This window comes from Toxorhynchites rutilus, chromosome 3 (assembly GCF_029784135.1).
Source record: "Toxorhynchites rutilus septentrionalis strain SRP chromosome 3, ASM2978413v1, whole genome shotgun sequence".
NCBI classification, from domain to species: Eukaryota; Metazoa; Arthropoda; class Insecta; order Diptera; family Culicidae; genus Toxorhynchites; species Toxorhynchites rutilus.
Window position 1 is genome coordinate 221,245,511 of NC_073746.1, and position 550,260 is coordinate 221,795,770.

Here is a 550,260-nt window from a genome sequence, read left to right on the forward strand (position 1 = left end):
TTGCAGCACTATGTTCTACGTTTCGGTTACCAACTGTAGATATCCATTGATACTGGAAGTAATATATTATTATATTAATATATTAGTAATATATTACTAATTAATTTTAAACATTCAAAATGTTAAAAATATTATATTAAATATTATTCAGCTGTTCTACCAACGAATATTTTCAGCTTGGATACGATATGTGTTTGTAAATACATTTTCGTTACGTGGGCTGTGGCCGATTTGCGATCTTGATACATTCATTACTTTATTCCCTTTTTTAGTACGTTGACTGATTTTTTTATATTTTTTTTTGGACGGATCGAGTAGATCGCTCTTAAACGATGGGAAACTGACAGATTATAAAGGTTGTTTCTGTTATTTTGAAGCTAAAACTTCGCAACATCCACTATGTGTATGCAGTGTGTCGATTCAGTGACTGTGGATTCCTTAACGATTGACCTCCCGATTCTAGACCTCTATAGCGCTCAGAGGGGTTAGAGGGGTTGCCTCTATAGCGTGGTCGCTTGTAATCTTATAATCGGCGACCGTGTACCTATGTATTGCGTGATTTGTCATGTTTCCACGTGATTCTACCTATCTGTCACGTATTTCAACATTCGGTGGGGAATATCCATGGCTTATCTAGGATGGCAGGTGGGAGAACCCAGAAAACTTATGGAACATCAAAAATATTTCCCACACCAAAGTAGGTCCTTCTGGAGCTGACTATCAGTGAGAAGGGAATGCCCGAGCCGCTGATCTTTGCTTCAGGGCTTGCGGTGAACGGGGAGATATACAGTACGAAGTGCCTGCCGAATGTTGCCGCCTCCATCAAGAAGTATCACGCGAAGAAGGATGTGGTCATTAGTCGGACTTTGCCTCGGTCATTCACTGGAGGAGATGAACCGGTTGATAAGGATTTTAGGATTTTGGTCGAACTACGAGGAGCGTTCAAAAAATAAGTTTCAGTGCCTCAGAAATCGCGGAAAAATAAAGTTAGGACAAAGAACATGGTGATTTTCGTAATCTACGTGTTATTTTCTGTTTTTTTTACATAATCGCCGTAACGTTCGAGGTATTTTTCATAGCGTGGCAAGAGTTTTTCTATTCCGAGCGCGAAGTGCGTAGCGTCCATCTTTTTGAAGTACGATGTAACTGCGTCACGAGTTTCTTCAGTGTTAAAAACATCTTGTTTTTTGTCCTAATTTTATTTTTCCGCGATTTTTGAGGCACTGAAACTTATTTTTTGAACGACCCTCGTGTCTTTCGTAGTTTTTTTCGTCTATATTCGAATTTAGCCTATTTTTTAATGCATACATTATGTAAGCATCATTCCCTTCTCTCTGGAGAAAAATTAAAATGTAATCTACTACTAACTATGCATTTGAAAATTTATCGAATGGAGCTAAAGCTTTGAACAAAAAAAAAACCTTTTAACGGCGAAAAAAGGATTTTCTATAAACCCTCCACTCTATTCTGCACCAAAAAGCTCTACAGTGAGCCCCCTGGTATTGGACACACTGAACTCAACCAACGATCAGAACAAATTAAAAAAAAAAGAATCAAAATGGTTGAGCAAATACAACGAAGAAAAACAGAACATGTGCTTTTTAGGATCAAGATTCTTTGAAAGGAACACAATTAAATATAGCAAAACAAAATCTTTCAATGCTTAATGATGGTTTACAATTAACAATTTGAACAAACACAATTTCAAATGTAATGATTATTTTTTCATGATAAAGTTTAATTTTAAAATAAATTAATAATTGCGCAATTTCTTCTTTTAAAGGGTGTGTCACATCAAATTGCATCACGGAAAAAACGCTGTAGAAATTTAATTTTTAGGAATTATGGTGCCTATTCTGTATTCCGACGGATTTCTATTTCGTTCGAAAGTGATATTTCGATCGTTTTCGAATTTACCATTCCCTATTCCAATCGTTTTGCTCGTTTCGAACGAAAGTGTTAGAAAATTTCGAATATGCATCGATCTGTCAAAAACCGATAAACAAAAAGAAACACCGTATTAAATAGCGGCGAGTGCGAGTTGAATTTCAGTTAATTTTTGATCCTAAGAGAAATTTGTGAGAAAATTTTCTCGTTCAATGGATTCCGTTTTGTTACCGATTTTGGCGGAGCAAGAAGAAATTGGAATGCCTTGCTACCATCGGCGAAACCACCGAAAATCAACCGACTTCATGAAACTTTCTGATGAAGCGTAAGTATCCGTCTCAAAAATCCCATGTTTGTTTCTCTTATTGATTAATTTTGCCCTTATTCAGATTCATCAAAAGTTTTCGTCTAAGTAAGGAAGCTTTTCGGTACGTTTTAGAGGAAATTGAGAACTGCCTTACCACAAGGAAAGGTGGTCTATCCACGGAGGTGAAACTCGCAGCATGTTTGCGATTCTTTGCTGAAGGAAATTATCAACATGGAGCAGGGCAAGATTATCACATTGCCATAGCACAGCCCACATTTTCCAAGGTGCTGACTGAAATGCTTAACATTCTGGAGCGGACACTGTGTAAGAAATGGATTTCCCTAAATATGACGGAAGACGAACAGCGGCGTGCTAAACTACACTTCTATCAGAAAACATCAATTCCGGGTGTTATTATGTGTTTGGATGGAACCCACGTAAAAATTATTCCACCTAAGCTGAATCGAAATTTGTTTTTTAATCGGAAGGGATTTTATAGTCTCAACGTTCTGATTGTAAGTATTATTAGTATTTGAATTAACAAATCAATGAACAAATACTCTTTTTTATCAACATAGGTTTGTGACGATCAGCAAAGGATTCGTTTCGTTGATCCTACCTTCCAGGGATCTAATCATGACTCTCATATATGGCGTGTAAGCCCTGCAAGAACTCACTTTGAGCAGCTTCACCAAAATGGTGAAGTTAATACTAAGATTCTAGGTAATGTTCAACTACAATATTTTAGTATACTTGTATGTACTGTGTGATAAAATATTTTCAGGTGATGCTGGTTATCCATCGGAACCTTGGTTAGTAACGCCATTCAGAGCAGCGGAGGAAGGGAGTTTGGAGAGCGATTTTAATCGCAGGCATGCCTTGGGTCGTGCTATCGTCGAGCGGACAATCGGTTTACTAAAAAATCGGTTTAGATGCATCCTTGGCGCGAGACAACTTCACTACAATCCTACTAAATGCGCTCAAATTATAAATGTATGCTGTGCACTTCACAATATATGCTTAGAATTTGGTCGTTCTCAGTAGTTATAATATGTTATGCAGCTGTTTACATAATAAACTTTTGTTTAAATTAATATTTATGACTGTTAAATTTCATCTAACTTGTTTGCAAATGCTCAAATAAATAACAACCACCGGAAAAGGAAGTGTCTTCCTTACTTAACTATGGTTTCGGCAGAATTATTTACTCTTATTCCTGCCAACACTTTGAGAACATGTCATTATCGATTTCTCGTAAGCAGGCCAAGTATTCAAATAACCATTATTAATACTTTTTGCGTTGTTTTAACCCCTTGCTGTACGATTTAATTTCCAACAGCACGGCCCAAAACGAGCACTTCGAGTCGTTCCGCTACTCTGCTGAGTGTGGGTATCTAACATGGGTGCCCTATGATGAGCAAATACATGTTGTGTTTAAAATAAAAACGAAGGAGTTATTACTACGTACTAACTCGTTCGTTTTTATTTTAATTATAATATTCAAATTATATTTTATATTTTTAGCTCATTCAATTTTTTTTTAAATAACGGAAATTTTATAATCTTCAGTTGTCGGTATCCTCATCATATGCCTGAAGCTATGTAATTATTTCACATCGAGAAACAACGAGTGAAGTTCAATGTTGTACGTGAAGGGGTTAAGGAAGTTCCATAAACTATAGGCGAAATTCGTGAATTTTAAAAAAGTTTATATAATTTTGATGCTATTCCAAACAAACTTCAAAGAAAAAATTAAGTAAGATTTTTCTTCCATGGAAAGATATAAAAATACGATTAGAACTTTTTTTCATTTTTTTATACTTGAGTTACAATATAAAGATAAAAAATCAGATCACTGATATTTTGAAACATTATTCTAATGTTCTGAAATATACGCAATCTGCGTTTCAAGGATTTGTCGCTATTGATTTCTCCAGCGCGATCTTCTCCATCTCGTGGTTATGTCGTTTTTGTTCACTCAGATGTTCTTTGAGTGTGGCATCCACGGAAAGAATCGCTCGAGCTGATTGGCGCTGATAATGAACCAGATCACTCAAATTCTTGTTTGTGTTTTTTAACAGGGATTTCACATTGGTGTGAAATTTGTTTTGTTGCTCGACTTGCAGCTCTAATAGCCTCGTGGTAGAAGGTCTGGATTTTTTCGGCTGAGAGGGCTGGAAGTGAATGGTATTATTGATACCGTCACACTCGTCGGAAGTACCATAATATATAAAATTTTCCTGGTCTGCAGCTTGAGGTTCACCCGAAGGCGAACCCAACTGTGTTCCATGAGATGAGGTACCCGGGATTCCTTCCACGGTCGCAAGTAACCCAGTTAGTAGAACTGCCTGCTCCTCCAGCTCGGACAAATTGATAATTTTATTGGGTCCTCCACCTGTCGCCCTCTGCTCCCGTTTGTTGTGAGCGAGTTTTCGCTTTAATCCGGACTTATAGTCCGCCCAAACCTACACAGAAAACCAGGGCAAAAATAAGACTATAAACATATGTTTCGGATTCGTTTTAGTATATACCTTTTTCCATCCACTTCCATCGCGAATAGGCGGTCCCAAACTATTGACTTCTGCCGCCAGATCATCCCAGTAGGGTCCGGAATTTCCTCGGGAGAAACCCTTTGCTATGTCCGGCTCTTGCTCCAGAAGCAGCACAATCCGCTCGAACTGATTTTTAGTGGTTGTTTTGTTTTTGTTTTTTTCCCTGTTGAACGTTAAAATTAATTTAAAGAAAAAAAATGATTAAAAATTAGCTTACATTTTTGCAGTTCACCGCTCATCCGCTGCGGAAATTATTCACTCCTTCATAAACAAAGTGGGTTTGACGTTTGGTTTGATTCGAATGAAAGATGTTCGAAAACAAAACAGTCCGAACGAAAGGTATTCGAATTTGAAAACACCTCGAACGAAACAGGGAATGGAATTTACCAAGTCGTTCGAAATATTTCGAATCGATTGAAATACAGAATAGACACCTATATCTTCAGCTTTCGCTTATAATCAGATAAGAGTGTATAGATCACGTTGGCCATGCTTCACTGTCAATTTTTCGTAAATTTGGAAAAATGTCGTCGAACGAAAAAGAGCGTCGTGAATTAATCCTGTGCACTCATTTCGAGAATCCGGAGTTGTCACATCGGGACATCGGTAAGATGCTGGGAATCGTCCAATCCACGGTCAGCAGAGTACTAAAACGATACTTCGAGAACCTAACCATCGACCGGAAGGTGAAGAACGGCAAAAATGGATGCTCCGTCAGTGAAAAAAAATCACAAGCGCGTAGTTAAGCAGTTTAGACGTGATCCGAGAAGTTTGGTCCGGGATGTCGCCAATAAGCTGAATTTGTCAAGTTCATTCGTACAGCGGACCAAGCAGCGGGAGGGCCTGCGTACATACAAGGTTCAGAAGGCTCCTAACCGCGACGAAAGGCAAAACATGGTGGGGAAGACGCGAGCCCGGAAGCTGTACACCGAAATGCTGACGAAGCCGCATTGCCTGGTAATGGACGACGAAACCTACGTCAAAGCGGACTTTCGTCAGCTGCCGGGCCTGTTGTTCTTCTCCGCAAAGGACAAATTCAGCGTTCCGGAGGAGATTCGCAAGCAGAAACTATACAAGTTTGCCAAAAAGTACATTGTGTGGCAAGCGATCTGCTCTTGCGGAAAGCGGAGCGCCCCCTTCGTGATGACCGGCACGGTAAACGGGCAGGTTTACCTTAAGGAGTGCTTACAGAAGCGCTTACTACCACTATTGAAGCAGCACGAGGGCCCGACCATCTTCTGGCCGGATCTCGCTTCGTGCCACTATTCAAAGGACGTGTTGGAGTGGTACGAAGCCAACGGGGTCACCTTCGTGCCAAAGGAAATGAACCCGCCCAACGCGCCGGAGCTTCGCCCAATAGAGAAATATTGGACGATTATGAAGCAGGCCCTCCGGAAGAACCCAAAAGTTGTCAAATCGGAGGCGGACTTCAAGAGAAAATGGATTTCTGTTCAAAAAAAACTACAACCTGACGTTGTACAGAACCTTATGGACGGGGTAAAGAGGAAGGTGCGAGCATACGGGCTTGGGCTCGAAGTATGAATAAAAAGAAAATGCCAAAAGTTGTTTAATAGTTTTTATTTTACTGTCTAAAATTTTCAAAAGGATCGGTCTACTGGGCGAATTTCTACAGCGTTTTTTTCGTGATGCAATTTGATATGACACACCCTTTAGAAAACAGTTGATCATAGTTTTAAAGGTTCAAATATTCGTTACTCTCGAATGTCGCTTGGTAAGTTATTGAATCTAGTTGAACCTATAAAGGAAAGCCGTTTTGGCTGAAGTTAGAATACGTACGGGATCTTGAAAGATTGTAAGCTTGTCTAGTAGCTTGAAACAAAGGAGACGTAACAATATCTAAGTTGTGTAACATTCCTTTGTGGTTATGAATGTTACGACATATCAAAGTATGTTCTGCGCACAAACCTAAGATTGGTAATATTCTACGGGATGGGTCCGAGTATAGTTCGATCGATGGGTATAAAGATGACAATCTGTATATACAGTCAATCGCAAAATTGAGTATACACATGTTACTTGACGATACTCTCCATTTATTTGGTACAACATATTTTGAATACATTTCTTCTTGCATCAAGTTAATATCACACACATTTAACTAACTATGCTCGCAAGAAAATTCGCACAATTCGCAATATTGAGTGTATACCTTAAATTTTCCAAACAAATTACCCTTTTTAATATGATCTTTTCGAATTAGTGTACATTTTTTCGTCAGTGTGTGACGTCAACACCAACCCACTGCTCGGGCAGTGTTAGTTTTTGTTTTTTGTAGATGTTTGAACAAGTTTTAATCAAAATGGAAAGTTGGAGGAACGAAATAGATATTGTTACAAGTACAATGCTAATAAGTAAGACTAGTCGAGGTAAGACATTGTGAGAAATAGCAGCTGCTGTCGGGAGAACCCACTCTACATTAAAGAAAATCATAAACAAGTGGAAATACGAAGGAACCATGGAAAATCTCCCGGTAGAGAACGAAAACGGATCATATCTTCTGATGATGAACGGGTAATTGTTCGAACATTGCGACAGAACCCCAAAACAAACATTCCTAAATTGACTACCGAAATAGTCGGCTTAATCGGAAGACCTGTCAGCGCAAATACTGTCCGGAGAGCAGAATACAGGATAAATCTGAAAGTTCGTGTTGGTCGTGAAAAGTATTGCATATCAAAGGTGAATATGAAAAAAACGATTACAGTTTGCTAAGGCACATGTAAACAGACCTGTTCCATAACGAACAAGGTCTTTTATACTTATGGAGGAAAGGAGTGGAGGATACCAGGGTCGGTGCTTCAGATTCAGCATTTGGTTATCACAGTAAAACACTGCGGCGTTAGTCAGTTGATGTGCCATACATTGGCGGCTTCTGGAACAGAAATATGATATGAGGGTTTTTGGGTACGAGAAATGTTTCTATGATGGTACAACCCTCCCTCCTCTGGAATAGAGAGGGGGTCCCATAAAAATATTACACATATTTCAACCAAACGTATTCCAAACAAACATGGCAGTTGAAAATTTTCGGAAAACTCTGAAGGAAAATGGGAAAATTCGGAAAATTCAATTCCCATATCAGTGGCGTCGAGTGGAAGAGATGATTTGCACCACCACCATTCCGCCAGAAAAGGAATAAATCATACTTATCCAATTTCTTCATACAAATTTGGTTTATTCTGCACCTCTAAAATCGTGCACCCGGGGGCGGTCCGCCCCCTCTGCACTCCCCAGTCGACGCCACTGTCCCATATGTACCAAGCTCCGGCTTAGAGGATATGATACGCAAGTCAAGATGTGCTGCAAAATTAGCTGCCATTGCCAAACCTATCAAACTACTTGATGAGCTTAAGACAGATCTACGGAAAAAGGTGCGCCAGTTTGGTTATTAAGCAGGGTTAGAGGAGCGGGTTTATCTGTAATGTTAAAGAGAAAAGATGATCACAAGAGTTTAACTGTATTCTGCACTCTCTCGTTATTTAGGTAGTATTCAGCTGCTACTAGTACTTTATTCGAAGATAAACGTTTGCAACATGAACTGTTGTAGTTGTAGACTTCACAGATGTGCACAAGCGTATTGTGTTTTGTTTTCAAAAAACCAGTATACTTTAAAAATGGTTACAGAAATAATGTGCAGATTGAGTATGCGAAGCTACTTCTTTAACTTCAGTATCATAAACGTAGTCCCCATCTATGTAGGGATCCACTTCTATTAGAGAAGAACACCCGAATGCAGTTTTGAAATTTTAACATTTAAATGGAAAATTTTAGTTTAGTTTTGACGTAGGACTACGTCTTTGATTTCTACATTTCGTTTCGTGACCCCCTGAAAAATGTAATGTTTGTCTAAGAGTTTTCAAATGCATATTACGCTAAATCGTTCTTACAATATCTGTTATAATATATACCATTAGACAGCAAATTTATCCAGAATTTTTTCACCTGAGACATCAACAGGGGAAATAATAACACAAGTGTACAATTTAACAAATAAAAAAGGTTCGTTAATTGAGCCGAAAAATCAATACACTTATCGAATTTTACTCGCTAGCTGTACTGCAAAACAGCAAAAGCAATACTTCGAATTGAAGGTAACATCTGTTATTGATACATAACTGCTTTGAATCCCAGTTAACGTACGCCCTGTTATAGATAAGTCCAGTTGAAGATATTCCAGTTAGGGAATGACTTTTGTATATGACGGGGTGACGAACATCATAAGCGAGTGTTATCCGGGCTGCGGCAACATGGGCAATTGTACAGCGAAAAATGATATCAATACTAGTAGGATCGCAGCGATTATCACGCGAGGACCTATTGAGATCGTCATTACATCGCATCACAAAAATTAAACGAAATGAAATACTAACCCTTTGCGGTCGGAATTAATTCCCCTTGAAAGAGATCCTCTTATCTTTCCACGCTTACAATATTTTGTTAACCGTTACCTATTATTCACAGGAAATCCGAATACATTCGTGAAAAATTTCACTAGACATTAAAATTTGTTTAGAGAAAAATTAAACTATAACATCGTACGATGTATCTAGTATGATTCCTTGCTGTGATGACTGAGAGCAGACAAACGACTGCAAAGGGTTAATCTTCATGACTCGTATTCAAAATTCTTAATGCCTCAATTCCTTCTATGATAGATTGAGCAGTACAACCAATACGACTTGATTGTGATAGTCTGCGAACGAGCATTATTCCACCGAAAAAGCTACTGCTCTCGATTATGAGTACAAACCGTTACAAACCGTTTGACGGTTTCCGGCCTTTTCAGGGCTACTATTTAGAGTTTCAAAAGAATTAAACTAACAGATTTCTGAACAATGGAAAGAATTACATTTTTTTAAATGACAACTGTTCAACTGTTCAAAAAACAACTGTTCTGAACAATTACAGTCAAACTTCCGTCCGTGCCCCTAGGCTCAGGCCATTCTACTTTTTGTTTTATTTTTTCATCATTTCCTTTTATGATCTCTCATACTACGCGGTACGAATGATGTGATTTGTACTCATTCTGAGTTTCTTATAGCGCGGTTTCCATACAACACGGTAGATGGTTTCCATACAACGCGCTACGGATTATCCTGGTTCGTATGTAAAATCCGATTTTCTTATAGCGCGGTTTCCATATAACGGGGTACGCACTCACCGCGTTATAGGAGGGTTGACTGTATAGCTTAAATCATTAACATAGAGAAGAAAGAGCAAATGGTCAATGTTGCTTCCCTGTGGAACACCAATGTTTATTTTCTTTCTGGAGCTCATTTCTTCATCATATGCAATGTATTCACTTCTGCTCCTCAAATAGCTGCGAACATAGCTGTTAGCAATACCTCTTATGCTATACTGGTCTAATTTTCTTAGCAAAATATCATGATTAAATGAGTAATTTATGATTAAAAGATAACTAGTTAATGTCCGTTGATCATTTTAAGGAAACCATATAGCAAAAACTCACCGAATTATAAAGCAAGAAAATATCAAGTTAAATTGAAAGTTTACACAAAAAACGAAGAATACACAATGAATCAAAATAATTTACTACGTGTGATTTTTAAATAATGTTATTCGGTCATAAATTTGGCTAAAATTAACTAATAACGATGCGGGGAACGTACCCCAAAATCCCCGCTAATAGTCACCTTAAGCGCACGCACACGAACGTAAAAGAACCCGAACTTCATTATCTCAAATGATAATGAATAATGATATATATCATCATTAGGCACATTAAAATAATCATCGCTGTCCTACTTAAAACCAACTGGCTACCGTTCTGGCACAAACCTCCGAGCGAATCGCTCTCAGGCGGAACTTTCGACGGTAGAACCGAGCGATGCATTAGAAAATTAATAAATCGTAAATTATTGAACGGAATAAATGTCGCCTACCCATGGTGGGCCGGAGAAACCGGACAAAGGAAAAAGATGTCAACTCTGTTCTGGTACCTTTTGGGAACTATTAGTTAAAAAAATTATGGACGTTCGATGAACGACATTAATTCAGATTTGTAAACAGAGAGAAAAGTTCAAAACCAACTTCCGAATGTTTCTACTCTTTTGTGAATTGCATCATTAAGAAACCATTCTCGTCATTCCTCAGTCCATACGAAAATGAAATTTTAAAATTACTTCAATGCAACAAGAGATTGCTGTGGACTTCGTTCGATGCATTTCGAATGTGAGATTACTGGCACATTTCTGTAAACAAAAATTCAATCAAACGGCTGCTGAAAAGCTATACATCAGGAGCGAGCATTTTCTCACGTTTCTTTTGATGTGCAAAGATTCGAAAACAAAATCTTACCTCAAGAGTTACCACTTCAAACTCCTCGAGACCATCGTTGTTTGTTATAAATGCTCCACCTAACATCAAAGCGAATCACAGCACCGAATGTTATTTTAGGACCGATGACCAAGTTCTGGGCTGTTTGTGTTAGTTTATGATCCTACGGCACAAATTATTCAATTCGCCTCGCAGCAGTTTATTTTGATTTCTTGCCCATTGGAACGCTAAACTTGCACTTCGAGCAAGTGCGACTGCCGAAAAAATCAATTGCCGGAAGGTAATAGATAATACAAAATATGTAAAGAATAATTATTTGCAGCGGCACTCTGAGCATGCTGCGGCAGAACAAGTAGGATTAACGAGGCAGTATCAATGACAACCTACAAAGATAATCGCATCACATAGGGAAGTGAGAGGAGGGGAAGCCGATTTGTCAAAAAAGGACGAGCAATCCGGAAATTCCGAAAAGAATTTCCGCAGCTGGCTGACGGACAAATGTTTATCCTAAATCCGGAAAGTCAATGATTCCGATCACACATCTCTAAGCGGTTGCACTTTTGGGGCTTATGACCTTTTTCCAAATTTTTCAATTTCTTTTTGAAACGTGGTGCATCCGTTCAATGTTGTCAATTTCGAGAAAGAAAGAAAGAGGATATTGGCTTTTGATTTGTTTTTCGTTTTGTAAATGACGGAAGAATGTCATAAAGAAATAGGATAGATCTTCGAATATTGCTTGGTATTAATAATCCCATCAATAAGGCAGCGGCATTCGTAGTGTAGCTCGTTATTACAACTCATTGGCTCGGCTGAAATTAAAATGCTTTCGAATATAAACAAATCAAATACCATCTACCGTGATGTATTTATTAAAGTATACATTATCAGCTATGCTTCATTATTCATGTTATGCTAATTGTTCACTAGTAAAGAAGCGGTCATTAATGAGCAGTCAGTTCGGCAGAAGCTGCCATATATTAAGTGTATCTTCAAACATAGTATAAAAGATAATTGATGATATCTGACAATATTATTCCTGCCGAATCATGGCCGTTGTTTATTTTTCATTTCCTTGGATTGCCTCTTACGTATGCGGCTTACTTTATCAAACCAAACTTGACTGTTCACTATATATGCCTGTCAAGGATTCATCTAGGTTTGAAGCCATAAACTCAGCCTCATAGCATTTCAACTAATGATTTGTTCATCTCAGAATGGCCCATATTACAGCAGTTATGTGGAATAGTCTGAACGGTAGCACATAGTTGTATACATGTAAACATTACTTATTATTTTTAACTTTTGACCGGTCATTTTTATAAAATTAACATTGAAAAGTAGGTAAGTATCGAAAAGGTATCGAAGAAGATCAGTTGAAATGAATAAGTTTGAAAAGAGTGTGCTTGTTGCACTCATGGAATGTTCAGACTGGGCCTGATTCTCGAATACACTTCCCGGTGGAAACGGAACAAACGGCACGCCATTGAACTACGTTTTACGAGTTAGTGAAGTGTCGAAGATAATAATGAGTTTTCAGGCAGAATGAGCACTTTTCAAATAAAGATCATTAATGAAAATTAACTTCTTCATATCAAACTGGTGTTCAATGTGAATGGAAAACTTTGTTTTCTTCATGTGATATAATAATCTCATACAAAAATTTCATCTGAAGAAAATTTGATATTATAATGGTAAGTTTAGTGGGAAACTAATCTCGTATCCAGATGTCGAAACCGTACCATTGTCATCGCGAATACGTTTCATTCCGTTTCCATCGTGAAATGTATTCGAAGTGTATTCGAGAATCAGGCCCACTGTCTTTTTAACATACTCGAGATTATCTTGGGAAATGCTATAAAATAAAGGTTTTATATTATAAGGTTTGGGGTGAATAATTTTAAAGACAAAAGCAATCAGGGAAATATACATCATCAATCAATTTACCACAATTAAGCATCATTTATTGTTTATATATTTGTACATTAGAAAAGTTCATTCTCGCTTTATTCAGCCGGTTGATATTCCTAGCAGTATGTCTTCGTCTTAGTTACAGGTGGTTGTTCGCGAAAAGTGGCAGACTATTACCGTTGCTACTTTCGCCCAACACATCGTCATATTGCATGGTTTTAATCAACGATCTTGTCTCACACACGGTCAGGTGTTGAATGTTTTTCTGTGAATAAGAATAGAAGCAGAGATAAATTTCAGGATACGATACAGAATAGTGGTAATATTTCGCCACCTACCGTGATAGCAGTGCACAGATTCGAGATTGACCTCAAGATGGCGCTGCACTCGCTCGCCGGCTGGCTGGTTTCTACTAGCGACCGCTTGCCTGCGTTCCAATCGCGAGAGAATGTGACTTGAGCATTCGACATAGTCGATGTGAGCACAGCGGAGAACAAAACGAACAAGACGAGCTTTTCCAGCTGCTGGCGTCTGAAATGAGAAAAAGCTTATTGCAAAATTCGTATCACGGCATCGGGATTAATTTATTTTGAAAGAGATTGAAAAAGTTTATATTTTTCTTCAGGATTTAGGATTTGAATTCAAACTAAATGAATTTTCTTGTGATTGAATTTGTGTGAAGTATGTTGAACCGAGTACAACTCATAAAAATCCCACGAGCAGCCTTTTAGTTCAACATAAAGTATATTATAAAGTAGATAAAATCGTGTACGCTAGGGCACAGTTTCTGTGGGTTCTCCCCACTTCACACGCTCGAACATTTTTAACTCTTAATATTTTTTTTGTTTTATTATTGTTGTATTCTTGAATTAGTGATTATTTTGATTTTGATCTGTGATAGTAAGTAATAGTTACTGAGTGATTGATTTCAGCAATTTTGAGGTTTGTTGTCTGCTGAACAAATAACCCTACAACATTTGCACCGCTTTTAAATGTTCAGCTAAAATACGAAAACATCAAAATTTGGCGTGTGCTAACGTTTTATTCCATCCTTCGAACTTTTTCAAGTATAGAACTCCAATAACGTCGTTGTAATTCTGGGATCTATGCTATGTAATTTGAATTATAGCCCTTGGTGTAGTCCTACGTCTCTCCGGTTATGTCCCCGACACTACCCACCCGTTTTTCTAGGGTTTTAGGGTGTCCATTTCCTTTTGAAGGTGGTCTGAAAAATCAACTTTTTCTCCGTTTTTCCAAAACTGACAAAAAAATCATAACATTTGAACCGATTTCAATTATCTCTTCTTTCTTGGAAAAATATTAGGTTGGGGAAAAAGTAGTCCATTATTTTTGGGTGAATTTCTTTTCACCCTGGAAATTTTTCAATGCGAGAAAAAGGTGGTGATCGCTAGGTCGCAGGTCCGGATTATATGATGGATGCATTAAAACGTCCCAATCAAGCTCTCGGAATTATGTGGCCTTGCATTGTTCTGATGGAATACAACACCTCCTCTATTGCCTAATTCTGAACGTTTCTGGTCAATCACTAGCCAATCACAGGTCAATCACGGTCCATTTGTTGACAGTAGAGATCTTAATTTAGTGTATTGCTCTAAAAAAAATTTAAAAACAAAATTTGAAAAAAAAATAAAAAAATTAATTAAATTGCACGTATGTTTGCACGTCCTGTTACTGTATCGGCACCATAAACACCATTCATAATTTTAGCGGTCCGGCTTTCATTTTCGCATTTATAAAAGAAAAAGTGTAAAATGTACCGAATTTTCTCTTTGTTGACCTTCAATGTTAACACTCTGTAACTCACAACTGAATGGAACAAACAAAAAACAGCAAAATATTTCTTTTAGTGTGAAATGTCACCTTTACAACGAGCCTAAACTGAAATTGTATGATCAATGTTGCGCAAGATATTCATCACTAAAGCCAGCTACCGAAGAAATAATGGATAACTTTTCCTCAACCTGATGTTACACATTATTGGATTTTGATTTTATATTTATTGATTGTATTTGTATTTTTATAGTTTACTATTTTTTCTTGGAAGCTGAGGTTTTGTTTACATAACATATCTAAAAATCAGAGAGGTGTTATTTTCCGTTTTTGTTTTTGAGTTATGATTTTTCAAAGTAAACCGATGGTCCGAAAAAAACAATTTTTCTTCTTTTTTCCACCACATAACTTTTGAATTACTTATTGAAAAAGTTTAATAAGAGCATGTTACAAACCCTCACCCAAACTAGCGTTGGCAGAAAACATGTCATCTTTGGCAGAAATGATGCCATTTAGTGTATTGGAGAGTCAAATGCGCAAATGATGAGCTGTTCCTGTTTTCTTTTCTCATTTTCATTTGGGATTGTGCCAAAAAAAGTCCATACGACGTCAATGGGGACCGAACCAAGGTCGGCTGGAATGAAAAGGCTATTTTACAAAACCACGCTATCCACATGGCTAATGATGCTTCAGCAGTTGTTCAGCAAATACGTGATAATATTGCCCCTGATTATAAAATGAAGTTGGGAAGTGTTTTCTAAGAATAAAAAAGGAGCGCATGAAGGAGAACAATATCTATCTCAGTCTGGGTCGTGTATGTGGCCAAGTATGCGGAAAGCTTATTTGTCTTTTGTTTCGCTCGATCGTATTAATCTTATATTGCGGTACCATGTATATTCTACAAATGCTTATCAGTATTTGTGAGTCATGACATTTTCTGTTATGTTATGTCTCATTTAAAGTCTTAAATCGGGATGACAAAACATGAGCTGAAAATCAATTTTGGGTGTAGAAAGCATGAAGCAAAGAAACCCGCAAAACTCTTCAGTATACTAAATAGTACATTGAAAAATTAAGGAACGCTACTCATTCACAAAAAATATCAGCAACATTATTTTCAACGAAGAAGAAAGAATTATCGTGGAGTAGAAAAGTTAGGAAAAGTCGTCGAAAATTTTTCATTATATTAAATATCATATCAAATCTATAACATGTTTTGCCTTTTAAATGGTTACATGGTTATTATAATGGTTAATGGAACATGGTTATTAACGACAATGAATAAATTTCATTATTTTTGTTCATTAATGATGCTTGGTTTAAGAATATAAGAGAATAACAATGAAATAATAATCTCTTCAAAGATCAATAACTAATATCTCTCAATGAAATGCTGCTGATAAAATGTGTTCGGAATTCAAAGCAAAAGTGTCGGAAATTCAAATCATGATTTTAAAAAAGTCTCCGAATTTGAAATCACGGCAAAATAAAGAAATTTACAAATTTTGAACAAATACAACAAATACAACAAATACAACATGAATTCTGTGATTCATAACTTACAAGAAAGCCTTCTAATTCTACAGGAACGGTAATTTGTCGTGCTATGATATGTCAATTATTTAGTAGTTGAAGTTATCATCGTAAGCGCTTCAGTGTCCGGATTTCGATGCTTTATGATACTGAACCGTATTAAAAACTACAAACGGGTCTTAATTAAATAAAAAACTGAAAGCAAGCTAAGCTTTGTGCGATTTGAACTCCAAACCGCAATAATGGGAGAGCATATTGACGAAATCACTTGGTTGTATCAGAGTGCCTTCTTTTCACAACTGATATTGGGACTAAGGAATTTTATAACATCAAATCGTTCATATCATCTATGAGAATCATTTTACATAGATCTTCAATGTATTTTTTTTACGTTTAAAAGGTCCCAGCTAAAATGTAGCCTTTGTGGAGGTGACTGCTGTAAACAACCTGAACGAAAAGTCTTAGAATAACGATATAATACGGAACGTGTTGGACATGTATAACTACTATCCCATGCAAATCTCTCCAAACAGCTGGCACAGCAGCTATAAAAAAATATCACCTCATACTAAAGGGACATCTCGGCTTCGACTAGTCCATATCGATTGTGATGACGGTGCCTATATCGATGACATAGGGGTTGGTTGAGGATCAATTAACTTTTTGTGAAGAAATGCAAAACGTCTGAGTGCAAAACCTTCCATGAATTCGTGGAATTTAGGTTTTCTGCAGAAAAAGGGGTAAAGTTGTAGTATTTTCATTTTCTTCTGGCATTGACATGCTAAAAATAACTCTGCGGTGCTTAGACGTCCATTTTGCTCGTATTTACGTAGGACCACGTATTTATGGAAGGTTTCGATTTTGTTACCTTTTTTAACGTAGGACGAATTCATAACTTTTGAACTACTGGATCGATTTAGATGGTCGATATATATAATTAAAGCCAATTAACTAATCCTTGTGGAAAAAATATTCTACTTGTAAAAAAATAGAATTTTGTTTTCGTAATTATCGATTGTATTTGTTTTTTGTAGTATACATGGCTTTGGATTATAGGGGCGCTATATTTTTTTAATATTTTTTTCCTGAAAGCTGTTTTTTTACATAACATATCCAAAATCCAGAGATGTGATTTTTGTCGTTTCTTAAGTTATGATTTTTAAAAGTTAACCGATGGTAGAAAAAATCAAATTATCCTTTTTCCCAAATATGACCTTTTAGAAAAAAAACCATAACTTTTGAACCACTGAACCGATTCAGATGATCGATATATCAAATTTAAACCAATAAGAAAAAATATCACATTTGCAAAAAAGTTGGGTTTTATTTTTGTAATTATTGACTGTATGAAGTCTTTCAGATTAAACGCTCACGCAAAAAAAAAAAAACGAATAGTTCCTTATAAAAAAAATCTCGCTCCGACGATGGTAACACTGCATTCCCATTCCCTTCGGGACGATAATATTCGGCTACTCGTTCAGTCTGATCGGATGGTTTTTAGTGTCAAGATGTACCATTTACAAAAACGTGTATTTTTAGTGAAATCGTATTACTCGAGCAACCGAAGCCTTAATGAAACTTTGTCCTCTTATGGTAAGAATTTCAACATTTCTGATTGTCGATTACTTCCTCTGAGGTTACGTGACGAACCGTTGCCATATTAATAAGCCACAAAATTTGGAGGAACTTAAAGAAGAAATAATTCGGTTTTCAACAGCATCAAAGTCATAATGTTAGAGTTGTGCATGAAGAATTTTGTTCGCCGTTTAAAACGCGTTATCGAAAAACGGGGCGGTCACATCGAAAATGTCCTAAAATAAGTTTTTTTTTCGTTTTTTTTCAAATAAAAATCGGTTCACTTTTGTAGAAGTCATTAAAATTTGTTGCGTGAGCGTTTAATCTGTAAGACCCTATATCTTAAAAAAGATCGGAAAACCGACAGATGAAAAATGTCATTTCTGCAATTTCGAAGCTGAAACTTCGTAACATTTACTGTGACAATGCAGCACACTAATTCAGCGAAGACTGCGGATTCTTGGAAAGGGCATTCATATGCCTAACGAGATTTGGTCAACTGAACCAAAAAAAGTAAGGAACTCCATAAAGGAAGTCATATCTTCCTGGGGGGGGGGATATGCAAAGTTCTATACCCAAAGTTAATTTTTAGTACATGTTTTGACATTTCGATTTATTACATTAAATGAGCCGAAAACTAACAACAAATGCACTATACCCCAATATGTGTATATCATTTGTATAATATATATGCTAGAGCCAATATGAGCGAGCGAAACAGGCGAAGTATAGTTTGCCAAATACACGGCCCAGACAGAGAGTAATATCTATTCTTGTTCATGCTTTTCTTTTTCCTCTTAGAAAACATTTTCCAACTTTATTTTATGATGAGGTAATATTATCACACTTTTATATAACGACACAAGTAGCTGTATGGATAGCGTGGTCGTATGAAACAGCTTTGCATTTCAGCCGGCCTTGGTTACGATCCCCATTGACGTCGTATGGACTTTTTTTTGGCACAATCCCAAATGAAATGAAAAAAGAAAAAAGAAAGGGATGTCTGCTCCCATACAGACAAACCTTTTTTAAGCTATTTAAACAGTTCATTATTTGCGCATTTGACCCTCCAGCACACGAAATGGCATTATTTCTGAATAAGAGTAAATGTTTTCAGCCAACGCTAGTTTGGGTGTAGTGCGACTATCACTTATTCCCTGAGAGATGGAACGAACTGACACTGATACATAGCAAACTTAAGAGCACTACAATAGATCAAACTAATGATCGCCGTGGTTCATTGCTCCTACAGAAGAAAGGGGCAATATACTTGGTATAGCATTTCTATTCCCTTTTTGGAGTACGAAACGTCTAAGTCTTCGGAATATGCCTCAGTGCCACTCTGCAGACTGCCTATTGGACTCAGGAGTGTAGTAATGGATCCACGTTTCATCCATTCCCACAAAACGTCGAAAGAAGTCCACTAGATTACGCTTGAACGCCAAACCCGCTATTGAACAATCAACGCGCCGCTGTTTTTGGTCGACTGTTAGCAAACGCGGTACCATGGATAGCATTTTCATATCCAAAATGTCGTGCACAATGTATCCCACTCGTTCTTTTGAAATGTGTACGGCCTTAGCAAACTCGCGTAACTTCACTTTACGATCGTTCAAAACGAGTTGATGCACTTGTTCTACGATTTCTGGATTCGTAGCATCTTTTGGCCTTCCAGAGCGAGGTGCATCTGCGGTGCTTGTACGGCCCATTTTGAATTCACTAAACCACCGATAAACTGTTGTTCTGGGAGGAACAGAAGTGGAATAACATTTCATCACACACTGCATTGATTGTTCAGGAGTTTTCCCCATCAAAAAACAATGTTTAATCAAAATACGATATTACTCTTTCTCTATTTTCTATATGAATGCTCAGGTAGTGACACTTAAACAACTGTAGTTTGTGAACAAATAAACTAAATGTCATGAAACTTCACACATAAGCATGTGACAGATGAACCTCTCGAAATGAATCTTGTTCATTTTTTAGTGGCGCCATCTGTTGAAACATCTGTGCTCCAGTGGCGGAGTGGTTAGCGTCACAACTAACATGCCGGGGGTTCGGGTTCGATTCCCGTTCTGGTCGTGGATATTTTTCGCCAAAGAAATTTCCTCCGACTTGCACTGTGGTCACGCGTATACATTCAAGGCGTTTTATTTGGCATACAAATCCCAACTAAGTAGTAATAATAATGACGCAAGTAATATTACGTTGAGACGACGAAGTTCCTCTAGGAACGGTAGTGCCATTTAAGAAGGATCTTTTGAAAAATCCCGGGACTTTTTAGCCCATGTAGTATACTAGTAACAATACGGTTTGGAGTTTGGCTCCTTTAAACTTTTGTAACTGAGCCTGTAAAAATAAATGTATCTCAAGTTTATATTTGTTCACTTTTTTCTAGGCTCAAATATGATGAGTTATCAGTTATCAGAGTGCAAATAATTTGTAGGAACATACTATCGAAATGTCTCGATCAGGTCAAGGGATTGTCTCAACAACGGAAAGACATTCCCTGTACCAAGCGAAAAGATGAAAATGAAATTTCACTCGTAAGGGTTCTAAAAATGCAATACAATCAAGTCTAGTTTTGGGGGATCCTCTCTTGTGCGATATTTCTCTGTTCGATTATATTATGTGTGTGGTTCAAGCTATGATTTAACAATATTAGGTTGGGGAAAAAGTTATCCATTACTTTCTCGGTAGCTGGCTTTAGTGATCAATATCTCGCGTAATATTGATCATACAATTTCAAGTTTAGCCTCGTTGTGAAGGTAACATTTCACACTGAAGAAAATCTTTTGCTGTTTTTTGTTTGTTCCATTCAGTTGTGAGTTACAGGGTGTTAACAATGGAGGTCAATAAAGAGAAAATTCGGTACACTTAACTCTTTTCCTTTTATAAAGGCAAAAATGCAAGCCAGGCCACTGAAATTGTGAATGGTGTTTATGGTGCAACAGTAAAATACGAGTAATTCAATTTATTCAAAAAAAAATTAACCTAAAATTTGTTTAGCTTAATACACTAAATTCAGATCTCTAGTGTCAAAAAATGGACCGTTTGAAGCTAATGATTGACAAAAAGGTTTGCACAGATGAGTAATCGCACAAAACAGGTTTAATAAGTTTTTATGTTGAGATCATTAGCTCCGCATGACATATAAGGAAAATGGGGGTAAGACGGATATGTTAAGAAGAACTTCAATGGTATCATTGGAAACTCATGTTTTCTCATTTAAGAGCAGTTTCTTCCAGCTCAATATACTGGTTTTCGAAATCATTGGCTAAATGTTTTATAAAAATGTGTGTTTCCATGTTTTTTACTGTTACTGAAATCAAAACAAGCCGAAAAGTAGAACATTTTTATCGATGCGGGTATAATGGGCATGTAGCGAGGGGAATATGGACAGGTTAATAATATACGAAGCGTAGAAGTTTATCGCTCGCGAGAGGAATAATTTCGCACTCTCTCATTGTTTGTTGTCCAGTAACTGAAATAAAACAAAAAGAGAAAGCAATATAAAAAGAGTTGAATATTCCCTTCCCTTTCTATCATGTATTGTGATGTGACTGTCCATTTCAACCCCACCAGTGAAATTATTTCAATAATTTAAATCTCCATCTACGAATGAATTTACTTTTCCGTACATACTCCGTACATCGCTTCTCTGTTAATTCATGAACCGAAATATAACAATCAGCGAATTCAATTTTGCAATTAAACCACTCAAAAAGTTTTTGTTTCCCTATTTCACTTTTGATCAGTATTCATTGTCATAGGATAGTTTAAATATTATAGAATAGCATGTAGCAGGGGTTCCCATCAGCAGAAATTTGAAATTCATAATGCAACTATACAAATCAACCACCTGTCCATTATACCCCCACTGTCCGTCTTACCCGCGGTTCCCCAACTAGCTTCGGACCTCAGGAAGTGTGGAATCATATCGTGAACTATTAGATCAATTGCCCATCTGGGATCATAAAAATCGATTTGGTAGGTAATTCCTAGAACACGAAGTATGGCTATTAAATAACGAGACTGCGCGCCTGGTGGGCGCCCTAGAGGGGTGGAGGGAAAAACGAATAGAGCGTTCGGTAGCTTGAAGTGTCTGCTACAAACGTACGAAAACACGTTTTTGTCACTATAGTAGTTTGCGAGCAGTAGCGGTTTGAATGGAACGTGGTTTGTAGTGCGCGTCGGAAATCATGTGTGACGAAAAACACGAACAACAACGCACCTGCCCATAACGCGCTGTCCGTGAAGCAATTTTTAGCCGATTAGGGCATTCCAGTGTTCCGTACTAGCCAGATCTAGTCCCATGCGACTTTTGTCTATTCCCCAAGATCAAATCCGTGTTGAAAGGTACCCGATTTCAGTCCGTAGAAGAGGCACAAAAGAAGAGTTTCAGCACTGCTTCGAACAATGGAAAAAACGTATGGAAAGGTGTGTGAGGAGCCAACGCGGAAGGAAACCCCAAATGAACGCATTTTAAGCTAAGATTATATTGCTTTCATTTACAAGAAGACAGAATTTAACAAAGAATAAAGATGATTTTTTAAGGTATGAAGAGTTGCACCGAATCCAGTACAAAAAAAAACTAATTTTTGATCGCAGTATGAACTAAATTCTCAATTTCTCATGAATTAAGCTCATACTTTGCATAGATATTATACACACATCCAAGTGAAATAGTTGTTATAATATCGCAATGTGAAAAAATCTGTCCTGAGTAGCCATATGCAATGGTTCTTATGATTGACGTCAAATGTGTGAAGCATCATGTCAAACGGAGTGCCTATCTACAGGCGTTATAATACAGTAAATTTGAAAAACAAAGAAACAAACAGGCAAAATGAATCGGAAGTAGCCACGTGCTTGACGGCGTAGACGCTGATCACAAATCCCATATAGCCCAAAAAACAGGACTTAGAAAACAAGGAAATTATTGAAAAATTTGGATAGAAGCGCAAACTTGTAAAAAAAAAACCAAATTGCACATATTGTCCACATTCACAGAAAACAACTGAACACATTCTGGGAACATTCTGGAAAACCACTGTGTTTAATTATAGATGAGATTGAGTTGAACTTTTTCCTAATCCAGCAATTGTTCAGGAATGTTTGATGTAATGTAACTCCACTGCATCAGATAACACCTTATATTATTCCTGGATTAGTACACATAAACAAACCTGTTACAAAACATTTTCACCAAGTTTATATTTCTATACGAACAACTGAATTTTAAACGGCTGAATCTCAATAAAGAGAGATACCTGAACACCAAGCAACACTCACCAGTAAACTGATACGGTTTAGGATCCGATTCGTCCTTTTATATTGATACATCTAATCTTGTTGTTCTCATTGTATTATACCAAAAAGAAAAACATAACTCATTGTACATCTCCAGACTCCCATCACTGTTTTCGAGGTGACCATATTTCACGGTGATGAAATATGCAAATATGTGTTGACAGTTGACCACCCCCGCTCGCCAATGCTGTTTGATGCAGAAGAAAATCCTCCGTGGGAATCTTGACCATGCTTCTGCTTCTCAGGAGGGTGTAATCGATATGGACAGCTTTGAACTTCAAAGAATTTGCTAGTATTTAATAACCTTTTGGGTCGACGACGGACACGGGAACCATTCCTAAAATAAATGCACGGGTTATATGTGAGTGTTATTGTTTTCGTTGAGATACGTTTTAGATAATCCATATTTCTAGGTAGTGATAACACGAGAAGAAATAAAACTAAAATTACAATTCTCAGAAAGTAAAAGAATTGTTTACTGCTATCAGAAACAAAGAAATAGTTGTTCCCACTCAAGCTGGATGCACTCGTAATGGGTGTGTAACAACATCTTTAGTTCTACCGTACGCGGCATGTGCAATTAGTTATTACACTATTGATGACCAACAACTTCAGCAGCAGCATGGGATGCTAATTTCTTAATTTGAATAATAATTATTGCGAGGGGTGTTTCCCAGGACTGATTATCGCACACCACGGCATAAATTTCTGCTTTTGTTATGCTCTAATAAAAGTTTACCACGAGTCTGATTACAATACGCACCAATCGAATGTATCCGAAGAACAGGAGTTCACGTCATGTTGTTGTTGTTGTTGCTGCTGTTGTTGTTATTAATTATGAGCTTCGTCCGAAGAAGAAAATTATTGATGCAGCATCCTGGCGGTGTAGGCTGCATCGATAAGTAGCTTGTGACATTACAATATAATTGCGTTCGGCTGACGAGATTCTCATCTGAGATAGAGTCCACTCCTGCGAACATAATTATCCGAAGAATGCCGTTTACGCTTCTTTTCCGCTATGGCGTTACTATAGTTGAGGCTGAAGAGATAAGGCGTAAAGAGTTTCTCTATAGTGGTGATAAGCGAAAAGAATACTTTAGTGGGGAAATTGACGCGGTTGACATGAGGAGCTAAATGCATTGTCAGTACTTTCAGATTATTTTATCTTTCGTGATAACATACCTACCTGATAACTTCTTGAATGCGTGCATGTAAAGGTGACTGTAGTGGAATAATGTTGCAACAATTTAATAACAATTTAATTTTTTTTAAAATTTAGTTGAAATGTTGAGAAAATTATTTATCGTGGGTTCTCAACATTCCACACAATAAAATCAGTGCTTGAAATTGATCGATGTTACTAGCAGATTATGGCATCGAATATCGGTACTTTCGTATTTGCGTCACCGGAGCCGAAATATAATAGATAGCATTTTTATTGTTCGCACTGTCATTCAAATATTATGTGTATTGTTGTTGCCTTGTTGTTCGCAGTGTTTTGTCATTTTTTAGTGCTACGAGAATGCGTATTTGGGATTTAATGTTAAACGCCACCGGAGCGCAATTTTCATTATGAATTGTTTTTTCTTAATTAAATTTATTCTGAGGTCAACGTAATGGGGATGTAGTCCCCATCAATCAAGGATAAGGAACAGAGGCGGCCGTAAGCCGCCGAGGCGACGCAATCCGAGTCGGCCGCCGACCCGCCGTCGGAGGCGGCGGCCTTTCGCAAGCAAACCTGTGTTCCATCGATTGCCCGGTTGGTTTGAAACGTAGGAGAAAGGATCGTCTTAGGTCCGACCGAGCGTCAGCAAGCGTCGGATGGCATACGTTTGCCCGGTTAAGTAATTGCTATCTATTGTATTTCGGCTCCGGTGACGCTAATACGAAAGTACACGAATATCATACAACTGTTTTACTCTGCCCGCGGTTGTTTTGTAATTAGAAATTTCAACAAGTATATTTTTTTCTGAAGGACGTAAAACGGTGGAAAATCAGAGTCATGAAGAGTGTTGTAGAATCACAGAAGTAAATATTTTTGATGTAAGGAGGCCTTAGAAGGAACACAAGCATCTCAGATATAAGACACTTGAAAATCAATGGATGATGTGGCTTCTCGAAAATTTCAGCGCGATAGTCCTCGGTCTCTTTCATAAAATCTGAAAAACACACATTTGCAGAAACGGTGAAGGACTTGTTGAGATGATGGAATTAGGAAGCACCCAAAAATCTAGAAATAATGTTCTTTAGAACGGGTAAATTATGTTAAAATATATACCGTTCTCCGATGAAAAAATCTTATTCATATTCAACTAAATCTCGTATAGCTTAGTACTGAGTACTAGTAAAAATGACGCAAGTAATACTACGTTGAGACGGCGAAGTTCCTCTAGGAACAGTAGTGCCATTTAAGAAGAAGAAGAATAGTTGTTAAGCCTAGACATGACACCTATACTGTTTTCAGGCGAAGATCGATTGGGATAGTGTCCAGATGGTAGACTAGCATTCGGAACAGATCATTCATGCGGCGTGGAAAGCTAGTGTTAATGCAATAGATGCATCCAGGAAACCAAATCGATCCAAAGGCAAATCGTTTTTTTTTAAATCGAGGCTTAGCAATCGACGAAGATTCAATCTTAAGATTGGAAGCACAACATGTAGAACTGCAAACATGTTTTCCTTACAACTTGTCCAAGCAAATGGGGCACGGAACGACATGACCATGATTCTAGGACGAACAAGCGCCAACAGATGTACCTTGATCATGTAGAAACAGGAGAAATGTACCGTACCAATAATACGTGGAAGTTCTACGGGAAGATTAACCAATCCCGCGAAGGCTATGTGCCGCAAGCCTTCATATGCAAGAATGTGCAGAGGAATCTGTTTATGAAAAAAGTGATGTGATTGACAAATGGAAACAGTACTCCGATGAACACCTGAATAGCGAAGTAACAAATCGGAAACGGAAACGGAAATGAAACTGACTTAGGTGCGCTAATAGAAGATGACTGGGTACCAGCCCTCGACTCCCACGCGGTCCATATACGAGGGCGGTCCGATGAGTACTTAGCCTCATCGCCCGATGGTGTCAGTATTGTAAGAGAGATTACTCATCGTGTAGTACATTCTCGTAAACAGCTACTGTCTAAATTTCAGCCGAATCGGACTCGTAGTTTTGTTTTGACCGTATGTGGAAACAGGCGTGTCCGCGGATTTGAGAAAAATGGAAAAAAATGGAAATTCCGCCGTCGCCACGACCAAATTGGTCGAATTGCACTACGAACTGCTGCACCATCCACCGTATTCTCCAGATTTGGCCCCGTGCGACTTTTTTTGATTCCAAACTTGAAAAAGTCATTCGCCGGGCAGAAATTTGAGTCGAATGAAGAGGTCATTGTCGCCACGGATGCCTACTTTGCAGACCTCGAGAAAACGTATTTTTCAGATGAATTGAAGAAGTGGGGGCATCGCTGGGTCAAGTGTATCGAGCTAAAAGGCTAAAAGGAGAAATAAATCGCCACTTTTCCAAAATTTTTGTTTTTTTTTGCAGGCTAAGTACTAATCGGACTGCCCTCGTACAAGAATGGCGACAGCTGGAGTGTTGTAACTATCGCCTCCTGCAAAATACTGTATCGAATCCTATTCCGAAGTCAATCACGAGAACAGCTATTACACGTCATGCACGAAAACGAAAACATCTGTCCTGATAAACTTACTCGACTAGTCAATGCTACCATGAATCATGTGCTTGGTGTTCAATCGGACCAGACTAAGCAACATAACTTTGATTTCGAGTAAATCGAACTCAAAGTTAGAAGGTGTGTAGTTTTAGTAGCTTTCAGTCAATCTCCCCAATTGTTTTTCTACAGCCCTTAGGGACTCTTTAACAAGTTCGTGTAGTTATATTATTACAAAGAAAAACACACTTTTAGGCAGTATTCTAGTCTAGAAATTTGAAAAAAAAAATTAAAAATTTGTTCCTTTATATTTCTGTACATTGGGCATTCAAGAATATACACTAGAAAGGACTTATTGAAAATCCCATTATTCACCGAGTTAGAGCCTTTTTAGTGATGTGGTGATCCAACTGCTACGGCCATTTTTTTAACAATTAACTTTAAATGCGTTTTTCTCGAAACTAGTTTTTTCAAACTGGCGTACGCGAAATCTCAAGTTCTACTGAACTGATTCATGTCTAATTCAAATGTCAATCTGCAGACATCTCTATCGCATAAATCTCTAAAAAATGATGCTTTTTAAATTTTTCTATTTTTAAAAAACAAGAAGTGGGTTATATCTGTGATATAACCGCAAGGTAGACGTAGGACTACCGTTGGCTCGGCAATCATTTATTTGAAATTGCTTCTGAATCAATTATAAATGAATGAATGAATGGATATTTTGAAAGATTGCTGAAAGTTTGTCTTGTTAGTTTGTGGTTGGATGAGTATAAGTATGGAATTGTCATTAACATACAATTCAACTCTTTCGAACTTGTTGGTGATCCCAAAAAGAACCGATGGAATTTGAGTGGCCTTGTAAAAGCAACTGAAGATGTTTGGTACATGATTCATTTTTGCTATCGTGAGAATAACATGAGATTTTTCATGATCACTCCATACGCAGAATAGAAACTGAGGGCGCCACTTCACGGTGAAAACGAAATAAAGTTCATATAACCTTGCATAAAATTCATTTCTTTTTTATCGTGATGTGGCAATTTTTCATGATTGCTCCATGTGAAAGCAGAACAAAAACATGATGTTATTGACGAATTTACGTTAGATTTACAACCAGATGGCGCAGCGAGTAAAATGATGATGTTTTGTTTTTTTGGTCGTTCAAATTTTTTAGAAAAATCAGAATTTATCTTCAAATTTCCCGGTTTCATGTATTCTTTCTACGCTAAAAAGGTTGGAAGATCGCCATTTTACAATGTGGTATGTATATTTTGAAGAATGGCTTGGCATAAGTGTTGTAACTTCAATTTTTTTCAACTAGATAAACGATGAGTAGCATGTGTTGCGCTAAAAATACTGCAAATCCTTCATGTATCGGCCCTTACATTATCAATTATATAATCCAACTTAATATGATATCGATTTTATCACCATTATCCACAGTATTCATAACCTGTATGCATCATCAAACTCAAAATATCCGGAGATTATCAATGACTTTGGTCCAATCGCGTGTTGAAATCATCAAAAATATACAAAGCCCTAACTTTCTTACCATATACTGAAGACATTTAATGGTTGAAATAAATTTAAATAAATAAATAATGAAATAATAAAATGAATAATCACGATCGAATCTTGCTTTTCAGTGCGTAGAATAAACAAACATCACCACTTTTGTGATTCTGAACTCTAATGTAGGTGTCGCATGAACTGATTCAGCTTTGCGTAAATTCGTCAATTGGATTGAAGTGATTATTATAGTGATTGTGATTATTATACAGCTCCATTCTGTGATTATTATACAGCTCCATTCAGCCGATAAAGAGATATTAACGTGCAAAACCTTGCACTCCAGCGTCACTCTTTCGTTTTCGAAACTTTGAACTTACATCCCGGTACAGAAATGAAAGACGTAGTCCTACGTCAAAATCGGAAAACGTAAGAAAAAACGTTTCAAACCACATTTTGTTTTTCATACGGCCGCCATTTTGCCAAAAAAAAACATGTTTTTGACCCGTCCGAGGTTCACGCGATAGCGGTATCTTTACTGATTCAGAATCTGATCGATTTTTTTGTTTCAGATAACCAGAAGGGCTGGAATCGAGTACGCCATGGCACAACTTTTTTTGAACCCCTTCACTTCATCAGCTTGTAACTATTCTAGTTATAAATATTTTTTTCCGTTCAATTTTTGTTTTATTGTTAAAAGATAGATGAACAAATAATGATATAATGGATAATAAAATACTCTTTGTTTTATTTTTACCGAGCTCGGAAAACATCCGAAATTCGTGTCTCTCCACTAGAATACCCCCTTAAGGTTAATCAAGAGGGTTCTACGGCTGGCTATGTGTACTTGATCCACTGAGACTGAACCAAAAAAAATCAGAGACTTGGTCCACAATGACTGAAAAATTAAATTATGATATCATTCAGTGCGCAGTCGACGTGGATTTTAAAATGTAGAATTTCCTCCACTAAACAACAATATATCCAATAAAACAAACCGGTTTTAGGACTTGACACAGTATTTTACTTACCAAAAATAATCGATTAGTTTGTATTGTCAAGTACAATTCTCGATTTTCTAAAAAAAAAGTTTCATCAACAAACGGGTTAGGGTGATTAAGAAAAGGAGCACTTGCCGTCAATGGAAGACTACGGTTGGATTTTTTACTTCCTGGCACTTGGTCCACTGTGTATGAACAAGATATAATACTATATCCGATCAACTTTTCAATAACTATGACTTGTCAATGTAAATACATGTGTTTCAATATGAGTTTCATTGAAAGACTAAGGGAATAATTTTCTGATGCGAAGAAATCTAGCATTTTATTGGAAATTCCTTCCATTTTCTGGTTGTATGCACTTGGTTCACTCTGACAGCATAATATTCTCAGTTTTTGCTGATCAGACAAAATAAATTTATGCCATAAACTTGGCTGTTTATAACATAGGTGTGATCTTATAAAAGATGAATGTAGGTTAAGAAATACTTGATTGTTTGTTTAGTCCGAACTGACTGAACACCGACCATGTGATGTATAACGTTCGTGTTTCGGGGATACAAAATAAATATTTAGACAAGATGATGGACTTCCGTGCTGGCTGCTAAAAGCGAGCACGATTTTCTCAAGTTGGATTCAACTCCTAGGCCTTACGACGGTCGAGGATACCTACACACAGAAAAACGTATGGGAATGTGTTTCTTTTTTCATTTATTCACTCAATTCGACTAGCTGACCTGGTAAACGTTGTATTACCATATAAATTATTTCTAGTGAATAAGCTGGTTTTTTGAATAATAAAATAACTAATTTATCTTATGTGTTTGTGTTTGTGTATGTGTTTGAAAATTTGAACAATTTATAAAATTGATAGAATATGATCGTTAAAATAGCACGAATGAAACGATTTGAACTAAAGTGTGTTTGCTGTGTATGCTGCCGCAAATAACGGTGTGCATTGTCATTCGATAAACAATAAAACAAACCATTCTTTGCTGAAGATCAAACGAATCTCTGGAGATGGGATCTATGACATACAGAGGAATAGAGTACCATAGACGAAGACCGCCGACAGAAGTAAAGAATAAAAATCATTTTCTTAATTTAATGTATGTTAAACATGTAAAAAATGCAAAAATGTTAAATGTAGAAAGATTAAAATTATTACCCGAACGGATAGATATTTTGCATTCTGAAATACGTTCGACTTAAGTCCAATCGAATTGTGCAAATATTATTCAAAGAATTCAAATACTTAGAAGACGTAGGACTGACTCTAACATAATTATTTTTCTATAAATTTCCTTGCATTTGCGTCAGACACAATTTTTGTTGAAGATATTTCCCCATTTGCCGAGAATGTGATAGTCTGTAACACAGAACACATATTGAATACTGAAGCGCAAATTTTCATTTATAATTTCTGTTTTAAAATCGTGGAAAGGTTGTCACATTTGCACAACTTGATTGAAGTTTAGTCGTTGGACTAAACAGAATTACAGACTGGAAAATTGCGATCCGTTCGGGTAATTCTAACTCGATCGGATTTCAGGATACGGGTGAGTAGAACTTGAAACATTCTGAACCCAGAATCATTGTTCATTTTATAGCAGCTGTCGTAGTTGGCGTATCTGAAATCTTTTGACAGCAAATTGAAATTGAAATTGAAAAACCTCCATTACGACCTTACGATCGGAAGCTGAGGCTGAAGGTATTGCGAGCAATCAAGACAAACTCGGGACTCTCGAACTACGACATCGCAAAAAAAAACACAATTCGGAGAATTCGTATGCGAGGAGGTTATCGTAACTTCCGTGCCTGCAAGCAACCAAACAGCATACTACAGGTCGAACTCGATTATATATAGACTCGATTATATACAGACTCGATTATATGTGATTCGATTTTATACAATTTTGGACTCGATTATATACAGTTTGGAAAAAAATTTTTTTTTTTATATTTCAAATATGACTTATTTCACGAAGAAATTTAACCTTTCACCGTTAAGGTGTAATTTAAGTGGTTATTACATGTACAGTGCGGTAAAAATCGTGAATTTTGAAGATTTTGCTTGAATTTTCATCAAGAATTGTTTATATCGACATTGCTGCCAAATAAAGAAAGATAGAAGTTGGGTGTCAGAGAACTAATTGTAGATGTGCCACTACTATATCCTGTACTAAATGTCCTCGTCTTTCAAATGAAAGTAACAGAATCGTATTCCGTAGCGTACTTTGTAATGTAGAGCCAGTTAGAGGCAACAAAGTCCGAAACAAAAAAAAGTTCATTAACTCTGTCATTGTTGAAATTCGAACATATGCGTAGGAGGATTTTTTTCATCAAATATGATTGTCTATCACTTCCTGAAGGAATTTGGATAAATTAATTTTTATCATGTGAGAAAGGTTTTTTCTGACTTTAAGGGGATGAATTAACAATCAAATTCCTCTTTTATATTCAAAAAATTAAAAAAAAATGCAAAAAAAACGAATAAAAAATATTTTTTTGACTCGATTATATACAGGATTCGATTATACACAGTGAAAAGGAATCAGAAACTGTATATAATCGAGTCCGCGCTGTACAAGGTATTGACGAAGGATGCATGATGATGGATGGTGAAACGTATGTGAAGATGAATTTTGGACAAATCGCAGGTCTGCAGTTGTAGAGCCAAAGTGAGATGTCCCCTGCAAGTTCAAGTTCGTTTTCGCTGATGAATTTTCTAGAAAGTTCTTGCTTTGGCAAGGACAGCTGTGGACAGAAAACCAAGGTTCGTGCAACAAACATGATAATGGCCCCCCAAAATATATAGGGAAGAGTGCCTGCAGAAGTGTCTCCTTCCGTTTGTTAAGACTCCCAAAATTCCTGTGATTTTTTGCAAAGATTCGGCGAGCTGTCGCTACAATCGAGACATGCTTCAATGACAATGAGGTTGATTACGTTGAAAAAGACCTTAATCTTCCCAATTGCCCCCAATTCCTCCCAATCGATACATATTGGACAATTGTCAGGCGATAATTGAAGAAGTGTGCCAAAGTGACTCGAAATGCTGCAAACATGAAGAGATCGTGGAATAAAATGGCCGCTGAGGTTGATCAACAGAGGGTCCAAATTTGATGGAAGATATCCTAAGAAAAGTATAAAAAACCATCGAAACTGTCACGGAATAATTGTAAGAACAATAAAAAACAACAAAAAAATCTGCATTTTGATATAAACATATTTTTGTACCTTCAACCAATCCCGAGATACAACTGGTTTTGTGGTTTTGTGATTCCGGATTATAAATCTTTCAAGCCTTACTTGAACTGAACGATTTATTTTTTAAATGGAGAATTTAACAACACATATATGAAGGACTTAAGGTTATGTGCTAAATGAAACATGTTAAAGGTTCAAGTTCTAGACTAGAACAAATTTATTATACATCGTTTTGCATTTTTATATCTGACAAAAAACATTATTTATCCGTTTCACCACAGGCGGATTCCTATAGAAGGCTGCTAATAATTTGTTTACCCTGCTTCTAATGATAGTCCTTGTTCTATGACTACCCACCTTCTTCTAGGGTTGTATACCTGGCGATGGGTCTGATTGTAGGGATCTTAACTCATATATACAACCAGTATGCAGAATAACACGAATTGGTTCTGCTGCAGGTATGAATTGACTGTCAAAACATCATCAATCGATAGGTGAGAATTAAGAATAAAAATTTACCACTCCAGTCCCACCCTTGACTGATCGGGAATCGAATCCGATATCTCGAAGTTAACGTTAGAGCTTTACTTTGATGATTTCACAATACAAAAAATACGGTTAGGCTGTTGATACTTCGTTCCAAAAAATCTGTTCTTTACCAATGATGAATATTTTTTATTTAAAATGAAAAACGAAACTCTGTTTTTTCGCAAATATGAAGCAACACCTTCAACCTCCTTGAATATTATATTATGCTTAGATAACTGCAGTAACTGCAACTGAATGAAACAAAATCGCACCAGAAACTACAGCTAAATGAGATGAAACTATGTCACGGCGGTGTCCAACTGTCATTCATTACAAGGGTGGTCAGATAGAATATTAAGTAGATATCCGGAATAAAGTGGATATTTTTCGCCTTATTGTTTACTTATTTCAATCATCTGATCTCAAAAATTGATCAAGGTTGCTTCCTTATCACATGACGTTGATTTGAATTTATCTTTACCTGTAGTGAAAAACATAAAGTATATTTTGGTGTTATTTTGATGGATAAATTAAAGGGAATTTGAAAATTTACTAAGGGTGGATAAACTATTTTACACATTATCTATACTAACTTTTTTTCCGGGAGAATTATTGTATATACAAGTTTGCGTCAAATGTTTCAATTTTCAGTATACTAGTTAATATTTAGATACAAAATTTTAACATAGGCACAAATAGAACCGTTGTTCCGAAAAAACAATCAGAATTATTCTTTGAAGAACAATTTTTAGGAAGTTATTCTTTCATTGATCAAACGCAATTAAAAAAACCACAACATTTGTGTTTTTTTTTTCATCCCGATAATTTAATTCACATCCACTCCAAAAGCATCCGCAGCACAGCTAGACGCTAACCGGCCAGATAGTCACCGGCGCGTGCATGTGCGGCTCAGTTGCGGACTATCTGCGTTTGCGTATAGAGCCTCGCGTACATGCTCTTCCTCGCGGTAGCGTGGTCAGCGCGTTTGCGATTGTGTTCTTGTAGTAATATCCTTCGTAGCTGCCTATAGTGGCCATCGCGAGAGTGCTGCGTTACGCGTGCTGCAGATATCGAAGAATCTCCGCGAGGTCCAGTCTAGATCCGATGGATGCTGCAGAAGAAATAGCGAGACAAGAAAACCAAAAAGCAGGAGAGACAAGAGAGCTCCGGAGCGGATGTTTTCGAAAGCATTTTTCTCTCGCACACATGGAGTTTTGAGAATCATAAGTCTTGCTGGAAGCCGGCTGGTCATTATACCATACTTTGGGTCACGACGCAGATGAGTCGGAGGGAAAAAAGCATCCGCGCAACTCCCAACAGTGTTTTTGTTTTTAATACTGTGCCGAGGTTCGTTTTGTGTTATTTTCTCATAGCACCTCCCATGAGTTAGGGATTATGGGCTGAGAATATTGCTGGAGTGTGTTTCGTTTGTGTTTACGCGGAGCTTTTCTGGTGTGTTTATGAAGTGCAATTTTTATGTTTAGCATTCTACCAAAGCTAATTATGGTTTTGCTGCGTTCAAAAGCGTGAATAATTGAATCGGCTGGAAACGATACTAAGCTCAGATACATCGGAAAATAAGCCATTCATGGGGTTTGAACGGCGTCACATTGTATGCCGTGATAAGATCCATCTTTCGCGCTTTGCCAGTGTTCGCCGGGTTTGCTATTATCGTGCCCTTGAAAATCGTGTCATTGGATCAGAGAATACGTAAATGCCGGAGCTATTTATAACCTCACAGCCGAGAAGAACTCAGAAACACCACAGAAGCAAAACAATATCTCGTATGAAGTGTTTCGATAGTGTTTTTAACAAAGTAGTAGTAACCGTCTCGGCAGCGGCAGAGACCAAGAAGATAAGGCACCCAAGAAAGTGATACTTCAAGAAACAGCTTGGAGTTGAGATCGTATACCAGAAGCTGTATGAAAACTGGTCAATTCTTGCTCTTCTTCAGACTTTGTAATTGCAGCATCACGCTTATGATCGGAGCGAATGCTGTGTGTCAGTACATAGTGATGATTTATGGCAACCGAAAGTAACCGGCGCACGTGGTGTTTGTAAACAAATGCCGGTGTTTTACCTCTCAATATACTGCACAACCGAGTGAGGGCCTTATCGGGCGCTGAAAAAAAATAGGAGGAGCGCAAGAAAGTGAATCAGAAAGCATTCATCACTTACGTGATAACAGTGGTGAGTTCTATTTCAGTCACTGTCTTCGCACTAAATACAATATGTATAGAGAAAGTGGTCACGTGTATATAGTGTTCCAGATACACTATCAGTTTACGGAAATGAGGAACCAATCTTTTAGCTATTTATGCAATCTACTAAATTATATAATTTGGACTTACATGGGCTTTCATATGAAGGGGTGAAATTCATATCACATTGTTGTGATACCTCTGCATTAGCATTAGATTTTTTGAATTTTTTTGATGTATTTCATCCATTTTACTGTGTTAGGTACCGAACATTCTATTTAGTCATAGTGTCATATGAGTGTGAAAATGTTTGCTATCTGTTTTCAGAAAAAAACAGTTTTTATTTCTCTAAAAATAACATTGATCAATTTCAGAATTCCATGTTTAGTATGAGAACCCTTTTTCATTTCAACTGTCTTTAGCTACCTTTAGCCGTTATCTACGAGTTATCTGATGATGATGATGATGGTCCCGCCACCTTACCCTACAAAAGTTTGAGCAAGACGAGTTATCTAGAAGATAATATTTTTTCCTCAGCTTTGAAATCAGTTTAACAAAAAAAGCGAACTGATTGCCCAATTGGTTCACCAGAGCATAAGTCCAGCCGTCAGCCTAATTTTGGATAGACAATAAGTACCCTCATACAGGGATGTCGAGAAATTTTCCATCTCGAAAAAATCCTAGATTGGCCCTCACAAAACTTTTATTTTATATCCTTTATATCTATGCGACGCGCGCGAGGCTCAAACTTTTGTAGACTACTTTTATTTTTTTTAACTACTACAAAACAAAACAACAAAATCAAAAATAAAAATAGTCCATCATCACCATGATCATGACAGACATAATACTGATGAATACAATTTTTGAAAAATAATATTAAAAAAAAAACAAATTCTACACACTATAATCCGTTAAAAAAAAACTTCGTTAGGTATAGTATTCATTGAAAAAAAAAAATATATAAAAATTCTACAATGAACTGTTCACACTAAATTATCCGTTCGTATAAAACTTCGTCAAAAAATTTAAGAAAAAACAGCTTTAATGTGTGAAATACAGTGCCTCTTGAATTCTGTAAGTGTTGTTGCACATTTTATATGTCTTGGCATCGAGTTGAAAACATTTATTCCTTTGAAGTAAAACGAATTTTGTGGAGCACATGACAAGAAATTAGGTGTTCTCAATTCATTCGCGTTTCTAGTGTTATACCTATGAAAATCACTTCCTCTTTCAACTCGATCACTCAAATATCGAGGCAGCAAACCGTTAACTACTTTAAAAATGAGCACTAATTCTTTGCTTCACGGATAACCATTGCAGAGCGTCTAGCATCAAAGATGAGGAAGTGAACCTATTACATTTAACCCTTTCATTACGGCAGTGTGCTCCGCCGAAGTGCTACCCCTGTACGGAGCACTGCGTCGAACAGGGTATGCACATTGCGCTGGTGTGATCGAAGAGCAGTATGAATTTCATGTCGTCTAAAGACGACGCTCGTACACACAGCTCGTTGCGCGGATGTCGTCTATAGACGACGCTCGTAAAGAAAGGGTTAAGAAGCAATCGCATTATTTTATTCTGCAAGCGCTGTAACCTCGATATTTGTGTGTCATTGGCTAAAAATAGAATGGAAGAACAATAGTCCAAATGAGGAGAGATGATTGATTTGTACAGTAGTATTTTGCTGTGAATGGTCGAATCGTTTTTCAATCGACATAAGATTCCATACTTTTTGGCAATTTTCTTGATGACAGTGTCAATGTGAGTGTTTAACTTGAGTTTGTCATCAATAATCACTCCAAGATATTTAATTTCCCTAACACTATCAATAGTCTCATCATCAATCACAATAGAGACGTTTTCATTAGAGCGATTTCGCGAGACTATAAGATATTTAGTTTTACTTATGTTCAATTTTAACTGCTTATACTTCAACCATCTACTTAAAGAATGTAAATCTTCATTCAAATGTAGCACAATCTGATTTAAATCATTAGCTGCAATGAATAACACAGTATCATCTGCAAAAAGATTGATGTCACAAAATCGTAAAACTCGTCGCATTTCATTAATGTACATTATAAATAAAATGGGCCCTAATACACTTCCCTGAGGTACTCCAAGATTATTCCCTACGGGACTGCAAATGAAATCATTAAAAATAGTCCGCTGAGTTCTGTCATACAAATAGCTTTCAAACCATTTGTATGCAGTACCCGTAATTCCAAATCGCTTAATCGTGTTCAACAACAAGGGCCTAGAAATTGTCTCGAAAGCGCGTTTTAGATCCAAGAAAACAGCAATGATGGTATCTTTACATTCTAATTTCTTTTTCCATTTTGCTAACACCAGGTTCAATGCGGTTTCACAGGAATGACCTTCCCGATAACCCGATTGTTCTGGTATTAGCATCTGGTGTATTCGGAAGGAATATTGATTCATTCATTCATCAAGTGGTAATTGAAATCACTATTTTTAGAAATTTTATGATTTCTAAATTTCCTACTCAAATTACTCCCATAGTTTTTCACTGAGATTGTGGAGGAGTATCAATAGCTTTTGAGCAATTGTAACGTAACCATGCGCGAGCTTTATGTGTCTTGTGCTGCAATTGTCTTGGTAAAACTTGAATCCCCGATTCAATCCCATTCTGTTGACTCTCCTTACTTTCCTTCAGAATGTTCGAGAAAACATTCTGACTCATTGCACCATCGATGAAAACCAAATTTCCAATACATGCCCCCCATACCTTCTCTCTACCACCACCATTAGCTTCAGATTTTTTACGTTTAATCCATCGTTTGGCTTCGTCCATACAAAACGACAACTATCGGAGCCAAAGATGTTAAATTTGGACTCATCTAAGAAAATAAAATCTTCCCAGTAAGACATTGATGCGTTTAATGCTGTTTAGAAAAATCGAATTGGAAATCCTGTTGTTTTTTTCTGTTGATAAACAGATTTTTCCTCCGTGTCCGGGATTCAGGTTGTTCTTCTTCGGCACATTACAAACCTTTTTTTGTTGGTTCAATTACTTATCAAATCTTGAGTTTCCTCCATTTTTAATAGTTTGAATAATTCTGTTCTTGATTCCGAGGGATGTAAAAATTTGTACCAACGAAAAATGTTGACACGAGAATTTTGTCCCGATTGAAAAAGATAATAGACCCTATTCCAGAGAACGAGACGAGCAGACGAGCGTTCGTCTCGTTTGTTTTCATATTCCAGAAGCCGAGCTCGACTAAAAGCAGACGAGTAGCTCGTCTGGCTCGACGACCGTTTGGCCGCGCTCGTCGATGAAACAGTCGAATCGTCTAGTTTGTTTGATGTGTTTGTTCACCTTGTTGATTGAAAGCATCGGTATTCTTCTGCTCCGCCTTTATCTTCAAAAATTGTTTCACGGCTAAACTAGTATTGCATAAGCAATGTATGTTTTCAACTGCAACCATCAAATTCAATTCAGTAATTGCAAGATTTTACAGATTTTCAAATGGACCTCCCCCAAACAACACAGGCAAATGTAAACATTGAAATCATATCCAGGGATGCTAGATGACTGTTTTGAATATATGAACACGGCACGAAAAGAGTCTTCACATTTTGAACGAAAATGAGTAATTCAAAACAACTACTTTATTGGAAATACGTATACATAGATTTAAAACTTTTCTTGATAAATCGTTGATTAGGTGAACAAACATTGCCCCCAATAAATCCATAATAACAAAACGTCTGAGTGATAAAACCATATGCTCGAGGGAAAATATCAATGAAACCAAAAGATATATGAAACTTATTCCTTTTTGTTATGTTTTTTTTTAATATTTTGGCACTGAGAAAAGAGTATCGATTGATCAATTTTAAAACTGTTCGTTGTTTTTCTCAAAACAAAAACATGTCTTCTCATCTGACATCACTGATCATACCGAGAAAAACTGACTGAAGTCTCTCCAGTCTACCAAATAAAACATTTTAATGAAACTCGGGTACTGGAAATGGGATATTTTGCTCGTCTCGACAGTGACTGAAGCCGAGACGAGACGAGACGAATTTCTCGTCTCGTTTTCTGGAATAGGGCCCAATGTTTCAATCGGGTCAAAATTCACGTAAAACACGTTGATCCCCACGTCGGTTGATTAAGAGAGCGTTAATCATTGGGACTGAATGTTACAATGTAAAAATATAAAGATATATATGGCTCTGTTTTCGGATGCGTTACAAAATGTGGTAACTTTCTAGTAGAATTTCTGACTATTTACACTTTGTACACTCTGCCCAACTACTATAAGACCACCTTGATTCTATTTCGTTGCACCATTCTTTGTGTGGACACCGACTGGACAACATCGTTGCTGGATAGGCTGGACGGCGAGGGATCGAGTGCCTTTCTCAAGGCAAGAGGGCGGAGGTGGTAGCGCTGGAGTAGAATAGAGTAGAGTTTTCAAAGGGCCTTTCTCAAGGCTAGAGACGAATGAACTGCAAAAGTTTAAAGTCTCTATAATACAATACCTTCCTTCCTTCGTTGCAACACAAACAGTTATAGTTTCAACAAGATACATTCAAACATTGTTGAATGCTTAGAATAAAGTATATTTAACGCCAATTTCGTTCAAAAGAGTTGTTTGTTTATTTATTGTGCTTAAATATGATAATTTCAGCTATCCAGTTTCTATAACACCATTTCCAAATTCATATGTATTATCAATGAAAAATTCAAAACGATCGGCTGATTTACATGTCAATAATTGGTTACCTTGCCATTTCGGTTAATAACCTAGAAAATTCGTGTTGGAATACTATTTACAAAATTCTGCTGAACGGATTTCTCGATACTTTTCCATATTTCCGAAATTGCGACCATGAGCTCTTTAATCGGGGTGTACTGTTTTCCCTTAGTGTAGATTCTGTGCCTAAGGATCCGCCTAAGATTTTCAACAGGATTCAATTTTAGAGAGCGACCCGGCCAGTCCAAAAAATTAAGTTTTTGGTCTATAATCCATTGTTTCCTTTTCTTGCTGGTATGAATAGTAGCATTATTTTGCTGGAATGTGAATTTTTTGTGACGATATCCACGAAAAACTGTAGGAGAGAGGATTCCAGAACATGTATGTAATCCTTGAATGATGTGAAATCTATCTTGAGCTTTCCGTTTGCACAAAATCCCGCCCAAACCTTGCACGAGCCTCCACCAAAATTCCTGGTTGAAGAATAATGTTCCTCCTTCCATGAATCACGCCAGTACTCGTTAAAACCATCACGACCATACAAATTGAACTTCTTTTCGTCAGTGAAGATAACATATACATTGAAGAACTTTTCGTTATGGTATATAGCAAAATGTAATATTTTGGAAACATTTTTGTCATTACATACCATGTCCCACTGTCGGTTCATGTGAGCTTTGTCAAAACTCAGACGTCTTCCAATGTGAGAAGGTGTGAGATGAGGAGCTTTAACCTTTTAAGCCCTCTTTATGTGAGGATTTTCTACCAAAACTTGACGAATTGTCACCCGAGTAACATTTAAATTGAAATATTACTTTATTTGCATAAGCGGTTCGAATACCTCAAAGCTGTTCTTGCTATTTCCCGCTTATCCCGGTCAGAGAGCTTCGATTTACGTGGAGCACTCTCCTTCTTACCGTACCCTTGAGGATTCGCCAAATAAATGAGCACTACTTGATGAAATCGTCCAATCCGACGAGCGATTTCCCTGATATCAACATTTTCTTGGTGAAATGCTCTTTTCGTGAGCACTTTTCCCTTCGGCAAATTCCAGATTTATTGATAAAAACAACTAAATTAAACGGAAAATGTAACTGGTCTTATAGAAACTTGACACTTGAAAAATACAAAAACATTAGTTTACGATCAGCGCTTGCACACACACATATCAAAATCATGCAGTGTATGGTACTCACCAATACCTACACACTCGAATATAGCCGTGGAGTTGCCGGCCTAGAATAGCACTTCGGGTCTTGGTCCCTGTCCCTGTCGTATGAGGCGACTAATCGGGTGACAACGCGAGTAAGGGCGCGGTAAAGCCTATTGGAGATTGCACGGGGGAAATACCGTGTACAGGAGCCACGAAAGGAGTGCCAAGCACATCAGGATTGACGCCAGTAAGATCCTGATTACGACATACTGGCTACGACATAGAAAACGGACACGATACGGAAACGATTTCAACACGACGCTAAAGGCTGACAGTCATGCTATCCTGTTCCCTGAGTAAGGAAGGGTGACACCTTCCTGAAACGGCGTGTAGGCTAATAGTGCGATTGCCCCCGTCCCGGTAATAACTTGGCAAGTCTTCGGGTACGTTCAATGCTCGTCTAGGCTCAGGCACTAGGTACTAGGCGTCAGATGTCACATTCCTGACTTGCGCTGATCTGGCTCTGAACACGGTCCCTATGAAGGACCGTGTCAACCCCTGCATGGCCTCACTGCTTGCATAGACAACCATGGGATCACTGATAGCGACTATGTACAACGAGCGGAGATAGCGGCCCGAAGTTGGGACCCAACAGACATGAATATCATCGAACAATTCAACAGACGAAACGACGGTAATGAAGACACACCAACGGGAGAGGCGAGCGTGTTCGCAAGGAGCGGTAAGCTCCAGAGATCACCAATTCGCAACCAGACAACCATAGCGAATCCTATAGGACACCAACAGCATCCACAACAAGGAGAGACTAGCCTGATACAAGTGCATAAAGCCAACACCACCACTTCTTTAGAAGGGCTGCAGGTCGGGAGGTCAAGCTTGATGGAGGTCAAGAAAAAAGTGAACGAGCTCTACGAGTTCATTAAGGACAAAAACAATGTCCATACTAAGATCAAACATTTAGTCACAAGCATCAAATCCGCCGTTACGGCTGCTGACCGCGAACAGAAGGAGATGATCACGCGAGCAGAGGTTGTTGAAAAAGCACTCGCTGAAGCAAGGGAGAAGATGTCCGTCGAGATACAGGAGACGCCTAAGACGCCACGAAACCCACGATCGGACAAAAGGAAGAGGGATACCCCAGGGGATGAAGAAGACCTGAAGAAGGTTAAAAATGACAACCTGGAAAACAAAAAGGAAGGTGAAGGCAGTGGATGGCGAACTGTCGAAAAACAGACGGAGAAACGGAAGAAGAAAGAAGAAAAGAAGAAAGGTGTGCAGGAGACAAAAAAAACCAGGCCCAGACGCGAGCGAAGTAAGGGAGATGCTCTGATCGTCGAGGTGAAGGAAGGAGTGACTTACGCATCACTCCTGCGGAAAGTGAGAGACGATCCGGAGTTGAAAGAACTGGGAGAGAATGTGGTGAAAACCAGGCGCACCCAGAAAGGAGAGATGCTCTTCGAGCTCAAGAGGGATCCGGCGGTCAAAAGTTCAGCCTTCAAGGAACTGGTTGCGAAGTCGCTCGGTGAGGAGGCGAAGGTGAGGGCTCTATCCCAGGAATCAGTGGTCGAATGCAGAAATCTCGACGAAATCACGACAGACGAGGAGTTAAGGCGCGAGTTAATAGAACAGTGTAAGCTGGACAATACACCAATGACGATCCGTATGAGGAAGGCGTATGGTGGCACGCAGACGGCGTCGATACGGCTCTCAACAGTCGCAGCCAATAAGATGGTAGAAACGACCAAAATAAAAGTTGGCTGGTCGGTTTGCTCGCTAAAGATGGTGCCCCGGGTGGCCAAGCGGATGGAGAGATGCTTCCAGTGCATGGGCTTTGGACATCAGGCAAGAAGCTGCACAGGCCCCGACAGGTCTGAACTGTGCAGGAGATGCGGTGAGAAAGGGCATGTTGCGAGAGACTGCACGAAGCAACCGAAATGCTTGCTCTGCAAACCAGAGAACGGCAGCGACCATGCGACAGGAAGCTTCAAGTGTCCCTCGTATAAGAAGGCGTTAGCAGAATCGCAGTAACGGAGATAATTCAGATCAATCTGAACCATTGCAACACAGCTCAGCAACTGTTGTGGCAGTCGACAACAGAGACAAAATGCGACGTTGCAATCATAGCGGAGCCGTACCGAGTACCCCGTGATAATGGCAGCTGGGCGACGGATAGCTTAGGGATTGCTGCAATACAGGTGATGGGCAGATATCCTATCCAGGAAGTGGTTGGAGGTTCACACGAAGGTTTCGTAATCGCCAAAATTAATGGAATCTTCATGTGTAGTTGCTACGCACCCCCGAGATGGACAACTGAGAAATTCCACCAGATGCTAGACGCAATGACCGAGGAACTAATCGGTAGAACACCGATCGTCATTGGAGGCGACTTCAACGCGTGGGCGGTGGAGTGGGGAAGTAGATGCACCAACATCAGAGGGTACAGTCTACTGGAAGCTCTAGCAAAGCTGGAAGTAACGTTACTAAACGAAGGTACCACTAGCACTTTCCGGAAAGATGGGCGCGAATCCATCATCGACGTTACTTTTTGCAGTCCGTCGCTGTTGGCGAGTACGGAGTGGAAAGTGTGCGAGTCGTATACGCACAGTGATCACCAGGCGATCCGGTACAGAATCGGTCAACGGAACCACGTGCTAGTTCGGAGGACAACAAGCGGTGAGCGGAAGTGGAAGACGAATGCTTTCGACAATGACCTTTTCGTCGAAGCACTTCGTCTAGCTGGCGGAGCTTCAGATTGGAACGCAGAAAAGTTGACAGATCTACTGGTGAGAGCATGCGACACTACCATGCCGAGGAAAGTTGTACCAAAAAATGGAAGACGCCCAGCTTACTGGTGGAACGACTCTCTTCGCAACCTTCGCGCTAGCTGTCTTCAAGCCAGAAGACGCGTTCAGAGAGCACGAAATAGCGCTGATAGAGAGGAACGAAATACGGTGTACCGAGCAGCTAGAGCCGCCTTGAAACGGGGAATTACACTGAGCAAAGAGAACTGTTTCAAGGAGCTGTGCCGAGATGCAGATGCCAACCCATGGGGCAACGCGTATCGAGTCGTGATGGCGAAGATCAGAGGACCTGTGACGCCCGTCGAATCGTGTCCCGAGAAGCTGAAGGTCATTGTGGAGGGTTTATTTCCGATGCATGATCCTACGATATGGCCACCGACACCGTACGCCGAAATAGCTACCGAACGTTCTCAAGTTTCCAGTGAAGAACTGGTAGCAGTGGCGAAGAGACTGCAGGTAAACAAGGCGCCCGGCCCCGACGGAATCCCCAACGCGGCCTTGAAAACGGCGATTCAGGCGTTCCCGGACATTTTCAGGATAGTGCTACAGAAATGCTTGGATGATGGTCACTTTCCTAAGAAATGGAAGATCCAAAAGTTAGTGTTGCTGCCAAAACCAGGAAAGCCCCCGGGGGTACCAACATCCTATAGGCCTATATGCCTGCTGGATACTCTTGGGAAACTCTTGGAAAGGATTATCCTCAACAGACTGACGAAATGTACGGAGAGTGACCATGGTCTGTCAAAGATGCAGTTTGGATTCCGGAAAGGTAGGTCCACCGTTGATGCTATCCGGACAGTGGTTGAAAAGGCAGAGAAGGCGTCACAGCAAAAGCGGAGGGGCGACCGACATTGTGCTATAGTAACGATCGACGTGAGGAATGCTTTCAACAGCGCTAGCTGGGAAGCCATTGCCGAGTCCCTACACCGTATGAAGGTTCCTGGGTACCTGTGCAGAATTCTAGGAAGCTACTTCCAGAACCGCGTCCTAGTCTACGAGACGAGCACGGGGCAGACAACGTTGAATATAACGGCCGGAGTACCACAAGGCTCTATCCTGGGCCCAACGCTCTGGAACGTAATGTATAACGGAGTACTGAATCTGAAGCTTCCCAAAGGCGTGGAGATCGTGGGCTTCGCGGATGATATCGCTCTCACAGTGGCAGGCGAGACACTCGAAGAGGTGAAGATGCTTGCAATCGAGTCCATCGTCTCAGTAGAGAACTGGATGCAAGCAGCGAAACTGCAGATTGCTCATAATAAAACGGAAGTATTGTTGGTGAGTAACTGCAAAGCCGTGCAGCGAGCGGAAATCACAGTCGGGGAACACGTGATAACTTCTAAGCGTAGGTTGAAATACTTGGGAGTTATGATCGACGACCGGCTGAATTTCAACAACCACGTCGACTACGTCTGCGAGAAAGCAGAGAAGTCCATTAGCGCGATAGCGAGAATAATGCCGAATAACGCAGGACCTTGCAGTAGCAAAAGGCGTCTCCTGGCTGCTGTATCCTCGTCCATACTGCGGTACGGAGCACCAGCCTGGTCGGCGGCTCTCGAAACCCACCGGAATCGTAGAAAACTGGACCGTACGTTTCGGCTCATGGCGATGAGAGTTGCGAGCGCGTATAGGACGATCTCGTTGGAGGCAGTCTGCGTTATCGCCGGCATGATCCCTATTGGCATCACTCTGGCGGAAGACAGAGAGTGCTACAGACGAAAGGAAATCAGGGGTATCCGGAAAACAGCGAGAGTAGAATCACTCTTGAAGTGGCAGCAGGAATGGGACACGGCGGAGAAAGGCAGGTGGACGTATGGGCTCATACCGGTACTATCGACCTGGCTGAACAGGAAGCACGGGGAGGTGAATTTTCATCTGACACAGTTCCTGTCTGGACATGGCTGCTTCAGGCAATATTTGCACCGGTTCGGGCACGCAACGTCGCCACTCTGTCCGGAGTGTGAAGATGTGGAGGAAACACCAGAACACGTGGTATTTGTGTGTCCCAGGTTCACCGCAAGACGCGAGGGGCTGCCTGCCCTTCATGCCGGGAACATAGTAGAGAAAATGTGTCGCGACGAGGGCACCTGGAACGCTGTGAACAGTGTAATCATACACATCATGTCCGAGCTACAGCGGAAGTGGAGGGCCGACCAGCGTAGTAATAACCCCTGACCATAGAAGAGGAACAAATGCGAGGGCTGTTGCAAAGTGTAGTACCCCACGAGAATCGTTGTGACGGAGTGCGCGTTATGTTGGAGGGCACTGCCTAATCGGCGCTCCGTTGGGAAGAGAAATCCTGCGAGGGTGGCTGTGACGGGGCGCGCGTCAAGTTGGAGGGCGCATCCTAATCGGTTCACGTCTCGACAGGTGAGAAACCCCGCGAGGGTGACTGTGACGGGTTGCGCGTCAAGTTGGAGGGCAATTCCTAATCGGTACACGTCTCGACGGGTAAAAGGAAGCCTGTGCTGCGGATGTGCGTGGCGGAGTACAACGGAAACGTAAATGAGATGTATAGAGAAAAAGGGAAGGATCAACGCTAGTTAGCGTTGAAAACTCGTGAAGTGCATGAGCACAGCCGCCCCCTGAAGTAGTCGCCTAGATGTGGTCCCGGGGGGAATGAGGCTACGAGTAGAGGGCTTGGTTTTTGTGGGTGCGATCCCCACTCGACGTCTGGGTTATCCCTTCCCAGATAAGGCTGGAAGAGCGTTCCTCACCTCTATAAAAAAAAAAAAAAAAAAAAAACACTCGAATATAAATTGAAGCATTGTTGGTTTACAATGACACAAAGCAGCAGGATCATCACCTGGTCTTAGAGAAGTTGGACAGAGTGTACAATTAATATCTTTGCCAGATGGGACCAACACTGATATTGCCCAAACGCTATTCTGCGAGCTGAATAGGGAGCGCAGCAAGAACAGTGCGGGACTCAACCCCATTGAGAACTACATCCTATGGACCATAGGATATGTGTCATTACTTGTGTCATTTCTATTAGTACTCGATGGAAAATCACGAGTTCACGAAATCACGAGTTTTTGAATGATCATCAATAACTTTGAGTAGGATTGAGATATTGACAAGTTGTGCACCGCAAAATATTTGTTTCGATAAGCTCTAAAAGTCGTTCGAAGACAATTTTGATGTAAGATTTGAGATATAAAAGTTAGAGCAAAAAACCTGTTTTTCATGGCCATCCTAACTCAACCTAGAAATAAAGCGCTATATCGTTATTTCAATAGATAGAAAAAAAACTTTGTTCTACAAAGTTGCTGAAAATAACTGAGGCTACTATATTGTTGAACTATATTTATCTCTATCTATAAAGATAAGAAAGTGTAGAATTTTTTTTTTCGTCGTAGATATTGGTCACCCTATTTTTGACAACATCAAAATAAGCGCTCTATCATATGCAACAACTTTGGCGAAGACAGTTTTTGTCTAGAGAATAACTGTGGTGCTCTAGATGCTAATTTCCACTTAAATGCACCTCCTGGACCATTGTGCATTGTGCATTGTGAAAACCTGGTGCTATTGCTTTTATGGGTCGGTGGAATCGTTGGTTCGTTTTTATTCATACCAGGCTACCGGGAAAAATGAGGTATCTGGTCTACGCCGATAAGCCGCAGACAACCGATGCCATGGAAGACTACATGGTAACCACATACCGGAAATGATATTCAAATAAAATGGGAAAGTATCATCTTAAGAATTAAGCAAAATTCATGGATATCAATACCGCTCATCTGTTTTTAACATTAACTACAAGATTGTATTGAATATAGTTAGAATGACCCGATTTAGGTCCAATTATTGTCATTTTAATTATCTTCACAGAGGCACTCTATTAGATACTCTCGTCCTTTTTGGCAAAAATTAGGGATATTCGATTCTCACAAGCATTTCTTGAGTCAAATTTTTCACCATTCCTCTTGGTGAAGAACTTGTGGCAAACACCTGGCGTTAAGTTCTGAATATAAGGGATCCTCCCGGAGATTCTGGCGAGTCGCTATCGGTGTGACGTTTTTCTGAAAGAGCGCAAATCTTCATTTATAGACCAAAGATGACCGCTTTTGGGTGATTGCTTACTCCATATGATTCATTTGTGTACCACATTACAGATCCGATTTTGGCCTTAGGGAAGCAGCTCATAGGAAACGGTTTCCAACAATCCCATCAAACTTGGGGGCTTCGCAGCCACATTGGTTGCGCGTTCGCTTAGTAAGCGATCGATCGTGAGTTCAAAACTCAGGGTCATCATCGCTGAGATCGATCCACGGTCGAAAAAAGATCGATCGATGAAAATTCGGTCCATGAGGTCCTTTTTGGCGTTAATTGTTGTGGCACATACATCAAGCTTTTTACCGGAGACTTGCTTATTCAAGTGTTCCCAAACGATTTTATACAATGTTTTGGTACAGGACAATTGAAACAGTGCTTACATGATAGTCTCTACAGGTAAGACATGCTTCTAGAACGTTATCAAATGCAAATGCAAATGCGCAAATAATCAGCTGTTTTAAAAGCTTAAAAATGGTTTGTATGTATGCGAGCAGACATCTCTTTCTGTTTTCGTTTCTCATTTCAATTGGGATTACGCCAAAAAAAAAGTCCGTACGACATCAAATGGGGATCGAATCAAGGCCGACTGGAATGCAAAGCTGTTTCACACGACCACGCTATCCATATAGCTGCCAGTGCTATTATATAGAAGTGTGATAATATTACACCTCATCATAAAATGAAGTTGGAAAGTGTTTTCTAAGAGGGAAAAGAAGAACATGAACGAGAGTATATCATTCTCTGACTGGGCCGTGTATTTGGCAAACTATACGAAAAGCTTTCAAATGCTTTCATTTAAATGTGTCTCCTGTTTCGCTCGCTCATATTGGCTTTAGCATATATATTATACAAATCATATACATGTATTGGGGAGTAGAACATTTTCTGTTATTTTTCAGCTCATTTAATGTAATAATTCGGGATGCCATAACATGTGCTAAAAATTAACTTTGGGTGAATGACTTTGAGGATTTCTTATCAATCGCCAGGATGAAAAAAGTTACCGCTTTTAACATGAAGCGCAGAATTTATTGTATAATGATCAACGGGGAGAAATGAAGAAGTACCACTTAGGGTCAATCTTGTCTGGAGGCTGACAATAAATCTCGACGTTCCATGCAATTTTAAGACATGTGACACCAACATATTTTTTTAACTCCGATTTCATTGGGGTGTACATGAATTGGCTGGTTTTATTGTTTTCAAAAAACTCAAACTAGAGTCCGATTGAGTTCAAATTATGCATAAGCTATTTTTTCGCGGAAGCAACATTTTTCAGGAAGTCCTGATCGAAACTTCGAAATGACCATTTTCATTGGCACTCTAATATATATATATATATATTCGGTCAGACGTACCTAGGAAAAACCTCTAGTCCATGGTCTAGTCATGGGGACTGTCTGAGGTGGGTTACAACACCTCTTTTCCTGGCTAGCTCGAGCGTGGATTTCTTGGCCGCAGTTGCCTATCGCCCTTTTTGTAGATCGGACACACATGCATCCAATCTTGTGGTACCTACTCCTCATTCCAGATCTTAGAAATAACCCAGTGAATTATCGGTTATTTTCAGCTTCTCAATCTCATTCCGGATCTTCAGCAATTCACTTCGTCGTAACACTGCGTCCACCAATTGACCACTTTGGTTTAGTTTTATGGGAAGATCACCGTTGAGATCCTTCCATATATCGACACATGGTACGTAGCCTTTATGTGTACGATTGACCTTTTCATAGAACTTCCGCGTCTCATTCGAACGGTAAAACTGTCTAAATTCGTCACATATTTGATGCTCCTACTAGCGTTTTTTTTATTTTGAAACTCGAATCTGATGGATTAGAATATCTTTCTAGAGTTCGCTCGGGTACAGTTCTGTAGCACCCTCGGCCATGCTGATTTCTTCTCATTAATCAACCGTAAAAATTCTTCTTACCGTGTGTGACTATCGTGGCATCTGTTACTAGCTTATGTGTGAAATTTCATGACATTCCGTTCATTTTTCCACAAACTACAGTTGTTTAAGTGTCACTACCTGAGCATTTGTATAAAAATGGAAAATGAGGAATATTGTATTTTGATCAAACATTATTTTTGATGGGGAAACTCCTGTACAATCAATGCAGTGGTTGACGAAATGTTATTCCACTTCTGTTCCTTCGAGAACAACAGTTTATCGGTGGTTCAGTGAATTTAAAATAGGCCGTACAAGCACCGCAGATGCACCTCGCTCTGGAAGGCCCAAATGGACCAAATGAGGTATTTTAAAAGAACGACTGAGGTACATTTTGGACATGAAAAAGCTATCCGCGCGATGGGGGCCGCGTTTGTTGACCGTCGATCAAAAACAGCTGCGCGTTGATGATTCAATAGCCGGTTTGGCGTTGTTGAAGCGTATTCGAGTGAACTGCTTTCGACATTTTGTTACAATGGATGAAACGTGGATCTATTACCACTCTCCTGAGTCCAATAGGCAGTCTGCAGAGTAGTACTGAGGCATATTTCGAAGATATAGACGTTTCGTACTTCAGAAAGGGAATCGAATTGTTGGAATCTCGCTATAACAATGTTGAGGAATAAATACAGCTTTGCCCGAAAAACGATTGTTTTCATTTCATTTCAATCTCATGACTTTTTAGCTCATGTAGTATGTCCGCAATAATCTGTACACCATAAAATTCTATTAAAACAGCCATGAAACCATAATCCACGTGGTGTTGAAGCACATCTTTCGTTTTATTACACACGTTCATGATATCGTTGATATCGATTCATCTCTACTGAAAATCATTAAGCTACTACCACGTGGGAAGAATCTAGATTCTAGAAGATCTATCTTTCGTATCCTCCAAAGCAATCAAAGTAATCGTATTTAAAGCCGTATTTGAAACGGTAGGCGATTCATGGTTCTAGCCTAACCAAAAACAACAGGTCATTCATCCATCACTTGATTTGAACAAATCATCTCATAACAATGAACCCGATTGCAATATTAAAAATATTAGAGTTTGTATCTCAGCTAATTGTTTGAATCCAGAAGAAGAATGTTTTGCTTCTCTATCAGAACGTCGAAGACATGAACACAACCGTAACTCCATACAAACTAGCTGGCAATACGCTTTCTAAGCGAGTTTTCAGTGCTAATAGTCCCAAACTTACTGGAAGTGGACTTTTGCTAGCAGTTCGTTTTACATTTAACTATCATTTAATTCTTTGAATAGTCTTGTTGTAAGGTTTCGAAATCTATCGCTGTTTTTGTTTTTGAGTTCGATATTGATTTCAATATAGGGGAAGTGGGGGCAATAAGCTTGGCCTATTTACCTCTCAATTTAAATTTTGCTTGGTTTAGTTGGAGTTGCATATTTATCCAGGTTCAAAACCACAAAAGGATCTTTTTCAAGAGCAGAATGTGATGAGGTATATCAGCTTTAGTAAACAGAATATTGTAAGTTGTTATTCACCTATGACCACTTTGCCCCCAAACATCAAAATAATTTCTATGCTAATTATTGGCTGAGATTAAACAAAATATATGTTCACCTCTACTAGAATATGTGAACAGACGTCCAAACTGATGATTTGTCCAATATATCAGATTGATTAAACTAAATTTCACGAGAAATTCCTTAGATACCATGCGCACAGAACTACGGCCGAATGGCTATCGAGAAAGTAATTTATGTTTCTATTTGTATTTTGACATGCGACAGCTCTACTGAAGTATAGGGTGACTTAAAAGTCATTAAATTCTTCAAACATAAGGTGACTATCAATACGGAATCTATAGTTAATAGTTATACTACCAAACAAGCAGGTGACCACTTTGCCCCCCATGACCAATTTGCCCCCACTACCCCTATCCGATTGTTATAATGATCTTTTTAGAGAATGTATTTTTCGAGACGTTCTCGAAAAAAATAAACAGAGAGTAGTGTTATCAAACATTAGTTGAGGAGGAAAATAAATCGAAACTTACAAATTTCTTCCATATAGAGTTTTTTTTTATTAAATTCGTTTATTTTTACAGGCTCAGTTACATAAGTTTAAAGGAGCCGAATTCTTAATTATATTTTTATTACTATACATAAACATTTTCTAAATCTAAGGTAAGTAAGGTAGAAAACCGATTACTCGCGGTCTACTCGAGTTTAGTAGGGTGACATATTTGTTCAGGAAAAGGATGGGATATAAGGAAATTGTTACAATAATGATAATCTCACACACTCAATTCTTAAATATATTCGTATATCTATTGTGTATTTACATTTCAACTTATTCTACTGTTTGTAGCAAGGGGACCAATTGCACGCAAAGGATATAAGGATATAAGGATAATCACACACGAACATCGATAGCTTTAAGGAAAATATAGATTTGGGACATGTAATCAAGGTCTAACCGAGCCAACACATCTCTCACCGGCACATTGGGATGTCTTCCTCTAGCCCTGAGGGAGTTTTCTAAATTCGATCTGGCGACAAGATACAACTCGCACGACCAAACAACGTGCTCGATGTCGTGGTAACCGTGTCCACAAACACAAAGATTGCTGTCGGCAAGATTAATACGAAAGAGTAGCGCGTCTAACGAACAGTGGTTGGACATGAGTCGGGAGAAGGTGCGAATAAAGTCTCGACTCAAGTCCAGACTTTTGAACCATGGTTTGAAGCTAACCTTAGGGATAATTGCGTGGAGCCACCGGCCCAATTCATCTTCGTTCCATTTGCGTTGCCAATTACCGATGGTATTTTTACGGACTAAAGAATAAAATTCATTGAAGGCGATTTGACGCTGATAAATATCGCCTTCAATCGCACCTACCTTTGCTAATGAGTCAGCCCTCTCATTACCCGGAATTGAGCAATGAGAAGGGACCCAGACAAAGGTAATGACATAACAGCGTCTGGTTAAAGCACTCAAAACTTCTCGTATTCTCTCAAGGAAATACGGCGAGTGCTTTTCCGGCTTCACTGAACGGATAGCTTCGACAGAGCTAAGACTATCCGTTACAATGTAATAGTGTTCAACAGGTCGTGAGGCGACGCTGTCCAGCGCCCAGTGTATTGCTGCCAATTCAGCAATATACACTGAGCAAGGATACTGAAGACTGTGTGAGGTGCTAAAAAATACGTTGAACACTCCAAATCCTGTGGACTCATTCATAGAGGACCCATCAGTAAAGTACATATTATCGCAATTGATACGCCCTTACTTTGCATTAAAGATCGTAGAAACGATCCCCGATAGAAGATAATCTGGAATTCCATGGATTTTCTCCTTCATGAACCGATCAAAATGTACAGAGGAATTGATGTAGTCAGGAAAACAAACACGGTTGGGAATATACGAAGAAGGAACAACCTGCATGGAGATGAATTCATGAATCCAGAGTGAAAATTTAGCTCGATCAGTTGCTCAAAATTTCCGATCACCAATGGGTTCATAACCTTAACCATATAGAGTTTGTTCGTCATCGTTTTGATACAAATATCAGAACATTTTGAGAATAAATATCATGTAACATATATCGCGTATAAATACAAGGGCATTCGTTACATCTGATTGATTGACGACTTAAAATTCATACGTATCGATAGAACGAAATTGGAGACGGAAGCGTCTCATTCTTATACGACAACTGAAACTGCTATCCGCACGATGGTGAACATTATAAACAGGAAGGCAGAGCTGTTTTAGTATCAACTCAATTCAATTGTTTTACTTCTATGAGGAAACAAACACTATTCGATAGTATATTGCAGGAAAACTTCCTTAAATTTTCTGAACTCATAGTCTCTTGTTATTCTTCGCTTCAAACCTAATTTCAATCTGCTGTCCACGCTTGGTTGTGATTGTTATTCAAATTGCGCATCAGATTTACCACACATCAGGATATACTGGCAGGTTGTTGTGTTTACCGCGCAATTAAGCAAAATATTTTGCAATTCATGATTGCGCAATATTTTCGGAACCTTTCTTCACCACTTCTGGAATCATTGTGATTAAGCTATTATCCACACATTCAACACATGAAACTAATTGTGGACAATTACCACGAAACTCAAATATTTCGGTACAGCTGGACGCATATATAAAGCTTTTTGCTGGTGATTGTTTTTTTATTTACGGAAGAGTTGTGGTATGAGTTGTCCTTCTTTGAAGCTGTCAGCAACAATCAATATCGATTATGATTATGGTTTGTTTTTTGCGTGATTATTGATTTGATACCATTAAAATGAATATGAATCTAACTGTATGGCTTCGTTCACAAACTACATAATGCGAGAAGAAGGGTCAACATTACGTTACGTGCAAAGTGTTAGGGGTATGTTTCGCTTTTCGTAATGTGTGCACAGACCCTAAGACGTCAGACAATAAAGCCATTAATACAGTTTTATCTTCCACCGATCAACTCATCAGCCAAACATTTCATTGAAACAAGACAATATTTGCTGAGCAAAAATGTCAAAAAGAGTGCGCAACAGGCTTAAGTTGTACTTACAAGTCTTACTTCTGAGATTCATCTGAAAACAACAGAAGCACGAACTCTGTGTATACAGCCATTCCATGCTAAACCGATATAGTGGTTCTCAGATTTTCGTGAAAATTGGTAGTTTTGTTCCTTATCGCAAAACATTAGAACCATATTTTTTTATTTTTTCCATTGACCATTTCCATTTTAAGGTTGTCCGAAAAATCAACTTTTTCCTCTTTTTCCAAAAAAGACTTTTTTCAAAAATTCATAACTTTTGAACTACTACACCGATTCAGATGATCGAGATATCAAGTTAAAGCCAATTACCTGGCCTCCTTTTTTGAAAAAATACTATAACTGCAAATTTGAATTCTTATTATTGATTTTATTCGCTTTATTGTTTTCATAGTCTCGGGACCAAAAGCGCTATATTTTTTTATATTTTTTCTGGAAAGCTAAGGATTTTTCACATAACATATGTCGAAACCAGAGAGGCGTTTTTCTTCGTTTTTGAGTTATGATTTTTCAAAGTTAACCGATGGTCCGAAAATTGGTTCTTTCCCCATTTTTTCCACTACAAAAAAAACATCACTTTTGATCTACTGGACCGATTCAGATGATCGATATATCAAATTAAAGCCAATGAGCTAGTCTTGTTTCAAAAAATATTACACTCTGAATAAAAAAAGGATTTTGTTTTCGTAATAATTGATTATATACGTTTTTTATAGCTTACATCGTTTCGGAACCACGGGCGCCAAATTTTTTATATTTATTTTTAAAGTTGAGGTTTTTTCTACATAATATATCCAAATACCATAGAGGTGTTAATTTTCCTTTTCAAGTCATGATTTTTCAAAGTTAACATGTTTTCGGTTTTCGTTCAATATTTCTATGCGACTAGATTGGATGTATGTGACTATAATCCAATTAATTGGCAAGTGTGTTATTTTAGAAAAAAAGCTAGCTAGTAGGCTTTAATTTGATACGTAGATCATCTGAATCGGTCCAGTAGTCAAAAGTAATAAATTTAAAAAAAAAAGTAATTTTTGGCAAAAATGCGAAAAAACGGATTTTTCGGACCACCCTAAAATGGAAATGGTCACCCTAACAAAAACAAATACTGGTCTAATAATTTGCGATAAAGAACAAATCTACCACTTTTGACGAAAATCTGAGAACTACTATATCGGTTTGGCACGGAATGGCTGTATACCTATAGGTATGCTTCTATACACAAAGATGAATTCACTTCCACGAAATAACGGTGGCAAAGAACTTGAAAGCCTCGAAATATCAGCGCGTTCACTGCATATAAATACAAATAAAATTATTGGCCATGTGCAGAATTATCATCTGCATGTGTGATTATATAAACTATTACATCCGTACTCAATCGGACTCAGCGGCGAATCGATCACTATGTACAAGTGAACCTTGTAACGCTTTTCCCTGTAATTTCTCACCATTCCGTCGCCTAACTATTTGCATATGTTAGTAAGTGATAGAGACACAACGGCTTACGCGGCCTTCGCACGATGTAAACATTCCAATGATTCATTATTATCAGTATAACTGTCCTCCACAGCAGCACACATGATCCCCGGCGCAAATCTTCCGTTCCGGCGAGTCCTTCCTAGGCCTGTGCCATTCAGAAGATTGCCAACGTGTGTTTGTGCCGGCTTGTGAAAGAGATTACGCAGATTATTAACTGATTGCGTCGTGCTACCAGCCTTGTACTGCTGCTGATATGGTCAATATATTCTACGCGTGCTAATCCAGATCAATGTCGCAGCGCGCATTCAACGGTTATGTAATAATTGATATTGCTAAGACCAGAGTCTACAATTGTGTATTGTGTAATGGCGGGTTTACATTAGGGAGATCTATAGCTATAGATGGATTTATTCACCCGAAAATAGATGTAAACGGGTGAGAATATATATGATACACTTCTCCGAGGTATAAATGGATAGGATGAATAGAATAAATTCAGGCATATGTAATCGCTGGTGAATTTCTCACTGGTGAGAAATCACTGAAGTTGGATGCAGTTCTACTTCAGGTGAATAAATTCACCAAAAATATGAATATATTCATTATATAAGTTCGCGCTAGTGTAAACGGTGGATGCGATTTCTATAAATCGCATCATATTTCTTCACATGAATATATCACTAGTCTAAACCTACCCTAAGACCTTGTGTTGATCAATATGTAATCTTTTTTTCTACAGATCCAATTTTTCAATTCAAAGTGAAACTTAGAAAAACTGCTAGTAAAATGATGTTGAAAATATCGGTTCATCATCACCCATGATGATGATGAAATGCTGAAAAATGCTGCCATTTATTTATTTTATAAGTAAAATTCCGATTCGTGAGTTAGCTAAACTGATTTGGAGAACGTCTGACCATCGATAGAAACCTTGAAAGTGGCAGAAAAGCAAATGGAGCTGTTCCAAAAATTCTTTCGAAACTGTCGCGAAGCTGTCAAAATGACAGCAGTTCCGCAATCCCTTGCCCTCAAAGCAAACAATAACACATGCATTAAAAATGGACTAATTTTGAATGGCGATTAAAGAAAACTTTAATAGATAATCCAATGAACCAAATTTTCCATAAATCTAACGTTTAATAAGTCTTCTATAAAAATTGCTACAATGCCCTGCAGAGTAACCATACTACAGTTAGCCAGAACCTTAGCCGTTGAAAAGATGCATGTCGGCATGTTCTTCAGCTCTTTCGTGGCCTTGATGATCAGCTGCTTCTCCATTTGGCCACAAGATTCTTGAAGTAAATTCTCCGTTTGAGGTTCATTCAAATTTTTGTCTATCGGACGCTGCTGGAGGTCGATGGAAGGTTTGGCTGTCTTCGGTACAACGTTTATCTTCATCCGGTGCATCTCCCCCAGTAACATAATGAGCCGAGGCCAGGTCCGACCAAAAGGACCTTCTTCGGGAACTTAGTTTGGGATAAATATTTGACGTAATCATTGGTGGGGAACGTAAAGTATCCGGTCACCTGCCAGTCGTTGTCGTCCAACGTCAAGTAGGACTCGTCATCATTTAAGATCACGGCTACATCAAGCGACAAGAAGGAGCACAAACGAAGGTTGAATTTTCGAAGCATGACCGTATCCGGATTATAGTTCGAGCAATGGGCTATGGCAAGAAGTAAAATTTAATAATGACCTTACAACAAGCAAAGAGACCCAGTAGGGGAAATGGGGGCATAGTGGTCACCCTAAGGAATATGCGCATTTCCAACGTATGTGGGCGATTCAATTCCCGTTTCTCGAAGAATATTATAGTTCAACTCATTGTTCTTCAAGATAGCAAATGGCCTTCAAAAATTCAAAATAGTCCACTTTGCATCATTAGAACAGAGGTGAAAAATCGATTTTTTTTTGCTTGGAGGTAAAGTGGTCACCTAGTGGGGGCAAAGTGGTCACACGCAAATATCAAGCTAAATGGAATAGATTTATGGTTTTTTTGTCCAAAATTGAAAAAAAAACATATTTGATATAGTAGGTACATGTATGAAATAAGCTTGGCCTATTCACTTAGAGTCTCAATTTAAATTTTCTCTTGCATACAAAAACGTAGTAACCACTTTGCCCCCAAACATGAAAATAATTTCTATGCTAATTAATCGTTAAGATTAAACAAAATATCTGTTCACCTCTCTTAGAATATGTGAACAGTGGTCCAAACTGATGATTTGTCCAATATATCAGATTGAATAAACTAAATTTCACGAGAAATTCCTTAGATACCATGAGCACAGAACTACGGCCGAATGACTATCGAGAGAGAAATTTATGTTTTTATTTGTATTTTGACATGCGACAGCTCTACTGAAGTACAGGGTGACTCAAAAGTCATTAAATTCTTCAAACATAAGGTGACTATCAATACGGTGTCAATATTCAATAGTTATACTACAAAACAAGCAGGTGACCATTTTGCCCCCGCCATGACCAATTTTCCCCCACTACCCCTAATGTAACGCTTGCATTGAAAAATTTACAATTTTCGGATGGCGATAACAAAAACTATAAAAGATAATTGAATGGGACAAATTTCCCACATAATTTTAATGAACGTGTTACAAAAAAATTCGACGCCTTCCAGCAGTTGGCCAGAACTTTCGCCATTACTGTCGAAAACATATTTGTTGGCATGTTTTTCAGTTCTTTTTTAGCTTTATTTTCCGTTCTCGCCACGAAATTGTTGGAAAAAACCCTCCGCTGCAGGTTTAACCATAAATTCTCGATGGGACGCAGCTGAGGGATGAGAGTTGGCAAACTTCGGAACAAAGTCTATCTTCAAGTGGTTCATCTCCTCCAGCGACTTCTTTGCGGAATAGGCACGGCCGGTCTTAGCTTAAGTTTCCGTATGATGATGCCCATCTCCGCTAGATATTTTTTCACTGTCTGACCAGTTACGTCGACCACCCGGCCCAAAGCCCGGAACGACGTAGCCATTTTTCCTCTGTTTTCTACATTTCATGAGCGATTAATCGTATTTTTTCTATTAAGTTTATGTAAGGTTTCCTGGAACAAGTTGAAACGTTTTTGTCAAAGTTATTTCTCGAAGTCTAATAAAATTAGAAGCAACAACCACAAAATAAAATATATTTTGATCCAATTTTCGATCAGCCAACAGGATACAGAGCTGTGGATGGAGCAAGTTCCAGTCGAAAGGGGTATTGAGCGTAGAAGCACATTGAAACTCACATAGCCATTATATCACGTTCGTCTGGAGTCGGAATTTTTTTCGAATAGTTAATTGAAAATCAAATAAGTTGACCAGAACCACATTGACTACATGGAGATTTGTTCCGTACATTGCTTGAAGAAACATAGAAAGAGTACTTAACATTTTTAATGTTTCATTTTAAAACTTATTTATTTAATTAATAATAATAATAAAAATATTCAATATTAATGCCACGCATTTTAGTGTTACAATAAATAATAAATAAATTATAATTCAATCAAAATCATCAAACAACAAATAAACTGTCAATATAAGCCTAAGCCGTCTTGCTTTCTGTTCTCAGTTACGATAACTCATTTAGGACTTTTCTACAAGAATTTGCATTCTGCCCGACAGTGCCACGGATCAGCCGCTCGTTTTTTGGCCACTTCAACGGATTGTGATTTTTTTTGAGAAAGTGTCTTCCACTGGAGTCATTTATTCTCCTCGCATAACAGCTGCTGCTACTTTCAGCGTTTCTTCCGAATACTCAAAAGTCGTTCCCCTAACGTACCTCCGGACCATGAAGGATGCTAAAACGAAAAGTTAGGTTTACATGTAACAATCAGAGTTTATCAAACCACTTTTTATTTCAGTTTTCAGATAAATCTAAGAGCACAGCAGAAACAATGTTATAGTAGCTATCTCCGTTCATGAGACTTGTTTCGTAACATTTATTATTTCAGCTAGACGCGAGACATTAAAAAAACTATCGAAATATTTTAAAAATTTAATGCACATTAAAAAACGACGCCTTCAATACACGAAATTCGGATTTTTTCATTTTTTCACAATAACAAAAGTTGCTTCACTCTCAATGTTGTAAATCACGAACCAATCGGCCGATTGCTGTCAAATTTTGACACGTATCCATTGAAAGATGGTATCTTGTGATAGTCAAGTAGATTTTTGCATGAGGCGCCATCTAGACGTCAACCTTATGAACTTTTCAGCCAAACTGTTACTCGGAATTCGCAGCAAAAATAATTCCCCCTTTCCAACAATTGGAAACGACTATCGATTGCGGCATTCGTAAACAAATAATTTTATAACACTGCTTTCATAAATGCCATTTCTTCGATATGGTGAATAATATCCACAACACCATATCAGACATTTCGTATTCTTCACTAACAAAATCATAGAAATGAAATGGAATTGTGAGAGAAGAGCATAATGTTAAAGAGAGCGATCGAGACCATCTTCTCGTCACTCCAATCACAACTAAATGGATTTCCGAGCGTGCGCAACTTATATACGGATAGGGGTAATTTCAATAAACTATTTTCAAAGCCATTTTCATGCTATTGAAACGATTTTTTAAGTCAATAAGTAGCAATCATATACCTCTTGGACATGTTATCTTTTGTATGAAATGATTCTCATACCATTTCATCGATCCGAAGCAGAATTATTAAGGCTTTAAGAAGGAATTGATTCTTTGGAACTACTCAGCAAATATAATGCCCTTTCCCAACAATCGAAAACGACGATGGATTTCGGCATTCGCATAAAAATTATTTTATGACGCTGCTTTCACCAAAATAATTTCTTTGATATGGTGAAATATTTACTATACCATATCAAATATTCCGTATTCTTCACTGTCAAATCCACAGTCAATGGCACCCATTCATGTCGAATTGCTATCGATATCTTGATTTTCGCTGAATGCTTCTTTCAGTTCAGCTGCAAAAACGAAATGGAATTGGGAGAGAAGCAGACGATCTGGCGTAGTGGAAACATCCTCTCACACAGAGATCACGAGTTCAATTCTCACTCCCGATATTCTTCCAAAAATGGAAATAAAAGTTACGAACCAACTGAAATGTGTTGAAAGCCACTATAAATAGAGAAAAAAAATTAGGAGAGAACAGCATAATGCATACACTCAAAATATATTTTTAACAAATGTTTTGGCATCCCGACTTACTACATTAAATGAGCCTGAAACTAAAAGAAAATGCACTGCTCTCCAATACTTGTATATCATTTGTATAATATATATGGTATAGCAATATAAGATCAATATGAGCGAGCGAAACAGGAGACACGTATTGAAGCTTTTCGTATAGTTTGCCAATACACGGCCCAGACCGAGAAGCATATAGATTCTTGATTATGCTCTTCTTTTACTCTTAGAAAACACTTCCCAACTTAATTTCATAATGATGTGTAATATTACCATGCATTTATGCTACAGCACTATGTGGATAGCATGGTCGTGTTAAACAGTCTTGCATTCCATCTGGTCTTGGTTCGATCCCCGTCCTGACATCGATCCTGACCAGGCGTCCCAAAAGTACTGCATTTTCATTACAGTCGGTATGAAATAAAATCGAGACTCACTGTGTGCGCGCTACATTCGCATACAAGCGACAGAGCACGAATGAATAAAATAAACCTGTACTATAGCAGTCGGTGCTTCGTCGAATTTGTCTGATTTGTCGGGCCCGATCGTAGTGAGCCAAACGTACTGTTCATTTTCCATTTTTTCGTATCTGCTACTCCATTAATTCTGTCGCTGTAACAGTCGCTCACGATGCGATGAATATCATCGGTTTACCCGAGTTACTGTCAAATTTGACTGTCGCAAGAAAAATGTCATGACCAAGAAATTGCGATCGTAAAACAAGCCTTTATTTTATGCGTTTGTGATTTTTCACCAGTACGCTCTGGGATGTGGTTGTGAGCACAAGTTACGTATATACAGAGACAGCCGGTTCAATTTTAGATCGGCTGTATCGAGAATGATGTACTGCTGGTATGGCCGAATCAAGATAGGTACACAAATGAGCAGCAATTCATAGGAGAAAAAAGCACGGATCCCTAATGATTCTAGGCGAGAGTTTCTTTGTTAATATATTGATGACATCGGGAAATACTCAGTGTTGGGAATGTTTAGATTTATCCTCCAAGTAGGAAACTAATAATTGTGGTGACAGATTAATATATAACAATGCATTTTTGGCCTTATTTCGATCAAATCAATTTCAAATCGCCTCAATAAACACAAATGAAGCCAACTTTAAACGTTCGATCTACGCTAATTCCACCCACAACACTTCCTCTCGCATTTCTTTCAACAGATTCTCCCCTGTTGCTCACACTGCTCACTTGCTCTCCACATATGATAGCCGCGTCATCGACCAACAAATATTTTTTTTCCATTTCGGAATATGCTGCAGAATTCACCTGAAACTGAAAATTATCTTCCGTTTCAAAGCCTACAACCTATAGTTTGCGAATGAGAGAATGAATAAAATACTGGTGAATAAAGAACACACTTTTGTAAGCGAACGACGTTGCATAATATATACAAAGACACCCGACATCATCAGCACGAGGGAAAAAATCATTCACGACAGTAGCAATGCATTTACGATTGCATTCCGAATCTACAAACAACATGACTAGTTAGCAACCAGGCCTGTCGCAGACGAATGAACAAAATACTCACATATGGAAATGCAGCCGTGTACAGCACACGACAGTAAATATAAATGTCGCACGACATTTTCACTGTGTGATTGTCGTTAATAGATTGATCTAACGACTGTTACGGGCCAATGATGGTGACAGTCGTCAGAATACAGTCGTGGTGCGGTACATTTGGTACCCCTGATCCTGACGTCGTATGGACTTTTTATTGGTACAATGTCAAGAAAAAGAAAAAAAGAAAGAGATATCTGCTCCCATACACACAAACATTTTAAAGCTTTCGAAACAGCTCATTATTTGCATTATTTATAAATATAAACAAGCCGGTCGACGTAGAATCTGAATCCCATGTGGAATGAACTTTGTTATGGTCATCCAGCTTTTACAAACTAATGCGTTATCCTATTGGAATACCCAATCATCACGATTGCTTAGGTGCGGTAGCATATGATTTTGAAGTATTATTATGTACTCCTGACTGTTTTTCAACGGAGTTGTACGATGTTTTAGCAGGTAAACTTCTTCAGGAGATATTCTCTGATGGAAAGAGATCCAATCTGGATGGGCCAGATGGTAATGCTCAACTCTGGAGGGGTTTACGGAACGATTCACGTTCTATTTCGATATGCATTTTTTGAGATGTAAGTTTGAAGGCTTGAGGAAGTTTCCTTGGAAATGGATTGGTACAGATTGCTGAACATTCACTTACTAATCGAACGATCATATCATGAGTTCATATGTAAGGATTCTCAAACGACCATCTTCGTGTGTTATTATGGTACAATTAGGTTCACCAATCAATACCTTTCATTCAAGCTCCTGAAGTTTCTGGCGAGTCATCATCAATGTGTGAGTGACCTAGCGTTGTCCTGATAAAATACAATATCCAAACCCGAATATTTTGGGCGATTGCTTCCTTCAGGCTGTGGACAGTACCGGCTAAAATTAAAAGCTTACCCATAGCGAGTTGGTCATAGTAAAAGATTCACTATCAATCCCACTGAATAGCGAAATCTTCCAAAACGTTACTGCTGGCTTGGCCAACATTAGGTCAGTTCGCTGCGCTACGAATACGACCTATTCCGCTTGATGTCAGGTACCGCCAGTCAGCATTCGTTTAGATCCACATGGCTATAAGAACTACAACTGTAAATTTTCAAATTGTGAACCATCATATTTAACGTAAAGCTAACCCAAACACAACAGTAAGAATTCATTTCTTATGTATCATTGAATAACCATAAACATGATAAGCATTTTCAGCAGATCTCGACCAGGGTAATTTCACTGAGGAGTCTGTACAAACTCTTACAGTTCGAGATTTTTTTAATGTTATTTTTTATATGTTTAGAATTTTTGGAGTATATGTTAGAAGAGGCATTTTTTCATTGCTTGTAAATTTTGCTAGTATATAAATTCTCTACTTTTACCGATTTCAGGAACTTAAATTTATTATAAATATTAATTATTATTATAAGATCCAACAAGAAACAACCAAGATTAGGCAATCTCTATTTCAATACAAGATAACAATATTGGTATCAAATCCGTATTAATTTCTGGAATTTATTTTATTCGAGAATAGCTATATATCGGTTGATTTTGAAGGGATCTTGACTTCTCGGGTAGCATTGATTAATCTGGAATATATAAGAACATAAAGGGTGTGTTACATCAAATTGCATCACGAAAAAAACGCTGTAGAAATTCGCCCAGTAGACCGATCCTTTTGAAAATTTTAGACAGTAAAATAAAAACTATTAAACAACTTTTGGCATTTTCTTTTTATTCATACTTCGAGCCCAAGCCCGTATGCTCGCACCTTCCTCTTTACCCCGTCCATAAGGTTCTGTACAACGTCAGGTTGTAGTTTTTTTTTAACAGAAATCCATTTTCTCTTGAAGTCCGCCTCCGATTTGACAACTTTTGGGTTCTTCCGGAGGGCCTGCTTCATAATCGCCCAATATTTCCCTATTGGGCGAAGCTCCGGCGCGTTGGGCGGGTTCATTTCCTTTGGCACGAAGGTGACCCCGTTGGCTTCATACCACTCCAACACGTCCTTTGAATAGTGGCACGAAGCGAGATCCGGCCAGAAGATGGTTGGGCCCTCGTGCTGCTTCAATAGTGGTAGTAAGCGCTTCTGTAGGCACTCCTTAAGGTAAACCTGCCCGTTTACCGTGCCGGTCATCACGAAGGGGGCGCTCCGCTTTCCGCAAGAGCAGATCGCTTGCCACACCATGTACTTTTTGGCAAACTTGGATAGTTTCTGGTTGCGAATCTCCTCCGGAATGCTGAATTTGTCCTATGCGGAGAAGAACAACAGGCCAGGCAGCTGACGAAAGTCCGCTTTGACGTAGGTTTCGTCGTCCATTACCAGGCAATGCGGCTTCGTCAGCATTTCGGTGTACAGCTTCCGGGCTCGCGTCTTCCCCACCATGTTTTGCCTTTCGTCGCGGTTAGGAGCCTTCTGAACCTTGTATGTACGCAGGCCCTCCCACTGCTTGGTCCGCTGGACGAATGAACTTGACAAATTCAGCTTATTGACGACATCCCGGACCGAACTTCTCGGATCACGTCTAAACTGCTTAACTACGCGCTTGTGATCTTTTTCACTGACGGAGTATCCATTTTTGCCGTTCTTCACCTTCCGGTCGATGGTTAGGTTCTCGAAGTATCGTTTTAGTACTCTGCTGACCGTGGATTGGACGATTCCCAGCATCTTACCGATGTCCCGATGTGACAACTCCGGATTCTCGAAATGAGTGCACAGGATTAATTCACGACGCTCTTTTTCCATTCCCTAAAAAATCCGAAATATCTCCGGTTCTCATTTGCCATATCATACAACGCCCTTCGAAGAGTTCTGACTGTTTAAGGGTCGGAAAAATGCTGCTCTAATTTTTCAATTTTTTTCGCTGTAGTTAACGCTCCTATACTCGCGCATTGGTCTGTCAGACCGAGAAATCAATAATTCGTTCATTTCTCAGAAAATATCAACACTACGACTTTGCGATTCTCTCTAGCTTCGTTATTCGTCGTTCGTCATCGTTTAGCGCATGTGTTGGTACAAAGGGGACATGTGCCACTTTTTTGATATTTTCGGTCTGACACACCGACGCGAGTATAGGAGTAACTTTTTTTGGACAAGTGCCTTTTTTCATATTCTAGAATATTGTTGAATGAAATGTATAAATTAATGTTAGTGGCGTGGAATATGTATAGGATATAATGCATAAGATCATTACCGGACATTTCTTATTTGATTTCAGTCCCTTTTATAACTGAATTGAGCGGATCCATATATTAATTATTCGTCGATATATTCGTCGTTAGATTCATACGTTCAAAAGCAAAATATAAATGTTTTACTTTCGTATAGTTATTCGCTAAATATAATGGTCATACATATACACACTTGTGAAAGAATTTCACTTGTGTGAGAATTGTAAACAGTAAACTATAAACTAATCGGTGGCTTATGGTAATTTTTAACAATTACAGTTTCGGGGATATTTTATAATGAACAATATCGACAAGAACACAAGAAAAAGAAAAGGAAATTACTAGAAATCTTTTTATATCGTCTTTAAAAGTATTAATTCTTAGTTTACCAAAAATACAGAGACAAAGAATATTAGAAATATGCAAACTTTATATTTCAGAACCTTTATCATCGGGTAATTATCTAGAAGGTCGTTAAACATTCTTCTCTTCGATAAAATACCCGAAAAATACGCAACAACTGCATGAAATGTAAAAAATATGTTTGTTTCGAGCATGCAGTTATGCTATGTTCTGATTCTTACTCCAATGAAACCACAATCGATTAATACGTTTTTATATTATTTTATAGCTCTTTATACTTCCATGAATTATATAATTCAGTTGCATACTTTTAATTAATAACAGTGAAAAATTCGAATTTCGATATTTGTGTTGGAGTATCAAAAATTACTCTGGTTTGAGGAGGCTGAATTAGATGACTATTAAAACTGAATAAAGACGAAGAAAACATATTTTTTTTGAGTTTTTTCATTCAATCATACCCTCTTCTTCAAATAAATGCCAATAAAGCCTGAAAGATACACAATGGCAACATTACAGAGAAGTTAAATTTTCGGTCTGTGACACCGTGCGCGAGTATATGTGTTATGATTTTGCACGCGAGTACAGGAGGGTTAATAAGCATGATAGATTTCAAAACAATTTAGTCTAGGCCTGGAGGACTAAACAGCAGAATCAACTTGTAGAAAACACAAATTTTCTTAATTGTCCTATTCGGAGATAAATTTACAGTTGGTATGATGGGGTATAATATTCGTGAGTACCAGATTCCGAACAAAAACATTATCATCAAATATCCAATGTATTTAAAATATTTTAATAGCATGAATTTTAAATAGAACAGACAAACAGCGGAGCAACCAGAAAGTTCCTATCGGACTTTACCCGGGTATCCCAACAAAGAACCTATAATGATGCTTGGACCAAGTGGGTTCATCAAACTTATCAAAATTGCTATTTTCGACCTCTTTCAGTCTCTTCTAACCGTGAGTGAGAGTTCCCAAAAATACCACGCTCGTTTACCCCTCCGCCCAACAACGATCGTAAACAATCTAGAGAAGAAACAAAAATCCTACTCTAGCCAAGGTCATTGTCCTGCAACTCGCGAGTTCAATTGAAGCACACAAACGAACAGTTCGCTACTCCCGCCAATAAGCGTCGGTAACAGTAAAAATCTCTCACATTCTGCCCACGTTGGAGTGTTATGTAATTCCATCATGATCATCACGATCGTTGACTGCGACCGGCGTGTTTGTTGTTGTTTTCGTTAGCTTTCGTTTCGTGGCCTGGCCGTTCTTTCTTTCCATCATTCTTTCGCTCGTTCCTTCAATTTCCGCACGAGTCAGGACTGAATTCGCGTTATGTATGAAAACAGGTGATGTATGTGGGTAAGAGACAACGAGCGAAGTGCGAAGAGGGCATACCAGCAAACTCAACCCAGTCGCTCAACGAATGAGTTGTATTCCAGGAAGAAGGTGGTCAAGCCTATGGTGGGTTATATATTATCATCACTGAACAGGGATGCCAATCAACTCGGCTTATGCCTATGTTTGCTCTATTTATCTGGTTGAATAGACTGGCTGTATCTGAAACTGTTACTGTTGTTTGTGAATACTACAAACTTCATATTGAGCTCACTTCGTTATTCGTTATCGAATCCATAATTCGTTAAGACAAAATTTAAAACGGATGAAAATTTTAAAAATTTAAAACTCGAAAAATGTTTGTCTAAAGTATATATGACAAATGGGGAAAAATCCAGAAGATAAATCTGAAATTAAAAACAAACCAACCACACTGTTAATCGACTCACAGGCATAATTCGAGCCGCTGGGAGGTGGTAAGGTCACGGAAGAAATAGCAAGCGTATATTTTCTTCACCAGAACTTCTAGCGTAAGCAACAGCAATTCAACCCATTCATTCTAAGTCGTATATAGTACCTCTAATGGTTGTCTGTCACTCGATGGAGCCCAGGCTGGCTTTTCTCCAGTCTGGATGATAGATGCTAATGAAGAGCCACTTGTGGAGAGGGTTCTTAATGTTCGTTATTTACTTGTTTGGTCCAAAAATAGAAGAGACGGAACAGTATCAAAACAACATAGACCACGGAATACATTCACACGGCAGCCAACGAACCTTTTGTACTCGGTCAATGGTTAATGAACACATAAACAGAATGCGAAATTTGGGGTTGAAGAAACGAACTCGATGTTCTGACTGCATAGTTCATTCCAAGGTTGCCAAGTGTTTTTCAGTAAAGTCTGGCTGCTGGTAAATAAAAGTTTGGATTTGTCTGGATACTTTGAAAATAGAGTTATTTCCTTAATGTTATACGCATTGAATTGCATTGCATATTGCATACGCATTGATTTTTCAAAGGTTTTGCATTCCTGATACATATGGAACGGTATTATACTGAAACTGATACATATGGAACAGTATATTTAAAAAAATCGAATCGAATCATAGAAAGTCAGGACTATACAAAGGATAGTCTGGGAAATTCCAGATCCGTAAAAGTCTGGGAAATTCCAGATAAATAGGTGATAGGTGGCAACGTTGGTCCATTCAATTCGTATTTCACTCATATGTCAGAAAGAGATCGAATCAAAAAAAGCTCAATAGTGTGAGTCCGTGTTGAAAAATACAAGACTAACAACTGCATTCTCGGTATGAGATGTAAATCTCATAATCGCTTGCATATTTTTTATTTACATTTTCAACCGAATTAAGTTTGCTCACCTGACATCCTGATATTTGACGTTGGCTGTTATTATTCAATTTTTACTTACCGTTCAGGCCATGTGACTCATCGGTAGTTAAAACTTCAGCAGTTATTTGTTAAAATCTTTTCTAGAGAAATTGGTTGGTTGTCTTGTTATGTCATATGTTTTAAACGATACTCTATTTCCTAGATAATTATAAACTTTGCATTATTTTAATCATTGTAAGGCACACTAATTTAAAAAAAAAAATACGAGCGGATAATTTTGGGGGCATAACTGAAGAGGCATAGGTAGGGTTACCACCTGTCTTGGTTTAGCAGGGCATGTCCTGATTTTTAGATCTATTTGGAACGTCTTGATTTATTTTTCACAATCTAGCATGTGTCCTAATTTTCATGAGAAATTCAATTTGGTTGCAGATTCAGACTTATTTTCAGTGTATTATATTTTCGAGTAAAACATTTTTTATTGAAGATCAATGTTTTGTGAGCATATAAAGAGTAGCAGTTGGATCTTACACGAGAACTTTTATCTATTTTCATTTAGAGATTTTATTTTACTGGGAACGGTGATGTTTTTGTGTTTTGTCTTCATATTCCAATTTTTTTTCAATTGTCTAGACGAAAGTGTCATTTTGCTGATGAATTACGCCAGAAATACCCCTTTTCACAAAAGAACTTAAGGATTATGAGCACAACGCTGCATATGTGATTCATAAGTCTCGGTTGCTAATAACGGTATTTAGATTTGGCCATTTTGTTGAAACAGAAGTTTGAAATCAACAATGAAACATTACAGGTAGATCTGATTCGGGAAAGTATATCCAAACACCGAAACATTGCCAGAATATTTGGTTGGCATCCACTCCCAAATCCATGCTGAACTATGTGGTGCAGGCATCCAGCCGCTCAGAAAAATTGGGTTGAAGAAGGAGCTCTCGTTTCATACCTGTGGCTTGTACTTCGGTACTATTACTCTTGGTGTTTGATGACTCTGAAACCCCCAAAAAATGTCCTGTAAATGTCCTCGTAAAAAAACAGAAGCCGTCATCTCCAGAGTATTTTCATCGCATGGGTCACCCAAGAAATGTTAAATAACATGCATTTCACGTGTTTTTATTTATTTATATTTTAAAGAATCACAATGGTTTAGTCCTAATCGTAACTGTGACAAGTGTTCAGATTTTTAACTCCGACCAGATGGTATCCCTAGACATAGGACTACACAATTATTTCATCATGTTGCTTCTCATTCATATATTCCAGTGTAGGTATAAAGTAAGTAAACTAAATGCTTGCACTGAGCGGCGCAAACCTTTCACAAAGTCATATTTTAAGTCAGCTCGCTGGTTGACTCTGAATGAAGAACGACTCGAATGGGAGAATGAACATGACAATTTCATTCAATAATAATTAATAATTATATAATTTTTTTTTAATCCTAACAACGCCAGAGCACATGTTCGAGAGTTATCTAGAAAAAGTGAACTGGTAGATTCTACCTCACTCGCCATTTTCCTCAGACTCTGTTCCCTCGGATTACTATTTATTCCAGTCCATGGCGTGGGTCATTCGTGTGCGGTTCCGATATTATGAAGAAATCAATATTGGCTTGATCACAGGATCGTTTTAAAACATCCAGACTTCTGCCAGCGTGGAATCCATGCATTGACTGAAGATGAGCCAATGTTGAAGATTTCGATGGAGCATACTTCGAATGAAGCAGCAGTAGGATTTATGTTCTAAACGAATACCTTTCTTTTCTATGGCGGTTATTTAGGTATTCGAATTTCGGAAAATCGAAGAATACTTCTAGGTATATTAGCCAATTTTTCAGCCAAATCACACATATAAGGCCTGATTCTAGATTACAATTAATAAAGGGAAAAGGTCAACCAAGAAAAGTGTATGTCCCATTTCTAAGCTACACTTTGTCCAACTTCTATAAGACCCGGTGATGATCTTGCTGCTTTGTGTCATTGTAAACAAACAACGCTTCAATTATATTCTAGTGTATTTGTATTGGTAACTATCATATACTGCATGATTTTCATATGTGCGTGTGCAAGCGTTGAGTGTAAACAAATGTTTTTGTATTTTTCAAGTGTCCATTTTCTATAAGACCAGTTTCGTTTTCCGTTGTTTTTAGTTAGTTTGATTAATAAATCTGAAAAATGCCGAAAGGAAAAGTGCTCCCGGATAGAGAAAAAAGATAAATCGATGCATTTCAAGAAAATGTTGAAACTAGAGAAATTGCTCGTCGGATTGGACGATTCCATCAAGTATTGGTAAATTTTGGTAAAAAGTCTTTATTTAAAGAGGGCTAAAGAGGTTAGAGCTCCTCATCTTAACCATCTCACATCGAAAGACGTCTGAGTTTTGCCAGAGCTCACATGAATCAACAGTGGGACGTTTTCAAAAGAATACATTTTGCTATATACCATAACGAAAAGTTCTTCAATTATTTTTTTACTTTTACCTTGGCAAGATTATCTTCAGTGACGAAAAAAAAGTTCAATTTGGATGGTCCTGATGGTTTCAACGGGTACTGGCGTGATTTAAGGAAGGAGGAACAGTATTTTTCAAGTAGGAATTTTGGTGGAGGCTCGTGCATGGTTTGCGCGGGATTCTGTGCAAACAGGAAAGCTCAAGATAGCTTTCACATCATTCAAGGATTACATACATGGTCTGAAATCCTCTCTCCTACCGTTTTTGCGTGGATGTCGTTACAAAAAATTCACATTCCAGCAAAATAATGCTACTATTCATACCAGCAAGGAAACTTGGCAATGGATTAATGACCAAAAACATAATTTTTTGGACAGACTGGTTCGCTCTCCAGACTTGAATTCTGTTGGAAATTTTAAGGGGGTCATTGTACGCAGAATTTACACTGAAAGAAAGCGGTACACCACGATTGAAGAGCTCAAGGTCGCAATTTTGGAAAAATGGAGAAAAATATCGAGAAATCCGTTCTGAAAAATTTGGTGAATAATATGCCAAAACGAATTTTCCAGGTTGTTAGCCCAAAATGACAAAGTTGCCAATTATTGACACGTAAATCAGGCAATAGTTTTGAGTTTTTCATTGATAATACATATTAATTTTGAAATGGTCTTATAAAAACTAGACAGCTGAAACTATCATATTTAAGCACAATAAATAAACAAACAATTCTTGGAAGGAAATTGACGTTAAATATACTTTATTCTAAGCATTCTACATTGTATGAATGTATATTGTTGAAATTCTAACTGTTTAGGTTGCAACGAAATATAATCAGGATGGTCTTATAGAAGTTGGACAGAGGTATTTGAGCTTCAGCAAGCATAACATCGTCTCATTTTAGATTCTCAATTAATCAATCCATTGACAATAAGGATCCGACACAAAATACTCTCGAGCGCCCAATCTCGACGAAAAATCTGGCTAGCTTAACTTAACTTACACATATCTTGAAGTACAGGCAAACTTGTTTTTGTGCGACTTTTTTGTGTGGTATATGGCTCATTTGACAAAGTTATCATTTTTTTAAAATTGTAGTACTATATCCAGAGGTCTATACGCATCCATGCTTGAGTTCAACACTGTATTCTTCGCACTACGTAGTGTCTGCCAATTACCAGTCTCATGCATTTTTTCATTTAACGTTGAAGAAGTGTTTATTGAAGGGAGAGAAGAATTCATGATCATTGTAAGTTGTAAGTTGTAAGTGTTGGCGTTGTTGGTAGACGGGCCTCTAGTTGCAGGGTCGTCGATGAATGTGCCCATGCAGCAACACATTGACTGAATCAGAATTATGCTTTTCGACGCACCTCTTTCCATAGCTAACGATTTAATTTTGAATCCTGTCGCAATCCAGTGGTCCTCCGGAAAAATTACCAGCGCTAATTCCACCCCCCACTAATCCGAATCGAAAATAGATACCGGCATTCGTGAGCATTCAATATTGGCACTGTTGCTTTCAAAATGGAATGTAGTTTCATTGACATTCATTGACATGGTGAAATATTTTCAGAGAGCACAGTCCTTTGGCTGGCTGAGAATATACTGCAACCACTGCAAAGTAATTTTTAAGCTATTGAAATAAATTTTCGGGTCAATAAGTAACAAGCACACAACTCTCAGACATTTTATCCATCGAATGAAGTGTTTATCATACGACCCCGTTTAGTTGGCAAATAGATATTAACGCTCAAAACCTTTGAACTTACACCACAGTACAGAACTGAATGACGTAGTCCTACGTCAAAACAAATTTACCTGTAAATATTTATTACCACGTAACGGTGGAGGAACGAGCATTGTTGCTAATAATCATCGCCCTTTTCATTTCCTTCGCATTCACCGAAACGTCGTTCAAAAGTAAAATACTGTCGCAACAATCGTTCTGTTCTTCGTACATAAGACGGACATGCTAATTCTGCTAAGCAGTCATTTTGAACGCCAACTATGACGGCTACCATATTGGCATGTAAGTTTATGATAGTAAAACTACTTCATAAATGTAGTAAAAGCGCAAAAGAACAGAACATGCGTTCGAGCTCGTCGAAGGACATTATTTCCCACGTTCTTCCGATTAAGCCAGAGATTCAAAAATAATCTCCCGGAAAACTTCAACTGCCTCTGTCCTGCTGTATGAAGACTTCAACGATCCAGCAGTACGCCTCCAAAATTTTTCGATTTGCTTTGAATTTTTGGAAGTATGAAGATTTTTAAATTTTAAATTGCTTAACAAAAAAAAAACTCGCTTGAAAAAAAGTCTATTTCCTTGATAGCACGTGGAGAAATGACTTCCGTGATGTTATGCATGTCTGCCACCGGTCAATATAATCCTTATTCACGATGTTTTTGAGTTGAGACGAAATACCGGTGCGAAGCAATAAATTTTCCGCAATAATTCATAACATAATTTGTTCAATTGACTTTGTAGATATTCGGTGTTGGAACTCATGATATATCAGTGAAATTATTACTGCATAAATAATGGTCTATCTTATTCATTGTAAACTATGCCCACGATACACTCAACAGAACCAAATTAGCGACTCGTTTATATAACATTGGTTTTTTAAGTTATTTTTAAAATGCTCTAACATCGTGATAAATGATCACCCGCAGCTAAAATTATTTAGTTTTGAAAAAACAATTTCGAAGCGACAAGTTTCTAATTCCGGAAACTCTTGTTAGATCCGGGATATTTTGGCTTTAATGTGTGTATGTGTAGTGCGCAAGAAGACTCCAAGAGCAGGTCTGCTTGTTTTTACGGCTTACAAGAAAGTACTCAGACGATTTGATAACAATCATCAAAAAGACTCAAACGTAGTAATATTCATAAGAAATTTGTCTACCTCATCGAAACGCTTTACGTGATGAAGTATGAATATATTATCACCCGATGTAATGGACAAGTTCTTGATTGAATTGGTTTCTAACTAGCCTTAATCACACCTCAGTTATTTTTTATTGGTTATGATGTCGCTGTCAGTGACACAGTAAACCCAATAGAGGATTGCATTGGCCTCTTATTATAGTGGCATTGATATGCCGTTATATCATTCAATTGATATACAGATCAAACCACTCGACAGCGACGAACCTTAGCATAGCAACGTTACAAATCGTTGGTGAACGTAATCAATACCTCCAATAATAGCAACTCTTGAGCTTGAAATCTGTGTGAGAATTATGTAGTTTAAGACTACAACTAGGTCAATCTTGCTGGAGAAAAATTGTTTATTTCTAGGTGCAAGACTTGAACACTGTAAGTCTTCATCTGCGTTGTCTACAACTTCGCTTGAGACATGTTTATTCTTTGTATTTGTATTTCTTTGTATTTGCCAACAGATGATTTCCATCCCAATGACATTAGTACTTAAACTAACTTAAACTAACAACACAAATTTTAAAACTGACAACACCGTAAGCTAACAAAAAAATCGTCTAAATTCGCGCTTATTCGATTCTTGTGATACATTGAAATCAAACACAAAGTAACACTTATTGAAAACACGACACATACTCCGCACTGGTTCATGTAGGCCATAGTTCGTTCTAGCATGAGGTATGATGAAAAATGAGTGTGATCGTAGATGACGACGACGGGTGTTAATGTGCAGCCTACTGAGCAGTATAGGACAATCGATATTGCCCTGCAAAAGATTTGCAACGAAGCATGCTTTCGTTACCTTGCGTCTCGCGGCCAATTGTTCCAGGTTGATGAGCTTACACCGGCTTGTGTAGCTTGGCAAATTCAAAGGATCCCTCCAGCTGAGGTGACGAAGTGCAAACCTGATGAATTTCCTTTGAACAGATTCAATGCGTTGTGTTTCATTTTGGTAGTGCGTTGACCAAGCAATGGATGAGTATTCCAGGATAGGACGCACAATTGAACAATATAAGGCTTTTAGGCAGTAAACGTCCTTAAATTTTTTGGCAAAGCGAAAAAGAAACCCCAATTGCGAAGTGGCTTTAGATACAGCATATGTGACGTGATCTTTGAAACTCATTTTAGCGTCGATCAGAATCCCCAAGTCCTTGACTATTGATTCGCGTTTGAGTTGTACGCCTGCCAATGTGTAGTCAAAGCAGAAGAATGTGTGTTTACGCCCGAATGAAATAACGGAGCACTTCGACACGTTAAGCGACATACGGTTCGTTAGACACCATTCGGCAAAAGCTTCCAATTGTTGTTGCAGGAATAATGCGTCTCGCGGTTGCTGTATCACGTAGTAGAGCTTCAGGTCATCGGCATACGAGAGTTTCAGACATTTCATAGTGAAGTTGACATCGTTCATGTACAGCAGGAACAAAAATGGTCCTAGGTGACTGCCCTGCGGAACACCAGACCAAACCGGAAACGGTGATGAAACATGATCTCCAATTTTGACTGCCATGCTACGACCAGTGAGATACGATCGGATCCAGATGACCATTTGGTTACTCATTCCAAGTTTGTCAAATTTAGCTACTGCTATTCGATGATTCATCTTATCAAACGCTGCGGATAAGTCGGTGTAGATAGCGTCTACTTGTAGTCCATTCTCAATTTGATGTATCACGAACGAGGTGAAGCACGTCAAGTTAGTGGTCGTGGAACGCTTGGGCATAAATCCGTGTTGTTCCAATGAGATATACTGTGAACACCTTTGCATTAACGCCTGAAGCACGATCAGCTCAAACAACTTCGAGGTGGCACATAATGCAGCAATACCTTGATAGTTCGAAACGCTCCGTTTGCATCCTTTCTTATATACTGGAAAAACATACGACTCTTTCCAGCATCTCGGGAATACACCGGAAGATAAGGACAGATTGAACAGTGTCGCTAGAGGTGACGCAAGTGTGTCTACACAACCTTTCAAGACGAGTGATGGAATGCCGTCCGGACCACATCCTGTGGAGGTTTTCATGTTCTTAGTTGCTGCAATTACCATGTCGTCAGTGATAACAAAATCCAGCTCAGAAGCAAGAAGTCGAGGTACGTTTCTGGTAGAAGCAGCAACATCCTGCGGATCGATGTGTTCATTGACAAACACATTACTGAACTGAGAGCGAAACAGGTCAGCGATGTCGGTAGTCGTATCAGCTTCCAATAAACCGTTGGTCAACGTAGATGGTAGACCGGATTCCTTACGTTGGTCTTTGACGTAACGCCAAAATCCTTTAGGATTTACCTTAAGGCGTCTCTGCAGACGGTCTTGATAAGCACTGAAGAGACGATTATTGAGCTGTTTATACTCAGCATTCGTCTTTAGATATTTCGCTCTTGTTGAGTCCGTACGGTGCTTGCTGAACTGTCTTAAAGCAGACTGCTTCACTCTTTTAAGATACTTCAGGGCACTATTTGACCAGGCAGGCTTGGTATCCTCACGTTTCATCTTCAATGGAACAAACTGATCGATTGCATACAGCAGAATACTCGACATGATCGATGCAGCGAGGTTAGCGTCACAGCCTTGAAATACATCTATCCACTCGATTTGTGCGAGGAAATTGTTCATCGCGGTAAAATCAGTTTTACTGAAATCGTACGAAACACTTTCAGAAGCATCGTGAAATTGTCGGAAAGGTTTCAAATTGAGATTCACCAGTATAGGAGGATGATGTCGCACTATTTTAACAAGTGGTGATGGTCCTTGCATGACTGTGCAGTGCTCACATAGTTCTTCGTTGACGAAGCACAGATCAAGTATGCGATCGTTTTCATTTTTGATTCCTATCATTTGCCTCAGTCCAGCGGTGCAATAGGAATCAAGCAGTTCTTGTGATGTCAAGCAGATCGAGGATTGAGAAGAAACCGGGTAGAGAAAACCATGCGAGTTATGCTGCCAAGAGATTGAGCTCAAGTTGAAGTCGCCCAGGATCATAATGTTGTCTCTCGGTTCTAGTTGTGAAACAACCCAATAGAGAGAGTCAAGATGTTGGTTGATCAAAGGTCCATCGTTTACCCTATCAGGAGGCATGTAAACTACGCACAAGTAAAGTGTAGCGTCCAAAGTGGTAATAGCGATCCACAGATGCTCTACCGTCGAGCAACTCGGAGGATTGAGCGTACGGGATTTGATCCTTGAGTGAACAGCCAACAATACACCACCTCCCGTGCGTTTGTTACTATTCAGCGACGAACGATCCTGCCTGTAGACGGAGTAAGAGTTGTCGAACAGCTGACTTGATGCAGTGTTTCCTTTGAGCCAGGTTTCGGAAAAGACGTAAATGTCGTAGGAGCCATCACTCAGAGCCAATTGGTACTCTACGAGAGAGCTGTTGATACCACCAACGTTTTGGTAGTAAATTAAGATATCCGAGGAATCAGGACTGCCATTTCTCTGTTGTTGCTCATTCCTGTGGGGTGAGTAGACATCAGAACAAGGTTTGCCGTTCCTTATGGAGTACTTGCCATGGGAGGCAGATCGGAAGACCCCTTCGTCAACACTATACTCAGGGCCGGGACGACTTGAAGGACAAGAGTGAAGGTACTGTGGCTGTTCGAAGATAGTTGGCACGACTGAGCAAGGTGAGTCAGGGGCTTCCTTACTGCTTTGTGTCGAGCGTCCCGGGTCGGATAACGGTGTTCTTTCAAGATGATGAGAAGAATCAGAGGTGACATCTGTTTTTTGTTTCGCAGTCCTACTGGGTGAATGTACATCAGGACGAGAATTACCATTACCAAGTGAATACTTGCCATGGAAAACAGTTCGGAAGACCCCTTCGTCAACACTATACTCAGGGCCGGGACGACTTGAAGAATAAGAGCGAAGGTACTGTGGCTGTTCGAAGATAATTGGCACGACTGAGCAAGGTGATTCAGGGACTTCCTTACTGCTTTGTGTCGAGCGTCCCGGGTCGGATGATGGTGTTCTTCCAAGATGAAGAGACGAATCTGAGGTGACATCTGTTTTCTGTTTCGCAGTCCTGCTGGGTGAATGTACATCAGGACAAGAATTACCATTACCAAGTAAATACTTGCCATGAAAGACAGTTCGGAAGACCTCTTCGTCAACGCTATACTCAGGGCCGGGACGACTTGAAGGACAAGAGCGAAGGTACGGTGGCTGTTCGAAGGTAGTTGGCACGACTGAGCAAGGTGATTCAGAGGCTTCCTTACTGCTTTGTGTTCTACGTCCCGGGTCGGATAACGGTGTTCCTTCGAGATGATGAGGCGACGATACGTAGAAAGTTAGTTGCTATGTAGAGTAATCAACCATCTTGTTACGTCTGTCTCGCTGGCTGATGTAAACCGGGCATTCGCTACTCCAGGCAGAGTGCTCGACGTCAATATTTAGCTTTCGTTCTACTCGTATTTTTTCGCAGTTAGCGCATTTTTCTGTACGAGATTTACACTCTTTAACTTGATGGTTTCCACTGCATATAGGGCAAGTCACAATTTCTGCCTTGCAGTCGGCCATCTTGTGATTAAACCCACAACACTTGTAACACCTAGTGACCTGAAGCCCATCTAAAACACGACAACGATTCCAACCGCAGTTCAATTTCCCAACATTCATAACTTTAAAAAATGTGTCTGCGTCGAGCTCGACAATCGCACTATAGTTATCATATCGCCACTTCTCATTGCAATATGTTTTACGAAGTTTGAAGTGTTTCAGACTAGTGAGAGCATCGTTCTGACTAACAAGTTTTTGCTTCAGTTCATCTTCATCAAGTTTGTCACTCATTCCAATTATTTTGATTGTGGGTTTCATACACTCCCTAACTTTCACCTCAAATTGACCCCCCAGTTGCTTGTCGATGTTTTCTTCAAGCAGTTTGATTGATGATTCATCCTTCATAGACATTATAACAGATCCGTCTTTGCCACTTTTCACTCGCCCAACGTTTAGGTTTTTGATATCCATTTTCTTCCTCAATTCAGCTCTAGCATCTTCAATTATTACACCTTCTTTCGGTTTAATAACGATAACGGTGTCTGGTTTATTCTTCGGTTTCTTTACACGTTCTGTTTCAGTTACTTTTAGATTTTTTTTTAGCACATTCGCGAAGCTAGTTTTTGGGGTCTCGATCATATTTTCTTTATCCACTACGGATTCAATTCGTCTTTTCTTTGCAGCAGAACGTGTAACTACTCCACGAGTTACATCATCGTTAATGTCAACAGCAATATTAGACATTTTATTCACTCGCACTAATTCGTTTCTTACAATTTGCTTCACCTTGTCTTCGAAGTTTTTGGCAAGTTCAATCACGCACAAAAATTCATCCAATTTTTTGACAATGTCATCCAACAGTTTCTCACTGTGCCTATCGTCATAATCATTCAGCGCTAAACACGCGTCGCACACAAACATCGCATTAGGAAGCTTTTTTAACACTTCTATATCCTCCGCTGTCGCGCCGGGTAAGCAACCGACGTGGATAGAAAGCTTACACTTCCCAAAACACTCAACACACGCATCTTGTTCGGCAATAGGCACAGCGCACTGAGCGCACGGTTGTGTGTAACATTGTCTCTCGCTCTTTTCTCCCGTGTCCATATCTTCGTGCATCGCAATTGTATCCAAAAAACAAAAACAGTGCGGGACTATACTTAGCTTCGATGAACACAGAATAAATTGGGCGATTAACCGCAGTGTAGGACAATGAACAAATAAACTTGATTTTTCTCTAAGAGAATTTATAAACTCGCGTCAAGTACATTAAAACTTGGTCATAGATATGGGACGGAAACAGTTAAAAAAACACAAATTCGCGCCAACAAAAAAAAATACACATCCACTTGTGTTGAACGAAATTCCAGAAATAATTAATACACCAGTAGATCAATAGAGTGTGTGATTTGTGAGCATTGTATGCAACGAATAAAATAGACCAATGTTTATGCAGAAAGCATTTCGCTGATATGAAATAAGAGCTTCACTTCTACAAACGTTAATTGAACAAAATAGACTAGGATGATGTTGTGGCCATACACTGGAAATAAAAACAAACAACAAAGAAACACAGTTCGAAAGTGAAACTATTCCAAGACTTTTTTTTATAGAGATGGCACCTTTATAAGGGTGAACTAAGTTAGGATTCTAATATAGATAGAAGATCTACAACGTTTGCCTGATCAAGACAAATGAGATGACTGATCAAGATCATGTAGGAGTCTCAAGTATCAAATTATGTGCACACTATTTTTATATTTATGGCCGACATGCGTAAATAAATGGGTTGACTTTTGTTGAAAGTGTGTGTAAGAGTAACTTCAAAATAAAATTAATATGAAAAAATAAAAAAAAAACAGGAAAGAAAGTATACGGGATCGTATTAAAGACTATGGTAATAAGTAGATAAACATATGCACATATCGAATATATCAATTAACGAAATAAAAATATAAGTATGTGTCAAAGTCGATAATCTAGATGGTTCGAGCTATTTTCAATTTAGAGCAGGATGTCTCATGGAATTTCAAGAAGAACAAGTTAATCTTTTCACTTTAATTTTAACTTTAATTTAATTTTCAGTTGTATATTTATCAGTTCAATTTTCAATTGATGCATTTAAATGCATTTCAAACAAATATACCACTAGATGAGCATGTATTCCCCCAATGCGAAGTTGTCATCACTTCCTCCGAATACATTCGTCCAACCGTGAGATTGGAATGCCGCTTAACAGAATTGCATAAGCCAGACACACATATCCTGTCACATAACGTTATCAACAGACGACCCGCATGGCGAGTTAGGTCATGCGTGGAATCTCCCTTAGGTTCTTCTTCTGTGCTTAGAAATAGCAAACATGTTGTGGAGAACATGCTCCCGACCGTTGGCTACTAAGCGAAGGAATGATTATGTGCCTCTGTGTACTTTTTCCGTCGATTTGCCATAATTAAACCTTTTTTTAATTAAACTTCCCATCTTATGTCAGTCAGCTCGGACGTTTCATAAAAACGCATCTAGGCAGAGTGCTGTTGCAGCTCGGAGCACGCACAGATGTTGGTTTCTTCGAAACGTTAGGTTCCGGATAAAAAGCATCGTAAAAAGTAAATGCTTTTTAATACACACAATACGATAATCTAGTTTGTGTAGTAGCTGTTAAGAATAACTGTTACTGTCATTACGTTCTCGATATGATAGGCTGGTAATATTGATAATAGTACAATTAACCACAGTGAGACGGACAGTGGAGGTAAGATGGACAGGTGGTTGATCTGTATAGTTAAATTATAAATTTCAAATTGCTGTTAATGAGAACCCTCTCTACATGCTATTCTATAATATTTAAACCACCCTCAGACAAGGAATACTGATCAAAAGCGGAAAAGGGAAACAAAAAACGAAAATCAAAGACAATTCCGCTGGATGTAATTTTGGCGGTTTCGATATTTTGAATGGGTTCATTTCAAAATTCAATTCACTGATGGTTATATTTCGGATTGTAAGTTAACAGAGAAGTGATATTAAATATACACGGAAAAGTAAATTTATTTGTTAGTGGAAATTTTAAATCATTGAAAAAATTGTATTGGTGATGTGAAACGCACAGTTGCCAATGGACGTGAGACGGACTGTGGAAAGTCTGTCTAATTCATTCCTAAGAAAAGCCCTGCGTTTATAAACAAAAATATAATCGTCAATGGTGGATTGTCTACAAGCTGAACGTTTGCACGTTCAGCTAGTTAAATGTGTGAGTAATAAATATGCATCAAAAAAATCAATGTATTCAAAATATTTCATACCTAAAAAATGGAAAGTATCGTCAAGTAGCATTTGTACACGCAATTTTGCGATAGACTTCTTCTTGAATGGCGTTACCGTTCTCTGTGGAACTTTTGCCGTCTCAACGTATGCATTAATTAGCGTCATTTATTAATACTTAGTTGAGATTTCTTAAGCCAAATAACACGCCTTGAATATATTCCGAGGGGCAAGCTCTTGAATACGCGTGACCACAGTGCAAGTCGAAGGAAATTTCTTTGACGAAAAATCCTCCGGCCAGAACGGGAATCGAACCCGAACACCCAGCATGACAATGTGAGACGCTAACCACTCGGCCACTGGTGCACAACGACTGTAGGTATCAAATGAAAGGGCTTGATTAGTAGAACACAGTTATTCATGAAAAATGCAAAACCAAAATGGCCGCCCCCACAAAATGATGGATTACACATTTTCTCAAAACCATATCAATATGAGTATCAAATGAAAGAATACAGTTATTTATGAAAAAAATTATGAAAAATACAAACACAGTTATTTATGAGGAATGCATGAATGGAGGATTACATATTTTATCGAAACAAACCCCATCAAAATGGGTATCAAATGAAGGGGCTTGACCAGTAGATCACATCTACTTATGGAAAATTCAAATCCGAGATGACCGCAGTAACAAAATAGCCAATTACATTTCTGAACGGTTTCATTCAACTTGACCTGTTTGTATGTATTATTGTATGTCTGTAAGGTTGTCCCACATTAATAAATATTTGAACCCGTTTCTTTTGACTAATTAATCTGAAATTTATTTGGAATACACCTTTATCTCTGCCGTCATTATAAAACTGCGTATTCCATTACAGGGCGGACTCGATTATATAGAGTCTCTGATTTCTTTTCACTGTATATAGTCGAATCCTGTATATAATCGTGTCAAAACAGATTTTTTATTCGTTTTTTATGCATGTATTTCTCGTTTTTTTTTAACATAAAAGAAGAATTTGATTTTTGATTCATCCCCTTAAAGTCAGAAAACACCTTTCTCACATGAAAAAAATAAATTTATCCAGATTCTCTCAGGAATTGATAGACGATCATTTTTGATGAAAAAATCCTTCTGCGCATATGTTCGAATTTCAACAATGACAGAGTTATAGAAATTTTTTTTTGTTTCGGGCTCTGTTGCCTAAAACTGGCTCTACATTAAAAAGTACGCTACGGAAGACAATTCTGTTGCTTCCACTTGAAAGATGTAAAATTTAGTACAGAATATAGTAGTGAAATATAAAAATTAGTGGAATATCTAAAAATTTAGGAAGTGAAAACCTAAAAGTTAATAATTTTCATAATTTTCACAATTGCGGGTGAAAGTTCAAGTAACATCTTAAAAAATCACGATTTTTAGCTCACTGTACATGTAATAGCCACTTAAATTCCACCTTAACGTTAAAAGGTTACATTTTTTCTTGAAGTAAATCATATTTGAAATATAAAAAAATTGCAAGGGGTTGTATCTAGGACACGACCGCATATTTTCGACGTAGACCTACGCAATTATATATATATATATATATATATATATATTTTTTTTTTTTTTTTTTTATTTCTTTATTAAAGAGATTTTCAGCCAAAGGCTGGTTCATCTCTAAACAACGCAATTATATTATGCAATGCACTTGTTTACCACTTCGAATATTATTGCATCGGATTTTTTGTAATAGATTATGTTCTTCGTTACAAATAAATTTGATGAACGTCCTCTTACGTTTGATATGATGCCTAGGACTACCAGAATATGTGAACGGAAAAGTTGTCAAAATATCATTGTATTTTACATTTCCCTTTCAAATTATTGCACATCTCATGTTTACGTAGTTCTCGAACCGCGAAAGTTCATTCATCTCTAGTATCTGCAATGACGATATTCCCAGGCTTCTCGGTTTAAAAGTACGTTTTAGGGAAACATATTCCTGTCTGCACAACGACAAGCGAGTACAAAAGTACTCAACACCAAAAAATACTCCCGACTTGCATGTATTTGCAAAGCGGATTCCCCCAGGCACATTGATTTTGGAGTCCGTGTAAGGGAAACACGGCTCAGTGGGGAAAAATACTCCCGACTTGCATGTTTTGACAAAGCGGATTCCCCAGGCACATTGATTTTGAAGTCCGTGTTAGGGAAACACAGCTCGGTGGGAATAAAAATACCCCCGACTTGCATATATATTTGCAGGATTTCCACAGGTACATCGATTCCAATCTGTTAAGAAATGTTCGAGTTTTAAGCATTCGAAATACTTCCAGTTTTCATGAATTTAAATCGTTTAGAGATTAGCGAATTGTAATGGATAGCATATCAAACAAATCTTAGAGAATTTCCGATTCGATTGGTATGCAAATCATGAGAATCCGTTCACAGTGAAAATAGTTATTAACGTTAACTTTATTTCATAAAAACGTGACCTGTTTTCTTATTAGGCACCCTTCCTGAAAGACGTAGTTCTACGTCAAAATTAAAACTGTACATAATCGAGTCCAAAATTGTATATAATCGAATCACATATAAACGAGTCTGTATATAATCGAGTCGACCTGTATCTTGAAAAATCCAATTTGGCCGCCGCTTTTTTTATCTATATTATAGTGACTTTCAACACTTTTGGCTGGTTCGTCACTTTTTCTTCCATGTTTGGAAGAATGTCGGGAGTGAAAATTGAACTCGTGACCTTCAGCGTGAGAGGTATGGATGTTACCACTACTTGGCCGCCGCTATAAAATGGCTGATTTCATTGTAGTTTAAAAAAATGTTGATTGGGATATGTGTATCAAATGAATGGAGTTGACTTTGAAAACAAACTACATTATTAGCAACATAAATTCTGAATGGTCGACTATGTTTTTTTGGAATCTGATTTGACTAATAGGTACTGTATTCTATAAAAAAATAAAAAAAATGAAAAATTCAAAAAAAATGCATAGACGGTTTGCATTAAATAAAATGAACAAAAAATAACGATTTTTCATTTTAATCACACGCACTGACGAAACTACCCATGCAGCATCTGTCATAGTAACCCATGAGTCAGCAGAAAAGTTTAACAGCTCTATCAGTCGCGTCGAAAACGAACATCGTGCGGCACTTTGTGGATGCCGGATACGTCCGTTCCGACATCTACAACATCTTGGCACTATTGGGCAACAATAGCAACAATATCGGAAGAAAACCCGGTTCCGGGCGGCCGAAGACCCTAAGCGACAAGAAGCTCCAAAGGATGCTGAAGAGGAAGATCGAAGGAAAAGTGGGTCGGTGCAAACGGCCAAACAGTAAAAAAAGTACCTGCCAGTGCTTGGATATTGAATGAACTGAATATAAGCCAATGCCCTTCATTCGATTCTCCATTCATGAACGGTACTCCCTTTGAACCATCCAACACTGAGGTGCCGGGCGAATTGCCTTGACTCACTACCATCGACATCGGTGAACCATCAACATGCGAAGCTTGAATTTTAAACGAGGAGCTTTAGCATTTTAGACTCATTCTTTCTTCTATTCGTTATGATACCTACTTGGGGACGTCATCCACTCACAGCTGTAAATTAAATACAGACGATTGTGCTCTCTTAGCGGACTGTGAGAGAGCCTTGGCTGCATGTATGGTGCACGGGAGAGTTATTGAATGGAAGCATTTTTTTGGTTTCGCTTTTATTTTATTTACAGAAAACTGCTGAGCTTAAACGTAAAGTTTATAAAACTTTTTAATGTCAGAATGTTTTGATGAAACGTTACGTATCTTATAAGGTAATAATATGAAACTTGAACTATTACTGTAAGTTCAGGTTTTCTATTTATAACAAGTTAATCTATCTAACAATGGTTTTAGACTTGAATTATCTCCACCAAAATAGGTTTATCAGAAAATCATCATAATTTTTGAACTTCAATAGTTGGGCTACGTTATTTGATCTAGGAATGTGTCACGGATTACATTGTTCTTAGGATTTTCAACAGGAAACCGGAAACCGGAAAAATATTTATTGCACCTATAGTATATCAGTGTGGCTGATTGTAGAGCACGTATCAGGAACTTATTTGGCAAGCACTGTTTAATTACTGTCACAATGATAAATTCCCAGGTTATTACCTTAAATAGTGCGAACATCGTGTCTTTTTTATAAAGCATAACAAATTTGCTACATAAAGACAGAGCGCTTTGGTGTTGCATGTATTGACATATGCTTATATATTGTGTTAGACCAAAACCATTCATACTAACCCTTCTCTTAGGTATAGTAGAGTTTGATGAAAGGCACAACTTGGAAAACCTGACCCAAAAAAGCTGGTGTTCTATTTTGTTAAATATGATGATCCCGATTAGCTCGAAACTATTATTGATGATATCAATACGCGTTAGATATAAATAAGAAATAAATAGTTCAGTATGTATATTAGCAATTTCGGAACTGTAAGAAAGTATCAAACGCTGTTGAAAACTTTATAGAAAATACAAAACGGAGTACGGAGTGGTACAAAACGCACCATTTAAGCAAATCAGTCATTTAAGGCACTTCTTGTAATTGATTCATGCTGTTTAATATCTAGAATACTTCTTCCATTACTGCCAATTATATCACTGATGTAATTTGATATAACATACTCGAATTTGCAAGGATGTTTTAATATTTCCGTCGACAGTTCAAAACATAGGGTTGGGTGAAATGCCATTATCCATGGACAGAACGCATCATAACAACTCGGTTAGACGTATCAAAACAAACGAGCACAGCGCACACAGTGGGCTTGCAGGATGCCCGAAATTTCAATATGTTTTTTTTATCGATAAGTTAATAAAAGTACTTTTATTTGTTATATTTCATAAAAAACAAACATACTAGACACAGCTTATTGAAAATTCATTACATAAATATAATTTCAAATAAATAGTGTAAAACCAATAAACTTGTTGCAATTTTATCACATTATGCAATCAATTAGACCCACTATGCAACTAATATCATCAAAGCGAAGAGAGAAAATCAGAAGCAAAGGGCTGACATCCCTATCCCAATTCAGACGTGCTGTCAAATTCCTTTAATTTGTTCCGTAAGGTGAGTGCGGCTTGGAGTAATTACTATGCTTATGATTTTCTGTGCGAACCACAAAAAAAAATGGTTACATGCCAGGGCATTGGTCAAAACGAACGTTTGTTTTTATAACCTATGTAACGAATATTTTTTCCTGTGCATACTGCTCCAATTATTGGTTTCACAATTTTTGGCAAAATTCTTGTAAAATATGACATGTTGGTGTGATTTTTAAGTGTGATCATAAAGTTCAATGATTTGTTGTGGAGGTAGAGTGTAAATATCCTGATATTTAAACATTGACTAACCGCAAAATCTTACCAAGCAACCATGAATATTTACAGAAAAGGCAGATGCATTAGTTTTTCTCAATTTGTATCTTATTTTATTATGATGGGCATATTTGTGTACTGTGAATATGTGGAAGAGATTACTGCGAACTGAAATGAGTAAAGTAATATATAATTTTACATGACTAATCTAAAGATTTTTCACAATTGATGGCTTGGGCCATTTTACATCACCGGTGCGTTTTGTACAGTTCTCCCCTACAAGCTCTTCAATACATATGCATGGAAACAATCGATCTCGCTTTTATTCCTCGTGTGGTATCTTCAGCTCGAACAGCTGTTGCTCGGTACGTTACTGTGAGAGCTTTAGAGCAACTGAACTCTTTTACGGTTGGTTCATTCAAATTTGAATGAATGGTGAAAGCACTGTGTTTGTGTGATTTCCATTTGTGCGATTGGTTTGTGTGACTCAAGACCCGATGTCATAATAAAATCGCACAATAAGAGTCGCACAAACAAGGAATGACGCAAAAAGGGACCGCACAAAAACAGTCCCGTTCACTGGTCTCGGAGCTGCAGGCAATGACGCAGCGGCAGCTCCTGAATAAGATGGTCAAATCTATTTTACCGGCGAATCGCGACGTGGCGGTGGTGACGGACGACGAGACCTATCTCACCCTGGATGGCAACGACTGACAGGTAACTTCGTATTTTACTTCGCCTAAGAAGGAAGTGAACTCCGAAGTGAAGTTTATTTCATACACCAAGTTCCCCAAGAAGGTGCTGCTGTGGTTGACAATCAGCAAGAAGGGGATGTCAAAGCCGCTCCTTTTTAGCTCCGGACTGGCCGTGAACGGTGAAATTTATACTACGAAGTGTCTGCTGGAAGTTACGTCGTTCATCAAGAAATACTATAAGGGCAAAGACGCCGTGTTCTGGCCGGATCGGGCGTCGGCCCACTACTCGAAGCGATCGCTGAAGGAGATGGTGTGGCTGAATATCGATGTGGAACCCAGGTCGGCGAACCCGCCCAACGTCTTCCAGCTGCGTCCCATCAAGAATTTATGAGCAAACCTGAAGCTTAAGATCTACTCCAAAAATTTTGTCGTAAAAACTTAGAAGGAATTGATAAATAAAACGAAGAAAAAACTCAAAAACATGCCTACACGCATGTTTTCGTCCATCATGGCGCATGTTCCGGTTAACTGCCGGAAGGCCGCTTGCAAGGGCGTAGAATTTTTTTGCAAGTAAGCTAATATAATTACCTTCCATGGGAAATTTTTCAAACTCAATTTTCTGTCTTGGTTTCTTTTATCATTTATAATCGGAATATTTTTTCGGCGAGTACAACATTATTCTCACTAAAATTGTAAAGGATAAATATTCATGACGTTCGATTACGTGACAAACAGACAACGTAATATTGTAACCAGCCACCACTAATTTATCCATTTGTAAATTGCACGCGCCATTTTTTTGAATGACACAATCAGCATACGTCACAGCAGGTACAATATCATCGGATTTCTAATGCGTCGTCAAAAAACCCAACGCCTCACTAATCAATTTAATTCTTTTTGACTCATAGTCTAAAAAACAAAAACAGAATTTGATCCCTTCATAATTGCTGAACCTACGCAACCTACCCCTCTTTTTGGCAGTATCTTGTGCATGTATGGCTATTGAAGACACGAGTCGAACTTTGCTTCCAGGTAAACAAAACATTCTAATACTCCGGAAGTTGTTCGAAAAAAAAAATTGCAGCGTTAAACCTCCTGGTAGGAGCGTATTTAAATTTGACAACGTTCAATTAAAGTTATGCCGTAGTTGGAAATTCGATTCCTACAAACGTCAGATGTCTCCAAACGTATCCAACCACGCTTACAATTTGTTTTGATGCGAAGCTCAGCGTTTCATGAATCCACTGCGAAAAATGATCGTCTTTGCATGTATGCATGAATAAATTTGATTTCTGGTGACCTACATTTGAGGTGAAGAATAAACCTCCCCGTAGACGATTGACATCAATGAAGCCGGCTTAAACCCAGATTGAGGCTCGTTTAAAATGTCCCCCTTGTTCAATCCCACTGAGAGAGAGTGGAGGGGAAGAAAGATCATCTTGAACGAGTTCAACAAGTTGGCTAAAGCGAGTCAGGGCTCAAATAATAATCACTCGAATCGGGTTAAGTTGTCATCATCAAATAAACCACAATTTAAATTACAGTATTTTCACTCACATACACGCGATTTATCATAATTTGCAATCTTCACTGGGACATCCTGGCTGTTGACATTGTCCATGCTTATACATAGTGATCATGAACTTCACCGTGGGAAAAAAGCACTCAAAAAGATAAAATTTGAAAATAATTGCTCACAGTTTGGATGCCTGCTATAGACATGTCACATTAGATAACGTTTTGACTACACACACATTTGTTTATTGTTTACATTTTAGCTTTTCTAGACGAATGACACACGCACTGTCAGTGTCTAACGCACGGAGCTCTGACACCAATCGAGACAAATTGATGTCAAGAGCTCCTCGGCGACATCTAGTTGTCGCAACACATGAAAATGCTGCGCACTGTGATCTTCATCTCTGGAAACATCTCGCGGAAGCTTTCTTCGCAATTGTGTGGTTCGTCGTTGCTACATTTGAACTCAATTGAGCGGGAGGTCAAGTGGCAGCACTATCTTCACGTGATCTTATCACTTTCACTTGTTGGTGTGAGAAATATTGGCTGCGTAGCGGAGTAATTGTTTCGAGAAATTGTTGTGGCGTATGCAACAATGAGTGTATCGTTATGCCATGCGTTATCTCAACGAGTCTAATTCATTTGATCCCATGGAGTATTTATATTACACGCCTTCTTCAATGAAAATTAACTAGATAAAAAGATGAGTAATGGACACTGCATTTACCATATTAGTTCAATTATGAATTTCGGTCTTCGATGTCATTATTTCATTCAACCTTCCAGTTCACTCATGTATAAAGCATATAAATATGAAGTTATATGTTGTACCCCGAACAACAACATTTGCTTACAACTTTCTCGGTTACATTTGTTTGCTGGATGATACTAATAGCGAAATTAGTGTCAATTGAATTGATCTTCGTTGGGTCCTACAGGGAAGTATTTTTCTTTCACTCTAAAGCTAGACTATCTACCAGACTGTCTCTGCTAACAACTTGTTCGATTCTGATCGCAAGCCATAATTACGTAAATTGACCGAGACAATCAAGACAACGTCTGGGGCTATGAAGTAACCGCGACCGTCTAGCCGACCCAAAGTCGGGCCGTCTGGAGGGAACCGAGCGTCTGCGGTTAAAACTGCCTTCTAACTGATCGGGTTTCACGAGATAAATATTTGGAATGACAGCGACGAAAACCGATAGACATTAGAAAACGACCGAAAAGATCCTCTCGAATTCTTTATTAATCAATGCAAGGAATTACGTATCAGTCGGTGCCAGGAAATCACGTAGTTATCTCGTGCATGAAAATATGCCCAACGAGAGTTGACAACTGTTAACCACAATGCTGATAACATTTCCAACGCAAATAATTATTTAGATTTGACCTTTGGAAAAGTTAATGTAAAATGTTTATTGTGCGTTTCATGGAAAATGTTTGCTATCTGAGTTTCTCTATAACGGACTAACTTAATATAGCTTAATTGTGTGCACAAGGTTAAGTATAAGGGCCATAATAAAAATAATCATTTTTAAACACTATTCAATGTGAATGGAATTTCATGGATGTGATTACACCTTTCAATGCCGACATATGGCAAATCAGCATCGATACCAGTGAATTTCCTTATTTCGTTTCATAATCGAGTTCAATCATCATTACATTTCAATGTTTGACCTCCATATTGATACGTTTTTGCAGCACGTGAATGTCTTGTTTTGCGTTTTGCGATTTTCTGCTTCTTCTGATATTGAAAGAGCGATTTGCTTCCCAGATGAGAGGCAGTTTGACTCATGACTTTTTGTAAGCTAGCCTGAAGCTGCTGTAAATTTTTCACTTTCGTCTACGAAATGTTTTCTTTCATGCTTTCATGCTTTCTTTGAAGCTACCTTTAGAAGCTGGTACAACAACATTAGGAAGCCTTATAGGCTTTGCTAATTCCTGAAAGACTGAAGTCCTTCTAGTGTTGAAGCCAGGGAAAAACATATCCATTTATATGAGCTAAAGACCGTGTCAGTTATAATTTGGTCGCATACAGTAGGACAATACTCAGCATAGAAAAAACGTGCAAGAAAGGGAAGAATGTCATTTTGTAGGGTTTTTTAAAGAACTTTAAGAGGAAAATACATGAATATTATTCGTCTTCTATTCTATGAATTTTCGAACTTTTTGTGTGGTGGTATCATCATTTTCTGCATGGTAACCGTAATTGCTACCTTGTTCCACCACTTTTCCATTTGAGCTGGTAAAAAGCGAAGCGTAAACTGGGTGTTGCGGGTAGGTTCAAATTTGCTTACGCAGATGAATTTTCCCGTAAGTTGATGATTGGACAAGGGATCTGTAGTTGTGGAGAGAAAACAAAAATTTCATTCGATCATACAAAAGTCCGGCGAAGTTCAGACCTGACTTGGCAAACTGCCATTACAGCCGGGAGAACAAAATCGATTTCATTGCAAAAAAATCAATCCACCAGCCGGATGGCCGGACTTTCGTCCCATTGAGAGATATTTGGCAATTGTCAGAGGAAAACTGAAGAAATGTGGCAGAATCATCAAAAAAACCGAATGTAACACATACCCGAATTTAACGAATACCCGAATGCAAAATTTACCCGAATGAACATTAACCCGAATGCGACTAATATTCGAATGCAACATTTATCCGAATGTAACGTTTACCTGAATGAAGAAGAAAAAATTCCGACAAATCAGATTATGAGTTTTGTCGATTCTCCTGTTGATAAATAAGATTGAATCGAAACAACATGAGAGAGAAAAAGCACAAAATACGAAGTAAAATGAAAAATTGTAATGAGGAAGTTCGAAATTATGCTGGATACTTCGCTGTGTCATTTTTAGAAATTAGTGTAGGCATGAATAACATGCCGTCTTCTTTTATTTCCATGTTGCCCTTTAAGGATAAGTAATCATATATAAATGAACACGGACTTTGGAAAATTTCGAAAATTAAGCAGGTAGTTGTAACAAAAAAGTTATGGAGCATAAATGCCTTGAAAATGTGAAAAGAATTGGTTAGAAAAAATGGCGCTTACGTAATAACACAACCGCAGTACAATTATAATTATCCAAATGACTGGATCACGTAGCCTTTTTTGTACGTTATTTTTATGCTGAGAAATGTCCTACTTTATGCGACCAAATGAGAACTGAAACAAGCCAAAGACTAAGGAGACAATAGCTACTAAAAAGCTAGACAAACTCCAGCGACTGGCATGCTGAGTGTTAATACGAAAAACTTCAGCACAATCACTGGTCTTATAACAGGACACTGTCCGAGCAAGTAAATTTTTATTAAGGGAAAATATATTTCTAATATTTTTATCCAGTTAAAAACTTTACTCAAAAATGTCGAAACGTCCGATAATATCAAGAATTCCAGAGACATTCCGGTATCGAAAAATGTGATTTTTATCCTGAAATTGTGTCGGCATATATTCCAGAAGAAGTTTGTGATCACTCAAACAGCAATAGTAAGAAGCAAACGTCCTGAATGAACATAGGGCAAGAAAATTTTGGAGATTGCCGTCATCTTTGGATGAGAATAGTCGTTAACAAACTGAAATTACTGCTAAATTTATTATAATGTGGAAAAAAATGATAAAATAATAAAAACTGGATCCTTTTCATGAAGGAGATCGATAAATGGCATTTTCATAGCTGAAATTGGACCCAAATAACGGATAATGGATCAGTTGAATTTACTCAGCACATGCCAAACAAACCAGGGTAAATTTATTATAAATGAATTCCCGTATTGAGAAAAGATGAAACAAGACAGTCATCTATTTCTTTTAATTTATCGACCTGAAATTAATTGAACCATTTACCAGTGCTTGACGAAATGCAACCTGTGATGTTTTTACCAGTAAATCACAGGCACCAAAATTATTGAGAAAATCAGCTACTTTGGTTGGAGCAATCCGTACAAAGAAGGTATAATTTCCTAAACTTACCTCGATTTCCATCTGATTTTTAATCGGATAATTGTACTTTGACAGTTTGTGAAAAAAGGCCAACTAAAAAAGTATTTCTACTGAGAACATAATTCAGTCAACATTAAAAACGAAAAAAAATATCCGAAACTATCATATTTTATAATAAATCCAAATTCGGGCTAGACATAACGGATTAAATGGCCACAAAATATAGTGTGAAGTCAGGATCTCGAAGATGGCATCTTGAAGTTTTTTTTATGTTATCTACTTAGCGGTAATAAATGCATGGATTTTTTACAATGACACAACTGGCGAAAATATATCGAGAAAATATATTTTTTTAAATTTCAATTAGCGGAGGAAACTTCTGGAAACTGCAAACTTCGACAACCTCTTGCAGAGCCCTGAGAGTTCTAATACACGGAAAACTTTTCAAAATAGTTTTTGTAAAGACATTAAAGGTATGAACGTATTTGCATGTCTAAAACATGTTTATTGTAAATATACATTGACAAAAATTACTCTATGTAAAATTGTAGTGATTAAAATAGAAATAAAACGTAAATAAATAAATAGTAATATTTTTATGTGGGAAATCTTCTTTAGTTGAAGTTTAATGAAAAATCGAAAAATCTATGCATAAAGATGGGATATACGAGGTCTGTTCAAAAAGTATCCCGACTTTCGAATTTACTCGGTTTGCGTATATTCAATTCTAGGCAATTCTAGGAAATTTGGAAGACACCCAGGTTATTATTTTTTTATTATTTTTTTTTGCATTATTATTTTTATTATTTTTTTTGGCATTATGTTGGTACTCATGTATCTCACTTATGCTGACAAGTACGGCTATTTTGACTATAGGCAAAAATCGAAGATGAACTAAAACACGCAGTTGTCAAAAATTAACTGAACATTCAAAATAACCGTACTTGTCAACATAAGTGAGAGGCATGAGTACCAACATAATGGCACAAAAAAATCTAGAATTGAATATACGCAACCCATGTAAATTCGAAAGTCGCGATACTTTTCGACTCGTACATCATTTGAAAGCTCAACCTTCATGTTGTAGAATATTCTACGTACACATTTTTATCTTGGTGTAGTGGACAACAGTATTAGGAAGAAATTAAAAGTCGATTTCTTTCTGTTTTTTCAAAGATTTTGCAGACTAACTCAACTTTTTTCCAGCCAGCTCAATAGTAAATCCAATTAACCTTATCAACTAGCATACATTTGATTGCTAGAACGTTCCTGTAGGGCCTTACAATATAGAGATATTTCTGTTTAAATGTAACTTTACCTCTTCGTCTTTGGTGATGTGAATAATTCAAACCAAAAGGTACTTTCGAGAACTCCTTTTTTTATAATTTTTATAATTTTCTTTAATTTTTCAACAATTCTTCCGATTTACGAACGATTCAAAGTTAACATGTTTTGGTAGTTTAATGAAAAATAGTTGAAATAACTTTATTCCGAACCTACCATGAGCATAGCTAGAAACCATAAGATTTTCTTATCAAAATATTGATGATGTAGTTCCTTATAAGATGTATTACCTAAGTTCAATCTAGTTAACTTTCAAAATACAACAGCAATCATCGAAATTGGTTTAAGTTTTAACTATAACATGATCGTCGAGGATTATAAATTTTAATGAGCATTGATAAAGTAACCATGTTGCTATGAATAGAATAGATGTAGATTCATTCTTTGAGCGTATTTAACCGCTTTTTATTTTTTGTGGTTTTTTCAATGCGATTTTCGATTAACCGAGGCCATGTCGCTATAAATTAATGTACACCCAGGATTATTTTCACGCGGTTTTCTTACCGCGGTTTTTACGAGTTTTGTTCACATGATAGTCTAGTCACATTTGAAATCACGTGAGTTTGACAAATCATAACTCAAAAATGAAAAAAACACCTTTCTGATTTTTGGATATGTTATGTAAAAAACCTTTCATGAAAAATATAAAAAAATATATAAAAATATAAAAAACATGGCGACCATGGTCCCGAAACCATGTAAACTATAGAAAATAAATACAATCAATAATTATGGAGACGAAACCCTATTTATTTTACAAGTGTAATAAGTGTAACGAACAACACTACCACTTTCCACGAAAATCTGAGAACCACTATATCGGTCTGATATGGAATGGCTGAAAATCTAACTTGAATTTTAGTTAATATATAAGAGCGTTACAAAAAATCTTTTTCAAATGTGAACGAGTCAAGTGGAAGACGTATGAAATAACGAGCGCTTGAAAATAAGCCACGTACTCTATACGGGTTCATTATACAGCCATTCCATGCCAAACAGATATAGTGGCTCTCAGATTTTCATGAAAATTGGTAGTTTTGTTCCCTATCGCAAAATGTTAGACTCGTATTTTTTTTTTCATTAGAGTGCCCATTTCTATTCCCTATTTTCTATTTTATCCGAAAAAATCATTTTTCTCATTTTTTTCCAAAAGAGCTTTTTTTCAAAAATCCATAACTTTTGAACTACTAGACCGATTCAGATGATCGACATTTAAAATTAAAGCTAATTAGCGTATTACCGTTTACCCGAATGTACCATTGACATATATTTCCATGACAAGAAATTATTTTTTTTTTACAGGTCGGACTCGATTATACGGAGTATTGATTTATTTTCACTCCGGATAATCGAATCCTCCGGATAATCGAATCGTAAAAAAAACGAATTTTCTCTGGGTAAACGTAATATAATTATGTTTTGCACTTATTCATTAAACGGTTTTATCTAGCTAGATCCGTTTGTATGTTTGTGACTTTGTGACTTTATAACTTTGTAACTTTGTCTGTAGCGCTCTACCACATTAATAGAAATTTAACCCCCTTACCGTTGACCGATTGATCTGAAATTTGGAACACATCTTTATCTCTGGTGTCATTATAAAACTGCGAATTCCATGATCTTGAAAATCCAAGATGGCGGCCGCTACAAAATGACGGATTATGTACATATTTTCTCAAAATCACATCAATATGGGTATCGAATGAAAGGGCTTGACCAGTTAATAGAAAACTGACCCCATTCCTGTTAATTGATTGATCTGAAATTTGGAAGACACCTTTAATCCTACTGTCGTTATAAAACTGCGTATTCTATGATCTTCAAAAATTCAATTTGGCCGTTGCTAAAAAATGACTGAATGGCTTGACTTGGATTTGAATTTTTCATAAATAACTGTGTTCTACTAGTCAAGCCCTTTCATTTGATACCCATATTGATGGGTATCGAAAAAAATAATTCTGTGGCCTCATCTTGTGGTGGCGGCCATTTTGGATTTGCATTTTTCATTCATAAATAACTATGTTCTTCTAGTCAAGCCCTTTCATTTGCTACCCATATTGATGGGGTTGTGAAAAAATATATATGGCGCCATCTTGTGATGGCGGCCATTTTAGATTTGCATATTTCATAAATAACTATGTTCTACTAGTCAAGCCCTTTCATTTGATACCCATATTGATGACATCATGAAAAATAAATATGGCGCCATCTTGTGGTGGCGGCCATTTTGGATAAGTAACTGTGTTCTACTAGTCAAGCCCTTTCATTTGATACCCATATTGATGGGGTTATGAACAAATATAAATGGCGCCATCTTGTGGTGACAGCCATTTTGTATTTGCATTTTTCATAAATAACTATATTCTTCTAGTCAAGCCGTTTCATTTGCTACCCATATTGATGGTTGTGAAAAAAAAAAAATATGGCGCCATCTTGTGGTGGCAGCCATTTTGGATTTGCATTTTCCATAAATAACTATGTTCTTCTAGTCAAGCCCTTTCATTTGCTACCCATATTGATGGGGCTATGAAAAAATATATATGGCGCCATCTTGTGGTGGCAGCCATTTTGGATTTGAATTTTTCATAAATAACTATGTTCTACTAGCTCTTCTATTTGATACCCATATTGATGACGTTATGAAAAAATATATATGGCGCCATCTTGTAGTGGCCGCCATTTTGGATTTGCATTTTTCGTAATTAACTGCATTCTACTGGTTAAGCCCTTTCATTTGATACATATTTTGATTATTCAAAATTTCCGATCTAAAAATAAGAAAAATCAAAAATAAAATACTCCGGATAATCGAATCCCGGATAATCGAGTCACGAGTCAATTTTGATAAGCGTTATTAAAATGATGACATTTGTATATTCACTGCTATTCTTAAAACTCGTATATTTTATCTTTCGGGTAAATGTTACACAATGGTGCAAACAATCTATGGTGTTGCCAAACTCATGTTCCATACATCTATAATTTTAATCCTGTCCCAATCTCCCGAAAATATATAGTTCAGATACACAGGTTATATAGCTCCTGGCTAATCGTGCGACCGAATTTGAAATGTACCATTACGACAATATAATTTTTGCTAACCTAAGAATTTAACAACTGGTCGAAATGAGAGGCACCAATTGCCCGGATCGGAATAAACTGGGATTTCACTAAGACTCCTCTGCTGAGATGGGTGATTAATAAATTTATAAGTGACCCAATGGTTTATTGCATGGTTTATAGCTTCGTTTCTAGTCGAATGATTGCAAGTACTTCGCTCTTACATTTTCGGTAGAATCTTTCTATTTGTACATTTTTCCACGGAACTTTTCTACATGCGTTGTCATGCAAATTGAACCATCTCTATGCATTGAAAATAGCCACCGTTTTTTCTCCATAACAAAATTACAGTCTCAAACTTTTGTTCAAAAAACGGTGATTCATCAATGATGGTCCTCAGCAGCCATCAATTCTAAGACATCGCGTTTCAACCAGGATCGCTTTTTTCCTGCAATTTATTTTACTAATCTTCAAAACCGTTAATCTACGACCGTTGACCGGAATGGCAAAAGACGCAAGACAGAGGAAAGTGAGGTCTAATGGAAAAGCACGATCAAGTTATTAAACCGATTATAATCAGCTGCGCGTTCCCGAACGCTATGTTGCACAACATCGTTACATTGCGGCTGGCGGCATTTTTAATTCGAGAACAGATGTGTTCCTTTGGATCCGTTATTTTATAACATTGTTACCTCTGCGAAAAATAATGACATGAAGATCAAATTCTAAATGCGTTTATTCATTGCATTCGGGACACTATCGCTGCATACCGGGTACGAAAACGGTATACGATTATATTCATTCATCCATTCATTCCGGTTTCGGCCAGCGGCAATCTATTGACCACCGATTCGCTAAAAAAACCAGATCTCATTTGTGCTTCTTGTAACATTACCAATCACGTCAGCTCTGCATCCAAACAATTTTCCCTTTCACGTGATTTTCATAGTGAAAATGAAACTTGTCTGTTTAATGTCAGCCGTCCTCACATTTGCCATTTTTCACTTTTATTTCACTGCACGATTTCTACGCATCTGCAGCAGTTACTCCTAGCGTCTATTGGTAGTCATCTTTAGTAGATTCGTGAGATTAAATATGCATATCTAGAAATCAACATTGTTGACGGTCAACATTGCTTTCAGCGATAGGCTTACTAGAGTAAATCTAAAAGCGTATATTTTTCATCATGATAAATTAGTTTAATATCGTGGTTTAACTTTTCCAGATGGTCTCCGATAGCTCTTATAGTACTGGAAGAAATAAAGTGCTCTTCCCTAATTGATTTCATCAACGCTTCAAAGTTCTTCCAAATGTGACTGAACGTGAAAACTTTCTTTGAGTTGTGAATGATTATCTTTCCAAGGACTCAATAACAATTTGAATTTTATGATAAAACTTGCAGGCTCGACGAACTTTGTCCCGTCCAAAACTGTTTTTTTTTATTTGAATAATCTCCAACATTACCATTTCCTCGCATATAGGAAAAAACAATTTTGGTTTTTTTCACACATTCGTGATTTTTTTTTATAAATTCGTTTATTTTTACAGGCTCAGTTACATAAGTTTAAAGGAGCCGAAATCTTAAATATATTTTTAAAACTATATATGAACAATTTTCTTAAATCTATGGTTAGTAATGTGGGAAACCGATTACTCGCGGTGGACTCGAGCAATCACATTCGTGATTGATAAGATTGACTATTGAAAATTTTATTGACATTTCAAATTCGATTGATTTTAGTGCCTTTTATTCACTTTGTAAATGAAGACCCATTCCAGCATAACGTGACAGCGTTTTAACTCACTGAAACAGGTTTTTTCTCGTTTTCATTTATAAATCACACGTTTGCCAAAAAGCAAACGATGTCAAAGTAAAATAGAGTAAATTTCCTACAAGAATAATATTTTGAAAAATATTTTATAGTTGAATTCGCTTACTTTACGCAACGCAATTCACAATATTTCTGTGACGTGACAACACCTGACTTTGTGCCATTTCCGACTGTTGAACAATAATGTTGTGTTTTCAGCTCCGTTTCAAAACATACAAACGAAATTTGTTCTAAGATTTGCCAACACAAGATGAGCGTAGATTCTAGTGTATTCAGTTTAAAAAAAAATATTAGCATGCATTATGTGACGTGACAACACACTCTGAGAGAAAAAAACAGGATCTACAATGTGTTGTCACGTCACGAAATTAAAAATATGAAATTTACCTGTTGTATCGAGCTATATACTATTTCTATGTTAGTAAATATCCTGAATAATCCTAACTTTTCTCTTCCAAAGGTCCAGCCTAGACTGCCCATGTTTGTATAGGAGAAGTAAGCGACAAAATGCACTAAATCGGCTTTTTCGCTTATACACATTCTACACAATGTTATACGTATGGTCCACATGCAAACAAACATTTTTTGTTCGAGAACATTTGAGCAATTTTGAAAAAACCTTTCCAAAAAATCACTGTTTGTCCGCATAACAGACGTAGTTCCATACAGCTTTCACACATCGTTCGAAAATCAACATTTACCAGTATTATGTGCTGCAATTCATCAACATTTACGTTTAAACAATCAACATTTACCAGTATTATGTGCTGTAAAATAAATTTACATTTGAATCACATTCTTTGTAGAGTCCAAACACGCCTTTCATGAGAGTGTCTTATCACTGACCGTTTCCTAATAGGTAAATATAAGCGACTATTGAAACGCTGCTCATATAGTTACTATTCTCTGTTCACTGCACTGCGATGAACGTAGAGAAGCAATTATGTAGTAATTACTTAAATTTCTGCATTTGAATCTTCAGGTACATAATGAAACAATCAGATCTGTAGTAAAATATATTGGTATCTAGCTGACCCGGCAAACTTCGTCCCGCCAAAAATTTGTTTTTTGTTATCAATACCTTCAAACATTCACGTTTTCTTACTATGAGCAAGTTCATGGGTCCAATCGCAAAACTGTTCATTGATTGATCTTCTATTCGTCTCCGTTGAATTTCTAATAAACCTCATCATTATAATATCAGATTATTTTCAGACACAATTCTCGTTCAAGAATTTTCAACCACTTGTAAATAACATGTTTCTCCGTTACATGGAATAAATGTTTTATACAGAAAATATGATAGGATAAAGACAGCCCTAAATCGGACAATTCCTTCCTCGAGTTCTGCTCTTATCAACACATCTGGCGATCCTTTTTTTTTTTTGTATAGGTAGAAGAAAATATAGGAGTGCGTTTCACCATATCAAAATCCATTTCCAATTTCGAACAAAGATCAATTTCGCTAGCGCAAACATCAAATGGACTACCAGCAGTTGTCACTATGTAATTGTAGAACATATGAGAATTTAATTTTCCGAACTTCCCCTTTTTCCTTTAGAGTTTTCCGAAAATTTTCACTTGTCATGTTTGGCTGGAATATTTTTGGTTGAAATATATTTAATATTTTTATGGGACCCCCTCTCCATTCCAGAGGAGGAAGGGGTGAAACATAGGTGGATAGTCTAACCATCATAGAAACATTTATTGCACCCTAAAACCTCAATATGCCCAATTTGGTTTCATTTGCTTGATTAATTCTCGAGTAATGCAGAAATTTGTGTTTCATTTGTATGGCAGAAGTTCGGGAAGCACTATTTATTCGATGATTTATCGGAAAGAGGAAGAAATCCCGATCCTTCCAACCTCGATCTGGACCGGAAAGTAATCAACCTCATCAATCGGAATAAATCCATGTCAATGCGTGACTTGGCGAAAAAATCTGGGACGGTCGGAATGGCGCAGCGCATCAAAAAGCGGTACAACCTGAATACATACAAGAAGTAAAAAATATCAAAACAACGTGCTGAACTAAAATCACGAGCGAAAACCATGGCCCGGAAGCTGTATCATCGAATATAGCATAAATTCAATACGTCATTCTGATGGATATTGGAACTTACGTTAAAGAGGACTCGAGAATTCTTCCGAGACCACAATTTTACACAGTCATTGGCGAGGATACTGGACCATTGTCGATCGAATCTTCAAAAAGGATAGTAAGATCAATAATACCATGACGAAATTCAAGAAAAACTGGATTGCTGCGTCCAAGAAAGCCGATCGATCCACTGTACGAAACCTAATGAAAAGTGTTAAGTTGAAGATCAGAACATATTTCCAATAATCATTGTTTTACTTGTTTTTCTCCACACATTATAAGAAGAAGGTTCATCAAACATTGCCGAACGGTTTCCTTGTTTGATTGATCAATAAAAATGTATTTTAATGGGTTTTTTACACTCCTTAGCCCCTTGAACGACAATTTATTTTCAGTCAGCATTTCCCTGGCAAATGATTTAATTCTCATATTCATATTCACTCAATTCAACACTGTAATTATCTCTTTCACATAAATTATCCCCCTTTCTTTTATCCATATCTGTCGTTTATCGTCATAACGGCAGTTTGTTCAGGAAAATTTATGACGAACTGGACTCGTCATTTCCGTTCAAGGGGTTAATAACGTACGCGAGCAGTGATAAAGGTAGGGTCATTCGAGACAGAGTTGGCCTGGAGGCTCCTCTACTTCGAAAAACTCGTTCACGGTCAGAAAATTTCAGTCTGCACATAGGATGTCATTAGGTACCTAATTCTTGGTAGAGATGAGTAATTTTTGATAAATTTTTGTGTTTTACTTTATCATTGTATGTACAGATACATTAGAGGCTTCTTCATACGCCAGCGTTTGACATTGCATCAATTTATTCATTATATTTATTTTTATGTTACCAAAAATCAACAAAAGATGTCTTGTGTGATTTTAAACAAGATAGGGGAAGTGGGGGCATAGTGGTCACCGTAAGGAATATGCCCATTTCCGGCGTCCACATACTGCTTCAATTCACGTTTTTCGAAGAATGTTATAGTTCAACTCATTGTTGTTCAAGAGAGCAAACGGCTTTTACTATGAAAATTCAAAATCGTACATTTTTCATCGTTAGAAAAAAAAAGGTGAAAAATCGAACATTTATTTTGCTTGGAGGTAAAGGCGTCACCTAGTGGAGGCAATAAGCTTGACCTATTAACCTATAGTCTCAATTTAAATTTTCTCATGCGTACAAAAACGTAGTAACAAACACATAACGTTCCGATAATGAGGCTTGATTTAGTTGGAGTGGCATATTTTCCTACGGTCAAAGCCACAAAAGAAACCTTTTCAAGAGCAGATTGTGATGAGGTGTATCAACTCCAGTAAACAGAACTTTGTAAGTTGTTATTCACCTATGACCACTTTGCCCTCAAACATCAAAGTGATTTCTATGCTAATTAATTGCTGAGATTAAACAAAATATCTGTTCACATCTCCTAGAATATGTGAACAGTCGTCCAAACTGATGATTTGTGCAACATATCAGATTGAATAAACTAAATTTCACGAGAAATTCCTTAGATACCATGCGGACAGAACTACGGCCGAATTGCTATCGAGAAAGTAATTTCTGTTTTTATTTATATTTTGACATGCGACAGCTCTACTGAAGTACAGGGTGGCTCAAAAGTCATTAAATGCTTCAAAAATAATGTGATTATCAATACGGCATCTATAATCCATAGTTATACAACAAGCAGGTGACCACTTTGCCCCTCATGACCAATTTGCCCCCACTACCCCTACATGAACATTGAACGAAAATTTTGGAATCGCCGAAAGAATCATCACCGTATTTACGCATGATCCAAAGTAAAGTTCAAATGTGAACCTTGTTGACACTTCGAACATATACCTAGACCTTATCAGTAATGTTTCCTCCGGGAGCAAAACATTTACCATAAATAATGTAAACTGCGTAGACCCTATGTGTTGCGAGTAGCTAAATCGAATGGCACCACAAACATCGTCATCATCATCTACTCGCAAACACTCATGGTTTATCAGTTGATAAGCCTCCGAAAAGCATCCCGTGGCTTAGTGCTCCAGCGCTGATAGTGACCATATTACGACGCGACGCGCTGCCAGTGTTCGGGGGAAATCGCGAAGGTAACGTTCCGACACGAAACGTATTGCTAAAACCGGCGGCAGCGGAGACAGACGTGACAGAAACAATAGACAAATAGCGAGTGTCACTGCTTACGTGCCTCTTATCAGACCGGGACTGGGTTCCCGAGAAGTTTCCTTCTGTTAGCCAAAATATAGGTGATAAAAAGTGGTGCTGTTATAATTCCGTTAAACAGTTGAAATTCTCGCTCAGTATCAATCGAGCTACTTCAGTGACATGTTAGTGACTTAGGTTGGACCACCGAAAGCATCTCTGGACACCGATCATAATGGGTAAGGAGTGTTCGTTGAATACTGCTGTATTTATTATCAAATCACGCCGCATTCTCGCGCACGCGATAGCGCAGCACAGCCTGAAAGGCGCGCACACGCCAAAACAAATCAATGAAAGAGGCTGCCTGTAACTGGACCAACGACCAGAACATTGACCATGACAGTGAACAGTGAAGAGAGTGTTTTTTTTTCTTTTTCCATTATTGTGAGCAGTCGCCGCCGCTTTGATTTTGCGCGTCGTGTTCAGCTGTCTTCTTGACTTACCCTGATGCGAAACGGAGAGCCGCCGCCGCGAAACGAAAATGCAAGTGCAGAAAATCCTCCACCTCTACCGTTTTCTCACAGCTGATCACTCACTCTACTGGCACACAATCGAAGTGCTTGTGGGAGAAAATGCAGTTGCTAAGCGACGAAGACGAGACGGCGAAGAGGGGTGTGATGCCAATTTTCGAACACGTTCGAACAAGTTTTGCGTAACGAGGTATTGTTTTTGTTTTGGCTCCCCCATGTGCTGCATTGTTGTTTGTTTCTGTGATTACGATGCGATAGCGCTCACGGTGGAAGAGAAGAAATTTTTTATCGAAGCCATCTTCAGTTCTTATATACGGCATAACAGTGATCACGATAAGAAGGAGCTATGGAGTTGTTAAGCAAATAAAACCCCCAAAGTCATTGCACCTAGCATAATTTTGTTGAATAAATAAGATTAATATTCATTAACGACATTCATGGTTTGTGTGAACAACCCGATAACAGTGTATCGAAATGTTAACAGAGATGGTGTAGGTGAACACCAAATCTAAGTTTTATGGCATGATTATAACCCATAAAATCAAACTCTTGCTCATTTTCCCGAACTAACGCAGCGCTGTAATTGAGTGTATATTTTTATGTTATAATTCGACTAATGGATCATTAATTAAAATTACATTAAAAAAAGTATTTAAAACCCAGAATTTTTATTACCCAGAAGGCGGGGTACCGGAACTTTCTAATCTTTCATAAAAAAAACAACAAATCGGCGTACGAAATATAAATACCATCGGTACCGAAGCGTCTGTTCAATATGATTTTAATCGAAATCGAAGCGATGAATGAACACTGAGGTTAATTACTAAATTCTAGAAAACATATTCCTCGTACAAGTAAAATGTATTTTTAGAAATCGACACAATAGAGTATACTATAAGACGTGTCTAATGTCTGGAAAATAAGTTAAACAGGATGGGATGGCGGTCTCGAAGTATTGAACACTTTGCGTTGCGTCAATCGTAAGGAATTCAGTCACATGAGTCTTGAGTGTAGAATTATCAGGCAATGAAATCAAAACCATAGAAAATTTAGTTTCTCATGAATCACTTATTTCATCGTTTCGTACCATAAAATTAGGTTGGGGAAAAAGAAATCCATCATTTTCTCGGTAGACAATATCGACAAAATCACAGAAATAATTGAAGTTGACCGGCATGTTAGTAGTCGTAGCATCGCCCAGAAGCTAAAGATCGACCATAAAACACCTTTGAAAAAAAACCGCGTACCAACACCGAATTTCAGCTTCCGGTGAAACGGAAATTTCAACCACGTTATTTTTTAACTAAAAAACTCCATTCCGACTATTTGACTCTTTTTTTACTCTGACATTTCCCACACTTTCTAAAATATATGGTTGGGGTAAAAGAAATGTTGTATTTCTGATCGAAATTTGACGCTTTACTTAACATACTCAAAATTATCCAATTTAAGTCTAATATGCACCGTTTTGTTCGCAAACTTGTTGCCATTTAGAAGGCAACTTCATCATCAATCAATCCGTCAATCCGGGCTTGGCGATGGTTTGGGCCGGCTCACCGCGTTTGGGCCGGGCCACGACTTTTTTCGCTTAAGGTTGTCGTACGTGATCCACTTTTCATCACCAGTCACCATCTTCTTCAAAAATGGATCGAGTTCATTCCGTTTCAGCAGTTCATCGCTGGCGTTGATTCGGTCTAAAAGATTATTTTTTTGCGTCAACTCGTGTGGCACCGTCTTCTGCAAATGGTTCCAAACGATTTTATGGTCTATACCCAATTCCTGGCCAATCGAGCGAGTGCTCACATGCCGGTCTACTTGGATGATTTCAACGATTTTATCGGTTTCCACGACGATTGGCCTACCAGCACGGGGTGTATCTTCGACAGCCACTACACCAGAACGAAATCGATCAAACCAACGCTGTGCTGTGCGAGTCGTTACAGTATCGGGTTCATTAACTACACGATTTTTTTCGGCCGCCTTCGTTGCAGTTTTACCTCGCAGGTAGTAACGTAGAATGTGCCGAATTTCCTGCTTGGTGGAGTCCACCTTTGACGCGCTATAACTTGAGACTGAAAAGGACAATCACAACACTGTCAAAACGACACTTGTAGCACAGATTGCCGTCTTTAAATAGCCGTATAGTATGACCCGATGCGATAAGTACAACACAAGATATGTTTAAGTGTTGCCATATATTGATAATATACGACATTTCTTTTTCCCCAGCCCAATATTATATCACTTTTCTCCCCCCTTCCAATTGCTTTCACTTCATCTCGCGATCGTGGCCATGTCACTTAACCTACCGAACCTGCGCGCAGAGTTTCACCCTTGTTTAACGTATACGAAATCGTTCTCGACCTTCTGGACGTACTGGAGTACGGGTTGTCTACGATCGGAAGTCTTTTCACAAGTTTTGGCATGCACCGCGGGATACCGCGTTGATTCCCGCCAGTTTCGTCATGGATTTTCAACAGTCAACTGTCTGGTACTAGAATCTGCCAGCAAGGTCCTATACAAGCCGTCTGTTGAACGGGCTTTTCCTAAGCAATTTTATCAAAGAAGCGCATCCAATAAAAATTGTATTGTTCTCTACAATATGGGTTAAATCAGGGTAAAACCCCCAGATTTTTCCAGTTAGAAGCAATTTTGCTTCTCATTTTTTACGTTTCGCATCACTCTACAGTTGCGGAAGTCGCTTTACTGTCAAAACTAATAACAAGACAGAACCGGTCGAAAAACAGAAGACAGACCAATTACGCTTGTGGACAGGGCCCGAAATCTTCGAAGGTGAAAATAGAGGACCGACTTTACTCTCAATAGCTTCGCTTCGACTAGAACTGCTTCGACAGTCGCTGGCAACAGAAAGTGACTTGACTAGAAAATTAATTGACTAGCGTTGACTAGCGTTGACTAGCGAGGGTGACTGGTGAACTAGTCCAGTCAGTGGTTATTCTAACTTACTCGACTAATGAATACAAATCTGCCTCTTCATTCAACTGACTCCAATCCTCACTTCCAATTCCCCCTGACACTGATTCATACCCGCGTACGCAATATTATTTTTACGTCCATATAAAGAGGAACGAAAACATGGTTTCTGATGCAAAAAAAGAAGTTACCCCATCAATGGACGGTTTATTTTCTACCCATCGTGAACTCAAACCAACGAACTTAGACATATATCAAGTATGCTATAAAGGTCCTCGCGTTAGTATTAGGCGTGAAAAATAGCGCACGCTATTTTATACGTGTAAATAATTTTCGTGTACGATACAAAACAATCTAGCTCACCTGTAGCGTATGTCAAACCACGTTGAACTCAAACATCGATGCATGCACACGTACATGGGAGAGAGAAGGAGAGAAACGAATTCGTTTTGGGGGAAGTCACTTCAAAATGCAATGAGGACAATTTGACTGGGAAGAACGAAATGATATATTCGAGTCGGTAGAGGGAGATAGCGACTAAACATCCGACTGGCTGTTTAGTCGTTTTGGCGGAGAGACTGCGTGAAGAAGCCAAAAGTCAATACTAACTGAATACGGGTATAGTCAGTCAGATAGTCAGCTAACTATCCTCAGTTGACTATGACTATGCAGAGCCCTGCTTGTGGAATTCAAGTGTTTTAGTCGGTTAATTTTGGAAAATTCGATTTTTTGTGAGCCTAATTCATCCTTGATCATCGTTCATTGTATTTTGTAATACGGTAGGTGGTTTGGTTCCTTATGGGTTCTTGAAGTCTTTGTTTCGAAATTTCGAGTCCATTCGAGTCTGACCTTCCGTCAGGGTTAAACCGATACCTGGTTTGGGTTTCATTGTTTATATTTGGAAGACAAAATGGGAGAGCTGAACTGATATTCAGCTGAACAGCCAGACAACACCAACATTGAACAGTGCATGTCAGCCAAAAAGTCTGCCGGAGCTCATAGTATCCCTTTGTTCAGCGCTCATCGGCACATTTCCTGGTGAATGCTCATCCAAGCTGGGATCAAAACTTTCATGTTTACTCTGAACCAAGAGTTGGAGTTTCTCTATTACCTACTTGATCTTGAGAACCGTCTGGCCATCAGTGCGCTTTTTCTTGCTGTATTGTTACTAGTATATATAAACATTTTTGCTTAACATTTAATGTTAATAATGTAGAAAACCGATTACTCGCGGTCGACTCGAGTTTAGAAAGGTGACATATTTTCTTCAGGAAAAGAAGGGGATATAAGGATATTGTTCACACTTCACTCTCACACTCAATTATTAAACCTATAAACCTATACTCATTCGATGCCAAACCGAAATAGTGATTCTCAGATTTACGTGAGCAGGAATTGTTTTGCAAGAAAAATGCAAAAAATGCAAAAAAAAAATTCGCAATAATTGATTGTAGAGGGAAACTTCGATGTAACATACACATAATTCACTTTCAAAACGTTATATCGAAGCGTAATAAAGAATTCAGAAACATAGTTCATATTACATTATTTTGATGCAGTTTAGTTAGTAAATAATGACGAAAAAAATCCAACTAGAAGGTGAAGCTAACCTTTCTCATGATGTTCCCCTTAATACTGTTGATTGAGGGTAAATAGATGAAATGACCATTTGCTCATTAAAAAAAACTTTCTCCCTGTAACAGTGCCCTTCTTCCGGTATTTGGGAGACTTGTTGGTAATTGCATGGACTATTCATAAAATTTTCGTTCAGAATTGAACTTTAGTCGCATAGATCTAATCTAGTCACATAGGAATATTGAACAAAGACTGAAAACAAATTAACTTTTAAAATTCATAGCTCAAAACGATAAAAACCACATCGTTGATTTTAGGATATGTAATGTAAAAAAAAAACTTTCAGCTTCCAAGAAAAAATATTCAAAAAATATAATGCTCTCTGCCTTTAATTATGCAAATTACTAAAAAACAAATGCAATTGTTACAAGTCACTTGCTAGCTTTCGCTATCTGTCGAATCTTGCCTCCGCCAACGGTATTTATTAACATAAAGAAAAGAGAAAACACATATTCATAAATAAAAGGCTAGACAGGTTCTATCGCATAAAACTGTAAAAACTGTATACCTGTAATTTCAATAAATAAAACCTAATGAAAATAAAATGACAGATAAAAAAATAGCTATTCAAGGGTTAAAAAAAGACGGCACATAGTCATACACAACACGAATTAAGGTTTATATACAGAACAAACAACATTACATGACACATTGAAACATCGCTACGGTTGGCAGTGCTAAAAGCGATGAAAACCAACCGGAATTTGACGGATTCCAAGGGTTCCGGTAGAATCGAGTCGTTGGAATCGTAGCTTCTACGAAATCTCTTCTTGAAGAAGGAAGTCACCTCCGGCCAAATAAAGGAACCAGCAGTTTGTAGCAGTTGCGCAGTGATCTTGTTGAGAAGATCGGTGATCAGTCGACGAATAGTTAAGCCCGGTGTGGCGTGGCGATTCATCTAGTCGAGTACCAGATCCGGAATCAAGACGAACGGAAGGACAACTCAGCAACGTTCAGAATTCCCTGTCATAAAGCCGAGCCAACGCAGGAACGAGGGACGATCAGCTGCGGTCAGAATCTCCGTCTGAAGCCGAGTCTACGCAGGAGCATAGGAGAATCAGCGGCGAGTCTTGACACGACACTCCTATGAGTACCTGTAAAATCGAGTAGAAGTTAGGGAATCAGGGCAGGAGAAAGTTGAACCGTTTCGTTAGGAAACTATAAAGTGGTGTTTTCCCTTTTCCGAGAAACCTAGTTTGGCTAGGATTGAGCTGGCCCTAGGAAGGCAAAGGAAGGAGTAGAAGAAAAGGGGGGAATTTGGACCACCTAAGCAAATCGCCCAATATTTCCAAACCAATACGGTCTAAATAAAAAATGTCACATTGTATACTGAGCTACACTTGTTTTCTTTCAATAAATAATGTTTAATCATTATATAAAGCATCAATCTACCAAATATATAATAAAATAAAAGAGATGATTTTTGGACATTAAAATTTTATGCGGGGTGATTTGGTCCAGTGTGTGTTTCATCGAAAAAACATACTTATGTTTATGTAAAGTATTTTGGGATAATATTACAATCAGTAACAATGTTTTGGGATCGATACCAGGTGTCTTGGCCAGATTCCAGACCAGAAAAGTTGGATTGACACCATCTAGAATTCTGCATGAATTTTTTCACTGTTGGTCGAGCATTTTCAAACACTTTTGATGCTTGGTCAAAGAAATTCCGTTCTCGATGGCCTGCGTTGCTCTTTCAAGCTCCTCCTTCTTCCAACGTTGTCTGTCCATCTTCTTCTTGTAATTCAGCGGCATCTAGAATCAATTAGACCAAAGAAAAGTCTCAAACCTGTAGGAACAATCCACCCCACAGAAACGTGTCCATGTCACCCCACACAACACGCAAAAATTAAAATGCAATTATTTTCATTTATTGTTATCAAACTTACAGTTTCGCTACATCAAATTGTTCCGAACAGAACAGAACGGAACTTTACTACACAATACACGAAAAGTTTGTTTAATCAGCGGGAAAAACCTTAAAGGCACTTTCCGTCTCACATTTTTTGACGCTCAAAGTACTTGATGTATTTATGTTACAGTTTCCCTCTACTTGTGAAGTTTTACCAAAGTTTTTTTACTTTAGGTACATACGGTTCAACAATAGATGGAAATGACATTATAGAAAATCCAAGTTGAGCCGTAATTTTTTAGATAAAGGGGTGGTCCAAATCACCCCGTGTTACCCTACATGCGGGCAGCTAGGCGTAGCAAGTCCTATATTACACAATCATTAATTCCGAAAACAAAATCTGATTTATTTCCAGATGTGATATTTTTTGAAAGAAAACTAGCGTGTTGGCTTTAACTTAACCACTGAATCCATTATTCAAATCGGTTCAGTGATTAAAAAGTTATAAATGTTTGAAAATAGTTATTTTGGGAAAAAATATTTTCCGGGCCAACGGTTAACTATGAAAAATGATAACTCAAAAACGATAAGAATCACTTCTCTGATTTTTGGATATGTTACATAAAAAACCTTAGATTTCAAGAAAAAATATAAAAAATATAGCGCCCTCTAGTTCGAAGCCATGTGAACTTTTGAAAAATACAAGCAAAAATACGAACACAAAATCCAATTTTTCTGCTAATGCAATATCTTTCCAAAAAAGACCAGTTATTTATCTTTAATTTGATATGTCGATCATCTGAAATCGGTTCAGTAGTTCAAACGTTATGAATTTTCGATAAAAGTCATTATTGAAAAAGGAGATACAAATGAAAAATGTTATCCTTATCCTCCTGAACTAACACGGTGCCTAATGCATTGGGTGAAACATCTGTATATAATACAGTTACAATTGTCTGCTTCCGAAAAGAATCCCAGACATATCGTAGATTCAATGATATGTTGTTTCATGATCTCGAAAGCGCTTTCCTACTCTTTGTTCCAACTCCATTTCTGTTTGTTGCTTGTTTGTTTGTTGTGGTACATCACCTCAACGGTTCTCGCAACTCGCATTTTCCTTACTCTTTAAAGACGCGGTCCTCTCAACACGCGTTGTGTACTCTTCTCACGTACACATTTTTCTAAGATTCTGTTATGCGGTCCTCTCAAAACGCATTTACATTATACGAAACAAACCAATCTTCGCGATCCTCTCAACGCGCTTTGTGGGCTATTCTCATTTTGTTGTGCGGTCCTCTCAACGCGCATTTACGTAGTTCATCACAGATCAATCTTTTCTTGCGGTCCTCTCGACACGCATTTAAATTCTTCTACTTCTTAATTGGCACTAACGTTCCTAGCGGAACTTCGCCGTCTCAAGGTAGTATTACTTGAGTCATTTTTACTTGTACTTTTTACTGTTACTAGTTGAGATTTCTGTGCCAAATAACACGCCTTGAATGCATTCTGAGTGACAAGCTCTAGAATACGCGTGTCCACTGTGCAAGACGGAGGAACTTTCTTTGATGAAAAATTCCTTCGGGGGTCTTCGTAGCCACTTGGTTACGCGTTTGCTTACCAAGCGATCGATCGTGAGTTCAAACTCAGGGCCCTCAATTGACCATCTTTGTGTTATTATAGAATAACTACGTCCACGCAACAATCATCAGCGATGGAGAACGATCCATGGTCGAAATAAGATCGATTCATCCATACAACTGCTCTGCTCTGCAAGACACATCGGGCTGCTGTTCTATAAATAACCCAACAATGATCAATATCAACTGTCTCTGCTGTCCGATCTGCTGAACAATAGAAGAACAGAAAGAATACCCTAACGCCTAAATGGCTACTACCGTGTAATTTACCATAATGTAATGGAACAGAAAACTTAACGCCTAAATGGCTACTACTAATTACTGTGTAATTTACAATTTATAGAAAAATAAACATATGTACATGTACACGATTAAAACCCGGCTCTGTTACAGCTAAAATGCTAATGAGCCTAATAAATAAATAAATGGGATAAAAAAAAATTCCTTCGACCAGAACGGGGACCGAACCCAAACCCCCGGCATGTTAGGTGTGACGCTAACCACTCGGCCACGGAAGCACAATTTAAATTTTTTAAGACAAATTAATTTTAACGGTCCTTTCAACGCGATACTATTTCGCTTTTTTTGTTTTCAAAAGGCACATCACTTCGGCTCATCTATTCCATTCGAATTTAGGCGGTCCTCTCAACTCGCCATATTTAATTTTTCAATAATGCGGTCCTCTCAACGTGTCATTTTTCTGGTTGGAATTCTGGAATTCCGTCGTGTAAAAATGTGAAGATCACGCAATCGGGGATTTTCTTTCTTCTAGTACATCCAATATATTTATGTGGTTAAGTTAAATGCTACAAATAATTTGCAGCAAAACCTGTCACGGTCGCCAACATCAACATCTGCAACATCTAACTCTATTGGGAAATTGGGAAACACATCGGCATATGCAGTATATAATTCAGGATGACGTACAGTAACTGTGTCGTGTTCCTCTGACTTTCAACTTCGTCGCATTTCTTGAACAGCTGCCAAATACCCATGCGTGTTGATTCGAATAGAGTTTCAATGTTTCATGTATCGAGATCCTGTTTATTGTCCCTTTCCGTTCTTCGTTCATATCAATTGTAAGAGATGATCAGATTATTTCCGTAGTTGTAAAATACCATTTCTCAATAATATTCGTTTTTTAGCGATCTAGTTTGCATTGACTTTTTTGCAGTAGATTTTAATTGGTCGGTGTTAAATCAGACCGGACATGTGACATTTTTATGATTTCGAGAAAAACGAGCTTGAAGTTTGGTGCTATACCTTACCCTTGTCTTCGTTGAGCATTCAAAACAATTTTGGTACGTTATTCCTGCTGCACGCGTGATCCAAATCTGATCAATATGGTATGTAGCTTACGAAATACTTAACCTAATGCAATAAATAACTCGAAATTTCCAATTTTGCGATCGATCAATCGTTCAATCGATCTCCGAAAGGAGAAAATTCTCGAATCTTTCCCAAGTTTTTTTTTCACGCGCTAAAGAGTTTAAAATTCCCGTCTGGTGTTATTTTCGTTGAAAGAAATCGAAAAAAAAAAAGGGTGAATCCCGTACCCCGAAGTTGCCCCTGTCTACTGCCCAATTTGATCAATCCGTCCCCAACACCGCTTTTTCCGTTCTGAATTTGTTTGTGAGGTTTTAGTGGTATTTTTGTTAAAATTTCACATAAATGAAGTTTAATTACGCTTTCTATAGTTAGCTCCCATAGCTCCAACAAAATGGGTTGAACGATTGATGATCAGCCACCCGAAATTAACAATGGATTTGTTCTTCGAACAGTTGGTCGTTAATGAATAAATATCCGTTGCAAATGTTTTGTCCAATACTGTATCTACTAATTCAACCCTCTAATCTTAACACATCTTCTCTCAGAGCCAATTCGTTCTTCATTTATACAGCAATGGGTACGATAGAAATATATTCCTTAACATTCAGAGCTGTTTTAAAGCAAATTGAAAAAAATGTTGATATTAATATGAATAAATCACACACTGATCCCTTCGAACCGTGCGGCTGGATTTCAAAACAATACGGGATGGGACAGCAAAAAATAAATATACATTTCGTTACTGCTTCGAGCGTTTTCGATTGACAACTAGTGTACTAGCGATCCGAACTGCTTATCGAAAATGTTCTCTAGTATTCGCATTGTATAGCACAACTTTCTAAACCATTGTATCATACCAGGTAGAGAGAAAAAATTCACGTCAATTTCCGCTGCGTTTATTGCTTGTAGAACGAGTGGCAACGTTTTCGGATTCCAAAAGCCAAAAAATTAGTGTACACCGAATGTATTCCACTGGGCTTGCTGTTAGCTTTGTAGGTTTATGTAATAGAATATAGCATCCCATAGTTCCAACAAAACGAGAGGACCACATCTCTCGTTCCATTGGTTGAGTCCATGAGGTGATTGCGCAAAATGCTTGGAATAGATAACTTGCCACCGCGTTGTAACATACCCTACTCGAAACTGTCTCGAAACACGTAGAATGCTAGATCAATTCCACGATAAGTCGATTTCACAACCTGAAACAAGAAAAGTTGTCAACGGTAATCGAGAAGAAGTATGCCCAGAACAAATGGTCAAATGTTTTTCGAAACAAATTTCTCGTCAAAACTACACTTTTTACGAAAATCTACGAAACACTATATCGGTTTGGCATGGAATTGCTGTTCTTATATGTAGTATGTATTTCACCTTATTCTATCATTAGTAGAAGGGATCCGATTTCTCGCGGAGGAAAAGGAAAAGGAGTATCTACGAATATAACGACAATCACACACACACACAGATCGATAACTTCTAGGATGATCTTTCTGAAGACTTTTGAACTACGGTTTGAGACTAACCTTAGGGATAACCGAGTGGAGCCACCAGTCCAATTTATCTTCGTTCCTTTTGCGTTGCCAGTTAGTGATGGTATTTTTACGGACTAAAGGATAAAATTCATTGAGGGTGATTTGACGCTGATAAATGTCGCCTTCAATCACACCCACCTCGTCTAATGAGTTAGCCCTCTCATTACCCGGAATTGAGCAATGTGGAGGGACCCAGACAAAGATAATGACATAACAGCGTCTAGCACTCAAAATTTCTCGTATTCTCTCAAGGAAGTACGGCGAGTGCTTTTACGGTCTCATTGAACGGATAGCTTCGACCGAGCTAAGACTATCCGTTACAATGTAATAGTGCTCGAAAGGTCGTGAGGCGACGCTATCCAACGCCTAGTGTCTTGCTGCCAATTCAGCAATTTACACTGTGCAATGAAACTGAAGGCTATGGGAGCTAAAAAAATCGTTGAACACTCCAAATCCTGTGGACTCCTTCATAGAGGAAGACCCATCGGAAAAGTGCAAATTATCACAATTGATACCCCCACACTTTGCATCGAAGATAGTTGGAACGAACTCCGATTGATGATAATCTGAAAATCCATGGATATCCTGCCTCATGGACAGATCGAAATGTGACATAGGAATTGCTGTAGTCAGGAAGACAAACACGGTTGGGAATATACGAAGAAAGAACAACCTGCATGAAGATGATTTCATGATATGAACTCATGAATCCAGATTGAAAATTTAGCTCGGTCAGCTGCTCAAAATTTCCGATCACCAATGGGTTCATAACCTTACGTCGTATGAGCAACCGAAGAGATAATAAATTGAAGCGATCTTTTAGTGGGAGTACGCCTGCCAAAACCTCGGGCTCATGGTATGCATTGAGGCGTACATCTCAACGCGATACTGAGACAAAGATATTTCACTGAATTCACTCGAGTTTAATGAGGTGTGTTTAGGCAGCTGATTGAAAACAGAAACTGCCATACTCCATCACTGAGAGAATAGTTATTCGATACAACATCATAAGATCTTCGGGATGGGCTTCCCATCTGGTGCCGGTAATTGTACGGAGAAAGTTTATTCTTTCTTGGCATTTTTTACTCAGTTACCCAAGTACATTTAGAGTCGAACCAGACCTCAAGATACTTGAATGACATAGCATGAGTGATCGGTTTATCTAAAAGTCGAAGCTTAGGTTTTGCTGGTTTATGCTTCCTAGAAAAATACCACCATCTCTGCTTTCTCCGAAGAGAACCCGATCTCTAGCCCAATGGTTCAGCTTGAAAAATTGTTCAAAGTACCTTGTAAAGGTTCTTACAGGTCGGATTCATTTGATCCTACGACAGACACCACTCCATCATGTGCAAATTGTCTTAAGCTGCAATTTAGTGTAAGGCAATTGTCACTGTCGCATTACATTTTATAACATGTTTTTCAATAGAGGTGGTAGACCCCGAGAGTGTAATTTGTCTGACAGAACCTCTATTGAAATTGAATCAAACGCCCCCTTTATGTCCAAGAATACTGAAGTCATGTGTTTTTTTTCGGCGTAAGCCATTTGAATTTCTGAAGAAAGCAACGTAAGACAATCATTCGTCCCCTTGCCCTTGCGGAACCCATATTGTGTATCTGAGAGTAAGCCATTCGTTTCAACCCATCGATCATGGGAAAACAAGATAATTTTCTCCAACAATTTCCGTATACAAGACAGCATTGCTATTGGGTGGTACGAATTAAAGTCGACCCCGGAAAGGGTTTTTGAATAGCTTTAACTAGCACTTCATCCAATCATCCGGAACAATATTATGCTCCAGAAACTGATTAAATAAATTCTACAAGCGATGTTTCGCCTCATCCGAGAGGTTTTTCAGCAAGTTGAACTTAATTTTGTCTGATACTGGAGTCGAATTGTTACATGAAAGGAGAGCAAGTGGGAATTCTACCATCGAAAACACGTAATCAAGATCGCACCTATCTTGTGGTATATCTCGAAAGTTCTTTGCACGTGAACGAAATCGGGACAAAACTTTCGTGCAAAATTAAAAATCCATTGATGTGAATATTCCTCTTTTTCATTCGTTGAAGAGCGATTTCTCATCGAACCACATTTCATATTTTTTTCATTGACATTTCTCGTGACAAACCTCCCACGAAATTTCAAAAAATTTCCAAGTTTTTAAATTGATTTTCAAGGCCTAAATATGTCAATGGTTCCACGTTTCCGAAAAGTTAAAGCATTCGATTTTCTACATAAAGTTTGAAACACTGACTATCCCACCATGAATTGGGAGGCTTTCGACAAATAGTGGAACCTGGGATGGGTTTGAGCGCGAACTGCACTGTCATAGATCAAACGAGAATGGAAGTTATACTCCTCCAATGGAGGTAAACCATCTGCATATTCTTTCCAGTCAATCTGTTTGTGTTTTTTGATTCAGAAGAATTCAACCCATTGGTGATATAAATTTAGATTGGTAAGTGAGCACTACAGTTGGGATCCTAACGATAGTGAATTCGAGCAAAGCTAAAGGTCAAGAGCACTTGGGTTAGTAAGAGATTTCGGTACACGTGTTGTTTCCCCAGTGTTCAAAAAACACTCAGCTTTCAAGAAAAACTATAAAACTAAAAAAAAGAAATACATTTAATAATTATTTAGAAAAATTTATGTTTGGACAAAAGGGGAAAAGTAAAATGTAAATAGATACCCTAATGAAAATAATAAAAAAAAAACACGGGTCTAATATTTTGCGACAGGGAACGAAACTACTATTTTTTGTGGAAATCCGAGAACCACTATATCGGTTTGTTATGGAATGGCTGTGTACAGAATAACAAGCATCGTCAGAGACACTGTACAGTGCGTGACTACACTTGCTGCGCTTCATTCTTTTTTTTTCTCCTCACGATTTAACTCAAGAACGGAGCAACGGATTTGAACAGTCAGTATCAGGATTGAAGTGTCTCAGTCTGCGTCAGGTGTATATGTCAAGAAAGAAATTATATACAGCCAATATAGATCGCGCACAGAAAAATAATTTTTCGGGAACGTGGATGTTCGAAATTATTTAAATCAGAAAATCAATTGTGGGCGGGACGAAGTTTGCCGGGTCAGCTAGTATTTAAATAAAAATAGCAATGAATTATTTTCCAAGTAATATGATTTTCATCGCAGAATCGCATCGTTTTTTTCTCACAATTCAGAGTTCTACACATCTAAAAACTCTATGTAATATGCAGCATTTTAAGAAACAAAAACAAAGAAAACACCGAATGTTCCATTACCGGACTTTATTCATTTATGTGGAGCAATTCCCTTATTATTATTCAAAATTATGGATAGATCCACTTTTAATGTGTTTTACTTCCTTCCTTGTTTGTATTAAAGAGGCTTCAAACTTTGCAGTTCATTCGCCTCTAGTGTTTTACTTTTTCTTCTCCTTTGTTTTAAAGATGCTTTAAAATTTCCAGTTCATTCGCCTCTAAGTATGTTTTACTTTTTCATTTCTTTGTATTTAAGAGGCTTTAAACTTTGCAGTTAATTCGACTCTATGTTTTACTTCTTCTTCTTTGTTTTTAAGAGACTTTAAACTTTGTAGTTCATTCGCCTCTATTGTTTTACTTCTTCTTCTTGTTCTTTGTTTTTAAGAGGCTTTAAACTTTGCAGTTCATTCGCCTCTATTGTTTTACTTCTTCTTCTTGTTCTTTGTTTTTAAGAGGCTTTAAACTTTGCAGTTAATTCGCCTCTATTGTTTTACTTATCTTATCTTCTTTGTTTTTAAGAGGCTTTAAACTTTGCAGTTCATTCGCCTCTATTGTTTTACTTCACGTTTCTTTGTTTTTAAGAGGCTTTAAACTTTGCAGTTCATTCGCCTCCGTTGTTTTACTTGAATGGGATGTTATGGAAATGGGTGGTATCTTATGTTTTACTATCGACGGAAAATGTGGCCATCACCATGTCACTCCTTCGAAAAGTAGAAATCGCCGTAAGATATGCAAGCCACGTTACATCATCGCCGCAACATTTTCGCGTGATGCTTCACCATAATAATGTTGTTTTGTATTTGTATTTGCAGACATTTTCCAAACCCCGGACAATACGATGACGCTGGCCATCATCCTATTCTATGTATTCATCACGCTGTTTATGTTGATGTCGTACAACCCAAAGCCGCGCAAGATACTGGAATCGATGAAAGCTTTCTCGCTGCAGCTTATTTTCGCCAGCCGCAATTATGTCGCATCGTTGGTGCGCTCTGTAGCGAGCAGAAAAACGTCAGGAAGTAACGACCAAATAAAATCCATTTGGGATATCCCAGGGCCGAAACGATGGCCATTGATTGGAACCCAATGGATGTACACATTTGGACGATACAAACTGAACAAAGTGCACGATACATTTGTGGATCTGCACAAACGCTACGGTAATATTGTGCTGGAAGTTAGCTCGGTTCCGATAGTAAATCTTTTCGACCGTGTGGACATAGAGAAGGTCTTGAAGTATCCAAGCAAGTATCCGTATCGGCCTCCTACAGAAATAATAGAGTTCTACAGAAAAAGTCGACCGGATCGCTTCGCAAGCACCGGTATAGTAAACACGTAATACCAACGAAACCATTTTGTGTCCGTTCGCTAATAGCATCTACATTTTTACAGGCAAGGCGTTCAATGGCACGAGCTTCGTGTTAAGCTTACATCCGGGATAACCTCGCGCAAAGTGCTCCAATCATTTATTCCATCGTTGAACGAAATTTGTCAGGATTTCATCGAATTGATCCGTCGAAAACGGGATGAAAATAATTGTGTCAAGGACTTTCAGGACATCGCGAATACCGTTGGACTTGAAAGTATATTTTATAATCTTCCGCTATTTAGTTTTGATTAACGTAGATGTTTCTCCTCATTTTCAGTTATTTGCTGTCTTGTTTTGGGCCGCCGAATGGGCTATATGACCGCAGACAAGCAAAAAAATGAGAAATTCATAAAATTGGCCGATGCTGTTAAATCAACATTTGTCCACATCAGCAGAAGTAACTACGGCATGAAGTTGTGGAGATATTTCCCTACAAAATTGTATCGAGATTATGTTCAGTGCGAAGAAACCGTTTACGAGTAACACAAAATCTGTAAAATTATCACGATGTGATCATAATCAAGCTGTAATTTTTTTTTCCTCGTTGCAGCACAATCGCAGATATCGTTCATGAAGCACTGAAGGAGGAGCGAACCGATCATTCAGAGAATGATATGCGTAGCATTTTCCTAAATATTCTTCAGACCGAAGGACTCGACACAAAGGATAAGATTGTTGGTATCATCGATTTGATTCATGCCTCTATTGAGACGGTGAGTATTATCAATGTTACAATTTCACATCGCAAAACTATACCACTATGATTAGGCTCAAAAATGATTTTTAACCATCGATCGATACATTCTCTTCTGAAACTTCTCAACTATTCGCTTAAAACAATCTTTCGAAAAAAATCGAACTAAAACTAAGAAACCTAAATATTATATTTTGCGGACCCGGTACTTCTTCATTGAGAACTTATTGAAGACAAGCTTCAATTCAAGATAACAATTCAGTCTGAAGCACATCTAGGTTGTACTATTCTGGAAAACATTGATGTGCTATAAGTCCTGAATTACCCTGATATCGTTCGATTTAAAAAGAATCTCTTAAAAACGGTTCAGAAAGAAACTGGAAGTCCCAATTTAAACTTCACCGGCGTTTTGCTTCGACAATGAAATCAATATACTATCGAACAATTGTTACAAAATCGCAATGAACGAATTCAAAAGATGATCTAACGGCTACTTACTTTGTTTCCCACAGTTTTCGAACACCCTTTCTTTCCTACTACACAATCTGAGTCAACATCCGCACAAACAGAGCCGAATAGCGCAAGAATTTGGCACTGATTCTGAACTGATCACAAGCAACGACATGGCCAATGCGGTATTTACCAAAGCCTGTATTAAGGAGTCGTACCGCATTTCACCGGCCACCCCATGTCTCGCGAGAATTTTGGAGGAGGATTTCATCCTATCAGGCTACCATCTGAAAGCAGGGGTAACAAAAATAGAATCCGATTGAAAGTATAGGCTGATGATCTCGTTTTGGTTTACAGACGGTAATTCTCTGCCACACCCGAACATCATGCCAAAGCGAGGATAATTTCAAACAAGCCGATCAATACCTACCGGAAAGATGGCTTGAGCAAGTAGACGAAAACCAGAATGTGTACAAATTGGAGGAGCCTGGAGCTTCGTTAGTGCTACCATTCGGCACCGGTAGACGAATGTGTCCCGGCCATCGTATCATCGACATCGAACTGACCCTTGTTGCCGCAAAAGTAAGTACGAGATATAATCTATTTTTCGATCGTAGCTTGTTAAAATTTCCTGTTCCACAGATTTTTCAACATTTTGAAGTGGACTACCTCAGTGAACTGGACACGCAATTCCAATTTTTGCTAGCGCCGAAAACACCTATTGAGATTATGTTTAAAGACCGCAAATGAGAGCCCGAAGTATATGCCACACATACCTTTCATTATTTGTTAACTATTGTGATTAAGCGTCTTAATGTTAGTTTCGTGTAAAAAAACCCATTAGAACTCAGTTTATGATGAAGCGTCAGAATCATATTGATTATTCCTATTAATTCAGATTGTTGATCTGTGTACAATTGCCACTTATTATATACAAATATTTGTGTGACCTATTAGATTTACGAACAATTTTTTGTACTGAAATAATTTATTGCATTTGTACAAACTATGATTACGGACAAGATGAAAAAATCCAAATATATATTGACTTATTTTTTTCTAAAAAACCAAACATCAATTATTGCTTTTCTTTTTCAAGGCATTTTCACCGTTACACTGCTTGTTATACGATGAAAGTAATAGATTGTCCAACAAATCTAGCGAACTAAATCAAGATGCTGCTTTGGGTTTAAATTCGATACAATTAGAAACTGGTATCAATAAATTAATTCCTTTTCTCGATTAGTTCGGCACAACTTGGATATAGAGTAGACAGAATGGAAATCCCACTATCGTTCAACTAGAATAACCATACTGTTTCATCTTTTCGTTGCTGTAGCATTCCTAGCCCCTGTCCTTCAGCTTTCGCTTGACAAATGTCCAAATTTCTTGATTAATCGATTGGAGGCATTGGGCGTATCAGATAATTTTAGCCACTTATAGTACCCAACACCTTCCTGATCCTTGGTACGATGAATATTTTGCGCTGTCCAGCGTACACTGGATTATTTATTTAAGCGATTTTCTTGAAATTACGCGATTTACTCCAAATTTCAGCGACTTTCTTGAAATTACACTATTTGGCATTGCCTATCGTAAACTCGTTGGGAAGAGAAATCCTGCGAGTACAGATGATGGGGCAATATTTTTTAGGCGACTTTCTCGAAATTACACAATTTACTTGAAGTAACGCGATTTTTTTTGTTCGCGCACGCATCAATCGCGTAAAAAATAATTCAGTGTTTTGGGTTGCCGAGAAAGTTCATACCGATGTTTGGAAAAAAATCAATAAGTTACACTGGGACGAGTTGAAACGGTTTTTTCGATGTTCACTTGAAAGTTATCTTGACAAATCCCAAAATCATCAAATTCAAATGCAGCATATACAAGGTATGATAGATGACTTTCGATAAGAAATAGAGATTTATACTTAATGTTCCGAAAAAATATCAGTTTACAAAATTTCAAAAATATAGGGTTGGGGAAAAAGAAATATCGTATTTCTGATCGAAATTTGACGCTTTATTTAACATACTTAAAATTATCCAATTTAAGTCAAATATGCGCCGTTTTGTTCGCAAACTTGTTGCCATTTAGAAGGCAACTTCATTATCAACCCCTCCGTTTCAGCAGTGCATCGCAGGCGTTGATTCGGTCTAAAAGATTTTTTTTGCGTCAACTCGTGTGGCACCCATACATCCAGCTTTTTTTGGAATCCAATCTTCTGCAAATGGTTCCAAACGGTTTTATGGTCTATACCCAGTTCCTGGCCAATCGAGCGAGTGCTCACATGCCGGTCTACTTGGATGATTTCAACGATTTTATCGGTTTCCACGACAATTGGCCTACCAGTACGGGGTGTATCTTCGACAGCCACTACATCAGAACGAAATCGATCAAACCAATGCTGTGCTGTGCGAATCGTTACAGTATCGGGTCCATAAACTACACGAATTTTTTCGGCCGCCTTCGTTGGAGTTTTACCTCGCAGGTAGTAAAAATGTAAAATATGGCGAATTTCTTGCTTGGTGGACTCCATCATTGGCGCGCTATAACTTGAGACTGAAAAGACAATCACAACACTGTCAAAACGATACTTGTAGCACAGATTGTCGTCTTCTTCTTCTTTCTTTGTTTTTAAGAGGCTTTAAACTTTGCAGTTCATTCGCCTCTAAAACTGTCGTCTTTAAATAGTCGTATAGTATGACCCGATAAGTACAACACAAGATATGTTTAAGTGTTGCCATATATTGACAATATACGACATTTCCATTCTCCAACCAAATATCAAATAATGGCTTCATATGTTTCATATTTTTTCGTAAAGAGGGAGAAGTTGAAACGCGGAACTATCATGAATTTAATGTGCGGTTTTGCTTCACTAACTATCTACGACTGATTTACGACTATTGAAAAAAGGGGATAAACACAAGGGGGAGTAGCCGTGGCAGTTAGACGAACATAACCTGGCGGTTACTGCCTGATTTTCATTTTCATTGAAGCCATCGGAGACGAAATGAAATGATGATGGTCCCACCTCATTCCCCTGCAAAGGTTTGAGCGAGACGAGTTATCTTATTGATAATAATTATATTACGGTATTTATATTTTTTCATCAACTAACCAGTGAGCAAATTAAATTTAACAAGAAAACCGACTGGTTATCTCACAGACATAGATTACTAAACGAAGAAACAATTTAAGTCATTATCTAAACGTATTTATTCCATGGCATGTCGAGAGAATTTCCAACCCGGGAAGACCCTAGACCGATCGAGAATTGAACTCAAAGCCTATGTCAGTATTAGCCAAGAATATACAAGGGAATTCCCGCTTTATCAGATCCCCGGTCACAGTACTATCGATTCCGAGTTCGAGCTTGTAAATTCTTGTAAAAGCCTAATTTTAGCCGGTACTTCAGGCCCATTACATATCCCAAGGCATGTCAAGAAAGTTTCCAACCCGAAAAAATACTTGACCGCTCAGGAATTGAACCCAATACCTATGTCAGCATTAGCTCTGAATTTACAAAGGAATTCCCGCTTTACTAGATACCCGACAACGACCTACTAATGCGATCATTTTCGAAACCAGACAGCTGAGCAAACCTAAGCCTAATTCCACCCGATACTTCAGGCCCTACATTCAACCTAGGGTGTAACGTGTCAACCCGAATCTGCAATGAGATCTGCCACAACACATAAAAATCTTGTTATACTTATCTGTTGAGAAGATGAATTTACAAGTATTCCGATCGAGCTATCCCTAGCTTCACTCCGGTTTCCACATTAAACCCCTTGGAATGCTTTTATTTTATTCGCGGAAAACTGCTTTTGCTTATGTTCGATCTCAAGTCTTTCTACGTTTATCAACGCGCGCGGGCTCAAACTATTACAGACTTCACAATTATTTTATTTTTAATTATAAAAATATTAATTTAATTGAAAAACTAAAAGGAAATAAAAACAAAACCAATCAATACCATCATCATCATAGTCTTAAGATAAATAAATAAATAAAATAAAATGAATAAAATAAAAAATTAAATAAACAAAAACACACACAGACAATAGTTTACTCGTTATATGAAATCATGATGATGGTCCCCTTACAAAAGTTTGAGCAGAACGGGTTCTTGTTTCCGATAATTATAGTTATAACGAAATTTATTTTAATATAAATTTAACCAGTTAGCATATTGAGTATTAAAACAAAAAAACGGACTGGTTATATCACATGCATAGATTCGTAATCGAGAGAACAACTTAAATCATCATCTGTACGTATTTATTACATGGCGTGTCGAGAGAATTCCCAACCCGGGAAGACCCTAGACCGATCGGGAATTGAACCCAATACCTATGTGTCAAAGCCAACGCCACGCTTGGACCAGTCATCAACATCGCTGCCTTCTGTCCCAAACAAGCCAGCAAACGAAATAGTACGGTTGCTCTATTCCGGAGCGACTTATCCAAGCTGACGAAGCGGCGGGCGAATTTCATTATTGCCAGTGATTTAAATGCTCGGCACCGTACAACTGGGTCTTCTCCCAACGGATTGTCGACAACAACATCAACTTCGATCGGCCTTTAGTTTGCGTTTGTCATCGCTCGTGACAGTTCGGTCCCGGTCCAACAACATCAAGGTAGTACCTCTCTCCAATTTGATACGTCTCAAAAATACTTACCGGCGCCAATACCAGGGTACTGGTAACCGTGATAAATATTAATGTTTAATAATCTCACTAGAGTAATCCGAGAAAGGATTTTGGATTTGCGGAATAGGGAATTTCAAAAGAAACTCCGATATAGTAATGCATCGAAATCCGGACGCTTAAGCGCTTAGGAATATAACTTCAACTACTAAGAAATATTGACATATCATAGCACTAAAACTAGCGTTCCTATGGAATTAAAAGACCTTCATCTATGTTATGAATCACAGAACTCCACAACATCATGTTATATTTGTCAATTATTGTAGAACTTATTAACGGGTGCGTCATAAGTAGTGAGGCTGTCAAAAGGCTGTCAAAAAAGTCCTGCGGTATTTCCGCGAGGTATCGTTGTAATCGCGTAGTTCTAGTTGTATTCATTGTATCGAGTCCTACTATAGCTTGTTGGAAAGGTATTTTTGCGCGCTATAATATAGTCCTTGACAGTGTTTTGTTTGGTTATGTCGTTCGTGAGTTATAGTGTCGCAAATATGGAGCAAAATAAAGAGAAAATCCGACATATTTTACAGTACTACTATGACAAAGGCAAAAATGCATCTCAAGCTGCCAATAAAATTTGTGCAGTTTATGGACCCGATACAGTTTCCATTTCCACCGCACAACGATGGTTTCAACGTTTTCGTTCTGGTGTAGAGGTCGCCGAAGATGCGCCACGCTCCGGAAGGCCTGTCGTCGAAAATTGCGACAAAATCGCTGAATTAGCCGAGAAAGACTGGCATAGTAGCAGCCGTAGCATCGGCCAAGAGCTGGGGATAAGCCATCAAACCGTTATTAACCATTTGAAGAAGCTTGGATTCACAAAGAAGCTCGATGTATGGGTGCCACACACGTTGACGCAAAAAAACATCTTTGACCGTATCGACGCATGTCGCTGCTGAATCGCAACAAAATCGACCCGTTTCTGAAGCGGATGGTGACTGGCGATGAAAAGTGGGTCACTTACGACAACGTGAAGCGCAAACGGTCGTGGTCGAAGCCCGCTGAAGCAGCTCAGATGGTGGCCAAGCCCTCATTAACGGCCAGGAAGGTTCTGCTGTGTGTTTGGTGGGATTGTCAAGGAATAAAGGGTGTGTCACATCAAATTGCATCACGGAAAAAACGCTGTAGAAATTTAATTTTTAGGAATTATATCTTCAGCTTTCGCTTATAATCAGATAAGAGTGTATATATCACGTTGGCCATGCTTCACTGTCAATTTTTCGTAAATTTGGAAACATGTCGTCGAACGAAAAAGTGCGTCGTGAAATAATCCTGTGCACTGATTTCGAGTATCCGGAGTTGTCACATCGGGACATCGGTAAGATGCTGGGAATCGTCCAATCCACGGTCAGCAGAGTACTAAAACGATACTTCGAGAAGCTAACCATCGACCGGAAGGTGAAGAACGGCAAAAATGGATGCTCCGTCAGTGAAAAAGATCACAAGCGCGTAGTTAAGCAGTTTGGACGTGATCCGAGAAGTTCGGTCCGGGATGTCGCCAATAAGCTGAATTTGTCAAGTTCATTCGTCCAGCGGACCAAGCAGCGGGAGAGCCTGCGTACATACAAGGTTCAGAAGGCTCCTAACCGCGACGAAAGGCAAAACATGGTGGGGAAGACGCGAGCCCGGAAGCTGTACACCGAAATGCTAACGAAGCCGCATTGCCTGGTAATGGACGACGAAACCTACGTCAAAGCGGACTTTCGTCAGCTGCCGGACCTGTTGTTCTTCTCCGCAGAGGACAAATTCAGCGTTCCGGAGGAGATTCGCAAGCAGAAACTATCCAAGTTTGCCAAAAAGTACATGGTGTGGCAAGCGATCTGCTCTCGCGGAAAGCGGAGCGCCCCCTTCGTGATGACCGGCACGGTAAACGGGCAGGTTTACCTTAAGGAGTGCTTACAGAAGCGCTTACTACCACACGTAGTAAGGTCTCCACTACAGCACACCATAGTGCCTCCGCATTCGATAGTGCCGTCTTTGGCGCAGTCAACTTCAACACAACAACCCTCGATGCACCCGCCTCTGGTGCAGCCATCACTTTCGAAACAGCCAACACTACAGCAAACATCGTCGATGCCGACTTCAGTGCAACCACCTTCAACATACCAATCTTTGGTTCCGTCATATTCCATGTTACCTTCATCGGTACAATCTTCAGGAATCCCGTGCTTGACGCATCAGCCTCCGGTGCAGCCGTCTTTAGTACAGCCAGCAACAGTTCAATCTTCTTCAATACAACCGGCAACACAGTCATCATTGATACACCTACCTATGATGCAGCAAGTTCCAGCGGAGCCTGTACCGATCCTGCCTTCAGGACAGCCTACTTTCATGCATCAGATTCCGGTGCATCAGCATCATTTCCAGCCGCGTCAGGGGAATCCTCCAATCCATCAACAGCCGCCACCGTTTGTACAGCAGTCAGCGGTAAGTCAGATTCACATTGCTAGCTTGATGGAGCAATTGGATCTCTGCAAGCGACAAATCGAAGAATTACGTCTTGCAAGATCGGAACGTGAGGAACCAGGTAAGAGTCAAGCCTTTCACGATGGTAACAATAAATACTATATCTTTCCGAGTTTGCCTTCCTTACCGACCCAATACCCTCAGCAGCAGCTGAATGAACAAATGCATTCATTCAATAATAGCGAGGAGCAGCTGCGTCGTCTTCACGCGCGCTCTCGTAACGATAATTGTAACCCTAATAATCAATATCCAAATTCAAATCGACAAGACCACTTCCCCTCGGCACCCGACCAGTTTCGTCCAACTTGTTATCCAAGTCAACAGCAACTAGCGGCACGGCAGTCCCTGGCACGTCATCTACCAACTTTCTCCGGCAACCCTGCTGATTGGCCCATATTCATTTCCAACTATGAATATACTACTCGAGCATGCGGCTACAACGATGGAGAGAACATGGTTCGACTTCAACGAAGCTTGAAGGGGCAAGCATTGGAAAGTGTTCGGAATCGTCTCGTATTACCATCCGCGGTGCCGAATGTCATCGAAGCTCTCCGATTGCGGTATGGTCGTCCGGAACTTCTCATCAACGCTATTCTGCATAAAGTTCGTTCGATTCCCTCTCCTCGATCTGACAGGTTGCAAGGTTTGATTGAGTACGGATTGGCGGTGCAGGAACTGTGTGACCACATCGAAGCTGCGGATCAGCGCGATCATCTGGCGAATCCAACGTTGCTCCAAGAGCTTGTCAACAAATTACCATCGGATCAGAAGATGATGTGGGCAGCCTACAAACGAGGACTTAGTGTCGTAAATTTAAAGACGTTTGCGGAATACATGACAGGTGTGGTGCAAGATGCAACGAGTGTGGTGAACTACGAGCCAGAGCACAAGAAAAGCGGTAGTAGATCCAGAGAATATGTGAACTCCCACGCGACAGATGTCGCACTACCATCCACGTTGACAAAAACAACGAAGCCTGGTGACTGTATCAACTGTAACAAATCTGGACATAAGATGCGAGAGTGTGATGCTTTCAAATCGCTCAGTGTAAACGAACAATGGAAGCGGATTCGATCATTGGGTGTTTGCCATATCTGTCTCTTTGCGCATGGAAAGCGATCTTGCCGTAGCGACAGCCGTTGCAACGTGAGTGGTTGCCAGTACCGTCACCACTCGCTACTACATGGAAGGACGCCAGTGCAGTTGATTCCTCGGATCGCTGAGAACCATACGCATCGCTTTGTCGATTCCGGTGTCCTCTTCAGAATCGTTCCCGTCACGCTCTACGGTACCACAGGATGGATAAACACATTCGCGTTTCTGGACGAAGGCTCGTCGCTGACGCTCATCGAAGGTGAATTAGTGACTCAATTAGGGATAAGTGGAAGTTCGCAACCGCTCTGCCTACGATGGACTGGGAACACATCTCGCATGGAGAAGAACTCTCAAGTGGTTACAGTTGTAATATCAGGAGTAGGTCAGATGCGTCAGTTCAAGCTAGCCAGCGCAAGAACGGTCGAAAATCTCAATTTACCAAGTCAGAGTTTCAACTATGGCAAAGCTGCTGAACGATACCCATATCTGAGGCAAATTCCAATACAGAGCTATCAAGGAGCAGTTCCGAAAATTCTCATCGGTCTCGATAATTTGCGTTTGTCATTGCCTCTGAAAATACGTGAGGGAGATGGGCCATCTGCAGTAAAAACACGATTGGGATGGTGCGTGTACGGACAACAAATAGAGCAACTAAAGGAAGGTTACAGCTTCCACGTCTGTAAGTGTGACAGCAGCAGTGAAATACAGGAAACTTTGAAGCAGTTTTTTGCTGTAGAAGAGACAGGAACTACGATTCACGTCGCTCTCAGCAAGGAAGAGGAACGAGCACAACACTTGCTAGAGCAGACAACGAAACGGGTGAATGACCATTTTGAAACAGGCCTACTGTGGAAAAAAGACGACATACATCTTCCAGATAGCTATCCCATGGCTGTGCGTAGGCTGCAATGCCTCGAGCGTAAACTTGACAAGGATCCTGCATTACACGAGAATTTCCATCGACAAATTCAAGAATACCAAGATAAAGGTTATGCTCACCGTGTGACGCCGGAAGAACTCCAGAAAGCGAATCCAGCGAGGACATGGTTTCTACCCTTGGGTGTTGTGACCAATCCCAACAAGCCCGGGAAAGTGAGGGTTGTTTGGGATGCTTCAGCAAAAGTTGGAGGCGTCTCGTTGAACAGTATGCTGCTAAAAGGTCCGGACCAGCTCACAGCATTGCCTGCAGTTCTCTATCGATTTCGGCAGTTCTGGGTGGCAGTCAATGCGGATTTACAGGAGATGTTCCATCAAATCTTCATACGAGCGGCAGACAAGTATGCACTCTGCTTTTTGTACCGGAAATATAAAACACAGCCATTGGAGGTGTTCGTCATGGATGTGGCGACTTTCGGAGCAACTTGTTCTCCTGCGTCGGCACAGTTCGTCAAAAACCTGAACGCAAAAGAACATGCAGAACAGTTCCCTCGGGCCGTGGATGGTATTCTTCGAAGTCACTACGTCGATGACTACCTGGATAGCTTCGGTAGTGTCGAGGAAGCGAAGCAGGTAGCGGAAGATGTGCGACGTGTGCACCGTGATGGAGGTTTCAATCTACGCAGCTGGAACTCAAACTGTAATGAAATTCCGCGACATCTGGGAGAAACTAAAGCTGTTGACAGCAAGAACTTATACATTGGAGTTGGAGAAGCAACGGAACGAGTCCTAGGAATGCTTTGGAAGCCAACTATGGATGAGCTCTGCTTCTCTACAAGAATGAGCGATGAGGTACGAGCTCTAATCGAAAGAGGTAACGTGCCAACCAAACGACAGATACTTCGCTGCGTGATGACGCTGTTTGATCCGCTCGGACTGCTTGCGCCGTTTCTCATACACGGCAAAGTCCTGATTCAGGATTTGTGGCGCGCCGGAACCGATTGGGATGAAGCTATTGGAGACGTCTCCTACGACCGTTGGAGAAAATGGGTGGAAATGATTGAGTTCGTGTCTACCATAAGAATCCCGAGATGCTACTTTCCTCGAGCAAACGAACAAACCTACAAACGGGGCCAACTGCACGTCTTCGTAGATGCGAGTCCTACGGCGTACTCCTGTGCCGTTTACCTTCGTGTCAAGGATGAAAATGGAGTTATACGCTGCTCCCTGGTATCTGGGAAAGCTAAGGTTGCCCCTCTTAAGCCTATGTCTATCCCAAGACTTGAGCTTCAAGCTTGTGTTCTTGGAACACGCATGCTATAATTTGTGCAGGAAAACCACACGATAAGTGTTGGAAGGCGGATTCTGTGGACCGATTCCACTACAGCCTGGCACTGGATACGATCGGATCCTCGTAATTTCAAGCCATTCGTAGCTCACCGTGTAGGAGAAATACTGGAGAACACGAATGCTACGGAATGGAGGTGGATACGGTCATGCTTCAACTCTGCTGATGAAGCAACCAAATGGGGATGTGGTCCATACTTTTCAGAAGAGAGCCAATGGTTCGACGGGCCGAAATTCTTACTGAAATCCGAGTGTGATTGGCCATGCTCTACACCACCTTCTGTAAACATCCCAGAAGAAATTCGACCATCTGTGCTGCATCACGCTACAGTCGAGCGTATTATAGAATTTGAGAGGTTTTCGTCTTGGGATCGATTGAATCGTGCCGTTGCCTACATTTTACGCTTTTCGCATAACGCCGTTAAGAAACATCCGAGAAGAAGTGGTCAACTGATGCAGAACGAACTTCGTGCAGCAGAAACTATCATCTTAAAACTCGTTCAATGGGAGTCGTATGCGGATGAGAGAAGTATTCTTGAACGAAATGAAGACAAGCCGATTAACGAAAGGAAGCCGTTGGACAAAAGCAGTGGGATTTACGAATTAGTTCCAATTATCGACGAGAATGGATTGTTACGCCAGTATGGGAGAATTGGGGCCGCGAGAAACATCAGTTATGACATGCGCCATCCAGTGATTTTGCCCAAAGATCACTGGGTAACTAGACTGATAGTTGAGAAGTACCACCGTAAATATCGACATGCTAACCCGGAAACTGTCGTGAATGAGATACGTCAAGTCTATAGTATATCCAAACTTCGTTCTCTTGTCAAGAATCTATCACAAGCTTGTATGATGTGTAAGCTACGCAAGGCTCGTCCGAATATTCCGCCTATGGCTCCATTACCACCAGCGCGTCTAGCCGTGCGCGTTCGCCCGTTCAGTTACGTGGGAGTGGACTACTTTGGGCCTCTGCTAGTGAAAGTCGGAAGAGCCAGCGTCAAAAGGTGGATCGCGTTGTTTACGTGCCTTACAGTACGTGCGGTACACTTGGAGGTAGCGTACAGTCTGTCAACATATTCATGTGTTTCGTGTGTGCGGCGCTTCGTAGGGCGACGTGGTTCGCCAGTGGAGTTCATCAGCGATAATGGGACCAACCTCCAAGGAGCTGAACGCTTGCTGGGGGAACAAATAAAGCAGGAACTGTCGGCAACGTTTACAAATTCATCGACAAGGTGGACCTTTATACCGCCCGGTGCCCCACACATGGGAGGCGCATGGGAACGGCTTGTGCAGTCCGTCAAGAGAGCCATGATGGATGCGTACGCTGAGGGGAAGTTGGATGATGAGGGTTTACAAACGTTGGTCGTGGAAGCGGAAAGCATTGTGAACTCAAGGCCTCTGACCTACCTGCCTCTGGATTCTGCTGAGTCAGAGGCGTTGACACCGAACCATTTTTTGATGGGAAGTTCGAGTGGCGCCAATCTACCGGATACAGCACCGGGTCCACAACAACTGCCTTTGCAAGATATGTGGAATCAAATACAGCAAAAATTGGATCGGTTCTGGTATCGCTGGATCGTGGAGTACCTGCCAGTGATACGAAGACAACCAAAGTGGTTTACCGAGGTCCGACCAATACAAGTAGGGGACTTGGTGCTGGTAGTCAACGGTAATGAGCGTAATTGCTGGATACGAGGACGGGTAGTTGAAACGTTTGTCGGGACCGATGGCCGAGTTCGGCAAGCCAAGGTACAAACTACAGGAAGCATTCTTAGACGACCAGTGGCAAAGCTAGCGTTGTTGGAGGTGAAGTGCAGTCTTGGTGGATCGCAAGATGCACCGGGGAGGATGTTGCCGCAGTAGCAATGGAGTTGGCAACACTGGCAAACAATTAACGTGTCAAGATAACATCGAAAGCTGCGGTGTAGCTACAAATGTCACGCAGTATAAAAAAAAACAATAGACCTCGAAAAAATAGTAGATTGGTCCAGTTGCGTATGAGATAAAAATCATCATTTAATTTAATTGCAAACGTTGAATTTATGAAATATCGGGATTGAATTTATAAAAGGTTACCGAATTGTAAGCTCAGAATTTATATATTATTTCTATTTTTGTGAACTAAACCTATTATATTTTCAGTTTTGAAGCACGCCAAATAAAAGCTGTCAAAACTCAGTAATTTCTTTTAATCGATCCCGACAATCTTCAAAAAATTAAAAAAGGTAGTAAGTAAGCAGCACGAGGGCCCGACCATCTTCTGGCCGGATCTCGCTTTGTGCCACTATTCAAAGGACGTGTTGGAGTGGTACGAAGCCAACGGGGTCACCTTCGTGCCAAAGGAAACGAACCCGCCCAACGCGCCGGAGCTTCGCCCAATAGAGAAATATTGGGCGATTATGAAGCAGGCCCTCCGGAAGAACCCAAAAGTTGTTAAATCGGAGGCGGACTTCAAGAGAAAATGGATTTCTGTTCAAAAAAAACTACAACCTGACGTTGTACAGAACCTTATGGACGGGGTAAAGAGGAAGGTGCGAGCATACGGGCTTGGGCTCGAAGTATGAATAAAAAGAAAATGCCAAAAGTTGTTTAATAGTTTTTATTTTACTGTCTAAAATTTTCAAAAGGATCGGTCTACTGGGCGAATTTCTACAGCGTTTTTTCCGTGATGCAATTTGATGTGACACACCCTTTAATCTATTATGAGCTGCTTCCCTATGGCCAAACGCTCAATTCGGACCTGTACTGCCAACAACTGGACCGCTTGAAGGTAGCACTCATGAAGAAGAGGCCATCTTTGATAAACAGAGGCCGCATTGTCTTCCATCAGGACAACGCCAGGCCACACACTTCTTTGGTGACGCGCCAGAAGCTCCGGGAGCTCGGATGGGAGGTTCTTTTGCATCCGCCGTATAGTCCGGACCTTGCACCAAGTGACTACCACCTGTTTTTGTCCATGGCGAACGAGCTAGGTAGTCAGAAGTTAGCCACAAAAGAGGCCTGTGAAAATTGGCTATCCGAGTTTTTTGCCAATAAGGAAACGAGCTTCTATAACAGGGGTATTATGAAGTTGGCATCTCGTTGGGAACAAGTCATCGAACAAAACGGCGCATATTTGCCTTAAAACAGATGATTGTAACTAATTTTATGAACAGATGAAAATTCAAAAAAAATACCGCAGCCTAATATTTCTCTGATAGAACATTTCGGATATCCCTGCATAATGTGCGCTCAGAACAATTCAATATAGATGCAGGTGTACCTCAAGGAAGTATCCTTGGGCCCTTTCTGTTTAACATTTATACTGCGGACTTCCCACCGATTCCCGGTGATTTGTCTCAATTTGCCGATTACACCGCTATTTTGTATAATAATCGCGTAATCGCTTCTGTGACTGGCAAATTGCAGGGTGGTCTGGGTGAGTATTACACCAGTTGGAAAATTGTTATCAATGCGGCAAAAACTCAGACTATCCTATTCCCGCATTCAAGATCGTCTAGACTTGTTCTGACGGATAACGTAAGAATTTGGTTCGGTGACTCAATTATTGAATGGTCCAAGGAAGTGGTTTACATAGAACTCACACTAAACAATCATTTTATCTTCATATCTCATGTAGGGAAAATCTTCACAAAAGACGGGTGGGTAATGTCGGGGACATAACCGGAGTGACGTAGGACTATACAAAGGGGACAATCAAAATGATGGCTGTGATAGGGAATGCATAGGTAGTCATCAGCTCATTCACTATCATATATTTCACTATTGAGCACATTACGGTACCATAAACTGTGGTTTCGTAGACGAATGAATTGTAAGATTTGTAGTCTCCGCAAACAAAGTAAATAAAAATGAAAAAGAACTGAGGTTTTAGAGACGAACTCTACGATCTATCGAGAAATAGACGAGCTATAAGCGTTCTGAAAAACCAACAGTAAATACAGGGACGGATGACCTTCGGATTGAATTCCTTTAAAATAATAACAGAGCAGCAGAAAATGCATAGCTCATCATATTGCTCCTTAGTTATGTTTCTATACAATGCAGATGTAACGTCAGTCAACTTTCAACATCAGTTATCAACCAAAGAAAGCAGTTCTTGCTACCGAGAAAATTCGTTAATGCCATCCTGCATACAATGTGTTGTAATTTGAAGCCACTTTTAATTCAGAAACGATTGCGTTTGCCACTCGCTGAAACTAGTTGTTGCCACCGAACCGAATGTGCTCTGTTCTGTAGGCGGGTTTTCTTATTGTCGTGAACAGCTTTGCAAGCCAACTCGAGCACTCCGACGGCCGAAACTCTATAACCGCTGTTAGGTATACTGGTGCTCCGGCACCAATCCGTTCGGCCTAGTTACCCTTGCGGAGCAATCAATGAATGCGACCAACAAGGAACTGCAGACCTGCACGGCTCGAGTGGGACTTTGCCTTTCCCTTAACTTGTCCTCCTTTGTCACGTCCCCACGTCCAAGTTGCTGCTTGTGTTGCTTTGTTGATGAGATGCGAAGCGTTGTGAAACGATGCCATACAACCACACTGGTTTACGGTTTGAAAGAAAATGAGATATTTTTTTTGGGGTCCGCGCATTTTGTACTCAAGTAGTACACGCTCACAGGATAGAGATGAATCGGCAGACTCGGCCAAAGGGGCGATTCCAACGAGACGAACGAATGAGCGTTAAAGGGCAGCGATGGCAAAAAAATACATTCATTACGATTTGTTCGCTCGTTGGATTCACATGCAGTTGTTTCTAACAAACACGAAGACACCGAAGACTAGTGGAATAGTGGAAAAGCCGCCAAAAAGTTCGGCACGGCGCAGAAGAATATCTCGGAAACCGACAAGAAGAAGGAGAAGGAATCATATGCTATCTACATCATAAGGTTCTGAATCAGGATCATTCCAACACCGGTTTCTCATCGAAGGCGATGAGCGTCATGTGCTTCGTCAATGCATCTTTGAGCGTATCGTAGCGGAAGCCTCGCGTCTGACCCACTACAATAAGCGGTCAACCATTACGGCGTGGGAAATTCAGTTCACAATCAGTCTGTTGCTGCCCGGTGAACTTGCATGCGGTTTCCGAAGGTACCAAAGCGGTGACGAAGTATACCAGCTCCAACTAAAGAGCGTTTTCCGACTGCTGAAGCAAACCCTAAAAAGGGTCCTTTTCAGAACCACAAAATCATCTTTAATCTAAAGAGTTTATTGTTTTGTTATCACTCGATATCCCCATCTTGTTCGGCTAAACCTTCCTGTTTAGCGATTGCGTTTGCCACTCGCCACAGGATTCACAGTTGGAAAATTTCTTCCCATCCAGCTTGGGACATGTTGTACTGTAAATTACATTTAATGCGACATGCCATTTAATGCGACATTGGAGGCGATTTTAACCTGTAATTGAACATTTGCGATGACAGTGGTACAGCTTTCACAGTTGGAACATTTCTTCCCATCCAGCTTGGGACATGTTGGGTCATAATTTGGACCCCGAACTCTATGTTTACAAAAATGTCCAACTAAATATGTCGCATTACAGGTCCGTCTAATTAGCTAAATGTCAAACTAAATTTAAACTACTGTACTTTCAATCTGGAAGCAATTTAAGAATTGGTGAAAATTGAATAATCGAGAAAGTCTCCAACCATCAATAAGCTCAGCACAAACAAATTATGAAAAAATCAATTTGTGTTTTATTATTATTTTGGATAATATTTTAGAATGCATTGAACTGTATTTCGTAAACTCTTTTATGAAAGGTTTAATAGCCCTGAAAAGCGCCTTGTTTTATGGAATGGTTCCAATTTAGAAAACTTAGTACTCATGGTTTTTAAAAAAAAAACCATTTCGAACGCCTTGCCACCTTGTTCTGGATTTGCCACCAAAGCAGTTTGTTTTTTTTTTCTTTCTTTATTAAAGAGATTTTCAGCCAAAGGCTGGTTCATCTCTAAAAACCAAAGCAGTTTGTATAAAGAACAAACTTTTTTCTTCTGCTACCTGCTGCCGTTTTGCGATTGCGTTTGCCACTCGCCACTCGCTGCAACTGCCTGTTGTTGTCTTGATGTCCACCGAACCGAATGTGGTCTGTTCTGAATGCGGGTTTTCTTATCGTCGCGAGCAGCTTTTCCAGCCAACTCGATCACTTCGGCGACCGAAACTATATAACACCGGCTAGGTGGACTGGTGCACTAACTTACGTGGTACTAACGCGCTCGGCCTAGCTACTCTTGCGGAGCAATTGGCGGATACACATACGGGGAACTGGAGACCAACACTGATCGAGCGGGATTTTGCCTTTCCCTTCACTTTTCCTCCTTTGCCATGTCCAGACATGGCTGCTTGTGTTGGTTTGTTGATGTGTTGTGATGCGAAACGATGTGGTGTACGGTTTGGATGAGAATGATCGTTACGGTTGGTTGGTTCTTTGTTTTTAAGAGGCTTTAAACTTTGCAGTTCATTCGCCTCTGGATTGTTACGGCAGCGGAGCGGGGATTTTTAAGCTGGCTCGAGAATAACGCATGTGTGAGACTGCGACCAATGTTTCGTTCATATTTTTTCTTTTTCCTTTCCAATCGTGCTTCATTGTACTTCGCTGCTGCTCTGGTTGCCCGTTTTGGTCGGTACGATTTGAGGAGCACAAAATGGACCAATCAAAAATGGGCACATATTGCATTTGGACAATGCTTGATATGTCACAATTATTCAATTATTTATCTCAAGAAAAATGATATGTTATTCGTTATTATAGATGCGTAGATATATTTCCTATCAATTGATGCAAAACCCTTGGCGATCTATTGAGAAATGCTCGAGTTATAATCGTTCCAAATTTTGCATTTTTTTTCCTACTTGTTCAGTGCCTAGATTTTCATTTCATATCTTCCGGTTAGACGTCCTACGTCAAAATGTGACATTCTGCTCCGGTCTTTGTATTCATTGATTGACAGAAATTCTAAACTTTGTCTGAAAAATCAGATTGCTGTCTATAAACAGATTACATACCCTGCAATTGAGTATGTCGTTCCTGTCTGGAAGGGCTGTGCCCGGATACATAGGTTGAAACTTCAGCGCACTCAGAATAAATTTCTCAAAATCATTCTGAACCTGCCCTTTTAGACGAGAACAGCGGAGGTTCACGAAAGAGTCGGCCTGCGAGGTAAAACTCCAACGAAGGCGGCCGAAAAAAATCGTGTAGTTTATGGACCCGATACTGTAACGATTCGCACAACACAGCGTTGGTTTGATCGATTTCATTCTGGTGTATCGGCTGTCGAAGATACACCCCGTACTGGTAAGCCAATCGTCGTGGGAACCGATAAAACCGTTGAAATCATTCAGACATGCATGTGAGCACTCGCTCGATTGGCCAGGAACTGGGTATAGACCATAAAACCGTTTGGAACCATTTGCAGAAGATTGGATTCCAAAAAAAGCAGGATGTATGGGCACCACACGAGTTGACGCCAAAAAATCTTTTAGGCCGAATCAACGCCTGCGATGCACTGCTGAAACGGAACGAACTCGACCCATTTTTGAAGAAGTTGAAGACTGGTGATGGAAGTGGATCTGCGATCTGGCGTCCAAAAATGGAAGTAAAAGTGCGAACCAGCCGAAATGAGTTGAAAGTCACTATGATAGAAAAAGACAAACAACAACCTAAAGCGAAAAAAGTCGTGGTCGAAGCGCGGTGAGCCGGCCCAAACTATCGCCAAGCCCGGATTGACGGCTCACTATGAGCTGCTCAACTATGGCCAGACCCTCAACTCGGTTCTCTACTGTGAGCAGCTTGACCGTTTGAAGCAGGCGATTGACCAGAAGCGGCCAGGAATGATCAATAGGAATGGTGTTGTTTTCCATCAGGACAACGCTTGGCCTCACACATCTTTGCTGACCCGCCAGAAGCAACGGGAGCTCGGATGAGATGTCCTATTGCACCCACCGTATGGTCCGGACCTGGCTCCAAGTGATTATCATCTCTTCCGGTCCATGCAAAACGCTCTTGGTGATACTAAGTTGGCCTCAAAAGAGGCTTGCGAAAACTGGCTGTCTGAGTTTTTTGCAAATAAGGTGGGGGGGGGGGATTTATAAGGGGGGGATAATAAAGTTACCTTCTAAATGACCACAAGTTTGCGAACAAAACGGCGCATATTTGACTTAAATTGGATAATTTTAAGTATGTTAAATAAAGCGTCAAATTTCGTTCAGATTTACGACATTTCTTTTTCCCCAACCTTATACATAGTATAATCTATATCACAATAACGATTTTGCGTAATGTGCATTTGAAATCCCTTAATTTAATCAATCATAATTACGAAATTGGTCATCTGATCATGAAAATTGTGATTTTGGGTAGCTGCCATCTTATGTATAACGATGGTCGCGATAAAATCGGTTGGTTTTCGGCTTATTTTGCGTGCTCCATGGTATATTCCATACAGTCAGTTGTTATCAACGAACAAAGGTAGATAAAGTCGTGTCCCGCATGTTGAAGCCCGCTTTCCGCATAACAGCGTCGAAGCCTGGCAACACCAAACGATTCCGACAAACCCCCTGAAGTCCGCGCACTGCCCGCCTGAATCAGTTTTGTAAGCTCTCGGGGAAAACCTACTCTTCCACGATTCTTCATAGCGATCGTTAGCCGATGGTACCATACGCGGCTTTGAGCTCGACGAAGGAGTGGTATGTAGGGAATTGATTCTCCTGGCATTTTTAGGGGAATCGTTGTAGGGTAAAAAGCAGGTCCGTCACTGAGCAGCCGGGCATGATTCCGGGCTGATAACTTCCCACAAATCCGCTTTCTATTGGCGATAGACGGCAAAAGAGGATTTAGGAATAAATCCTGTAGGTACCATTAAGGATAATGAACGCAAGGTAGTTCTCACAATTCAGCCTTTTTATAGATGGACCGATTACCCCTTCTTTACATTCCTCCTGTAATTGTCTTTTTTTCGGTAGCTTGATTTTGAGTAACGATTGAAAAAACGTCGATGATTTCGGATAAACCGTAAAAAAAAATAAATCGTTATCAAAACATTATGTATAAAGTTTGAATAAAAGGAGAAGCTTGAAGCAGCGGCTGGTTAGTTTAACATGGAATTGCTCTCTAGTTCACCGCAAAGCGCTGGAATTGATATGATTGCCTTGGTTTCAAGCTAAATTGCTATTTCATTAGGATAAAAACATACCATACTCAATGTTAAGAAATATACGCGACAAGACTTGCGTAAATATTTTTTGTTTAACTTGTTGAAAACGTTGAAAAATTTTTGCAGCTCTCATTTAAGTTTCTTCGCAGAAATAAACGTCACCACTTGTATGCTGTACGGACTGATAGGGACTTCGTACTGCCAGTTTCAAAAATACGTAAATAGTTTATTTAGTAAATATTGCGTTACTATCAGAATTCATTAACGAAAAGCTTCTAGGATAATTTTCATCCATATTTTTATTGATTTTCATCCAACTTCCAAAGAATATGCGACGACACAACTATGCCATCAAGAGTATTATAACGTGAAAAATGTAGTGTGAAGTGTTTTGATGCATATTTTTTATTTTTATGACTAGGATTAGCGATAATAAATATAACGCATGCACTTACACGTAGCCTCTGTCTATTTTTTTTTTTGTTCAAACCAGAACAACAAATAATGAACCTGAATGTTCTAGTACTCTTCTAAAGAACCTAATCAAAACCGCGAACTATTTTTAGCTTAACATAATCTACATATGGAATATTGTCAAACCCACAGCAACATTTAGACTAAAATATATTTTATGGTGATGTGTTATTTTGTGAGCAATTTGGTGTGTTTGACTATAAAAAAATTGCGTGAAACAGTGAGGGCCTAAAAGCTCACGAGAAATGCATGTTATTCAAATATTATCTCTCTAACAAAATGAAGCGCTGTTTTGGGGATTGCATGTTTTAAACACATCGCACAATCGCATTTTGTCAGTTTATAGTTGGGGTTATAACAACTACAGATAACGGTGCACTATGTGGCAAGAGAAGCTTTCTTTCTAGCGAACCATTTTGATTGGTTCAGTTGTGCGTTCCAAGACAATGGGTCTAACCTAATAATACTTTCTAGCAGTGGTTGGACGTGCAATTCCCGATGTACGCGGTCGGGCTGTCTTAGCTCTTACTGGTTCCGCCACAGAATCAGTATTGTAACTTAAATATACATGGGACAGATCGATCAAATCTGTTTCTTTGGTGTTGACTTTCGGTTCGGCTACGTTTTTACGCATATTGTTGCCCGTATATGCAACACATTTCAGCTGCCATTCGCCAATGTCCTCATTCCAATGGGTGAATTTTTCAATCATGTTCTTCAAATGAGAATTAACACTTATTAGCGTTGAATGATACTAAATTATTTCAAACACAACTAACCTGATATTCTTTGGGAATGTAAGAATTAATTACCAATTCACATAGCGCCAATTCCCGTGATAAACTACGAATATTTTCGTAGATTCCTTCCTTTTCACGTTGCTGCTCCTGCTGTTGGTCTGCCAGTTCCGACTTGATTCCCATGAGCATTGACATAACGCGCTGTAATTTCTTCGTCTTGCCAACACATTCCTCTTGTAGCGAACTGTACCGTTCTTCTATATCGATTCGCTCTGCTTCAATTTTTTGCAGATTTTCCTCCAATTCACGTTCGGTTTTCGTGCGGTGTTCAATTTCCACAATTGATTTTTCCAACAGGATCTCTTGTGCCTGTGCCTTCTCCAATAAGTTTTCTCCACCAACCAGGATTTTGTTTTCCAAAGAAGAAAGCTTTGCGCGTAGTTGATCCTGCTCCGATCTGGAATAAACCAAAAAAATAATAGAAAAAAAGAAAAATGTTAGTTTTATACCGCACTCACTTTGCACGACTTATTTCTTCCTCATTTTCGATTGCTTTCTTTTCAAGCAACTCTTTTTCTGCATCGGATTTTTCTTTCTTTTCTTTGGTTTTTTCCTTACATTTCTTCTCTTTCTTTTCATTGCATTCCTTCTCCTTCTCTTCGTCATCGGATTCAATTTCTTCCTCCTCTTCTGCGTCTAACTCTTCGTCTTCGTCGGTTCCAATACCGTTCATGAAAACTCCTTCCTCAAGCTGACGCCTAAGCTCCTTGATTTCTTCCTGGAAATGACGAAGCAATGCATCCTTCGGTTCTTCATTAACATGTGCCAGATTCTGGATACTCTTCGCACGACATGCATAGCGAAGGGTAGAAATTGTTTCAACATAGTTCGATTCAGCAGGACTAATACTGGCGCACATCACAGTCTTGCTGTTACCCCCTAGCGAGTCCTGCAGCAGACGAGTCAACTTTGAGTTTCGATAGGGGATATGGGTACTTTTCCCATCAACCAACGCACTTATAACATTGCCCAACACAGACAATGAAAGGTTAATTTTGGTCGCCTCTTTCAGCCTCAACCCAGAAGATTGGGTTTTACTCTGTCTCTCCGATCCGGCCAGATCGACGAGTTGCAATTTTCCCATCCTGACTAACTGTTTCCCATTTTCATCGGTTTCACTTGATTCAACTGTGATCGAAAAGATGGCGTGCGAACGTGAAGATTCGGAGTTCATCTTAGTGGCACCAACGACACGATTCTTGTTTCCTAGCTTCATTATATTATCCAAATCATCGGCATTGTGGACGACGTAACCACTCAAATCCTTTACGAACACCCCGATATCGGCACGCTCTTTCACTTCCAAACTTTTGTTGAATTCCTTTCCGAGCAAATCGCGCACCTCCTCGTTATAAATTTCCATGTAGCTGACGCGTACCAAAAATTTCTGGTTCTCCTTAGCCCGGGCGATGTGTCCAAAAATGTGCGCGAATGTGTTCGGGATGACACCCTTCGTTTGGGGCGAGTCGGGATTACCGGACATCGTGTAGGTCTTACCAGTGCCGGTTTGGCCGTACGCCAGGATGGTTCCATTGTACCCCTCGAGTACCTTATCAACGATCGGACGAGCAGTATCTACGTATAGATCAATCTGCGAAGGAGAAAAACAGATTATGTACGAATCAATGTGATTTCTCATGACATTAATAAGTATGTTATCTAGTTAGTTGTTTTACGGATATTACCATCTCATGAGTTACCTAAGTTTTCGTGATATAATTAAAAGCTATGGAAATTTTAATAGTTTGAATAGTGAAAAATTGACATTTCGATGGTCCACGCGGTATTACTAGATCACAACGTATTTTTAAGAAACAAATTAACATTACTATTAATTCACTCCTCGCAACTTTAGGGCATCCATATACTAAGACACAGCTTAAAAATATACTACAAAGTGGGCCAATAAGTCAAAACCATCCGCAGAAATCATATCAACTGTATAAAGGAAAAATGCGAGAAAGGTTGTCTTCACCTCCTTGTTGGATTTTATCATCATTATTTACTAACCACACTCAAACAGAAAACAAAAATAAAATAATCTGAGTTGTTTTTCTGGTTTTTTATGCTTCGATACAACGTACAATTTTTAAACTGGAATGTAGCTGGCTCATTTGAGCGGCTCTTTTTTGAACAGCGGTGCTTTTTTGAGCCGAGACTCTTTCAAAAAGCGATCCTTTTTTGAACCGCTGTTCTTTTTGAGCCAATACTCTTTCAAAAAGCCTCTCTTTTTTGAACAGTGGCTCTTCCGAATAGCTGCTCTTTTTCGAGCCGAGACTCTTTTGAACCGCGGCTCTTTTTGAGCAGAGATTCTTCTGATAAGCGGTCTATTTGGTGGGACCGTGGATCGTACGCTCGTTCTGACGAACCCGCTCAAATGAGCGACTCGTGAACGCTCACCCATCTCTAGGGCAAAGTGATCACCTGCTTGTTAGGTAGTATAACTATTGACTATAGATACCGTATTGATGTCGCATGTCGTAGTTTTGTGCGCATCGTATTTAAGGAATATTTCGTAAAATTCAGTTTATTCGACCTGATATCTTTGATAAATCATCAGTTTGGACGACTGTTCACATATTCTAGGAGAGGTAAATAGATATTTTGTTTGATTTCAGCGATTAATTCGCATAGAGATTTCTTAGATGATTGGGGGCAAAGTGGTCAGTGGTGGATAACGACTTACAATGTTCTGTTTCCTATACCTTATCACCAGAGATGCCAACAAAATTTTTGAAAAAGCTGGGAAAAATTTGAAAAAAAAACTTGGAAAAATTGTTTTTTAAATTTTTTATCAGTTTTGTTTATATCACCAAAAAAATAAGGATATACAATGACAGTATCAGTATGTAGCATTGGTACTACGTATAAACGCCACCGGAACTTCATTTTCATTATGTATTTATTTTTTCGTAATGAAATTTATGCTGAGGCCAATGTAATGGGGGCGTTAAAAAAATAATCGTTACGGTTACCCGTCATGGATATTATGTTGTTCTTATCTACTTGAACAACCAAAATAAATTAAAAGCGGTTCGTAACGTTCCAATATGCGTTTGACAACACTTTCCAATGTAATTCACCGCGTAGCTGACGATTGTAGCATTTTAAAAGACTTCAACTCTAAGAGAGTTTGAATTTCAACATACTTACTACTTCGTAACGGATTATAGTTGATATAAGAGTAAATATCATAACACAAATTATCGATTCTCTCAGGCATGTGTTTACATGCATATAATGCACACAGGGTCATACTGTGGCAAACACGTTCTAGTGTGAACAAGTCTGGGCACAAAAGAGTATAATTTGGGGGAGTACAACAATTGAAAATGACGAAAATATAAAAAAAACTGGATAAAACTGTGAAAATTTGGAAAAGTTGGAAATGTTTTGCCTTTGGCTGTTTTGCTTGCATGCTTTAAAAAAACTGGCAATATCCAGGATAAACTGGAAGGTTGGCAACTCTGCTTATCACATTCTGCTCTTGATGGGATCCTTTTTGTGGCTTTAACTTTGGAAAAATATGCCACACCAACTAAACCGAGCCTCATTATGCGAAATATAGGGCTGGGGAAAAAGAAATGTCGTATTTCTGATCGAAATTTGACGCTTTATTTAACATACTTAAAAATATCTAATTTAAGTCAAATATTCGCCGTTTTGTTCGCAAACTTGTTGCCAATTAGAAGCCAACTTCATTATCCCCCCCTTATAAACCCACCGACCCCCCCCCCCCCTTATTTGCAAAAAAACTCAGACAGCCAGTTTCGCAAGCCTCTTTTGAGACCAACTTAGTATCACCAAGAGCGTTTTGCATAGACCGGAAGAGATGATAATCACTTGGACCCAGGTCCGAACTATACGGTGGGTGCAATAGGACATCCCATCCGAGCTTCCGTAGCTTCTGGCGGGTCATCAAAGATGTTTGAGGCCGAGCATTGTCCTGGTGGAAAACAACACCATTCCTTTTCATCATTTCTGGCCGCTTCTGGTCAATCGCCTGCTTCAAACGGTCAAGCTGCTTACAGTAGAGAACCGAGTTGACGGTCTGGCCATAGTTGAGCAGCTCATAGTGAATGATTCCTTTCCAATCCCACCAAACACACAGCAAAACCTTCCTGGCCGTTAATTCGGGCTTGGCGATGGTTTGAACCGGCTCACCGCGCTTCGACCACGATTTTTTTTGCTTTAGGTTGTCGTACGTGATCCACTTTTCATCGCCAATCACCATCTTCTTCAAAAATGGGTCGAGTTCGTTCCGTTTCAGCAGTGCATCGCAGGCGTTGATTCGTCTAAAAGATTTTTTTGCGTCAACTCGTGTGGCACCAATACATCCAGGACAATCACAACCAGGGGTACCAAATGTACTGCATCACGACAGTAATGTCATGACTGTCGCCACCATTGTCCCGTGACAGTCACGCGATTGAATTTGTAACTACAGTCACACAGTGGAAATGTTATGCGACATTTATTGTTACTGTCGTGTACTGTACACGAATACATTCCCATGTGAGAGTATTTTGGTCTTTCGTCTGCGACAGACCCGCTTGCTCATTAGTGATATTTTTGTAGATTCTGAATGCAATAGTTATACGTTGCTACCGTCGTTGATGATTTTTTTCCCTCGTGCTGATGATGTCGGGTGTCTTAGTATATATTTTTCCAGTACAACGTCATTTTATTTCATTTCATTTTCGCAAACTAAAGAGATTAATCTGCTGTGCAGCGAAGAATTAATAACAATTAATAACTGGCGAATTCTGCAGCATATCCCGATATGGGAAAATTTAATTTGTCGATGACGCGGCTATTCCATGTAGAGAAGTTTTCGGGGGAAATAGTGTGAGCAACAGAAGAGAATCTGTTGAAAGAGGTGCGTGGAGAAGTGTGGAAGTCGTGGGTGGGTGGAAGTCGTGTGAATGAAAGTTACGCGAATGCAACTGTAGGGCCAGATTAGAATGCGGCTGGGGGAAGTGTTGCACACTTAGCAATGTAGGTTTGGACATGAAGGAGATTTTATTTTATTTATGAATAAAATATGTTTAGCGCGTAATATTAATATTATCAACAAAAATGTAAAGTAACATTTTAGTATTATTATCATTATTACTAGCTGACCCGGTAAACGTTATGCTGCCATTTAGATAATTTTTAGCGAATATATTCGTTGTTATATGACAAACAACAAGTATATTGCAAGTGTGTTTCATATTCCTATCGATATACTGAATTTGAAATATAGCCACATTACTGCCCTCATATCGGTCCACTGGATTATGAGAAAAACGTACAACTAGCAAGAAAATGTTTTAAAGATTTAAAAAAATATATCTTTCAAATGAAAGCAACATAATTGGCTCACGTAGCGTACTTTTTAGTGTAGAGCCAGTTTAGTTCTATAACTCTGTCATTGTTAAAATTCGAACATATTCGTAGGAGGTTTTTTTCCATGAAATATGATCATCTATCACCTCCTGAGAGATTCTGGGAAAATATATTAAATTCTTCTTTTACATTCAATAATCAAAAATTATATGCATGAAAAACAAATTAAAAAAACATTTTTTTGACTCGATTATATACAGGATTCGATTATATACAGTGAAAAGGAATCGGAGACTGTATGTAATCGAGTTCGCGCTGCATTAGTTTCCAACTTGGAGGATAAATCTAAACACTCCCAACACTGAGTATTTCCGACGTCACCAATATATTATCGAAGAAACTCTCGCCTAGAATTATTAAGCTGTGCGTGTTTTTCTCAAATGAATTGTTGATCATTTGTGTATCTGGATTCAGGCATCCCAACAGTAAAGCATTCTTATTACAGTCGATATGAAATTAACTCGGCTTCCTATGTGTGCACGCAACTAGTGATCACAGCCATATGTCCGATACACATCTCAAAGCGTACTGGTGAAGAAGCACAAACGCATAAGATACAGGCTAACATTACGATCGCCAGAAAAATGTCATGACATTTTTCTGGCGACAGTCACGTGTGACAGTAACCCGGGTAAACCGATGAGATTCATCGCTTCGTCAGCGACTGTTACGGCGACAGAGCGAACGGAATAGCAGACACGAAAAAATCGGAAACGAACAGTCTCCTCGGCTCACTACGCTCGGGCACGACAAATTAGATGAATTCGACGAAACACCGACTGTTGCTGTATAGTATTACTTTATGCATTCATGCTCTGTCGCTTGTATACGAGTGTAGCGCGCTCACAGAGACTGTCGATTCAATTTCATACCGACTGTTATGAAAATGCAGTACTTTTGGGATGCCTGATCACAACACTTTCAAAACGACACTTGTAGCACAGATTGTCGTATTTAAATAGCCGTATAGTATGACCCGATGCGATAAGTACACCACAAGATACGTTTAAGTGTTGCCATATATTGACAATATACGACATTTCTTTTTCACGACCCAATATTATGTGTTTCTTACAACGTTTTTGTATGTATGATTTTTAATTACGACTCTATGTGAAAAGGCCAAAATTATTTCATACTTTTATGGAATATTTCAATAATGATTTAAACAATTTTGGTCAAAAAACGCATAAATTATACCATTTAGAATGATATGTGTAAGCGACCACTTTACCTCCACGTCAATGAGACGGGTGGGGAATGTCGTGGACATAACCGGAAAAGCTTAGGACTACACCAAGCACTGCCAATTCGAATAAGTTATTGAATATCCGAGTAGTTCTCTGTACCTTTTAACAAAATTACATCTCCAACGATCCGAAAAACATCATTCCCAAATACATAATTCATACATTATGAATGATGATCGGTTACATAAAGTCCCCAACCACCAATAAGCTCAAGAACACTTTAAAATTAATACTAGCATATCCCAAAACAAACAAAAATCAGTTTAAGTTATTTTTTTTTATTTTTTCGGATATATCTTTAGAATGCATCGAACTATTGTATTGTAATAATTCGTAATAACTTATAATAACTCTTTTGTGAAAGGTTTGGTGGTCCTAAAAGCTCCAAAGGATTCGCGAGAACAAACTGCCACAGGTCGAAATTTGTGCCCTCATTCTGTCAACACACTTTTTCTAGACAAACTGAATGCAGTCATTTTTTATCAGTATCATCACTGTGCTGATCGATTAAAGGTGCAGTTCTTCTGTACGGAACCCCACTTTTTCTTTATGTCTTCCTCAGATTTGACCTCCTTGGGATGTTTCCGTAGTACCTGCTTCATAATAGCCCAGTTTTTTTCGATGGGCCTTAGTTCCGGTGCGTTGAGGCGGTTCATGTCCTTGGGTACGAAAGTGACCCCGTTGGCTTCGTATCACTCCAGGATCGCTTGCCAAATCATGTATATCTTGGCAAACTTTGTAAATTTCTGCTTCCTCACTTTCTCCAGAACATCAAAATTGTACAGGGCGGTGAAGAACAGTAGCCACGGAAGCTGCCGGAAGTCCGTCTTAACGTCATCCATGATGAGACAATGAGGCTTCGTCAACATCTGGATTTACAGTTTCCAGGCCCGTGATTTTCCCACTGCATTTGGCCATTCGTCACGATTTCTTGGCTGCTCTCTGAACGAAAGTCTTGGACACATCGCTGACCGAAGTATTGGGATTCTGCTTAAAAGCTTTCACGACACGCTTGTGATCCTGATCACTAATAGAACATCCATTCTGACCGCATTTCTCCTTCCGTTCGATGCTCAGAGCTTCATAGTAACGTTTAATCACACGACTCAGCGTTGACTGTACGATTCCTAGTTTTTTTTCTTATGTCCCGATAAGAGAGTTGAGGATTATCCAGGTTCTTGCGCAAAATCTATTCGCGACGTTGCTTTTTCAGTGACGCCATTTTTTGGAATTTCCGAAAAACTGGCAGCTATAAAAATACAGTGTAAACAATACACTCTAAATTACTTCTCTACAATTTTTCAAGAGAAAATATCCAATCGGTAATTTCCTACAACGTTTTTCCGTGTTGCAATTTGATGTAGGACACTTTTTACACGGAAGTGATGGGTGACGGTTGCCCATTGGGTGGCAACAAAATTATAACTTGTTGCCACTATCGGTTCTTCCACTACCGCTAATGATATTCGTGGTTATGCTATGCTGGAACGATAACTTTAGCGTATGAGCTTCGCGGTTAGAAAATGAGTTATGTTTTCAGAAAGCAACTGCCAAATTTATTTGATCCGACTAGCAGTAGAATCATAAGGGGAGTGACTAACAATATAGTATTTTGGTTTACTCAATGTTTTCATTGTATGAGAGAATGTGCATCTGTTGGCTTCGTTGTCTTATTATTTATATTTTTATACTCCCCTTGGCCAAGATTGCAGTTGAATGGCAATGATAGTAATATAATCAAATTGTATTTCGCTGCTGCTCTAGTCGCTTTTTGGCCGTATTTTTCGTAAAAACAGAAAATCCGAAATCAATTGTGTTGGCGGCAGCTATTGCATGAACGACTTTTCACCTCAATTGACAAACACAACTAAGTTTTAGAAAATTTCTTCTTTCCATTCCAGCTTGAAAAATTGCCTAATGATGGTTATACTATGCTGGAACGATGGCCTTAGCGATGTCAACTGCCAAATTTATTTGATTTGACTGGCGATAGAATCACCAGGGGAGTGGCTTACGATTCAATGTTTTGCTTGTATTCAAATTATATTCCGCTGTTACTTTGGAGGCTCCTTTTGGTCGGAACCATTTGAAGAGCACAAATTGAACCAATCAAAACGAGGCACACAGTGCGTTTGGATAATGTTTGACATTTCACGTTTATTCAATTGTTTATCTAAAAAAAATATGATAAATATGAAAAAAAAATGTGATAAATACGTGGAACTATTTCCTATCAATCGATGCAAACATCTTTGCGATCCATTAATAAATGCCCGAGTTATAGGCATTCGAAATCTTTCATTTTTTCCCTATATGTTCAGTGTTTAGATTTTCATTTAACCCCCCATATAGTCTTGTTAGACGTGGTCCTACTTGAAAAATGTTCTATTTTCAGCTTTTTTCCATTGATGAAAAATGTACTATTTTGAATCTTTATGATAGAAGCCATTTGCTATCTTGAAGAACAATGAGTTGAGCTATAACATTCTTCGAAAAACGGGGATTGAAGCAGTATGTGGACGCAAAATGGGCATGTTCCTTAGGGTGACTACTATGACCCCACTTCCCCTACACTATATCGAAGGTTTCCTGTATTACAAAGATATTCCATCACTATTTTAACAAATCCAATAATCAGAGCATCTGTACATTGCCTCTATCCGGTCGAAACTATGGATTGACTACGTCTCAATGTAATTTCAATATGTAGAAACTATATATCAAAACATACATTCAATCACGCTACTTATGCTGTAAAATATATTCAAAGAATAAATAAATAATAAATGCTCTCTGAAATACACGCGAAAATTCCAACACACAAACAAAATGCCACACACACAAACAGACTTCCATCGTACCTCATTGTTTATTAAATTTATTAACTTCGGCAATACCGATTATAATCGCGTGAAATGTTTCCCGCGAAGCATATGTTCCTCATTCATTATTGACTTGCATTCACTCACGCAGCTTTTAAATAGGTCAGTAACAACACTTGGCCGGCAGTGAACAGGGAATTGAATTGTCCGTCTGCTTCGTGTCATCGTGTCGAGTCATTTCGGATAGCGAACAATGAATGAATGAATGAGCTGCCAAATTGCTCTCACATGTGCTCTTCTTCTTTGTTTTTCAGTTGTATGCAACTTACAGGAAGAACAAAACTAATTGATTGAACTTTAAGGTTATGACGTCGTTTCTTTGGCCGAGTTTGTCGCGCCTTTCATAACCGAACAGACTCGGTGATATGATCGAATTATTGTAGGCGTTAATTAGTTTAATTAAGAACTCGCAAATGGTCGACTGTAAACGCCTCTGGAGTGTTCAAGAATGGGCACTTTCAACGTCGTTATCGACATGATCGATGCGATGTCTCATCTCATAAAAATTGGTTTCAAGCGAAATTCTTACATATGAGAAAATACATTGGGAGAACCATGTCAGTCACATACTTGTGTATACATTATATCGTCATCGTAGCATGTTTGGAAACAGTTCGAGGTTGTATTTACATCAATCGTTCGAGTAAATTACCGCATTGAACAAATATTATTGATTATATAATAACAAATAGAATGAAATATCATTGGAACTTTTTGATTATGATTTAGGCTGAAATTGTTTGACATACAGTGCCTTCATTACATTTTTGGCTGTATTATAGTGCCTTTTACCCTTTTAGCTGTTTCGTCACTCAGACCACGACTTTACCTCCATTCCAAAAGAAGAATGTCGAGAGTAAGAATTGAACTCGTTACCTTCAGGATTCATTCTCTCACCACTACACCAGATCGCCTCCACACGTGGCTTCATTACTGATCACAAAAATATGTTTGATTATTTTCATTATTTGGCCTTATATCGTGTCTATAGGTTATCTTGTGCAACCACAGCTCTACTACGATTCAGTGGATTTTGTCGTGAGCTGTCTAGAGCGAAACTGAAAGAGAAATCATAGAATTGAAATTGTACAATTGTTTGTACCTCTTACTCGCTGCATCGTGACTTAGCGAAAAGCCAAATTCAATATCGTCAAATAAATTGACAGCTTCAACATATGCTGTTGAATGCTCGCTATTTAGAGTAAAACTAGAAAAGAAACCATCAAAATTATTATTCATACCCTCGTATAGTGAGTTGTCTCGTATACCGAAAAAAAACCTAGAGTCCTAGAAGCCCTAGAGTGTCGATTTTTGACTTTTTTTTTCTCGAGATGACAGTAAATTTCGACGTTTCATGCCATTTTAAGACATTTGGCATAAAAAAATCGAAAACCCCTTTGTTTTTCCATGTTGATTGTTTTCATGGCTTTGAACTATAGGGTGCTATATTTTTTTATATTTTTTCTTGAAAGCTGAGGATTTCTACATAACATATCTCGACATCAGAGAGACTTTTTTCGTTTTTGAGATATGATTTTTCAAGGTTAACCGGTGGTCCGAAAAATCATTTTTCCCCTTTAATGTCAACGGAGGGTACTGAAATCTAATCCACAATGCCGCTTAGTGAACGGACGTGTATAAGAAAGGCTGTTGCAATAAGTGAAACGGGTAGAGCTTGAATTGCGATAGCGACTTACATGCAACTGATTCGCAGTGGTATATTGGTTATTGATGGTACGAAATCAGAGAAATGCACAAAATAAATGTCTAGTAAAATAGAAATGCTTCCAATTTTCGTCAATTCAAACCATTTGCGGACTAGAAAATTTTAATGTATGGCATACCGAACAAATCTTAGAGAATTAACAATTCGATTGATATGAAAATCTTCAAAATCCGTTCACATTAAAATAGTATCTCATCAAAATGTGATATGTTTTCGTGAAATAATATTAACGTTGGTACAAACTTCCCCAAATTTAATACTGGTCGGGCCCTATTATTTACAGACTCAATTATATATGATTTGATTATATACGGAGAATTCAAGGCGTATCTACGGTTTATGATGCGACTGTTTGGTCACTAAGTGGGTGAGGGCAGCCGTATATGAAAATAGTACTGAAGAAAGCTGTATTCGAATAAACGTATTGGAAAGACAAAGTGTTGGCAACGTAAAATGTAGTATTGGATAGAATCCACAAACCGTGCACAATCGTATTGTGTCTTGTGTACAAAAAAACCACTATATGGAAATGTGTAAAGCTCCACATTTTAGTACTTCATCCAGAAAAAACAAAATGATTGTATTGTAACAGAAAAGCTAAAGACGAAAGGAAGACAACGATTTATTTCTGCGAAACATGTGACGTCCTTCTCTGCATGTTGGAAATTATTTTAAAAAGTATTACAGAAAAATGATTTCAAAAAATGAAACATTTTATATTATCAATTGATTGAATAAATATAATACATTGAATTCTACTACTGTAAATCACTGTGATCAGGGCCCGAAATCTTCGAAGGTGAAAAATGAAGACCGACTCTACTCTCAGTAGCTTCGCTTCGACTAGAACTACTTCGGCAGTCGCCTACAACAAAAAGTGACTTGACTAGAAAATGAATTGACTAGCGTTGACTAGCGAGGATGACTGGTGAACTAGTCCAATCAGTGGTTATTTTAACTGACTCGACTAATGAATAAAAGTCTGCCTCTTCATTCAACTAACATCAATCCACACTTCCATTTCCCCCTGACACTAATTTTATACCCGCGTACACAATCTTATTTTTACGTTTATAAAGGGGAACGAAAACATGATTTCTGACGCAAAAAAGAAGTTACCCCATCAATGGACGGTTTATTAACTACCCATCGTGAACTCAAACCAACGAACTCAGACATCTATCAAGTATGCTATAAAGGTCCTCGATTTAGTATTAGTTAGTAATAGGCGTGCAAAATAGCGCGCACACACTGCACGCTATTTTATACGTGTGAATAATTTTCTTGTACGATACAAAAGAATCTAGCTCACCTGTAGCGTATGTCAAACCACGTTGAACTCAAACATCGATGCATGTGTACATGGGAGAGGGAAAGAGAGGAACGAATTCGTGTTGGGGGAAATCACTTCAAAATGCAGTGAGGACAATTTGACTGGGAGGAATGAAATGATATAGTCGAGTAGGTAGAGGGAGATAGCGACTAAACGCCCGACTGACTGTTTAGTTTGGCGGAGAAACTGATGAAGCCAAAAGTCATTACTAACTGAATACGTATATAGTCAGTCAGAAAGTCAGCTGACTATCCTCAGTTGACTATGACTATGCAGACCCCTGACAGTGATTCATTTAGATAAAAATAGTAACAAGTTGACAGCAAACAACTTTCAAAATAAATCGAATGCAAAGGGTTCAAATTCTAATTGAAGACTCGACTGGAATTGTTTCGAAATATATTGCAGTGAAATTAAGAGCGATAGGAGTGTTGATATGTTGGTGAATAGATATGACCATTTGTTGCTTCGGACATTTCGAGCGTCGGAGGAAAGTGGCGTCGAGTGCTTAACACGTTGAACCCCGTGTCGGTCCCTGAACTGACATTGAGGTTTTTATTAGAAAAATGTTGATAACTGGGACTGGCAGTTACAAAATAAGGAAAATTCAAAAGCTTTGTTTGTTTTCGGATGTTTCACGATATGTAACTAATTTCTAGTCGAGTTTCTGACAAAATTATGAAATTTCTGTAAAAATGTGGGGCTCAGCGTGTAAAATTCCGAATCCGAAATACATTCCACTTTTTTGTATCGGTGATTAAAAGATGAAAAAGGATAGATGTATGAAAGATCGTTTTTGCAATGCATTCAATGATTGAAAACTGATAGTGTGTACCCATTAACTCGATTTGTTTACATTTGTTACATTGGATCTTTTGAAAAGTTACGCGAGATATAATAATTTGTTCTAGTCAGTTCAAAATTCTGAGTTTCAATATCTTCAGTGATTTTGAATATACGAATAAATCAAAAACAATTTCCGAAAAAATTCAATCATGTTAGAAGGATATGCCAGAATGCCCCAAAATATGTTCAATGGAGTTATTATCATAAATTTATTTCACGTACCTATGCATTCAATCACAACTCTCAACATGAGACTGGAAAGTTTGTCACATTCACGCCGTAGCTTTAAAACACTCACTCCATAAATGAACACCCAACAACAGCAGAGTGAACAATTCACGAAGAGAAGTCTCAAAGCACCATCTCACATGTTTCCAGTCACTCAGTTCAGTGCATTGAGCGTGGTCTTCGGAAACGGTCGCAATTCAATCGTCGCGCTTCGGCTGTTTAGCTTCGTACGAACATTTCAATATCGCGTGCAGAAATCCAATCACAGCGTCAACATATCAACACTTGTTTTGCTCGATTCTCCGTGTAATCATTCCTACAGGTTAGCATCGAAAACATAAACAGATTGTGTATTTGAAAAAAAACCGCGCGAAAATATTCATCGGGTGTGTCTCGGTGCATACTTCTGTGAGCGATTATCGTCAACAGTCATCAAGTTCAATCATACATCATACCTCATAAATCTACGACGCATAAATGTGCCAACGAGAACTATGGATAGTTTCGCGAAGGATAACAAACAAACGAACAATCAAATGATGGGAATAGGTTAATCACTCACAACTGGATTCACCAGACACGTTTACGTCGTGATATTCATTCTGATACCATCCAGGGCATTTGAAAATATGTTTCTAATAACGGGATAGTGCTTCGACAGAGACTGCTCAAATGTGGTTGGTTTCTTTCGACTTTTGTGTACGAAGATAGCTACTTCACTATCAGTTTTGTGTAACCTATTTTTATGTAACATTTACATGCATATTAGACTGTGCTCTTTTGTTTATTGTTATGCTTTTTCTCAACCATACTGGGCGACTTCAAAACAGGTTTGTGCGCTGCCCGGTATCCCAGGAAAGAGGCGTTTCCATTATGCAGTGTGTGATGTTTTCACGCAGAGCGTTTTCTATGTGAAACTATAGTTCATGTCATATATGTCGTTAATATTTATACCATTCAAAGGGGGAGTTGCACGTGATAATTCTAAATTCAAACAAATAATCCAAAGTATTGACTTAGGGTCGCCTAAATGAACGTCCACTTTCAAAAATTCAAACCTTCTAACAAGTTGGTCTGCACGTAGTTTCCTCGGTAGGAAAAATGCATTTCCTGCATTATTATGACAAACTACGGGTTCGGGTAAGATCAGTGTGCTCACTTAGTAAACCGCATTTGTGGTGGTCGTAATTTCACTTTCAGCTTCCCATCATATAGAGAGCATAATCTACATCAGAGTTGTCCACGGCGTCTGGCATACCAAAAGCGGAAATATGCGTTATGTGGCATCTAAGGGAGGTTGCTGCAGGCCATACATAGGGTTACTGATTCAAACGCGATCGAGAAAGGCTACCGCCAATGGTTGGATATGTTTTTATGATCAGTAGGGTTGAAGTGAGTACTGTCCTTTGAGGGAAATGGATAAATATTCATGTCTATCACGTGAAAACTATTTCAATAATTTCAAGCATTCCATCGGCTGTTTACATTTTTAAAACACGGGAATCTTGCTTGTAGTAAGGATAGCGGAATGAGTCATCAGATCTTTGGACACATCGGTTCACGAGGTTCTTTCATCTGGTCGTTTGAAAAACAGAGAAACATCTTCGTTCGAAAGCGGTATCAATGCTGAGAGTGGCTCCTGTAACTTTCTACAAAACGTGAAACATCCACGTTCAATACTTATACAATAGTTATGATTATTTTTTGTCGGATATTGGGGATAGCCGAAAAAGAACAAATGTCACCGGAAAACCACTGTTGGTTGCTCTGACCCTTAACCCTTTCCCGTACAACATCGAGTCTCACTCGTGGGTACTTGAATAACATAGGACGCTGGAACGCTCAGCAGGCTAGTGAAATCACTTGATGTGTGACGTATTAAATAATACGGGAAGGGATTAACAGGAAACAGCGGATCCTTCGTTTGTAGGAGGCCTCAATAATGATAGCTCAGGGAAACTTAGACATGAAAAAAAAATTAGGTTTTCAACACACTTTGGAAATCAAAACATTTGGAATACTTCTAAACACACATGGATTTGCTCGCGATCTTGCACGGGTAAAGGTCGGAGTTGGAACGGATTTGTGATACCGGAAAGGATCATCTGTATGCACATATTTGTGTGTATGCATTCGACTCATGTAATGCTGTACGTCGGGGTATGCTGCTGTTTGTTGTTGTGTCATGCACCACACATTGCATTTCGAATGGGAGTGAGGGGAACGTGAAGGAGAGTGAGAGGAAATTGGATAATAAGGAAATTTGGAACGGAAAGCATTTCATGGGACGCTTGTTTCATCAACGAATTTTAAATGCATTCCTATAGAATATGATACAATATTGCACTAGTAAGACCTTCAAGGTTTGAGAAAATCATATTATTTTAAAATGAAACTAATATTTACAATAAACTCTTCAGCCGGAGACGAAATAATCGAAAGATTGAAGGTCTCCGTTAACAAACAAAAGAAGAAGTATTCTTCAGTAGAAATTTAACCGGACAATATTTAAAAGCATGTTCCGCTTAAACTGACTAGTGAACTCATTTTTCCCGTAACTAGCGCCCGAACGAGAGAAAATAAGAAAAATGCAGCCTTCATAGTCAATATCGGCTGTATCGCTACTGACTTCATTCTATCTGCCGAGAAGCAATTTATTCGCCGTGTATATACATAAAGCATTAATGAAGAGCCATACTTCGCGTAATTAACCAAACAGTTCAGCGAAGAATGGCTTCAAAAAAGAAAAAAGCATGCCTTTTTTCAAACAGTTTAAACATTTTTTGTTGAAAAATAATCGAAAATAATGAAACTTTGTTGATTAAAAAAAACATGTCAAATTTAATGTGTACCTAATCTCAAAAATTTAGTCCATTTCAGTTAAACAGTTCATCAAATGTAATTTTAAGTTTGGTTGAATAGCCGGACTGAAAAGGCTCACTGATATCTTGTTGATCTCGATAGTTTGTTTTTTTTGTTACTGAAATCATTGTTTAAGTTTAACTTAATTTATATATTTTTCATTTGGATTGAAACATTGTTCAAATTTTGCCAAATTATGACGAAGATTTGACAAAATTTCAAGAAAACTCAGATGATTTTTGACATTTGATGACACGAGATGCAATTGACGAATTTCATGCCAACTCGACTGGCCGTTGACAGCACCATCAACAGCACCAGCAGCAGTGAAACGTTATATGTGTAAACAAATGGGTCTTTTAAGCAACTTTGCATACTTGAAATATTCAAAAAAGAATTAGACAACTTTTTAGAGAGGGGTTAAAAAAATTGTCTTGTTTTTCTACAAAAAATTATAACTTTAAAACTATAATACCTAAAAAAAATCTGATGATAGGATGAAATGGAGAAAATTATTTATTGATTTTCATAAAAAAATACCAAAGTTAAAAAAAATCGCTCAAAAAAATTATTTCCAATAATTAAAGTTTATTTTTCTCAAAAATATTTTTTTTAATATTCCCAAAAAAGTATATATGAATAGCTTTTATAATTTCCAAGTCGTACATACATCGGAAGATGGGCACTTTTACAGGGAAAAAAGTTTTCTAATAACAACTTTGTCATGTATTCTTTGAAAAAATTACAACTAATCCTAATGTTGTTTGAAGTCAAGATAACGATATAGTGTATTTGATAAAGTTTCAAATCTATTTAAAATGTGAATTTTCTTCGAAGACGTTAACTTTCTATCTTTTAAAGTTTATGGAATATAAAGCATTTTTGTATGGAGACTGTTTACTGGTAATATTTTTGTGGGTAAATTCGTGGTTTAACATGTTTTTGACAAGTTTCTAAATAGGAAAAAAGTTATCAGAGAATGTAAATCGAGATAATTTATAAATAAAAATGTTACGAATTAAACATTAATAGTAATTTTTTGAAGAAAAACGTGAAAAAATCGACATGGAAATTTGTATGTAGGGGTCTTTGGTGCCGGGGAAGGTTCTTAAGATAGTTCGAGGCTGCCATACAAATGAAACACAAATTTCTGCACTACTCGAGAATTATTCAAGCAAATGAAACCAATTTTGGCTGGTGGAGGTTTTAGGGTGTAATAAATGTTTTTATGGTGGTTCCACACTCCACCCCCCTCTCTAAGAAGTAGCTGCCATACAAATGAAAGACCAATTTCTGCATAACTCGAAAACTAATCAAGCAGATGGAGCCAAATTTGGCAGGTTTTAGCGAAGTTTTCAGGGGAAACGAAACGTTTCTATGGTGAATAGTCACTCCTCTCCTCTCTCTGAACAACTCGAGAACTAATCAAACAAATGGAATCAAACTTAGCATATGGAGGTTTTAGCGATCGATAAAATTTGGGATGTGAGGGTTTTTGGATACGAGAAATGTTGCTATGATGGTATGACACCCCTTCCTCCTCTGAAAAGAAGAGGGGGTCCCATAAAAATAATGCACATATTTCAACCATGACAATTGAAAATTTTCGGAAAAATTCTGAAGTAAAATTCGATAAATTCAATTCGCATGTGTTCCACAATTACATATTTGGTGATTTTTTGCTTCTTGTTTGTTTGGGTTCGGGGTACTTCATCTCGTTATGATAAGTTAAATAAATAAATAAATAAAAATATATTTTGCATGAAAATAGGTAAATTTATACCTGGAAGTATTAATTCCGAAAATAATTTAATTTAAAAAAAAATTAAAAAATAATAGAGTCGTCTATACCTTTCAACGTAAGATCACGTTCAGCAGGAAGGTATGAGGTGTAAAACAAAAATCTAAAAATTGAACATGTAAGAAATAATAAAAGATTTCGAACACTTATAACTAGACCGCAAATTCAAACGTCTAGAGGCACGTTTCCACCAGAGAATCTCTCCGTCCTCATAACATCTGTCCAACACATACAATTATGCAATTAAGCTCAGTCGAGGGACCGCGTCGATTTTCATGCCGTCTGTTGGAGAGTCTTTCTGTATTTTTGCATCAAACGGATCATAGAGGCGGATAATATATGCGGAATAATATAGGTGCTGATGAAACAAAATAAGGGAACAAGGGGTAAAACGCACCCGAATATTATTGAAATAGAACCAACATAGAAAATCATGCCTTACTTCAAAAAATAGTAATGTATAAAAAAAACAGAAAGTGGGTTATATCTATGGTATAACCGCAATGGTGACGTAGGACTATCGTTGATTCAGTGATCCTTTGTTTGAAGTTGAATCTGAATCCATTCTGAATGAATGAATAAATGAATATTTGGGGGACTTCGAAAATGAGAGCGTTACGTTGGAGGTACAAGGTTTTATGCATCCAATATTGGATACGAAAATATCCTACTGATGGGGAAGAATAATCTTCAGAAGCTATCCTGTTAATTGCGATTGATTAAAAAATCACAAAACCAAATGTATTTGGTCACAGTATTACATGGATAGAAAACATTCAAATAAACTCTTTCACATGAATGTAATTTTAAATTCCCAGAGGAACTGGCAGATTATTTTCCGGATCTTTCTCGATGCTGAATGGCATCCAAACGGAAAGAATTCCGTGTGTGTATGTGTGTGTGTAGCGGCTGCTTCGATGGTCACCTTCTCTTCTCCTGAAGGATCGGCTTCTCTGAGCTCCCTCACAGTTTCAAACAAACTGCTCGCGTTTCAGGGCAGATCTCGATGTTGTCTTGTCGATGTCCTTACGAAAAATGAATGCGTCTCACCACCAGAATATCGCTTAAGTATGCTTTTTGTGTGTGATTGAATCGAGAGAAGGCGTGGTTTACGATGGCAATTTGGAAGGCAAACTAGAGGGGAATGAACTCTCTGAGCTCGGAACTTTCGGCGACTGAGCAATAATCGATTGCGGGCGCATACAATATTGGATACGGAAATATCCTACTGATGGGGAAGAATAATCTTCAGAAGCTATCCTGTTAATTGCGATTGATTGAAAAATCACAAAACCAAATGTATTTGGTCACAGTGTTACATGGATAGAAAACATTAAAATAAACTCTTTCACATGAATGTATTTTTAAATTCCCAGAGCAACTGGCAGATTTTTTTCAGTAACGATTAGATATTTCCACATTTTCCTCGATACTGGAAGCCCACCAGTGGTTAATGCCAACTCGATAACCACCTGTTAATAGCACTTGATTGAAACATATTTGGTCACAGTGTTACATGGATAGAAAACATTCAATTAAACTCTTTCACATGAATATATTTTGAAAATTCCCAGAGGAACTGGCAGATTATTTTCAGTAACGATTAGTTATTTCCACATTTTCCTCGATACTGGAAGCCCACCAGTGGTTAATACCAACTCGATAACCACCTGTTAATAGCACTTGATTGAAACATATTTGGTCACAGTGTTACATGGATAGAAAACATTCAATTAAACTCTTTCACATGAATATATTTTGAAAATTCCCAAAGGAACTGGCAGATTATTTTCCAGCAATGATTAGATCTTTCCGGAACTTTCTCGATGCTGAATGGCATCCTAACGGAAAGAGTTCTGCGCGTGTATGTGTCGATCCTTCGCTGTCCACCTCCTCCAGCACGTTAGGCAACGATGTTGTCTTGTCGATGTCCTCACGAAAAATGAATGTGTCTCACCACCAGAATATCGCTTAAGTTTGCTTTTTGTGTGTGATTGAATCGAGAGAAGGTGTGGTTTACGATGGCAATTTGGAAGGCAAACTAGAGGGGAATGAACTCTCTGAGCTCGGAACTTTCGGCGACTGAGCAATAATCGATTGCGGGCGCATACAATATTGGATACGGAAATATCCTACTGATGGGGAAAAATAATCTTCTGAAGCTATCCTGTTAATTGCGATTGATTGAAAAACCACAAAACCAAATGTATTTGGTCACAGTGTTACATGGATAGAAAACATTCAATTAAACTCTTTCACATGAATATATTTTGAAAATTCCCAAAGGAACTGGCAGATTATTTTCAGTAACGATTAGATATTTCCACATTTTCCTCGATACTGGAAGCCCACCAGTGGTTAATGCCAACTCGATAACCACCAATTAATAGCACTTGATTGAAATATATTTGGTCACAGTGTTACATGGATAGAAAACATTCAAATAAACTCTTTCACATGAATATATTTTGAAAATTCCCAAAGGAACTGGCAGATTATTTTCCAGCAATGATTAGATCTTTCCGGAACTTTCTCGATGCTGAATGGCATCCTAACGGAAAGAGTTCTACGCGTGTATGTGTCGATCCTTCGCCGTCCACCTCCTCCAGCACGTTAGGCAACGATGTTGTCTTGTCGATGTCCTCACGAAAAATGAATGTGTCTCACCACCAGAATATCGCTTAAGTATGCTTTTTGTGTGTGATTGAATCGAGAGAAGGTGTGGTTTACGATGGCAATTTGGAAGGCAAACTAGAGGGGAATGAACTCTCTGAGCTCGGAACTTTCGGCGACTGAGCAATAATCGATTGCGGGCGCATACAATATTGGATACGGAAATATCCTACTGATGGGGAAGAATAATCTTCTGAAGCTATCCTGTTAATTGCGATTGATTGAAAAACCACAAAACCAAATGTATTTGATCACAGTGTTACATGGAAAGAAAACATTCAAATAAACTCTTTAACATGAATATATTTTGAAAATTCCCAAAGGAACTGGCAGATTATTTTCAGTAACGATTAGATATTTCCACATTTTCCTCGATACTGGAAGCCCACCAGTGGTTAATGCCAACTCGATAACCACCTGTTAATAGCACTTGATTGAAACATATTTGGTCACAGTGTTACATGGATAGAAAACATTCAATTAAACTCTTTCACATGAATATATTTTGAAAATTCCCAAAGGAACTGGCTGATTATTTTCAGTAACGATTAGATATTTCCACATTTTCCTCGATACTGGAAGCCCACCAGTGGTTAATACCAACTCGATAACCACCTGTTAATAGCACTTGATTGAAACATATTTGGTCACAGTGTTACATGGATAGAAAACATTCAATTAAACTCTTTCACATGAATATAGTTTGAAAATTCCCAAAGGAACTGGCAGATTATTTTCCAGCAATGATTAGATATTTCCACATTTTCCTCGATACTGGAAGCCCACCAGTGGTTAATGCCAACTCGATAACCACCTGTTAATAGCACTTGATTGAAACATATTTGGTCACAGTGTTACATGGATAGAAAACATTCAATTAAACTCTTTCACATGAATATATTTTGAAAATTCCCAAAGGAACTGGCAGATTATTTTCAGTAACGATTAGATATTTCCACATTTTCCTCGATACTGGAAGCCCACCAGTGGTTAATACCAACTCGATAACCACCTGTGAATAGCACTTGATTGAAACATATTTGGTCACAGTGTTACATGGATAGAAAACATTCAATTAAACTCTTTCACATGAATATATTTTGAAAATTCCCAAAGAAACTGGCAGACTATTTTCCAGCAATGATTAGATATTTCCACATTTTCCTCGATACTGGAAGCCCACCAGTGGTTAATGCCAACTCGATAACCACCTGTTAATAGCACTTGATTGAAACATATTTGGTCACAGTGTTACATGGATAGAAAACATTCAATTAAACTCTTTCACATGAATATATTTTGAAAATTCCCAAAGGAACTGGCAGATTATTTTCAGTAACGATTAGATATTTCCACATTTTCCTCGATACTGGAAGCCCACCAGTGGTTAATACCAACTCGATAACCACCTGTGAATAGCACTTGATTGAAACATATTTGGTCACAGTGTTACATGGATAGAAAACATTCAATTAAACTCTTTCACATGAATATAGTTTGAAAATTCCCAAAGGAACTGGCAGATTATTTTCCAGCAATGATTAGATATTTCCACATTTTCCTCGATACTGGAAGCCCACCAGTGGTTAATGCCAACTCGATAACCACCTGTTAATAGCACTTGATTGAAACATATTTGGTCACAGTGTTACATGGATAGAAAACATTCAATTAAACTCTTTCACATGAATATATTTTGAAAATTCCCAAAGGAACTGGCAGATTATTTTCAGTAACGATTAGATATTTCCACATTTTCCTCGATACTGGAAGCCCACCAGTGGTTAATACCAACTCGATAACCACCTGTTAATAGCACTTGATTGTAACATATTTGGTCACAGTGTTACATGGATAGAAAACATTCAATTAAACTCTTTCACATGAATATATTTTGAAAATTCCCAAAGAAACTGGCAGACTATTTTCCAGCAATGATTAGATATTTCCACATTTTCCTCGATACTGGAAGCCCACCAGTGGTTAATGCCAACTCGATAACCACCTGTTAATAGCACTTGATTGAAATATATTTGGTCACAGTGTTACATGGATAGAAAACATTCAATTAAACTCTTTCACATGAATATATTTTGAAAATTCCCAAAGGAACTGGCAGATTATTTTCAGTAACGATTAGATATTTCCACATTTTCCTCGATACTGGAAGCCCACCAGTGGTTAATACCAACTCGATAACCACCTGTTAATAGCCGCGCGTGTATGTGTGTGTAGCGATGTCTTCCCAGGGAACCTTTGTGGCATCACTCTCCTCCTGATAGATTCCCTTCTGGCCTAGGGTGCACAAACAGGCTTTTGGTGACACCGTTCATCCGCGCTTTCATGATAAATAAAGAGCTTCACCGCAACAGCGACAACATGCTCCAATCGCTGTTCAATTAGAACTGAGTGGATTTCCGAGCGCCGCTCGCTTATATACCGATTGGTGATTTCAATAGCCTGTTTTGAAAGCAATTTTAAGACTATTGAAACAAGTTTTTGGATCAAAAAGTAACAAGTATATAACGCGTAAACATTTTATCTTTCGAATGAAGTGTTTATCATACCATTTCGTTCAGTTGTTTAGGAGCTATTAACGCTCAAAATCTCGGTCTCCGGCGTAACGCTTTCGTTTTCGAAACTTTGATTTTACACCCCGGTATAGAAATGAAAGACGTAGTCCTACGTCAAAAACTTCATGATTTTATGCAACTTTGGCCGCTTTTGGCATAAGACTTTTGAATCATTATGAAACTAATCTAAACTGTGAAAACTTGAATACATTCTCAAATTTTACCGAAGCTATTGGCTGAGTATGAATAAACGAATGTTAAAAGTTCAATTCTTATATTGAAATCGGATTTTCTCTACCAAATCGCTCCACTACGAAGAGTTAATTCACTGTATCAAATAGCACAGAAATTTTCTGCACTTCTCTTCTGCTTATACATTTTTTTCTCATACTAATACATTTGCCAACAAAAAATAATGTATCAAAAATTCCTCGGAGTCTCTGGCTCGACAATAAATGAAGCCTCGAAAATACGAGGACATCTGGCGCTCCTAGCTGAGGAGAAACTTATCGGAAGGTGTAGATACAACGAATCAAGATTTACTCAAACGATATCCTTCGGAGCCGTTGGACATTTTGAACCGTTGTGGTGTGTTTGGACATACATATGGAGCATCTTGTTCCGTCATTTTACTATGACATACGATGTATTATCCCTATTCTTAATATTTCACGAAGAAAACAGACGTGGGAACATTGTGGATGTGAAAAATAGTAATAATGTAGTAAAAATACATGTTTGAACCGTGTTTGCTTAAAAGGGACATTTTACTCAATTTCCCACTTTAATCATCTCATTCACGATTCATCATTCAAACAGCTAGCAACCGGACGGCAGCAATGATCTTTCTAAAAGCCGATAGAGTTTAGCGTGAATTTTCTAAAACAGCATTTTTCAAGGCTGGAGGCGAATAAAATGCAAAAGTTTCAAACCTCTATAAAAAACAACTCAGTTTCTGATTTGCTACCGTTTCTATTTTTGTGTTGAACGGACGTGCAATTTTTTACGCTTCAATCTTTCGCCTCAATCTCAATAATAGGCAGAATGTATTCAGGGATAATATTCTCCAATACCAGGTAGTCAGATTGATCAGGTAGAACAAACTGTTATAATATATTCATTATCGAAGAATGTGATGAGTATTGCATTGATTTTTGATGAATTGCTCCGTGTTTTTGGCATATGTTGAACTTTTTGTCATCCGTTCTGTACTTGGACACTTTTTCATTACCCGTGACAATATTTTCAAGAAACTTGGATCATGATTTACAGCAGTGACAATTTATCTAGAATTATTGACAAGTAATGTGGAACAAATTCAGCACAGAGCATTATTTTACTCGAATCCTCGTGAAAACTGATTCACATAGTTTCGTTTTTTATTATATGTTTATATTTATGCTTATGGTCACTGGGTTTTTTTTTACTCACAACGTCCAGAAAAGCTCGAAAACAAATTAGAATTTCAGAAAAAGGTTACAACGCGTTCTCCAAAAGATTTTGTCAGAAAGACCCCGTCAAAACCATTACTGAAAATACAACAATCTAACTACATCATATCTGGAGCTCTGAATACTGCATCGAAGTAATTGTAAATCACGTAATTATTCTTTTTTAACACTGTTGCGCGCTGAATATGTAAGAGCAATGTACTCATCTGTGTTTTGGAATGAAAGAACAAGATCGAAATCTTAAGAAACGATTTCATCGAAAATTTTGATGAAGAACTATGGCATAAATGTCGCGCTTGCCGTGCAGATACTTTCGGGCGTCTGAATTCGCCAAAAATTTATGTAGGGGAAATCAGGATAACACCGACACCCCCTGATTTTTCCAGTTAGAAGCTTTTTTTTTGCAAATTTTCCGATGTTCCCTGTACACACTTGTCATTTTTTACGTTTCGAGTCACCCTACAGCTGCAGAAATCGCTTTGCTGTTAAAACAAACAACAAAACAGAACTGGTCAGTAAACAGCAAACAGTAAGGTCGTGTAAAATTTCGCTAGTGGAATTTAAGTGTTTTAGGCGGAAAATTTTGGAAAACTCGCTGCTTTTGTAAGCCTTAGTCATCTTAGATCATTGTTCAATGTATTTTGTGGGACGGTAGTGAATCTGGCGTACAATCAAAAAAACCTGACAGAACTTCAACGCTCATCAGCACATCTCCCGTGGATGCTTACCCAAGCTGGGACATAAACATATGTGCTGGTTGAGATTTCTAGACCGGAATTCGAACATTTATTTCACCTTCATTTAATATTGGAACAAATTCTTTTGCTCATTGTGGCGCTCCTAGTGGACGGATTTGGAAACTTTTTTCACCCACGTGTCGGGAAATTCATTACCTTTCACCATGTATTTATGTCATAACACCAAACGATAGCATTTTGTAAACAACCGCCATGGAAGCCGAACGGAGAGATAAAATTGTGCACAGTTTTCTTGAAAATCCATTGTTGTCGGCATCTAAGCTAGCTAAACAGCTTAAAATGCCCAGAAATACCGTATGGCGTGTTATCAAGCAGTACAAGGAAACATTGACGACGGCTCGGAAGCCGCATTCGAAGCGTCGGAGTGGAACTGTCGACCGGAAACTGCGTGGGAAAGTCATCAAGGCCGTCAAGAGGAATCCCAATCTTTCAGACCGCGATTTGGCCAATAAGTTCCAGGCCGCTCACAGTACGGTGCGACGAATTCGTCTCCGGGAAGGAATAAGGTCATTCCGAGCCAGCAAACAGCCAAATCGGACGCTGAAGCAGAACAATGTGGCCAGAATCCGTGCTCGAAAGCTGTACGACCAAGTGCTGACCAAGTTCGACGGATGTATTCTGATGGACGATGAGACCTACGTGAAGGCGGACTTTGGGCAAATCCCAGGTCAAAAATTTTATTTGGCGACGGCTCGGGGGGATGTACCTGCAAAATTTAAGTTCGTGTTTGCGGATAAATTCGCCCGCAAGTACATGATTTGGCAGGGGATATGCAGTTGTGGACAGAAAACCAAAGTCTTTCTCACTGACAAGACAATGACATCAGAAGTCTACAAAAAAGAGTGCCTACAGAAACGTATTCTGCCGTTTATTCGTGCCCACGACCGTCCAGTAATGTTTTGGTCGGACCTCGCAAGCTGCCATTACAGCAAAACGGTTATGGAATGGTACGCAACGAACGGGGTCAGCGTAATACCGAAGGACCTCAACCCCCCAAACTGCCCCCAGTTCCGGCCGATAGAGAAATACTGGGCAATCACGAAGCGGAGGCTTAAGGCAAAGGGAAAACTTGTTAGGAACATGACTCAAATGAAGAACTGGTGGAATCAAATCGCCAAAACGGTGGACGAAAAGGGTGTGCGCCGCCTAATGTGCCGTATTACGGGAAAAGAACGAGAATTTCTTCGAAACAGCAATGAATATTTTTTTTAATTTTTTTTTATGAAAGAGTAAAGAAAATGCTACATTTGTATGAAAAACAAATTATGAATTCGTTAATAAATGACTGAACTACACGCAATTGTTTGTGTTCCAATATTAAATGAAGCAGACTTTACACATATTTATTAAAAACTCCACGGAAACAACTCTTATTCCTACATCGCGAAACATTAAAGTCAAGCACATTGTAGTATCTATTGAAGACACGGCACATCCTTCGCATGGGCTCGTTAAATCCGTAATTTGTTCGTGAGGGATGGACGCATAAGAAAACATACGAACGTAATTTTTCCTGACAATTCCTGATTGAAAATTTCTGACAAAAGGTCAGTTCTGGAAACATTGTCTTGTTCGTGATGCTCTGCAGTATGAGTGACAGCCGGACTGCCTGTATGTGCAATTTGAGCGGTATTTCTCTGAACTGACGCCAGAAGCAAGGTTGTCCTAGTCACAGATGAATCTGTATTTCTGAAGATTTTTCAGACATTCTAGACCCAAGGATATGTAATCACTGGTTACAGATTTTTTGGATAAATTAGTTTCCAATATTGGCTATGACTTTATGGAGAATATTTTCCGTTTTATTGATCTCACCTCAGTTATGACGTTATGGAACCTATCTACCTCTTCTGTTCCATCCGTTATTGTTTGAATTCAGGCAGGGAAAAGAACCGTCTAGGAAAGTGTCTAAGCGCATGGTTCAAGATCAAGGCATGAATTAATCTGCACGTTGAAGGCAATGTGAAATATGGTAATATTGCAAACGCGGTCTCCCATTACGAAATTGACATGTCTAATGCATTGAAGAAGTTGTTTTCATTCATGTCAGCGCAACCAATCAATGGCATTCTTCAGGCACAGTGGAAAACAGTTGATTCCAATGAAAGGGCAGTTACAACATGAACTGGTTGAGAACAGCTGTTCTAAGTGCAGTATTGTGATATACTTTCACAAAAACATGAGCTTTCTCGATTATTTCAGGCGTTCGACTTTGAATTAGCATTGACAATCATCAACCTAGAGCGTCTCTATACCATTCAAAAATGGCTTATGTCATTGGCCTATTAATCTTTGAAAACAATCATCGCCATACAAATGTACAAAAAATCATCATCTACAATGTTTCTATAAAGCTGTTGCCCCGGCTCATGAGTTGTTGAGTCTAACAGGTGAAAACAGGTGGTGGAGTCGCCCCCTTATATCAGTAATATGCACTAAACGTGGCGTAAATATACGGCCGTAAAATGGGCGAAGATAAAAAAATGTTTCCGAAGCAAACTCAAATGATTGTTCTTGACAATCACAACAGAAGTAAGTTTGAATGATGGAACAACTGGATAAATTCTCAATAGTTTATGTATCAATTATTGAGAATGCCATGTTTGAATCCCGGAATTTAATTGACACCCTGTGTATGATGATGGACATATTTTTGGACATTCATACATTGTATCAATTTCCGCAAACATTGAAAAGTTTTAAAATGTTTTTCGAAGATAATATTCGCTTGTAACTAACTAAATTCACACAATTGCAACAACCTGTAACGACGCAACCGCTCGATGAATTGTCAAGAAATTTTTGTTTTATGCCAGCAGCAAAGTTGATCGCCAATCAAGCGTATCGAGGACAATGAATACGTCTATCTTGCGGAGATAGAAAATTTACATGAGCTCGAGCGAAGGCTCTTTTTGCGGTCAGCATTATATAACTGCTTACATCCATATTATTTCGCTTGTTCGCCAAAGATTTCTTGTAACGCTTCCAAAACGATAAGTTGCGGTGTAAAATGAAAAGTAAAAAATTGTCGAATTTTATGCTCGACCCCGGGCGAAGGTGAAATGAAAATGCGTGGAAGCTTGAAGTCAATGGTTTGCTACTCGTTCCCATTGCGATTCGATTGCTGAAAACCATTGGTGATCGTACTAAGAGGCGGATCGTACGAACGGAAGCAATTGATTCGATCTGGTAGAGCTTGGTTCGCATAACAAGTTTTTCTAAGCTGCTGACATTTTTGCGTAGATACAAGCTACAAATTGACATCAACGCGATGTAATCACTGATTTGCTGGAGCTTCGAGCTTTTGTTGAAATTATAAATTTTAGCGCATCAATAGCGTCGAAGTCTCTGTGAAGATGAAAGTTCAATCAGGAATTGTACTGCCAGAAGAAAGGTATAAACGAGTCTAAAAATCTCTTCGAAATTCGAGTTAACGAATGGGTGTAAACATATCAATTTCAATTTAATTAAATCAGTCATGTTACCAATAACATGTACTATAAACACGTTAAAGACAACATTGAATGAATGCAAACCGACACCACAGTTTTTGCCATATATATAAAAAAATGCAACATCACGTATTGCGAGAAAGGAGTAACCAAAACAAAACACCCGTAAAATATACAACAAAAAGCAACCAGCTTAACCAAAATAAACTTTCGCACTAACCACAGACGCCCGTCTCGACCATAGATGATGGAGTAAAGATAGTTCAGCTTTCGCTCTTGACCGTCCTCCTAAAAAAACGAGAAACTATTCCGCGTTCGAGGGACGCTGCCAAACAACGATGCGCGAGGGAATCAAGTTTCCCGCGCGACTGATGATATGGTTTCAGCAGTGTGAATCTGTCAGATATTATTACATTATTCTTTGTTGCTAATACTCATAATACTCCTTTTCAACAATTTTGTTGTAATGTGGGAATATGAAAAACAACGCGAGAACATTTTCTAGTGCCATTTAAAAGGATTTGAAAAAAAAACAAAAATGAGGTTCAAAATGATATTTAAACAACACACATTCGAAAAACCTCTTCTCCATCCTGCAACGCTCGATGTTTTAATGTTAACGAGTAAGAATTAACAAACATTAAACATACTTGTGCGCTGCAGCACCAGGGCTGCGTCTCTTGTGCTGTGCCTACGAGACCATATAAATGAAAGTGTCACGCCCGCACTAGACAACAACATGGCAATGGTTAATGAACTTTATGTTGTGTATACTGGAGCATTGAAAAAGCAGAAGACGACGCTGAGTGCCATTAACACAATTTATTTCTTACGATTCTAGAGCTCTGCTCCGATGCGAAGGCGTATCAAATAGGTCGACGTGAATGGAGTGTGTTATCGGGTCAATTCATATTGGATTCCGCTTAAGTAATTGCTGTGTAGCATTCTGCCTCTGCTACTAAACATCGAAGTATTCAGCGAACAAGACTCGATGAATCACGCGCTCGAACGCGCGCAACTCCCGTTGATCTGTTTGACCTTCCCACAAGTCTCGCAGCAACTGACGCAACTCGGACAGCAGCGGTGTGTAGTAGCATAGGAACCGGGCTAAACAGGTGTAAAATTGATTCCATTCACACGAAGGGACTGCCCGTAATGTACTGCAATAAATCTTACGTTAGATAACCACCCCGATTGAAGGTGACAGAAGTAAACAATCATGCGGGAAAACCGGTTCTCTGATCATCCAACCATTGGAAAATCGTTAAGCAAAGTTCTCACTATCTCACTATCCCATGATGAGGTGTGCACAGACATAGAAGTTTTTATTCTAATGACAAATCATGTGGGTCAGTGTGTGAAATTTTGATTAATTTTTATGGTAGTCGAGTGAGAAGCAAAAAAAACTAGCCGAAACGTAAGAAGTGATAATATATGAGCTAAACGTGAAGTGGTTCAACAAGTTCGTGGTTGAATGTAGAAAAACAAATTAGTTTGTATGTTTTATTAAAATTTTTCAACGTGCTTTCCTCTTGTACGATAAATGTTGCTGTTCAAAGCTTTTTTCAAACAAATGTTTGAACGACCAAACCGGAAAAATTGAAATTGAAATTGAAAAAATAATAATGGTCTATTCTTCGTGAATATCGACGAATAGTTTATTTATCGAAACATAATGTTTCGATGAAGGTGGGTGGGTTTAGGTGTACCGGTAAGTGGCGTAACTTGATTATTATTCCAGTAAATCAAATTTCCAGACATTCGTTGGAAAGCTACTGCCATTGCGCGTCTTTTTCTGTATATGTCAAAAAGTTGAAGCATAAAAAATTATAGGAGGTTGTGTTCAAGACACGACCGCATTGTTGACGTAGAACTACGCTGGAGTTTAAATTAAGTCGCTTGTTTATAACTGCGGATATTATTTTATAATGCTACGAAAATTTTGAAATAACCATTCTACCAGTTTGGTCGCCCTGAAATGTTTTTTTTTATTGTAGAATCATATGACGATAATCGTTTGATGATTCATTATTGTGCTCGCAGAACAATACATGCTCGAGATAAGCGCAGTTTTGCTACTGGCAAGCAAATCCAAATCACATTCAAAATTCCAGAACGATATTTACTTTCTTGGTGACTAAATAAACAAAATAAACTTTCTCTGGTCATCTCAACAACCTCGAAAAGAATAGCCCTGCTTCATTATCAACAAGATTAGCGCAAATGCAATCCTAGTTGAAAGCAGTTTTGCAACTGGCACGCGAACCCAAATAAACTAATAACTTATTATTACTTATTGAATAACTTTTTATTCGCCAAATAGTTTTTTTTTTGTTGCACAACCTTAACGCCTGCTTCACCATAGCGTCAGTTCAATGCATTGATGCAATGTCAAAGGCGCCAACGAAGCTGCTTCAAATGTTTATCTAACCCAATTAAAAAAGTTCAATGTTCATTCACAATGAATTTTTCGCCTCGTTCGCCCCGTTCTCATGGAACCGACAGTGGACTTTTCATTTGGAGAGCTTCGGCTCTGGGAACAACGCTAGAAAATAATTTATAGAAAAATTTTAGGCTTAGGAGATTTAGATCAGATGGAGAGCAGATTCTACATTATAGCGCCTGGCAACCTTATTTCTGGTTCGTCACTCTGACCACGGCTTTACTTCCATTCCGAAGGAAGAATGTCTGGAGTGAGAATTGAACTCGTAACCTTTAGCGAGAGAAATACGGATGTTAACCACTACTCTAGATCGCCCTCTCTTACACCGATGGAAATTTCAAAGTAGCAGGTAGGAATGATCTTACTAGCGAGAAAGTAACTGAAAGTGGAGTTCCACAAGGTGCAATCCTTTCGACCACTCTGTTCCAGGTAGCGATGAACTCGATATCTGATTTCATTCCTGATAGAATGAAGGATGTAGTAGGGGCAAATTGGTCATGGGGGGGGGGCAAAGTGATCACCTGCTTGTTTGGTAGTATAATTATCGATTATAGAAGCCGTATTGATAGTCACCTAGTCACTTTTATATATATATATAAAAGCCACAATATGCCACTCCAACTAAACCAAGCCTCATTGTGCGGAACGTTCAGTGTTTCTTACTACGTTTGTTTATGTAAGAGAAAATTTAAATTGAGACTCTAGGTGAATAGGCCAAGCTTATTTCATACATTTACCTACTATATCAAATATGATTTGTACAAATTTGGACGAAAAAAACGCATAAACCTATCCCATTTAACTTGATATGTGCGAGTGATCACTTTGCCCCCACTAGGTGACCACTTTACCTCCAACCTAAAAGAAGGTTCGATTTTTCACCTTTTTTTCTAATGATGAAAAATTTTCTATTTTGAATTTTTATAATGAAAGCCGTTTGCTATCTTGAACAACAATGAGTTGAACTATAATATTCTTCGAGAAATGAGGATTGAAGTGGTATGTGGACGCTGGAAATGGGCATATTCCTTAGGGTGACCACTATGCCCCCACTTGCCCTATCCTTTATGCAGATGACATACTTCTAATACCCTTAGGTTATGCAATACCAGGAAATGGATCCAAAAATTAATTAAAAGTGTATCGATGTGGGCAGACGAGGTAGGGTTCTAGAGATCAAGCATCCTCTTGAAAAAACTATGGGTGGGTTATATCTATGATCTATCCGCAAGGTTGACGTAGGACTGCCGTTAGCTTAGTAATCATTTGTTTGTATTGACTGAATTATTTATTGACCCTCCTATATTCGCGCATACGATCTGACAGACCGAAAATCAATAAGGTGGCTGAATTAAATGACTATTCAAACTCAATGAAGTTGAAAAAAAAATTTGTCTAGTTTTTTCATTCAATTATATCATTTTCATCAAATAAATACCAATAACGCCTAAAAATGCACAATAGCAATATTACAGAGTCACGCACAGTCTGTAAGGACACGAGTTACGATTTTGCGCGCGAGTACAGAAAAGTTAAACGAGTGTTTCAGTGAAACAATTTCCGAACAGAATTGGATCCAATATATTTACTTTGTAAGTTAATGAGTTCTATGTTGGGTCATTTCATGTATTGAGATAGATTACGTTTTTCTTTGCAAGAGAATTTAATTGATGATGATGATGACTCACCTCATACCCATACAAAAGTTTGAACAGGTCGATTTATCTTATAGATAGTATTTATGTTTGCATTAAAGTTAAGCGACCAGCATTATAAAGCAAAAACAAAAACGAACTGTTGCAGGCATGAATTTCTATTAATCGAACATTATAAATTGGCGGAAACTGTAAAAAAAACAATGTTTCTATCCGTATCGACATTGACATAATCATAGTCTCAACTTCAGATCCAAAGCTTTCTCAAGGCCTGTCAAGAAAATTTCCAACCCGGGAAGATCCTTGAATGATTGAGAATTTAACCCAACATCTAAAAGTGTCAACTAAGAACATATTAGAGATCTGCCACTATTCAGAAATACTCGATATAACCATCTTATGAATGATAGATATGATTGTTTACGACAATTCTGAATGAGCTATCCCCATTCCAGTTTCCACTTCAGACCCCATACAAAATTTCATTGTGTACGAGGGTCACTATTTATATTTCGGGAATAGGAACAAAAACAAATAGTTAAGCTGCGAATATATTTTTATTGTTTTTCAAAGTACTCGCCACGATGATCGATACACTTTTAACCAATTTTAACCAAGCGCTTAAACCAATTTTCAAAGCATTTATTCCAATCGACACAAGCCTTTTTTTGAGCGATTGTCAAATTATGTGGGATCCAACGTGAACATAATTTTCGCACAACTAAGTGTTCATGTAAAATCGCATATATGCTGGTGGAACTAATGCTTAGGGATGCCTCAATCTCACAATAGGTTACATGACGATCTTGCTTAATCATTTCGTGCACAGCATCGATGTTTTCTGGCACTAGTCGATTTTGGACGACCTTCACGAAACTCGTCGAACAGCGAACTACGACCACGATTGAATTCACTATACCAGCGATACACAGTGGTTTTTGATGGAGCTTCATCGCCAAAAGTCAAATTAAGTTGATTGACGCACTCTTGTTGTGATAATCCACGTCGAAAGTCGTAAAAAATCATCGAACGAATATGTTCACGATTCAGTTCCATTTTTTTGCCGAGACCAAACTTTCAACTAGAAATAAAATAAACAAATAGCGTCCGTATGACAAAATGTTCTGAGTACGTATATCAAAAATGTCAAACTTTACGATGGAACCGTCAGATGGACTCACATGACATCAGTGTTGCCAATTCCCGAAATATAAATAGTGACCCTCGTATCAGTGTTCTGCCAGTGTTCATTATTAACATAGTCGATAGTCCATTGAGAAGTCTGGCTGTCCGTTATCCTTTTATGTATGGCATGATACTTTGGTCATTTGATTCATTTATCGCGGACTTCCAAAATATGTGAACGAATGAATTGTCAAACGATCGAAGATTGTATCGAAGTTCATTGAAGTTACTGCATCTCTCAAGTGTAAGTACTTCTCGACCCACAAATTTGCTTGACATGCACTTCAAACACATATTGTCAATGATGAATCGACGTTTTACTAAATCATCAAACGGTATGCGCAGAAATTTGGTGACCCGAAGACATAACTTCCAATGCGGTCTTAAATAACCGAGCGGTTTGGTGAGGTTTTTGTAAACTTTATGGGTTATTCGTCTCTAGCCTTGCGGAAGGCCCTTTTGGAAAATTAACTAAACTTCGAAAGACAGATTTTTAACTCGCTCGCGGCACACCGGCAGCCAATGTTGATGCTAATCTGCAGTGCCGATTTCAAGGTTGGTTTTGAAGTCCGTGTTGGGGGAAATTATCGCATTGCCTGTCTGTCTGACTGATGGGTCTGTTACGATGACTCCTTAACCATTGAGGCAATGCTAAAACTAGCATTCAAGTTCCCGATAAATTTAGCACCAACATCTACTTAAAAGTATCGCCTCACTTAAAAGTATAATTTTGGGTATTGGGGCATAGGGAGATGGATGACTGTTATTCAGCTTAAAGTATATGAGTGGCTCGGAATGCAAGGGGTGTAAGTGACTTGATCGATTTCTCTTCATCAACTTTTTATTTAGTTAATAACTCAACTGCAAAAACGTTCCAATTTAAGTTTGCTATACAATCCCATAGATGAGGTTATGATCTATCTTGCACATTTTCAAATACAGCTGGGAATGTATTTAAGTTATGACCAAAAGAGAGAGTCGATGTAGAGAAATCGATCAAATCACTTACATCCCTTTTATTCTAAGCCCCTCATATATAATCCAATACAACAACCTACGACAATCGTTGCCGAAGATAGATGAATGATGAGCAACATTTAGGCTCCTTTAGATTATTTTTTAGGCTTAGGAGAACATAGCAGTCACGCTTACCTCTCCCTATCGGCACTAGCAACTGATAACTCATGCTGGCCTACTGCACTCGTCGTTTGAATTAGTTCTAGTGAATACGTTTCTAATACAACAACATTCTTTATTTCTTGAATTTGTAAAATATTTGATGGGACATATCGCCGGGAGAATTGTTTCTAGACGAGTTTTCTTGGCTACCTTCTCAGATAACCCTCCACCGTCGCGATAGAAGTTTTGTACAGAGTATGCGCGATGAACAACAGACAGTTCTCTCGGCAACCTTTTCAAATTTCCTAAATATACGCACGATGAACAAAAAAAAACATATCGCCAGGACGATTGATTTAAGAGGGATTCTCTCGGTTACCTTCTGTAGTTTCCACATTTAATATCTGCCGCCAAATTTGAGATTTGAGATTTTTGGATTTTGCGTTTTGTCGACTGGTTGATAGTTCGTGTTTACATGAACAAATCACTTACCTCAGTGAATCCTGATTCTTACCCACCCCACTAACAACTATCTCTTCCATGATAATCGCAAGGAAACACGCTATAGAGCCGACCCTTCTGGCTACGAATATCATACTAACATTCCTTCCCTTCCCCTGGTGACTGTGAGGTCGTGGCCGAACGCAGTTTTGTACACCAATTGTTTATACTGGTTCGATGGCGTGTTTTTGATTTCGGTGTCAAACGATCCCCGAAAAATGATTCGGGGATTTTGCACCATGGTCACCTTCGCCAAATACTATTAGTGTCTACGTTTTCTTTCCGGTTGAAAATCAAACAGCTACCAGTCAAATCTTCCTGCGACTTGTTTCTTTTTGATCGAGTCAATAATCCATAATAAGGGAACGTGTTCCAAAAGAGGGTGATGACAATCACGGAATATGCCTCAGACGTATTTCGACGTCAGAGAGCATCACACATGTCGTAGTGGGAGCTTCGGGTTCAATTCTTGTTCAGATTGTGGATGTTTTGTCAAAAGAAAATATACCTAACTGCACTTCGACATGCGGGCTTTGAAGCATAGCACCTGTTAGCGTTATCATTCCAACTGATATCTCTGGGTTGTCTTGATTTAGGGAAACTATGATCACGACGATATCAATTTGATGTTCATTAATCATATTAAACTTTTCTAGGCTTAATCTTGATCAGAAAATCAGCAAAATACTGAATTGCTCATTTAGAACAATAAATTGAGGTTCATCATGAATATAGGTAAAGTGGGAGTCAAACCATAAAATGCACATGATTATTAGCATGGAGAGCAATTAGTGACTACACAATCGTGTGTACTACTGCTTCTATAAAAAAAAACAATATATTATCAATCTAATATTAGATATACGCAATCAAACTAATTAAACTTAATTTCAGTAAATGCGACTAACGATGATGAATCATTTAGCAACTACGGCTGACGCATGCAAAATGAATCTGATCCTGTCTTGCCATAACATTATACGTACTTGAATGTTCGGTTTAAAAACTAATATGTGCCTTCTTTATTTCAATACAATCCAATACAGAAATTTCCCGTCTCACGATGGCCAATGCGGATCAAAGTGGAGTTGATCAAACGGACCAAAGCATGCAGAAAAATTACTTCAACAGCAGTGGTGCATCGAGATTTTTACCACCCGTTCTCAAGCTGTTGGAGCTGGTAAGTTGCCGAAATGTATTCAGTAATAATATCTATTCGATATTCGGAAATATACAGGCTTTAGTATTTGATAATCGGAAAATACTACACTTGTTAGCTTTGCGCAAATAGATGGAATCTAAACACTGTGATTTTTCTCGAACGACCGACGAATAAAGATCACAATGAGTGTGATATAAATGCCCACTTAGAGCCACTGGAGAACAGATTATCCCCTTACTGTGCGAATCTCATTGACGGAATATTCACTAGAATGAACAAACGCTGCAGAAAACATGCAATCCATCAGCGGAAATCTTATTGCCGCACGTTAGAAATAGATATACCGCCCCCTCTCCTGTAGACGAACGATTGTTTCTCTTCCAAAGGCACAACTTGTCGTTTTCTCAGCGGCGCAAAACACAACTAGACTTGCGTGATATATGTAGATGCTTTAATAATTACACAACATCCGATAATACATTCTAAATGCAATCTTGTAATATTCAGATGAGTCATTTACTAATTACTCATACGTGATTTGTATACAGAACTAACAGTCTCATAATTTTGATTTCCTTGATTTTCATTCTTGTCTAAATCTTCTGATCTTCTAGTTTGTCGCTATTATCTGCATCGGACTCATCGACGATCCGGCGAACAACTCCCGGTTCCGGGTTTTCATGATGGCTCGCACATCTGCCCTAGCCTATTCAACATTCGTGCCATTTCTCATCTTCTCGGTGATATATCTTTTCGGGAAAATTATAAGAGAAAAGTGAGTATATTGAACAACTGTACGGTATCGAAACGGCTGCTGAGTAACATATCTGCTATAAAGTATTCCATGGAAGATCCAATCCCTGCTGAATTTGACGGCGTTCATCCTGTATCTTGCGACGGCAGTTTGTATCTTGAATGATTGGGCGGATACGAAGAATAGAAATTATTGGCCTCCCAATACCCAAAGGTAAATCATAAACCTTCCAATGATTTTTGATCCAAATTCGAATTGTTATTTGTAGGATGGACTTTCAGTGTGGCGCAGGAGCAGTTGCTATCGTTGGCGTGCTGCTCTACCTCCTGGACCTGATAATAACAATTCGCTTGGGCATAAATGGCGATATTGAATAATTGACTAAATCCAAGGGCCGATGGCCACATAAAAACTACAACCAGACTTATATAAAATTCCGTCCAATTTCAATCAGATGACTAGAAAACGTACATACGAACACAATGGACCAAAAAGTAGCTTAAGGGAGAAAGTACTATGTAAATGTTTTAAAATTGTTTTAAATTATTTCATTGTTACGTCACAAACAGACAGTTGCTAATTTTACATCGAATAATGAATTACAATGAATCACAGATGCACTAGCGATAAGATGATTTTGTCATATCTGGCAGGCCATATGATTTAGGTTTAGAACGACTATGTACAAATCAGGAGCTTGAAATTAACGTATCAGAAAACCAAGTTAACAGAGAGAAATGGAATCAACGTAAAGTCGATGTTAATGTTCAGTTATTTTTCACAGAATAAAATTATTTTTCAATCGCAACGGCAATTGCCATGTGCCACATCAATACAATTTGATTAAAATAGTTATAAGAATAAAATCGAGGAATCCGAGCTCGATATGGTTTTAAATAAAACATAATCATGATAGTTATATGCCACGAAGAGAATAAAACTACAAAATGTTATACCTAGTTCGAAATTCTGCAGATAATTGAAACAATGACAACTACCCTATCAAATTAGACAGAATCAACAGCAAACTTTTTCGACACATGAATTGAAAACTGATTTACCAATATGGCACGATATTTCCTCGAGATGTTTAACAAAACAGTAAAATTACTCGAATATTACTTGCTTCCGAAATTCAATGCTTTTTGCAAATACCTAGTTAGTGTTATTGGATGAATGCCTATTAGTATCTTTAATGATGGCCCGCAGTGTTCCAGTAAGTACCGTAACTCCGTCATATTCTGCGCAGTTAGGACTTTTCAAAGCTTAACCATTCTGTAACAAAAATAATAGGTTGGGGAAAAAGTAATTCATTATTTTTCGGTGAAATTCAAAATTATTTTTAATATATTTCGGATTGTCCGATTTGGGTCAAATATGAACCATTTGTTGTAAAATGTGTTGCCATTCTAAAGGTAGCTTCATAATGTGGTGAAAAACTATAGCAATAGATTTTTACAATCTTCTCTTGATCCTAATTTCTTATCACACTGGAAAATTTTCAATGCGAGAAAAAGGTGGAATCTCTTGGTGCCAGGTCCAGACTATACGGTGGATGCATTGAAACATCTCAATCCAGCTCTCGGAAGTGTGTGGCCTTGCGGTGTCCTGATGCGACACAATGCCTCATCTGTTGGCCAATTTTGGACGTTTCTGGTCAATCGCTGGTTTCAAACGGTCCATTTATTGTTAGTAGAGATCTGAATTTAGTGTATTGCACTAAAAAAAGTAAAAAAAAAATTTAAAAAATCAATTAAATTACACGTATTTTACTGTTGCAGTTGCACCATAAACATCATTTTCGCCTTTTATGAAAGAAAAGTGTGAAATATACCGGATTTTCTCTTTGTTGACCTCCAATGTTAATACCCTGTGACCAGGCTTGCCAATAATATTTTTGAAAAAACTGGAAGATTGCTCTTAAAAAAACTGAAAGAAAACTGGATCCTGTAAAACCTTTTTATTTTAATAAGACCGGCTATGATTTATCTAAATTGATTTTTTTACCCATTTCAATGCTTGAGAAATAGATTTTTTTTATGCTTCGTGTAGTGTTTATATGTAGTTCATAAAACTGTAACTGTAATTACTATGAAACAATATTTGAGGGATGGTTTTATTTGGGCAAAACTTGAGGAGTTTCGTATTTATCGCTTCATAAAATCCATAAAATCGCTGATAGAAGGGCGTAGCGTATAGTTCGATACCTCAAAAAGGCACGGATCAACATGAGATACGAGGTAAATTACCAATAAAAATACCATAAACAACTTCTCATAATGTTATTTTAATACTCAAATAACCACAAACAACGTTGCTCAAGTATTACTTTAGTATTGAAATTATCAAATTTTGGTATTGAGAAGCTATTTTTCTAATTTTTTGGAAATTATTCATTGCTAATTTACATCTTATATTAGGGTTGTACAAACCAAATTTCGGTATCAAGATCAATATGAGGGACCCTTAAATATTTCCTCTAGCTCGAGAAAGTACTTTTGAAAAAATATGCATAGTATGCTTTCTTGCAAAATATACACTATGGTCCACATGCATTTTATGCATGTTAGCTATCAGCTATTAAGGGGAGTTTGTTTGCATTAATTGAATTAATTATATTTAGAACTAAAATTCCTTCGAGTGACTATGAGAAACTTATATCCATTTGTTGTAAACGGAAGCAAGGTTACTTGGGTTTTATATTTATATCAATTAAAGTCAATGGAAACCATTTACTCTATTACCTTCTCAGAGCCTGCATAAACATTTATTGTACATGAAATGGATGAAACCAGGGCACACATATGAAACACTGGATAAAACTGGACGATATTCCAAAAAACTGGAAGATTTTAGGGTTTAACTGGATGACTGGATCGAGAAAAAAAACTGGAAGAATCCAGTTTATGTCATGTCAAACTGGAACATTAACAACGCTGCCTGTGACTCACAACTGAATGGATTAGTGTGAAATGTCACCTTTACAACGAACCTAAACTTGAAATTGCATGATCGAAATTATGCGAGATATTGGTCACTACCGAGAAAATAATGGATAACTTTTTCCCCAACCTAATATATGCACCATATCACAAAACAAATAATGCAGTATAGAAGCTACATGAATACAGCCATTCCATCCAAAACCGATATAGTGGTTCTCATATTTTCGTGAAAAGTGGTAGTTTTGTTCTTTATCGCAAAACATAAGACCCGTATTTTTTTTTATTTTTTCAGTAGGGTGACCATCTCCATTTTAGGGTTGTCCAAAAAATCAACTTTTTCCTCTTTTTTCCAAAAATGATTTTTTTCAAAAATCCATTACTTTTGGATTACTAGACCGATTCAGATGATCGACATATCATTGTGTTCATAGTCTCGGGACCAAGGACGCTATATTTTTTATATTTTTTCTAAAAGGTTGAGGATTTTTCGCATAACATATGTCGAAACCAGAGAGGCGTTTTTTTCGTTTTTGAGTTATGATTTGTCAAAGTTAACCGATGGCCCAAAAAAGTCATTTTTCCCTTTTTTTCCAAAAATGTGTTACTTTTAAAGTACTGGATCGATTCAAATGATCGATATCAAATTAAAGCCAATTAGCTAGCTAGTTAGAAAAAAAAGTAATTGAGTTCGGTTCATTTGTCATGAACTGCAGGGGCATTGGTGCTTGAATTTGATGTTGTCAATATCTTGCGCTGTCAGTAAAATGAGTCTGAGATTTTGCTCTTCTGATGTACCATTATCTATCATCCATAGAAACTCCACATTAACTCAGAAACAGGTTCATAAGACATTAAGATTCGTTAAAAAAAAGTATAAACTGATACATGGTGGCATACAATATGAGATTAGCATGATTCTTTGCTGTGGCGGCTGAGAGCAGACAAACGACCGCAAAGGGTTAAATCATGAGAATGATCTAACTGTTCTTCCACCTCCTATTCCTCCTATAGTTTTACGCTGCCCGGTTAGTCCAAAACATAGAATATTCATCTCGTATAACACCTGCTGGCATTTATAATCGAACCAATTGACTCATCGTCTTGGTTCCACGTAATCAAGGATGTTCTCTGCTACGCTATTGGTGGCCGTTTCAATCATTTCGTGTCACATTCTAATCACAAGCTCCTATATACAGTGGTGAAAATAAATATAAAGGTGAGCATCTGTATAGTGCTCACAGAGTCACCCGTGTGCTGAAGATTGTGTTACCCTGTGAAATACGTGCAGGTGGTATGCGCGCATTCTACTACCAAGGCGCCTAGGTGAAACAATCATATGAAATGCACTTTCAGCCATATTGGAATTGCTGTCGGTATTGTTTACAAACAGTTCTGGTGAAAATCTCTACCCGGTCGGAAGAACAGGAAAATCATCAGAATGCTGCCAGCGGCTCTCTACAAACTGCTACGATGGCTACGATGCCTATTCGAAAAATGCCAATTTATGTGAAAAAGAAGGGATGATTTTGTAGAATTTCATTCGCATTCAATTCATCCACTACTCTCGCATCTGAAAATGCAAAAATAGCGTATCCTAGCAATAATAAAACAAACAACCCCCGCTCCACAAGCCGTAATCCCTTTCTTATTGAAGTGATAATGTTGCTTCACCTGTTATACATTTATATAAGCGCCAAATGGAAAAGCGTCATTTTCGGCTAGGAAAAAAATATGAAAGCAGAAAAGATATTTAAACGACAAAAGTTACTGCATGAAATCGGAAGACAGGTAATTTTATATTGTAACTAGCTAACCCGGCAAACTTCGTCCCGCCCATTTACTTGATTAATTCTCGAGTAATGCAGAAATTTGTGTTTTATTTGTATGGCAGCCACCCCTAAGAGAGGGGGGAGGGGTATCTAACCACCATAGAAACATTCATTGCACCCTAAAGTTTCCATATGCCTAATTTGGTTTAATTTGCTTGATTAATTCTCGGGTAATGCAAAAATTTGTGTTTCATTTGTATGACAGCCCCCTCTAAGAGAGGGGGAAGGAGTATCTTATCACCATAGAAACATTTATTGCATCCTAAAACCTCCACATGCCAAATTTGGTTTCATTTGCTTGATTAATTCTCGAGTAATGCAGAAATTTGTGTTTCATTTGTATGGCAGCCCCCCCTTTGAGTGGGGGAAGGACTGTCTAACCATCATAGAAACATTTATTGCACCCTAAAACTTTCACATGCCAACTTTGGTTTCGTTTGCTTGGTTAATTTCCGAGTAATGCAGACATTTGTGTTTCATTTGTATGGCAGCCCCCCCTTAGAGAGGGGGAGGGGTCTCAAAATATCACGAAAATCTTCCCCGGCCCCAAAAACCCCTACATACCAATTTTCATGTCGATCGGTTCAGTAGTTTCCGAGTCTATAAGAATCAGACAGACAGACAGACATCACTCCATTTTTATATATATAGATTGATAGATTGACGCCTACCACTTGCTATTTCACGTAAGTTAATGTTTGCTTTCATATGTTTCATGCGGCTACTTCATGGAAAAGAGTTGGCTGTAGAAGAAATTGGGAAAATAATGACTTATCGTGAAATGCACCTCAGCAACAGGCAAATCGCTTCGAAAATCAGTCGTTCCCGGTCTGGTATTAACAATTTTGTGAGAATAGATGATAATTATGACAAAAATTATAAGAGGTTGTGTCCAAGACACGACCGCATTGTTAACGTAGAACTACGCTGTTATTTTATTCAAGTCGCTTGTTTATAACTTCGGATATTATTTTATAATACTGTGAAATTTTAGAAATAACTGTTTAGTAGAATGGTTTGATCGCCCTGAAATGGCATTTTAAATTGTAGAATCAGTTGTTGATAATTCATTGATGATTCATTGTCACCCTCGCAGAACAATACCCTAGTCCTATCGTATGTCACCATTTGTTTCATGTCAATGCTTTGAAAATTTGCCTCGAACGCTATTCCGGTGGCCTTTTTTGCAATTGACATAGACTCGGCTGCAGTCGATTATATACTTGTTGCACCAGTACCATTATTCCACATCTTATAACTACATCCATATATCTTTGGCACCGTATGGAAACAACAACAAGAACAATATTCGCAAGTATCAAATATCATACTACCTGTTATTTAGTATTGCCTCAGTGGAATCGCACCTCTAGGAATCGTTCGTACAACGTAAATCAAGCGCCAAACAAGCGTTTGTTATAGCATGCATACAGAGCCATACATTGGTGGCTCAAAGCTACTAGAAATATAAACACTTCTCATCATTTTGCTATCATCTATTCTCAAAAAACGCTTCTGTTAATATTGGCTGGCCTCGAAAAAAGTTGCATTACTTTCTCATGCTCCAGATAAGCGCAGCTGTCATCCTTAATGGAGAAAGTTTTGCTACTGGCGAGCGAAACCAAATCACATACAATATTCCGGAACGACATTTACTTTCATGGTGACTAAATAAACGAAATAATCTCTTTCTGTTAACCTCAACAACTTCGAAAAAAGTAGCATTGCTGAATATTTGCCTCAGCAGAGATTCATTACTAATACCCTAGCGCAAATATTTCCCTCCCACTATCTCCCTCCTTGTTTAAATTTATCATTACGGCTGCATAATTTGCACCACCAATGCACACGGGAGCAGATACAAATGGGGTTTCAACGTAGCGAAGATGCACTATTTTTACGTACGGGCTATGAAGCACGCACGCACACAAATATCCATATATCGATGGCTTGAAGCATCTAAATATACACACACTTATCTCCGTTTTGCGCTCTTCTCAACAGTCTTTTCTGTTAATATTGCCTATCTAGATTAGCTGTTAGCTGTTTTAGCTCAGCTGTTAGCCTTGGTGGAAAGAGTTTTGCCACCGTCATGCGAAACCAAATCACAGGCATAATTCCAGAACAATTATTTTCTTGGTAAGCCGACGATAGCCTAACTTGATAATTCCCCACACAATTGTGTAGTTCAAAACATTAATGCAATGGCATCAGTTTGATGCAATGATTGCAATGCAATGCGAGTGAGTAACTTGGTCGCGTCCACCCCAATTGCTTTAAGAAAGGCACTCGATCCCTCGCCATCCAGCTCGCCCAGCAATGGTGTTGTCCAGTCGGTGTCCCTACGAAGAATGAACGTTTGCCTCAGCGAGATCCACTGTTTATAGGCACTGTAGGCAAATATTCCCCTTCGTTCTTCTTCTTTTCCTTTGTTCACGGAGATTGTGATCCCCGATAATCGTTCGATTAATCGAATACTTCCTACAGAAATCGATTATTAATCGAACGAATACTGCACAACCAATAATCGAAGCGAACGAATAATTTACGTCGATTAATCGATCCAAACTCAGAGAGAAAAAAACGTACGGCCGCTGCAGTTTTATCCTGAAAATAAATCGTTATCTTTGACGCTTCCCTAAGTTCGTAAACAAAGCTCAATGCCGTCAACGTGAATTGAGCTTCGTTTACGACTTTAGGGGTGAGTAAAAGATAATAATTGATTTTCAGGCGGAATGAACACTTTTTTGATTCCATATGGCTTTCTAGCAAATGAGAAATATTAATCTAACTAATTATTTCTCTCAGTGTGGCGATTAATCGATTATTTGGGCCTATTAATCGTATCGAATATCAAACTGCTGAAAACTATTCAATTAACTGATGTACGATTAATTTCAAAAATCGGGGATCACTACACGGAGACTTTAAATCTTACGATTTCCCCTTCGTTGCTCGTTATTGACAGCTCTGTTTGGGAAATCACACAAATGGACAGAACAAATGTATGGGGAAATGAGATTGCTTCCAATTTTCATCAATTTAAACCATATACAGACAATGGGTAGTAATGTATAGCATATCAAACAAATCTTAGAGAATTTCCGATTCGATTGGTATGTCAATCGTGAAAATCCGTTCATAGCAAAAATAGTTATTAACGTTAACTTTATTTCATAAAAACGTGACCAGTTTTCTGATTTGACACCCTTGATGTAAGACGTAGTTCTACGTCAAAAACGTCGCTCCGGCCGAAAAGATGTCATATCAAAACGGGATTGTAGAGAAATTCTTCGAAAAGCAATCGGACAGAACATGATTTCTCATGAAATAAAGGTCAGCTTCCCGTAAGTGTAAGACGTGTCAGATTTTACAGGAGAGTGTATTTGCTGTTTGGAGTAAAAGACAACCAAAACCTCGACTGACCGAACATCATAAAATGATTAGAGATGTTGTTTTCAGCGATGAGAAGAGATTCAATTTGGGTGGTTCAGATGGGTTTCAACATTATTGGAATGATCTGCGTAATCATACTCAGTGGATCGGTAATGGTTGGGAGCGTATTTTGCTATAACGGTAACCTACCAATTGTTTTTTTTCGTACAATATGAACTCAAAATATTACACAGACATGCTGGGAGAAGTTCTAACTGATGCTGCAGAAAGGATTGTTGCTGAGAATTTTATTTTTCAGCAAGACTGCAATTGTTATCCGATCACAATATCGTTGTTTCATTTCTTCTATCTTACCGGATCTCAATCTGGTAATTAATAATCCGAAACGTTTATCGTATGGGACGTCAATTTCAATTCTCACAACTGAAACAAGCCATAAAGGAGAAATGGGCAAAAATTGACAAATCTTTTTGATTCAATGCAAAATCGATCGATTGAAGTGTTGAAAATGGAGGCAAAACAAAATATTGATTTAGAAAAATTCTTCTACATGTCCTCAGCTTCCGATCGTAAGTCCGTGTATTGTGGTTGATTATTTTTTGTGGTGTGGTTTGTAAAGCCCCCCACTACCTCAAAGGAGGTCCACCGTGAAACGGTTGTTTTACGTCCCGAGTACCACCAGGTCTAGACAGAGACACTTATAGCGACGTCAAATAGCATAGAGAAGCTGTTTCCGAGGTTTTGTGACTTTTCTTAGAGACTGGAAATGTCCATTGCTCATCTCACCATACCCTAGACAGTTTCCCTGAGCCCGAAGTCGATTCGAAGTCCCCACATTATTAAGCGCCGCCGCCAGGCCATGAGGCCACCATTGTGACTGTTTGCAAATCATGAAATTAAGCAAGCAACGCTTTTTAAAAGTGCCTTCAAGATTAAAGCCATATCTAGTGTTCTAAAAATAAGGAGGGAGAGTTCCACGAGCAAATAAGTAGCTATGGAAACTGTGGCAAGTCAACAGATGTGAATATCTATTCAATATAGAATTTACTATTGAACTAACAAGTTGATGCTAATAAATTGTTGGATAAGTCAAATCCAGTTTCATAATTTCTGAAAGCAATTCTACGAGGTTCGTAGTTCTTTTGGTGAACATAATCATGAATCCATTTGCTCAAAATAGGAGCAGAGCCAACTAATATGAATTCTCACCAGTAAGAAATTCTACAGAGTTTACTTTAGCTTCAGCTTTGAATCTCACGAGTGAGCCTACTCTAAAACCTAATTTCATCATGTACTGTTCCAGATGCATCAAAATCACCCTCGAGTGTTGGAAACTATTGAGAAAAGCAAACAATTTACTCACCTGTGTCGATTCCTCTCCAAAAACATTGTCGAAATAGTAAACCTTCGGAGGCTCACTAGAGTTTGCGTTCGGCTTATAAACCGTAATACATCGGTTGCACGGATCTGCTTTAATAATATTCTGGGAACCAGCTTCAATCTCATTTTTATCCATGGGACGAACACGGACAACAACCCGTACATTTTCTATTTCGCCCTCCGATTTAGATTCCTCCTAAAATAACTTATCCGTTACCAATTGCCTGATTATAACATAATTTACCTCACATACCGGCATTTTCGGGTATATCTGTATAGTTTTTCGAAAAATTTAGTAGGAAAATTGACTCACTAAGCACCAGACAGCACAACAAATGATTGCACAAACAAATCTAGGATGAAAATTCGATCCGTTTTGCAATTTTAATTATGTTTTGTTTGACAACCAATGAGTGTAGGTGAAGTTAGCTCAATTTCGCAGCACTGAAGTCAAATGTACAGTGATATGTGGAAATAAATAATAAAAAAAAACACAGGGTGTGTGCTTGAGCACAATTCGTGCACTGAGAGAAATAATTAGCAAATATAACAATTTTTTTGGTGAATGCCATCAATCTATAGTCATTTTCTACCGTTCCAATTATTGGTATATCCTACTAGGGAAAATTAAAACACATATGCCAAGTAGGTGCTCCTGTGGTTGAGAGGTTAGCGTCCCATATTATCATGCCGGGGGATCAGGTTCGATTCCCGTTCTGGCCAGGAATTTTTCGTCAAAGAAATTTCTTCCAACTTGCACTGTGGTCATTTCAGAATATATTCAAGGTGTGTTATCCGTCATAGAAATCTCAACTGTGGAACAACTAATAAAAATGACGCAAGTAACACCCACGTTCAGAAGGCAAAAGTTCAACTGGGAACGTTAGTGCCATCCAAGAAGCTATGTCAAGTAGAACTATAATTCATAAGCCGCTACATCTTTCCGGGCAAAAATGCACGTACATATTAGAATTATATCAAAACTCCTAAACGCTCTTACACGATCAGTAGCATTGATATTATCAGTAAAGACAATACTAGCTAAAATCACTCCATTCCGCATTATCATTATTCTTCAACCTCAAATGATCATTTTTTTATTACTTGGAGGAATGCAGCAACTCTTGCCTCCATAGTCGTAAGAGAAATAAACACATTTTCTAAATGAAAATTATCAATGAAAATTAATGTTATTGTGTCAAATAAACACCCCCATCAATAATTTGAATGGTTTGCAGAAGCAAACAATGAAAACATCTTGAACGGCACATATTTCTAATAATGGTTTCTAATGATAATTTCAAAAATTTGATCTGTTCTTACAATATCTTTCAGAAATGGATGAAGAAGGTTCAGAACAATAGGTTATGAACATTCAATAAAACATTTAGAAGTTTTTCTTATTGATCTATTAACAATTTAAAACTGTATTTTTTCATAGTAATCTTAATGGCATATGCTCGATTCGAAGATGTCGACAGCGTATCTTACCAGTATGCTCCACCCACGAATTTGGGAAAAAGATGTCGGCGCTGCTTCGTCGCCATCGCGAATTTACATTTGACGAATTTACGATGGTTTTACTACCAGATGGCGCAGCGAGTAAAATGATGATGTTTTGTTTTTCTGGTATGAAATTCGTTCAAATTTTAGAGAAAAATCAGAATTTATCTTCCAATTTTCCGGTTTCACGTATTCTTTCTGAGCTAAAAAGGTTAGAAAATCGACATTTTATAATTTGGTATTTATATTTTGAAGAATTGCTTGGTATAAGTGTTGTAACTTTCATTTTTTCTCAACTAGATAAACGATGAGTAGCATGTGTTGCGTTAAAAATACTGCAAATCCTTCTCGTATCAACCCTCACATTATCAATGATGGAAATATACAAAATCGGAATGGGTAACGACCCTGTGAATCAATGGCCTACGTAGGCATTTTGCTGACAACTAAGAAATAATGTTCACACGATGGAGACCTGCATCAGCGATTATCGGCCCTCCGAGGCGTAATAAAACGCACTACAATGTATGGAACAGAGCGAGTTCCAAAAAATCATCCGTAATCTAAACACACAACAATGTTCGGTAGTGACAAAGTTGAAAATTCAATCACCATGCACGATATCGCGTCCTATTCCGTGGACGGCGCATTTATCGTGGCGATAATAATCGCCATCATCATCTACCATTGGCGGAGGAACGCCAAGCGACTACAACAACTGGAAGGGGCGCAGCGGAGAAACCGCCTGGACCATGCGAGCGCTGTTTGAGCGGACGGCGCGGGCCACCCATGCAGAGGAGCACATTTTGTGCTTACCAAGCACCAAGCATCAAATGCACACGAAGGCAAGAAAATCCAGACCATGGCAAACTCTGTAAATTTAAGAAATAAAATAGACCAGTCTAGATTCAATCTCGGAAGTATTTATCCGAATCCATGTTGGGCTCTTGCCCGACATTAGTGATTCAACAACATTTAGTTTTAATCAAAAACAAATGATATCATCTAACTTAATATGAGAAGATTTTATTCGCATCAGATATGTTGCTTCATGTAATAGGGTAACGAGCTTTTTAGTAAATGGTGACAAAATCTTGAATTAAATAATATCTGGTAGTAATTTTATTTTTAAATAATAAATTTAAAGTGTTTTATGCATTCAAGTAACAGCAAGTAATAACTTTCATTCAAATTTTAAGAACATAAAATTGCCTTTGGGACCGCTAACCTGATAGAGAGGAAATTTGCTCTCAAACATAAATTTTAACCCAAGATTTCGCACGATATCCTAGACACCTCGAATTATAGTGTCCCTGCCCTATCACAGTCACGATGGAGCGATTATTGCCCGTCATATCAATTTTGTCAACCTTACACGATTATTGTTATTGTCATTCTGATGAAGTAATGTCAGTTTTATTTATCGTGTAAGGGACCCTTTACCTCCGTATTTCCTCAAAGCAACAATAAAAAAAAGGATAATGCGTGCTAATATTTGCTTTACCAAAGGTGTTTGATAGTTTTATACAGTTTTTCTTCTAAAAAAATCTGGGTGCGTAGATAGAAACCACAAGATGATTTTATATACTCGTGTATACTCATGAATAATCCCCGCAAACATTAAGTCTCATAACTTGGCATATTATAGGTCACATATAAAGTGAGATCGAATCAAAATCATAGGTAATGTCGCGTAAGGTATGCATTGTGTTCATCCAAAATCGTATGAAATGCAAAAACCTCGATTTTATCTATCGCTACAGATTAAGTCGTAATTCGGTAAAACCAGCATCGGTTTCATAATATACGCTATAGTGCAATTCCAAATTAAATCGAACTAATGCTAACATTGTCGCTACGTTTTGTTTCAACATGTCATCAAATGTTTTTCAACGTAACTACTAAACATATATTTTTACCATAAGGATGTATTTGGAAAAAATGTTGAAAATTATAAGCAAATTCCTAAAATTTCTTGAACATGGCGGTATAAAAGTAGAAACATATTAAAAGAGCCTATTTACTATAAAAAGACAATCAATTATAAATATTTTTTTTTATATGGCTGCATTTAGAAGGAAATTGATAAAGAACTTTTTTGTTTTAAATTACATCAGAATTCATAATGTGTGCTTAAAAATTATTATTAACATACAAAAACTCCATGTTTCGAAAATTCAAAAAAAAATTCGATGTTCCACAAAGTTTGTCAAAAATAGTTTGATCATCTTGGACTATTTTTTTAGATTTTCTACGTGATTTATATTTTATATGAAAAAACTACGTATTTTAGATATTGCAAATTTAAGTTCTTTTGTAAATAAAAAAAAAAGTTATATTTTTTCTCAGTGTATAATTTTTCACGTTTGGACATCAATACTCTATAACTCTTTCTAAGATACTATTTTGGTAAGACTCATAGTTTTTGAGTTATAAGTTATCACAAATTTCTCTTACTAAAATCGAAAGGCCCTTTTCAAAAGTTACACTTGAGTAAAAAAATCCGAAATGCTGTGGAAAACTTATATTTCCTCCAACCCAAACGGAATACAAACGTTCATTCGAATAAAAAATACTCATGTTATGTCATTTGTCGATTTTATTTGGAATTGCTCTATAGCAAAATCGATTTCAACGAAATCATATATGCACATTAAACTGATGCAGTTCATGAGTCGCATGAACGTAAAAATTGAATCCATGTAGTACTGAGAAAAATTTTATTACATACTATGGAAAATCGATCAACAGTAAATCATATTAGATCGTAAATGAGAACATTTTACATCATATTAGGAATTTGACATATCAAGATTCGCGATGACGTATGTACAGTGTCGACGTGCACACTATTGTGTAGAACAAATGCATGGGAAAACGGGAAAAGTAGCGATTTTTGTTAATTTAAACCATTTATCGTTTTCTAATTTCCCAGCAAACATTAAATCGTATAATTTTGCACGTGCCAAGTCTTACAAGAAATCCGAATAAATCATAATCGCATATAATATCAATCAAAGTATGTATCGTGTATATTTGAAATCGCATAAAATGTAAAAAGGCGGATTTAAATATACCATTATCAAATTAAGTCGCAATTCGGTATAATAAACATCAATTTTATGATGTACATTGTCGTGAAATATATTTAATCCGCATCATATGCGTATATTACGCTGATGCAGTTTGTGTATCGCATAAGCGTATAATTTAAATCGATTCAGTACTTTAGTAAATCGTGTTGCATGCTGAAGAAAATCATGAAACAGTAAATCATATTAAATCCTAATAAAGAGCATATTACATCATATTGAAATGTCATTGAAATGCTGTTGCACTCGAAAGTTTTAACCGCTGTAGAATTAAATTTCAGATAGCCGCGCGAGATAGCTGGTGGATGATAATCCATACGACCGGAGTTCGAATCCACATCGGAGCAGTTTTCACCAAACATCAACCTGAGGCATTTTAAACATTCATATTCCACTCCCAACACAAGTCAATCAAACAATTATTATTTCTACGAACATAAATACTCATATATAAAAATGGCGATTCGTGAGGTTGTAATAAACATTTCACGAAAATATTTTGTGCCATTTGTTTTTTTTTCTATGTCTGTAATAAATCGTATATAAGTATGACAAAAGTTGTATTTGGTGCTTTGACAATTCATGAATATATTTATATTAGATCGCAATTCAATTCCAACATAATCGCTATTATAGCCGGTCAAAGTTGCATATTCATCCAAACAAATTCGGTAAGTATTTGCCATGAATGTATATGGCCTCCACTTTTGTATGCATATGCCAGTTAGGCGCATTATATGCCAACCAAATTTTAGGGCATATGATGTTATATATACGCTTGTTATGCGATTTAATGTTTGCTGTTCTGGCACCATGATTGAAAGTCGTAGACCTATGTCAAAAAACCAAATGAATTGACACATCAGCCGAATTCTAAGAACCCGATGAGATCTTTATATCACAGCTTTCAAGATCACAGATCGTTTCATAATCCATAGACTCCCTCGACGGTTTCATAGCCGTCTCTATTCTGTTCTGACTCTACGAACTTAAAAGTATGGAATTCATCGTCCACATTTTTGGAATGCCATCCAGCTTCTGAAAAGCTAAAAATAAGCAGTAAAATTATTGTAGCTCTACAGTAGAACTCCGGATCATTTTTTCTTCTACTGGGAACTGTTTCACCTAGCCGGGTGCTATGATTGATGCTAGGATATTTAGCAAAATCTCAAGCAGAACTGTCAGTGGGATACCCAATTCATGCGAAAACAAAAGGAAAATGTCAGTGGAGAACTCGATATGTTGGCTTCTCTCAGTTCAATAGGGGTTCAATTTGGACGTCACCTACGTGGTTTCACCAGTCCAATACCGCTGTGGTTTGTTTGTTTGAAAGTTTTTTTTTCATAAACCTAATTACCCTTAGGTCGAAGACATAATGAACGCGATGCGATGCGGGCGCGAGCGCGATCTCGTCTGCGGGAAAGCTCATTCATTCACGAATGCGGAAATCAAATGCAAACCGCCCGGACCTGACATAGAAAACGCGTTGCGAGCGTGATTCCAATCCGGCGAAACTGTGTGTGGAGTGTTTTGCCGCGAGTGAACGCAAGTGATGGTCGCCAGACGATTTATCTATAAATATCTTCACATCCGAACTCATCGAACGAAAATAAAATTTGAGTTGTTGAGAGAACAAGTAACCAAATGCCACTGAAAGAAATGTTTCATTAGCTGTACCTTCAATTTAGAATTTCGGTTGAAGCTCTTTTGAGAAAAATACAACTTATTATCAAATTAAATATCTCACAATTCGACTGTTTACAGAATGAAGATGTGTTATCATGTCTGGCATCCTTATGCTGGGTTGTTTACATGTAGAATGGAGTGGAATGAAACATCAAAAAACGCACGATCTAAAGCGATCAGTATGTCATAGCACCCGATGAACCTCAATTAATTACTCCGCATCGCAATGCACCGCACCGCGTTTGCTATGTCCTCGGCCTTAGCATAAAGTTATAATTTTATTTGAAAGTAAATTCAAGCAAATTCACAATATTTGATGTATGAAAAAAAAAACAAAAATAAACACAAAAAACTTGTTACCGTTATTTCATTCTTGGTACAAAATTCTTATATAGAATCTATAAAAAAATTGTCGGCTGAAAATGATTAAAGAAATAGCAAAATTTACCATAACTATTTTTCTAAGTGTATTTATGTTCACAAAATTTCGTAAATACACAAATCCGGTGATTCGGGCAGCACTTGATTTTATTTTTGTTTTATATTTCATTCAAAGTGACAGTGGTTTGTTGTTTACATACGTTTTAGCCGGATATTTTAATCGTGATCTATCGTTACAACGATTGTCCTGTTGGAATAAAAATTATTCCTTGATTTAATTGCTTCAGGTTGACTAATTCATAACACTGGTCTAATTATTATCTGCTTCTCTTTGAAAATGCTCAATGCTCTGGGAGTTATAGTTTCGGGAAGGCTTGTGAGTGAAACTAATCCGTATCCATTTCATTTTTTGTTAAACTTGTGCATATTCGGCAATTTTTTAGGTGCAAACAGATTTCCAGCAGATGTCTGAAACCCAATTTTTAATAAATATTCCGGAAGCCGACAATGTGAATCACGTTGTTGTGTTTCTAACTGGAACGATTCCTTTCCCTGAAGGGATGGCCGGTGCCGGTGAGTTTAGGAGTACATATTTATAATAATTTAGACGGAGAAAAAATGAAGAAAGCATACGGAAAAATACAAGAATTTGCTTCAGATAGATAATAGAATTCTTCTTCTTTCTTTGTTTTTAAGAGGCTTTAAACTTCAGTTCATTCGCCTCTATAATAGAATTACTCAGCTCATTTATTTTTTTCTCCCCAAAACTCGGTGCATTCCCACCGAAAGTTTTTTTTTTTATTTGTTTAAATTCAGTATTTTAATTCAAAATATTTTTTAGTTTATTTCAGTTGGCCAGATCCAAATGCACCACCGATGTGGCAACTTCTTGGGTTTATTTCCAACAGCAAACCATCGGCTATCTTCAAAATATCTCAGCTCAAAAAATTAGATGAAATGGTTACGAATGGTCAATTAAACGTTTTCGGTTCCAATTTGCCTATATCACATATAGCACAGATCGGCGTCTCGATTGAACCCGAAGCTTCACTCTTGCAACAAACACCAGCAACTGTGAGTATCCCTCCGTAAATAATATTGCATAATTTCTAAAATTGATTCATTCACAGACAACAGCGGACACATATTATCAATTCGGTCAGAAAATGATCGAAAACTTCTTCAACTTCGTGAGCAGCTTCTCTCTGACGCAATCGCAAATGGTGGTCAATCCGAACGAAACATTTGTACCGTTGTCCACAGTGCAGACATGGTTCAATAATTTTAGCCGACGGTTGCAGCAGAATCCCAACTTCTGGAAAAGCTAAGGTAATCGACGCTAGTCAGACAGCGAACATGCTGGCAATCTATACATCGATCGATGGGACAGGCAACAGGAATGTGTAACTATTGGCAAGGCAGAGTTGAGCAGGAACCGCCGGATGATTAAAGAAAGTGATTGTTCTATGTTATATTTACATCACATGTCACGTTTTTTTTCGCATTTCATTCAATATGACAAATATTAGCATACGTTGGAATAAATTATCGTTTGAATGTAAAGATTACTTGTTGGTTTTTTCTCGCTCATAGAAAACTCCTCCCCAAAAGAGAGCGATCTATGGTGCTCCCGAACTGAATGATTTCTACATGAAGATGACAACTTTCTTCTCACTCCGGTACCTCGATAGCTCACGTGAAAGTCGCACTCTTTTCATCACAGTTCAGAACTTCTTACGCGAAGAGTATGACCCATGTAAAGTAGAATCTTTTTACACTACATTGCCAAATAAACCCTATAAATAGCTGTAGTCCTTCAACTCCCGGCCGCATCGATTCTATAATTCAAACTTGATGGAACTTGCAGCGGAATTAGTACTAGTGGTACCGGGGGCCTTCTTAGTCTAATTGGTTGCGTGACCGCTACTAAACGAACAGTCATGAGCTTGAAACTCAGGGCTCTCAATTGACCATCTTTGTGGAATCAGTGGCGTCGAGTGAACCTTTCGCACCCGGGGCGGAAGAGTTGAATACTCTTACGCCTGAATGGCCACTATGTGATGACAAATTTCATGCTAACTCGTGTCCGGATCTCGAGTCTCTTCGGGGTAACACCGACACCAGGGTTTGTGCTCCATTGACAGGAGAATGTGTCCTTACTTTTTGTAGATGTCGCATGTTATATTTGAAAAACAAAACGACAGAGCTGGACTGATAAACAGTAAAAACCAACGATGAATCGGGCATGCAATCCAAAAAGCCTGGCATAGCTTCAACACTCATCAGTACGTCTTCAGTGGATGCTCACTCAAGCTGGAACATAAACATAAGTGCTGGCTGAGATTTCTAGACCGAAATTCGAACATTGGTTCCGCAAACCTAAGACAACATCAGCGGAGAGTATTCTATCAAAATTAGAGTTCTACTCAAAAAATGATCATCAGATACTGTAGAATGGTTCATTAATAGTTGAAGAGAAGTTCTGTAAGCATTTGAAGTCGAAGAAACACTGGAGGTCCTGGAAATAAGTGGAAATCCTTAGGGTGTCGGTTTTACCTTTATTTCCCCTACTTGTTCTATATTAATGTTGTCTTTTCTTCAAACATAGAACAAACATTTCACATTTCTATTCAAATATAAAAATACATTTTATTTTGATTCTTAGCATAATGTCACAAAAAAACTTGAAAGCTTAGAAAAATTGTATTTTCTAGGGCATTCATCTTGTACTGCCATGGAATTATAAAATAATTGAAAATTATTACTAGAAATTCAACAACTGGTATTCATCCTGACTGCGCTGACAAAACTCCTATAAAATCCCACTGCGCCATCCTGGAAAATTCATTGAAAAAAAATATTTCAAAAATTGAAATTGATTTTTCTCGAAAACTTTGTTTTTTTTCAAATTCTGAAGAAATATATATATGCAATATATATTTAATTACCAACAAGTCCCCAACACATCAGAAGATAGGCACTTTTACAGGGAAAAAGTTTTTCGAACAACAAATTTTTCATGTTTTTTTTTTAATTACTGTTAATGTTTAATTCGTAATATTTTCATGTAAGGTACATCGGGGCAAGTTGAAACGATTTTTTCGAAGTTCAACTTGAAAGTTATCTTAAAAAATCACTAAATCACTAAATTGAAAACTGATTGCTTTCGATAAAAAATAAGGAATTCACACTGGATGTTTCGAAAAATATCAATTTTGATAATGTTTAGTTTTCATATGCATTGTTTCCCATTATCTCGTAGAGCGGTGTAAGTTGAAACGCGGCACTATCCTGATTTTAATGTGCGGTTTTGGTTCTCGAACTATCTATAACTGATTTATGAAACACTAAATTGAAAGAATTAGGGTAACACGGAGTGAGTTGGACATACGGGGTGATACGGCACAACTTGGATTTTTTACAATGTCATCTTCTTTCATTGTTGAACCGTATGTAACTAACGTAAAAAGACTTTGGTAAAATTCGACAGGTGGAAGGAAACGGTAGCATGAACACGGCAAGCACATTGATTACCAAAAAATGTGAGTTTTCTGATCGTGGTTTAAAGTTTTTTCCCGCTGATTAAACAAACTTTTCGTTTATTGTGCAGTAAAGTTCTGTTCGCCTACAGAAGAGGAACAATTTGATGCAGCGAAACTGCAAATTTGATAACAATAAATGAAATTAATTGCATTTTAATTTTTGCGTGTTGTGTGGGGTGACATGGACACGTTTCTGTGGGGTGAATGTGGGGTAATTGATTCCAGATGCCGCTGAATTACAAAAAGAGGATGGGCAGACAACGTTAGAAGAAGGAGGAGCTTGAAAGAGCAACGCAGGCAAACAAGAACGGATTTTCTTTGACCAACCATCGAAAGAGTTTAAAAATGCTCGAACAAACAATGAAAAGATCCATGCAGAATTCGAGATGGTCTCAATCCAATTTTTCTGGTCTGTAATCTGGCCAAGACACCTGGTATCGATCACAGAACAATGTTACTGATTGTACCATTACCTCAAAATACTTTACATAAACATAAGTATGTTTTTTTTTCGATGAAACACGCACTGGACCAAATCACCCTCACAGAAGGTCCAAATCATCCCGTACCAAATTTTAAAGTCCAAAAATCATCTCTTTTATTTTATGATATATTTGGTAATTTGAAGCTTGATATGATTACTAAGCATTATTGATCGAGAGAAAACAAGTTTAGCTCAGTATACAATGTGACATTTTTCATTTAGACCGTATTGGTTTGGAAATATTAGGTGGTCCGAATTCCCCCCATTTCCTCTACATATATAAATTTGGAAAAAGTGTTTTGGTACACGTGAGATGTGGGGGGAGTAGTCTAACACACAAAAAAATGGACACTACATAAGGGAAATGCGGTTAAAATGAACAGGGTTGGTAAAATGAACCAGTGCTCAAACTTCGACAATTTAACAAGAAACCAATCGATACTTTTTTATTATCCTATTCTTAGAACATTTGAAACTATTTAAGACACCCTGTTATGTATGAAACTGTCAAATGGAAAAAATAATAAATAAAACAGGAATTTCTTCGTATTTAAGGAATTTCCCGTGAAATTGAAACTATTCGACCTGATATCTTCGAAAAATAAACAGTTTGGACAACTATTCACATATTCAATAAGAGAAAAACAGACATTTTGTTTTGTTTCAGCGATTAATTCACTCGAAATTACTTTGTTGTTTGGGGCAAAATGAGCCACCACTGGATAACGACTTACAATTTTATGTTTTCTAAAGCTGGTCTACCTTATCACATGTTACTCTTCAAAAGGTATATATTTTTTTTGTGGTTTTGACCCTGGAAAAATATGCCACCTCAACCAAAACCAAACCTCAATATGTGAAGCATTATGTGTTTCTTACTACGTTTTTGTACGTATGAAAAAAATATATAATTACTACTCTGGGTGAATAAGCTCAGCTTGATTCATACATGTATCTACTGTTTCAATTATGATTTAAACAAATTTAGATAAAAAAAACAATGCGCAAATCTATCCCATTTAGCATGATATGTGTAATTGTTCATTTTACTACCATCATGTGATCATTTCAACCGCACAATAGAAAAAATATTCGATTTTATACTGTTTTTCTTTTTACGATTTTTTTTCTTTTAACGAAATATACTATTTCTATTTTTTATAATAAAAATCTTTTGATATTTCGAACAACAATTAGTTAAGCTATAATATTCTTCGAAGAAGAGATCGTAGTGGCTTGTCGACCCAGTAAATGGGAATATTATGTAGGGTGTTCGTTTTAACCGCTATTCCCCTACTACGAATTAATATACGAAACAATAACATCTAGAATACTATTTTAGACGCTTTCATGTCAGAGTAGGGTTACTCGAAACAGGCACTAAATAGGTTTATTCATTAATTTTTTTACTTACCCCGAATTTCAGCTTGCCCCGGCGTACTTTATAAATTATCGCGATTTACATGCTCTGCTAACTTTTTCCTATTGATAAACATAGAACACGCGAAATTCACACAAAAATGTTACGAGTGAAACCTTATTTTTTCAGAAGTCTACATATAAAAACGGAATTTATTCAAGAAACTATAAAAGATAGAAAGTAAACTTCTTTGCAAAAATTCATATTCTAATAAGATCCAAAACTTTGTCGAATACACTATATCGCTATCTCCACTTTAAACAAAATTTGGATTCGTTGTATTTTTTTTCAAAAAAAAGCATGATAAAGTTGTTGTTATAAACCCTGTAAAAGCGCTTATGTTTCGATGTATGGACGACTTATTGGAAATTGTAAGGGTTATTCATTTTTTTTATTAAAAAAAAAATAATACACTTGATACATTTTTGGGAAAAACTAGTTTTAATTTTTAAAATAACTTTTTTTTTCAGCGATTGTTTTTTTTTGATTTTGGTATTTTTTTATGAAATTATGCCATTCGCCTTTGAGAACACCGTGATTTGAATCATTTCACATAATTCGACGCGCAGAATAGAGAGGATTATCTGCCGGAAAAAGGGGTGACCATGAACAGAGTTGTTGTAAAGCTTAAGTCCCTGGAACACTTCTATCAATTTATGACGGATTTCATCATAGAAGAGTTCCAGGGTCTTAAGCTTTACAAAAACTCTGTTCATGGTCACCCCTTTTTCCTTTAATTATCTGAATTATCGATTAGATAAAAAGACTTAAGACACACGGCATCCAAGAGCATCGAACTTAACATATCCTGCAAAAAGAAAAGGCTTCAGATTCAAAAAGCAACTTCTCGATCGTTGCAGGGGGAAGTACAAGAGGCGATGTATAAATATTTGAATAAATTCAATATCGTCTGAACGAATTTGTCAGTTGAAAACGAATTAACAAAGACGATCGATTTTCAAAAAGTTTTTGATCACCCGTACTTTGAAATACGATCGAGTCAGAATTAAACGTAACGATTCTAAATTGCTCGTTCCTGGAACTAGATCGAGTCAAATCCAGTCGGGTTGATCGAATGTGACAACAGTGCAACGTCATTCGACATTGGCGACATCGTACTTCGAACACATTTTCTGCAAGTGATGAAAAACCCTTGAACGGCGATTGTATCTGATATGGATTTTATATTACTGATACATTTTCTGCGTAAATTCTGGGAGAATAGATAAGTAAGGATCAGTACTACAGTTTCAAAGTATTTAATCCTTTATAAGGCCGTGGCAACTATACTACCACTCACAAACAATTTTTTTTTCATTGCACTTAAGTGCAACATTGTTTCGATATTTTGCTCAACCGAAGATTTCTAAAGGTATCTGAAAATGCTCCAATGCTGCTAACAATGTACGATATTAATTTGAGGGTCATTTCTATGTTGAAGCACCGGGATTCGAGAGCGCCGGCATAAAATTCTGTTTATATTTGTTGAAAATGCAATATTTTTCACTGTAAGCGTTCTATTTAGGATCACCTGTGTAAGATCATGCAGTTTTTCAATAAAATAAATGGTGTATTTGATAAATATTAAAAATTTTCTTTGATAATATTTTTTTATAAAACGTTAATTTCTTTCGATGTTTTAGGCTCAATAAAGAGAGCTTATAAGGCTGCGGCTTACAGTGTTCTTGAGGTTAATGGGCAGTGGCAACTATATGTTTATATGCAATATGTTTCAATTGATTTTTTTTAACACTAAACCTACCGATGTTTCATGTATACCTATTCCTACCACAGCGGGTCAAGTGACCCTTTATAAATAGTTAGTGAACAATGACTTGATTTAGTAAGTTTTGTTGACATACCATATTTCGACATTTTGGGATAACAATTATTAGCAAAATATTGAAATTACTATTTTTGACACGCAAAATAGCACTGTAGCTTGGAATGATTACTGTTAGCTCGCTTGGATAGTCCGCAATACAATTAATTCTGACAATTCACTATTCATTCACAAATACAACAAAATATATGAAGCAATAGCAAAAAATGTGTATTGCAATGGTTTTGTATCACAACCACACATACAAATCTTTTTGATATCATATAAATGTTTGCAAGGGTCAAATGACCCGATGCGGTAGTTAGGGCAGATTACATATATATTTCAGTAAAAAAAAATAACAAGAGAGGAGTAAACACTGAAAAATACTTTTTATGTATGTTTTAGGAAAAGTAGTGTAGGAAAATTATGTTGTGACAATGTAATTTGCAAGAAAATTTTGACTAAAAGTTGAAAAAGGGTCATTTGACCCCCCGTGGTAGGTTTAGTGTTAATCAAAAGTAAATATGTGTTCTTCCTTATGTGAGGATGATGTTCTCTGAAGTTGAACTCGATCCCTTGCCTAGTTTTCATGGCCTTATAAATTGGCTGACCAAATAGTTCAGGAATAAAAACGGGATACGTAAGAAAAAAAACACTAAATGCAATTTTTGTAGAATTTCATGAATTAGTGAATGAAACCGGGAACAAGCCAAACAATCGAACATTCTTAGATTTACCAACTTTGTTCTCTACAAAGAATTTTATTCGATCATATTCGGATGGTGGAGTGACTGCGAAGCAAATCAGGATTCTTAGAAATTTTACCATAGAAATTAATACACTCAACATCAACATACACAAATTAATCGCGCAGGATATTTCTCTTTTGAAAGAAAAGCGCAATCCGTTAAAAATACTCCTCTCGATAAAAGTTCCAAGATTTCATGATTTCTCATGTGCTACCATGCTCAAGCAATTTAACATACTTTTTACTGTTCAACTCTTCAATTGTGTATGAATTGTTTGTAAATTTTCATAGCGAAGCTTTCAATATCGAATGTCAAATACTAGATTTTATGTCGATGACAGCTGTGAAAATTTTTTGCGAATACAATGAGTAAAATTTAAATTCAAATTCAAATTCGAAAAAAATACACGGTGCTACAAATTTTTCTCCTGATTTTTTAAAATGATTTTTTATTTGCGTTTGATTCAAAACTAAACCTCACAATGTACCCGTCGCTATCCACCGGCTCTGCTCACCATCTTTCAGAAGGTATCTGAAGGTATCTGAAAAGAGTTTGGGAAATCAGGCTGAGATAACTTTGGAAAAAAATTAATTCACACTTAAAGGGTGTGTCACATCAAATTGCATCACGGAAAAGACGCTGTAGAAATTCGCCCAGTAGACCGATCCTTTTGAAAATTTTAGACAGTAAAATAAACACCATTAAACAACTTTTGGCATTTTCTTTTTATTCATACTTCGAGCCCAAGCCCGTATGCTCGCACCTTCCTCTTTACCCCGTCCATAAGGTTCTGTACAACGTCAGGTTGTAGTTTTTTTTGAACAGAAATCCATTTTCTCTTGAAGTCCGCCTCCAATTTGACAAATTTCGGGTTCTTCCGGAGGGCCTGCTTCATAATCGTCCAATATTTCTCTATTGGGCGAAGCTCCGGCGCGTTGGGCGGGTTCATTTCCTTTGGCACGAAGGTGACCCCGTTGGCTTCGTACCACTCCAACACGTCCTTTGAATAGTGGCACAAAGCGAGATCCGGCCAGAAGATGGTCGGGCCCTCGTGCTGCTTCAATAGTGGTAGTAAGCGCTTCTGTAGGCACTCCTTAAGGTAAACCTGCCCGTTTACCGTGCCGGTCATCACAAAGGGGGCGCTCCGCTTTCCGCAAGAGCAGATCGCTTGCCACACCATGTACTTTTTGGCAAACTTGGATAGTTTCTGCTTGCGTATCTCTTCCGGAACGCTGCATTTGTCCTCTGCGGAGAAGAACAACAGGCCCGGCAGCTGACGAAAGTCCGCTTTGACGTAGGTTTCGTCGTCCATTACCAGGCAATGCGGCTTCGTCAGCATTTCGGTGTACAGCTTCCGGGCTCGCGCCTTCCCCACCATGTTTTGCCTTTCGTCGCGGTTAGGAGCCTTCTGAACCTTGTATGTACGCAGACCCTCCCGCTGCTTGGTCCGCTGGACGAATGAACTTGACAAATTCAGCTTATTGGCGACATCCCGGACCGAACTTCTCGGATCACGTCTAAACTGCTTAACTACGCGCTTGTGATCTTTTTCATTGACGGAGCATCCATTTTTGCCGTTCTTCACCTTCCGGTCGATGGTTAGGTTCTCGAAGTATCGTTTTAGTACTCTGCTGACCGTGGATTGGACGATTCCGAGCATCTTACCGATGTCCCGATGTGACAACTCCGGATTCTCGAAATGAGTGCACAGGATTAATTCACGACGCTCTTTTTCGTTCCACGACATTTTTCCAAATCTATGAAAAATTGACAGTGAAGCATGGCCAACGTGATCTATACACTCTTATCTGATTATAAGCGAAAGCTGAAGATATAATTCCTAAAAATTAAATTTCTACAGCGTTTTTTCCGTGATGCAATTTGATGTGACACACCCTTTAGTTGATACTTTACGAATTAAAATAGTAATCAGATAGTACAATTACTATTAAAACGAGTGAATAGAATCAATTTTACAAAAAAGTACCATGAAATATAACTTTTTTTGCTTGAACAATTTTAGGGACCATAGATTCCAGAACCTAAACAACACGAAGCCAAAAAATAGCTTATTCGTGATTTGTTCAAACCTATATGACCTTACTGACGTAAACCGGATAAGTTCAGGATCAGGTTTCCGATGGAAGTGACTACATTATGACCAGAACCAAATCCCATCATTCGACATATCGAACTTCATGGTTTGTCAAAACTAGCTCATTAGTTACCATTTCAGGGTTTTGGTCACATTGGGATAACACATACGGTCTCCGGATGACCTGCAGCTCAAACATTAGATCAGTGATTTTCAAACTTTTTTGCTCCATTCCCCCCTTTACGAAAATTAATCCCAGTGCTTCCCCCCTATCAGCATTTTGTCAAAAAGTCTGCAGCATATCAGTAAAAGAATGAAAGAATTCAAAAGGTTTTCAAGTTTTATTCCCAACAGATTTATTTTTGAAATCCAGATTCACGTGAATACTACGCAAAACACAACAACACTCGTAACGCTTATTCCGTATATTAGATTATAACGTATATATTATATTTAAGAATCGACCATTTGGTCGGTGTTAAGTCAGAGGGAACCAAGTCGCAAAATTAAAAATTTCGAGTTATTGATTGCATTAAGTTAAGCATTTCGTAAGCTACATAACACATTTATCAGATTTGAAGAATCACGCGTACAGCACGAAAAACTTATCGAAATTGTTTTGAATGCACGATGGAAACCGCCTCTAGCACCGAATTTCCAGTTCGTTTGTCTCGAAATCATAAAAATGTTACATGGTCCGGTCGGATTTAACACCGACCATTTGTAGATCGATGAGCTTGTTCTGAAATTCATCCGAAACTTTCATCACTGTCAGTCGGAAGGGATTTCAAGCCATGTACAAATCTTGTTCTTTGATATAAGGAAAATATGTTTCAAGTTTAACTTGTTGTAAAAAGTCTTGACAAATATTGTACAATTTTTTTTTTAAGATCCTCTGTACTGTTTCTTCGTCTGTTCCACCATCATTCTTTGACGAAAGTCTTTTAAACGTTGTGAAGTTGACGAATTTCATGCCAACTCGTCTTAGGAGTTGGCAGCACCATCTCAGATAGTAGTGAAACGTTGTGGGTGTAAAGACATGGGTCATTTAAGCAACTTTGCATACTTGAAATATTCGAGAAATAATTAGACTACTTTTTGGAAAATGCAATATTTTTTCCTTAATTTTTTACAACAATTTATAACTTAAAACCTATGATACCTACAAAATTCTTGCCAAACAATGAAATGTAGGAAATTGTTTAAATTTTCAAAATACCAAAATACAAAAAAAATACCGAAAATTTTTTGGAAAAAAAAAAAAATATAAGTATAATATGTGAATAACCCTTATAATTTCTAACAAGTCGTCCATACACTGGAAGATAGGCACTTTTACATGGAAAAAGTTTTTCTAACAACTTTTTCATGTTTTCTTCGAAAAAAATACAACTAATCCTAATTTTGTTTAAAGTCAAGATATTGATATAGTGTGTTCGACAAAGTTTTAGATCTTATTTAAATATGAACTTTTGTCGAAGCCATTAAATTTCTATCTTTTATAGTTTTTGGACTATAAGTCATTTTTATAAGACAAAATTTAGCAGAGCATGTTTATTGCAATAATTTATACATAAAAATGTTATGAATTAAACATTAATAGTATTTTTTCAAAGAAAAACATGAAAAAGTTGTTATTTGAAAAAAAAAATCCATGTAAATGTGCCCATCTTCCGATTTATGGGTGACTTGTTTGAAATTCTAAGAGCTATTTATATCAATTTTTTCAGAATTTTAAAAACACACGACATCGTGAAAAATGAATTTTATTTTCGAAATATTTTTTTTTCATTTAAATTTTTTTCCAAAAAATTGTTTGATATTTGTTTATGAAATCCTGAACAATTTCCTACATTTCATTCTTTGACTAAAATTTTGTAGGTTTGATAGATTTTTTTTGAGTTTTTTTTAGTTTTGAGTTTTTTCAACTTTTTTTTCGAAAAATCTTAATTTAAAAACTATAAGATCTACAAAAAGTTGGTTTTGGTAGGCTTTTAATGTTCCAAATAAAATCGATTTCCACGTTTTTTGAGGTTTCTTTATGAAAAAAATCTCGAAGGAGGTGGGATGCAACCAGACACCAGATTTGGCTCCATAAAAATCATGTAACTGAGCATCTAAAAATAAACGATTTTAGCGAATATGACCACACGTTTCGTTCTAGCAACTAGAAAATGACAAAAATTCACTCAACAACCAGTTTCTCTGTCGTGAACAAGTAAAAATGACTATTCCGGTACTAATGGAAATTTTGGTTAGGCCATTCGTGAAATAGGGCCCAATACTTGGAAAATTTTCCATGTATTCAAGAATTGGAATTCAACTGTATCAATGCTAGATGCGAGAACGAATTTTCTGAACATGAAAATTGAACACAATACTCACAATTCTATTGGCTCACATGCGTATGGAATATTCCCATGTATTGGCAAACGTGCCGTGCATTACTGATAAGCGGTAGAGTCACAGCCGTTTGTTTGGTTTGCATCATCTTCCGTCGTAAACGACTATTTTATCTTTCGCTTTTCTGGTTTGAACATGAGTCGGCGTATTCATTGATTGTTGCACTTTCTCTGTGTCTTCTATTCAACGACCAAGTGCATTTGTCGAGAATACTTTTCAGTCGTCATTACGATACGAGCAAAGTTAGTTGTCCGCAGAACAACTCCGCTAGATATACAGTTAGTAGTAGGAAAGTTTATTTGTTTTGTGCAGTGAAATTTTGAAGTGTTTTTGCAATGAGCGAAGAATGGAATTTGTTACACAGCGTTCCAAAGATGTTGGAAGACCAACAATACTTCCGTTCCGATGGAGACGAACCGGTTGTACGGTTCCGGCATCCACATGTGCTAGGGGTAATGAAACCTACAAAACGGTAGACGAAAAATTATGATCGTGAGATATGTTACCAGACGTGATTCCTTATCTGGTTAGAGCTTCATGATCTAATGTCAGCTGTGGATATCAGATTTCTATATTGATGGTTCAACAGAAAGTTTTACTATTTTCAGCCATTTCCAACTATTTAAAACTTGTTTGCTTTTCAACTAACAAGACAAAATCTAATAAGTAATAAGTAAGGCTGAGTAATTAGTATAAAAAGTATTCCCGTGGCCGAGTGGTTTGCGTCACACATTATTATGTCGGAAGTTCAGGATATTTTCCATCTCGTCATTTATGTGCCACTGCAACTCTTCGAGCGAAATGTTATGTGTACTCTATTTTATCATCAACATTTATCCAAGATCATGCTAAATCACATCAATATTTTACCTTCATAGGATATCATAGACTTCACGATCGATAACGCTGAGCCACGAGACCATACCGAAATAAGAGAGATAATTCAAAACATTCTTCACTACTCAGTCAAAACTGGTCATCAACATTTCCATAATCAGCTCTTTGCTGGTATGGATCCGTACGGTCTTGTCGGTAGCTGGATAACAGAGGCATTGAACACGAGTCAGTGAGTAGCTACATTTACCGTAGTTATCTACCATGTCATCGATTGTTTTCTAATAACCTTGTAATACTTCCTTCCAGATACACTTTCGAAGTCGGACCTGTGTTTTCACTTATAGAAGACGCCGTCGTTAAGAAATGTTTGCAGCTTTTTGGTTTTGGAGATGGCGATGGAATTTTCTCACCTGGAGGGTCTATCTCAAATATGTATGCTATGGTAGCTGCGAGATTCAAGGCGATTCCACAAGTGAAACATTGTGGTCTAGCCAATCAACCTACACTAGTAGCGTATACGTCGGAAGAGGTATGTTTCGTAGGTTAGCTATCCGCGATATTTCTTCATTTAGCTGTTTTTTATAGTAATTTGTTTTTTATCGCGAGGCAAATTAAACTGGCCAAAATTACTGTTTTAGGCTCACTACAGCATCAAAAAAGGGATTCACTGGTTGGGCATTGGATTGGATAACTTGATAATCGTCAAGTCAGACACACGAGGTTGTATGATCCCGGAGGAATTGGTGAAGTCTATAGAGCATGCTTTGCATGCAGGAAAGAAACCATTCTTCGTTAATGCCACCGCGGCCACAACAGTACTTGGATCTTTCGACCCGTTCGAGAGTATTGCTGACATTTGTCATCGATATAAGCTCTGGATGCACGTTGACGCGTGTCTAGGTGGAACCGCGATTCTTTCGGAAAAATACGCCCATCTCATAGATGGCGTTGCCAGAGCCGATTCGTTGGCTTGGAATCCCCACAAGACTCTCGGAGCCCCTCTGCAGTGTTCAATATTTTTGTTGAAATCCAAAGAACTGCTTCACGAGTGCAATGCGGCGAACGCGGATTATCTGTTCCAGCAGGATAAGTTTTACGATGTGTCTTATGATACCGGTGACAAAAGTGTTCAGTGCGGCAGAAAAGTGGATGCTTTGAAGATATGGCTTATGTTTAAGGCCCGCGGAAAGCATGGTTTCACTGAGCTGGTTGACAACGCATTCGACTGTGCGCAATATTTCACCCGGGTGGTAGAAAAGCGACCAGGATTTCGTTTGGTTCTAAACGCTTATCAGTATACCAATGTGTGCTTTTGGTATATTCCCAAAAGTATGCGTAGGGTTGGGGCGGAAGAAGAAGATCAGAGTTGGTGGTCAACAATTTTCAAGGTAAATAAATATAATGATTTTGGAAAAATAAATAAACTGTTTTCATGATATCTCTGATTTAAGATCACGACACTCATAAAAGAGAGATTGGTAACACAAGGTAATATGCTCATTGGATACGCCCCTCTACCACACAAGGGAATTGGTAATTTCTTCCGAATGGTTGTTACCTGTCACCCGAGACCAACTTATTCTTCAATGCAATTCGTAATTGAAGAAATACAAAGAATAGGGGAAATGGTTAGCACAAACAGTTGATAGGATCTCCATTTATGTGTTTAATTAGTATTGCGTTTTATCTCATAACTGTAATACAAATATACTATTGTTCGTGATAATAAACCCATGGCATTGAAAGATCATTGTTTTGTTTGGCTGACTATTACGAGACAGCAGTGTAGTGATAGAAGGAAAATTATCGAATTAACAGAACACTCGAAAATATACTGTCGAACAAACCACATAACTCGTCTTTTCATATTCTCATCCTTTTGGCGCATTCGGAACTTGTTGCGAAATTTTGATTTGCACTATAATATACCCTATGCAAAATATTAGCTCACTCGAACTTCAATAATTAGTGTTGCAGACGTTAAAATTTGAGTTTTTTGAAAACCGAAAAGTCACCGGAAATCGAGGGTTTTAAAAAAAAATTGATGCCAAATGTCTTAAAATTGCATTACGCATCGAAATTTACAGTTATCTGAAATATTTGTTGTTGTTAAAAATCGACTTTTCAGACGGAAAAACGACCAAGTACCAAAAAGAAAAAAAATATTTTCAATTTTTTTTTCGAGATAACAGTAAATCTCGACGAGTAATGCAAATTTAAGACATTTAGCACTAACAAATTTTTTTGAAAACCCCGATTTTCGGTGATCTTTCGTTTTTCAAAAAAAACTTAAATTTTTACGTCTGTGACACTAATAAATGAAGTTCGAATGAGCTAATATTTTGCAAAGGGTATATTATCGTGCAAATCAACATTTCGTAGCAAGTTCCGAATGAAAAATCGAAATAACTATTTTTATTGACACCCAAAACCATACTTTTTGTTTCGTATTCCGAAAAACAACTAAGTCCCAGAGTTTCGATTTTTTACTTTTTCGAGATGACACTAGATCTCGACGTATCATGCAATTTTAAGACATTTGGCATCAAATTTTTTTTTCGAAAACCCCGATTCTCTTTACTCCCCCCTTGGGTGATTTTTCGATTTTATAAAACTCAAACTTTGACTGCTTTGCACCACTCTCTCTTAAGTCCGATTGAGGTAATATTTAGCATAGGGTGTGTTTTCGAGGTGGTGAACTTTTTTTTATGAGGTTTATGAGGAAATTAGAGATGACCATTTTCATTGACACCCTAATCTACATATTCAAGTGTCATTTGCACTTGCACTTCATCTTTGTGGTACCAAGTGTGATCTTCTTCTTCTTCTTCTTCTTCTTCTTCTTCTTTGTTTTTAAGAGGCTTAATCTTTGCAGTTCATTCGCCTCTAACCAAGTGTGATACCAAACGTGATCATTGTGTAAAAAATCAACTGACCTTTAAATATTTAATGTGATTACCATTTTTTCAAAAATTCATAGCTTTTGAACTACAGGACCTTAATAATTGACATACCTAATTGAAGCCAATCAGCTAGTTTTTTATGAAATATTACACCTGTGAAAAAAACTGAATTCTAGTCGCATATAAATATTAAACGAAGATTGAAAATTTGTTAACTTGTTGAAAAATCATAACTCTAAAAATGAAAAAGAACACACCTCTGATTTTTGGATATGTTATGTGAAAAATCCTTAGCTTTCCAGATATAATATTTTAAAAAATAGCTCTTGGCAGTAACTATAAAAAGCAAATACTCACAATAATCACGAAAACGAAATCCATTTTTTTCGCAAGTGTAGCAACTGTGAATTGTAAAGTGGTTAAGCCACTTTACTTTTTCACAAAACACTAGCTCATTTGCTCCAATTTGATATATCAATTTGATATATCATCTGAATTTGGTAGGATCGTCGACGGTAGACGTGGCTGTCTTAAAAGGGTACCAGGAGTAAACAAACTAAAACAAATAGGATATATAAAAAGGTCAAGGCTTTCGGACGTAGATTTCGGATACCAACACAATATTTACGCGTACTGAAACTGCCATCCAACGTTTACTATCGAACATATCTACTTCATAGAGCACTACTGCTTTTACAATATTTATTTCTCTAAAAAACAGAACAGACAATGACATCACATTCATTCCAACAATAACATTTAACTTTCAAAAGTTTCGGAAACGAAAGAAATAGATGTTCTATTGTAAGACTCTGGCAAGTACTCAAGAGACCACAAATTTGTAGAAAACACTAGTGATTGTCCTTCCAGTAACTCTACATGGAGCTCCCTGCACACGCGGTCACATTCTCCCTTAGCGCTCAATGTGATTCTCAGCATCTCCTTCAGCTGAGTAACTATGATCAACCCTTTCAAGTTCAGCACTTTCGGCGATTGAACGCTATAACTATTAGACATCAGAAACCAGGTGGTATATGGCATTTCGAGGTGTGATGCATAAAAGTAGGGCCTTCCGACGAGAAGCCTGGTTTTCTTGACTGAGCTCAGCTCGCAGTTTCGGAAATGTAAAAACCATGAGTCATTATGATGTGACTTTGAAATAATGTCCAGCATATTTAGGTATTTGTGCTCGACTTTCGTAGAGATTGAGGGACTGAACAACAAATTTGTTTGTAGATTGCAAGGTCGAGAAAGCAACAATGGTTCTAGCGATTGGAGGAAATCTTGCAAATCATTCGACCATTTGCGATGAGAATCTGAAATCACCACTGGTAGGCTTCTGAGTAGATAGTGTTCATTTAGTTCATCGTACGAAATTCGGTCTCGTTTGGAGATGATTTCTGAAAAAAATCATGAGATCATTACATGGCACAGAAATCGTACCGATGCTACTTACCAATATTTTCACAAACACCACAAAATTCAAACAGAGGCATGTCCCTATAGTAAGACACTTTATCTATCCGTTCATTGAATGTGTTCACCAAGCATCGACTCTTGTAAAGCTGAGTCCAATCCCAGTACGGTAGTACCTGAACCATAACCAGCCTCCCGATAGCAGAAACGTTCCAGTTTAGCAATGGAACATAATAAACTGCCAACCAAAAAATTACAGTAAGTATACCCAGTCTTACTCTCTGCATCCACTTAATTCGAAATAGATGCCAACGCAAAGGCGCCAGAATTTCATATATTTCACATTCGGTCAAATCTAACTTCCCAATAGAATCAACCAAGTCTTGAAAATCCTGATCCAGTCGTTCCACGGACACAACGTTCTTCTGCGTCGACATGCTGGCGGAAACTGAATGTCGAAGAGCTTTCTCGAGCGTTTCATCTGTTTCACTTTTCCAACTGATTGAATTTCAATCACTGCAACCTAATTTAATTTTCATTTTGTAGGGCTTGGGCAATGCGTGTTATGCGAAAGATAACGAAACAAATGAATAGTGGGAAATCGAGTGGGGTTTACATAAGGATTGAGGAAAAATTTAAGCGACACAATTTGTTTCGACTACTTTCTCCACGTCATCAAACAATTGTAAATTATGTAATAGTTCATCTTTTTATTTCTAAAATCAAAGAATCCTACCCCATTAGCAACTAAGCCTTAAAACACGGAAAACACATTTTTTAACGGAAGCCATTGGTGTAATTTTGATTATTGTCGAAAAAGAAACAATATACAAGCACAGGAGAAACCCCAATAGTCTCTAAGGAAACCTTAATCTATTTTTTTTTATTTAATTACATCTAATTACCTACATGTTTTTTCTTTCAAATTACTGTTACTGTTACAAATTACTGTAGCAATAATGCTGGCGGAGGAGAAATGTTAATGCTCAAGAATTATTTGTTACTGACTCAAGTGATTTGGAGGAGCTTTCGAAATTGTATGCAACGCCATCACCTAAGGTTATTGTGAACAAAAATGTTATTTTACGTCAATATTTCTTAAATTAAAGGATGTACCGAATAAAATCCGCACACACCCAAATTGCTTTTGATCCGTTGGGTAAAATTAAATGAAATTTTGCGTAGACATATGGCCTGATCACGAACATCACTGCCACATACGCTTTCACGACACGATTTCACGATGATCCGCGGTGCGGATTATCCACGAAAGCAAGCTCCATAGTAAACCTATAAACCTTTCCCGAATTTGTCAGAGAATGATAGGCTTAAGCACTTTTGTTTTGGTCATGGTTTTCACATTATCTGACCACTGATATGCACGAGTGGGTAGATGGATAGTTTAATGATTTCTGTATTGATAGAACATAGTTTTCGTACTGAAATATCTTATTTCGTGTTTGGAACTATTTTTGTTGTCCTTTATAGCATTATCCGTGATTTTCGTTTTTCGCGGTGAACTAGCCAGACTTTTCCGCGGATAATCGGGGTTGTACTGTATTCAGTATAGATCAAGGTTACAATATTTTTTTTAAACCCGTCTCTACAATTTTGATGAATAATAATATCTTCTATATCTCAGAACACACCCGAATTTATTAACCTCACGATCAGTATAATCTGAGCTACTCCCATATGGGATTCTGAAGTTTAATCCTCTTATTCTTCCCATTCTCGTGTAATTTGATATACGGGACATGGGGTTGAATTGATTATTTAAACAGAAATAGCAGCGTCGGTCAGAAGCCTAATCTTCATATAAAACATCTGATGGGATTCAAGGAATTTGCCAAAAGCAGAAAGTGATTCAGATTTTCTTTAGACGGATATCAGAATTATGAAAAAAGAAGTAGTGAAAAATTTAATAACAGTATCTTGTGAATGCTTTGCAATTATAGACTCATTTTTTCCTTGTTTGAAATTTATTATTACTTTTTTCACATTCTTTCATTTAAAGTTTGTCTTCAAAACTATACCGTTGAAAATATCTATTACGTAAAAAGAAAATTACACGATCACGGATTACAAAAACTAGCTCTGCAATGTTGGAAAAACTTTACAGTTATTATTTTATATTCAAAATATCAACAAATCAATATTATAGAAACAATATCATATAATCAATCAATCATAATTATCGTATTTGGGCCATTGGCCTCCATTGCCACTTTGTGGTATTGCAACTCTCTGTTAGTCTTATCCTAAAAATAGGAACAAAACAAATTCTATTCATTTGAGCAATCGGAAGTAGACCTTTCGCCATCTTTCAATGGACCTACGGGAGCTACATTTTTAGTCCTTATTCACATCCCATAGCGCATTTACCGAATCCAAATAAGAAAAATTTGCGTCCTCTGGATACGTCGGGATTTCTTTCAAAAAATGCGGGTAAGTTGCTGTTTGTTTATCTTTTCTTTCCTAAAAAGCAAGATAGTATTCAAAATGTTATCAAGAAAGCTAAATAAATACGAAATTAAACTGAAACACAAGTGACAAATATACTTGTTTTTCCCCGTGACGTGACAGTATCGTGGTACTCATAATAAGACCAAGTTCATGAATGTTGTCACGACGGATGAACTCTTGCAGATTCTACACACACGGTGGCAGTCGTAATAACGTTGTATACAATTCACTTCGTTTTCACCGTGACGTGACGTTCGTGATCAGGCCCATAGTTTGATGTGTATTGTTAACACTCTGTGAGTTGTTTTCATCAGGTGCGCAAACGTTTTCAAAATGACGGCGAAAGAACAGTGCGTGCGTGAAAAAGTTTTGCACGAGTACTTCGAGAATAAGAATCTGTCGCATCGTGCCATCGGAAAAAAAAGTTGGGAATCGCGAATTCCACGGCGTCTGGTATCATAAAACGGTTCAAAAACGTCTGACCATTGATTGGAAGCGGAAATTGAGAAAGAAAGCTATCAGGTCAACGAAAACGATCACAAACGCGTGGTTGCGACCTTCGAAGCATCACGCTACGTGGACGTACGAGCAAGACTTCTTTCCTGCATCGAAGGTTAAACGGCAGGTGCGCCGGTGGCCATTCAAACTCTGATTGATGAGTTCCAGCGGCTCATCAGCCTCAAGTCGGACACTTCGATGATCGTACATTCGTCAAGTTCGAAAAACTCGGTCCAGAGCCGTTCGGAGAAGAATTCCGGCAATCAGCAAGGGACCACCAAAACGGCGAGTAAGTTCACCTTTCCCATCATCGTGGCAACAGACGCTTCCTGCACGGGCATCGGTCCAGTTATCTACTACGAATTCCTCAATGGACACTTGAAGGCAATTCATCATTCCACTACTAATGTCAAAACCTATAAGACGTAGTTTCACTTTGCTATAGAGCAATAACTGGAAATATCGAAGACATTTTAACAGAAGACTTTTGAAGAAGTAAGGCAAATTTAATCAAGAAGCGAACATGAATTCTGGTGCTGGAGGCAACCGATCGGGGGACCGCTGAAGGCGGTACGGCGAATTCAAGCGAGGTTCGTGCGACTGATGGAAGCAGTGTGGCTTTGGCGATCGAGAAGCTCAAAGGCCAGGAGGGCGCTGTCGACGATCTGCCTAAGTCTTGAGAAGACGGACTACAGTCTCGTTGTGGATGCGAAGAATGCTTAAGAAGCCTGGAACAAGCCGAAGATCGTTTTCCAAGATGATGGAATTTGCCGTCGAATTGGTTGATTGGATTGCCCAAGTACTGCGCGCTGATGATGATGGGCTTAGAAGCATCGGGACAAACATTGAAGGCCGTGAAGGCCAAAATCTTTCAGAACGTAAAAGCCAACATGGACCCGAGAAGCCAGATTGCCAGAAGCCACCTTCCTCACGCTGCGAATTGCCCGGATACAACATACACATCCAAATGCAGAAAAAGAATTTGTGCTGTACTGGCAGTGGGAAATGTGAAGCAAGACGAGTGGCGTAAGTGCGGTGAATTTGAAACAAAGCGCAGAAGATTTGGCCACCAGATTGTACAGTGTTTAAGATGGCCAATGGTTTCACGATCAAGAATGTGGAAATGCTGGATTGTGTCGCGTGCCTGCAACGTAAGCATGATCGGTATGTATTCCTTGATAAGCCAAGGAGCGTTTGTAGTTGGTTCATACAGAACTTTGCGGACCATTTGGTGTATCATTGTTACCAGGGTGCCGAGATTTTGCAACCTTCATCGATGACACGGAAGGTATTCATATATACCCTGGCGTACGAAACACTCAAAGCAATGGCGAAACGGCAATCTGGGTGCAAGTTGAATATCTTACGCTTGGTTGGGAATATGTGTGCAGTTGATTCAAGGTGAGCAGGGAGTCTGAAGCGAGATGGAATGCGCCATCAGAAGTTCTGTCCATGCACGCCAGAGCAGAATGGTATTGCCGAGCGAATAAACCAGACGATTTTGAATAAGGTGAGGTCTATGCAGAACGATGCACGGTTGCCTAAGAAGTTCTGGGCTGAAGCGGTAAACACGGCAGTATACCTAATAAACCGTAGCTCTACACGGTCATTGGACGGAAAGACGTCGGATGAGGCATGGACAGGAAAGAAAGCCTTCGTAGGTCACCTGGACGAGAACCAAAGTGGTGTGGTAACACCTTGCGCTGTTCGAAGTACTTTCGACAACATCTAGAACGTATGTTTACAAATGCATGATAATTCGAGAATCGTCTGCATGAAAACGATCTTTTGAGAAGCTGGACAAGAAAACAGCCCCATTGGTAATCAAATCCTTTGATTACAAAAATAGAACAGATTATTTGTTTGATGCGATTGTAAGTTCTTCTATTTCGGTAGAAAACCTTAGTTAAATAAGTTGTAAATCCATTAGGCTCCATTAGGTGCACTTCAAACTAGTCTCAAACACACCCACCACAGAACTAATCAAATTGAAGTACCTGCTTACTTACAGTTGTCTCAATAGCAACCCAAGGGAATTGTGTGAATTTGATTAGACATGTTTTCTCAGCTGTATATATTGCTGTATTCTGTTTTATACCTACCATTGAAGATTCGGCCATTATCCTCGCTTCGATAGTTGGGAAGTGGGCTTGGAATGTAACTTTGCGTTTGTTGAAGTGGTTTCTTGTTTTGTAGAAGGGTGAGTGCTTCTGCTTAGTGGAGTATTAGAAGTGATATGTTTTTGCAACGAAATGTCGAACTTGTGATATTTTGATTTATAATTTACATTCATTAATTTATTGTATTTTTTGTTTGTAATGCTTTTTCTTATCTCTATCATTACAAAGATGTATTATTCTGTTACTTTATGCCTGTTTTATTGTTGTTCTGTATATTTTACTTGTTGTTAGAGTTTTAATGTGTAAAGTACAAGTTTTGTGTGTATTTCCTTCTTTCTTCCCCTCGGGTGTAATATTGCAATTTGAAAACAACTTCGCTGCATAATCGTGGAACATTCCAGCGAGAAAAACTACTCGGTGTATACTGCAAACTCTCTAATACCAAAACCAAAATCATGCATCTAGCTGGAGAACCGTAATTAAAGTGAAGGAAATCCCGACAAATGAATGTGCTGAAATGTGTAACTTTCCGGAACAGAGAATTTGAAGCTCGACGTCTGTAAATTGAAGTGTTTTCGGGATTAACCTTTCAAGAGAACCGCATTTGATATGTGTTTGCTTTATGAATAGTATAGCTACATAAATGAAAAACCAACGATTTATATTCATTTCTTCGGTGTCTCATGTTCGCTTTATTATTTTTATTTGTCGACTTCAATAAACACTATGATTCATCGTACGCGTCTTTTTTTTCAAGATTTTTATGGTTCCAATTTGTAACAATCACGTCACTCTCTAGTGTATGCATTGTTTCAGCTTTCTAAACTATGTTTTTTTTCTCAGTATCAATCCTCCGCTAAATTGATTATTGAAAGTTGAAATGTTTAATTTGGCTGCCTTCAGTTAAAGTTTTTTTATAATTAATTATTGTATTTGTTCTCTTTGTTTAGACTTGTTTTATACAGAGGGATCCATGTTTCGATTTCTTCAAACTGCATTTACGACGTTCAATATTAGAGAAGAGATTATGACGCGAAAAGATCAGCCAAATTTGGGGTTTTGTTTTGTTGTATTTTCCATTGCGATGAAGTAGGACAAAAGAAGCGTTTCAGAGGCGTTGTTGCATACTTCAAGATAGTTCGGATAGTTAGTATAACACGAGCTTTGTTTGGTTCTGTATATAGCGATAGTCAAAGTTTGCATCTTTGCTCGGTTTTTGTTTTACATTACAGCTATCTCGGTTTGTTTTGGTAGCAGTTGATAAAGAAGTTCGCGTAGTTATTTATTTACAAAAAAAGCGTGAGAAGCGCATTTGTGGAATAGTATTTTACTTTTATTTGCTCATATTTTCATATGAATATATCTACTTTTTATACCAATTAATGTACAAGTTATTACACCTTTCCATTTTAGATCGCTGTTCGCCTCCTATGCACTACTTTGTATCGCTTCACTTTGTGTTGATTTTAACGTTTACAGTAATGTTCCAACTTCTTTCGGTTTCAAACTATCGACCCACTTGTATGTACACCATGTTTGTTTCCAAACAGTAGCTACACATTTTAATTTCATAAACGACATAGCTATGATCTTATTTTGCAGCACTGGCGGGCAATGAACAATAATAAGACAAGCGGAACGTTTGCCTACAGTTCATCGAAATAATTAAAACCGAATTTTTGGAGTGAAAAATGGGAAACACAATTGATCGAATCACATATTGACAGAAGCGAGGAATCAACGTTAGGAAATTGTTTGTCAAAAAAGCTTGTGGCGCACGAACGACTTGTGACTCCCATACACGAGTGTTTAGTGGTATCAGAGTGCTATCCATACAAATCGTGGTGGGAGTTCAGACCAAGAGAAACCAAGTTCCATTAAAGACGAAGTAGTGTAGCTGTTCAAAATAATTTTGCTGAATTTTATAAACTTCCAATGAAGGTTTTATCTCATAAGCTGAATATAATCTCCCAGACGCAGGCTAGATATAAAGATACTACTACTAAAAAGTAAATTCCACGCGTCAAACATTCAGAAGGCACCAAACTGAATTTTATTTTTTCAATTTTATTCTCTTATTTTTTTTATTAATATAACAATAGAATGCTCTTCTTTATCTTTCTGCTGTCCTTTCCGTACCACATTTTTGCTCTTCTCGCATATTTTAGTTTTTCTCCGTTGTTACCGATATTGCCTCTCCTTCGTTCTCTCAGTTAATAGTTATTATTTTACAGATTGCGAATTTGATATAAATGTTAGCTTTATGTTACTAATGTGATTGTGTGTGTAGTTCAAAAATAGTAAGCTGAGAAGTTTGTAGAAAGTTGAGGTGAAGTAAGTTTTTATGTTCGAAATTTCCACGATAATGGGAAAAAGCAAACGGTAAATTTGAAAGAACAAAAAAAACGGAATGATGTATAACCTTATGGTTCGCTCTGGCTCTTTTGGGAAATTTTACACTGGCTTCTGTACAACTATACTAATACTATAATAACACGTTTTTGGTTGTTTTTAAGTTTGGCGAAGAAAAACCTGCCACACCAATACTGGTACCGATCGGTGCGCGTAAACATATTATACCCTCTTCTTTGGTTCCCAAATTTCAGTTCTACGTATTTATAGGTTGTGTTGAAGTGTCGGAATGGTATGGTATATTTTCAATGGAATCTTTTCTTTTCTGTACGATACATATTATTAACGCTGCTATGTGGAATGAATGACTGGTGATTGCAACGATGTTTTCCGTGCCGAATTAGCGAACAAATAAGAAGGCGGAAAATTGCATCCGACTATGGATTGTGTTCGAAAAAAACTGAACACCCAACCGATTGTAACTGTTTAGGATGTGGGATAAAATCGCTAAAAAATTACTTAAAGTAGTTTAGAGTGTAATGTTTACGTCTGCATTTTTTGATTGAAAGTGGGTAGAATGATAACAGCGATACCCTTCAGTTTAAAGCCCCTTATAAATAGAACAGGATGGAAACGGAACACTCAATAAAATGAATATCTTTTCCCATTCGTACGTGCTCTTTTCGCTTCACGTACATTCGAGTCGTTTTTCAAACTGAAGCGATGTTCCCAATCGTCATTTTCGAAGCGGATTGAAACATCAATTTATTCGAGCAGTTTAAATTCAAATGAAAGTTGCGTCGCTGTGTTCGAAACGAACTCATTGACATAGATAAAAGCTGTGTGGTAAAAGGTTATGCAGTAGGATCAGCATGAGTAATCAGTTTCCGGCACTGGTGGCGTAGTGGTATGCGTGGCTACTATGCATTTCCATTCGGCACTAGACAGAGTGAGTGTATGGTGTGTGATGAGTTTGGTCATGTATTATGATAGCCACTGCTAGTCTTAGCGATCTTGAATAAGCAAATCTACGGAAGGCTTCAAAGGCACCTTCTTTCCTTCTTGAGGTTTTACGAATGCTCGACACTGTTTAGAAAGGATTTGGCATACTGCCACATTTCACCTTAAAACTTATTGGCATAAAACCAATAAGGTGGTTTTTGAGCCAACAGGGCACCTCTGGAATCCCCCTTGGCCCTTAAGTCACGGTAGAGGCGGAGATCTTCCGAAATCCGCAACAGGCGAGCACTTGCTTGGTGAAAGACCTACCGTGCATGATCAATTTTGCTGTTTCACTAGAAATGATGATTCGGGAAACAACCAGTCAGTTGCTACAATCCGACATGCTACTGAAAACGATAAGTATTTCCAGAACGTGCGGGGCTTACGTACTGAAACAAAAGATCTAAGACTGCTACTTTCTAGCTGTGGCTACGATATCTTGGTTTTCAGAGAGAGACCTTTTGAGACCTGGCTTCAACCCGACATTATTGATTCAGAACTATCATCCGAATACTGTCTGTGTCGACTGCAGCGAACTGATAAGTGAACTCCTAAGGGATGAAGGAGTGCTTGACACAGTAAACACTAGTCACAGATGCATGTCAGTGTAGTTACTATAGTGCAATCATCTTGAGCAAGTCTCCGTTCAAATCAAACTTACAACTCGGCCAGTGTACATCTGTTGTATATATCTATGTCCAAAATCTCGCGCTGATCTGTACGTGGCTCATTTTAATCTTTCGGATCCGAGATGGTAGTTTGACGAGAACCTGAATGGATGACACTTATTGAATCATTGCCTCCTCACTGACTAAGACAGGTCTTCCTTCGTCAACGCTTCAGACAATGTGGAATTAGTCGAGTCTGCCGATCCATTGTTACTTGTCACAGTGATGTGCTTGCGGAAATGTAGCATCAAACTATGGAGATGAAGTTCAGACGCTGCAACTTCGGTGCGTTGAACAACGCTATTGCTTCGATCGACTGGCGGCAATGTTTAGTGGATATGTTTCTCGTGTACGTCACGCACGTGGCGTACCACTGCGGAAGTCTGCGGAAGTCCCATGGCAGGAAGCCGCGTACATATGTTCTTGTTGAAATTCACAGGGTGTATATGCAAACTGTACAACAAAATTAAAACAGCCGCAAATGCTGACCTATTTGCCAACTTTTTCCGGAGCGTTTACAATAAAACAAAACCTGCAATGTATCGTAGATGATTTCAGCGCAAGCTTTCATATGACATTAATCTTCCGACAATCGTATTCTCAACCAACGAAGTTTGTAAAAGCTCTCGACTAAGTGTCTAAGAGTGCGAGGGTCGGCAGATTGAAAACATTTTCATGTACAACATCCATCGGCTTTCATAATATGACAGGATCGTCCTATCCCTCCAGTCTAAGCGCCTTATCGCCATTAGGCCATATCGGACAAAGTGCACTTGAATCCGTTCGATCCGGTTGATGTGAACGGATGTGATACGGAGCCCAAACCTGCACCCTATATTATAATACACTGCGCACGAGTGAATCACTGTATTGATTTTAAACTATACACGTCTTCGAAGTGATTTGAGGTGCGCTTAAAGAATCCAAGTATAGAGTACGCTTTGACCGTTACTGCGGCAATATGTTCCGTGAATTTCAATTTACTGTCCACGAATATTCCAAGATTGTGTTTCCCTTTCTGTTGTCGGAAAAAGTGGAATACGAGAACGGTTGAAACAAAACACACAGCATTTGTTAGGATTAGCTTCCATCCCATTCAATCTGCACCATTCCAGTAGTGAATCGATTCCAATTTCAAGCGCCTAGCAATCCAGAATCGTTGAAACTTCTCGTTAGAATTTTAAATCGTTAGCGTACAACAACTTCTTAGATTTAAGCTTCGTGCAGAGGTCGTTAATGAAGAGAAGGGTCTGAGTATGCTGCCTTGAGGAACTTCGGACCGTATCTGAACAGGAACAGAGCAAGATCTCCTATCTTAACGAAGTAGATGCGGTCCGTGAGATATGAACAGATTAATTGAGTAAGCCACTCTGGATGTCCCATTTGTCCGAGCTCATCAACTACCAAAATGTGAGGTACCTCATCGAAAGCTTTGGCAAAGTTCACATAGACAGCGTCGACTTGCTGTTGCTTCTCCATTCTATCCAGAAGAATCGATACGTGGTTTATCAAGTTGGTAGTCATCGGAAATGATGCGTTTGGTAAACTGATAAAGTACATCATGCACCATGCATTCCAAAACCTTCGACAGGTAGTTGAAAATGAAGATCCGTCGAAAATTCTCGACATCATTTAGGAAATTAGATCTATGAATTGGTGTGATTGAGACGCACTTCCACAGCGTAGGAAAGCTATTCTCGTTAAATGAACGGTTGAACAAAATACTTGCGGATAGGGCTAGGGAATTTGCGCACTGCGACGGATGCAGTTGATCAGGACCAGTGTCTTTTGATCCATCGATAGATTGTAACTTTAGCATCACATCATGGGCCGAGAAACTCATCCGAGGTAAGTTCACATCATAATGTGGAATACTGTTTAGGTGGGTTTCAGTCAAAGGTGGCGAGTTGTTACTTGACACACTTTGAAAGAACATATCTGCAAATTTTTGTGACGTACGGCGATTTCTTGGTAGCGTACGCTTTGTGGTATTACTTTTATCGTTTTCCGGTTGTTTATAACATTGTGCATTCTAAGAATTATATTGCGTCTCTATTCCAAGAATTTCTGTTTTTCGAAATTCGTTCCTACATTTAAAAAATGGTTTCCTAGACTTGCGAAGACAATTTCGAACACTTCCTAGGTCCGCATTTCACCACGGTTGGTTCTAGTATAGTTTTCGATTCCTTCTTCTTAATGGTGCGCTGATTCTTATAATCCGATAAAGCTCGTCATAAAAATGGGCAGCCGCGTCGTCAACCTTCTTCCAGTAATTGCTTCCAGTCCACTTGCCGAATTTTCTCATCCAAGGCATCCTGAAACTGAAATCATAGCAGTCAATCTTCTCGTCGAGTATATACGGATCAACTTGTCTAATATCCACTAAACATTGGACAGCTTTGCGAAGAACTGCTTGTGATGCCTGTGTATATTCATCAACGGGTTTGGCGATTCAAAAATATCTGCACAAAGGAATCTATTTGTGAAGATCTGTATCAGAACACCAGCATGGATTTGTGAAATTCAGGTCAACGACGACTAATCAATCAAAGATGTCGAGAATAGGAATCGAGTCGATTCAGTCTACGTCGACCTGTCCAAAACATCTGATGTTGTGCCACACGATTCCGCAATTACCCAAGTTCAAACGTATGGGATTTCTTGGACATATTACCGAATGGCTTCACTCATATCTGTGCAATCGAAAAGCTTCAATCTGTGTCGACTCAGTTTACTGTAAAGAATAGTCGTTACGTCTGGTGAGCTACAGGGAAGCCGAAATGGTCCGATCATCTTCATTATGTCTGTGAACAATGTGTGCTCTCGAGTGATGTCCCCAAAACAAATGTTTGCCGATTGTCTCAAGTTTTACAGGATAATCATTCATCTGCACTGGACTGTCTCATTCTTCAAAGATAGATTGACGAAGTTCCGCTGTGGTCTATCGCGAAAATGGAATGAGGTTGAATGCAGAATGATCTTTTGTTATACGTCGTTTGTACGAGTCAACTCTATTTGCGATCTGGGAGTTACAATCGACTCGAAGCTGTGATTCCTTGATCAGCAGATACAGCAGCCAAAGCATTCACAGGGCTTGAATTTTATTGAAGGCAGACAACTGACTTTACAGATGTCTACACTCTGAAGACACTGTTCTGCACATTAGATCGCAGCATTGTTGAGTACGCAACAATTTGGTCATTGTTCCAGGTGGTGCACATTGCGAATTCTCGATGCTTGCTCATCAGCCTGGAAACTTCATCGGGCCGACGGCTTGAGTTCCAGCGAATGTTTATATTTGATATAATGGAATGAAACATCGACTGGAAACGCCGACTACTGCAGCAGATCAACCCCAATGTCCCTTAGCGAATCCTCTGAAGTTTTCTGACTATCAGTTTACCGCGTCATAGAACTAGTGATGGACATAATAGACCATACACTCCCTGTCTAAGGGCATACAACCATGTTAGTATTGTCCACGCTTTTTATATGACGAAATGTGCTTTAAAACTTAGGGTTAGAGTTGAAGTCTAACCTTGAGCGATTTCATTCGAAAACAAGAAACAAACAAATAAATAAAATTGCGCTCATAAGTGGCAACCGAGATCATGTGACTTTATGTGATTGGATTGTTTTTAAGTATAATTGTTAGTATACAGGGTGTTCAATAAATTCGAATACATATTGGTGTCAGATTTAGCCTCATATATAGGGTAAACGAAGCGCACGGTATCGGGAGACGGGCTCGGCCAAGGACCGTACGAGATCCGAGCGGCCGCTTTCGGTAAGGACGCCAGCAGCCATCAAGGTGGTGATGGAGCGGGTTTGTCGATGACCCGCTCGATCCGGAAGACCGCAGCTGACCTGGATGTGTCGATCGGAACTGCACACGCCATCATGACGAAGAACCTGGGAAACAAGTCGTACAAGAAACGCAAGGCTACAACGAAGAAGATGCTGGACAGAGCCAAACTGATACTTTCGCGGCATGTCAGGAGTTCGTATTTTCTGATGAGAAACACTTTTTGTCTCACATCAGTCGCACAATGTCTAAGATGATCGGCTGTGGGGCCGACGTTGGCGAGCATCCCCCCGTCCCACATAAATATCTCGCGGTTCCAGGTTCCAGAGCGCCACGTCGGTGATGGTTTGGGGGACCGTATCCAGGCGTGGGAAGCTCCCACTGGCGTTTATCTAGAAAAACGTGAAAATCAATGACACATACGAGGGCGGTCCGATAAGTATTTAACCTCATCGCCCGATGGTGTCAGTAGGGCAAGAGAGATTACTTATAGTGTAGTACATCCTCGTAAACGGCTACTGTCAAAATTTCAGCCAAATCGGACTCGTAGTTTTGTTTTGACCGTGTGTGGAAGCAGGCGTGTCGCGGATTTTCGAAAAATTGAAAAAATGGAAATTCCGCCGTCGCCATGGCCAAATTGGTCGAATTGCACTACGAACTGCTGCCCCATCAACCGTATTCTCAAGATATGGCCCCATGCGATTTTTTTTTTGTTTCCAAACTTGAAAAAGTCACTCGCCGGGCAGAAATTTTAGTCGAATGAGGAGGTCATCGCCGCCACGGAGACCTACTTAGCGGACCTCGAGAAAACGTTTTTTTAGATGGATTAAAGAAATTGGAGCATCGCTGGGTCAAGTGTATCGAGCTAAAAGGAAACTATGTTGTGAAATAAATCGCCACTTTTTCAAAATTTTTGTTTTTTTGTAGGCTAAGTACTTATCGGACTACCCTCGTAATGTAAGACCGAGGTTCTGGAGAACGTTGTAGCCCCGGCACTTCGGGACCTCTACGGTCTTTCAAATCGATAGCGCAGGGGCCCAAAGGTCTCAAGCTAGTCATACAGTACACAGCGGGGGTGATCCTAGCTAATATGTCGTAAAGGTTTCTCAATAAACATTGACTCAATAAAAATTGACGCAGAAAAGAATATTTTGTTTTTTTAAATACATTTTTAAAGTGTATTCGAACTTATTGAACACCCTGTATTGTAAAAGGTTGATGTCAATGATCCAGAAAATTTTGAAGAACTTGATGCCACTATTGCTGCAAATCCGAAAAATCCAAAAAAATGTGCACCGAGAGTTATCAAGAACTGGAGCGAGCGTATGTGGCCACACAAAAACCGTTGCAGTAGCCATTAGAATGATATTTTGCTCAAATAAAAGTTGGACGTGAAATTCCTTAACAGATTTTTGCAGCTCTGCAGCGTTTCGGTAGATATTAATCGATAAATTCGATTAAATTACGTATTATAGTTACGGAAATTGTATTATAAGTATCGATAAAACGAGCAAGAATAGTTGTTAATTAAAAAAAACAACATTTAAAATATTGCTTATCAAATAGAGCTGAAGCTAGACTAACTAGCTGTTCTATAAACGAATGTTTTGAGGGTTGCTTGAATCTGTGTAGGCTAACACCTTCGTTCATTATGTGAAAAATCGCCAATTGGCTTTTTTGGTATAACGTTCCTCCTTCCTAGAACGCATCGAAGAGATGAGAAATTTGGAAATGATTTGGCAGTGACTATGGGGGAATTCCAGAATATTTTATCTATTCGTCATCATCCTATCCATACGAGGAAACACATATAAATGACGAATATTATTTGACATTTCATTTGACTATGTTGCTTTTTCCGTTAAATGCTAATGACTGTTCGTCAAATGTCGTATAAAACAAATCAAATACCATGCATTTTACACTCCCGTGTCTGCGATTTGCCATTGCTTCGAGAAATAACCATATAAAAAACCAGATCAACTGGAAATTATATTAATTTTTTATATTCAAATTTTTTTGTCCAAGAATATATTGTTTTTTTTTAAAGAGATTTCTACAAAGTTTCAAACAGACAACATTCTTTCTTATATTTTCAGAAAGCAAACGTTGTCACGGCATTGGACCCCTTCGATTATAAAATAAATCATGTCGTCGTATATTAGTCGAACTAGTTCTATGATATTCACAATAAAATCACGATGTTATTCCTTACAGTTGGATGCGATTCTTTTTGCGACGTCTACGCCATTCTACAGTCGTTGGGCCCTAGAAAAATAGGGAGATTTTTTTAATTACGAATGAAAATTTTGAATCACCTCAAATGGACGAGTAAACGAGCAAATCCACGCGAATAGAGCAAGATCATTCTGAGAACAAATTGTTAATAAGCCGCAGTTGCTTCACCGGGTATTGGGACAAAAAATAAACAAAATATTGAGAAACGCGCGTGAGCCGTTAGAAGCTGCGCATTCAGGCACGAGCACATATCAGAGGATGACTTTCTCCAAACAGTTATCAGCCATTGTATTATAAACAAAATGCAAGTCAAAGTCAAACGATTGGATGCACAGTACGATTTACTTACGATAGTAGACAGCTTCAGCTTCGCGTAATTTGTTGGCTGTTTCTGATTTTTACCATATTACCTCACCTCATCTTAGTAAGCGATGTGTTCGTGTGTGTATGTGTGTGTGTTTCAGTACGTATTTTGGGTGAGTGTATGTACCGTCCATTAACGACAATCGAAGATTCAAGTGATGTGTGTTGGTAATACGAAACGAAAGTTCTTTTACGAAAACGTAGAATGGAATGATTTCAAACATCCACGGAGATGGGATGAATTTATATGCATATGTGTTATGTGTGTTTTTTGGTAAACGATTACTGATTCCTTTCCGTCACTTGATTGATTCTCGTTTTATTGCGATTGGAGCTCATTTTAGTTCTAAACTTATCAAGCTTTCGAGATTGTTTGCCAGTTCACATTTGCGTGTTCGCATGTTCCTTCTTGTTTTTCAACTTGTGTTTTAGACTTTGTTTTTTTTTTCTGTTATTCTGTTCCATTGTATTTTCTTTTATTTGTCGATATATTTTAAAGTTTGATTAATAACTATAAATATTCTCAGTTTAATAATGGTGGGTAAACATTTGTGGTCGTGTTTGCTTCAACATTGCACCATTTGTTATTCCAGCTAACAAACGTCAGCATTTCATACCAATAGGGTTTCGATTCATTTCCATTGTCTTCGACCTAGTACTGATATTTACACGCCAATGTGGTTTTTAGTTCGCTTAGTCGACACGTTTATCGCTTTTTCTCGAGCCCCGATGCCTAGTAGTTCCGTCAAGTCTTCAGCAAGAGCATCGGAATAAACTTTGTATTGTTTTTATTTCTTTTTATTTTTTTCTGTATATTACCCCAGACTTTGCTTTAGCTACATATTCTCCTTCAGGATGTAAGTGTTAAATATCATTACAACATCTCAACGATTTGCTTGTATAAACGAACAAAAATAGCAACAAATAATAACACTGTTATAAGTTGATATTTGTTTACTATTTGATTATTAATTCAAATTGGGATCAATAATAAGTTAACGATAAAGGTTATCTCAAATTTTCCTTTTTTTTATTTTTATTAATAGTCAAAGATATTTATTGTTAATATTTTGTGTTGTGCTGAAGACGCGCCGTATCATTTTAATGGATTTTTTTGTTCGTTTTTTCCGCTAGCCTGTAGTGATGATTGATGAGAGGAGGGGATAGTTTTAAACACGTGATTTTGTGAAAAGTAATCTAGTTATTGAACAGCACTTAGAAGCATGAATTATTTTTTGTTCATCTTTCCTTCTAAATATACAATATATTTGTGATAATTCATAGTTATTTTGATGTGGAATGATATGGGTAATTATTCGCTTTAAATGTAAATATCACCTTTTCATTCATTTTGTTTTGATCACTCATCTTAATGTTAGAATTTGTCTTTTTTTAATGACTGTGATTTAACTACAACATTGTATACCAAAAACAGAAAAAATGGAATACGATAGAAATAAACAGCAATAGCCAAATAGTTTTGCAAAAGTATCAGCTCCATTATTTTCGGGGAGCATTTCTTCTTATCCCCAAGAGCAGAACAAATAAAAGCTATCTTGAGATAAACTTTCAAACTAATCAATCAATTTCTTCACAATACGTGTGCGTGATCATGGATTTGTTTCAAATTTTTGTTAGACCTAAATAAATCTTTCTTTCTTAAATATTTACATTTTTTTTTGTTATTTTCATAATGAAAACAAAACAAAAATAGTGAATATTGATTTGGTTCATCCGTTTGCTTTAGTCTTACCAACCTACTATCTGTTCCTTCCATTTGCGGTTACGAGCTTCGTACTGGATCGTATTGTGTTCGTGTTAGATTCCGGAATGTTAAGCATGATTCATAGCAATAATAATGTACAGTATAGTCTAGGTTCACTACAAATCCAATAATAATAATTATAATATTGTGAACTAAATGCCTGGGGTTATTTACCACCCAGGCCAAATTTCATAAATATTAGCTCTTTGCCTTTGGACAAGATGTCACCACCGGGTGCTGCCATCTCTTGGATTTTGCCCATAATGTTGGGACCACCTTGCTGTTGCTGTCCTGGTTGGCCTTGTTGGCCTTGCTGCCCGGGATGCTGTTGCTGCTGTTGATGAAGCTGTTGCTGCTGCTGCTGCTGTTGTTGTTGTTGGCCACCACCAAAGCCCACATTCATGCCTAAACTGCTGAATGGACCGGATGATTGCTGCTGTTGGGGTTGTTGGTTCATTTGACCACCTGGTTGCTGCTGTTGTTGGGTCTGGGCGGCCGGTTTCTTGCCGAACAATCCACCGGTCGCTGCACCGGCAGCTCCCGATAGAAGATTAGTAGCTGTAGAGAATACACCACCAGAGGAGGCTGTGGTCGTGGGTTGCTGTTGTTGTTGCTGGTTTTGTTGCATTTGTTGCTGCTGGTTTTGCTGTTGTTGTCGCATCTGTTGCTGTTGCAGTGGCGTCTGTTGTTGCATGCTACTCATTCCGCCGACATTACCACCGATCCCTATCCCTTGACCGATCATCCCTCCTATCCCCTGCATCCCCTAGAAATCGCAGCAGCTGCATTAGTCTATTCTGATTCGCCCACCAAGCCCACTTGTACTAAGGAACTAATTGCCTTCAAACAAGGATTCAGGGAGGTTTTTAAAGGTAATTTCAAAAATCTCGACAGAGAACAAAACGCAACTAAACGAGTGAGGGGGAGATAAACTACTAGAAACTTCTAGGTACGAGTGAGTTTAGAGACGTGCAATGGGTGTGATCGCTTATGGTTTATCCGTCAATCCAGAAACCAAATGGGGATGGGTACTACGGAATTCTTAAGAACTTCGAAAAAAATGCATTTGAACAAAGCAACTATTGGACACTATGCGTTTTTCTGCTCTAAATTTCATAAAATGTACACTAGAAAACGATTGCGGATCCTGCAGATGGTCGCTCCAACTAGAGAGTGCACTGGGATGAGACTTTGTGAGGTTTAAGATTTGTGTATTTCACCAATCGATTATGCATGACTAATTATGAACTTATTCTCAACTGAATTTGTTGATGAAAAATGGTTTCATGGTATTCATTGTCAATAATTGATTGAACGCGAAACACATGTATACCGATTTTGGGATTTGTTTCATTAATTTGGATCAAATCAATTGAACACACTGTAATTCTTTTTTGATATAATATTTATTTTACTTTTTCTAAGTTTCGCTTATGAAATAATAAAAAAAGAGATTTACTCAAGGAAAACAAAAATTTATTTATTTTGAAAAAAGTGACACTTCCCATTTCGAAAATCGATATGATTTCGATAAGCTTCCATCGAAAGACCCCTCGATTGTTTATCTTTTAACATTTTGACATGTTTTGAAACAAATGGCTCGACCAGGAGAATTTGTACACGTGATCGCATTTGATTCTGTTGAAAAGATGGAGAAGGTAGGTTCTTCGAAAACAATTTCCTTGTGTATCCGAAAATTGGTGATTCATGATATGTAAAACGGTGAATCGTACCGAGAATATCCCGAATGTCCGCTAGATCCAGGAAACCCTCCAGTTATCAATTTCTGGTCAAACAGTTCTCCGCCGTCTTACAGCACAGGGTTGAATAGCAAAGATGCCCGGAATCAGCAAGTCAAACAAAGCTAAAAGGCTTTGGTTTGTTAAGGAGCATGCTGATAAGCCCTTAGTGTCCATGTAAACATTTCTCTTAACGGATGAATCAAAATTCGAGTCGTTCAACCAAAAGCGGCGGTGCAAAATGGTGAATCGCACCGGGCTGTCGCTACGAAGTAGAGTATCAGCAAGGCTTCAGTTCGGATCAGTGGTGGGTTGCCCTGAAAAATCAGGGAGCGCAAAATGGATGCGAGAACGGACACCAAGTTTATGCACCAAGTCAAGAAAACCCCCAAAGGTAACAGTCCGCGAGATCCAAGAAAACCATTCAGCTGTGAACTATCAGGGGTTGAATAACAAAGTTGTCCGGAATCGTCAATTTACCCGCAAGGCTAACAAAACCAAACGGCCTAAGTTTGTTAAGGCGTAAAGGGTGGAACGACCAAAAAGTGCTTAACATCAACGTAGCATTAATCCCATAATCGATCATTTGAAAAAAAAATGGGAACCCCTATTTTTGTGTGTAGAATGATGTGCCTACTATGTGTTCGGCGCACGCTCTTCAGTTGTCAAAATGGCTTCCACGCAAGAAAAACGGCGTTTAAGAATTCGGCACGCACATCAAGAATTTCCGCTTTTGACGCATAATCAGTTAGCGAAAAAGCTCAATTTCCCTCAAACGACGATGTCTGAAGTGAAGTGTTTGAGGAGAGGTTGACCATAACTCGGAAGCCTGGAAGTGGAGGAAACCGCATTCCGACGGTCGAACAGACAACCAAAGCGGTGAAGAGGACATACACAAGGAATCCAAACTTATCGATTCGGGATGTGGCAGATAAAGTCGGAATGTCCCACACCACGGTGCAACGCGCCAAGAAATGAGCTGGGCTGTCAACGTACAAAAAGGTAAAGACCCCAAACCGCGACTAAAAGCAAAATAAATCGGCCAAAATGAGGACACGGAAGTTGTACACGACGATGTGGACCAAATTCGACTGTATCATTATGGATGACGAGACATACGCCAAAACCAAAGCTTCCGTGACAAGAATTCTACACGTCGATGGGAAGGGGCAAGGTGTCAAATATTTAAAAACATTAAACTGTCGAAATTCGCAAAGAAATATCTGATTTGGCAGGCGATATGCTCGTGTGGAGAGAAGAATCAGCTTTTTGGTAACAACCGGCACCATCAACCAGGAAGTTTGCGTCAAAGAGTGCCTCCAAAAACGACACCTGTCGTTCCTGCAGCAGCACACGGTTTCCGTACTGTTGTGGCCGGATTTGCCACTACGGCAGTAAGGCCCTGGAGTAGCATGCGACCAACAACGTCCAATTCGTGCCGAAGAATAAGAACCCGCCCAACACCCCAGAACTTCGCCGGATCGAACAATACTGGGCAATTCAAGGCGAACTGGCGTGCAGTAGCTGAGAAGGTCTACAAATTGACTGTACAAAATCCAAGCAGCATGTGAAAATGAAGGCTCGAGGATTCATTTTTTCGCCGCAGAAGAACTAACTGAATATATATTTTTTTGATAATGTAATGTATGAACTTCAAAAAGAAAAAAAAAACATGAATTTTTAAATTAAGAATAAACATACTCTAAACATTATTTTGTCTTAGCACTTTTTGGTCGTTCCACCCTTTATACTGATAAGCCCTTAGAGTCTTGGAAAAACGATTGTTTGGACGGAAGAATAAAAATTCGAGCTGTTTAACCGAAAGCGGTGGATTCGTGTGTGACGCAGATCGGGTGAGGGGTTTCAGGAGCGCCACATCCAAGGTATGGTGAATCATGGAGGAGGAAATGTGATAGTCTGGGGGTGTTTTCGAGGGATGGAGTTGGAAGCCTCGTGAAAAACGACAGGACAATGACGACAAGTCACTATATCAACATTCTGCGGGAAAATCTTGACGCATCGCTGATCCAAACGTGCCTTGAAGTTGGAGTTTTAGCAGGACAACAACCCAAAGGATACAGCTAAGGGAACCATGTATTTCTTTCTCTTCACTGGAGCGCGCCCGGTGGTGAGCGGAAGGCACCCGCAACAGGGCCTGGAGGCAAAAAAGAGCACATTAATTATTAAAATGCTTATATTTTACTTGAATTTTTCTTTTCTAGAGCCAGAATGCCAAAATTGAGAATGTTTTGTCACTTATTTTTCAAATCAAATAGATGTTAATGTTTCTTTATGCAAAACACTTTTTTCAGTATTCTACAAGTGAAACTAAGAACAAATATAAAAAATACGATATCAAAAAAGGCTACAGTGCTTTTACTTCTTGAACAAAAAATGTATTTTTGTTTGAATGTGAGAGTGAGCTCTGTTGATCGATTATTATTCACAATACCACGCACACTCTCCTTCACAGCTCCACACACAGCTCCTTCAATGGATGGAAGTGTCTTGACTGTCATATGGAGAAGGATGATTGAGTTGAAAAGTTTCAGTTTTCAAAAAAAAAAATAGTTAGGGTCTTTCATCTTGTCCACTCAAAAACCTTTTTTTTTATTTCCACTTGGCAGTAGAAATTTAAACTACAGTTTAGAGTTTTCCCTAGAAAGCTCATTCAAATACCTCATCAGCTGGCGAAATCAGTCAGGTGCGAAAGTTACAATTTTGGCAAATTAGTAAAAATTCGAGTTTTGAAGACTCTTCTAACGCATGTATTAAGCGATTTTTTATGCGATTACCCTGCCACCTAGAGGTGAATTTACCTATGTATCAATAATGAAAGCAACCCTGTTGTGTACAGAAAAAATAACAACTCGTCGAGAGGAAGTTTGGTTCCGACCGCCTGACAGTGCTGAGTCACCGTAAAGTGTAGCAGAAGCTTAGAAGAAAGACTGAGAGCAAGGTGGCCTCATCATTCCGCACCTCGGACCGGAAGGAGCAACCGATCGAACGGTGAAGAAGTACCTGATCAAAATGGACATTTTTATGCGAAAGCGTCGGTCGAATTCCACGTAATACGCGGAATACCACGGCAGGGCGTCGAAGCATTTTTGTACAAGGCGTGATATACGAAGGATTTAGGAAAAAAAACCAAAAAGAATAATTCAATAATTATTCTTTTTAGTTTTTTTTATCGCCATCCAAAATTAGTCCATTTTTGTTAGGTATACATTAATGAAAAATTGTGCTCTCTAGAGGCGAAATAAGAAACGGGTTTAAATAGGTAGCAAAAAACTTAAAATTCAGACCAGGTCTGAGTAAAATCAGAACAAGTTTCTTCGGTTAGATCTGCTTTTCAGGAAATTGCTGAACAACAACATTAAATTTAATCTTACAAGACCAAAAAAAATAGGGATAGTATAGCTCCTAAAAAGCAGACCGTAAATTTTTCTGTTACGTGAAAAATGTTGATAATATTGATATGAGGACATCATCGGAATTGCATGAATCGATTCTTCAGAACAACGAGCTGCCCCCGAACTGGCGGCACACTTGTACACAATATCACACAATCAAGCCTTCTACAGGATCAACCACCTTCGTCACTACGTCGCTATTGTGAACTGTGTTTGCGGATGAAACACACGCGGATAGCACATCTCCAAACTCGAACTCTCAACTAGGTGAAATACCGTATGAAAGAAAAAAAAACGTAACCCTATCATCTAGAGAATAAAAAGAAAACACTCAATCAACTGAGAACCGGAGAGTTTACACTAGAACTAGAGAATAGTAACGGCTTAGGACTAACAGGGGGAAAACAAACGAACGAAATGAAGAAAAACCAAATCCTAGTCAAAAAACTAACCAAAGTTATAATTAGATAGAGAGAGAGATAGGCAGTCTTTGAATGAGAAATAGAAAAATTGTAAAATGAGAAGGAAGCAGAGTGGTTCGGAGCAAAAGTAACAAAGAACGGAACTTTCTAACAAAACGAAGCATGAACAAACGAAGGGTTACATGAACTGGTAAATAATTTTCCTCTTGGGAGGAGAAACATTCGTGAAAGAATTGATTTGACGTTTCTGAGAAACAATTATTGTGTTGGCCAGTATCGTTACCGCTCGGTTTGCTGTACAAGTGACATATTTCTGGTGTCGAGCAGTGACGATACCGAATATCTGTAGAAGAATCCAGTGCTATGTTTTTTCCTAGCTCTAAGCTGGTATTCTATGTTCAATTGATTGGGTAAACTGGACGGGATTGAGTGGACAAAGTGGTATTATGTGGATCTTGTTTTTTTTCTCGATACAAGCATAGGTATAACTACTTGGAAAAGTAACATAGATCAAATCAAAACCAGCTACAATAAATTTTAAGCGAAGTGAAATAGAATGCTTTTCTAATATTTTGTTATTACTGACTTTGTTGATTGGATATGAACACTCTATTGTTGCTATTTACAACATTGACAACATTTAACATACAACTAGTGAATATGATTCTAGAGACGTTTGAGACGACGATCCTTCAGTGGGACCAATAGAAGTTTACAGTAATAATACCGCACGAAGAAGTACCACTATTTATAATTGAACTTCAGCAGGGAAAGAGCTCGACTAAAACCACGTAAAATAATGGCGCTCGTTGAAGCGAGTGTGTTTAAAAAAGTAATATTATTATTGGTGATAGAGAAATTTAAGTAAGTTGGAAGTTTTTGTGTAATCCGGTACTGGAAGTTTTCTGGAGATCGAAATTTTGAAATTCCGAAAGTCTACGATTTCCGACCTGTAGATAACTAACTTATCTTGGTACACATTAATGTAAAATATGTACAAATGTGAAAACATAAAACTGGAACCAAAGTAAAATTGTTCAGCATTAAAATTTCACAATATATATTAAGGTTTGGCTTGATTCTAGGATTTTATTTTATTTTGTATTTTTGTATTTTTGTATTTTTGTATTTTTGTATTTTTGTATTTTTGTATTTTTGTATTTTTGTATTTTTGTATTTTTGTATTTTTGTATTTTTGTATTTTTGTATTTTTGTATTTTTGTATTTTTGTATTTTTGTATTTTTGTATTTTTGTATTTTTGTATTTTTGTATTTTTGTATTTTTGTATTTTTGTATTTTTGTATTTTTGTATTTTTGTATTTTTGTATTTTTGTATTTTTGTATTTTTGTATTTTTGTATTTTTGTATTTTTGTATTTTTGTATTTTTGTATTTTTGTATTTTTGTATTTTTGTATTTTTGTATTTTTGTATTTTTGTATTTTTGTATTTTTGTATTTTTGTATTTTTGTATTTTTGTATTTTTGTATTTTTGTATTTTTGTATTTTTGTATTTTTGTATTTTTGTATTTTTGTATTTTTGTATTTTTGTATTTTTGTATTTTTGTATTTTTGTATTTTTGTATTTTTGTATTTTTGTATTTTTGTATTTTTGTATTTTTGTATTTTTGTATTTTTGTATTTTTGTATTTTTGTATTTTTGTATTTTTGTATTTTTGTATTTTTGTATTTTTGTATTTTTGTATTTTTGTATTTTTGTATTTTTGTATTTTTGTATTTTTGTATTTTTGTATTTTTGTATTTTTGTATTTTTGTATTTTTGTATTTTTGTATTTTTGTATTTTTGTATTTTTGTATTTTTGTATTTTTGTATTTTTGTATTTTTGTATTTTTGTATTTTTGTATTTTTGTATTTTTGTATTTTTGTATTTTTGTATTTTTGTATTTTTGTATTTTTGTATTTTTGTATTTTTGTATTTTTGTATTTTTGTATTTTTGTATTTTTGTATTTTTGTATTTTTGTATTTTTGTATTTTTGTATTTTTGTATTTTTGTATTTTTGTATTTTTGTATTTTTGTATTTTTGTATTTTTGTATTTTTGTATTTTTGTATTTTTGTATTTTTGTATTTTTGTATTTTTGTATTTTTGTATTTTTGTATTTTTGTATTTTTGTATTTTTGTATTTTTGTATTTTTGTATTTTTGTATTTTTGTATTTTTGTATTTTTGTATTTTTGTATTTTTGTATTTTTGTATTTTTGTATTTTTGTATTTTTGTATTTTTGTATTTTTGTATTTTTGTATTTTTGTATTTTTGTATTTTTGTATTTTTGTATTTTTGTATTTTTGTATTTTTGTATTTTTGTATTTTTGTATTTTTGTATTTTTGTATTTTTGTATTTTTGTATTTTTGTATTTTTGTATTTTTGTATTTTTGTATTTTTGTATTTTTGTATTTTTGTATTTTTGTATTTTTGTATTTTTGTATTTTTGTATTTTTGTATTTTTGTATTTTTGTATTTTTGTATTTTTGTATTTTTGTATTTTTGTATTTTTGTATTTTTGTATTTTTGTATTTTTGTATTTTTGTATTTTTGTATTTTTGTATTTTTGTATTTTTGTATTTTTGTATTTTTGTATTTTTGTATTTTTGTATTTTTGTATTTTTGTATTTTTGTATTTTTGTATTTTTGTATTTTTGTATTTTTGTATTTTTGTATTTTTGTATTTTTGTATTTTTGTATTTTTGTATTTTTGTATTTTTGTATTTTTGTATTTTTGTATTTTTGTATTTTTGTATTTTTGTATTTTTGTATTTTTGTATTTTTGTATTTTTGTATTTTTGTATTTTTGTATTTTTGTATTTTTGTATTTTTGTATTTTTGTATTTTTGTATTTTTGTATTTTTGTATTTTTGTATTTTTGTATTTTTGTATTTTTGTATTTTTGTATTTTTGTATTTTTGTATTTTTGTATTTTTGTATTTTTGTATTTTTGTATTTTTGTATTTTTGTATTTTTGTATTTTTGTATTTTTGTATTTTTGTATTTTTGTATTTTTGTTTTTTTGTATTTTTGTATTTTGGATCTTTGGAATTTTCTAAATTTTTGATGCACATCTTCCAACGATGAAATTCCATAGATAAAGGGTGTGTCACATCAAATTGCATCACGGAAAAAACGCTGTAGAAATTCGCCCAGATCCTTTTGAAAATTTTAGACAGTAAAATAAAAACTATTAAACAACTTTTGGCATTTTCTTTTTATTCATACTTCGAGCCCAAGCCCGTATGCTCGCACCTTCCTCTTCACCCCGTCCATAAGGTTCTGTACAACGTCAGGTTGTAGTTTTTTTTAACAGAAATCCATTTTCTCTTGAAGTCCGCCTCCGATTTGACAACTTTTGGGTTCTTCCGGAGGGCCAGCTTCATAATCGCCCAATATTTCTCTATTGGGCGAAGCTCCGGCGCGGGTTCATTTCCTTTGGCACGAAGGTGACCCCGTTGGCTTCGTACCACTCCAACACGTCCTTTGAATAGTGGCACGAAGCGAGATCCGGCCAGAAGATGGTCGGACCCTCGTGCTGCTTCAATAGTGGTAGTAAGCGCTTCTGTAGGCACTCCTTAAGGTAAACCTGCCCGTTTACCGTGCCGGTCATCACGAAGGGGGCGCTCCGCTTTCCGCAAGAGCAGATCGCTTGCCACACCATGTACTTTTTGGCAAACTTGGATAGTTTCTGCTTGCGAATCTCCTCCGGAACGCTGAATTTGTCCTCTGCGGAGAAGAACAACAGGCCCGGCAGCTGACGAAAGTCCGCTTTGACGTAGGTTTCGTCGTCCATTACCAGGCAATGCGGCTTCGTCAGCATTTCGGTGTACAGCTTCCGGGCTCGCGTCTTCCCCACCATGTTTTGCCTTTCGTCGCGGTTAGGAGTCTTCTGAACCTTGTATGTACGCAGGCTTTCCCGCTGCTTGGGCCGCTGGACGAATGAACTTGACAAATTCAGCTTATTGGCGACATCTTGGACCGAACTTCTCGGATCACGTCTAAACTGCTTAACTACGCGCTTGTGATCTTTTTCACTGACGGAGCATCCATTTTTGTTGTTCTTCACCTTCCGGTCGATGGTTAGGTTCTCGAAGTATCGTTTTAGTACTCTGCTGACCGTGGATTGGACGATTCCCAGCATCTTACCGATGTCCCGATGTGACAACTCCGGATTCTCGAAATGAGTGCACAGGATTAATTCACGACGCTCTTTTTCGTTCGACGACATTTTTCCAAATTTACAAAAAATTGACAGTGAAGCATGGCCAACGTGATCTATACACTCTTATCTGATTATAAGCGAAAGCTGAAGATATAATTCCTAAAAATTAAATTTCTACAGCGTTTTTTCCGTGATGCAATTTGATGTGACACACCCTTTATTACGATGATATTAGATGCATATGGAGCTTTTTCAGACAAATAAATCCATAGTTTCCCGAACAAGTCCATATATTTTTATTAATTTTACAGTCATATTCACAAACCTATTCGATTACTTTAACATGAAAAATATATAAATGTTGTTTTAAAGGTAATTTTACATAAATAATACGTCTTTAAAAAGAATGAAATATTTTGAAATTCTCAAAATAAAATATGGTTCGGATCCTCAGATATTTTTACAAAGACCAAAAGAGCCAATAACGAATGAAGAGCTCTAAGACATGAAGCGATTGACCAGTTGATTAATACTAGAAGTCCAGTCTAGCATGAAGTTCCGAAAAATCCCTCAAGAAAGCCGAAACAGACGTTATCCAAAGTACCACCTTATTGAACCGATTATTGGTTAAAAGAGAGATGTGGACTGGCGGGCTACAAAGAATGCAGGACCGAAATATTTCAAACCGAAGAGATAGCATAAATTTGCGAAACAGCGGTACTTCTTCCTCGTATTCAGTGAGCTAACGCAGTTCTCTACATGATGTATAATACAAGGTAATGAAAGGCAGACGTAATACATTCCATCTTCTATTACTTTTTACCCGGAATTATAAACTAGGAATTATTAGGAATAGGAAAAGTGTTATTCAACTCCATTGCTATCGCTCCTAGAAGCAGTTTCTTCGGATCTTCTCGATAGGAGCGATAAAAATCTGCTACATAACCATGTATTGAAATATTGAGCTAAATATATGACTCCACTTAGAATAAATAAGCAAGAAAACAAAATTGTATGGAATGATGTCATTTTACATACCGAGAAAAGTTCCATACGAATAGTTTTTTTTTGTTTGTGTTTTCGGAAAAGCAACTACGAGCATTAGTAGTCAGCACTGTACAATGTTAAAGTTTATAACATACATACATACATCGCCATTGAGGTTTCTACCATCTATCAATTGAGCAGGAGCCTAGTATCAGAAAAATGTCAAATGAGTTTGAAGTAGAAGTCTTTTGAAGTGTCATGTGGCAATTCGTGTTTTCTGGAAAGTACTTTGAAGATTGCTTAAGTAGAAGTTTTTTTTTGTTCTCGCTGTTTTCACTCCAAGTCATCATAGTATTTTATATTGGAAAAATGAAAAAATCTATGAGATCATATAGTTGTCGAACGATCGCAAGAGGTTTCATTAAATAGTGGCCGACTGAAAACGGCCCTGAAATAAAAATTTTTTTCAGCAACAAATACAGTTACACACACTTCACATCATATATAAGTATTTTACAACAACACATAGTTATGCTAACGTTTCATACATTGATTACAATGACATAGAAAGAGACAGAGACATACATGGGATTTTCTAAGGGATAATCCAACTTGAGTACACACAAAACGCAGATTTTTTTAAAAAGAGAAAACAGGGAAAATATCCAATTCAAATGGCTGGAACAATCGCATTAAATTGGGTTTTTTTTGTACACAACTAAGTTCAACGAGGTAGTTCTTTTATACCAGCCTTATTGTTTTTTTTAAATACCTGCTATTTAACAAACCATTTTCATGATACATCGTAAATTAGGAGCTAATCGACAGGTTTAAGAAATAGAATTATGAAAGACAAAAGATGAAGGACGTCCCTGCCCAGGAACCAAATTTAGTTCACGCGCATCCCGAGCTAATGAAAGATAAAACACAGAACAAACGATATATTAATCCGATAGTCTGATTTATCTATATCCGGAGGAGTAATGATAATAACCAAAAGCATATGTCTCACTCTCTTTCTATATCCATGGAATCGCCGAATCAAGTGCGAATAATTTTTTTCTGTTCTGAAGCGCCGAGGGCACTAAGTACGTATTTAAGTCGTCGTAAGTCGTTGAAAAATCACACATAAAACATAACTTTTTTGTTTTCTTTTGAAGAGGACATCGAAAATAGAAGCATTGTTCAACGGAAGAATGTAAAAAATAAATAAAAATGCAATTTGTTGCCATTACACAAATGATATTTTGTCAGCTAGAAGCAGATTTAATTGAGCAGTTAAAAGTAGTGGAAGGTTTTATTATATCATAATCAATAATCAATAAATTATCGGTCTAGTGAATAGATTGCATAGATTGACTGTTGACAGACCCTCCTGATTTCTGTATTATTTGTCAAACAATGATGAAATCTAAAACTTGTACACAGTAAACTAAGTGAATCAAATTTCGGGGTTAATAGTAAAAACGGGGTGATAATCAAAACTTTCGGACAGTTGGTTACCCCAAAAAACTCACAATAAATAATGCATTCGTATATAGTTGGTAACCCTGTTTATCAGGATCCGGGACCCAATTGACGCACTGTGGATATCATTGACGAATCGATTACTCTTCAAGGAGACTATGCCAATAAGCAAAGTCGAATGTTGCTCGGAAATCGAAGTTTTGTGGGCCCTACAATTTTATAGAGTGGACAAACTGTCAAAATAACAGATATTGTTTCGCTGAAGCCAGCTTAGCAAATGGACAAACATCAGTTTGTCATGAATATTTGATCCATATTGTTTGTAGATCAGTAACATGATTTCGGTGGTGCTATCTTTGTACGAGACTTACTGGGTGATGTATTACGTATATATAGAGGGCAGCTTTGAATGAGATGATATATACGTGTTTTTATGTACAATGTCATATAAATTGGAATCATTGAACTGGGTAAATTGTGAGATCACCAAAGTTTCTGGGCCACTTCGCATTTTCTGTGTGTCACAAAATATTACGTAAAACCAATAGTTTATTTTCCAATGTTGAAGTTTATTCTCACTGAACGAACAAAAGAAGTATTACATTTGCATGAAAAGTTGACTCTCACTGAACGAACAAAAGAAGTATTACATTTGCATGAAAAGTTGACGTTCAATATTTTTTTCCATCTTTTAGGTCAGCTGTCGAGTGAGTCAATGAATATTTAATAATTTGTGCAATACAATGAAGATAGCTACAGTACTCAATCTCTAACTGAGCTGGAAGGACAACCCAGTTATCGAATTCCACTTACGAAATGGGCTGACATATCAAACGACAAATAAAACTTGCAGCCGAGCTAACGCACGCCCAGACAAAGAGCAGTCCAGATAAAGTGCGTCCAGTTAGTCAACGACTACTGTAACTGGGGTGCCATTCTAGCCCAGTTAGCGAACGTGTACTGCACTCAAGTAGAGATTTACAATTCATAAAATTCAGTCGTATAACACTAGTCTTCCCAATTTGATAATCATGGTTCCCAAAGGGATTCAAAATGGAGCAATCATGGCATTGAATATTCTCAGGGAGGCGTATTCAGAGCTCGCATGAGGAACGATCAAAATCTGACAAACGTAAGGTTTGTGAGATAATTACGATGAAATCCGCAAGACAGGCATAGAGATTGCTAAGCACCAGGAACCACACAGAGGAAACGATGTGTCGATATGGGTTATATAAATAATAAATAAAAAAATAATGTAAGATGGCAGACGACAGTCGTTCACACTTGTGGATACCACTAGGCGACGGATCATGTGGACACACGAAATGAGCAAATTCGTGATCCGCGCCTATTACATTTGCACTACTTCGGAGACGGACATGAGCGGTCGCCCCCGAATACTAACAATGGTCGAGCAAGCGTATCCAGAGTTCGTCGGGAGGCTTGACCAACACGCGAAGAACGCGAAGCGTAGAGCGATTGTACGCTACAATATGCTCTCCTAAACGCAAATCGATGAGATCAAGTTGCAAGTGCAGAGAGCACGTTCTTCCGCTGCATTTGGTTGATGCTGAAAACATGGAAGAGCTGCAACTCATGGTTTACTGTGCTGCTGTGGCGACCGCTAGAAGTTTAAGATACCGTTTAAGGCCAAGAAGTGGACTGCTACGTGAAAGGCGTGAGCCTCCATGGCGAAGGAGATTGGAGCGATGGATCCTAAACAAGCGTACCGCAATTGGAAGGCTGATGGCGTATAAAAGAGGTAACATATCGGCGAAATTATGTCGGCAAGCTATGTCCTACTGAACTTCCTCAGCTGGGAGGTTATCAGCTTACGGAGCTCTCTAGTACACACTGGTGCAGCAATTGAGCGTTTTATCAAAACTGCTGAAACGTTACTTTCACCCTGAAAAGAGCCAAGAACCAAATCGGATGTTCCGAGATAACGAGGAAGGGTTCAACGACCACATAAGTGACGAGGAGTCCGACTTTAGCGACGGTTCCCTAGATATTAGTGATTTGACGAACTTCTGGCTGGTATTTGGTAGACACCAGTTCAAAATTGCGATGGGCAAATGTGTTAAGATGGGAGGAGGAGAGTTGTGGTTAAATTGGAAAGATGCCAGCTATCATCGTCGGAGAGAACGACCAGAATTGGCCAACAGAAGAGCTGTTGTGTTCCATCAAGAGAACGCAAGGCCACACATATCGGTAGTGACTTGCCAGAAACACCGGGAGCTTGGTTCGGAAGTTTTAATGCATCCACCATATAGTCCATAATTGGCAAGCGATTATCACCTTTTTTCTCGCATTGCAAAACTTCCTGAGTGATAAGAAATTTGAATCAACAGAAGATTGTAAAAATCAATTACTTCAACGACTTCAGCGACATCAACGCGAAGATCGGCTCCGACAACACGGACTATGAACGCGTCATGGGACGTCATGGTCTTGGAGAAATGAGCGAGAACGGCGATTTGTTTGCAGAATTTTGAGGCAACAACGACATGGTCATTGGGGATCCGCTTTTTCCCCATCGACCAGTGCATAAAGTCACGTGGGTCTCCCATGATGGACATACCGAAAATCAAACCGACCACATTTGCATCACCCGAAAATGGAGACGGAGCCTTCTTGATGTTCGGAATGAACGCAGCGCCGACATCACCTTCTGGTTATCGAGATCCGCCTGCGCATTGCACGGATCGACAGGTGGAGAGGTTTGGACGGCGATTCATCATACGCCGACTAGAAGATCCAGCTGTGGAGAGGTCGTTTGTGAAGAGCTTGAGACTCAAGTAGGGGATATTCCGGAAGGTGGCAACGTAGAAGAACACTGGACAGAACGCAATTGGAAGTGGGTCGACTACACACTACGAAGGAGCGGAAACGAAATCTGCAAACAAGCACAGGATTGGAATCCGGCAAGACATAGTAGCACAGGCAGACCCAGGGACTCGTAACGACGCTGCCTCAACAAGGAAATCAAGGAAGTCGACGCGAATCTGACCTGGGCCCAGGTCAAGGATAAAGCGAGCAGCCACCCAGTATGGAGATCTTTCACGTTGGACCTCTGCACCAGTAAAGGTGCGCAACATTCATTCATGAGTGAGTGAATCTTAACATAGTTGATATTTGATTTTTCGAACAGTTGGTCGTTAATGAGTTGAAAAACTTACTCAGAATCAATATACTGAAAACTAAGCTATTTATGATTACCCATTACCCATTGGATTTTTTTAAACTTTCATCTTGTTTCATCTTCCAACAATTTGATGTCTAATGAATATTTTTATTTCTTTAGAAGTATTGCTCTATCTATATTTTTTTCCATTTTTCTTGGTGATTTATGATTGCCATGTAAAAATAACGCGATCAATCGTCGAGTCATTTTCTACATTTTTGAGAAAGGGCATGCGCGTGTCTCGTAGATGCGAATAGGTAGCCATATGGATGAAGAAATATCACTCTGTCGCGCATTTTCATAAAAATCACAGATAGTCGACATCCGTGTTTGTAGAGCAATTTACTCTCTATTCGACTATTGGGCTCGAAGGCGGTTTAAAATTGTTTAAATGTGAAAAAAAATTATTATTGTATGTTATTTGAATACTGAAATTGACAATTTTTTTTATAAAATTCCGAATATTTCCACTAAAGATCATCATTATAACATAAAAACCTTATCTGACAAGATTGTACCACCATTTACCAAAAAAAACGTGTTACTTTATTAAATAGAATACGTATTCGATACGGAAAAGTTAATTTTGATTTATAATTAAACATAATTAACAAATTTCAAATGTGAGTTCATTCTGTCTGAAAATCCATTATCACTTTCGCTTTACAACGGAAGTCAACGCGAATTGGGATAGTATCAACAGTCGTAATGGCACAAATTTGCATTCCAGATTAATGAGAAATTCAATAAAGTTACTTCGAATAAAGCTATTATCTTTTGATTGTCTCTATCAAGAATGAAAAATGTAATATGCTATAGATATTAGTAAATAAAAATATTTTTTTATCTCTAAGAATTGGATAAAAATCGAACAAAAATGAACAACGATTAACAATAAAAAGGTCATGCATAGAACAAGTGATAAGAAAACACAAATTAATCACGTACAAGTCATTTTATTATGACTTCTAGTGAGAAATATCCCATCATTCTACGTGACACAGGTCGCATGGATTCTTTGAACGCCCATCGAAATTGTTTCATCTACTAGCTTGTCACATTCTTGTCCGCACTCGAATGCTCCCAACAACCATGGAATGATATTCAATCAATTTTATGCCGTCTTCTTTCAGAACCCCAAATTCCAAATTTCATATCAGAGTTAGTGTTCGAATAATAGCCGATTGTTTAACACAGGTTTTGATTCATTTTTGCAAACGAAACAAATGTGTTTGTTCCCTTCTCCGGAAGATTTTTCCTAGTTTGGGAACTAATAATAATCGATTTTGCAGTTGAGTTCCTACAATCAATGTTTCTCCAATACGTTAAACTCATATGGGAATTGTGCATGAGACGAAAAGTGCGGGTATGATGAATATGCGTCTGGTTTGAATAGTTAACTGTTGAGTTTCATATCCAATTCCAATAGAACTTCGATTATCCGTGAAAGCGAATTCCATAGTAATTATATAGGGCTTCTCGAAATTTTTCTGTAAGTGGTAGACTCTTTTGTTTTGTTTTATCTAACCACAGGTGTACACAGCCTACAGATAGATAGATTGATGATTTCTGAATTGGCAAAACATAGATTTCATGCTGATATATCATCGCGTTTCATCGCGCAAGGTCACCGCGGATACTCATTTTCGATGATAATCGAAGTTCTGCTGTATACAATATAATATTTTCATTAAGGACATGTAAAGAGTAGAAAATGTGAGCGAAAACTAAAAATCATGAGTTATTCCGTACGAGGATGTAATTTATGAAGATGTACAAAATCAACATGTTGCAGGAAGTCACTGTTCTCCATACATTAATTGGCACACTAACGGGCATTTTCAAGAGAGTTAAACTGTAGTTAAGATAGTTAAAAGTTAGTGATGGAAAGAGCATCCAACTTGGACTCTCTTTCGTTCGCTCTGTTTTTACAAATAAATGATGAGAGAGAGAGGGAGAATTTATATTACCAGTCGTCTTACTCTCACCATATATATATTTGGATGGAAGTCCATTGGACCGCAAAAAATTAATTTTTTATAACATGAGTTTCCAAAGAAACAATCGAAATTCTTACGAACATATCATGGCCATATTTTGGAAGCTATCCGAGTGTCATCTATTTAAATCACAAATATACGATGCTGGTGAATATGGATTTGCTCCCCCGTACGAATAGTTATGTTATTCATGATTCCTTACAGTTAAAATAATACCCCAATTAATGCTTAAAAAAAATTTAAAAAATGGAAAAGAAACCCGAAAACGAAGCCGTTGACTGTTTTGTGGGTATTTTGCTGCTTTCGTCGAGAAAAAGAAATACGAATGCTTGAAGAAAGGAAATGTAGAAACGGTTTGAAATTCAGCAAAGAAATACGACCATACATGAAATTTAGCGAGTAGAAATCATGGCCTTTCCATTCGACATCGATAAGTAAAAGGTTTATTGCTATTAAAATTTAATAGAGTATGTGTGTGTGAAGAATCTACACTTTGCAACGGAATATAAAGAAGGTTTAAGAAGAAGTTCAAACTTTAAATAGCAGTAGGTAGTAAAACAAAACGGGAAAGCGGCTGAAAAATAGAGAATACGATCAGAAAACATTATTTCCTAGGCTCTTAGTTCAAGCTGAAAACTAAAAAATAAAAATAAATAAAAACAACATAAAATAAATCATAAATCAGTAAGGTACGATTTTTCAACGCTTTATCTATTGAGGGAAAATACTTCGGAGTTTGGATAAAATTGTTTGGTTCGTTGCTTAGTCGTCCTAACAATCAAACATCTTACGTCCAGACGTGTGGAAGTGTTCTTGGACGGAAATCGAGTGAAATAGGGTTGAATTATGAAAAAGGACACTCATGAGCAAACTATTATTTTGAACAACTAGGATAAAATGGAACGCAAACTCAACTAACTGCCGTTAAAAAAGAGGAACGCATTAGTCAATTATGTATCGATTTTGGAATAGCATAAAACTTCGTATAAAAACTTTTCTTACTCTTCAAGACAGTGGGCAGGTGGGTGTGTATAAATTGGCTATTTTTTAATCGTTATCGTTCTAAATCATGAATTTCAATCAATCGTCTGTAATCCGCATAACATCTAGCTGTTATGCGCATGGTTACGCGTGGAAGTTTTTTTTTGTTGAAATTCAGAATTTATGCGTTTTGCAATGTTTTCAAGTAGTTACCTGCGTTTGGTGATCGGGGGCAGGGTGGCCCGTGTTGTCTAACAGTGTAGGGGAAGAAGGGCGAGCATCTAGCAACAAACAACATGAAGACTTGACATTTACCACAGCAGAGCAGAACTCTCGAACGTTTGAAACGATGTTCAGCAAGTTTGCAGTGTTGAAACTTATGCATAACATGACAATAGGTGACAGTGACAGATTGACACACAATCACGACAGAAACATACATTGTGAGCGTTTATTGATAGCATAGATTTGACTGTGACCAGCAATAGGTTTTGTTTCATCGTTTCAACCATTGTTTTGAAGTTGCGTTCAACTTGCTTTCGCATCGTCTAAACGTTTCGTTTGTTTTTATGTATCGGTAATATCGTTTATCTGATAATTGACCAAAAAGTGATTTTGTACAAAAACAAACCAAAGCAAAATAGAAATGTTATAAATAATAAATAGTACGTGTAGGATAGAGATATACAGAGCTTTTCAAGTAGTGCGCACACTGAACATTTAAAGCTTTTCGGCTTAATCAGTACCATACGTAGTTAGTAGATAGGAAAAAAGAAAATCATTTACTCTATTGATGCACTCAATTAATATCATCTCCCGCATACTCTAGGATGTAAAATTGAGGTATAAACTTCAATTCCAACTAAAAGCATCTTCGGGAAAACAAAAGTGAAAGAATGAAGGATTATCGCAAAGAACGGAACAAATAAGTTGTAAGGTTTTATTTTACGCAACAACACAACTTGCGAACAACATGAACCTAGTAGTTGTTTTGGTATTTTTTTACGTTGTGTTAGAATCTGTTTTTTTTTTGTTTTCTCTACGCACTTTCGTTGTGTTATGTATTCACTTATGCTGTGGGAAATGTTTAGTTTCAATCGAAATGAGAATGCAAAGTGTTAAAATTATATGGATTATTTAGTTCGATAAGTTCTGAAGAACGAAATCTGTTAATGTGAATAACAACATGAATGACATTCTGCTTGCTGCTTCAGTTGGCGTGATAGTGAGTGTTATAAGACGTACAGGACACTATTGTACAGTAGGACACACAGCGTTACGTAACTTAAGGTTAATTTCACACATCACTTTTGTTGCTGAATGGATGACTCTTTTATTAGATTTTAGTATACAGAAAAGCTCAAGTTTATCCTCAGCTAGTGGAGAGTTGGAAAATGAATTTAAAAAATGTGGTCCTATTATTCGTTAGTTTAATTAGGTACGAGACACAAAATTTATATTTATTTGATATTCTGTATAATCGAGCTTTTCTGTATTTCAAAACATTTTTTAGTTTAACAATGTGTGTGCAATGCGATGTTACGTCTTCTCGCTGTATTTAGCGGCTTTTATAAGATTCATTCTTTTAATTTTTTTTTGCATTTTTCTATGTTTTTGTAAATAATCCACTGCTTATTGTTCGTTTACAACGTCTGAATATCCCAATATTTCATTCTCACACGTACACAAACCCAAAAATATGAAAAATGACGAAATACCCCAATTGAATTGTGACGCAGTGTTCCATTCGAAAATGGCGCTCGGGATTTCCGGTTTGTATGGACAGGAAAATGTATGGGGTATGTAAGCGTAATCAGAAAGAGGGGAGCAGCAAGAAGCAAGCAGAACAATTCTTGTGAAAAATTCGTGGTTTTTTGAAAATCTGAGCGCAATGCATTGGCACAATCCGTACTGGTTTTTATGTTTTCAGGAAAAAATCATTAAAGTTGCGTGCGCCATGTATTCGAATGGCTTTGTATGTGTGGCAGCTGTCAGAATGTTCAGAGTGATCAATAGCGTGTTTTGAGTGTAAAGAAAGGATAACAATAAAACACAAAATAAACCAGACAACAGCCAATCAACAGAAACCAAAAATAAAACAGAACGAATAATGTATTTTGAAACAGTTAAACTTTGTGCCAATCAGATATGTTTTCATGATTCAGATATGTAATTTTTTTTTTGCATGAGGGTTAATGATTTTAAACCGAAACTGAGGTGTTTCTGGAATTTAGTGCTCTCAAATCTGCAGATACAGCTTCTTCGATATACCCGAGAAATAGAAAAACTGAAAATGTTCAGCGTTTGTATGGAATTTCGCAAGAGAAACTAAAATAGTGCAAAATAGTCAAATAATAATCAGTTCAACTAAACAGTAACAAAACAATATCTGCAGATCAGGCTTGTAGGAGTTTATCCTAGGTGTTTTAGTAAATGATAATACTCAACGTAACAGTAAGTAATAGTAAGAGGGTAAACGATCAGTATTAGATGAAGGAAGTCAGATGAAAATTAGACGATTTTGGATGGATGAGGGTGAAGTAAAGAGAATTAGAAAAATTAAACCAAACGAAATCGAAGAAGAAAGTATTAGGAAAAAGAAATGTTTTGGCGGACGTACCTTTCCGTTGCGGGCCCCGTTGATTCAAACCACCCATGCCGCCCATGTTATCCCGTGGTGGAGGAGGAGGTCCTCGTGCTCCGGGACCTATCCCTCGTCCCCGATTATTGTTGTTGTTGAGCGTACGCTGTGCCATATTGTTGGCGTTCGGGCCTTGGTTATTGTACTGATCAGGTGCCTCAGTAAGGAAGTTTGAGGGCACCAGACCGCGTACACCATCCAACTCGCCCATATAGAAACCATCTTCGTCCATGTCGCCATACACAAGTATGACGGCGCCGGTTTGGAAACTCAATTCCACCTGCAGTGGGGGGTTAAAAGAAATCGGGGTAGAGCCACATAAGTTAATAACGTATTCCACTACTTTGCAAAAATGTCCGTTTTTTCTGTGAGGTTTTTCTTCCTCTCGCTACACATCGAAACCTACTACCATGATTTTTCCCTCCACTCAAAAAAAGTTTATTACATGCATCATGCAATTGTAAAGATTTTAGCACGTATTACTTGGCTCTTATAACCATGGACAAAATTCAAAAAGCACACCCAGTCTCTCTCTAACTAAATATACTAGGGTCTCACCTCGGCATCGACATTGGGGCTTAGTTCTTGCGGATCGTAATCGTACAATGCGATCATCCGTTTTACCGGCATATTGGCGTAAATATCGCCCCATCGGTCTCGACTAATGCCTCGAACAGAGGGACCAACACCACCCTGAGCACCATCCTCGATCTCTTGGACCATATTGTGCGGAACATACCCTCTTCGGCCACGAAGCTCACCCCAGTAGAAACCATCCGCATCTTTATCGCCGTATATCTGTAACGAACAAAAAGAGGCTGGTGAACTTTTCTATACATATTAGGCCTATCTTTACTCTGATTGTTTCGCCTTCACTGAAAGGAAGTTCTTCCTCGCACGCGTCTGGGTTGGGGCTCATGGTAGCCGGATCGTAGTCAAACAGTGCCATGAAGTATCGTGGCTTCTTGGACGCTCCCATCAGATGTGACGGGAAGGGTGGCATGGTTTGAGGTGTCATCTGTTGACCAGGCACTGGACCACCCATTCGTTGCTGCTGCTGCGTTTGAGGTGGCATCGGTTGATTTGGGTTCATCATACGTGGCTGATTAGGGTTCCGACCCATCTGCTGTTGTTGTTGCTGCTGCTGCTGTTGTTGTTGCTGCTGTTGTTGTGTTTGTTGTTGTGGTTGCTGCTGTTGGGGATTCGAGCTACCATAATAAGATTGATTTGGTCCTTGAGGGTTTGTTTGACGGCCAGCTTGGTTGAGGGGCATGTTCTGATTCCGATAGCCCTGTGTTAGGGATGTTATTGGGCGGTATGAAATAGAAAGAAATACAACCAAACATATTAAACGCTTGTTGTGTGGGACAGTTCTAAAAATTTTGGAGAGACAGAAATAACAGTTTTGATAGCCACGACACAAGCACATGAAGGATTGTTTTCTGCTCAAAGTGCACCATTAGAAATTGTTTTAATTTCCTCAGATACTTGTGTATACATATGTACAAAATACTTTTACATCAATTTTCTAGCGAATTATGTATGATACAATTTTCGTTGAGGAGAATCAATTCTATAGTGAGCGGTGTAGTCTCAAGGATTACGTTACTTATTCTACTATATACAAAACAACTTGCTGTACGTCTAATGCAAAAAACACTCTAGTCATTTTAATGAGCATCGATAATTCAGTGGGAATAAGTGACTAGGTGACCTAATGGATTTGGTACTCAAATAAGCTTTCGTGCTTCATATGTGAGTGGCCCAAAATTTACATATGGTTAACAAACATCTCTCATCAATCATATTATCAAATCTTAGTACAGAGACGAACCAGCCCAGGAGGCTGAGAGCCTCTAAAATAAAGAATTAAAAAAAACCAAAACTTATTTTTTTTACTTTCAAGATGTCGAGAACAAAATTAACAAAATTTACAAAACTAACAACAAGAGCAATCGCACTCCAGTGTCAGCAAAATGGGATGGAATCGAGGATTCAAGTTTTGCCAAGACAATGACCCATAATCTCCCGACTCAATCGCAGTAAAAAACTGTGTAGGAAATTTAGAACCATCAAATTTCTAAAAATAACGATTTTAAAAACCTTTTGATGAAAAAATTGATAAATATTCCTTCCAAATACACCAAAAAACTTGTAGATTACGGCTAAAGGCAGATAAAGATAGTTGCAATGAAATTACTGAAATTGGTCAACGTCTTCGAAATCGAGTTGAGATTCCAATCAGCGTACGAATATGAGTTTGAGGCAATTTTTATACAATAGCACATACACTCGTCATTTTTAAAGAAATTAAAATCATTATCTGAAAACAGACAGCAAACCTTTTAACTCTTATATGACACTATGACTTTATCTAAATAGGATGCTCCGAAAGTTTATTTTCGACATTCAAAAAAAGGGAAAAGGGATCTGCATGGTGGAGTACGATTAAGACCTTGAGTCACTGTATTCGTTTAGTTTCCACAGATGGATCAAGGTGCTATAAATAGTCGACGGCGACAGATAATTTTTGCTGAATCGTTAAGTGTCGACATCTGTCAACCAAATACTGTTTACAAATCTTGAAGTTTTTATACTGCCTTGAAAATGTCGAGTCCCGTTGCAAATAAGCACCATCTGCGGAAAGTTTTGATTTTCTTTTTGCATTGGAAGAAAAGTGCAACTGAAGCGCAAGGTCAAGATTCGTGTTGAACGCAAATAGAATTTGAAGAATATTTGGGAGTAACTCGACAAGCTATTTTTAAACGACTCAAAACCGCAGGATACATCCAAAAGCAAGGAAATTATGTTACATATAGGCTGACCAAATGTACCATTTTGAACGGGACAGTACCGTTTTTCGACCTTTTTTGATCGTCCCGTCTTTTTTTCGATTTGTACCGTACTTTCAATGTGAAAGAAAAAACCCTTTTTATTATTTTGAATAAATTGTTGTTGCAAATGAGCATTTTCGATCGTTTTTTTACATGTTGTGGTCCTATTTTCCACAACAAAAAATGACTTGTTGAACCATGGGATTTATTTGAAAACCCATGCCTTAAAACTATAGTTACTTTTAACCAGAGATTAGTCAGTGACCTTTCAAACATTTATTGATCTTTTTGGAGGAGGTGATGTATCTCCCACTGAAGTTGCTGGTAATTTTGATCGTTTTATTATAATTATTCAAAATAAAAGGAAAAAAAGTTTAGTCCAAAGACTAGTGAGTTACAGAATATTTTTAAAAGTCCAATTGATTCAGGTGAAATACAGAAGGCAAAATTTCTCAAAATAGTGAAATTTTTTTACGATGCTGCATTAGGATACCTTGAAAAACGAAAGGCTAGCCTAGAAGAAAAAAGCATTCCTGCATTCGTTGCGTGGACACCGACTGTACAACATCGTTGCTGGACGAGCTGGACGGCGAAGGATCGAGTGCCTTTCTGGAGGTGTAGTGCTGGAGTAGAGTAAAGTTTTCCAAGGGCCTTTCTCAAGGCTAGAGACGAATGAACTGAAAATATTTTAAAGTCTCTATAATAAAAAAAACCTTCCTTCCTTCCTTCATTCCTGACAGCATTAGTATAAAACTATCTGTTCAGAGAGTTGAGAATATTTCTTTGAAAGAGTGGACAATGATTAAATTAATTATAATTAAAGAGATAAAAAGGTGGCAAAAAGAATCCGTGTCAGTTGCAAATCGTTGAGAGTAAATGTTTTCAGAAATTGCGAATGAATTTCTAGAGTGTGAGGAATTCGTGAAGTTTACTGATCATATTTTGTGTCTGCCTGGCAGTACCACACCGATTGAAACGATTTTTTCTACGAAGAAGAATACGTGGACGGAAAAGTCGGAAGATAATTGTCAAACAGAACTTTTATCTGGAATATTACAACGAAATTCATGATAAAATTGCTGATAATCATAATCTCCTTCGCCAAGTCTCTCCATTATCTAAATATTTCTTCACTGTAGATAACAAATTAGAATCTAAAAATTTTTGATTGTTCTGCTTTATTAATTTTTCAAAATGTATTGGGTGTGCAACCTAATGTTCCGTTTCGGCAAAATGGCCCAAGGTGCTATGAATATTCGACGGCGGTAACTGATTTTTGCTGAATCGTGAAGTTTCGACATTTGTAAAACCAATTATTATTTACAAGTTTTTGAGTTTTGCACAACAAGCACTGCGTTGAAAATGCAAAGTTTCGTTGCAAATAAGCATCATTTGCGGCAAGTTTTGATTTTCTCTTTCCACTGGAATAAAAATGCAGCTCAAGCGCATCGAATGCTTGTGGAAGTTCATGGTGACTCTGCACCATCGGATAGGTTTCGTAGGAAATGGTTTGGACGATTTAAAAGTAGTGATTTTAGTGTTAAAGACAAAAATTGATCAGACACGAGTCGATAATATTCCATCTATTCATATATTCCAACTATTTAGGAAAAAAGCGGATGGGAAATTCTGGTTCACCCACTTTTTAGTTTAGAGCTTGCTCTTTTTCAGAACCAAAATAAGTGTTGAATGGTATTGGATTCATGCTTGGCTTCAAAAGTTGAACGCTTCTTTCGTGATGGTAAATAGTAGTGGCTAGTGATAGCGAATACTTTGAATGGTGTATTAATTCATTTTATTTTTCAAACTTAGCTCTTAATTGATTCTCTACGACAATACGCAAAAGATCGTATGTGAAGTGTAATATGTTCTGTATTTGATGAGATCAAAAGGGTGAAATCCACTATGAACTGTTAAAACCTAGTCAAACGATCAATGTAAACTTCTAAAGGTAACAATTGATCCGTTGAAAGCGAACTATTGCCGAAAAACTTCCAGATTATGCGACCAAACACAAGTCGATAATATTTCATCATGAAACGCTTGGCCTCATGTTGCTATTCGAGTTAAAAACTATATGGAAAATTGCGGGTGGAAAATTCTGGCTCACCCGCCTTATAGCCCCTTCCGACTTCCATTTGTTACATTGCCCTTACCCTTACTTTACCCTTTCAGAGGAGGGAGGTATGTTAAACCATCAAACGAACATTTTTTTGTACCCATAAACCCTCAAATAAATAGAAACCTAAACATGTAACATGTATAGGAGAAGTGTGTAATACGCACCCCTAAGCGAGAATGGATTTATCGTGACCGTGCTCTTAAAATTTAAGGTAACAACTACGTCAGTACGTAGATTAGTTAACCCTCAGTCATCTGTAATCGTTCTGTATTTTAGATACTGAATAACAAAAGTGCTACGAATTTTATTTTGTAAGGCGCCCAAATTCTAAATTTCCAATCAGAAGTACAGGGTTTTCCAACTTTAAATTCCGAAAGTAAATTGAAATGAAACACACTTAGAATTCGAATTTCGATGAAACTTTTATTTCATATTAAAGTTTGGTTTATGCCATTATGTGTGAAATACAACATCATTCAAATGTCCACCTAGGGCTTCCTCGCACATCTTGATCCGGAACAGGTAATTTTCGATGACTTTTCGGCACATATGGGGCGGTATCTCGGTCATAACTTCACGAATGTTGTCTTTCAAATGTTCAAGAGTTTGCGGAGAGTTGGCATAGACACGGTATTTCGCATAACCCCACAAAAAAAAGTCTAGCGGGTTCAAATCGCATGATCTAGACGGCCAATTGGCATCATCAAAACGCGAAATTATGCGTCCCTCAAATTTCGTTCGCAATATGGCCATGTTCGGTCGTGTTGTGTGGCACGTGGCGCCGTCCTGCTGAAACCACATGTCATCCGTATCCATATCTTCAATTTGTGGCAAAAAAAATCGGTTAACATGCGCCATTGCGCTCACCATTCACAGTTACCGTCTCGCCGTCCTCATTTTCAAAGAAATACGGCCCGATGACTCCACCAGACCATAATGCGCACCAAACAGTGACTTTTGGCGGATGCAATGGCCTCTCAACAATCACATGTGGGTTTTCTGAGCCCCATATACCGAAATTTTGGGTGTTCACATAGCCTCAATGTGCCTCATCGCTGAAGAAAATTTGATGCGAAAATTCAGCATTTTGCTGCTGTTGTTCGTTCACCCAATCGACGTATGCCCGACGCATTCCATGGCCACCACGCTCTAATTTTTATACCAGTTGGACTTTATATGGATGTAGGTGCAAAATTCGCCACAATGATGTGTTTGACAAGCCCAATTGCTGAGCACGCCGTGGAATCAAAACATTCGGGTCATCCTCCACACTGGCAGCAACAGCAGCAATATTTTCGGCCGAACGCACATTACGATGATGCACAGGTTTCACAATATCCGCTACGGATCCAGTTTGTTCGAATTTACGCACTACATTAGGGATTGTGTGCTCTGTAGGCCGTCCATGACGACCAAAATCTGTCCGTAATGCTCGAAAAACATTTGCCGGTTTTTCATCATTTTTATAGTATAATTTAACAAAATTAACACGTTGTGCGATGCTAAAACGATCCATATTGTAAAATGTCAGACATTGAACTAACGATATGACGCTATGGTTGGCAGCTATGTCAAACGGTTGTCAGCGCAGGGCTGTATACTTTCGGAAGCCCGAAATGGAAAACCCTGTATAATATGCCCATAAGTTGTTTCTCTCAGAGACTATAAAGCTCAGAAAAACAGCTTGTATTAATGAGAGATTCCATCAATCTGTTTCCTTCATGCCCACCAGCGAAGAGAAGAAACCGTTCCTCCGGTGAGCGTGTTCTCCCAGTATTCGTGTATTAATTCTCCAGTCCGCGCTCTTGTTTTCCTGCATTCTCTGAGCACATGATATAGATGCCAGATGTGAGGACATGTTTTCATTTTGAAGACATTTAATTTTGTGAAAACATACTGAAGTCATTTCAAAGTATGTGAAAACAATTGTTTGTGTGATTTATCGAACATGATTTAGAAATATCGTGATGGTTTAATTATTTTTGTTCATTATGATTACATTTAAAGAAATTTATGCATGCCGTGCAAAGATATTTCAAAAAATCATCCAGCATCCCTCACATACAAGCTATTTCTCTCGTGAGAATGTTTACGGCCGAAAGCGAGCAAATTGCCCCGATCGAGGGTATGCCATACTGCCCGATGGTAAGCTGATGCGGAAAATATCAAATTGAGAAGAAAATGAATCCTTTCTTACTGTTTTCTTCATCTGAGATATTCACTGGGAACTCGACTCAACAAATATGACCCACAGTTATCACCTCTGAATCGGTTTCAAACTACAAAAACCTTATAGAAATGATGTAGAAAATAACATCGAAAATTGCTTCCAAAGAAAATTAAAATTAGGCGAGTCAAATTGCCCGGCAGGCGCGTTTTAGACACATCACCTCTACAAGGTTAAAACCCAGCCCTGTTACAGCTAAAATGTAAATAGCCTAAACAAATAAACGAAAAGGGATTAAAGAATAACTGAATATTTGCTTGCCATGTTTTGTGTCGAAAATATTTGATCAGTACACGTTGATCAAATTTTATCTGTCAATAAGAGTCCTGTGTTGGGGGTCTCCGTAGCCACATTGGTTACGCGTTCGCTTAGTAAGCGATCGATCGTGAGTTCAAAACTCAGGGCCCTCATTGACCATCTTTGTGTTGTTACAGAATAGCTACGTCCATGCAACAATCATCAGCGATGGAGATCGATCCACGGTCGAAATAAGATCGATTCATCCATACAACTGCTCTGCCCTGCAGACACATCGGGCTACTGTTCTATAAATAACTCAACAATGATCAATCAACTGTCTCCGCTGTCCGGTGGTCCAACTGGATAATGGAAGAACAGAAAGAATAACTCTTACGCCTAAATGGCTACTGTGTGAATGTACCATATGTAATGGTATAGAAGGAATACTGGCGAATGGCAACTGTGTAATGTGCTAATTATAGATATGATAACCATGTGACATGTACACGATTTAAATTCGGCTCTGTTACAGCTAAAATGCTAATGAGCCTTAAATAAATAAATGGGATAAAAAAAAAAATAAGAGTCAAATATTTGGCTTCGATCAAACGGTGTATGAGCACTAGGGTGACAATGAATGTATGGGAAAAAATCGACCCTAAAATTTCACAAAAAATATCTCATACAAAATGTTCACCACCTCGAAAGAACACCCTATGCAAAATATCAGCTTAATCGGACTTAAGGGAAGGTGGCGCAAAGCGAGAAAAGTTTGATTTTTTTGAAAATCGAAAAATCACCCAAGGGAAATCGAGATTATCAAAAGAAATTTTCTGATGCCAAATATATTAAAATTGCATGAAACGTCGAGATCTACTTTCGTCTCGATTTTTTTTTGTCAAAAATCGACACTCTGGGTTTTTTTTCGGAATACGAGGCAAACCGTGTGGTTTTGGGTGCCAATAATAATAGTTATCTCGATTTTTCATTCGGAACTTGCTGCCTTTTGCCAGACGTATCTTCGGAAAAGTTTCAGCTTTTCTCTTTTTCCACTAGTTCGCATGCTCGCCTTCGTTCCGTCCCCAACTTGCCCAACTTGCACGTTAAGTTCATCTTGCTCTTCCGCTTTTATACGACCGCCTTTCAATTTTTGTTCGAGGTATACTTCGGCGAACTAAAATTCTTTGCACTACATATTTGTATTATGAAGAAGTGTGGTCTTTCCTTTTTATTTATAGTCCGCCAACACCTAAATACTATTTCCGTTTCGATATGAGCATTTCAGAGAAGAATATACATCAGTGAACTTACTCCTAAACTTCGCACCGGGGGACCTCGTTCATTAAGTGAAATCTTTAAACTGTCCCATAATCAGTCCTCTCCGGATCAGGGATATTCAGCATATTTGCAACATACTAAAAGTATTTTATTTATACTCATATACAGGTACAAATCGATGTCAAAACCAAAGGAAATGCTATTATTTGTTTAGTATGGTTGAATATTAAAATCAACCTTTCACTAGCACTTTCATATACGACGATCATCCATTTCTTGTCGAGATATTTGTTCTCGTTTCGAGCTAAAAAACGCTCGAACACAATGTTACGTAATGCCGAACTTTGCTCGAAATTCTACTGCTGCCTTATTTGCTACACTCGCTTCGAGATCCATAATGGTCAACATGATCGAAACGAACACAAATAACTCGTTTCGAAATGCTGAATGCCACCCCTTTAATTTTCCTGCTGTACTTCAACGACGTCAACTTGATTCTAGGATGTAAGAAGCTTTCTTACGCGGATGACTTCAAACTTTTTGTGTGCGTGGAAAACTACGAAGATGTCGTATTTCTTCAGAACAGCTGACAACACCGGTAGGTGTAAAACCAATAGTATGTCGCTCAACGCTTCAAAGTGCTCTGGCATTTCCTACTCTCGGGAACGATCAACGATAAATACGAATTGAGTCCGTCCAACGCAAATTTGTACGCTTCACCTCGATTACCATGGAATGACCCCCAGAACCTCCCTAGTTACAAGGATCATTGCAAGCTTATGGAATTGAATCTGCTTAGCGAAGAGCGAAATACAGCAGACATTCTGTTTGTTTTCGATCTCATCCAAGTGAATATAGTTTGCCCAGAATTACTTCAACAGATCAACTCTAACACCAGAACAAGAAATTGACACAATCACGATTTTCTTCGCCTTTCTGCAGTGCAGTTTCAATTATGCTTATCATGAACACATTGCAAACCCCTTGTGGCTCGTGTAAATATTCAATCAACATATCAAACTCACCGACTTTAATGTTACGAGGGAGATAACTAAAAGTCACCTTAAGATAGTTCTTAGAGTTTGGGTTATTAGGGTTCTTATTCAACATGTTGATCGTTGTGAATAAAATTAAAAAAAAACACAGAGCCTGAAATTTCTAAATCCGTCCACTAGGAGCACTGTAGTGAAATTTGAATTTGTGTTTGTAGATAAGTTTGCTCAAAAAACTATGATTTGGTAAGGTGAGGGATAGAGTTTTTGTGTCGAATAGGACTATGAATTCGTAATTTTACAAAACGAAGTACTACAAAACAGCGGATTTTACTCTTCAAGTTCCATGATGATCCAGGTGACGTTTTGACCAGATTAAGTTAACTGAAATTACAGTAAGGACATGCTTCGATAACACGAAAAATCGATCCTTTCTCTAGTTCTGCCCAATAGAGACAGAGTCCTGAACAATAGTAATATGTAGGTTGAAACATTAGTCAGATACAAAAAAAATATGGAAGCGGAGGCGAAAACCGTGACAGCAAGTGGGGTGGGCTATCCCTTAATTCATGAAAGGTTTCCGATGCAATTCATGAACGAAATCGACGTATGAATCTATCCCTTTTCTAAATGATCCAAGCTTTAATCACCTGTCAATTAATTTTTGAAATTGAAACACTCGAGATGCTGAATGTCGAAGTCGCAGAATCACTTATAATTTTCAGTATTTGTTCACATTTTCCACTCTTGATAAGTTTTTAATAATATAGAGTGGTTTAAATATCCTAGAACAATACGATGGAGTAGTACTCATCAACATAAATATGAAATCCAAAATAGTAAATTATTTTAATCGATCGTTGTCCGCATTACCCATGCCTTCCCTATGTAATTATTCCAATCGCTCACAGCTTATTGCATGAAGCTTGGAAAGCTGCTATGCGTCATACCGTCGAATAGTGATTCACTTGTACTCATACCAAAGCTTCCACCTCTCTTACGAGCCACACTACATCGAAGGAATGATTTTAAATGTATAGAAAGAGAGCAACAAGTTACGATACCTTCTGGCCTTCTAAAATTGGTTCGGTGGAACTTATATTACCTAAACACACCACAAACGGAAATAAAGCGAGAAACTGAACGCGGAACCCACTTGTGCGAATTATTTGATTCACTCTCATCACACTTAATTTCACTAAATGGATGTGCGACAAGCTTTCTAATTGTATGATAATACCTTACGTTGTGTTAGCATATTACGCGTGCATACCAATACTTGCGAATTAGCGAACAGTGAGTAAACGCAGCTTGAGACACGATGGTAAAATTATACGGACAACATTGTATTTTGTACAACCGGCTTGTAAATAAAAAAAAACTATAAAAAGTTAGATTAGTAGCGATTTTTTTTATCTACATCTGCATCCTCAAATATGAAAACGAACAGCCATAGCTACGTTCCTATTCATGACAATATTTTAGTGTTCGCTAAAGTTGTTCGAGAGTCTGTTAACTTTATAGGAAAAATAACATATCAAATATAGGTACTTTCAAAAAAAGTTTCTCAAGGATTGTATTTAGTGTTCACAAAAAATCATATTCCCCCCAAACGCACCCTTAGTTATATTTCTAAATGTTTTTTATGTTATTTTTCCTAGGAAATAAATGACTTTCAAACAATTCCGTTGAACACTTTTAAATGAAAATTTTCATTCAGAAAGCTGGATATTGAGTTGAGATTTTTCGAAAAAAGGTCAATGATTTTGGATACGCTCTTATGACATTTCAATCGCAGTTCAAATTGATCTTTCGATAATAAAAATTGCAAGTTGGGGTGACTGCCATCTAATGTACATGGTTAACAAAAATTGGAGAGGATGGAGTTGAAAAACGTCTGTTTTTAGACCAATTCGGCTTGGGATCCTTTTGCTCATAGAGTTCGATTTCTTTTTTTTTTCGCGATTGCTGGGGTGAATTGGTTTTAACTTATGGAAACGTTTAGAGGGCTTGAGAATTCTGGTACATTTGTACTCTGCTAAAATGATGACTACTTCGCAAGGAAAAATGGATTTTATTTATTATACCAACCATTCGAGTTTCATTTATTATGCCAGGAATTTATGGAACCGAAGGCATAACAGTTGGATGGGTTGTCAATGATGTCAATGATGTATGTACTAGCAAAGAACCGCGTCATATAGTGATATAACCTCCCAAACAGAAATACAAAATCACTCTTCCCTAATTTGATTATAAAGATTATAGAATTATAAAGCTGATGCATCGTACTTACAAAGGTTAGAAATTGCTATAAACTAGCTCAGTACAGAATTCCAAAATCAAAATTGGAAAGTGTGAATAAGGGCACCCTTTGAGGATGCTTTTCAAATCTCATTTCTGTAATGCATGAAACTATTTCGAATTGAAGCACCGTGAAACTTCGTAAAATATCACTTCCGATGGAGGTTGTGATTCACAATAAATTGACTATACACATTATGTATGAAAGTCAATTATGAATACAAAATAGACCAACAGACATGATCTTCATTGCATCTGTTGACAAGCGGTATTCGACAACGAACAGCGTGTGGGTGTTTTCGCCATTAAAATGCAGGATAGAACAGTGGGGGTGATCATAGGTGAGTGTTCAGAAATACCATTGAGAGCAGAGATCACGACAAAACAATGAACATAAATTTACATTTGTTGCGCAAAATACTGTTTAAATTGCAAAAGTTGTGAAGAAAAACAAAACATATACGTAAGAATGAAGACAACATTAGAGAGAGAGAGGCAAATTGATACGGATACTGCACAATATTGACGCTCAACAAGATACTCAATAGAACGGGAAGCCAATTGTTACGTGAGAAGAAAGACGATAGAGGGAGAGGTACTTTTTTTTGACAACCTAAAAGATACGCCATACAGAAGAAGGTTTGGTCGATAGGTTCGGTAAGCTTCGTTGGAGTCTAACCTGTTGCTGCTGTGGCGGAGGGCCGCTACGGCGACGCACACTTCCGCCACCGCTGCTAGCGCCATCTTGGTATTCACTGTCATCACTAACATAGGTAACATCTGCTGCTGCCTCTTTAGTGATTTCAATCGCCGGTATACCACAAATTGAGAAGAAAATGAATCCTTTCTTACTATTTTCTTCATCTGAGAAATTCACTGGGAACTCGACTCAACAAATATGACCCACAGTTATCACCTCTGAATCGGTTTCAAACTACAAAAACCTTATAGAAATGATGTAGAAAATAACATCGAAAATTGCTTCCAAAGAAAATTAAAATTAGGCGAGTCAAATTGCCCGGCAGGCGCGTTTTAGACACATCACCTCTACAAGGTTAAAACCCAGTCCTGTTACAGCTAAAATGTATATAGCCTAAACAAATAAACGAAAAGGGATTAAAGAATAACTGAATATTTGCTTGCCATGTTTTGTGTCGAAAATATTTGATCAGTACACGTTGATCAAATTTTATCTGTCAATAAGAGTCCTGTGTTGGGGGTCTCCGTAGCCACATTGGTTACGCGTTCGCTTAGTAAGCGATCGATCGTGAGTTCAAAACTCAGGGCCCTCATTGACCATCTTTGTGTTGTTACAGAATAGCTACGTCCATGCAACAATCATCAGCGATGGAGATCGATCCACGGTCGAAATAAGATCGATTCATCCATACAACTGCTCTGCCCTGCAGACACATCGGGCTACTGTTCTATAAATAACTCAACAATGATCAATCAACTGTCTCCGCTGTCCGGTGGTCCAACTGGATAATGGAAGAACAGAAAGAATAACTCTTACGCCTAAATGGCTACTGTGTGAATGTACCATATGTAATGGTATAGAAGGAATACTGGCGAATGGCAACTGTGTAATGTGCTAATTATAGATATGATAACCATGTGACATGTACACGATTTAAATTCGGCTCTGTTACAGCTAAAATGCTAATGAGCCTTAAATAAATAAATGGGATAAAAAAAAAATAAGAGTCAAATATTTGGCTTCGATCAAACGGTGTATGAGCACTAGGGTGACAATGAATGTATGGGAAAAAATCGACCCTAAAATTTCACAAAAAATATCTCATACAAAATGTTCACCACCTCGAAAGAACACCCTATGCAAAATATCAGCTTAATCGGACTTAAGGGAAGGTGGCGCAAAGCGAGAAAAGTTTGATTTTTTTGAAAATCGAAAAATCACCCAAGGGAAATCGAGATTATCAAAAGAAATTTTCTGATGCCAAATATATTAAAATTGCATGAAACGTCGAGATCTACTTTCGTCTCGATTTTTTTTTGTCAAAAATCGACACTCTGGGTTTTTTTTCGGAATACGAGGCAAACCGTGTGGTTTTGGGTGCCAATAATAATAGTTATCTCGATTTTTCATTCGGAACTTGCTGCCTTTTGCCAGACGTATCTTCGGAAAAGTTTCAGCTTTTCTCTTTTTCCACTAGTTCGCATGCTCGCCTTCGTTCCGTCCCCAACTTGCCCAACTTGCACGTTAAGTTCATCTTGCTCTTCCGCTTTTATACGACCGCCTTTCAATTTTTGTTCGAGGTATACTTCGGCGAACTAAAATTCTTTGCACTACATATTTGTATTATGAAGAAGTGTGGTCTTTCCTTTTTATTTATAGTCCCAACACCTAAATACTATTTCCGTTTCGATATGAGCATTTCAGAGAAGAATATACATCAGTGAACTTACTCCTAAACTTCGCACCGGGGGACCTCGTTCATTAAGTGAAATCTTTAAACTGTCCCATAATCAGTCCTCTCCGGATCAGGGATATTCAGCATATTTGCAACATACTAAAAGTATTTTATTTATACTCATATACAGGTACAAATCGATGTCAAAACCAAAGGAAATGCTATTATTTGTTTAGTATGGTTGAATATTAAAATCAACCTTTCACTAGCACTTTCATATACGACGATCATCCATTTCTTGTCGAGATATTTGTTCTCGTTTCGAGCTAAAAAACGCTCGAACACAATGTTACGTAATGCCGAACTTTGCTCGAAATTCTACTGCTGCCTTATTTGCTACACTCGCTTCGAGATCCATAATGGTCAACATGGTCGAAACGAACACAAATAACTCGTTTCGAAATGCTGAATGCCACCCCTTTAATTTTCCTGCTGTACTTCAACGACGTCAACTTGATTCTAGGATGTAAGAAGCTTTCTTACGCGGATGACTTCAAACTTTTTGTGTGCGTGGAAAACTACGAAGATGTCGTATTTCTTCAGAACAGCTGACAACACCGGTAGGTGTAAAACCAATAGTATGTCGCTCAACGCTTCAAAGTGCTCTGGCATTTCCTACTCTCGGGAACGATCAACGATAAATACGAATTGAGTCCGTCCAACGCAAATTTGTACGCTTCTCCTCGATTACCATGGAATGACCCCCAGAACCTCCCTAGTTACAAGGATCATTGCAAGCTTATGGAATTGAATCTGCTTAGCGAAGAGCGAAATACAGCAGACATTCTGTTTGTTTTCGATCTCATCCAAGTGAATATAGTTTGCCCAGAATTACTTCAACAGATCAACTCTAACACCAGAACAAGAAATTGACACAATCACGATTTTCTTCGACTTTCTGCAGTGCAGTTTCAATTATGCTTATCATGAACACATTGCAAACCCCTTGTGGCTCGTGTAAATATTCAATCAACATATCAAACTCACCGACTTTAATGTTACGAGGGAGATAACTAAAAGTCACCTTAAGATAGTTCTTAGAGTTTGGGTTATTAGGGTTCTTATTCAACATGTTGATCGTTGTGAATAAAATTAAAAAAAAAACACAGAGCCTGAAATTTCTAAATCCGTCCCCTAGGAGCACTGTAGTGAAATTTGAATTTGTGTTTGCAGATAAGTTTGCTCAAAAAACTATGATTTGGTAAGGTGAGGGATAGAGTTTTTGTGTCGAATAGGACTATGAATTCGTAATTTTACAAAACGAAGTACTACAAAACAGCGGATTTTACTCTTCAAGTTCCATGATGATCCAGGTGACGTTTTGACCAGATTAAGTTAACTGAAATTACAGTAAGGACATGCTTCGATAACACGAAAAATCGATCCTTTCTCTAGTTCTGCCCAATAGAGACAGAGTCCTGAACAATAGTAATATGTAGGTTGAAACATTAGTCAGATACAAAAAAATATGGAAGCGGAGGCGAAAACCGTGACAGCAAGTGGGGTGGGCTATCCCTTAATTCATGAAAGGTTTCCGATGCAATTCATGAACGAAATCGACGTATGAATCTATCCCTTTTCTAAATGATCCAAGCTTTAATCACCTGTCAATTAATTTTTGAAATTGAAACACTCGAGATGCTGAATGTCGAAGTCGCAGAATCACTTATAATTTTCAGTATTTGTTCACATTTTCCACTCTTGATAAGTTTTTAATAATATAGAGTGGTTTAAATATCCTAGAACAATACGATGGAGTAGTACTCATCAACATAAATATGAAATCCAAAATAGTAAATTATTTTAATCGATCGTTGTCCGCATTACCCATGCCTTCCCTATGTAATTATTCCAATCGCTCACAGCTTATTGCATGAAGCTTGGAAAGCTGCTATGCGTCATACCGTCGAATAGTGATTCACTTGTACTCATACCAAAGCTTCCACCTCTCTTACCAGCCACACTACATCGAAGGAATGATTTTAAATGTATAGAAAGAGAGCAACAAGTTACGATACCTTCTGGCCTTCTAAAATTGGTTCGGTGGAACTTATATTACCTAAACACACCACAAACGGAAATAAAGCGAGAAACTGAACGCGGAACCCACTTGTGCGAATTATTTGATTCACTCTCAACACTCTTAATTTCACTAAATGGATGTGCGACAAGCTTTCTAATTGTATGATAATACCTTACGTTGTGTTAGCATATTACGCGTGCATACCAATACTTGCGAATTAGCGAACAGTGAGTAAACGCAGCTTGAGACACGATGGTAAAATTATACGGACAACATTGTATTTTGTACAACCGGCTTGTAAATAAAAAAAAACTATAAAAAGTTAGATTAGTAGCGATTTTTTTTATCTACATCTGCATCCTCAAATATGAAAACGAACAGCCATAGCTACGTTCCTATTCATGACAATATTTTAGTGTTCGCTAAAGTTGTTCGAGAGTCTGTTAACTTTATAGGAAAAATAACATATCAAATATAGGTACTTTCAAAAAAAGTTTCTCAAGGATTGTATTTAGTGTTCACAAAAAATCATATTCCCCCCAAACGCACCCTTAGTTATATTTCTAAATGTTTTTTATGTTATTTTTCCTAGGAAATAAATGACTTTCAAACAATTCCGTTGAACACTTTTAAATGAAAATTTTCATTCAGAAAGCTGGATATTGAGTTGAGATTTTTCGAAAAAAGGTCAATGATTTTGGATACGCTCTTATGACATTTCAATCGCAGTTCAAATTGATCTTTCGATAATAAAAATTGCAAGTTGGGGTGACTGCCATCTAATGTACATGGTTAACAAAAATTGGAGAGGATGGAGTTGAAAAACGTCTGTTTTTAGACCAATTCGGCTTGGGATCCTTTTGCTCATAGAGTTCGATTTCTTTTTTTTTTCGCGATTGCTGGGTGAATTGGTTTTAACTTATGGAAACGTTTAGAGGGCTTGAGAATTCTGGTACATTTGTACTCTGCTAAAATGATGACTACTTCGCAAGGAAAAATGGATTTTATTTATTATACCAACCATTCGAGTTTCTCTTATTATGCCAGGAATTTATGGAACCGAAGGCATAACAGTTGGATGGGTTGTCAATGATGTCAATGATGTATGTACTAGCAAAGAACCGCGTCATATAGTGATATAACCTCTCAAACAGAAATACAAAATCACTCTTCCCTAATTTGATTATAAAGATTATAGAATTATAAAGCTGATGCATCGTACTTACAAAGGTTAGAAATTGCTATAAACTTAGCTCAGTACAGAATTCCAAAATCAAAATTGGAAAGTGTGAATAAGGGCACCCTTTGAGGATGCTTTTCAAATCACATTTCTGTAATGCATGAAACTATTTCGAATTGAAGCACCGTGAAACTTCGTAAAATATCACTTCCGATGGAGGTTGTGATTCACAATAAATTGACTATACACATTATGTATGAAAGTCAATTATGAATACAAAATAGACCAACAGACATGATCTTCATTGTATCTGTTGACAAGCGGTATTCGACAACGAACAGCGTGTGGGTGTTTTCGCCATTAAAATGCAGGATAGAACAGTGGGGGTGAACATAGGTGAGTGTTCAGAAATACCATTGAGAGCAGAGATCACGACAAAACAATGAACATAAATTTACATTTGTTGCGCAAAATACTGTTTAAATTGCAAAAGTTGTGAAGAAAAACAAAGCATATACGTAAGAATGAAGACAACATTAGAGAGAGAGAGGCAAATTGATACGGATACTGCACAATATTGACGCTCAACAAGATACTCAATAGAACGGGAAGCCAATTGTTACGTGAGAAGAAAGACGATAGAGGGAGAGGTACTTTTTTTTGACAACCTAAAAGATACGCCATACAGAAGAAGGTTTGGTCGATAGGTTCGGTAAGCTTCGTTGGAGTCTAACCTGTTGCTGCTGTGGCGGAGGGCCGCTACGGCGACGCACACTTCCGCCACCGCTGCTAGCGCCATCTTGGTATTCACTGTCATCACTAACATAGGTAACATCTGCTGCTGCCTCTTTAGTGATTTCAATCGCCGGTATACCACTGCTATTGGAATCGCGCTGTGAACGTTCCTGATCCCGTAAAAAGGTATGGTTTCATATGAATGAACGATCAAATCAATACACGTACAGCGAACATCGCATTATAGTTTTCCCCACGGCAAGGATTGTCGCCGAATGGAAAAGTACCAAATTAATAATAGTAATATCTACTGTTTGAGGAGAAAAATACGATAATTACCTGCTGATGCATCGATCCTGGGTAAATCTCCTTATCACTGAGGTTCTCATCGTGGTCGATAACTTGGTTCGGATTCATTGGCTGCATCTGGTTGTTCATCATCGTTTGGTTGTTCATCATCTGCTGATTGTTCATCATTCGCTGGTTGCGCAAGTGGCCTGGTTGAGGTTGGATTGCCCCGCCCGGATTTCGATTCCTAGCGGCAGCACGCACTTGGTCTTGGTTGTGTTGCGATTGTTGTTGTTGTGATGATGATGAATAGTTTAGTCCATTTTCAGTATTTGGTTCTGGGTATCCAAAGCCAATAATTTCGAAATTCGCAAAGAGCGCAAAACAGGGTGACAGCACGGAATTTTGATGATGTGGTGATGATCGTTCGATGAATGAGGATTGTTGGGTGATTTTTGGGAGTTTTGTTGTATTGTTTATTTTAGTGTTTTTTTTTTCATGTAGGCGAATAACGGAAGAGAATTTCGATGGGTTAAAAAAAGAGAAAAAACGGGAAAACTGTAAATTTAAACTGTTCCATTTGATTATAATCCTAGCAGTATCTCGAAGACTATTGTAATATTTGAGGCATTTTTCACTGGCAGTGATAGTTAATATTTGTGTGTGGGTGGCATTACTCTGTGTACTCTCAGAACTTTTGTACATGTTTTTATAGGTTTAGGTATTAAAATTTATCAGAAAGAGTCCTGTAGTTATTTCAAAAAGATTTTAGTATAAATATATACATATGTGCAAATATATTGCAATATTATACAATATTTGACTTAATTCTATCCTAGTGCAGTTTGTAATTCCTATTGTAATTCAGGACAGGAAGCCATGATTATTATATATCTACTATTTGATGGGCATTTTTAAAGCAAAAAGATAATCGTTTCTAATGAATCTAATATTTAGCACCAAGTATAATAATACACAGTAGGTTGACAAAAAGGTCGCGATAGGCCAAACTTGACCAATGATCAAACATTCATAATTTTGAGGAAAAATAGACTTATTCATTTGCCACCGATTACGTTTAATTGGGAGACTTAACAACTTTTTTTAACCTATATCTGATTTCAACGAGTTTAATGCAGCTGGAAAATCAGGAATCGTTGAGATACAACCATAATATATCCATTTGGGTTGAACCAGAGCCGTAAAATTCAAGTGATGCAATTTATTAGTACGGAGTGGGCCTACCATGGGCCCTAAGAATAACCTGAGTCTTTCTTCTACTCCTCTGGAGTTAACGGGGAGAAATGCATACAAGTTGCTTCACGCTCATGAATGCGCTGTACGGACTTAATTCCGATCGATCCTGAATGTGTCTATAACATTCTGTCTCAGGTCCTCTTTCGCCGTCTCCTCCGTTGAACAGCATTTGCTATTGACAGACACGTTCCTAAGAAAAATAGACTGTGGCAGACCATTGAAATTCGACGACTCAAAACTGCCAAGAGGGGTACACTCAGGAGATATTAAAAGAACCGTCTCCCATCTTTCAAGCAACGGAACGGAAATTTAGAAGAGATCCTAAAACATTTTGAAAATACATAAGTTTCAAGGCCTCAGAAATCACGGAAAAATAAAGTTAGAACAAAAAACAAGGTGATTTTCGTAATCTACGTTTTATTTTCTATTTTTCTACATAACGGCGGTCAACGATTCGATAACACTGAATAAATTCGTGACGCAGTTACATCGTACTTCAAAAAGTTGGACACTACGCACACTCGGAATAGAAGAACTCGTGGCACGCTATGAAAAATGCCTCGAACGTTACGGCGATTATGTAGAAAAATAGAAACTTAAATGTAGATTACGAAAATCACGTCACGTCAGATGTTCAAGGGATTTGGAACCTTTTCTCAGCGAAGTACTCAAGCGTTTTGTTGAATCAGAGTCTTTCTTGAGATCAACTCTCAATGGCTCCTTTGATAATATTTATCTACTATAGCGATGTGGCTCTTTGCTTTCCTCCGCAGACGATATGGAGCTGTTTTCCTACGTGAAGTCTAAGGTTGACGCATTGTATCTCCAGCGACAATTGGCGATTTCTCAGATATGGTGCGTGGACAATCGTATGATACTCCATCCAAATGAATACTCAAAGATCACTTTTTCTAAAAGAAATCACCCAATTCATTTCGGCTATCATCTTGATGGTATTCCGCTAACCGAAGTCGACTGTGTCAAGGATCTGGGTGTTTATTTGGATTTCAAGCTCAACTTCATAGCTCATTTCAACCATGCCGTCGGGAAAGCTCTCGCAGCCTGGGTTCATTATGCGAATTGCGAGAGATTTCACCGATGTCTATCGCTTGAAATCTCTGTTCAGTGCTTTAGTTCGCTCTACGCTAGATTACTGTTCTGCGATTTGGAATCCGTATTTCCTGAATTATGTCAACAGAACAAAAGCCGTGCAGATTTGGTTTATTCGGTTCGCTTTACGGCGTTTACCTTGAAACAACCAACCAGCTAATCAGTCATAAAACGTTACACGCGCGGATAGATCTCATCCGCGCCTAATTGATGTATGACGTCTTGCGGCTGGGAACAGAATGTCTACAGATTCTTGAATACAACAATTTTCATGTTCACTTTCGAGCACTAGAAACCGCGTCTTCCTTCAAGTACAGGCAAACCTGTTTTTGTGCGGTCCCTTTTCGCGTGATTCCTCGTTTGTGCGACTCTTTTTGTGCGATTTTATTATGACATCGGGTCTTGAATCACACAAATTAATCGCACAAATAATAATATCGCACCGAAACAGTCACACAAAAGGCAAGCGCACAAAAACAGGTTTTCCTGTACCTTTCCGCTGTAATAGCTATGGATGCAACTCAACCGTTCAAGACCTACAGCGGCTGTTCAACAAAGTAGCTTCGGGCTTCGACTACCATATTTTACGAAGTTCCATTGCAGTTTCATTGCAGTGATAAAGAATTTGAATTAAGATCATTGAAACAGTCTAGTGTCTGTTGATATACCAGATAAACAGAAAACTAAACGAAAGCGAAATGGCAACAAACTTTGAAATATGCGCGGAAGAAAACCGAATACTAGTGTTTGACCGCAAGAATGCAAGGAGAAATTCAAATACGCATTAAGTACGCACGAACTTTTAACTAATTAGCCGCCGCATGATATTAGCCATCTACAAGACGATGCATTTACCGTCAGTCTTCAACGGCCACGAAATCTGAACTATGCTCGAGAAGACATCAGCGGTGAAATGCAGATGGAAGATGAGACGTGGAGAAAGCCATAAACGTGAACCGTGAACAGGTGATTACGGTGGGCTATGCATTCTGTGAGCGTGTCTGACGATAACCCATTGAAAACGATTCTCATTGAGGAACCGACAAGAATGAGATGAACAGGGGTTCAGCGAGTAAGATGGATCGTTCAGGTGGAAGGCGACTTGCGGACCCTTCGCAAATACCTTAGCAGGCGAGCTGTGGCCACTAAGTCGAATGAATTGTTTCCGCACAATGTTGAAATGTTGATCCACAGTATCCGACATTGAAAACGTTTCCTTGGTATAGTCATCCCAAGGCGCCGTTTGAATCGATTTTCTCAGAAATTTTGTGCCGTTCTCTAGAAAAATGTGAAGAAAACCTGTCTAAATAATACGAGGTCCGTTGAAAAGTATCGCGAATTTTGAGTTTCCACGAGTTACATATATTTAATTGTCGATTTTTTTGTCGTTATGTTGGTACTCATGTTTATCACTTATTCTGACAAGTTCGACCAAAAACAGCATCTTATCAACATTGCTAAGTAGCTGTTGGACTCTGTCCACGACGATCCTAATATGCTCCAGAACAGGTGCAAGCACAGTGGATTCTAAAAAAGCAGTATTAAATGTGGCCAGAAAGTTGAATCTTTCCAAGTCTTTCGTTCAGAGAGTCAAGGACCGGGAGGGGCTACATATGTACAAAGTGCAGAAAGTTTCAAATCGTGACGAACGGCAAAATACGGTGGGAAAGTCACGGGCCCGGAAACTGTACACCCAGATGCTGTTATTGTCTCGTCATGGATGATGAGACTTACGTCAAGACGGACTTCCGGTAGTTTCCTGGGCTACTGATCTTCTCCGCATAGCACAAGTTTGATGTTCCGGAGGAAGTAAGGAACCAGAAACATTCGAAGTTTGCCAAGAAATACATGATTTGGCAAGCGATCTGCTGATGTGGCAAACGGAGTGCGCCGTTCATGATCACTGCGACTGTAAACAGGCAGATCTACCTCAAGGAGTGTATACAGAAGCGTCTGCAACACGAGGGCCTTACGATCTTCTGGTTTCGGATCTAGATTCGTGCCACATTTCAAAGGATGTTCTGGAGTGGTACGAAGCCAACGGTGACACTTTCGCAATCAAGGACTTAACCATACCTCCATTCCCCTACCCGCCCACGGAACCAAGGCACACAAAAAATACTGGGTTATTATGAAGCTGGCACTACGGAATCAGGTCAAATCTGATGAAGACATGAAGAAAAGTGGGTTTCCGTACGGAAGCAGCTGCAGCATGTTGTACAAAACCTTATGAGTGGAGTTAGGCGTAAGATGTGAGTATACGGTTATATTATTGAATTTGCATGAAATAAATATGCCACAAGCTTACTAATGGGTTATATTTTATTGTCTTTTTTTTTTTTGAAAAGAATCGGTTCAGTCAGACCGGACTAGGTAACAAAATAAGAAAAAATGAGTTAATGGTAGCAAACAATCGATAATTCCTCAAACTACATTCTACTTTTATCAGATCACATTTATGTTGCAAACATCCAGGTTTATGGTATAAATTTATTTTAACTGATCAACAAAAACTGTATGCAGTCAGAGTGGACCAAGTGCATACGATCTAGCAACTAGAGAGAAGCTACGTTTTTCTGATAACCAGAAGATGCAAGGTATTTCAAATGAAATATTGATGATGATGGGCCACCTCATTCCCCTACAAAGGTTTGAGTAGGCCGATTTATCTTATAGATAATATTTATAAACCAATATTATAAAAAAAACAAAGCGAACTGGCTCTGTTGCAGACATAAATATCAATTAAGCACAAGTTTGATGTTCCATTAAAAATAGGCATAAACTGCATAAACTACATTAAAAATAGGCATAAACTGCATTAAAAATAGGCATAAACAAACAAAGTCATAGATTCAACTTCAGGCACAAAGTTTTTTTCCAAGGCATGCCAAGAAAATTTCCAACCCGGGAAGATCCTTGGCAATTGATATAATCTATATAATATTGAATTTCTCCGCATCAGAAGATTCTTCCCTTCGTCCTTTAATCCTTTGGGGCAAGGTGGTATTAAAAATGTCCCACCGTTATTACGCATCAAAAAGCATCATCATTTTTTGACCCACCTAGAAATATTAGAATAGCTGCGTGCTCATAATTTTGTTTTTGGAACCTTCTTACTTGAAGTAGTTGGGAATACCATTAGCGAATGTTTGAAATATATTCGATTGCGTTGGGAAGGTTTATCATCATATCAAAACACACCAATTTTTTTCAATGATATAAAATTTCTGTGCAACATGGGTATTTTTATTTTCTAAAATTCTGTGCCTCAAATGGTTCATTAACACGGAAGAATAATTCGTATCGAAGCACAATGTATATGCTTTTCAGATTTATAGTTATTGGAAAGTTGATCGAATTGTACTTGAAAATACATACTGATGCTGTTTCAAGCCATAGAACCAGTTTGTTTTGTTGTATAGGTTTAGGTTTAGTTAGAAACTGTACAGTTTAAAATACACACGTACTGATATGATATGATTTCATCATCAAATTGTTTAGTCAGATTGTTCAACGGGATATCCAGAGATTGATAGTGTTTCACACATCAGCTAATGATCCCCCTGCATACTCAAAATGTTTCGCTTTCAGTTTCGTGTCCATTGTTTTTATCCAAAATCCGTAATGATCATGAGAAAGTATTAAACCTGATAACTTTCGAGCAAGAGGAGTCATCCGACTTTCAACCCCCATGAAAACACCGCGTTCTGGAGCGTTTGTAGCAACGAATATTGCATCAGGATTCAATTGATTAAAATGATGAATCACATTATCTGGACCACCATCAGAGTAATTGTGATTACTGGCTTGATTATTCCCTAATACCTAATACCTAATAATTTTTTATACCATTGTATCGAATTGTTTTAGTACGAGCAATGTACTCCCTTCCTCCCTTCATGTGTTACGTAATTTGTGCACGATGCCTTACATGATCTTGATAAAGAGTAACTAAGAGCTGTAGAAGAACAATTGGGAAGAATGATTTTTTTTATTTTTTATCCCATTTATTTATTTAAGGCTCATTAGCATTTTTTTTTTCATTGCTATACTTGTAGAGTAAGATTTTTTATCTTGTAAATTTCTACAATCGGTGTCTATGTTGTTCTAACCACATTATTTCAAATAAAAAAAATTAAAAAAAACTCTTAACTGATTACAATTAAATATACATATAACCAATTAAACAACTAAATATATCATATATGCCCGTTCCATTCTGCCTAATTCCTTCTGCCTATCCATTCCATACATTCACGATAGAATTTTGCAGCTGATTGTATGGTTTTAATGTAGGTTGGAAGCTGATTCCACAAAGTAATTGCACGAACGAAGAAGGTACTACTGTAGTGAGTGGAGTTATGTTACGGTACGATGTAGTGTCTTACTCGAGAGCTTCTGAATGGTTGCAACTTTTCAGAGAGGTAGTTTGGACCTTGATGGATAATTTTGAATAAGGTAACACAACTTCTAACTTTAATGAAATCAAAAAATGAACAGCCCAGAAGCTGCTGTTGTAGGTGGCTTACACTGTCATATAAGTTAAAAACCCAACGCACGCAATGATTCAAGGCAACTCTTAAACGATTTAGAGCACTAGCAGAGGCATTCAAAATCAACTCTAATCCGTAAAAAAAGTGTGGCCTCAAAAGTGAACTGAAAAGCTTCACGTTTGTTGAAATGGATAACATACGAGCCGTAAGCCTTAAATGTCTCAATCCGGCATAGATTTTCGCGCATTGGGAGTTAACTTGGGAATCCCATTCTAAATCACGCTGAAAAATTATACCGAGATTAGAAACTTTATTAACATATTCAATAATATCATTATTAATTACTAGGCTTGGTAATTCAATACGTAAATGCCGTCTGGAAATGAACATGGCTTTCGTTTTGGATGAATTTATTGGAAGAAGATTCCTTAATGACCATAGTGAAACATTTCTCAAATCATTGTTGATTGAACAGATCATTTCGTCGACAGATGCATCAATTGAGCAATGATATAATTGAACATCATCTGCAAACATGTGAATCCTGCAGGTTTGTAGCACTGAGGGAAGGTCATTGATGAATAGAGAAAATAAAATTGGACCCAACACTGATCCTTGAGGAACACCTGATAGTATACTGATGGGTGCAGAGAGTTTACCATCTATATCAACCACCTGAGAACGAGCACTTAAATAAGATTTAACAAAATGTACAGCCTTACGAGAGAATCCGAACTGGTGGGATAATTTTTCCAGTAGTTTGACGTGAGAAACCCTGTCAAATGCTTTGGCAAAGTCAATAATTATTAGGAAGGCAACTCCCCTTCTATCAATAAATTTGTGTATATCATCGTGAACTTTGAGCAATGAAGAAGTTGTACTGTGCCCTGATCGGAAACCTGATTGGTAGGGACTGAGCAGGTCAAATCGATTTATATACTCTTGAACCTGGTTTTTAAGGATCTTTTCGAAAGCCTTAGACAAAGAGCAAAGGATGCTAATGGGACGAAGATTATTCAAATTTGTGCCTGTTGCTTTTTTCCTAATTGGAATTACTTTCGCGATCTTCCACGCCCGAGGAAATTTACCACTTGATATAATCAAATTAAACAGATAGGAAATTGGAGCTATAACGAAGGGCAGGATTAGCTTAATAAATTTTAAGGGAATTCCATCTAAGCCAATTGCATTGGAAGTTATAGATGAGATAGCCGCCACAATTTCCGAGTTACTAAAAGGAGAAAAATTGAAACCATCAGCGTTCTCATATGGTATCGCTGGTAATTCGCAGTCTATAGTGAAGTTTTCCCCAAAAAATGTATTTACTTCATCGGGAGAATTGTTAAACTTTATGCTGTAATTAGAGCTACTAACAACATTCAAATGCCTTACTTTTTTCCACATCTCTTTGCTAGAGTTATCAGATTCCATGAAAGTACTTAAGTAGTTACGTTTAGCCTTGTTTATCAAATGAGTTACACGATTACGTAACCTTCTAAACTGCGTGTGATCTTGTTCATTTTTTGAAGTGACCCAAAGTCTGTACGCAACATCTCTCTCAATCATTGAGTTCAATATGTCATTATTAAACCACTTTGCTCTTGAGTTGATCCTCACTGGTCGTAGAGGGACAAAAAATTCAAAGAAACTTACCATATTCGTATTAAAAAGCTAAGAAGAGCTAAGTCGGAATCAGTAATACTATATAGTCGGGACCAATCAAAATTTACCAGCGTGGTTTGTAACAAAGAATAATCAATGCGATTATAATCTCTAAAAAACTTCTGATGACCTTCATCACTACGAATTATGTTGAGGGATGAGAAAATAATATCGTGTTGAGAGAAACCAGGAGCAGCAACTTGATTGAAATTTAGTACGAAATCAGTGTCATTTGTTATCAATAAATCAATTAATGAACTTCCACTCGAATAAAAGTGTGTTGAAACGCTACAAAAACTTGAAGTTCTACCGCCAGGATCTCGTAAATTAGTATTGAAATCTCCCGTCAAGATTACATTAGAGTAATTAAGAAACAATTCTGAAAACTTTTGGTCCAGGAAGATAGAACAGTCTATCCGAGGGGGAGAATAAATAACACCGAGAAGAAATGTGTTATTGTTCACCCGAACTTCAATGAACATATATTCAGTTCGATTACGGTCTTCCATCTCCGCTACCACCTCAGAAACATCGATTACCTTACAATTAAGATCTAGTTTGTGGTAAAAACAAACGCCTCCACCTCGACTGTACCGTCGATCATTTCTTAAAAGTTGATAACCATCCATAGCAATTATGCTATCGCAGATACTCTCATTTAACCAGGTTTCAGACAAGCAAATTATATCAATTTTACTGTCGGTAAAGCATTGCTTAAATTCATTGAACTTGGTTAATTGACGAGCACATAAGGCGGCTCGCACACCGGAGCAATGAGCAACTAGCAACTGTCAACATGCAATAAGCAATATTATCACCAATGGATTTTTCCATTTAATCTTTGTTGATCTCGCACACCGACGCAATACGATATCGCTGTCGCCTTTACAGAGCAACACATGTCGCTAGCAACACGGCGTGTCGGTTGAATAGCAACTTATCGCTCATATTTTGACAAGTTTCGTACATTAAGGCGATTGTTTGCATAATGTCAGGGGTTTTTATTGCTCTGGTATGCGAAGAACAACAAAATATGTTTCCTGTTGCATATTGTGTACTGCAGTTTGCTAGTTGCTTATTGCTGCGGTGTGCGAGCCGCCTAAGCTTTGTACGTTCATATGACACACATTTATACAATCATCAAGTAATGCCACATTCATAACAGCTCGTGGAATATCAGCAACACCTTGTCCCGCTCGTACAACGTTCATCTGATTGACCGACATCGAAAAACATAAACATGATCAATAGTATGGACTGAAGAGGCAAAATAGGCGGCAGGAACGGAATAAGCAGTGAAGTAAAGTTCAAAACAATATACATTTCAAAAGAATTCTTCAATATTCTACTCATTCAATAATGTGGTTTTCAATCGCTAATATCATTGAAGTCGATACAATGCAACAATGATTTCTTCCGCTACGGTGGCGGAGAGGAACAACAAAAACAGCAAGAACAACAGCAATGGCAGCAACAGCAGCAACAGCAGCAACATATTCGATGTCTATTGATGTTTGACTTTCAGGAGGGAAGATAACAAGGATAACTAAAGGAGTTGAATGACGGGAAGAAGAAAAAATGAAGGAATAAACAATAACTTGTAAGGAAGGGGTTTAATATCAATAGTTGTTGGTGTTCTCCGGTTGAAACTTCGCTAACTGATCCACATTATATATCGGCAGCGCTGCTTCACGAAAATAGATCCATCCTTGGAGTAAAAAAGTTGAATTATCCCACGTTGCTTCAGCTTAAGAGCAATCCCTTTGATACGACGAGCCGATTCGGTGAGATTTTCATTTATGTAAATGCGCCTGTTGACATCATATCCAAGCTGGGCCAAACTCAGATTCCTTTTGGCGCGGTAACGATGAAAGAATTCATCCCGGGATGCCCTGAAGGCAAATTGGATTAGAATGGGTGGAGTTGCGCCTGCAACGATAGGTGCTCTGGCCAAACGTTTGGTGTATATCAGTGGAACTTTTGTATCGCAATATCCAAGTGCAAGGGAAACTTTCTGCACCACAATATCAGTGTTTTCCGTAGAACTGTATGGAACACCGGTAAGGATAAGATCGTTCGATTTTGATAGCTTGTTAACAGCATTCCTATTCTTGTGAACATCCGATTCCAGTTGTGCGTGAGAATCATTCAACTTGTTTAGATCACGTGCATAATCGGTTTTAAACTGATTCACCTCGTCACGTAGAGTCGCAATCTCACAAACCACTGCATAATTACTAGATTCGATCTTCTGCTCGATCTTCGCGTTCTCCTCATCGATCATTTGTTTTATTTGCAGCAGTAAGCTGTCGAAGGTTTCAAATTGTTCCTCGGTCTTATCCAGGTCTTCCCTTGATCGTTTTTTGTTTTGGTTCTCACTGTTGGTAACAGTAGACAAAGCAATAGCAGTTTTACCCATCTTCGCAGCCGCAGCACGAGTCAATGCTTTGTTGGTGTTCATCCAGTGAATGGTTAATACGGTGTTTGTGTATAACAATGTGGATGAACACTTTTTATTAGAGAGTCGCACTTTAAAATTGTTTTTATTTTTACTTGCGTCAACAATGTTCGTAAACTCCACACTGCTCAGGTGAGTCTTAACGGAACGAGTCAAATAATCGAACGAAGGTGTTGCTTGAGTATGTAGAACAAGCCAAAAAACTTCATCGAATCGCGACTTTATCGAACAACTTACATCCTGCTGGTATCAGTGATGCCAGATGTAACGAAGCCGAATTTTAATCGTGTACATGTCACATGGTTATCATATCTATAATTAGCACATTACACAGTTGCCATTCACCAGTATTCCTTCTATACCATTACATATGGTACATTCACACAGTAGCCATTTAGGCGTAAGAGTATTCTTTCTGTTCTTCCATTATCCAGTTGGACCACCGGACAGCGGAGACAGTTGTTTGATCATTGTTGAGTTATTTATAGAACAGCAGCCCGATGTGTCTTGCAGAGCAGAGCAGTTGTATGGATGAATCGATCTTATTTCGACCGTGGATCGATCTCCATCGCTGATGATTGTTGCGTGGACGTAGCTATTCTGTAACAATACAAAGATGGTCAATGAGGGCCCTGAGTTTTGAACTCACGATCGATCGCTTACTAAGCGAACGCGCAACCAATGTGGCTACGGAGACCCCCGCGGGAAGAATGATTGAAAGCTATCAAATTTACACAGCTTTAAACTTCGAGTTCGGTTTACTCGAAATCATAGTTATGTTACTTAGTCCGTTCTAACCGAACACCAATCATATGTTTTGTTCTTTGAAATTGGCAAACAACATGTGGAATAGATTATGTCGAGGATTTTGACAAATTTTAACAAATTTACCCGAACTCGCAGAAATAATTTTATGGTTTTTGCTTCGCACGTGCTTTGAATATGATTTTTGCTTCGCAAGTGCCTTTTAAAAGTTGAATAGTTGTGTGCCTACTGGGGAAAACAGAATAAAAACGTATCAGAAAAGTCCAAATTATACAGTGAAAAAAAAAAAATTTCAATTATTTATGAGCTTTTTCAGCTTTACTTCCCGAATGGAATGGATAACCCGGTATAAGTAATATTGAATAATGAATTACTTGAAGTTAACTGTTCTCGTTGTGTATGAACGTCTATCTAAATCTCTACAAAAGTGCTGTGAAAAATACATATTTTTATATTCATTATTACTATTACTTTTCTAATGTTAATGTCAATACAATAACTCACTTCTTAGTGAGGTAACGATCATATTCGTGTTAGTTTTAGTATACATAATTTTTGCGACTCATTTCGTGAAATGAAGATATTATTTTCAATTTGTCATGTATTAAAAATCACGTTCATTTAACTCCAACGGTTGAACCTAGGAAATTGGACATCGTTCGAGAGATACAAAGAGTAATGCACTGATGCCGTCAGTGCCATCGAAATATTCAGTCAATTACATCTTATCACTGTTTATATTATTGTTTCAACAATTAGCACTTCAACTACACACGTACGCACTACCTCGTCATCATCATCGAGCACATACACACATTACACTACAACATTACATCTATGATTGTATGTACAGATTAGGCAAAGATAGAGTCGTGTTGCTCCGGGAGTAATGTTGCTTGAAGTTTCTTTAGTACAACGGTGTAGACTCACGTTTACGAGTATGTACAAGTATGTTGACAGATACGGGCGGAAAGTAAGAAAAAAGCATTGTGTGATTGTTGAGAAAGTATGAATACAGTTTTTATGATAGTAGTGCTTTCAATAATGGATTTAGTATACGTTTTATGTCATTTGTATGTTTATGCTGACAGTTATATCTATGCGTGGCGAACGTGGTATTTATTAGCATAATTGATTAGTTTTTTGTTATTTTGACTGAAGGAAGAACAGGAAGGAAGAACAGGTGAACTGAGTGGTGATGAGAGGGTAGTATACAAAAACAAAACAATGAGTTGAAGAGATGAATTTAAGTGAAACGACTGTGAATGTCGTGCAGCGAGATGCTTCACGGCAGAATTCTTAGTTTTCTGGTAAAATGTTGAGTGTGTCCTGGGATTGCTTAGGAATGTGTAGAAAGAAGCGACAAAGATGAAGAAATGACCAATGAACAACAAAAGCCAGGACATTACAAAATTATGTAGTATAGAATAGTTTAATGGCAGTAAAGGTGAATTAAGTGCCTGTCCATTATATTCAACATCAAACAGCAGATTATTACTCTTGCACAAAGGCTGGTTATGCTAGTCGCGCTGCTGTTTGATGTCAATAATTGACATTTTACGTTCGAATGATAGTCGACGGGAGAAGTCAAAAAAATACAAAATCTTTAATCCAGAATTGAATTGAATGGGAGTCGTGATAATGGCTTCCACTTTCGGAAGCGTTTTGTGATATGCACATAATGTGGACATGTATTGGATATATCCAAATACGTCAAAATATAATAATTGAATTTTAATGATCGTTGTGTAATGTATTTTGCTTTAATTCTCAGTAGTGAAATATATTCGACAAAAACTAGAGGAGCAAGGTGCAATACTGATTTCTTTTGTGATTTCTGAACGTGTTAAATGAGCATTTGTAGATGATAAATAGTGTGTATCACTTGTTTCTAGTTTCGGAATTTAATAACACATTTTTGCTTTGTGTAATGGATGAAAATGTCGGGATATAGAAAAAAAAAGTTTCTTAAAGCTTTGGGGGACTAATACAATATTTTTGTAACCAAATCCAATTAGCCTAAACAATCAGAATAAAACGATTTTTTACTAACATGATTGTCACTGCAGGGAAGATGAAAGGACAGCTTTACAGAAGAAGTGTCATTAGAAGAGAAATTTGCTACTCATTCAATCACATGAAGGTCTCGTGAAGTTGTAACTCGACTTAGTCAATTGCCACTACAATTGGGATGATCGGTATGAACAGATTTATATTGATTTCATTGAGAAATGCATCAATCCGACGTCTTCGTCCCGTCGAAAAAAACTGGGCAATCTTTAAAAGGTAAATTGAACAGAATGTGATAATCGTGTATTTTAGTGTATTTGTGCATCAAAATACCATCTGATTTAGAAAAATGGTGGAAAAGACATAATCTAAACTTACATCAAAATTGGCCGAATATGTCTTCGTAATCATTATTTTCATGAGCATCATTCGATGTTAGTTGGTTTTATACACACTCTCAATTTATAACACGAGACAAAAAAAATCTCAAAGTCTATGTGCAGGAATTTGTGTATATCAACTATGTGCCAGGAAGAAGTTGGTACTCAATCATCCCATTCAATCCGATGTGTGGAGTAAACCAAAAAACAAAAAAAAACAGATGTTCTTAGCGACTGACAAACATATATCGTACAGAATACCAAAAAAAACAGGTACACAAACACAAAGTACGGAGCACAGGCAGAATCGAACCGAACCGGCGTTGCAAATATTTACTTGGTATCATGGTTGGTGTACTGTCCGTCGACTGTGCGTCGCGAGACTTGGTCCTCACGGTCACTGCTCGGGGATTGAGTCCGACCAGTTTGCCGATGTCGATCAGCGCGTGATCGCCGGTGGGTGAATCCACGTCGGTTACTTTCTTTCCGTCCGCGTACACCGCGTATCCCGTTACGGGTCCAGACGAGGGAGGTCGTGTCACCGGTTGCCAGGTGACCAGCAACGTGCCGTCCTGTGGTCCTGCCTCAACCTGGATTTCCTGTGGGATTGGGAAGATAACCAAGGTTATAGCGATGAACCGCTTGGTAATGGATATTGGATATTGTGGTTAACCTGCGGTGGATCGGGTAGTCCTTTGGCCAATGTTCTGAAATCGGTGTAAGCACCAGGCGCTTCTTCAGGAGGTGGACCTGTGGTCGCAGGTTGGGATTGGCCTGATGCGCGCAAGTGTTTTGCGCGTACCGTCACGCGGTACTGTGTGCTGGGAGCTAGACCTGAAGCAAGCAATAATGTTAGTCGCTAGAAGCTGAGGGGCTCAAAAAACACGTTATACCTGTTATTGTGTGCCTGTAGACACCTGGTTTCACCGTTCGTACTTCTACATTGTTCACACAAACGACATGTTGATGGTTGGAATTCGCTGGCAGCCACGAGATGATCGCACTAGAACACGTTATGTTAGTGGCCCTAACCGCCGATGGTCCTAAGTGTGCTGTATCACGTCCGATAATCATTGTGCAAGCAGCATCGCGAGAGGTTCTACGATTTTGTGTCACACTACGTACGCTTATCCTATGTGGCTATGGAAATATATTGAGTAGTTTATTTATTCTCTGGAGAAAGTACTTAGCCAAGATGCAGAGTACTTACTCGATTGGAGTCTACTCCCTCTACTAGTGCTCGTGTGCGTTCGGTCGCCTTAACAGTCACTTTCAGTACGCCGTCTACGTACACGTGGTAGCTCTCGATCTGATTGCATCCAGGAGGATCCGGTGGCGTCCAGCCAATTAGAACGCTTTTGTTCAATTGCCTTTCCAGGGTGAGATGTTTCGGTGCAGGAACTAACAAGCAGAATACAAGATTAGTAACAAGTACATCGCAGGGATTAATGAGAAGGTGGTATACTGAAGCAAATGATGCGAGATAGAACAATGAACCATAGCGGTTATTATGACATGTGGCTTGAATTCATGAACCTCATCCTTCATCAAGAACCATCAAGAACCTCATCCTTCATCAAAAATTGCACACAAAAATTCTATTGAGATTTATAACGACCATGTACATATCGGACACAATATGCAGAGATTGGTCAAGGCCAGTGGTATTCAATCCTTTTTTCAAAGGGGCAACAAACACGTGTTAGTCGAAAAATAAGGCTGGTGTCCAAGATACGACTGAATTTTTAATGTATAAATTATAAACAGTGAAAACCAAACTGAATGAATGATTTCACTGAGTAAAGGGTACGAACGTTTCGCGAGCCACTTTGAGTGCTCAAATTTTCAAATTAACTCAAAACTAACATGTACTGTTGATTGCTCGCTGTATGAAGCGACACTGAATATCCAATCAGTTATTTAGTATTCCTCAGCAAAATTATATTTCCAACGCTCAGAACGGTAACAGAAAATCGGAACCGAATCGTGCGTGTGGTGGGATGGCGGCGTCAACAGCAACCGCTGTGGAACAAATTTTCGCCTTCAGTTTTCCACAGAAAAACGCAACTTTCACCGTTGAAAAATAAGTTCTTCACATACGGCGCTGCACTTTGATGCCACTTCCAACCCAGAAACAATGATCAATTGGAAAGTCATTCACGATTCATCAGCCATCTTGCCATCAATGCAAATGGCCATCAATTCCAAATGGCCTTTGTCATAATGATATGTGGCAAGTTCGTAGCAAGTTCGTGACAAGTTCGACGACGTCATATCGAGCATGTACAGCTAGAGGCTAAGAAAAGCGCTCTAAAGCTTAAAAGATGGCTAAAATACTAGACGGGGACAAAACTGGTCACTTGAGCATCCTGAATCTCTTACCAGTTGGACCAGCCTCAGAGATGAACCATGATTGGATGGAACCTATGACTAGAGGCGAAATAACTAAGAAAGTTTGAGAGTGTAAGAAAATCTTTCTAATAACAAAAATTATGCTCATTACACCATTAAATCCTAAACTTACAGAAGCTCTCTTCCAGCATAAAATCAACAATTCGTACGTGTGATTCAAACATAGGGGAAGTTGGCCCTGATCCGCCCCCCTAAATTGCAAAGGTATTGCATCACATAAAAGTCTTGTTTTTTTTGCGATTTCGGCATAAAAATGTATACTATAACTCTTTAACTATGTTCCCTACTAGCTAGTATGGTTCGTGTGGATTAAATGGGAAAAAGAGGCCAAATCGGGAGTCCCTGTCCGAGGCTTTTAAAAATGGTGGTCCTAAACCGACCCGCCCATGGTCCTGAACCGGCCATGGATTTCGTTGCAGCGAATCAACGATGGACAACATCTACGATATGGGTGTTGGATAAAAGGGCTCTCACAGCGGAAATCGAATATCATATTCCGATGCCATTTTAGAAAAGAAGAAAGTGGAAACGGCATAAGAAGAACGGAAATGGAGTTCGTGGAGTGAAGTTAGATAAAGAAAGAGCTAGAGACGAAGATCGTGATTTTTGCTGAATGGTGCACAACCTATAGAATGGTTTTGAATCCTTCGAAATATTGCGTATTTGTTCGTTCGATGCCTGTGTAGTATGGTCTCCGTACTACACCAATAGTATCCAGCAAATTGAATCGATTCAACGGAAATTCGTTCGTTTTTCCCTTCGAAAATTGCCGTGGAATGACCCATTGAATCTTCCTAGGTATGAAGATCGTTGCCGACATTTAATGCGACATGTCGAGGCACCACTCAGTATAGCATTGATTTTGACCTGACATTGGCGATGAGAGTGGTACAGTGTCGACGTCTGGTGGCGACTTTCTATGTGAGACCATAATTTCGAAATCGATGTTTACAAAAATGTCCAATTAGAGGTAAAAATGTCCAATTAAACGTGTCGCATTACAGGTCTGTCCAATTAGCAAAAGGGTGCATTACATGTAAATTACTGTATTAGCTTCAAGGAGAGAGGTAACCAAGGCATTATTTACTTCCGATCTTATTTCATCAAATATAGACTTAAAAAGCTCCATTCTATGACACTTGTGTAATAGTTAGATGTAGTTATTAGTAGAAATAGTAGTAGATTTATTATTTGCTAGGCCTGTTGACATTTGTAAAATAAAATAAAGAACGGAATTCTTCTTGAATGACGTTAACGTTCTCTGTGGAACTTTTTCCGTCTCAACGTATGCATTAACTAGCGTCATTTATTAATACTTAGTTGAGATTTCTTAAGCCAAATAACATGCCTTGAATGTATTCCGAGGGGCAAGCTCTAGAATCCGCGTGACCACAGTGCAAGTCGAAGGAAATTTCTTTGACGAAAAAATCATCCGGCCTGAACGGAAATCGAACCCGAACACCCGGCATGGTAATGTAAGAGGCTAACCACTCGGCCACGGGTGCATGAAACGGAATGGTGGTGGTAAATAAGCACAAAATGAAGATGAAAGCGGAAACGGAGACAGAAGTAGAAATGAATACGAGTACAACGTTCAACACCCAACGCGCACATGTTACCCAGATCAACCTCAATCATTGCGACATAGCACAGCAACTATTGTGGCAGTCAACAGTGGAAGCGAAATGTGATGTTGCAATGATCGCAGAACCGTAACGAAGCAGCAATGGTGGCAATACTTGTGATGGGAAGGCACCCCATTCAAGAAGTGGTAGAGAGCTCACAGGAAGGTTTCATGATCGTCAAAATCAACGGAATCTTCATGTGTAGTTACTATGCGCCCCCAAAATGGTCCGTGGAGCAGTTTCACCAGATGCTGGGTGTACTCACAGATAAGGTCATCGACCGAAAACCAGTCATCATCGGAAGAGACTTCAACGTTTGGACTGAGTAATGGGGAAGCAGATGTAGCAACGCCAGAGGGTACAGACTACTAGAAGCCTTCGCAAAACTAGACGTTACACTTCTGAACGTAGGCACCAGCAGCACCTTTCAAAAGGATGGGCGCGAATCCATCATCGATGTAACTTTTCTGCAGTCCTTCACTTGTGGCAAACACGAAGTGGAGAGTGTCGGAGGGATACATTTTACATAGCGATCACCAGGCAATTCTGTATAGTGTCGGTCAACGGAATCCTGCGGCTGTACGGAGAACAAGATCCTGTGAGCGGAAATGGAGGACAAAGGTTTTTGACAAGGAACTTTTCGTCAAAGTACTACGCATGTACAGCAGAACTCCTAGTCCGAGGACCGACGAGCTGACATGAACATTGGTTCAACGACTCCCACGGAATAATGTCCGCGAAACTCGAGGTTATCCTAAATGGACTCTCTCCGCAGGACAACCCACCGACGTGACCTCCCACGATGTACGGTGAGAACGAAGCCGAGAACGCACAAGTCATCCACGAAGCGGTGGCAAAAGGTTTAAAGGTGAAAAAATGCACCCGGCCCCGACGGAATCCCCAACGTGGCCCAGAAATCGGCGATCCTTGCTTTCCCCGACATGTTCAGGATGGTGCTGCAGAAATGTATGCATGACGGTCTCTTCCCTGCGAAATGGAAGATCCAAAAGTTGGTGCTGCTTCCGAAACCAGGAAAGTCACCCGGAGATCCAGCATCGTGCAAGCCTATTTGTTTACTACTATTCTCAACAGTCAGGTGAAATCACGGAAATGCAGTTCGTGTACCGGAAAGGAATGTCGACAGTGGACGCTATTCAGACCTTTATCGAGAAAGCTCAGGTCTTGCTTAAAAAAACGAAAAAGGGATCGTTACTGCGCGGTTATTTTGATCGACATGAAGAACGCCTTCAATAGTGCCAGCTAGAAGGCCATCGCCGAGGCGCTACACAGATTGAAGGTCCCTGGACACCTGTACATGATACTAAGGTGTTATTTCCAGAATTGAATCCTGGTATGCAACTCAGACCGGGGACAGATACCGAAGAACATCTCGGCGAGAGTTCCACAAGGTTCCATTGTAGGTCCATGGCTTTGGAACAAGATGTACGACGGTGTATTAAGGCTGAAGCTACCCAAAGGTGTGGATATCGTGGACGAACGACATCATAACAACGGTTATCGGCGAGACGCGAAAGTAGAAATGTTGGCGACTGAGACAGTAGACACGATCGGTAGCTGAATGGACAGTGTAAAGCTCCAGATGGCACATCACAAAACCGAGGTGCTGTTAGTGAGCAATCGCAAAGCAGTGCTACAGGCAGAAGTCTCGGTCGGATGACATACCATCGCTTCGAGGCGGGCAGTGAAATATCTCGGAGTTATGATCGACTACCTGCTAAACTTCAACCAGCAATTCGATTATGTATGCGAGAAGGCGGTAAACGCCATCGTTGCGGCGGTGAGGATGTCAAATAGCTTTGGTCCGAGCAGCAGCAAGAGGCGTCTCTTGGCAGATGTATCGTCGATATTGAGGTACGGAGGCCCTGCCTTGTTGGTGGCTCTGGGAACCCACCGAAATCGGAGGAAGCTGAACAGCACATTCCGATTTATGGCCATGCGAGTCGGATAGGATCATTTCGACAGAAGCTTTGTATGTAATCGCTGGTATGATTCCCATCTGCATCACTCTGGCGGAAGACAGTGAACGCTAGAAACGCAGGGTAACCAGAGGTATCCGCAAAACGATGAGAGTGGAATCGATGGACAAATGACAGCAGGAATGGGATGCGGTAGAGAACGACAGATGGACGTACAGGCTGATGTCGGTACTATCGAACTGGTTGAACAGAAAGCACGGTGAGATTAATTTTCACTTGAGCCATGATTGTCTGGACATGGTTGCTTCAGGCAATATCTATAATAATATAATAATATAATATATATTGGGTACGCAGTGTCACCCCTCTGCCCGGAGTGTGGAGATATGATAGAAACGCCGGAGCACGTCTTTTTTGTCTGGCCCAGATTCACCGCAAGGCGCGTGATGGTAAAGGAGATGTGTCGCGACGAAAGGATCAGGAATGCCGTGAACAGTGCAATCACACAAATCATGTCAGAGCTGGAGCGAAAGTAGAAGGCCGACCAACGTGCTGACAACGTCTGACTGTGAAAGATGAACAAAGACGACGACTGCTGCAACGGATGGTACCCCACGAGCGTGGATGTGACGGAGTGCGCGTCATGTTGGAGGACACTGCCTAATTGGCGCTTCGTTGGGAAGTCAAGTTGGAGGGCAATTCCTAATCGGTAAACGTCTCGACGAGTGAACGGATGCTGGCTAAATGGAAATTCAACGAAGAAATAAAAAGGGTATAACAGGTGAAGTGCATAAGCACAGTCGCCCCCGAACTAGTCGCCGGTGACTGACACCGAGTTTTCGCTCAGGCTGCGTTAGTCGCCGGTGACTGACAGTATAAAATATTATAATAAAGGTAACTAATATAAGCATACAAGCTTATAAGCATTTCCTTACGAACAAAAATAGCTTCCAATATGATAAGAAACGATGGCCCTAATACGTTTAAAAATTTCCATAGAGTCGCTATAAAACCGTGGCCATCAACGTGTTAAAAGTGTTCATAGTTTATGATCGATATCTGAATGCGAAGGAAAAAGTCTGGTGCGCGTTGGCAGTGCAGTTCAGTTGTTTATTTGAAGGGAACCAAATGAACGGAAGACGCTGACAGCTGCAGAAGCTGATATATGAGTGATACTCCAATCAACTACTGTAGTAGTAAAATTAAAAAAATAACCAAAAAGTTATTCTAAAAATTTCGATGCATTCTAAAATAATATCCGAAGTGATACACAAGTGGACTGAATAATATAATTTTAATTCGACGTCGAAGATGCGATCGTGTCCTAGGTACAACTCCTTAAGATTTTTGTGATTTTACCAATATTTATAGATTTTTGCATTCAAAGCAGTTTTACCACTGCCCTCAGCTGGCAAAGCGGTATTAATGCTCAAATCTTTGCACCCCAAACGCTACGCTTTTGTTTACGAAATTTTGAACTTGTACTCCAGTGCAGATGCAGAAATGATGTGTATAAATACAGAACCACTCTCCACTAGACGTCATGAAAATCGACGCCTTGCCTCCACCGAATATGCACCACTATGTGCGATACCTGTTTCCCATTCTTACTTTCTATCGAGCAAAACAGCTGTTTCTGACATCAGCATTGAGAAATATTGTTGTCTGCTAGCTGGAGCGAGACTGTGACTTGAATGTGATGATCATGGTTTGAATTCCAGAGACTTTAAATTTTCTCAGTTCTTTCGCTTCTAGCCTTGAAAAAAACCCGTTTTGGAAAACTAAATTAAACTCTCGGCCTGCAAAACTGCCCTTTGGTCACTAGCTGGATGACTGATGAATCGTGAATAATGAGAAATCGTGAATAGCTTGTTTATACTCGATGAACTGAAAACGCTGCATTTTCTATTTCTATTTCATAAAAACTTGTCCTGTTTTATAATTTGGCACCATTACTGAAAATCGTAGCTACGTTGAACAAAATAGGTAATCGTTTCATAGGTTTTCGTTATTGTTACAAATATATAATAGTTCGAAATAAAGTAACATTAGATGGGTCAACTGAAAGAGCCAACCGGAAGAGCCCTCCGGGCCATTCATTCCAGAATAGCTTTTTTGTATTCAAAGCAATAATCGAACAAAATCAATAAAATATAGCGTTTAGGATAACAGTTTTCAAGAAGAGACTAAACAGACACAAGCACAGGAACAGGAAAACTCCTACCTGTGTCGGCTTCATCGTCAAACTCTTGACCTAAGTCAGTGTGGGTTTCGCTGATACGCGCCAAGTCTTCGGTTGTGTGCGGCACAAGGGGATTGTTCATGGGTAACGGCGCCGGATCGAGGGTAATGGGAGCATCGTCGGCGTCACGAAGCGTCGATACCACGGCCTGGTGAAATTCTAACAAGTCGTCACCTACGGTTGAAGGAAAAACATATTTTGTGTAACAATGAGTTCCGGGTTATTTATAGCGAGATGGCGGTCATGGCGGTCGTTCGCTTACGTTGATGACTTCAAAGGAAATGAGATGACTAACCTACTAATCTTTGCACGAAGGATGCCGGCACGAGACCCCTCCTACCATCTAACAGTTCGGCGTCCAGATAGCCACCCTGTGGCTCACCGTTGCCCCAGACTAACAAATAATCACCTGCACATAGCGCCAATTCACCTTCAGAACCTTCCACACTAGAGAGCGTAACATGGGAAGCGAATTAAAAAAAGTTTTTTTTATTTAGCGTGTAACGTCTTCAATTCGGCTCTGCATTATGAGCCAACTAGAAAAATAATTGAAAATAGAAAGTACAATGGAATACTCACTCTGGCGGGTCATAGGAAAATCTTGCTATAAATACACAACATCTACCTTTTCCCGGTATATCTAACATATCCACTTGTGGTTCACCGGTACCGTTTAGTGTTAAACCGTGCGTTCGTGCTATGGGCGAATAGAGCGTTTTTGAGGAACGAAAACTACAAATGAAAGAGCTAACAAAAGTAGCCATCACTTACCGTCTAGTTCCATTCCAATTAAGGACCGATTTTGAGTGTGCATGAAGGCAGGATTGACACCATCAATACCGGAGTAACTGTCCAAGCCCCAGTTGTTCGGTGGAATGGGTGAACACGGTGTACCCCCTCGCTGGCCATACCGTGTCAGTATGTCTAGCTCGTCCAGCGGTTTTATCTTAGAACTAATACCACCGGAGGACAGTAGTGGATTGGTGTAGGTCGAATACGACGTGTTTGTGTTCAGATTGGTGAGGTTAGTACCCAACGAATTCGACAGTGGATTGGTTGAGCTTAAACCTAACCCTGTACCGGCTCCGTATCCGGAACCCAATCCCGTTAAACTCGAAACTCCGGTTGTGCCAACACCAGAGGTGCCTATCGTCCCGAGTACACTCGCGAGTCCTCCGGTTGTAGCCGAGTGCGTTGGAAATGAGTACGATGAAGCGACGGGTGCCACGCTCAGTCCTAGGGTGTAACTGGCTGATCCCGATGGTATCGAATGGGTGTTGTGTAATGACAGGACGGGCATTGTAGAGCTCTGTAAAGATGAATTGTAGTGTTAGAATGAGAGCTTCGGTTGAATATAAGAGCTCGAATAATCGGTTGAGAAGATTGAGGTTTTGTGTGCTTTTAATGATATGGTCTAGCATTTGTGTTGTGCTTGACATGGAATCAAAGTATGAAATTAGGCGAATGCTGAACCATGATACATGATAATATAACAATTATGTGAAGAAAATATGAAATGGAAGTCGAATCTCATGTTTCATTGAAGTCAGTAAATGTAATTGTTCAGATCATACAATATTACATTCATGTCATTTGCTTGGAATCAAGTAAATTTGTATTGATGGAACTATATGCAACATCTAAATGTGAATGTGTTAGTCGACTTTCTGCTTCGTAAATTGAAAAAAAGTACTTCATATCCAGTTCGTCCATAATAACGGCACAACTGAGATGGAAGTGAGGGAGCAATGTGAGAAGTAGTAGTAATGCTATGAATCATAGGAATGATTCCTAGTTGTATGCGGGAATTGAACCAAGGCCGACTAGAATGCAAGGCTGCTGCTACGCTATTCACACAGCCATTGGTACTGTTGCATAAATGCGTGATAATATTACTCCACATTATAAAATGAAGTGGGAAAGTGTTTCCTAACAGTAAAAAGGAGAACATGAACGTGAATCTATATCCTTCTCGGTTTGGGCCGTGTATGTGGCAAAGTTTGCGGAAAGCTTTGATGCGTGCTCATTTGTAATGTATCTCTTGTTTCGCTCGCTTAAAACTTAATGCAATATTTGCACTACTTTGAAATCGTTACAAAACATCCAATTTTTTTTTTTTCGTTGAAGCAAAAAATTAACTTCGTACATAATTTATTGGATTCTTCAAAACTTTCGGTTTGCGATGCGATCATTATTTATAGAATTACTAGCTAACCCGGCAAACTTCGTCCCGCCCATTTACTTGATTAATTCTCGAGTAATGCAGAAATTTGTGTTTTATTTGTATGGCAGCCACCCCTAAGAGAGGGGGGAGGGGTATCTAACCACCATAGAAACATTCATTGCACCCTAAAGTTTCCATATGCCTAATTTGGTTTAATTTGCTTGATTAATTCTCGGGTAATGTAAAAATTTGTGTTTCATTTGTACGGCAGCCCCCTCTAAGAGAGGGGGAAGGAGTATCTTAACACCATAGAAACATTTATTGCATCCTAAAACCTCCACATGCCAAATTTTGTTTCATTTGATTGATTAATTCTCGAGTAATGCAGAAATTTGTGTTTCATTTGTATGGCAGCCCCCCCTTTGAGTGGGGGAAGGACTGTCTAACCATCATAGAAACATTTATTGCACCCTAAAACTTTCACATGCCAACTGTGGTTTCGTTTGATTGATTAATTTCCGAGTAATGCAAAAAATTGTGTTTCATTTGTATGGCAGCCCCCTCTAAGAGAGGGGGAAGGAGTATCTTATCACCATAGAAACATTTATTGCATCCTGAAACCTCCACATGCCAAATTTGGTTTCATTTGCTTGATTAATTCTCGAGTAATGCAGAAATTTGTGTTTCATTTGTATGGCAGCCCCCCCTTTGAGTGGGGGAAGGACTGTCTAACCATCATAGAAACATTTATTGCACCCTAAAACTTTCACATGCCAACTTTGGTTTCGTTTGCTTGGTTAATTTCCGAGTAATGCAGAAATTTGTTATTCATTTGTATGACAGCCCCCCCTTAGAGAGGGGGGAGGGGTCTCAAAATATCACGAAAACCTTCCCCGGCCCCAAAAACCCCTACATACCAATTTTCATGTCGATCGGTTCAGTAGTTTCCGAGTCTATAAGAATCAGACAGACAGACAGACATCACTCCATTTATATATATATATATATATATATATATATATATATATATATATATATATATATATATATATATATATATATATATATATATATATATATATATATATATATATATATATAGATTCATCAATAAAGACAAACGGATAATTATTCATTCAAACATAAATCTCTCTGTATGAAAACGTCTTACGGGAACATTCTAGCAATCACATAAAAGCTGTTTGATAAGATTATTTGGATTTATGATTGAGTTGATTTGTAAAAGTGTTCGAATAACAGAAAAAAACGATTTGATTTCATCCCAATATTTTTGTTCGCTACATCGACACACACCCTGATGAAAATGTATCCGTAAAATATTTCGAAACTTTGAAGCTTTAAAATGATGTATACCTCTTCTTTATGAGTTCATTTTTCACGAAGTTACAACATTTCAAAAATCTCCCAAAAAATTCGACTTCGCACTTTGGTTTTCATTTTTTTTGACGAGTTTTTATCACTTTTTCATTACTTTGAAAAATATAATACGAAACGCCGCTTTTTCTCTACCTACGCAATATACGAGTTTTTGGATATCAGTAGTACAATTGTGATCATTTTAATAACACTTTTCAGAATCAATAAATATAGCTGTAAACAGTACATTGGATGAATGTTTTTCGGGAAACTGACTTTCGGGTAAACGTGGCACAAACTCATAGCAAATATCACGGCAGTATTTTTCCAGTTGACATACACACGGTCCAAGGCATTGTGTGTTTGTCCCGTCACCATCATTATTGAACATTTCACCACCATCATGTTGTGTGCGTGTGATGTAAAAAGTACACAAGCACTTTCCACCAGACGGCATAAAAACCGACGCATTGCATCATTTCACCGAGTTCTATCTTGGATATGAAGTTGCGAGCAAATCGTTGTTGATCGTTCACTGACAAGAGCCAGACTGTGTAACAAAAAAGAGTCAGTTTTAAATTCCAGAGGCCTTTCAATTTTTTCATTTTATTCGCTTTGTAAAAGCCCAATTAGGAAAACATAACCTAAGCTCTCAACCTCGAGGAAAGCCGAGGAAATAATTATTAACGTCACATTTTTTATAAAGCCGTGTCTATAACTGCGGATATTATTTAATAATGCTACGAAAATTTTAAAATAACCATTCTACCGGTTTGGTCGCTCTAAAATGTTTTTTTTTATTGTAGAATCATTTGACGATAATTGTTTGATGATTCATTCTTGTGCTCGCAGAACAATACATGCTCGAGATAAGTGCAGCTGTCATCCTTAGTGGAGAAAGTTTTGCTACTGGCAAGCGAAAGCACATACAAAATTCTAGAACGATATTTACTTTCTTGGTGACTGAATGAACGAAATAAACTCTACCTGGTAATCTCAATAACCTCGAAAGGAGTAGCACTGCTTCATTATAATGAAGATTAGCGCGAATGTAATCCTAGTTCAAGGCAGTTCGGCGACTAGCAAATAAATTAATAACTTAATATAACTTATTGAATAAGTTGGTGTTCTCCGAATAATTTTTGGTGCACAACCTGCTTTACCATAGCGTCAGTTCAATGCATTGATGACAGAAAACAAAAATGTTAACCGCTTGGAAAAAGGCTGAATATTTGCCTAAGCAGAGATTCATTACTAATACCCTAGCGTAAATATTTCCCTCCCGTTATCTTCCCTCCTTGTTTATATTTATCATTACGAATGCATAATTTGCAACACAAAAGAATCGTCAATCATAGCATATAAAACTAGGCGATTGTTACATCGTTACAGGGCTAATGCACACGGGAGCAGATACAAATGGTGTGTACGTACGCACACAAATATCCATATATCGATGGCTTGAAGCCACTAAATATACTCTTCTCTTCTCAACAGAAGCCCTTTTGTTAATATTGCCAATCTAGATTAGCTTAACCGTCATCCTTTGAGGAGAGTGTTTTCCTACCGTCATGCGAAACCAAATCACTGACAAATTCCACATTTATGACATTTATTTTCTTGGTGAGCTGACGATAGCCTAGCTTGATGGTTCCCTACACAATTGGGTAGCTTAGAAACTTAATGCAATGGCGTCAGTTTGATGCAATGATTGCAATGCTAGAGACATCAATGAGTGAGTAATTTGGTCGCGTCCACAGATCAATCCTAAACGAAGACATGTGATGACGCATAACAAGGAAGAACAAGCGATATTCATTGCTTTCAATACATAACGATACTGAAAGTTTGCCTTCCTTCCTTAGCTTGAATCTTTAAACTTCTTCAGTTCATTCGTCTCTAACCTTCAAAAAGGCCCTTGGAAAACCTTATCCATCATATTATTCCTTCACCCCCATTGCCTTGAGAAAGGCATTCGATCCTTCGCCGCCGACAGTCGATTTCCTCACGAAGAATGAAACTTTTCCTCAGCGAGATCAACTGTTTATATTCTAGACAAATATTTCCCTTCGTTTTTCTTCTTTTCCTTTTTTTCTTCTTTTTTTTTCTTTTTTTCCTTTCACGGAGAATTCACATCTTACGATTTTCCCTTCGTTGCTCGTCGATAAGTTGCTCGTTATTGACAGCTCTGTACGGGAAGCACACAAATGGACAGAACAAATATATGGGGAAATGGGAATGCTTCCAATTTTCATCAATTTAAACCATATACATACTATGGGATTGCAATGTATAGCATATCAAACAAATCTTAGGTAATCTCCGATTCGTTTGGTATGTAAATCGCCAAAATCCGTTCGCGGCAAAATTAGTTATTAACGTTAACTTTATTTCACAAAAACGTGACCTGTTGTCTGATTTGGCACCCGTAATGAAAGACGTAGTTCTACGTCAAAAATAACTAGGAGAGTATTGTAGTTGATCACGGAGAATGGAGTTGCATCCACATAAGTTTTTTCTTTAATTTAATACTAAAATTATATTAGAAGAAATTCTAATTTTACAACACCAGATGGAAAAACACTTCAACCTATTAAACATTACGTAAAATAGATATAAACTACATGTAATCTTCATTGAATCTCGGACACGCAATGATACGCAAAAATGTGGAGACGTCTTGTCTAGACAGTTTTTTTTGCGCATTCTCTATGTTTCTATGCATTCTCATTTACACATTTTCATCCGAAAACATTTAATTTCACCGAGATTATTCTCCAGAAGACTGTTATTTCAATACAACATCCGAACCATTATGGAAACGTACACTCATATCTTGTTAATGTCGCGTTCGCAAATATTTATTCAAGATGAAAGAACACTATAACTGGAACACACTCTGCACACACAATTCAACCGTCAAACTGATCTTAATCAAACAACAGCCAAATCCAGTCTGGTACATGGCCCATCTTGGAGGCTGTTTTCCCCCAGCCCGATGAATCTCCAGAGAGATTTTTTTGACATTTTCATCCCTCTCGCAGCCTTTTTTTGTTCTTTTTCTTTCTCCTGGGGCGACAGCGGCGGAGCCTCGCTGAGAAGCACGTGACATTAGACTGTTTGAGAACTACAAAATGCGTACGTACAGAGCACACATCGATTATTTGAGAAACATCAGTAGAATTTATTATTTTAAGCTTGTTTGGACTGTTAGCTTTCTCCGGGAATTAACTTTGACTCGTCTTGTTAGTATAGCTACTGAATATGATAATAAGTAGTCTGATCTTGTAACTTATTTTTCTCATAGCTAGTACATCTAGTTTTCTGTTGTTCTGGAGAATATCAACAGAATAATAGGCACATACAAGGTAGGTTGGGCTGTTATGCTATTAATAACACTACAATGATCATATCGACTATCTCCGCTGTCCGGTTCAGCTGAACAATGGAACAGAATGAATACTCTTACGCCTAAATGGCTACTATGTAATTTACCATATGTATAGAAATGATAAATATTTAAGATGTACACTAGGATGGCAGCGAAAATGGTCATGTCAAATTTCAAAAACCGACCATGTACATTTTATTTATTGGCCCAAAAAATGACCTGTGAAAAATTTCAGCTCAATCGGACATGATTTAGGGGTGCCTCAAAGCTATCAAAGTTTTGATTTTTTGATATTCGAAAATCTTCCAAGGTGAGAGTAAAGGGAATTTGGAAAATCGAAAATTTTTTTTCGATGCCAAATGACTTAAAAATGCATGAAATGCACGTCGAAATCTGTTGTCATCTCGAAAAAAAAATTTAGCCGAAAATCGACTTTTTGAGACTTAGCCTCAGTGGCCAATAATCATAACTTTGAGTGCTTTGAGGCACCCCTAAATCATATCCGATTGAGCTGAAATTTTTGCACAGGTCATTTTTTTGGGCCAATAAACAAAATGTACATGGTCGGTTCTTTAAATTGGATAACTTTTTTTTTTCATACCTACATTGCCTCTCAGTCCCAAAAGGTCGATTTTCGGCCAAAAGTTTTTTTTTCGATATGACACCAGATCTCGACGTTTCATGCATTTTGAAGTCATTTGGCATCGAATTTTTTTTTTCGATTTTCCAATTTCCCTTGGAAGATTTTCGAGGATCAAAAGTTAAAACTTTGAGCGCTTTGAGGCACCCCTAAATGATGTCCGATTGAGCTGAAACTTTGCATAGGTCATTTTTTTGGGCCAATAAATAAAATGTACATGGTCGGTTTTTGAAATTCGATGATGAATTTTTTTCCATACATCCATTGCCACCCTAATGTACACGACTAAATTCTTCTCTGTTACAGCTAAAATGTTGATGAGCCTAAATGAATAAAGGAATGGGATTGAAATTCCAGAAAAAATTGTCTTTGTGAGTCTTTTTGAGGTCAGAGAATCAAAAATGTTTTCACCTCGATCTTACGCCTAATTTGTTATATCTTAGAGATAAAATAATGAATAGAATCATGAAAAAACATCATGTTGAAGGAAGTGTTTGACATGATGTTTGACATCATGGTGACCCTGAGTTTGAACTCACGATCGATCGCTTAGTAAGTGAACGCGTAACCAAGTGGCTACGAAGATACCCTTTAGGAAAGTCTTATGTCTGCTCTCTAGCAGGAGTGAAATTGAGGTTGACACTTACTTACTTGTTTGTGATAAGAAGTCTTTAAGCTTCGCAGTTCATTGGCCTAGAAGGCCTGGAGGTTGACAAGAGTGATGCAAAAAAATATTTTGTGGTGTCTTCAATTCCTTAATTTTTTTATTTCCTCTGAACAGAATGATATTCTTGTTTGATAACTAAGATTGTTTTTGCAATAGTATTGATGTACTTGAATTGTATTTTGTTGCTGCTCTTGTTGCTTTTTGTGTCGTTACAAATTCAGGAGTACAAATTGGGTCAATCAAAACATGGGATTCAGCCCGTTTAGATAATGCTTGGAAATGACCAAATATTCAATTGTTTATCTCAAGAAAAGTATAATTTCATTTATTTTAATAGATGCGTAGAAATATTTTTAATAAATTAAAGAGAACTGTCAAAATAGTAGAGTAGAATTTTCAAAGCATGTGTTGAATCAGCTTTTCGAAACGCAGATTAATGCTACAAATATTGTGTTTCGAGATGATATAGTTGTGCGAATTGGCTAAAGTCGCAACGTGTTCTAAGTCTGAGGTTTTCAAAATTATGCAGAAGTTTGTGTGACCTCAGTAAGCAGAGATGCCAACCTTTCTTATTTTTCATGATTTCCCAACTTTTAGGCACGATCCCTGATACGCAGTCAATGGACTACATAAAAAACTTTCAGGTCCGCACTAAAAATGCTTACCTTTCTTTCATTTATAATTTATCCATTCCGAAGCGACTCGCGTTATCGGATATACGTTGTCGACATTTTTATTAAATGGCTTTATTTAGCTTGACCCGTTTATATGTATGATTGTAACCTTGTACGTTTGTCTGTAGCGCTGTCCCATATTAATAGAAATATGACCCCCTTCCTGTTGACCGATTGATTTGAAATTTGGAACACAACTTTATCTCTGCTGTCATTCTAAAACTGCGTATTCCATGATCTTAAATCCAGTTTCAATTCCAATGCTCACCATTTCAGGACGGTGTGGTCAAAGCGAACTGTGCAGCAGAAACATTTTCTTAAAGGTACCCTGAAGCCGTGAACGCGTGACCATTTCGTTCTATGGGATTCGGTGCCGTGTCATTAGCCTCTCGCTAACCAAGAATAGCTGGAAAATGACTTTCAATGCTTTATCGCCATCCAGTCTAATCCAAATTGTAAATCCAAATAAAATCCTGAAATTGGAAACCTTTTTTCGACGTAGGACTACGTTTTCTAGTAAGGATGCCAAATCGGAAAACATGTCGAGGATCAAACTTTGAGAGCTTTGATGCACCCCTAAATCATGTCCGATTGAGCTGAAATTTTGCACAGGTCATTTTTTGGGCCAATAATCAAAATGTGTATGGTCGGTTCATTAAATTCGATGATAAATTTTTCTCCATTTATCCATTGCCACCCTAATGCAAGAGTCTGCGTTTTATATAAATCGGTTATCGTCGAAATAATAAACAGTTTATTTTTGCTTTAAGGTACTGCGATCATAATCTGTCTTATTTAGCTTTGAAACAAATGGGAGATATTTTATTCCAAACTCATTTTCCTTTTTTTTTCATACATACATTTATTGAATCTTCCATAATGTGGAAATAACAATATTTGGTTATACATTTAGTTCTAACATAATAAAGTATTACGTTTGTTGTCAATTCTTACAGTTAAAATTTCACATGTGTGCTGGAGCACAACACTAACGTTTGACCACGTTCAAATAATTAAGGTTTTTTTCTTCAGACGTGTTACCATAGGTTGACCGAGTCGCCTTGCTAGTGGATTTGGATGATTCTTCACCTTTTCCGCATATTTCCTCCTCGTTATATGAAGTTCTTCTTTAACCGTCGCCATCCCTAAGTCTCGATGTATGACACTATTGCGGATGTACCAAGGGGCGCCAGTAATTTGTCTTAGCAGTTTCGATATTACTTGCTGAAGCTGTTTACCATAGTTAACAGCCGTAATGCCAAATAGGTTTCAGCATGGATTTGTATAGAAGTAGTTTGAACTCTAGTTTTAATTTCGACTTCCTCCCGATTAGCCAATGTATTTGTTTTGCTCGCATGTTCAATTGCGTTTTCTTCGCATCTATGTATTTCTTCCAGGTTAGACGACGATCTAGATGTACACCAAGATATTTAATTTCATTCGATTGAGGTACTGCAGATCCATTGAACTTGATTTGTGGGCATGTGTTCTTATTAAGCGTGAACGTAACGTGGACACATTTTGTTTCATTTACTTTAATTCTCGATTTTTGAAGCAACTTTTCCACGACCGTTATGTGTTCCTGGAGATCCCGTGAAGCAATCGTTCTGTTTTTGTGACTGCTGAGAATAGCTGTGTAATCTGCGAATGTTGTAGTCATTAAGTTACGCGCGGTCGGGAGATCAGCTGTGTAGATGAGATAGAGAATTGGTCCAAGAACACTGCCCTGAGGAACGCCAGCATAAATTTCTTGCTCTGGTGATAGAGTTTGGTTATACCGAACATGAAACTTTCTTCCCAGTAGATAAGAACGCATAATTTCATATACTTGTGGTAGCATATTTTTTATTTTATAGAGCAGTCCTTCGTGCCAGACTTTATCGAAAGCTTGAGCTACATCAAGAAAAAGCGCTGAGCAGTATCCGCGGCCTTCATATACTTTACGAATTTCTTCTTTCAATCGGTGCACTTGTTCAATAGTGCCATGTTTTGCTCGGATACCGAATTGATGATTCGGGATTAATCTTTCAATCTCGGGCGCTGATTTTATCAGGATAATTTTGGTCCGCGGGAGGAATTATTGGTGTTGGAGGTTGGGAGAGTAGAGCATCCCTATACGATGTGCTAGGTGTAGGCGTGAAACCAGGAGGTTGGGGTTTCGGGTGTGTGGCTGAATTTACCGTTGGTTGCAGGGTTGGCTGATAGTTTGCAGGCCTGCTAGTTGCAGCTTTTTGTCGAGATTCTTGCGGTTTTTTCTTTAATGTTGTATATACAGGACACCCCCTGTAGTTTGCAGTGTGGTTGCCACCGCAGTTGCTGCATTTTTTTGCTTCTGTTGCTGTTCTTGAGACTGGGTATTTTTTTGTCTCATGAATGCCACTGCAGACTACACAGACTGCTGGAAGGTTGCAATAACCTTTGGTATGCCCGTATTCTTGGCAGTAGTGACACTGCACAGGGCCAGTCCGTTTGTGCGGCTCTTCGAACATCACTACACGATTTAAAAGTCGGGTGACTATATACATTGGATGCACTTCACCCGGTTTCAATTTCCTCATTGATGGCTCTAGTTCTACTCTATAGAGCGGCTGTGGTTTTTTTAGTCGGTTCAACATATAACCGAAGCCACATCAAAACCTTTATCGGTTAGAACGTCTTTTATGTCATCGGGTGAAACACCCTGTTCTATGCCTTTCAGCACCACAGTTAGACCTTTCCAAGCTTTTAAGCGGTAGGTGTAACAGAGAGTTTTTTCCTTTTTTAAGAGTTTAACGCGTTCACAATTTTGCGATAATCGTCAATCGTATTGCACTGTGCGTTCACTAATGTTTCCGCGTTGCACATTGCGGCACAGAAAATTGTTGCTACCGATAGCTTTTTTAACTAGGTTAATCGCGTTTCTAGTTACCACCTGACGCAGGTAAAGCGGTGCGGGCTTTGGTTCTACAGTTTTTTGCTGTGCGTCGTTCACCGGAGCAAGGGCATCGAACCTATAGCTCAGAGGAATAACTGTGTTGGCTGTAGTGTTTGTTTTTTTTGCTGCGTTGCCAGTGTTTGCACTATTGGGACTCATTTTTCTTTTAAAATAGCGATCTATCCCTGTTTGCAATTTTTTTTATCGTCTATTGGTTTCTTCACATTTAAGATGAAATTACTATTTTCCGGCGATTTGTTCAAAGCGGGCTCACTTTCAGCGCGGGTTAACGAGTTCTCTACCACATCACTTTTTTTCGGCGTTCTGTAAAGGCCAGATTTTACAAACGGATTGACTTGTTCTCCGTTCATTTCACTACGAGGATACTTCGTCCTTCTCACTCTCTACTAACACTCTTGAAGGAGCGCCAGAAGCGAGCGCAAAATAAAGTGCGAACGCGTACACTATCGCAACGAACGAACTTGCCACGGGCTTGAGGGGTGAAAGAAAGACTGGACTGCTCAGCTCAATAGCCAAGCAGCGAATGTATGTACCAAAAATGTATTAGACTTTCTTGCAGCGCAGCGGAAACAATCTTAACCTGTGCAAACTACCATTACACTTTCATTGATGATATTATGCACACCAGCGCCTTGTGATCACCATCAGCATCGCTGAATCATGCTAAAAATATTTTCGAAATTAACACTCATCATTCGTATACAGATATCAATACGGATTTTCTTAAAAATACTAAGATCAAAATATTTTGTCTGTTCAAAAATACAGATTTTATTATTATTTTATTATGAATCTCATTTCTCACATATTTGTTCTGATATTTCTGTGCTCACCTATTAGTGCAGTGCCGTTCATAGCAACTATAGCTATAGCAGCTCATGCAGTTGTGTGACACTGTTTTTATATACCAGTAGCTGACCTGGCAAGCTTCGTTCGGCCCAAAATTTGGCACCATTTGCTTGATTCCTTCTCAATTTATGCAGAAGTTTCTGTTTCATTTGTATGGGAGCCCCCTTCCCCTTAGAGAGGGAGTAGGTCTGTCAAACCACCATAGAAACATTTATTGCTCCCTGAAACCTCCATACGCCAAATTTGGTTCGATTTGTTTGATTAGTTCTTTGGTTATGCAGAAATTTGTGCTTCATTTATATGGCAGCTAAGGGGGAGCTAGTATCGAATCACCATAGAAACGTTTACCGATCTCTAAAACCTCTATATGCCAAGTTTGATTCCATTTGCTTGATTAGTTCTCGAGTTATTCAGCCCCTCTCCCCTTTAGAGAAAAGGGAGGAGTGTTAAACCATCATAGAAACATTTATTGCCTCCTAAAATCTCCATGTATTTGTATGGCAGCCCCCCACAGAGAGGGGGAGGAGTGTCTATTCGTCATAGAAACGTTTCGTGCCTACTAAAACCTCAACATGTCAAATCTGACTCCAGTTGCTTGATTAGTTCTTGAGTTATGATTAGTTTTGAATTATGCTTCATTTGTATGACAGCCCCCCATGGAGAGGGGGGGGGAGTGTCTCTTCACCATAGAAACATTTACTGCACCCTAAAACCTTCACATCCCAAATTTGGTTTCGTTTGCTTGACTAATTCTCGAGTTTTGCAGACATTCGTGTTTCATTTGTATGACAGCCCTCCCTCAGAGGGGGGAGAAGTTTCTATTCACCATGGAAACGTTTCGTACTCTCTAAAACCTAAGTTATGTAGAAATTTGTGTTTCGTTTGTATGGCCGCCTTCCCTTAGAGAGGGGGCGGAGTGTCTAACCACCATAGCAACATTTAATGCACCCTATAACCTCCACATGCCAAATTTGGTTTCGTTAACTTGAATAATTCTCGAGTTTTGCAGACATTCGTTTTTCATTTGCATGGCAAATCATTTGCATGGCTTCCCCCCCCCTCAGGCAGGGGGAAGGAGCCTTAAACTATCATAAAAACCTTCTCCGGTCCATATTATTCCATTCTCTCTTCGCTTCATTTGGCGAACAGACAACAGCAACACACAAAGGTTTCGCCCGACTCGAAGTCTGAGCGGATCGAAGGTGTGTTGTGAATGAATGATATCACACCGCAGTGCAATTTTAATGTTTCATGTTAATGTAAAACTTTTTTTTTCTCTATTATAGTGACTTTCAACACATTTTGGCTGGTTCTTCACTTTTACTTCCACTTTTGGAAGAATGTCGGGAGTGAGAATTGAACTCGTGATGTTTAGCGTGACAGATATGTTGCCACCCGCACACCACGCCGCTGTGTTTGTGTATGATTGAATCAATCGTACGTATTGTTTACGCGTTGTCAAAGGTAGATGATGGTGGTGGTGGAACAAATATATCACAGTTATGAATCGCTTGTGGACAGAGTGTATGTCAGCTGCAAAAAGACCGCCGCGGTAGATGTTGATTTTGATCTTCTAAAAGAAGAATTTTTGCGATGCATGTTCAGTGCAGTGTGCATTGACAAACACGAAAGGAAAGGAAACATCTCGCGAGGGGAAGAGTGTATAATGAATCAACCATCTTTAGCTTTTTCTTAAAAACCACGCCAATAATCACGGCGTACTCCTACGTCTACAATGCGCTGGCTTATGTCATCCGGGAAAATTTTGAGGAACAAATTCTTAATCGGCCGCGTTATGGAAAATTGTTCATTTTCGGGAACGTATGGATCAGCGATTTCCACCGAAGGCACCCGATTTCCAAGCTGCAAGCTGCGAGTAAAAGTTGAAGTGTAAAGGAAAATGTTGCGGAAACTGTCGCATCCTTTCTCACCGTGAGAGAGAATATTAACTGAAAGGATAAAATCCGTAGTGGTTTTAATTGTTAATTAGTTAAAATCAGTAATACTTCAAATTATTTAAGTTTAAAAATGTTTTAGGTCTCACTACTGCGGTGTTCTTTGCTCCACGCTAGAATTTCATGCTTAGATAAGAAAATAGTTGTGAACACGTCACTATCCGCACTTATATTTCTATGAGAAGAGCAAAACAAATTGCGAACATTAATTACTGTGATCTATTATTTCGAGGGCATGTCAGAAAGCAAAGTTTCCACTTTATCTTAGTTTGAGCACACCAAATGTATGCTCTCATTTTCTGAACGACACGTATCGTTTTCCCTCGTCCTGTATCAGTCTTTGGGATCGTCATCCCCATCGTTATTGACATCGTGTTTGCCATAATAATCGTCTTTCTGTGACGACATTGGTGGCATCAAAAAGCTGCCATTGCTCCCCACTCGACGACACTCGAGCAGTAATAGAATTCCGACTGAGCAGATATTAGAACGTGCACGGAGGATAGTCGCCACCGAGCAAGTTTTGCAAAAGCGGGGTCTTATTAAAAAATCAAATCAACGGCAATGCTGTGGGAAGCGGCAAAAACCTGCAGCTCATACAAAACAGTCTGAATGTATTAAAGAAACTAAGAGAGTCTAATAATAAAGAGAAAGAGTTGTCACAATGTCTGTTTCAAAAGCAAACTTTTTTACGCAGTGGTTCAACACTTTGACTTTACACCGAATTATAATGTCGGACAAGGGTTTCAGCATTTTGTAATACTTAAACTTCATCTTCAAATCTAGCCTCAAATCAAAGTTTACAATAATACTTACATAATGCATCAACACACAAAAATGTACATGCGGCCACCCACAAAAAAAAACTTCTGCAAACAGACTCGAGCCATCGCAAAAATGCCCACAGCAGCGTGTTTGAAATTGATATCGAAAAAACATGTTCGCCGGAGAAGAAAAGTCAGCCAAATAACCTTGGCTTGCGGTTCGGCTCGATCCAAAGACAATAAAGTTGGAATGAATTGAATGGCTCATTTGATTCACTTTGCTGCTGTGTGCCCCCTCCCCCTCCTTCGCTTAGCCTGCGTTTTTAGCTCTTCTTCTTCTATGTGTGGCGACTCGAACCCTGGAATTTGTGGATCCTGCGGTGGGTCTTGTTTACTTTATGGATTATATTAATGCAGAGCATTTTGATTGAACATGTTGACACTACTGAAGCGTTCAAGGAGATTTCTTCGGAAATATCAAATGTTATTCAGCCACAGATAGAAACATTTGGATAAATCGTAAATGATGAAATAATATAGGATATGAGGAATGTACGTAGTGTTTTCCTTCATTGTCGTATGAAACTGGATTTACACAGATTGCGACATTTAAATCTATTCTAAAAATCAAAGTTATTCTTTATTTTTTCACAGTATATGTTAATATCCAGAGTTTTGTTTCATACAAAAAAAATAATCAGATAGTTAATTTATCCCCTCCTCTATCCATACACTGAGCAAGTCAATTTATGAAACACATCATGGCTAATACAAATAAAGAAACGGGTATGTTCTAATTGAATCATTGAAAAGCTTACATGAACACGGGAATTCTAAAATCTCACAAAAACATCTAAAAGAACAGTTCCGTCCTCAGGAACGTTTTCAAGAAGTGTCTCTTTTGTGTAGTTTCGGGTTAAAACACTTTCGTCGCCACGTCACCCAAATAGGGGTGACACTTTCCTCGTTCAAATTAAATAGTATTTTTAGAAGGAATTTGATAAAATAGGCACCTAAATGTGGCTACAAGATGTAGCGCCGTCCTGTTGGCACCAGTAATTGTCCAATTCATTTTCACGAACAAATGGCAATAAAAAATCGATTATCATTGTCCGATAACGCTTCCCATTCACGGTTACCGTTGCTCCATTTTCGTTTTCAAAGAAGTACGGGCATAAATGCCACACCACACAGTAACTTTTTGGTCGTAAAGAGGTTGCGTTTCGATGAATTGAGGGTTTTCAGTAGCATAAAACCGACAATTTTGTTTATTCACTCCTCCATTCAAGTTGAAATGCGCCTCATCAGACATGATGATTTTTTGCCAAAAGCCACAATTGAGAAGTTATTTTGAATGTACAGCTGAACAATTCCAGCGCGTTGTTTAAGTGTGTATTGTTCCATGGTTAAAATTGTACTGAAATGACGCTTCCAACGCGGTATGACATTTGTTAATCTGACATCTCTGTCAAAAGTTATGGGGTTGCCAGATGCTTCCACTTTAAATGGCCCACCCTGTACATCGTTCGGTCGGTAGAGTGTAAACAATGAAGCTCCTGATAAAGTTCCTCGTTTGGCAAGCAATCTGTGCAACTGAGGGGTGAAAAGTGGCGTTTTCGTATCTACTGCAACCATGAACCAGAAAATTTATCAAAAAATGTCATAAAAAATGGTTCCTACTTTTTGACGCAGAATCACGTCTTTCGGGAATATATTGGGGCCGATCACGAACGTCACTTCACGGTGAAAACGAAATGAAACGCATACAAATTGCTTCCAATTCATTTCGTTTTCACCGTGAAGTGACGTTCGTGATCAGGCCTATTGTAAAACAAATGAGTACAAATTGAAAAATGAAATCTGCCGCATCGCGAAAATTATTCAAACTGGCATATAAAAGTTATCAACACCACGAATACATCATTATCGGCCAACGCCAACAAATCTTATTAGCAGGAGGCAGAACAGACACCAAAGATTAATGTTCTAGCGCTTAAGTAAACACTTAAGCATAAATGACGCCATGTGGTAAATGCGACCGACGAAAATTGTGCAGCCACAGATAAGGACTCGGGTTGAGATATTAAAACGGTTACACGAAATAAGGAACGAAAGGAAACAGAGATAGGCAGATAGGTTAGATTGTAAGATTGTAATAAAATCAGTTCTGTCGTAACCTTAACAGGAGCAACATTGCTCAGTAGTTTTAGTTTTCATAATCCGATATCCTTTCGGAACTTAACTTACATACTTGGCAAATGCTTACGAATTAGTTTGGATAAATAAACGATGAGTGTATGCATATTATTCGACTATTATAATACGAATATACGATTTACGATTTTTAGATATACACGATGTATACTTTTATCGATATAATATACCATTGTGATTTGATCCCGCTTTATATACCACTTACAATATGCCAAATAGCCATTATTTTCTGAGCAAATTTAACGCATGAAAATTAGTTAAATCTTCATACATTCGCTAAAGTCTGAACGCTATATGAAAGTTGTATCTCCACTGTCGATTATCGATACTATACCACTCATTATGGAACTCAAATATTATAACACTAGTCTTATTTATTCAACTTGGCAAGCCGTGTCCAATAAATTGAAGGTCGAAAAAATCGATTTTCTTTTTTTGCATTTCTAAGAAGCTTATGCCCACAGAAATGTTGTCCTAAAAGAATTTTTCGATATTTGATTTCGTTGTAAAGTTATAGCCAAAAGTATGAGGTCATCTCAAGGGTCATCTATAGTATTGCTGTACGAATTTTTGAACGCGTTTTTCTCGAAACCATGTTTTTTCAGCTGGAGGTATCGATATCTCAGGATCTACTCGACCGATATGGCTGAATTTTTTTTCAGCATGCAAAAATGAATTATCTAAAGTGTTACATAGCCGTTCTCACTCTTTCGATTTTTTATGAGCTTCTAAACAGTGATTATTCATTAAAAATAATTGATTTTCAACAAAAATGGTCGCCCTTTTGGCAATTTTACGATTTTTCAAAAACTCCTATGTAACGCTAACACTAAATGTAACGCCATGTCCTAAAGTTCCAAAATATTCATCGGAATTCGTTCAGAAGTATAGCTTCAGAACCGATACCACCAGCAGGGTACCGATTTTCAAACAGCTTCTACGCATCCAGCTGGCAACAGCGTAATAATCAATATTCGTGCACTTAAAAAACGGAGAATACATTTTCAAATATACCTTAAACAATAATCAAAATACCCACTTCACTTTATTCCTAACATTCGGAAAAAAAAATCACGAAAATTTCTCATTTTTCGACTTTTCAGACAGGGGTCCTTTCTTGTAAAATTAATTTCAGAATCAAGGGACATCCCTACCATAGGTTAGTATATTTTACTCGATAACATAAATAAACTTGGATGTGTCATATCTGAAGACTGTGGCTAGAAAAGCTCACATTACCAATTGTTATTGTTACTATAAGGCAATACGGAGGTAACAGTTTTGATATAATTGTAATACGTGCATTTTCGCCGGAAAAATGTAACCGATAATTGGCTTACGAATCGTGGTTCTGCTTGACATATATGTTTACTAATTTCTTCTCGTAGCTAAATCAATAAATAGCGCGGTAGAAGCACGATTGGTTGCATTTATCAAATCATTATATCCACTAATTATTTCTCTCAGTGTAGTTTTTATTCAGCGCTTCCATATTTTTCAATTAATAGTTTTTGAGTGCATCCATTGACGTTCCCCTCGGATTAACGTTTAAAAAGTCAACCCAGTTAGCGAGCGGAATTCGTTAACTGGGCTGCGCTCTTCGCCGCCGTATATGTTTGTTTCATACAAAAAAAAAACAGATTTATCCCCTCCTCTATCCATACACTGAGCAAGTCAATTTATGAAACACATCATGACTCATATCAATAATGAAACGGGTATGTGTTAACTGAATCATTGAAAAGCTTACAACTCCCACAAAAACATCTAAAAGAACAGTTGCGTCCTCAGGAACGTTTTCAGGAAGTGTCTCGTTTGTGAAGTTCCGGGTTAACACTTTCGTCGTCCCGTCACCCATATATGGGTGACACTTTCGTTCAAGCTGAATAGTATTTTTAGTAGGAATTTGATTGAATAGGCACCTAAATGAAGCTACAGGATGCGTAGAATGTGAAATCCTAGCCATATTATTATAATGTTTATACTATACTTTTCATTAATTTATAGTACGGATGGTTTGTACTGCAGTTTTTTTTTTGCGAAACCCATATAATATGACTTTGGCATGTGTTATTGTTGTCAATTTGTCTTCAAATTAAGAAAAATATTGCTAGATCATGTAAAAGTTGTCTACAAACTAAGTTTGATCTTCATTTGATAATTTATTCGCTAGTTGTGCCTTGCAAGAAACTCAAAAATGTAGCGTTGGGTGACTAACGTGTTTTTGTTTTTTTTTTATTAAATCGTTTATTTTTACAGGCTCAGTTACATAAGTTTAAAGGAGCCAAACTCCTATTTGTATAGTTACAAGTATACATAAACATTTTTTATTAATTCTAATGTTAATGAAGTAGAGAACCGATTACTCGCGGCTTGCTCGAGTTTAGAAGGGTGACATTTTGTTTCAGGAAAAGGATGGGATATAAGGATATGTTGACAATGTTCACTCTCACATTCGCACTCACATTCATCATACTCAATTCTTAAGCCTATCTTATATCTAACATGTATTTACATTTCACCTTATTCTATTGTTAGTAAGAAGGGATTTGATTTCTCGCGAAGGGAAAGGAAAAGGAGAATATAAGGATATAAGGACAATCACACACGAAGATTGATAGCTTTTAGGAAGACATATATTTGGGACATGTAATCAAGGTCTAAACCAGCTAACACATCTCTCACCGGCACATTGGGCTGCCTTCCTCTAGCCCGAAGAGAGTTTTCTAAATTCGATCTGGCAACAAGATACTCCTCGCACGACCAAACAACGTGTTCGATGTCGTGGTAACCTTGGCCACAAGCACAGATATTGCCATCGGCAAGATTAAAACGAAAGAGTAGCGCGTCTAACGAACAGTGATTGGACATGAGTCGAGAGAAGGTGCGAATAAAGTCCCGACTTAAGTCCAGACTTTTGAACCATGGTTTGAGGCTAACCTTAGGGATAATCGAGTGAAACCACCGGCCCAATTCATCTTCGTTCCATTTACGTTGCCAGTTAGCGATGGTATTTTTACGAACTAAAGAATAAAATTCATTGAAAGCGATTTGACGCTGATAAATATCGCCTTCAATTGCACCTACCTTTGCCAATGAGTCAGCCATCTCGTTACCCGGAATTGAGCAATGTGAAGGGACCCAGACAAAGGTAATGACATAACAGCGTCTGGATAAAGCACTCAAAATTTCTCGTATTCTCTCAAGGAAGTACGGCGAGTGCTTTTCCGGCCTCACTGAACGGATAGCTTCGACAGAGCTAAGACTATCCGTTACAATGTAATAGTGTTCAACAGGTCGTGAGGCGACGCTGTCCAGCGCCCAATGTATTGCTGCCAATTCAGCAATATACACAGAGAAAGGATTCTGAAGACTGTGGGAGGTGCTAAAAATTTCGTTGAACACTCCAAATCCTGTGGACTCATTCATAGAGGACCCATCAGTAAAGTACATATTATCACAATTGACACGCCCATATTTTGCATTGAAGATCGTAGGAATGATCCCCGATCGATGATAATCTGGAATTCCATGGATTTTCTCCTTCATGAACAGATCAAAATGTACAGAGGAATTGATGTAGTCAGGAAAACAAACACGGTTGGGAGTATACGAAGAAGGATCAACCTGCATGGAGATGAATTCATGATATGAGCTCATGAATCCTGAATGAAAATTTAGCTCGATAAGCTGCTCAAAATTTCCGATCACCAATGGGTTCATAACCTTACACCGGATGAGGAACCGAAGAGATAATAAATTGAAGCGATCTTTTAGTGGGAGTACGCCTGCCAAAACCTCGAGACTCATGGTATGCGTTGAGGGCATACATCCCAACGCAATACGGAGACAAAGATACTGAATTCGCTCGAGTTTAATGAGACGTGTTTTGGCAGCTGATTGAAAACAGAAACTGCCATACTCCATCACTGAGAGAATAGTTGTTCGATACAACATTATAAGATCTTCGGGATGGGCTCCCCACCATGTGCCGGTAATTGTACGGAGAAAGTTTATTCTTTGTTGACATTTTTTACTCAGATACCTAATATGGGCCCCCCAAGTACATTTGGAGTCGAACCAGACCCTAAGATACTTGAATGACATAGCATGAGTGATCGGTTTACCCAAAAGTTGAAGCTTTGGTTTTGCTGGTCTATGCTTCCTAGAAAAAACCACCATCTCTGTTTTCTCCGTGGAGAATTCGATCCCTAGCCCAATGGCCCAGGTTGAAAAATTGTTCAAAGTATCTTGTAAGGGTCCTTGCAGGTCGGATTCGTTTGATCCTACGACAGACACCACTCCATCATCTGCAAGTTGTCTTAAGCTGCAATTTTGTGTAAGACTATTGTCGATGTCGCTTACATAGAAGTTGTACAAAAGGGGGCTTAAACATGAGCCCTGGGGGAGGCCCATGTAGGAGACCCGATTTACTGTCGAATCCCCGTGAGAAAAGTTCAACTGTTTCTCACAAAGCAAGTTATATAACATATTATTCAACAGAGGCGGCAGACCCCGAGAGTGTAATTTGTCTGACAAAACCTCTATTGAAACAGAATCAAAGGCCCCCTTTATGTCCAAGTGTTGTTTTTTTCCGGCGTAAGCCATTTGAATTTCTGAAGAAAGCAACGCAAGACAATCATTCGTCCCCTTGCCCCTGCGGAACCCATATTGTGTATCTGAGAGTAAGCCATTCGTTTCAACCCAACGATCAAGGCGAAACAAGATCATTTTCTCCAACAATTTCCGTATACGAGACAGCATTGCTATTGGGCGGTACGAATTGAAGTCGGACGCGGGTTTTCCGGGTTTTTGAATAGCTATAATTCGCACTTGTCTCCAATCATCTGGAACAATATTATGCTCCAGAAACCGATTGAATAAGGACCGTATCGTTAATTATGGGTACGCTCAAAACACAGCTTTATTTCAAATATTGCATTTATTTTTCAGTTCTGATATCAAAATATTGTATCTTATGAATGAAAGAAAGGAGTAACAGTAAAAAATAATCAAGATTCTGATTTTCGCGCCAATGATCGCACCTGCTTCTTGATGTCCCTCATTAGGTTCTGGACAACCGTCTCATCGACTTGTTTGCTCACATTTATCCAATCCTTTTTGAACTGCTCAAGGTCATCGGCTGCCTTGTCCTTCTTCCGCAGTCGTCCCTTCATCAAAGCCCAAAATTTTTCAATAGGTCTTATTTGCGGACAATTTGGAGGATTCATCTCCTTTTCCACAAAATCGACATTATTCTCGCGATACCAATCCAAGGTCAAACGTGCATAGTGGCATGATGCCAAATCAGGCCAAAATAGTGTCGGACCAGTGTGCTTTCGGATGAGCGGTAACACACGCTTTTGGAGACATTCTTTCCGGTAAATTTCACCATTCATATTCCCGAGAGTGAAGAAAGGAGATGATTTCATGCCACATTGACAAACAGCTTGCCAAACCAGCACTTTCTTACCGAATTTTTCGCAAAAAATTGACTTCTCCGCGTTCGGGACATCTGTTCCTTGCTTTACAGTGTAAAACTGTGCCCCAGGAAGAGTTTTGTAGTCCAGTTTGACGTAGGTTTCATCATCCATGACGATGCACAGTTCGCGTTTGCTTAAAATCCCATCGTAAAGCTTACGGGCACGGGTTTTCACGGAACTTGCCTGAATTTGGCTGCGTTTGGGACATTTTTGCTTTCTATATGCCTTCAGTGAGTTACGTTCTTTGGCACGTTGAACCATACCGATTGATGTTCCACACTTTTTTGCGCAATCCCGTATCGATAATTCCTTTTTTCTTTCAAATTGCCTGCAAATCTTTTTATCCAAGTTTGGCTTGGATGGCCCAGGTTTTCTGCCGCGACCGGGTAGATCCTTCAATGTATTATACATACCAAATCGCTTGATAGCGTTTTGGACCGCATGGACGCTTACTCCTTCCGCCTTCGCCAATTTTCTCATTGATATTCCTGTTTCGGAGCAGTATCTGGTCACAATGGATTTTCGTTTTTCTTCTGTTAGCACTCTCATGATTGCACTTTTAGGAAAAAACGATCTTTTAACAATGCTAACTGAACGCTAACTGTGTCAACAACAGGAGAAAAATAAACAGCTGTCAAAACAAGCTATAGTCTTTTTCAGACGGAGACTCTAAGGCGTACCCATAAATAACGATACGGTCCTTAAATTCAACAAGCGATGTTTCGCCACATCAGGGAGGTTTTTCAGCAAGTTGAACTTAATTCTATCCGATCCCGGAGCAGAATTGTTACAAGAAAGGAGAGCAAGAGAGAATTATACCATCGAAAACTCGGAATCAAGATCGTACCTATCTTGTGGTTTACCTCGAACAATTTTTTGCACAGGTGCGGAATCAGGACAAACCTTCCGTGCAAAATTAAAAATCCATCGATGTGAATATTCCTCGCTTTCATTCGATGAAGAGCGATTTCTCATGTTTCGAGCCACTTTCCATAATTTTTTCATTGACGTTTCTCGTGATAAACCTCCCACGAAATTTCGCCAATAAGCACGTTTTTTCCCTTTGATCAAATTTTTGAACTGTTTCCCAAGGGCTAAATACGTTTGAAAATTTTCAGGGGTTCCACGTTTCCGAAAAGCTTTAAATGCATTCGATTTATCCTGATGAAGCTTGGAACATTGGCTATCCCACCATGGATTGGGAGGCCTTCGACAAATGGTGGAGCCTGGGATGGGTTTCGTTTGAGCGCGAACCGCGCTGTCATAGATCAAACGAGAAAGGAAGTTATTCTCCTCCAATGGAGGTAAAACATCTCTGGAATTGATGGCTAGAGCAATCGCGTCCGCATATTTTTTCCAGTCAATGTGTCTTGTGAGGTCATATGCCATGTTTATAGATTCAGAAGAATTCGACCCAATGGTGATGGAAATTTTGATTGGCAAGTGGTCACTGCCGTTGGGGTCCTGGATTACATTCCACTTGCAATCTCACGATAGTGAATTCGAGCAAAGCGAGAGGTCAAGAGCACTTGGGTTAGCAGGAGGTTTAGGTACACGTGTTGTTTCCCCAGTGTTCAAAACGGTCATATTGAAGCTGTTACAAAGGTCATATATCAACAATGAACGATTGTCGTCGTACTGTTCCCCCCAGGCAGTTCCGTGAGAGTTGAAGTCTCCCATGATCAATTGTGGCTCAGGAAGGAGTGAGCACATGTCAACAAGTTGATTGCGGCTAACCGCAGCTCTCGGAGGCCAATACAAGCTGACAATACAGAGGTCTTTGCCTCTGATGTTTGCATGACAAGCAGCAGCTTCGATCCCTCCAATAGGTGGAAGGTCAATTCGAAAAAATGAGTGGCACTTATTGATACCCAATAGCACCCCTCCGTATCTGTCATCACGGTCCAAGCGTATGATATTAAAATTGTGGAAGAGAGATCATCTCGCGAAGAAAGCCAAGTTTCGGACAGAGCAAAAACATCACAATTGAAGTTATGAATTAAAAATTTGAATGTATCCAATTTAGGGATAAGACTACGACAATTCCACTGTAAAACAGTGATATCTCCGACCTCTCTATTTAAATTAGACATCAAGAGAGATAATCATTGCAAGGAGGGGCCATGTTTGCATCAATTGTTGCAAAATTGTCTTTAATACTGGAAGCATTGAAATGACAATGGTTCTGATGGAGTCGGAAACATTAAAACACTTGAAGATTTGGTCCAAAAGGTCAGACAACTTTATAAATCCCGATTGGGAAGTTGAACTGGACGGAAAAACAGGGACAGTTGGGGTTTTTGATGTCCCCTCGAGTGCTGGGCCATTCGAAGGTGAATTATTCCCACGGAAACCAGGAGGAACCTGATTTTGCTTGTCCGCTGCACTCGATTTTTTAGGCATGCTAACAGGGGGTATCACCGGAGGGGCTTGTCCTTGAACTTTGGGAGTGGTCACATTTTTGCGCCGGGGATTCCCTTGGAAAATGAACGGTGTGCCCCCGTTAGCTGTGTCCGCTTCTATTTCGTCAACGGGCAACGTGGCGAAGACATTTTGTGTGTTGATTGGTTGTTGTTGTTGGGCCTGTGGAGAAGCGCCCTTTAAAATATCCGCAAAAGTGCGTTTCGAGCGTTCCTTCAAAGAGCGCTTCTGTTTCTCCCAGCGACTCTTGTAAGTTTCACAAACTGAGAGCTCGTGTGGGGATCCCCCGCAATATGGACATTTATGCTCAGTCGCACTGCAGGATTTCCCCTCATGTTGCTCTCCGCAAGTGGCACAGCGCTCCTTGTTGGCACAATAATCTGAAGTGTGACCAACTGACTTGCATTTTTGGCAAGTCATGGGCTTTGGCACGAAGAGTCGCACAGGCAATCTCAATTTGCCCACCATGACGTAATCAGGTAGAGCGGAACCAGCAAAAGTTACTCGAAACGAGTCTGACGGCGTGAATTTAGTTTTTCCCTCTTCTTGGGATACTTTTCCTAGTTGGCGGCTGTCCAAAATTTTAACACCAACCAACGGGAGTCTTTTGAATTTACCAACTCCTTCTTTTATCATTTCGCACGTCAGACCAGTTTCAGTTACCACCCCCGAGATTTCTACGTCATGGGAGGGCACGTAGACGCGATACTCTAGGGAGAATCTCTCGTCGATCACAATTGCATTCGCGTGTTTCCGATCACTCACGACAACACGCAGTTTGTTCGGTCTAACCTTAGAGATTTCGACCACGGAGGAGTATAATCTTGCCAGATCTTTCGAAACCTGAATGACATTAATTGCCTTTCCTTTTGGTTTAGGCCGGAAAAAAACAACCCATGGACCAGCTCCAAGTGCATCGTCTGGATAGACCTTGACACGAGGAGAGGAAACAACTGAGGGGGAGGACGAGGTCGATTGTTGAACGGGAGCGGGATCAGTAGGGCTGGGAGGCAAGTTCGGTAGTAGAGCGGAAGCGGGAGCGGGAGATTGAGGGGGCGAAGAGGAAAAGTTTGCCAATTTTCTTGAGGGGGGCTTGTTAAGGTAGATTACCTCTTTCTCTGAAGAGACATCTTCTGAGGGGGGAACGCGTTTAAGCGACTTCCCAGCCCCCGTTGTAGCTAGTGAGGAGGAAACAGTAGTTCCAATCTCCATGTCAACATGACCTTCTGCCATTACGGCAGATATAAAATAATATATTTTTTTTTTGTATTTTGTATGTTTTTTTATTTTTTTTTGTATTTCTAAACCTAATATATATTATACCTAAATCGCACACCAATGCGAATGAAATGAAACGGTGTCCCAATCGAACCGCGTGGCAATCGCTCGGCACAGATGCAACGGTATATCGCACCACAACACGATGATGGAATCGATGACGATGCTAAAGCACACACAGCGATGATACGGCACACGCACCGCGTCCGCCGTGGAGGACTTCTTCCTCACGCTGGTAGTGATTACTGCTCTCCTCACTCGCGCAATAAAGAGAACCCCGTTAGGGCGAAATAACTTCACCAGCCACGAACTGATAACGGTATAATCTCCACTTTATAATAGACGCGAACAAATTTGCGACCGATGTCTTCGGACTGCGCGAGCTGAATGACGAACGTGTTAAATATAATAAAATCCGACCAGGCGAAGAATGTTGTAATTTTTTCAGTTTTGTAGTAATTGAGTTAGATTTTTCCACAGATTATATACACTTGGCAAAAAAATTAGAGAAACAGAATGCGACGTCGGAATTTTTAAGAGATTTTTGACATGCTGTATCTTCGTGAAAAATCAACGCATATCGATGGAAGGCGCATCATTTTGAAGCTACTTTCAGGTATTAGAATATTTTACGTACATATTTTTATCTTGGTGTATGTAGGTGTAGTGGGCAACAATATCGGCAAGAAATGAAAAATCGATTTTTCTTTATTTTTTCAAGAATATTCTGGACTAACCCAATTGCCAACCAACTCAATAGAAAATCCAATTAACCTCATCAATCAGCTTTGTTTTGGTTCCTACAACGTTCCTGTAGGACCTTCCCACACAGATATAGTTCAGTTTGAATGAAAAAAACATCCCTTCGTTTTTGATGATGAATAATTCAATAAACGATTCGTAACTGTCGTCTTTATGAGTTCATTTCAAAAATTATAACTCAAAAACGAAATTAAACGCCTCTCCGATTTTTAGAAATGTTATGTAAAAAAAACTCAGCTATCAAGAAAAAATTCAGCGCCCTTGGTCCCAAAACTATTTAAACTATAAAAAACAAAAACAATCAATGATTACGAAAACAAACTAGTATTGGTGTCAATTTGGTATGTCGATCATCTGAATCGGTCCAGTGGCTCAAAAGTTACGAATTTTAGAAAATGTCATTTTTGAGAAAAAAAGTGAGACACATTGATTTTTGAGCCACCCTAAAATGGAAACGGACAACCTAATGAAAAAATAGAAAATACGGATCTAATATTTTGTGATAAGGAACGATTTGAACGAAAATCTAAGAACCACTATATCAATTTGGCATGGAATAGTTGATATGTCTTTATATATAAAAGTAGCTTTACCTCACGTGTAAAATACCATCATAGAAGAACGGATTAAATCTGCGTCGTCTATATATCTTTGAGTTTGTCTTCATCCAAATAAGAATGAATAAATGTACGAATGTGTGTTCAGAAAAATAATTTCGGGAGGAAACGTGAATGTTCGAAATTATATAAAACAAAATTATGGGCGCGACAAAATTCGCCGAGTCAGCAAGTAGTATATAAAAAGTTAATTGATAATATTGAACGCGAAAGTAAACCTATCCTACTACACCCAATACATCAATGAACTATGCACCTTTTTCATTTTTTGTAGCCTTGAATTGATGGCGCCGGACGAAATTCAACGTATTCAATGTTAATATGGTCGGAATCAATTTCCCTAGAAAAAGATCTTCTTATATTTCCACGTTAATAATCATTTGTTTGTACCGAGTACCGTTATCTATTATTCCTAGTACGGGGCTTAATTCGCGAACAGATTCACTGAACATTAAAATTAGTTTAGGAAAAATGTAAACTATAACTGACTTAACAAAGTATGATTAGCATGAATCCTTGCTGTGGTGGCTGAGAGCAGACTTACGAGTTCAAAAAAGTTCACTTTCTGGCTAAAACACTCAACTATAGCTGTTCTGTTTACGCCAAATCATATAAAGATGGCCTAAGTAGCTTGCAATAAATTTGGCGCATTAACCAAAACTCTATACTTTCATAGCTTATACGTTTTATACATAAATCAAAATGTTGCACCTTTTTTCACATTTTAAAAAACTTCTTCCTGTTTTCACAAATTGTATTATTTATCGTAATGCGGTTATTCTATCCTGCTGCTATCTACATCATTTGAACAGCAAAGAGATCGTCCTGTGCACAAAATCGATTCAACCCCACCGTGAGTTCGCCCCAAGGATCGAGAACAAAGACGCCGCTGCCGCCGCCGAGAGGACGACCTGATGACGGCAGTCAACCAGCCCCGGACAGAAAAGAGCCATCATTTAGGAGTGGATCTGAGCGGAATATCATTCTAACAAATGTGTGGCATCTGTACAATCTCTCATTCTTGATACTTTCCCGAATTCTTCCCACCCACGTACTTGCTCGAGCCACGAGCTTCCGGCCGCCTGCAGCAGTTTCACTTTGTACCAAGAAGATTCGGGTGGTGTTTGCGCGTTGGGTATAAATCAAAAGTCTCTAGGAGGAAGGCAGCGCACATTATATCCTTGCCGCATGTTTTCCCACTCTTATTGTTGTCTTGCTGGCTGCCATTTAGCGGCGTGGTTTTCCCACACAAAGTTCGCGCGCAAACTCGCCGCGAGGTAAGAGTAGTACGAGATTCGCATGGATGGTATATTGTGTGGTCGGTAAACTAAACCATTCCATCTTATCTTAAATACGCAGCATCAGCATGCCCGTCTATGCAAATGCTACAATCTGAACCGTTTCGCTACGCGTTCTCAAAGGCAAATAAATGATATTATGGTCTTCGTTTCAGTGGTGTGATAAAGTTTTACTTGCGTTCAAGACAGGAGATTCAAGATAAACGAGCCCACTTTACAGCATGTTGGTCGGATGCCTTTTTTCCAAAAAGTTAATTACGATTAAGAGAGAAAGCTAATACTTTATTCCATTTGGAAATTATCCGCATAAAGTTTTCAATTTCTTCTGGAGAAAATAAAGTACAAAATCGATAAACATACAGGGTTTTCCATTTCGGGCTTCCGAAAGTATACAGCCCTGCGCTGACAACCGTTTGACATAGCTGTCAACCGAACCATCATATCGTTAGTTGAATGTCTGCCATTCTACAATATGGATCGTTTTAGCATCGCACAATGTGTTAATTTTGTTAAATTATACTATAAAAATGATGAAAAACCGGCAAATGTATTTCGAGCATTACGGACGGATTTTGGTCGTCATGGACGGCCTACAGAGCACACAATCGCTAATGTAATGAGTAAATTCGAACAAACTGGGTCCGTAGCGGATATTGTGAAACCTGTGCATCCTCGTAATTAACTTCTGAATCTCTATGTAAAGTTGTACATTCATAGCTGCTCCAATGATGAAAACCTTTGCTTTCTTTCCACAACTATATACACGTATCTTGCCAAATCATGCGAGCGAATTCATCGGAGAAGACAAATTTAAACTTTCTCGGAGAACCCCCCTTACGTTTGGCAAGGTAATATTTTCGACCCGGGATTTGTCCAAAGATCGTACAGTTTCTGTGCACGGTTTTTACGTCCTGTTGGGATGTTTGCATGCATGGTTCGACCGAAATCCTTCGTGCATACAGATTTGCTGAACTGTACTGTGCGCCGCAGTGAACCTCTTCACCAAATCACATTCGGAGATTTCAGGATTATTTCGGACTGTCCTGAGGATCTTAACTCGTTGTTTCCGGTCATATGTTTCACTTCTAAGTTTGGATTGCTTTGTGCGATCCAACGTCAATATTTCCCGGTAACGTTTGAGCACTGTATTTACCGTCGATTTTGGAACTTTGAGCGTGATGATCATTCCTCTTGACCATGTTGGGTTTTAAACGCGGGTGTTCAGAATTTTCTCCACGCCTCTAGCGTTCCATATACGATAACTTTTCAACGCTTGTATCAATCCGGATGAAAATTTGACCACTAAGTAAACAATCTTTCAAACCTTTCTGTTTCAGTTTCTTCGGACGACAACTAGAGACGCTGCAGTAATTAGAAAGAAGCGGCCAAATACTAACTGGAACAGACTTCATATGTAGTAATTCCATGCCAAATCAGCTGGCCAAACCTCTCCGATTTTTTGAAACCTTGCACATATAGCTATCCAAAATCACAGTTTTCTCCATTCAATGCCCATTTTACATTATGACGGGGTTTTTTTTCAAAAAATCATAATATTTTTTTTTAAATCGTAATTCCATCTCCATGACTGACTAAAATATAATGTACACAAAGGTTAAAGGAAAATCTTTGAACTACTTAGAAACAACAACCTTTCGAACAACAACTTTATCATTTTACTCCATACTTAAATGCCCTATATTCCAGAAACTATAGATAGATAGAAAGATAGAAAGTTGACGTCTTCCATGAAAGTTCATATTTTAATAAGATCTAAAACTTTGTCGAATACACTATATTGTTATCTTGACTTTAAACAAAATTAGGATTAGTTGTATTTTTTTCAACATGAAAAAGTTATCGTTAGAAAACTTTTTCTCTGTAAAAGTGCCCATCTTCCGATGTACGACCGACTTGTTGGAAATTGTAAGGGCTATTCATATATTTTTTTTGAGAATTTTAAATAAAATAAATGAAAAAAGTTTTTGTAATTATTTTGGTATTAAAAAATTGGTATTTTTATTAATATTATTATATTAACACGTTCGTCGCCCAACGCGACGTTTTTGAGTTTGTTGCAGAGTCTAACTTGCGAATAAATTATTAAATGAAGATCAAACTTAGTTTGTAGATAACTTTTACATGATCTATCAATGTTTGTTTTCAATTGAAAACGAATTGATGACAATAACACATGCCAAAGTCATATTCTAGGGGTCTTGCAAAAAACTGCAGTACAAACCATCCGTACTATAAATTAATAAAAAGTATAGTATAAACAGTATAATATTATGGTTATGATTTTATTATTTTTCTTCATATCCTTTAGTTATATTTGGGTGCTTATTCTATCAAATTCCTTCTAAAAATCCTATTCAATTTGAACGAGGAAAGTGTCACCCATATGTGGGTGATGGGGCGTCGAAAGTGTTAAAACAATTTTCTACATTTCGTCCATCGACCCCCCTTTGATCCTTTTTGAATTCTGTAGGTATTATAGTTTTTGAGTAATAATTTTTTGTAAAAAATCAAGAAAAAAAATTGGCCCTTTTAATAAAGTAGTCTACTTCTTCTTTAAATATTTCAAGTATGCATAGTTGCTTAAAACACCCATGTGTTTACACCCACAACGTTTCGCTGCAATCTGAGATAGTGCTGCCAACTCCTAAGACGAGTTGGCATGAAATTCGTCATTACTCAAAAATTGAATTTATTGTTAAAAATTTTAGTATTTTATAATTTACAATAAATAATAAACAATACAATAAACAGCCAAATCAAGAATGATAGAAGTTGGGTGTCAAAGAACAATAGGCAAAAAATCGAAGATGAACCAAAACACGTGTAAAAAAAGCAATTGCCAAAAACTAACTTAAAATTCAAGATATCCGTACTTGTCAGCATAAGTGAGAGACATGAGTACCAACATAATGCCACAACAAATCTAGAATCGAATATACGTAACCCGAGTAAACTCGAAGGTCGCGATTCTTTTTGAACAGACCTCGTACATGTGGCTCATCCCGGCTTCTGATTTACTATCACAACGTTTGGGGAACCTAAACGGAACCCCTGACTAGACGAACGTATTTTTTTTCCACGACTGTTCGGAAGTACGTTCACCGTTTACCGTAAAGATTAGAATACACGCAAGTCGAGGAGGCGATCTGGCGTAGTGGTAACATCCATGCCTCTCACGCTAAAGGTCACGAGTTCAATTCTCACTCCCGACATTCTTCCAAAAATGGAAGTAAAAGTGACGAACCAGCCAAATAAATTGAAAATCGCTATAATACAAACAAAAAAAAAAGAATACACACAACAGCTCCACATCACGTGGCGTTGGCGATGGTGATAGTCGTCTCATTCAGGTTAGGTGATTTTATTAATCCAGCTCCTGTGTGTTACACTCTCGATCAGCTTTGGGTCGAAATCCGGATGGATGGTTTGATCATTAGATAGTTATTTACCACTCGATAAAAGAGATGACCTCAACAGTATCGAGAAGCATCCTGTCATTGAAGCCATCATTTATCAGCAGGAATTGAAGCACAGAACGTTGAATTTGCGTTCAGTAACTACAATCAGTCTGGTTTAGTGTGTAACATCCCATCGAACGCTCCTCCTTCTATTGATTGCTTTCTCGGCATTATGAGCTCGATGGTCTCTATTTTCATGGACTAACACAGATCAATCCAGTGTTCAACAGCAATGGCCGCTTTCTTGATCTTGTGCACAAAAATGATGATGCTTTATCAAGGTGGTTGATTGACAAAGCTGTAGGCCCAGTTATCGTGCTCTACACCGATCTTCTAGCACTGGAATTTGACGTCAATCTACCGTCGTCAATTAAGTTTGATGATGTACCAGACCAGAGTTGCCTCTAGTTCCAGAAAGCTGAATTCGCTGTATTTTATCAAGCAACAGTTAAAGGTAACAGGGAATTTCTGGAGACTATCAAGGATATGGGTGCTGCCGTTGCCAGGTTTACCGATATCATGACTTGTGGGCTGCACAGTCTTGGGCCTTGGGACGGATGGGAGAATTCCAGAGATTCAGATCCACTACTCTCCGGCGTTTCTGCAGACTACGCTGTCCATTCACCAAACAAGAGCTGAATCGGAGGAGTAACGAGTACGGTTTATACAATCCTTTCTCGTATAAGCAGTATACGAGGCGTATGCAGAGAAAACTGCATAGAAATCCAAAGCTTTTCTGTTCCTTTGTCAATTCAATAGGAATGTCCGTAAATATTTTTTTGGTGAACCACTCCGTTAACACTCGCGAAATGCAGTATCTTCGCTGCTCACTTTCAGCGAGCATTCAATTGTTGCTCATCCGAAATGCAAGTTGCTGCTGTAGGGAGAGACTCTCGATGTTGTGGAGTCTGCGATCCGCCAATTGAAGTATATTGGCACCTGGACCGGACGGTATTTCTTCTTGTGTGCTGGAAAAATTGTGTCGAAATTATTGTCAAATATATTGTTTTCCTGTTGCAAGAACTATCTATTCTCAGATCAGTATGGTACTTGCAAACCAATTTGGCCTTCTTTGTTTCTTTTTATCTGCGCAGTATGGAGCAAGACACTCAGATGGACGCAGTATATACAGACCTTAAGGCTGCTTTCGACCTTGTTGATCACAATATCCTGCCAGCAAGGTTGAACAAACTTGGGATTTCCTCCAGATTTACGATCTGATTCAACTCGTATCAGAAACAGTTCGACGGAAGTGTGTACTAAATGGATCTGCGCAGTTTGCGACTTTCTCCAATCCTTTCTGGAGTACCTCAAAGAAGCAACCTACACGCGGATGACGTGAAGATCTACATGACAATCAGGAATGCTTCGGATTGCCTTAGAGTTCTGAGCTTCGTCGCCCTGCTTCTCGAAGTGCAATACTGTTTCGTTCCATCGGAAGCTAAAGCCATTGTGTTTTGCTATTTCATCTCTGGTCAAGTTCTGTCGCGAGTGAGCCACAACCGTGATCTTGGAGTGACACTTGATGGTGCAATCAAGTTCCGACTGCACTACAGCGAAATAATCACTGAAGCCGACAGTGATTTTTTTTGTGGATGTTAGGAATAAAGTGAAGTGTTCGGGTATTTTGGTTATTGTTTGAGGTATATTTGAAGATGTATTTTCCATTTTTTGAGTGCACGAACAATCATTACGCTGTTGACAGCTGGATGCGTAGATGCTGTCTGAAAATTGTACCTTGCTGGTGGTATCGGTTCTGAAGCAACGGGATGTCGCAGAACGAATTCCAAGGAGTATATGGAAACCTAATACAATAGTCAATACCTAAAGCGTTTCAAAATTGGTTTTTGAAAATTCGAAAAATTACCGAAATGGCGGCCAGTTTTGTTAAAAATCAGTTATTTTCCATGAAAAAATTGCTGTTTAGAAGCACATGAAAATCGAGCAAATGAGATAATAAAAACGGGTATGTAATGCTTTAGATAATTCACTTGTACATGCTGATAAAAAATTTAGTCAAATCGGTCGAGTAGATCCTTAGATATCGATACCACCAGCTGAAAAAAAATTGTTTCGAGAAAAACATGTTCAAAGATTCGTACAGCAATGTTACTTCCCTTAAGGTGACCCCAAATATATTGCTGCAACTTTTAAACGAAATGAAATATCGAAAAATCCTTCTAGGATAACATTTCTGAGGGCATAAACTTCCCAAAAATGCAAAAAAAATATAATTCGATTTTTTCGACCTTCCAGACTGCTGGATTGAATGAATACGCTGCACAATCCTGTCCGTTTTATGTTAGATAGAGTTTTCGATCTATTTGACTATCATATTCCCTCGAACATGTTTTACATGTTTTACATTCGAGGATGATAAATATTGTATTTTTTTTATATTTTGTGTGATTGTGTGTGTGTACTTCTAAATGTACTGTTTTGTATTCATTCATTTGCCCTAAGTGGGGGCAAAGGTGCGTACCGTGCGGGGCAAAAGTGTGCACTTATTGAATTGAACTTCTGAGATAACTTATACCAAAAATAAATGCTTTACAATCAGAAGCGGAAGAAGCATCATTACTAGAGAGTATAGGCATCATCCAGTGAGGAGGAGGGGGGTGTTGTATAATGTTTTATGGGTGGAGATGGGTGGTTGTTATGGTCGAACATACCACGTGGAAAGGAGGTTGGGAGGTTGGAGACTGACAATATAAGATATCTGAAAATGACCAACATTTGAAACAGAATTCTTTTTTATTAACAAACTAGCTGACCCGACAAACTTCGTCCCACCCACAATTGATATATTGATATAAATCATTTCGAACACTCAAGTTCCCACAGAAATTATTTTTATGTACGTAATCTATACTCGCGGTTAATAATTTCTTTCTTGACATATATACCTGATGCAGACTTAGATGCATCAGTCCTGATACTGACTGCTTAAATCCGTTTCTCCGTTCTTGAGTTAAATCGTGAGGAACGGATACCAAATCATTTTTATTTATATAGATCGAGTTTATAAATACATGGTTACCTTCACTTAATTTATTTGAAACTCATTGTTGAAAACAAAAATATTTATTTGAAGTTCATTGTGAAAACATAAACATGAAAGAAACATACCCGTTATTGAATTGAATGCATAGTGCACCCGTGGCCGAGTGGTTAGCGTCTCACATAATCATGCCGGGTGTTCGGGTTCGATTCCTATTCTGGCCGGGGGATTTTTCGTCAGAGAAATTTCCTTCGACTTGCATTGTGATCACGCGTATTCTAGAGCTTGTCCCTCGGAATACATTCAAGGCGTGTTATTTGACTTAAGAAATCTCAACTAAGTATTAATAAATGACGCTAGTTAATGCATACGTTGAGGCGGCAAAAGTTCCACAGGAAACGTTAACACCATTCAAGAAGAAGAACTGAATGCATGGTGAAAATAAAAACATTTTTCATTTGAAATTCATTTTTAATTATTTTTAAGCAATTGTTTATTTTTATTCCTCATCTTGGATTTCGGTTCTGAGGATTCCGACGCTTTGCCCTGGAGCGCTGTTGCTTCGTTGCGCTGTTGTGAGGTTCGAAGAGACAGACAATAGTTCCTCATGAAGCTATAATCCCAATCTCTTCCTGCCAGTTTTGCAACTTGGTTGAATTCGTGCTGGAGGTTGTAGGCTTCCGCAAAATCAAACGCCAGACGCCGTAAATCTTTGAGAATCATACCATAGAATGCTTTGTCCAGTCTCCTGCAGTGATTCGCCAGATCCTCAGACTGCTCACTCGTGAATACCTATCTGAACCGCCCTAGGTGCTTGCTGACACATCCCAGCAAAAGTAGAAATGTCAATAAAAGAAGATTCAAATCATAAATCACTTTCTGATATGAGCCTCTTCCTAAGAGCTGATTCAAAAATACCGAGATCTGCCGCAATCCGATGCTTCGAGACTCCCTCCCGAAGTCTCTGTCGGACTATTTGAGCATTTCTGGAGTGCATTTCTTCAAATCAGTTTTCTTCTTGCGGGTCCTGTTAAAAATTTTGTTGAAACATTTTATAAATTTTTTTCATAGCAAAACGCATTGCGAACTTTTCCCCCACAGCCACTGCGCACCTTTGCCCACAAACAATTTTTGAACTAATCGATTTTTTTAAAAAAGCTCTTGAACTTTTTCACAAAAACGAATACGCACTATCATCTGCTCTAGAATGAAGGTTTCCTTGACAGTGTAGTTTTGAACTTTCCAGTTATTTTTGGTAAGTAAATCGTCATATCTAAAACTAAAAAAATAGAAAACTGAAAAATTAGATCAAAACATCGCAAAACTCTTTTTACCTCATAACTTTTTGCCACTTTCATGAAATGTATCTTGTTTATATGTGTCAGCTGCTGGTGTATCAAACGAATACACTACTGACGAATTTTTATGCTCATTTGCTTCAAAAAGGCCAATGCGCACTTTTACCCCGAGCGCACCTTCGCCCCGCACTACTCTAATTCACGTATTTTCTGAAAACAACCCGATGATAATAGATCACTCTCCAGTTTGTTTTGTCTCCGAGTTCAATTTCCCGTGAAAAAACAGACGAAAAAACGGGTTAAATACACAAAATTTACGAATTTGTTTGAGATTCCAAGCAAAACACCGCAATTCTGCACGTTATTTTATCAGTGTGATTATTTTTCATGTACGGTACAAAAAATCTGGCTCACCTGTAGCTTATGTCAAACCACATTGGGTAGCAGTATTTAAATAAATATAAACATACCGTACGCGGCTTATTGATTACATGAGCAAGAGTTATAGGTGGTACAGATGGTAGAGCTCGCGAGTGTAGTGTGCGTTATCACGTTATCGCATACGCTATCATAGCTACTTTTCACATTTTGCTCTTCAATATTTGTGTTTATATCCAATCGTTCTCCACATCTATGTGAAAACTATATTTTCAGTCCGTTTTTTACTAATTAAAAGAGATAATTTTTGGAGTTCCCGTGAAATATGAGTATAATGTGGCCAGTGTCCAGAAAATATTTGTGGAATCATGTCGGAAATGATGATCAAATATTTATTTTTGTGTCTTTCTCACTCTAACACTTTCATACAAACCGATGACTTAGAACACAACTGTTGATAAAAAAACTTACTGAAAATATCGTTTTCACATGGATGGGGTAGGAAATTGAATATAAACACAAATATTGACGTCACGACGTGAAAAGCTATGGCAAAGCATGCTATCACGCACACTACGCTCGCAAAATATACCATCACCATCACTGCACCACCAATATTCTCTGCTCATGGCAGTGTACCCTTAAGCGGACCTTACACGGTCAACTTTATTGACAATATGATAACATTTGAGAGCATAATGACTGCTGAACATGGCCGACGACGCAGAAATCCGGATTTTCTGATTTTCGAGCATCAATATCGTGACATTTCATATGGATGCATGATGTTGACGTTTTACCTCACGGACTTCCAGACTGAGTTGCCAGATATGCAAGCGCACATTTAATTTTTGTTAGTCTTTTTTGCGATTGCAATTAAAATTTATAAACTACTGAAATTGTAGGAATCATAAATGGAAGCTTTTGGTTTGAAAAACCGATACTTTGGATAGCAAAATACGGTACTTTTCACGATACAAATGAAAACTTCAAAGTAAAAAAAAAAATTCCTAAAACGTTGTTAAGTTTCATCCACTCTCTCACCATCACATTGTGGTGAGAGAGTGGATAAAACTTAACAACGTTTTAGGAATTTTTTAACGTTGAACTCGTTCATTATTTGCGCTAGTGAGCGGGTTGTGTGTTTCTTCACACTCCGCTATATAATTTGGAGAATGAGAAGATCTGGGAAAATCACAGATGAAAACCACGATTAACGAAAATCGCGGATGACTCATTAAAGGACAAAAAAATGCAAACACGAAAAGAGATATTTCAACATAAAAACTATGTTCTATCAATACAGAAATCAATCAACTATCCATCTATAAGGTCGTGTACACCAGTGGCTAAATAATGTAAAAGCCATGACCACAACAGAAGAGCATGGGCCTACCACTCACTAACAAATTCCGGAAAGGCCTATTGATTTACTATGGAACTCGCAGTCACGAATAATCCGCAGGGCGGATCACCCGCTCGCGGATAATCGGGGTTCTACTGTCATAGTCTCATTTATGGAATAAAAACATTTGCTTGCAGATAAAATAACTTGCATATATTTTCGTAAACTAAAATAATCTGGCATCTCTGAAACTGAAAGGAACAGTCTGTATTTGTGAAACGAGTATTATGATGTATTTTTGAGAAGAAAAACCGAATTCTAAAGTGTAAATTATGAATGAAAATTAACTTTTACGAATCAAATTAGTATTCTATGTGAATGCAAATCACTTTTTTTCTGCAAGTGGTGAGAAAATCCCATACAAAAATTATGTCTGAAATTGACGTTATATTATAATAATACATTTTAGTAAGAATATCTGAAAATTCAGGGGAAATAGGTTAAGTTAAGGTTAGGACTACGCGCTTCAACTAATTAAATAAAACCAAGTAGATATTTTCATTAAAATTTTACCAATTGAAAATTGCCTTTTAGCCTTCTAATCTGATAGAGAATAGTTTGGATCCCAAACTCAAATGTCGCTACTAGCCATCGCGGATATTTTCGTTGTCTCGGGTTGAGGGCGATATTGACCGTGTAAAGTGGAAAAATATTGATTGAGGTTAGATCAGATGTTGAAAGCCTAGCTGTCACGATATTGAAGACACTTATTGTCAATCCGTTTGATCGTGTAAGATGCCCATTATACATAAGTCATTGTCATTTGAGATGTATGTGTAACACTCAGGGTTTCTTTGTTTGGTTCCTTTGGTTCCTTTGTGTGTGTGCCATATCTCAGGAGTAAACAAAACATAAACAGAACTCGTCAACTTAGGCGGCTCGCACACCGGAGCAATAAACAACTAGCAAACTGCAATACGCAATATGCAACAGGAAACATATTTTGTTGTTCTTCGCATACCAGAGCAATAAAAACCCCCGACATTATGCAAACAATCGGCTTAATGTACGAAACTTGTCAAAATATGGGCGATAAGTTGCTCTTCAACCGACACGCCGTGTTGCTAGCGACATGTGTTGCTCTGTAAAGGCGACAGCGATATCGTATTGCGTCGGTATGCGAGATCAACAAAGATTAAATGGAAAAATCCATTGGCGATAATATTGCTTATTGCATGTTGATAGTTGCTAGTTGCTTATTGCTCCGGTGTGCGAGGCGCCTTATGCAATCGTTATTTCAAGTCATGACAAAGTGGTAGCGTATCCGTGATTTATCCCGCGCACAAATTCCTATAAAACGATATTGCGGCTGCTGTTGGAGCGCCCTGGTGGACTGTTAAAAAATGTTGGACCCAGAAAAGAAAGGCCAACAATCTCCAAGGACTTCCTCGATCGACAGTTCGGACGGAAAAAAGGCGCTTCCGGGGTCAAGAGGAAAATTTTGTCCAAATGAGAATTAGAAAAATAGCTGATGGGGCTAGAATGAGTAACCGTACTATGGGGAGATTTTTCGTTTTTATCTCTATCATATAGTGACTTTGGGGGTCTCCGTAGCCACATTGGTTGCGCGTTCGCTTAGTAAGCGATCGATCGTGAGTTCAAAACTCAGGGCCCCCATTGACCATCTTTGTGTTGTTACAGAATAACTACGTCCACGCAACAATCATCAGCGATGGAGATCGATCCACGGTCGAAATAAGATCGATTCATCCATACAACTGCTCTGCTCTGCAGAAATATCGGGCTGCTGTTCTATAAATAACTCAACAATGGATCAACGACTGTCTCCGCTGTCCAGTCTTAACTGTGGATAATGGAAGAACAGATAGAAAACTCTTTCGCCTAAATGGCTACTGTGTAAATATGTACCATTTGCAATGGTATAGAATGGTAATGTGCTAATTATAGATATGATAAATATGTGACATGTACACGATTAAAATTCGGCTCTGTTACAGCTAAAATGCTAATGAGCCTAAAATAAACAAAAGGGATAAAAAAAAAAATATAGTGACTTTCAACTCATTTTGGCTGGTTCGTCACTTTTTACTTCCATTTTTGGAAGAATGTCGGGAGTGAAATTGAACTCGTGACCTTTAGCGTGAGATGTAAGGATGTTACCACTAGGCCAGATCACCTCAGCGCATTTTTATAAATGTGTTCGCCAAGTTCTAATTGAAAACTAGAACTAATTCAAAAAGTACGAAGAACACTTCCAGTGCATTTTTGAAAACTTGCACATTGGTGAACAAATTTGAAAAGATGATCATTGTTACATAATTTAACACTTATGTTCAGCAATACGAAGATTGACTCTACGCTGGTGTTGTTCATTTCATAATGTTGGTATTGATATCGGCAGAACTAGCCTTCGAGAAATCAACGATTTCAACGAGAAATTGTCAAATGACACATCTTATTTCCATTGCATTTTGTGCCGATGATTGCAGTAAAATATTCATATTGTAATGGACTATATGTGTTTTATTAAGATGAAACATAATATAAATATTTAACGTGAATCTCTATACTACATATCATGCATATTCGTGAATATTGTAACTTACGAATATCGTCGAAATAACAGGATAATAATTGCTAATCGATTATGGTATTTAATAGTGTGAATCAAAGCTACTGGTTTTAAACTTATTCTAAAATAAGTACTGTAGGTGGTGGTGGTAAATCAAAATTTTGAAGCGTTCCGAAAATTCTGCTTGATTTCACTGAACTGTTTCCTGTGAGTGATAATTTCGATGATGTTTTTATATATTGAAAAAGTCAGATAGGAAAAGAATATGCTGCCTCACTTTTGCCATTATTTGGGGTGTTATCAATGATAAAAAAGTTTTGAAAAGATAAATCACTACTCGGGTGAAAGCTGTCGAGATGAGGATGAGATGAGTAGAGAAGCGAGTGGAGTGCGAATGATTGTAGGGACTTCTTGATTCATAGCTAATGAGAAACTATTGCGAGTTAGAGTGGGTCTACTGATGATATTTATGATGTCGATTTCAATGAATAGTGGTGATGAAATAGAAATTGTGGAATGGAATTAGAAGATTAATCTAAAATTATCGGCACCTGACATAAGGGTGGCATAGTAGTGCTCAATGGGTTTGCTCGATTTGGCAGTGGTGAAACATTAGCTGCTGAGTACGGATTTCCTGAATTTCCTGTCGATGATGTTAGCACACTGTACTGTCCATCGGTCAATGCATGGCTACTGGCACTCGAAGTAACTCCAACTGACGAAACGTTCATAGAGTTAACACCAGAGTTGACTCCAACGCTGCCGATCGAGTTCATTCCTATACAATTCAGGCCAATCGAGTTCGGAATCCCGGTTCCAACACTCGAAGGAATGCCGTTGTTGGTCAGACCGGTAAGTCCGCCGAGCATCGAAGTGCTGTTGATTTGGGACGTTAAATTTGTTGTCTGGAGGTGGGGCTGATGCTGGGATAGGCCAAGACTAGTACTTGTCAGACCAGACCCCAGCGTTGATGACATTATCGGTCCAGTGGTTCGCGGGTGCTCTAACTCGGCCAATATACGATTGTCCTAAAATGATTAGGACATGAATCAGTTTTGAAAACTCAAAAGCGAACAAAAATGGCAAAACAAAAATTAAATCAAAAATATGTTTTGACTAACTTCTATGTATTGTGTACTATGCATTAGGATTTCAGTCAACACGTTTGAACTATTCTATCGGCTACCATCAAAATCGAATGGCTATCAGAGTTAGAACTCGATATTTAAAGTTACGTTTACATGGACATTAATATCTTTATCTAGTGAAACATTTCAACCTTGCATTCGATCGTTTCGTCCAATACATAAAAATTATATTATGTCGCAATTGAAAGTATTTTTTGTTTCTCTATGTAACACACATACATTAGCAATTGATAAACGTGCCTGTTCGATCTTCGCCATAATCCTATCTATCTCAGTTCCTTGCTGTTGGGTCGGCGTTGGAGCCCAAGTTACAGTACTGCCTCCTCCTGTTCCGCCTGTTCCGCCACCACCACCTCCGAACCCGCTCAGCGCGGAGGATGCTCCCAATGAGGTCGGATTGCCAACCATATATGGGCTTCCAATATTGTTGACCATGGACGTTTGATTACTTGTGATTGTGCTACTGAGGCCTCCGATACCAACGGAGCTGGAACTGGCAGGCATTCGACCGGGCCGAGATTTGAGCGCTGCTGATAATTCTAGCTGTAACTCTTCGCATCTGACTGTTTCAAGAGCAGCCTGTAAGTGGCCAGATCCGGATTCGCACAAACGGGAGAGACAGCGGATGATTTGATTTTAATGAATTTGATTGAATTGTACGTATAGGTAATACATTATTTCACTCCTAAATTTTGATTTATTTGCAGATTTGCGTACGGAAATAACAAAAAGCTGACAAAAGAGCGTCCATCCACAACAAAGGTCCAACAGTTTTCGGAGGAAATACAGCAATACTTGCAAGCGAGTAGACGAAGCAATGACATTTTATGGAAATGGTATTGAAAGCTTCTACAGTTACAATAATAGTTCAGGTACTCTATGTTCTAATCAGTTGCAGAGGCTGAGGAAACAAAACAAAAACACGAAAACTACAGTTTAGACTAATATGACATACAGTTTATTATTTACAATCTCTATAACCTTTTAATACAACCACACACATTCAAAACAGTTTTTATACACAAAATCGTCTGCGGAATACTCAATAAATATACGCAACGAAACGCATAATTGCGAAATAGCATAACTATAACAGTGGCTAAACCTTTTCCTCAGTAATATACAGTGTCGGATAAAAAGACCACTGCTCAAGCAAAAAAAGAAAGTGACAAAACTTTGAGAAAAAATAATTCAATCCAGTGCTTCAATTCATTTATAATAATTCATTTGCATTGTTTGGAGAGATTTATAATTCTGTAGCCGTGAATCCGTCATTCATTAAAAAAAATGCGTTTTAAGCATACTTGAGAAATAAATGACGCGACAAAATTTAGGACCAGTTCCTCGTTTCAGATGTTTCGAGTGTTGTTTCGACCGATTTTGAAGAAAATTGATCGTTTCTCGGTGGTTTTATTTTGTGTTTTCGGATCCTGGTAAGTATTTATCATGTAAATAAGAAGTATGTAAGGTTTTAACTCTCGAATTCTCCTTGCAGTCAACGAAAAATGGGTCGCGCGCAGAGAACTTGTGACGATCCAAAATCATCGTGTTAAATGCCCTTCACGACCGCATCAAATCCGAAACTACTGGACACCCAAGGAAAATGACCGCGATAGATGACTCTCTCATGAAGCGAGCCTCCAAGAAAGGTCCCTTCAAAGCCTCGAAAAAGATCCGGGACGAACTGAACTTGTCCGTGAGTTCCCGGATAGTTCAGTGGTGACTGGTGGAGCAGGGCCTGGGCGGTAAAGGCCCCCGGACGGTCCCGATACTGACGCCGAACCATCTGAAGACGTGGCTAAAAGACCACTTCGGTTGGATCGGTCCGGAGAAGGAAAAGCAGTTGAAATATTCTGTGGTCGGATGAGACGAAGGTAAACCTCATCGGTTCGGACGGAAGAACTGGGGTCCATCGCCCAATAGGCTGCGCTTATATGCCACAGTATACCACGAAGACATTCAAGCATGGAGGAGGGGACATTATGGTGTGAGGATGCTTCTCCTGGTACGAGGTTGGGTCCCTGTACTGGGTAGATAAGATCATGGATCACCTCTACGCCCAAACCCTAAGGAATGTTATGCTGCCACACGTCGAGTGGAGATGCCCCCGAAATGGCAGTTCATGCAGAATAACGATCCGAAGCACACCGCCAAGACCGTCAAAAAGTGGTTCCAGGATACCAGGATAACAAGTTGACGTCATGGAGTGGTCAGCGCAGTCACCAGATCTGAACCCTATAGCGAACCTATGGGAGATCATGAAAAGGTCGGTTTACACGGAGAAGTCGAAGAATAAGCAGCCATCCCGGTCACCATGGATTGAAGAACTGGATTGGATTATTTTTTCTCAAAATTTTTTCATATCAAGTTTTCTGTCGCGCGATTGATACATGAATTAGACTAAAAGTTTGTATTAAATTTAGTTGTAGCCATTTCTACAGCTGAGCGTTCCAACATATTTCAAACGCTGCTGATGTGTTGTAGTAACGATGTAGAGAAAAAATAGTATTATGAAACAGCCACATGAAGCTATCTACAAAAGTTTGTTAGATTGCTATGATTATGACACGTTTGACATCGAATGCAGGCCTCTCAAAATTAGAGATAACTCCTGAATTAACGATTTTCAGCATGTACGTATAGAGCCAAAGAGAATATTTGAAGCTGTAAAACTGTAACTATTGTTTAAATAATTAGATCTGTTAAATTCTCCAGACTGGAAACATTTTCGACCAGCCAACATAATACCGTCTCAACCTGAGAGAGAGGAGCCAGCTGAATGACAGATAGTTTGTTTTCTTCTTATTCTTTTTACGAATTCTCATCAAGAAAATTCAAATCGGACAATTTCAATCAAGCAAGTTGTTGTCATTCATTTATAAGAAAAGTGTTGAAACTTGACGTGAACTTTTGTTTGTGAGATCATTTGTGCGTTTTTATCCGCGATTTTATTTTTGACTTAGGACTACGCCTAACAGGAATATATGGGGGATAAAAATTTGAGCACTTACATGATCAGGAAATAATAAAATATGTACCAGGTCAGCCCACATCATGACTTCCAGCAGCATCGGCTCATTCGAACAAGTTTTTTTTTTACTTTTGATAATTCCGATATAGTTGTCTAAAAGAACTATTTCGATGATTTCTAAAAAATATCCGAAATAAGAAGTAAACTGATTTTTATGATTTGCTTACCGGTGGAGTTCTTGTGTGAATTAATGGGTGTTTTGCGCTCATTTGTGACTTTTGCCGATCGTTCATTCAATTTTCGTGAATTCTTTCATTCTTTAACTGGTTCCAGTTTGATTTATTGCTGCAAGCTCGGTGAATCGATTTTTGCAATGTGAGCCATAATTGTATATTCTCCGATACAATTTGAATATGCAGCGTATGTGGAATATACAAAATAAGCGCTAATCTCCCAATGAAAAGAGTCAACATTGATTTCTCCCAGGTGCATTTTGAGGGAATTTTGTTTGTGTCCGATGGAAATAAGAATAGGTTCCATCAAAATGATGCTGTGTCTGCATTCTTAATAAGCACTCTGCCCTTCCTCACAATACCCACTTCCCGTTTGTTTTTCTCAAGATTCATTGTACCCCTTATAAGTTCTCGAAAGATGTAATTTTACGTTGATCGCACTTGATCGAAGAAATTACGAAAAGAATGTATTTGAGCGCAGTATTTGATATACTCTTTCTGAAAAGAACTGGATTTGATTTGCTGAAAACACTCTCGTGTTGTGCGTTATGTGTGGCGACGGTAGTTTTTAACGAAGCTGCTTCTGATTTCTATGGCTTCGGCTTGTATGCAGCGATGCTCGAGGATTTGTTTGACTTTTGCTTCCGGGCAGCCACACCAGCTCGATGCTGACGCTTTCTTGGTCGCCTTCTTAGCGATACTATTCTTCTCTTCGGTGGACTCCTTTTTGGCCTTGCTTGAACGAACACGATGCTCCAGTGCCCTTCATTTGCACAAACATGCTCTTGGTGGTGACTCCATTCATCAGGATTTCGGAGCTGCTACCTGCTTATATACAGATTTTTGTGATTTCAATAGCTTGCTTTCAAAGCAATTTTTGAGCTTTGGAAACAAATTTTTGGATCAATAAGTAACACACATATAACACGTAGATATTTTTTCTTTCGAATGAAGCGGTTATCATACCATTTCTTTCAACCGGCAGGTATTATTGCTCAAAATTCTGTTTCTCCAATGTAACACTCTCGTTCTCGAAGCTTTGAACTTACACCCCGGTATAGAAATGAAAGATGTAGTCCGACGTCAACATTATTTTCTTATAAAATGTCTTGCGAAAAAATATCATGTTAAAATTTTCTACATATTCCAATACTTCCCCTTGGTTCACCGTGACTGGTTCGCGCTGACATAAGGGCGATCACAACAAACGCGAGCTGGCTCCTCTCTCTCAGGTCTCAACCATCCCAGCCATCTATTAATATAAAAAATACATAGTAGGTTGTGCCAAAACGATCGCACTGTTAGTCCTCCGCCAACAGTGCGATCGTTTTGGCGCTAGTTTTTTTTCGATTCACTTGTTCATTACTTAGGGTATTATTTTAGGATGCTTCGAAATTTCGCATTTGATACTAACTCGGCCACAGTCGATTTTATGTTTGTTCCACCAGAATCATTATTTCAAATCTTTTAACTGATTTAATTTATCTTTGGTAACGCAGAAAAACAACAATGACAAAACTTACAAGTACCTAGCTAAATGTTGTTTAGTATAGCATCAGTGGAATCGCTCCTCAAGAAATCGTTCGTACCACTAACACGTGTAATCAAATCATATAAAATAGGTTAGCATGACACTTATGCTAAACGAATTGATGATTCCCTACATAATGTAGCACAAAACCTTATGATGACGCAAGATCGATGCGTTGATTGCACAATGCCAGAGGCAGCAGCTAGTGAGATATTTGCTCGTGTTCGCAATTCGCAGGGAAACGAAGCAATTTTGATGACGAAAAAGAAGCAAAACAAGCGATGCTTGCTGCTTTGAATGTAGGAAGAGATTGACAATTTGTTTCATCAAAACGTGATCTGTTTTATGATTTAGCACCCTTACTGGAAGACGTAGTCCTACGTTAAAATTTGGAGAATTTTGTCCGAGACACGACCGTTTTAACAAAGGCCATTTGGGAGCTCCGCAACCGCTGTCGTCTAGTTACTAGGTGGATGACTGGTGAGTCGTGAATGACCCACAGCTTGTTATCATCTTTTTGATGCCTTTGGCGGCATTGAACATCGTGTTCTGTTATTGTGAAGCAAAAATGATAATGGATTTCATGAATCAATCGCACTGAAAATAGCGTTTCCACACGGATGTAGTAGATAACTAAATGTAAACACAATTATCTACATAACAAAGTAGAAAGTATTGTGAACACTTATCATTATAATAACCGAGACGCATAAACAACTTCGGGAACAAGTGTCTCGAAATAGTGCAAGAGCATATGCAACCGCTGAATGGTGAAGATAGTAGCACAATCGCGATCCAAAGGATCGAACTGTATTAACGCAAATTGTCGAGGAATAAAAAGATTGTAAAATTATAGCATGCTATTTTTATTATGACTGCACGTTTGACTACAACTTTTTTTTTTGTATTGTCTGGATCTAGGAATGTGATATATCGAGATTGCAATACGCTAAAGTTTCATTAGGAGACACCAGGATTGTGTTGTGCAGGTGGCGAAATAAAATTATTGTAGTTGACTCAACAACCATAAACATTGCACTCTTCCTTTAGCTGCCAATTATCAGAATCAAGTTGTTAATAAAAGTGGTTTTAATCAAACATTCAAGGTAATTTATTTTCAAGACGTGTACTGTAAACCATAGAAGAAGCGATCCAAATGTTGACATTAGGTTTAAAAAAAATGTAAGGTGGCCTTTGGTGAGATGAAAAAACGATTTATACTGACAAACAAATCTACAAAAAGTTTTTCTAAGATCGAAAAGAATCGCTTTTCTCGATTTTCTCGAGTACAAAGGATCGATTCAAAAAATCGGAAATCGGAATGGAAAAATCCGTCTTCTAAGAATCGATCTGAGATCGCCCAATTCTACTTCTAACGATCAATGCCTCCATCAGTTTTGAGAGGATCGAAATTCCACAATGTCGTTAGCTTCTTATACAGGGTCTTTCAGATTAAACGCTAACGCAAAAAAATCTAATAGCTCCTTATAATTTTTTTTCGCTCCGTCCATGGTAACACTGCATTCCCCACTTCGGGACGATAATATTTGGCTACTCTTTTAGTCTGATCTGATGGTTTTTCATGTCAAGATGTACAATTTGCAAGAAAGTATATTTTTAGTGAAATCGTATTACTCGAGCAACCGAAGCCTCAATGAAACTTCGCCCTCTTATGGTAACAATTTCAACATTTCGCGTCGTAAATGGTCCTAAAAAAGAGTGATCTTGCGTCTTGTGAAGAAGTTCGAGGAAATCGGTAGTGTTCTCGATAACAAGGCTGGCAAGTGTGGCGCCAAACGAACCGCGCGAATCCCCGCACCAGTCCCACTCGTTTAGCTCAGGAGATCGGGGTGTCCTCTTCCACCACGTACCGAATGTTGACGGAAGACATCAGCATCACCAACATCATCAACATCAACAGCATCGAAGTCGTAATGTTAGAGTTGTGCATGAATAATTTTGTTCGCCGTTTAAAACGCGTTATCGAGAAAAGTGGAGGTCACATCGAAAATGTCCTAAAATAAGCTTTATTTTCGTTTTTTAAAAATAAAAATCGGATCACTATTGTAGAAGTTATTAAAATTTGTTGCGAGCGTTTAATCTGAAAGACCCTGTACTATAAAATTCATTTGTTTTTCACTCTGAAGGCCTTTGAATGCGCTCGGCTATTTGGCTACTAAGATTCCAAACATGGCTACTAAAACATGGAATCAGACTACTATTCTCGTTAAAGCATTTAGTATTGATCAATGAAAATCGAGGAAGGTAGAACGTTATGTTAAAATCGCTTATCGGTTATTGCTCTCGTTATGAACAAATGTTTTTTATATAACCAGATCGTATCCAAGCAGCCCCGAAAACATTTGTTGATAGAACCTTAGACTAGACCTACCAATAGAAGGGTCGAATCCGGAGCAGTTATCAAACTCACACTCGAACCAACTGCTAATTTGTTGATTTTTGTTAACAAACATGCGTTTCGAACATTTTCCAACAAGATAATATTCACAAATTTCTACAAGATTTCCAATAATACTCACAAATAAATATACTCACTACTCAATGTATTCATAATACAAACTCTCGAGAGATTAGGGGGGGTTAAGGGAGAAAAGTAATGATTATCCAAACCGAGTGTTATTATCATACCGGGGGTTCGGGGTCGATTCCCGTTCTGGTCGGGGAAATTTTTCGTCAAAGAAATTTCCTCCGACTTGCACTGTGGTCACGCGTATTCCACTCAAAATGTATTCAAGGCGTGTTATTTGGCATAGAAATCTCAACTAAGTACAAATAAAAATGACGCAAGTAATACTACATTGAGACGGCGAAGTTCCTCTAGGAACGTTAGAGCCATTTCAGAAGAAGAAGACAATACCGCATCGCATCCCTTTTATCTACATACGGGTCGTGATTTCGTGTATTGAGTAGATTCATCTTCAACCAATCTCAAATTGGAACGTTTTTGCAGCTGAGTAATAAACTAAAGAAAAAGTTGATGAAGAGAAATATAATCAAATCACTTACACCCCTTTCATTCTAAGTCCCTCAATTATTTTCGATAAAATTTATATGTACACCAATTCCTACATCAATCTTATGATGATGTTCACCAGAGCAATTCAACAAGAGAACCATCAATAATAACGCTAGTAAAACTATTATTTTCATACGATTTTTAATGCGGAAACCAATATTTCGCCAATAATACCATATCCTAATCTGGCACAAGCTTTCTGATAAATGGAATTAATATTTGGTTACAATCATATTCTGTAATCATAAATGCTCCAAGTTCTATGAGAATAGATTTTCTCATACTTCATCAAGAGAACAATGTGAGTAGCTTTTCAGGGAAAAACATTTTTCAGTATAAATCACTATTACAAATTCATTGTTTTTCGATATTCATTTGGTGTGCAAACTTGCATTCCATAGAGGAAATTTGTGCTCTGGTGTGCACTCGCCAATGGAATCGTGTCTAATAGCGAGAGAATATAGGAAGGACGACAATAGATAACGGAATAAGTGACGCTACTAAAAGTGACTTATCAGTATAATATCCTGGATCGTAGCAATCAGAATGCGCTTCGATTTATTAGTTAAACTGATTGAGATATACAATTCTACGGCGGATGACTGACGGCCATGAAACTTGCAAAATTTCGCATTGAAATGAGAATTATTTGAGCTGGATGAGGCTCAATAGTTATTGATTCATTCTTCAGACAGCAACATTAGAGAGTGTTTGTTTTTTTAAATATCGATTAATTGTCTCGATTTGTGAAAAAAAAACTATGGAGCGCGAGATGAAAATCACATTTTACACAACAACTATAACAGAATTATAAAAACAGTTAACCTTTGTTTATAGCTAAATTTAAACATCCAAACACATCCCAATATCGCTTCGCCATTCCAGGACATCAATTGCAAACATAATAATGATGGACATCCTCTAGACTTCCGCTCTTTTCGGGTACTACATAATGGCTATGTACACTGATGTAAGGACTTGTGCCTATCGCTACCATTTAAAACCATAAACCAGTAAATATTGAGAGAATTTCGAGAATTAAAAAAATGCAAATAAAAATTGCAACATGTAAAATAATTGGTACAAAAGCGGCACAATCGCATCACTCAAAGGGCAAACATATAGTTGTACGAGACAAGAAGAAAGAGAAAAGTGAATGAGGACCGAACGCAAACTTGTTCTATGAATTACTACAAATAAGGCACAAAAAATACTGAATTTGGTCGAGATTGAAACGGACCTTCTTCTCCAACTCGCGTGCTCTGGATTGCATCGTTTCTATTGGTTCGCCTATCCTACCAACGCCGGATGACATACCCCTAAGCTGTGCCAGAGCTTCCTGAAAAATGTATAGAAAAAAGGTAAACATTAGTAGGTTCACTTACACACATACCGATGGAAACTCGTTCAAAGTTACTATACGTATTATCGAACAGAATCCACCGGCAAACTATCTACACTAGCTCCATGTCATATTGTCGTCGTGGAAAATACATCTTCTTTGAATCTTCTCATACACGGAGCTATTAGGCTTTATATAGCAATCGTTTAGCTCGCTTCGCAAGAACTCGACTGTCATAAAGAGAAATGCATTTTTTTTTCACCCCTAATCGAGCAACATTTCGCTAGCGAACGATGGCATATGATCGATAGATATAAATACCTTCCGTTTCTTAAAGACTTTGTTGAAGCTTTATTTTTATTTTGACACAAAAAAAAAATTTGGCAACGTAAAAGCAATATTTAGCTGAGGATGAGTTTCTTTATAGGGGAAGGGTGATAAAAACGGACAACCGAAGTAAAAGTTGTTTTTTTTTCGTAAATTTCCCAAAAAAAAATATAGCACAAATTGAAAGTCTGGGTCTCTTATTATAATTAAATTTGTCTTTGAGGCAGAAATTTTGAAAAATGAATATGTCCGGCATCTTTGAAAAATCGGAAATCGGAATGGAAAAGATCCATCTTCTAAGAATCGACCAATCCTAATCTGCAGTATCTACATCTTGGAGGAGAAGAAATAAAATGTAACGATTGAAAAAACGGTATCTTGGCGTAATCCTAGATGCTAAACTGAACTGGAACGCACACTTAGATTCAATCATCAGCCTATGGGCATGTTCTAAAATGATAGGAAGAACATGGGGCCTTAAACCAAAAATCATTATGTGGGTCCACACTAGAGGTGTTCTATCCGCTCATGAGCTGCTTCGAAGAATCGACTCTTTGAAGTGAGTTGACACGGAACAGCTCGCAAAAAAAACAAACAGCTCTTCAGCTCAAAAAAAAAAGAGCAAAGAGAAAAAGCTGTAGAATTGCAGAGAACTGACCGCCTTTTGTCTTCGTGTTATGACATCAGTTCAGTTTCATTTGTTCCTCGTCTTTTCAATTGTTATATTCGCGTTGAAGGCATTGAACTTTGTTTACTAGTTTAGAGGGCGCCAAAAATAATAATTGACTTTCAGGCAGAATGAGCACGTTTTTAAAATTAAAATTATGAATGAAAATTAGCTTCTGTGTATCACATTAGTATTCTATTTAAATGAAAAATACTTTGTTTGCAGGCGGTGAAAAAATCCCGTAAGAAAATTGTTTTTAAGACAACTTTATATTATAATAACAAGTCTCAGTAAAAATGTCGGTAATGTATAGACAAATGGTTGAATAAGAAATACCCTTTTGAATCATATTTCGGATAACATCATATTTCTGACACTTTGTTCTATAATCTTGAAATGCTTAATGCACTGATGATATAACTATAAAATTAATATCACAATTGCTTCTTTAGAGTAATCCCTTGGTTTCACTATCATTTCATATGAGAACTACATTTGAATTATAACATAATCGGCAAAAATCTATCAACACTACTCACTATCGTTTGTGTTAGACGTTTGCTTAGCGTGAGCACGTAGAATTTACCCGTTCATCAATGTTTAAATTTCTCCCGTGTTTCATCAGTTCTCATTCACGTTAACAGTTTACTGTGATTGCTTGGTAAGTGTTTCGTAGTTGACTATAAAATGAGGGGCTTAGAATGAAAGGGGTTTAAGTGATTTGATCGATTTCTCTACATCGACTCTCTCTTTTAGTCATAACTTAGCTCCAAACTCATTCCCAGCTGTATTTACCAATGTGGAAGATGGGTCAAAACCTCATCTATCGGATTCTATAGTAAACTCAAATTGGAACGTTTTTGTAGTGTAGTTATTAACTAAAAGAAAAGTTGATGAAGAGAAATCGATCAAGTCACTTACATCCCTTGCATTCTAAGCCCCTCAAATATAATCAAGTGTAATGTAATTTTCGTTCAAAAAATTACAAAATAAAGTGTCCGAAATTTGAATTCAATATGTCCGAAATTTGATTTAGTGTCCGAAGTTTGATTTTTATTCGTTTCTTTTGAAAAGCATTTTATTCGATGATTTTTTTATGTTTTCAATCAAATAGGTACCAAAGTAGAAAGCTTAAAAGCATATCGAACTTTATTCAAAATATCAACCAACACAGGTATTATGTGCATAAAGTTTAGACCTGTTTTCTGCATCATATGCCTTAAGCGTCCGAAATATGATTCAGAACGGTACATGTTTCAAGTAATTTAATAACATGGTGTGAAAGATTTCATTTAAATTTTAACATTTTAATCTGATAAAGATTACATTATCGAATTTGGGACACAAATTGAAAGTCGCCACCAGACGTTGATACTGACAACTGAGTTGAAGAGCTTTTCATAAAGAACAGCTCTTTTAGATGAGCTGAGCTGATCTGGGCTGTTCATCATGATGAGCTGGTTTGCACGCCTCTAGTCTACACTGCCATTGTGCAGTCTAAGCTAACTTATGCCTCATTAGTATGGTGGCCAAAGACTCAAGAAACAATAGCTACTAAAAAGCTAGACAAACTTCAACGACTGGCATGTGTTGCTGTAACAGGAGCAATGCAAAGCATACCCTCAAAGGCATTGGAGGCTATCCTTCACCTGTTACCTTTGAGTCAACATGTTCAGCTGAAGGCTAAGAAAAGCGCTCTAAAGCTAAAAAGATATAAGAGAATATTGGACGGGGACAAAACTGGTCACTTGAGCATCCTGAATCTCTTACCAATTGGACCAGCCTTAGAGATGAACAATGATTGGATGGAACCTAGGACTAATTATCACATTCCATACAGAGTGATCGAACATTCTCGTTCAGTTTGGGATGAAGGTGGTCCCAATGTTCGTAATGGTTCAATCCTGTTATATACCGATGGGTCGAAAATGGGTAACAGAACAGGTGCTGGAGTGTATGGTCCCAGAATAAAAATGTCAACAGCTATGCGAAACTGGCCGACAGTTTTCCAGGCAGAAGTAGCTACAATAATAGAATGTATAAATGTCTGCCTTAAAAGAAAATATAGACATGCTAGCATTTGCATCTTCTCAGTCAAGCGGCACTTAAAGCCCTCAATGCTTTCAAGGGTTATTCAAAAATTGTCTGGGAATGCATTTGCCTTTTATGGCAACTGTGTCAGGTAAATTCGGTACAACTGTACTGGATTCCTGGTCATTGCGGTATGGAGGGAAATGAACAAACAGATGAACTCGCAAGACGCGGCTCAAGCTCACCTTTCTCTAGTCCAGAACCATTCTGTGGAATTTCTGAATGTGTGTTGAAGAGGAGCTGAAGAAATGGGAAGACCGGGAAGTGACGGCCAACTGGATGGCGGTACAACTTAACCAGTCAAAAAAAGTTATCACGCCGAGTATTAAAATTACTCAATAATTGCTGAGTCTTAATAAGAAAGACTTCAGCCCATTCACTGAACACTGTCCGAGTAAATACCATCTCAAAAACATAGGTTTAGTGCAAGATAATAATTGTCGCTTTTTTAAAAGCGAAAGCGAAAGCGAAACCTCGGAACATTTGCTCTGTAATTGCGGAGCTCTGACAAGACGCAGATTTCATCACCTTGATAATGCTATTCTGGAGCCCAAGGTAGTTTGGTCTGTGTTGCCGATCAAGACTATAAATTTCATCAAACAGATTATTCCTGATTGGTACCTATCTCACTATAGCTTTTAGTCTACTTCTTCATCAAGAAGCAGTAGATAATCTTGAAGCGTAGTAGGAAAAATTGGGGCACAATAGTTCAAAATAATGAACGCAGTGGTTCACACCCAACAAGGGAAAAAAGCAAGAAACATTGACTTGTAGCATGTAGCATGTTGAATAGATGAAACCCCATCTTAAGTCACGAACATTCTCTACTTGTTGTAGATTCGAACCTCCCAGTCTGTAGTCGAAGCTTATCGGCTGAACTCTCCTTGTTAAAGTCATAACGAAGCATATTGTTCTCGACGAACCTCTCAAAATTGTCCAAATCCAGCTGAAGCAGAAGGTAGTCAACGATGTGTTTCACTGGCTGGAAAATCTTTACATCATCCGCGTATATAAGTACTACTGCGTTGGTCGAGATTGATGGAGCTCTATTCATGACCATGACAAACATGATAGGTCCCAAATGACTTCCTTGTGGAACTCCTGAGTGGACACTAAGGGACCTAGATGAATTGTTGTGCACTTCCATCGGAATCTATTCAAAAAATTTAGAATAATTTTTGAAAAAAACAACAACCAACTATTGAACAATCACTCTCCCAAGACATGCCTAGGTACAGGAAATATACTGAGAAAAAAACGTTGCCACCCTACATCGTAATATGGTTCTCGATCGACACTGGTACCGATACCGGTGAACGAAGAATTCTCGATCGAATGAACGAATTAGGCTATGAGCTATGCGAGTAGACGTTGACGATGCCATGTTTCACACTATTGAAAGGTTGAGTTTAAATGAAAAGTTAATAACACAAGATTCCACTGCTTGTACCAATTCCAGTACATATTACATGAAGCAGGGATAGAGCTCTCGTTTAAGAGGTACTGGAGTACTGGAGCGTGATGAGGTTAGGTAAGTTAGGCCATAAAGGCCGTTCGGATAAAAGGCACTGAAAATCTGCCTTCTATAGTTTATACACCCAGTGCAAGAGGTACTGGGGTGTGAAGGAGGTGGTGCTACATGTTAGGTGGGCCTGACATGTAGCACCACCTCCGGAAAAAGACGGATGAAACACACGTATTTGAGGTGGTATTGAAAAACTGTTTAGGAACCAATAGTAAATCTCGACGTTTCATGCAATTCTAAGACATTTGGCATCAAAGTTTTTTTTTTATTGAAAACTCCGATTTCCTTTACTCCCCCCTTGGGTGATTTTTCGGTTTTCAGAAAACTTAAATTTCCACATCTGCGACAATAGTGAATGAAGTTCGAATGAGCTCATACTTTGCAGAGGGTATTTTATCGTGCAAATTAACATTTCGCAGGGAGTCCCGTATGAAAAATTGATATGACGATTTTGATTGGCACCCTAAACCATTCGTTTTGCCTCGTATTTCGAAAACAAAACGACAGTCCCAGAGCGTCGATTTTTGACAATTTTTTTTCGAGATGACACTAGATGACGCGACGCGACACGACGTTTCATGCAATTTGAAGACATTTGGCATCAAACTTTTTTTTTCGAAAACCCCGATTTCCTTCACCCAAGGGGGGAGATTTTTCGGTTTTCAAAAAACTCAAGCTTTGACCGTGCGACACTAGTAAATGAAGTCCGATTGAGCTGATATTTGGCATAGGGTAGTTTTTCGTGAGAATCAACATTTTTAATCAAGTTTGCTTTGAAAATTCGAGGGTCACTTTTTTCCCATACATCCATTGGCACTCTAATATAGATATATCTTTTTTTTTGTTTCTCGCGCATTTAATTTTGTTTTTTATACATAATTTAAGCTATCAAAAATTAAATGGACGTTCAAAATGGTCGAACTTGTCGGCATATATGTGAGAGACATAATGCCACACATAAAAAAAGAAAATTGAAAATATACGTAACCCGCGAAAGTTCGAAATTCGCGATATTTTCTCTAACAGACCTATTAAGCACAGTTTTGCATACAAACTTTCCCAAAAAAATTTCTTTGGTGTTTTCGTCCGTGGCGAATACTTAGCCTGTAAGCTTATAATTTCGTATATCATCAGCTTATTTTTGGTTCATTTATTCAAACCTCATTTGCACTGCTTGTATAGGTGAAAGTGGTATATCCCAAATCAATGAGTGTGAATTTAATAGGCTTCACAATTTCTTCGAATGTTAATGGAAACCATGCAGACTTAAGCATTAATAGATGGATTAGTGTTGTCGCAACTGTTACGACAAATCACCAATTGTTTACCTTGAGTAAATACCTCACAAGTAAAAAGGAAAATTGTTGGCAGATTTTATATAGTAGCTGATAACTCCTGATCAGCCAGATAAAACACGAACTGTGAGTAACTGTAAAATATAGGATTTAACACTTGTTCACTAACAATCGGGAACAATGAGCCTTATTTAAATTAAGGTACACCGGGGCAAGTTGAAACGTACACCGGGGGGTTAAAACGGAAATCATAACTTTTACTAGGAATGATGGATTCACGTGATGATAAAAATATATATAGTTAACATTATCTTTCAACCCACCTTATGACAGCCATTACCAGAATATTGGAATGCTCTAACGCAATCCGCGCCTTTGCTTACTTTTCCTTGTTCCGTGAAATCAAAACAAACATTTTTGCGCGCTTTGCGCTCAATCGGTTCCAAACACTGATTTAAAAAAAATACATATATATCACCAGAATCGCACGCCAGAAGATCAAATAGGGATAATCAAGTGTAGTGGTTTTGAAAACTAAACTGAAAAATGTTTGTATAGCTCTGAGCATTTAAACTCACACCTTGTTTTTTTCAACCCTGGGGTAAGTTAAAACCAGTTAAAATCGACTATTTTTTAAACATTGCTGCAGGTGCCGGAAGTTATTTGTCGGAGATTGCTGTATGAATGAATGATGATCGAATAAAAAATAAGAATCATTCATATTTCGTTCCTTAGTATGGTCTACATAATTTATTTATACACATACATGATGCAAGTAAAATTTGTTAATCTTGCAACTAGGGGTCGTTCAAATATTACAAGACGAATTTTTTTTAAAACTATTTTATACTCCCTCTTCTCTACATAACATGTAACAAATGGTCATTTGCACAAAAATTTTTAGATTTTGTTGAATTTATTTCTAAACAAGTTTCCACAAGCCATTTTTGAGTGCATTATATAATATTTGAATATTTGAATGATCCAATAAACCTCATTAGTGGCCGTTTCGTGTGGCTCTACTTTGACATGAAAGCGTCTAAAATATCGATGTTATTGTTTCGTATATTGATTATTGTTTCGTATGTTAATTCTTAGTGTGTAGTGTTCATTTTGTGTGTATTAGACTACTCCCCCACATCTCGCGTGTGCCAAAACACTTTTTTCCAAATTATTACATGTAATTCTTTCAATTTAGTGTTTTATAAATCAGTTGAAGATAGTTCGAGAAGCAAAGCCGCACATTAAACTCATGATAGTTCCGCGTTGCAACTTACCCCGCTCCACGGACAATATTATAAAATTGGAAAACTGATTTATGTTTTTGTCGCAACAAACATTGGGAATTCCCTGTTGAAAACTGAAGCATGTCACAAACCTTTCAAATTGATTTTAAAAAAAACATCGAAATAATAGTCCAACCCAATCGAAATCGGGTATGTTTCATTCCAACATATTTCAGCCATTGGAAAAGCCCTCTTTTTCAATTCGAACAAACCAATTTTTCAGCTTTCGAGTTCTAGCGTGTTTGGCCTACCTTGGCGGAGCGTGAATAAGCTATGAAGTAAAATATTCATTCTAGGGTGTAATTAGTGGAAGCGTCTCTCATTTCTCGTGTACGGCCATTACACAAATGGTTCACATTCGGGTGCTCGTGATTTCACGCAATTATTGCTGTAATTCGCGACGGAGAAATACTGATCGATACCGCGTTTGGAATAGAAACGGCGCTACCAATTGCTTGGGAAACAATATAAGGGCAAATATATGCGGTAAATTGGTTCCCTGGAAAACCCTGAATAATGTTCAGAGATTCGGAACACTAGATAAAATTGTTTTTGTCGTTTCATACGCATATATATAGGGAAATCGGCTACATCAATACAAAAAGTCTTTTCCAAATCATAAGGTAGATATATTTCGTCTCATCTCAGTATATTTTGTATTAAAAGACTTAAAGAAGCACGATTCAACAACTCGACCCTCTCTTGTAAACTGTAAAAGTTTTGATCGAATATTGATAAATGGAAAACTAAAAGATCCGGCGACAAAATTAGTGTTATTCTCCAGATCAGGGATGACCAAACTTTTGGTCATGGCGGGCGACTAGTTCTTCAAATGTCGGGTTGCAGTCTACCAACATTGTCTGTATTATCGAATTATTAGAAAAAGAATTTGATACTAAACTATAAAACAGGTTGAGCCTATGGGAAAAACATATATCTATATAAATAAAAATGAATTGGAGTCCGTTCCTCACGATTTAACTCAAGAATGGAGCAACGGATTCAACAGTCAGTATCAGGTTTGATGCGTCTTAGTCTGCGTCAGGTTTATATGTCAAAAAAGAAATCAACGGCGAGTATAGATCACGCAAATAAAAATAATTTCTGTGGGAACTTTAGTGTTCGAAATGATTTAAATCATATATCAATTGTGGGTGGGACGAAATTCTCCGGGACAGCTAATAATACTAATAAGTATTATTAAATATAGGACTTTAAAGAAAATCGGCATTTTGTATGTTCGTAAAGAATTTTTCATAAAAATACACCCAAGTAGAGTATTATATTGCTCAAATACCTCGATGTATAAGAACTACCATTTGCAGAAATAATACGGCGTTGTTGGTACTATTGAAGATTCAATAAAAAAATGAAATGAAGGTACTAGGTACTAAAAAGGTCAAGGTACTAAAAAGTGAATTGTTTTTATAGAAATTTGGTAAAAGAAAATAATGCAATCAGACAAAAAAAAATTCTATAATAGCGCAGTCTAAGTGAGCTGAACGAATCAAAATATGGTCGAATATACGTTTCCGCCACACTTTGGAGTTGGATGAACGTTTTGTATTGACTTTAAACTGCATTTAACGAACAATATTTTGTAAACCTTAATAATTTCTTCTGATTTGCGTGAAAAAGGGTTGTAGCGGTTTTAATGACAAATAGTTCAGACATTATTAAGCATAGAGCTGAATAAAACTATCATGAAAACGTTGCACTGATTGTTAGTTGGGTATTTCTCGAATTTGCGTTTGAACCGTTATAGGTAAAAATTTCTATAATTTTCTCCAGGGCATATTTAAAAAATAAATTCAAAAAAGTATGCGATATCACTAAAATCCGTTTGAATATGTTGAATTGTAAAAATAGAAGCTCACTATTATTATTTAATTTTAAAGTCTTCTATGTTCCCATTCATCATTGGTGTTATACTCATGACTATATTTCTTGATAGCAATACTGTTTACTATTTATTCACATTACTTTTCAAATTTCCTAAATGAAAATAACAAAGTTTCATCAATTCATTAATTTTGTAATTCACAGTCTTCAAAGGCGAAATTTTCTCCAAACATTTATTTTTCATTTCTTCTCGAAAGTAAAAGTTATGGTCGAACCACTGGATATGTTTAAAATCATATAACTAACAATCTGAATATAAAAATAAAACAGAAATTTACACGAAGAAACATCTCTTCTCACTACTTACATGTTTTATTGAGATCAATACAAACACATTACAAAATAATCACGGCTAAAGGTAAAGGGATATTTAACTCGTTGAAAGCTTAACTCGTTTGAAAGAGACACTATCCCAGATCAGCTGTCGGGCGCCTAGTAATAGCTACACGGGCGACCGGTTGACCGTGGACTACAATTTGGCCACCCATGCTCTAGAGCGATGAATAAAACCACAGTAACATACAATGATTTAACTAAGACGAATTCTGCAGTCATTTTCTTCCAGCAGATAAAATTTCAGTTGAACAATTAGCCAGCATTTTGAAGTATTCCAATATCAGTTGCTACCAACGGTATTTTACCGCCCAATGCAAACCAATTCTAACCCACCTTCCGCCTCCGTCGAATGCAATGCTTACCTGATGTGCGCGTTCCGCTTCCGCTCGGCGAGCTTCAGCATCCCGAAGTTGCATACTGAGTGAGTCCAACATGGCGTCAGACACCCACAATGCGTCACTGGACATCGTCTGTAATGTAGAGAAGCGGAATGGAATAAAATTAGGCGGCGATAAAAATAAATTTATTATAATATTCGGTACTTTTGATTTATTTCTTCTCAAAAATCACATTTATTTTCAGCATCAAACCAAAGAAACAATGAGCGGTGGCCAAACGTTTTTATTTTGATCTGATACTATTTGTTCAAAATCACATGGAACGATCCAGAACACATCAGCTTCCGCCATCTGAAGCGGTATGATATAAAAAAGAGGCGCCTATGAAGAAATATCCCGCAGTTTGTAAACGGAAATAATGTGCTTCAATATAGCTGAGCTTTCCGTAAATTATGCTACGATGGGACATCCTGTAGAAAATATGCGTTCAATATTGCGTACTATAAAGATGCTTCTTGGCTATCACACTTTAGATAAAGGGAAGAAACTTTTTCGCTCTTTCGCCAAATAATCTATTAAATTCCACTTGGTTAAACGAGCCTGTCGAAAATAATAGGTTCTGGACTAACACAGAAGTCGGATGCGTAAAATATCACTATTTTATATCCTTCCCCTATTTTTGTGGGGATCATACTCTCTCGAAATTTTGAATATATGGCAGGAGAATTTCGAACATTCTGGTTAAATTAATGTAGTTGCTGATGCTAAATATTGATTAGTCATATGCATTGATTATCAATTTTCGAATCAAAGTTCAACAATCGAAATTGTCAGAGGACTTTTACAATTTGAAGCAGATAGAAATTGTAAAAGATTTCCATTCACTCAAAATCAGGACGCACTGTGAATTTCACTGTAGCGCTCCCAGTGGTCAGTTCTGTGTTGTTTTGACTGTAAAATTTTTGGAATACATCCACTATCAGTAATGAAAGTTTTGTCACGTTGTAACGTTTTTCAACGATAGTAAAAAAAAAAGTTGTGACAGGTGGTAATCGAAGGAAAAATATGGGTTTTGGACACTATTGATATTGCCATAAGCTACAGTTCCAACAATAATCGTTATCGTCCTTTTTCAAAAAAAAAATACATCTGTACACGAGTAATCATTTCAATTTTACGAATTTTGAAGAATCGACATTTACATACGGTCAAACACATTGTTACAATCAACGTAAAGCAATTCCGCGTGTATTCGTTTTTCCATCGCAATCAGACTAATGATTATCAATTCCAATAAATTTGTGGAGGTTGATTATCCACATTCTATAATTGTTGGTCTCAACAAAGATAAACAAGTAGGTTACCCATAATGTCCTGTTTTTCATAAATATATTTCAATTCAAATCAATCAAACCTCACTCGAAAGCAATAATCATTAGTGTGCAAATAATAGGGCTGTCTCTTTTCTCCATCATCCATCATGTATGTTGATCGGAAATGATCGGGCATTCATCATTGATTACCCGCAGTCAATTATTCATGTTGTTTTCCCGTTTTCTTGCAATCTTTCACCGGTGCCGAAGCCTTCAATACAACACGGTGACTACAATGTAAATTGAACTAAAGTCGTCGGGGACATCAGCTTTCAATAGGAGCAAAAAAAATCCGCCCAACAACCACTTGAATTCGACTCGCCGGAGCATTATTAACTCGAGTGTATGGGTGTTGTACCTGTTTATCACTGGCTTCCTGCCTTCCATTCGTCGGGTGGTTGGCATGAAATATAACCGCTCCTTATCAACGTTTACGTAGCGTGGCAGGCAGTATGTACGAGCCCAGAGTTGGATGTTTCTTTATGTACACAGAGTCATTACCGAATGGATCAGACTGCTCGGCTTCTGGGGGTGTGAAGGGACAAGCAAAATGTTCACCCCTCATAACCTTTTTGTCTACACTCGAATGACTTACAGGGACTTTTATGTGGTTTTTTCAACGTCACATTGAAGCCTTTCGTGTGCCATCGTCGTCGTCGTCGTCATTCAAATGCACGTGTAAACTCCTGTCCAACACAAAAAAGACACGGTCGGTGAAAATTCGAGTGCGCCAATCATACCTATGTGATGAAAGGATCCAACGAGATGCTCTCGTAATGAAATCAAGGTTGTCTGGAATTAGGAGAGGGGTTATAAACATATCGTTCGGGAGCTGTTCCATTCAACTTTATCCAGAAAAAAAACAAAAATGGTTTACAACAAATACGTCCAAGGCAAATAATTTAGGATAAAGTACCCATGGTGAGGCTTGAATTATCAGTGAACGTATGTCACATTGATAAAGCTGATCTGAATGTTGAGGTACAAGAAAATTGTGTTTTTTTCTTAATTTGTTTTGCGAGTAATTTGTGCACTGCGTTTCATAACTACAGAACCACTTCATTTTTCTGAGTTTCCAGAAATATCTAAAAAGTCAGTTGAATTGAAGTACAGACTCGGACTCGATTATCCGGAATGTTGATTTTATTATCACTGCGGATAATCGAATTTTCATAAAATAAATCATAAAAAAATAAAAGACAATCGCTCGGTGAACGTAAAATAACTATGATTCGCACTGGTTTATTTAACCGGTTCTTCCTATGGCTGTCATTTGAATATTAGAAATTACTCTGTTTTATAATATGAACACGGTTAGACTAGTGCGGGGCAAAGGTGCGCACCTAACTGTTGTCGTCCAATAACTCTTGAAATAAAAGCAAATAAAATTCAGTTTAATTACCGAATTGTAACTATATATATATTACCTTCGAGACGTAGTTCAAGAATTTCTCGAGTTTTGTTTGTAGTTGGACAAAAACCTATTTTAATACAAAATAGCAAATGCGTACTTTTGCCCCATAGTGGGGGCAAAGGTGCGCACCGTACGAGGCAAAAGTGCGCACTTAGTCAATTGTACTTCTGAGGTAACTTGTAACAAAAATAAATGCTTTACCATCACCAGCGGAAGAAGCATCATTACCAGAGTATGTAGGTATCATCCAGTGGGGAGGACGGGGGTGCTATATGATGTTTTATGGGTTGAAAAGAGTGGGTGTTATGGACGAACATACCACGTGGAAATTTTTGGGAACGAGGAGACTGACAATATAAGATTTCTAAAAATGTCCAACATTTGAAACAGAATTCGTTTTTATTAACAAACTAGCTGACCCGTCCCACCCAAAATGATATATTGATAAAAATCATTTCGAACACTCAAGTTCCCACAGAAATTATTTTTATTTACATAATCTATACTCGCGGTATATAATTTATTTTTTGACATATAGACCTTATGCAGACTAAGACGCATCATTTCTGATACTGACTGTTTAAATCCGTTGCTACGTTCTTAAGTTCGTGAGGTAAATCGTGAGGAACGGACACTAAAACTTTTTTTTAATATAGATCATGTTTATAAATACATAGTTACCTTCACTTCATTTATTTGAAACTCATTGTTGAAAAAAAAACAATATTTATTTGAAGTTCACTATGAAAACATGAACATAAACGAAAAATAATTGTTATTAAATTGAGTGCATGGTGAAATAAAAACATTTATTTTTAAAGTTCATTTTGAATTATTTTTAAGCAATTGTTTATTTTTCTTCCTCATCTTGGATTTCGGTTCTGAGGATTCCGACGCTTTGCCTTGGGGCGCTGTTTCTTCGTTGCGCTGCTGTGGGGTTCGAAGAGACATACGATGGTTTCTCATGAAGCTAGAATCCCAATCTCTTCCTGCCAGTTTTGCAACTTGGTTGAATTCATGCTGGAGGTTGTTGGCTTCCGTAAAATCAAACGCCAGACGACGTAAATCTTTGAAAGTCATACCATAGAATGCTTTGTCCCGTGCTCTGCAGTGGTCCGCCAGATTCTCAGACTGCTTACTCGTAAATACTTGTCTGAACCGCCCTAGCAGAAGCAGAAATGTCAATAAAAGAAGATTCAAATCATAAATCACTAACTGATATGAGCCTCTTCCTCAGAGCTGATTCGGAAATATCGAGGTCTGCCGCAATCCGACGCTTCTGGACTCCCTCCCGAAGCCTCTGTCGGGCCATTTGAGCATATTTGGAGTGCATTTCTTCAAATCTGTTTTTCTCTCGTGGGTCCCGTTAAAAATTTGTTGTCGAAATTTTATGCTCTTTTGCTTCAAAAAGGCCAATGCGCACTTTTGCCCCGCACTACTCTATATTGGGTGTTCTATCAGTCATTAAAAATCTCACTATAATATTTATTATTTTATTTCAATATAGAAAATACTGAAATACAAGCATACTTCAACGCTTTTCCATTTCATCTAAACAACTTTTTGAGCCAGTTTGTTGGAAGTTGGAGTTTGCCCCGAGAAGTCATTAAAAATCTCACTATAATATTTATTATTTTATTTCAATATAGAAAATACTGAAATACAAGCATACTTCAACGCTTTTCCATTTCATCTAAACAACTTTTTGAGCCAGTTTGTTGTAAGTTGGAGTTTGCCACGAGAAGTGAGTTTTTCAAATGATCGACAGTTATTTTGCTCATTGATTTCGATTTCACTTGTTTCATAATGAAAAACAATTTCTCTCAAATAAATAAAATCCAAATCCAAACAAAGGAGCATTAGGAAGAGCATGTCTTCATAGTTCTGGAAATAACTATTCTTGAACAAATTTAGAGAAGAAATCCAAAAGATCATGGTTATCAAATTTGTCACGCAGTTGTGAATCACACTGCATTTCGATGAGTTCCCTCTGCATTTTTTAAGAGAGCATGTTCATCAAGGAAATTAAATGACATAGTTTGGAGAATTCTGCTTTGTTCCCAAATCTACGAGAAAAATCAGCCTTCATCGCCTGAAGTGCTTCAATGTATTATAGTTGACGATATTTTGGAATTCTAAGTGTCACAAAATGGGCATTTTTTCCATTTGTTTTTTGAACAACATGAGTTTTCTTCCGTTTTTTTATCTGGTTGAGTTGTGAACCGATTTACCTTGCATACCTAAATTCAAATTGTTCAGATGGGTTGTGATGTTCGTTAGGAAAGCTAGATCTGCTATACATTCCTGGTTTTTTAAATTCCCGGTTTTAAGTGAAAGATGAAATATCGTCATATAGTGCGTCCACATCTTCAAAAAAAAAGCTTGAAACTCACGATGATTCAATGCGTGTGATTTGATGTAGTTTAAAATTTTGACAACATCATTTATGGCATCCCTGAACCCTACATTTTGGCACAGAAATTCTCCTGATGTATGATGCAATGATACTGCATGTGTTACTTCGAAATTTCGGGATGTTTCCGAAAATAAGCAATAGCATCTTCGTTCTTCACTAAGGTAAGCTGTCAATATTAATATGAAATATGGAAAGCGGAACCAAAATTAAACATGCCACACAAATCAGGAGCTCCATTAAAAATTGCACCCAAAATTTTCTTCAACGAAGGATAGCATTTCTGTTGAACCTAACGCGGAGTGCTTTTTGTCGTTCTTTTCTTAAGAAAATACAAATCTATTCTTCCGCCACTTCAAATTCTTGGGATATTTCCCCCAAAAAAAAACTAATTGATTGTATCAGAAATATCTGTATTCTCATTCACCGTCACTGAATAAAATACAATGTCAGCAGATCTTACTTTCAAACTTTATATCTGCTATGTTTTCAGACCGTTTTTGATAGGCTTATCATTTGAGTCGCTGCCTCCATGCATACTTTCGCAAACTCACTATTCGATTTTTTAAATTTTTTATCCCATGTGTTTATTTATTTAGGCTCATTAACATTTTAGCTGTAACAGAGCTGGTTTCTGATCGTGTACATATCACATGTCTATAAATCTATCTATAAATAGCACATTACACAGTTGCCATATTAGGCGTAAGAGTATTCTTTCTCTGCCATTGTATATAGTACATTACACAGTAGCCATTTTGGCGTAGTAATATTCCTTCTGTTCTTCCATTGTCCAGTTAGATGAAATGAAATGATTGGTGCGTGGACGTAGTTATTCTGTAACAACACAAAGATTGTCCATGAGGGCCCTTAGTTAACGCGCAACGAGTGTGGTTACGAAGACCCCCCCCCCCACTATCCGATGATACACCTTTGATTGGGCAATTTTTTTTCAGCTACAATGTAGCTCGCTTATATGCACAACACACTCGTTGACTACTCAATTCTTTTTTTAACTCATTTTTTGTCAGTACGCACTGTATCCAAAATACTTGTACATTTTTGACGCGTGTTTCGACTCATAATAACGTTTCAGATTGAACTTTTCTATACAGCAACTGTTTCGCTACAAATCAAACCTCCGGTCCGTAAATAGGTATAGTTCAAACCATTTCTACTGGAAAACAAGTCCGTCGTCATTCAGTTTTTTTGCTAGTATAACTTATAACACGCAGACACGCAACTACAAGCAAAAAGATTTGATTTTCAATAGACACTGAAATGGAAAAAAAACTCGACTGTTCTTCAATGCGCTTTCACATTGAAGCGCTGGCTAACGCTCGGTCGAACCTAAATAAAGGATTTTTTACTATGTTTCAAACTACCCGGGCAATCGGTGAAACACAGGTTTGCTTGCAAGAGGCCACCGCTTCAGACGGCAAGTCGGTGGCTTACTCGGATGGCGTCAAATCAGCGGCTTAAGGCCACCTCGATTCCTTATGCTCGCTAGATGTGGACTTCGTCCCCATTAAATTGACTTCAGAATAAATTTTATTAAGAAACAATAAATACATAACAAAAAATGAGCTCCAAAAAAATAAGCCACTGGCTTAGTCCACGTCAATCAAAAGCTTATGCGTGAGCTTCTTGGAAGCAAAGGAGCGTTCGATGACATGGTTGAGCGAATAAACATTAGGGGTGCTATGTTTTGGGTAGCCGAGGCTTGGGACGAGGTATCTGCTGATTCCATTGTCAAGTCATGGAAAAGGCAGTCGTATCCCGTCGTCGGTTGTAAGAGAACGCATACTTTCGATTCTGCAGAAATTGTTTGACCAGAACAATGCCGTACACGACAAGGATGTGGAGTTTTAAGCCCTGATCGACGATGGTATGGTCAACATTATTTTGCATCCAAACACATATTTCTACAATGATGAAAGTTCGAATGTGCGAATGCTTCATCAGTTTTGGAACTACATCAGGTGGATGAAGATGTGTCCAAAAATGGGTTTCAAATGAAACAGCCTTATGTGGAGTCGGAAAATTTATTACTTGGGCTTGGAAAAGTTATTATAGCGCGGACTCGATTATGTACAGTTTCAAATTTTATTTTCACTGTATATAATCAAATCGTGTATATAATCGAGTAAAAAAAAAAATTTTTAATCGTTTTTTATGCATATATTTTTCGTATTTTGACTATAAAAGAAGAATTTAATTTTTGATTCATCCCCTTGAAGTCATAAAATACCTTTCTCATATAAAAAATCCAAACTCATTCAGGAAGTGATAGAAGATAATATTTGATGAAAAAAATCCTCCTACGCATATGTTCGAATTTTAACAATGACAGAGTTATAGATTTTTTTTTTGTTTCGGGCTCTGTTGTCTCAAACTGGCTCTACATTAAAAACTACGCTACAGAAGACGATTCTGTTGCTTTTATTTGAAAAATGAGAAAATATAGTACAGGATCTAGTTGTGAAACTCCACTAATTTAGAGGATTTAGATAACATTTTAGAAATGAAAAACTTCAAAGGTAGTCATTTTTAATGTGTTATTATTAATTTTATCCTAAAAATACATTTTGAACTTGATTGTTTGTATAAATCAAATTAAAGCTTTCTAACCGTTCTACAATTTGTTCTTTGACACCCAAATTCTATCGATCTCAATTTCGCTGCAAAACCGATATAAACAATTCCTAGTAAAAATTCAATCAAAAACTTCCAAAATCACGAATTTTACCTCACTGTACATATAAAAGCCGCTTAAATTTCACTTTAACGTTGGAATGCAATATTTTTTTTTTTGAAATAAATCATATTTGCTTTGTTACAAATTATGCACATTAGAGTGCCAAAGAATGCATGGGAAATAAATGGTCTTGAAACTCTCGAAAGGGACTTCCTGCAACATTTTCCGGATCAAAATGACAAAAAAACAATCGAGATGACAGTAGATCTCGACGTTTCATGCAATTTGAACACTTTTGGCATCAACTTTTTTTTTTCAAAACTCCGATTTCATGCACTCTTGGTTGGTTTTACGGTTTTCGGAAGACTCAAACTTTGGCGATTTTGCGACAGTAGTAAACGAGTCCCACTCGTGAATTTGAGATGCCCATTTTCATTGGCACTCTAATGCACATAGTCGTGAGCAGTGTTGACACACGCACTGATTTATCTGGATTGGTACAGAGTTTTTCATCTTTTTTTGACGTAGAACTACGTCTTTCATTAAGGGTGCCAAATCAGAAAACAGGTCACGTTTTTATGAAATAAAGTTAACGTTAATAACTATTTTTGCCGCGAACGGATTTTGACGATTTACACACTAAACTAATAAAAAATTCCGTAAGATTTGTTTAATATGCTATACATTGGAATCCCCTGGTTTGTAAATGATTAAAATTCATGAAAACTTTAAGCGTTTCCATTTTCCCATACATTTGTTCTGTCCATTTGTGTGCATTCCCGAACAGAGATGTCAATAACGAGCAACTTATCGACGACTAACGGAGGGGAAATCGTAGGATTGCAAGTCTCCGTGAACGAAGGAAAAGTAGAAGAATGAAGGGGAATACTTGCCTAGAGTATAAACAATGGATTTCGCTGAGGAAAACTTTCATTCGGCATCGGACTGTTGAGCAATCCAGTTCACTTTGCTTTCGCTGCGCTCCGATCTAAGATTGGACCCCACCAGTGGTAATCCAACTTGGATATCGTCGTTTGGTTTTTCTGTTAGTTTTTCGCTTTATTCGTATTGTTTTTCTTTCCGCGTCATAAATTGGACGCTTCGTGTAGTGTGTGATGAGCACGAAGAAGAGGAAGGCAGACTCGAGCCCTGCAAAAAACGAACACATTGCCAGGGGCAATAAAATTTCGTCATCTAATGATGCACTCGATGTTGGTGCAGTGAAAAACGCTCGCATTGAACCGAGCCTTCGCGAGTGTGACACCGCATCGAACAACAGCGAAGTAGGCGATTTCGGCGCGTTGGTCGAAAATGTAAACGCCGTTACCCAGGCAGCAACCAAAATCAAGCTCCTCCCGCTGGTGGTGAAGGCGGTCGCTCTTGACAAACTCATCAGCGAATTCGCATCGATGGGCATAGTACAAGCTGTGTGGCATAATTCAGTCTTTTTCCAAGCAGTTAACATTGTTTGTTCTCCGTCATCATAAGGGCTTCTTTGGTGCATTTGAGAATGCATCAAAGCATTAAGCTGATGTTATGGCGAAGCAGGCGTTGAGGTTGTGTGCCAAAAAATATTTAGAGAATACCAAGCATCTTGAATGTCTTATTGGAATGTTATAAGTTATTTAGGTTCGCGTATCAGTCGCAAAACTGCCTTCAACTAGGATTGCATTTGCGCTAATATTGATCATAATGAAGCATTGCTACTGTTTTCGAGGTTATTAACAAAAAGAGTTTATTTCGCTTGTATAGTCACCAAGAAAGTAAATGTCGTTCTGGAATTTTGTATGTGATTAGGTTTCTCTTGCCAGTAGCAAAACTTCCTCCACTAAGGGTGACAGCTGCGCTTCTCTCAAGCATGAAAAAGTAATGCAACTTTCAACAACAACGCAACAGTTGTTTCTAAAATTTCATAGCATTATAGAATAATATCCGAAGGTATAAATAAGCGACTTATATAAAATAACAGCGTTGTTCTACGCCAACAATGTGGTCGTATCTTGGACACAACCTCCTATAATTTTTTTGGTACAGATTCTGTACGGTACAGAGTACAGATTTTCGTCGAAAAGTACAGATTGGTACAGATTTTTTCCACGCGTGAAATTTCTTACATTTGAACAAAGCAACATTGAACTACATGACTACTTTAACGCCGCAGTATCGCATTTATAATGCAATGGTTGATCAGTTTCATAAGGACGAAATCCCTTACAGCGATCATCTAAAAGGATTCGCGTCGGCCGGTATGACGTATGTTTTGCCCCAGATCAACAGATTTAATCGTTTGTTCCTGGCTAATAAACCGGAATTCACGATGCTACATGAAGAGCTGAAAGATTTTTATTTGATCATTCTCACTACTATCTGCGAGGAATCTTACGTTGTTTCAATGTCCAATGCTATTAAATATGAAGATCATTTCAAAAGTGACAGAACAATGGACAGCGAAAGGTAGCTCATTTCAACGGATATTTGTCGCAGTTTTTTTGTGGATCTGATCAAACAAATGAGAAAAAGATACGATATTGATGATTTGACACTCAAGTCTGCGGCAATGTTAAATCCCAAAAACTTTTCCACTTTGACCAGAATTAACGTTGTGTTAGAAGCGTTTCCAGGATTTTACAATGGTAATGTACAAGATGTGGAGAATTAATTCCCTAAAGATAAAATTACTCCGTAAGGAAATCACAATTTCAGAAAAAGAGCATATGCAGGGTTGCTGGACAAAATTGGATGGCTGAAAAGAATTGACGGTTCGCTCGCATTTTCGGTGCTTCTAGGCCCTGTTTGCAACGTTCGCACTATGCCTTACTTCTCGACAACTGTTGAGCGATTTTTTCCTGAACAGCTACGATACGATGAATGCCATTTTGAGATCAAAACATTTGATGAAACACCGTGTCGGCAGCTCGAAAATTTTAATAGATGAGAGTATGCAATCTATATTTAGAAAAACTATGCATAAGCATCATCAAACACACGAATAACTTACAAATACAAATATAGTATTTGTAGTTAATAAATGAGCATTTTTTCATGCTAATAATTTTTTTTTCTCTACAGCGAATATTTTCGATGGTACCGATTTTTGGTACAGATTTTTGGAAAAAAAAAGTACAGATGGGAAAGATTTTTGACCCCTCTGGTACTGATTTCAATGCAACACTGCTCATGAGTTTGTTTTTAAATCCAGGTAAACTAATCATTTGCCAAACAAGTTTAATAAAATCTATTCCGCTATAATATCGTAACTAATGAAGATGCTAATTAGACATCTTTCGAGAATCCAATAAATCAATGGACTATCCAAGCGGACGCAAAGGTTTATCTCTTATTTTGTATTCCTTGCAACAATCTCAACACTCTTACCCCAACTTTTCCTTTTCCTTACTTCGTTCATGATTATTCGAATGATCATATTTTATATGATACACTGTGGATAACCGAATTTGAACATACTAAACGGACCGTGCACATTTTAGCTACATCCATTAAATTATGATATTAGGTATGTTTTAATATTAAATCAATGTATTCATTTGAATTTCTACTAACGAAACTAGTTGTATGGAGCAACCCCTATTCCACCCCCCTCCTCTACCTAGCTTCGTTCAACGTTGTAATCATATTTATAAAGTATATTAACCATCACCAAACGAGTGCCGCCATACTCGCGACATTGCAAATATTCTAAAAAAAATCGAACGCCGCCATAGATGCGACGTTCCGTTATATTTCAGGAATTCTGTTAGGTTATTTTTCATCCATGTGTACAAATAAATACATTACATACACACATCTATTCCTTTATTTCAACTTCATTACTTTTCTGAAATTTTCGTTTCATTATCTTTTTGTATGGACATACCTGTATATGAACAACCTATACCTATTATTGCTGAAAGTTTCCATAAAATCCAATGAAGCGATATTAATTATGGCAAATCCGTCGACCAACTGGTCATCGTTCTAGAAAAATGCGCTCGTTCGTTGAAGGTTAACAAATTACTCGTATTTAAAATTTCTGATCAAAACATTTTTATTAATCGAAACCAAAATACTCCGTGTAATCTAGTCTAAAATTCCGGAGTCCAACCTGTATATAGTGTAGGATATAATAACTATCTTCATTTATAACTGGTCATTTGTACTTTATTGTTGTGTCCAGGCGCGAAACATTAAAAAAAAACTAAAATTTCAGTGTTTCATAACTGTAGAATCAGATGGAAAAACTCTCACTCCTTTACAAGCTACATAAGTTTCAAATTCGTATGTCATCTTAGTTCTTAATCAGTTAAAATAACCCATTCGGAGTGGTTTCGACCAAGGTGCGCCATGTTGTAGTGTGTATCTCGTTCTACACAGAGGATAATGCTCGTTTAAGCTCTTCAAATCTGTTCCTCTACGTATTATTACTTAATTCTAATTCTATGGTCTGAGCTATAAAACAGGGAAGGCAAAACAGTCTATCCGCTATTTTCCGAAAAGTGCTTAATCAGTAGATGAGGCTGACCTTTGTCATAATAGAGCATTACGACGTCGTGTCTAATCTAAATCAAATATTGTCTTTAGACTTTTCCCACGATATTTAGATTACGTTTCATTAGCTCTCAATAGTGATACCAAATTCCAACAAATAGAAAGAGTCTGGCGTTGATATACTTGTTTGACGTGACAGATGATTCTTTACGCCTAGGGTTTACGAAGCAACTTGTTGTCATAAGAAACTATGCGATACAAGAAACGCTCAAGTAGATTTTCAAACATTCGAGATCGCATTTCACCGTCGTTAGGGATCAGTTCATATGGTATCCAAATTCATTGTTTTTTGATAATTTCCGAACCAAATACATCCAGCTTTTTTCTACGCGGTTTTTTGCGAGGTTTTTATGAGGTTTTTTTCATGCGGATTTTCCAATTTATGCGGCTTTGTTACACGGGTATCGCGTAAAAAAAATCCTGAGCGATGAAATTAGAGGAGCTGTTTCCGGGTTTTTTTTGGCTTTTCTTGGGGACTGGCAATGCCCAATGCTCATCCCACCACACCCTAGACAGTTCCTCTTTACCAGTGCAAGCCAGAAAACGATCTATGACGATAGGATTTCTGACCCAAACGGGAATCGAACCCGTGGCTCGCATCTTGGCAAGCGCAACGCTTACCATTAGGCCATGGGGACCACATAATAAGGATATTAACTTTTGCTGAAATTCATTGTTATTAAATTTTTCACCAATACGGACACATTTATAAGTACACAGGTGTCTGATTATCCCTACATGGATGCTTAGAATGATGACGTGAGCAAAAAGCCGAACTTCGCTTCATTGCGAATAATTAATAGTGACGAGAGTAGATAGAAAAACGAACATATAGGGGAAGTGGGGATAAAGTGGTCACCTGCTTGTTTGGTAGTATAACTATTGACTATTGACACCTTATTGATAGTCAACTTATGTTTGAAGATATTCTTGACCTTAGAGTCAGCTTCTGAAAACAGAACATTGTCAGTAGTAATCCTCCACTGACCACTTTGCCCCCAAACAACAAGGTGATTTCTATGCGGAATAATAGCTGAAATTGAACAAAATATCTGTTCATCTCTCCTAGAAGACATGAACAGTCGTTCAAACTGTTGATTTGTCGAAAATATCAGGTCAAATAAACTAAATTTCACTAGAAATTCCTTAAATTCGAAACGCACAAAACTACGGCCGAATGGATACAGAGAGAGCGATTTTTGTTCTGATTCATATTTTAACATGTGAGAGCTCCACGGAAGTACAGGGTGACTCAAAAGTCATAAAATTCTTCGAATATAAGGTGACTATCAATACGGTGTCAATAGTTATACTACAAAACAAGCAGGTGACCAGGTGACTACGTTTAGTGCGTACGAAAAAAAAGATAATTACGACTTTAGGTGAATAGGCCTAGCTTATTTCATACATGTACCTACTATTTCAATAATGATTTCAACAAATTTGGACAAGAAAACACGCATAAATCTATTCCTAGCATGATATGTGCGAGTGACCACTTTGCCCCCCACAGGTGACCACTTTACCTCCTCACTAAAAAATGTTCGATTTCTTAATTTTTTTTAATATAATAAAAAATGTACTTTTTTAATTTTCATAATAAAAATCGTTTGCTATCTTGAACAACAATAAGTTGAGCTAAAATATGGAAATGGGCATGTTCCTTAGGGTGACCACTTTCCCCCCATTTCCCCTACCGAGGCGATGCTCTACTGTTTGCTCAACGCGTCACACGATAAGCTCCCCTAATGCATATTTTTATGCCAAACATGAATTCAACAACGGTTTGATTGTATGTATGCAAGTAAAGTTTGCCTCCATTCGATATTTATTTCTCTGTAACACACAGTTGTTGCTCTATCAGTGAATATAATTCTTGCAATGCTAAAATGATAACCCCGTACGGATAACACAAACGATAAAACGTGTTCAGTTCGAAATAAAACAAGCGATATGTATCGGATGTCACCATCAATCAATAACAATATTACTCATATTTCCAGTTGCCGGTTGTTGGAGTGTGCTCCTTTCTACGAGAAAAGAGGGGTGGGGGCGGAAAATTTCCGCTACTAAAGTGGAACGTGTGCTGAGGTAATCAATATTTCCTCCACACTGTTTTTTGCAGGTGTGCTAAAATGCTACTCTAACTGCCGATCACCTGCTGCAGGGATTGAACAGAACCTCAGTTAGAGAGTAGAGATATGAAAATCGTTTACAGAGAATAGATCATTTAAATTCATGCGAAGATACAATTTCGCATGAGTCAACTTTTTGTCTCTGCTCGTTTTCAGTCGGCGATGGTTTTGCTTTACAACTCTTTCAATATATTGTATTTTATGTTGAGTCAGAGGTAATAAAATCGTATGCTCACTATTTGCTCCAGCTGCGACAACAAATTCTCACTTCTATCTATCCTCGTGGATGCGAGAGAGTGAATAGGAGGGTTAAGTGGAACATTGTGAAATACAGTGTTGTGTAACAGTAAAAAAGTAGAATGCAGCCCGCGGAACGTTGATGTTGTTTCGCTCAAAATGGAAATTGTTCAACTTCCGCCTTCCGTTGGGAAGAGGAAAAGTTTTTTTTTCGTTTGATGAAACAAGACATCATAAATCTTGTTGGACGAATTCACAGAGCAATGTTTGATAGGCTGGTTTTTCATCTACAACAGCCTTTTCGTGAAAGTGTTTTGAATGGATGTGTTTGAAAATAATTTGCAATTTCATCCATTTTGTGATAATAAATTATGGAACTCTGAACAATCCATTAAAGAAGTTGATGTAATAGACATCATTCGGCGTAATTTCAAGCGATCAAGGATATGTACTATGATGATTGATGTACAGTAGAACCCCGATTATCCGCGAGTGGATTATCCGCTGAAGTGAGTCCTGTAGTAACTCCATAGAACTTACCGAAACTTGCCAGGCAGCAGTTGGTTCTTGATATTTTGTCTTGGGCATGGCTTTCACATTATCTGTACCCTACAGATGGAAAATTGAATGATTTATGTATTGATAAAACATGCTGAAATATCTTTTGTTCGCGTTTTCGTAATGGTTTCCTGCACACCATCTGTCTTCCATCCGATTGAAACAGATTGGTTTTCGTCTCATCCGCATAAAGGACCTTGTTCCAGAACTCCTTAGGTCTGTTTACATATACCTTAGCAAACTGCTGTCGTTTTGTCACATTCACCTTTGAAATGATAGACTTTTCACGAGCAACACGACCTCTCAGATTGTTCCTGAACGCTACTCTTCAGATAGTGTTATCGCTGACTGGTCTTCCATTTCTGCCGTCTATTTCGGTAGTCAATTTAGGAATGTTCGTTTTAGGATTCTATCGAAATATTCTCACAATTACCAGTGTATCATCAGAGGACAGGATCCGTTTTTGTTCTCTACCCGGGAGATTTTCATTTTTGCTTCGTATTTCCACAAGATTTTTTTTACTATAGAGTAGGTTCATCCGACAGCAGCTGCTATTTCCCGCAATGTCTTTCCTCGAGAAGGCTTACTTGTTATCATTGTACGTGTAACAATATCTATTTCTTTTCTCTTACTTTCCATATTTTATTTTGATAAAAACTTTTTCAAACATCAATAAAACACAAAAACCAAAATTGCCCAAGCAGTGGTTAGGTGTTGACATTACACATTGACGAAAGAAGTACGCTAATTTGCAATGATTTTACTTACAAGGTTTGTTTGTTCGACGAAATTTAAGTTGTACACTCAATTTTGCAATGTTTAAAATTGAGATTTTTTTCATCTTTTAGGGTTAAATAATTAGCCAAAAACTTTTCGCGGAATTTTATTGGACGTATAGCTAGTGAAAAAAATAAATGTATAAAAAATATTTTGTATCACATAAATAGAAAGTATCGTCAAGTAGCATGTATACTAACAAGGCTAACCATTTTTTTCCAACTTTCCAACTTAATCCAACTTAATACAAATCCAATCAATCAAATGAAAACTGATTGGTTACAGTTTCCATTTGATTCCTATATCTTTCCTGTAGGACCTTCCAATACAGAGATATTTTTGTTTGAAAAAAAAACTACTTCGTCTTTGACGATGAATAGTTTAATAAACAATGATCGCACCGCAACCCGAAAACTCCAATAAATTCTGCACAAGTAGAATTTGTTGCTTTGGTGAAAGCAACATTTATTTTATTTTTTGCGTCAATTATGAAAAGATGCCAAAATCTGGGCTTTTAGCAAATCATCTGTAGTTTTGCAAATATTGCAGTAAGTTTTAATGCTAGCAGGAAAACTTTTAACCTAATGTATCCCCAAAACATCTGCGAACGTTTCATATTGGTACGTTCAGCGGTTTTTTTTAGCCGATCGATCAAAATTATTAGTAAATTAGAGGAGCACTTCAACGCATATTGTATATTATCAGAAGTTCAAAACGCTATGCGTACTCTCAGAATGAACGATTCGTAACTTTGGTTTCCATACGAGGATTGAAACGAGTGAGGATACACACACGTACACATACGTATTCCCATATATTCATGCAATCCTTACCCACAAACATAATCAAACGCTAAGGGGAAATTTTTCACTCAAACAAAAAATATCTCTGTTTACAGAAACTTTCTAGGGATGAAATGAAAACTGTTTAATCAGGTTAAATGGAAAAATTGTGTTAATTCACAATATTGTCGAAAGAGCAGAAAGAAATCGATTTTTTATTTCTTCCCTATATTTTTTTCTCGCTATACCTACACACACCAGTATAACAATATGTTCGTAAAATATTCGAAAAGCTAAAGGTTCAAGATTTAAAATGTATTTCTTCTGATCTTCTTTTTTTTCAGCAGACCGGACAGCGGAGACAGTTAATTTGATCATTGTTGTGTTATTAACAATAGACCGATGTTTTTTCTTGTAGTAAGTAACGCTTCTCCAATAGCAGAGCTTGCATAATGACGTCTACGTCGACGTCGTGGACGTGGACGCCGTTATTCTATAACAACACGAAGATGGAAAATTAAGGGCACTGAGTTTTGAACACAATCGATTGCTTAGTAAACGAACGCGCAACCAATGTGGCTACGAAGACCCCGACTATCGAGTTGAAACTCAATCTTCTAGTTTCTCCCTAATTTTTAATAAAGTGACAAGAATAGTGAAAAAAAATGTTTTTGCTTATCTGTATTTCCGTCCCAATTATTGTCAAAACACCAATCACAGCTATTCAACATAATTGCATCGTGCTCGAGCATTTTCGTTACGTTACATATTACGCATCTGCGCCACAGCAAATCACCGAGTTCATTTGTTCCTATGCTACCGAGCGGATCGGCGGTGTCTTTGGGGAGCAATTTTCAGTAAAGAATTTTGATAAATTTCGTTTCGTTCATTTTGTATTTGATGGTGTGCTGCATTCAGAAGTTGCGTTTACCCACGATATGAGGAAACCACGTCTAATTGAAGAGCGATCAACCACTCTGAAGCGGACCCTTCTGTGAATTGGGCTTACTTCGCAATCAGTCGGATGGTAAATTATTTTAAAAACACTTCGTTTTGTAAAATCAAACGCTCAATCAAACAACTTTACTGTATTTCATAATATTAACTAACAATTTATAGTATGTGCAATAATTCATAATTGGTTCTTGGTAATTCGATATAAAATTGAGTTTTGGTTGTATAATGAGTTTGTCCTCCATACTATGCTTCCGAAATTGTAATGATCGGGGTTTTCTTTTGGGCAATGGGTGTCCCCTTTAAACCCTTTTTAATATTCCTTTTGTAATGTGTCCTCAATAATTAAAATAATTTCCCTTGTATTTATTGCTTTCTCTTTTCCATCCCTTTCCTTTCCTGATTCTATTCACGTGCTGATGTGCTGGTGAGAGAAGTTTGGAAAGCAACTAATTCTGTCAGAGGGTACACCAATTTGCAAGTCAATATCAATACAAAACAAATAATAACTGTTGGATACAATAGCGAGTTTTAATTTCATCATGAATAGACCTGAACAACATACGAAAAAACATAAATTTGAGCAACCATTAATCGCTAGCGCCAGATTTATGGTACAGTACGTGACGGAGTAGGTATTTCTGCTATAGAGCGTAGTGTCGGGGAAGACCCAAATGTGGTCATCCGGCATCGTTTTTAACATTTGGAGCTGTGTGCTACATCTTAAAGTTTTGGTTTTGCCGGTTTAAAAAATTCAACTCTTGCAAGGTTAAGCCCGAACACGCCATACATTCTGTGAATTCCCGAATTTCACAAGAAAATGTTGTTCAGCGATGAAGCTTATTTCCGATTAAACAGATACGTCAATGAGCAAAACTCCCACATTTGGAGTGAGGAAAAAACCCTCGTGTCATAGTCGAACACCGTTACATATTGATGATACAGGCGTACACGATATCTCAAGTTTTGCTGAATCGACTTATGTCGAATTTATATAAAAACAATCTATATGCGTCTCTCTATCCCCTGAACCAATAAAAATCATATTTGTTTAAAATTTATACAGCTTTTTTCTTCAAACGGCCGTCATTTTGTCAAACTAGTTTCACTAGTTTGTAACTATTCTAATTAACAATATTTTTTCCCATTCAATTTTTGTTTTATTGTTAAAAAATAGATAAAAAAATAATGATATAATGGATAGTAAAAATATTCTTTGTTTTTTTTCGGAGTTCGAAAAAACGTCCGAAATTCGTGCCTCTACACTAAAATATCCCCTTAATGTAAAGCAGCTGTTGTTTCTACAATACGGTGCGACATGCCACTTATGCATGCTGCAATCGATATGGGGCTATGTGAAGTAACTGTTCCACCTCGATAAGCCACAGACGATTGACGTCTTGGGAGACAACTTTCGCCACGCTCTCACCTATAGAGCGCCTCCATTGCTACAAAAGCTAATCATATGACGGAAACGTATCCAAAAAAGGCAAAGAAATATTCTTCAAATGAAACTAAATTCATGACAGTTAACACTAGCTTCTAGAGTTTATTTTAATCCTGTAGTTATAACTTTTGACGTAGGACTACGTCTTTCATTTCTATACCGGGGTGTAAAATCAAAGTTTCGAAAACGAAAGCGTTACGCCGGAGACCGAGATTTTGAGTGTTAATAGCTCCTAAACAACTGAACGAAATGGTATGATAAACACTTCATTCGAAAGATAAAATGTCTACGCGTTCTATACTTGTTACTTTCTGATCCAAAAACTTGTTTCAATAGTCTTAAATTTGCTTTAAAAATAGGCTATTGAAATCACCAATCGGTATATAAGCGAGCGCCGCTCGGAAATCCACTCAGTTCTAATTGAACAGCGATTGGAGCATGTTGTCGCTGTTGTGGTGAAGCTCTTCGTTTATCATGAAAGCGCGGATGAACGGTGTCACCAAGAGCCTGTTTGTGCACCTTAGGCCAGAAGGGAATCCATCAGGAGGAGAGTGATGCTACAAACGGTTCCCCGGGAAGATCTCGAAGCAGCCGCTACACACACACACATACACATACACGCACGGAATTCTTTCCGTTTGGATCGAGAAAGATCCGGAAAATAATCTTCCAGTTCCTCTAGGAATTTAAAAATACATTCATGTGAAAGAGTTTATTTGAATGTTTTCTATCCATGTAACACTGTGACCAAATATGTTTCAATCAAGTGCTATTAACAGATGGTTATCGAGTTAGCATTAACCACTGGTGGGCTTCCAGTATCGAGGAAAATGTGGAAATATCTAATCGTTACTGAAAATAATCTGCCAGTTCCTCTGGGAATTTAAAATTACCATCATATGAAAGAGTTTATTTTAATGTTTTCTATCCATGTAACACTGTGACCAAATACATTAGGTTTTGTGATTTTTCAATCAATCGCAATCAACAGGATAGCTTCTGAAGATTATTCTTCTCCATCAGTAGGATATTTCCGTATCCAATATTGGATGCATAAAACCTTGTGCCTCCAACGTAACGCTCTCGTTTTCGAAGTTCTCCAAATATTCATTCATTCAGAATGAATTCAGATTCAACTTCATACAAATGATCTCTAAATCAACGATAGTCCTACGTCACCCTTGCGGTTATACCATAGATATAACCCACTTCCTGTTTTTTACTTCTGAAAACGTGCAAGGTGGTTGTCCGTTCTCAACAGATACATCGCTCCCCGTTTAATTTTGTTCACAATTTTCCGTTTCAATGAATGATTAACCTAGATTTATAAAATTGATTTCGAAAGCCGAACGAAATGGAGCAAAAAATTACGCTGTCATTAATAATGCATTAAAATTAGTATTCAATATTCATCGCAGGTATATGAGTCTAATTATTCGTTGCACTCCTCGGCAGGAGAGACTGTGTCGCGTGAATATTGTATATTCCAACCATCACCAACATCGACAACATATAATAATTGCACACGATATTTATTATGGCTGAGATTATGTTTTAATGAATTAAAGTGATGCCGCGTATCGATTGAAGCGCAACATTTAATATGCTCATTGAAGTGAATTGAAAATATAGCCAATTTATCGAACATTCAGTTTCAATGAAGATTAATTAAATCTGTAAAAACTATCCGGAAGCTAATTCAGCGGAGAGTTTAGAATTTCATAATAAGTTCCTACAGAACAATTTTTTTTCCAATTCATTTAGGGGTAAGGCTCAATCACATAAGATTTGCGGAGCCATCAATTGCCTACAGTACAATAATTAACAGTACCATTAGTTTATTAGATACTAGCTGACCCGGCAAACTTCGTCCCGCCCAAAATTTGTTTTTTGTTATTAATACCTTCAAACATTCTCGTTTTCTTACTATGACCAAGTTCATGGGTCCAATCGCAGAACTGTTCATTGATTGATCTTCTAATCGACCCCGTTGAATTTACCTTTTACTTTAAAATTCCTAGTATTTTTAACAAAACTCATCATTATAATATCAGATTATTTTCAGACACAAATCTCGTTCGAGATTTTTCAACCACTTGCAAATAGCATGTTTCTCCGTTACATGGATTAAATGTTTCATACAGAAAATATTACACAATAAAGACAGCCCTAAATCGGACAATTCCTTCCTCGAGTTCTGCTCTTATCAACACATCCGGCGATCCTTTTTTTGGTATAGATAGAAAAAGATATAGGAGTGCGTTTCATTACATTAAAATCTATTTCCAGTTTCGAACAAAGATCAACTTCGCAAACATCAAATGGACTAACAGCACTTGTTACTATGTAATTGTACGGGAATAACGGAACATACGGGAATTTCATTTTCCGAATTTTCCCTTTTTCCTCCATAGTTTGTCGAAAATTTTCAATTGTCATGTTTGGTTGGAATATTTTTGGTATAAATATGTGTAATATTGTTATGGGACCCCCTCTCCATGCCAGAGGCGGGAGGGGTGTTATACCATTAAAGAAACATTTCTCATACCCAAGAACCCTCACATCCCAAATTGTGCTTGATTAGTTTTCGAGTTATGTAGAAATTCGTGTTTCATTTGTATGACAGCTTACCCTTAGAGAGCGGGAGGAGTGTCTAACCACCATAGAAATATTTGTTGCATCCTAAAACCTCTACATGCTAAATTTGGTTTCGTTTCCTTGATTAATTCTCGAGTAGTTCAGAAATTTGTGTTTCATTTGTATGGCAGCCCCTCCTTAGAGAGGGGGGTGGAGAGTCTAATCATCACAGAAACATTAATTGCACCCTAAAACCTTAATATGCCCAATTTGGCTTCATTTGCTTGATTAATTCTCGAGTAATGCAGAAATTTGTGTTTCGTTTGTATGGCAGCCCCCCTCCCTTAGAGAGGGGGGTGGAGAGTCTTATCACAATAGAAACATTTATTGCACCCTAAAACCTCAATATGCCTAATTTGGTTTCATTTACTTGAATAATTCTCGAGTAATGCAGAAATTTGTGTTTAATTTGTATGGTAGACCCCCCCCCCTTAGATAGGGGGAGGGGTCTCAAAATATCACGAAAATATTCCCCGGCCCCAAAAACCCCTACATACCAATTTTCATGTTGATCGGTTCAGTAGTTTCCGAGTCCATAAGAATCAGACAGACAGACAGAAATCCATTTATATATATATATATATATATATATATATATATATATATATATATATATATATATATATAAGTTAACAACGTACCACCCTAGCCCCTGTAATACATCCGATCTCACAACAGACCACACGAACTCCATCAGAACAGCCAACGCAGTATCAACGCCATAAGCTTCCCATAGAGCCGATTCCATGAATTGAAAACCATTCACCATAAGTGCAATCCGTTTACGACCAGAACATAAACTACAGCCGAGCCAGCAAACGCTGCCTCGTCACGAACAAGGAACTCATTGATAAGCGCAAGGAACCATATGCGCAGGATCGTAAATCAACCGAAGCAATAAACCGAACAGCAACATAAGCAACGAAGCGATAGAACCCCCGGACACTCAACATGCGCGCCAGCATAAGGATCATCTCACTCAACACACGAGTGAAAGAAGAGAAGAACACGTGTGGGTAGTTTCGTAGCATAGGAAATGTAAAACAGAATCTAGCTTAGCTTGTAGGGACAGTTTAGAAATAAAGTCAGTCTAGTTTAAACCTCCGAAAAGTGTAGTTGTTCTCCTTTTTAAAAAGATCGTTCCCGTCTCTAAACATATAATTGGCGCAGTCGAACAGGCGTCGTGTTTTGGTGAATCTATCAATTCATTGAGTGAAAATCAGTTGAATTTGAAAAGTGTTCAGGCTACGTGTTTAACTCTCTAAGACTAAGCGAATACTAGTTTGCGAGGTGAATACAGAAGCAGCCAAAATTACGACGACCGGACCAAAGGAATTCCAGCGGATATGGAACACATCCTTTTCTTAATGTAAGTAACAAATAACTAAAAAACTAGTAGTAACAAAATATTAAACCACAAGTGTTTGAATAACTTTACCAAACGAAAATTGTTTTTGTTTCAATAATTTTATAAAGGGAAAGTGTTGATTATTCTCAGAACAGCAATGGAAAACCGATTTCCAAATATTGCGAACGTAGAAAATCAGAGCAACGAAGATGAAGAGAGAAGGGCCGTAGAAACAGCGCAAATGTTTCAGCAGGCCGAAACAATCTTAAAATCTATGCAAACTCCGCAAGCTATTCGAGAGCTTCCGAATTTCGACGGAAATCCTGTAAAGCTCCATAGCTTTATTCGTTCAGTCGAAAATCTAATTCCATTTTTAACGGCATTGGAAAATACACCCTTTCATAGTGTGTGGCTCCAATCAATTCGAGCAAAAGTTATTGGCGACGCAGACCAAGTCCTGGAAATCTATGGAACTCCACTAGATTGGGATAGTATTAAAGAAAACCTGATCGCTTATTATAACGATAAAAGGGATAGCGTAACACTGACGCGCGAATTATTTCAATTACAGCAAGTGAACACTGTTGAGGAATTTTTCGGACGTGTACAAAATATTTTGTCGCTCTTAATAAACCATACAAACATTTCGACAGATAACGAAAAAGTGCGAATTGACAGGATAAATACGCACAAAGAAAATGCTCTACAAGTATTTCTTTCTGGATTGAAGGAACCGATAGGCGGGAATGTGAGGGCAAGAAGACCATCCACGATCAAAGCGGCATTTGACGCTTGCATAGAAGAGAGAAATTTTCAATCAAAAACAGGACTGAAATCCCCAATATTCGTTCCTCCGCCTAAGTACGGGAACTTAAATCCTAGATTTCAACCATCAACCTCTAGAATGATGCCCGCACATCAACCAAGAAACTATAACTTTAATATACCAAGAATACCAATACCAAATAGAAACGTTTGGGCTCCAAAATCATACCCGGTACCACAACCAAAACAAGTACCTATGGAAGTAGATCGATCAATCCGATCTAGACAAGTAGACTACATGAATCGACCTAATTCAAGAAACCAGAGAATAAATTATCCTCCTATACACCCGCAACAGAATAACCGTAACTTTTTTCAACAAACTGGACCACCAAGATTTCACGTAGAAGAATTACATAACGCAGTGGATGAATCATTCGATCCATACTACTATTACTATCCACAGCCATATCAATATTACGATCATAATATAAATTACGATAAAACTATCGAAAAAACCGAACAGTTGACCATAGAACCACCATCGCAAAACACTCCGGTAGAAAAATCCGTTTTAGTAGATAATCTAAATTTTCATATGGGCACCAAAGAAGACCCGATAACATGAACTTCATACCGTACTTGAGATTGAAAACCCTAGAAGGATTCGACCTAAAATTACTCGTCGACACAGGAGCCAATAAAAATTATTTGAGCCCCAGACTTGTAAAACAATCTTCAAAATTACCGTCTCCAACATTGGTCACAAATATTTCTGGAAAACATTTGATTGATAGCTACGTTGAATTTAACCCATTCCCTGATATCATCAAATCCAAATTTGTTTTTCACGTTTTCGAGTTTCATAAATTCTTTGATGGCTTAATCGGATATGAAACTCTACAGGAGATAGGAGCAATCATTGACACTAAAAACAATACACTGAACGTTGCAAACAAAACATACAAAATGTACAGAAAATATCCAGAAATTATTTCACAAGAAATTCCCAGACAAACGATCTTGAATATCGAAATCCCAGTTTCTACGAAAAATGGAGATTTCTTAATTGAAAGCGATTTCGAAATTTCACCTAATTTAATCATATGTGCTGGACTCTATCACGCACATGAAAGTAAAGCTTTTGTAGCGATAGAAAACAGAGCAAAAGTATCACAGCTGCTCAGTTTAAACTCCCCATTCGAAATAGAATCAAATAATTTCGAACAATTGAAATCTAGTACAGACTTAAACCACATAAATGATAACGTACCCATCAGTAACAGATATAGGAAACTAATTGACCAATTAAGATTAGGTCATTTGAATTCAGAAGAGAAAGCTCAACTAATAAAGGTCATAAACGAACACCAATCAGTATTTTACATCAACGGCGAATCACTTTCAAACACTTCAGAAGTTACACATTCAATACACACAAAAGACGAATTACCAGTATACCAGAAAAGCTATCGTTATCCTCACTGCCATAGGGAGGAAGTTAGCAATCAGATTCGAAAGATGTTGAAAGAAGGCATAATTAGACCTTCTATTTCCCCATGGAACTCTCCAATATGGGTTGTTCCAAAGAAGAAAGATGCCTCAGGCTTACAAAAATGGAGAATTGTAGTGGATTACAGGAAATTAAATGCCAAAACTGTGGACGATAAATTTCCAATACCAAATATCACAGACATCCTAGATAAATTAGGACGAAGCACATATTTTTCAACACTGGATCTCGCATCCGGTTTTCATCAAATCGGTATGAATAAGAAAGACATCCAAAAAACAGCCTTCTCCACAGACGAAGGGCATTACGAATATTTGCGGATGCCGTTTGGACTAAAAAACGCTCCAGCGACATTTCAGAGGCTTATGAACTCCGTTCTCAAAGGTCTTGTCGGATCCGTTTGCCTTGTGTATATGGACGATATTATCGTTTACAGCACGAGCCTGCAAGAACATTACGTTAATCTGAACAAAGTATTCAATGCTTTAGAAAATGCTAACCTAAAAGTGCAACTAGACAAAAGTTTTTTCTTGCAAAAAGAAGTCAGCTTTTTAGGACATATCGTCAACGAAGATGGTGTTAAGCCGAATCCAGACAAGATAGACGCAATAAAGAATTGGCCCGCTCCAAGAACTGAAAAAGATATCAAATCCTTCTTGGGAACGCTAGGCTACTACAGAAGGTTTATTAAAGATTTCAGTCGAATAACTAAACCTCTTACTCAATGTCTGAGAAAAGACGAAAAAATCGAACACACACAACAGTTCTTAGACTGTTTTGAGAAATGTAAACAAATATTAACTAGTACTTCCGTGCTACAATATCCAGACTTCGAAAAACCATTTCACTTAACCACAGACGCATCACAACATTCAATCGGTGCTGTTTTATCACAGGGACCGATAGGAAAAGACAGGCCAATTGCCTTTGCCTCAAGAACACTGAATAGAAGTGAAGAAAAATATTCGACGATAGAGAAAGAGCTACTTGCCATTTATTGGGCAACTAAATACTTTCGCCCTTACCTCTTTGGAAAGAAATTTACATTATTTACAGATCATAAACCTTTAACCGGAGCTATGAATCTCAAAGATCCTTCTACGAAAATAGCAAAATGGATGATAGCCTTGCTAGATTATTCATATGACATCCAATACAAGGCTGGTAAGCAAAACGTTGTTGCAGATGGTCTATCTAGAATACCACAAGAAATTAATGCAAATGAAGAGGAAGACACATCTTCCGATATGGCTACACAACATTCAGCAGATACAGACGACTCAGAATTTATACCATGCACCGAGAAACCAGTAAACTCCTTTTCTAATCAAATAATTTTAAATATTAGCACTAACGAAGACGAAAAATTTGAACAAATTTTTCCTAAAGTGTTTCGACATACAATAACGAGACATATTTACGGCGTTCCACTTCTTATTAGAATTCTCAAAACAAAAATAGATTTTTCCCGAACAAATTGCATCTACTGCCCAGAAAAATTAATCAATACCATACAGATTGTATACAAAAACTACTTCAGCAGAGTAAAAACGTTCAAAATTTTTATTTCCCAAAAACTTCTAGTCGACTTGAAAACTTCTGAGGAGCAGAACGAAGTAATAGAAACTATTCACTCTAGAGCTCATAGAGGAATTGAAGAAAATTTAGCCGAAATTAAAAGAAATTACTACTTCCCAAACACGAAAAAGATCATTCGACAGTTCATTTCAGTATGCGAAACGTGTCAAAAAGCAAAATACGAACGTCACCCATACAAAATCCTTTTTTCACAAACCCCCATACCCAAAAAACCGTTGGATATTGTCCATGTAGATATTTATATTTCCCAACCGAATATCTTTCTTACGGCAGTCGATAAACTCTCTAGATATGGGATGATGATACCAATTAAATCAAGATCAATACCCGATATTAGAAACGGCATAACAAAACTAATTACAATGTACGGATGCCCTAAATTAATAGTTTGTGATAACGAACCATCACTCAAATCCGCAGAAATCCGAGGTATGCTTCTTGATCTTGGAACAGACATGTATTTCACTGCATCGAATAAAAGTGAAATGAATGGTATCGTCGAGAGATTCCATTCAACAATAAGTGAAATCTACAGATCAAGACAAATACATAGACGTTACAAAAAAGGAACTATTTAGAATTTCCCTTGCACATTATAATAAAACCATTCATTCCAGCACAAATCTCAAACCAGCTGAAATCTTCTTTGGAATCAAAGAGGGCGAAGAACGACCTTTAAATATGGACGAAATCATAACAAATAGGGACAAAATTTATGACGAAGCGATTGTGCGCTTGAAAGCAAAACAAAAAATGGATCTTGACTACCATAACAAAACCCGCGAAACAGAACCGGTACTCGAACCCAACGAAGAAATCTACGTTGCAAGACAGGGTATAAAAAGCAAGACGAAAGACCCATTTAAAAAAACTAAAGTATTGACGAATAGAAGGAAGACGTTCATCGACTCAAAGAAAAGAAAACTTCACAAGACAAAAATTAAACGACGTCGAAAAACATAAAAAAAAATCTACAAAACAAATAAGAAATACTAGACTAAGATTAATCTTCAATAATAACATATTTCTAATTTTAGGTACACACAAATACAAATCGATGGAACATCCATTCTACAAACAACATTACGAAAAAAAAATAATGAATATTCTTATATTTTAGGTACATCTACCTAACAACCGCTACTATAACAATAACGGACCTCAATAGACATGCTGGAATAATAGCATTTAAAGAGAAGGAAACAAAAATCGTCAATTCTCATCACTTGCACATCCACAAGGTTGACTTGGAGAAATTTCAAAGGAATATCGGAATGTTGAATTATACTTTGAAGCTTCTCGAGGAAAACGAACAAACAGCCGAATTCCAAGACGTACTTAACGCACAAATGTCTAGCCTTTTAGAAACATTTTCCAGACTGAACCCAGTCAAACGCCCAAAACGAGGAATTTTCAACCCATTAGGAAGCGTAATTAAATCTATAACCGGTAATTTAGATGACAACGATTTGAAAGATATCAAACAAGCACTTGAACAAACAGACAACAGGATAAATAAATTAATAAAAAATAACGAAAAACAAATCAGCATCAATAAAGAATTCGAAAATAAACTAAACTTAGTGATCTCAAAGATAAACTATCAACAAAGAGATATTATACACGAAATACGAAAATATAGGAACCATGAAAACAAGTGTAAAGACCCTCATGTTAGACAGAACATTCAAAATACACTATTCAATATGAAAGTGCTTGAAAATAAACTAAAAGATATTTTCGAATCTGTTCAATTTGCCAGGTTAGGAATTCTATCAAAAGCAATCCTTAATCCAAACGAAACAAAATATTTTTTAGATGCATTAGAAAATCTAAACATTAAGCTGTCCAACTTAGACCAGGTTTACGAATATTTAGGAATTCAAGTTTTGCACAACAATTCAAACATAATTTTTGTTATCAAAGTTCCATTATTTTTGTCAGGAAATTATCATTACGTTAGGTACGAAAGCTTGCCCCACAACAACAAAATCATTTCTTCAGACTATCGTATTGCTGTTACAAGTGAATCGGCAACTCTCGTCACAAAAGAACCCTGCGAAATTATCGAACAATACCGGGTCTGCCATCGGAAGACCTTAATCAACATTACAGAAAATGGATGCATTCATAACGCACTTTCCGGACACAATTCTGAATGTTCATATACAAGTTACAACGGGCCTATGCAGATAAAACAAATCAACGAAAACACTCTATTAATTTTAAACGCCATTCAACCAGTCACACTCAACTCTAGCTGCGATATCGGAAGCAGAAAAGTCACAGGTAATCTACTGATCAACTTCCAAGATTGCAAAGTAAAAGTCAATAACGACACATATGACGCTGAAACCACCACCGATCATGATCAGATAACTCTCATCTCAACCATTGGGCTAACTATCAAAGAAACAGAATTTATTGAACAACCTGACATCAACCAACTGCACACATTCCATATTACCAACCGAGAACATATCGATGAGATACAGAGCAATCATACAGCCTTTGAAAACACAACAATCGGAGGATTCTCCTTACTCACAGTAATCATATGCAGTCTAGGAGTGTGGATCCTTTTATCATCACGAAGAAACAATTCATCAAAAATAGAGGTAAATCTGGAAAACGTAGAATAATTCCAACTACAATCTCACTTCAGAAGAAATGGCACTTCGAACCAGTTGGAGATTCGGGACGAATCTCACTTAGGGAGGGAGAAGTTAACAACGTACCACCCTAGCCCCTGTAATACATCCGATCTCACAACAGACCACACGAACTCCATCAGAACAGCCAACGCAGTATCAACGCCATAAGCTTCCCATAGAGCCGATTCCATGAATTGAAAACCATTCACCATAAGTGCAATCCGTTTACGACCAGAACATAAACTACAGCCGAGCCAGCAAACGCTGCCTCGTCACGAACAAGGAACTCATTGATAAGCGCAAGGAACCATATGCGCAGGATCGTAAATCAACCGAAGCAATAAACCGAACAGCAACATAAGCAACGAAGCGATAGAACCCCCGGACACTCAACATGCGCGCCAGCATAAGGATCATCTCACTCAACACACGAGTGAAAGAAGAGAAGAACACGTGTGGGTAGTTTCGTAGCATAGGAAATGTAAAACAGAATCTAGCTTAGCTTGTAGGGACAGTTTAGAAATAAAGTCAGTCTAGTTTAAACCTCCGAAAAGTGTAGTTGTTCTCCTTTTTAAAAAGATCGTTCCCGTCTCTAAACATATAATTTATATATATATATATATATATATATATATATATATATATATATATATATATATATATATATATATATATATATATATATATATATATATATATATATATATATATATATATATATATATATATATATATATATATACCCGGCGTAGACTGCATTTTACTGCAAACAAACATTGACAGCCTCCTGAGCTGGTATGAGTGTGATTCGAATTCGACTTTGATATTACCAGACAGTGTTTCACGTTTAGATTTAAATACATAAAGGGTGATTTTTAAAGCGTTTGATTGAGAATTTACAGAAAAAACACAGGAAAATTGTAAAAATAATAAAATATAAATTATAATTTTTTTATTGTGAGCTAAAAATGAATTGTTTATTTATTTATTGAAAATTTTTTCATGTAAATGTTGGCCATGAGTACGTTTAAAGTGATCCATGCGTGAAGTTCAATTTTGCGTTATTTTTCGAGCATATTGGTTGGTATCTTACCGATAACACGTGTAATGTTGTCTTCTAGTGCTTGAAACGATGCTGGTTTATCGGCATATACAAGATAATTGACATACCTCCACAAAAAATAAAACAGCGGCGTCCAATCGCTCGATCTAGGCACAAATGGTTCAAAATGAGAGATGGATTGCTCACCAAAATCATTGCGCAATAGTTCCATCGTTTTGTGTGCTGTTTGGCACCTCTTGTGAACCAAATTTAGGTCGTGTATTTTGGGCAATAAAAAGTTGGAAATCACTACACGATCGCGTTAATTATTGGTAGTAACGTATCGCGTCGATTTTCATATCGTTATGTAGAGAGTGTTTGTGTATGATTGAATCGCTCATAAGTAATTATTGATTTTATGCGGTGTCAAAGGTAGATAATGATGGTGGTAGAGCAAATATAGAACTGCCTGTGACTACAATTGGTGTCTAAAGGAAGAGATGTTGGCAATATGAACACAAATCTAACGTTTTGTCCTCACGAAAACAAGAATGAAGCATGTATCAAGTATCTTCAGCTGCTTCTACAACACCATGCACACTCATCGTTCCTTTTCAGCAATACCAAAACTGTTTACTAAAGAGTTATTTTGAACAAAAAATCATGCATTCTAAAAAAATATCCGAAGCGAATAGATATTCATAATGTTTTGCCGAGAGAGAGCTTCTGTGCATCTAGGTGTGCTTTCGGACTTATCGGTGTGATGATGATTTGAATTATGGAAGCTTTCAACTTTCTCTTCAACTTTCCGATTTCGAAAAATAAACTCGGTTTTGAGAAAGCCATTAGGAAAGCCTCGCTTTCGCTAGCTGGTTTCGCTAGCTGCTTTCGCTAGCTTCCGACCGATCGTTCAGTTTTCGTGAATTTGAGTATTATTCCCAGGTAAAAAGTGGCGTCAAAATGCACCGCATTTCAAGTCGGATGTGAAGACAATATTTTCCAGCGGAGATAGAACGGTGAAAATTTAAAGGCGGAAATTTGTTCCGGATCGGCTGTTGTCACCGTCGTCAACACCACATACCCGATTCGATTCGGATTTTCTGTTGACGTTCTGCGAAATTAGTACAATTTTTAGAAAATGGTGTTTTGAGATGTGATACTACTAAGAGAAATTGAAAAACTACTTGGATATTCCATAAGTTATGTGCTTCAGTGTCGCTCTAGACAGCGCTTAATCAACAGTACACGTTAATCCAGAGATTCAATTTGACAATTCGCTCAAATTTCAATCCTCGAGTCGTTGTTTTTGAAAACTTTTGGCCTGAAAACTGCTCAAAATCTGTTTTCACACATGTTTTGTTATCCGTAAATGTTCTTAGTTCATCATTTGAACCATTGGAGCTTTTGAGCACATTTCATAACTAGAAGAAAGATTTAAATATCTTTCAATAAATGTTTAATGTAGGGATTTACAATTCTGCTTCAAACACGTTGTACCCAAAAGAGTTAGCTTCAATATTTAGATTGTCAGAAACCGTAACTCGACCGCCGCATGTGACGTTTAGTTCGCGAATGAGCAGTCAAATTCGATTTAACTCCAATGGGTCAACCTTTTGGTTCTTAAAAATTCTGCAAGCACATCAATTATGAAGGTTCTTTGAAAGTTTTCTTTCTCTTATTCTCGGTCGTCCGAATATCCGTGGTTACCGCGATATAGCCAGAAGATTACAAAAGTTTTTACATAGAGGAGGGTGGCTCTTCCAAAGCAAATGTATTTTTAAAATAATATGAATGCTTTTTTTAACTTCAAATTCCCTTAGCTTAGTAAGAAAGAGATAAACGGCCGTGGCCGAGTGGTTAGCGTCCTACATTATCATGCCGGGTGTTCGGGTTCGATTCCCGTTCTGGCCGGGGGATTTTTCCGTCAAAGAAATTTCTTTCGACTTGCACTGTGGTCACGCATATTCTAGAGCTTGCCCCTCGGGATGCATTCAAGACGTGTTATTTGGCTTAAGAAATCTCAATTAAGTATTAATAAATGGCGCTAGTTATTGCATACGTTGAGACGGCAAAAGTTCTACAGGGAACGTTATCGCCATTCAAGAAGGTAGTGGTTATCGCAGCAAATAGTTATCAACATTTTGTCTAAACATCCAACGGTATGCGTAGAAGTTCAGTGAGCTGGCGACATGGGGGGGCATGCAGTCTTGAATAACCGAGCCAAAGCGTTGCATTTGTACCCGCTTTTGTAGACCATGTTAGCAAAACGCATTCCGGGCAGTAAAAATGCATGGGAGTATAAAAAGTACTGCCGAGATCTGTAATGCCGATTTTCCCAATTTATTGGTTTCGGAATCTGTGATGGGAGAACACATTCCCTTTTGCAAAAAGGCAAGCGAGTACAAAGGTAATCCAAGCTTGCATCTCATTTGCAATGCCAATTTCCCCACGCTCCGTGGTTTTGAAATTTGTGTTAGGGAAACATTCCAATTTGCAAAAACGCAAACGAGTACAAACGTACCTGCTACTTGTATCTATTTTGAAATGCCGATTTCCATTGGCTCCATGGTTTAGAAGTCTGTGTTAGGGAATCATCCATTCATTCCTGCGATGGTAGCTTACTCGCTGTTCAATTAGAACTGAGTGGATTTCCCAGCGGCGTTCTTATATACCGATTGGTGATTTCAATAGCCTGTTTTGAAAGCAATTTTAAGGCTACTGAAACAAGTTTTTGGATCAAAAAGTAACAAGTATATAACGCGTAGACATTTTATTTTTCGAATGATAAACACATACCATTTCGTTCAGTTGTTAAGGAGCTATTACGCCCAAAATCTCGGTCTCCGACGTAACGCTTTCGTTTTCAAAACTTTGATTTTACACCCCGGTATAGAAATGAAAGACGTAGTCCTACGTCAAAATATTATGATATTCTTAGGAATCGCATCAATCGTTTACACTAGCGCGAATTTATAAAATTCTACCACTTGAATGAACAGTTCAATTTTTTCAGTTAAATCACCTATGAGTACGAGTACAAGAAAGAGAGAAGGAGCCGTCTCTCTCATTTTCGGTGAATTTATTCACCTGAACTAAAACACTGCGGCCAACTTGAGTGATTTCTCACCAGTGCGAAATTCATCAGCGTTTACATATGCTGAATTTATTCTATTCATAGTAGTTATATCTATCTCGGAAAAGTGTATCATATATATTCTCACCCTTTTACATCTATTTTCGCGTGAATAAATCCATCTATAGCTATAGATTCCCCTCATGTAAACACGCCATTAGACGCTGAAGCAGAATCTAGTGATGAAATGCGCTCAGAACACTGATACACAATGAAATTTTATATGGGGTCTGAAGTGGAAACTGGAATGGGGATAGCTCATTCAGAATTGTCGTAAACTATCTTTTCATAAGATGGTTATATCGAGTATTTCTGAATAGTGGCAGATCTCTAATATGTTCTTAGTTGACACTTTTAGATGTTGGGTTAAATTCCCAATCAGTCAAGGATCTTCCCGGGTTGGAAATTTTCTTGACAGGCCTTGAGAAAGCTTTGGATCTAAAGTTGAGACTATGAATATGTCGATGTCATTACGGATAGAAACAATGTTTTTTTACAGTTTCCGCCAATTTATAATGTTCGATTAATAGAAATTCATGCCTGCAACAGAGTCAGTTCTTTTTTGTTTTTGCTTTATAATGCTGGTCTTTTAACTTTAATGCAAACATAAACACTATCTATAAGATAATCGACCTGTTCAAACCTTTGTAGGGGATGACCCACCTCATTCAGAAGTTCCAACGGATCTAACGATGAACTATATTTTGAGTAGCTTCTAGACCAAAAGTTTTGAAAAACAACACCCAAAATTAATTTTTAGCACATGTTTTGTCATCCCGATTTATTACATTCAATGAACCTAAACCTACTAATGAACCTACTGGTAAACATGTGTATAACATATATAGTATAGCTATAAAAGATCAATATGAGCGAGCAAATCAAGAGATCCATTGCAAATAAGCATGCATTAACCCTTTGCGGTCGTGTTAAATTTGGGCATGGGTGTCGTACTGGTCGGAATTATTTTTTGTTGAAAAAGCAGTGCTACATGCAAGACTATGAAAAATAAAAAATAAATATATTTTTTTTGTGAACTATATATACGTATTAACTTAACAATGTATTTTAATATGGTGTTTTTAAATTAAGTTATAATTTATAATTCGTCTTCGTGAGAATTTTTTCGAAACAGTCTCCAATACTAAATCATAAGAAGCACAATCAATGCATAATTTTATTTTTATTATCCGTTGAATATGAGGCACTTTTGCCATTGATGCAATAAATGTGTAATTAATGCCAGCAATGTGTCCGGAAAGATTAGATGTGGGTGACTTTGGTACTGAGTACCGTTATCTAATACTCATAGAAGCACTCTATTGATTCGTGAAGAGGTTCACTAGACATGAAGCTTCGTTTATGAAAAGCACAAACTGATACTTGGTTGAGTAAAATATAAGATTAGCATGGCTTCTTGCTGTGGTGGCTGAGAGCAGACAAACGACCAGAACGGTAAAAAAGGTATGGTGGCTGAGAGCAGACAAGCGACCACAAAGAGTTAGAGCAGTTTTCGTTGATTTTATAATTCCAGATACTAAACGAGTAGTGATATAGATGCTATCTACGATATTGAAAGATCGTCATGTGACTTATTGTGAGATTGAAGCATTGCTGGGCATTCGATACCACTACAATACAAAGGTTTTTTCACGATGGAAACCTCTTTGATTCAAATATCAATGATGTTTCCTTTGACTGAGAAGAACTTTCCAAATCAGAAATAATCGAGCACGTTTTATCTGCAGTCCCCGCATTGTTTTTGTTACGCTTCCCATTTTGCCCTATCAAGAGCATTTACACAATATCAGTGTTGGTCCCCGTTCGTAAAGATATTAATTGTACAAAAAGAAAATATCCAGAAATTCGACTAGAGACTAGTCACGTATCGTAAAACATCCGAAAACAAACCATATTATTTTATTTCCTTATATTGTAACTGTCAGTCCCAGCGATAAACGTTTTTCTAACGAAATGCTCAGTCCCTAGGGACCGACATGGAGCTCAACGTGTTAAATAGTGTTCATGGATTATTTTCGAAAATATAGTTCAATTATATTGCCAGTAGAAATAAATTATTATTATTTTCTTTTTCAATCATTCTCGAATCAGCACCCTTTTCAGAACCAAAAAATCACTATCGGCCCGACGGTAATAGCTATAAATAGCCAAAATGAAATCAGAAATCGCAAGGAAACCTAGCTTATGTCGTTACGATTCGCTCTTGGGTTTTCATTATTAACGGTTAGACTGCCCGTTCCTAAAACACAGAATAATGTGCTAATAAGCAGTCCAATTTAATCACGTTTGGGCATCAGTCCACTCATAATATTTTCACAAGTTGACATTAGCACGAATCGTATATTATTGTAATCGTACCTGAGCTTCCCCACTGCGGGAACGAAACAGTTAAACAGCCGAAAGGAAAATAGTTCCTTCGCATAGGTTTGTCCGGTGCGAATTGAGTTGGGGGGAGAGATCCTCGATTAGGTTAACAGCCACAAGGGTCGCTTTTTTGTTGGCGAAAATTAATCACGCGAAATATTTCTGGACCTGGTTATGTAAATAGATCTTTCACCTTCGTATATTAATAACATGGATTTATTCTACTTTTGAATTTTTTTTTTTGAGATTGAATTTTAAGACTTACATGAGATTGTAGAGAGCATTATTTAATATCAATGAGATGCTCATATCAATCATGTTACCTTTAGATTGCTACTATTCATTTCGAAACTCGCGAAAAGGTCCACTATAAATCGAAACGATTCAAAAACTCACCACACAATTTCTCTGGAAGTGAAGAAAAATCAGGTAATTCCGTCATACGCTGCAAAAGACTATCCAGATTACGTGGTGGATTACAACCAAGCAATGGATTATTATCTTCTTATTTTTATTCCAGATTAATATGTCTCTCTATCTCACGCTATGCCTGGCAACTACACACTATTGGGAAGGGAAACTCACTGTGGAAAGCTTTTCTCTTCGAAGCACCGGTTCACAACTCTTCGTTCCGCTGTGGCTATCCACAACCGGTATAGCACACTTCTGGTCACACAATCTTTATGATTAAATTTGTTTACCTTCAGCCAATGCTTTACCACCAGTATTCCACCACCACATCCCACTGCCCACTAATAAGGAACAAACATCAAGCTCCCCATTCTCTCGTCAACAATTTTACCCTGGAGGTACCAACTCACCTGCTATTTCCCGTCACCACTCTCAGTTCGCATCTGTTACTGACTTTCAACAGCGGTTTTCCGTTGCTCTTCCTTTACCTCTCCCTCTCTCACCTTATGCTCACTCTCTGATTTTCTCCTGTTGGTCTCACGCTATCACATTCTTCAGACCGAAAGCTCTCTTCCACTGAGCAAAAAAGGGAAAATTCAAGATGGCTGACGTCACCTGTGCGTGATGAATTTTCTGTATGCGATCTTTGTGTAATAAAACTTCGATATGTTCAATCAGCAAAGAAAATTTTCAATGTACACCTCTCATTTATGTTCATTTGAGCCTTCGCCGCAGCATTGCATGCATTTCATCCAGTTGATCAAATAGAAAATGTAAGCATTTTTGTCGGGAGCTTTTCAAAAAATAGCAAACTCGAATCTGTCACTCCGGAACACGCTCCGATTGTTAACAATTCATATGAGCAACTCTTGATTATATATTTTTCTCCTCGGAATATCTACGATACATAACTTCACGTAACTCTAGAACATGATAACATGATTGCACACTGTCAGATTAGTTTCCATATACATTCTACAATCCTGAATGACCGAGATTCGAGTTTAAACGCGAGGGATGGAAGGTCAAATCTACACTGGTGAAGATATTGGATGGCAAAAATGAAACCAGCAGCTCCTCTCTACACAGTGCTATGATCCTTGGGGCTGCTTCTCTCTCGAATGATCACATAAGAGTAGTGAAGCTCGGGGTGACAACCACATTGAAGAGCAGCATAGCAAAGCGAAATGCCAAATACACACAAAGCAAATCAATTCTCTCAACTATTCGCGGAGAAAAAAATGGTCCGCGAGCTTTTCATTCAAATTTTCCCCCCAAGGAGGAGGCTTTCGCTCAATTCGGAGCGCACTAGCCTATTCCTGACAGAGATAGCGCGTTCTCTTTCTCCGCCAACTTTGGGAAAAGGTATGATACAAACAATGCGTTGGAATAGATGATTTTCAGTAGATCGATTTAACAGATGTTTCATCGAAATATGTTTGCAGCAAAGCGTTGCACAGGAAGAGAACATGTGTTTTCAATTCACAGAATTGAGATAGGCTTAAGTTGTACGCGGTGTTACGTAATGTTGGGTGCGTGCCCCGTCAGAGGCGGGGGATCTACAAAATACAATCCGATCACGATGATACAATAACATCATACTTCCCACATAGTCTGGTTTTACTAATTTTATCTATTTAGAAATCTCCTATACGCTGGGACATTTTAACAAAACACAAGACATTCGTAACTTGTTTAGTTTTAGTTTTAAAATTTCGTTTCGGGACTGGATAATGCGAATGATTCCAAAGATCATTCAAAGTAATCTTTGCCAGCTTCCATGCACTTTTCACATCAATTTATTTGTGATTCAACTCATTTAGAGGAATAATGTCCAATGCTTTCGAATAGTTCTCGTTCTCGTCGATACGTGTCTTAATTTTATTTGTTTCGATTTTTTACTTCGCCATATCCAATTTTGCGGACAAGCCCTTTTTAGTTATGAATTTAAAAATGGCAACTGATGTCGTCTGCCACAAAATCATTCGGTTTTCAGTTCCGAGGAATTCTTCTCATTCGAAGAAACTCTTGTTTTCCCAGCGACGAGCCAATCTCTCGTTGATTTGTTTTGCGATTTTCAACAATCGGGAGTAATTAACACTTATATAAATAATCGCTTTGGTTTATTTCATCCCTCGGACAGTCAACAAAACCAAATCCGGCTGGGTCAGAGACTCACTTTAACACGTCAATGGCTTCCTATTCCGGTGCTCGCCATAATATCTCACAGGCTACGTTCGTGGAAGAGTATTTATGGAACCATTTTACCTCACATCTCTTGGAATGGTCACGCACGGTATTTGCCGTGGAAAAAGTCAAGTTCAAAGTATGGTCTTTAGAAACACAGAAACAAAAAAAAATAATATAAAATAATATCCATTCATGTTCTGCCGTGGAAAGTATGAATACTACTTTTGAACACAAATAAACTTAAGATCTACAATAAACTCGGAAGGAAATGTAAAAACAAAAAAAAATTGGCCGTTTTATAATCCTTTGCGAAAAGATTTCCGATGATTCTGGTGACCTTAATCCAGTGATTGTACAAATCCAAGCTACTACTACAGACCGATTTCAAGACTACCACATGGGCTGAAAAGTCCCTGGATTTTTCAACAGATGGCACTAAAACAATAACAATATTCATTTCGAGAGGTTCATCTGTCACTAGTTTATGTGTAAAGTTTCAGGACATTTCGTTTATTTGTTCACAAACTACAATCACTACCCGAGCATTCGTACAGAAAATGGAGAAAGAAAAATATCGTATTATGATCAAACATTGTTTTTTGATAGGAAAACTCCTGAACAATCAATGCAGTAGTCGACGAAATGTTTTTCTATTTCTGCTCCTTCGAGAACAAGAGTTTATCGGTAGTTTTGTGAGTTTAAAATGGGCCGTACAAGCACCATTGATGCACCTCACTCTGGAAGGCCAAAAGAGACTACCAATTCAGAAATCATAAAACAAGTACATCGACGAGTGAGGCCGTAGGCATTTCAGAAGAACGAGTGGTATACATTTTGCACGACATTTTGGACATGAAAAAGCTATCCACGCGATGGATGCCGCGTTTGCTGACCGTCGACCAAAAACAGCGGTGCGTTGATGATTCAGGGGCCGGTTTGGCGTTGTTCTAGCGTAATCGAGTGGCCTTTTTTCAACGTTTTGTGGCAATAGATTAAACGTGGATCCCATACCATACTCCCGAGTCCAATAGGCAGTCTACAGAGTGGCACTGAGGCATATTTCGAAGGCCTAGACGTTTCTTACTAAAGAAAGGGAATCGAAATGTTGGAAACTCGCTATACCAAGTGCATTACCCTCGAAGGAAAATGTGTTAAAAAATGAATACAGATTTGCCCAAAAAACCATTGTTTTTTTTAAATCCCGAGACTTTTCAGCCCACGTAGTACATCATTTGGCCATGTAGTTGTTGCGACCCATCTCTGGCGCCGTTCCAGACAAGGATAATACTGACGAGACAACGAAGGAATAAAATAAATTTTTTATGAAATATTCTTCTGTAGACATAGGATAACTAGACTTAATTTAATAAGTTATGTAGATATAATCCATTTAAAGTTAAGTTTAAAAATGTGCTGCTAGATGATGGCTCCACTTGAACCTCATTAAATAAATAAAGGGCAAAAGGAGGAGCTGCAACTGACAGTTTACTGTGCTGCTGTGACGATCGATAAAAGTTTAGGATACTGTGTAAGGCCAAGAGTCGGACTGCTCCAACATCTCCGTGAAAGGCGTGAGCCTCCATGGCAGAGAAGATTGTAGCAATGGATCCTACACAAGCGAGCCGCAATTGAAAGGATGATGGCGTACAAAAGAAGCAACAGATCGACGAAATTATGTCGCCAAGTTACTGTGATCGTGCGGCTTACTGAACTTCGCCAGCTGACGGAAAAACTTGACATAGTGGTACAGCAATTGAGCGTCTTAACAAGACGTCTGAAGCGCTCTGAACGGCTCTGACTCTGCAAAGCGCCAACAACAAAATCGGATGTTCAGAGATAACGAAAAGGCGTCCTACGACCAGATTAGCGACGAGAAGCCCGGCTATCGCGAAGGTTTGCCAGACATTAGCGATGTGACGAACTTCTGGGCTGGTATTTGGGAGACCCCCAAATACGTGGTTAAGACGGGAGGAGGAGAGTTGTGGTGAAATTGAAGAGATGCAAGCTATCATCTTCGGAGAAAACGATTTCTGCGAAGGCTCGCGGTACCTGAGGAACTGGGCAGCACCGGGCTCCGATGTTGTTCAGAACTTCTGGCACAAGAAACTGACCATCGCACATCCAAAGATAGCTGAGTGCTTCAACAAGGTGATACTGACCCACACAAACTCCCTGAACTCGTCACCTTCCTCCTCCCGAAAGACAGCAACACATCGAGCCCATCAAAGTACAGACTGGTAACGTGCCTATCGCCATAGTCGAGCATAATTAGCAAAACCTCAGTATGGCCTATATCGACTATCAGAAGGCTTATGACTCCATACCTCAGTCGTTTCTCGTCCGGGTATTGCAGATCTATAAAATTGATCCCACCGTCGTTAGGTTCCTGCAGCATGCGATAAGCCAGTGGAGTACGTCTGATGGGGAAAATGTGTTACAGTCTAGAACGGTGCAGATAAAGAGGGGAATATTCCAAGGCTACTCTCTCAGCCCGCTTTGGTTTTGTCTGGCATTGAACCCCTCAGTAGGACCCTAAAATGGCTATAAGACAAGGTATGGCGACGATGCCCACGAAGAAGTGACCCACACCTATTACATGGACGATCTCAAGGCCTACGCTGATTCACGTCATCGTCTAGGTGTATCTATCCGGGCTGTTGAAGACATAAGTAGGAACATCTGCATGGAGTTTGGCCTCGACAAGAGCCGCTGTGAAGGGCAGTTTACCGAATTCAGAGATTACGAGGTCTATGACGACGAGATGATAAAAGACATGGTTCGTGGCGAATCCTATAAATATCTTGGATTCCGACAGCTCAACAGAATTTGGCACTCCGATATCAAAACGAAGCTGCAAGATAAGTTCTTGAATCGAATGAACTGTGTCCTAAGGACTTTCCTCAACGCGGGGAACAAGGTACGCGCGATCAACACATTAGCGGTTCCCCAGCTGACCTTCAGTTTTTGAGTAGTCAACTGGAACAAAACTGACCTAGAAGACCTTGAGAGGCAACGTACCCAACTACCGGTACCTGCCTGCACCTGTCCTGGAAAATTACTGTTTCAAGCCATCATCGATGTTGCTATTCCGCTGAACCAAAATCTGGAGGAGACCCTCGGTCGCAAAATTTGTGAAGGGTGTGTCACATCAAATTGCATCACGGAAAAAAATGCTGTAGAAATTTAATTTTTAGGAATTATATCTTCAGCTTTCGCTTATAATCAGATAAGAGTGTATAGATCACGTTGGCCATGCTTCACTGTCAATTTTTCGTAAATTTGGAAAAATGTCGTCGAACGAAAAAGAGCGCTGTGAATTAATCCTGCGCACTCATTTCGAGAATCCGGAGTTGTCACATCGGGACATCGGTAAGATGCTGGGAATCGTCCAATCCACGGTCAGCAGAGTACTAAAACGATACTTCGAGAACCTAACCATCGACCGGAAGGTGAAGAACGGCAAAAATGGATGCTCCGTCAGTGAAAAAGATCACAAGCGCGTAGTTAAGCAGTTTAGACGTGATCCGAGAAGTTCGGTCCGGGATGTCGCCAATAAGCTGAATTTGTCAAGTTCATTCGTCCAGCGGACCAAGCAGCGGAAGGGCCTGCGTACATACAAGGCTCCTAACCGCGACGAAAGGCAAAACATGGTGGGGAAAACGCGAGCCCGGAAGCTGTACACCGAAATGCTGACGAAGCCGCATTGCCTGGTAATGGACGAAGAAACCTACGTCAAAGCGGACTTTCGTCAGCTGCCGGGCCTGTTGTTCTTCTCCGCAGAAGACAAATTCAGCGTTCCGGAGGAGATTCGCAAGCAGAAACTATCCATTTTTTCCAAAAAGTACATGGTGTGGCAAGCGATCTGCTCTTGCGGAAAGCGGAGCGCCCCCTTCGTGATGACCAGCACGGTAAACGGGCAGGTTTACCTTAAGGAGTGCCTACAGAAGCGCTTACTACCACTATTGAAGCAGCACGAGGGCCCGACCATCTTCTGTCCGGATCTCGCTTCGTGCCACTATTCAAAGGACGTGTTGGAGTGGTACGAAGCCAACGGGGTCACCGTCGTGCCAAAGGAAATGAACACGCCCAACGCGCCGGAGCTTCGCCCAATAGAGAAATATTGGGCGATTATGAAGCAGGCCCTCCGGAAGAACCCAAAAGTTGTCAAATCGGAGGCGGACTTCAAGAGAAAATGGATTTCTGTTTAAAAAAAACTACAACCTGACGTTGTACAGAACCTTATGGACGGGGTAAAGAGGAAGGTGCGAGCATACGGGCTTGGGCTCGAAGTATGAATAAAAAGAAAATGCCAAAAGTTGTTTAATAGTTTTTATTTTACTGTCTAAAATTTTCAAAAGGATCGGTCTACTGGGCGAATTTCTACAGCGTTTTTTCCGTGATGCAATTTGATGTGACACACCCTTTAAGTACCGACCATTGGCGATGGAGCTCAAGGAACTGTGGGGGCTAAGGGAGGCCCCATTAATTGTTCCAGTCGTTCTCTGTGGAACTGGAATTGTCCCGAAATACCTCTGGAAGCACTAAAAGTGTTGAGCATGGAGAATAAATTGGCCGGCATCGTTGACATCTGTGCGATTGTCCGACAATTCATCGGTCAGGACTAAAAAGCACGAGCATGCAGATACGTGCATTCCGCCGAACTTTGTCCCCTTTCGGCATTCAGAAGCCTAGTTTGCCTAGTCAACAAGAGAGATAAGTCTGCAAAAAAAACTAGTGTAGGCCAAAATCGGACTGAACACGCTCTGATCTTTTCAAAAAGAATTTAATAAATCATCTAATCGACAATAAATGCATTCATAACTTAAACAGTGAACAACCACAACAATTCCAGCAATTCCTCTTCACGTTCACTGTTTCTAACTCTCAGTAAAGTTGCCAGTCCTATCATTTGTTAATGCTTTCATAATTATTGTGATCATATTTTTGAACCTATTCTCGTACAAAACTACATGTTATTTGGATCCCTTAAAAGATTAAATTTTCTAAATAGTTTCTTCTTTACTAGGATCCAAAAATTCGCCTCGCCTTTCTGAAAACAATATAAAAAACTTGAGTCTCTTAGGTCTCGACACCTCGAAAATTACAAAAAAAAAACATTTTTAATTTATTTCTCAAAAGTAGGCCTTTATGGGGGTAGTACACTATGAAAACTTGAAAAAATTAAACAAATAATTCTGGCCTAAAATGTTCTCTAGGATGTCTACTTTGCTGTAGTTTTTGTCAAAGGTTTGTCCGATGCACGGTTCTAAAGTTAAATACCAATTAGTGGACCGAAGCCTTTGCACAAGGAACGCGGATCCAAAATTTAAAACGCGTTTTTCTCGAAACTAAGTTTTGCAAAATTGTCCATTTGATTTGGATGAAATATTTTTTCCCAGACACTCCACTAAATTTATTGTTATCGTACGTAGTTATTTTATTTTAATTTTTTTTTTTTTGATATTTTGAAAAATACAATTTTGGTGAATGTTTTAGTCTCGATTTTTGAGGCAAAAACGCAATTCTTTTACAAAAAATGTCGCCATTTCCTCAAAAATCAATATTTTGAAAAAAATCCTACGTGAAATGACATGAACTATATCCAAGACTACGTAAAAAATCATTGGCTGAAATCGGTCCACGAGAAAAACTTGTAGAACTCCCACCAGTTTACAAGGTTTCGGATGCAAGGGTTCAACAAACCGGTTGCGGCTATTAAGGGGACAGTCCAATCGACACCAATTTTGTTTGTTTGTTATGTAATATATACCTAATAAAACTGTGATATCAGATGAATCATCGTAATTTATTTTCTCGTTGAAAAAGATCGCGAAAATCACAAACTTTTTATAATGTTCATAGGATACTACCCCCTTAAAGCGCCAAGTAATATTTTTTTTTTCTGAAAAGTATACTAAAAAACTTAATTTCCTTTCGACAAATCACAGTCAAATCATTATGATCGCGAATATACGATTGAAAAATCGTAAGCAAACGTAAAGGTTAGGAAAAATTTTAATCAATATATCAATTCTAGGTTGATTGGTTGAGCCTGAGCTTGAGTAAAGTGTCCTATTTGTATAAATATCACTTGAATGGCGCAACAATACAGTTCATCGTATCGCGAGCCTGGACAGAATCCTGCTAGAAGTAGCATGGTCCATCTCCGTACATGCCTAGAAATTTTTGCTTCTTACGATGTACTTCTCTTTTGCACTCTGTTTCTTGTTCGGTTTACATCCAAGGTCCTTTGTGTCGAACTTTTAGACATTTTATGTAGTTTGCTCAGCTGAACAGATTTTAAATATTACGTCAATCGTCCTTACAATCAGTTTGTAAGGTACATTGTATTGCTCATTCACATCTTCAGACACCTTGAACCTTATAAAAGGAACGGAAAATAGAGCACCGACTCGTTCCGAACTGATGAACATATTTGAAAATGTAAGATGGTTTGAACTTTTGTGAACGCAATTTTAATATAGGCTGTTAATATGATGCACCCAAAACTGAGAATAACCTTTTTTTAAAATTACTCTTTTCAGAGAAAAACACAAAAGAAAAGCAATGCACCTATTCTGGGACACATGAATAAATAATTATCTTATCGTACAGTGTGACAGCCCTTATGTGCCTCTAATCGTTAAGGTAGTAGTCGGCGATTAAATTATGTTGATCTAGTCACTACGACAAAGAAAACCAAAACACTTTTTAGCGTCGTACCTGACATGCTGGAGGGTTATGTTCATCAATTTATTGATATTCACCTCTATTACCCTTTAAGTACACAGGTTTAAAAAAACAGAATATGTTTAAATAAGAGTCACGAAACTTTACTCATTAATTTAGAAATCACTAACTATGATTTGCACTTTAATCAGTGGTGGTCGTTGTGTCTAGGAGTGGGAAAATCTGTAACTGAATCTGATGAGGAACAAGGAATACATGACCTTTTTGCAATTACATCTCCCACACAATCGAGGGATATAATGTGTGGGAGATAACACATTATATCCCTCAATTGAACTCAAGGAATATCTTCTTTTACCAGAAGGATGTATGGTTGAACACGATTGCAGCCATTGAGTATGTATCACATATTCAACAATTCTCACCGTAATTATTTTTAAATCCCACTAAAGCTTTCTCTATTTCAGAATCGGTATGCTCGTTTTGTCCAAAACAGCGCTCCCAGTGGTTGGTTCTGAAATTATTGACAGTAGTTCGTCTACAAATCTTTTTTTCTAGAAATCCTGTGCAACTAATAAATGCAGAACATTTCTCTCTAATCTGAAATATACAGGGTTTTCCAATTCGGGCTTCCGAAAGTATACAGCCCTGCGCTGACAACCGTTTGACATAGCTGTCAACCAAAGCATCATACCGTTAGTTGAATGTCTGCCAAACGATATGGATCGTTTAAGCATCGCACAACGTGTTAATTTTGTTAAATTGTCGGCAAATGTTTTTCGAGCATTACGGACGGATTTTGGTCGTCATGGACGGCCTACAGAGCACACAATCGCTAATGTAGTGCGTGAATTCGAACAAACTGGATCCGTAGCGGATATTGTGAAACCTGTGCATCATCGTAATGTGCGTTCGGCCGAAAATATTGCTGCTGTTGCTGCCAGTGTGGAGGATGACCCGAATGTTTCGATTCCACGACGTGCTCAGCAATTGGGCTTGTCAAACACATCATTGTGGCGAATTTTGCATTTGGACTTGCACCTACATCCATATAAAGTCCAACTGGTACAAAAATTGGAGCGTGGTGACCATGGAATGCGTCGGGCATACGTCGATTGGGTGAACGAACAACAGCAGCAAAATGCTGAATTTTCGCATCAAATTTTCTTCAGCGATGAGACACATTTCGAGCTCGGTGGCTATGTGAACACCCAAAATCTCCGTATATGGGGCTCAGAAAATCCACACGTGATTGTTGAGAGGCCATTGCATCCGCCAGAAGTCACTGTTTGCTGCGCATTATGGTCTGGTGAAGTCATCGGGCCGTATTACTTTGAAAATGAGGACGGCGAGACGGACTATGCAAACTCTCCGCAAACTCTTGAACATTTGAAAGACAACATTCGTGAAGTTATGACCGAGATACCGCCCCATATGTGCCGAAAAGTCATCGAAAATTACCTGTTCCGGATCAAGGTGTGCGAGGAAGCCCTAGGTGGACATTTGAATGATGTTGTATTTCACACAAAATGGCATAAACCAAACTTTAATTTGAAATAAAAGTTTCATCATTCGGTAATCGGTAGTCATTCGTATCGGATGTATTTATTGATAGCTCCTGCGGTGGTTAGAACGAAAACGTCCATCATCGTTCTTTCAAGTCGAAGTGGTTTCTTTTGTTGTGGTTTCTTTTCTTTCGCATCAGACTGTGTTATAACAATTGAGTTGGTGAATTGAGTTAGCCAGTGGTGCGTTCCGTACACGAAAGCGAAAACGCGCCCCGACTACGTGCACCGGACCACATTCGTGAATAAGTGGAGTGCGCAAGCAAATCTAAGTCAACGAGAGGAGAAATTATTCCACAGCGAGCGCTGTCATCTTTTGTTCGTGCATCGGCATTGATTGCCCGTTCGACACCAATACACTGACGATAGTGTGGAGAGCGTGGTCAGCGGAAGCAGTTATTGAATCATACGCACTGTGTGCAAATTTAGGTATAGTCATAAAAAATTAATTATAAGATAGTTTTTTTTTTTGGCAGACTTATCTCACTTCTTAACTAGGCGAACCTAGCCAGAATTTTCACCTGCCCCCGGGCTTCTGAATGCCAAAGGGGGACTAGGCTCTGCGGAATGCACGTATCTGCATGCTCGTGCTGTTTCAGTCCTGACCGAGAAATTGTCGGACAATCGCGCAGGTGCTAAGGATGACCGACTTTTGGATGCCGGCCAATTACTTCTCCATGTTCAACACCTTTAGCGCTTCCAGAAGTGTCTTCGGGACAATTCCAGTTCCAGAGAGAACGACTGGAACAATTCTTGGGACCTCCCTTAGCCCCCACAGTTCCTTGAGCTCCACGGCCAATGGTCGGTACTTGCAGATTTTGCGACCGTGGGTCTCCTCCAGATTCTGGTTCAGTGGAATAGCGACATCGATGATGGTGACTTTGCGGTCGCTCTTGTCGTAAATCATTATATCTGGACGGTTGTGGTGGATCGAGAGGTCGGTCAGAACAGTGCGATCCCAGTACAGCTTGAAACGGTCATTTTCCAGGACAGGTGCAGGCAGGTACCGGTAGTTTGGTACGTTGTCTTCCAGTAGAGCACATTGGAGCGCCAGTTGTCGATGAACAATACGGGCCACGTTGTTGTGGCGCTCGGTGTAGGCTGCGTTGGCCAAAACGGGACAGCCTCCCATAATGTGCTCTATGTTTTCACCTGGTTGATGGCACATCCGGCAAATGTCATCAACGTCTTGATGCCAGACGTACCGCCTGCAGTTTCTCGTCGGCATTATCCTGTCCTGGATGGCTATCATGTCGGCTTCTACTACTGAAGAGAGTTCACCACGCGTTAGCCACAGATTAGATGCGGCCTTGTCGACGTGTGGCCGGTCCAGTTGATGGGGGTGGGCACCATGCACTGCCTTCTGCTTCCAAGCTGCAATCTTCTCCTCCACTGTCTGCAGATTGCAGTTGAGTTGGTACTCCGCTTGCGCCAAGTGCAGAGCGCTGTATCCTCTGTCAGCGGCGCAGACAGCCCGGTATAGCGCGTTTTGGTTGGCGCGTTCTGCGAAGTACTCGCGCAGTTGTCGTACCTGGGCAACACACAGTGCAGATATGTCGACTATTCCAAGTCCCCCTTCTTTGCGTGGCAGTGAAACTCTCTCCAGTGCCGATTGAGGATGGTGCATTCCGGCCTCTTTAAATGCTTTCCTCATCCTCCTCTCAAGGTCCTCTAGGTCAGTTTTGCTCCATTTGACTACACCAAAACTGAAGGTCAGCAGGGGAACCGCGAATGTGTTGATCGCGCGTACCTTGTTCCCCGCGTTGAGGAAAGTCCTCAGGACACAGTTCACTCGACTCAAGAACTTGTCTCGCAGCTCCGTCTTGATGTCGGAGTGGCGAATCCCGGTGAGCTGTCGGAATCCAAGATATTTATAGGATTCGCCACGAACCATGTCTCTTATGAACTCGCCGACATAGACCTCGTAACCTCCGGATTCGGTAAGCTGCCCTTTCAGCAGATGGACACAGCGGCACTTGTCAAGGCCGAACTCCATGCAGATGTCCCTGCTTATGTCTTCGACAACCCGGATAGCTACACCTAGACGCTGACGTGAATCAGCGTAGACCTTGAAACCTTTTTTTTTTCATTATTTTTATTTCATTATTATTTTCTATATATTATATACAAAAATCATAATTAGAATTAAAGTTCCACGTAATGGCAGAGGGTGGTGGGGAGTCTCCTTATATGGAGATCTCTGACATGGAAACAAGTGACTCCCCCTTATGTATGAAAAAGGAAACAGGAAAAGCACTCAAACGCGATAACTCTTCCGGGGACGAGTCACCTCACCCTACTAAGCCCCCCTCGAAAAAACTCGCAAGTCTCCCTCCCCAACTTTCCGATTCTCCCACTCTCCCTCCTCAGCCCTCCAATACTCCCACTCTCCCTCCCCCTTCCTCGGTTTCGCTTCCTCCTTTTGATATTACCGTTACAACTCAATCCTCGTCTTCGTCTTCTCCCTCTGTTGTCTTCGCTCCACGTAACAGAGTCTATCCTGAAGATGCACCTGGAACTGGCCCGTGGGTTGTTTTCTTCCGACCAAAACCAAATGGAAAAGGCCTTAACGTGATTCAGATCATGAAAGATCTGACTAGATACACTTCCGTAGAAGAAATTTTCAAGGTCAGACCGAACAAATTACGAGTTGTCGTGTCTGAACGGAAGGATGCAAACGAGATTGTTGCTGATAAGCATTTCATCCTCGAATATCGCGTATGGATTCCCTCCAATGACGTAGAAATCGGGGGGGTGATAACTGAAACGGGTCTGACGTGCGAAAAAATTAGAAGTGAAGGAGTTGGCAAGTTCAAGAAGCTCCCTTCGGCGGAAGTCATAATCTTGGACTGTCGCCAACTCGGTAAAGTCTCCCAAGAAAAGGAAATAACAAAATTCACGCCGTCCGACTCGTTTAGAGTAACTTTTGCTGGTTCCGCTCTCCCGGACTACGTTATGGTGGACAAATTGAGGCTACCGGTGCGACTCTTCGTGCCAAAGCCCATGACTTGCCAAAAATGCAAGTCAGTCGGCCACACTTCAGCTTATTGTGGCAACAAGGAGCGCTGTGCAACTTGCGGAGAGCAACATGTGGGCGAATCTTGCAGTGCGACTGAGCATGAGTGTCCATATTGTGGGGGGACTCCACATGTGCTCTCAGCTTGTGAAACTTACAAGAGTCGCTGGGAGAAACAGAAGCGCTCTTTAAAGGAACGCTCGAAGCGCACTTTTGCGGAAATTTTGAAGGGCGCTTCTCCACTGGCCCAACAACAACAACAATCAATATCGACACACAATACCTTTTCCACGTTGCCAGTTGACGAAATGGAAGCGGACACAGCTAGCGGGGGCACACCGTGTATTTTCAAAGGGAATCCCCGGCACAAAAATGTGACCCCTCCCAAATTTCAAGAACAAGTCCCCCCGGTGAAAACCCCTGTTAGCTTGCCTAAAAAATCGAGTGCAGCGGACAAGCAAAATCAGGTTCCTCCTGGCTTCCGTGGGAATAGTTCACCTTCGAACGACTCTCGAGGGGACATCGAAAACCCAAACTGTCCCTATTTGTCCGTCCAGCTCAACTTCTCAATCGGAATTTATAAAGTTGACTGACCTTGTGGATCAAATCTTCACGTGTTTTAATGTTTCCGACTCCATCAGAACCATTGTCATCTCAATGCTTCCAGTATTAAAGACAATTCTGCAACAATTGATGCAAACATGGCCCCTCCTTGCAATGATTATCTCTCTTGATGTCTAATTTAAATAGAGAGGTTGGGGATATCACTGTTTTACAGTGGAATTGTCGTAGTCTTATACCTAAATTGGATACGTTCAAATTTTTAATTCATAACTTCAACTGTGATGTTTTTGCTCTGTCCGAAACTTGGCTCTCTTCTCAAAATGATCTCTCTTTCCACGATTTTAATATTATACGCTTGGACCGTGATGACAGATACGGAGGGGTGCTATTGGGGATCAATAAGTGCCACTCATTTTTTCGAATTGACCTTCCACCTATTGGAGGGATCGAAGCTGTTGCTTGTCATGCAAACATCAGAGGCAAAGACCTCTGTATTGTCAGCTTGTATTGGCCTCCGAGAGCTGCGGTTAGCCGCAAGCAACTTGCTGACATGTGCTCACTCCTTCCTGAGCCACGATTGATCTTGGGAGACTTCAACTCTCACGGAACTGCCTGGGGGGAACAGTACGATGACAATCGTTCATTGTTGATATATGACCTTTGTAACAGCTTCACCGTTTTAAACACTGGGGAAACAACACGTGTACCTAAACCTCCTGCTAAACCAAGTGCTCTTGACCTCTCGCTTTGCTCGAATTCACTATCGTTAGATTGCAAGTGGAATGTAATCCAGGACCCCAACGGTAGTGATCACTTGCCAATCAAAATTTCCATCACCATTGGGTCGAATTCTTCAGAATCTATAAACATGGCATATGACCTCACAAGACACATTGACTGGAAAAAATATGCGGACGCGATTGCTCTAGCCATCAATTCCAGAGATGGTTTGCCTCCATTGGAGGAGTATAACTTCATTTCTCGTTTGATATATGACAGCGCGGTTCGCGCTCAAACGAAACCCATCCCAGGCTCCACCATTTGTCGAAGGCCTCCCAATCCATGGTGGGATAGCCAATGTTCCAAGCTTCATCAGGATAAATCGAATGCATTTAAAGCTTTTCGGAAACGTGGAACCCCTGAAAATTTTCAAACGTATTTAGCCCTTGGGAAACAGTTCAAAAATTTGATCAAAGGGAAAAAACGTGCTTATTGGCGAAATTTCGTGGGAGGTTTATCACGAGAAACGTCAATGAAAAAATTATGGAAAGTGGCTCGAAACATGAGAAATCGCTCTTCATCGAATGAAAGCGAGGAATATTCACATCGATGGATTTTTAATTTTGCACGGAAGGTTTGTCCTGATTCCGCACCTGTGCAGAAAATTGTTCGAGGTAAACCACAAGATACGTACGATCTTGATTCCGAGTTTTCGATGGTATAATTCTCTCTTGCTCTCCTTTCTTGTAACAATTCTGCTCCGGGATCGGATAGAATTAAGTTCAACTTGCTGAAAAACCTCCCTGATGTGGCGAAACATCGCTTGTTGAATTTATTCAATCAGTTTCTGGAGCATAATATTGTTCCAGATGATTGGAGACAAGTGCGAGTTATAGCTATTAAAAAACCCGGAAAACCCGCGTCCGACTTCAATTCGTACCGCCCAATGGCAATGCTGTCTTGTATACGGAAATTGTTGGAGAAAATGATCTTGTTTCGCCTTGATCGTTGGGTTGAAACGAATGGCCTACTCTCAGATACACAATATGGGTTCCGCAGGGGCAAGGGGACGAATGATTGTCTTGCGTTGCTTTCTTCAGAAATTCAAATGGCTTACGCCGAAAAAAAACAAATGGCTTCAGAATTCTTGGACATAAAGGGGGCCTTTGATTCTGTTTCAATAGAGGTTTTGTCAGACAAATTACACTCTCGGGGTCTGCCGCCTCTATTGAATAATATGTTATATAACTTGCTTTGTGAGAAACATTTGAACTTTTCTCACGGAGATTCGGCAGTAAGTCGGTTCTCTTACATGGCCCTCCCCCAGGGCTCATGTTTAAGCCCCCTTTTGTACAACTTCTATGTAAGCGACATCGACAATTGCCTTACACAAAATTGCAGCCTAAGACAACTTGCAGATGATGGAGTGGTGTCTGTCATAGGATCAAACGAATCCGACCTGCAAGGACCCTTACAAGATACTTTGAACAATTTTTCAACCTGGGCCATTGGGCTAGGGATCGAATTCCCCACGGAGAAAACAGAGATGGTGGTTTTTTCTAGGAAGCATAGACCAGCAAAACCAAAGCTTCAACTTTTGGGTAAACCGATCACTCATGCTATGTCATTCAAGTATCTTGGGGTATGGTTCGACTCCAAATGTACTTGGGGGGCCCATATTAGGTATCTGAGTAAAAAATGCCAACAAAGAATAAACTTTCTCCGTACAATTACCGGCACCTGGTGGGGAGCCCATCCCGAAGATCTTATAATATTGTATCGAAAAACTATTCTCTCAGTGATGGAGTATGGCAGTTTCTGTTTTCAATCAGCTGCCAAAACACACCTCATTAAACTCGAGCGAATTCAGTATCTTTGTCTCCGTATTGCGTTGGGATGTATGCCCTCAACGCATACCATGAGTCTCGAGGTTTTGGCAGGCCTACTCCCACTAAAAGATCGCTTCAATTTATTATCTCTTCGGTTCTTCATCCGGTGTAAGGTCATGAACCCATTGGTGATCGGAAATTTTGAGCAGCTGATCGAGCTAAATTTTCACTCCGGATTCATGAGTTCATATCATGAATTCATCTCCATGCAGGTTGATCCTTCTTCGTATATTCCCAACCGTGTTTGTTTCCCTGACTACATCAATTCCTCTGTGCATTTTGATCTGTCCATGAAGCAAGATATCCATGGATATTCAGATTACCAACGATCGAGGATCGCTCCAACGATCTTCGATGAAAAATATAGGGGTATCAATTGTGATAATATGTACTTTACTGATGGGTCCACTATAAATGAGTCCACAGGATTTGGAGTGTTCAACGAATTTTTTAGCACCTCACACAGTCTTCAGAATCCTTGCTCAGTGTATATTGCTGAATTGGGAGCAATTCATTGGGCGCTGGACAGCGTCGCCTCACGACCTGTTGAACACTATTACATTGTAACGGATAGTCTTAGTTCTGTCGAAGCTATCCGTTCAGTGAGGTCGGAAAAGCACTCGCCGTACTTCCTTGAGAGAATACGAAAAATTTTGAGTGCTTTATCCAGACGCTGTTATGGCATTACCTTTGTCTGGGTCCCTTCTCATTGCTCGATTCCGGGTAATGAGAGGGCTGACTCATTAGCAAAGGTAGGTGCAATTGAAGGCGATATTTATCAGCGTCAAATCGCCTTCAATGAATTTTATTCTTTAGTCCGCAAAAATACCATCGCTAACTGGCAACGCAAGTGGAATGAAGATGAATTGGGCCGTTGGTTTCACTCGATTATCCCTAAGGTTAGCCTCAAACCGTGGTTCAAAAGACTGGAATTGAGTCGGGACTTTATTCGCACCTTCTCCTGACTCATGTCCAATCACTGCACTACTCTTTCGTTTCAATCTTGCCAGCAGCAATCTCTGTGTTTGTGGCCAAGGTTATCGCGACATCGAGCACGTTGTTTGGTCGTGCGAGGTGTATCTGGTCGCCAGATCGAATTTAGAAAACTCCCTTCGGGCCCGAGGAAGACAGCCCAATGTGCCGGTGAGAGATGTGTTGGCTCGGTTAGACCTTGATTACATGTCCCATATATATGTTTTCCTTAAAGCTATCGATCTTCGTGTGTGATTGTCCCTATGTCCTTATACCCTCCATTCCTTCCTTTGCGGGTAATTCGTCCCCTTGCTATAAATAGTAGAATAAGTTGAAATGTAAAAACACTATAGACATACGAACAGATTTAAGAATTGAGTGTTCATCAACATTGTTACAGTTTCCTTATGCCCCATCCTTCTCCTAAAAATATGTCACCCTTCTAAACTCGAGTACACCGCGAGTAATCGGTTTTCCACCTTACTAACCATAGATGTAAGAAAATTGTTTATATATATAGTTTTAAAATTATATTTAAGAATTCGGCTCCTTTAAACTTAAGTTACTGAGCCTGAAAAATAAACGAATTAATAAAAAAAAAAACAAGTTTCATCGAAATTTGAATTCTAAGTGTGTATTATTTCAATTTACTTTCGGAATTTAAAGTTGGAAAACCCTGTATATGGAGGCTATGGCATGTAAGCCATAGCTGTAACAATGAGATGTTTGCACGAAGATATCAAAGAAAAATCTGACAGATTTAAACCGGATTAATATGGTACATTTCTATCATATGAACTATTGAAATAAAAATATGGTTGCATCTGATCGTTTTGTTTGAATTTAATTACATTACAACATTAGGTTCAAGGATTTTTTTCAAACAATCAGCTCGTGATAAGCTTAGGAAGCGTAATAAAAATCCCAATGAATATTGCATTATAATTGACGTTTTTCATGCAAACTCGTCTTAAGAGTTGGCAGCACCATCTCAGATTGCAGTGAAACATTGTTGGTGTAAGGGCATTTAAGTGAATTTGCAAACTTGAAATCTCAAACAAAATTAGACAACTTTTTCAAAAGAGCCAATCTTCTTTTTTTGGATTTTTTTAGCAAAAATTTTAACTCGAAAAGTATTAGAGCAACACAACTGTGACCGAAGAATGAAATGATCGAAATTGTTGAAGTTTTCATTAAAAACTAAAAAAAAAATCGGAATTTCCACTGATATAAAATATTTTATTATACTAAAAATTAAAATTATTTTTTCTTAAAATCGTATTTATTTTAAATTATCAAAAAAAATATGAATAGTCCATACAATACCCAACAAGAAGATGAGCCCTGCAAACTATGTAAAAGTTTTTCCAAAAACAACTTTTTCATGTTTTCTTTGAAAAACTTGCAATTAATCCTAATTACGTTTAAAGTTTTTATGAATAGTCTGATATCACTATTTTGTTAGATAAATATTAATTAACTACTAAAAAAATACTACTATATACTACTATACTAGTCAAGAAGACATCCCAGAGAACATTTTAAACAATAATTATTATTTTTATTTTTTCAAGTTTCCATAGTGTACTATCCCCTTAAATCCCAAATTTGAGCGCAATATTATCAAATCTGATTTTTTATGATTTTCAAAGCTTGGCATATTTACGTTTTTTGACATTTTCTTGAAAGAAAGTACATTATTTTGAAACGCTCTGCAGCTTCAATGATAGCTTGGATTTTTTTGCGTCAACGGAATAGTTGTTCAAAAAACTGTACAAAACAAATATTTTTCATTAGATATTGTAAATTTTGATCATATTAGGTCCGTCAAAAAAAAGAAGTGATTTTTTTATAGAAAACCAGCTAAAAAGTGTTGTTGCCACAATTTGCCACGGTTCTGACTACATACAGAATTGAGTTCAAAACTTAAGCTTTCAAATGAACACTGTCGGCTGCAGCGCAAATTGCCGTTTTAGTGAGAAAAGCTATAGAATTGTTTTCACTATAGTTTTTCAATATTGGAATTTTATTTGGATTTAATTGAATCAGAACCACAATTATCCATTGATGAAAATTTTCGTTTTACAGTAATCTGTAGAGTATAAAATATAAATTTGAGCTAAACATCTCAAAATTTATCATGAAAAAGTTATAAAAAAGAAAATGAAAATAATGAGTTACAGCCCTTGTAGATAATGACTAAAGGCAGTAAAGGTATTGTTTCATTCTCATTATTCCTTACAATGATTGATAGAAAATACGACAATTCCTTAACAAATACAACTTCTGCGTAACGCTGCTTTGCTTGTAAAGTTACAATATCGGAGTTAAATGTGGTTGGATACGTTGCTATGAATGCATGATTCATATTTCATATCGGCTGGCGAAAATCTGGGTTCGAAATAAATGCCATGCCGACAAAAAAAATCAGTTGAGAACAAATAGTTATTTCAGCCCAGCAATAACCAATCAATGGAATTTTCACATTTAGGAAGCTTCAAAACTAGAATGGGTCTCATGATTGACAAACCGAAGCCTGGAGGTTCTGACAACAGTAATGATGGCAATAACGCTCATAGTTATTTTTTGCGAATCCCGAAGCAAGTTCCGAAATAACTGGCGTGGATTAAGAATTGATTAAACGACTTCGAAATATTCTTATAGAAATATCTTTCTCCATGCGGATACATCCAGAAAAAAATTACTATATCGACACAGCAAAACGTTACATTGATTTGTACTCTCAATACTATATAACTACTGATATGCACAGAATTTTACTTCATGGTTATAAAATTATTCAGGGGAACTTCGATATAACGTACCCTCGTTATAACGTACCCTCGATATAACGTACACATTTCCAAAGTGTAAAGTAAATTTGTTTTGAATATTTTTTTTCTTAAAGAACAATGAATTATCTGTATTGTGATGCTAAAATATGTTTTGTGCCTTTAATCAATCCCGAAATTCAGCTGGTTTTGTGATTCCACATTCTAAATGAATCAAGCGTTAATCAACAGTACGAAGGCCGAAACATCATGAGAAAGGCTGGATTCGTCTTCTAATTGAATTTATTCATTAACTTTACTAAAACAGCAACACAATAATGTATTATAGGCTACGTTTGTGAGTTCTTTATTATGCTTCGATATAACGTACAATTTTGAAAGTAAAATGTACGTTATATCGAAGTTACCCTATATCACGTATAGAAAGAATGGCCGAAGAGGCTCAAGAGAAAAGTAATAAAATAATTCAACATGCCCTAGTACATTTCCCTCGTGAAAATAGTCGAGAAAATGCTAATCATAATATATTCAATTATCTTCTTATCTGAACATGTTCAATAATAACCACTTATTTTGAAAAGAAAAGTTATTGTAAAAGACTTTCAGATGTACTGTTACTATTGAAGAAAACAATTGTTGAATCAGGAAAAAAGGGCGTTGAATCAGATTACAGTTATGGAGAAGAAGAAGATGATGATTGTTTTAATTTGTAATATAAAGAAAATCTTTTATATTTAGAGCATAATTTGTTTGATTTGAGGGGCCGTCCAGCGGGGTTGCTTTAGGTCAAAGGTCATAAAATTATATAAAACAGTATGTGATAAATACCACGGGGGGAGGGTGCCATAAAATCCCAAGAAAATTGGACCACATGCTTGATGCACGATCCCAAATAAAAAACGAATGCCAGATTCGTGTTCAGCATCCTAAAACTAAACTATAAAACATTTTCTTCGCACACTGTTTTTGCTTGGCCAGTCTTTGCACTGTGTTTGAGAAATGTGTCAATTCCATTCCATTTGATCATGGATGCAAATGAAGATCCAAATTCGTCACACCAATTAATACCAACATTTTGAATCCACCTTTGCGCAAATGGTTGAAAGCTGTTTTATGACCGATCTTTAGCTCCTGGGAGATGCAACGACTACTAACATGCCGGTCAACTTAGATTATTTCTATGATTTTATTCATTCAAAATAATGGATTTCTTTTTCCCCAACCTAATATATTTGACAGTATGTGTCAATTCATCTAGAAATGAGCTTCGTCACTAAACTTGATAAAATTGTCTAAAATTGTGAAATATATTTTCCACATAGCACGAATTTTGATGATAAAAAACGTCATATGAATGACGTTCCTCGAGTATAAGTCTTTTCATGATTAAATGGCAATACAAACCGAGCATTTTTGACACGAATCACGGATATGGCGTGGGCTGTTGGAATTAAAAGTTTAAAGGCAAATGCTGTAACTGATTTTACATCAAAACTAAATAGTGCAAAATGTTGATAAAACGTTATGACAGGACCAGAAGTTTGGCCTACGCGAATAGGCGATTGGATGGATTAACCTGAACCAGCAATTGTAAATTCACGAAATAATATTCGTTCGATAGCAATAATAATAATTATAATATCCAGATTAGTGATTACGACATGTTTTAGGTTTCAATAAACGTGTTCCTTGCTTTATTTATTTGAAATTTCAAACAAACTATTAATGTATTCCATAACAAAATATACCAAATTCTATAATCAGAAGAATCCATAACACGATAATTGATAACAAAAACACGAATCACCGATCAACCAATCCCTTTTCTTTGTGTGAGGTGACACTCCGCAGCCGCCGAATATCTTTTCGTGTAACACGTGACAAGCGGAATCTTTACGAGACCACGGTGGATTTATTCATTATGTTCTTTCTTGCACCATATTGATTGTGCTTCAGATCAGTCAAAATATATTACATCAATACCCATTGGTCGATTCGAAAGTAACTGTTCCGAGTTGAAATTAGCAATATTGATTATACCTTGTCGCGAGTGTAGAGATGAAAAAAGCTTTCGTGTACTGACCTATACAATGGATGTCAGGTTGTTTTACAGCATCACAATAATTTGAGATGTCCGTTCTGGTGAATGGTTTCGCTCGCTCTTCGCTGGGCTCGTGACTCTGGACACAGTTCAGGAACGTTGAGGATATGATGCTTGTCAATGAGTTTTTTATATTCTTCTGTTTTCTTGCTAAAGAATTCTCCAAAGGTGCAAACAGAAACACTTTTTCACATATACTTCACAGACACACGAATAATCACATACTCAGAAAGTTGCTGCAATAGACCAACAGTACAGGGTGTAATTGATGATTTATTAAATGATGCATACGCTATTCCTACTTTATTTTTTCACAAACTCGATATTTCATCATCTATCGATGACGTTCATCTTCAACTGTGTCGAAGTTTAATATGAAATTCCTTAAATATACTCCTTCGACTTCAATTCCGCACCATCATCTGTGGCTTGCCAACCGAAGGAAGTCTGGAGAAATAATAGCTTTTCACTTGTCGTTCAAGAGTTTAGCGGATTCATTTTACTCCTGAATTGAGAACTGGCGTATCGAACGGCTATTCACTCAGCACTACATTCACGTTTTAGAGTATCGGACGAAATAGTTTCTCGATCTACAAGATACAGACCATTTCATAAGCCGACAACAAAAACTTTTTGCCACAAAAAAAAGTTTTAATTAACCTTCTTTTCTCGGAGATTTATCGACTTGCTCGATTTCGAATTTTGTCTCTTTCTCTCATGCTCACTTGTGGTCTGCTATATTCTCTCTCTCACACCTTATCTGTAACAAGGAAGGATGAAATCATTTTTCTCATTTTTCACGAAATATCCTTTTCTTAGTTTTGAATAAATTTCATCTGCATTAAACACTTTTTTTCCGTCACAACTTCTGCTCTCGGCTGATACGCACACTTCACAACTGATGGAAATACCTCCATTTATCTCATAATCGAGTTACGTGTTCGATTTCTGCAGGAAGCAAATTGTCTTGCAAGCACGCAATCTTCTCCATATTTTCCTGTTCAGCCCTAATTTAGCAAACTTTCTGAACCACTAACATGATACCATGATCACTTCTAGCGTATAATGAGTATATCAGCATCAATTACCCAATACATCTTGTTCTAATAATAATCCCATATCGATTCTCCTGATATCTCCAGTTTTTTTTCGTGTGGAACAATGAACGCCAAAGATTTCCCTCTTGATCGCTGTATCTTTCACTTTAGAGAATAGAACTGTTCCTGGCCTTGAAACAAATTCCGATTTTTCCTAGTAAAAAGGAATAAATTCAAAACTGGTGCAGAAGGTAAAAACGGTCCGCACGCCCGAAAAATGGGTCACTATCTGGTGCCGTTGTACGATACTCTCCGTATGCGAAACAAGAGTCAAGAAACCAGCACAAGTACCAGTGGCCTAACGACGATGTCAGAACATCGATTAATGGCTTGGAGCGACATCTGGCGCACCTGCGCCGAAGTGGGCCCCAAACAGGATGGCACCATAGGCCCATCAGTGGGAGCGAGCGGAATACCACCGTAGAGATATGGACGGTCTCGGAAAACGGTGAGAAAAGCTCTCCTAAAGCTCGCTTCTGCGCGTTACTTTTCCGGCGAATTACAACGAAGATGAACTCAAAGGAAAAACTCTGATAGAAAAAAAAGGTTTTCCCTATCTGCAGGGTGACAAGCCGTGTTTTTCTCTCGTTTTATCTAGTACTGTTTGTCTTCTGGGCCCCAGTGATCACCCTGCAGCACAGATTAGGGTAATAGCACCTGAAAGTCATTTATTACCGTGGAAAATTCGGGTGTCTCTTTCGCTCTCGCTTACAAGGCAAATGCATTCTCTTATTCATGTGTAACAATCCTTGTCATCGTTTTTTTTTCTCAACGCCACTTGCTTCCTCCCTTGGGTCTTATCACAAAGCCAGGGGCGAAAACACCAATAGACTTTTAATCAACATAGCCTTCGTTGTTGCACGAGCAACGTGAGTAAGAGGGATGCGAAAGTCAATGTTTGTACGATTTTTTAAGTTTATTTGCGGTATTTTGCAGCAAACTGTGAAAATCTGTTGCATGTTCACGACTTTTTACTATGTATTGCCAGCTTTCTTTTAGAACAACTCCGACGGAAGCGGTATACTTTCCCGTAAAAGTTAATCTTTTCAATATTTTTTTCCCACTTTACTCATTTCACTTGTGAAATCACTTATGAATTCATAACTATACCTCTTTTTAAAGTCAATGAAAAATTATTTTCGTGTCAATTTTCGATTAGACGGATTGTGAAATAAAAAAAAATCATTTTTCATACAATAATTTTAATAACCATTTGACACACTACAAGTCTATTTTTTACGATATGCCTCAACCAAATGTTCTATATTTTTTGTCACACTACTGAAACGATGTCCCTCCTGCACCTCCTCGCATTAAATAAATAAATATTCTGGCGGGGGGGCGTCTAGTCAATCTCCAATCCACGGAACGATCTCACTGGAGGCCTCATGGAGGGGTTATTCTTTTCCTTGGGAGCTTCCTTCAAAACAGCGGAGTTAATTAACCATTCTCGGTATTCGGTTTCGAGTTCATTCCTCTGTTCTCCATACAAAGCTGCCATTTCTGGTAACGTGCCACCGTAGTCCTGCAATTGGAAAACAAAGTAAATAATCAAAAGCCTTTTTATGAATTATTCGAGGTGTGTTGTAAAATGTTTTGCTCATACTATTATGAAAAATATAAAATGTTTATATTATATTTTTGTAATAATAATTTTTATGACATAATAATGAAAGAATAATTCATTACAAATGTTCAAAATAATCCCCCTAAAATATGAACACATGCGGCAACTCTTCTTCTAATCCTCGAAGCAAAATCTTCGTCCTTCCATAGGTCTGTTCAGTTCTGAAAACAGGGAAAAATTGCACGGTGCATTGCTAGTCTGATGTATATGGTAGTTTGAGCAAGTTTAAGGGGGGACCCCGGTCTGGAGGATCAAAAATCGAATTTTCTTTTTTTTTTGCATTTTTGGGAAATTTATGCCCTCAGAAATGTTGTCCTAAAAGGGTTTTTCGACATTTGATCTCGTTGGAAAGTTTCAGCAAAAACTATGGGGTCACCTCAAGGGAAATAGCATTGCTGTACGAATCTGTAAACGCGTTTTCCTCAAAGCCATATTTTTTCAACATGTAAAAATGAATCGTCTAAAGTGTACATAGCCGTTTATTGATATCTCATTTTCGATATTCTATTAGCTTCAAAACAGCGAGTTTTCATGAAGAATAACTCATTTTTAACATAAATGGCCGCCATTTTAGTATTTTTTCGAATTTTCAAAACCCTTATGTAACGCTTTAGGTATTGTCCTTAAATTTCAAAGTATTCTTTGGAATTCGTTCTGCGACACTCCGTTACATCAGAACCGATACCACCAACAAGGTACCAATTTTCAGACAGCATCTACGTATCCAGCTGTCAACAGCGTAATAATCAATATTCGTGCAATAAAAAAATGGGAAATATATCTTCAATTATACCTTAAACAATAATCAAAATATCACGTTACTTCACTTTATTCTTACATCCGGAAACAAATAACGAAAATTAATAATTTTTCGACCTTCCAGACAGGGGTCCCCCCCTTATAGACGCTAAACAAATCAATTCACACTGTGCTGATGCTTTACGAGATGAATAATAATCAGTTAAAATTGCATTTTAAACAAGTGAGGAAATAAATTTTACAAAAAAAGCACCACGAAAGACAACTTTTATTTCTTAACCAGACAACCAATGTTGCGGCTAAATTATCCCAGAATCGGTCGATCCGAATTGGACACGATAAATTTCATTTGAAACCCCATTTTGGTTCATTTGAGAATCTTTCAAAGTTTTATCGATATTGGTCCACGGATTCCAGGCGGAATCAAGTTTAGTGGCCATATGGCGGAAACAAATTTAGTGGAATCTAAAACAATACAAAACCCGCCATATGAAACCTAATGATTTTTCGAAACTAGCTTATTTGTGATGAGTTGAAACATATCTGATATGACGTAACCCGGATATGTTTCGGATCAGGTTTCTGAGGAAAGTGACCACTTTATGACCAGAACCGAATACATATATGAAGTTCGATATTTGTCAATTGGTGACCGTTTCAAGTGTTTTTGACCACATTAGGCTAACCCGGACAATGTCCGGATGCCCTGCAGCTCAAACTTCAGATCGAGATATGAGAAAGGCACGACTACACCTTTATGCGGATTGAATAAGATTTGGTATCCTCAAACCTTTGAATTCTCATTTATATTACCATAGGTAAAGAAATCAGTGAATTTCTATACATTTTCGTGCATATTACAATAGAAAATAATGAAAAAAAATTGATCAATTTAATTTTTTTTATTCTTTATTTTTGAGACTTTCAGCCTCCGTCTCAGTTGATCAATTTTACTTCAAAGCTATGTTTTGAAATGTTCATATTTCATACCGTTTGTAACCTTGGCACCAGTACTGATTTTAAAAATAATTGGGTGTGGATTAAATAAAACACTTCAAAAATATTTTCATTTTTCCGAAAACCATCAAATTAATCCCCGGATTTGACTAAAAGCCAATTGATCTTCTTGATTATTCTATTCTTAGCACATATAAAACTATTTAAGACACCCTGTTATACATCTTCTTCTTCTTCCTATTGAACGGCATAAACGTCCCCAGCGGAACATTTGCCTTCTTAACATAGCTATTACTTGCGTCATTATTATTAGTAGTACTTAGTTGATATTTCTTATGCCAAACAATACACATTTACTGTATTCTGAATAACACGCTCTAGAATACGCGTGACCACAGTACAAGTTGTAAGAAATTTCTTTGACGAAAAATCCTCCGGCAGCTCTGAAGGTACCACAGGTATATTGCATGAACATTAATCAACAAAATTCCACCACTTCATTTATTGTGATCATCATTACACATTTTGAAGTAATTTCGATATTATGAACATGTGGTTAGAGGACGCTAAACAAACAAGAGAGTGCGCTGAATGAATTTTTATGTGAATCGTTTGATGATTAGACGCGGTCAAGATAACGTCATTCTACGTGAACAGTGCTATCAATTCATTGTTGTATAGATAGAGAGGCGATTCCTACGAGGAGCAATCAGAAACAACTCTCAGTAAAATCGCCAAAAAACGAAAAATGCATTTATTCAAGAATTCAATTACATGCTTTTAAAGTACTTCCGATAAAATACACAATTCCCAGCGAGTTTTCCACTTCTAGAAGGTCTGATAAAAGAAGTTTTCTCAAAGCTTCTCGAAAATCGCCTCCGATGCTTTTACTATATATTCTTGGTAAATCGATGGACTCTAAGGTGTTTTTTCAGCTCAGGAAACAACGAAAAGTTGTTCCGGGTTCCTAAACACAGAACATGTAGGAAAAAATGAGGGATTTCGAATGTTTATTACTCGAACATTTCTTTATAGATTGGAAAGATTTTTGCATCAATTGATGGGAAATATTTCTATGCATCTGTCACTATTAATAAAATGTAACTGTAAAATGTCAAGCGTTATTTAAGCGCCCTAACTGCCCCGTTTTGCTAGGCCCGATTGATGGTTTCCCCAATACAGCCATCAAAACCAAGCTGCCTGGGAAATTCTTATTTTTTCAGCTAGGTAAACCATAAGTAGCATGTGTTGCGCTAAAAATACTGCAAATCCTTCTCGTATCGGCTCTTACATTTTCGATTATATCATCCAACTTAATATGATATCGATTCCATCACCATTATCCACAGTATTCATAACCTGTATGCATTATCAAACTTAAAGTTTTCCAAGATTATCAATGACTTTGTTCCAATCGCGTGTTGAAACCATCGTAAATATACAAAGCCGTAACTTTCTTAATTTTAATGAATATAAATAGAAATAAAATGAATAATCACGACCGAATCTTGCTTTTCAGTGCGTAGAATAAACAAGCATCGTCGCATTTGTGGTTCTTAGCTCTAATGTAGGTTTCGCATGAGCTGATTCAGCTTTGCGTAAATTCATCAATTGAGCTTCTGTCATTGTGAAGCGAAAATCATAATGGATTGTACAGGTTTTTATAAACGCATTTTTAAAATTAAAAAAATACGCATGAAATTTAACTTTTCCCTATCAAATGTGTATTCTGAAATGAAAATTATTAAACGAAAACTGTAGTTTATGATTGTATATTATAATGATGAGTTTTTTGTGGAAATATCACGAAATGTATAGACAAATGGTTAAGCAAGAAAGCTTCAAAAAACATTAAGTAATATTTTTTTATTCTAAAGTATGTTGAAACAGTTGTACAGTGTCGACGTATGGTGGCGACTTTCAAGTTCGGGATCATAATTTGGGTCCCAAATTCGAATGTTCGAGACCCAAATCACAAATTAGATCTATCAAACCAAAAGGCACGAAGCCAGTTTAAAATGTTAACATTTGTAAGAAAATTTTTGCATCATGCTATTTAATTACTTAAACCACGTACTCCTGACTCTTATTTAACCATTTATCTATACATCTCCGATATTCTTACTGAAACTCTGAAACAGATACAATTTTCCGATGAGATTTTTTCGCCACCTGCAAAAATCCGTTTTTTTTATAGAATACTAATATGATGCGGAGAAGATTATTTTCATTCATAATTTTTATTCTAAATCGTATTCTTCCACCTGGAAATCTAATATTATATTTGATGCTCCCCAAACTCGTAAATATATGCTCAAATGCCGTCAACGCGAATTATGACGGCTTTCATTTCCAACCAGGGAAACTTTGGCACGGACCCCATTATAACTAATGCGGATAAATCTTTTTCTGATGAAGTAAATTCGAAAATCAGGAAAAATCAGGACCATTCCAGTTAAATCAGGAAAAAATAAGTGTTTGTCAGGATATCAGGGAACGTGCGAAAAGGTCTGGGAATCCCTGAAAAACCAAAAAGATTGGCAAATCTGCTTGCCATTTAGAATACTTGCCATACATGTTAATTGGTGCCAATTGGTTGTTAAATAAATATTAATAAAAATGCCGCATTAATACAACGGTGAGACGTTCCTCTAGATTATTTAGAAACATCATTGACGTTGATAATGACTCAATATTTAAAAAATATACATTTAATAACTGAGATACATACCATCGTAAATGTTTGATTTATTATGTAAAAAATATCTCAATTCTCCTAAAGCCTTGCCAAAGTCTTTTAGGTCTTGAAATTTTTTCGAAGTCGAAATTTGTAAAATTGCTAAATCGGAAAATAAGCCAAATTTACAGGCCACACAAATTCAGGATGGAGCAACTTGAGCGCTGAATGAATAATATTAGGGCAAAATCAATATGTTTTCCGATTTTCTTTTTGAGTGATAGTTTCACTCCGATCCGATAGTTTCAAGAGAAATATTATTTACTTTTGTCTACCTACACTATGTACTCACCTGTGGTAAGAGTTCAGCTTCCAGAATGTCCAACGGCCCGGAAGTACAAAATTGCAACAGGCCCAGGAGCTCAGATCTTATTAGAGGTTTTATCAGTGCCATCACCTGATTGATGAACGACGCTGTGTGCACTATGTAGATTTTTTTCAGCCGCACTGGATGAGCATCTTGGATGTAGCTCATAAAAACTCTTAACGGAGAAAATTGCACACGGGCTAAGTGTCCCAATCGTACACCCTTCATATCGAAAATGACTATGTAGCCCTCGATAGGTCCATCTTTGCTGATTTGGACATCGTTAAACATGCAGAATAATTTTATCGCCTCGCCAAAGTTCATCCGTGAAGGATCAGTGTCGGACAAACGATAGCACAATAATCGATATCCTTCCGGTGTTAATTTCGGCAGCGAAACCAGCTGGCTAGTGGGTACCGAAAAATAGATATAGAAACAGAACGTATTAGTAATGCACAGTATGTTCAAAAATAAACTCGTGAAGCACAACTATTACGCCATGTTCAGCACACTTTGCGATCCAGACAAGAGCACATCCCGGTTGTCGAAAATATCCGGTGCCGTGGCATGGATGTGACCATATTTATGCAATGCTTTTTTAGCATTCTCCACATCCCAGAGGCACGCATGGAGGAACAGATGAGCATGGTTTCTCGTATATGCTGGAAAACGTGGCTGCTGTTTGATCCTGTCGAGTAACCAAATTAGTAGTGATTGATTAGAATTCAATCTCATTATTTATGCTCTCAAGTGTCCCATCACCATAAACGATGAACGTATGATTCGGATCACACGCCCATTAGACTAATAAGAGTCCCGGAGCGTTCGGACCTGGTAGGACCCAAATACTGTGAACTCATCTCAATAGGCAAACATAATTTACCGATGAATTATTCTTCACTCACCATTCAAACAGCGCATCCACATCCCTTCTGAATTGAGGTGGAACTTCCTTCGGTTCCGGACAGTCTTTGTAAGGATGTGATAAGGTTGTCATTTTGGCACACTTTGTTGGCTAATGCGTTGTATCATTATTTTTACTGGCGCATAGGTTACCTGCCACTAGCCATTAGTAGCAAGATTTTCGAATCAATTAGATGGAAGAAGAACGATTGAATATAATGCTTTCATCATGCCCGGTGAACATCGTTGACAGCGAACGATCTCATCTGAAAACGTAAGAAATTCAAAACATAAACATAATAATACGAATTATAAAACATAGTTATTAATTAACCCTATCTCTAACCGATGTTGAAAAACGTTTACAACATAATCCAACACTTTCGCCCTAGTGAAGCGTGTTTTTTTTCAATTGTTGGTTGCATGTAACACATTGGTTTGCATTGGGCTGCGAAATTGCAACCGCCAGTCATCGCACGGTGTAGCCTTGACGAATTAATCAGATGAGGTGGCGACCGTGGCCGTGTTTTAGCCGTGAAAGTAATGAAAATTACTTTTATTTATTTCCATCGATTTGCAGGTTCTCTCAGATGCTTGTTGAACCAAATTCAGTCCATGCGATTAACCGGGTGGACTAATGATATACCACAGACAGTGATTGGCAAATTTGCGCGAATGACGAAGAAAGAATTTTTGACCGGAAAACAACCGAAAATGTAACAACAAGAAGGGCTCTGAATTCAGTGGTACGATTTATTGATTCAAGCTGGTATGTAGCCTCATGGGTATTATATAGTTCTTCAATGTCAGTAGCCTGTTTCACTCTGAAACTATGTCTAGTGGAAATTATATTGGAGACAGGGTTCGGTTTTGAACGGAAAAATGTCGCCTTGTTAATCTGGTACATGCGACAGAGTGTCTTCTGTATTAATCGTCATTATTTATTCATCTGTGTATATTTATACAACCATATCATCCGTTAATGATTATTTTATAACTGCTGACTTCTTTTCACTTGTAATATTAGAGGCAGATTATTTATTTAAAAAATATATTGCCCACCAAAGGAATAGTATACTTTTTTTTTTATTAAATTCGTTTATTTTTACAGGCTCAGTTACATAAGTTTAAAGGAGCCGAATTCTTAATTATATTTTTATTACTATACATAAACATTTTCTAAATCTAAGGCAAGTAAGGTAGAAAACCGATTACTCGCGGTCTACTCGAGTTTAGTAGGGTGACATATTTGTTCAGGAAAAGGATGGGATATAAGGAAATTGTTACAATAATGATAATCTCACACACTCAATTCTTAAATCTATTCGTATATCTATTGTGTATTTACATTTCAACTTACTCTACTGTTTGTAGCAAGGGGACCAATTGCACGCAAAGGATATAAGGATAATCACACACGAACATCGATAGCTTTAAGGAAAATATAGATTTGGGACATGTAATCAAGGTCTAACCGAGCCAACACATCTCTCACCGGCACATTGGGCTGTCTTCCTCTAGCCCTGAGGGAGTTTTCTAAATTCGATCTGGCGACAAGATACAACTCGCACGACCAAACAACGTGCTCGATGTCGTGGTAACCGTGGCCACAAACACAAAGATTGCTGTAGGCAAGATTAATACGAAAGAGTAGCGCGTCTAACGAACAGTGGTTGGACATGAGTCGGGAGAAGGTGCGAATAAAGTCTCGACTCAAGTCCAGACTTTTGAACCATGGTTTGAAGCTAACCTTAGGGATAATTGAGTGGAGCCACCGGCCCAATTCATCTTCGTTCCATTTGCGTTGCCAATTAGCGATGGTATTTTTACGGACTAAAGAATAAAATTCATTGTGTTCAACATAGTGTTCAACAGGTCGTGAGGCGACGCTGTCCAGCGCCCAGTGTATTGCTGCCAATTCAGCAATATACACTGAGCAAGGATACTGAAGACTGTGTGAGGTGCTAAAAAATACGTTGAACACTCCAAATCCTGTGGACTCATTCATAGAGGACCCATCAGTAAAGTACATATTATCGCAATTGATACGCCCATACTTTGCATTAAAGATCGTAGGAACGATCCCCGATAGAAGATAATCTGGAATTCCATGGATTTTCTCCTTCATGAACAGATCAAAATGTACAGAGGAATTGATGTAGTCAGGAAAACAAACACGGTTGGGAATATACGAAGAAGGAACAACCTGCATGGAGATGAATTCATGATATGAACTCATGAATCCAGAGTGAAAATTTAGCTCGATCAGTTGCTCAAAATTTCCGATCACCAATGGGTTCATAACCTTACACCGGATGAGGAACCGAAGAGATAATAAATTGAAGCGATCTTTTAGTGGGAGTACGCCTGCCAAAACCTCGAGACTCATGGTATGCGTTGAGGGCATACATCCCAACGCAATACGGAGACAAAGATACTGAATTCGCTCGAGTTTAATGAGGTGTGTTTTGGCAGCTGATTGAAAACAGAAACTGCCATACTCCATCACTGAGAGAATAGTTGTTCGATACAACATTATAAGATCTTCGGGGTGGGCTCCCCACCATGTGCCGGTAATTGTACGGAGAAAATTTATTTTTTGTTGGCATTTTTTACTCAGATACCTAATATGGGCCCCCCAAGTGCATTTGGAGTCGAACCAGACCCCAAGATACTTGAATGACATAGCATGAGTGATCGGTTTACCCAAAAGTTGAAGCTTTGGTTTTGCTGGTTTATGCTTCCTAGAAAAAACCACTATCTCTGTTTTCTCCGTGGAGAATTCGATCCCTAGCCCAATGGCCCAGGTTGAAAAATTGTTCAAAGTATCTTGTAAGGGTTCTTGCAGGTCGGATTCGTTTGATCCTACGACAGACACCACTCCATCATCTGCAAGTTGTCTTAAGCTGCAATTTTGTGTAAGGCAATTGTCGATGTCGCTTACATAGAAGTTGTACAAAAGGGGGCTTAAACATGAGCCCTGGGGGAGTCCCATGTAGGAGACCCGGCTTACTGTCGAATCTCCATGAGAAAAGTTCAAATGTTTCTCACAAAGCAAGTTATATAACATATTATTCAATAGAGGCGGCAGTCCCCGAGAGTGTAATTTGTCTGACAAAACCTCTATTGAAACAGAATCAAAGGCCCCCTTTATGTCCAAGAATTCTGAAGCCATTTGTTTTTTTTCGGCGTAAGCCATTTGAATTTCTGAAGAAAGCAACGCAAGACAATCATTCGTCCCCTTGCCCCTGCGGAACCCATATTGTGTATCTGAGAGTAGGCCATTCGTTTCAACCCATCGATCAAGGCGAAACAAGATCATTTTCTCCAACAATTTCCGTATACAAGACAGCATTGCTATTGGGCGGTACGAATTGAAGTCGGACGCGGGTTTTCCGGGTTTTTGAATAGCTGTAACTCGTACTTGTCTCCAATCATCTGGAACAATATTATGCTCCAGAAACCGATTGAATAAATTCAACAAGCGATGTTTCGCCACATCAGGGAGATTTTTCAACAAATTGAACTTAATTCTATCCGATCCCGGAGCAGAATTGTTACATGAAAGGAGAGCAAGAGAGAATTCTACCATCGAAAACTTGGAATCAAGATCGCACCTATCTTGTGGTATATCTCGAACAATTTTCTGCACGGGAGCGGAATCGGGACAAACCCTCCGTGCAAAATTAAAAATCCATCGATGTGAATATTCTTCGCTTTCATTCGTTGAAGAGCGATTTCTCATGTTTCGAGCCACTTTCCATAATTTTTTCATTGACGTTTCTCGTGATAAACCTCCCACGAAATTTCGCCAATAAGCACGTTTTTCCCCTTTTGATCAAATTTTTGAACTGATTCTCAAGGGCTAAATACGTTTGAAAATTTTCAGGAGTTCCACGTTTCCGAAAAGCTTTAAATGCATTCGATTTTTCTATATAAAGCTTGGAACATTGGCTATCCCACCATAGATTGGGAGGCCTTCGGCAAATGGTGGAACCTGGGATGGGTTTCGTTTGAGCGCGAACTGCGCTGTCATAGATCAAACGAGAAAGGAAGTTATACTCCTCCAATGGAGGTAAACCATCTCTGGAATTGATGGCTAGAGCAATCGCGTCCGCATATTTTTTCCAGTCAATGTGTCTTGTGAGGTCATATGCCATATTTATAGATTCAGAAGAATTCGACCCAGTGGTGATGGAAATTTTGATTGGCAAGTGATCACTACCGTTGGGATCCTGTATTACATTCCACTTGCAATCTAACGATAGTGAGTTCGAGCAAAGCGAGAGGTCAAGAGCACTTGGCTTAGCAGGTGGTTTAGGTACACGTGTTGTTTCCCCAGTATTCAAAATGGTCATATTGAAGCTGTTACAAAAGTCATATATCAACGATGAACGGTTGTCATCGTACTGTTCCCCCCAGGCGGTTCCGTGAGAATTGAAGTCTCCCAAGATCAACCGTGGCTCAGGAAGGAGTGAGCACATGTCAGCAAGTTGCTTGCGGCTAACCGCAGCTCTCGGAGGCCAATACAAGCTGACAATACAGAGGTCTTTGCCTCTGATGTTTGCATGACAAGCAACAGCTTCGATCCCACCAATAGGTGGAAGATCAATTCGGAAAAATGAGTGGCACTTATTGATCCCTAATAGCACCCCTCCGTATCTGTCATATCGGTCCAAACGTATAATATTAAAATCGTGGAAAGAGAGATCATCTTGCGAAGAAAGCCAAGTTTCGGACAGAGCAAAAACATCACAATTGAACTTATGAATCAAAAATTTAAATGTATCCAATTTAGGGATAAGACTACGACAATTCCACTGTAAAACAGTGATATCTCCGACCTCTCTATTTAAATTAGACATCAAGAGAGATAATCATTGCAAGGAGGGGTCATGTTTGCATCAATTGCTGCAAAATTGTCTTTAATACTGGAAGCATTGCGGTGACAATGGTTCTGATGGAGTCGGAAACATTAAAACACGTGAAAATTTGATCCACAAGGTCGGACAACTTTATGAATCCCGATTGGGAAGTTGAACTTGACGGAAAAACAGGGACATTTGGGGTTTTTGATGTTCCCTCGAATGCTGGGTCGTTCAAAGGTGAACCATTCCCACGGAAGCCAGGAGGAACTGATTTTGCTTGTCCGCTGCACTCGTTTTTTTAGGCAAACTAGCTGGGGGTATCACCGGAGGGACTTGTCCTTGAACGTTGGGAGTGGTCACATTTTTGCGCCGGGGATTCCCTTGAGAAATAGGCGGCGTGCCCCCGTTAGCTGTATCCGCTTCCATTTCGTCAACTGGCAACGTGGCGTAAACATTATGTGTGTTGATTGGTTGTTGTTGTTGAGCCAGTGGAGAAGCGCCCTTCAAAATTTCCGCGAAAGTGCGTTTAGAGAGTTCCCTCAAAGAGCGCTTCTGTTTCTCCCAGCGACTCTTGTATGCTTCACAAGCTGAGAGCACGTGTGGGGTTCCCCCGCAATATGGACACTTTTTTACCGTCGCACTGCAGGCTTCGCCCACATGAAACGAGTCGGACGGCGTAAATTTGGTTTCACCCCCTTCATGGGAAACTGTTCCGAGCTGGCGGCAACCCAAGATATTAACAGTCATCGAGGGCAGTTTCTTAAAACGGCCAGTACCTTCACTCGTAATGTATTCGCACGTCAGACCCGTTTCGGTTATCACACCCTCAATTTCAACTACGTGAGAGGGAATGTAAACCCGATACTCAATTGTAAAATGCTGGTCGACAACAATCTTGTTTGCGTCCTTTCGATCAGTCACGACAACTCGCAATTTGTTTGGTCTAACCTTCGAAATTTCCGACACGGAGGTATACCTTGCCAGATCTTTCGCGATCTGCATGACTTTCAAAGCTTTTCCATTTGGTTTGGGCCGAAAGAAAACAACCCATGGGCCAGTTCCAGATGTATCTTCTGGATAGACCTTGACACGGGGAGAGGACGTACCAGAGGGGGAAGACGAGGACAAGGATTGAGTGGGAAGGGAGACAACATGGGGAGTAGACGAAGGTAAGGATTGAGTGGTAGCGGGGATAACAGAAAGGGAACCCGAGGTGGAAGGTAGGGTGGGAGCGTCAAGAGGTGGAGAGGAGAGATTTGCGATTTTTTTATGAGGGGGCTTATTAGCATGAGCTGATTCGTCCCCAGAAGAAACATCTTGCGATTTAGGAACACGTTTAAGTGTTTTCCCTTTTTTACCTGATGGGGGGGATTCATTGGTTTCATTGTCTGAGATCTCCATATTCGGAGACCCCCCACCTTCTGCCATTATAAATGGCACTTAAATTCTATTTTTTTTTAAATATTTCACAATAATAAAATAAAAAATTATAATATTTCAAGAAAAAAAATAAAATAAAATATAATATTTATATATGTTTTCTCTAAATGTATTTTTATGCGTATTCACCTAAATGCGCACCCCGCGCAGATAATATTCGACTCGTTCTGCACCGTCCAGTTGATCACGTGTTGGCGTCTATTGCTACACTGCTGTAGGTGTATTGGTGAGCGAGCGCACCTACGTCGGCGGTGGAAATGGCGATGATTCGGCAATCAAAAGTGTCTCTCTATAGACCTTCACCAGTATCTGCTGTGAGAAGCTATTCACTCCAGCTGGTGGGAATTGTTGAGCGCACTTCACTGTTCCCACAATTAACACGCGATGGAAGAAGCACACTTGGTTGAGGAAAAAACACCAGCCAATAACAATAGCTGTTACCGAAACGCGAGCACAATAGCACAAAGCGTCCGATCGCTTCAAGCTGAACTGTGTGAATGATATATAGTATACTTGATCTTGGATTCTTCAAATCCAATATCATTAATCTTCCAGTCAGGCGCCGAGAGTTGGCAGATTCGACTTTGAATGAAGTGGGAAGCGAATAAGATTTTCTTTTAACAATCGTGTTTTCTTAGAAGGATCATGTCTGGCAACAAATCAACATGAATCACCATCAAACCCACAGAAATACACGATGGATTATGTTCGACTTTTTGATAATTCTTCACTAATAATGTCCCTTACTACTGGACATCGAAATTGTGTGACTTCACACTTATGGATTATTTTCTTATGAGCTAAGTTAAATTCTTACGAGTTGTATCTTGTCGCCAGATCGAATTTAGAAAACTCCCGAGGATGGTAGCCAAATTTGCCGGTGAGAGATTTGTTTGCTCGGTTAGACCTTGATTACATGTCCCAATCATATAGATCAACATGCTCAGGACTCTTCAAAACTATAGTATACTATTGCCTGAGGGTTGATTTGTTCTGAGTTGAACACTTCAGTCAGATGTCAGAACAAGAAAAACGGTGCCAGTTGCGCCGCTCGATGGATACTTAATTGATTTAAAGCAGTTATACTTTAAACTTCTTCAAGCATTCAATTACATGCTTTAGCTGCACTTTTTTCGAGCAAAGTAGGTATTATAACCTTCCGTGAGTACTCTTGATGAAAAAATATGTCGCAGTAAAAAAATAGGATTTTTCTATTTTTCTATTTCTAAACTGAAAATGATACAAACTGAATATTATTAGCAAATAACTTATCTCTTCATAATCACCAAAATATTGCTATAAAACAAAAATTATGATTATCATTATTATTATTGATACACCATTTCATTTGTGCCGAGCGCCCAACACGCGATCAGCCGATCGCTAAGTTCAATTGTACTGGTGCATCTCGTGTGAATCGCTGTGAGTGAGAACGTGAGAACGAGCACCGGACTGAAAAGTGCACAATCGCAGCGGCGTCTGCAATCATCCGATCGAGCAGCAGCCGTTACCGCAATCATCGCACTGGTGTGCGTTAGCAAGTAGTTTTATTATTTTTTGTTTTTCTTTGTTTTTTTTTTATTAGGTTATAGGAATCATTCAAACTATTGCAATTATCAGCCACATAAATGATGGATGAAGGTGGGGGGTCTTTTAATATGGAGATCTCCTTCGATGACTCCCTTTCCGTTGCACAAAAAGGTGCCGGAAAGTCGCTTAAGCGCGTTCCGTGTGATACAGAAGAGTCGTCGATTAAAAAGCCCCCCTCTAAGAAATCCACAAACCAGGGAATCGCCACTCATCCCCCGAACCCCCCCGTTTTAACTCAACCATCGACCTCGCATTCCTCATCTGTTGCTCCTGATCCCTCTCAACCATCCACCTCATCTCCCCCCTCTACCGTCCCCGTTCCCGCCCAAACCTCGTCCTCGTCTTCTTCTTCTGTTTTGTCCTCTCCCCGTGTCAAGGTTTATCCAGAGGATGCACCTGGAACTGGTCCATGGGTTGTTTTCTTCCGGCCCAAACCCAACGGGAAATCGCTGAACGTCATTCAGATTATGAAAGATCTGACAAAAAATTATTCCTCCGTGGTCGAAATGAGAAAGGTTAGACCGAACAAACTGCGTGTTGTCGTGGCTGATCGGAAGCAAGCTAACGAAATTGTTGTCGACAATAGATTCATCCTAGAATATCGCGCCTATGTGCCCTGCCATAACGTAGAAATTTCGGGGGTGATTACAGAAACGGGTCTGACGAGCGAATTTATAAAAAAGGGAGATGGCAGATTTAAAAAGCTTCCTCGGTCGATAGTTAAAATTTTGGACTGCCAACAGTTAGGAAAAGTGTCCCAGGAAGAGGGAAAAACAAAATTCACGCCGTCCGACTCGTTTAGAGTAACTTTTGCTGGTTCCGCCCTCCCTGACTACGTTATGGTAGACAAATTGAGGCTACCACTGCGACTCTTCGTGCCAAAGCCCATGACTTGCAACAAATGCAAGTCAGTTGGTCACACAGCAGATTATTGTGCCAACAAGGAGCGCTGTGCCACTTGCGGAGAGCAACATGTGGGGAAACTGAGCATAAGTGTCCATATTGCGGAGGATCCCCACACGTGCTCTCAGCTTGTGAAACTTACAAGAGTCGCTGGGAGAAGCAGAAGCGCTCTTTAAAGGAACGCTCGAAACGTACTTTTGCGGAAATTTTAAAGGGCGCTTCTCCACTGGCTCAACAACAACAACCAATCTCAACACACAATACCTTTTCCGCGTTGCCAGTTGATGAAATGGAAGCGGACACAGCTAGCGAGGGCACACCGTTTATTTTCAAAGGGAATCCCCGGCGCAAAAATGTGACCACTCCCAAAGTTCAAGAACAAGTCCCCACGGTTATATCCTCTGTTAGCTTGCCTAAAAAATCGAGTGCAGCGGACAAGCAAAATCAGGTTCCTCCTGGCTTCCGTGGGAATATTTCATCTTCGAACGACCCAGCACTCGAGGGGACATCAAAAACCCCAACTGTCCCTATTTTTCTGTCCAGTTCAACTTCCCAATCGGGATTTATAAAGTTGTCTGACCTTTTGGATCAAATCTTCAAGTGTTTTAATGTTTCCGACTCCATCAGAACCATTGTCATCTCAATGCTTCCAGTATTAAAGACAATTTTGCAACAATTGATGCAAACATGGCCCCTCCTTGCAATGATTATCTCTGTTAGATATGAAGTAGAATTTTCCAGAAATGTAGAAATCTAGTAACCTAACAGTTTAACAATCTAGCCATCTAGTAATCTTGCGATTTGTGCACCCTAGCAACCCAATGTTTTTTCGCTCCTATAGCAACGTTTTTTCACCCAGTTTGTTACTTTGTATCGAACCTTCAAGAATGGAAGACGTATTAAAGGGACTGAAGTTTTGTTAAAAACTCCGTGAGTTTTTTTTTGAATATCCCGAAATAGTTCAACGAATCGTTCGTTGTTCAACGCTACTGCTGTAATAGAGGTGTTCCCCGAGTGTCCCCCGAGTGTTCCCCGAGTGTTCCCCGTCGAAACCATCTGCGGTCCATCTAGCGATCGAGATTGGATTTGCACGAAGAAATCCCAGTGATTAACCCGTTGTAGAAATCCCGCCCCATTAGTGTTCAACCCCATCATTTTGGTGCCGTGACCAGGATAAAGGTCACACAATTCGCCCCGCAAACAAGAAGACGTACGGTCACATAACCTGAAAACCGACACTACCCAGAGCATCCGGTATCCGCACGATATCAAGAAGATTAACAGAGATAAACCCCGTTGCCCGAACTTCTAACGAAATTGGAAAAATTCGTTAATGCTGCCACCCACATTACCCGTGTATAACTGCCCATTGTCCAGTTATCTCAACCTGTTATTTCCCGTTAGTTGCTGATAGAATTAATCATACAAGGCCTCTTTGGAAGAGGTACAAGGTGAGTACCGTTCCAATAAGATTTACTCAATTTTTCGGTACTGCTGGGTCTTTTTCGACCGTTTTAGCTGTCCATTTGTATTCGGAGCTACCGTCAAGATGTCGAACCAGAACGAGAAAAGGATGAAAGCTAAGGAGCTGAAGCGGAAGAACATTATTGACTCGATTACCCGTTTGGAGACATTTTTACGGAATTTTGATCCTGATGAACATGGCCACGAAGTTCCACTACGTTTGGAGCGTATCGATAAGTTGATGGAGTCTTTCGAAACAGTACAATCACAGTACGAAGAGCTGGACGATGATGAAAACTTTGCACTAGAAAATGTCGAAATGCGAGCCAATATCGAGGAAAAATATTTTCAAGTGAAAGCTGGTTTGTTGGCGAAGCGCCCCACTCATGAATCGCCTGTGGCATCAACCTCTACTCAAGCTATGCCCCCTCGATTACCATTTCCCACCCCGCTGTTGAACGTTAAACTGCCGACGATCACGCTGCCTGAGTTCGATGGTGATTTTAATGGTTGGCTCACCTTCCATGACACTTTCCTTTCCATGATACACTCGTCCACGGAGATATCAAGTGTGCAGAAGTTTCACTATCTCCGCGCTGCTCTAAAGGGAGAAGCAGCGAATCTCATTCAATCAATCACCATCACGGCTGCGAACTACTCTGTTGCTTGGGACACGCTTGTCAAGCGTTATTCCAATAAGCGTCTATTACGGAAGAAGCACATACGAGCGCTCCTGAAATACCCAAAAATCTCGAATAATTCAGTGGAGGCGCTCCACCGCATTCTTGATGATTTTCAACGGCACACCAAGGTACTGCAGCAATTAGGAGAACCTGTCGAACAATTTAGTTCCATTCTGATAGAGCTGCTGGTAGACAAATTAGATGACGCCTCCCACAGCGCATGGGAGGAATCAATCGCATCAGATGAAAATCCGGCCTACGAAAAAATGGTTGAGTTCCTGCAGAAAAGGACTCGAGTACTGGAGACGATTATGATCAACCGCCCCAATCCATCTCAATCAAAAACCGAGAATCCGAATTCTGGAATCAAAAAGAAAAATGTTACCCGTGTCAGTTCCAATGCTATGAGTGAAACTGACAGCAAAGTCTATCCGATGTGCCCTGCCTGTGAGAAGCAGAGGCATTTGCTAATGAAATGTCCCATATTCAACGAAATGAATGTTCAAGATCGTCTAAGGGTCGTAAACGACAAAAAGTTATGTGGTAATTGTTTTCGTAGCGACCATTTTGCTCGTGCTTGTCGCTCAAAGTTTGTGTGCAAACATTGTACTAAGCGGCACCACTCGATGATACACCCCGGCTATATCGAAACTCAATCCCATCCGGAACCTAAGTCAGAGACAATCTTGTTAGGAAACAAGCCCATGCCTGGTCCCTCCCGCATAGTAACTGCCATTTCCACCACCGAGACTCTGGCTGCCGACAATAATACTCAAATAGTAACATCCAACGCAGCTGTAGAAGGGAACAAAATAAGTGTACTTCTTTCTACCGTGGTTCTAATAATCGTAGATACATATGGACAAGAACACTTGGCTCGAGCTTTGTTGGACACAGGTTCGCAGCCAAATGCCATCAGTGAACGGTTGTGTCAGCAGTTGCATCTTACACGCACAACAGTCAACGTCCCCATCTCGGGTGTAGATGGCACCCTCACGAGCGCTAAGCACCAGGTGACTACTGAGCTTCGATCCAGAGTGAACGATTTCAAGCAGCAAATGGATTTTCTCGTCCTACGAAAAGTCACCAGCCATACCCCAGCAGTTTCATATTCTGCTGTCCATTGGAAAATCCCGAAATCAATTTTGTTAGCCGATCCTGAATTTAATATTTCCCGAAGAATCGACCTCATAATTGGCGCAGGTCATTTTTATACTCTTTTGCGTGATGGACGAATCCATTTGACCCATAATCTTCCCATGCTGGTAGAAACCGTCTTTGGCTGGATCGTAACTGGTCAAATGGAGCACGGCGATTCAAGAGAAACAGTAACTTGTCATGTGGCTCAAATCCCGTCGATCGAAGATCTGTTAGAACGTTTTTGGAAACTTGAAGAGGTAAGCGGAACGAACTATTCTGTAGATGAGCAGAATTGTGAGAATTTTTATCGTGAAACCGTTTCTCGGGAAAAGTCTGGTAGATACATCGTACGAATGCCCAGACATCCTCAATTCAAACAAATGTTTGGAAGCTCAAAATTGACAGCTCTTCAACGATTCCGTTGGTTAGAACGAATGCTAGAGAAAAAGCCAGATCTCAAACCGCAGTATCATGATTTCATCAAGGAATATATAGCTCTTAAGCACATGAAGGAAGTACCTAATGAAGATGTAGATCGCCCAGATGCTTGCTATCTTCCCCACCATCCAGTCGTAAAAGAGGACAGTTCGACGACAAAAGTTCGTGTCGTATTTGACGGCTCAACGAAAATGAGTTCCGGACATTCTCTCAACGAAGCCCTCCTTGTCGGACCAGTCGTTCAAGACGAATTGCTCACTATTGTTCTGCGTTTCCGACAGTTTCCAATTGCGCTAGTGGGGGACATTGAAAAAATGTACCGCCAGGTTTTGCTACATCCAACCGATCGCCCACTCCAGAGAATATTCTGGAGATTCGACAGCACTGAACCCATCAAAGCTTACGAACTCTCCACCGTTACGTACGGTCTTGCTCCGTCGTCGTTCTTGGCGACCCGAACTCTGCAGCAATTGGCAGAAGATGAAGGTGCACATTTTCCCGAGGCCAGCCGAGTAGTGAGAAAAGACGTGTACGTGGACGATTTAATTTCCGGCGAAAGCACTGTGGAACGAGCTATTCAACTGCAAAATGATTTGATGAAACTACTGAAGCGAGGTGGATTTCGTTTGCGAAAATGGGTTAGCAATTCCCTCGAAGAGTTATCAGAAATTCCTGAAGAACTCCAAGGCACCCGATCTCCCATGAAGTTCGATCCCGAGGAAACAGTTAAAACTCTCGGCATCTGCTGGGAACCAGAGACCGACAAACTGCGTTTTAATATTGCCGTCAACGTAATAAATCCGGTACCAACTAAACGGGAAGTGTTGTCAACGATTGCCCAGCTGTACGATCCACTTGGGCTCGTGTCCCCCGTCATCGTTCAAGCAAAGATCCTAATGCAACAACTCTGGCTTCTGTCCTTAGAATGGGATGATGAAATTACTCCAGATCTTCACCGTAAGTGGAAAATATTCTGCCAACAACTTCCCACTCTTTCAAAATTTCGGATTGATCGAAATGCATTCATTCGGAATTATCAAGTCGCCGAATACCACACATTTGCAGACGCATCAAAAGCTGCATATGGAGCATGTATTTACATCCGATCCGAAGACGCCCATGGCAACGTCAAAGTGAGTTTGCTGGCTTCCAAATCGAAGGTAGCCCCATTGAAACCAATCAGCATTCCCCGGCTCGAGTTGTGCGCAGCTCTCCTCGCTACCCGTTTGTTTGAAAAAGTAGTTGCTGCTCTGGATCAGATTTCCTCTAGGAAGTACTTCTGGTCAGACTCAACAGTGGTCCTGCAGTGGATGAAGGCGCCACCGCGGACCTGAAAAACTTTTGTTGCCAACCGTATTTCCGAAATACAAGCGACAACCCATGGATTCCCTTGGCTGCACGTTGCAGGGATCGAAAATCCCGCTGATTTGTTGTCCCGCGGTTTCCCTGCTGACGAACTAGTCACCTGTGACAAATGGCTTCACGGACCAAGCTGGCTACACGGACCCAAGGAAGTGTGGCCCACTCAAAATCTTCCGCGCACCGAGCTCCCAGTGGAAGAATTGGAACAACGTACTGCAGCTGTGCTGACTCTCCAAACTTCTGCTCCCCACGAATTGTTCCTGCGATTCTCATCATACAATATGTTGCTGAATGTGGTGGGATGGGCATTCCGATTCATCCAAAATACACGCTCAAAGAATATTCGAATCCCGGACCGAGTGCTTCTCGTCAAGGAACTACACGTTACTAAGTTGTATCTGACGAAACTAGTGCAATCAGAATCATTCCCCGATGAGTTAAAGGCTCTGCGCAAAGGACTTCCAGTTTCGAAACATTCCAAACTTCGGCTCCTCAGTCCGTTTCTGGATCCTGAAGGTGTGATTCGAGTTGGTGGCCGGCTACAGCTATCTTCTGCACCCTACAACATTCAACATCAAATGGTCATCCCAGGTTTTCACCCGTTCACAAAACTGCTAATTATGCACCACCATAAGAAGCTTGCCCATGGTGGCAATAACGTAACCCTCGCAGTTCTCAGGGATGAATTCTGGCCATTGCATGGCCGGAGAGCTGTAAGAAGTGTCCTTCGAACCTGTTTAAATTGCTATAGAACAAACCCTCAACCGATTGAACAACCTGTTGGTCAACTTCCCTATGATCATGTTACGGCCAACGAGGTGTTCGCTTGCACTGGAGTGGACTATTGTGGGCCCCTCTATCTTAAGCCCTCGCACCGACGAGCAGCATCGCAAAAAGTGTACGTATGTGTATTTGTGTGCTTTAGCACAAAAGCGGTCCATCTCGAGTTGGCAGGCGACTTGAGCACTAACACGTTTCTAATGGCTTTGGATCGATTCATGTATAGGAGAAACAAACCGTATCATATATATTCCGATAACGGAACAAATTTTATCGGAGCCAAGAATGTACTGCATGAGCTGTATTCTAGGCTTCAGACAGGCCCGGAAAATGATAAAATCAGTAAATATTTAGCCCAAGACGGAATTCAATGGCATCTAATTCCACCGCGATCCCCAAACTTCGGCGGCCTCTGGGAGGCCGCGGTTAAAGTGGCCAAAAAGCAACTCGTCAGGCAACTAGGCGATTCCTTGCTCTCGTACGAAGAACTCCTTACCATTCTCGTCCGCATTGAGGGATGCATGAACTCGCGTCCTCTTATGCCTATGTCCGATGATCCCAACGATTTGACTGTGCTTACTCCGGCTCATTTCCTGGTCAGGAATATGATTAGGTCACTCCCCGAACCAGATATCCGCCATCTACCGATGAATCGACTAAACTACTACCAACGGATTCAAGCCCACAGCCAACAGTTTTGGCACCGATGGAGGTCAGAGTACCTAAAGGAACTGCAGATACAATACAAAACAAACCCGAAACTATGCAGCCTCGAAGTTGGGAGTGTTGTAATTCTGAAGGACGACAGTCTTCCACCGACGCGCTGGCCCCTCGCGCGTATCCTAGAAGTCCATCCCGGACCTGATGGCATCGTCCGCGTGGTGACTATTCAAACTTCGGGAGGTGTACTGAAGCGATCTGTATCGAAGATTTGTCCTTTACCCAAAGCAGGAGAATTTTGAATTTGGACGTAGATTTAAGTTATTATTGAAAATTGAATTTTCAAGGTGGCCGGTTAATGTTAGATATGAAGTAGAATTTTCCAGAAATGTAGAAATCTAGTAACCTAGCAGTTTAACAATCTAGCCATCTAGTAATCTTGCGATTTGTGCACCCTAGCAACCCAATGTTTTTTCGCTCCTATAGCAACGTTTTTTCACCCAGTTTGTTACTTTGTATCGAACCTTCAAGAATGGAAGACGTATTAAAGGGACTGAAGTTTTGTTAAAAACTCCGTGAGTTTTTTTTTGAATATCCCGAAATAGTTCAACGAATCGTTCGTTGTTCAACGCTACTGCTGTAATAGAGGTGTTCCCCGAGTGTCCCCCGAGTGTCCCCCGAGTGTTCCCCGAGTGTTCCCCGTCGAAACCATCTGCGGTCCATCTAGCGATCGAGATTGGAGTCCCCATTTGCACGAAGAAATCCCAGTGATTAACCCGTTGTAGAAATCCCGCCCCATTAGTGTTCAACCCCATCAATCTCTCTTGATGTCTAATTCAAATAGAGAGGTCGGAGATATCACTGTTTTACAGTGGAATTGTCGTAGTCTTATCCCTAAATTGGATACATTCAAATTTTTAATTCATAACTTCAATTGTGATGTTTTTGCTCTGTCCGAAACTTGGCTTTCTTCGCGAGATGATATCTCTTTCCACGATTTTAATATTATACGCTTGGACCGTGATGATAGATACAGAGGGGTGCTTTTGGGGATCAATAAGTGCCACTCATTTTTTAGAATTGACCTTCCAACTATTGGAGGGATCGAAGCTGTTGCTTGTCATGCAAACATCAGAGGCAAAGACCTCTGTATTGTCAGCTTGTATTGGCCTCCGAGAGCTGCGGTTAGCCGCAAACAACTTGATGACATGTGCTCACTCCTTCCTGAGCCACGATTGATCTTGGGAGACTTCAATTCTCACGGAACTGCCTGGGGGGAACAGTACGACGACAATCGTTCATTGTTGATATATGACCTTTGTAACAGCTTCAATATGACCATTTTGAACACTGGGGAAACAACACGTGTACCTAAACCTCCTGCTAACCCAAGTGCTCTTGACCTCTCGCTTTGCTCGAATTCACTATCGTTAGATTGCAAGTGGAATGTAATCCAGAACCCCAACGGTAGTGATCACTTGCCAATCAAAATTTCCATCACCATTGGGTCGAATTCTTCTGAATCTATAAACATGGCATATGACCTCACAAGACACATTGACTGGAAAAAATATGCGGACGCGATTGCTCTAGCCATCAATTCCAGAGATGGTTTACCTCCATTGGAGGAGTATAACTTCCTTTCTCGTTTGATATATGACAGCGTGGTTCGCGCTCAAACGAAACCCATCCCAGGTTCCACCATTCGCCGAAGGCCTCCCAATCCATGGTGGGATAGCCAATGTTCCAAGCTTTATGTAGAAAAATCGAATGCATTTAAAGCTTTTCGGAAACGTGGAACCCCTGAAAATTTTCAAATGTATTTAGCCCTTGAGGATCAGTTCAAAAATTTGATCAAAGGGAAAAAACGTGCTTATTGGCGAAATTTCGTGGGAGGTTTGTCACGAGAAACGTCAATGAAAAAATTATGGAAAGTGGCTCGAAACATGCGAAGTCGCTCATCAACGAAAGAAAGCGAAGAATATTCACATCGATGGATTTTTAATTTTGCACGGAAGGTTTGTCCTGATTCCGCTCCTGTGCAAAAAATTGTTCGAGACATACCACAAGATAGGTGCGATCTTGATTCCGAGTTTTCGATGGTAGAATTCTCTCTTGCTCTCCTTTCTTGTAACAATTCGGCTCCAGGATCGGATAGAATTAAGTTCAACTTGTTGAAAAACCTCCCTGGTGTGGCGAAACATCGCTTGTTGAATTTATTCAATCGGTTTCTGGAACATAATATTGTTCCAGATGATTGGAGACAAGTACGAGTTATAGCTATTCAAAAACCTGGAAAGCCCGCGTCCGACTTCAATTCGTACCGCCCAATAGCAATGCTGTCTTGTATACGGAAATTGTTGGAGAAAATGATCTTGTTTCGCCTTGATCGATGGGTTGAAACGAATGGCCTACTCTCAGATACACAATATGGGTTCCGCAGGGGCAAGGGGACGAATGATTGTCTTGCGTTGCTTTCTTCAGAATTTCAAATGGCTTACGCCAAAAAAAAACAAATGGCTTCAGTATTCATGGACATAAAGGGGGCCTTTGATTCAGTTTCAATAGAGGTCCTGTCAGACAAATTACACTCTCGGGGTCTGCCGCCTCTATTGAATAATATGTTATATAACTTGCTTTGTGAGAAACATTTGAATTTTTCTCATGGAGATTCGGCAGTGAGTCGGATCTCTTACATGGGACTCCCTCAGGGCTCATGTTTAAGCCCCCTTTTGTACAACTTCTATGTAAGCGACATCGAAAATTGCCTTACACAAAATTGCAGCCTAAGACAACTTGCAGATGATGGAGTGGTGCCTGTCGTAGGATCAAACGAATCCGACCTGCAAGGACCCTTACAAGATACTTTGAACAATTTTTCAACCTGGGCCATTGGGCTAGGGATCGAATTCTCCACGGAGAAAACAGAGATGGTGGTTTTTTCTAGGAAGCATAGACCAGCAAAACCAAAGCTTCAACTTTTGGGTAAACCGATCACTCATGCTATGTCATTCAAGTATCTTGGGGTCTGGTTCGACTCCAAATGCACTTGGGGGGCCCATATTAGGTATCTGAGTAAAAAATGTCAACAAAGAATAAACTTTCTCCGTACAATTACCGGCACCTGGTGGGGTGCCCATCGTGAAGATCTTATAATGTTGTATCGAACAACTATTCTCTCAGTGATGGAGTATGGCAGTTTCTGTTTTCAATCAGCTGCCAAAACACACCTCATTAAACTCGAGCGAATTCAGTATCTTTGTCTCCGTATTGCGTTGGGATGTATGCCCTCAACGCATACCATGAGTTCTAAAGCACTAAAAGCACTGAGCACTAAAAGATCGCTTCAATTTATTATCTCTTCGGATCCTCATCCGGTGTAAGGTTATGAACCCATTGGTGATCGGAAATTTTGAGCAGCTTATCGAGCTAAATTTTCATTCTGGATTCATGAGTTCATATCATGAATTCATCACCATGCAGGTTGATCCTTCTTCGTATATTCCCAACCGTGTTTGTTTTTCTGACTACATCAATTCCTCTGTACATTTTGATCTGTTCATGAAGGAGAAAATCCATGAAATTCCAGATTATCTTCGATCGAGGATCGCTCCTACGATCTTCAAAGCAAAGTATGGGCGTGTCAATTGTGATAATATGTACTTTACTGATGGGTCCTCTATGAATGAGTCCATAGGATTTGGAGTGTTCAACGTATTTTTTAGCACCTCACACAGTCTTCAGTATCCTTGCTCAGTATATATTGCTGAATTGGCAGCAATACACTGGGCGCTGGACAGCATCGCCTCACGACCTGTTGAACACTATTACATTGTAACGGATAGTCTTAGCTCTGTCGAAGCTATCCGTTCAGTGAGGCCGGAAAAGCACTCGCCGTACTTCCTTGAGAGAATACGAGAAATTTTGAGTGCTTTATCCAGACGCTGTTATGTCTTTACCTTTGTCTGGGTCCCTTCACATTGCTCCATTTCGGGTAATGAGAGGGCTGACTCATTAGCAAAGGTAGGTGCAATTGAAGGCGATATTTATCAGCGTCAAATCGCCTTCAATGAATTTTATTCTTTAGTTCGTAGAAATACCATCGCTAACTGGCAACGCAAGTGGAACGAAGATGAATTGGGCCGGTGGTTCCACTCGATTATCCCTAAGGTTAGCCTCAAACCATGGTTCAAAAGTCTGGACTTGAGTCGGGACTTTATTCGGACCTTCTCCCGACTCATGTCCAATCACTGTTCTTTAGATGCGCTGCTTTTTCGTTTCAAGCTTGCCGACAGCAATCTCTGCGTTTGTGGCCATGGTTACCACGACATCGAACACGTTGTTTGGTCGTGCGAGCTATATTTTGTCGCCAGATCGAATTTAGAAAACTTCCTTCGGGCTCGAGGAAGGCAGCCCAATGTGCCGGTGAGAGATGTGTTGGCTCGGTTAGACCTTGATTACATGTCCCAAATATATGTTTTCCTTAAAGATATCGATCTTCGAGTGTGATTGTTCTTACATCCTTTCCCCCCCATTTTCTCCTCCTTTTCGTCCTTCGCGAGCTATCGGTTCCCTAACATTAGAATAAGTTAAATTGTTAATACATATTAGATGTGAGGATAGTTTAAGAATTCAGTGTGATGTGTGAGTATGAATGTGAAAGTGAGTGTGAGTGTGAGTGTGAACATGGTTACAATCTCCTTACATCCCATCATTTTCCTAAAGAAAATGTGTCACCCTTCTAAACTCGAGTCGACCGCGAGTAATCGGTTTCCTATTTCATTAACCGTAGAATTAAGAAAACATGTTAATAGTAAAAGTATAGTTGAGAGTTTGGCTTCTTTAAACCTATGTAACTGAGCCTGTACAAATAAACGAATTATAAAAAAAAAAAATTATTATTATTTTATTCTGTTCAGATATAATTAATTTTTATTATCCGATCCTTTATATGATAGTGCGAATGTTTGACTCAAATATTCATGTTCCGAATTGGTGATTTTTGTTCAGTTTTGTGTAGTCCACAAAAGTTAGAAATTTCTTTAAAATTGAGCCGATGAATGTAAATTTATACAGAATAGCATATTTGTGTTGTTACTATTACCATTACTGTAAAATATCCCATATATCCTAATGCAGTGAATATTGTAGTTTAATTTTTTTTGGCACTCCAGAGTATTCATCACACGCTGAATACTCAAACGAAAATTCTGTTTCACCTGTTCTCAAGCTGCAGCTGTGATTAGCATGTCTCCACGGGTATTTTCCGCCGCCGCGAATTGAAGCACACATTGTTTTTCTGCGATTTTCTGAATGGTATGAGGCATTCAAAAACGGCGAGAAGGCATGAACTCGGAAATCGTCATTTAGCTAACCCGTGAATTAAATTTCTCGAGACGAGACGACACCGTTCGTCCTGTTTTGAGAAAAGCCGCAGTACGACTAGTACCAGTAGAGAATTTTTTTTTTCAAAATTTTATTCGCGAACAAGGGCTGAAGACATTCTTGATCGATTAATTTGTGTGATCCCACGTCCATCCAACCCATAAATCCTGCAACGAGACATGAGTGTACGAGTATGACATGAAAACAGATCGGCACTCATCAACATGGACTGCTACAAACGAGTCGAAACCGAAAAAAATCACGTTAAAATAAATCACGATCAAAAGTGAAGGTAATGCTGACTGTTTCCTTCGGTATTCGTGGTATTCGAAATTCCTTCCGGAGAGCCAAACGGTCAATAAAGAATCGCATGACGTTATGAGGCATTTGAGAGAGAAAATTCGTCGCAAATGGACCATACTTCATTTTGCGCCACCATAATACTACAGCTCATCCAACGATAAGCGTGAACGAGTTTTTTTACCAAAAATGGCACGAATATGATTGAACAAACGCTGTGCTCTCCAGATATGGGCCCGTGTGACTTTTTTATCTCCTGGAACTCAAATTAACGCTTCGTGGATCCCGTTTTGACAGCATTGAAGACATAAAAACAAATTCATTGAGTGAACTGAATGGGATTCCTGAATACACCAATAAAAAATGTTTCGAAACTGGATTGTTCGTGGGAAAACGTGTATTGCTTCAGAAGGGGCCTATTTTGTAGGCGATAGCATAAATTTGGATGATGAATAAAGTATTTTCTTTGAAAATCCAAATACCGGTTTATATTTGGCAGGATGTATTCTCCCATTACAATCGATTTTCCAGAGCTCTGTTCAAATGTATTAAGGTACAGGTTGAAACACGGGGTAACCTGAAACGAAAGCCATAAATTTTACTAGGAATGATGGATTGACGTGATATATTATTTTCATTAGGCAATACCTAATGAAAACCACCTTATGACAGCCATAACCAGAATATTGGTATGCCTTAACGCAATCCGCGCCTTTGTTTACTTTTCGAATCAAAACAAATATTTTCGCGCCCTGACTCAATCGGTCCGAAAACACAGATTTGAAAAAAAAAACTTCAGAATTACACGTAAGGTAATCAAATAGGGTGTAGTTTTTTGTAAAACTAAAAAAAAAGTGGAAAGGTCTGAGCCTAGAGGCACAGACGGAAAGTTGACGTAGGACTTTGAGGATAAGTGCTTTTGAATTGATTTTTGGTAGCTGTTCAGAAATACGTAAATTCAACTTTTTCAATATTCTAAGCTGGAAGGGAATATACCGTTTAGTATTTGAACTGAGTTGTAAGTACTCACCCGACAATGCTATATGTAATAATTTGTAATAAAATTCTTTTGGGGCTCAACCTAGGTTCCATCAAAGAACATGTTTAAAAATAGTTTGGCCCGTAACGACATTTTTCAATTTTCACAAATAATCCGGTAATAGTTATCATGGTAACACGTACACGCAATAGGCCAAACAATGGATTGAAAGCAGCGAAAACACATTTCTTCAATTTTATTTTCCACTGTAAGATTTATGGTTTATCCAATTAATGAATCGTCTCAGCTTCTTCGGTTTTTTCTGATAAACATAAAGTATATAAATATTACAGATGAATTGAAAAAATACATCAAGTTGAACATTTACAGCTTTGCCAAAAGTCTAATTTAATTGCAAAATATGCATTTTTGCAGTTTGCTTGTGAATGATAACATCGTTGGAGAAAACTAAAAATTCTCCAAGTGCTCTCGTTATATTCACTCGCTCTGTCCAGCTCAATCTGCTTTCCTCATGTACAGTAGAACCTCGATTATCCGCGGAATATTCGGGCTCACCGCGAATAACGAAAATCGCGGATGACGCAAAAAGAAACTAAAAATGAGGTGCAAACACGAAAAAAACACACGAAAGACTATGTTTTATCAAAACAGAAATCATTAAACCATCTATAAGTTCGTTTACACCAGGGGCCACATCATGTAAAAGCCATAACCAAAACAAAAGAGCATGGGCCTACCACCCACTAACAAATACCGGAAAGGCCTATTGATTTACTATGGAACTCGCTGTCGCGAATAATCCGCACCGCGAATCACCCACTCGCAGATAATCGTGGGGCTACTTAATACAGTTGCACTTCATTCGTTCCCAAAACGTTCACTCGCAATCAGTTCGTTCGTAGTCATTTCGTATGGCGAATTCTTCTGGGATGGCACTAACGTTCCCAGTGGGACTTTTGCCTTCTCAACACAGCATCATTTTTATTAGTTGGACTTAGTTGAGATTTCTATGCCGGATAACACACCTTGAATGTATTCTGGGATGGTAAGCTATAGAATACGCGTGAGCTCAGTGCAAGTCGGTTGAAATTTCTTTGACGAAAAATCTCCCGGCCAGAATGGGAATCGAACCCGAGCCCCTGGTATGATAATGTGGGACGTCAACCACTTGGCCACAGGAGTACATCGTATGGTAAATTACTGTTTTTGAAAAAGAACGACCGTTCGTTCAATATCTTTGACGAACTAGTTCTTTGGTGCCCTTCGTGAACGGGTTACCCATCTCTACCATGGAGGCTAAAGACCGAATTGTATGCAATCATGTTGTTTGTTGCTCTTCCCCCCACAGCGCAAGCAGCGAGTAAAATCTAAAAAACCTACCTACCTCAATCGCTAAATTGTTTACTTCTTTTACTATCTTCACTGTTTGTGTTATGATAAAAAATATACCGAATAAATTTCCTATCTAATGGTATATATTTAATATAACATATATAGCAATAACGATTTTGTGTAATATGCATTTGAAATCGCTTAAATTTTCGTTACATTTTTCGTAGAGTGACCCCCCTGTATAGAAATCAAAGATGTAGTCCTACGTAAAAAATTCTTTTTCTCGCATAGCTCTAAGCTTTTCAGTTACTCTATATCTTTCGATCCTGTGATAAGTTGAAGCACAGTGAGAATCGACTATTTTTTACACTTTGCAGCATGCACCGGGCGTTATTTGCCGGTGATTTCTATATGAATGAGTGATGATAAATTTAAAAAATACCATTTATATTTAGTAAGTACGTAGTTTATGAATACACAGACATGAGATAAGTCAAATCTATTATCTTTTGAGCTAAACGTTCAAATATTACGTAGCGTAAATTTTCTTCTACTTTTGACTCCCTCTTCCCTACGTAACATGTAACAAACGGTCATTTACATGAAACTGTTTAGACTTATTTGGATTTGTTTCTAAACCAGATCCCACAAGGCGTCCCCTCTTTCCATCCTGAGTGCGTTAGGTAATATTTGAATGATGATCCCATAAACTACTCTATAGTATGAATCTCTATTTTTCATAGAAAGTCATCTTGTCATCTTGTGAATATCATCATCCTTGTATATGCTGCAAACAGATTCCAATTAAGTGATTTAGTGTTTATTTTAGATAACTTTCAAGTTGAACTTCTAAAAAAGCTTACATCATGACATCAAGTGATTATTCTGTATCTAGTTTACTTATACATTGCCGTTTCCATGCAACGAACCGCTAACGGAATGGAATGAACGTCATTATAGCATCAATGATGTCAATATTTCACACTTTTATTGGCAACGAAATGTCAGTTTTGCCCACTAGTTTAACCAAGATGCTGAAATAATAAATGTATCGGATCCAATCATGGATGTTCGTATCATAGCAAAAAATGAAACGTGCGGGGCTAATCACGATCAAGTTATGAAATCCTACTGACATCGACGTTGTTAGTGTATATCAATTTTGCCTAAAGCTTTACGTGAGAAAATAGTGTACGCAACATTATGCCTCTCTCAATGTACCATATCCCATATGTCAGTAGGTCACAAAAAGGATTGATTATATTTCCAGGAACTCAGGTCTCTAATTTGACCGCTATCAGATGAAAATCACGACCGTATTACTGGTCGTTTGCGTCATTCAAGTACCGGTATTTTTTGTATAGAAAGAAACAAAATAAATGATAATGTTCTTAACATTGATACTGTAGTTGCCTTCAAGTACATCAGTTACGATAACAAACATTTGATTCATCCTTCTTTCTCGATTACTCAATCTCAGAAATCATTAATTTGGTACGGCTTGATCTGAATTGAAATCCTCTTCCACGACACGTCTTCATATTGAGGTACTTACATCGCTTCCCTAAAATATCGTGAAGTGGCAAACTATAAAATATTGCCACCTCCAATAATTAACAACTGCGTGGGCAACACAAAATGATTCAGAGACAAATTGTGGTTTACAAAGTGTTAATATGGAACGATGTGCCGCAAAATGGTACTTATATTTATTACACGCCAGGCCCATCTTTAACTATGTAAGTTACCTATCACCGCACCCTCGCGCCATTTCGGAACCGAACTGTGTTTATCATGAATGCTTTATGTAATTCATGGTCAACCCATTCCGGGGATGTGTGTTGAATCTTTACATTCCTTTATGCTTATGAGTCACAAAGCTCCGTACAATTTGTAAACGAAATAGCCTGAAGCGAAATCTTACTTGAATTGTTATTGCGTAAGCGGCGAGGTTTTTTTTCACTATTCATCAATGTTGCTTGCTTTTTGGAAAACAGACTCCAGCCTGGCGGGGGCTTACTTAAGCTGAGAGAGGTTATGGCATCACAGCGAGCAACTCGAGTTGAATGCCATCTAAATGAATTGCGGTTCGTGATCATACAAAGATGGTCCGAAAGAGTGAGAGGAAAGGAGTAAAACGCGATGCGGCTGGATACGAAATACAAATTCCATGAATTACCATTGGTTCACGTGCACAGAAAACATCTACACGCTAAATCTTGTTCATGTTGAACTTCATCCGACACGGCATTAATAAAAAGGGGATTATGCAGTAGAAGTGATGATAAGCATTCATTCGACATTAGCGAAGCTTTAATTGGTGAGAGGTTAGTTTCCAGCTTTGAACGACATATTCTCGAAAACTAAAAAGGTTTTCAAGCGAAAGAAATACATATTACATTCTAATTGATAGTAAGAGGCGCTCTTCCTCAGTCATGTTAGCATCTCAGAGTCGCATCAATTATATCGTTTCAATGAATTCCTCTGGAAATTAGATTCAATTTCTTTGTTTTGTCCTTTTCAGCAACTCTTTCAGGAAACTTGCTTCAAATAGATCAGGGGTGTGAATTACGTCGGGATTCGACACATAACGGAAGTTCGGTAATGCAGAGAGATAATTACCACTCATTATTTGTTTCCTGCGCGCAAGTTATGAGAAACATCGGCTCTGTTTTTGTGAGTATCCCCGTCAACAGTCAACAGCTATACCCACAGTCTGATATGCACATGATATGATATGTTTTTTGGAAGTTGGACGATAAAAATATCCGGAATTAGGACTACGTTCGTGAATTGGATTCCTTTTAGCCGTACACTTTTGTTTTCTCAAGATCGTTCTTAATTTGTCGGAAACTGTTGCCTAAAATATTAGTTTTGAATCGTAACCACTGTTAAAGGGTGTGTCACATCAAATTGCATCACGGAAAAAACGCTGTAGAAATTTAATTTTTAGGAATTATATCTTCAGCTTTCATTTATAACCAGATAAGAGTGTATAGATCACGTTGGCCATGCTTCACTGTCAATTTTTCGTAAATTTGGAAAAATGTCGTCGAACGAAAAAGAGCGTCGTGAATTAATCCTGCGCACTCATTTCGAGAATCCGGAGTTGTCACATCGGGACATCGGTAAGATGCTGGGAATCGTCCAATCCACGGTCAGCAGAGTACTAAAACGATACTTCGAGAACCTAACCATCGATCGGAAGGTGAAGAACGGCAAAAATGGATGCTCCGTCAGTGAAAAAGATCACAAGCGCGTAGTTAAGCAGTTTAGACGTGATCCGAGGAGTTCGGTCCGGGATGTCGCCAATAAGCTGAATTTGTCAAGTTCATTCGTCCAGCGGACCAAGCAGCGGGAAGGCCTGCGTACATACAAGGTTCAGAAGGCTCCTAACCGCGACGAAAGGCAAAACATGGTGGGGAAGACGCGAGCCCGGAAGCTGTACACCGAAATGCTGACGAAGCCGCATTGCCTGGTAATGGACGACGAAACCTACGTCAAAGCGGACTTTCGTCAGCTGCCGGGCCTGTTGTTCTTCTCCGCAGAGGACAAATTCAGCGTTCCGGAGGAGATTCGCAAGCAGAAACTATCCAAGTTTGCCAAAAAGTACATGGTGTGGCAAGCGATCTGCTCTTGCGGAAAGCGGAGCACCCCCTTCGTGATGACCGGCACGATAAACGGGCAGGTTTACCTTAAGGAGTGCCTACAGAAGCGCTTACTACCAATATTGAAGCAGCACGAGGGCCCACCCTTTAACAGTGGTTACGATTCAAAACTAATATGGCCCATCTTCTGGCCGGATCTCGCTTCGTGCCACTATTCAAAGGAAGTATTGGAGTGGTACGAAGCCAACGGGGTCACCTTCGTGCCAAAGGAAATGAACCCGCCCAACGCGCCGGAGCTTCGCCCAATAGAGAAATATTGGGCGATTATGAAGCAGGCCCTCCGGAAGAACCCAAAAATTGTCAAATCGCAGGCGGACTTCAAGAGAAAATGGATTTCTGATCAAAAAAAACTACAACCTGATGTTGTACAGAACCTTATGGACGGGGTAAAGAGGAAGGTGCGAGCATATGGGCTTGGGCTCGAAGTATGAATAAAAAGAAAATGCCAAAAGTTGTTGAATAGTTTTTAATTTAACTGTCTAAAATTTTCAAAAGGATCGGTCTATTGGGCGAATTTCTACAGCGTTTTTTCCGTGATGCAATTTGATGTGACACACCCTTTATATCCTCATAAACTACCTCTGTTTTTTTCCAAGAAAGTCAGTTTTCCAACAACTTTATTGAACCACGTTATGTATAAGTTTATGTACTCCTTATATACAAACAATATGATCATGCGATCACAACAATTACTTTTATGCTACTGGTTCGTATGCCAGTAACGAATCTTTTCCATACGAAAAACAACGTAGAACCGCCCTAGAATATCAACGATGAGGCTTAGAAAAATATAATTGCATCCACCGTCGCGCTGCAATGTCTTACGGCGGATAAAAACAAGTTTTGAGTTGCGGAATTGTTGATGTTACGAAAACTTGAAAACGAAGGTATTCAAGGTTAAACGTATGATGCGACGATGCGTAGTATCGTGAAAATAAGATACCTATGTTTCAATTGACTTAGATATATTGCTCAAAAAAAATATCATCAATCCAACCATCAAACACAACAATCTACAGAAACGAGCAGCGGTCGCCGCTGTTTACGTTCCCAAATCGTTCCACTTTCACTCTCCACATTCGTGCACTGCGAGGAGGCGCCTACAAGGCATGATTTATTTGCTCCATACACAAGCCCCAGCTATATGGCTCCAGCGAATCACGAACCATACACAACTATAGAGCTACTCTTTGCACGCCTGGGACATACATCACGGAAGACACTTCTCGTTGGCTCCAGACCAAGACGAAAATACTTAACGATATCCGAAACCGTATGATTTGGTTTTTTATTTTCTTCTTTCATCGTTGTTTGACCCAGTACATTTCACAAAATATTGGCAGATGACGTGTTTTGTGCCTATTCTTGTGCACCGTAACACATACATTTTGAAATTGAAAAATTGTGGGGAAAATATTTTTATTGAGCCAAGTGTAATGATACATTGACAAATAATATTCGACAAAAATACCGTTTTGTCTGAAATCCCGAACTGTTTAGCTTTGTTTTGGCATTATATAGTGTCTCATTACTCAAAATGGTACTGTTTCGCGAAGTTAACGCTCAGCGACACTCTCATGAAAGAAATAAAAACACGGGTCTAATATTTTGCGATAAGGAACAAAACTATCACTTTTCCATGAAAATCTGAGAACCACTATATCGGTTTGACATGGAATGGCTGTATATTTTTCGTTTTTTGAATATAATTTAGTTTTTGATTGATTCATTTCCTTAGAGTCGGATAACTTTCACACACAAAAATTAAATGTATGTGGAATCTCTCAGAAGATGATAAAAAATGATGAAAAATGAAAAAATGATGATAAAAAAGTATATAATTTATATGATTTTAACCTGTTAAATTAGCAAAATAATAACTCAAAAACGAAAAATAACATCTTTGTGATGTTCTGTTATATTATATAAAAAAAACTCTGCTTTCGAGAAAAAATATTTTTAAAAATATAGCGCCCTCTATCATTAATCAAACTATAAGCTTCAATTCAATACATCGATCATCAGAATCGGTCTAGTAGTTTAAAAAAAGAAAATTTGAAAAATGTCATTTTTGGAAAAAAGAGGTAAACCACCTTAAAATGGAAATGGGCACCCTAATATAGAAATAAAAAATACGGGTGCAATATTTTGCGGTAATGAATAAAACTACCACTTTTCACGAAAATCTGAGAACCACTACAGGTAAACTTCGATATAACGTACATTTCACTTTCAAAATTGTACGTTGTATCGAATTGTACGTTATATCGAAGCATAATAAAGTAGTCACAAACGTAATCTATAATACATTATTGTGTTGCTGTTTTAGTAAAGTTAATGAATAACTTCAATCAGAAGACGAAGCCAGCCTTTCTCATGATGTTTCCCTTCGTACTGTTGATTAAAGCTTGATTCATTTAGAATCCGGAATTACAAAATCAGCTGTATTTCGGAATTGATTGAAGGTACAAAACTTGTTTTTGAATCACAATACAGACAATTCATTGTTCTATCAGGAAAAAAAATTTAAAAAAAATTTTCCTCCACACTTTGGAAATGTGTACGTTATATCGAGTGACGTTATATCGAGGGTACGTTATAACGAGGGTACGTTATTTCGAAGTTTCCCTGTATATCGGTTTGGCATGGGATGACTGTATATTAGAATGCCAATGGATGTACGAGAAAAAAGTGACCTTCGAACTTTCAAAGGAAACTTGATTAAAAGTGTTGATTCCCACGAAAAACTGCCCTATGCTACCTACCCTATGCAAAATCGACTTTTCAGACAAAAAACGACCAAGTGCCCAAAAGTAAATTTTTGATAATTTTTTTTCGAGATAACAGTGAATCTCGACGTTCTGCAATTCCAAAACTTTTGGCATCAAACTTTTTCTTTTTTTTTTTGAAAACGTCGATTTTCCTACTCCCCCCTTGGATGATTTTTCGGTTTTCAAAAAACTCAAATTTTAACGTCAGCGACTAGTGAATGAAGTCCGATTGAGCTATTATTATTGAGCTATATTTTGTGAAGGGTATTTTGTCGTGCATATCAATATTTTGCAGGAAGTCCGTATGAAAAATCTATATGACAATTTTCATTGGCATTCCAAACCATACATTTTGCCTCGATTCCGAAAAAAACACTAAATCCCCTAGTGTCGATTTTTTACAATTTTTTTCTAGATAACAGTAGATCTCGACGTATCATGTTTCATCTCAAAAATGAAAAAATAGCTTCACTAATATCGAGATATGTTATGTAAATCCTCATCTTTCAAGGAAAGAAATATAAAAAATATGATGCCCAGTCCAAAGCCATGAAAACAATAAAAAACAACTACAATCAATAATTACGTAAACAAAACCAATTGTTTTTGCAATATTTTTTAACGAATTTGATATGTTGATCAGCTAAATCGGTTCAGTGATTCAAAAGTTATGAATTTTTGAAGAAAGTCATTTTTGGGAAAAGTTTGATTTTTCGGACCACCCTAAAATAAATGTCACCCTACTGAAAAAAAATAAAAAAAAACAGGTCTAATGTTTTGCGATAAAGAGCAAAATTACCACATTCGACGAAAATCTGAGAACCACTATATCGGTTTCACATGGAATGGCTGTATGAATATAATTTTTTGCTGTATCGAACAAGTATGGGTTTCGATAAAACTAGAAGGTAGAAAGCTGTACCTCTGCGTAGTTCATATTCCTCCTGATCGTACTCGAGACGTTGCATTGATCGATGCGCAAGTACAATCGGTGTCGACAATAGCTTCACGTGCGCTTCCAGCTGACGAAATTGTTGTACTTGGTGATTTCAATCTCCCAAATTTAAAGTGACAAATTGGATCTGGAAGATTTTTGTACGCTGATTCGACCAAGTCAACCTTCCACGCCAGGACGAACGCCTTACTTGACGGGTACAGCTATAATCTGCTTCAACAAAACCATTCTATTACGAATGAAAATGATCGCATGCTTGATCTCTGCTTCGTGAGCAAACTAGACGAACCTCCGATATTATCGGCACCTGTGCCTATGGTGAAATCAGTACCTCATCATCCTCCACTTTACCTTACTATGAAAACCAGTACGAACAGTTTCAGCATCGTTCCTACCGCCGTCAACTATGATTTTAAAAGTGCTGACTTTGATAGTATGGTTGATGTGCTTTTAGACATTGATTGGAATGACGTTTTGGAAAAGGACGACGTCGATGCTGCAGTTCTAACCTACACGAACATTATGAACTATCTAATCGACAGGTATGTACCGAAGAAAATCATACGTTCATCCGGTCACCAACCGTGGCAAACCACCGAGCTTCGCCGACTCAAAACGACTAAGAGGGCCGCACTTAGAAAATACTCTAAATACCGTCTCCCACCTTTGAAGCAACAATATGTACAACTTAACCGTCAATATCAAAGAACAAGCAAACGATGCCATGTAATCTACCTACCTACCTCTTCTCAGCGAAGTTTTCTTGTACAAGAAAAACCTCCTCGAACGAGAATCTATCTCAAGACCAGCTCTCGAGAGCCACGAGAAGTGTTCCAATACTGAACAGTTCGTTGTTCCGAATCACCGTGAATAACGAAATGCTGAAATCTGGTTTCAGCAAATTGAAATTCTCGAATTCTGTCGGACCAGATGGAGTCCCAGCATCGGTCGTGAAAAAAATGCGCAGTAGGGTTATTGTTTCCACTATGCCATTTGTTCCATTTTTCTTTGACTAAGGGTATCTTCCCATTGCTTTGGAAGAAGGCTTACATTTTTCCGGTTCATAGAAAGGCGAAAGAAGAAACATCGACAACTACCGAGGAATCTCTGCTCTGAACGCGGTTTCCAAACTATTTGAACTTGTGGTCATCGAATCGATTTTCGCTCACTGTAAGCATTATATATCAATCGATCAGCATGGATTCGTGCCGTAGCGATCCACCTCAACGAATCTGCTATCGTTCACCACATATATTGCTGACGGAATGTTTGGTGGTGTGACCCAAACGGACGCTATTTACACCGACCTTTCCGCCGCCTTCGACAAAATAAACCACGATATTACAGTGCGCAAATTGGACAAGCTAGACTTCAGCGGCAATGTTTTACATTGGCTCACATCATACTTGATCGGTCGCTCCCTCACGGTCAAAATTGGCGAGTGCTTCTCCGCAGAATTCTCTGCTACATCAGGAATACCTCAGGGGAGTCATCTCGGCCCTCTCATATTTCTTATTTACTTCAATTACGTAAATTCAGTGCTGGAGTGCCTTCATCTTTCATTCGCTGATGATATGAAGCTTTTTCTCCACGTTAAGTCAGAAGCTGACGCTTTATTTCTCCAGCGACAATTAGAAACTTTCCAAAAATGGTGCGTGGATAATCGTACGACGCTGAATCCAAGCAAATGTTCCACGATTACATTTACAAGAAGAAAAAATCCTTTTCGTTACAATTATTCTCTTGACGATGCTCCGCTAACTAAACTCGACTGCGTGAAGGATCTAGAAGTGTATTTAGACTGCAAACTAAACTTCAAAATACATGTGAGCTACGTAGTTGGAAAAGCTTCGCGTTCACCGATGTATACTGCCTTAGATCTATGTTTAGTGCTTTAGTTCGCTCAAGCTTGGAATACTGTGCAGTAATTTGGAATCCGCACTATCTCATTCGCTTCGATTCGCTCTAAGACGATTGCCCTGGAGTAATCCACATCAGTTACCTAGCTATGAAGGTCGGTGCCAACTAATGGGTCTTGATACGCTACACGTGCGAACATCAACCTTTCGATTAAACCTCGAGCTCTACAGGACCACGCATTCCTCCGAGTGCTTTTCCGTCGTACCAACCATGAATACAATTCAGCACTGTTAGGCCTTCAACGTCTGTTCAACAGAGTAGCATCTGGTTTCGACTTCCATTATTCAAGAAATGCGGTCCGGCAACATTTTATTGGACAAATTAGAAATTTCCATTAAAACATTAGGCCAAAATACTGCCTGTTGATTACAATTAAATAAATAAATAAATAAATAAACAAAAGGTTCTCTCGGTACAAAATGTGGCTTCTGTTCGAGAAACGGCAATCATTTATCTCATCGGCTGCGAATACCTATCTGGAGTATGAATCATCTTCGTTAATAGTATCATCACTCTAAGCCGGAACAAGGGAATACTTCAGGAGAAGATTCCGTAAATCGAATATCTGCTTTTAATAAACTGATCATATGAAGTGTTTCATCTGACGGATTTTTTAGTACCCACATTCCTCCGAGAAGATTGGAAGAAGTTAAAAGATCAATCAAAACATATAGCCATACGGCTACTCTGGTAATCTGAATTGAGCGGATGGATTACCCGTCGCAAAATATTAGACTGTCAAAAAAGTCCTGCGGTATTTTTTTTGAATTTTCATTTGTTCATAAAATTAGTTACAATCATCTGTTTTAAGCCAAATATGCGCCGTTTTGTTCGAAGACTTGTTCCCAACGAGATGCCAACTTCATAATACCCCTGTTATAGAAGCTCGCTTCCTTATTGGCAAAAAACTCGGATAGCCAATTTTCACAGGCCTCTTTTGTGGCTAACTTCTGACTACCTAGCTCGTTCGCCATGGACAAAAACAGGTGGTAGTCACTTGGTGCAAGGTCCGGACTATACGGCGGATGCAAAAGAACCTCCCATCCGAGCTCACGGAGCTTCTGGCGCGTCACCAAAGAAGTGTGTGGCCTGGCGTTGTCCTGATGGAAGACCATGCGGCCTCTGTTTACCAAAGATGGCCTCTTCTTCATGAGTGCTACCTTCAAGCGGTCCAGTTGTTGGCAGTACAGGTCCGAATTGAGCGTTTGGCCATAGGGAAGCAGCTCATAATAGATTATTCCTTGACAATCCCACCAAACACACAGCAGAACCTTCCTGGCCGTTAATGAGGGCTTCTCCACCGTCTGAGCCGCTTCAGCGGGCTTCGACCACGACCGTTTGCGCTTCACGTTGTCGTAAGTGACCCACTTTTCATCGCCAGTCACCATCCGCTTCAGAAACGGGTCGATTTTGTTGCGATTCAGCAGCGATTCACATGCGTCGATACGGTCAAAGATGTTTTTTTGCGTCAACATGTGTGGCACCCATACATCGAGCTTCTTTGTGAATCCAAGCTTCTTCAAATGGTTAATAACGGTTTGATGACTTATTCCCAGCTCTTGGCCGATGCAACGGCTGCTACTATGCCGGTCTTTCTCGGCTAATTCAGCGATTTTGTCGCAATTTTCGACGACAGGCCTTCCGGAGCGTGGCGCATCTTCGACGACCTCTACACCAGAACGAAAACGTTTAAATCATCGTTGTGCGGTGGAAATGGAAACTGTATCGGGTCCATAAACTGCACAAATTTTATTGGCAGCTTGAGATGCATTTTTGCCTTTGTCATAGTAGTACTGTAAAATATGTCGGATTTTCTCTTAATTTTGCTCCATATTTGCGACACTATAACTCACGAACGACTTAACCAAACAAAACACTGTCAAGGACTATAGCGCGAAAAAATACCTTTCCAACAAGCTATAGTATGACTCGATACAATGAATACAACTCGAACTACGCGCTTACAACGACACCTCGCGGAAATACCGCAGGACTTTTTTGACTGCCTAATATTTGTTCATTTCAATGATTGGCTGCGCTGTAATCGTTCGAATAATAATCATTTTGGCTGTCATTTATCGAACTATTACCGGACATCTCTATTCTTGACAAAGAATTCTATCAAATACACTGCACCATTGCAGGTGTTTCAGAAGTCTATAGTGTTTCTATTAAAAATGAAATTATGTGCTAAGAAAATCATCGAAGTCATTCCATTCACGATGACAAATTGTACAATGTTGACATCTGGTGGCGACATGTTAGTTTTTGAGACGAATTACTCTCTATCAGATAAGCAGACCCGAAGTCAGAAATTGTAAAAATTTTAATAATTTAATAAATTTTCAATAAAAAAATTTACTTGATGTTATTTGATCACTCAAATGTTTTTTTTTTCATGAGTTACCTGATATTCCCGCTAAAACTCATCATTATGATGTAAAATCATTATTGGACACATTGTTCGTAAAAGATTCCTATGTTATTCATTATATAGAATACACATTTAATACGGAAAAGTTAATTTTCATTTATAATCTCTTTTTTTTTTCAAAGTTTGTTTAAACAACCTGAAAACCATTGTCATTATCACTTCCCAGAAGCGAATCAAAGCCGTCAACGAGAATAAAGTAAAATTTGCGAGAAATAAAATCACGACTTCCCTTACAGATCACGAAATTAGATATTTTTCCCCCATAGCGGTCGGAATGAATTTCCTTTGAAAGAGGTCCTCTTATCATTCCACGCTTATAATATTTAGTTTTTACCGAACACTGTTACCTAGTATTCATATAAACTCCCTATATATTCGTGAAATAGTTCACTAGACATTAAAATTCGTTCAGAAAAAAATGTAAACAATTACATCGTTGAATAAAGTATTTAGTATGATTTCTTGTTATTGTGGATCAGAGCAGACAAACGACCGCAAAAGGTTGAATATATCTATATATTTTTTTTTTAAATGTGGGAGAGGAGAGATTGATTTTCCTTTAAGGACAATTAATAATAGATATGAATAATAAAGAAATAATCGATAGTCGTTCCATCAGAAAAACTTTATCTCTCCGAAAGAGGTGAAAAATCACCTAAGGGGTTTTCAAAAAAAATCGATGCCAAATGTCTTAAAATTACATGAAACGCCGAGATCTACTGTCACCCCAAAAAAAAATTGTAAAAAATCGACACTATGGAACTTTGTCTTGGTTGGGGTTTCAAAAATTCTTTTTAATACCAAATGTCTTAAAACTGCATGACACGTCGAGATTCACAGTAATCTTAAAAAAAAATTGCCAAAAACCGAGTGCCAAAAAAATTTTCAAGCAAGCTAACGTAGTTAAGAACCCGATTGTTACAATTTTGGACAGCACCGATCTTTTCCAACACAAAATGCAATTGAAACCATCTTTGTTAAATAAGATAGTGACTTCCGAAATTATTCAATGTACAGCAGAGGATGTTTTGAGTTCTGTTATAAAATGCGTTTCGATGGAGAATTTAGGAGAGTGCTGCTGATAACCAAATCCGACATTTACCTTTCAATCAACACTCAGCTTCAATTCATCCGAAAAAATACTTGAGCAAGCGAGGAAAGTAAACATCGTCAACAAGGTTTATCCCTTGATGCCTGAAGATAAAAGACACTAATGAGAAATTCTTGCAATCAACATTTAAGTTGATGAATTTCAATTATTTATTCTTTATGTGCAATGTGTGATAATAGCCATACACTTCAATCTAGGAAAAATTGTTCCTTTAAGCTGAGTTGCTTTTTTGTGTTTAAATGTTTGACGAGATTTTTATACAGAGTATACATGATTTGTTGTTCTGAAACAATCTTGGTATTATAAATGTAACACTGCATGGGGATGGACCGTTTTCGATTAAAATATTTGGCATGACGAGCCTTCTGGAAAATGGTTTCTTACAACAGAGAAGGTATGTAACTCTCATTATCCTAAACGTCCATTACGAAAGACGTTGTTATGTGAAATTTGCTGTCCCTGCTCGTTCATCGTATGGTATCGAATCAGATCAAAAATCACATTGCATTACAATCAACTTGACCTTGCGTCACATCATAGGGGAAATGACGCTTACTTCACATCACAGTGGAAGTGGCGAGTACGCCACTCCGTTTTCAAGCTTTTACGGGGTCATTTTTTACATTTCTGAAAAACTTCGCAGTTGTTTGGAAGGATTTGGTATTCTTTATCGATCTATAACAAAAAAAAAATCAATTTTGACGCTTATGCTTTTTTTGCGAGATTACGGCAGCAGAGTGTCGATTTTTGACATTTTTTTGAGATGACAGTAAATCTCAACATTTTATGCAATTTTAAGACATTTGTCATCATTGTTTTTTTGAAACCCCCGATTTCCTTTCATCCTTCTTGGGTGATTTTTCGATTTTCAAAAAACTCAAACTGTGACCGCTTTGTGCCACTTTCCCTTAAGTCCGATTGAGCTGATACTTCTCATAGGGTTAGAAATTCGAGATGACCATTTTCATTGACACCCTAATCCCTATTAGGAAATATATATAAAAAAGAATCGACATAACCCTTGGTTTAATGAACAAATTCATAGAGCAATGATTGAACGTGATCTTGCGTACAGAAGATGGAAAAATACACATGATTCAAATGACTTCTTCTTTTCAAACACTTGAGAAATTTGACTAATCGTTTAGTAAACCAAGCAAAAAGAGATTATTACAATACTTATTTATCTTCTAGTACGTCTCCCAATGAGTTTTGGACAAAATTTCGAGAGTTAGGGTTCTCAAAGCGATCGGCGCAGAACGAGAAAATTTCGATGCTAATGAAATAAAAAGTAACTTTTATTAAAAAAAAATCTTCTGGAACTTCTCATCACATTCATCATATATCCAATTTCGATTCAGAGCACCATTTCCGTTTTTGATGTATTCAAGATTACGATGTAATCAATTCCATTCATATGGTCGCATCAAATGCTGTGGGCCTAGACGAAATTCCCATGAAATTTTTAAAACTGATTTTACCAATTCTAATCGATCCAATTACCTACATGTTCAATTGCATTATTGCATCTGGAAAATATCCTCTTGCTTGAAAGTGTTATAAGGTGGTATTACACCCAGAAAGAAGAACAATCTTTGGATAGTTTACGACCGACAAGTATTTTATGCGCTCTATCTGAAACCTTCGAACGAATACTTAAAGATCAAATGTGCTCTTTTTTACAAGAAAATCATTTGGTAACAACATTCCAGTCATTCGCTATCCAACTCTTGACGAGTAAAGTTCAGTGCGATTGGTATAGTGTACGAGTGAAGGTCATTGCTGTCCGCTTTCGAATTGACCTTTTGTGAAGTGGAACAAAGGAAGCAGCGCTCTTGCAGCTTGCAGCCCTTGGCGGCTGTTGAACATTGGCATAACGGGATCGCCATCGTGTGGCTGTCGTTAACGGGAATTATCATCACGTGACCGTGTGAGCTATTCTTGCGCTATTGTGTTGATCCATAGCGCGTAGCCTCTGTCTCTCCCTGGTTAGGGCAGTAGAGCGCAGTATCGGAACAACTTTTATATTAAGGTACACATATTTAATAATAATATTATTGTTCAACTCATATGTTCATTGCTTAATATTATCATCATAATTTTTTGTTTGTTTGTTTTGTTATTTTTTTTTTGAGATTATTGTTAAAATCAATAATAGATTAGAAATAAGACAAAATTTTTTGTAAAATGGAGAATAGTGGAGGATCTCCAGAGATGGAGATCTCCGATAATGAATCCCATTCAAGATCTGGGAAAAAACATAAACGAGTCCCTCAAAAAGAAGATAATTCTTCTGGGGACGAATCTGCTCATCCTTCCAAGCCCCCCTCTAAGAAAATAGCAAGCCTCCCTTCTGAACCCACTGTTACTTCCACTCCCCCTCTCCCATCATCGATTTCGCTTCCCCCTTCTGATGTTTCCGATCCAACCCAATCCTCGTCCTCGTCCTCGTCCTCGTCTTCTCCCTCTGTTGTCTCCGCTCCACGTGTCAGAGTTTATCCAGAAGATGCACCTGGAACTGGCCCGTGGGTTGTTTTCCTCCGGCCAAAACCAAAAGGAAAAAGCCTTAACGTGATTCAGATCATGAAAGATCTGGCCAGATACACTTCTGTATCTGAAATTCGCAGGGTTAGACCGAACAAATTGCGGGTTGTCGTGAATGAACGGAAACACGCAAACGAGATTGTTGCTGACCAACACTTCACTCTCGAATATAGAACATTTATACCCTCCCATAACGTAGAAATTGAGGGGGTGATAACTGAAACGGGTCTGACGAGCGAACAAATAAAAAAAGAAGGAAAAGGCAAGTTCAAGAAGCTTCCCTCAATGGAAGTAAAGATCTTGGACTGTCGCCAACTCGGGAAACTCTCCCATGATGGGGACCAAACTAAATTTACGCCGTCAGACTCGTTTCGAGTCACCTTTGCTGGTGTCGCCCTCCCTGACTACGTTATGGTGGACAAATTGAGACTACCTGTGCGACTCTTCGTGCCAAAGCCCATGACTTGCAACAAATGCAAGTCAGTTGGTCACACTTCAGATTATTGTGCCAACAAGGAGCGCTGTGCCACTTGCGGAGAGCAACATGAGGGGAAATCCTGCAGTGCGACTGAGCATAAGTGTCCATATTGCGGAGGATCCCCACACGCGCTCTCAGCTTGTGAAACATACAAGAGTCGCTGGGAGAAACAGAAGCGCTCTTTAAAGGAACGCTCGAAGCGCACTTTTGCGGAAATTTTAAAGGGCGCTTCTCCACTGGCCCAACAACAACAACAACCAATCTCAACACACAATATCTTTTCCACGTTGCCAGTTGATGAAATGGAAGCGGACACAGCTAGCGGGGGCACACCGTTTATTTTCAAAGGGAATCCCCGGCGCAAAAATGTGACCACTCCCAAAGTTCAAGAACAAGTCCCCCCGGTGATACCCCCAGTTAGCTTGCCTAAAAAATCGAGTGCAGCGGACAAGCAAAATCAGGTTCCTCCTGGCTTCCGTGGGAATAGTTCACCTTCGAACGACCCAGCACTCGAGGGGACATCAAAAACCCCAACTGTCCCTGTTTTTCCGTCCAGCTCAACTTCCCAATCGGGATTTATAAAGTTGTCTGACCTTTCGGACCAAATCTTCAAGTGTTTTAATGTTTCCGACTCCATCAGAACCATTGTCATTTCAATGCTTCCAGTATTAAAGACAATTTTGCAACAATTGATGCAAACATGGCCCCTCCTTGCAATGATTATCTCTCTTGATGTCTAATTTAAATAGAGAGGTCGGAGATATCACTGTTTTACAGTGGAATTGTCGTAGTCTTATCCCTAAATTGGATACATTCAAATTTTTAATTCATAACTTCAATTGTGATGTTTTTGCTCTGTCCGAAACTTGGCTTTCTTCGCGAGATGATATCTCTTTCCACGATTTTAATATTATACGCTTGGACCGTGATGATAGATACGGAGGGGTGCTTTTGGGGATCAATAAGTGCCACTCATTTTTTCGAATTGACCTTCCACCTATTGGAGGGATCGAAGCTGTTGCTTGTCATGCAAACATCAGAGGCAAAGACCTCTGTATTGTCAGCTTGTATTGGCCTCCGAGAGCTGCGGTTAGCCGCAAACAACTTGATGACATGTGCTCACTCCTTCCTGAGCCACGATTGATCTTGGGAGACTTCAACTCTCATGGAACTGCCTGGGGGGAACAGTACGACGACAATCGTTCATTGTTGATATATGATCTTTGTAACAACTTCAATATGACCGTTTTGAACACTGGGGAAACAACACGTGTACCTAAACCTCCTGCTAACCCAAGTGCTCTTGACCTCTCGCTTTGCTCGAATTCACTATCGTTAGATTGCAAGTGGAATGTAATCCAGAACCCCAACGGTAGTGATCACTTGCCAATCAAAATTTCCATCACCATTGGGTCGAATTCTTCTGAATCTATAAACATGGCATATGACCTCACAAGACACATTGACTGGAAAAAATATACGGACGCGATTGCTCTAGCCATCAATTCCAGAGATGGTTTACCTCCATTGGAGGAGTATAACTTCCTTTCTCGTTTGATCTATGACAGCGCGGTTCGCGCTCAAACGAAACCCATCCCAGGTTCCACTATTCATCGAAGGCCTCCCAATCTATGGTGGGATAGCATATGTTCCAAGCTTTATGTAGAAAAATCGAATGCATTTAAAGCTTTTCGGAAACGTGGAACCCCTGAAAATTTTCAGACGTATTTGGACCTTGAAAATCAATTTAAAAACTTGATCAAAGGGAAAAAACGTGCTTATTGGCGAAATTTCGTGGGAGGTTTGTCACGAGAAACGTCAATGAAAAAATTATGGAAAGTGGCTCGAAACATGAGAAATCGCTCTTCAACGAATGAAAGCGAAGAATATTCACATCGATGGATTTTGAATTTTGCACGGGAGGTTTGTCCTGATTCCGCTCCTGTGCAAAAAATTGTTCGAGATATACCACAAGATAGGTGCGATCTTGATTCCGAGTTTTCGATGGTAGAATTCTCTCTTGCTCTCCTTTCATGTAACAATTCTGCTCCGGGATCGGATAGAATTAAGTTCAACTTGCTGAAAAATCTTCCTGATGTGGCGAAACATCGCTTGTTGAACTTATTCAATCGGTTTCTGGAGCATAATATTGTTCCAGATGATTGGAGACAAGTACGAGTTATAGCTATTCAAAAACCCGGAAAACCCGCGTCCGACTTCAATTCGTACCGCCCAATAGCAATGCTGTCTTGTATACGGAAATTGTTGGAGAAAATGATCTTGTTTCGCCTTGATCGATGGGTTGAAACGAATGGCCTACTCTCAGATACACAATATGGGTTCCGCAGGGGCAAGGGGACGAATGTGTCTTGCGTTGCTTTCTTCAGAAATTCAAATGGCTTACGCCGAAAAAAAAGAAATGGCTTCAGTATTCTTGGACATAAAGGGGGCCTTTGATTTTGTTTCAATAGAGGTTTTGTCAGACAAATTACACTCTCGGGGTCTGCCGCCTCTATTGAATAATATGTTATATAACATGCTTTGTGAGAAACATTTGAACTTTTCTCACGGAGATTCGGCAGTAAGTCGGGTCTCTTACATGGGCCTCCCCCAGGGCTCATGTTTAAGCCCCCTTTTGTACAACTTCTATGTAAGCGACATCGACAATTGCCTTACACAAAATTGCAGCCTAAGACAACTTGCAGATGATGGAGTGGTGTCTGTCGTAGGATCAAACGAATCCGACCTGCAAGGACCCTTACAAGATACTTTGAACAATTTTTCAACCTGGGCCATTGGGCTAGGGAACGAATTCTCTACGGAGAAAACAGAGATGGTGGTTTTTTCTAGGAAGCATAGACCAGCAAAACCAAAGCTTCAACTTTTGGGTAAACCGATCACTCATGCTATGTCATTCAAGTATCTTGGGGTCTGGTTCGACTCCAAATGTACTTGGGGGGCCCATATTAGGTATCTGAGTAAAAAATGTCAACAAAGAATAAACTTTCTCCGTACAATTACCGGCACCTGGTGGGGAGCCCATCCCGAAGATCTTATTATGTTGTATAGAACAACTATTCTCTCAGTGATGGAGTATGGCAGTTTCTGTTTTCAATCAGCTGCCAAAACACACCTCATTAAACTCGAGCGAATTCAGTATCTTTGTCTCCGTATTGCGTTGGGATGTATGCCCTCAACGCATACCATGAGTCTCGAGGTTTTGGCAGGCGTACTCCCACTAAAAGATCGCTTCAATTTATTATCTCTTCGGTTCCTCATCCGGTGTAAGGTTATGAATCCATTGGTGATCGGAAATTTTGAGCAATTGATCGAGCTAAATTTTCATTCTGGATTCATGAGTTCATATCATGAATTCACCTCTATGCAGGTTGTTCCTTCTTCGTATATTCCCAACCGTGTTTGTTTTCCTGACTACATCAATTCCTCTGTACATTTCGATCTGTTCATGAAGGAGAAAATCCATGAAAATCCAGATTATCTTAGATTGGGGTTCGTTCCTACAATCTTCAATGCAAAGTATGGGCGTATCAATTGTGATAATATATACTTTACTGATGGGTCCTCTATGAATGAGTCCACAGGATTTGGAGTGTTCAACGTATTTTTTAGCACCTCACACAGTCTTCAGAATCCTTGCTCGGTATATATTGCTGAATTGGCAGCGATATACTGGGCGCTGGACAGCGTCGCCTCACGACCTGTTGAACACTATTACATTGTAACGGATAGTCTTAGCTCTGTCGAAGCTATCCGTTCAGTGAGGCCGGAAAAGCACTCGCCGTACTTCCTTGAGAGAATACGAGAAATTTTGAGTGCTTTATCCAGACGCTGTTATGTCATTACCTTTGTCTGGGTCCCTTCACATTGCTCAATTCCGGGTAATGAGAGGGCTGACTCATTGGCAAAGGTAGGTGCAATTGAAGGCGATATTTATCAGCGTCAAATCGCCTTCAATGAATTTTATTCTTTAGTTCGCAAAAATACCATCGCTAACTGGCAACGCAAGTGGAATGAAGATGAATTGGGCCGGTGGTTTCACTCGATTATCCCTAAGGTTAGCCTCAAACCGTGGTTCAAAAGTCTAGACTTGAGTCGGGACTTTATCCGCACCTTCTCCCGACTCATGTCCAATCACTGTTCGTTAGATGCACTACTCTTTCGTTTCAATCTTCCCAGCAGCAATCTCTGCGTTTGTGGCCAAGGTTATCACGACATCGAGCACATTGTTTGGTCGTGCGAGGTGTATCTGGTCGCCAGATCGAATATAGAAAACTCCCTTCGGGCCCGAGGAAGACAGCCCAATGTGCCGGTGAGAGATGTGTTGGCTCGGTTAGACCTTGATTACATGTCCCATATATATGTTTTCCTTAAAGCTATAGATCTTCGTGTGTGATTGTCCCTACATCCTTATACCCTCCTTTCCTTCCTTCGCGGGTAATTCGTACCCTTGCTATAAATAGTAGAATAAGTTGAAATGTAAATAAACTATAGATATACGAATAGATTTAAGAATTGAGTGCTCCTAAACATTGTTACAATTTCCTTATATCCCATCCTTCTCCTAAAAATATGTCACTCTTCTAAACTCGAGTACACCGCGAGTAATCGGTTTTCCACCTTACTAACCATAGATGTAAGAAAATTGTTTCTATATATATATAGTTTTAAAAATATATTTAAGAATTCGGCTCCTTTAAACTTAAGTAACTGAGCCTGTAAAAATAAACGATTTAAAAAAAAAAAAAAAAAACATTCCAGTCTAGTTATCGTTCAGGTCATAGTACCAAAACAGCAATTATTAAAGTGTGTGATGATGTCGGATATGCTATCGATAGGGGTGACAAAGTAATCTTGATTCTATTTGATTTCTCGAAAGCATTCGATACTATTTGCCATGCTCAGCTATGTGAAAAACTTAACTCGAAATTCAATTTTAGTGCTTCTGCGGTAAACCTCATCGACTCTTATTTAAATGATCGTAAACAAGTAGTTTATATAAATGACGTGCTTTCAGATTTTCTTCCAGTCACATCGGAAGTGCTCCAAGGATGGGTACTAGGCTGATGTCTAGCTTTACGCAAACTACAATAATGTGAACGCTGTGACTATTTGTAGATTAGTGAGCGATGAGTTTAATTTTATAAATACCTGGGCAGAGGCAAATTGTTTGAAGCTTAATGCACAAAAATCGAAAGTTCTTCTTATTACACGGGGTAATAATGTTGACAACTTGAATTTGACTATCGGGAATGACACAATTCATTTTATAGAAAGTGCCACTAGTCTAGGTTTAATTATCCAGCATAAATTCCGGTGAGATAAATTCATATTGGGCCAATGTGGCAAGATATACGGAACTATACGATGTTTCCAGCTGAAAGGGTCTTTCTTGAACTAGGAAACTAAGCTGAAGCTTCATTCTATCATATTTCGTGACGTGTGACTTTCTACTGCTTTCAGTGAGCACACATACTTTAGATAGGTTAAGAATCGCACTTAATGCTTGTGTTCGGTTTCTATTCAATCTTGGTCGTCTGGACAGTGTTTCGCATTTACAGAGTAAACTTTTAGGTTATTTTTTCCATAACATTATAAAAGCTCGCTCTTGCCTAATACTTCATAAAATAATTACAACGAAATGTCCGGCATATCTTTTTTTGATTTAAATGGTTTTGGTCATCTAACTGAAATTATAAAATGCATATAAAGGACGATTATGGACGACAAAACGTACTGTTTGGCATTTTCGATCAAATCCTGGGCCAGAAAGTGTATACCTCGGTGAATCGGATGGGTGCTTCGGATAAATGTAGAACCAAGAAAAAATCGAAATTACTTGAAAAGTTCCTTTTCTGGAGCAGCATGAGGAAAATTCCACAGAAAGGTGATATTGCGAAAATGGCGTTACAGTGTGATTCAATGAGGGATACTTGTCAATTGTGAAGCACATACTACAGTTTCATTGTTCGATTAATGGCCAATACAATAATACATAATAAGTTATTCCTCTCGCGAGCGATAAATTTCTTCGATTTATGTATTACATTACCTATTCATTTCATCCCCATTATATATCAGTTTTACTCGCATCACTAAAAATGTTTTAATTTACGGTCTGTTTTAATTTCCGTAAAAAAACATTGGAAGACGTTTTTGTGAAACATTTCACCGATTTATTAAAAAAAACAGTAAACTGAAACGCAAGAAACTGCATTTATGTTTCACGAAACATAGGGCTTCAAAGGTACTAACAAAGTTCTTCTTAACTTGTCCTTATTTATTAGTAAAAACCACCTAGAAAAGTTTAAGATTGTATACAAACAAAATCACAATAAGCAATGAAAATACATGACAGTTGTAAAACGATTACAAGAACTGAAAATGAAAACAAATAACTGGGTTCCTGGAATATAAGATCGAATCAATGAACGTCGGGGAAGCTGATTCGATGATGAGAACGTAGAATTGTTTTAATAATTTAATTTTTTTTAATAATATGCCTGTCTTCGATTAAAAGCCCGTTTGATTATTTTTATCAATTTCCATGTAAGATGCTGAGAACTAAAAATTGAAAAATCCCAGACATAATTTACCTTGAAATACAAAATTACCCTAGATTTAGTAGGTTTCTCTGATTTTACAATTTAACATTCTATGTATAATGCAATTCTTTCATTTTTTTCTAACAAATGAAGTTAAGTAGAGCCAGAATCACATACCCAACGCGATCTGACTGGAAAGGTCGCTGGTTTTTTTGTTACATGTTTATTTTTGACAATTTTCGTTTATTATGTGTGAATTGATATGATGACTTGAGCTATCTTATATCATATTTTCTCTGTAGAATAATCCAGATTATTTTCTTCTTGCTTGTTGAAGAAATTTTCATTAAAAAAATGTTCAGCTATCATTTATTTAGATGTGGAAAGTGAAAACGGGAGAAAAAACGAATCTAATTTGTACTCGGTATGCAAAATCCAAATTGAATATATAAAGAATAAAAACCCAAATAGCATTTCAATATGACATGCTTCATTGTTTTTCGTTATGTTGATCTATTTTTTTAAATATAAGAGAATACTATCCAAACTAATTAAAATTTTCAGCTTCACTTCAGTATATCATTAAATACCAAATAAAGCACACACAAAAATCATTTCATTTTCAACTGAATATGTGGCTTCACTGATGTTTTGTACTCCTCAATTCAAGGCCTCAGTTCCGTGCATAGGCTTACTGCTGTGGAAGGGTGGATGCATTGACGGTAAGGTAACAGCAGTGAAAAACAACATCTATTCTGCAGATATAACGGCAAATTGCACGCGAAATGCTTTTCACTTAGGCGCTCCATCACATGATTTCTCTTCCAGACCATCACTACTGCTGCTACCACACTAACAGTTGGCTTTCTTCTTTGCATTCATTTTGTTTTTTTTTTTCATTGCAGCAAAACTTGAAATTTTATCCGTGCAGCATGCTCCGAGCACTGTGAACTAGCGAAAATATCATCTTTCAGCATGATGTTGGCAGCAGCTAGCGCCTTTGGGGGTGAATGTTTTCACTATAATTCGTTTATTTCCACTGTAGTGACTACACTTCACAAATGCCAACAGGAAATGGGCTTAAATTGTTTTCATTATTCGAGACCACTGAAAATTAGTAGGATGCACAAATTTCGACATTGCTTTTATCTTCCACAAAATGACTGATAATTGTATGCAGATACTTTTTGTTGGAGGGGGAAACTTTGGCACAAAATTCCAGACATTGATACATTTTGCTATATGTATGAAACGATAATCGGATTATGCTAACCGATGCACATGCTGACGAGTCTAAGCCAAAACCAAAAGAACCCTTACTGATTAGATGAGCCCGCAATCGAATATTTCCACACACGTACTTGAACGAAATCCACCAGAATTGAGCAGCTTCAAGTGAACTTAACAGAAAACTGTGTGACTCTACCGAAAGACGCGTTAAGACTGCTACCATGCTCAAAGAGGTGAACGGCGTGAAACTTATTATTCAAGTACAATCCTATGTAGAAAGCAACGCGCGTTACTCTATACCGAAGCACTTGAAGCACTTCTCTTGCGATCATGTTTGTTCGATTTACTCTCGACCTAACGGAAAGCATCTCCTGCACTCTCAATTGTTTCGTATGCAGTGTGCACGATTCAAGATATTCATATCATTTCACATATACCTGTGTGTCGGTTGCTTTCAACCCTTGTCTTCTCAGAACTGCTAGTCACAATACCTCATTCAACAAGTTATGTCAATTATCATGAGATATTCACACATGCAATTTTAAATCAAAGCGCGTATTCTAAAAGTTGTTTATGTAGCAGTTAACTCACTATTAATACAATTAATGTGACTTGAATCTTGTACAAATTATATTAACCTTTGTTCCCACAGAACCGTGGATTTGTTGATTATCACATAAACTTTTCCAGTCATTAGGCCAGAAAACGACCCGATAAATGCTTCGTTCAGTAACAGCGTAATTCAAAATATATTTACTACCCAAAAGTGATTTAGAAGCAGCCCTTCAATGCGACTGGGGGATTCTGTGCATACACGATCAGTTTGTTTTTAAAAACTTTAATTTAGTTAAAACAAATCAAAATCCACACTGATTAATGGCTACTGGACCGGTGAACTCGCTTGACAATTGGTTGACTCGCCTTGTCCGTTAACACAGTGTGAGCTGCTGTCGAGAAACTAGATACTACAGCATTGGCTTACCAGGGATGCCAGATGATTTTTCAAATGTCCACAAAATAGTCAGAAAGAGCAATCAAGTTCGAATTTGACAGATGAATGATCCGAAATCGACTTCTCTATTGGCAGTTTTCGTCTCAGGTTTCCAGTTGCATTTATCATTACACAATTTTATCGCGAAATACACGCTGACCTTGTATAAAAATACTTTGTGCTGAATTTCTTCGAACTGAAGGTACTATCCGAAAAACAGAAAGGCAAAAGGATTTGGGCCAGGAATTGAATGCAAGGAAAAGAAGCAACAAATACAATATTGGAGGAACTCTACGACAGCGTTGCCAATGTTCCAGTTTAAACTGGATTCTTCCAGTTTTTTTCCTTGATCCAGTCAAACAGTTAAACCCTAAAATCTTCCAGTTTTTAAAATATTATCCAGTTTTATCCAGTTTTTTTATATGTGCACTTCATTATTATTAATTTTATGTATAAATATAAAAAAGTTATGTATAAATATAAAATAAATTCACAATGCATAAATATCATCCCTCCTATTCCTTGACCAATTTTTCTTACATTTTTCGTTCGATCGATTTGAGGTGTATTTACCTTAGATCGACCTTTCTTTTCTTCCACACTCTCAGTGTTATTTTTCTCCCGCTTGCTCTTACGAATTCAATACGGTGTGGTGCCTACCCAAGCAGCAAGGGAAACCTGAAGTTTTTCTTCTAAAACCAATATTTCCGGTGACATTTTCCGTTATCAATCGCACGTACTCTGAATCGAACTTCAATTGCGACTGTGGAGAGGTATCTCTTTCTTTACGTAATAGCGATGGATAACAACTATCACAACCGTCCTCCCTACGGGCTTCGGATCATCTGCTCTGGTTCTAAATAGTTTCAAGTTCTTTTTCGGACATGTTACTATAGAGATCCACCATTCGCAGGCAATGTTCCTTCTATTCTACATTCTTAGTGAGTGTGAAAAAGATAGCAACGAAGATTGTCAAAATAAACACTACAAAAATACCAAAATTCGAGTTAGAAGGAAAATAACAACGGATTGAGGTTAGGTTTGATGGAGTGATCTACAACCAGAAAACGTGTGAACCTCATACATCACAATTAATCAAGTTTTCAAGTCTTATCCGTATTTTTTAGAGGTTCTAGAAGGAAAGATCCTCAAATGTTGTTTCACAGTAATGTTCGAGTGGTGGGAATCGTTAATTTGATCTGCTTGAATGGTTAATTTGAATTGAGGGTTTTTTTTATAGAACTACATATAAATTCTTCACGAAGCTTCGAAGGAAATTGTACTTCTCAAGCATTGGAATAGGTAAAAAAAATCTTTTAGATAAATCAAAGTCGAACTTCTTAAAGTAAAAAGATTTTACAGAATCCAGTTTTCTTCCAGTTTTTTTAAGAGCCAGTATTCCAGTTTTTTTAAAAATATTATTGGCAACCCTGCTCTACGATGATGATCCTCTAGAGTACAGAGCAGTGTTGAGAAAAAACGCTTGAAAAAGTGGAAACACTGTTGGATTTTATTGGTCCAAAAATACAACGCCAAGATACACTCGTGAGGAATGCTATACCTGCAAGAGTGAAATTAAAAAATGACATTGATGTGCCTCTCTTTTGGAATATCGTTCAGATTGTTGTCGATATTTTTTAGAATCTCGAAAGCATTCATAGCTAAGATAATTCTGGAAGTATATGATGCTATAAATGGCAGTCTAAAAGATTTTTTTTAAATTTTATTTATTTCGCCTTGCCAGCAGCTTCGTGTATCAATTTGTGAAATGGAAATGATAGTAGATTTTCAGGTGAAAAAAATTCGCGTCAAAAATTAAAATAATGAGTGAAAATGTACTTTTTTGAATAGAATATGTATTCTGTTTCTTAGAACAATACTTTTTTTGCAAGTTGTGAGTGAATTTTGAATGAAAATTGTGCCTGATAATGATTCTTTATTAGAGATTCTCAAGCAAACTATCTCAAAAAGGAAGCGTGCTCAGCTAGCGTGCAAAACAAAATAACAACGATTTCGTTTAGAAACTGTGATGGTTTTGTTTGTTTTTCCAATAATTTTAAAGTCTACAAATATCTTCGCATATTTATAAATATCTTAAAAATAAAGACATTTCTTCACATTTGGCATCCCTGATTCGAATGCTAAATCCAGTTTTTGACGTTTTGAGGGATGCGAGTGCGAGTAAATTCAAAAAACTTTGAAGTAGCTCGCACGCCGGATCACACATGACACTAACTGGCATGATGTGTTCACACGGCGTGAGTAGCTGCACTGCAGTAACTGACTAGTCCGACTCGTATGCTTACTCGCACCGTCTGAACCCGGCTTAATCCGGCTGATCCGACGTGCGAGCTACTGCAATGTTTTTTGAATTTACTCGCACTTTACTCCCTTTACTCCCTCAAAACGTCAAAAATAGAATTAAGTGCTCGAATCAGGGATGCCAAACGTAAAGAAATGTCTCTATTTTTGAGATATTTCAAAATATGCGAAGATATTTATAGACTTAAAAATTATTGGAAAACAAATAAAATCCTAATAGTTTCTGAATGAAATCGTTGTTATTTTGTTTTGCAAGCTGGTGGGGCACGTTTCCTTTTTGAGATAGTTTTCTTGAGAATCTTTACTATAGAATCATTATCAGGCACAATTTTCATTCAAAATTCACTCACAACTTGCGAGGAAAGTATTGTTCTAAGAAACAGAATACATATTCGATTTAAAAAAGTATATTTTAATTCATTATTTTAGTTTCTGACGCGTATTTATTCCTCCTGTAAATCTACTATCATTTTCATTTCACAAATTGATACACGAAGCAGCTGGTAAGGCGAAATAAATAAAATTTTAAAAAATCTTTTAGACTGTAATTTATAGCATCACATACTTCTGGAATTATCTTAGCTATGAATGCTTTCGAGATTCCAAAAAAAATGGAGCACAATCTTATCGATATTCCAAAAGAAAGGCACATAAATGTCGTTTTTTAATTTCACTCTCGCAGGTATAGCATCCCTCATGAGTGTAACTTGGCGTTGTATTGTCAAACCAATGAAATCCAACAGTGTTTCCACTTATTCAGGTGTTTTTCTCAATAATGCCCTGTACTCTAGAGGATCATCATCGTAGAATTCCTTTAATATTGTATTTGTTGCTTCTTTTCCTTGCATCTAATTCCTGGCCCAAATCCTTTTGCCTTTCTGCTTTTTCGGATAGTACCCTCAGTTCGAAGAAATTCAGCACAAAGTATTGTTATACAAGGTCAGCGTGTATTTCGCGATAAAATTGTGTAATGATAAATGCAACTGAAAACCTGAGACGAAAACTGCCAATAGAGAAGTCGATTTCGGATCAATCATCTGTCAATTTTGGACCTGATTGCTGTTTCTGACAATTTGATGGACATTTGAAAAAAACATCTGGCATCCCTAGTAAGCCAATGCTGTAGTATCTAGTTTCTCGTCAGCAGCTCACACTGTGTGAACGGACAAGGCGAGTCAACCAATTGTCAAGCGAGTTCACCGGCCCAGTAGCTGCTCACTGTCAATTCAGCTACTAGCAACGTATAAATGGGTCTCAAGAGTATTCAACAATATGGAAGGGTTCGATTGGAGTTATGTATATAGGATAGCATATAACATTATTTACCCGAAACACGTTCACCCGAATTTGACAAATACCCAAATGCAACATTTACCCGAATGTAACGTTTACCCGAATGAAGAAGAAACAATTTCCACAAATTAGTTTATGAGTTTTGTCGAATTTCCCGATAGTGAAAAAGATTAATTCAATACATGAGAGAGCAACAAAAATACGAAGTTACATGGAAAACTGCAAGGACGAAAGTTGAAAATAATGCGGGAGACTTCGCTGATTCATCTCTAGAAATTAGTGTAGGCACAATTCACTCTTTGTGGTCGTATGTCTGCTGTTAGCCACCAAACATTTTTTATCGTTCTGGTCGTTTGTCTGCTCTCAGCCACCACAGCAAGGAATTATACTAATCGTATACTTTATTCGACCATGTATCAGTTTGAACTTTTTCTGAGTGAATCTTAAAGTCTAGTGAACCTACTCACGAATTGATACGGTGCTCCTATGAATAATAGATAACGGTACTCGTTATAAACAAAAATTTATTCGCGTGGAAAGATGATAGTATAGTTACGATACTGAGTAGCTTCGATGTCTCGGACACAATAGGATTTATAGTAAAAAGGATGAAAGTAGGTGGCACAGTCTTCGTTAGCAAACCATTTATTCAATTTTATTATGGATTACAATATGGATATGGGAGGAATACGCAAAATGGTGGAACTATTTGTAGGTGATTCTCGTGATGGATATCACAGGAAGGAGAATTATAAAACATATTTTTTTATGAAAAAAGATCACATTAAAACACACTGTTCTTGTGAATATTATATCCGGATAAATGGTATTCGTGTGACCTCGTTTCATGTAAATGCTCTAGAATTTCGCTATGTTTTAATAATGTCATTTTATCTCCGATTGATTGAGTTCAAACTAAGGGTATCAATTTACTCTTGTTGTAATTTAATAGCTTATTGTTATTGTATAAACATAACCATTTTCCAGTTTGTCAGGAGAGCGCAGATCACAAGAACTGACAGTTACAAAGTACGGAAATAAAAAAATGTAATTGGTTTGTTTTCGGATTTCTTACAAAATGTGGCAACATTCTAGTCGAATTTCTGATTATTTCCTTTCTATACAATAATTATCTTTGGGACTGAATGGAAAGCGTAGCAAGAACCAGAGCTCGAAATCTTCGAAGGTGAAAAATGAAGACTGACTCTACTATCAGTAGCTTCGCTTCGACTAAAACTGCTTCGGCAGTCGCCGTCAACAAAAAGTGAATTGACTAGAAAATGAATTGGCTAACGTTGAGAGCGAGGATGATTATTCTAACTGACGCGACTAATGAATACAAATCTGCCTCTTCATTCAACTAAATTCAATCCACAATCTACGACGAGCCATGGGGAACACCTGGACTTCACCACGCTTTCCTCCAGTTTCTTAAGACCAGGGTTCAGGGTCCAGGATTAGTTAATAAGGAAGCATAAAACAGCAGTAGACAACAGTAAACCAAATCAATCAGCAGTAGCGGAACACAACATCAACCTTGACTACAACTTCGATTGGACGAAAGCAAAGCTGGAGTCTTCACATCTTAACGCATGGGAATCAATGTCCCAGAAGCCAGAAGCCGCTTATGAATGGAGATGATCTCACATCGTGTTTGTTCGACTTTACAAAACTGAGACTTAACTCTTCAATCTTCGGCGGACTAAGCAAAATGTAAGAAGACAAGTAATCAGTCGAACATTGTCTCGTAGATGGGCAGTAAAGTAGATTTCAAACCAATAAGTGTTTTGTCTTGTCTCACGCCGCGTCTTAGTGAATGTCGTGAAACTCTTACTTTACACAATCAATCAAAATTTCCTTTTTTTCCCGGTGGCTTTCGTTCTTTCGACGAGTCCATCGTTTCCGCGATGTCGCGGAAATTTTTGCTACAAAATACCTCCAAACTCCCTTAATGAACTATCCACCTAAACGTAAAACATTTGGGCTGTGTTAGGGTTTCGTAACATCGTATGGTCAAAGGAAATTTCCTTCAAATTGCTAAACGCAGTCTTGAGTTCATCTAATCACACCCCAAGTTGACCCGTTCGCAATAAATCATAGAGTGGTCGAAGCTTCGAACAGCACTTACCTAGGTGTCTCTTCGGGAGTAATTGATATTCCCTCTATTAATTTAAAAGTTTTGCCTCAGAAAAACTGCGATTTGGAGCTTCTGATTTGGAGCTACTGACAGAATAATCCTCGAAAGTGATGAACCAAAAAATCATCCAAATATTTTTCCGCAAGTTATCTAGTTCAAGAATTTGATCCATGGTCCTCGAAAAACTGGCCACCGCAGTATCCAACCCAAATGGTAAGACATTGAAAACGTATGTTTTTTTAATCATACATGAATCCGATGTGTTTCCGTTGTTCCGGCATGATGAGAATCTATCAATACGAGGCATTCAAGTCATTGGATGAAAAATAGAAAGCCCCATGAAATTTCTGTCAAACAAAAATGACTCGAAATGACTTGGAAGAGGCAATATTTGATAAACGCGACCGATGGAATAAGACTTTCGATTGAAGCGTCTCCAACGAGATTTTCACTGGTTTGTGGTTGAACTTTAACGTGTTGCAAAATCACTTCTTCGTGTCTCATATAGCAGTCGTTATTCCTACAGTGCCCGACACATCAGTCGTAGTCGCAATAGTTTCGTTCAACTTTTTTAGTTTTTGTTTTTTTCGATGAGTCAGAGCGATCCTTGTCTACAACATCAAAATTACTATTTGAAACACATCTCATGCATATTGTTGTCGTTTGCACTTTGCTTTCCGTATTCTGTTGCTTGGCACAAAACCCAAAATGTTTAACAAAAACATGACAAGAAATAGAGTAAAGTTCAAATTAACCTAACCAAACTATTCCCCGTCGACTCCGATGTTGATTGCCAGCGTTTACCCGCGTCACTAAAGGGTCATAATTTTTGGTTAAGCCATTTCTGTCTCCAGCATAATTTTGCTTAGTTGCCTCCACACCCTCGAAACAAATTCTTCGTTGTGTTTTTACAATAACTGAATAGAAAGAATTTACATAATAACAGATCATATCAATGTGCGATTATTGTTTTTGACATGGAACTTATTTTACATGAAATAAATATCACAACGATTCGCCTGAAATCTTACGAAATGCTCTAAATTCATCCGAATGATATTGGTTGATCTGGAGGCGATCTGGCGTAGCGGTAACATCCATACCTCTCACGCAGAGATCACGAGTTCAATTCTCACTCCCGACATTCTTCCAAAAATGGAAGTAAAAGTGACGAACCAGCCGAATTGTGTTGAAAATCACTATAATAAAGAAAAAAAAAGAAAAAAAAAATATATTGGTTGATCTGTGACACAGTTATCACCCTGATCCACGATACATGACTTTTTATCAATAATTTTTTGAGTTTTTTCGATGTCGATTGCCTTCGATGGACAAGCATCGTTATCAAGAGCACCACGACCACCTTCGGAGAGGTCAATTTTTGGCATAGCTGTTCGATAGTGTATCGTTACCGCCAACAATTTACAAAAGCCGATGGTAATCTCGATGGCATTCCTTACTGAAATGTGGTGCATGTTTGACCCTGCCTTTGGTCATTCGAACTAGGCTGAATAAAGCCTTCACGCAAACAATATGGATTCGTTTCATTACACATAATACAAAGAAACAAATTAGTCAGAATCAAACGAATTAAAACTCAACAAATTGGTTAGACTAGGGAACAAACCAAAAAATAGGCATTCAATAAAATCAAAACAAAATATAAAACGAAAGCAGGCAGCTTCCATCCGTTGGGTTAGTCCGTTAGTTGCCATTTACTATCCAATAATGATTATACCGTGTCTTGTACATAAATCAAATGCCACAAATGCCACAAAGCGAAGCGATCCAATCTTCATTTCATAATGTATACAAACCACGAGCCACACCATTATGGGCAGGTATATCACCGATCGATTGGAGCTCTAGACAATTTTATGGCCTTAACCAATTTGATTACCCGCAGAATGGAGAAAAGCTCCCCAATTAATTCATGTTATGTTGATTTGCATTTTCGTTCAATCCGTGGTGTTTGGCACATATATTTATGTTTTTTTTGCGAAGGCATTTTTCACAGACGAAAATCATTTAGCAAATTTTGCAACATTTTTTTTCATAAAGCTATTTAGAAAAATTATATGCATGCGGTCTCGATCATAACAACAAGTAAGTCCAATCATCGACATTATAATCCACAAAATAATTATTTTGATAGATAATGATAATCGTATGAGTGTTTAAATGGCCGAATGACCGTTCAACTGCGATTGATCTCACGGTCATTCAATCTGCGTCGTAATCAGCGCAACAAATGCAAAAAGGAAACGGGCGCTGTTTGCGCTATTAATTTCACTAAACATGAGTTAGTAGTACTTTGAAGGTCCGAAACAAGACTCCTCCATACGAGACGGTTAAGTACACGCTATTGCCTCGCACGTCGAGGCAAGTACCATTATTGAACTTGAAATACTATTGCTGGTCCAAGGCTGCGATTAGTATTGGCTCGCGGATTAGCTCACCAATACGAGTCAAGCAACGAACAAATTTCGAATGAGCATTGGGCGGCGCGAGTTGTATACGCGTTTCCTTTATCAACCGCAATAGAACTTTCCTTCCAATCAAACTCTGTCAGGGACGATCTGACGGGGAAATCAGATTTGTGCTAAGGCAGCACAAGCATTTGAACTTGAGAATAGCGTAACGCAATACATTGATACGAAATGAATGAAAAAAACTGTACGTATTCATCATAATCGTCATTAACTATATGCTAAAGTGACCAGACGTCCCGCGTTACGCGGGACAGTCCCGCATTTCAACAAAATGTCCCGCGTAAGATTGCGTCCCGCGAAACGTCCCGCATTTGGCAAAAGAAGTGAAATTGTCCCGCGATATCAATATATTTAAATATTATGATTTGATCACGTTGATTGTCTTAAATGGATGAACCTCAAAAAAAACTTTTATTTGGCAGACTGTTCAAGACCGCTTCCAATGGTTTCATCGCACCAACAGTGGACTTTTTGTTTAGAGACAGCAACAAAATTGGAAAATGGTTTTTATAAAAGTCTCCTATTGATCCCCAGTGACCAACGTGAGTCAGACGAAAAGTTAATCTTTGGTCCTCTAGCTCGGTCAGGGCTTATCGTGTTGAATAAGCCGGAAGAACTAGTGTATACTGGACAGGAAGAGGCAAAATTGTTTGATGAAGTATCGTAAATGAATCACTGGGCGGCCTTACGGAAGTTGGCCGGAATCTCAGCCATGGCCGATGAAAAAATGAATGTCCGCGTGTTCTTTTACCTTTTCGTGGGTGGTCAGCTGTCTCTCTATTTTGGCCTTCGCCCAAAAGTTTTCTATCGGGCGACGATATTTATCTCCAACCAATCCAGTGATATTTTGGCATAATGGACTGATCCCAGGTTCGGCATAAAGACCACATCACCTTCGCAACTTCCGGCAAGCACTTCGTACTGTATATCTCCCCGTTCACAATGTGACTCGAAAGAAGACCGACTTGGACATTCCCTTCGCATCTGTCAGAGTTCTTCGAGAACTTAAAGGGCGTGTCACATCAAATTGCATCCCGGAAAAAACGCTGTAGAAATTCGCCCAGTCCTTTTGAAAATTTTAGACAGTAAAATAAAAACTATTAAACAACTTTTGGCATTTTCTTTTTATTTATACTTCGAGCCCAAGCCCGTATGCTCGCACCTTCCTCTTTACCCTGTCCATAAGGTTCTGTACAACGTCAGGTTGTAGTTTTTTTGGAACATAAATCCATTTTCTCTTGAAGTCCGCCTCCGATTTGACAACTTTTGGGTTCTTCCGGAAGGCCTGCTTCATAATCGCCCAATATTTCTCTATTGGGCGAAGCTCCGGCGCGTTGGGCGGGTTCATTTCCTTTGGCACGAAGGTGACCCCGTTGGCTTCGTACCACTCCAACACGTCCTTTGAATAGTGGCACGAAGCGAGATCCGGCCAGAAGATGGTCGGGCCCTCGTGCTGCTTCAATAGTGATAGTAAGCGCTTCTGTAGGCACTCCTTAAGGTAAACCTGCCCGTTTACCGTGCCGGTCATCACGAAGGGGGCGCTCCGCTTTCCGCAAGAGCAGATCGCTTGCCACACCATGTACTTTTTGGCAAACTTGGATAGTTTCTGCTTGCGAATCTCCTCCGGAACGCTGAATTTGTCTTCTGCGGAGAAGAATAACAGGCCCGGCAGCTGACGAAAGTCCGCTTTGACGTAGGTTTCGTCGTCCATTACCAGGCAATGCGGCTTCGTCAGCATTTCGGTGTACAGCTTCCGGGCTCGCGTCTTCCCCACCATGTTTTGCCTTTCGTCGCGGTTAGGAGCCTTCTGAACCTTGTATGTACGCAGGCCTTCCCGCTGCTTGGTCCGCTGGACGAATGAACTTGACAAATTCAGCTTATTGGCGACATCCCGGACCGAACTCCTCGGATCACGTCTAAACTGCTTAACTACGCGCTTGTGATCTTTTTCACTGACGGAGCATCCATTTTTGCCGTTCTTCACCTTCCGGTCGATGGTTAGGTTCTCGAAGTATCGTTTTAGTACTCTGCTGACCGTGGATTGGACGATTCCCAGCATCTTACCGATGTCCCGATGTGACAACTCCGGATTCTCGAAATGAGTGCACAGGATTAATTCACGACGCTCTTTTTCGTTCGACGACATTTTTCCAAAAAAGTTTTTCATTTTTTTCGCCGGAAAAGTCTGGCCTTTCCACATAAAAATGACCATTTTGGTCAGATTCTCCTTCACCGTTTGACCAGTTGCTTCGATCTCCCGGCCTAAAGAGCGACAGGGAGAGGATGTTGTAAATACCAGATCGGATATATCTGGCGGACACAAAGTGCCTCAGGATGTTCAACTCCTTCGCTGTAGAGTGGAGCTGGCAGTATGAAAAAATCATCAAGTTGCTTGACATTGCAAGGCTGCGAATCAACAGCCTTGAATCATTTTTGTTATAGGCCTCATAAACGTAAGATTAAATGAAAATTTATTTCATTAAATTATCTTTTGTAGTTTTTTTTAATAGCCATCCGAAATTAGTTCATTTTTTAATGCATCCGTTAGCACTAAAATCGATGAAAAATGGATTGGAATTTTCGAGCTTTCCATTCGGTAATTTGAAGAAAATCATAGAATTTGAATCGTGCTTGCCAGGCTTAAATGGTCTGACTGAGCGAGTGATTTTCAGACGTAAACAAAATCTAAACTACCGAAAAATCACAACTGAGTTCCGATACTTAGAAAGAAATAATACAGATCAGGTTTAATTGCAAGGATGTTAAGAGTTTCACGAATAAATGAGACTCGCTAAATTATGATTTATGTTCACATAACGTTTTGTTTTTTTGTGTCCCGCGTTAGGCCTCTGACCATCTGGTCACTTTACTATATGCGAGTCATTGGGAGCCAAAAATGCGAGCAATTAGAAATCCAAAAATTTAGAACTGTTCTTAACAGAACCTCTCTTAGATCCCATGAAAAGCGCTACTTTTTAAATTTCCATTAGTGAAAAAAATAGGTGTAACGCTTACAATTTAGTTGTATGATTGTATTAATGTATGTTCGTTCAAAAAACAGTTAAAAACAAGTCTGTTGTCAGAGCAATTTCCGAATGTTTGAGTATTATTTTTGTTTTTGTCAATTTCGATCACAATTGTACGGTTTTGTTAAAATGTATATGTACCTTATTTAAAAATTTAAAAATGCCAAAATATTGTTAGTTAAGCTAGCCAGTCTTTAAGAGCCGAAGGCTCATAGACAAGTATTGTTGAATAAATAAATTATTCCTGCTCCCTTCATTCTAAAGTTTTTACGGCCTTTGTTTTTGTTCAGTACTTCAAGAAAGGAAATAAAGATTTTTGATCTGTATTTAACGAGAACTGAATGAGGATGACTGATGTGCTAGTCCAGTCCGCGGTTACTCTAACAGACGGAACTAATGAATACAAATCTGCCTCTTCATTCAACTGATTTCAATCTAGGGAGTCAGGAGGGTACTAGGAGAACTAGGAATGAAATTTTTAGTCTCGTACGCAATCTTATTTTTACGTTCATATGAAGAGAAACGATAACTTGATTTCTGATACAAATAAGTAGTTACACCATTACTGTTCCTCCAACGTGAACTCAAACCAACGAACTTAGACAGTTATGCTATCAGGTATGCTATGAAGGTCCTCGCGTTATTATTAGTAAATAGCGTGCAAAATAGCGCACACACACACTACACGCTATTTTATACGTGTGAGTAATTTTCGTGTACGATACAAAAAAAATCTAGCTCACCTGTAGCGTATGTCAAACCACGTTGAACTCAAACATTGATACATACATACGTGGTAAATGAGAGAGAGAGAGAGAGAGAGAGAGAGAGAGAATTTGACGGGGAAGAATGAATTGAGTCGAGTCATAGAGGAAGAAAGCGACTAAACGCCCGACTGACTGTTTAGTCGTTTTAGAGGAGAAACTGCTTGAAGAAGTCAAAAGTCATTTCCAACGGAGGGGAATTTCCCCATAGTCAGCTCACTATCCTCAGTTGACTATGCCGAGCCCTGCTCATGATTATGAAAATGCGCTGTTTTTTCCAGTATATGGCAGACGGTTATTTGGAAATAGACGGGGGAATCCGAAGCCCAACAATGTGATCTAAAATTGATCTACATTTGTGATTTTTTTTTATTCCTGAAAAGCAGAAAGTAATGTAAAGTGAGCAAAAATAATTCCAGATGATAATTGGGCACATATTTTTAGACATGGGACGAACATTAATCGAAAAATCAATGAATGCACAAAATACAATTCATTACAGTGAAAAATGCAGGAAATGAAACCACTTTCCTTTGACAATTCTGAAAAATCGATAGGTTCTGTCATCCCTGAGATACAAGACCTTAGTAACCACATTGCGAGTTGCAAGAAATTTTGAATGTTCAATAGTTCATAACTTATGAACTACTGGACCGATTCAGATAATCTATATATATATATATATATATATATATATATATATATATATATATATATATATATATATATATATATATATATATATATATATATATATATATATATATATATATATATATATATATATATATAAAAATGGAGTGATGTCTGTCTGTCTAATTCTTATAGACTCAGAAACTACTGAACTGGTCGACATGAAAATTGGTATGTAGAGGTTTTTGGAGCCGGGGAAGGTTTTCGTGATAGTTTGAGACCCCTCCCCCCTTTCTAAGGGGGGGCTGCCATACAAATGAAACGCAAATTTCTGCATTACTCGGAAATTAATCGAGCAAACGAAACCAAAGTTGGCATTTGAAGGTTTTAGGGTGCAATAAATGGTTTCCATGATAGTTAGACACTCCTCCACCCACTCAAGGGGGGGCTGCCATACAAATGGAACACAAATTTTTGCATTACTCAGAATTTCATCAATCTAACGAAACCAAAATTGGCATGTGAAGGTTTTAGGGTGTAATAAATGTTTCTATGATCGTTAGACACTCGTCCCCCCACTCAAAGGGGGGGGATCCCATACAAATGAAACACAAATTTCTGCATTTCTCGGGAATTAATCAAGCAAACGAAACCAAATTTGGCATGTAGAGGTTTTAGAATGCAATAAATGGTTCTATGGTGGTCACACACTCCGCTCCCTTCTCTAAGGGGGGCTGTCATACAAATGAAACACAAACTTCTGCATAACTCGAGAAATAATCAAGCAAATTGAGCCAAATTTGGGATGTGTGGATTTTTGGGTAAGAGAAGTGTTTCTATGATGGTATGACACCCCTCCCTCCTCTGGAATGGAGAGGGGTCTCATAAAAATAACACACATATTTCAACCAAACATATTCCAACCAACAAGACAATTGAAAATTTTCGGAAATCCATTTGATGCCATTTGATGTTTGCGCTAACGAAATTGATCTTCGTCCGAAAGTGGAAATGGATGTTAATGTGATAAAACGCATTCCTATATCATCTTCTATCTATATAAATAAATATGGATCGCCGAAAGTGTTGATAAGAGCAAAACTCGAGAAAGGAATTGTCCGATTTTGAGCTCTTTTTTGTTCTATCATATTTTATTTATCAAACATTTATTCCATGTAACGAAGAAACATATTATTTGCAAGTGGTTGAAAAATCTTGAACGAGAATTGTGTCTGAAAATAATTTTATTTTATAATGACGAGCTAGAAGCACTAGGAATTTTACAGTAAAAGGTAATTTATAAAGGTAGATTGGAAGATCAATCAATGAACAGTTTTGCGATTGGACCCACAAACGTGGGCTTAATAAGAAAACGTGGATGTGGTAACGAAAAATAAGTTTTGGGCGAGACGAAGTTTGCCGGGTCAGCTAGTTGACATATAAAATTGAAGCTAGTATTTTATGGAAAAATATTACACATGCGAAATCATTGGATTCTAGTGGCATAAATCTAGTCTATTTGCATAGGAATGTTGAACGAAGATTGAAAACAAGTTAAATTTGTAAAATCATGACTCAAAAACAAAAAAGATTCATCTTTGATTTTTCGATATGTTATATAAAAAATCCTCAGCTTTCAAGAAAAAATATAAAAATATCGCGCCCTCTAGTCCAAAGCCACGGAAACAACATAAAACAAATACGATCAATAATTACGTAATCAAATTCCGAATTTTTGGGGAACGTAATATTTTTACAAAAAAAGAGTAAGTAATTGGCTTTAATTTGATATATCGATCATCTGAATCGTCCAGTAGTTCAGAAGAATTATCGATAAAAATCATGTTTGGGAAAAAGGCGATAAAATGGATTTTTCGGACATCCTATAATGGAAATGGGTACTATGATGAAAAAAAAAATACGAGTCTATTATTTTGCGATAAAGAACAAATCTACCACTTTTCACGAAAATTTGAGAACCACCAAATCGATTTCATATTTCCACAAAAGAATATATTACCAATGTATCAGGAAAAAAGACATGTATGTGATAAATTAGCAACAAAACACTTATACTGTAACACCATAAAGAAATTGCGATACGAATCTTCTCAGAGTAATCAAGTGCAATTTTACACACAATGAATCTTATGCAACAGTATCTCAACACACCGAACTGTATGTACTAAAATTCATCAACACGATGCCTTTGGGAGCTCTAAAACGAAAAAAATAACGAACATCACCGGGATCTCGGTCGCTATTTTCTCTCCTAGCAGCATAAAAGAATAACTAAGCTGTACTTGTTCCCTTTTCATTCATCAACGAATGCAACGAATCACTCTTTTGTGATTGCTGAATAGCACGGCGAAAATTCATCGCCTGATGGTGATTTTAATCGGTGTTTTCAAAAAACATTCATTACCAAATGACAAACAAATTCCGAAAATCACGCTCTATGCACAGTAAATTTGCATGTCGACTTTAGCTTAATTTGTCATGAGTGTGCAACGATGTGCGACACTCCAATTATTTTGAAGAATATAAAACTTCAGTCGGAAATGCAGGAAAACACTTGACTGGTTTGCTGCTCACTAGTTGTGTACGAGTGAAATATTCGTCGCCTTTGCACACGCCAGTTGTCAGAAAGGACGGTTAGAAAATGTAATGAATTAGCCTAGCGGGAAGCAATATGAGGCACACTTTAGGCCACATTGGGAAAGCGAAGCAAGGAAGATTGCGAACGTGAACAAAGAGTCGTTTTTTGAAGACGAATAGCCTCACGTTAGACTGCCAGCGAGTTCGGTTCAAACAGGAAAGTTCCAATTTCATTTCGTTGCATTTTTGCATCCTTGAGACATGGTCACAATTTCAATTGATCAATGGTGAAGGACACATGTTTGGACAATGTGCATAGGGGATGTTGGAACACTCAATTTAATAGTGTTTGATCAGGTGGTTTATTCATAAACGATTTATAGAGCCCTTCATACTGCAAGTTTGACCTAGGATTACTATTTCGGGAGCATATTGGTGGTACAAATTGAAAAACTAAATATCGGTCACACCACTGAAACTGTCCAATTTCGTACACTTATTGCTCGATCATTTCGTGATGGATTTATACGATTATTGGACCATTCGATTCGATCACCAATAGCTTGACTAAGAAAGCCATTTGACCTAATGAAAATTAAAGCTACAAAAAGTCTCATTATTATTGTCTTATCACTATTGGTTCAATTGAATATGTACTTTCTAAATTTAAACAAACCTATGAAAATATACCAGTATATAAGCAAAAAGGCATAACATTGAGGCTTAGTAGAAATTCGGAAATATCAATGAAGGATATAAGAACCAAGCAAGAAGAACACAAATATATGATATCTGTTGGAAATCTCGGGAGCTTCTAATCACAAGAAACCAAATAAATTGAATGTGATGATTTTTCTCTATGTTACTCTAAACGAAAGCTCCTACATACAGGCAGCAAAAAGTACATTTGTCGGATTATCATATGAAGGTTCGTGGAATAAGAGTTCCTAATGGGATTCATTCACCTTTAGAAACGTAAACATTCGTGCTATTTGCATAAACCTTGACAACATTTTATTATTCTAAAATTATATTCTTCTAAACACGATTGTGATTTCCTAAGCAACATACATTCTGGACGACTCCTGGTCTTTTTGATTGGCTCCAAAATTCCTAGTGAAATTCCGCCGATACGACGTAATATTAGGGGAACGGAGGGTGAGATGGACAGGTTAAGAAAAAAATAAATACGTCGTATAAACAGGCTCAATTTTCTATTTTAGAGCATCGACAGAAAATTATGTTTAACCCTAAAAGTATTTTTTTTCGCTATTCTTGGAATATTATTTCAATATTTTACTAAACCAAAAACTTCTAAAGGTATCTGGACAACTTTTATATTTGCAGCTAAAAATGAACGATTTTAACACATTAAGGACCGCACGTTTAGGGGCAAACTTGAACGCTTCATTTGTTCGGATTCCACGAATGAGATCGTTTCCTTCGATGTGGATGAGACGAAGGCGAGGCTTCGGTAGGCCTTGTTAGATTCTTAGGAAACCAATGATTTAACCTTCAAGTGTAGAAAACGCTGGTTATTTCGTGACCCATCCGTAACAGACGGAACGCGAAACACGAGAAATCTCGTGAGCGGTCCGCAAAGTATTAATTTGGGAGTCATCTTTATGCAACAAAACCACGATTTTAGAACGCCGGCAGAAAGTTCTGTTTAAATTCGTCGAAAATGCAACATGCAACAGTTGATTAGTTTTTTACTGTAAACGTACTATTTCGGATCTACTGTGTAAGATCATGCAGTTTGTTCAATAGAATTAATGATGTATTTGATGAAAAATTCTAATTTTAATTTTTTTTTCCTTGTAAGGCTATATATAATTTTATTTTGCTGTATTCAAATATTGTTTTAATTTAAGCATAACCAAAGGCGCAATAAAGTGAGCAGACAAGATAGCGGCAAACTGTGTTTTTGGGGTTAACGGGCAGTGGCAACTATATTGCCACCAATTTTTTTAACTGTTTCAATAGTTTATTTTTATCAAAGGTAAATATGTGTTCTTCCTCATCTGAAGATTCTATTCTCTGAAGTATGAGGGGATTCATGGTCTAGTTTCCACGGCCTTATGAAGGGTTGAAACATTAACTAATTTAGGATGTCGGCGAAAGAAAAACATTTTGTGGAACAAATTTTATTTATATCCTACTTTTATTAAGCCATCTATAAAAATGTGACGCCCTTATCTGTTGATCTGCAGCTGCCATGAAACCAGTCAAGCAACTGCGCTCGATGCTTTGAACGTACTGCCAACTCCACCCAGAGCGAAAAAATTGGACTTCGTGAGGCACTTCGCGTCTGCTGGATATAACTTCGTGTTTGCCGGATATAGCCGAGCCTACCCTTCTGGAAAAAGGCGAGAACGTCGAAAGGAAGTGTGGGTTTTTAGAAGGTTCTTTTACTGTGGCCTCCATCGGTGTTGATTCGTGATCCCCACTCGCGAATGGATTGCTCAGCCGTACTGAACTTCGTCCCGACACATCGCTTGTTCAGTTGACCTCTTCGATTTCTGTTGGAGAGAGGATATAGTTGCGTACAATCGCTCTAGGCATCGCGTTTTGATTAAGCCTCCCGACGAGCTCTGGATACGTTTTCTCGAACATTTTAGGTAATTGAGGACGACCGCTCATGTCCGCCTCTATAACTGTGTATATGTAATAAGCGCGGATCACGAATATATTCAAGTCTGGTGTCATCTCGTAGTACCCACAAGTGTGGACTACGCCGCTGGCCTTTTGCTCTAACGTCTGTTCCAGGACCAGCTCTAGTTCGGGGACCCTCTTCGGGTGATCGCATTCTAACAATTCTTCGTGAACGTAGCTCCATTTTTTCCTGAGTAAAGGGATTAAGGCATTTTAAAGTCCTTTAGAGTGTGGTTTCAGTTGACGCCCGATCAAAAAAAATGTCGTAATATGATCTTGTGAAAGAAGAGGTTTGAGAACCATTTTTTTTAAACCATTGTTTATTTTTATTTTTATTTTTTATTGAAAACGTGAAGTGGTTTTTCTATGTCATATTAACTGTGCTACCTGAATCGTAGTGATCATACCACAAGACACATGATCCAAGCTGCATGGAACCAGGCGATCAAGATCCGTCATAAACGCAACAAGAACTTGTAGATACACTTAGAGTAGCTCAGCAAACCATATCCGATCGTTTTAAATCAATTGGAATGAACCGAAAAATAGGACATTGGGTGCCGTATGATTTTTTTAAGGCCCACCAACACACCCCACACCAAAGAGCTCGCTCAGAGCCCCCTGGTAATGGACTCCTTTTTGTTTTGTTTTGTTTTTGACATTAGAAGCACAAACAAACAAAAATTGGTAGCTGCAAAACAAGAAACAAAAGGAGGTAAAAAAGAGGGAAATTCGAAGCCACGAGACGTCGAACGCCGTTTTTTCACGTGTTCGTACTGCTCCAACGGCATAAAAGAAAGGTTTTTTTTTGCATCAAATCGTTACTGGCGATGAAAAGTGAGTCCATTACGACAATCCTAACCGCTGGCATCGTATGGATACCCCGACCATGCATCAACATCGACGGTCGCGCGGAATATTCACGGCCAGAAGATTGTCTATTTGGTGGGAGCAGCTGGGTGTTATGTACTATGAGCTGCTAAAACCAAATGAAACAATTACGGGGGACCTCTACCGACGACAATTGATGCGTTTGAGCTGCGCCGCATGTCGCGAAGCCGGTCAAAACATACTTGGAAACGCTGAAATGGGAGGTCTTATCCCACCCGCCGTATTCTCAAGACATTGCTCCGTCTGATTACTACCTACTTCGCTCGATGCAACATGCATGGTTGACCAGCACTTCTCATTATTTCCGCAAAGGGATCCGTGAATTGCCAGAATGATGGGAAAAAGTTGTGATTAGCGATGGGCAATACTATGAATATTAAATGTGTAACCATTTTTGCAGAATAAAGCATTAATTTTTTTAAAAAAAAACAATAAACTTCCCGGTACTCCTATTAATATAAGATAATTATCATCATCGAACACAATTATAATTTTTTTCTCACCAGAAAAAAACTTGTTACTTTATTATAGAGAAAACATCGTTGAAATGGAAAAGGTAATTTTCTTTTAAAAGTTTTACTTTCCAAATATTTATTCTACATTTCTATTTTCGTTCAAACCCAAAGGGACACGATGTTAATTTTTTTTGCCTCAATACGAATTTCAATTGGACTAACAGCAGCTAATACGATATGTAGAGCAAATGGGAATACTTCTTCGAATATTCCTTCACTTTTCCATATTTTTTTTTGCCGCATCTTTCTTTGGGTGAAAATGAACACAACAAAACAGACAGCTTAAACCGGACGATTCGTTCTGGAGCGGGAACACACATTGGTTTTTATTTATGAAAATTGAAATAAATCGTTTCATATTTCAAGTCATTTCAACACAACAGCTGTCAAATACAAATTTACACTTGTGCTAAATGTTCCACAATGCATGATCGGTCATTGATATGAAATTTCACTAAGCAACCAACATTAAAGTTCCCAATCTCAATTTCATTTGCTAGAATTAATCGTATTACTCACCTTGCTTGCAATATAAAAATTCCCCTGGCTTGCATATATTTGTAACGCCGATTTCCTTGGTTTTAAAATCTTTGTTAGGGAACATATTTCAGTGGGAACAAAAACTCCCCCTACTTTTATGTATTTGCAATGCCGATTTCTCCAGGCATCTTGGTTTCAAAGTCTGTAGTTTCATAAAATATATAATTTTATTCATTTTCACTGTAATGAATTGTTATGGAGTGCCCAAAATGATTGATGCAAAACTCTCGTAAATCTATCAGAAAATGTCTGAGCAATTATTGTGAGTACAAGAGGAAGCTTGTATCTTCAGTGTCAACCAATCAGAACGAGATATTTCCGTTTGGAGATTTTCGATTGTTTGATAGTTAGTTTCAAACAATACATTATTTTATTCATTGTGATGAATGGATATGGAGTGTTCAGATCGATTGATACGAAAATCTCGTAAATCAATCAGGAAACAGCTGAGCAATAGTTGTTACTACATGAGCCGCTGCTTGTGTTGTAAATCACACCAATCAGAACTGGGTATTTCCGTTAGGATAGGGGTTGAGATTTTTTAATTGTTCGATAGTCAGTTTCATGACATATATTATTTTATTCAATTTATCTAATTTTTATGGAATACCGAAATCGATTGACGCAAAAATCTTATGAATCCATGATGAAATGAGCAATAAGCGTTTAAAATTGGACATTTTTCACGATGCGATCGATTTTCGTTTTTCAATTTGTACCCCCAATATGTTCCCGAAAGATGTATTTGTTTGAATTCTTTGTTTGAGAGGTGTTCAGCCTCCTAAGCTGGTTCGCCTCCCGAAAGATATAATCCTACGTCAAAACGAACCAAATTAAGTTGTACAACTGATAGCTTTTGAATTTCGTTATTCTACGTTAATAATATGATCGTATATTGGACATTACTCTTCTATTTTTTTAAATGAACCGGAATCACCAGATTGCGTCACTAGTTGAAGCAAATGCATAATTTACAAAGCGTATTTATTTGTGTATGAACGCATACACATTTCAATTCATATCGAGCCATTTCAGGATTTGTTCTAAAGCTATTGAGAGTAGACGTGTTATTGAGTTTTTAAATGGAATATAATTGATCGAGATGGTGATTTTCAAAGTAACATAACTTCGAAAACAATAAAATTCGAATTGGCAAAAGAGTTTTAACCTTAAGGCAGTCTAGTCTAGAAATTTGAAAAAAAAATAAAAGTTTTTTTCTTTATACCTCTGAAGTTCAGGCATTCAATAATATACCCTAGAAAGGGCTTTTCTAAAATCCCATCATTTACCGACTTATAGCTATTTTAGTGATGCGATATCTAATCTAGTGCGGACATAAGATGGAAAATGGACCTTGCCATACTTTGCCAACCTAATACAACTTCGCATTAAAGATATCTCTTTAATATCTCTTCAATTCGAGGCAGAATTGATCGAGTTTAAAACCGAATACTTGGAACAACCACGTGCACGGCAGATCAGACTCCCTTCGACTTTCTCTGTTCCCAACACTAAACAATATACATTTTGATATTTGGAAGACAATCAGGAAAATCACTTTATAGACCAGGAAAGGCCAAACGGTAGTCCACGGTCAACCGTTCGCCCGCGTAAGCATTTCTAGGCGCCAGCCAGCTGGTCTAGGATAGTGTCACATCCAAACACAATGGATTCCCTCACCCTTTCGCCGTGATCATTTTATAAGCTGTTAATGCTAACCTCAATAAAACATATTAGTTGTAAGAGTAGATATTTCTTCATTGAAGTTTCCTTTTTAATATTTTCTTTAAGGTTGTTAGTTATTTTATATTAACACATCCAGTTGTTCGACCATAACTTGTAATAATTTTGAATTGTCTCTAGGAACAATTTCAACAATATTTCCAGGCATATCATTTGTTAAATGACCAATTAAAAATTCTGGAAACATCCGGCATCAGGTTTCGAGAATCAATAAAATCTATTTTTTGGAGAAAGCTTTGCCTTTGAAGACTGCGCATGCGAGTATTGTTATTTTGATTTTAAAACAATGATGATTAGAACAACTGTGATCAAAGAGGAATTAGAAATTTCTAAAATTTAATATTGGGCACTATTATGTAATTCTAGTTGAAAAGAATTTTGTTCGTTTGCTTTATTTTGCTGTTATACATACAGTCGGTTGAAAGCTGTCGGCATAATTTTCCGAGCTGTTTGGTTTGCTTGTTGCATTCCTGATATTGTTTTTTGAGAAACATTTCGGCAACATATGCAATTCGCAACACATAACGTTCGAGAAAGAACTCTATTCTATAAGATTCTATCGCTTTACAAAATACGAAAATTTGCTCGGTTTCAATAATAAGGACCAATATTTCCGACAAAAAGTTGTTAATAGTCATGAATCGGATAGTAGTTCGGCCGGATACCGGATACTGGATATCCGGCAAGCCTTGTAGGTGGCCAGATATTCGAATCTTTCTTTGCAAATACGAAACTGCATGTGTGCATGAAACACATAAATGTTTACATTTTAGGGAGTAATAAACTCATTTTTACCTGAAAATAATGAACTATGATTCAATTTTCCGTATAGAATGAATATTCCCCAATAAAGTGTCAAGTTTTCTGCAAGGAATATTGAACAGATTTGTTCTGTTAAGGATTTTGTATTACAATTATGACATTTTTGTGGATATATTGAAATAATTTAAATACTAGTCGAGTAACAGTCAGTACTACGAATACGAATAAGTAAAGAACATCATTCAATTATTTTCATTCACAAAAAACTCGGAATAGTCTTCAATGGATCGCAATAACATTTCTTACGCTTGGTCATCACACTCTAAACATTACCCTCGATTGGCAAGGTTTGCTAGAGTTTATCTTTCAACTGCTTCTAGTGTTTGCAATGAAAGTTCTCTGAAACTGGTCGGTTAATAATCGGTCGGAGAAAAAAAATATAATAAAAGTAATAGTGTTAATGAATTAATGTTATGAGTTAATATTACCCCATTTTGAAAAAAAAATTGGTTTATCTTGTGTTAATGAGAAATTATTGATTATTTTCTAATAATATTTTCTACTCCAATAGAGTAGGGCACTATCCGGTATTCGGCAGGATAGCAAATAATGGCCGCACAAGCCGGATAGGCCGGATACCAGATATCCGTTCCATCTCATACATAATTGAGGAACATAATAATCATCTTGGGTATATTTTTATGGAGAATAAATACTTCATAAATCACAATTTCCTTAAAAAAAAATGTATTGATTGATAAGACTTTATAGAAAATAGAATATTACTTATCAATTATTTAGTAACCGGTATTTTTTTTTATTTTATAGACTTATATTTATTTATTAGTATGACATGTTTTCTTTTAATTAACCCTCCTGTACCCGAGCATACGGTCTCACAGAACGAGAATTAATCATTTTGTTGAGGAGGCCGAATTAAACGACTAAAAGCAGAAGAAAAAATATTTTCTGGAGTTTTTTCATTCCATTATATCTTTTGTACTCAAGCTAAATACCTAAATACCTAAAAATACAAAATTACAGAGACACGCAGAGTTTGTGACACCGTGCGCGAGTATACGAGTTATGATTTTGAGCGCGAGTACAGGAGGGTTAAAACTTTTTTTATCGTCGAGTACTACATTCATTTTTTAATGACTTTTTGATACAATCGACTCTGGTAGACCGCAGCCTAACATTTGAACAATTAGTCGTCCGTAATGCCCAAAAGTTTGGCCACCCCTGTTATAGACTATACTTTTTTTATAGGATACATAAGTTAGAGAATCCCTGGCAAAAGCATATTGAACTTAAGATAGGATATATTGAAGAATAAAAACTAATAAAATAAGTAAAAAAAAACTTTTTAAGTTAAACGGTTCCATTGTAATTAGACATAATAATAATACAGATAATGTACTAAGCAGTTATCACATCCCTTCCTTCATCAATTTAGTGAGTTGATTAGACTAAAATAAAATCGAAAATAACTATTATCATATTAAATGTGTATGTTGTTAGTTCACTTTCATAAATTAAGTATGTATGCGCTGTAGTTATAAAATGTAGAACGCTATTATATAACTATCAAATCGAACGACCATCAGAATCATTATCAAATCACCCTTTTGCAATCTATCCATATCCTGCCTTGGGCAACTTTCAATTTGGCAATAGGAAATGTGTGAATAACGCAATGCAAATCATGCTCTAACACCTTGCCAGGAGAAGGGACGCTATTGGAGCATTAAATCAAACAAACGATTGATAGCGACACTTTGAACTTTCAACAAAATGTTCAAATACATTCAAATAAATTCCATCTTCAGTAAATACAATGTGAAACCACCATCATCCAGTGCTGTGCGTCTTTCTGTTTACATAAACGTTTATCTAACAGCAGCGCACCGGTTTACATACACTAGAGATGCATTTACATTCGCTCTGAAATGCGTACGACGCCACGATTTGAGCAAAAAAAGATATTGTCGTCCAACACCAACATGATTTGATGTATATCCGCAACTGTGGGGGACAGAATAGATCGAGACGTCTACCGAGCAGCACACTTTGACTATTACTAATTCAGTCTCAGCTCACCTGGCGAGAGGTGCGGAACGGCGATTGGATTAGTCGGTTAATTTGTTATTGTTGTTGTTGTTGTTGATGTGAAGCGGCAAGTTCTAGTCGTTAACGCCGCTTTCGGAAACAAACGAAACGTAACAATCGTAATATATTATCTCATCGGATCTAGCACAAAATTAGCTCAAAACCGTATAAATTGACGTAACGTAAACACGGGTGAATGAGTGGCCAATCGGTGGTACAAATCAAAACGTTCTTCTTTTTCGACCATCTGACGCATACTTGTTCCAGTTAGACCAGCAATCACACATAATTGAAGGTGTATAAGGTAATGATCAAGTTTGGTTACATGAATAGAGTAGTTTCATAATTCTAAAAATATAATCAAAGATCTTGATGAATTAATTATTTTGAGAGGAAGAGTGCGTAGTGAATCGGTGTCTTTTGCATTGCGACGGGAAGTATCTAATCATCACAACAAATGTTCTAAACATAGCAGATTTAAATACCAAGAGAATATTGCTACGATTTACTGTTCACACAATTTAGGTGTAAAACATTGTTCATTGAAGGTATCATTTCATTGTTGTTAGCAATATCAGTGACGATCTCTACTCATGAGTGATTCGGGTTTTATTTGCAAACAAGAGGTATCGTGAATAAAAGTGTTTTATCTGGCGTCTTATAATTCGATCTGATTTGCGTCTCCTAACAGCTCAATTATTAGCACCTGTGACCCTCAAAGACATTGAGTGCCTTTGTACAGAGGGATCAACTTCTCTCTATTGATGATCACTTCAGTAGCTTAGATGATTACATTAATTGCACTGATGCTCTGATGTAAACCATCAGGCCTGATCGGGAATCGAACTCTCGAAACTACCCCAGGAGTCGTAACTCGAAGTGTATATTGTGCCTCAATCGAACATTCCATTTTAGATTAATTGTTATCCCTTTGGTGGGCCAAATCTTATTCAAGATCACCGATCTACTAACGTGAGATTCTCTTTGCCTTTCTGTAATCACACTTAACAGTTCAATTTTGGATTTAAATGTTAGATAGAGATACTTTGATCAATGAATCAACTATCTATGAAAATCAAGAAATAGCTAAGCCCTGAATCTATAACCAAGACTCGAGCGTACCGCTATCAGCTGCTTGTTGATCTCACAAAATTCTTCAATGCTTATGTTATTAGTAATATATTTGTTGTATTACATATGTTGTTGTATCCAAACGATGAAAAAATTTAAAATTTAGGAGGTTTTTTGTTCCGTTTTTAAACATAATCTTCATCAGAAGTAATATTAGGTTGGGGAAAAAGTTATCCATTATTTTCTCGATAGCTGGCTTTAGTGATCAATATTGATCGCATGATATCAATCATACAATTTCAGATATAGGCTCGTTGTAAAGGTGACATTTCGCACTAAAAAGAACATTTGCTGTTTTTTATTTGTTCCATTCAGTTGTGAGTTACAGGATGTTAACAATGGAGGTCAACAAAGAGAAAATTCGGTACATTTTGCACTTTTGCTTTTTTAAATGCGAAAATAAAAGCCAGACCGCTGAAACTGCGATTGGTTTGTATGGTGTCAATACTGCAACAGTAAAAAATATGTGCAACTTAATTTTTTTAGCAGACTTATCTCACTTCTTAACTAGGCGAACCTAGCCAGAATTTTCACCTGCCCCCGGGCTTCTGAATGCCAAAGGGGGACTAGGCTCTGCGGAATGCCATTCCGCAGACCATTCCAAGTCCCCCTTCTTTGCGTGGCAGTGAAACTCTCTCCAGTGCCGATTGAGGATGGTGCATTCCGGCCTCTTTAAATGCTTTCCTCATCCTCCTCTCAAGGTCCTCTAGGTCAGTTTTGCTCCATTTGACTACACCAAAACTGAAGGTCAGCAGGGGAACCGCGAATGTGTTGATCGCGCGTACCTTGTTCCCCGCGTTGAGGAAAGTCCTCAGGACACAGTTCACTCGACTCAAGAACTTGTCTCGCAGCTCCGTCTTGATGTCGGAGTGGCGAATCCCGGTGAGCTGTCGGAATCCAAGATATTTATAGGATTCGCCACGAACCATGTCTCTTATGAACTCGCCGTCATAGACCTCGTAACCTCCGGATTCGGTAAGCTGCCCTTTCAGCATATGGACACAGCGGCACTTGTCAAGGCCGAACTCCATGCAGATGTCCCTGCTTATGTCTTCGACAACCCGGATAGCTACACCTAGACGCTGACGTGAATCAGCGTAGACCTTGAGATCATCCATGTAGAAGGTATGGGTTACTTCTTCGTGGGCGCCGTCGCCATACCTTATTTTATAGCCATGACCGTTTCTATTGAGCGTCCTACTGAGGGGGTTCAGTGCCAGACAAAACCAAAGCGGGCTGAAAGAGTCGCCTTGGAATATCCCCCTCTTTATCTGCAGCGTTCTAGACTGCAACACATTTTCCCCATCACTGAGGTGCAGAGACGTACTCCACTGCCTCATCGCATGCTGCAGGAACCTAACGACGACGGGATCAATTTTGTAGAGCTCCAATACCCGGACGAGAAACGAGTGAGGTATGGAGTCATAAGCCTTCCTGTAATCGATGTAGGCCATACTTAGGTTCCGCTGGTTATATACCGCCTGGCCGACTATGGCTGCGTCGATGATGGCCTGGTCTTTGCAGCCATGCGTATTTTTCCTGCATCCTTTCTGCTCTTCTGCGATGATGTGATGCTGTTCGCAGTGAGCAGAAACTTTGGCGGTAATTATGCTGCTCAGTATTTTGTACAGACTCGATAGGCACGTTATCGGTCTGTACTTTGATGGGTTCAATGTGTTGCTTTTTTGCAATGTTGTCTTTCGGGAGGAGGAAGGTGACGCCACGGGTGGCGAATTCAGGAAGGTTGTGTGGGTCACGTAGCACCTTGTTGAAGCACTCAGCTATCTTTGGATGTGCGACGGTCAGCTTCTTGTGCCAAAAGTTCTGGACACCATCGGGGCCCGGTGCTGCCCAGTTCCTCAGGTACCGCGAGGCTTCGCGGACATCGTTCTCTCCGACGATGATAGCTGGCATCTCTCCAATTTCACCACAACTCTCCTCCTCCCGTCTTAACCACATTTGCCCGTCGCGATGTTCTACTGGGGTCTCCCAAATACCAGCCCAGAAGTTCGTCACATCGCTAATATCTGGCAAACCTTCGCGGTAGTCGGGCTTCTCGTCGCTAATGTGGTCGTAGAACGCTTTCTCGTTATCTCTGAACATCCGATTTTGTTCCTGGCGCTTTGCAGAGTCAGAGTAACGTTTCAGCCGTTTTGTAAGGACGCTCAATTGCTGTACCAGTGTGTCGAGTTTTTCCGTCAGCTGGTGAGCTCCCAGCTGGCGAAGTTCAGTAGGCCGCACGATCACAGCAACTTGGCGACATAATTTCACCGATCTGCTGCCTCTTTTGTACGCCATCAGTCTTCCAATTGCGGCGCGCTTGTTTAGGATCCGTTGCTCCAATCTCCTTCGCCATGGAGGCTCACGCCTTTCACGGAGATGTTGGAGCAGTCCGCCTCTTGGCCTAATACGGTATCCTAAACTTTTGGCGGTCGCCACAGCAGCACAGTAAACTTTCAGTTGCAGCTCCTCCATGTTCTCAGCATCAACCAAGTGCAGCGGAAGAACGTGCTCGTTCATGAGCTTTACTGCACTTGTCAGCCTGCGGGAATGCTGCAACTTCGGGATCCTGGGGCGCGACAAAGGGTCCGTGTCGCGAAACTGTGAGATCGCCTCGTCGTAATGGAAGACCAGATCGCGTAGTAGTTGTTGATCTGGCTGTGGATCTTCCAGCTCAGAGGGTTGTTGTACTGTGGCCTCCACTGGTGCTGATTCGCGTGCCCCACTCGCGAATGAATTGCTCAGCCGTACTGAACTTCGTCTCGACACATCGCTTGCTCTGCTTGTTCTGGAGCTTAGTTCTCTCTGCACCTGCTGCTTGATCTCGTCGACTTGCGTTTGGGAGAGCATATTGTTACGTACAATCGCTCTACGCCTCGCGTTCATCGCGTTTTGGTCAAGCCTCCCGACGAACTCTGGATACGCTTCCTCGAACATTGCGAGTATTCGAGGGCGACCGCTCATGTCCGTCTCCAAAGCAGTGCAGATGTAATAGGCGCGGATCACGAATTCGTTCATTTCGTGTGTCCACATGATCCGTCGCCTAGTAGTACCCACAAGTGTGGACGACTGTCGTCTGACAGTCGCAATACGCCTCGTAGGCGCAGCGTTTCGTTGGTGATGTCGATGGCTGCTGTTTCCGTGTGGCGGTAGCTCTTCGGGTTGAACCCGGCTGGTGGCCCGCTCTTGCACATCGCCCTCCAGCCGCTGGCCGCTCGCTCTTACGCCCGTTCCAGGACCAGCTCCAGTTCGGGGACCCTCCTCGGGTGATCGCATTCGTAGTATTCGTCTTGACCTTAGCTCCATTGTCTGGGTGTATCTCCTTTGCCCGGGAGACAGCGGGTTGGCAAGGCCTCCATGACCCGGGAGGCCTTCCCCGGGAGAGATATAGCGCTCTGACTCGCTCGCACCCCCTCACTTAGCCACTTTCGACACCCGTTCTCGGAGCCAAGACCAGGTGTGTGTTTCCAGTTCACGCCCGATCTAAAAATGTCGTCATATGATCTTCGTGGAGGCGTGAGATAGGAACATTTGAGACCAACAGGTAGGCTCCTACCCTAGTGTTGATCCCCATTTGAGAACCGCAACTTAATTAATTTTTTATTTTTTTTTTTTTTGAAATTATTTTTTCTTCTTTCTTGTTGAGGTAACTGATTATAGACGATGTGGGGTAAATCTGATGAATATGATCATTGCGTACACATTCTGTTGACATTCTAGTAATCTTCACTCTTTTCCTTCATTCATTCATCTTCTTCTGTTCATCTGCGGTTCGCTATCGTCTATGAAGCTTATTTTCCAATGAATTCAAGTGTTGTGTGTGCGACCTTCCCTATATTCATAAGCCCATTTTCTTTGAGTGTAGATTTCAGTTTCGTTTTAAGTTGCACTGGTATAAATAAAAATATCTGATTATCTCAAGCTTCTTTAGTTTTTCCACTATCACGGAAGCAATCAATAGATCTCGTGTATTTGGCCCTTAACCCTTTCGTTACGAGCGTCGTCTATAGACGACATCCGCGCGACGTCTTGTGTGTACGAGTGTCGTCTATAGACAACATCCGCGCGTCGAGCGTCGTCTTTAGACGACATGAAATTCATACTGCTCTTCGATCACACCAGGGCGATGTGCATACTTTTCAGCGCACTGCCACGTACAGGGGTAGCACTTCGGCGGAGGACACTGCCGTAATGAAAGGGTTAAATGTTTATTTTTCGATCAGTCGATCTGAAAACTTGAATACAAGTCACAAATTGGACCTGCTGCCATATCTTGATCATCGTGGCTTCGTAAATGACAGAAAAACTAGTTGTTCCTGTGCACTTGGTATTATTGCATATAAACCTTGTAGGTTACTGTCACAGTCTATCCTGAATTTGAGTCCAAAACATATGCAGATTTCACAATTGCTAACTACTAATGTGGTAGCTATAGAGCTATTATCTGGAAAGTGGAGAGACAAGCAAAGTGAGTCCGGCATACTTTTGTTCATGTATAATACTATCAACAAGCATTTCTCCGTTCCATTTAGTTGCTCCGAAACAGCGTGAAACGTATGGTCTGCACCCTGCTTGACAGGTTTATTTAGAATCCCTTGGCATCCCATCGACTTCAATTGCTCTTCGACTGCAGAATGGGAAAACAGGTTCACCAGACCAGCCTCCCTACTAATATACTATACTAGAGGATTTCAAATGCTGCTCTGTGAGACACTTGTTATCGATATCATTCATAAGTGATCCTATTTTGTCATTTTCACGCTAAACCATTCGTTTTACCTTATATTCAAAACAACGAGCCCCAGAGAGTCGACTCTTGACAAAAAAAAATCGAGATGACAGTAGATCTCGACGTTTCATGCAATTTGAAGACATTTGGCATAATTTTTTTAAACCCCTATTCCATGTACTTATTTATTTATGTTTTAAACCTTTTCAACAAAGAGTGTTGAGGTGGTTTTGTATTATATGATAACCGCCTGGTATATTTATATTGTCAGACCTAGCGGATTCATCGGTATATTTCCGCCAGGACTCATGAATCGGGGCAAATGTATATTCGCCTCAGAAATCTAAACGATGCCAGCTGGGATTGAACCCAGGCCGACCGGGATGTAAGACTGTTACGCTAACCACACAACCACTTGCGCCGTCATTTATCTTGTATGAAACGTGTCTTGTCTGTTACGTTCCGTGTCAGATAGTATAGAACCGGCTCTATTATGGTCACCTGACGCACCGATTAATAATGAATATTATGATTTCAGGTAGTTTCAATCATAAGTATTAAGTTTAAAAAAACCGGGAGGGTCCGGCCAGCGGGCGTCTGAGTTGGCGTGGACTTGCTTCTTATGGTAATGTTTTATCTTTGTTTCTTAGATATCACTTACCATCAATTTCACCCAATTTTGTATAAATTTATTGGGCAATAAACTCGGTTTGATGCAACTATATGCGAAAAGTTCATAATCTAACATAACCTAACAAGTAACAAAACCTAACAAAATACAGAAATATGCTAATTTTTCTACAGTATTACTTTACTAGATTACTAGATTTATCTTAGAATGGTTTATCACATTCAACAAGGGTTATTAAGACAAAAGTTCGCCGATTAAATTACTTCCACTTTTGGCCCAATCTTTTCCACTACGAATAGTTGATGTTACAACTTTAATCGCGGTTGCCGTTCGCTCACCAACGGAAGCTGCGAAGGTCGTCCAAATCGGTTACTGTGTCGCGGAAAGGTTGGATGCTATGCAAAAATTAATAATGCAAAATCGTCATCCGACATAGCCGAGGCAATAGTTCCGTTAGTGTGTATCGAATATTGCATGATCATTTTACCGTGAAATGAAAATTGCTCTGTTTGGATCCCACATCCGTATCTGATAAAATTTCAAAAATATGTTTATATCGATTTGTTTCAGCGACTGATTAAAAAACGATGGTCGTGCTTCAAAAAACGTGTACATAATTATATTAGGTATCGAATTATGGACCTATGCGTATATACATAAGAGGGCAGTCCGATAAGTACTTAGCCTACAAAAAAAATACAAAAATTTTGGAAAAATGGCGATTTATTTCTCAACATAGTCTCCTTTTAGCTCGATACACTTGACCCAGCGATGCTCTAACTTCTTTAATCCATCTGGAAAATACGTTTTCTCGAAGTCTGCGAAGTAGGTTTCCGTGGCGGCGATGACCTCCTCATTCGATTCAAATTTCTGCCTGGCGAGTGACTTTTTCAAGTTTCGAAACAAAAAAAGTCGCACGGTTTCTGGAGAAAACGGTGGATGGGGCAGCAGTTCGTAGTGCAATTCGACCAATTTGGCCGTGGTGACAGCGGAATTTCCATTTTTTCCATTTTTCTAAAATCCGTGGACATGCCCGCTTCCACAAACGGTTGAAACAAAACTACGAGTCTGATTCGGCTGAAATTTTGACAGTAGCCATTTACGAGAATGTACTACACGATAAGTAATCTCTCTTGCGATACTGACACCATCGGGCGATGAGGCTAAGTACTTATCGGACCGCCCTTGTAGATCAAAACTGTAATATTCATATATGTATTTGAATGCGTATGAGACATTTTGGAAACTGAATAAGCAGAATCAATTAAAATTTATTTTCATAAAACAATTGAAAATTTCTTATTTATACCAATTCGGATTATACTTTTGTTACTTCAATAGAATTCGATAGAAATAAATCTATATATATAAAAATGAAGTGATGTCTGTCTGTCTTTCTGTCTTTCTGTCTTTCTGTCTGTCTGATTCTTATGGACTCGGAAACTACTGAACCGATTGACATGAAAATTGGTATGTAGGGGTTCTTTTTTTTATAACAATCCCTCCGCTCACCCCCATCTCGAAGAAACTCTGTTATGAGCTTCCTTGAGTTGGGCACCATTCATTAAATTGAAAAAAAAAACAAGACGGGGAAGGTTCTTATGATAGTTCGAGACCCCCTCCCCATCCCTCTAAGGTAGGGCTGCCATACAAATGAAACACAAATTTCTGCATTATTCGAGAATTAATCAAGCAAATGGAACCAAAGTAGGCATATGTAGGTTTCAGGGTGCAATAAATATTTCTATGGTGGTTAGACACTCCACCCCCTCTCTTAGGGGAGGCTGCCATACAAATGAAACACAAATTTCTGCATTACTCGAAAATCAATCAAGCAAATGAAACCAAATTTGGCTTGTAGAGGTTTTAAGGTGCAATAAATGTTTTAAGGTGGTTAGACATCCACCCCCCTCTTCAAGGGGGAGCTGCCCGACAAACAAAACACAAATTTCTGCATTACTCGAGACTTAATCAAGCAAGGGAAACCAAATTAAGCATATGGAGGTTTTAGGGGCACGAAACGTTTCTATCACTCGACACTTCTCCTCCCTCTCTAAGGGGGGGCTGCCATGCAAATGAAACACAAATTTCTGCATAACTCGAAAACTAATCAAGCAAATGGAGCTGAATTTGGAAGTGAAGGTTCTAGAGGGCACGAAATGTTTCTATGTACATAGACACTCCTGCCCTCTCTCTGAAGGGAAGGGGGCTGCCATACAAATGAAGCATACATTTCTGCATAACTCAAGAACTAATCAAGCAAATGGAACCAAATTTGTTATATGGAGGATTTAGGGAGCAATAAATGTTTTTATGGTGGTTTGACACTCCTTTCTACTCTCTAAATAGGAGGAGAGGAGGGTGCTGAACAACTTGAGAACTAATCAAATAAATAAACTTAGAGGTTTATAGAGGTTTTAAAGCTCGATAAACGTTTCTATGGTGGTTCGTCACTCCTCCCTCCCCTCTAAGGGGAGGCTACCATACGAAGGAAACACAAATTTCTGCAAAACTCGAAAACTAATCAATCACATGGAGCCAAATTTGGCATGTGAAGATTTTTGAACATGAGAAATGTTTCTATGATGGTATGACACCCCTCGCTCCTCTGAAATGGTTAAAAATCGTAAATCGTAAAACTAATACACATATTTAAACCAAACATATTCCAACCAAACATGAAAATTGTTTTTTTTAATGTGATAAAATGCACTCTTGTATCTTCTTCTATCTATATAAATAAAAATGGATCACCGAATGTGTTGATAAGAGCAAAACTCGAGAAAGGAATTGTTCGATTTAGGGCTGTCATATTTTCTGTATCAAACATTTATACCATGTAACGGAGGAACATGTCATTTACAAGTGGTTGAAAAATCATACACGAGAATTGTGTCTGAAAATAATCTGATATTATAATGACGAGTTTTGGTAAAAGTACTGGGAATTTTATAGTAAAAGGTAATTTCAAAGGGTAGATTAGAAAATCAATCAATGAACTGTTCTGCGATTGGAACTATGAACGTGCGCTTAGTAAAAAAAACGTGAATGTGATAACGAAAAATAAATTTTGGGCGGGACAGAGTTTGCTGGGTTAGCTAGTAATCTATATAAATAAAAATGGAAGACCAAATGTGTTGGTAAGCGCAAAACCCGAGGAAGGGATCGTCCGATTTGGCAGAACAACGTTTGCCGGGTCAGCTAGTCTATCCATAGGAATAGAAAATGAAAGACCAAATGTGTTGGCCTGCAAAACCACGAGAAAGCAATCGTCCGAGTTGAGCTGTCTTTATTTTGTTGTATTCAGCTTTGCCCGTTAAAAAAATGTAGTATTATGGTAAAACTTTGAAATCCTTCGAGATAAACTATAATTCGGTATCAAACATGTATTCCATGAAACGGAAAAACATGTTATTTGCAAGTGAATCAAGAAAGCGAAAATTGTGTCTGAAAATAAATTTATATTATAATGACGACATTTGGAAGAAGTAATAGAAAAAAAAATAATAAAAGAAAATTGTAAAGGGCCAATTAGAAAATCTATCAATGGCGTGTTCTGTGATGTTCGCTTAATAAGAAAACGGGAATGTTCGAAAGAATTCATATCAAAAAATTAATGTTGGGCGGGACGAAGTTCGTCGAGTCAGCTAGTTCATAATAATCTTCGTATGTGTCTCTAAGATTGAGAGTTGTCTGGCTGAGTATGAACATTTAAGATCAATAAACTTCATTTCATAGCAAAAAACGGAACGAACGAATGTCTTTGATGGTCAAGGAATTACATAGGGGAAGTACTCATATATTCGTTATCCTTTGATGTGCCTTTTTATCGGTTTTTTGTTACATTTTTGTTATGTTGTCAACTATTACAATCTGAAGTCGGGAAGTATGGAACATACCAATCAACATAAAATCAGGATCGTCTACTTTGTTTTTCCTCAAGAAGCGATTTTTATAATGGAGTTGAACAAATACACGCTTTTGTGAATCGAATCACCCTGCATAGAACTTAGTTCTTCTTTTGTTGTTTCTGTTCCTACATGAACCTCGGACAAGTCAAAAACATGTTTTAAATAAAATGACCATTTTTTTGGCCATTGCCATTTTTTTAGTAAAAAGAATAATATAAAAAATAGTATCTCTTTATTGGTTAATGCGTTAGAGAGATGCATACAGATTGTATTCATATAAATTCGACATAAATTCGTTCAGCAGAACTTGAGATGTATCCAGTTTCAAAAAATTAGTTCCGAGAAAAACGCTGACCGATTAGTTCAGGAATAAAAGTGGGACACGGAACCCATGAAAATTTTTATATCATAATATAGGGTGGGCAGCTTAATTCGTTGAAAGGAAAAATTGTTAGTGGGAATGGGTAAGAAGAATCAGGATCATATGATTATCAGGAGTGATGTGATTATAAAAAAGTGGATTCTCAACTATATAATAAATAGTTTTTAACATGAACAGTATCATGAGGCCGAGCGTTGTCATGATGGAATATTATCGACTGGTTTCTAGTTACATAAACTGGACGTTTTTATGCAATTGCTTTGCTAAGTTTCCCACAAGTGGTACTCATCTGCAACAAAGCTCGACATTTTCAACGCACTAGAAATAGAAATAGTTGTATAAAAGATCATCTGTCACCGTCGACAATTTATAGCATCCCCAATTCTATTTAGTGAAACCGTGAAAAAACAAACAATCAAAAATTCTTGGATGTCATTGCTTTGCTCTTTACAACGAAAATATATTCAAAAAAACAAGCAAGTTTACGAAATATATGGTTTTTAAAATTTTATCAACTAATTTGTCAAATTCCAGATCAAAGTTCAGTAATTAAAACTAGCACAGGTCTTTGTTCAATCTTTTTATTTCATTAATCATTAATCCTTTAATCATTGTCCACTCATTAAATACAATGTTCTCATCTATCTGAACAGGAAAGTATTTGCTAGTGCTACTTTGAAAGAGTTTCAAGAAATTTTGCCTCCTGTATTTCACGTGAATCAACTAGACTTTTAAGAATAATTTGCACCTAATTAGTTAAGAACATGTTCTCTCTTTTATGTTGAAGAATTCTAATAAAATAAGCAAACTTATCAGCAATTTCAGCAACATTGTCTGAACAAGGCTAAGTTATGTTTGAAAGGACACTAAAGGTGGAAACAGAATGCCGCGTTGTGCGTTGCTTCTCATCAGCTGTCATTGCTTGCGTTTTGTACTAAAACATTCGCCCGACGCAGTCTGTTGATTTGCAGTCATCACAATCTAGCATTCGCGTCACCACTTGTCATGTAAACAAAAACAAAATAAAAGTCGTATGAAAATCTTGTTGTGTCCACGGATCAGTTGAATGTTTTTAGAAACAACACATTGACATATCCGACATATCGAGCTTCGTTTACTAGTTTAGTGGAGCGTGAAAGAATAGCTGATTTGCAGTCGGAATGAACATGTTTTCAAAATTAAATTATGAATGAAATTAGCTTTTCCATATCAAACTGGTATTCTATTTAAATGAAAAACATTTTTGTTTGCAGGTGCTGAAAAAGTCTCATGCGAAAATTCTTTATGAAGACAACTCTATATTATGATGAAAAAATTCAGCAACAATGTTGGAATAGTTTAGCCATATGGTTGAATGAAAGTCAGAAACACGTGTTTCATGTAATCAAATAACATGATGTGAAAATTTTCATTCAAATTTTAGAATTTAAAAACCGGCTTCGTGTCTTCTAATCTGATAGAGATTACACTAACGAGTTCGGGACCCAAATTATGGCCCTAATTTGAAGTTGCCACCAGACGTCGACACCATGCCACTGTCATCGCGAATTCGGCGCAAGCAGTTTAGAACAAATGTTAGCGTTTAGTACAACGATGCTAATGACGCAACGCATTATTGTGTTCGACTAAATGGAAACACTCATATTTAAAATGAAGTGTCAAAGCACAATTGTCGCGACGCGACGCATAGCGCGACATTCTGTTTCCACCTTAACCATCTGTGGTGAAAAGTAACAGTAGTTCGAGACCCTGGTTTCCAAATTAATCACGTAGTACAATAAGACGTTCTTCTTTTGAATGAAAATAGGAAGGTAATCAGTCATAAGTACTGAGAATCCGCTCGATAGAAAGTCCAAGAGAAAGGAATGGTGCGTTACCATGCTCAAGCAATTTTGCATAATTTTCACCGATGAAGTCGCTAAAACACGTTAATTATTGTGCATTAACACACAATTGGCAGACAAACTCTTTCCCTTCGAACACTTTGAGAAAAGTTAAAATCCAAATTCCAATCAGTTCATTCGAAGGAAAAATATTGATAGTAATGATAAAAAAAATAAATATATATTTTTTATACTCAAAATACATTACAGATTGGTAAAAAGACGGGACAACCATGCACAGCAATGGTCGAAAAAACGTTACTATCCCGTTAAAAACGATACGTTTGGTCAGCCTAATTAGATATCGCATCACTAAAATGGGATTTGTGAAAAGTCCTTTCTAGGGTATATTGTTTAAAGCCTAAACTTCTTAAATGTAAATGGAAATATTTTTGTTTGCCAAATTACTAGAATAGTGCCTTAAGAACTACCAATTTGACGTAGATCTAAGTCTTTAGTTTTTATGCAGGGTTCACCCGAAATCAATTTTAACCATTATTCAGTTACTAAGATCACGTAGCCTATACACGTAAAAGAAAGCTGCCAATTTCAAGCAGTCGCCATAAAATACATAGAATAAAATATTGGAATCTAATCAACATACATCCTGAAAGACAAATAATACACTGAAAGGATTATTATTTGAGCGATTAAGTGAATTTTCGAACGAAGATCTATTTCGTTAGCGCAAACATCAAATGAACTAAAAACGCTTGTCAATATGTAATAGTAGAACATATGCGAATTGAATTTTCCGAATATTCCCATCTTCCTTCAGAGTTTTCCGAAAATTTTCAATTCTCATGTTTGATTGGAATATGTTCGGTTGAAATATGTGTATTATGTTTAAGGGACCCCCTCACCATTCCACAGGAGGGAGGGGTGTCATACCATCGTAGAAAAATTTCTCGTACATAAAATGCGATTCTCGAGTAATGCGCCAAACCACCATAGAAACACTTGTTGTCTCCTAAAACCTCCATATACCAAATTTGTTTCCTTTTGCTTGATTAGTTCTCAAGTGATGCAGAAATTTGTGTTTCCTTTGTATGGCAACCTCCCCTTAGAGAGGGGGGAGGAGTGTCGAACCACCATAAAAGGTTTATCGAACCTCTATATATGCCAAGTTTGATTTCATTTGTTTAATTAGTTCTGGAGTTATTCAGACCTGTAGAAAGGGGGAGGAGTGTCAAACCACCTTAGAAACATTTATTGCCTCCTAAAACCTCCACATGCCAAATTTGGTTTTGTATGTTTGATTAATTCTTGCTTCATTTGTATGGCAAACCCCACCCAACATTTGTATGATAGCGGTCCCAACCCCTCGCACAAAAACAGGTCTACCTATATTTATCTTAATAATTTTAATAGTATCATCAAAACAAACTACAAGGAAACAGAAAAAACAGACACATTCCAAATTTTAGGTATTCAATACGGAATAACAATTTAATTAATTCTATGATCGAATGCTGGTGGCGTCAATAAACAAATCGCTGACCTTGCAGTGAGTTGTTTTTGTTCATTCCGTTTCTTTCCGGTCTGTGCCACGAAAAGTCTGGAGCGCTTCTTCATTGTGATATTAAATTCTTTACATCGCGGAGTAATAACAAACAAATTATTGCGGGTGATATAACAATCGTGATTAGGAAAACATTACTTGTATTACATTTGGAAGGGAATCCGCATTAGGATACATATTTTTCCTAGTAAAGTCTCACGTTCTATATTTTTGATTCATTGGGGCAATCCGCAAAAATATATATCACATACGATCTGCATCGGATGCGTGTTATCTCTTGTGTGAAGTACTAAAGAATATGATAATGAAGTTAGTGCAAGCGTATCTCATTTGAATGCCGACAACGCAGTTTTATTAAGAGTGACGCTAGTCACACGCGCCCACAGTATCACTATCAGTTTTTATGGTGAATTTATTCCACGGGAAAACTTACGTAATTGCTCATTCGCAGATGTAAAATATGATTGGTGAAACAAAGAACAAATTGCTCTTTGTGGTTTCAAGTTAAAATCTATCTCTATAGAACATTTCTATGTTAAAACTACCAGAAAAAAAAAAGAAATCTTACATGACCTTCCCCAATTCCAACGAAGCATTATTGCGGCAAATTGAATTTCAAGTTTCCTTAACTTGTGTTCTACGATGGAGCGAATATAGTTTCTGAAAAATACATCATTATAATTTAGAATTTTTGTTTGAGTATACACAACATTATTTCTTCATAAAAATTTTCCCTACTATAACAATATATTTTACCGATTGGTGCAAATTTTGACACGCTTCCCAGGAGTGAAATGTATCCTAGTAAGAGTGGCTCGCACTTATGTTTATTTAATGTTGTCATATTAAAAATGTATGACATCAGTGTCTCGATTCAGTTCTTGGTGCAAAAACTCCTTCGCTTCTATCTTTCGAGAACTCATAAGGTTGTGTGAGAATGGAAGACGAACTACAATTTTTTTCATGAGCGCACGGCTGTTTCTTTGGAGAAGTGTGATGCACTTCTTCATCGAAAAATCGATCTCGATCGAATTCTGAAATGTGAATAACTAATTTTGCTTCAATCAAGACGTTGTGTATCGGCCACAACCCTCCTCTGACTTTTTTCCAGCATGTTCTGTGTTTAGATTTTCACAATAATTTCCTTCAATCTCAAATCGGACGACTCCTTCCTCAAGTTTTGAGCTTAGCAAGTCATTTGGCGATTCATGTTTGTTTTTATAGGAGTGCGTTATGAAAATCCTGAAAATCCATTTCCACTTTCGAATAAAGATCTATTTTCGCTAGCACAAGCATCGAATAGACCAACAACGCTTATCACGATGTAATTTTAGTACATACGGGGATTCAACATCCTAAATTTTCCTTCAATGTTTTCCGAAAATTTAAATCGCTTCTAAACTTTATAAATTGCACTGCACATAGATGATTAGAACAAGGCATTCTGATGGTACAATAGATCATAATGGTTGTTCAGCTTTTTATTTTATTAGCCGACCCGGCAAACTTCGTTCCGCCCAAAATGTATTTTTTTTGTTATCAATACCTTCAAGCATTCACGTTTTCTTGCTAAGCGAAAGTTCATGCGTCTAATTGATCTTCTAATTGACCCTTTACAATTTCCTTTTACTATAAATTGCCTAGTACTTCTACCAAAATTCTACCAATTGTTCACCGATCCACATATAATTCATTTACTATTCCAAACGGTCGTTTTCACTGCTATTATATGGAGTTTCAAAAGAGTAACTAACAGATTTCTGAACAATGAAAAGAATTACATTTAAGAAACAACTGTTCTGAACCATCACAGTCCTACGACACATTTTCGTTCGTACCCCTATGCTCAGACTCTTCTACCTTTTTGCCTTAGGGCTTCGTATAGAGCAAAACCGCTGCATGAGATATCAGCTTTAGAAAAAAACAGTTTTCTGTCCGCTCGCGGGAATGTGTATTTGAATGATAATGATTTGTTGTATTGGGGGCTCGGGTTCGATTCCCGTCCTGGTCGGGGGAATTTTTCATCGAAGAAATTTCCGCCGTCTTGTACTGTAGTCACGCGTATTTTCGAGCTTGCCACTCAGAGTGCATTCAAGGCGGGATATTTGGCATACAAATCTCAACTAAGTAGGGGAAGGTGGCCCTGATCCGACCACCTAAATTGCAACGGCCATTCATCACGTAAAATTCCCATTTTAGGCAACTTCGACATTCAAATGAACACTATGACTCTTAAACTATGTTGTGGTACCTGAATGCTAGAAAAGGGGAAAAAAGAGGTGGTGGTGGTCCTAAACAGCCCTTCCCATGGTCCTGAACCGACCTTCGATTTTTTGCAGCGATTCTTTCTCCACATTGTCCTTACACCTGTGGCAATTCTCGATCGGTGCATTTGCATTTCGAGCATTTTGCATTAAAAATCGTGTTGATTGAAGTCCATGATCATGCCAGTCGCAAGAGGTTTTTGTGAAGAAATGCTTCAGACAATCTCTCCGCATGCCTTTTTATCAGTAGTGATGATGTTCACTTCCACCAAAGCGGAGTTAAAAAGAAGTAGAACTTCCGGTATTCGGCGGCTGCCAATTCAAGGGAACTCAATGAACGGCCTTCGCGTTCTTATGATGCAGCATGTAGAATTTAGGACCGATTCAGTACATGGAATGCTAAATTGTCGTCGACCTTTTATTTGTCGCAATCACTGACCGATCGTTTTATAAAAAAGAGCAAATCTTGAAAAGAGGTTCTTGAACAAATACAGCGGCATGGCATAGGGTTTTCTATCCTTCTCCAGTCTCGCTAATATCCCTTTGAAATCGGAAAGTACGTCTTGAATCACCCTGTATATACACCGTTTCGATCCACAATCACTTGGTAAATAAACAGGCCAAGAATCTTTTTTTTTTGTGCTCCCATGGCCGAGTGGTTAGCGTTACATATTATCATGCCGGGGGTTCGGGTTCGATTCACGTTCTGGTGGGGGGAATTTTTCGTTAAAAAAATTTCTCCGATTTGCACTGTGGTCACATGTATTCTAGAGCTTGCTACTCAGAATGTATACAAGGCGTGTTATTTGGCATAGAAATCTCATCTATGTACTACTGAAAATGGCGCAAGTAATACTACGTTGAGAAGGCGAAGTTCCTCTAGAAACGTTAGAGCCATTTAAGAGAAGAAGAAGAAGAAGAAAAAGAAACAACTTTTTCATGTTCTCCAAAGAGTAAGCTCTCGAAGTTCGGAGTTCCCTCTAAGAAAATTTTGCGCAAATAATTGATAATCTGAACGTGCAATATCTGGTGTGTACGACAGTTGGGCTAGATTCTGATAATACGGATTTCCTTCCTAATCCCAACAGACACAGAGTTTGACTTTCTTGAGGACGAGATGCTGATCAAGAATAATCGATGCTGATCAAAAAGAATAATAAATCGCTACAAAAAATCGAAGGTCGGTTCAGGACCATGGGAAAGGCTGTTTAGGACCACCATTCCAGCATTCAGGTACCACAACATATTTAGTTTAAGAGTCATAGTATTCATTTGAATGTCGAAGTTGCCAAAAAAACGGGAATTTTACGTGATGAATGGCCGTTGCAATTTAGGTGGTCGGTGGCAATACAAGATGGCGGAAATTTCTTCGACGAAAAATTCCCCTGACCAGGACGGGAATCGAACCCGAGCCCCCAATACAACAAATCATAATCATTCAAATACACATTCCCGCGAGCGGACAGAACACAGTTTTTTTTCTAAAGCTGAAATCCCATGCGGTGATTTTGCTCTATACGAAGCCCTAAGGCAAAAAAGTAGAAGAGTCTGAGCATAGGGGTACGGACGAAATTTGACGTAGAACTGTGATGGTTCAGAACAGTTGTTTCTTAAATGTAATTCTTTCCATTGTTCAGAAATCTGTTAGCTAAACTCTTTTGAAACTCCATACCGTTTTGTCTCATATTCCGAACAGTCTCAAATTCCGAACACTTCATTTTTAAATGTAAATTTACTATACTTCAATGTAATAAATAATTGAATAAAAAAGGCTCAGACATTCTTTGGGGTGTAGGCAACATTTTAACATCATTCACAGGTATCGATACAACCTATAATTTTTAAATTTAAACATTTACAAAAAAATGACAGTCAAAAAAAAAATATTATCGTTAGCAAATTCCGTAAAAAACGAGCATCGTTTATTTTTCAATTTATGTACTTGTTTCAACTATTTTGTTTGTCTTTTTTTCATGTTAACACATTGCGGACAGCTCACGAGATTTCTCGTGTTTCGCGTTTCGTTTGTTACGGATGGATTACGAAATAACTCGTGTTTTTTACACTTGAAGGTTGAGTCCTTGGCTTACCAAGAATCTAACAAGGCCTACCGATGGTTTGCCTTCCTCTCATCCACATCGAAGGAAACGATCTAATTTGTGGAATCCGAACAAATGAAGCGTTTAAGTTTGCCCCAAAACATGCGGTCCTTAATGTGTTAAGTGCTAGAAAAGGTATTGCAGGTATCGATGCAGCCTATAATTTAAAATATCGAGCATTTTCAAAAAAGTGACAATCAAAACCAACGATAAAATGTTTGCATTAGCAAATTTCGTAAAAAACGAGCACAATAAATGGATGAAATAAAATGATTTTGATACAGAAATGTTCGGAATATGAATCAATTTTTTACGCGTGATTCGAATTGCGAACACTTCATTTTTAAATGTGAATTTACTGAACTATAATGTTATAAATAATTTAATATCCAAAACCCTCACATTTTTTGGGTTATAGACTTCATTTTAGCATCATTTACAGGTATCGATACCGATATAGCGCCCTTGGTCCCGAAACCATGTAAACTATGAGAAACAAATACAATCAATAATTACAAAAGCAAAAACCAATTTTTTTTGTGAGCATAATATTTTTCCAAAAAATACTAATTGACTTTAATTTGATATATCGATCATATGAATCGGTCCAGTAGTTTAAAAGTTATGATTTTTTTTTAAATTGTATTTTAGCTGTTCGGAATTTGAGACAAAAGTGTCCGGAATATGAGTCAGTGACAAAAATGGTGTTCGGAATTTGAGATAAAAACGATTAAACAAATTTTTTTTCACCATGAACATGTATTTGTAAATCAATTTTATTGAGGTCAAATCAAAAAGAAGGCTTTATTGTATCCAAAAATCAAATTAATTTCGCGAAAGAATACAATTTTGAGTAATGAGACACTAATTAATGGCCATCGAAGCTTAAGTGTTCGGAATATGAGACAAAACGGTAAAATAGCAGTGAAAAAGCCCGTTTGGAATAGTAGATGAATTATATGTGGATCGGTAAACAAAAAAAAAATATATCGTCATTTTATGAGGGGGTTGGAGTTTATGAGGAAGAAACAGAAAACAAGTTGGAAATACTTACGATTCCGTGATATTTTGAGGTAAAATCGAATGAAATCATGAAGTTGCTTTGTTTTTGATGTATAGCTAAGGTATTACACATATTTCAGCGAGAACTCAAGTAAAGGGGTAAGCACAAAACTAGAGGAAGGAATCATGCGATTTGAGATGCCATCATTTTATTCTATTTTCTGTATCAAACATGTATTCCATGTAAGGGAGAAACATGTTTTTTGCAAGTAATTGAAAAATCTTGAACGAAAAGTCTGTCTGAAAATAATTTGATATTACAATGAAGAGTTTTGGTAGAAGTACTAGGAATTTTATAGTCAAAGGAAATTCTAAAGGGTCAATTAGAAGATCAATTGGACCCATGAACTTTCGCTTAGCAAGAAAACGTGAAAGCTTGAAGGAATTGATTACAAAAAAATACATTTTGGGCGGAACGAAGTTTGCCGGGTCTGCTAGTAAAGTATAAAGCTGAACAACCATTATGATTTATTGTACCATCCAAAATGTCTTGTTCTAATCATCTGCTACGAGCAGTGCAATTTATAAAGTTTAGAAGCAATTTAGATTTTCGGAAAACATTGAAGGGAAATTCAGAAAGTTGAATCCCCGTATGTACTAAAACCAGTGTCTTAGAATATCAACAAATATTCACGAGAAACGAATACGATTTTGTTCCAGTGTAAATGACTTTCTTTCAGCTTGAAACACACTGCCCTCATTATATTGATGACAATAACAAACGAGTTCATTTTGTTCATATCGCTGTTGCATGAGCAAATTTGCCATTTGAGTAATGAGACATTGAGTGGGGTTTATAACTTCGCTGTTATTTATACTTTGGATATCAAAAGTAACAAATTGATATTCATCACATCCGAAACGATATTCGTTCTGGCAGTGAATTTATGTTCAAAATAAATTTTATTTTGCGAGACGGTAGCAACGGCATATGCAGATGGGATACAACGAGTGGTTTTAGCTACCGTCAAGTCATTTGCGACATCGGGAATTTCATAAGGTATTTCCGATTACGGCATCCGGCAACTGCAAACCCCAACCGCACACAGCAGCCCCAGGTTAGAAGTTAACAACAGCTGATATTCATTTGGCTGAAATGAAATTCAGTTCTGACGTTTCCGATAATCAAGATGAAAATGACACTGGGTGGAAAAAATAAACATCAAAACATATTGAAGAACAAAAGTTCATTTGCTCATATTCAATGGTTGCCTGGATCTGTCATTTTAATTTTCGTTTGGAATATATAGGTTTTCGATGCAACCTAGCCCGAAAATCTATGCATTTGATCTTAGCGAAGATGATTTTTTCCAACACTGACTAAAACTACATCGTGATAAGCGTTGTTGGTCTATTCGATGTTTGCGCTAACGAAAATTGATCTTTGTTCGAAAGTGGAAATGGATTTTCAGGATTTTCATAACGCACTCCTATAAAAACAAAAATGCCAAATGTCTTGCTAAGCTACAAATGTCTTGCTAAGCTCAAAACTCGAGGAAGGAGTTGTCCGATTTGAGATTGAAGGAAATTATTGTGTTTTCTATATCAAACATGTATTCCATGCAACAGAGAAACGTGTTATTTGCGAATGATTAATGAATCTTGAACGATAATTGTGTCTGAAAACAACAAATCAAAGTACTAGAAAATTTATAGAAAAAATGAATTGGAAAAGTCCATTTAGATGATCAATCAATGAAGTGTTCTGCGATAGAACCCACGAATATTCACTCTGTAAGAAAACGTGAATGATCGAAAGTATTCATATCAAAAAATCAATTTTATAATACCGCCATGTGCAACACTCTTCAAAATCATTCTGCCTTGTGAGACTCGAATGAAAATTCTTAAACTCTTTGCCACATGTCAAAACAAGAAAATAACTATGCAGGGACTACATTGATAATTTTACCATTCTACTGGTAAATTCCGGTGTCCTATTTATACGCCTTGTGTATCATTGATATACCACAACGCATAAACAGATGGTGCCACATGGCATGAAAATACGGTTTTTTTACGTTATACTTCCATAATATTTTAATGTTATCCCAAGGTTAAGGGCATAAATTTCCTCAATTATACATTAGCTCAGTATCTTCACAAAAATCGAACCACGCTACCTACAATATATGTCCCTAAGATTCAATATATATAAAAATTGATTTCTGTCTGTCTGTCTGTCTGATTCTTATGGACTCGGAAACTACTGAACCGACCAACATAAAAATTGGTATGTAGGGGTTTTTGGGGCCGGGGAAGGTTTTCGTGATAGGGAGTATTTTTTTTTAAATTTCTTATATGATTACACAATAAACGAAATTGAATTCTCACTGGCTTCATGTTATGTGTTTGTGAATGTCCTTAGGGGAATGTTCATAATCGACAGCTTTGACATCGAAAATGTCGTGGTAAAAATCAATATGACTTTGTAACCTAGACGGCGTGAGTATAAACTTTCATCATACATCATTATAATTATTAGCATATCGTTCAGCTCAATCTAATAATAATGTTTCACTAGCCTTCGATTTTATCCACGTTGAGCAAATAATATTTCAATCCAACCAGTGAAACCAAATAAAATTCTGCGTGTTTTGTGAACATTGGACACGCTATGACTCTGATTCTTAATAGCATCAACCAAACGTTAGCCACGCAGACTGGTTGGATTGACGTCAGTGAGTTGTTGCTTAAACTTTTTATAACACCATGCTAGCAACTGCAACAAAATGTCAATACAATGTCCATATGACTTTGAAGATGAAGTTACTAATGGAAAAGTGACATATTTCTTTTAATTTCAAAAACATTCTATATGCTATGGAACAATGAAGCTTATTTAGGTTTGTATCAAACCGAAATGATTTTGAAGAAGAATATAATTTAAAGGCGAACTTTCTCACCAAAGTGTCGGCTCTATTCAACCCATATATCATTCGTAGCAAATAGAAATTTGATGTGTCTGTGGAAAAGGTCAAATCCAACAGACTTGTGGTTTTCCTTCAGATATTTTAATGGAAAAAAATCGTTTTACGATGATGCGTTGTTGACAAACAAGTTATCCCTGCTGACGATAGTTCAACTTGACTATTTAACACCTCTTCAATGTATACAGTACGAATGACTGCTTGAGCTTTAATCAACGACCTGAGCTGGACAAAAGCGAACGCAAATTATTCTAATGAACTGCCGTTTTCAACGTCGAGTGTAACTATGCAAATTTAATTCTCTCCCAAAGGTACCAAGCACTTTGGCAGCGGAATAAATGTATCATACTTTCTCCATGCTGAATCGTTCCAGTACAAACACCACATTTAATTTCGGTAGTAATGCGTGAGTTGACCGAGTTACTTATCGATCGGTTTCGGCAAATTACTAGCAGACTTACTCCTCCTGTTTGGAGCGGTAACCTACTCACACACAAATCGAACAAAATTTAGAATTTGTTAGGGTGTTTCGATTACCCAATTGCTGGCACAAACGCACAAACGAACCACGAGTGCACATTGCGAAAACACGTCATTAAGCAGTGTTACTCGTTCTTATATAATTCCATCCCCAGGTACCTACCTAAACCACTATTTCGGCTTCATCGATGTGTACAAAAGCATCAAATGGGAGAGATTTCAACAGGTTGAAGTGAGATAACTCCCCAAGTACGTAAAGGCATATAAAGCCATCGACTATGTCGAACTATGGCATGCTTTCCTATCCAATTACTCGTTTCTGTGGCTTCGACAGACTGAAAGGTTTTCGCAAGTTTACATCTGTTGGATGGGAATAGTTTATTTTATTTATTATACCTTTGTTCAAATAATGAACGATAGTACAGGTTCAAGATATGGAGTCAAGACACCTTTCCAGGTAGTTTTATGTTTACCGACAGAAGAGTCATTTACAAATTCAACAGATTTTGAAGATCGTTTTGTCTTCTTATATATATAATTCCATATTTTTGTTATTTCAAGTTTGCTGTATATGAATTTTCAATTTTCGAGTTGTTGTTAATAAAGCGCGCATACTTTTAGTGAACTATTTTGAAGCTAACTAAATCAAATTTATTCTTTCAAAAATGTACTGATAGGTGATGGCTCTTTATCTTCTTGAGCCAAATCAAATAAATAAAGGAAAACATTAAAATTATTTTTCCTAATTATAAACACTTTTTAGAATCACCTTTTTACTTGATGAAGTTGGGTGTCCTGGGGTCAATCTCCTTGCATAATACATAGCTTCTTTCTAGTGTTTTTCACGGAGAGATTTCGAATAAATTCTTTAATCACAGTTTTACTGTTATCACATGAGCAACCTTTGTATTGTTCTTGATTTTGGGACGGCAATCTCCAGTATCCACTCTTTAGAGGGTCCTTTCAATCATACTCCAATCATACTAGAAGAAACGGTTCAGTCGCTGCATTTTAAATTCTCAAAATTTCCGTCAGTCAACAATACCCACTTATTTCTGTCCACTTCAGCGACTCAGCCAAAATGCAACGAAGATAAGCGTAGATTTTTGTTTGATTTCCACAGAAATACGGATCCGTAGGTAAAATCTAAGAAAATTTATTGCGTCCTCTGTCGTCTCGAAACTGTCAAGATAGTCATCAACGTAGTGCCTTTTATGAATACATTCTGTCCAACTTCTATAATAACCTTATTCTATTTCGTTGCAACACAAACAGTTAGAATTGCAACAAGATACATTCATACATTGCTGAATGCTTAGAATGAAGTATATTTAACGTCAATTTCGTTCAATATTTCTCCATGTTTCCGAAATTGCGACCTTGAGCTCTGCAATCGTGGTGTACCGTTTTTTCTCAGTGTAGATTCTGCGTACAAGGATCCCCCTAAGATTTTCAACAAGATTCAGGTCTGGGGAGCGAGCCGGCCAGTCCAAAAAAAATAGTTTTTGGTCCTTAAACCATTGCTTAGTTTCCTTGCAGGTATGAATAGTAACATTGTTTTGCTGGAATGTGTTTTTTTTGACAATATCCACGCAAAAACTGACTGGGAGAGAGGATTCCAGAACATGTATGTAATCATTGAATGATGTGAAAGCTATTTTGAGCCTCCGGTTGCACAGAATCACGCCCAAACCATGCACGAGCCTCCACCAAAATTCCTGTTTAAAAAATACTGTTCCTTCTTCCGTAAATCACGCTAGTACCCGTTGAAACTATCAGGACCATACAAATTGAACTTCTTTTCGTCAGTGAAGATAACATAGATAACATATACATTGAAGAACTTTTCGTTATGGTATATAGCAAAATGTATTCTTTTGGAAACTTTCTTTGTCACAACATGCCAAGTCCTACTGTCGGATTCATCAAATGATTGAGCACTACTTGATGGAATCGTCCAATCCAACAAGCAATTTCTCTGATACCAGCATTTTCGTTCTATTTCCGCTGTTCCGCCAGTCGTTCCACCTGAAGATTCGCTCTGCGAACTGACGTAAGCGATCGTACGGATGTTGCTATTGTTGGCACAGGAAGATCCCGAGCATGTCCATTCTTTGTGCTGCACCAAATATCTGACGCCTGCACAGGCATAATGCCACCACGAACTACATTTATCGCAGGCGACGAGATTATCCACTGAACCTGGTCGCTCACATGCGACGCAGCTGTGCTCCGGTTGGGGATTTGGAGTACCATCCACTCGATTCACGGTATTAAATCTTAAAGTTCGTGGCGATTAACAAACGAGCACTACTTTTTAGAGCAACTTAATTGGGAATTGCTTAAAGCTAAAATTAATTCGTGTATAAATATTGGTTACGAGAAAGGATGATGACTCACTTACATTTAATAGTGCGATGTTTAGACAATAATAACATTTTACATTTAATAGTGCGTACAAGATACAAAATCGATCCTGAATGCTTCAGTTTATATTTTTTTGGGAACTCACGCAATATGATAATCCCAAACTCTTTGCTTCTAGTTTCATGCACAATTTTCAAATTTAAAATTGTGCAGTAATTTACCATAAGTCTAAAATTATACCTACACAAAGTGTAGATATAATTTTTGTAGTATGACAAAGTGTAGATATAATTTTAGACTTATGGTAAATTACTGCACAATTTTAAATTTGCAAATTATCTCTTATCAACACAATACAATACTCGCGGGTCGATCATCAATCGAGGTATTACTCTATTCTTAATACATTGGTTCCTTCCATCAACGATAGCGAACCTACCGTTGATGGAGCGAACCAACTTTGGATAAGTGGAGTTACAGTAAAGGCGCTGTGGGCCGGGTTTCCGGTGCTATGATCGATCCAACAATGATGTTCAACACTTTATGAGAGTGAGTTCAATTCTCACTTCCCTCATTCTTTCGAAATGGAATTAAAGTGACGAAGCAGCCAAAGTGTTGAAAGTCACTAAAATACAGAATACTATGAACTATGTATTTACTGCTTGTTTTTTATTAAAACACTATTTCATGACAGAAAACTAAAGAAATTCTATTAATGTGTTGATCATTAAATTTCGTTCCTCCCTAAGATGATATTGAAAGTAATAAACAGACGTATTGAATGCAATAATTTAACAATTCCTTCAATTTTATTTTTCTTTACTTTCATGAACTTAAAGATTTCTGCCACCTTTTTTTCGTGGCTGTGTGAAACTCCTGTCCCAGAAACTGCTTGAAGACGTACGTACACTATGATTAGAGAGTACCGGGAATTTCCATGTGGGAACCGGCTAATTTTTTTCTTATGTTGGTACGACCTTAAGACGCACATCCGTCAGGTTTTAGTGCCATACGAAATGGGAGGTAAAAGTTTTTTTTCTCTATTTCAGTGACTTTCAACACATTTCGGCTGGTTCGTCACTTTTACTTCCAGTTTTGGAAGAATGTCGGGAGTGAGAATTGAACTCGTGATCTCTGCGTGAGAGGTATGGATGTTACCACTACGCCAGATCGCCTCCACAGGAAGGTAAAAGTGACGAACTGGTAAAAAGCGTTGAAAGTCACTATAATACATAAAAAAAAAATTTAAAAAAATTCGATGGCTGGTGATATCCGCGATGACGAAGGTACAGTATCGACATCTGGTTTTTGCATCCGTTCTTGCGAGAAAAATTATCATCTATTAGTTTAGCAGACCCAAAGGCTGTTTTGAATAGTTACCATTTGAATGAAAATTTTTACATCATGGTTATTGATTACTTAAAACACCTAGTGCTGATCCAAGATTAATTATTTTTATATAAATTCCTTAATATTTCCACTCATTATAATATGAAATCTTCATCAGACACAATTTTCGTTCAGGATTTTTTCATCAATTGCAAAAAAAATGTTTCTCTATACATAGAATATATACGTGATAAGAAAAATTTCATATAGTTCATATTTTTAAATTGAAAAACTTCACCTGGACATTTATTATCACTCTCGCTCCACAAATCGTACGACGAAAAATCAAAACCAAAATTTCCGAGCAAAACACGAGTGCTTTCAAAGAAATTTAAAATTTGTTTTTCAGTGAATGCGGATTTGAATCTCACCAAAAATCACTTGACAAATTTCATAAACATTGGATCCCTTTCAAATTAGTGGTCGTAAACTTAGGAGAAACAATTTTGTAAGTTTGGTCTTTACAAAACAAGTGGTCACAAGTTATATTTACACCATTACAATCACTAGGCTGACAGTGAAAATTGTGACGAGATGAGATGGTGACATCAGGTCCAGCTGAAGCGTTCTTTTCTAGAACTGGTACTACTACAAAGATTTCGATAAAAAACGTATGACACGATCGAATTCGACGGGATTATTGTCAGCGGAGTTCTGGATGAATATCAGTTGTTGAATTTCTAATATGTAATAATTTTCAATTAATTTATTTAATAAAATAATTCCATGATGGTTCAAGATGAATGCCCTGTAAATAACATTTTTTCTGGGTTTTCAAGCTATCTTTGTGACCTCCATTTGTTTTAATGTTTTAATAGTAATGTGAAAAGTTTCTTCCATGTTTAAAGAAAATACAACATTTATATAGAACAAGTAAATAAATTGGAAAAAAGGCATTCGATTTTTCAGAGATCGATTCAGTAAAGATCGATTCTTTGGTACTGACATGGTCCTACACCGTTTAGAAAATCGATCCATCAAGATCGACCTTTTTCTAAAGATCGCCCAATCCTAATTAACCCTGCTGAAGCTGAAATTGACATAAATATGTTACTAACTAGTTCAAAACGAACTTTTCTGGTAGTAATTTTGAAGCATTGGGTAGATTGCAGGTCGCGCTATTAAAATACAAACTATTTGAATATAAACGTTAAATTCAGCAGTGCTGCAAAGCCCACTTAAGAGCTATATAACAAGCGATGTATTTTGTTTTGAAGGAAAAATGAACACGAGATGTCCCAAGCTACGACACTCGAAGCTGTCATTAGATATACCTCAACACACGATCAAATCGAAACATGTAATCATTAAATGGACACGAGAACCTCGAAGAGGTTTTTAAATACATGAGCAGTCGTGTGAGCGGAAAACAGCATATTTTCCGGCAGTAGTTATGCTATTGGCAATAATCGAACTCACTTCTATGGTAGCAAATGTTGTACAGTGCATCGATTGGGCTGCTTTCTTGCGAAACTTCAGAACAGGTTCGTGCAGTCCATTGCTAATGCAGTGTTTAGTTACCTTACTTACGAAATGAATGTTTCACAGAAAAGGTCAATCGTAGTTCAATGTCAACCAAAACTGCGCAAAATGTTACGCTATTGTGCGCGCAATGGAAAAGAACGGATGGTGGGAAACACAGTTTTTGATTGAAACAAATGCACCGCGTTCATTTTATTTTATTGCTTTCAAAATTTTTCCATTATTTTGGTTTTCAAAAGTAGCAAAAATTATTCAAAAGGTCAAACGATATACATTTTTTATCTTGTTCCATTAGGGCTCAACTCATTTACATCAAAACATATGCTCAATTAATTAAACCGAATGTTCAAAAAATATTTCTCGTTACAGGATATGTATCGTTATAGTACATACATTTACATCTACATCTACGAATACATGAAACGGAATGAGTCCCTCTCTATGGATATGTCTGCCACTCAAGCTTGTTTCTCAACCCTTCACAATGAAGACAAATTTACGCGGATTTTTGCGAACTTTTGTCGTCAACCTATCAGAACGAAGCGCAGGATCTCTTGCGAAAGAGCGAAAAAAGATAGAACTTCCCATTAACCACCTTTGTTTCAATTTCTCCTCATGCCCTACCGAATTTATTTTTGAAGCTCCCTGAACCGTAGATCGATCCGATCCGATAGTTCTTCCACACTAGAACTGGATATTCTGAACGATCAAACAGGTATGTCCAGTATTGTTTAGCATGAGCAACCGTTCTTGTTGGGTAACTTCTTCCCAGCAAAAAACATGGCACAGAAATATAATAACACATTCGTAGTCGAACTAGTTTTGAGCCAGACAAAAAGTTGTTGGAAATAATTTTAAAATTCTTTTTGTTTTCAAACGTACATTATAGCGTTTATGAGGTGATTTTATTTCATATAGAGAGCGATTTGAAATTCTTAATACTATCATGATTATTTTATTGATTACAGTAGTAGTTTTGTTTCAGCAAAAAAAATCAAGAACTCGATCAAACTGTGTCTATCCGAGAGACAATGTGATCTCATCTGTAGCAGCGGAGATTTTCGATTGATTGTCTGTTTTCAATTTCGTTCATTGGAAAATGCACGCTTATGCCGGCGCTACACGGTGTAACGAACGATTGTGTCACATTTACCCGGAACCCACTCACCCGAATGACAGTTACCCGAAAGAAATTCACCCGAATTCCACTCACCCGAATGTAACAAATACCCGAAAGCAACAGCTACCCGAATGTTACATCTACCCGAATGTTACATCTACCCGAATTGACACTTACCCGAATGCGAGATTTACCCGAATGCTACAATTACCCGAATGTAACATTTACCCGAATGTAACATTTACCCGAATGCGACAGTTACTCTAATGTAACAATTACCCGAATGTAACATCTACCCGAAAGCGACACTTACCCAAAAGAAGGATATATTCAAATAATACACAAATTTTACTATATTTGTATTTGTATTTGTATATTTAATTCTGATCAGTGTTATATAAAGATTATATTTGTCTCATACTTTCATTTCCATTCAAAAAGTATTTTTCGTGGAAAGTACAATTCGAGAAATACTGTCATTGAATAAAATCCTTTTCAAAATAATGAAAAGTGAAAGAATGCAGTTTTATAACGTATTATTAAGTCCATCCATTCCAATGGATGACGCAGCCCGTTTACGAGTGTCGGGCGCCATACGTTTATCTGGTGTATCACGTTTGCAACCAGGCAATCAAAATGCATGATATGCATTATTAACCGGGCAAACGTAATGCACCAGGTAAACGTATGCAGTCCGACGCTCGCTAACGCTCGGTCGGACCTGACTAAAGGATCGTTTCAAACAAACCGGGCAATCCGTGAAACACAGGTTTGCTTGCGAGAGGCCGCCGCTTCCGACGGCGGGTCGGCGGCCTACTCGGATTGCGTCACCTCGGCGGCTTGGTGCCGCCTCGATTCCTTATCCTTCGCCCCCATTACATTGATCTCAAAATAAATTTCATCCCGAAATAATAAACTCATGATAAAAATTGCGCTGCGGCGGCAAATACGTAAGTAACATTTTTTCTTATCTATTCTTTTCACATTTTCATTAAAAAAATTTATGTTAAAGTTGCCTGTTTAATTTTCGGAATATTTCATAACCCATGCTCATTTCTGAATGATCTCTTGGTCTTGAAGAGCAATACGGAAAGGAAAGAAGGCAGCATGTCAATTGTGCCTACACTAATTTCTAAAAATAACACAGCGTAGTCTTCAACATCTTTTTCGAATTTCCTCATTACAATTTCTCAGTTTACTTCGTAACTTCCTAACAGCAGATTCGACAAAACTCATAAACTGATTTGTCGGACTTATTATTTTTAATTGCTGTGCAACGTAAGAACTTCACGACACCTTTAAGACGCGACGCGAGACAAGACATAACACTTATTGTTCTTACTTAATTAAACGAATTAAAATTTACCTTATGTCGACTGGTTTCGGGCGCGAAGCTGCCCATCTGCGGGACAATGTCCGACTGGTTACATCTTCGTACGTGTTGCGTAGTCATCCGAAGATTTAAGAGATAAGTCACTGAATTCTCAGCTCTGTCAGTCCGTCGCGTCTTATAAGTGATTTGTCGGAGTTTTTCCTTCTTCATTCGGATAAACATCCCATTCGGGTAAATGTCGCATTCGGGTAAACGTTGCATTCGGGTAAATGTTCTTTCGGGTAAATGTCCATTCGGGTATATGTTGCATTCGGGTATTTGTTACATTCGGGTGAATGTCATTCGTGTATGCGTTACATTCGGGTAAATGTGCGTCGGGTAAACGTGTTTCGGGTGAATGGAATTCGGGTGAATGGGACACAACCGCTATGAACACCCCCGAATGTTGGACGCTCAATGATTCGTTCGTGTTGTCGATGGACAAGCTACGAGCCTCCAATGTCGGGCGTCGAATATTCGCGTAGGAAGATAATCCGTTCGTTATGGGTTTTTTGGCACGAGTCAAAGGATTTTTGTCATTCGCTCGATTCGACACTCGATAGCATTCGATACACTGCTACACAGAGATGCCAACCTTCCTGATTTTTCAGGATTTCCCAGACTTGTTAGCACGCTCTCTGATATCCTGACGAACACTCAATTTATCCTGATTTTTCTGAAATGATCCTGATTATATATTATGAATGATATTTTTGTTTTCCAAAAAATCGACATTAACTTTTCGGTCAATCCAATATGAGCTATCCTGATTTATCCTGATTTTTATTTTCATTCTCCTTGATTTTTTTAAAATTATAGTTGGCAACCCTGCTGCTACATAATTCGTCGTCGAATCTGTCTTTGATGGATTGATTTGTTTACAACCTAAATTCTCATCACCGTGCCTTGAAAAAAGCCATTTGGACAACCTCACCACCGACTGCTTGCTAGCTGAATGACTATTTGGAAATCGTGAATGATGCTTTGAAGAAAAGAGAGCGAACGAGAGAGAGAGAGAGAGAGAGAGAGAGAGATTATATAGATTTTAAACTTTTGGAATTTTGGTCGTTGTCGATGAGATGTCGAGCAGTATACCTTTTCCCCTCTCCTTGAGGGCTATGACACTATGACTTTATCTAAATAGAATGTTCCGAAAGCTTGTTTTCGACTATCGAAAGGAGGAAATAGAGATCTGCATGGTGGAGTACGATTACGAGTTTGAGTCACTGTATGTGCCTTTTTGACAACTGTCACTTTTTTGTGTTTAGTCCGATTTTCCATTTCATTTTTGCTACCTAAATACCGCCTGCAAATTGTACATATTTTCTACTAAACCTAGGAAAACAAACAAAAATCAGTTTGGGAAACTCATTGCCAGATGAGGATAAAGATCCAAAGTAATTAAATCGAGCGACCAGGGATCGTTTGCGCACCACTTTAACGTCACTAGCATCGTTAGAGACTTCGTGCAGTCTGAGTAGTCATACAGTCATCATACTACAGAATGGTCTATATTTCTGCAGGTTTTTAAACTTTCTAAAACCAAGAATCTGTAGTTACAGATCACAGAATTTTTGGTTTTGTTGTACACAGATTTTATAGTTTGTTTTGTTTAATAAATTGATTTTAAATTTGTTCGCTTTTTTCAGTTCCAGTTTTCTTATCTATTCAATTCGTCTGTTCAAGCACACTGAAGCCGCTTTTTATGCGAGGAATACGTGCCGCGTAAAAAACCGCGTAAATTACGAAATCCGCACAATAAATCTGTTTATACTGGAGTTACTTTTTACGCGGTTGATACGTGCCACATAAAGAAACCGCATAACTTCCAAAATCCGCGTAAATTCCGAAATCCGCGTAAAAAGCGACTTCAGTGTACCTACATTTTATTCAGCAATTAGTGACATCTCTTTTTGCAATTCAGTTTTGGTGTGGGGTCATGCTGCCAATAGTTCGATCTGAAAAAATAAAAGAACGGAACAGTTTGTCATTCCTTACAAAAATACTGTAAATGTACTTTGTACGATTTGATTTAGAGTTCTCGAATGTTATTACGCCTCGCACAGTGTTCTTTTACTAACCAGCACAACATGATTACTCTCAACGGATCATTTTGCGAAGATTCTTGAAAGCTGGAAAGGATAATTTCTATACAGATATCAATTCAGATTTTATGAAAAAATATTAAGATGAAAAGACCAAATTAAGATTATTAAGAGTTAGACCAAAATAAAGATTTTATTATGACAACCCTGCATACAATGCATGACGTAGATAGGTGTGTTTTTTTTTTTCAAAAAATATGCCTATCAGAACGTAACAGAAAATGATTACCGCTACAGGGCCATGATCATCAACTTTTTTGTTCCACAATTGAGTACCGTTGGTGTATAGGAGCTATGGTTTCGTAGAAACGGTGCAACATGCCATACTACACGTGCCACAGTTCATCTAGTGATAGAACAAACGATTTATTTAGCCTCCAAGATCATGCGATTTGTCACCGTTGAACTATCTTCTGTAGGACAATGTGAATTGTCTGACTTACGCCGATGAGCCGCATATGGTTGAAGCCGTGGAATACAAAATTCGTCAAGTTATAGCTGATATACGGCTGCAATGAACGCTGGCTACACAAAACTGTCTCAATTGTTGTTTAAAGTCCAATTTAACATATGTTTCATAACGCATAAGAAAATTTCTAACGAAAATAACATTATTTAAATTTGGTCAGCACCAGATTACACAGCTGTCGGGATCGCGTTATTGTCGTAATGTTTTGCTTTTCGGTCCTATTTGGTTTGTTAGCCCGATACTCAAAATACCTTCTCAAATGCGTATATCCAAAACTGTACTGCGAACAGTACCGAGTATGTTGGCTACATTCACGTTAAAAAGCCCTAGATTCACTTTGAAAGCAAGACGTTCTGACGCAGTTTCAGGTTAACACATTAAGAACCGCTCACGAGTATTCTCGTGTTTCGCGTTCAGTCTGTTACGGATGGATCACGAAATAACCCGGGTAAACAACCGTGGTGGAACAGAGATTTGGGGAATCTTCGAAATCGACTTAGGAAGGCACGAAAGCGGTATTTCCAACTGAGAGGCGATGATCAAAAGACTGTTGTGCGGGAGTTAGAGCGCCAATTCAACTCTTTGAACCAAGCATGCTTTAGATCTTACATAAGCCGTGTGCAGAGTGACGTCAGGACTAAACCACAACAGCTTTGGAGACACATCAAACTACATTTATCGTCCAATGGAATTCCTCAGAACGTTTTCTACGAAGGCAGTACATCGTCATCATCAGTTGACTCAGCTAACTTATTCTCGTCCTTCTTTCGAAGTGTGTTAAGTAATACTCACCACCTTTGTCTGAACGGTACTTGAGTAATCTGCAGTCATATGACCTGAACTTGCGGCTTATTTCATTCACCGAAGAGGACGTCTACAGGAAGCTGAGCCGTCTCGAAGCCTCGAAGGGAGCCGGACCGGATAACTTGCAATCTTCTTTCATCAAGGCATGCAGCTTCTCGTTGGCTTTGCCGTCTACTTTGCTTTTCAACCGTTCGCTGAGAGAAGGACAGTTTCCCGCATTATGGAAAACTGCATCAATAATCCCTATTCATAAATCAGGTGACGTCCACGATGTGCAAAATTACAGAGGAATATCGATTCTGAGCTACTTGCCGAAAGTTTTTGAAAGTATGCTGCTGGATCTCATATACCCATCTGTCCGCCACATCATCGCAAACGAACAACATGGGTTTGTCAAAAAACGGTCTACTACATCAAATCTCATGAGCTACGTTTCTCTGCTGATTGACAAAATTGACAAAAGGCAGCAGGTCCGTGCTTTCGACCGCGTTCCTCACGCCCTTGCTGTGGAAAAACTGAAGCGATACGGGTTTCCACTTTGGCTAACCAATTGGATTAATTCGTATCTGACTGATCGTAGTGCACACGAACGGATTGGCTCGTCAGTTTCATCGCCCTTTTCTGTCACCTCTGGCGTGCCGCAGGGCAGTCACTTGGGTCCTCTGCTCTTCGTACTCTTTATTCACGATATTTGCGCTGTTCTCAAATCGCCTAAGTTGATGTATGCAGACGATCTGAAATTGTTTCGTGTAGTAACATCAAGTATGGACTGCTGTGCTCTTCAAATGGATGTAGATACTCTGCTGGGATGGTGCTCAATAAATGGCATGGAGGTGAATATTAGGAAATGTCATGCGATAACATTTTCGCGACTTTGCTCACCAATCACATTTGAATATACGATGGGGTCGACCGAAGTGGAAAGAGTTGCAGCCGTCAAAGACCTGGGTATCGTGCTCGACAACAAGCTAAAATTTACGCAGCATATTGCAACGGTCACCGCTAAGGCTTTCACCATTCTTGGGTTCATTAGACGCCACACTCAGGCATTTAGAGATGTCTATTGCCTCAAATCATTGTATGTGTCGCTCGTACGCAGTATATTGGAATACGGTGTTACTGTTTAGGCCCCATACCACGCTGTTCACATCGCTCGTCTGGAACGTGTGCAGAAAAGTTTTATCCGATATACTCTTCGTCATCTCCCCTGGCGCAACGACCAACATCTGACCACATATGAAGAACGCTGCGCACTGATTCACTTACCGACACTGCAAAAACGACGAGAATTTCTCCAGAGACTGCTGATTTTCGACCTTCTTAACAACAATCTTGACTGTGCTGAAGTTTTGGGCAAGCTTCGAATCAACACTCCAGGTAGAACAACCAGACAATTTGTTTTCTTCCGGCAAGCAGCACATCGTACTCTATACGGACAGAATAATCCCTTGGATGTTTGTTGCCAACGGTTCAATGAAATGTATCATTTGTTTGAATTCGATATATCCAGAAATGTGTTTATTATAAGGATTCAATAATTGAATTTTAGTCTGTCCGACAATTTCTTGGCGAAGACTGAATAAATAAATAAATTAAATAATTCGCACTTTTCTACGCGCTGTCTTTAGATATACAGATACGGCATGATACGGCCCAATATTGCCGCCGGACCATAAACCGCACCAAGCCGTAATTTTTTCGGGATGCAATGGTGACTCATGGAGTACGTGTGGATTGGTGCCTGGCCAATAACGCATATTTTGCTTACTGACGAAGCCATTCTGCCAGAAATGAGCATCATCGCTGAAGAAGATTTTTCGATGAAAATCCGGATCATTTTCAAGTTGTTGTTCACCCCAATTCACGAAAATACGACGCTTCTGGTGGTCAAGCGGCTTAAGATCTTTTCGCAAAATTCGTCACAACGACGTCACAGAGATACCCAACGCTTGAAAACGACGTGTGAGAGACTGATTTGGGCCTTCCTCAATTGATGCGCTAGCGGCAGCAATATTCTCGACACTACGGGCACTTCTTTGTCTCACTGGCACGAGAAAATTTTGTACTGTGCCTGTGGATTCAAATTTTTCCACTAGACGCTCAATTGTTGATCTGGCAGGACGATTATAACGACCATAAATTGGACGTTGCGCTCTTAAACTTGAGGTCATTGACTCGAATTTCGATAGTGAACTTTAATAATCTCGACTCATTGTTGAATCGTATATCTTTCCATTATGAAATGGCAAACCTTACTCAAGAGAGCGGGAAAAATATGGAGTCGTTTGCTGTCCTTATAGGTACTTTTGTATCGTCCCTATTGAAAAACCCCTTACTAGAAACATCGGTAAAATTTATATTTATATGAAATTTTATAATAATTGTTATAGAACTTTTTTTTTAATAATACCTCAAGTGGATCCTATTTTACAATTTCTAATATATAAATTAATATTTATCAATTAATTATTAAAGTAAAAAAGTTATTACAATTATCAAAAAACTTATTTTTTTTTCGATAATATCTAGAATGCTTCTTATTGTACAATTTCTGAAAATTTCACAAAAATTACTTCATAAATAACAAGCTTATGATGATTTTAGAACGTACAAGTTTGCCCCAAAACGAGCTATCCCTGGCGTTTGTCTTACAGATTTCTTTACGGTCCTTAATATGTTAACTGTGTAGATCCGATGCTTTGATTGAACCTTCCGGGAAACAGACAAACATTCCATGAAACGTTTTCATACTGCACAGACGGTGGTTTTGGTCATTTCCAACTCCTTTGCGATCCGCATACAAGACCATGTCGGGCATTCATTACTTTTGTGTTTTGTTTTGTTTTTTTTTCTCAATCCTGACCAATTTGAGAAAACATCATCTTTTTAAAAAAATTGGCACAGTATTTTAAGAAAAAACTTTATGAAAAAAACTGCCGTCAAAGATTCCAGAATCTACCACTGGGAGCGCTGTACTGGAATGAGCCGATTCTCAATTGGAAGATTTTTATGGTTTGCTTCCTAGCTTAATTTTTCAGAAAAATATATGTTATTATGATTATGCTAGCATGGTCATCTTTTGTGAAAAAAAATCATGACACGCACTCCGTTGTATTTCATGAAAATTCTGAGCGTTGCCTTTTATCGACTTTTTTCCATTCTCCTGATAGCTGTATTCCATGTCGCAACCATCAAATCACGTCTTCTCTTTAGTAATGTTACGTTTTCTACATGATGAGTTAATTTAGGTTATTATTGATTTCTAACAAACTATCGAACTATGACGAAGAAACTAGAAAATATCCATGGCAGATGTAACTACCCCACAAAAAAGAAATTGAAACGGCTCACACGGTAATGGTTTTAGAAATATACTGAACAGAATGTAACAATTTTGTGTAGAATCTAAAAAAAACATATTTATTGTCTCAAAAAATGGTAATGCTTAAAAGTATTGCATCTAAAATAATTATATTTTACTCAGCAAAAAATACAGTTTTCGAATACTTGCAAAACGCATATTAATATCAACTAATTGAAGAAAAAATACAAATTCAATTGCAGCTACTTTTCGTGATGGCACACGACCTTGGTTTCGATCTCGAAGAAGCTTTAGAACGTGAGGATTTGTGCAGGAAGGACCTGCTAGCTTTGCGCGAACCACCCATCGAAGGTGCCCCATCGAGTATCACGGATAAGCAGCTGATTTGCTTCCTGGATGCCTGTAACAAAAACATCGAGGAAACACGAAAGGTTATCAAAATCTATTATGCAGCCCGCAAGGATGGTCCAGAATTGTTCAACAATCGAGATCCCCTAAGCCCGGAGGTACAGCAGTGTCTTCAGAATCAGTAAATATATATTGTATTCGAAACATCCTAAGCGCGTTAATTCATTTGCTATTTACAGAGATTATTTTCCTCTTCCGCCAACCTCCGCTGGATATTCGGTGATTTATCACCGGCTGAATAATCCCAAGGCATCAAATTATAACTTCGATGAGGCCGTTAAGACATACTTCATGCTGCTGGATTCGTGTCTCTACTTGCAGGGTCCCCGACCCGGTTTAATCTGTCTATTCGATATGACAAATGTCGGCCTAACCCATCTATTGCGAGTTAAGATAAGCACAATTAGAAAATTCTTCCATTACTTGCAAGATGGTCTTCCTGCCAAACTTAAGGCCATTCACGTGTTGAACGCCGTTTCGTTCTTCGATAAAATCCTGTACATTATCAAGCCATTTATGCATGCTGAAATTCTGAACATGGTAGGTGTAATAATATAGCATGCAGTCAGACGACAAAAATTACACTTGATATGCATATTTTTAGCTCCACTTGCACACTTCGAATGCTAATTTGGAGAAACTGTACGACGAGTGGATTCCCCGCAGTTCACTTCCCTCTGACTACGGCGGAGAGCTCAAACCGGTAGCGGAATTGCACCAAGAGCACGTTAGAAAATTCGAAGAACTGCGACCGTACTTCCTAGCGGAGGAGCGCCAGCGGTGCGAAGACTCTTTGTTAATAAAGGACGCCACCAAGGGAATGAAATCTCTAGATATAGATTAGTAATTTTATGCTTAAGAGTTTAATAAATGTGATACTAATTTGTTCGAGGAAGAATATTTGCTTGGGACGAATAATGGAATTTGATAGCTGGGGTATAGATGTAACGACAAAAATTGCCAATTAGTGGTGGTATATACAAAATGTTTTTATCTTAAATATGTATTATTCACAAAAAAAAGAACGCACGTCTCTTGAATGCTGGAAATTCTGCTATGTTTGGGATAACATCAACACATCCTCCGTTCGACAACCCCACAATCAATTGGTTTATCAGCTAACTATTTTCCGTCACCCATAGATCAGTACTACTTGTTTCGAATACTAACAGCAGCATTTATATTTCATTATGAAAGTCTATGGGTTGGGCCTAGGGGCACGGACGGGATCTTGGATAGGACTGTGATTGTGTGTAGTAATTGCATTTAAATTGAGTTTTTTCATTGTTCAAAATCTGTAATTTTTTCTCTTTCGATACATCAAATGGAAGCCCTGAAAAAACCGTTTCCTATATGAATTTGTATCCTTTAAACGGGTTAGATGAGATAACGCGTAGAATCCAGAACCTCATTCTGTTCAAAAATGTACACAAAAATACCATTAAAGCTATTACTAACCTTTTCTTCCGTTTATTCAATTATGCAGAAGAAGACAATAAGTCATCATTTATCATTTAATCCTTTGCGGTCGTATTAAATTTGGGCGTGAGTGTCGTACTGGTCGGAATTATTTTCTCTTGAAAAAGCAGTGATACATGCAAGATTATGATTTTTTTTTTTTGTGAACTATATTTATATGTATTAACTTAACAATGTGTTTTAATGTGGCGTTTTTATATGAAAATAATAATAATTCGCCTTCATGTGATATGAACAAAAATTGTCGCTAGAGACACTTATGCGATTATTCAAATAACACAGCAGTTCTGATACTTATGAACAATTTTTTCCATCACACCATAGTGTTACAATGGCTAAATTCTGCTGTTATGATTTATGTTCCACATTCCTATGCATTCAACGCACTGTGCGTTGTCTTGTGTGGGTGACTACTTTGTTTGATACTGAGTACTGTGACAAGTCACTTGCTAGCTCTCACTGTTTGTCGAAGCTTTCCTACGCCCAAGGTATTACTAAAATTAAAAAAGGAGGAAAACACACATTTATAGGACAATAAATAAATGAAAAGCTAGATACGGTCCTTCGCATAAACGTGATAAATACTATATATCTATAATTTCAATAAATAAAACAGATTATGACAGATTAAAATAAAATAGCTATTTAAGGGTTTAAAAAAAGACGGCACATAGTCATACACAACACGAATTAAGGTTTATATATACAGCACAAACAACATTACACGACACATTAAAACATCGCTGCGGTTGGCATTACTGAGGGCGATGAAAACCAACCCGGATTTAGCAGGTCGTAAAGGTTCCGGTGGGATCGAGTCAGGACTTGTCTGAACCACGCTTTGGAGGCTAGACGTGTCCTCATCTACCAACAAAAATTTAATCCTAACAATTTTGAGGAATTTAATTCCTGACTAAGTCCCTTCTATAGAAGAAAGAAACATTTTGTGAATTAATCCTGTGCACTCATTTCGAGAATCCGGAGTTGTCACATCGGGACATCGGTAAGATGCTGGGAATCGTCCAATGCACGGTCAGCAGAGTACTAAAACGATACTTCGAGAACCTAACCATCGACCGGAAGGTGAAGAACGGCAAAAATGGATGCTCCGTCAGTGAAAAAGATCACAAGCGCGTAGTTAAGCAGTTTAGACGTGATCCGAGAAGTTCGGTCCGGGATGTCGCCAATAAGCTGAATTTGTCAAGTTCATTCGTCCAGCGGACCAAGCAGCAGGAGGGCCTGCGTACATACAAGGTTCAGAAGGCTCCTAACCGCGACGAAAGGCAAAACATGGTGGGGAAGACGCGAGCCCGGAAGCTGTACACCTAAATGCTGACGAAGCCGCATTGCCTGGTAATGGACGACGAAACCTACGTCAAAGCGGACTTTCGTCAGCTGCCGGGCCTGTTGTTCTTCTCCGCAGAGGACAAATTCAGCGTTCCGGAGGAGATTCGCAAGCAGAAACTATCCAAGTTTGCCAAAAAGTACATGGTGTGGCAAGCGATCTGCTCTTGCGGAAAGCGGAGCGCCCCCTTCGTGATGACCGGCACGGTAAACGGGCAGGTTTACCTTAAGGAGTGCCTACAGAAGCGCTTACTATCACTATTGAAGCAGCACGAGGGCCCGACCATCTTCTGGCCGGATCTCGCTTCGTGCCACTATTCAAAGGACGTGTTGGAGTGGTACGAAGCCAACGGGGTCACCTTCGTGCCAAAGGAAATGAACCCGCCCAACGCGCCGGAGCTTCGCCCAATAGAGAAATATTGGGCGATTATGAAGCAGGCCTTCCGGAAGAACCCAAAAGTTGTCAAATCGGAGGCGGACTTCAAGAGAAAATGGATTTATGTTCCAAAAAAACTACAACCTGACGTTGTACAGAACCTTATGGACGGGGTAAAGAGGAAGGTACGAGCATACGGGCTTGGGCTCGAAGTATGAATAAAAAGAAAATGCCAAAAGTTGTTTAATAGTTTTTATTTTACTGTCTAAAATTTTCAAAAGGATCGGTCTACTGGGCGAATTTCTACAGCGTTTTTTCCGTGATGCAATTTGATGTGACACACCCTTTATTACAAGTGTTTTCGTAATTGTGATGTTGCTGTCTTCAATGATCTGTACCTGTGCCCGACACGGGATACTTCCTATTGGGATGCAGCTGACCATTAATCAGCAACGCCCCCCTAGTCTGTACCCCATATCTAGCGTGGTGCGTCTTCTCGAGGAATCCAGGATAGAATGGTCACTAGCCGGCGCAATCATCAGCTCGTGTAGAGTTGTCATGAGCGGTACAACCTTTGGCTTTTGTTGAATCATCAGTGGACTGCACAACCTTTGGCCCGTGTATCTGTAAAGAGTGTGTGTATGTATTGCCGCGACTAAGTAAAAGTTTATAGATCGGATAGGAGGGATACGAAACAGGGACACAACGAAGGAAACATCATTAAACGTTGACATCGGCGTTTCTAAGGAACAGGTATAGATGAAGCAGAAGATCAGGATCACGGCTACCTAAGATATCCCGGACGGGGATATCCGATTGTCTGCCTTTTGCTCTCAGTGCTCTAGAGAGCTGAGAGCGAGCAGCATGGAACCGGATACACGACCAGACAATATGCTCGATGTCGTGGTAGCCTTCGCCACAATCACAAAGATTGTTTGCTGCGAGCCTAATGCGATAGAGATGCGCGTTTAGGTTGTAGTGATTGGACATAAGCCGAGATATCACGCGAATGAAATCACGACCGACATTCAATACCTTAACCAAGCTTTCGTCAAAACCTTAGGGATAATCGTGTGTAACCAACGACCGAACTCATCTTCACTCCACATGCGCTGCCAACTAACGAGTGTGTCCTGACGAGGAATGTGAAAAAATTCGTTATAAGCAATTTGCCTTTCAAAAAGTGTGCCTTCTGAAGCGCCCACCTTAGCTAACGAGTCCGCCTTCTCATTCCCCGGAATCGAGCAATGAGAGGGAACCCATGCTAAGGTAATCTTGAATAATTTTTCGACCAAAACACTCAATAGATGTCTTATTCTTGTTAGGAAATAAGATGAGCGTTTATCAACTTTCATTGAGCGGATTGCCTCTATTGAGCTGAGACTGTCTGAAAAAATAAAATAATGGTCGATGGGCAATGTTTCAATGATCCCTAAAGCGTAGTATATCGCACCCAGTTCAGCGACATACACGGAACAAGGATCTTTGAGTTTGAAAGAGGCACTGGAATTTTCATTGAAGATGCCGAAGCCAGTGGACCCGTTTATGCATGAACCGTCAGTAAACAACATTTTATCAGATCTAACTTTCCCATATTCTGCCGAAAATATCTCCGGAATATAATCGGAGCGTAGATGATCTGGGATTCCATGGATCTTTTGTCGCATGGACAGATCAAAATTGACAGAGGAATTGCAAAAGTATGGGAAGCAAACTTGGTTGGAGATGCCCGGTGAAGGGTGCACTTCATGGGTAAGGTACTCATGGTATAAAGACATAAAACTTGACTGAGGAGTCAGTTGGAGTAGATTTTCGAAGTTATCAATCACCAATGGATTCATGATCTTGCAACGGATGAGAAATCTGTAGGATAATTCTGTGAACCGAAGAGTAAGCGGGGTACTCCTGCCAAAACTTCGAGACTCATCGTATGTGTCGAATGCAAACACCCCATGGCTATACGCAAGCAACGATATTGTATTCTCTCCAGCTTGAGAATATGAATCCTGGCAGCTGATCGGAAGCAAAAACTGCCATATTCTAACACTGATAATATCGTTGTTTTGTACAACTGAATGAGGTCTCCTGGATAGGCGCCCCACCATGTTCCGGTTATTGTTTGGAGAAAATTGATTCTTTGCTGGCATTTCTGTTTCAAATACGCAATGTGTATTCCCCAGGTACATTTAGAGTCAAAATATACTCCAAGGTATTTGAAAAACATCGAGTGCCTGATCGCTTTGCCGGATAGGTGAAGCTGGAATTGGGCGGGTTCGTGCTTCCTAGAAAAAACGACCATTTCGGTTTTCTCCGTAGAGAATTCGATACCCAGCTTGAGAGCCCACGTGAACAGGTTGTTCAGGGTATCAGGTATTATTATTGTTGAATAAGGGTCGGGACTACGGGATTTAACCATTTAAATAATATAATTCAATGATTTTCATTGAATTTTTCTAAATTCAGTACTGATTCTAGGCATGTTGGTTCGAAAGAGGGCATTGCAATTTAAAACTGTTGTAGGTGGCGACATCATGAATAACATTAAATAAATCATTCGTTTGCCACTTGACGTGACGGTCCTGCTGCAAGCATAGACTGCATATGTGAATTGGTCGAGACGATAACGGAACGTGGACGTTCTTTTCCGTAACGTTCTATGTGAATCGCTTTTTACGCTTCAAAATACCTTTCAAATGCTTGTTTCTCATAAATTACAAAATCGAACCTTGAAGGTCTTCCTATGGTTCTCCAAACAAGCATTTAATCATCTATTCAATGGTATATAGACATTGAAGTTTGGTTAAGAAAACGCAGAGATATCATCAAGAAACATAAAAATAGTGAAAACCTAAAATATTTTATATATAATTATGTAGTTTTTTAAACTCGCCCCTCTCAAAAGTTGGTGCATAAAAATTGAATTTGTTACAAAAAAATTATGGTATTGCTAGTGCTTATTCAAATAACGTTTTTCCTAAAACTAATATTGAAAGCTCTTTAAACAACAACATTGAGAACATTCTCTAGCCACTTCACAGTCACAACTATGTGAGTTTCCGAGCGTGGATCAGTTTATATACAGGTTTGAGTGATCGCAATAACCTTTTTTCTAAACAAAAATTTAAGCTATTGAAACAAGTTTTATGGTCAATAAGCAAGAAGTATATAAATATTAGACATTTTATCTTTGGAAAAATTCCGGGATTTGCAATGAAAACAACCTTTTTTGAGCAAAGCTGTATTCATTCCTCAACATTGGTATAGCGAGTTTCCGATTCTCTTTCTGTTATACGAAACGTCTAAGTCTTCGAAATATGCCTACCAGTACCTCTCTGCAGACTGCCCATTGGATTCAGGAGTGTGGTAATGAATCAACATTTCGTCTATGTCACAAAACGTCGAAAGAAGACCACTCGATAACGCTTCAACAACGTCAAACCGGCTGTTGAATCAATCGCCGCTGTTTTGTTCGACAGCAAACGTCGCGCGGATACAATCGTTCTTTTGAAATGCCTACGGCCTCAGGTAACTCGCATAACTTTATTCTACGATCGTTCGAAACGAGTCGATGCACTTGTTTTACGATTTCTGGATTCGTAGTCTCTTTTGGTCTTCCAGAGCGAGGTGCATTTGCGGTGCTTGTACGGCCCATTTTAAATTCACTAAACCACCGATGAACTGTTGTTCTCGAAGAAGCAGAAGTGGAATAACATTTCGTCAACCACTGCATTGATTGTTTAGGAGTTCTTCCCATCAAAAAACAATGTTTGATCAAAATAAGATAATCCTCTCTTTCCATTTTCTATACGAATGCTCAGGAAGTGACACTTGAACAACTGTAGTTTGCAAACAAACAAACGAAATGTCATGAAACTTAACATTTAAGCTAAAGACAGATGAACCTCTCGAAATAAATCTTGTTCGTTTTTTAGTGGCGCCATCTGTTGAATAATCCCGGGACTTTTCAGCCCATATAGTATTTAAAGAAGTTTTTGGATGAATGAGTAAACGCCCACAATATCATGTAAGTTGCTTCTAGAATACAGATTTATGTGAAAATTTAGACGATACGAAAAAATGTGCATGTTCGTAGCATAATCCTTTTATTGATAAATACAGAGTACTCAGACCGGAAAATGAAAAAGTCACATGAGGGTTGTGTCCGAAACACGACCGCATAGTTGACGTAGAATTCCGTTGGCTATCTTTTGCATGCTGATTTTGGATATGTTTGAAGAATTACATCGTTAATTGTTTGATAACCTGATAATCTGGTGGCTCTGAAATAGGACATTTTGTTTGGTTGTTGGGTATTGTTTGTTCACTCCACCAGTATTTACAACCGAGTGATGGTGACAAAAGGATGGTTATTAGTCGTTGAATGGTGCGTATCACCATATAAGATGCCGAAGTAGAAGGAGATATGATCAAACCGCTCACTCTGGCCTATGTTCTGTATGGACAAAATAGAGAAAACAAAAACTCACCAATGTGATATAAATTATCATTATCGAACAAACTTATCATTTTTTTCACCACAAAAAAACATGTTACTTTATTATAGGCAAAAAAAGTTTGAAATGGAAAAGGTAATTTTCTTTCTTAGTTTTCACTTTCTGAGAGTGTTTATTCAACCCATTTCCATTTTCGCTTCAAACCTAACGGAACACGATGCTATATGCCTCAATGCGACTTTCAATTGGACTAATAGCACCTAATACGATATGTAGATATGTCCTCTCGCCGCATTTCCTTGTGTGAAGATCAGGCCCCGGCCAAGAGGATATGATCCGCGAGATGTGTCGCAAATTTTGCTATCATTGCCGATCTATCAAACTTCTCGGTGAGCTCAAGGCAGATCTACGTAACAAGGTGCGCCCATTCGCAAATCATATTTAACTTGAAACAATCGTCTAATTCAGTCAGCTCGCGCAGTCCGAAGCCGCCGGACGCAAAGTTGTTCGTGTCCGTTATTGTGTTTCGCTGAAGTGATTGTGTCGCCCTAACGGTGTTTTCTTTATTGCGAGAGTGAAGTGATAAGTAATCACAACCAGCGGGAGGGAGAAGTCCTCCACTGCGGGCGCTGTTAGCGTGTGCCGTTCCATCGTCATCGTATTGTGGTGCGATACACCATTGCTGTTGTGCCAAGCGATCATCACGTGGTTCGATTGGAGCACCGTTACAAATCATCCGCACCGTGCGCTTCAAGTATTTTAGTTTATATATTATATATATATATATATATATATATATATATATATTAGGTTAAGGATTTAAAAAAAAAAGAAAAAGTATATTTGTATATCTGCCATAATGGCAGAGTGCGATCCTCTTGATATGGACATTGAATCTGATGTTTCCTCCTCACTAACTACTGGGAAGTCGCTTAAACGCGTTCCCCCCTCAGACGATGTTTTTTCAGAGGAAGAGTTAATCAACCTCAACAAGCCCCCCTCAAGAAAATTGGCAAACTTTTCCACTTCGCCCCCTCAATCTCCCGCTCCCGCTTCCGATTATCTCCCGAACTTGCTTCCCAGCCCAACTGTTCCCGCTCCCGCTCAACAATCGACCTCGTCCTCCCCCTCAGTTGTCCCCTCTCCGCGTGTCAAGGTCTATCCAGAAGATGCATCTGGATCTGGCCCATGGGTTGTTTTCTTCCGGCCAAAACCCAACGGGAAATCGCTCAACGTCATTCAGATCATGAAAGATCTGACAAAAAATTATTCCTCCGTGGTCGAAATTAGAAAGGTTCGACCGAACAAACTGCGTGTTGTCGTGGCTGATCGGAAGCAAGCTAACGAGATTGTTGTCGACAATAGGTTCGTACTAGAATATCGCGTCTATGTGCCCTGCCATAACGTAGAAATTTCGGGGGTGATTACAGAAACGGGTCTGACGAGCGCATTAATAAAAGAGGGAGATGGCAGATTTAAAAAGCTCCCTTTGACGAAAGTTAAAATTTTGGACTGCCATCAATTAGGAAAAGTGTCCCAGGAAGAGGGAAAAACAAAATTCACGCCGTCCGACTCGTTTCGAGTAACTTTTGCTGGTTCCGCCCTCCCTGACTACGTTATGGTGGACAAATTGAGGCTTCCGCTGCGTCTCTTCGTGCCAAAGCCCATGACTTGCAACAAATGCAGCAGACTACTGCACCAACAAGGAGCGCTGTGCCACTTGCGGAGAGCAACATGTGGGCAAATCCTGCAGTGCGACTGAGCATAAGTGTGCATATTGCGGGGGGACCCCACATGAGCTCTCAGCTTGTGAAACTTACAAGAGTCGCGACAAACAGAAGCGCTCTTTAAAGGAACGCTCGAAACGCACTTTTGCGGAAATTTTAAAGGGCGCTTCTCCACAGGCCCAACAACAACTACATCCAATCTCCTCACACAATATCTTTTCCACGTTGCCAGTTGACGAAATGGAAGCGGACACAGCTCACGGGGGTACACCGTTTATTTCCCAAGGGAATCCCCGGCGCAAAAATGTGACCACTCCCAAAATTCAATCACAAGTCCCTCCGGTGATATCCCCTGTTAGCTTGCCTAAAAAAACGAGTGCAGCGGACAAGCAAAATCAGGTTCCTCCTGGCTTCCGTGGGAATAGTTCACCTTCGAACGACCCAGCACTCGAGGGGACATCAAAAACCCCAACTGTCCCTATTTTTCCGTCCAGCTCAACTTCCCAATCGGGATTTATAAAGTTGTCTGACCTTTTGGATCAAATCTTCAAGTGTTTTAACGTTTCCGACTCCATCAGAACCATTGTCATTTCAATGCTTCCAGTATTAAAGACAATTTTGCAACAATTGATGCAAACATGGCCCCTCCTTGCAATGATTATCTCTCTTGATGTCTAATTTAAATAGAGAGGTCGGAGATATCACTGTTTTACAGTGGAATTGTCGTAGTCTTATCCCTAAATTGGATACATTCAAATTTTTAATTCATAAGTTCAATTGTGATGTTTTTGCTCTGTCCGAAACTTGGCTTTCTTCGCGAGATGATCTCTCTTTCCATGATTTCAATATTATACGCTTGGACCGTGATGACAGATACGGAGGGGTGCTATTGGGGATCAATAAGTGCCACTCATTTTTTCGAATTGACCTTCCACCTATTGGAGGGATTGAAGCTGTTGCTTGTCATGCAAACATCAGAGGCAAAGACCTCTGTATTGTCAGCTTGTATTGGCCTCCGAGAGCTGCGGTTAGCCGCAAGCAACTTGTTGACATGTGCTCACTCCTTCCTGAGCCACGATTGATCTTGGGAGACTTCAACTCTCACGGAACTGCCTGGGGGGAACAGTACGATGACAATCGTTCATCGTTGATATATGACCTTTGTAACAGCTTCAATATGACCGTTTTGAATACTGGGGAAACAACACGTGTTCCTAAACCTCCTGCTAACCCAAGTGCTCTTGACCTCTCGCTTTGCTCGAATTCACTATCGTTAGATTGCAAGTGGAATGTAATCCAGGACCCCAACGGTAGTGATCACTTGCCAATCAAAATTTCCATCACCATTGGGTCGAATTCTTCTGAATCTATAAACATGGCATATGACCTCACAAGACACATTGACTGGAAAAAATATGCGGACGCGATTACTCTAGCCATCAATTCCAGAGATGGTTTACCTCCATTGGAGGAGTATAACTTCCTTTCTCGTTTGATCTATGACAGCGCGGTTCGCGCTCAAACGAAACCCATCCCAGGTTCCACTATTCGTCGAAGGCCTCCCAATCTATGGTGGGATAGCATATGTTCCAAGCTTTATGTAGAAAAATCGAATGCATTTAAAGCTTTTCGGAAACGTGGAACTCCTGAAAATATTCAAACGTATTTAGCCCTTGAGAATCAGTTCAAAAATTTGATCAAAGGGAAAAAACGTGCTTATTGGCGAAATTTCGTGGGAGGTTTGTCACGAGAAACGTCAATGAAAAAATTAAGGAAAGTGGCTCGAAACATGAGAAATCGCTCTTCAACGAATGAAAGCGAAGAATATTCACATCGATGGATTTTTAATTTTGCACGAAAGGTTTGTCCCGATTCCGCTCCCGTGCAAAAAATTGTTCGAGATATACCACAAGATAGGTGCGATCTTGATTCTGAGTTTTCGATGGTAGAATTCTCTCTTGCTCTCCTTTCATGTAACAATTCTGCTCCGGGATCGGATCGAATTAAGTTCAACTTGTTGAAAAACCTCCCTGATGTGGCGAAACATCGCTTGTTGAACTTATTCAATCGGTTTCTGGAGCATAATATTGTTCCAGATGATTGGAGACAAGTACGAGTTATAGCTATTCAAAAACCCGGAAAACCCGCGTCCGACTTCAATTCGTACCGCCCAATAGCAATGCTGTCTTGTATACGGAAATTGTTGGAGAAAATGATCTTGTTTCGCCTTGATCGATGGATTGAAACGAATGGCCTACTCTCAGATACACAATATGGTTTCAACAGGGGCAAGGGGACGAATGATTGTCTTGCGTTGCTTTCTTCAGAAATTCAAATGGCTTACGCCGAAAAAAAACAAATGGCTTCAGTATTCTTGGACATAAAGGGGGCATTTGATTCTGTTTCAATAGAGGTCCTGTCAGACAAATTACACTGTCGGGGTCTGCCGCCTCTATTGAATAATATGTTATATAACTTGCATTTGAATTTTTCTCACGGGGATTCGACAGTAAGTCGGGTCTCCTACATGGGACTCCCCCAGGGCTCATGTTTAAGCCCCCTTTTGTACAACTTCTATGTAAGCGACATCGACAATTGCCTTACACAAAATTGCAGCCTAAGACAACTTGCAGATGATGGAGTGGTGTCTATCGTAGGATCAAACGAATCCGACCTGCAAGGACCCTTACAAGATACTTTGAACAATTTTTCAACCTGGGCCATTGGGCTAGGGATCGAATTCTCCACAGAGAAAACAGAGATGGTGGTTTTTTCTAGGAAGCATAGACCAGCAAAACCAAAGCTTCAACTTTTGGGTAAACCGATCACTCATGCTATGTCTTTCAAGTATCTTGGGGTCTGGTTCGACTCCAAATGTACTTGGGGGGCCCATATTAGGTATCTGAGTAAAAAATGTCAACAAAGAATAAACTTTCTCCGTACAATTACCGGCACCTGGTGGGGAGCCCATCCCGAAGATCTTATTATGTTGTATCGAACAACTATTCTCTCAGTGATAGAGTATGGCAGTTTCTGTTTTCAATCAGCTGCCAAAACACACCTCATCAAACTCGAGCGAATTCAGTATCTTTGTCTCCGTATTGCGTTGGGATGCCCTCAACGCATACCATGAGCCTCGAGGTTTTGGCAGGCGTACTCCCACTAAAAGATCGCTTCAATTTATTATCTCTTCGGTTCCTCATCCGGTGTAAGGTTATGAACCCATTGGTGATCGGAAATTTTGAGCAGCTGATCGAGCTAAATTTTCATTCTGGATTCATGAGCTCATATCATGAATTCGTCTCCATGCAGGTTGATCCTTCTTCGTATATTCCCAACCGTGTTTGTTTTCCTGACTACATCAATTCCTCTGTGCATTTTGATCTGTCCATGAAGCAGGATATCCATGGAATTCCAGATTATCATCGATCGGGGATCGTTCCTACGATTTTCGAAGCAAAGTATGGGCGTGTCAATTGTGATAATATGTACTTTGCTGATGGGTCCTCTATGAATGAGTCCACAGGATTTGGAGTGTTCAACAAATTTTTTAGCACCTCACACAGTCTTCAGTATCCTTGCTCAGTGTATATTGCTGAATTGGCAGCAATACACTGGGCGCTGGACAGCGTCGCCTCACGACCTGTTAAACACTATTACATTGTAACAGATAGTCTTAGCTCTGTCGAAGCTATCCGTTCAGTGAGGCCGGAAAAGCACTCGCCGTACTTCCTTGAGAGAATACGAGAAATTTTGAGTGCTTTAACCAGACGCTGTTATGTCATTACCTTTGTCTGGGTCCCTTCACATTGCTCAATTCCGGGTAATGAGAGGGCTGACTCATTAGCAAAGGTAGGTGCAATTGAAGGCGAAATTTATCAGCGTCAAATCGCCTTCAATGAATTTTATTCTTTAGTTCGTAAAAATACCATCGTTAACTGGCAACGCAAATGGAACGAAGATGAATTGGGCCGGTGGCTCCACTCAATTATCCCTAAGGTTAGCCTCAATCCGTGGTTCAAAAGTCTGGACTTGAGTCGGGACTTTATTCGCACCTTCTCCCGACTCATGTCCAATCACTGTTCGTTAGACGCGCTGCTTTTTCGTTTTAATCTTGCCGACAGCAATCTCTGCGGTTGTGGCCATGGTTACCACGACATCGAACACGTTGTTTGGTCGTGCGAGTTGTATCTTGTCGCCAGATCGAATTTAGAAAACTCCCTTCGGGCTGGAGGAAAGCAGTCCAATGTGCCGGTGAGAGATGTGTTGGCTCGGTTAGACCTTGATTACATGTCCCAAATATATGTTTTCCTTAAAGCTATCGATCTTCGAGTGTGATTGTTCATACATCCTTTTCCCCTCCTTTTCGTCCTTCGCGAGCTATCGGTTCCCTTCCTACTAACATTAGAATAAGTTAAATTGTAAATACATATTAGATGTAAGGATAGTTTTAAGAATTGAGTGTGAAGTGTCAGTGTGAATGAGAATGTGAATGTGAATGTGAGTGCGAGTGTAAACACACATCTCCTTACATCCCATCCTTTTCCTAATGAAAATATGTCACCCTTCTAAACTCGAGTCGACCGCGAGTAATCGGTTTCCTATTTCATTAACCATAGAATTAAGGAAACAACATGGTGATATATGCTAGTTGAAATATAGTTAAGAGTTTGGCTCCTTTAAACTTATGTAACTGAGCCTGTAAAAATAAACGGATTAATAAAAAAAAATCGTCTAATTCGGGAAATTTTAAAGAAGGCAGTTTTGCAATCTTAAAATTTGAATGGAGATTCTTGAATTATTCGATTACTTAAAACACGACGCTCTCTTAACCATTTGGCATTACAAAACTTAACCACACAACATTTACAAAAGCTCGCCATTATAATATAAAATCATCATCAGAGACAATTCCAGTTCAATATTACGTAATACTGTATTGTATGAAATACATATTCGAAATAGAAAAGTAAATTTTCGTTCATAATTTTTTATTTTAGAAGTGTGTTAATGTCATCCTGTAAATTAATGGCTGTAGAGTGGTTTTCACATTTTGACCCACCTGGCAGTATGTTAAGCGCCTTGATTTACACCAGCTTGAGAGTTTGGCATTTCTCGCGAGTGACAATGGTCGCCAATTGCTTTTGCGATCCGGACATGTTTGACGCTGTCAAATGCTGTGTATTAGTATATGGATGCCCTAAGGCTGGTGAAGATGAACACAACAAAACAGACAGCTTGAATCGGACGATCCGTTCTCGAGCGGGAACACACATTGGTCCATGAAAATTCAAATAAATCGTTTCATATTTCAAGTTTCAATTTGCAACACAACCACTACCATACCAATTTTACACTTACACTCGTACTAAACGTTTTACAATGCATGTAATATGAAATTTCACGACGCAACCAACGTTAAAGTTCTAAATTTAAATTTTATTTGCGAGAATTAATCGTACCACTCACCTTACTTACAATACAAAAATGCCGCCGACTTGAATATATCCGCAATTTCGATTTCCCCAGGCTCCTTGGTTTTGAAGTCTGTTGTTTCGTGAAATATATTATTTTATTCATTTTTACTGTAATGAATTGTTGTATAAGTACCCAAAATGACTGATGCAAAACTCTCGTAAATCTATCATAGAATGATAATAATAGTGAGTACAAGAGAAAGTTTTTTTATCTTCGATTCCGACCATTCAGAACGAGGTATTTACGTTTGGATAACGGTTGAGATTTTTTAATTGTTCGATAGAACGAAATAGTACATGTCATGAAGCTAGACATTTACTATTTCATTCAATGCTAAAATTGTTATAGAGTGCCAAAATCGATTACCGCAAAAATCTAATCGATTTATCAAGAATCTAAGCAATAATCGTTTGAAATTGGACATTCGATCGATTTTCGTTTATTTTTTTCATATCAATAGAATGTATTTTTCTAAATATTAGTTAAATATGTTTATACTAGCTGTACCCTGCCACGCTTTGCTGTGGCACATTGTGGTTGCATGGTTGAGTTGAATTTTTCATTTTTTTATGTTGTAACAACAATCCTAGATGCGTTTGGTTGTTTTGTATATTTTATCATAGTTTGAGCTCAGTCGGTTCCGTACTTTTCGAGTTTTTAACGCACACACAAACGAACAGAAAACTCTTATATATATATATATATATATATATATATATATATATATATATATATATATATAAAAATAGATGAGGGAAATCGATAAATTTTAAATCACTTCGAAACACAATTTCAGTTAATGATTTTGTCAAACACGTGGAAAAAAAATGTTTCCTTCACATAGAACACATACATTCATATAAATTCGACATTAATTCGTTCAGCAGAACTTGAGATGTATCCAGTTTGAAAAAACTAGTTTCGAGAAAAACGCTAACCGATTAGTTCAGGAATAAAAGTGGGACACGGAACCCATGAAAATTTTTATATCATAATATAGGGTGGGCAGCTTAATTCGTTGAAAGGAAAAATTGTTAGTGGGAATGGGTAAGAAGAATCAGGATCATGTGATTATCAGGAGTGATGTGATTATAAAAAAGTGAATTCTCAACTATATAATAAATAGTTTTTAACATGAACAGTATCATGAGGCCGAGCGTTGTCATGATGGAATATTATCGACTCGTTTCTAGTTACATAAACTGGACGTTTTTATGCAATTGCTTTGCTAAGTTTCCCACAAGTGGTACTCATCTGCAACAAAACTGGACATTTTCAACGCACTAGAAATATAAATACTTGTATAAAAGATCATCTGTCACCGTCGACAATTTATAGCATCCCCAATTTTATTTAGTGAAACCGTGAAAAAACAAACAATCAAAAATTCTTGGATGTCAGTGCTTTGCTCTTTACAACGAAAATATATTCAAAAAAACAAGCAAGTTTACGAAAAGAATATGGTTTTTAAAATTTTATCAACTAATTTGTCAAATTCCAGATCAAAGTTCAGTAATTAAAACTAGCACAGGTCTTTGTACCATCTTTTTATTTCATTAATCATTAATCCTTTAATCATTGTCCAATCATTAAATATAATGTTCTCATCTATCTGAACAGGAAAGTATTTACTAGTGCTACTTTGAAAGAGTTTCAAGAAATTTTGCCTCCTGTATTCCACGTGAATCAACTAGACTTTTAAGAATAGTTAGCACCTAATTAGTTAAGAACATTTCTTCCAATAACAATTCTAATAAAATAAGCAAAATTATCAGCAATTTCAGCAACATTGTCTGAACAAGGCTAAGTTATGTTTGGAAGGACACTAACCATCTGTGATGAAAAGTAACAGTAGTTCGAGACCTTGGTTTCCAAATTAATCACGTAGTACAATAAGACGTTCTTCTTATGAATGAAAATAGGAAGGTAATCAGTCATAAGTACTGAGAATCCGCTCGATAGAAAGTCCAAGAAGAAGGAATAGTGTGTTACCATGCTCAAGCAATTTTGCATAATTTTCACCGACGAAGTCGCTAAAACACGTTAATTATTGTGCATTAACACACAATTGGCAGACAAACTCTTTCGCTTCGAACACTTTGAGAAAAGTTAAAATCCAAATTCCAATCAGTTCATTCGAAGGAAAAATATT

The 550,260-nt window shown here is 38.4% G+C and overlaps 13 protein-coding genes across 33 annotated transcripts; 7 read left to right on the forward strand and 6 right to left on the reverse strand.

The window, feature by feature from the left end:
• Window positions 1–1,848: 1,848 nt before the first annotated feature.
• Window positions 1,849–5,170, forward strand: LOC129777131 (putative nuclease HARBI1). Its single transcript, XM_055783210.1, has 4 exons — window positions 1,849–2,212; window positions 2,277–2,709; window positions 2,773–2,917; window positions 2,979–5,170. Exons 1-4 carry the CDS (start codon window positions 2,100–2,102, stop codon window positions 3,236–3,238), a joined length of 951 nt encoding a protein of 316 aa, XP_055639185.1. The 5' UTR covers window positions 1,849–2,099; the 3' UTR covers window positions 3,239–5,170.
• LOC129777132 (uncharacterized) lies at window positions 3,140–5,086 on the reverse strand. The gene is made up of 3 exons (XM_055783211.1): window positions 4,964–5,086; window positions 4,726–4,909; window positions 3,140–4,659 (listed from the first exon to the last, which is right to left on the reverse strand). Coding segments are annotated over exons 1-3 (744 nt in total). The 5' UTR covers window positions 4,966–5,086; the 3' UTR covers window positions 3,140–4,101.
• Window positions 5,171–12,998: 7,828 nt separating the features above from the next.
• On the reverse strand, window positions 12,999–23,166 carry LOC129775207 (adipokinetic hormone/corazonin-related peptide-like). Its single transcript, XM_055779602.1, has 3 exons — window positions 23,064–23,166; window positions 13,311–13,503; window positions 12,999–13,237 (listed from the first exon to the last, which is right to left on the reverse strand). The coding sequence occupies exons 1-3, from the start codon at window positions 23,075–23,077 to the stop codon at window positions 13,112–13,114; spliced, it is 333 nt and encodes a 110-aa protein (XP_055635577.1). The 5' UTR covers window positions 23,078–23,166; the 3' UTR covers window positions 12,999–13,111.
• Window positions 23,167–34,040: 10,874 nt separating this feature from the next.
• LOC129775206 (ecdysone 20-monooxygenase) lies at window positions 34,041–122,502 on the forward strand. 2 transcript variants are annotated; one of them, XM_055779601.1, is made up of 8 exons: window positions 34,041–35,308; window positions 119,730–120,252; window positions 120,310–120,500; window positions 120,564–120,765; window positions 120,837–120,999; window positions 121,493–121,729; window positions 121,788–122,012; window positions 122,073–122,502. In XM_055779601.1, exons 2-8 carry the CDS (start codon window positions 119,756–119,758, stop codon window positions 122,178–122,180), a joined length of 1,623 nt encoding a protein of 540 aa, XP_055635576.1. In that variant the 5' UTR covers window positions 34,041–35,308; window positions 119,730–119,755; the 3' UTR covers window positions 122,181–122,502. The 2 variants fall into 2 exon arrangements, with proteins under 2 accessions (XP_055635576.1, XP_055635575.1); XM_055779600.1 differs by lacking the exon at window positions 34,041–35,308 and adding an exon at window positions 104,134–104,458.
• A 5,913-nt stretch (window positions 122,503–128,415) lies between these two features.
• Window positions 128,416–133,794, forward strand: LOC129773943 (uncharacterized). Its single transcript, XM_055777619.1, has 2 exons — window positions 128,416–131,811; window positions 131,914–133,794. Exons 1-2 carry the CDS (start codon window positions 128,416–128,418, stop codon window positions 133,792–133,794), a joined length of 5,277 nt encoding a protein of 1,758 aa, XP_055633594.1.
• Window positions 133,795–141,354: 7,560 nt separating this feature from the next.
• Window positions 141,355–190,361, reverse strand: LOC129779663 (kinesin-like protein KIF3A). The gene is made up of 5 exons (XM_055787270.1): window positions 190,202–190,361; window positions 189,932–190,144; window positions 142,812–143,944; window positions 142,333–142,750; window positions 141,355–142,268 (listed from the first exon to the last, which is right to left on the reverse strand). Exons 1-5 carry the CDS (start codon window positions 190,205–190,207, stop codon window positions 142,011–142,013), a joined length of 2,028 nt encoding a protein of 675 aa, XP_055643245.1. The 5' UTR covers window positions 190,208–190,361; the 3' UTR covers window positions 141,355–142,010.
• On the forward strand, window positions 156,168–181,357 carry LOC129779667 (uncharacterized). Its single transcript, XM_055787276.1, has 6 exons — window positions 156,168–156,331; window positions 179,139–179,217; window positions 179,529–179,662; window positions 180,259–180,419; window positions 180,483–180,611; window positions 180,667–181,357. Exons 2-6 carry the CDS (start codon window positions 179,208–179,210, stop codon window positions 180,773–180,775), a joined length of 543 nt encoding a protein of 180 aa, XP_055643251.1. The 5' UTR covers window positions 156,168–156,331; window positions 179,139–179,207; the 3' UTR covers window positions 180,776–181,357.
• Window positions 190,362–196,781: 6,420 nt separating the features above from the next.
• LOC129779666 (protein OPI10 homolog) lies at window positions 196,782–198,178 on the forward strand. The gene is made up of 4 exons (XM_055787275.1): window positions 196,782–196,986; window positions 197,054–197,183; window positions 197,452–197,684; window positions 197,741–198,178. Exons 1-4 carry the CDS (start codon window positions 196,948–196,950, stop codon window positions 197,936–197,938), a joined length of 600 nt encoding a protein of 199 aa, XP_055643250.1. The 5' UTR covers window positions 196,782–196,947; the 3' UTR covers window positions 197,939–198,178.
• Window positions 198,179–209,248: 11,070 nt separating this feature from the next.
• Window positions 209,249–211,710, forward strand: LOC129779664 (acidic amino acid decarboxylase GADL1). Of its 2 annotated transcripts, none has more exons than XM_055787272.1 (5): window positions 209,249–209,580; window positions 210,007–210,194; window positions 210,272–210,494; window positions 210,604–211,353; window positions 211,417–211,710. In XM_055787272.1, the coding sequence occupies exons 1-5, from the start codon at window positions 209,464–209,466 to the stop codon at window positions 211,609–211,611; spliced, it is 1,473 nt and encodes a 490-aa protein (XP_055643247.1). In that variant the 5' UTR covers window positions 209,249–209,463; the 3' UTR covers window positions 211,612–211,710. The 2 variants fall into 2 exon arrangements, with proteins under 2 accessions (XP_055643247.1, XP_055643248.1); XM_055787273.1 differs by lacking the exon at window positions 209,249–209,580 and adding an exon at window positions 209,605–209,938.
• A 1,804-nt stretch (window positions 211,711–213,514) lies between these two features.
• Window positions 213,515–214,825, reverse strand: LOC129779665 (uncharacterized). Its single transcript, XM_055787274.1, has 2 exons — window positions 214,325–214,825; window positions 213,515–214,268 (listed from the first exon to the last, which is right to left on the reverse strand). Exons 1-2 carry the CDS (start codon window positions 214,719–214,721, stop codon window positions 213,628–213,630), a joined length of 1,038 nt encoding a protein of 345 aa, XP_055643249.1. The 5' UTR covers window positions 214,722–214,825; the 3' UTR covers window positions 213,515–213,627.
• Window positions 214,826–219,517: 4,692 nt separating this feature from the next.
• Window positions 219,518–415,886, reverse strand: LOC129779662 (RIMS-binding protein 2). 15 transcript variants are annotated; one of them, XM_055787258.1, is made up of 20 exons: window positions 415,600–415,885; window positions 414,494–414,747; window positions 355,217–355,324; window positions 345,324–345,422; window positions 336,531–336,890; window positions 335,715–336,191; window positions 294,352–294,889; window positions 294,160–294,277; window positions 293,876–294,027; window positions 293,563–293,754; window positions 286,575–286,765; window positions 286,258–286,504; window positions 286,038–286,198; window positions 285,701–285,963; window positions 271,278–271,578; window positions 253,425–253,859; window positions 253,127–253,366; window positions 252,548–252,851; window positions 250,141–250,208; window positions 219,518–232,327 (listed from the first exon to the last, which is right to left on the reverse strand). In XM_055787258.1, the coding sequence occupies exons 3-20, from the start codon at window positions 355,319–355,321 to the stop codon at window positions 231,728–231,730; spliced, it is 4,851 nt and encodes a 1,616-aa protein (XP_055643233.1). In that variant the 5' UTR covers window positions 355,322–355,324; window positions 414,494–414,747; window positions 415,600–415,885; the 3' UTR covers window positions 219,518–231,727. The 15 variants fall into 15 exon arrangements, with proteins under 15 accessions (XP_055643233.1, XP_055643230.1, XP_055643229.1 ...); XM_055787255.1 differs by having other exon boundaries at window positions 414,494–415,271; XM_055787254.1 differs by having other exon boundaries at window positions 414,814–415,885.
• A 907-nt stretch (window positions 415,887–416,793) lies between these two features.
• LOC129775503 (alpha-tocopherol transfer protein-like) lies at window positions 416,794–470,674 on the reverse strand. 5 transcript variants are annotated; one of them, XM_055780315.1, is made up of 5 exons: window positions 470,556–470,674; window positions 422,901–423,164; window positions 422,492–422,683; window positions 421,981–422,401; window positions 416,794–417,133 (listed from the first exon to the last, which is right to left on the reverse strand). In XM_055780315.1, exons 2-5 carry the CDS (start codon window positions 422,990–422,992, stop codon window positions 416,954–416,956), a joined length of 885 nt encoding a protein of 294 aa, XP_055636290.1. In that variant the 5' UTR covers window positions 422,993–423,164; window positions 470,556–470,674; the 3' UTR covers window positions 416,794–416,953. The 5 variants fall into 5 exon arrangements, with proteins under 5 accessions (XP_055636290.1, XP_055636286.1, XP_055636285.1 ...); XM_055780311.1 differs by lacking the exon at window positions 470,556–470,674 and adding an exon at window positions 470,049–470,178; XM_055780310.1 differs by lacking the exon at window positions 470,556–470,674 and adding an exon at window positions 470,008–470,168.
• A 24,656-nt stretch (window positions 470,675–495,330) lies between these two features.
• LOC129779362 (alpha-tocopherol transfer protein-like) lies at window positions 495,331–534,250 on the forward strand. Its single transcript, XM_055786779.1, has 4 exons — window positions 495,331–495,692; window positions 533,085–533,371; window positions 533,430–533,790; window positions 533,855–534,250. Exons 2-4 carry the CDS (start codon window positions 533,097–533,099, stop codon window positions 534,092–534,094), a joined length of 876 nt encoding a protein of 291 aa, XP_055642754.1. The 5' UTR covers window positions 495,331–495,692; window positions 533,085–533,096; the 3' UTR covers window positions 534,095–534,250.
• Window positions 534,251–550,260: the final 16,010 nt, after the last annotated feature.

Coding starts and splice junctions, on each gene's coding strand:
- LOC129777131 (XM_055783210.1), top strand. CDS start 2,100: ATGGATTCCGTTTTGTTACCGATTTTGGCGGAGCAAGAAGAAATTGGA. Junction 2,213..2,276: donor ATGAAACTTTCTGATGAAGC/GTAAGTATCCGT, acceptor GCCCTTATTCAG/ATTCATCAAAAGTTTTCGTC. Junction 2,918..2,978: donor AGTTAATACTAAGATTCTAG/GTAATGTTCAAC, acceptor AAATATTTTCAG/GTGATGCTGGTTATCCATCG.
- LOC129777132 (XM_055783211.1), bottom strand. Junction 4,660..4,725: donor ATGGAAGTGGATGGAAAAAG/GTATATACTAAA, acceptor TTTTCTGTGTAG/GTTTGGGCGGACTATAAGTC.
- LOC129775207 (XM_055779602.1), bottom strand. Junction 13,238..13,310: donor ATCTGTGCACTGCTATCACG/GTAGGTGGCGAA, acceptor TCTTATTCACAG/AAAAACATTCAACACCTGAC.
- LOC129775206 (XM_055779600.1), top strand. Junction 120,253..120,309: donor AGCACCGGTATAGTAAACAC/GTAATACCAACG, acceptor ACATTTTTACAG/GCAAGGCGTTCAATGGCACG. Junction 121,000..121,492: donor TTCATGCCTCTATTGAGACG/GTGAGTATTATC, acceptor TGTTTCCCACAG/TTTTCGAACACCCTTTCTTT.
- LOC129773943 (XM_055777619.1), top strand. CDS start 128,416: ATGATGCAGCAAGTTCCAGCGGAGCCTGTACCGATCCTGCCTTCAGGA. Junction 131,812..131,913: donor GAGTTATACGCTGCTCCCTG/GTATCTGGGAAA, acceptor TAATTTGTGCAG/GAAAACCACACGATAAGTGT.
- LOC129779667 (XM_055787276.1), top strand. Junction 179,663..180,258: donor TTCTCAAGCTGTTGGAGCTG/GTAAGTTGCCGA, acceptor CTGATCTTCTAG/TTTGTCGCTATTATCTGCAT. Junction 180,420..180,482: donor GGGAAAATTATAAGAGAAAA/GTGAGTATATTG, acceptor TCTGCTATAAAG/TATTCCATGGAAGATCCAAT.
- LOC129779663 (XM_055787270.1), bottom strand. Junction 142,751..142,811: donor GAAGAAATAAGTCGTGCAAA/GTGAGTGCGGTA, acceptor GGTTTATTCCAG/ATCGGAGCAGGATCAACTAC. Junction 142,269..142,332: donor ACATTCCCAAAGAATATCAG/GTTAGTTGTGTT, acceptor TCTCATTTGAAG/AACATGATTGAAAAATTCAC.
- LOC129779666 (XM_055787275.1), top strand. CDS start 196,948: ATGCTCAATGCTCTGGGAGTTATAGTTTCGGGAAGGCTT. Junction 196,987..197,053: donor TTATAGTTTCGGGAAGGCTT/GTGAGTGAAACT, acceptor GCAATTTTTTAG/GTGCAAACAGATTTCCAGCA. Junction 197,184..197,451: donor TGAAGGGATGGCCGGTGCCG/GTGAGTTTAGGA, acceptor AATATTTTTTAG/TTTATTTCAGTTGGCCAGAT.
- LOC129779664 (XM_055787272.1), top strand. CDS start 209,464: ATGAGCGAAGAATGGAATTTGTTACACAGCGTTCCAAAGATGTTGGAA. Junction 209,581..210,006: donor GGCATCCACATGTGCTAGGG/GTAATGAAACCT, acceptor TTACCTTCATAG/GATATCATAGACTTCACGAT. Junction 210,495..210,603: donor TAGCGTATACGTCGGAAGAG/GTATGTTTCGTA, acceptor TTACTGTTTTAG/GCTCACTACAGCATCAAAAA.
- LOC129779665 (XM_055787274.1), bottom strand. CDS start 214,721: ATGTCGACGCAGAAGAACGTTGTGTCCGTGGAACGACTGGATCAGGAT. Junction 214,269..214,324: donor TGGTGTTTGTGAAAATATTG/GTAAGTAGCATC, acceptor GATTTTTTTCAG/AAATCATCTCCAAACGAGAC.
- LOC129779662 (XM_055787258.1), bottom strand. CDS start 355,321: ATGTCCAGTGACGCATTGTGGGTGTCTGACGCCATGTTGGACTCACTC. Junction 336,891..345,323: donor CACGCGAGTTGGAGAAGAAG/GTCCGTTTCAAT, acceptor GGCCACTTACAG/GCTGCTCTTGAAACAGTCAG. Junction 286,766..293,562: donor TGACGATGAAGCCGACACAG/GTAGGAGTTTTC, acceptor TCTGCTTGTTAG/TTCCTGCACCGAAACATCTC.
- LOC129775503 (XM_055780315.1), bottom strand. CDS start 422,992: ATGACAACCTTATCACATCCTTACAAAGACTGTCCGGAACCGAAGGAA. Junction 422,402..422,491: donor CAAAGTGTGCTGAACATGGC/GTAATAGTTGTG, acceptor GGTACCCACTAG/CCAGCTGGTTTCGCTGCCGA. Junction 417,134..421,980: donor AAGCTGAACTCTTACCACAG/GTGAGTACATAG, acceptor TTCCAATTGCAG/GACTACGGTGGCACGTTACC.
- LOC129779362 (XM_055786779.1), top strand. CDS start 533,097: ATGGCACACGACCTTGGTTTCGATCTCGAAGAAGCTTTAGAACGTGAG. Junction 533,372..533,429: donor CAGCAGTGTCTTCAGAATCA/GTAAATATATAT, acceptor TGCTATTTACAG/AGATTATTTTCCTCTTCCGC. Junction 533,791..533,854: donor ATGCTGAAATTCTGAACATG/GTAGGTGTAATA, acceptor GCATATTTTTAG/CTCCACTTGCACACTTCGAA.